This window comes from Malaclemys terrapin, chromosome 5 (genome assembly GCF_027887155.1).
Source record: "Malaclemys terrapin pileata isolate rMalTer1 chromosome 5, rMalTer1.hap1, whole genome shotgun sequence".
NCBI lineage: Eukaryota > Metazoa > Chordata > Testudines > Emydidae > Malaclemys > Malaclemys terrapin.
In genome coordinates this window covers 120827534-121404249 of record NC_071509.1, presented here as the reverse complement: position 1 = coordinate 121404249, position 576716 = coordinate 120827534, and the positions used below count along the sequence as shown (strand labels likewise).

General features: G+C 43.8%; 1 protein-coding gene across 10 annotated transcripts; it reads left to right on the top strand.

Annotated features, from left to right (window-relative positions):
• The first annotated feature begins 212648 nt into the window (after positions 1–212648).
• Positions 212649–571962, top strand: LOC128838332 (protein FAM13A-like). Of its 10 annotated transcripts, none has more exons than XM_054030435.1 (24): positions 212649–212803; positions 378022–378211; positions 385074–385283; positions 400885–401065; positions 417208–417367; positions 424413–424493; positions 462143–462315; positions 505276–505317; positions 516938–516982; positions 520129–520308; positions 523561–523747; positions 528897–528973; positions 530031–530073; positions 536418–536568; positions 545950–546163; positions 547811–547949; positions 548956–549037; positions 549165–549385; positions 550626–550709; positions 554681–554776; positions 556470–556553; positions 562082–562278; positions 562570–562671; positions 564874–571962. In XM_054030435.1, exons 2-24 carry the CDS (start codon positions 378055–378057, stop codon positions 564998–565000), a joined length of 3033 nt encoding a protein of 1010 aa, XP_053886410.1. In that variant the 5' UTR covers positions 212649–212803; positions 378022–378054; the 3' UTR covers positions 565001–571962. The 10 variants fall into 10 exon arrangements, with proteins under 10 accessions (XP_053886410.1, XP_053886412.1, XP_053886409.1 ...); XM_054030434.1 differs by lacking the exon at positions 212649–212803 and adding an exon at positions 364975–365108; XM_054030432.1 differs by lacking the exon at positions 212649–212803 and adding an exon at positions 374404–374484 and having other exon boundaries at positions 536421–536568.
• The last annotated feature ends 4754 nt before the right edge of the window (positions 571963–576716 follow it).

Here is a 576716-nt window from a genome sequence, read left to right as displayed (position 1 = left end):
GCGTTTTTTGTTCAAATTTTCAAAGAAGAAGTATCCTATCTGTGCCTGTTGTGAGTCACACAAAATATTTCCTCATGAGGCCACCTCTTTCTGAAATGTGACTAAAGTCTGAAAGAGGTTCAGCTGCTGGTGTTTTGTTTGTGGTTTAAATAAGAAGAAACAACCACTTTGATTTTAAGACCAACTGATCTGTGCCTTAGACTTCCTGACAAGTAATATACGAATAACAGATGATCAAGCAGGTCCCACTAGAATTTCTTCTCTCTGTGAATAATAGATGTGGTTGCTCCTGCTAACATGTATCCTTTCATAGAAAGTATTTTTCCAGAAGAAATGCTATATTAATATAAAGTCCAAAGCCCACCGAAGTCAATAGACTCCCATTGACTTTAGTGAGCTTTGCATCAGGCCCTGTGCCCTGCAATTGAATTTTAAAAAAATCATAAACGTTGAGACCTAATAGCTTCTGTCATCCTATCTTCGATAATGGGAACATGCAGGCAAACTCAGATACAGTACTATGTATTGTAATTTCAAGCCATCACATGAACTAGAGGAAGTCCATACATCACCTTGCTGTGACAGCCATGTCTGTGTCCTGCCTGGTATTTATATTTTTGACACAGCAAAGCATGTATTTTATCCTTTTGCACCTTGATCTGTTTATCCTGATTTATTACACTATTTTTAACCAGGAACAGAGCTTGAGTGATTTCTGTCCAGACTGCAAATTTATTCTCTGAAAGGTCTGCAATTAATCATCTTTTTTTTTGTTTATATCTGACTCATGGGGAAATGTTTGTTCATTTTATTTTTCTTCCTCACTTCCTGTTTATACATCTACAATTTGAAGCATCATTAGTTAAGATGAAGATGAATGCAAAAGATAAATTAAGTATCAATACATCTTGCTCTCCAAATGAGCTTGCTTTTTGTAGCAAACCTAATTGTTCTTATAATTAATTTTTATAATCATTTCCTTTCTGTCACTCACTAATATTGGCCCCTCTTCAGGAAGGTACTTAAGCATGTGCCAAAATTTAAGCATGTGTAGAGTCCCAGTGACTTCATGTCCTGAGGTAATTTCCTGAAGAGGGGGTATTTTGTGTGTGTGTATGTACCCACATGTATGCATGCATGTACAAGTGTGCACACACACATCTATAACCTACAGATTGAGCTGGTTGGGAATTTTGTGCTAGTATTTTTTGTTTTTTTTTTCCATTAGGAAAAAAGAAAATATTTCATTTTAAGTCAACATTAAACTGTTTGCCTATCGACGCAACACGTGGTGGGGTTGGTGGTTTAACTTGTGTGCTCTTCATAACAGAGACCATGTTTTCACTATTATTTTGATCATGGCGGCAGCACCCAAAGGCTCAATGAAAACTGCGGGCTCCCCATGTGCTAGGTGGTGTACTGTTCATGCCCCAACGCACTTTGTGTTTAGTCTCTAAAGTGACTCGTGTCCAAAAGGCTGCTCCTTTTATAGAGATACACTGTGGATCATATTTGAGCTGTGGTTTTCCAAAGCATGTGAGGGAGTCAGATTGGAATTTATGCGACTGAGATGCCTAATTCCAATGGGTGGTTTTGAAAATCTCACCCTAAATTATCAAATGTTGCTGCATTCGAAGGTTGAGAAAAGAAAGCCAATTCTCCCGTTAAACTGTGAGCATGACAAAGGAAAAGTGAGTTGTTTTAAAGATGGAACATGGCCACTCACTGGGTGTCACTTGATGGGTTTTGTGTAGTGTCATTCAATGGGACACAAAATCAAATCAGTGGAGTTTCTTTCTTGAAGCTCAGGCTTCACAATGCCCGATGGAGCAGGATGGCTCTGAGGTAAGAGCAGCATAAGAGAGATTGCTAATGGAGATTATTAGCATCTCCCTTAGAGAGGGTGCTGCCTCTGCTTAACTGACCATTGGCAATCTGTATAATTACTGCCCAACTTCAAATCTTCCCTTCTGCGTTAAGGTTACAAAAACTTCTGTGGTGAGACAACTCTCCTGGTGCCTAGATATGGGTTTGTCACAGAGATGCCACTGTTTGCACTGGGTGATCGCTTGGTGAAGGATTAAGGTCAGCTGTCCAGGCTGATGTTGTTAGATCTACCATCTGCTTGCAGTTGCATTGGTTATGAGACTGATTAATAATTATCTACATCATTGAAATCAAGGGTTTCATTGTGATCCCAGTTCTGTAACACTCCACATGTGGAAATTCTTTTGACTTAACTAGGACTTGGTGTGTGGAGAGACTACAGAGTTGGGCCCTCATCCTGCAAAAGAGATCTCTAAGCATGGAACCTATACTCCCATAAGGAGCTCAATTGATTTTGGTGGGAATTAGTGCAGGAGGAAAGGTCCATGTTTGCAGCTTCCTTTGCAGGGTCAGTGCTTTGGCCTACAAAGGATTATGGCCAATACTGTGTCTGGCATTGGATGGGTGTGTGGGATGGGAGGGGATGGTATGAGGTGAGACAGAGTCAGGGCAAAGATGACATAACGCTAACGCTGCTGCTTGCTCTCTGAGGCAGGTGAGCAGGAATGGGGCTAGAGCCGGCTAGGCACATGAGGGAGTGTGTTCTGCACTCTCTGCCCGGGCGGTGCAGCAGCCCACACTTCTCCTGTGCTCTCCTGGTGTTGAGAGAGTTTGTACCTGAAACACATTGTGCTCCGTTCTTGAACTATGAAACAAAAGCACGTCCTGGAAAATATAGAATATATTGATAAATACATTAATGACATCTTTTCCCCATTAGCACCACATTTTAAAATAGAAATGGAATATTCACTTCCCAATGCAAACAGCTGACCACACTGTTCTCTTTCACTGGCTTTTTCAGTGTTATAAAGGAGCCTCAAGAGCTTCATCTTTCTTTTCTCCAGCTCTAATGTAGGCTGCAAACTTGAGGGGGTAAACATGGCAGAGATTACAATACTTGCTGTTTTGGTGAGGAACAGCTGACTAAAAAAGAATGTGTAAAAGCAGATACCTTTCTGTTCTGAATTTCAGAAATGGCAGCTTTCCTTATCTGTTTTTTTGTGCTGAAGGCAAACCTTAAAAGTTCAGTCCATTTGGGGAAAGGCAATTGTCTCTTGAAGCATTCCGTGTTTTGAGTACTATAAAGGGAATAGCTCACAAAATGGTTGAATCTCTGAAAATGGGGAAACGTTTGCAAGTCTGACCACTATATCTGTGTTACCCATAGATGTTCTGATATCTGTAGATGGTCATTTATTGATCTAGGTGCATTTCCCCCACACACATTTGGCTCAGCAATATCAAGCAGAATGAACTGGCTGGGATGGATTCTCTTTCATGATCTGGCTCCTTTGAGTCACCTGAGTGGGACCAAAGAACCTGGAATCTGATTGCAGCTGGCCAGCTGAAAATTCCTCCAGTGTGGGGAGCTCTCAGATGACTTAAAACAGGTGGAACTAGTTCATCTAGCAATCAACTTCCCTACTGGACTGTAGTGGGTGTGATGGTGAAAGATCAAGGCATGTTTGTGGAAGGATAGGTAGAGGGGGGTGGGGCGCAGCTCTGCTGTGGGAAGTCTCAGCTGGTATATGGTCCATTGGGTCAGAGCTGATTGTCACAAATTAGAACAAGACCCTAGACTGCTCTAAGTTACATCAGGGCTGGAGTAGCTATGCCTTCAGAATCAGTGAGACTCTTTGACACCCATCCTTTGCCACCTGCTGACCAGATCTCCATACAGGATCAAATCTAGTCCTCTGGAACCTGAAACACGTCTAACTAGCAATTCGGGAGTCTTCATGCATGGGAATCATATGAAGGAACATAAGAATGGCTGTACTGGGTCAGACCAATGGTCCATCTAGCCCAGTATCCTGTCTTCCAACAGTGGCCAATGCCAGGTGCTTCAGAGGGAATGAACAGAACAGGTAATCATGAAGTGATCCATCCCCTGTCACCCATTCCCAGCTTCTGGCAAACAGAGGCTAGGGACACCATCCCTGCCCATCTTGGCTAGTAGCCATTGATAGACCTATCCTTCATGAATTTATCTAGTTCTTTTTCTAACCCTGCTATAGTGTTGGCCTTCACAACATCCTCTGGCAAAGGGTTCCACAGGTTGACTGTGCAGTGTATGAAGAAATACTTCCTTTTGTTTATTTTAAACCTGTTGCCTATTAATTTCATTTGGTGACCCCTAGTTCTTGTGTTATGAGAAGGAGTAAATAACACTTCCTTATTTACTTTCTCCACACCAGTCATGATTTTATAGACCTCTATCATATCCTCCCTTAGTCATCTCTCTTCTTCAAGTTGAAAAGTCCTACTCTTATTCATCTCTCCTCACTTGGAAGCTGTTCCATACCCCTTACTGTTTTTGTTGCCCTTTTCTGTAACCTTTTCCAATTCCAATATATCTTTTTTGAGATGAGGTGACCACATCTGCATGCAGTATTCAAAATGTGAGCATACCAGGGCTTTATATGTAGAGACAATATGATATTTTCTGTCTTATTATCTATCCCTTTCTTAATGATTCCCAACATTCTGTTAGCTTTTTTTGACTACCGCTGCACATTGAGTGGATGTTTTCAGAGAACTATCCACATGTACTCTGAGATCTCTTTCTTGAGTGGTAACATCTAATTTAGACCCTGTCATCTTGTATGTATAGTTGGGATTATGTTTTCCAATGTGCATTACTTTGCATTTATCAACATTGAATTTTATCTGCCATTTTGTTGCCCAGTTACCCAGTTTTGTGAGATCTCTGTGTAACTCTTTGCAGTCTGCTTTGGACTTCACTATCTTGAGTAATTTTGTATCATCTGCAAATTTTGCCACCTCACTGTTTACCCCTTTTTCCAGATCATTTATGAATGTTGAATAGTACTGGTCCCAGTATAGATCCCTTGGGGACACCACTATTTATTCCTACCCTTATTCCTTACCCTGACCATTTATTCCTACCCTTTGTTTCCTATTTTTTAACCAGTTACTAATCCATGAGAGGACTGTCCCTCTTATCCCATGACAGCTTACTTTGCTTAAGAGCCTTTGGTGAGGGACCTTGTCAAAGGCTTTCTGAAAATCTAAGTACATTTTATCCACCGGATCACTCTTGTCCACATGCTTGTTGAAAAATAATAAAAGTAAGACATATGCTAATACTTTGAGGGGAAAATTAAATCTACATATGCAGATTAAATTCAATAAATATGAAACCCCATTCTTCCTATACATATTACTTTTGCACGTACGCTAACTATTATGCATCGCTCCTCTATCAGATGCCACTGATATTGCAGCTATTAATGTTGATACTTGTCCAGTTGGTTTTTGAAGCTGTTGTACATGATGCCAGACTTCCCCAGACACAAAAATCATTAACTCTATGAATTATGCAACTTCTGTTGGCTCAGTGTCTAACAGCTTTGTTTTACAGACCTTTGTACCCATACAATTTCTCTTCCATGCTAATGCTGGGCAAATTGCAAACCTTGGGTTGAAAGAAAAAAGAAATAGAATTTAAACTAGTACTCTTACCCTTTTTGTATAACTTACACAGCTTTCCTTCAAGGCTTCCTTTTGTGCATAATCAGTGGATAAAGTACTAGTACTTCAACCATTTAATTTGCTTTACTCCAACTTGTTAGCTTTGTGTTGTAATTGCATTTGAAAATAAACTTGCTCATACTTGTGGTGTTATGCTCTCTCATTTTTCACCTCCCTTTCTCAATGTCCTTGCATGTTAAAAGGAGAAGCTAGACTAGACCATATAAATAATGGTGCTAAAAGCACCTTCTGGCATTTCAAAGCAATGTAAATCTCTCCATAAACTCCTTCACATAATGACAGGACTTGGATTACACAGACCCACTTGACCTCTCAGCCACTGGCTCTGATTTATACAAATTAGGAAAATTTAAAATAGAAATAAACTGGGAGCAAGGCACTTCACTGTACGTGCTTTGTCCAGCTCTCATGGGTAATTTCACCCGTGAGAAGATAGCATGGCTGAAATTCACATATCAGAATTGTGCACTGCCTGGTTATGCTTTCCAAACGGCCTACTGGGTTCAATCCCCAAACCATCAACGTTAGTGGTAAGATTCCTATGCTTTCAGAAGTCTTTGGATCAGACCCATTGTCTACAAAAGGACTTAGTGAGACTCTGCCATATGTAGCATCTCCTTTCTCTTGCTTTTATAGGGCTAGACACAAAATTCAGTGGACCAAATCCCTATCATCCTTACTGTTTCTACTCCTGTTAACCCAGTAGAAATTTGCCTGGGTGAAAACAGAGAAAAGACCTCAGGGATTTGGCAACAATCTCTTGTTCCAACATAGCCTGATGTGCAATGGCAAATGTCTTCACTGAAACCCCATCTGTCCTCTAGATTCAACTCCTGCTGTTGTAGAATTCCAAGTTGAATGATCTAATCTCCTTATTTCATAAAGTATAGGGCTGCTTAATAACTGCGTATAAAAAAATCATGAGGTGGACAGGCAATTTTTAAAAACAGCTGTTGCTTTGGCTTCTGTTTTATCTCAGTACTACCAGCTCTTTTTATATTCCAATTAGGCAGGCAGCATGTTGGCAAGATGCAGAGTGAGTGTTCTTACATGAAATAGCAGTGTGTTTTCATTAAATACAATGGCCTCCTTCTTTGTAGTGACAAATCGGTTGCAATTTGCATTGTTATTCATTCTCTTTTAAACTGAATTTCTTATCTTTCCTTCCAAACCCTGCTCTCTCCCTCTCTAATTCATCACTTTCAATATCTCCTGTTATCCTAGTTCACAACCTCAGTGGTCATATTGGACTTCTTTATCTCACTCTCTGCTCTATATCCTGTCAATTTTTCCTTCTATAGAATCTCTGAAGCCCATCTCTGCGGTTAGAGCCCTTGTTGACACTTTGGCCATCTCTCACCTCCACAACCACAACAAAGAAAAAATTTAAGAGGTGACTTTATCTCACTCTATAAGTAACAGCATGAGGAGAAGATTTCTGATTGCAGAGGGCTCTTTAGTTTAACAAAGACATAATAAGATCCAATGGCTGGAAGCTGTGGCTTTACATATTCAGACTACCAGTAGGGTGCAATGAGGGCTAGTTGAAGATTGTTCATTAAAACTGTTCTTTCAAGTAAAACTGGGCTTTCTATTAAATATGTTTTTTACATGAAGTGTTTGCTTTCCATGGAAAATGGATTCAGCACTGAAAAACTGAACTCCCACACACCAAAATATTTCACTTTGGAAATGCTATGCGTCATGGGAGTTGCAGTTCAGTTGCCTCATATACCCATTCTTCTCGAGGGGGTAGGTTCTCCAGCTGACTGCATCTCCCATGATGCATCACCTCACTGCATTCTGTGAGAGGTAGTTTGATTGATAGAGACAGATGGGCACTCGAGGCACCTGAGCTATAGTTCCCCTGGGGGATTTAAATGTTAGTTTTTTATGTTCTGCCAAAAACTGAAATTTTCTGTGGTGGTGGAAGGAACTGTGCCCCAGAGTTCTAATCCAGATCTGGATCTGAAGTTTTCCAAAGAATATGGTTGCTAGGCTCAACTTTTGGAATTACCAATATGTTAAATATGTTAGATATTGGCATAGAAAGTACGCTTATTACGTTTGCGGATGATACCAAACTGGGAGGGATTGCAACTACTTTGGAGGACAGGGTCATAATTCAAAATGATCTGGACAAATTGGAGAAATGGGCTGAGGTAAACAGGATGAAGTTTAACAAAGACAAATGCAAAGTGCTCCACTTAGGAAGGAAAAATCAATTTCACACATACAGAATGGGAAAAGACTGTCTAGGAAGGAGTACGGCAGAAAGGGATCTAGGGGTTATAGTGGACCACAAGCTAAATATGAGTCAACAGTGTGATGCTGTTGCAAAAAAAGCAAACATGATTCTGGGATGCATTAACAGGTGTGTTGTGAGCAAGACACGAGAAGTCATTCTTCCGCTCTACTCTGCTCTGGTTAGGCCTCAGCTGGAGTATTGTGTCCAGTTCTGGGCGCCGCATTTTAAAAAAGATGTGGAGAAATTGGAAAGGGTCCAAAGAAGAGCAACAAGAATGATTAAAGGTCTTGAGAACATGACCTATGAAGGAAGGCTGAAAGAATTGGGTTTGTTTAGTTTGGAAAAGAGAAGACTGAGAGGGGACATGATAGCAGTTTTCAGGTATCTAAAAGGGTGTCATAAGGAGGAGGGAGAGAACTTGTTCACCTTAGCCTCTAAGGATAGAACCAGAAACAATGGGTTTAAACTGCAGCAAGGGAGGTCTAGGTTGGACATTAGGAAAAAGTTCCTAACTGTCAGGGTGGTTAAACACTGGAACAAATTGCCTAGGGAGGTTGTGGAATCTCCGTCTCTGGAGATATTTAAGAGTAGGTTAGATAAATGTCTATCAGGGATGGTCTAGACAGTATTTGGTCCTGCCATGCGGGCAGGGGACTGGACTCGATGACCTCTCGAGGTCCCTTCCAGTCCTATAATCTATGAATCTATGAATAATTAAAGAGACAAGGTGGCTGAGGTAATATCTTTTATTGGTCCAATTCCTGTTGATGAAAGAAATGAGTTTACACAGAGCTCTAGGTCAGGTGACCACCTTCTGTTTCTAATATCCTGGGACCAACACTGCTTCAACACTACTAACAATACTTTAATAACATTTAGCGCTTATGATTTAAGGGATTTCATCTTCAAAGTGATGTACAAACATTAATGAATCTACCCAATATCCTAAAGTTACAAATTCCCAATGTCCTAGGAAAGAGTATTATAATTTAATATAAGCAGATGTTCAATTAAAGATTTAATAGAAACCTTAAATCAAATTTTAGCACCCCACTGATACTGGAAAAAAGTATTCTCTTTCCTCTTCTGTGTCCCTGAAATTTAATAACTGAATACAGATTAATGAGCAAGTTGAAATATCAGAAGAGCCTCACATGTCCTCATGTAACCCATGGTCAATCACCTACAAGGGCATCAGAAAAATTTTTCAATTTTTTAAAATTCATTATTTTAGTTATATTAAATGTTTCTAAGGGGTGTTCAACATAAGAAATAAATATTCCTGATTTGCCTACCCTATTATCCCCAGATTTTAGGATCTCTTTAATTTGTGCCAGGGCTGCTGAGAAAACAGTAGGTCTGAAATCCAGAGTTGATTTTAACCATTGGCATTCTTTTTTTTCCCCACACCTGTCGTGAATGCATTACGAAGTGCTCATTTAATATAAGTGTACCTCCAGGCTAAGAGTAAACCCACCCTGAGACTATAGTTCATGAATCGTAGTCTAAAGACATCTGTGCCAACAGTAACGCAAGACCAAACAAAAATTTGTGAATTCCCCTTCTCACCTCTAATTTATATAATGTAGATAACATTTACTAGCATTTTAATGGATGCAGTAAATCACACAAAAATGTCTATGAAACTAATGTACTAAAACAATTAACTGAATATTTCATTTAGTCTTTTTGCTTTATTGGTATTTCAAATGATATCTCTAAATTGTCAATGAAATCTGGAGCTCATCCTCTCCAACTGGAAACAATGTGATCACATTAGAATGAGTCCCTTGTGTAGGGTTCTCTTAATCTTGTAGTAGTGAGATTGTTATGGTCTGGAGGTGTTTTTATGCACTAAAATCAAGACAACAATGAAGCTGTTGCTTACATTTCAGCAATGGTAACACTTTTGTATTGAAGATGTTTTCAGTCTCTCATTTCTTAACTCATGTGATTTTATGTCTAGCCAGAAGTGCTGACAATTGCAATCTCTAGTAGGGCAGATTCAAGCCATTTGGGGGCTCATTGCAAAGCCATTTTACTGCCACATCCCCCAAGCTATGATGCTCAAACTTCTCTCCTACCTAAATTTTTGTCCTAGTCTACTATGCCATTCCAGCTGGAGGAAATACTCAATTCTGTAGAAGTGGGGTGGAATAATAGCTATTGTGCCCAGAGCTGGGATGTGTTTGTATGAGGAACTAGGAGAAGAATGGATAGAAGTGTCAACTGCTCTTGGTGCCATCTCTCTAGGGGTCCCAGCTTTCTCCTAACTAGTCCCCTACAATTAGACCAGTCCATAGACTCTTATCCTAAACTGAGTCTATCAGCACTTAAAAGAAGAGTGCAAGACCTGGAGTTTATCAGTTTCTTAGCAGCAGCCTGGGCCAGGATTGTTACCTTTCTACCCCTCCCTCTCTGTTTTCCCCCTGGGCTTGTTTTTCATGTTGGTCACAGCTGTGGGCAAAGGCCTCCAGGATTTCAAATTCTGCCACCTGAGTGAGGGTGTGGTCAGCCTGATTGCCTGTAAGCAGTGAAGAATTTCCTCTTCCTACTGCCTAGGCTGAGTATAGGGTTTTGTAAACCCCATTAGGAGAGCTTTCCTATTTCAAGAGGAGGAAAGGGAAACCTAAGATGTGCCCTAGCCAGGGCTTGTGATAAAGGAGAAGAAATAAGGCATTCAGGCTACTTCCACAAAGCTGCGTTAGCCAGAAACTTTTCATCCTGCATTGGAGTGTCTGCACTACACTTCATACAAGCAGTTCTGCCTGTCGTGGGCTAGGGACCCAGTGACCCAGAAGCCCCATGGCATCTCCTTGTTTGGTAACATTGTGTGAAACAGCCCCTGATCTCCACTGGTAGTTCACCTCCAATCACAGTGTGTTGAGGAGCTCTGTGCTCAGCACAACCCTTACCCAGTAACTCTATGAGACACCTGCTCTCCTCAGGCTCAGAGACAAGGCAGATCCCAAACTGTCTGTGAATCCCATTTTCCCATGTGGTGAATCTGTGGACTGGTAGAGCTGTATCAACTATATACCATTCATGTTAATTTTATCTATTTCAATGATTCATTTAATTCTCATTGAAGTCTTCTTAGTCAATCCTCTTACGATAATACATATGCTTCATCCCAGCTTTTGGATTCTGTTTTTAATGCTAGAAACTGAAATTTGATCTTATGAACTGGGCCAATAGTAACTGGATTTCCAGGTGTGGTATAATTAAGTTCTATTTTAATTGTGTTTCATTAGTCTCAAGGTACCTCTTTAAGAGAATCTGCTAAGGATTGAAGTATTGTAGCATTCATCTTCAGGACTTCAGTCCTCTCATGGAGTTGACTGACATCTTATTTTAATAAAAGAAATGCAGCTTCCCAGAACCTTCAAGAGACAACTCTTTTCTGACTCTTTCGCATCTTCCATTCTCCAGTGAGTGTTTGCCTTGTTATGCTCAGCATTTTGTCCTTAAAGTTCTCTCTCTCTCTTTATCTTCCTCGTGGCTCTAATGTCATTCACTCTGTTCCCCCTTTAGATGCTCCATTAATTTTCACTTGCTTCCTCAGCAATCTAAAAGCCTGCAAAATGCTGGAATGTATAAAAACAAATACATGGGGAGGCAGCTCACCCCCCCCCCATTTCCTCAGTAGGGCATTGTGTTCTGATGTGCTATTCTGGGTGCTAGGTACATGTCAGAATGTATTGGAGTCTAGCAGATGTGTAGCCTGCAGTGCTGGTGGACAATCAACAAAGCGAGCTCTTGGGCAAGTCCCCATCTGTAAAGACAGGAATAATGATGCTGACCTCCTCTGTAAAGTACTTTGAGATCTGCAGATACAATGTGTTATATAAAACTTAGGCATTATTCTTATTTTTAGCAGCATGAATGATTGCCTGGCCCTCCCCCCCATGTCAGTAGCTCAGGGACATCAAGAGAGAGCAGACAGAAGCAGTTCAGAAGGAAACAAGAACAGAAGTGGTTGGCTCTATCCTCGCTAGGTTCCTCATTAGGGTTGTACTTCATGCAGGTCTTGCTTTTTATTTATTGAAAATGGTACCAAAAAGATTATTGAAATATTTCATTTACTAAAAAGCCATTTTAGTTTGTAGCCTGATACAAATTTTGAGTGGGGGGAGGGAGATTAAAAAGCCATGACATTGTTATGACAACCAAAAAGTGTTGACAATGTTTATAATCTTTCACACACAAAAAAAAATGTAGTTTTGGAAAAGACATTGCTTTATTTAAAACAATTGTTAAAAAATGTTGACCAGCTCCAACTGTAATGCAGCATTTGCACCTGCCTTGTAGGTAGATTATTTCATTCCACTGGGAATACCACAGTGGAACTTTTTCATAGTGGAGCCAAGTTTCACTAATGGCCTGTTTCAAAGCCCGTTGAAGTCAATGGAAAGACTCCTACTGACATCAACAGGCTTTGGACCAGGCCCTACAAACGAAAGATCACTGAAACACCAAAGAAAAAATAAGGCACTTATTCCACTTCTCTGAAAATCCTGAGGTCCCTTCTCAGGTTTTGTTGAGATTTTATTTTATTTTGACTTCATTAGAAATTAGCTTGAGTAGAAATGGAGTAAACACCTCAGGATTTGGCCTTATCAGTGGAACTTTGCTATAAACATGTTCACTAAGCAGGTTGTACTGTAATTTCCCACAATATTGTTGTGGTGCGAGACACCAGATATTATTGTTACACATACTATTCTATTATGAACAATTTTTCTTAGTATGTGAGCCAAGTTTTTAGTCTTTGAAGAATTGCTGTATTTTTGTTTGTTATACAGTTATCCTTTAAGAGAAACTGGGGCAGATAGCAACATTTGCTCTCTGCTTTATTCTCTATATTTGGAAGCAGTTCTTGCGGGGGGCGGGGAGAGAAGGTGTAGGTGCTTCCTGGGAACCAGGCTGTGATGTGTGGCCTGCAATTTCAGAAAAAGGGGATTACCTGCATGCTGTTTGTGACTGCCTCTGTTCCAGGACTGGTGTATGGATAGATAAAAAGGAAGTTACTCTTAGAATATACCTGGACTCCACATCACTGATTTCTCCTCCAGTGCACAGCTTACCTGCAAGGCTGTAGAATGGCAGAGGGACAACACTGGGGAAAGATCGAACATTAATGTTGGAAGCAGGGGCAACACTATCTACTTTATATAGGAACCCAAAGCAAAATACAAATGTTATACACAAAAAGGGGTGTTATCCAAATTTCCATTTGGCCTCAATCCCAGCAGGAGCCATGTCAAGGCTGCTTCTCCACTTTGAACTTTAGGGTAAAAATGTGGGGGCCTGCATGAAGACTTCTAAGCTTAACTACCAGCTTAGATCTGGTCCGCTGCCACCATTCCCAAATGGATTCCCTTCCCTGGGAAGCCTTGAGAAACTCTTCACCAATTCCCTGGTGAATACAGATCCAAACCCCTTGGATCTTAAAGCAGGGAGAAATGAACCATCCCCCCTCCTTCCTTTCATCAACTCCTGGTGAATACAGATCCAACCCTCTTGGATCTAAAAACAAGGAAAAATCAATCAGGTTCTTAAAAAGAAGGCTTTTAATTAAAGAAAAAGGTAAAAATCATCTCTGTAAAATCAGTATGGAAAATAACTTTACAGGGTAATCAAACTTAAAGAGCTCAGAGGACCTCCCTCTAGCCTCAGGTTCAAAGTATAGCAAACAAAGATAAACACTCTAGTAAAAGGTACATTTACAAGTTGAGAAAACAAAGGAAAACTAACACGCCTTGCCTGGCTATTTACTTACAAGTTTGAAATAGGAGAGACTTGTTTAGAAAGGTGTGGAGAACCTGGATTCATGTCTGGTCCCTCTCAGTCCCAAGAGAACACCTCCCAAACAAAGAGCACAAACAAAAACCTTCCCCCCCCCCCCAAGATTTGAAAGTATCTTGTCCCCTTATTGGTCCTTTGGGTCAGATGCCAGCCAGGTTATCTGAGCTTCTTAACCCTTTACAGGGAAAAGGATTTTGGAGTCTCTGGCCAGGAGGGATTTTATAGTACTGTACACCGGACAGCTGTTACCCTTCCCTTTATAGTTATGACAAGCCACATTTTAAATTACCAGGATTAAATAGAAGAGGGTTTGGATAACACAGCTGCACTTTGCTGCAGCAGATTTATATTGTATTGCAAAAACAGAATGCAGGAAGGTAAGTGGTTTCAAGCAATTCCCAGATGATCTTTGTGTATATTGCAATCATTTTGCTGAGACGCCACTGAACAGGAAACTGAAATTCTTTAGGGACATGGCCCAGTTCAGAAATAGCTGGGAAAAAAACAACATGTCTGTTTATGTCCTCTATAGAGGTTTACTGAACTTAGCTTCTTCGCAGGGAAAAACTAACAGCCATTGGTAATAAATCCAGGGGGTTCCCCTTCTTTGCCATGCCAGACATTGCTGTTAGTGACAATTTTTAAAAGAATATATTTTAAAATTATTTTTGTCCATGCAATGGCTGAGAAAGGTCCTTTGTTCATCCACAAACCAGGTGCAGCAAAAGTAGTGGTAGGGAAAACATCCAGCACAGCACTGTGCCAACATGCCTCAGCCCTGACTTGGATTGATGAGAGGATAATCCACTCTCTATGCCCATTGAATACTCCACCTCTCTGTTGAGACAACCAAAATCAGAGCCAATTCATTCCAGTGGTGGTTGTTTCTCTTGTAACCTGGCTCCCTGTCCACTGGGCACAGAAATAACTCAACAAATTACATTTCCTTTAGGCCACCAGATGGTAGCAACTTTCCATCACTCTTCATATGAGCTGGATTTAGACTAGCTACGCAGGAGTGGAAGGCTCTGTATTCCGTTACAGTCCCGAGAGCTATCCAGTCCCCCAGTGATGTATATTTTAATGAAATATACATTAACTGTTCTTTTTGCAAATTAACTATATTATGGCAGGGGTCAACAGATGGTGCCTTTGCTCAAACTCTAAGAAAAAGAACCTGTAAGAGTGTGTGTAAATATTTAGTCTTGGTTGAAATACCGTGTTGTTGGTTCTGTTGCAATTTCTTTTTGAGGGAGCTGTCGCAGGCAGCAAGGGAGTTTGCTGTCATATTCCCTCTAACTTGTCAGGTGGAGTTGCTCTCTGGGAAGTGAGCATTGGTGTTGGGTGACATTCCCTTAAAGAGGGGATTGCCTATGTTCTGTTTGTGACCTTCTCTGTTCCTGGGTGGGTAAATAAAACAAGTGGAACTAGGAATATACCCAGGCTTCATGTCACTGTTTGCTTTTCCAACAGGATGGGTATGTGCAAGGCCCCAATATCTGATAGAGGATTAAAATCACCTCTTCATTGCATATGTACTGATTCAATACCCAAAAGCCCAAAACAAATAGATGCCCTTCCCCCCCCCCTCCATATTAATGAACTTTAACATCAAGTAATCAAGAACTCGGAAGTCATGAATTATACAGTTAAAAAGAAACTGCAATCTTAACTTTGTTCTCTTGTGTTTATACCTTTAAAACTTATAGGCTTTCTATATATAATTTTAAATTATTTGCCTTGTAACAGCCTATATGCTATAGGACTTCCTTATTCAATCTCATGTAGGACAAGTTATTTCACAGTATATAGTCATCATTCATAGTTTTGTAGTCTCAGTGAAATTTACAAAACAAACCAATTCTCTTCAAACATGGTACCATAGCATTCATCTCCTTCTCTGAATAATTCTAACATATTGCTGCCAGAGTTGATTTTTATCCTTTGATTTTAAGGATAGGGCTGGAAGGAACCTCAAGTCATCATTAAGTCCACTGAGGCAGGAGCAAATAAACAGACAATCACTGACGGGTTTGTCCAACCTGTTCTTAAAAACCTCCAAGGATGGGGATTCCACAGCATCCATTGGAAGCCTGTTCCCGAGCTTTACTACTTTTATAGCTAGAAAGTTTTTGTTAATATCTAACCTAAATCTCCCTTGCTGCAAATTAAGCTCATTACAGCTTGTCCTATCTTTAGAGGATATGGAGAAGAATTGATCACTGTCCTTTTTATAACAGACTTCACCATATTTGAAGACTTATCAGGTCTCCCCTTAGTCTTTTCTCAAAACCAAACATGCTCAGGTTTAACTTTTCATTGTCTTTTATTATTTTTGTTGCTCTCTTCTAGAATCTATCCAGTTTGTCCACTTCCTTCCTAAAGTGTGGCTTCCAGAATTGGACATAGTACTTACTCCAGCTAAGACTTCACCATTGCTGCATGGATTGGAACAAGTAACTCCATTACCTCTTATATATACACAATTTTCCTGTTAATACACCCTAGAATATTAGCCTTTACGCAGCAGCATCACATTAACTCATATTCAATTTGTGATCCACTATCAGAGGGGTAGCCATGTTAGTCTGAATCTGTAAAAAGCAACAGAGGGTCCTGTGGCACCTTTGAGACTAACAGAAGTACTGGGAGCATAAGCTTTCGTGGGTAAGAACCTCACTTCTTGCATCTGAAGAAGTGAGGTTCTTACCCACGAAAGCTTATGCTCCCAGTACTTCTGTTAGTCTCAAAGGTGCCACAGGACCCTCTGTTGCTTCTTGTGATCCACTGTAACTCCCAAATCCCTTTCAGCATTACTATTGCTTAGCCAGTTATTCACAATTTTGTCCTTTGCATTTGATTTTTCCTTCTTAAGTGAAGTACTGTGCACTTGTCTTTATTGAATTTCATCTTATTGTTTTCAGACCAAATCTCCAATTTTTGTCAAGATTGTTTTAAATTCTAATCCTGACCTCCAAATTGCTTACAACCCCACCCAGGTTGCTACAGATTTTATAAACATACTCTCCACTCTGTTATCCAAGTCATTAATGACTATATTGCATAGTAATAGACCTAGGACTGATCCTTGTGGAACCCCACAAGATATACACTCCCTGTTTTGACAATGTTTAACTAGTTGTATACCCATCTTATAGTAACTTCATCTAGACTGCATTTCCCTATGAGAACATCATGTGGGACTGTGTCAAAAGCCTTATTATAATCAAGTTATATCATATCTACTGTTTTCTTCCTATCCAGTAGGCCAGTAACTCTGTCAAAGCAGAAATTTAGGTTGGTTTGGCAAGGTTTTTTACAAATCCATGCAGTCTATTCTTATAACTCTGTGATCCTCTAGATGCTTAGAAATTGTTTTATAGTTTGTTCCAGTATCTTTACAGGTATTAAAGTTATGTTGACTGGTATATAATTCCCAGGTCCTCTTTTTAAAGATAGGTACTTTTTTTGCCATTCTCCAATTTCCTGGGGCCTCACTCATTCTCCATGAGCTCTTGAAGATAAATGCTAACAGTTCTGAGATTGTTTCATCTGGTTCCTTAAGTACCTTAGGATGAGTTTCATCAAGCCCTGCTGACTTGAATAGAATTGTAGAACATCAGGGTTGGAAGGGACCTCAGAAGGTCATCTAGTCCAACCCCTTGCTCAAAGCAGGACCAATCCCCAGACAGATTTTTTTATCCTATCCTCAAGGATTGAACTCACAACCCTGGGTTCAACAGGTCAATGATCAAACCACTGAGCTATCCCTCCCTCCCTCAGCTAATTTACCTGTTCTTTCATTATTCCAGCTTGCATTCCTTCCCCCTTTTTGTTAATGTGCTACAGCCCACAAAAGCTTATGCTCAAATAAATTTGTTAGTCTCTAAGGTGCCACAAGTACTCCTGTTCTTTTTGCGGATACAGACTAACACGGCTACTCTGAAACCTAGTAATATTGAGAAGCTAAATCTGCTCTGGAAGGGGAGGAACACTGATAGTGACATGGCTGGAGAGTTGAGCCACAAAGAGGATGCTGTGGTTCCTGAGGCTGCAAGCAGATAGTAGAGAAAGACTGATGGTGTCTGAGCTGCGGACGGGAGGGGTGTCAGCCTCAGCTAATCCTCAGAGTACCACGAGGAGATGCCAGCCCAACGGTGAGCGATGCACCCTAGGACATCCTCCTTAGCAATTTGTCCATGTTTCCAATCTTTGTAGGATTCCTTTCTGACTTTCCTGTTGAAGCTCTGTGCTAACACTACTCTAAGGCTTGGAAGGGTGTCCTTGGACTGTAACAGTCTTCTTCAGTTCCTGCACAAAGGAAATCCTATCCTGGCCAGGTCCAAGGTCTGGAGAGCCCCTCTTCTCTGCTTTAAACCATGTACTTGCCTTAAAGGTGCTAGAGCAGGGATGTGAATTTCATCCGTTGCCAGTAGCCCAGGCCAATTTATCTGCCAATCTGGACCTGGGGAAAAAAGACGAGCAATTCAGTGCCTGATCTAGCAAACATTTACCCACATGCTCAACTCCACACACTCTAACTAGTCCTGTTGATGTCAGTGGGACTACTCCTAATGTGTAAAGATGTTCATATGCATTGGCGGGATTGAGCCATAGTATCTTTTTCTCTTTAAAACAATAGCTAATGACACTTGAAAAAAACTTCCTGATAAAGAGATCAAAGATTATGGGTCAGATTCTCTGTCCCACCCTGGGTCCTTGGCATAAATCTCTAAGAGGAATGAATGACCAAAAATAGATTTATTTATCTTTTTAAATAATGTACTTGAAAAATAATGTGAAATTTAGAGAATAAATGTTATTCAACCAGCGTAGTGTGTAGACTTATTATTTTATTACATTATTATTAGTATATTTTTATATATATTATTTAATCATTATGTATTTGTATTACAGTAGTCCCTAGAGGCCAGCCCCCATTGGGCAAAAGACTATATACACCCAGAACAAAGAGACCATCAAAGATACCCTCCAGCAACACGATCTTTGCAAATTTAACAAAGTTAAAGAGCATTTTGCCATATTATTATACGGTCTGCCTCTGAGGTAGGTAACTTTTCCTTTTCAAAATAAATGTTGAGATCATTACTTGCCCTATGTGCCTCCTCAGGGGAATAAGGGGGTATATGGGGTGCCATTAGTCCCCTGGATGGGCTACCTATATACTGGTAACAGCATGGGAGGGGAGAGCAGTCTCCACAGGGCTGTGCAGGTGGGTGGGGAGTGGGTGGACAGGTATGGGAAGTGGGAGGAGCCTTGGCTCTACCTCCCTCACCATGGTAGCTATCATAATTAAGCCAATGTGGAGGAGGGAGAAATTAGCACCACGTATAGGGCTGGCACAAATCACTTCCCCCCTCAGAAGGAATCTTGGAGTCACAATATGGTCCATGGCTTACTCCTGGGACAACAAACTTTACCTATTACTCACACTTGTGGCAAAGTGAGAATTTATCTCACCATGAAAACTGGGACTGTTTGTCCATAATACCTTTTGTTTATCTGTTTTTTTTTTCCCCCTATCAGTGATACTCTCTCTCCTTTGTAAACTGACTGAGTCTTTTCCAGGCACTTATGTGCAGCTTAGTAAATTTGTTCCAGCAGCTCATTATCAGACTTATTATAAATCAATAGTGATTAGAATGTCTATTAGTTTGCTCAGGTTATGACCAAGAGGCTTTAATTTAGATGCATACAAGATATAGCATAGTAGCAAAAAATTCCTTAGAAAATCCATTTCTCTGAATTTGCCTGGCAGGAATAATTGTCCATTCAAAATTATAAATATAGGAATGGAACTGCAGCTTCAGCTCTCTCCAGTTTTACATGGTACAGAAATAGCCCATGATATATGTGACCCAGAATGTGCATCCATTATAAATGATGTCTGTACTTAAGTGCTTTTAAAACCCGTACCATAGATCCAGGCGCACAAATGTACACCTCATCTTCATGTTTCTATAAACAGAACATATTGCTCCCATTAATGTAAATGAGAGTTTTACATACGTGGTGAGATTGAGCCCTAAATTATTTTCAGGCCTGTTCTTCTACTTTCAGAATTTTTTAGTCAACCTCCTAGTTTAAGGAGATTCTTGCAGATTCCAGATTTAAAATATGAAGAATCAATGGCTGGATATTAAGTTCTGAATAAACTATTCCTCTCCTTTATACTACAGTGTTAGAAAATCAAATTCTTTTTATATCCGCTAACAAGCCGATCTCAGATACCTGGAACAACACCAGTAATTCCGATGGAGGCAGGTCAACGTTGCCCATTGTTTTTAAGTTGTCGCTCTTGAAAAATAGCATGGCTTTGAAGTACAGATGAAATAAATAGTTAAAGGGAGTTAAACACTTCAGGGCAAAGTCACCCATGTAGATGAAAGCAGCAACTCCCACTGACTTCCATCTCATTTAAACTCTGCAACTTTTGCCCTTTCCTGTAGCACACACAACATATTTTATTAAACAAAGAAGTCACTTATAAGACAGACAATGGATTTACACAGACTGGTGTAACTGAAAGGAGCAGGGGAAGACGGAGTGCTGTAGTTCCAGATTTTCAAGTGCTCAATACCACAACTGGGGCCAGATTTTCCAAAGGGCCCCAGGGTCCTTTGAGCTCTTCTTAAACTCTGGCCACTTATGTTGGTGCCTAAATGGGAGCCAAGCCAAGTTCTCTTAGAAATCCAACTCCAGCTGTGGATGCTGAGCTCTTCTGACAATGGTTTCATTTCTCTCTCTGCCCCCCCTCCACACAATGTATACTGCAGATCATTTAATTTAATTCCGAGCCATTCGGCTGAATATGTGCCGTTGTACTATTCACATACCATTCTGGTGACTCTCATAATTTGGCTAGTTGCAGTTCCTCTGAAACCTGAGAACGAAGCTCAGCATCCTCTTGCTAGTATTTAAATTCTAAGAAACAGTTTTTCTGTTCTTCTTTGAACTCTGCGGCTTTCAGCACCATGGATCACTCCCTCCTGCTTCACTTTCTCTGTGTTCAGGGCTTCTGTGATGATCTTGTCCGCTGGTTCTCCTCCTAAATGTTATATACTGTAATTAGAATAAAGAAAAAACAAACAATTGAAAACATGATTGATTTATAGGAATGAGCGTTTGCCATGTTAGCTGGTGTTAAATCTGCTTGGAAAGGATTAAGTGGGTTCTGCTGACTCCTTGAGGCAAGGGATTTTTTACCCAACTTGGGTTAGGGAGTGGTCCTCCAAGGAGGAGGGGACCTTGGGTGTAGGCTGCACAGTCATGAGGGGAATCCTAGGAGTAGCCACACCTGGGGAGAAGGTTTGAGCTATTCGTTATTGTTCTTCTCCCCTTTGTCCCTTTCTGGTGAACCTCATGCCTCTTCCTCTACCCAGACACCATAACTCTCATTCTTGCTAGATGTCCTCTTCCCCCTCCCTTAGTACCAGCCACCCCGTCTTTGATTCCCAAATTTACCTGTCTCAATTTTGTTACCCCTCTGTGTAGCCTTGCATCTCAGACTGTCTCTCAATATCTGTTCTTGGATGCCCTGCAGCCATGTCAAACAGAGTCTGGCCAAACATCTGATTTTTTTTTTTCTTCCTAATCACTTTCACTGTTTTTCCTTTTCTCCCTTATCATTGGCAAATCTGCACTCCTCCTCATTCAGAGGCTCAGAACAAGTCCTATGTACCGATCAGGTCCCCTTGTGTTCACTAGAGATGAGCAAAATACTTGTAGTGAAATCATAAATGGTGGAGGGCTTCTGCATTTCAATACACATTAGGAAATTGTCCTGTTTACATGAACTTTAGTGGTAAAATACAACCCCTTTCAGCAAAACTGAACTCATTTTGGGGGGAAATTACTGTGACTGCTTGAATCTATGCAATATCCCTATTACACCTGTTTTCACAGCCCCGTGACAGTTATGGTGATATTGCAGAGACATACTCTTTTTATGGTATTCAAAAATGGGCATAATGAAAATGCAGGAGTATTTCATTTCATGTGTCCTAAAAAAAGTTAGGTCATCTCAGAAACCTAGTTCACACCTGTCTGCGTGGCTGTAATGTGTTGGAACTGGAGTATGAGCAGAGCAACCGAAACAAGGGTGCTCACTCAACCACCTCTGCTTTTGGTGGCAGAACATCTCCTGGGTTGAAGACCAAAAGACATGGGTTACACCTACAGAAGAGGAAAGTAACTGGAGGAAATTCTATTAAGTCTTAAAATGTTCAAGTACAGTTTTACTTAAATAGGCTCAGAGCTCTCTCAGGACTTTCAGTGCTAGTCTGCTAATGTCAGCTGAGATGGTTAAGCATTTGTGAACTCTGATGAGAAAGCTGATGTGTGGTGGAGAGAAGGTGATATCCCGGAGCACTCTTTCCACAAAGGCTAAGACCACTCACAGGAAGTCCGACTTTAGCTAGTCACATTCAATCAGCTTATAGTAACAGTGACTCAGGTTCCAATGAAGTTTCATACCTGTTCCTGTTACATGGTACAAACTACTCCTCACTGCCTGCAGCAGTTTATATAGTGAATACAGTACTCTGCCATTCTGCATGCTGGGAAAACGAATACTTTCAGTAGGAGTTTTGTCTGGGTACATTGTTCAGGAAATGAGTGGAGAAATAAGTAAGGGTGGGTGTGAAGAATAAAGCGTGCATCATATTGAGCTGGGTCCATGCTGAATTGTGACAGAAATATATTATGCTCACAAAAAGAATGTGGGGGGGGGGATAAAATATCCAGCACTATCAGATAGTTAACTTTACTAAAGGTGCGCCCTGAAGGGCAGCGCACTTCAGAGACATGATGCCTAATGTGCTTACTTACCAAGATGGATGCTCTACATAGAACATCACCTAGTGTGGGAAGCAGTTAATTGCAATAAATTTTACTTACACTACATCACCATCTGGTGGCTACAGCGAGCACTCCACTGGAGCCAGTCACACTTTCTTACTCAGATTGCTGGAAAAAAAATTCAGCTCCAGCTCTCACATCAAGTACTATTCAGAGTGGTGATTTCAGCTCAGGAAACCACTGATGTATGTGTGTACACATATACAAAATATGTCCCGAGAAGCGTTAAGTAGATGTTTTGAGACAAACCAGAAACCAGACCTAGTTAAACTCTTATAAGGTTCATGGGAACCTCTTATTCAAGCTTATGGATGTGAGGGGGAGGTTCCTGTGAACCTAAGATGATCTGGGCTTGTCCAGAGCTGACCCATGACTACCTCTGCAAATCAACACAACTTTCCCAACACCCACGCTGCACCGCCCCGCCATGCATGACTCCCTCTCCCATCAGATTTCATCTATCTACCCTGATATCAAAACCAGACTTTGGTAGAATGGCATGGTGGAGTTGCTGCTTCCTAAGAGCAGCAAGTTTCTCAGGATGGGAGGCTGTGCTGCCTTGCAGCAGTGGAGCAGGCCTGGTTCTTTCCCCCGTTGCTTCTGACTCAATTAGTTTAAGGCCCTAGCTAGGGACAACTAAGTTGAATTCCAGCCCACGCTGGTAGTGACTACAAGTCATTTCCTGGGTTTCCCTTCAGTGCCACGTATAGAACTCTGGCCTCAGGGAGACAAAGGCAGCAGCCGAAAGAGGAAACTTACCCAAGATGGGGAAGAGGCAAGCCTGACATGCTTTGAGAGAAGGATGGGAGGTGGGAGCAGCAGCATTCCTGCAGACAGTAGAAGAGGTGAGCAGTAGGGCTGGTCAGAAAAAAGGGGGAGTATATCTGAGAGAAAATTTCAAAATGAATTTTTTTTCAACTCTTTAAGATTCAATTTTCGTTACAAATACCTCTGCTTTCTCTCACTTTTTAACTGCCCCCCTCCCCACCTCTCACACGCACACACACAAAGGCACACACGCAAAAAGGATATGGGGAGAATAAAAAAGTGAGAGTAAGTGTTTTCTCTCTCTCTCCCTCTCTCCCCCACCCCCCACAGCACCTTACTCAAGTAGAAAAGAGTTTTTTTAAAAGGTGAAAGTGGGCTTTTTCCCACCCAAATATCATGACATTTTTCTTTTCTTTTTTAATGACCCAAATGAAAATTTTTGTTTCGGTCAAAAAGTCTTTTTCTGCTGACTAAAAGTTTGGATGGGAATTTTTTGACTACTACATATGAGCAGGATACCTAACTCCCCCAGAAGATATGAACTAGGAGAGGTTTCAGAGCTTTCCTCTCCCCTCATAAGATCACTTAGGCTGAGTGGTGTGCTCTGTCTGCATTCTCTGGGGGGTGGGGAATAGCCTGTGGGAGGGTGGGGAGGGAAATCATTAAATCTGAGGGCAGGTCTTCACTACAGGGGGGGTGGGGTCGATTTAAGATACGCAAATTCAGCTACGCGAATAGCGTAGCTGAATTCGACCTATCGGAGCCGACTTACCCCGCTGTGAGGATGGCGGCAAAATCGACCTCCGTGGCTCCCCGTCGACAGCGCTTACTCCCACCGCTGCTGGTGGAGTAAGAGTGTCGATTCGAGGATCGATTGTCGCATCCCGACGGGACGCGATAATTCGATCCCCGAGAGATCAATTTCTACCCGCCGATTCAGGCGGGTAGTGTAGACCTAGCCTCAGTTTGTGCCTGGAACTGGCCAATTGTGCAGGGGGGAGGTTGGGTTGAGCCAACTTGAATTAGTCTTTCTGTGCTCACAAGCACCTGAAAGTGAAGGGCTGTGAACCTCTGCAAATCTAAGCTGCATGGCTTCGTTTGCAAAACCCAGGCAAAATAAAAGCAACACGATTTAGGCAGCCTGAGCTGTAGCTCTCCTTTGTGTGACCTCAGTTAAAATGGCCTGAATGCAGGGATGGAGACCCAGCACTGAAGTGGCTAATACACTTTAGTTTATAGTTGTGGGAGTTGCAGTGTAATCAGTTGTGTATATTTCTGTACGATTGTGTATCTGAGATGGAATATGATTCTGCCGCTCATTATGCAGGCTCAGATCACTGCTCTGCACACATTTCATTTTATTTTGACACATTGCAGCCATTTTTTAAAGGGCTATTGGCTTTCCTAATAGCAACCAACCTAAATTGTAACTGAGTCTGATGTGCATTGCAGTATTGACTTTTGCTTGATTTACATGGTTTTTGCCCTCCTTCGTAGACCAGATGATAAAATGAGATCCTTGAAAAGGAGACAGATTGGAGTAGCTTACATAAAGGAGCATTAGAAACTGACTAGGTAATTTTTGAATGTATTGCCAAGGACCAGGGCAACTAACTCCTCTCCTGGAGTATGGCTATATAGATATACCCTCTCTTAATTATGCTAAATATTTTGTCACTGTGACTGTCTTCAAAGTGCACAGTATGGATCCGCACAAAACACAAGTCATGCTTCTGGCGAGCAGGACACAACTGAACACTCACAGACCAGTTATTAAATAACCGGTGGTAAGAACAGGCTGGCATGTCATCAGACACCACCGTCCCCAGATTTACAGGAATAAGCAGTGACAAGAGACCTTGCTGTTTTTCCAAAACTGCTGGAACTTTCTTCAGAAGTTTGGGTTTCACAAAATTGTTTCCTCCTTTAATTTAAACAATTTTTCCCCAAGGAAAATGTAATTTAAGAAAAGAAAGGCAACTTCTGGCTTTTCAACTGAGAGCAGAGCTGGATGTGGGTGTGTAGCTATGGCAGTTGATCCAAAGCACGTCAACACTTTCTGCCTGAGCAGTCCAAAAGCTCGACCGCTCAGAGATCTGTGTGAAGTGCAAGAACAACAAATAACTTTGGAGTAGGTTCTGCATTTGGCAAAATTGAGTTTTCCCACCCTTAGTGACATTTCCTGCTTTAATGTTGTATTTGCTCTAGCAACTTAAGCACCTCAGCCAAGAAATGACTGGTCACTTAATAGACCAAAAAAAGAGATGGCTGGTCTCCAATTTTTTAAGTTATTGGTACAGAATGCAGCTTCCTACACTAACACACACATCCCATAGTAGTACAGCTAATGTCTCCACTTTCCTTTTAGTGCTTAGGTAGTGATGGCTGTTTGACATGTTTTATTCAATTAATTTGGTTGTCTTGGTCCAGTTCCCAAGGGACAAATGCCCATATCTCCAAACACTGGCACACTGGTTGGCAGTTTTAGCATGGAGGCCAAGGACTAAACATGTATGGAACAGAGCTACCCTGTATGAGCTAGAGGCGGTCCCTTGCAGATCAGGTTTAGAAACATTGGAAGGACACACTGGGGATGCTTGTACAGAGACTGCTTGTTCTGTGGCTTAGTAGAGGACTCTGGTCTTCAGAGCTGTCAGTAGAGCACCTTTCATGATTACTAAATTCATGCGAAGGGAAAGTATGGATGGTTTTCAGTATGGCTGGACAGCATGCTGACTTCTCTACGTTGAGGGGGGGGGGAAGGTAATAGTGAGTGACTAAAATAGCATCTTCCAGTAGTTTTAATCATTAACGAGTGGAAACTGTTTCTAATGCTCCAAGATTTAGAGTTTCTTATTACAACGTATCAGTTAATGTGGAAAAGCAGATAAGGAGACCAATATCTGAGGGACCTTAACAATCTCCCCGACCTCATCAGGACATATTGATTTGGCTGATGATCTTCTGTCTCCTTCTACACACAAAAAGGCCTAAGCACAATAAATCACATAAAATATTCACAGAGAGTCAGTCTAGAAGGAAAGAAGAAATCTAAAATCATGTTTCTAGCTGCCAGTAAATTTCCAATAAGAATGCAAGGGGTTTTTACAGTAATAGAGGTATCTTTAGAGCTCTAGAGATACCTATAGAGCACAAATGGCTCTGCACAAATGGCTTTGTTACCTGAGAGAGAGAGCATCCCTCTCATGCCATACTTACCACAGTTGCAATTGGTGGAGGTAGGTACCAATAACAGAGCTCCCTCATTTGACATGAGAAGAGGCCCCTGCCAGTGCATTCTCTGTGTATCCCTCTCAATTTTAGAACTCACTTTCCACCTTGATCAGCCTGAGTATGAATTGGTTCTTTCACATTCCAGGCATACTGCAAAGTGCATCTTTCCTCCTACGAATCTGGGGAGAGGAAGAGCTGGGAGGTCAAGGTGTTCTATTATGATCACTTGCAGGGCCTGTGCTAATGTTGGGCTAAACAAGGCAGCTATTTAAACTTAACAGCTAAATATTTTGTACTGAATGCTGTTCATCCATGTAAGGTTGTATTCTAGAGTATAAGACTGTTGTTTATAAAGTTAATAAATATGAGAAACCTGCTGAATGAGTAACTTTTCAACACATTGTACCAATCATCACAGATGATGACAAAGTTCATTAGGAGAGACAGACTATAATAGGGTTACCATACGTCCGGATTTTCCCGGACATGTCCGGCTTTTTGGGCCTCAAATCCCCGTCCAGGGGGAAATCCCAAAAAGCCGGATATGTCCGGGAAAATAGGGAGCGCGGCGGTGCGGGGCCGGGGGCCGGCATGGTGCTCGGCAGGGGCTGGGGCCGGAGGCGCGGGGCCGGCGCGGTGCTGGGCCACCCCGGGGGCCGGGCTGGGGGCGCGGGCACTTGGCTGGGGACTGGGACCGGGGTCGGTGCGGTGCTGGGCTGGAGGCCGGGGGCGCGGGCACTTGGCCGGGGGCTGGGGCCGGCGCGGTGCTCGGCCGGGGCTGGGGGCATGGGGCCGGCACGATGCTGGGCCTTGGACGCGGGCACTTGGCCGGGACCAGGCTCGGCGTGGTGCTGGGCCAGGGGCCAGCCTGGTGCTGGGCCAGGGGCTGGGCCGGGAGCGCGGGCACTTGGCCGGGGGCCGGCACGGTGCTCGGCCGGGGGTGCGGGCACTTGCCCGGGGGCTGGGGCCCCAGCCGGGCGGGAGACACCGGGGCCAGAGCCTCTTGGCCTGGGCCGGCTGGCCGCCAAAGGGAGCCGCTCAGCCAGGGGGGCCGGACTGAGCCGCGCCGCACCCCGCCCCAGCTTACCTGCTGCCTCCCTGTTTCAGGCTTCCCGCAAACATTTGATTTGCGGGAAGCAGGGGAGGAGGAGGAGCAGGGGGCGGAGCGTTCAGGGGAGGAGCAGAGTTGGGGCGGGGCTGGGGGCGGAGAAGGGGCAGAGTTGGGGCGGGGCCGGGGCCCAATGGAGTGTCCTCCTTTTTAAAAATTAAAATATGGTAACCCTAGACTATAAGAGATGAACTGTAAAACTTTACCTTGCAGATACTCAAGATCAGTGGAAATCTCTGAGTCTTTAGCAAAGATGCCTCTGATGAAGTGGGCATTCACCCACGAAAGCTTATGCTTCAATATATCTGTTAGTCTTTAAGGTGCCATGGGACTCTTTGTTGCTTTTAGCAAAGATGAGTGACCAATTCTAACTACAAGAAAGGCTCATGGCATTTCCAGTCCATTCAGAAGTATGAAATGTTAAAACTCCCATCAGCTTTACCTAGTAAGTATTCCAGCCTAGTGATTTAGACCTGTGAAATTCAGAAAAGCATCAGGACTTTGGGGTGCTTATGTGAACTGTATCAATCTATGAACATTTTGAGGTTTGTGCACCTCTGGAAGGTAGAGTAAGAAATGAAGTAAAATAGTAGACTTTGCTGACATCTCTGCTAATGGTCACCTGTTGATCTTGGTATCCAGAGTTCCTCCATGTTAGTTGCATTAATTCTGCAGACATCTCTTATAATGGCCAGAAAAATATGAGTCACATTGGTGGTTCTTATGAACAATTTCCCAGTATAATAAAAACTATAGTTTACTGAGTCATAATAACAAGAATAAACCTGTGCCTCTGGGAATTTCACCAATGTAAAGCTAAATTTGACTTCCAATGCTTTGCAGAGAATTTCTTGGAGGCATTCCTTTGGTAAATATTCTTTGTTCAAAGCTGACTAATGTGTATAAAAATATCTTTTAATACAATGCTTAATATACCAGTGACTGAACTGACCCAAAATAATGGACAGTATTTCATGTGACCTTTGGGAAATCAAAACAAAAGGATCCCAGAATTTAGTTTGATTATGTAAACACTAGACTAAGAGAAAAATGCTCTATTGTAAAGACACAATACAGAGAAACGTGCTCTCAGAAGTGATTAGTTCTAGACTCTAGTGAATTGGGGGGAAAACATGTCTGATGAATTAAATTGTCTGTTTTAGTTTAAGAAGACTTGTTGGGGAGGGAAATTGTGATCATACAATTAAAAACCATCATTCTAGATACGTATGAGAGCGCTCAGTTATGGTTGTGCAGGCAACCTGGATATTGTCATTTTGCAAATGCATTTAATTTCCTATGTACAGGGCCAGCTCTGGCTTTTTTGCTGCCCCAGGCAAAAAAGCCTCCGGCCGCGCCCCTTCCCCCTCCCCCCGCCCCGAGCGGCAGGGGAGGGCGGCCGGAGCCCCAGGGGGAGGGCGGCGAGTCCCGGCCGTGGCCCCGCTCTCCCTGGCGGCAGGAGCCGGAGCACCGCGCTGCCCCCCTCCAGGTGCCACCCCAAGCACAAGCTTGGTGGGCTGGTGCCTGGAGCCGGCCCTGCCTATGTATAATAATAGAAAACAAAACCATATTACTTTGTTCCAAAACCATCATCCTAAGTCTTCAGTCCCTTAGTGCAACATGTTCTAAATATATCTGAATCACATATAGGGTATGTCTATATTTGAGTTGGGAGGTGTGATTCCCAGCTTACATAGACTTACCCGTGCTAGCTCTGCTCGAGTTAGCACCTAAAAATAGCAGCGTGTCCATGGCAGCAAGGGCAGAGGCTAGGGCTAGCCACCCAAATACATATCCCAGGGATCGGGTAGGATTGTACTCAGGGTGTCTATCCCAAGCAACCGCCATGCCACTGCAGACTCACTGCTATTTTTAAGCACTAGCTCAAGCAAAGCTAGCACTGGTATGTCTATGCTGAGCTGGGAATCGCATCTCCTAGCTCAAATGTTGATTTACCCATACATGGTTTGAATGAGACATATATAATATATGATTCTCCTATAGCCAGAAAGGAATATTTACTTGCTGTTCATATAGTGATGTATCTAAGGAGCTAAGACAATTACATTTACAAATGAAAGAAGTCTTCATTAAGTGTAGATTATGTATGAGGTATGGTTTAGAAGAGCAGTTTTGTAAAATAGCAATTGCTTTCTGTCGAGAATTTCATTAATATGGCCATTTAGTTCTAATCTTTCAAATTCAAGTGTCCTACACTGGAACAATCTTTCATGTCATTTATTAAGTTGACCACTCAGTTTGTGTCATATTCACTCATTTCAAACAATTAACTTTGTTTTCATTTTTCTAAGTTTGGTTTATATTAGATATGCACAAGTTTAATTATTATTTCTTGGCCATCAATGAAGATAGGATTAATAATATCTAAATCTCCCCCATTCCATATGTTGCCTATGTTTATTCCTAGAAGGCCTACTGAAGGGGAAAGAGTTTTGAGGTGTTGGTTTTGTCCCAGAAGCATTTGTGGTTTTGAGCCATCACGTTGTGAAAGTAGGGATACTCCCACAAACGGTGTTGTTGTTTTGGGGACAGTAAGTGATATTCAGGGAAGTTTGATGGTAACTCTGGCCATATCTTATTACCAACTGTATGAGAGTGACATCTGTGAGCAAGAAACACAAAATTCAATATATTTATTTCTTTAGGTGGGGGAATAATAAATGTAGATTAATTTATGGTAATCAGAAGACAAGTATGTAATTGATGATAATGTAGGTGCAATGCAGATGAGGAGAGAGAATCAGATTGGCAAACTGCAATGTTAATGGAATATCCGTTAGACCCACCCAATTTACTGTAAAATAGGAAAATATTCGATTAATAGCGGCTGTTGTAAGGTTTGTTTTGTGCACATTTTATTCCATATTTCCCATTTTACTCTGCAGTTCTCTCTCACACACACTCTCGTTTCCCCCTGTCTGTTATGTCTAAAATAATTCTACTTAAGGGCTTAATTCATGCAGTCCTCTCCACTATTTCCCTGTCAATGGCTCTGCTACAATCAATGTTTTGGTCTTCAGTACATTTCCTTTTCTCCTTCCCATCTCCCTGTCTTTCTTGGGGCTTGTCTACATGATGCATTAGTCTGCACTAGAGGGATATAAATTCTGGTGGGCACGTGTGGGTTGCGCACTAACTGGCCGATTATGGAGCACACCATCATGCACTGAAAGTTCTCTAGAGTGAGTTAATGTAGTACAGTTTGAAACAGGACCACATTAACACACACCAGGGAACTTTTGGTGCATGTCAGCGGAGTCTACACAGGTCATTTAGTGCGTAACCTGTCAGTGCACACTAGAATTTACCCCCCTCCCATGGACTAACGCACCATAAGACAAGATCAGGGTCAAATTGATCCCCATATGTGGGGTCAGGAAGGAATTTTTTCCCCAGGTCAGATTGGCAGTGACATTGGGGGAGTGTGTGTAGGTTTGTTTCGTTTTTTGCTTTTCTCTGCAGCTGGGTGTCTGGGTTACTTGCTGGGATTATCTGAGTATATTTTACCTAGTCAGTCCCCTGCCATTGGGTCTGTGACGTACGGGAAGTCAGGCTAGATGATTTGGTGGTCTCTTCTGGTCTTAAACTCTATGACATCACTTTAACAGTAATTGGGTTTTGCTGGAAGACCATAGAATGGAAAACATGTGAAAAATCAGAGCAGACCAAATAGAAAAATATTTAGAATTGAGACTAGAAAATCTTTTTTTTTTATTTGTGTCCCGATAATGGCCTACGAGGCAAAGTTTCAAAAGCAAAGGCATCAGGCTTGCACAATAAGCAATTAGAGGCTATTCTGGGGAAATAGTTGCATATTTTTAAAAGACAAATTTTAATGGGAGAGAAACTATGTCTCTGGTTCTGGCTATTTATAGACCAATGAGTCTTTCTGGTATAATGTAATCATTAAGTAATTTACTACTGGTAATTTGGATTCTCATTTTCTTTTTCAAAGACTGAATATAAAAAATTGTACAGCTGTGTCTAGCTGTTGCTCAGAACTGTTAAGAATAATATGATAATGCAATCCTCTATTCAACTGATAGTGTGATTGACAGAGGACACCTAGTGGTGGAACAGCTGACGTAGTAAAATTGTATTTGACAGAGACTAAGGGTAAAATTTTCAACATCATATAAGTCACTAAGAGGAGCCTAAGTCCCACTGGCTGTCAATAGGACTTAGGCTCAGTGACTTACATGTTTTTGAAAATGGAACTTAGGATGTTAAGTCACTGAGGCACTTTTTGAAAATTTTACACTAACTAGTTATTTTCTCTGTGATGTGACAGAAGAAATGTTGGGTGGAAAGACTTCAGTGAGGTCATCCCATCTGAAGGACGTTTGTCAGAGACATGGAAGACATTCAAACCATGTTTGGAATATATAGTTTACCACTCGTGGCAGTGATGCAGCGCCTAAAGCTCTGGACCATCCTTCCCTTCAGAATATCAAAGCTGTCTAACAATTTAGACTCCCAGTTCCCAACTGGGGATCCAAATCCCTTAGGTGACTTTAAAAATCTGAGCCTTGATGTAGATGGCTGTAATTGAGATATGTAAACAGCTCTAAAAGATGGCTGCTGCCTCATAACCCACCCTCTCCCACGGTGGGGCCTGCCCTCGTATCCTACAGTGTTTTTATGCCACTCCCTCCATCGGAGATTTGAAACAGATGGAAGATTCCCAGTCCACTTGTGAGTCCTTTTAATTCAATACTAGGAGGATGTCAACAGTCTATTTCCCATCCCTTTACAGCCTGGCTGGAAAGAGTGTTCCTTTCCACTGCTTGGCTGATGTACAGCCTGAGACAGCATGGCTCAGGCAAGCTGAAGCGGGACCAGGGAGCTCCATACAAGAGCTCCATGGAGAGGTGGAAACACAGCACCACAGGAAGCTTACAAGACTTTAACTCCTAGAGGGGAAAGCTTCCTGGTTGCTTTTCCAGCATTGTATCCAAGCACTTGGACATGCAAAAAGCATATAATTAAATGAAAAGTTTAAAGGCTAACATGGAATGCTTGATCACCACTGGTAAGGTCAAAGAGGAAGATCCATCTGGCAGGAACTTGAAGAGGGTCAGGTCTTTTTTCCTGATCGCACTTGATAGCTTTCTGCTACCCCAGGTAATTGTGATATGAGAAGCCCCACATGAGTGCCGGATGTGGTAGAAGGAGAACAATCCCTAAGAGGTGAAATGTATGTAGGTATGACATTGCAGTTCCTTTTGTCTACCGCACCTTTAAAATGGCAGCAGTCTCTCCACAGGTAGAGTGTTGCTGTCATGTTCTCACAGCTCAGTACAGATATCGCTTTTCTTCTGTTTTGCTGTTCTCTCTTCATCTAAATGTAAGTACTTTTAGAATGAGTGCATTTGTTTACTCTTTGTGTCTGGGGAAACATAACCATAGGAAAGACATTGTTATGGGCACAACCGTAAAATCGTGAAGAGTGTTACAGGGTGCCTAGACAGTATCCCAAAGCATGAACCAAATAGGATCAGCCCCATTCAGCCTTCCACTCCATATAGTTACCATAAGGAATGTACTTTTTTTGGCAGATAGTCTAATGCTAGTTGAGGCAAAGCTTCCAGAACAGTAGAAAAGGAGTTATTTCTCCAGAGGAAGCATTGTTTCTCAACTGTCAGTAGGTGGAAAATCAGAACAGACTAAAGTAGAGAAACTATAACATCAAAGAATTTGCAGGTGAAAACTATACATGATAATTGGAATGTAATTATCTTCAGTTAGCAACTGAGTAACAGGTGTTCTGAGCTTATAAAACAAGGCAGGAGCAGGGGTGGATTTTTTGTGTGTCCTTAATGTAGCAGTAACAGCCTTCTGACTGTACTGAAAAAATATAAGGGCTGTCTATGTTAGTTAGCATTCTATTTTAATTTAATCCAAGGATTTTTCTTGTAGGAAAGGGCAGGGAAAGCTAAGTGGTGGTAACATCTGTGACTGGAGAAATTACTTTTTTTTCTTTTTCCCCTTGAAGTGAATTAACTGGACTGAAGTGCACTCTTTGAAACCACTTCTGTCTAGGGTGACCAGATCACCCAAGTCAAATATTAGGACGCAGGGGAGGGAGGGGCAAAAACAAAAACAAAAAAAACCGCTTCCTCCACAAGCGCTGGAGGGAGGCCCGGGAGACGCAGGGAAGCACGGGGCCAGGGTGAATGAGAGTCCAGCCTGGCCCCAAGTGCAGGCAGGACTCAGTCGGGCGGTAGGGAGAGTAGGGGGGTGGCCCGTGGGGCCAGGCGGCGGCTGTTCTCCCCCTGGGCAGCGGGACTCGGGAGCAGCCACTGTTGCAGCTCCCACTGCCATGGCGGGAGGAAGTGGCCGATGGCCAAGCTCGGCGGCTGCGGCTCTGGCGCCCGGGCCCGAACCCCCCAAGCCCGGGCCTGTTGCAGGGACCCAGCAGCACGCACGCTGTGCCCAGCCCCTGGCCAGTCATGTCTGGCCTGCTGCCCAGCTGGTGCTATCCTGCGGCAGCCCCGGAGTGGAGGTAGCAGGCCCCAGCCCCCCTGTCCTGCTCGGGTCCTGCAGGGGAACGAACGGGGCTGGGCTGCCGATGCCTCCGCCCCGGGGCCACCGCAGGATTGAATTCGTTTTGCTGCCATGTTGTTTAGGATATGTTACACAGACTCTGAAAATTATGGCAGTAAACTAGACAGTTATTTGTGAAATAAACAATTTTCATTGTAGACCTTTTTTTTTATTTTGCTTCCAATGCTGGGGTAAAAATAGAATTAATTTCTAAAGAGAAAATAACTCAGCGCAAGCTGCTGCCAGGTCCTTATGTGGATGTGCAGTGGGGCCCTTGGTCATAAAGAGAGATGCCTTCTCCCAGCCTCTTGTGGCTTAGCGAGAAGGCAGGGCTAGGGCATAATCAAACAGTGAAGCAAACTAAGATGCACCTTGCAAAGGTATATGTATGTACTCTAACACAGTGGAGCCCTGATTTCTGTTGCTGTAATCCAAGTAATAATAATCTATCCACCAGTGATTGGTAAATACTTAGGAACCATATTCTGCCCCTTACTCACACTGAATAGTACCTTACTTGGCCAATAGCCACAGTGAACTATAGTAGTAGAAAATATGTCAGCTATGAGAACAACTTGGCAATGGCCTCCTGTTTCAGTAATGAGTTGTTCAAAGCTCTTAAATTAATGCCTCATAATACAAGTTACAGTCTATAAAGAAAGGCTGAATAGAAAGGATACATGTTCCAGTCTGCTCTAGTCTTGTGTATTGAAATTAATTCAGCTCTGAAAGAATATGCTATAATCTGAAGACTCATGCCAAAGGAAGAGGAAGGTCAGCCATCACAAATGGACAATGAAAACGTTTTATGCAGCAATTGTTGTCATAGAACTGAGCTGAAAGCCAGGACAATAACTCTGATGTTGAACAGGAAAGAGGAAACTTGGAATATAGGAACAACATGAGCCCAGTTGTAAGGAACATTCAACTTCTCTGAAGCCAGGTGGGTTCTATCATGTCTGAATTTGATCCATCATGTCTGGGAACAAACAAGAAGTGAAGGGGTAAGCAGGATTAACCTCTGAAAAATTTGACGCAATTCCATTGTTCGCAAACTGTTAGCAAGTTCACCATTTAACACTACTGGAAGAATCAGTGCAGAAAACAAGGGACTGCTCCTTAATGAATGTCACTACAGTACTCTGCACTATTTTTATATTTCTTTTCATTATCTCTTTGAATAAGAGGCACTTTCCCCTATGAAAAGTTTATTTTGTCATGTTGCTAGTGCACAACATCTGCCACATTCCACACCAGAACTGGCTGCATCAATGGGAAGTGGTTGAGCTTTGTGACCAGATTGTGAGTCAGTATACATCAGGGTAGCTATGGGAAACAGAGGGGCTGGCCCAATATATAATAATATAGCACCAAATTCAAAGGTGAGTCTATGAGAATCTAAATAGACCTAACCTGCACCTCTTCTAGCTACTTCAGTATTTGGTCTACTAGCTTGAATTCTTTGGACTCACATACCCAGTTACCAACATCTAATTTACATCACTATACTGGGCAAACAAACCCCCACTGAAGTCAAAGGGGCTTTCCAGCAGCCTCAAGGGTAGAGAGGTGCTGCATGGTTCTTAGTATAGGATTGGGGCCTAAGTCTAAATTTGGCCCATTGTCTTTAAAGTGCATTAGGATCTTTCTGGGTGAAAGGTGCTGTCCTTTATAAAGCTAAATGATAACCTTTCCCCACCAGTGTTCTCATGCATAATGCATTTCATACATCACTACACTTCAGTGTCATGTAAAAACTGTTGGTTCCAAGTTTATAGTACTTTAAAATGAAAGCATTTATATTAATTTAAATAACACCACTAATGTTTAGATGAGTGTCTGTGTATGGCCCTTACCTTCCCTTGGACCTTTTGCTAACACCATGAGTTGAAGCTGTGTTATGATTTTTAAGGATTATTTCAGTGTGTGATGGTTAAAGTGATAGCCAAACAAAAACAGGGCCAGCTGATTCCCTGTGACTCTGCCGCAAGTGTGGCATCTGTGATCACCTTCAGCTTGCATACAAAGGGACAAATAGCTAGTTGGCGTCAGTCAGTGTAGCAAGCCAATGGAGCAACGCTGAAAATCAGGCCTACAATATGCACTTAAACTACGGTTTGTAATGTTGTACAATCAACCCAGCATTAGAAATACAGCAGTGACTCCTGCTCCTGAACCATGGTGGATGTAAAAACAATGAGGAGTCTTTGTAGCACCTTGGAGACTGACAAATTTATTTGGGCATAAGCTTTCGTGTGCTAGCCCATGAAAGTATATGCCCAAATAAATTTGTTAGTCTCCAAGGTGCCACAAAGACTCCTCTTTGTTTTTGCTGATACAGACTAACACAGCTACCACTCTGAAACATGGTGTGTGCGATTGCTGGGTTATTTTATTTTTATTTTCCAGCCACTCCCTGAAACACTTCTGATGTTGACTAACATTATCCTGCAACTGATTTTGTCTTTGCATTATGCAACTCACGTTAGAATTCTTCGGCACCCTCATCAGATGATATTGCCTTCATAGTTAGATATAATTAGGCAAAATATCTCCTTAGAAAGCAGGGTTGCAATAGAAATGTAGCTAGTGGTAGTTTTAGCAAAGTGTTTTTATGGACGACACATTATTAAATTTTTATTTCTGGGCTCTGAACTCCCTTAACACCAGCCAAACTGTGGCTTCATTTTCACAAGCCTAAATTGCGTCCTTTTTAAAATACTATAAACTAAAACACTTGGGGAATTGTCTTCTGTCATTAATCATGGCTGTGTATTCCTATTGGTCTTAAAGGCAAGAAGCGTGCGTTGTCTTTGTCTAGTCTTCTATTGTAATGTCATAGGACAGGATATTTTTTAATGAATACAACACTGAAGTATAGTGGTTTTAACTCGTTATGCTAAGGTAAAACAGACTTCTCTGCTACCTAAACAGCATCAAATTTTGTACCTGCAACTGAATAGGGATGTCATTTAGGGGTGACTCTGCTCTGAATGGGCAAACTGACTTCCATGGGATCTGAGATAGGCCAATGCTGAGCACTTCTGAAAATCCCATCCTAGATGTCTAGTGATCTGATTGCACTCACGAGTCAGATAGGCCTGTAGGGTCATACTATCAAACAAGTTAGGCAAGGAAGTACTATATTATTCTGCACAAGTGCTTCTATGTGCAAGGTCCTGCAAACCAAGTTAGGCTCAGTTCTGAAAAGTGGTGAGTATTCTGGCCTCAAGCCAGCAAAGCACTGAATCGCATCCTTGACTTTGAGACTGTGACTATGGGAGTAGTGTCGTTCAGTGCCATATTAAAGAATTTTGGGGCCCTGTGCACTATGGAAGGCCCCAGCAGGGGGAGGGTTGGAGAGGGAGCCTGCCTCCTGCTTACCCTGCAGCAGCTACTGTCTCATGGGACTGGCCCAGCTCTCCGCTCTGGCCCATTGGCTCTTGCCACAGCATGCAGGGCCGCCGTGGGTCCCCTCCCACACAATACCCTGCCCCCTTTCTGGCCCTGAGTAGGTTTTGTGTGTGTGATTTTTTTTTTTCTTTCCCCAATGAGATGTGAACCCTGTGCAAGTGTACTGAGCGCACATGGTTAATCTGGGCCTGGTCCCATTGGCTTCAGTTCAACTACTCATGCATAAAATTAAGCACACGCTTAAGTACTTAGTTGGATCAGTGCTCCTTATCTTGCAGGATCATAGTACATAAAGTCACTGTAATTGGGTGTGCCAATTACAGACACAATTGCTCACCTAATGTGTTTCTGTGTTGGGGCTTCTTTGAAAAGGTGGCCCAATAAATGTGTTGATGTATGTGTTTAGATACCATTAGATATGTGTGTATATGTCATGTCTGAATATATGTTTATGGTGTGGGAGAAGGAAGAGGGGAGAGAGAGGCAGCAATTAATATTAATCCCCATCCCCAAGATGTGAATTGTAAGAAAAACAAAGAGGAATTCCTCATGCTTGACCAATTTATCATCTGTTGTTCAGATGTATTCTATCAACTTGGTTCAAACTATTCAGTAATTGAAATGCTTAACAACTGCATGCAGAGGCAAGACCTGAGATGCTGTAGCATGAAGTGCATCTGCCCTGATTTCATCTTCAGCGGCAGTGTGTAAAAACCTCAGCAGAGATTAAGATTTAACATGTTGTTAATGCCCCTACTGGCTATTTCAGTAAATCCAGGTCCTAATATACAAATACTTAAATAACTTTACCTAAGATATAGTTTAGTTATTCATTATTGCAGTAGCACCTAGAGGATCCCACTAAGGATTGGGGCCCCACGGTGCTAGGTACTGTACACACATACAGTGAAAAGATGATCCCTGCCCCAACAAGTGAATAAACCCGCTAGGTTTATGTTTAAAGACTGCAACCAAAATTAGGGCCCCAGGGTGCCAGATACTGAACAAACACAGAGTAAGAGATGTTCCCTTTCCAAAAGAGCTTCCGATATAAATTGACAGGACGGTTAAAAATAGGAGAAAGGAAGCATTGGTATCCCATTTACAGATAAAGAAATAAGTCAAAAAGAAATTAAGTGACTTTCACAAGACTGGCAGAATCAGGAATTTAACCCAGATCTCCTAAGTACCAGGCCAGTACCTGAACTACATGCTCATTCATCCTCTAGTTGTATTTGGTATATGGTTTTTATATATTTTATACAGAAGATTCTACTTACTTCCCATGTAAAATCGGGAGCCTTTAAATTCATAAGATTTCCCTTCCTCTGTCTAATTCTCACACACACACACTCTTTTTCTTTCTCTCTCTAGTTCTCTCATTCTGAAGAAAAGGTACATGCTGGCTTTAAAATGATGTTTCTTACCTATTTTGAAAATCTGCACATTCTAAAAGAGAACTGCTTTGAAAAGAACAATACAAAGCATGTTCTCATCCTAACTCAGAATGGGCTGTCATCTAGTCAAAAGAGCAATGTCAGTTTATGAAAATATGCAGGCTTTCTCCTTCTGTTTCCAAGCACGGTGCAGGAGGGAGCTCAGTGCACACATGAACACACCTACCTTTTTCGATTTGTTGCCAGATGACAGCACTGCCTTAGGAATGTGGTGCAGTTGGCAGAGCATTCTGGGTATTAATATGTAAATGAATACGCCGAGTGTCCTACTATGCTACAGCAACCTGTTACCCAAATTCTGCTTCAGAAAACAACTTCATACATAAACCGGAGAAGGATCTACCCAAGACAAATGTACAACTATGAGCATATCTTTTTTGTGTCATGTATTTCTCACTAGTCATATTCATTAATATCACCTGCCCACATGATAGTCCTGTAGAGACTTAGCTTCCAAGATGTCTTGTTGATGTTGGGAGAAGAATTGCATGTGAAGTGCCACCATCCATTCTCCAGAACCATCTAATTTTTAACCTGTTGGTTCAAATATCCTGTATATTCTGCAGGGGTGGGTTCAATACCCAAAGTGGATTCAGTGATCACGCTAGGGTGACCAGATCACCCAAGTCAAATATCGGGACGCGGGTGGGGGAGGGGGGCATGGCGGGAGAGGGTGGGGCAAAAAAAAAACCCGCCCTTCCTTCACAAGAGCTGGAGGGAGGCTCAGGAGATGCAGGGGAAGTGCGGGGCCAGGGTGAGTGAGACTAGTCCGGCCTGGCCCCGAGTAGGCAGGACTCAATCGGGCGGTAGGAAGAGTAGGGGGGCGGCCCGCAGTGCCAGGCGGCGGCTGTTCTCTCCCCCGGACAGCGGGACTCGGGAGCAGCCGCTGCTGCAGCTCCCACTGCCACGGGGGGAGGAAGTGGCCAATGGCCAAGCTCGGCGGCTGCGGCTCTGGCGCCCGGGCCCGAACCCCCCGAGCCTGGGCCTGCTGCGGGGACCCAGCAGCGTGCACGCTGCACCCAGCCCCTGGCCAGTTGCGTCTATGCTGCTACCCAGCTGGTGCAATCCCGCGGTGGCCCCAGAGTGGGGCAGGCCCCAGCCCTCCCGTCCCGCTCGGGTCCCGCAGGGGAATGAACAGGCCTGGGCTGCTGATGCCTCCGCTCCGGGGCCGCCACGGGATAGCACCAGCTGGGCAGCAGTCCAGACTCGACTGGCCAGGGGCTGGGCTGGGTGCAGCATGCGCGCTGCTGGGCCCGGGCGCCAGAGCCGCAGCCGCAACCGCCCGCCTGAGTCCTGCCTGCACTGGGGCCAGGCCGGACTCTCACTCACCCTGGCCCCGCGCTTCCCCTGCGTCTCCCTGGCCTCCCTCCAGCGCTTGCGGAGGGAGGAGGAATGGTGAGCCTGGGGAAGAGGCGGGGATTCGGGGAGGGAGCCAATGGGGGGAGGAGGGGGTGGAGTCGGGGCGGGAGGGGGGTGCGAGCACTTCCGGGCTCCAGAGCATTTCCTTGTTTGTCCCGCATCCCGACCAATGTTAGGTCGGGACACTGGACAAACAAGGAAATATCAGAACAGTCCCGATAAAATCGGGACGTCTGGTCACCCTAGATCACGCATCCATCCCTCTCTAGAACTATTTGGAATCATTCACGTGCAGACCCCATAAATGCACAGATGTTGAATAGTCACCTACATATTACCTGTGTGCATATTGGGGTCAGTCTTTAAAATCAGCCAGTCTCTCTCTCTTTTCTGCAAAGGCTCCATCTCTGGGAAGAACATGAGCAAGGCAACGAGAAGCATTGTATGAGAGTTTCTCAGTGAAGCAGTCGTTTACTCTGTGTTTGCATACTGCCTAGCACAATGAGGCCCTATTCTTGGTTGAGCCTTAGGTCCTACTGTAGTAAATATGATTAATAGTAGTAGTAAGCACAGTGAAAGCTTTCATTGTCTGTTAAGTGCTGAGTTTGGGGTGCTTTGCCCAGACCTGGTAACACACCCTAAACTGTGCCCCTCATTAACACAGCCCACTTTGTTAAAATAAGCCTGAGTAGCAGACATACTGCTTGTCTGGAAGCTGGTAGGCCATTTTAAGCATGCCTCTGCTGCTGTTTCCAACCTGCACAGGGTGCAGCCTGACAGGGCTTCCCTGAGAATTGGCTCTCCCAGACTATGGTGGCAAGGAGGGCCATACCATATTATATAATGAAAAACTAACTAGAGGACAGACAGGCTCTGCTCACTTTCTGCTGAGAGAAGGTGAAGTCCAGGCCCTAAATCAGCTGCATGGATCCTGGCAGAGCCTGTCATTCACAATCCCAAGCAGTTAAGAGAGTGGTTATCCCATGAGATGAGCTGGAAGGATACTTGTAAATTGCTCATGATGCTAGCTTTCTGGGCTGATAAAATACACTTCAGTTGGATCATGGCAATGAAAATTAAAATGTTACCTTAAAATAAAGACCGCTTTGACTAGTAAATAATATATAGGGGTGTGCATATGGTCTTTCTTTATTTGTATTGTAAAAGCACCTAAGGTCTCTAATCAGAATCAAGACCCCATTGTACTGGGCATTATACAAACACACAAGTAGATATGGTCCCTGAGCTCCATCTTATGACATGCATTTGGGATCTGACAAAAATTTTATCAGAATATTTTATTGAATAATTTTTTTAAAAGGCAGATTAACATCATCCCCACTTTTCACACATACATGAATATACCTACAAATATCTCAATACACTGAGCAGACGCTGGGCCTGATTGTGTGTTCATGCACATTTTACACTAGTGTAAACCAATTGCCTTCAGGGGGTGTGAACAAGGGTGACTGAACAATCAGGCCCATTGTGTATAGAAAGGTATTTTTAAGATATGCAGATGAATTCCATGGAAGGAGCATGTGGCTAACAGAGGAGATGTATGACTTAAAGCTTAATGCAGCAGGAAAGACATTGTAAACTTGGTCTGCTGTAGAGGAAAAACTGAGGTACACCATCTCATGGATTTAATGACTGAACAGTGGGATAATTTCCCCATAACTCTTAAAAGATAGAAGCCATTGAAACCTGGCCTGCCTATAGAACAAAAACACAGGAAAATATAGGGATAATTCCTCTTGTTTTCCCTGCAATCAGCAAGGGTATTTGTTAAAAAACAAAAAAAACAAAAAAAACATACTACTATAGCTATGGAATGTACTGATAAGCAGATACTTGCTTTGTCCACCTTGGAACACAATGTTTTGGGTAATATCAGGAAACACTAAGGTTTTGATACACTTGTTAAAGCAAAGGAAAAGATCATTGTTTGATACCTATCAATATAAATGGATGCAGTATGTCTCCAGTGCGGTGAGACCAGATTTGTTAAGTGGAAAGATTGTTGTTAAAATTGCACATCAACAAGCTCTGGAAGCAAAGTTATGGAAAGCTAGCCCACTCCCCATATTGCATATGGGATCCTTCTAGCTACCCCTAGACCTCGAGCCAGTGGGCTACAGAGGGAGTGGACTCCTCAAAAGTGGGTATGCTTATCCATGCCTGTTGCTCCAAAGCCCTGTAGTAAAGACATCTCACTAGGATCCTGTATTTGGGATAAAATGAATAATGAGACCAAAGTACTGTATAATGGGCTATGTGTATGTGTTAATTCTTGGGGAAAAGTGTTTTAAAAGAATGGAAGTGTTAGCAACCTTCCAATAGACAAATGTAAATGTAATGTCAGTACTGTGTTTACAAAAGGTAAAAAGGTAACATAGTTCCTAAAACAAACAAAAAGGCAATGTGGGAAACCGAACCATTCATATTATACATGCAAATGGCAACATGTTAAGAATTGCCACTGCAGAAAGACATAACAGCTTACCATTGGTATAACATGTTTTCTGAATGGTCTCCCACGACTACTGGCATACTAATGTTACTAAACCTAATTGTTTTTGGTTTTAAATTGTATGTGTTTAATTGGAATGTTTGAAATGTGCTGTTGGATAAAACAAATGTATGCAAAGCTAGAGCCACAGGCCCAAATCACCTCCCAGTATTTTCTATTATGCAAACTAAATAAGAAGTGACACTGGCGATTCATAATCTTAGTGTCAAAAGGGGGATATGTAGGAGCTGGATTTTATAATGTACTATGAGAATTAATATATGATTTGATTTCATCCTGTCAGCCACCCTTTTTGAATAGCAGAAAGGAATGACAGACCAGAACAATCCTTATGACTGATTATGGTCACCCTTTTGTTTTAGGATAAGTTATAATGTCTACTATGGTTTCCTATATGTATTACAAAGTAGGCACTCTAGTTAAATATACATTTCTTTGTTTTAAGGTTTAGTAAGTAAGAAACAGGATTCTCTATTGTGTCTATGTTAAGTAGATTAGAGGAACATTAAAGGTCTGGGTCTCAATGTAAATTGTCTTAGTTATTGATTGTAAAACTTAGCAAGGTTTAATTTGCAATGCCTTTTTGCTCGATATAAAATACTACTGTTTGTATTCTCAATCTGTGTGAATGAGGAATGTATGCATCAGGAAAAGATAAGGTGTGAAGGCCATTGTTATAGCCAGAGTCAAGGAAGAAGAAGTAAAGAGATTTAAAGGACATAAAAGAATCATCAGGTACTGCTTACTACCCAGACGGCTGTTAAACTGTCTGGCATCACAGAGTGGATACATGCTTCGCAGTGTAAGAAGGCACCACCCCCAGCGAACCAATCATCACCTCAGGACCACGCAGAGTCAATTTTGACTCCAGAAGAAGACTTAGAGGAACAGCCTGCAATACTTTGCAATCTATGCTCTCCTAAAGGTTGCCAGAAGCAGACGACGACCTAAAGCAAGGCCCGAGAAGGAGCAGTAGTGAGCCTAGCGCCTGCTGCCTGGTGGACATAAAACTGTGACTGCAGTTCCCTCAGTTGAGGTTGTCAGAACCAGAAGGGCCTTGCCTCCAACATGCACCTCTGGTGGCGCCTGTTCCTCGACTGCTGGTGTCTTAAGGTCTGGGGAGTCCACAATGACAATTCTTTTATCCAGCAGCAAGTGTGGATAGCTCAGACCTTAATATTTATAAATGCTGGATCCCAGCCCACTCTCAAACTGGTGTTCCTGTCCTGGCAATCCCACTCAATTCCCCAGACCTCACTGGAGGACCTCGTCCGTTTAACAAAACATGGAACAGCAATGACACTTGGGAAGCGGTGGAAATAAATGTATCTAAATGGATAAGTGTGGTGGAGGGAAAAGGTCATTGGTGTTGGGTGTGTAATGGGACAGGGCTGGCTCTGGGAAAAAGCCGTTGCCTTCAGCATATTGTGGCCAATGGTGTATAGGATTATTTGAACACAACTAAAGAATGGCGGGCCGGGTTTGGGGATATGAATTTTTTCTCGACCTGGGATCAAACAGAAAAATTAATCTCATGTTCCCCTTACCGTAGTCTTAGTGAAAACAATACAATCTTCCAATGCCATGCAAATAACACCACTCCTCGTAAGGAGAATTACCCTGTGCCCTTTGGAGGATATTACTCCTCCTTTGCAGGCACCTATGTGACAAATGGGTGCAACCGACCCTTCCCGGCCTTAATAGGCCATCATTGGGTTTGTGGGACCAAAGCTTATACTGCGTTACCAGCTAATTGATCAGGTATCTGTTATCCCGCCCGACTCTTCCCACAATTCCGAGTGCTAGGGTCCTTCCCACAAGAACGCCTGCGTAATTTCAGGCGAAGAAGAAGGGACTTACCAGATGCCCAATGGTATGTAAATAACATAAGCCCCTTAACCTGGGAAGAGGCCATTGGCGGTTCCCTTATCCCACTTGGGGAAGTAATACACCATGCAAAAAGGCTCCTGAGGTTACAAGCAGTAGTTGAAATAATCGCAAATGAAACCAGAGAGAGTTTAAAAGCCCTGGCCAAAGAAACAGGGGCGATCCGACAGATGGCTGTCCAAAACCGTCAGGCATTGGACATAGTGCTGGCGGCCAAAGGAGGGACCTGTGCTCTCATTGGAAAAGAATGTTGTGTGTTTATACCTGACGACACCAATGAGGTAATAGATCGCGCTAGCCACTTAAAACAAATCGAATATCTTCCCCATGAAAAGCCAAGTTCTTTATGGAAGTGGCTAAGTAACATGTTCAATTTCTCTGGCATAGGAAACTGATTGTTTCAGGGAGCCCTGACTATCCTGTTTGGAATCCTAATAATTTTTGTATGTTTTCGGTTAATCTCCTGTTGTATCCAGAATTGTGTAAGGTATGCCACCCAGGTGACTGCACCAAAACAGAGTGCTAATATGATGATTTTGAATATCGCTGATGAACAAAGAGATAAAGAATGGTTAATATGTGGAACCCAGTAATTGTTGGTCATAGCATAGCTTGACCAAAAGCAGGAATTGTGAAAGTAGAATGAATTATATTGTAAAAATAGAATGGATTAAAGAAATACAGTATGTACCTTTAAGCAGAAATAAGGAATGCTGAAATACAGGTGTCAGGAAAAGGAACATTAAGGCATAAACAATGAGTCCGCTTAAGCTAATGGTGAAACATCAGCCGGAGATCTGTAAAAGTTAGTAAGAAAATTGAATAGGTATGTCTAGCCTCGGGTAAGCTTGTCAGTTCTGCTTTCTTTGTTCTCTTGTTAAGTTTGCGCCCTTTTTATCTGTATAAAATAAGGTAGTGTGGGTCTTGGAGAGTGCTCACATTATCTGGGTGTTATTAGCAGAGCACTGTGCTAATAAAACAGAGTGGTCTGACAAACTGTGAGTCCTGAGTCTAATTTTGACAGAACATAGGAATTGCCAGATTGGATCAGACCCATGGTCCATCTAGTTCAGTATCCTGTCTCTGACAGTGTCCAGCACCAGATGCTTCCAAGCAAGGTGTCAGAACCCTGCAGTGGGCAGATGTGGAATAATCTCCCTCCCATTTACACACATATTAGGTTTCATCCTGATCTCTGATAGTCAGAGATTGGTTTAAGCCTTAAAGCATAAGGTTTAATATCTCCTCCAGAATTTTTCTTAACATTAATTATGATAACTATATATATTCTTGATATCCACGTATATGTCCAATTCCTTTTTGACCCTTGCTAACTTCTTGGTCTCATTCTTATGACAATGCAATCCATAGTCCAATTACATGTTGTGTGAAAAAGTATTTTTTTTATCAGTTTTGACTTTCCTGCCTTTTAATGTAATTGAATGTCCCCTTGTTCTTGTAAAAAGAACAGGAGTACTTGTGGCACCTTAGAGACTAACAAATTTATTAGAGCATAAGCTTTCGTGGACTACAGCCCACTTCTTCGGATGCATATAGAATGGAACATATATTGAGGAGATATATATACACACATACAGAGAGCATAAACAGGTGGGAGTTGTCTTACCAACTCTGAGAGGCCAATTAAGTAAGAGAAAAAAACGTTTGAAGTGATAATCAAGATAGCTCAGTACAGACAGTTTGATAAGAAGTGTGAGAATACTTACAAGGGGAGATAGATTCAATGTTTGTAATGGCTCAGCCATTCCCAGTCCTTATTCAATCCTGAGTTGATTGTATCTAGTTTGCATATCAATTCCAGCTCAGCAGTCTCTCGTTGGAGTCTGTTTTTGAAGTTTTTCTGTTGTAAGATAGCCACCCGCAGGTCTGTCATTGAATGGCCAGACAGGTTAAAGTGACCTGCACGTCTACCAATGTGATATATGCCATCATGTGCCAGCAATGCCCCTCTGCCACGTACATTGGCCAAACCGGACAGTCTCTACGCAAAAGAATTAATGGACACAAATCTGACATCAGGAATCATAATATTTGAACACCAGTGGGAGAACACAGGAAAATCCTGAATGACTGGGTATGTAAGAAATGCCCAGTACACAATAGAATTAGTTGCCCAAATTACATTGCTCCCTTCATGCTGATTACATCCTTTGAAGACATGGAACATCTTTAGATTCTGAGAAGTCATGTGACCAAAACACTTAGCAACCAGGCATAATGAATTGACATCTTTTAAATATCTAGCCTTGAAAAATTCGAAGGAGGAATTTCAGTGCAAAGATTTCAATACCACTATATTGACCTGAACTCTGTCCACATACTGTTGTCTATCTACTTCCTTAGGGGTATAGTGAGTATTAATTAACACATGTTTGCAAACTGCTTTGAGCTTGGAAAGTGTTATGTAAGTATGAAGCAAAATTATTATTGCTACCCACAGGGAGTCATAATCTTCCTTTTGAGGTTTCTATGCCATTCAATTTCCAATTCAGGTTTTAAAAATGGACATTACAAAACAACCTCTCAATATTTTCAGTATATAGGACAATTGACTGCTTCCAAACAAGCTAAAAATGCAGGACACTTAAGTATTTTTAGTTCAGGAAAAAATGCTTGCAGTTTGTGTTTGAGTGAATTTCTCCAGAGTGCTCAGGAAGTAATTAACTGGCAGTTCACTTTTGAGATGCACCAAAGCCTGCATAGGAATAGCAAAATATCTAATCCTTTCTAGAAATGGTAAAAATACAGCTGTGCAGAACCTTCAAGTCTTTCATGTTGGCAGATATTAGTGGAGGAGACCTGTCAGTCATTAGTGATAATATTTTGGTTTGGAATAAACCAGTTCAGAGTGTTCATACAATACAGTATGCAGAAGAAATAACATTATTCATGCACTTCCTATCTGCTTTCTCTCCCTTGAATGAAAATGTGCATGTCAGATAACAACCCTAATTTATGTGTAACTTACTAGCTTTGGTTTTGTTCCTAACACGACCTATATAGTCCGTTCATCTGAATTCAAAAATCAGAGAAAAACTATAGATCTCCTTTCGTCTTGCATGTCATTATGATGAATTTTCTCAATTAAAGAGAAGGAAGATAACTTGAATGATCTGTTACAATGCTCTATTGCCAATCAGGTGTCCTGTTACCATTCTTTTCCTGGTATCCCTGTTTTATGTGTCTTGCTCTGTTTTATTTAGGTTCTTATACTGCATCCATATTCCTGGAATCTATTGGGTGGTGGTAAATTAGGCTTATAAAAGTGTGTGTGTATTTGTGTCAATGCATTATAGTAAGAGAAATCCTACTACTAACTAACAAAAAAAAAAATTTACCCACCATCATTTCTGATGTGATCTGAGGGCTTCATGTAAGGAAAACTTAGCACAAACATTAAAGGATTCAACTAACAGGATTTACTATATGTAAAAAGCTAAACTATGTAACGATTGCTGGAGTTTATTTGCAATATCCAGTCGCATAACCCAATAAGGGAAGTTCATGACTGTCTTCAGCGAAGTTTAAAACCACAGTGGTTATTTTGTTGCTGAAAAACTTATATGAGCAACTGAAAACAGAGATCTGGAATGGAAGTACATTAACCAGAGCATCTGTATGTTTTAAGTTAGGATGTGAATGAAGATGGGCAGGTGAAATTCACCCCCGTGCAGAGGACCAACACAAGACCTATCCACCATGTAAGTCCCAAGTGATTACGTTCTCAAAATAGCACTTAAGTGGGCTTTGAGGAGTTCATAGGCCCTATACTGGCCCTTTGCATAAGGATGATATTTGTCTTTGATGTGCAAGAGGAGGGAAGCTGTTTCAAGTGTAAGGAACAGCATGAAGAAGGCCCAAAGATGTGAATCAAGAGATAAATGGAGAACTAAAGAGAAAGGATTGGGCAAAACGTGAGAGGTTGTAAGAGGAAATGAGAGCAAACATGTTAGTGTGGGTGGTGCTGTGTAGAGTATTCAGTGTACAGTTACTAAAACAAGAGATAACCAAGATGTTGGGAAGAAGGGGAGGAATGGATTTAAGTGCTGTAGAAGAAATGTCAGTGTGACATTGCACTCGATATTATTTTATGAAAATATGCTAATGTAACTGGAATAGGCTTCATGCAAAAGGTCTCTTGTAAGGTATCTACTGAGTATGATCATCCTATTTGTATAAATGTACCACTCTTGTATCTGAAACTAGAAATATGAAATATAACTCTGAGGGCCTATTGTAATTATGCAAAGTGTGGGCCATTAATGGTGGTTTGGAATCTTAATGACTCCCATTAACCAGGACAATTGACTGCAGATGGCTCTGTTTTACCTGTAAGTCTTTCTGTATACGTGTGTGCTGGCAGGTGGGTAATGAAGTCTTACAGTGACATGTGATCATGTCACCTGAACTGGAATCCATCTTTAACCTGGTGCTTTTCCATTGAGAAGGGGGGGTGGGAACCCAGAGGGACAAAGGATTCCCGCCTTCTGCAAAAGATATATAAGTGGGTGGAATAGAACAAAGTGAGGCAGCCATCATGAGGAATCCCCTAGCTACCACCTGAGGTGGAACAAGGGCTGTACCAGGGGAAAGGATTGTGTCCAGACTAGGAAGGTGTCCTAGTCTATGAAAGACTTCTTGAAACATCTCTTAGAATGAGATTTTATCTGTACTCAGTTGTATTACTGTATTAGTCTTAGACTTGCATGTTTTATTTTATTTTGCTTGGTAATTCACTTTGTTCTGTTACTTGAAACTACTAAATCCTACTTTCTGTATTTAATAAAATCCCTTTTTACTTATTAATTAACCCAGAGTATGCATTAATGCCTGGGGGGAGGGCAAACAGCTGTGCATGTCTATCAGTGTTATAGAGGGCGAACAATTTGAGTTTACCCTGCATAAGCTTTATACAGGGTAAAATGGATTTATTTGGGTTTAGACACCATTGGGAGTTGGGCATCTGAGTGTTAAAGGAAAGAACACTTCTGTAAACTGCTTTCAGTTAGGTCTGCAGCTTTGGGGCAAGTAATCCAGACCCTGGGCCTGTGTTGGAGCAGACGGGCCTGTCTGGCTCATCAAGACAGGGTGCTGGGGTCCCGAGCTGTCAGGGAAAGCAGGAGCAGGGGTAGTCTTGGCACATCAGTTGGTAGTTCCCAAGGAGGTTTCTGTGATCCAACCCATCACAGTCAGGATTTGACAGGAGCCTGAATATGAGTGGGAGGAGATAGGGTTTTGGAACAAAAATCAGAACTTTAGCTCTTGACATGTGGAGTTGAGTTTGAGAGCACACTGGGTTACCCAGGGGATGAAAGAGATGTGTGATAGGAGAGTGGGGGAGAGGCAGATTTTTGAGTCATTTGCTCACTGAAACTGTCAGAGTGGGTAATATTTTCTGGCAATGTGTAGAGATAAAAACCAAAGACAAGACCCTAGGCATGTCCACAGGGAGAACAAGGGAGGAGGCACTTGAGTGGCCCTTAAGAAATAGTGGTTGAAATTAAAATATTTATAAATTTGCCCTTTGCCTAACTGATGTTACTGTGCCACTTGCTGCATTTCCCACACTTGGTAGGGAGTTCTATGATAACACTACTGAAGTCTTTGCAATTGCTGTTTGCAAGTAGTGACAAATCTATGTGGTTGAACCAAGTTTCAGTGGTGACTTGGTCATGGTCTACAAGTCCTTACATGGGGAATTGATCTCTGGTAGTCAGCTCTTTAACAGAAACAGGCATCATGTGATCCAATGGTTGGAAGCTGAAGCTAGACAAATTAAGACTAGAAATAAACACATTTTTGACAGGGAGGGTAATTAATCGCTAGAACAACTTATCTAGGGATACAGTGACCTTGCTATCATTTGACATTTTAAAGTCAAGATGTTTCTAAAAAATATGCCATACTTCAACTAGAAGTTATGGGTTTGAAGTAGAAATTACTGTGTGAGGTTGTTTTCCTTGTGTTATACAGGAGAACAGACTAAATTATCACAATGGTCCTTTCTGGCCTTAAAATCTATGAATTGCTATATGAGAAGAACCAAGAGATCAGAGTCATATAAGCCCAGGGAAGATATGGTCTTGAGGAGAAAGGAGTGAAGCTAGGTTTCAAAGGCAGCAAAGAGAATACTTTTGATGCACATGTTAATTATTTAGTGGTGCATATACCTGGCTAAGTTTCAGTAAGTATCGAGATTTAAAGGGTTCCAGAATGGAGGTTTTGAGGTGCTGGCAGATAAGATGTATCATTCTGGATAACTGCAGGCACAGAAAATGTTCAACAGAATGGATATTTAGCTACAGTTTATTTTTATTAAAAGTCAGTGGAGAGATTTGGGATGGCAGAGGCCTTGATCACAGCAAAATAAAGGCACTGCGGAGATCATAGGGTCAAGAGACCAAAACAATGAACCCCAGAGAAGTGACTTCCCGCTGGCCACCAAGCTGCTGTGATGCTAATAAAAATACTGGCCTTTCACAAAAGAGAGGAAATGGATGAAATGATCATATCAGTCAACTGATGATCCTTAACAATGCTAGTTACCCTAAATAGAGGAATAAATTAAAGAGAGGATGTGATTGTGAATGACTGACTAGTGTAAGTAACCGAATCAGCAGGAACAATCTCCAAGATAGCATCTCTGAAACAATAGTAGTTTAGCAATCAGAATAAACAAGACAACTGAATACACAGATGTAAATTGTAATGGGCATTTGAAGCTTAAGTAAAAGAAAATGCTGGCTGAATATGAAAAGCAAAAGACGACATTGTCCAGCTACTGCTTTGTAAGCATAATAGGACTTGTATGAGGATTGAAAGACTGATGAGGGAAACCATTTGGGTTCAGCATGAACCTTTTCCACTCAGGGATGAGGTTAGTAAGGGCGAGGAAGCAGTCTTGGGGAAGTAGTCTAGGGTTTACGAAGATGATTCCGCTGCTGACCCCAGCTTTAGGGCCAGAAGATAGAGCTCCATGAGCAGGAACTCTCTTCTCCTGTCAGTTGTGAAGGAATCAGTCAGGTTCCTGGTGGTTCCAGCCTCTCTCTTTCTCAGAACCAGGAGAGTGAGAGACTGTCTGGAACCACCCAATACATTGGGAATATATATATATTTTTTATTTAAGGATTTTACACTGTGCCCATCCCCATGGTCCCTGGGCACCTAACAAATTGTTCCAAGGGAACTAGCACCTAGCAGAGGGTGATTTATGTCCATCAATCTCTGAACTCTGGCCCTAGCATATTCTCACTGCACCACTTTGCCCCTGTAGTCCACAGGGAGGGCGTGTTGCAGTTTTAAACTGGGGCTCAGCATGATGAAAAAAGGTTGTTTAAACCCTGCCCTTTCCACAGATGGAGAAAGAAAGGGAAGGAGGCAAGCTGTGCTCATGGCATCTCCATGAGGGTGAAGAGCAAATAAACAAAGGGTTAACTGAAATGCAGGAAATGGGTTTGATATATATATTTGGATGTGGGGCAGGATTAAATAGACATGCCAGGTCCAAACACCTTTGTCTACAAGCTCTAAAGACCTTCCCTTTTATTGTTGTTGCCAGAGTCAGCAAATAATAATGTTTATGATCATGAGATACAATAAATATATTAAAACTCCATAAAACTTTAGAAGAAGAACAGTGGTTAAAATGCTTTTTAAAACAAAACATTACAATCTGCAAATTCTACTTATAGTCCTCAATATCTTCATGTTAAAATGCAACATCATGTGACCTAGGTTAAGGAAAAAGCTAGCTGACCATGTATTGTGGGATTTTTCAATGGTAGGTGACTTCAGAAGGAGCAAAGTTAGGCCAATGATGGTGAGCAACTTTGAAAACTCCTGACCAGTAATAACCAAGTAGGCAGTATGACAGGCCAGATCCTCAGCTGGTATAAGGACCTATGCCTGTTAACACCAGCTGAGGATCTGGCTCTGTGCCTAAACAAATAACCATGCCAGAGCTTCAATTGTTTCTACTGCACCACCGCATTGTTTGATAAAGCCTTATTTTTCCAGAGACAAGGCAGGTGGGGTAATATATTTTATTGGACCAACTTCTGTTGGTGAGAGAGACAAGCTTTTGAGTCACACAGAGCTGTTCTTCAGGACTGGGAAAGATATTCCCAGCATCACAGCTAAATGCAAAGAGGAACAGATTGTTTAGCATAGGTAGTTAGCACATATTCTAAGGGACCATTCAAGGTAAGTGGACCGTTAACACCTCTGCTCAGGGCCATTCTTAGGCATAGGCAGCATATGCAGCTGCGTAGGGCACCATGAAATTTGGGGCACCAAACTGCCTCAAATTTCATGGTGCCCTAGGCAGCTGCATGCTGCATACGTGGCAGCACCAGCCCTATCCCTCGGCTGGCCCCCGCTGCAAGGGGCAGGGCCATCCCTGGAGGAGTGTGGGGCCCTGCCTCCACAGCTGCCTCCACCCTGCCTCTTACCCTTCCCCCCTGATCCACCCCCGGGCCTCCCCCTTCCCCCCTGATCCACCCCCGGCCCTCCCCCATTCCATGTCTTTCCCCAGCGACCCCACACTCACCGGCAGCAGCAGAAAACAGAGCAACCCGGCCCCAGACCACTCCACTCCGCCAGTTCCCAGCCACGGCGCTCCGCTTCCCGCCGCTGGTGAGTGCAGGGAAAGGATCACCCCCCGCACTTACCAGTGGCAGGAAGCGGAGAGACGCGGCCTCAGCCCACTCTGCTTCCCTTGCCCCGGCCCCAGCCATGTCACTCGGGTGGGAAAAGGACTGCTCCCGGATCTCACCGGTGGCGGGAAGCGGAGCGCCGCGGCTGGGAGCTGGCGGAGTTGAGCGGGCTGGGGCTAGGCTGCTCCACTTCCCACCGCTACCAGTGAGTGGGGGATCCCTTCTCCCAAGTCCCCTATCCTGAGCGACATGACTGGGGCTGGGGCGAGGGAAGCGGAGCGGGCTGCTCCCGGCCCCCTGCTAATCCCCTGGGCCATCATCAGCTCAGGGTTAAACAAAGACTGTGAATGGCTAGCCAACTACAAAAGCAGTTTCTCCTCCCTTGGTGTTCACACCTCAACGGCTAGAAGAGGGCCTCATCCTTCCTGATTGAACTAACCTCGTTATCTCTAGACTGATTCTTGCCTGCATATTTATACCTGCCTCTGGAAATTTCCACCACATGTGTCTGACGAAGTGAGTATTCACCCACGAAAGCTCATGCTCCAATATGTCTGTTAGTCTATAAGGTGCCACAGGACTCTTTGTTGCTTTTTACAGATCCAGACTAACACGGCTACCCCTCTGATACTTTAAAAAGAAGGATGTTTTTTAGGGAGGACTTTATACTGTCAGTCCCTTGCTCAGTGCACTAAATTGTTAATGTAAGAGATATGGTAAGGGGTAAGTGAACACATGAAGTCAGCTTTACCACTGATAACTCAAATCCTAAAAAGAACATCCCTGATGAATTCTAGATAGAGCTGGGGAAACTAGTGGTAGGAACACAGGAATAAATAAAGTATTAAGGCAGTACTACTTCACCCAAAGGGAGATTCAAATGATAAAATAAATTATTGGGAAAAGCAGTTGGAGTAAAGAGTGGAATGGGCTCAAGAGGTTTATTTTATGGAGTAAGATATTGAGGGGTATAGTGAACGAGCAGGAAAATATGCTGAAAAGGACACACTCAGGTCAAATTTGGCTCTCAATTTAAGTTCTGCAGAAACAAGCCTTTCCGTAACCTAATTCCAGTAGAAATTGTTTGTTTTCCTGTAAAGCAAATGGAAACAATGTCCTAGAAAAAGCAAATAAACATCCTCCTAAAGTGTTTGCAAAACAAAGCCTTGAAAGAAACACTTATACACAGGACTGACTTTATGCATGTGAATATATCTATTTTACTGTCTGTAGTGGGACTACCGAACTGTGTAAGGGTTTGGAGGATTTGTAACATAAAATTGATTTGTGTTGGTATGATAGAAATTGAAATTGGAATTGAAACTATCCAGAAAGTGACTATAAACAATAATGAAATTAACTGGTCTATTTTTATTGCCCAATCAGCCAAATACATAAAATAAACAAAAAGCACAATTAGTGAAAAGTGAACCGTAGCACAGATTTTTGGAACGGTGCGCACAAAATACTTGTATGTAATTTGCATGCACAGTAACTATGAGAGCACGTGCGAATCACGTGTTCTATGAGCATAGTAATTGCACTTTCATTTCTGCGTATCTGTAAAAATCTGTGCCTTGATTTTCAGTTGTAATAATTTAAAGTGCAATTAGTAACAGAGATAATGATATCTGTTTGCATTTTGAAATGTGATTTTTACCTTAACATTGTCCACTGAATATGAGCTATACTAGAGACAGGCAGGTTGCCCTAAATAGCATTTCCCTGCTGATAGAATTTTCCTATTCTTATGAAATGATTAATCTAAAATACTCTGAGCTAAAATTTATTCTAAAACACTTACGAACAGCTTCCATTTAATTCAATATGGCCCAATATATGCATTACAAATGTACAATACTTGCATTATTCAATCACTTGTTGGCCCAATAATGTTTATAGCTGTAATGTACTCCTGAAAATAAACTAAATTACTGAAATGGTTGTTTAGTAAAACGATTACATGTACACTGGCATCTTCATCTTTTAATGCGAGTTGGAAAATCTTTATTCAAATTTTACTCCCCTTAAATTGAAATTACTCTCTTTCATTGTGAGAGTTATTTTTTTGTATTTATTTTCTCTACTTTAAGACAGACTGTAATTTTAGAAATAACGGAGGCAGAATTTAAAGTTTATTTGTCAAAAAAAAAAAATATCCACCCTACTTTCATGTTGTTTTATTCAGTATGTGTCACACTTGCCCAGGCAATTATATTTAACAAAATGCCATTTCTGTCTGTACATTTGTTGTAGCAAAACTCTCAGTAATGTAAATTGGAAAAGTGTTTCTGTCAAGTGAAGGCATGTATTTCTTGTTCAAGACAGAATCATTTGCTTAAATGATGGGTTCCAGTTGGCCTGTGAAGCTTCACACAAAACACCGCATCCTGAGAGACTGAGGGTTAAAGTTTTCAAAATGCAGGTTATAATTAAAATTGTAACTGCTAGTTCATAAATCTATTCAGTTGCTGCAAGCTTCAGTAATTAGAGAGAGAGAATTTCCTATTGTGGTCAAAACAAGTGAAGGCTTGGATTATATAGACTTAATCTGTGAAGATGGCCAACTGAGACAAGCTGTATGTCTCATTTGCCACTACATGTTAAAACACCAATATTATTGATTTTTAATAAATTCCAAGTGTTGTAGTCATTCCACATAAATAGGTCCTGAGTTTTTATAACCGCAGAAGGCCAGCTCCTCAGCTCTTCTTAAATTCCTATTGTATCACTCCAGAAGAGTAAGGAGGACTTAAAGCACTTTTTGTGAGTTCACTAGCTCATTCTTTTTCCCAAGCTGATGTGATCACTAGGGGCTGAATTCAGCACAAAGGCCTCTGTGAGGTCACTAGCTCACCAATTATAGCATGCTGGGTTGATATAAATTCATAGGCCTTGGAGGGTTACCAGCTCAGGATCTTTAGCTTGCTGGGATAAAGTCAAATCTGAACACATTCTAGAATGATGGCTGGCGCCAAGGCAACAGGCCTTTATGTGGTTTGTGGTTCAACACCTCTAGGTTTCTGGGCTTATGTCCAAGTACAGGCCTCTATGAGGTCACTTGTTCCTCAAATGTAGCATACTGGGTTGGTATCAAAGAATGGGCTGCTATGAGGTCACTGGCTCAGCACATGACATGCTGGGTTGGTAATAGTCAAAGCACTGACACAGAGTTCCTGCTACAGGACTTCCAGGCTCCTGGCTGAAGCCAAGCAGGACTTTCTCAGGATACTAGCTCGGTACCTCCATCTTCCTAGGATGATGTCTGGACACAGGCCTCAGGTCTCTGGCACAGCACCTCTACCTTACTGGGGTAATGTCAAAGGTCAGGCCTCTGTGAGGCTACTGACTCTTGTCAAAGCACAGGTCTTTGTAAGGTTTGCTAGATCAGCACCTCTGGCTGTCAATTGAGAGCCCCATAAGAATTTATAGAGTTATAGTTATATCAAACTGGTGCGAATGGAGAATCAAGTCTATTATTTTCTAATTGTAACAGCTGCTATTCTAGTGGCAAAAATACCTTCCTTTTTAATAGAAATGTAATGGGTTGCATTCCTGCTTGCCTGAAATGGATTTGACCCACTGTATTAAAATCATGGGTTTGGTTTTAAGCTTTTGAGCATTTTTTCACAAAGCTTTAGTCCTCTCAATGACACACGGATCACAACATTTCAACACTTAATTATTTTATCACCCCAAAATACTACAGTGTACATTTGACAACAATATTGAAGTTCTTCATTTGCTGCAGGAAAAAAGTTACACACGGTATAAATCAGCCATCTATTTTAACTTGTAATTCACATACTGTTTCATTTGCCCTCAGGAAACAACGGTGAAACCTTTTGGGGCCATAAGTTACTTTCTCACTTTTCAAAAAGAAACGGAACTCGATCCAACACATTTCACATTATATTAAAAACAACCATTTTAGGTACCTAAATATTCAAAGTCAAGAAAACACAATTAGGACTGAGCTAGTGCCGTCTCCTGGACTTCTTAAATGAACACATGGATAGTAATCAAAGTAGATAAAATTAGGAAGGGCAGCTTCTCATTTCTGATGGTTGGTCATGTACCTCTTTTTTACTCAATAAACTGTCCCCAGCATTTTCTTTTTTCATACAGAAGTTTCTCTGCCTTTGATCATTTTTTTCAGCCATCTCGGAAAGCCAGATGAGATAAGTTGCCCAGAATTTGAACACTCTCGTTACACGGTCTTATGATTATATGATGGCATATTTTCAGTATTATCCATTCCATTCCTTCTTGAGATTTTTTGTAACAGTGCTGCAACATTCTTCCGGTGCCTTCTGATTTTATAATGGGCATTATATTTTCAGTAATATCCCATTCCTTGTCTCACCTATCAGTTTTGCTGCACCTCCTGACAAACAGCATATATACATTCTCCAACATATCCATATTTTCAGGTCACTCTATTGACCTATGGCCTTGCCAAGATACGAAAAATTACCAGTTTTATTCCCCTCTGTTTGCCTGCAGAAAAGTGACCCGTGTACCATGAATTTAGCAATTAGTTCTAAACTCTCTGTAATTATTGATGATACAGTAATGATACAGTAATGTAACTGTTTACTTCGCTGGCTGGGTAAGTCAGTATTTTTTGACACACCCACAAAAACATCCTCTAAAGCAATATGTATCCCAAACAATAGGTTGTGGGAAGTTTCTACATTGCTCACGGTCCTGGTGTGGAGGGAAGGCCATAGAAGTGGGGGTTGGAAAGCGAACTCACCCCACAGCAGCAGCTCCTCTTCTGCAGGGCTGGGCCCAACTCCCCATTCCAGGCATTGTGAATTGGTCCATGAGGTCACAGCACACAGTTTGCCCCCAGCTGCGCCTCTGGACAGCGAGACAAATTTGAAAGAGTGGCAGCGTGACCTGGAGCACAGGGTCGCAGCACCCACTCACTCAAATTTTGCCTGGCCACCCCTCCATCGTCGGCCATGTATGTTTATTTCTGGTTGAGACTATGCTATGAAGACAAGATTCTAGGCAATTACCAATTTCTATTCCAGTGATCAGTTCCTTTCCCCACCCCCATCATACTGAGGTCTAAACTAGTTATCCCATGTTGGGCGAAATACCTTTTGTGTTAGAAATTTAACATAAATTAGGGTAACTACTCTCAGGGAATGGAATGACACCACGGTATGAACAGCGTGAGATCAGAATCAGGTCCATGGACTTGTGTTACTCCTAATTTAAACCAATGTAAGATTAGATTTTGCCAAATCCCTGCTGAAAACAAACCAACAAACTGACAAAAAAACCTCCACTTTGAAACCTTTCCTTATGGTGATAAGGGTGTGATGCACCTGGTATGGAAGAAACCATTTCCATTATCCTTTTTCTCACAGTACATCCCCTTCCTCTGGCCAGGTAGAAGGGAAGACCTTAAGGCAGGACCCTCGCTCTTCAGGCGGGGGCAGAGGGGAAACAGCTGTGGTTTGGAAGCCTGGAGCATCAGAGAAGCTGGATCCATGGAGAAATCCCCAGGGAACTGTGTCTAGGGCAGGCATCATCAGAAGCTGGGGAACTGCATATGGAATAGGGTGTGGCTGAAGGAGATTGCAAGTGGGAGTTGGTCTGTGCATGTGGAAGCAGCACCGACTAAGCAGGAAATCCTTGCAGACAGGCACCAGTGAGAGAAACCACTAACTGCAAACCTGTAAACTGCTGTTTGCTTGGAATAAGAGACTGGACTGGACTCTCCAGCAGTGACTAGGCCTGAAGAACCTAAATCCTCTATTAGATTGCCACTTCTTCCACCCCACTCCCCAATCAGGGGCCCAAATAAGAACTGCTATTGTTTCTCCAGAGTTGTAACTGTTGAAGACACAGCACTTGGGGTATTTGCACCCCTTCCCTTTTTTGTCAGCTCTAGAAAAATACCTCTTCACTTTCTCCATGCATTAAAGCTGTTAGGGGAACCAACAGGGGCTGGTGCCTTACACGACCTAGCAGCTGAAATGACTTCAGCCATTTGTCTCTGAGTTGTGGCACACCTCGCATGCTACTAGAATTTTAGGACTTGTCTCCACAGGAACACTCAGGAGACTTAATCTGAATTACCTACAAGTATTAATTTAAAGAGGATTAGTTAAATTGCATTAAACCCCTGTGTGGATACTCTCAATCAGAATTAAAGTGGCAGGCCTTAATTCGCTTTAGCTAAAATATAGGCTAAACTGAATAAAGCCGCTTTAATTCGGAATGCAATGCAGTTTAAATAATCCATTTTACATTCACACCTTCAGTTAATTTGGAATATCTTTCTGGAGTGTTCTCTTAGAACAGCTATAATATTTTCAGGGGTAAATCTGTTCCATCTGTGATAAAGACAGACATTCATTCCCAGGTCCTCCAACTGAGCAAAATCTTCTTGAGGGGAAAGATTACTTGTTTAGGAAAAACTGGAAAACATAAATCTGTATTAACTAGGGAGTGTATTTAGTGATGGCTCTTCCCAGTAGAAATGTTATTGATAGTTTTATAAATGTATTGTGCAATTTTGAGATATCAGTTTAAAATAATACCTTTAGCACCTGAACTGAAAAATATTTCTCCCTAGCAAAATTACCTGAATTTTCACCATGTTTCTTTTAATTGGACTTTACTTACTTATAATTCTCATCACTTTTCAGTGCAAAGAGATGTTATAGTCATTGCGGAGAGATTTTTCAAAAGCATTCTCCCTAAAGGTAAAGTGAGCGATCCCTCCTTTCTAAGCATTCAGGATCCAGAATATTCTTTCTCCCTCTGTAACATGAGAAGCCCATCAAGAAATCAGATCAACACACACACAATTCTTGCAGTTATTCTACACTCTTTAGAGAGTTTTAAAGATATTTTTTTCATTTAATATATGGAATTAAGAGTGGTCCCCCTCTTTTGAAGATTGATAAAGCCTTTATCATTCCACCAGACTTGGGACCTTGATCAAATGGCTCTAATATTAAGACTAATTCACATGAGCATTGATCACTTATTTTAATAAAAGTTATATTAAAGTCTATTTAATTTCCATTATGTGGTCACTTTAAAAGATGTAGTTGCTATCCATACTTCAGGATTTTTACATATTTGGTCATTTCAACAAAGTGAGACATTTTATGGCCATATAGGGTCAAAATGTGTCTCTTTTCCTGATTAATTATTTTGTTTGATAGTGGCATTCAGGGGGCATGCATGGTCACTTTAGCTGTTTTTCTCCTTATATGGACACTTTGCTCTACAGTAAAATTGATGCCCATATGTGAACGAGCCCATTATAGTTCATCACAGGTGAGTGACCCGGTAGGTTTTTGTCACAGTTATCAGCCCCTCTATATAAGGGCCAAAGCTGCCAGCTCAATTCAAAAGCAGAGGACATCCCACCAGACAGGTTGGCTGCTTCCTACGGAGGTGATGCTCCTGCTGCGGAGATCTTGAAAGCCAAAATCTTCTCCGGAAATGGCAAGATACAGACGCAACAGGAGCAGAAGCAGGAGCCGTCGCAGAAGGCGACGAAGGGGAGGCCGCGGGGGTCGACGTGGAAGGAGGAGAAGACGACATGGCCGAAGGAGGAGAGGTCATAGAGGTAGAGAGCGAACTCGGAGGAGGAGGAGGAGGAGAAGGAGGAGTTCTTAATTTCCTGATTTCTCCCATTCTCCTGTGCGAGTCGTTGACCCACCACTCTGAAACATCTGCTATGGCCAAAAGAAACAACCCTTCAGTGACAACACCCCGTGATGACTTCCCAGGATGCAAGGAGCCTGCTACCAGTTCAACAATACCACCTGTCAATAAACTTTGAAATTCCATTTTGCAGTCTCATTGGGTCCTTGTGTTTTGCCTGGATTTAGAAAATAGGGCTTGTATTTTTCACAAGTTGCAGTTTCTTCCTAATCCTCTGTGACAGCAGCTGAACCCACCCTATAATCACTGAAGCTTGGTTGCCCTGAGTGCATCTGACTATAGGAAATACACCCAGGGGATAGATTGGGATGGGCTTGAGAGACTTAAAAGGCTAACAACCTCCTTAGGCAAGATGGTACAAAGGACACAAATCAGGAAGTGAAGGGGAGGAAAAGGGTGAGTGGGGTGAGACCGAGGCAGGCAGGCCGGCTGCTCTGTCTGGCTAGTAGCCTTTTAGAGTCAGAGCCATAAGAGACCTTTCCCCTCCTTGCCTGAGAAGCTGAGGAGTCCGTGTTACTGTCAGGATGAGGCTGCATAGCCTGTAAAGGTGGTGGAAAAGAACACTGTAAATTGCACAAGGTGATTTACAGGAAGGATTCCGAGCCATTTGTGGGATAGGAAGTAGGTAGGAGCAAGCATCCTCTCAGAGGCTGGTGTTTCCTGGAAGCATCAGGCTTCCCGCATCCTTTTATTACATTCATCTCTACTTTTTTCTCTAATTTGCACTCTTGTGTATCTGTTTTTTTCTTTATAAAAAATGTTTTCATCTTTTCATATGGAAATTTCTCCAACTTTGATCATATTTTTTCACAAGACTCTGAGCCCCCAGATGGGATAGGCTGCCCTGCTCCAGGAGAAAGCAATTGTGATTTCATTATGGCATATTTTCACTATTGTCCAATCCATTCTTTCGGGGAGGGGAATTTGAACAGTGCTGCAACATATTTCTGGTTTGTTCTGATTTTATAACAGCGTTATATTTTCACTAATATTCCATTCCTTAACTTACCTGTCATTTTGTTGCACATCCTGACAAATTCGTCAGGTTGAGACTAACACCCTAAATATTTTCCCATCTCATATTGCTAGTCAGTCTCTTAGCCTTTGGTCTAACTATGGAACCTTGTGTCACTTGTGGTTAAGACCTTTTTCGGAGATGAATATTGACCACTTCTTCCTAGATATTTGCCTCCAGTAAAGAACACTGCAGTTAGTTCTGAAACCATTGTATTCATCGGAATGACATAGTAATGTAACAGTTTACTATGCTGACTGGGTGGGTGAGTGGGTCTTCCTTGGCACACCCACAGACATTCCCTAAAGCTTTTGGTTCCTCTGAGATTTAACAACCTGATTCAGCGAGTCTCACTGAAGGAGAAGCTCATGGGTGTCACCTGCTTTTTTTTTCAGTATCTGGGAGAAAAGAAAACTTATGTGTTGACTGATATTAATTATATTCCCAATCTTTACCTCTTTACTGATTGAATCTCATATCAGTTTTTCTGTTCATTTGCCCAGTTCTGATTTCGGGCTAAGCAACCTATTTTTACCCAGTTTATACAGCTTGACTTTTGTGAATAATGGTACAGCATCAGAACACTTCTGGAATTTCCCTGTGTGTCACAAGCTATATTAAAATTTAATATCAATGGATTAGAGATCCTTCCTCAACCAGCTCATTTAGGACTTTTGAGTTGAAGTTATCTGGGCCTGCTGTGTTAAAAATATTTCTCACTAGTAGATGATTTTTTTCCCCTCCATCAGTGACTATGGGGGGATGGTCAAGTAGTTCGTTACCTGATTTCTTCCCAAATACTGAACAGAAATATTGATTGAACACCTGTGCTTTTTTCTTCATCATCATTAACAATATTGCAGCATCTATCCAATAGCCTTTTTGAACAGCTGTCAAGGCTGGATCCCCACTTTGAACTTTAGGGTACAAATGTAGGGGCCTGCATGAAAAACTTCTAAGCTTAACTACCAGCTTAGCTTTGGTTCGGCTGCCACCATTTCAATGGATTCCCTTCCTGGGAAGCCTTGAAAAACCTTCACCAAATCCCTGGTGAAAACAAATCCAACCCCCCTGGGATCTACAACAGGGAGAAATTAACCATCCGCCCTCCTTCCTCCCACCAACTCCTGGTGAATCAAGATCCAAAACCCTTGGATCTTAAAACAAGGAAAAATCAATCAGGTTCTTAAAAAGAAGGCTTTTAATTAAAGAAAAAGGTAAAAATCATCTCTGTAAAATTAGTATGGAAATTAACCTTACAGGGTAATCAAACTTAAAGAGCTCAGAGGACTCCCCTCTAGTCTCAGATTCAAAGTACAGCAAACAAAGATAAACACTCTAGTAAAAGGTACATTTACAAGTAGAGAAAACAAAGGAAAACTAACACGCCTTGCCTGGCTATTTACTTACAAGTTTGAAATAGGAGAGACTTGTTTAGAAAGATGTGGAGAACCTGGATTGATGTCTGGTCCCTCTCAGTCCCGAGAACGAACACACTCCCAAACAAAGAACACAAACAAAAGCCTTCCCCCCCCAAGATTTGAAAGTATCTTGTCCCCTTATTGGTTCTTTAGGTCAGATGCCAGCCAGGTTACCTGAGCTTCTTAACCCTTTACAGGGAAAAGGATTTTGGAGTCTCTGGCCAGGAGGGGTTTTATAGTACTGTACACAGGACAGCTGTTACCCTTCCCTTTATAGTTATGACAACAGCATGTAAATATTTTTTTACTAGTTGGGACTGTCCTCAATTCTCATATTGATGACGATCAGGTCATAATCCCTGATCCCTAAGTGACCCACAATTTCTAGTCCAGTGATCAATTCATTTTTATCCATCATAAGGAGGTCTAAAATAGGGTCCCACCACTGTTGTGTTAGAAAATTACCATATATGTATTAGTTGTAACTGTAAGGTCAGTGGAATGACACCACTGTATAAGCAGTGGGAGAATCTGTCCCACTGACAAATTAAATCAGCGTGAGATTAGATTTTCCAAATCCCTGCTAAAAACAAAGTCTCCACTTTGAAAATCTTTCCTTAGTGTGATAGCGGTATGAAACTTGTATGTGTCATAAGAAAAGACAAGGTGGGTGAGGTAATATCTTTTATTGGACCAACTTTTGTTGGTGAAAGAGACAAACTCTTATGAATTGAAGAGGAGCTCTGTGTAGCTCAATCACTTGTCTCCCTAATATCCTGGGACCAACATGCCTACAACAACATTGCCAATAAGGAAAGCCATTCATTCCTATGCACTCATACCAAAGAAAAATATTCATGAGGGGAAAGACACGTGGTTTGGAAAACATGGAAAATCCAAATCCAGATTAGTTTGCGAGTATGTTTTGAGATTATTCTTCTCAGTGCGAAACCTTCTTCATTGTTTTAAGGACACAGATTGTGCAGTTTTGAGAGATGTGTTAAAAATCATCCATTTTAGAATTTAACCAAGAAAGATTTGTCCCTAAAACCATGGCTGGATTTTGTCGGGGGGGATTTTAATTGGATCTTACTCACCGCTCATTCTCCTCTCTTTCCTCTGAAAAGAGATGTTATGGTCATACAGAGAACAGGTAATTTTTCAAAATTGAAAGCACGCTATCCTGCCTTTGTAAGCATTCAGGATTCAAAACACTGCTTCCCCCTCTGCAATACAAGAAGACTATTAAGAAATAGGTTGGATCAGCACACACACACAATTCTTGCAGTTATTTTCCATGATGTGTTCTTTTCCCCCCGACAGATTCCCCATCCTCCAAGGTCATGCACACTACGGATTTTGGGCTTTAGAGCATTGGCTTTTAGGATCATTTTTAGAGATCCTTAAAGATATTTTATTTAAGAATTGGAATAAAATATGGTCCCTCTTTTGAAGCTGGTTAAAGCATTCATCTTTCCATCAAATATGGAACAATACTGGATTCCTCTAACATTAAGAAAAATAATAAACATTCATTATGATGAATTACTTATTTTATTAAAAGGATCAAGCTACTTTAACATCCAAATATTAGATATTTTACTTATTTCGAGAAACATGTAATTCTTGATGTGGCGAATCCACAACATTATAGTGCTTGCAGATGGGAATTTCTCTCTAGAGGAATGGATGTTGTGATCCTCTTTTCATCAACATACAAACATAATGGTGGATTAATATTCAAAACCCTTGATAATCCTGGGCTTTTTTCAATTTCACTTTACCCACACACACCCCACACATTGCCCATAGAACCTTCAGAAGGGAACAACACTGCCTTTCTAGAATTAGAATATATGCTCTATTTCTCTCTTATTATTTCATTACAGTCTACAAGAAGATGTTTCATAAAAAGTTTCAACATATTCCCCTTGTCATTGAAACAGTTAATATTTTTATATATTCAGTCTTATACACAGATGAATTTGGTAGTCAGATATTGCAAAACCTATAATAGTTCATCACAGATGAGTGAGGGTCTTCAGGAGCATAGCAACAAAATAGCCCTTCGTGTAGGCATTAGATTTTAATTTAATTTCCCAGGCATTAGTTGTATGTGTCCTCCAAACTTCAGGGTGTTTGTGTATTTTTGTAGTGGTGGTGGTGGTGGTTATACTGTCATTTCAACAAAGAACCATTTTATGTCCATATAAGGTCAAAACTTGTGGTTTTGCCTTATATAGTCATTTCCAGGGAAAGTGCTAGTTAATAGCATGATCAGGACTGCTGGTGTTTTCCTTATATGGACACTTTGTTCTACAGTAAAATTGATGCCCATATGTGAACGAGCCCATTATAGTTCATCACAGGTGAGTGACCCGGTAGGATTTGTCACAGTTATCGGCCCCTCTATATAAGGGCCAAAGCTGGCAGCTTAACTCAAAAGCAGAGGACATTCCACCAGACAGGTTGGCTGCCTCCTACGGAGGTGATGCTCCTGCTGCGGAGATCTTGAAAGCTAAAATCTTCTCCGGAAATGGCAAGATACAGACGCAACAGGAGCAGAAGCAGGAGCCGTCGCAGAAGGCGACGAAGGGGAGGCCGCGGGGGTCGACGTGGAAGGAGGAGAAGACGACATGGCCGAAGAAGGAGAGGTCGTAGAAGTAGAGAACGAACTCATAGGAGGAGGAGGAGGAGGAGGAGGAGAAGGGGGAGTTCTTAATTTCCTGATTTCTCCCATTCTCCTGTGCGAGTCGTTGACCCACCACTGTGAAACATCTGCTATGGCCAAAAGAAACAACCCTTCAGTGACAACACCCCACGATGACTGCCTAAGATGCAAGGAACCGGCTCCCATTTCAACAATACCACCTGTCAATAAACTTTGAAATTTCATTTTGCAGTCTCATTGGGGTCTTTGCATAGGTTTGGAAATATTGGGTGTATTTATGACAGTTTACAGTTTCTTCCTAGCCTCTCAGTCAGAGGTTGGTTATTTCCTGGAAGGATCAGGATTCTAACATCCTTTTTACTACCTTCGGCATTAAATATTTATCATTCATGTACCTCTTTTTTCCTCAATAAACTATCCCCAGTTTTTTCCTTTTTCATTCAGAAGTTTCTCTGCCTTTGATCATTTTTTTCAGCCATCTCAGAAAGCCAGATGAGATAAGTTGCCCAGAATTTGAACTCTCTCATTAGACAGTCTTATGATTTGATGATGGCATATTTTCAGTATTATCCATTCCATTCCATCTTGAGATTATTTGGAACAGAGCTGCAACATTCTTCTGATGCCTTCTGATTTTATAATGGGCATTATATTTTCAGTAATATCCCATTCCTTGTCTCACCTATCAGTTTTGCTGCACCTCCTGACAAACAGCCTATATACATTCTCCAACATATGCATATCTTCAGGTCAATCTATTGACCTATGGCCTTACTATGGAGTATATGGCCTTGCCAAGATATGAAAAATTACCTATTTTATTCGTAGCTGTTTGCTTGCAGAAAAGTGACCCATGTACCATGAATATAGCAATTAGTTCTGAACCCTCTGTAATTATTTGAATGATACAGTAATTTAACTGTTTACTTCGCTGGCTGGGTAAGTCAGTATTTTTTGACACACCCACAAAAACATCCTCTAAAGCAATATGTATCCCAAACAATAGGTTGTGGGAAATTTCTACATGGTTCACGGTCCTGGTGTGGAGGGAAGGCCATAGGAGTGGGGGTTGGAAAGCAAACTCACCCCACAGCACCAGCTCCTCTTCTGCAGGGCTAGGCCCGACTCACCTTTACAGGCATTGTGAATTGGTCCATGAGGTCACAGCACACAGTTTTCCCCCAGCTGCGCCTCTGTGGTGATGGAAGGACAGAGAGACAAATTTGAGAGAGTGGCAGAATGACCTGGAGCACAGGGTCGCAGCACCCACTCACTCAAATTTTGCCTGGCCACCCCTCCATCGTCGGCCATGTATGTTTATTTCTGGTTGAGACTGTGCTATGAAGACAAGATTCTAGGCAATTACCAATTTCTATTCCAGTGATCAGTTCCTTTCCCCACCCCCATCATACTGAGGTCTAAACTAGTTATCCCACGTTGGACGAAATACCTTTTGTGTTAGAAATTTAACATCTATAAATTAGAGAAACTACTCTCAGGGAATGGAATGACACCACGGTATGAACAGCGTGAGATCAGAATCAGGTCCATGGACTTGTGTTACTCCTAATTTAAACCAATGTAAGATTAGATTTTGCCAAATCCCTGCTGAAAACAAACCAACAAACTGACAAAAAAACCTCCACTTTGAAACCTTTCCTTATGGTGATAAGGGTGTGATGCACCTGGTATGAAAGAAACCATTTCCATTATCCTTTTTCTCACAGTACATCCCCTTCCTCTGGCCAGGTAGAGGGGAAGACCTTAAGGCAGGACTCTCGTTCTTGGGGAGAGCACGTGGGAAACAGCCATGGTTTGGAAGCCTGGAGCATCAGAGAAGTTGGATCCATGGAGAAATCCCCAGGGAACTGTGTCTAGGGCAGGCATCATCAGAAGCTGGGGAACTGCATATGGAATAGGGTGTGGCTGAAGGAGATTGCAAGTGGGAGTTGGTCTGTGCGTGTGGAAGCAGCACCGACTAAGCAGGAAATCCTTGCAGACAGGCTCCAGTGAGAGAAACAACTAACTGCAAACCTGTAAACTGCTGTTTGCTTGGAATAAGAGACTGGACTGGACTCTCCAGCAGTGACTAGGCCTGAAGAACCTAAATCCTCTATTAGATTGCCACTTCTTCCACCCCACTCCCAATCAGGGGCCCAAATAAGAACTGCTATTGTTTCTCCAGAGTTGTAACTGTTGAAGACACAGCACTTGGGGTATTTGCACCCCTTCCCTTTTTTGTCAGCTCTAGAAAAATATCTCTTCACTTTCACCATGCATTAAAGCTGTTAGGGGAACCAATGAGGGCTGGTGCCTTACAAGGCCTAGCAGCTGAAATGTTTGTCTCTGAGATGTGGTACACCTCGCATGCTACTAGAATTTTAGGACTTGTCTACACAGGAACACTCAGGAGACCTAATCTGAATTACCTACAAGTATTAATTTAACGAGGATTAGTTAAATTGCATAAAACCCCTGTGTGGATACTCTCATTCAGAATTAAAGTGGCTGGCCTTAATTCGCTTTAGCTAAACCAAAATAAGCTAAACTGAATAAAGCCGCTTTAATTTGGAATGCAATGCAATGCACTTTAAATAATCCACTGTACATACACACCTTCAGTTAATTTGGAATATCTTTCTGGAGTGTTCTCTTGGAACAGCTATAATATTTTCAGGGGTAAATCTGTTCCATCTGTGATAAAGACGGACATTTATTCCCAGGTCCTCCAACTGAGCAAAATCTTCTTGAGGGGAAAGATTACTTGTCTAGGAAAAACTGGAAAACAAATCTGTATTAACTAGGGAGTGTATTTAGTTATGGCTCTTCCCAGTAGAAATGTTATTGACAGTTTTATAAATGTACTGTGCAATTTTGAGATATCGGTTTAAATTAATCCCTTATGGACCTGAACTGAAAAATATTTGTCCTTAGCAAAATTACCTGAATTTTCACCATGTTTCTTTTAATTGGACTTTACTTCTTTTAATTCTCCTCTCCTTTCTCTGCAAAGAGATGTCATGGTCATTGCGGAGAGATTTTTCAAAAGCATTCTCCCTAAAGGTAAAGTGAGCGATCCCTCCTTTGTAAGCATTCAGGATCCAGAATATTCTTTCTCCCTCTGCAACATGAGAAGCCCATCAAGAAATCTGATCAACACGCACACAATTCTTGCAGTTATTCTGCATGGTGTTTCTGTTCACTCCAGCAGAGTTTTCCCCTCAATCTCATTTATATTAAGGATACTCAGTTTTAAAAATGATCCAAAATGCCTAAGCTCTCTAGAGAGTTTTAGAGATATTTTTTCATTTAATATTTTGAAATAAGAGTGGTCTCCTTCTTTAGAAGACTGATAAAGCATTCAGCATTCCACCAGACTTGGGACCTTGATCAAATGGCTCTAATATTAAGACATTCACATGAGCATTGATCACTTATTTTAATAAAAGTTATATTAAAGTCTATTTAATTTCCATTATGTGGTCACTTTAAAAGATGTAGTTGCTATCCATACTTCAGGGTTTTTACATATATGGTCATTTCAACAAAGTGAGACATTTTATGGCCATATAGGATCAAAATGTGTCTCTTTCCCTGATTAGTCATTTTGTTTGATAGTGGCATTCAGGGGGATGCATGGTCACGTTAGCTGTTTTCCTCCTTATATGGACACTTTGCTCTACAGTAAAATTGATGCCCATATGTGAACGAGCCCATTATAGTTCATCACAGGTGAGTGACCTGGTAGCTTCTTGTCATAGTTATCAGCCCGTCTATATAAAGGCAAAAGCTGCCAGCTCAACTCACAAGCAGAGGACATCCCACCAGACAGGTTGGCTGCCTCCTACGGAGGTTGTGCTCCTGCTGCGGAGATCTTGAAAGCCAAAATCTTCTCCGGAAATGGCAAGATACAGACGCAACAGGAGCAGAAGCAGGAGCCGTCGCAGAAGGCGACGAAGGGGAGGCCGCGGGGGTCGACGTGGAAGGAGGAGAAGACGACATGGCCGAAGAAGGAGAGGTCGTAGAAGTAGAGAACGAACTCATAGAAGGAGGAGGAGGAGGAGGAGGAGAAGGGGGAGTTCTTAATTTCCTGATTTCTCCCATTCTCCTGTGCGAGTCGTTGACCCACCACTCTGAAACATCTGCTATGGCCAAAAGAAACAACCCTTCAGTGACAACACCCCGTGATGACTTCCCAGGATGCAAGGAGCCTGCTACCAGTTCAACAATACCACCTGTCAATAAACTTTGAAATTCCATTTTGCAGTCTCATTGGGTCTTTGTGTTTTGCCTGGGTTTAGAAAATAGGGCTTGTATTTTTCTCAAGTTGCAGTTTCTTCCTAATCCTCTGTGACAGCAGCTGAACCCACCCTATGATTACTGAAACTCCACTTGGTTGCCCTGAGTGCATCTGACTATAGGAAATACACCCAGGGGATAGATTGGGATGGGCTTGAGAGAGTTAAAAGAGTAATTAATTCCTTAGCAAAGATGGCTTGCCTGAGAAGCTGAGGAGTCCGTGTTACTGTTGGGATAAGGCTGCATAGCCTGTAAAGGTGGTGGAAAAGAACACTGTAAATTGCACAAAGTGATTTACGGGAAGGACTCCAAGCCATTTGTGGGATAGGAAGTAGGTAGGAGCAAGCATCCTCTCAGAGGCTGGTGTTTCCTGGAAGCATCAGGCTTCTCGCATCCTTTTACTACATTCATCCCTACGTTTTTCTCTAATTTGCACTCTTGTTTATCTGTTTTTTTCTTTATAAAGAATGTTTTCATCTTTTCATATGGAAATTTCTCCAACTTTGATCATATTTTTTCACAAGACTCTGAGCCCCCAGATGGGATAGGCTGCCCTGCTCCAGGAGAAAGCATTTGTGATTTCATTATGGCATATTTTCACTATTGTCCATTCCATTCCTTCGGGGAGGGGAATTTGAACAGTGCTACAACATACTTCTGGTTTGTTCTGATTTTATAACAGCGTTATATTTTCACTAATATTCCATTCCTTAACTTACCTGTCATTATGTTGCACATCCTGACAAATTCATGAGATTGAGACTAACACCTTAAATATTTTCCCATCTCATATTGCTAGTTCAGTCTCTTAGTGTTCGGTCTAACTATGGAACCTTGCGTCACTTGTGGTTAAGACCTTTTGCTGAGATGAATATTGACCACTTCTTCCTAGATATTTGGCTCCAGTAAAGAACACTGCAGTAAGTTCTGAAACCATTCTATTCATCTGAATGATATAGTAGTGTAATAATTTACTATGCTGACTGGGTGGGTGAGTGGGTCTTCCTTGGTACACCCACAGACATTCCCTAAAGCTTTTGGTTTCTCTCAGATTTAACAACCTGATTCAGCGAGTCTCACTGAGGGAGAAGCTCATGGGTGTCACCTGCTTTTTTTTTCGGTATCTGGGAGAAAAGAAAACTTATGTGTTGACTAATACTAATTATATTCCCAATCTTTACTTCTTTACTGATTGAATCTCATATCAGTTTTTCTGTTCATTTGCCCAGTTCTGATTTCGGGCTAAGCAACCTATTGTTACCCAGTTTATACAGCTTGTCTTTTGTGAATAATGATATAGCATCAGAACACTTCTGGAATTTCCCTGTGTGTTGGAAATCCCACCAGACAGGTTGGCTGCCTCCTACGGTGGTGGTGCTCCCGCTGCAGAGATCCTGAAAGCCAAAATCTTCTCCGGAAATGTATTCTAAAACACTTACAAACAACTTCCATTTAATTCAATATGGCCCAATATTTGCATTACAAATGTACAATACTTGCATTATTCAATCACTTGTTGGCCCCATAATGTTTATAGCTGTGATGTACTACTGAAAATCAACTAAATTACTGAAATGGTTGTTTAGTAAAACAATTACATATATGCTGGCATCTTCATCTTTTAATGTGTGTTAGGAAACCTTTATTCAAATTTTACTCCCCTTAAATTGACATTACTCTCTTTCATTGTGAGAGTTATTTTTTTGTATTTTCTTTTCTCTACTTTAAGACAGACTGTAATTTTAGATATAACGGAGGCAGAATTTAAAGTTTATTTGTCAAAAAAAAAAGAAAAAATATCCACACTACTTTCATGTTGTTTTATTCAGTATGTGTCACACTTGCCCAGGCAATTGTATTTAACAAAATGCCATTTCTGTCTGTACATTTGTTGTAGCAAAACTCTCAGTAATGCAAATTGGAAAAGTGTTTCTGTCAAGTGAAGGCATGTATTTCTTGTTCAAGACAGAATCATTTGCTTAAATGATGGGTTCCATTGGCCTGTGAAGCTTTACACAAAACACAGCATCCTGAGAGACTGAGGGTTAAAGTTTTCAAAATGCAGGTTATAAAATTGTAACTGCTAGTTCATAAATCTATTCAGTTGCTGCAAGCTTCAGTAATTGGAGAGATAGAATTTCCTATTCTGGTCAAAACAAATGAAGGCTTGAGTTATATAGCCTTAATCTGTGAAGATGGCCAACTGAGACAAGCTGTATGTCTCATTTGCCACTACATGTTCAAACACCATTATTGATTTTTAATAAATTTCAAGTGTTGTAGTCATTCCACATAAATAGGTCCTGAGTTTTTATAACCGTAGAAGGCCAGCTCCTCAGCCCTTCTTAAATTCCTATTGTATCACTCCAGAAGAGTAAAGGGGACTTAAAGCATTTTCTGTGAGTTCACTAGCTCATTCTTTTTCCCATGCTGATCTCATCACTAGGGGCTGAATTCAGTGCAAAGGCCTCTGTGAGGTCACTAGCTCACCAATTATAGCATGCTGGGTTGATATAAATTCACAGGCCTTGGAGGGTTACCAGCTCAGGACCTTTAGCTTTCTGGGATAAAGTCAAATCTGAACACATTCTAGAATGATGGCTGCGCCAAGGCAACAGGCCTTTATGTGGTTTGTGGTTCAACACCTCTAGGTTTCTGGGCTTATGTCCAAGTACAGGCCTCTATGAGGTCACTTGTTCCTCAAATGTAGCATACTGGATTGGTATCAAAGAATGGGCTGCTATGAGGTCACTGGCTCAGCACATATGACATGCTGGGTTGGTAATAGTCAAAGCACTGACACAGAGTTCCTGCTACAGGACTTCCAGACTCCTGTCTGAAGCCAAGCAGGACTTTCTCAGGATACTAGCTCGGTACCTCCATCTTCCTAGGATGATGTCTGGACATAGGCCTCAGGTCTCTGGCACAGCACCTCTACCTTACTGGGGTAATGTCAAAGGTCAGGCCTCTGTGAGACTACTGACTCTTGTCAAAGCACAGGTCTTTGTAAGGTTTGCTAGATCAGCACCTCTGGCTCTCTGGGCTAATGTTAAGCCACCGGCTTTTGTGAGGTTTCTAGTGCAGGCCTTTCTGAGCTTACTGGGTCAGAAGCTTTGGCTTGCTGGACTGAAGTCAAAGTGTAACCCACATGCTTCATACTGCACTGTTTTATTTTTTCAGTGAAAGCCAGAGAAACAATGTGGAGAAAGAAGGCTTGTGCAGTAAAGTTGATTGATGTTTCCCATCTTTTTCCTGAAGAAATTGAACCAGGGCTGCCCTCAGAGAATGTAATTGTAATGTGGCTCTGTTGTTTGGAAATTGGACAGGAAATGATGAGGGAGCAGGAAAACATGGGAAGGAGGAAACAGACTGGTGGGGGTGTAGGGAATGTGTGGAAACAGAAGGAAGGCTCAGAGAGGTATGAAAATCAAGAAAATATAGCAACCAAACTGAGCTGCCGCCAACTGAGACAGCCAATTAATGAGCCACATACCCAACGATATCTAGGATGGAGGTTGGGGGAGATGACCTGATTCTATGACAGAGGAGAGAAATATTTTGCCTCTTAACAATTTTCTACTCACATAACCATTTATTCATCTCAAAACAGTTCCTTCTATAGAAGCCTGTTTGGTTATTGAGGTGGATCTGCTTTTGGAGCCTGTTTGTTTCTTGTGATTAAAACTGCCAGTGACTAGGTGATTTGTGCATACTAGCCCTCCCAAACATATGTTGTCACCCCTCACTTAGGGAGGGGACCTTGACATTTAATGAAGAGGTAAGGTGTTTTGCTTTGTGCCTCCAAGATGTTCCATCTAATGCATCATGAGATAGTGGATTTGCAGCTTTCTCAGCTTTCATACATGAGTGGAAAAACATGAAAGGGCCTAGGATTTCCTGAGGAACTGAGTACATTCAATCTATATTTGGAAAGCCAGTGAACATCCAGCAAGTTCTAGAGTCTCTTCTTTTACTGTGAATGCTTTGGATAAGCACAAGGACAGCAGGACGACCTTGGGATTTATGGAAGACAGAGTACTTGGGCGTGAATGCCACATCAGTTCGAAAGACCACCTTGTCCAAATGGAACACAGCACTGATTCTATTGAGAGGCTTCCTTATTCTGAGACTTTCCTGCTCAGATGTAATAAAGGCATGACAAGAGCGAGTGTGAGTGCATGACTAATGGTACGCATCACACAGGTGACTGAGAAGAGGGATGAAGCCAAGAAGATTTTGTAGAATATGAAGTGAGAAGTCTATAACATATTGAATTTAGACATTTCCAGTGCAAAAGGATTGGCTTGATCATCCTCTCAGTTTTACCAGTGTCAATTGGGAGTTAGCTCCATAAGAGTTTATAGAGTTATAGTGATATCAAACTGGTGTGAATGGAGAATCAAGCCATTATTTTCAAATTGTAACAGCTGCTATTGAAAGACTGTTCATCCTAGTGACAAAAATACCTTCCTTTTTACTAGAAATGTAATGGGTTACATTTCTGCTTGCCTGAAATGGAAAGGGGAATTTGACCCTCTGTATTCAAATCATGGGTTTGGTTTTAGGCTTTTGAGCATTTTTTCACAAAGCTTTAGTCCTCTCAATGACACACGGATCACAACATTTCAACACTTAATTATTTTATCACCCCAAAATACTACAGAGTGCATTTGACAACAATATTGAAGTTATTCATTTGCTGCAGGAAAAATGTTACACACGGTATAAATCAGCCATCTATTTTAACTTGTAATTCACATCCTGTTTCAATTGCCCTCAGGAAACAACGGTGAAACCTTTTGGGGCCATAAGTTACTTTTTCTCACTTTGCAAAAAAAAAAAAAAAATGGCACTAGATCCAAAACGTTTCACATGATATTAAAAACAACCATTTTAGGTACCTAAATGTTCAAAGTCAAGAAAACACAATTAGGACTGAGTTAGTGCCTTCTCCTGGACTTAATAAATGAACGCATGGGTAGTAATCAAAATATATCAAATTAGGAAGGGTAGCTTCTCATTTCTGATGGTTGGGTGTCATGGTGGGAGTTGCCATTATTTAGTGAAGATATATGATACTATTAACTGGCCACTGCTTTCCCCTTTTATAAGTGTGACCTACATAAATTAACTTCCAAAGTGTTTATAAAAGGGGAAAAATCGATTTGTTTCCTTACATGGACACTTTGCTGTACAGTAAATTTGAGGGCCATATATTGCTAAATTCTAGTTTATCACAGCTGAATAATATGGCAATGTGGGTCATATTTATCAGCCTCTCTATATAAAGGTCAGAGTGCCAGCCTAACTAAAAAGCTTAGGAAATTCCACCAAAGATAGGTAGGCTGAATAGATCTACAGTTTAAATAAAGTCATCCAAAAATTGACAAAATTAATCCAACAAGGCAAGGGTAAGTTAGAGACAAAAATTCCATAGCTTCATAGTTGTCTGCGTCCTCCAAACTTCAGGGTGTTTGTGTTGTTGTTCTTGTGGTTATACTGTCATTTCAACAAAGAACCATTTTATGTCCATATAGGGTCAAAACTTGTGGCTTTGTCCTTATATAATCATTTCAATGGAAAGTGTTAGTTAATAGCATGATCAGGACAGCTGGTGTTTTCCTTTCTATATTCAAGGGTTTGTACCTGTATGGTTATTTCAGCAAAGAGCCATTTTATGGTCATTTAGGGTCAAAAAGTGTGGATTTTTACTTATACAGTCATTTCAATTGATAGTGGTATTTAGTGGACATACATAATCACATTAGCTTCCCCCCACACTTATACAGACACTTTGCTCTACAGTAAAATTGATGCCCATATCTGAACAATCCCATTATAGTTCATCACAGGTGAGTGACCTGGTAGGTTTTTGTCACAGTTATCAGCCCCTCTATATAAGGGCCAGAGCTGCCAGCTCAACTCACAAACTAAGGAAATCCCAACAGACAGGTTGGCTGCTTCCTACGGAGGTGGTGCTCCCGCTGCGGAGATCTTGAAAGCCATAATCTTCTCCAGAAATGGCAAGGTACAGACGCAGCAGGAGCAGAAGCAGGAGCCGTCGCAGAAGGCGACGAAGGGGAGGCCACGGGGGTTGACGTGGAAGGAGGAGAAGACAACATGGCCGAAGGAGGAGAGGTCGTAGAAGTAGAGAGCGAACTGGAAGGAGGAGGAGGAGGAGAAGGATGAGTTTTTAATTTCCTGATTTCTCCTGTGGAAATCTTCAACCCACCGCTCTGCAACTTCTGCTATGGCAAAAAGAAACAACCCTTCAGTGACAACAACTCACGATGACTTCCTAAAATGTCAGGAACCGGCTCACATTTCAATAATACCACTTGTCAATAAACTTTGAAATTTCATTTTGCAGTCTCATTGGGTCTTTGCATAGATTTGGAAATATTGGGTGTATTTATGATAGTTTATAGTTTCTTCCTAGTCTCTCAGTCAGAGGTTGGTTATTTCCTGGAAGGATCAGGATTGTTACATCATTTTTACCACCTTCTGCCTAAATATTTATCATTCATGTACCTCTTTTTTCCTCAATGAACTGTCCCCAATTTTTTTTTTCATAAAGAAGTTTCTCTACCTTTGATCATTCTTTCCAGCCATCTCGGAAAGCCAGATGAGTTAAGCTGCCCAGAATTTGTACACTGTTGTTAGACGGTCTTATGATTATATGATGGCATATTTTCAGTATTATCCATTCCATTCCTTCTTGAGATTTTTTGGAACAGAACAGCAACATTCTTCCCGTGCCTTCTGATTTTATAATGGACATTATATTTTCAGTAATATCCCATTCCTTGTCTCACCTATCAGTTTTGCTGCACCTCCTGACAAACAGCCTATATACATTCTCCAACGTAAGCATATTTTCAGGTCAATCTATTGACCTATGACCTTACTATGGACTATATGGCCTTGCCAAGATAAGAAAAATTACCAGTTTTATTCTTCTCTGTTTGCCTGCAGAAAAGTGAAACATGTACCATGAATATAGCAATTAGTTCTGAACCCTCTGTAATTATTTGAATGATACAGTAATGTAACTGTTTACTTGGCTGGCTGGGTAAGTCAGTATTTTTGACACACCCACAAAAACATCCTCTAAAGCAATATGTATCCCAAACAATAGGTTGTGGGAAGTTTCTACATGGCTCACGGTCCTGGTGTGGAGGGAAGGCCATAGAAGTGGGGGTTGGAAAGCGAACTCACCCCACAGCAGCAGCTCCTCTTTTGCAGGGCTGGGCCCAACTCCCCATTCCAGGCATTGTGAATTGGTCCATGAGGTCACAGCACACAGTTTGCCCCCAGCTGCCCCTCTGGACAGCGAGATAAATTTGAAAGAGTAGCAGCGTGACCTGGAGCACAGGGTCGCAGCACCCACTCACTCAAATTTTGCCTGGCCACCCCTCCATCGTCGGCCATGTATGTTTATTTCTGGTTGAGACTATGCTATGAAGACAAGATTCTAGGCAATTACCAATTTCTATTCCAGTGATCAGTTCCTTTCCCCACCCCCATCATACTGAGGTCTAAACTAGTTATCCCACGTTGGGCGAAATACCTTTTGTGTTAGAAATTTAACATCTATAAATTAGGGTAACTACTCTCAGGGAATGGAATGACACCATGGTATGAACAGCGTGAGATCAGAATCAGGTCCATGGACTTGTGTTACTCCTAATTTAAACCAATGTAAGATTAGATTTTGCCAAATCCCTGCTGAAAACAAACCAACAAACTGACAAAAAAACCTCCACTTTGAAACCTTTCCTTATGGTGATAAGGGTGTGATGCACCTGGTATGGAAGAAACCATTTCCATTATCCTTTTTCTCACAGTACATCCCCTTCCTCTGGCCAGGTAGAGGGGAAGACCTTAAGGCAGGACTCTCGTTCTTGGAGGGAGCAGGGGGGAAACAGCTGTGGTTTGGAAGGCTGGAGCATCAGAGAAGCTGGATCCATGGAGAAATCCCCAGGGAACTGTGTCTAGGGCAGGCATCATCAGAAGCTGGGGAACTGCATATGGAATAGGGCGTGGCTGAAGGAGATTGCAAGTGGGAGTTGGTCTGTGCGTGTGGAAGCAGCACCGACTAAGCAGGAAATCCTTGCAGACAGGCTCCAGTGAGAGAAACAACTAACTGCAAACCTGTAAACTGCTGTTTGCTTGGAATAAGAGACTGGACTGGACTCTCCAGCAGTGACTAGGCCTGAAGAACCTAAATCCTCTATTAGATTGCCACTTCTTCCACCCCACTCCCCAATCAGGGGCCCAAATAAGAACTGCTATTGTTTCTCCAGAGTTGTAACTGTTGAAGACACAGCACTTGGGGTATTTACACCCCTTCCCTTTTTTGTCAGCTCTAGAAAAATATCTCTTCACTTTCACCATGCATTAAAGCTGTTAGGGGAACCAATGAGAGCTGGTGCCTTACAAGGCCTAGCAGCTGAAATGTTTGTCTCTGAGATGTGGTACACCTCGCATGCTACTAGAATTTTAGGACTTGTCTCCACAGGAACACTCAGGAGACTTAATCTGAATTACCTACAAGTATTAATTTAACGAGGATTAGTTAAATTGCATAAAACCCCTGTGTGGATACTCTCATTCAGAATTAAAGTGGCTGGCCTTAATTCGCTTTAGCTAAACTAAAATAAGCTAAACTGAATAAAGCCACTTTAATTTGGAATGCAATGCAAAGCACTTTAAATAATCCACTTTACGTTCATACCTTCAGTTAATTTGGAATATCTTTCTGGAGTGTTCTCTTGGAACAGCTAGGGAGTGTATTTAGTGATGGCTCTTCTCAGTAAAAATGTTATTGACAGTTTTATAAATGTACTGTGCAATTTTGAGATATTGGTTTAAATTAATCCCTTTTGGACCTGAACTGAAAAATATTTGTCCTTAGCAAAATTACCTGAATTTTCACCATGTTTCTTTTCATTGGACTTTACTTCTTTTAATTCTCTTCTCTTTTCTCTGCAAAGAGATATCATGGTCATTGCAGAGAGATTTTTCAAAAGCATTCTCCCTAAAGGTAAAGTGAGCGATACCTCCTTTCTAAGCATTCAGGATCCAGAATATTCTTTCTCCCTCTGCAACATGAGAAGCCCATCAAGAAATCTGATCAACACACACACAATTCTTGCAGTTATTCTGCATGGTGTTTCTGTTCACTCCAGCAGATTTTACCCCTCAATCTCATTTATAGTATTGATACTCAGTTTTAAAAATGATCCAAAATGCCTAAGATCTTTAGAGAGTTTTAGAGATATTTTTTCATTTAATATTTTGAAATAAGAGTGGTCCCCTTCTTTTGAAGACTGATAAAGCATTTAGCATTCCACCAGACTTGGGACCTTGAAAAATAGCTCTAATATTAAGACATTCACATGAGCATTGATCACTTATTTTAATAAAAGTTATATTAAAGTGTATTTAATTTCCGTTATGTGGTCACTTTAAAAGATGTAGTTGCTATCCATACTTCAGGGTTTTTACATATATGGTCATTTCAATAAAGTGAGACATTTTATGGCCATATAGGATCAAAATGTGTCTCTTTTCCTGATTAGTCATTTTGTTTGATAGTGGCATTCAGGGGGCATGCATGGTCACTTTAGCTGTTTTTCTCCTTATATGGACATTTTGCTCTACAGTAAAATTGATGCCCATATGTGAACGAGCCCATTATAGTTCATCACAGGTGAGTGACCCGGTAGGTTTTTGTCACAGTTATCAGCCCCTCTATATAAGGGCCAAAGCTGCCAGTTCAACTCACAAGCATAGGACATCCCACCAGACAGGTTGGCTGCCTCCTACGGAGGTTGTGCTCCTGCTGCGGAGATCTTGAAAGCCAAAATCTTCTCCGGAAATGGCAAGATACAGACGCAACAGGAGCAGAAGCAGGAGCCGTCGCAGAAGGCGACGAAGGGGAGGCCGCGGGGGTCGACGTGGAAGGAGGAGAAGACGACATGGCCGAAGGAGGAGAGGTCATAGAGGTAGAGAGCGAACTCGGAGGAGGAGGAGGAGGAGAAGGAGGAGTTCTTAATTTCCTGATTTCTCCCATTCTCCTGTGCGAGTCATTGACCCACCACTCTGAAACATCTGCTATGGCCAAAAGAAACAACCCTTCAGTGACAACACCCCGTGATGACTTCCCAGGATGCAAGGAGCCTGCTACCAGTTCAACAATACCACCTGTCAATAAACTTTGAAATTCCATTTTGCAGTCTCATTGGGTCCTTGTGTTTTGTCTGGATTTAGAAAATAGGGCTTGTATTTTTCTCAAGTTGCAGTTTCATTCCTAATACTCTGTGACAGCAGCTGAACCCACCCTATAATCACTGAAGCTCCACTTGGTTGCCCTGAGTGCATCTCACTATAGGAAATACACCCAGGGGATAGATTGGGATGGGCTTGAGAGAGTTAAAAGACTAACTAACTCCTTAGTCAAGGTGGTACAAAAGACACAAATCAGGAATTGAAGGGGAGGAAAAGGGTGAGTGGGGTGAGACCGAGGCAGGCAGGCCAGCTGGTCTGTCTGGCTAGTAGCCTTGTAGAGTCAGAGTCATAAGAGGCCTCTCCCCTCCTTGCCTGAGAAGCTGAGGAGTCCGTGTTACTGTCAGGATGAGGCTGCATAGCCTGTAAAGGTGGTGGAAAAGAACACTGTAAATTGCACAAGGTGATTTATCGGAAGGACTCCAAGCCATTTGTGGGATAGGAAGTAGGTAGGAGCAAGCATCCTCTGAGAGGCTGGTGTTTCCTGGAAGCATCAGGCTTCTCGCATCCTTTTTACTACATTCATCTCTACTTTTTTCTCTAATTTGCACTCTTGTTTATCTGTTTTTTCCTTTATAAAGAATGTTTTCATCTTCTCAAATGGAAATTTCTCCAATTTTGATCATATTTTTTCACAAGACTCTGAGCCCCCAGATGGGATAGGCTGCCCTGTTCCAGGAGAAAGCATTTCTGATTTCATCATGGCATATTTTCACTATTGTCCAATCCATTCCTTCGGGGAGGGGAATTTGAACAGTGCTGCAACATATTTCTGGTTTGTTCTGATTTTATAACAGTGTTATATTTTCACTAATATTCCATTCCTTATCTTATCTGTCATTTTGTTGCACATCCTGACAAATTCGTGAGGTTGAGACTAACACCTTAAATGTTTTCCCATCTCATATTGCTAGTTCAGTCTCTTAGCCTTCGGTCTAACTATGGAACCTTGTGTCACTTGTGGTTAAGACCTTTTGCTGAGATGAATATTGACCACTTTTTCCAAGATATTTGCCTCGAGTAAAGAACACTGCAGTTAGTTCTGAAACCATTGTATTCATCGGAATGACATAGTAATTTAACAGTTTACTATGCTGACTGGGTGGGTGAGTGGTCTTTCTTGGCACACCCACAGACATTCCCTAAAGCTTTTGGTTCCTCTGAGATTTAACAACCTGATTCAGCGAGTCTCACTGAGGGAGAAGCTCATGGGTGTCACCTGCTTTTTTTTTTTTGGTATCTGGGAGAAAAGAAAACTTATTGACTGATATTAATTATATTCCCAATCTTTGCCTCTTTACTGATTGAATCTCATAACAGTTTTTCTGTTCATTTCCCCAGTTCTGATTTCAGGCTAAGCAATCTACCCAGTTTATACAGCTTGTCTTTTGTGAATAAGCTTCAGAACCCTTCTGGAATTTCCCTGTGTGTTGTTAGCTTTCCAAATACTGAACAGAAATATTGATTTAACACCTCTGCTTTTTTCTTCAACGCCATTAACAATATTGCAGCATCTATCCAATAGCCCTTTTGAGCAGCATGTATATCTTTTTTTACTAGTTGGGACTGTCCTCAATTTCTCATATTGACGACGATCAGGTCATAATCCCTGATCCCTAAGTGACCACCAATTTCTAGTCCAGTGATCAATTCATTTTTATCCATCATAAGGAGGTCTAAAATAGGGTCCCACCACTGTTGTGTTAGAAAATTACCATATGTGTATTAGGTGTAACTGTAATGAGGTCAGTGGAATGTCGCCACTGTATAAGCAGTGGGAGAATCCATCCCACTGACATAAATTAAATCAGCGTGAGATTAGATTTTCCAAATCCCTGCTAAAAACAAACAAACTCTCCACTTTGAAAATCTTTCATTAGCATGATAGAGGTATGAAACTTGTATGTGTCATAAGAAAAGACAAGGTGGGTGAGGTAATATCTTTATTTGGACCAACTTTTGTTGGTGAAAGGGACAAACTCTTATGAATTGAAGAGGAGCTCTGTGTAGCTCAATCATTTGTCTCCCTAATATCCTGGGACCAACATGGCTACAACAACATTGCCAATAAGGAAAGCCATTCATTCCTATGCAAGCATTCAAAGGAAAAATATTCATGAGGGGAAAGACACGTGGTTTGGAAAACATGGAAAATCCAAATCCAGATTAGTTTGCGAGTATGTTTTGAGATTATTCTTCTCAGTAGAAACATTCTTCATTGTTTTAAGGACATAGTTTGTGCAGTTTTGAGAGATGTGTTAAAAATCATTCATTTTGGAATTTAACCAAGAAAGATTTTTCTCTAAAACCATGGCTGGATTCTGTCGGGGTGGATTTTAATTGGATCTTACTCACCTTTCATTCTCCTCTCTTTCCTCTGAAAAGAGATGTCATGGTCATACAGAGAACAGGTGATTTTTCAAAATTAAAAGCACGCTATCCCTCCTTTGTAAGCATTCAGGATCCAAAACACTCCTTCCCCCTCTGCAATACAAGAAGACTATTAAGAAATAGCTTGGATCAGCACATACACACAATTCTTGCAGTTATTTTCCATGGTGTGTTCTTTTCCCTCCGACAGATTCCCCATCCTCCAAGCTCATGCACACTACAGATTTATTATTATAGTTCATCACAAGTGAGTGACCCTGTTGGTGTCACTAGGCATAGCTACCAGGTAACTCGGGGGAGTGGAAGGCCATAAGTACCAATGAAACTCCCCTGCTCTGGGTCTAGGTGAGCCACAGTAACTCCATCTTGTGATCTTTGACCTACCTCCATGCTAACTGCTTACATGCTGTAGCAGAAATGTAATGGTCAGCTTTTTCTAGCAGACAGCTGCAGTTTCGTTCAACTAGCAAAACTTTTACTGATAATGTGGGGGAAAAGAGGGAGGGAAAAGACTGCGTGCACATGAAACTACAAGGTCGAAGATAAGCATACGGACGGGAATCTTTCTAACTGTAACTGCTCAAGGAGGGAGGGGTAAGAGGGGTAAGAGGGAGTAACAGAACAAAGCCTTACACTGAAACAGCTTGGAATATAAAAGGGAAAACTTGCTTGTATGTGCTGTGCTTGATTTGAGACATGCTGGTCTCCTAGTGCCTATTTAGAGCTCTTGAATAAACTTGGATTGCTTCTCCACCTCGGTGTGTTCATTAGTGCGAAGCACACCGGGCAACGAACCCCACTGTTGCCCCCCTCGGGCCCTTTGGGCCGGCAACAATTTTGGCGTCCCTGGGTGGGCTTGAGGCTGAAATTTAGCCTTGCCCGGATCCCTCCTGGCGGCCGACGGATTACGACGATGACCAATGCCCAGAGCTCACCGGTGACTTCATCGGGGGCCTCGGCGGAGACGTGTTTTGATCGACCCCGGAGGGCACAACGGTGCAACGCACACGGACAGTGGAGAAGCAGCTGTGGGCGATGGTGCAGAACCGGACCCTTGGATAAGCTAGGAACAGTCCAGTGGGGACTTTATCTGTTTTGACCTGGGGATGCCCAGTGTCTCCCTAGGGTATGGGGCAGGGACAGAGTACAGCCGGCAGGGTACAGCGTACACCCTTAGAATGCATTCTGGTGAACTGGAAAGTGTTTGAATCGAACCAGTTAATTAATAGTAAATTAAAAAGGTTCTGTACAGTTGATTGGCCTCAATATCAGTTAGAGTGCCAAAAAAAGGTGGCCACCGGAAGGATCACTTAATTACAACATGATCCTTCAGTTACTTTTGTTTTGTCAGCGCACTGGTAAATGAAATGAACATCTCTATGCATATGCATTTATGGTATTAAGAAATAGGACTGATATTTTGCACACGTGCCATTTGACTCCGACAGACTCGGTAGTACCTGCTGCTAAACCCCAGAACCCTCCCACAGTTGTAATGGCAGAATCGGTGTCCCCTTCGGCTCCTCCACCCCCACAGGCTCCAGAGAGTACCCCCTTAGTGGGATTGTATCCGTTGATTATTGAGGATGTGTAGCCCGTCCAGGAACACAGGATCGTGCAGCCCAGATTGTGCCTGTGTACTCTCATGTTCCTTTTAACCCAGTGCACCTAGCTGCCTTTAAGGCAGAAGCAGGGGAATTCTCCACGAATCCAAGCAAGTTTATTTCAATCTTTGAAGGGTGTCTAGCAAGCCATAAGCCTGACTGGGATGATTGCAATATACTGATAAGAACCTTGTTGTCTGAGGTGGAGTGGAATCAGGTTATAGTTAAGGCTAAGGAGGAGGCACAGAGAAGGCATTTAAGGTTTAAAAAGGAAATCTATTGGATACCAGAGGTTGTACCGAGTGGAATCCTCAAAAGTGAGTGTGCTCGTCCTGGTTTGTTGCTTCAAAGCTCTGTATAGAAGTTATGTTACTGAAAGGGTGTATAATGGCAATGTGTATGTGTTCATTGTTGGGAAAAGGTGTATGAGTGAAGAGTGGAAGGTCCCTTTGTAAGTTCGAAGAAGCCAAGAAAGGGAGAAGGAAAAAGAACAGAACGAGTTAACTGGAAAATATAGCTAGCAAGCTCAGTCATGCTGGCCCTATCCAAGGACATTGTTCACTGCTAAGATTTGGCTGACAACCAAGAGAAAGGGGGCCCTGAATGTGCCCAAGCAACTGTGAGATCTGCAAAATACTGCCAGGCATAATGAGGACAACAGAAGGGTTAAAAAGCAGCTTTGCTGGACAGTATTGGCCCAGGGATTTAAAAATTCCCCCACTCTGTTCGGCCAGGCTCTGGCCAGAGACTTGGAAGAGTGGAATAATTCAGACAGAGTCCTGCTCCTGCAATATGTAGATGACTTGCTAATTGCTGCTGTGGGTCTAATCCCTTGTCTCAAAGCTACTGTGAGTCTCCTGAACTTTGTTGGACTCCGAGGATACAGAGTAGCTCGAAGCAAGGCTCAAATTGCACTCTCTGAAGTACAGTATCTGGGATTTCACATCAGGCAGGGAGAAAGGTGGCTCTCAAATGACAGAAAGGAGGCTATCTGCCAAGTTCCTATCCCTAGCAACCGTAAACGTCTCAGAGCATTTTTGGGCATGGCAGGCTTTTGCAGAATATGGATCCCAGAGTATGTACTGTGGGTTAAACCTCTGTATGAATGTGTTAAGGGAGCAGATCATGACCCCTTTCACTGGTCCCCAGAAGCGGACAGGACATTTAACATCTTGAAAAGGAAGTTGATGGAAGCCCCAGCCCTGGGTCTGCTGAATCTCTCTAAGCCGTTCCAACTGTATGTGCATGAAAGGAGAGGGGTAGCCCTGGGAGTGCTTACTCAGCTATTAGGTGCCTGGAAACATCCCGTAGCCTACTTTTCTAAACAACCGGATCAAGTTGCAAAGGGGTGGCCAGCATGCTTGAGGGCCGTCACAACCACTGCCCTAGTGCTTGGGGAAGCTGAAAAACTGACACTGGGAGGAACAGTGCAAGTGTATATTCCCCATATGGTCCAAGCCCTCCTGGATACTAAGGGTGGACTTTGGCTCACACAGGCTCGGGTTGCTCGGTACCAGGCAAAGCTGTTAGAGAACCCTGAAGTTACCCTGCAAACCTGTCCCTCCCTCAATCCAGCTACCCTGCTACCAGAAACAGAAAAGCAGGAACATGACTGTCTGGAAATCATAGATGTCCAATACTCTAGCCACCCAGATTTAAAAGATCAACCACTCCCAAATGCTGACTTGGAATGTTATACCAATGGCAGTAGTGCTGTTGTAGATGGGCAAAGGAAGGCTGGTTATGCTGTTGTCTCTCTCCATGATACCGTGGAAGCTGAGTGTTTACCTGCTGGGACATCTGCCCAGCTTGCTGAACTAGTGGCCCGAACTTGTGCACTCGAGCTGGCAAAAGACAAACGAGTTAATATCTTTACTGACTCAAAGTATGCTTTTGGGGTATTGCATGCTCACGCTGGTCTGTGGAAGCAAAGAGGGATGCTAACAGCCCAAGGTTCTCCAGTTAAGCATGGGTCTCAAATTCTCCGGCTTTTAGAAGCGGTACAACTCCCCTCAGCAGTAGCAGTGGTGCATTGCAAAGCCCATCAAAGGGAAGATCAAGATGTAACCAAGGGCAATGCCAGAGCAGACAGGGAAGCCAAGCCCACTGCTACCCTGAAGTCACCAACAGAGAAGAATGCCCAAATGCATGCCCTCATCCCATCAGTAGGTGAGCTTGCAGCTCCTCAGTACTCCCATGATGACAGAAACCTGGATGACAGTCTCGGTCTCCAGGAAAAGGAGGGATGGTTTTATTCCACAGAGGGAAAAATCCTCCTGCCCAAGGGCCTGATCCGACCAGTGTTGCAGAAACTGCATCAAACCACCCATGCAGGCAGAGAGGCTCTGACCCAGCTTATGAATAAATATTTTCTAACCTCTGGACTTAAACCCCTAGCATCACAGGGACAGGCTGAATGTTTAATCTGCCAAAAGAATAACCCTCGACCAGGAGTAGCAGTGTTGCCAGCCACTCTGGAACCTACCCCAGGCCCAGGATTGGTGTGGCAAATAGACTTTACTGAGTTTCCCAGGACCCAAGGGTACAGGTACCTCCTCGTCCTGGTGGATCGTTTCAGCGGATGGCCTGAAGCCTTCCCATGTCGTAAGAACACTGCCAAAACAGTGGCTCTTAAGTTTGTTAAGGAGATCATTCCTCGCTTTGGCCTTCCCCAGTGGATGGAATCTGATAATGGAACACACTTCACATCTCAAGTTGTTCAAAAGATATCAAGTGCTTTGCAAATCCCCTGGAAGCTCCACACCCCATGACGACCACAAGCTGGTGGATAGTGGAACGCACAAATCAGACACTCAAGCGACACCTCTCAAAGGTCCGTCACGAGGCCTCTCTTAGGTGGCCTGATGCTTTGCCCCTTGTGTTACTCCGCATTCGTGCTCTCCCCAAGGGCAGGTTAGGGCTTAGTCCCTTCGAGATTATGTTTGGAAGGGCATGGCCTATGAATGGTACCCCAGTTCTGGCAGGGGAGTGGGAAATGGGGTGTGGTTTCTTGTCTCAGTACATGTGCTCTCTGTCTGCTGTTCTTTCTTCTCTTCACAGATACACCAAAGATTCACAGCCTCTTCTGCTGGATACCCCGGTCCACTCCTTTCAGCCTGGTGACTCCGTTCTCGTTCAGACCTGGAATGACGAACCTCTCCAAGAGAAGTGGAAGGGACCCTACACCGTCCTGCTTGTCTCCCACATGTCAGCAAAGGTCGAAGGACACAAGAACTGGATTCATCACTCTCAACTGAAAACAGTACCCACTCCTGAACAGTGGACTATCCAGCCTGCAGAGAAGACTGCCAGCGATGATTTGGGACTTAAGCTGTTATTCAAAAGACAGTAAGGGTCGCTGGGAATGCCTGGTGATCTCTCTGAACAGCCACAGCGCATTCTCTGCGAAAACCCTGGGCATTAGGGTTGTTGTAATTACAATATGAGTTCAGGTTTAGGGTCTCTCACAACATTCCTTTTTGTCACAGAAGCACTCCTTCTGTTACCTACTGTTTCATCCACATCGCATGCAGGCTGGGGAGCCATCCCTGCAGATATGGCTACCAATACCTATGAGGCCCTGAAAATTGCCTTTGCCCATGAGTTTAATCTCTCCCACTGTTGGATATGTGCCCAGACTCCCCACCATTCAGCGGGATTGCCCTGGAGAGTCGTTCCCCAAAATTGGTCAGACTTTTGTCAAAAGTGGATGGTTACCAGCAGCAGCACTTCTGGCAATTTAAGTTTGCGATCTAACTGTACTGTGGAAGCTCCGTATGGCCTACACAATGGCTCTTGGAATTCCCACTATAGTAGCACTCGTAAGCCTCAGTCCATTCGTTTACGCTCTCCACCCACTGGTCTCATATGTTATCAGCAAGCCAGTACAAGTAATCATACCTGGTTTGCAGGCATTAGTACATGTAGATTTTATATTGGTCCTGGTATAAGACTCACTGTTCCTTTACTAAATGCAACCTATTGGTAAACCGGCGCTGCATTCTTTGCCCTATCCCCATAAGCCACCCTACGGGACCTATAAGGTAACAATGGAAAGGCTAGTTATGGTGAAGCATTCTGGGTTTGTGGTAATAGTGCCTATAAATGGCTGCCTCATGGTTGGCATGGTAGCTGTTACAAAGGCTATCTCGCTCCTCCCCTCCGTGTTCTAACCCAGGCTCCCTCAGGTCGCCCTAGATATTACCGGTCCCTAAGAGCTACCATTGAACCCATCGGAGAAGGAGACAGGTTTGGGATGATATTCCTCCCTACTTATGGAGTGAGACGGATAACCCAACTCTACAGGAGACTTTCTAAATTTCTCACTCAGTTTGCCAATGATACCCTGGCCATAGAGAAAAGCATAAGTTCTGAGCTGTACCAGCTTCGATTGCTGGCTCTACAAAACCGCCAGTCCCTAGATTATGTATTAGCCTCACGGGGCGGGGTCTGTGCCCTTATTGGAGAAGAATGTTGTACCTATGTCCCAGAGTTTTCACAGGATATTAACAAGCATATCTTGTCAGCTGAACAGGCCTTGAACCAGTGGAAGGCCCAGGAAGGGGAACCCACTATTTTTGATTCCCTTTGGGGTTGGTTACCTAGTCTAGGAGGACTAGGGGGAGGCATTGTTCGCATCTTGCTTACAGGTGTTGTGATATGTTTTGTCCTTTTCCTTTTGCTCGTTTGCTGTAAAGTGCTCATACGTAAGATTTGTACCTCCCATTCCCCAGAAGTTCCTTTATATTCTCTCATTAATGATCCTAATTGCATGGAGATTAATCGCATTTTGTCTTTAGAGTATGAGAAAACTCTGCCAAAGGTTTGTTGAATGTTCTCAAAGGAGGGATTGTTGGTGTCACTAGGCATAGCTACCAGGTAACTCGGGGGAGTGGAAGGCCATAAGTGCCGATGAAACTCCCCTGCTCTGGGTCTAGGTGAGCCACAGTAACTCCATCTTGTGAACTTTGACCTACCTCCATGCTAACTGCTTACATGCTGTAGCAAAAATGTAATAGTCAGCTTTTTCTAGCAGACAGCCGCAGTTTCGTTCACACTAGCAAAACTTCTAGTGATAATGTGGGGGAAAAGGGGGAGGGAAAAGACTGTGTGCGCATGAAACTACAAGGTCGAAGATAAGCATACGGACGGGAATCTTTCTAACTGTAACTGCTCAAGGAGGGAGGGGTAAGAGGGAGTAACAGAACAAAGGCTTACACAGAAACAGCTTGGAATATAAAAGGGAAATCTTGCTTGTATGTGCTGTGCTTGATTTGAGACATGCTGGTCTCCTAGTGCCTATTCAGAGCTCTTGAATAAACTTGGATTGCTTCTCCACCTTGGTGTGTTCATTAGTGCGAAGCACACCGGGCAACGAACCCCACTGTTGCTCCCCCGGGCCCTTTGGGCCGACAACAACCCGGTAGGTTTTTGTCACAGTTATCAGCCCCTCTATATAAGGGCCAGAGCTGCCAGCTCAACTCACAAACTACGGAAATCCCACCAGACAGGTTGGCTGCCTCCTACGGAGGTGGTGCTCCCGCTGCGGAGATCTTGAAAGCCAAAATCTTCCCTGGAAATGTATTCTAAAACACTTACAAACAACTTCCATTTAATTCAATATTGCCCAATATATGCATTACAAATGTACAATACTTGCATTATTCAATCACTTGTTGGCCCAATAATGTTTATAGCTGTAATGTACTACTGAAAATCAACTAAATTACTGAAATGGTTGTTTAGTAAAACAATTACATGTATGCTGGCATCTTCATCTTTTAATGTGAGTTGAGAAACCTTTATTCAACTTTTACTCCCCTTAAATTGACATTACTCTCTTTCATTGTGAGAGTTATTTTTTTGTATTTCTTTTCTGTTCTTTAAGACGGATTGTAATTTTAGAAGTAACGGAGGCAGAATTTAACCTTTACCTGTCAAAATAAAAAACCCCAAAAATATCCACCCTACATTCATGTTGTTTTATTCAGTATGTTTCACACTTGCCCAGGCAATTGTATTTAACAAAATGCTATTTCTGTCTGTACATTTGTTGTAGCAAAACTCTCAATAATGCAAATTGGAAAAGAGTTTCTGTCAAGTGAAGGCATCAAAATGTGTCTCTTTTCCTGATTAGTCATTTTGTTTGATAGTGGCATTCAGGGGGCATGCGTGGTCAGGTTAGCTTTTTTTCTCCTTATATGGACATTTTGCTCTACAGTAAAATTGATGCCCATATGTGAACGAGCCCATTATAGTTCATCACAGGTGAGTGACCTGCTAGGTTTTTGTCACAGTTATCAGCCCCTCTATATAAGGGCCAAAGCTGCCAGCTCAACTCACAGGCAGAGGACATCCCACCAGACAGGTTGGCTGCCTCCTACGGAGGTTGTGCTCCTGCTGCGGAGATCTTGAAAGCCAAAATCTTCTCCGGAAATGGCAAGATACAGACGCAACAGGAGCAGAAGCAGGAGCCGTCGCAGAAGGCGACGAAGGGGAGGCCGCGGGGGTCGACGTGGAAGGAGGAGAAGACGACATGGCCGAAGGAGAAGAGGTCGTAGAGGTAGAGAGCGAACTCGGAGGAGGAGGAGGAGAAGGAGGAGAAGTTCTTAATTTCCTGATTTCTCCCATTCTCCTGTGCGAGTCGTTGACCCACCACTCTGAAACATCTGCTATGGCCAAAAGAAACAACCCTTCAGTGACAACACCCCATGATGACTTCCCAGGATGCAAGGAGCCTGCTACCAGTTCAACAATACCACCTGTCAATAAACTTTGAAATTCCATTTTGCAGTCTCATTGGGTCTTTGTGTTTTGCCTGGATTTAGAAAATAGGGCTTGTATTTTTCATAAGTTGCAGTTTCTTCCTAATCCTCTGTGACAGCAGCTGAACCCACCCTATGATCACTGAAACTCCACTTGGTTGCCCTGAGTGCATCTGACTATAGGAAATACACCCAGGGGATAGATTGGGATGGGCTTGAGAGAGTTAAAAGGCTAATTAATTCCTTAGCCAAGATGGCTTGCCTGAGAAGCTGAGGAGTCCGTGTTACTGTTGGGATGAGGCTGCATAGCCTGTAAAGGTGGTGGAAAAGAACACTGTAAATTGCACAAGGTGATTTACGGGAAGGACTCCGAGCCATTTGTGGGATAGGAAGCAGGTAGGAGCAAGCATCCTCTCCGAGGCTGGTGTTCCCTGGAAGCATCAGGCTTCTCGCATCCTCTTTACTACATTCATCCCTACTTTTTTCTCTAATTTGCACTCTTGTTTATCTGTTTTTTTCTTTATAAAGAATGTTTTCATCTTCTCAAATGGAAATTTCTCCAACTTTGATCATATTTTTTCACAAGACTCTGAGCCCCCAGATGGGATAGGCTGCCCTGCTCCAGGAGAAAGCATTTCTGATTTCATTATGGCATATTTTCACTATTGTCCATTCCATTCCTTCGGGGAGGGGAATTTGAACAGTGCTGCAACATACGTCTGGTTTGTTCTGATTTTATAACAGCGTTATATTTTCACTAATATTCCATTCGTTAACTTACCTGTCATTTTGTTGCACATCCTGACAAATTCGTGAGGTTGAGACTAACACCTTAAAAATTTTCCCATCTCATATTGCTAGTTCAGTCTCTTAGCCTTTGGTCTAACTCTGGAACCTTGTGTCACTTGTGGTTAAGACCTTTTGCTGAGATGAATATAGACCACTTATTCCTAGATATTTGCCTCCAGGAAAGAACACTGCAGTTAGTTCTGAAACCATTCTATTCATCTGAATGACATAGTAGTGTAACAATTTACTATACTGACTGGGTGGGTGAGAGGGTCTTTCTTGGCACACCCTCAGAAATTCCCTAATGCTTTTGGCTCCTCTCAGATTTAACAGCCTGATTCAGCGAGTCTCACTGAGGGAGAAGCTCATGGGTGTCACCTGCTTTTTTTTTTTTTTGGTATCCGGGAGAAAAGAAAACTTATGTGTTGACTGGTATTAATTATATTGTCAATCTTTAGCTCTTTACTGATTGAATCTCATATCAGTTTTTGTGTTCATTTCCACAGTTCTGATTTCAGGCTAAGCAACCTATGGTTCTCCAGTTTATACAGCTTGTCTTTTGTGAATAATGGTACAGCATCAGAACACTTCTGGAATTTCCGTGTGTGTTGCAAGCTTTCCAAATATTGAACAAAAATATTGATTTAACACCTCTGCTTTTTTCTTCGTCGCCATGAACAATATTAGGTAATATCTTTATTTGGACCAACTTTGAAAATCTTTCTTTAGCATGATAGCGGTATGAAACTTGTATTTGTCATAAGAAAAGGAAAGGTGGGTTATGTAATATCTTTATTTGGACCAACTTTTGTTGGTGAAAGAGAAACTCTTATGAACTGAAGAGGAGCTCTGTGTAGCTCAATCACTTGTCTCCCTAATATCCTGGGACCAACGTGGCTACAACAACATTGCCAATAAGGAAAGCCATTCATTCCTATGCACCCGTTCCAAGGAAAATTATTCATGAGGGGAAAAACATGTGGTTTGGAAAACATGGAAATTAGTTTACGAGTATGTTTTGAGATTATTCTTCTCAGTAGAAACATTATTCATTGTTTTAAAAACATAGATTGTGCAGTTTTGAGAGAGGTGTTAAAAATCATCCATTTTGGAATTTAACCAAGAACGATTTGTCCCTAAAACCATGGCTGGATTCTGTCGGGGTGGATTTTAATTGGATCTTACACACCTTTCATTCTCCTCTCTTTCCTCTGAAAAGAGATGTCATTGTCATACAGAGAACAGGTGATTTTTCAAAATTAAAAGCAAGCTATCCCTCCTTTGTAAGCATTCAGGATCCAAAACACTCCTTCCCCCTCTGCAATACAAGAAGACTATTAAGAAATAGCTCGGATTTGCACACACACACACAATTTTTGCAGTTATTTTCCATGGTGTGTTCTTTTCCCTCTGACAGATTCCCCATCCTCCAAGCTCATGCACACTATGGATTTATTATTATAGTTCATCACAGATGAGTGACCCGGTAGGTTTTTGTCACAGTTATCAGCCCCTCTATATAAGGGCCAGAGCTGCCAGCGCAACTCACAAACTACGGAAATCCCACCAGACAGGTTGGCTGCCTCCTATGGAGGTGGTGCTCCCGCTGCGGAGATCTTGAAAGCCAAAATCTTCTCTGGAAATGTATTCTAAAACACTTACAAACAACTTCCATTTAATTCAATATGGCCCAATATATGCATTACAAATGTACAATACTTGCATTATTCAATCACTTGTTGGCCCAATAATGTTTATAGCTGTAATGTACTACTGAAAATCAACTAAATTATTTAAATGGTTGTTTAGGAAAACAATTACATGTACACTGGCATCTTCATCTTTTAGTGTGAGTTGGGAAACCTTTATTCAAATTTTACTCCCCTTAAATTGACATTACTCTCTTTCGTTGTGAGAGTTATTTTTTTGTATTTCCTTTCTCTACTTTAAGACAGACTTTTAGAAGTAACAGAGGCAGAATTTAAAGTTTACCTGTCAAAATAAAAAACCCCAAAAATATCCACCCTACTTTCATGTTGTTTTGTTCAGTATGTGTCACACTTGCCCAGGCAATTATATTTAACAAAATGCCATTTCTGTCTGTACATTTGTTGTAGCAAAACTCTCAGTAGTGCAAAGTGGAAAAGAGTTTCTGTCAAGTGAAGGCATGTATTTCTTGTTCAAGACAGAATCATTTGGTTAACTGATGGGTTCCAGTTGGCCTGTGAAGCTTTACACAAAACACCGCATCCTGAGAGACTGAGGGCTAAAGTTTTCAAAATGCAGGTTATAAAATTGTAACTGCTAGTTCATGAATCTATTCAGTTGCTGCAAGCTTCAGTAATTGGAGAGATAGAATTTCCTATTGTGGTCAAAACAAATGAAGGCTTGGATTATATAGACTTAATCTGTGAAAATGGCCAACTGAGAAAAAGTTGTATGTCTCATTTGCCACTACATGTTAAAACACTATTATTATTGATTTTTAAAATTTCAAGTGTTGTAGTCATTCCACATGAATAGGTCCTGAGTTTTTATAACTGCAGAAGGCCAGCTCCTCAGCTCTTCTTAAATTCCTATTGTATCACTCCAGAAGAGTAAAGGGGACTTAAAGCATTTTCTGTGAGTTCACTAGCTCATTCTTTTTTCTTTTTCACCAGGGGCTAAATTCAGTGCAAAGGCCTCTCTGAGGTCACTAGCTCACCAATTATAGCATGCTGGGTTGATATAAATTCACAGGCCTTGGAGGGTTACCAGCTCAGGACCTTTAGCTTTCTGGGATAAAGTCAAATCTGAACACATTCTAGAATGATGACTGGCGCCAAGGCAACAGGCCTTTATGTGGTTTGTGGTTCAGCAACTCTAGGTTTCTGGGCTTATGTCCAAGTACAGGCCTCTATGAGGTCACTTGTTCCTCAAATGTAGCATACTGGGTTGGTATCAAGGAATGGGCTGATATGAGGTCACTGGCTCAGCACATATGACATGCTGGGTTGGTAATAGTCAAAGCACTGACACAGAGTTCCTGCTACAGGACTTCCAGGCTCCTGGCTGAAGCCAAGCAGGACTTTCTCAGGATACTAGCTCGGTACCTCCATCTTCCTAGGATGATGTCTGATCACAGGCCTCAGGTCTCTGGCACAGCACCTCTACCTTACTGGGGTAATGTCAAAGGTCAGGCCTCTGTGAGACTACTGACTCTTGTCAAAGCACAGGTCTTTGTAAGGTTTGCTAGATAAGCACCTCTGGCTCTCTGAGCTAATGTTAAGCCACAGGCTTTTGTGAGGTCTCTAGTGCAGGCCTTTCTGAGCTTACTGGGTCAGAAGCTTTGGCTTGCTGGACTGAAGTCAAAGTGTAACCCACATGCTTCATACTGCACTGTTTTGTTTTTTCAGTGAAAGCCAGAGAAACAATGTGGAGAAAAAAGGCTTGTGCAGTAAAGTTGATTGATGTTTCCCATCTTTTTCCCGAACCAGGGCTGCCCTCAGAGAATGTGATTGTAATGTGGCTCTGTTGTTTGGAAATTGGACAGGAAATGAGGGAGCAGGAAAACATGGGAAGGAGGAAACAGACTGGGGGGAGTGGAGTGTAGGGAATGTGGGGAAACAGAAGGAAGGCTCAGAGAGGTATGAAAATCAATAAAACATAGCAACCAATCTGAGCCACCACCAACTGAGACAGCCAATTAATGAGCCACATACCCAACGATATCTAGGATGGAGGTTGGGGGAGATGACCTGATTCTATGACAGAGGAGAGAAATATTTTGCCTCTTAACAATTTTCTACTCACATAACCATTTATTCATCTCAAAACAGTTCCTTCTATAGAAGCCTGTTTGGTTATTGAGGTGGATCTGCTTTTGGAGCCTGTTTGTTTCTTGTGATTAAAACTGCCAGTGACTAGGTGATTTGTGCATACTAGCCCTCCCAAACATATGTTGTCACCCCTCACTTAGAGAGGGGGCGTTGACGTTTAATGAAGAGGTAAGGTTTTTTGCTTTGTGCCTCCATGATATTCCATCTAATGCATCATGAGATAGTTGATTTGCAGCTTTCTCAGCTTTCATACATGAGTGGAAAAACATGAAAGGGCCTAGGATTTCCTGAGGAACTGAGTACATTCAATCTATATTTGGAGAGCCAGTGAACATCCAGCAAGTTCTAGAGTCTCTTCTTCGACTGTAAATGCTTTGGATAAGCACAAGGACAGCAGGACGACCTTGGGATTTATGAAAGACGGAGTACTTTGGGCGTGAATGCCACATCAGTTCGAAAGACCACCTTGTTCAAATGGAACACACAGCTCTGATTCTATTGAGAGGTTTCCTTATTCTGAGACTTGCCTGCTCAGATGCAATAAAGGCATTACAGGAGCGAGTGTGAGTGCATGACTAATGGTACGCATCACACAGGTGACTGAGAAGAGGGATGAAGCCAAGAAGATTTTGTAGAATATGAAGGGAGAAGTCTATAACATATTGAATTTAGACATTTCCAGTGCAAAAGGATTGGCTTGAACATCCTCTCAGTTATACCAGTGTCAATTGGCAGTTAGCTCCATAAGAGTTTATAGAGTTATAGTGATATCAAACTGGTGTGAATGGAGAATCAATCCTATTATTTTCAAATTGTAACAGCTGCTATTGAAAGACTAACAGGAGTACTTGTGGCACCTTAGAGACTAACAAATGAAAGACTGTTCATCCTAGTGGCAAAAATACTTTCCTTTTTACTAGCAATGTAATGGGTTACATTCCTGCTTGCCTGAAATGGAAAGGGGAATTTGACCCCCTGTATTCAAATCATGGGTTTGGTTTTAGGCTTTTGAGCATTTTTTCACAAATCTCTAGTCCTCTCAATGACACACGGATCACAACATTTCAACACTTAATTATTTTATCACCCCAAAATACTACAGAGTGCATTTGACAACAATATTGAAGTTATTCATTTGCTGCAGGAAAAATGTTACACACGGTATAAATCAGCCATCTATTTTAACTTGTAATTCACATCCTGTTTCAATTGCCCTCAGGAAACAACGGTGAAACCTTTTGGGCCCATAAGTTACTTTTTCTCACTTTGCAAAAAAAACAGCACTAGACCCAAAACATTTCACATGATATTAAAAACAACCATTTTAGGTACGTAAATGTTCAAAGTCAAGACACAATTAAGACTGAGTTAGTGCCTTCTCCTGAACTTCATAAATGAACACATGGGTGGTAATCAAAGTAGATCAAATTAGGAAGGGCAGTTTCTCATTTCTGATGGTTGGGTGTCATGATGGGTGTTGCCATTACGTAATGAAGAGATATGATAATATCAACTGGTCACTGCTTTCCCCTCTTATAAGTGTGACCTACATAAATTAATTTCCAAAGTGTTTATAAAAGGGGAAAAATCGATTTGTTTCCTTACATGGACACTTTGCTGTACAGTAAATTTGAGGGCCATATATTGCTAAATTCTAGTTTATCACAGCTGAATAATATGGCAATGTGGGTCATATTTATCAGCCTCTCTATATAAAGGTCAGAGTGCCCAGCTCAACTAACAAGCTCAGGAAATTCCACCAAAGAAAGGTAGGCTGAATAGATCTACGGTTTAAATAAAGTCACCCAAAATTGACAAAATTAATCCAACAAGGCAAGGGTAATGTAGAGACAAAAATTGCATAGCTTCATAGTTGTCTGCGTCCTCCAAACTTCAGGGTGTTTGTGTTGTTGTTCTTGTGGTTATACTATCATTTCAACAAAGAACCATTTTATATCCATATAGGGTCAAAACTTGTGGCTTTGTCCTTATATAGTCATTTCAATGGAAAGTGTTAGTTAATAGCATGATCAGGACAGCTGGTGTTTTCCTTTCTACATTTCAGGGGTTGTACCTGTATGGTTATTTCAGCAAAGAGCCATTTTATGGTCATTTAGGGTCAAAATGTGTAGATTTTTCCTTATACAGTCATTTCAATTGATAGTGGTATTTAGTGGACATACATAGTCACATTAGCTTCCCCTCCCCCCCCCCTTATATGGACACTTTGCTCTACAGTAAAATTGATGCCCATATCTGAACAATCCCATTATAGTTCATCACAGGTGAGTGACCTGGTAGGTTTTTGTCACAGTTATCAGCCCCTCTATATAAGGGCCAGAGCTGCCAGCTCAACTCACAAACTAAGGAAATCCCAACAGACAGGTTGGCTGCTTCCTACGGAGGTGGTGCTCCCGCTGCGGAGATCTTGAAAGCCATAATCTTCTCCAGAAATGGCAAGGTACAGACACAGCAGGAGCAGAAGCAGGAGCCGTCGCAGAAGGCGACGAAGGGGAGGCCGCGGAGGTCGACGTGGAAGGAGGAGAAGACGACATGGCCGAAGGAGGAGAGGTCGTAGAGGTAGAGAGCGAACTGGAAGGAGAAGGAGGAGGAGGAGGAGAAGGATGAGTTTTTAATTTCCTGATTTCTCCTGTGCCAGTCATCGACCCACCTCTCTGCAACTTCTGCTATGGCAAAAAGAAACTACCCTTCAGTGACACCCCGCGATAACTTCCTAAAACTTCCTAAAATGCAAGGAACCGGCTACCATTTCAACAATACCACCTGTCAATAAACTTTGAAATTTCATTTTGCAGTCTCATTGGGGTCTTTGCATAGGTTTGGAAATATTGGGTGTATTTATGACAGTTTACAGTTTCTTCCTAGCCTCTCAGTCAGAGGTTGGTTATTTCCTGGAAGGATCAGGATTCTAACATCCTTTTTACTACCTTCGGCATTAAATATTTATCATTCATGTACCTCTTTTTTCCTCAATAAACTATCCCCAGTTTTTTCCTTTTTCATTCAGAAGTTTCTCTGCCTTTGATCATTTTTTTCAGCCATCTCAGAAAGCCAGATGAGATAAGTTGCCCAGAATTTGAACTCTCTCATTAGACAGTCTTATGATTTGATGATGGCATATTTTCAGTATTATCCATTCCATTCCTTCTTGAGATTTTTTGGAACAGAACAGCAACATTCTTCCGGTGCCTTCTGATTTTATAATGGGCATTATATTTTCAGTAATATCCCATTCCTTGTCTCACCTATCAGTTTGCTGCACCTCCTGACAAACAGCCTATATACATTCTCCAACATATGCATATTTTCAGGTCAATCTATTGACCTATGGCCTTACTATGGACTATATGGCCTTGCCAAGATACGAAAAATTACCAGTTTTATTCCTCTCTGTTTGCCTGCAGAAAAGTGAAACATGTACCATGAATATAGCAATTAGTTCTGAACCCTCTGTAATTATTTGAATGATACAGTAATGTAACTGTTTACTTGGCTGGCTGGGTAAGTCAGTATTTTTTGACACACCCACAAAAACATCCTCTAAAGCAATATGTATCCCAAACAATAGGTTATGGGAAGTTTCCACATGACTCACGGTCCTGGTGTGGAGGGAAGGCCATAGGAGTGGGGGTTGGAAAGCAAACTCATCCCACAGCAGCAGCTCCTCTTCTACAGGGCTGGGCTCAACTCCCCTTTCCAGGCATTGTGAATTGGTCCATGAGGTCACAGCACACTGTTTTCCCCCAGCTGCACCTCTGTAGTGATGGAAGGACAATGAGACAAATTTGAGAGAGTGGCAGCGTGACCTGGAGCAGCACCCACTCACTCAAATTTTGCCTGGCCACCCCTCCATCATCGGCCATGAGGATTAGTTAAATTGCATAAAATCCCTATGTGGATACTCTAATTCAGAATTAAAGTGGCTGGCCTTAATTTGGTTTAGCTAAACTAAAATAATCTAAACTGAATAAAGCCGCTTTAATTCAGAATGCAATGCAGTTTACATAATCCACTTTACATTCACACCTTCAGTTAATTTGGAATATCTTTCTGGAGTTTTCTCTTAGAGCAGCTATTATATTTTCAGGGGTAAATCTGTTCCATCTGGGATAAAGACAGACATTCATTCCCAAGTCGTCTAACCAAGCACAATTTTCTGAGGGGAAAGATTACTTGTCTAGGAAAAACTGGAAAACATAAATCTGTATTAACTAGGGAGTGTATTTAGTGATGGCTCTTCCCAGTAGAAATATTATTGACAGTTTTATAAATGTATTGTGCAATTTTGAGATATCTGTTTAAAATAATCCCTTTTGGGAACTGAATTGAAAAATATTTGTCCCTAGCAAAATTACCTGAATTTTCACCATGTTTCTTTTAATTGGACTTTACTTACTTTTAATTCTCCTCTCTTTTCTCTGCAAAGAGATGTCATGATCATTACGGAGAGATTTTTCAAAAGCATTCTCCCTAAAGGTAAAGTGAGTTATCCCTCCTTTGTAAGCATTCCGGATCCAGAATATTCTTTCTCCCTCTGCAACATGAGAAGCCCATCAAGTAATCAGATCAACACACACACAATTCTTGCGGTTATTCTGCAAGGTGTGTTCTGTTCACTCTTACAGATTTTTCCCCTTAATCTCATTTATAGTAAGGATACTCAGTTTTAAAAATGATCCTAAATGCCTATGCTCTTTAGAGAGTCTTAAAGATATTTTTCATTTAATATTTGGAATTAACAGTGGTCCCCCTCTTTTGAAGATTGATAAAGCATTTATCATTCCACCAGACTTGGGACCTTGATCAAATGGCTCTAATATTAAGACTAATTCACATGAGCATTAATCACTTATTTTAATAAAAGTTATATTAAAGTCTATTTAATTTCCGTTATGTGGTCACTTTAAAAGATGTAGTTGTTTGCTATCCATACTTCAGGTTTTTTACATATATTGTCATTTCAACAAAATGAGACATTTTATGGCCATAAAAGGTCAAAATGTGTCTCTTTTCCTAATTAGTCATTTTGTTTGATAATGATATTTAGGGGGCATATGCGGTCACATTAGCTGTTTTTCTCCTTATATGGACACTTTGCTCTACAGTAAAATTGATGTCCATATGTGAACGAGCCCATAATAGTTCATCACAGGTGAGTGACCTGGTAGCTTCTTGTCATAGTTATCAGCCCCTCTATATAAAGGCCAGAGCTTCCAGCTCAACTCACAAGCTGAGGACATCTCACCAGACAGGTTGGCTGCCTCCTACGGAGGTTGTGCTCCCGCTGTGGAGATCTTGAAAGCCAAAATCTTCTCCGGAAATGGCAAGGTACAGACGCAGCAGGAGCAGAAGCAGGAGCCGTCACAGAAGGCGATGAAGGGGAGTCCGCCGGAGTCGACATGGAAGGAGGAGAAGACGACAACATGGACCAAGGAGGAGAGGTCATAGAGATCATACTCAAAGGAGAAGGAGGAGATATTAATTTCCCAATTTCTCCCTTTCTCCTGTGTATGACATGGACCCAGCATTCAGAAACTTCTGCTATGGCAAAAACAAACAACCCTTCCGCGACAACATCCAGCAATGACTTCCTAAGATGCAAGGAACCTGCTACCATTTGAACAATGCCACCTGCCAATAAACTTTGAAATTTCATTTTGTAGTCTCATTTGTGTTTTGGAAATATTAGCTCTATAACCCTCTCCAGTAGAGTTTGGTTGTTTCTTGGAAGCATCAGGATTTTCACAACCTATTTTTACTACATTCATCCCATTTTTTTAATTTAGTCTACACTAAACACTCTTTGGTCCTCTGTAAGCAGTCCCACCAATTTTTTTCATTCTTTCATATGGAAGTTTCTCTGCCTTTCATCAGTTTTACACCCATCTCTAACACACTTCCTATTTGTGGTATATTCTCTTTGAGACAGAGGTAGTTCACAATTTGAACCCTGTTGTTCCAAGAGAGAGCATTTTTTATGATTTTACTTTTTTAACATTTTCAGTAGGGTTTTTTTCTCATCGTATTCCGGACATCTTCTTTTTGCTTTTTGGAACACTGCTTCACATGCTTACAAATTTTTCATGTCTAGACTAAGAACCTAAACCTTTTCCCATCTGCTCATGATTCAACATCAGTATATTAACTTCCGGTCTTACTATGGCCCTTTGGCCAAGATAAGCAGCATGTATATATTTTCTTGCAAGTGAGTAGGTGAAACTCTTGAGTTAGTTTTGAAACCACTGTATTTATTTCAATGACACAATGTCATAATGGAGTTTACTATGGTAGCTGGGTGAGTGGCATCTCCTAGAGATGTGGTTCCTCCCAGATGGGACGGTCCTTTTTCAGGAAGTAAGGCTGAAAGGACGTTCATGAGTGTTAGCTGTTTTTTCTGCATCTGAGGCCGGGTCTACAGTAGGAGGTTATGTCGAATTTAGCAGCGTTAACTCGAATTAACCCTGCACCCGTCCACACAACGAAGCTATTTATTTTGACATAGAGGTCTCTTTAAATCGATTTCTGTACTCCTCCCCGACGAGGGGAGTAGCGCTAAATTCAACATGGCCATGTCAAATTAGGGTAGGTGTGGCTGGAATTCGATGCTAATAGCTCCGGGAGCTATCCCACGGTGCACCACTCTGTTGATGCTCTGGACAGCAGTCTGAGCTCGGATGTTCTGACCAGCCACCAGCCACACAGGAAAAGCCCCAGGAAAATTTGAATTCCTTTTCTGGAATTCTGGAATGTCTAGCCAGTTTGAATCTCATTTCCTGTTTGGACATCGTGGCGAGCTCAGCAGCACTGGCCACGATACAGAGCTCTCCAGCAGAGGTGACCATGCAATCGCAGAATAGAAAGAGGGCCCCAGCATGGACTGATCGGGAAGTCTTGGATCTGATCGCTGTGTGGGGCGATGAGTCCGTGCTTTTGGAGCTGCAATCGAAAAAATGGAATGCGAAGATCTACAAGAAGATCTCAAAAGCCATGACAGAGAGAGGATACAGCCGGGATGCAACACAGTGCCGTTTGAATATCAAGGAGCTGAGACAAGGGTACCAGAAGACCAAAGAGTCAAACGGATGCTCCGGATCCCAGCCCCAGACATGCCATTTCTATGAGGCACTGCATTCCGTTCTAGGTGCGGCCGCCACCACTACCCCACCACTGTCCGTGGACTCTGACGATGGGGTATTGTCGACGGCCACTTCCTCGGAGATGTTCACGGATGGGGAAGATGAGGAAGGAGATGAGGAGGACGAGGCAGTCGACAGCGCTTTCAACGCTGATTTCCCCGAGAGCCAGGATCTCTTCATCACCCTCACAGAGATCCCCTACCAACCCTCCCAAGGTGGTAACCCGGACCATGAATCAGGGGAAGGATCAGTAGGTAAGTGTTTTAAACATTTATTTTGAACAGAATAGGAATGGTATCTTAACAATGGGTTTTTCATGCTTAGTTTGCCCTAGGCGCTTTAGTTTTAGTCCTTGCCAGTGCAGCTACTGGAAAATTCTGTCAATATGTCCGGGGATAGAGCAGAAATCCTCCTGGGCCATCTCCACGAAGGTCTCCTGGAGGTATTGTGAAAGCCTTTGCATCAGGTTCCTGGAGAGAGCGGCCTTATTGTGTCCTCCATGGTAGGAAACTTTTCCGAGCCAGGCTAGCAGCAAGTACTCCAGGATCATTGCCTCGCAAAGCATGGCAGCATACGGCCCTGGTGTTTGCTGGCATTCACGCAGCATGCGGTCTTTCTCTGTCTCCGAAATCCTCATCAGAGTGATATCACTCATGGTGACCTACTTTGCATTAGGGTAATGTTAGTATTGGGACTGATTGCCTGTTCCTTTACATAACTCTAACCGGCGGTTTACAGCCACGCGATGGAGGCGGGACAGGGGCAGCATGCAGGGATCTTTCCCGGGGACAGCCGCTAGCGGGGTGGGACAGGGGCAGAGTTCATGCTGGCTGGATTGCCGGCAGCAGGAACTGGCCAACGCTAGGAGCATTGCTTGGAACGGGAAAGGAGGGCACTGCTATAAATTAAGCTTTAAGCAGCCAAAAGTCTATGGCTCACCATGTCCGCCTGCTAGCCAAATTCCATTGTCTGGCCCCACTTGTGTGATCTGTACAGCAAGACCCCAGGCACTCAATGGGAAGGCCGAAAATTCGACCTTGTACTGAGTGCGCATGTGATAGGTACTGTGCATGGTCTTGTTCATAGAGAAAGACTATATTCATTGTTCACAAAACTGTATCTTTGTGAGGAATTCACTCCCTTTTTCACATCCCACAGCTGCGAGTGTCTCCCGAGCTACCCCGGCATCCCCCTCCCAGAGGCTTGTGCAGATCAGGCGATGAAAGAAAAGGACACGGGATGAGATGTTCTCAGAACTTATGGGCTGCTCCTGAGCCGAGGCGGCACAGCAGACCCAGTGGAGGGAGAACATGTCGCAATACCAGCGATCACACAGCGAACGGGAGGACAGGTGGTGACAGGAAGACCAGCAGGCAACTCAAACGCTGCTTGGACTAATGAGGGAGCAAACGGACACGCTCCGGCGCCTTGCAGATGTTCTGCAGGACCGGAGGCAGGAGGACAGAGCCATGCTGCATTCTATCTCTAACCGCCCTCCCCTGCCACAAAGTCCCATCCCCCCCTCACCCAAAGTCCCAAGAAGGAGGGGCGGTAGGGGCCGTGAAAACAGTCTCTCCACCCCTGCAGACTGCTCAAGTAGCAGAAGGCTCTCATTCCCAAAGATTTGATAAGTCCTTTCCTTCACTCCAACAGCACCTCACCCAAGCCCCTGTCCCAGTTTCATCCCCTAACTGTATAGTTGTTAATAAAAAATATATTTCTGTTAATTACTGTTTCCGTCATGTTCTTTTATAGGAGAGTGTGTTTGAAGGAGGGGAAGGGGGTTGGTAATTGGAGAGGACAGTCACCTTTACCAGGGTACAGACACGGGGGCAGGTTCAGCAGAAGGTCACACACACATTGCAGTCACTAGGCACCCTGGTCAGTCTGGGAGGTGGTTTTCATGTTCTGTGTGGGGGGGCTATGTGAATTTGTGGCGGGGGAGGGCGGTTACAGATCTTATGCAGCGGTCCTTAGCCTGGATGACAGAGCCACGCAGCAGGGGATCTGTAACCGCCCTCCCCTGCCACAAAGTCACATAGCCCCCACACACAGAGTCCCAAAAAGGAGGGGTGGCAGGCTCTGTTGAAACAACCAGTCCACCACTGCGGACCGCTCTAGGAGCAGGAGCCTGTCATTCCTCGAGTTTAGAAGCGTTCTTTCCATCACTACACCCGCTCCCCACCACAGTCTACGTCCCAGTTTCAACACTTTACCATGAAATCCTTAATAAAGAAAACGGTGTTAATGAACAAAGTTTCATTTATTTTATTTTTAAAGGTGTGTTGGAAGGGGGGGAAGGGGGTTGGTAACTGGAGAGGATAGTCAACATTAAGTGGGTAAAGAAACGGGGGCAGGTTCAGCTTCTGTTTAAAAAAACTCAGTAGTCACAGGTTACCCTGCTCACTCTGGAACCTAGCTTTCAAAGCTTTCCGGATGAACAGTGCGTCCCGCTGGGCTCTTCTAATCGCCTGGCTGTCTGGCTGGGCGTAATCAGCAGCCAGGCGATTTGCCTCAACCTCCCACCCCGCCATAAACATCTCCCCCTTGCTCTCACAGAGATTGTGGAGCACACAGCAAGCTGCAATAACAATGGGGATATTGGTTTCGCTGAGATCAGAGCGAGTCAGTAAGCTTCTCCATCTCCCCTTCAGACGTCCAAAAGCACACTCCACCACCATTCTGCACTTGCTCAGCCGGTAATTGAAGAGTTCTTTTTCACTGTCCAGGGCGCCTGTATAGGGCTTCATGAGCCAGGGCATTAGCGAGTAGGCTGGGTCCCCGAGGATGACTATAGGCATCTCCACATGTCCACATCCCCAACAGTTATTTTGTGGTCCAGGAAGTAAATACCTTCCTGCAGCCGTCTAAACAGATCAGAGTTCCTGAAAACGTGAGCATCATGAACCTTGCCCGGCCATCCGACGTTGATGTTGGTAAAACGTCCCTTATGGTCCACCAGTGCTTGCAGCACCATTGAAAAGTAGCCCTTTTGGTAAACGTACTGGCTGGCCTGGTGGTCCAGTCCCAGGATAAGGATGTGAGTTCCATCTATAGCCCTGACGCAGTTTGGGAATCCCATCACAGCGAAGCCATCTATGATCACCTGCACGTTTCCCAGGGTCACTACCTTTGAGAGCAGTAGCTCAACGATTGTGTTGACTACTTGCATCACAGCAACCCCCACGGTAGATTTGCCCACTCCAAATTGGTTTGCGACTGACCGGTAGCTGTCTGGCGTTGCAAGTTTCCAGAGGGCTATGGCCACTCGCTTCTGGACAGTCAGGGCTGCTTGCATCCGGGTGTCCTTGTGCTTCAGGGCAGGGGACAGCAACTCACGAAGTTCCAGGAAAGTTCCCTTACGCATCCGAAAGTTTTGCAGCCACTGTGATTCATCCCAGACCTGCAGCACTATGCGGCCCCACCAGTCCGTGCTTGTTTCCCGGGCCCAGAATCTCCATTCCACAGCATCAACATGACCCATTGCTTTGTGAGAGGTCTGTGCCCCTCTCAGACAATGTCCTCACCACGCTGCCGTAGCCTTCTCGACCGATTTCTCAGCATCTGCCTCTGAAAAAGGTGGATGATAAGGTGCAAGGTGTTGACAATGGCCATAACTGCAGCGATGATCGCAGTAGGCTCCATGCTTGCAATGCTGTGGCATCTGCGCTGTCAATCACCAGAAAAGTGCGCAAACTGATTGCCCGCCGGTGCTTTCACGGAGGGAGGGCGGGAGTGAGGGTTGAATGACGACAGTTACCCAAAACCACCCTCGACACATTTTTTGCCCCAGCAGGCATTGGGGGCTCGACCCAGAATTCCAATGGGCAGCGGGGACTGCGGGAACTGTGGAATAGCTGCCCACAGTGCACCGCTTCCAATGTCGACGCTTGCCCCGTTAGTGTGGACTCACAAAGTCGAATTACTGTCCTTATTGTGGATACACACGTTCGACTTTGTAATATCAGTTCCACAAATTCGCTTTAAGTAAAATCGAACTACTCTCGTAGTGTAGACATACCCTGAGAGAAATGCAAACTGATAACACCAATAGCAACAACAGCAGGAGAGGATCTGTGCCCTCTGCCTATATATATATATATAACACTTCTGTCCATCTAAGTTGGCAGCAACAAGGGCCGGGTTCTGTATCTAGGGGTTCCATTTCAATAACGCAATGCAAAACCGGCTTGAGCCCCCACCCTGTGACCTGGGACAATTACATACCACCCCCTGGGTGCCTCTAAGAAGCAATACTTCCCCTCTCGCAAGCACGGAGTCTGAGTGTAGCAGAAAATGTTTAAAAACATGAGGTAAACAACATCAGCATTAAATTGGAAAAACACCACAAACAGGATTCATAACACAAACCATGAGCAAAAAAAAAAACCCATCCCAGCAAATTGGGCTGTGTCCTTTCCCTTTGGTTCTTGAATCCAGCAACCCAAAAATCACCCAGAATCCCCAAAGTCCAACACCTCCAAAGTCTCTTGGGACGAGCAACCACCCAAAGTCCCAAAAGTCCAACAACCCCCAAAGTCTCTGTCCCTGGTCAGTGCAGCCCCAGAGTAAAAGGGGGGGCACGCAGGGTGTTAAGGGGCACCTTATGTGATCCGAGGCTGACCAGCTGTCTCTCCATGGGGTTCCACCACAGCCTTCACCACGAGCCAGTCCACTTCCTGCTGTCCCATGAACCGCTCTGCTCTACAAGCTGCTCCGCTCTGCGACCTGTGAGCCACTCCAGCCATCCCTGCAAACAGCTCCGCTCGCTGTTCCTTGGGCCACTCCAACCATCCCCACAAGGCTCCGCACCGCTCTCTGCTCCTCCAGTCATCCCCACAAATTGCTCCGCCAGCTGCTTAGCAATATAGCTTCAGGCTCCCCCACTTAATAACTTTAACTCTTGTGTGATTTCAGCTCAGAGTAGGGGAGCCCTAGTGCTGGTGCACCATTGGCCCAAAGTGAATTCAGCTCAGCAGCCTGTAATTAGACTCCTAATGGAATCAAAGTTAGCTCTTACATTCAACAGTGGAGAGAGGAGGTGGTGCAATTGGTGTTTCAAGCCCTCAGAGGGGGCCCATACCATCAGGTACAAATATCTGTCCACATTCTGTCTCTCTCAATTCACTGGGCTTTGTAACCCATGCCCCTTGTCAAGCAAGTGCTACTTAGGTAATGGTGAAGGACTCACTTAGTCCTTCTGTCATACAACAGTTCCACTGGCCTTGATTCACAGAATCAGGGTAACAAAACTTTATTCTTCCTGCCCCAATAACAAAGAAACTGGGGATCCCACACCAGCCAAAGTAACCACTTTCAGTTGCTGTTGTTTCATGCCACGCAGGTGGGTGTGCCTATGCAAACAAGATCAGCCCCTGGAGTTCTTTTCCACACTCGCCATGGTAGAGCTCATCCTGACTCTGCTTACACACACACACACACATATATATATATATATATATATATTTAAATAAAGGATGGGATGAAATCCTCGTCCCATTGGACTCAGTAACAAAATTTCAGTTTATTTCAATGGGGCCAAGATTTCACCATGGTTCTTTTGTTTACTGAAATCATGCCAGTCTTTTATTTCATAGGATAACACAAGCACAGGTCATCAAAGAGCCCATAGCACTTGTCAAAAAGTTACGAGCATTAAACCCCAGTGTCCCCATTTATCCTGCCTAAATTTCCCCCTGCAGTTTCATTTACATGGTATTCCCTTTATATTAAAGTATTACAAACTTGGTATGAATTTTAGAATTATTTTCTTACATCATTGCTTCTGTTGATAGTTTCTTATGGTCAGACATGGCAAAATATTCTGGGATTCAATTGCTAGTGGTAAAAGAAAGGAGGTAGACAGCTTGGACAGTTCTTCTTCTCCAGTCAGGTGCCTGTGCTCCTCTACCTGCTGTGGGAGACCATAGAGCATGAACTCCTCCTGCTGCTTGCACTTCAGAGTCTCTTGTCATCTGCATCCTCATTTCACCCAGCAGTGAAGAGGCAGCAGGAGTGGGAGCTGAGCTTCTCAAAATCCAGGAGAAAGAATGGAGGGAAATTCTTTTTCTTGTTTAAGCAGATAAGGGGAAGCTGCATTCCCACATATTCCCCCTTTAACATCTGCTCAGCCACTCTGGATTGCTGGGCCGACGTGAAGAAGACACAGGCCCCTGCGAAGCTACCAGTTCCGCTGCTTCATTCTATTCACTGAGGTCATTGCAGAGAGATTGCTGGTTAAGTATCTGTATTTAGCTGTAATAATATCGAGGTACAGGGTTTATGACTCCTGACTAAGCATTGGCATCTTGCTGAGCTGATGTGAAGACAAAAGTGTCTGAGGTAAATAACTCAGCATTTCTAAAAAGCAACAGAGGGTCCTGTGGCACCTTTAAGACTAACAGAAGTATTGGGAGCATACGCTTTCGTGGGTAAGAACCTCACTTCTTCAGATGCAAGTAATGGAAATCTCCAGAGGCAGGTATAAATCAGTGTGGAAATAATCTGCTATGGTAGCCATCTTAAAGCAAAAAACTTCAGGACCAGACTCCAAAGAGAAACTGATGCGCTCCAGTTCATTTGCAAATTTGACACCATCAGATCAGGATTAAACAAAGACTGTGAATGGCTATCCAACTACAGAAGCAGTTTCTCCTCCCTTGGTGTTCACACCTCAACTGCTAGCAGAGCACCTCACCCTCCCTGATTGAACTAACCTCATTATCTCCACACTGATTTATACCTGCCTCTGGAGATTTCCATTACTTGCATCTGAAAAAGTGAGGTTCTTACCCACGAAAGCTTATGCTCCCAATACTTCTGTTAGTCTTAAAGGTGCCACAGGACCCTCTGTTGCTTTTTACAGATTCAGACTAACACAGCTACCCCTCTGTTACTCAGCATTTCTAGTTACATGGGCTGATGTCCAAGTACAGGCCTTTGTGAGGTTCCTGGCTCACCTCCCATAGCGGGCTGGACAGATGACAAGGCAGAAGACTCTATGAGAGATTTACTCAGGACCTTCTTCTGTTGTTCTGATGTCACAGAGCAGGCTGTTGTGACATCACTGGGTCTAGAGAACTTCTAGCTTGCTGTGTGGATTTTAAGATATAGGCCTTTGTGAGCACTCTAGCATGCTGGACTGATACCAGGTCTTAAGCCTCTGTGAATCACTAGTTCACCATCTTTGGCATCCTCACATGATTTTAAGGCATAGACTTCTGAAAGAAGATCTCTTGCTCTGCATCCGTACCTTGTGTGCTGAAACCAAGACACAGGCCATTCAGTTTGTGTGCTGAAAGCAAGGCATAGACACAGCTACTGGCTCAGCCTCTCTAGTTTCCTGGGCTTATGCAAAGGCACAAGCCTCTGAGAGGTTACTGGTTCAGCATGGGGATTCTGAATTGGAGAAAATATTTGGTATCAGATTTAGAGCCTGCTCTTGCTCCCATTCAAGTCAATGGGAATCTTTTCATTGACATTAATGGAAACTTGATTAGGTCCAAATTTTACAGAAGCCTCTATGGGCAGCACAGAAAATTAATGGTATAAGAACAACTATTATTAGAGATTCTCCGCCACATGGAAAGCATGCCATAGGAAGATGTCACTTGGCTGCATGCACTCAAAAGGTTCCTCGGAAACTGATTGGGTACAAGTAGACAGAAAGAAGTAGAAGAAATTACTGTTGCTTCTGAGGTCGTTCGGATAATTAGGAACATATCCTGAAATGCTGGATTCTGACAGACTCTTCTGTCAGTTTTATTTTGCATTGTGGTCTAAAGGCAAGTGAAAAATCTCTCTGGCTTTTTTGTGAACTCTACCAAAGAGCTGCTAACAGGATCACTCATTTCATTAGGTGTCCAGAAAATGTAATGCCATTGAAAGGGCAGCAGTATGGCAGAGATTGAAATGGATCGGTGATGTTTAGCAGCTGAAGCAAGGAAACAAAGTGCATGCGCACATATCAGGATTGGCTTTGTTACTTCACTTTTGTGAGAGAGAGAATGCAGAAGGAGATTTTAATGGTGGCGTCATCTCCCTTTAATGATGTTGTCTATAACCCCATTAAAATGTAGTCTCTGATTTCACTGATGTTCAGCTGTCCCTAATATGATTCTCAGGGTTACAAGCCTGCTAAAAAATCAATGTCATACCACTGGACTGAGTCAGATGCAATTGATGTCTCTATTAAAATTGGGGTGGTTAGACTGGAGCAAATGAGAAATTCAAAGTCAATATGCCTGAAATGTTTGAAGGTGTCAGTTACAGCAGCAGAGGATCTCTTAAAAAATGTGCTGCTATTGTGCAGTATTTATTCTTTTGGGGCTCTGTTTTTAGATTTTGGAGGCACCCTCTCCTGCAAAATTATAGGGGACACATGCCTATGAATACATGAAAATGTTGAACCGTAGAGGAAGCTACCATACACTTCCATCACTGACTACATACCATGTTAGTCAATCACTGCTAATTGACATGATTACCCATGGTGCCATTTTAAAGGGCAACAGCACCACCTAGGCAATAGTCTAAACTAGCAAATCCTGTACTGCGGTGTTGATAAATTGGAGAGAGTTCACAGAAGAGCCATGAACATGATTAAAAAATTAGAAAACACACCTTATAGTGATAGCCTCTAGGAGCTCAACCTACTTAGCTTAACAAAGAGAAGGTTCAGGAGCGACTTCATCACAATCTGTAAATACCTACATGGGGAACAAATTATTTTGGCAATCTAGCCAGACAAAGATCCAATGGTTAGAAACTGAAACTAAACAAATTCACACTGGACATAAAGTGTGAATGTTTAACCATAATCTGTTGAAACAGTTTATCAAGGGTTGTGGTGTATTCTCCATCACTACGAATTTTTAAAATAAGGTTGGATATTTTCCTAAACGGTCTGCTCTAGTTCAAACAGGAATTATTTCAGGAAAGGTCTATGGCTTGTGTTATGCAAGAGGTCAGATTATTAGATGATCATAGTAGTCCCTTCTGGCCTCTATGAAATGATGAGCTACAGGAAGTAAATACACACCTGTTTTTGTCTAACTCTGCACTTGGCTATGAGGTTTGTATCCTCACTATGTGGATCTCACTACAGTTATCAAGTGGTCCATAATTTTTAATAATTATATAGGGAATTTTTCATCTGTAGTTCTCTAAGCATTCTTCAAAGGCAGGTAAACATTATGTTCATTAGCCTCAGGTTACAGATGAGGTAAATGTAGAACAGAGTGATTATATGCTCAAGTCACGACTCCCAGTCCTGTATCCACACTACCCTTTTTGTCACCTCCAGACTAAATTGCTGCAGTGTTTACTCTAGGTGGGGGCTATCGATGAAGACCACTCACATTTTAGACAATACAGAATGTTGCAGCATGTTAACTCATCAGTGTCCATGAATCATATTATGCCTATGCACATATATTCCTTCTAGCAGCTTTCAGTTTGTTGTTGGGTATAATTCAAGGTGTTGATTCTAATCTAGATAGCTCTCCCTGGCTTGGGTAGTGTGTGTTTTAGAGCTCATCTCTCTCTTTGTGTTCTACCCTAACAGCTGAGGGTAGAAATTTAGTGATTACTAAATGTGTATGGGTGCAGCTAGCAGTGAATTCTCAGCAGAAGGCCCCTTTCTCCTTCGGTTTCAAAGTGGTGAGATGGGATTCAACTTTTTAACTCCCAGTGCCTTTTAAAGGAGCTGTAGGGCTTGAGCACTGCTTTGAACATTTACCACGGGGCAGCCATTGGCACAGGCCTCATAAGTAGCTACCGTGAGTGTCGTTTTCAGAGACTCTATTTTAACTTTATATTATTTTATAGTTATAGATTAGTTTAGTTGGATCTGAGGGTTCAAGGAAACATGCTGGGGGAAATTATTAAGGCACACAGCAAATGTTTCTGCTGAAATTCCTGGAAGATAAAAATAAGATGGGACCATGGGCCAAATCCTGACCACTCTCAGGGTAGGGAGCATGCCGGGTTGGGAGGGTGCTGTTACAAGATGGGATAAATTAGAGCAGCCTTGAAGGACTGAAATAGTCACTGGCAGGCCTGGGAATTGGTAAGAATATTAGATAAAATAAAGAGGAACAGATTCATGGCTCATATAATTCTATTGGCATCAGAGAAATGTCAGAGACTATTGCTATCCGTTTCACATGTATGCTATAGTGCTGGCAGCAGTGTAAAACCCTAATGTAGACAGGGATACAGGTTAGCACACTCATGCATGAATCCATGAGTGTTATCAGTAGGAACTTTGAACACAGTGGGCCAAGCGAGGCTGTCAGTTACACCAGTGAGTTTTTAGAGATTTATGCCCGTGTGCCTGAGAGCAGAGTTTAGTTCAAGTAGCTTATAGAGGTGCAAAGAGAAAGGAGCTGAAGAGAAGCCAGATAAATAGCAATAAAGGACTGATAAAAAATTGGCACATGGACTGCCTGTAATATTGATTCTGGTATGAGGCTATGAAATGTAATGACAGAGAACAAAACCCAAACACATCTAGACCAGCTTTGCTGGTCTACAGCATAACTTTTCTGTATAAAAATAATCCTGTTTGATCTGAAGATACATTTTGATTAGAATTAAAAATAAGATGACATATTGAAACTGATTATGAAACTCGGGGGATGGAGGAAGATATTTTATATTAGATTTCTCTGTATTGCTGTTCTCAGTAAATATTGTTGCTTAAGTTTCTTGAAAACAGAAAAATGAATTCCCACTTCATTATATTCAGCAAATATGGAGGTATTCAGCCAGAATAAACCATATTCCTCCTAATTATGTTTCTCTCTGTAGTGATTAACTCTGATGCCAGTTTACTAAATCGCAACTATTACTGGATCCATCACTAATCTGCTGTTACTGGGGATAAGATACTTACCTCCTTTTGTAACGCACTTTGAGATCTCAGGATGAAAAGCATCAAACAATAATCATTAGCTCATATAATTAATGCTATTAATTACGAGAGCAGCTTTCTCAAACTTTTGCCCATGGCTCTCAATTGGCGGGCCATGGCACTTTTTCTGAGGATCTGTAGAACGAAGCATTTTGAGAACCATGCATGTTTGGAGGCTGTGAGATCAGTTGGTCCTTTTCTGTTTTGTCTAACTGGCAGTTCAGCAAACTAAAAGTTCAGCTGTTATTGTTTTTTTTTCTGACTCATGCATCATCTCTAGTAATAAAATTTGGCTGACCAGATATTGTTATAAATTATGCCTGTGCAGCTCTGTAGTGGGGCGGCTGTCCCACTCCCTGAATTTAGGCTGCAGCAGGCCAATGGGCCTGCACAGACAGGAAGCTAATCAGGGAAGGCCTTATAGAGAGCCAATCAGGGGACAGATTGGAGGGAGCCAATCAGGGCCAGGCTCAGCCCTATAAGAAGGCTGCTCTGGAAAGGAGCAGTCAGTCTGTCCTAGGTCTTGGACAGGGGAAGGTCTGTCTCCAGGCTGGGAGACTAGCACCTGGGACAGCGCAGTGCTGGGTAGGCCCAGGGGAGCAGAGGGTAACTCCAGCCCAGAGTCTGTCAGGTTGCAGGCCATCAAGTGAAGGGCCTAGCCAGTGAGAGGGGCTGAAGGGGAAGCAGCCCAGGGATGTGGACAGATGGAGGGAGAGAAAGAGGGCAGGATGGCTGCCACTAGAGGGTCTCTGGGTTGGGACCCAGAGTAGTGGGCAGGCTTGGGTCCCCCCCTGCTGGTGTCACTAGGCATAACCCTAGGTAACTCGGGAGGGTGGAAGACCCCGAGTGTCAATGAAGCCTTCCTGCACTAGGCCTAAATGAACCAAAGCTCCTCCATGTTTGAACTTTAATCGACCTGACAAACCAACAACAGAGAATGGAATGTGTAACAGTCAGTTATCAGTTTCAACACCACTCAAACCAGTATAAAGCGGAAGTAATAAGGCCTGCATGCTTCTGGCTGAGAGGCAAGATAACAGATCAAAGGGAAAAGGACAAAATAATGGTTCAAAAAAGAGTTACTAATGAGCTAGACTTATAGCTGCCAAGATGACTTAACTGCTTAAATGTAATTGCTGCCTGCTTAATATAACTATTAATGAAGGGGGGGGGGAGGGAAGAGCTTAGTTACAGTAAAGTATAAAAAGAGAAAAATTGCTTATGTTGGTGTGCTTGATCTGAGATGTGCCAAGTCTCCTTGCATCGCTTGGAGATCTCAAATAAACTTTGATTGCTTCTCCACCCTGGTGTGCTCATTGGCATAATGCACACTGGGCAATGAAACCCACTGTTGCTTTCCTCGGGCACTCTGTGCCGGCAACACCCCTTTCCCTCTTGCCTTGCACCCGGCCGACGGAGCGGCCATTTAGAGCTGCACCAACCCCCTGCCAAGAGGGGAGTGACTTTGAGGGTGCAGTTGGACACATCGGCCAGGATGCAGAGAGGCAGCTGATTGATCCCCCCCGGAAGGGGGTGAGGCTGGACTAAGGGGCACTGCCGGAGGGCAGTGGCTCGAAGAGGATGCCATGAGCTTGGGAGCAACGTGGGTCCGGACACGCCAACCGAGGGCGAGACGATGGACGGGACACCACCAGGAGGGGGCGCTCCACTGGACAGATAATAATTCTGATACATAAGCTGGAAAAGAATCCAGTTCACTCTCATTTTTATATGTGGGTTCTGAAGAGTTGATGGGAGTAAAATGTAATAAATTCTTTGGTCATTCTAGTGGCCACCTAAGAATCTGAAAACACACGGGGAGCAAGCATGCTGAGTGTGAAGGGGCATCTGCCCCACACTGGCTTGTAAGGGGTTAATAGAGCCTTAGGCAGGCTGCACAGAAAGCAGCCAATAGGAGAGGAGCTGCAAGGAGCAGCCAGTGAGGGCTGGGCAGGCCTATATAAGAAGTGCTGCAGGGCAGGGCAGAGCAGCTTCAGTAGCTGCCCTGAGCTCGAGGACGAAAAATCAGTCTCCTAGCAGGAGGCAGGAGTGCCAGCATCCTAGACAGAGCAGTGCTCTCAGCAGGGACTGGAGAAGCTAAAGAGGGCTGCTGGCTAGCTGCTAAGACTGGCAGGCTGAAGCCCTCAGGTAAGGGCAAAGAAGGTGCTGGGGGCCCCAGGGAAGTGGCCCAGGGAAATGAACTGAGGAGTCTGAGGGGACCCAGCAAGTGGTGAACTTCTAACAGGGTCTCTTGGCCAGGACCCGGAGTAGTGGGCAGGCCCATGTCCCCACCCAAGCCACTGAGGAAGTGGCCATACAATTGGCTACAGTTGCCTCTGAAGGAAGTGATTGGACACCAGAGTGCAGTTCCCCTGGAAGGGGGGAGAACAGAATGTGGCACAGCCAGAGGGCTATGTCATGAAGAGGATGCCATGATCTTGAGAGTGATGGGGTCCTGGCGCAGAAGTGACGGCGGCGAGACACCACCGGAAGAGGGCGCACTGGCTAGCAGAGCTAATCCCCAGGACAGCCAGCAGGAGGCACCGCAGTGGTAAGTCGCACCCCATTGCACTGAGTAAGAAGGTACTATTTTGACAGTTCAGAACAGAAATTAATTTTAAGACTGTGTTGCTTTTTGTTCATATTGACACATTTCATGGAGGATATTGTTTAGTGGAATTGGCCTTTGCTCAGAACTGCAAGAGCGAAACCTCAAAACTGAAATGATTGTCTCTGCCGAAAACTGGCAAAACCCTATCCATTTTCTGCACCATTTTAGTCCTATTAAGAACATTTTCCTTGATGGTTTCCCACTGAGTTGATGTGTAAAAGAAGTGAAGTAGTGTGGATCTTGCAAAAAGTAAATTTCTACAGGGTTAAAGCAATTTTACCCTGACTTGGGAATTGTATGAAATGGCCCTTGGTTATCTTTTTATTGAAAACTGTAAGACCTGAAAAGTAAATGCAAACTGAAAGCCTGAGTTATTACTTTTCCATTCTAACATTGTGCTCAGATCTTTTCTGTATCTTGAAGGGCCCATAGGGTTCTGCACACTAAATTTTACATATGCAGAAGCTGGCTGAACATAAGGTTTTAAAGTCTGCTGACCTGCTCTGCTAAAAGTCGCCTAAGCTTGTATTAAATTGTTTCTTGGAAAGACCAAAGAAAAATGTATCTAAATACCTTTCCATTCCATGAATAATGCCCCCAGCTGATCCTCCACCTGTGCATCCATCATTTAATCCACTGTAGAGATAGATAAGCATTATAGGATATTCTGTCAATTTCTAGCTAAGTATCAGCCGCTTCCTTTAATAAATGCCAGGGCCTGAAGGGACCACTGTGATCATCTAGTCTGACCTCCTGTATAACACAGGACATCAAACTTCCCCGAAATAATTCCTAGAGCAAATCTTTTAGAAAAACATCCAATCTTGATTTTAAAATTGCCAATGATAGCAAATCCACCATAACTCTTTGTAAATTGATCCAATGATTAATTACTCTCACCATTAAAAATTTACACTATTTCCTATTTGAATTTGTCTACCTTCAGCTTCCAGCCATTGTTATATCTCTCTCTGCTAGACTGAAGAGCCTATTATTAAACACCTGGTGCACATATAGATACTTATAGACTGTAATCAAGTCATCCCTTAACCTTCTCTTTGTTAAACTAAAAATTGAGCTCTTTGAGTCTATCATTACAGGGCATGTTTTCTAATCCTTTAACCATTCTTCTCTAAGCCCTCTGCATTTTATCAGCTTTCTTCTTGAATTGTGGGCAACAGAACAGGACATAGTGTTCCAGCAATGGTTGAACTAGTGCCAAATACAGATATAAAATAACCTCTCTACTTTCTATTTGAGATTCCCCAGTTTATGCATGCTAGGATCTAACTAGCTCTTTTAGTCACAGTATCACACTGGGAGCTCACGTTCAACTGTTGATCCACCCTCGCCCCCAAAATATTTTTCAGAATCACTGCTTTCATGGATAGAGGCCCCCATCCTGTAAGTATGGCCTTACAGACAGTCTTTGTTCCTAGAGAGATACATTTACAGTTAGCTGTATTAAAAAATATATGTTTGCTCAAAATCAGTGATCTGTGCTCCTGATTATTTACCACTCCTCCAATGTTTGTCCTCTGCCAACTTTATCGGTGAAAATTTTACGTTTTCTTCCAGGTCATTAAGAAATATGTTAAATGGTGTAGGGCCAAGAACCGATCCCTGTGGGATCCCACTGGAAACAGAACCAGTTGCTGATTTTCCTTTTACAATTAAGTTTTGAGACCTATCAGCCAGTTTTTAATCCATTTAATGTGTATCGTATTGATCTTCTAGCATTCTATTTTTTATCAACATGTCATTGTACAACTCAAAGACCTTACAGAAGTCTCTAAGTATATTATATCAACACTCTTACCTTTATCAACCAAATTTGTAATCTCATCAAAAAAAAAGATATCAAGTGAGTTTGTTAGGATCTATTTCCCTAAACTCATGTCAATTGGCATTAAGTACATTACCCTCCTTTAATTCTTTATTCCTTGAGTCCTGTATCAGCTGCCCCATTATCTCACCTGGGATTGATGTCAGGTTGACAAGCCTATAATTACCCTGGTCATCCTATTTACCCTTTTTAAATATTGGCATAACATTAGCTTTCTTCCAGTCTTCTGGAACTTCTCTGGTGTTCCAAGACTTATTGCAAATCATCAGTAGTGGTACAGCAAGCTTCTCAACCAGCTCTTTTATAACTCTTGGAAAGTTATCTGGACCTGCTGATTTTAAAATATCGGACTTCAGTATCTGCTGTTTAACATCCTCCTGAGGTACCAATGGAATGAAAAGAGTGTTCTATGATATGATTACATCAACTGTTTTTTCCCCCAAATGCAGAACAGAAATATTTATTCAACATTTCTACCTTTTCTGCATTATTACTAATAATTCTACCATTTCCATCTTGTAATGGGCCAATACCTTTGTTAGGATTCTTCTTGTTTATAATATATTTAAGAAACTCCTCCTTGTTGTACTTAACGCAGCTTGCCATAGATTTTTTTTCTTGTGTACCTTTGCTTCGCTTATCAATTTTGTACAGTTCCTAAATTCTGATTTATATTACTATCAATTTTCCTTTTATCTATTTGTTAGTTATAATTAAAAAAAATAATATATCTTCACTTCCCTTGTAAGCACGATCATTTTTTTTAACCAGCACAGCTGTCTTCCTCAGCTGTGGCCTTGTGGCTTTTTAGGCATCTGGTAAGGTGTTCTTAAATGATTCCCAATTATCAGTCACATGTTTCTGATTAACGTCTTCCTCCCACCTGATCTGACTCGTAATTGTTTTCAGTTTTGTGACATTGGCTCCATAAAGACTCTGTGTGTGTGTGTGTGTGTTACTGGTCTGAAGTTTATTCTGTTTGCATATTATAAATCTGATCAAGTCATGATCACTTATATATAAGCTACTGTTATTTTTTAGTGCTGTGATCAGTTCCTCTTTATTGGTTAGGACAAGATCTAATAAAGAATTCCCCCATGTTGGCTGCAACACTTTGAGTTAGGAAATTGTTATCTATAATGTTTAGAAATTCCAAGGATGTTTTAGTACTCACAGCAGGAGACCTCCAGAATATGTCACTCAAAATTAAAGTCCCCCATTATCACTTTTTTTCCTGCATGTTACGGGTGGGTGTATAAGGAGGCAATCATCCAGTTCCCTTATGTGATTTGGTGGTCTGTAGCAGACACCAACTAATATTCCATCATTCGCTTTATCTGTTAGGACTTTGATCCCTTAGCATTCAAGATCATTTTTTTTCCTGAGTTATCAGTGACTCAGAAAGAGGCAATGCCATTTTTGACATAGAATATTGCTCCCATTCCGCTTTTGCCCACTCAATTCTTCCTAAAGAAGTTATAACTATAGATTTCTAACTTTCCAATCATGGGAATCATCCCACTAGGTTTCAGTAATACCAGCTATATTGACTTTATTCTCATAAATGAGCAATTCCAATTCATCTTGATTGTTACCCAGCTGCCTAGCATTGGTGTAGAGCTAATTCAAAAATTTCTTCTCTCTTCATGTCCTTTGGTTCCTTGATTTTGCTCTTAACATCTCAATTTTGTGCTGAGTGCTCATATCTTCCGTCTTTTATCTTCTCCTTCTGTTATTAGCTTAACCCCCTCCTGACTCCAGCCAGCCTGTGTCCAAGGAGATTGGTCCCCCTTCTAATGAGGTGGAAGCCATGCAAACTATACTGCCCCCTCTCCCCACAGAAGGTGGATTAATGTTTCACATGTTAATGCTTCAAAACCCTTGCCAAAATCTTCTGCCTTCCTTTGCTCCTAGGACAGGAAGGATCTTGGGTGAAGATTGTTTGAACATTCTTCTTCTTCAGCATATTTCCAAGTCCCCTGAAGTCATCTACTGCCTGTAAGATATTACTGATACAAACCATCATCAGTGGATCCTTGTCCATTGATTTCAGAGTGACCGTCTTAGAGTGACATTTCATGTCCTGGTTCCAGGAAGGCAGCACACTCTCCTGTTGTCTTCCTGTCCCTTGTAGAATTTTTGTGTATTGAATCTCCAACAAGGATAATTTGTTTTCCTTGGACAGTTGAAGAACTCTTTGCAGGGAAGCTTGATTTCTTACAGGTTGGGCCAAGATACCATCCACATGTGTGTCCATTCATGGAAACCTGCTGGATCTTGAGAAATATCTTCCAAAGTTTCCACATTGAGGACCAGGTATTGGTTTGAAACTTCTAGCTGTGTTGAATTCCTTCCAGTCCTTTTCTCTCTGATAGCCACAGCCTACCATCCTCATCTGTCTCCAGCCATGTAGAATGCCGCTGTGACCTCCTACCTCCACTGGTTAGGAACCACCAGAACTCCTGTCTGACTTGCTCTCTCTCCAATTCCTTGGTGGCCAGCTACATTCTTCCTTGAACCTGTGGTACTGCAGTACCTGCGGTGTTTCCTGAACTTGGCTGTCAGTCATGGCTGACAGGTCTACAAACCCAGGTCTGCAGGGTTTGTGGGAGCAGCCATGCTCCAAACCTCCACCTAGCAGCCTGATGAAAGTTGCCTAGTCCCAGTGTGAGCCTCCACCCCGAGGTCTGATTGGCCCACTGGCTCTATTTAAGCCAGCTGCAGAATTAGGAAGCTGTCTGAACAACAGGCTCCATTGTGCTCTGGACTGTTTGTCTTGTGCTTTCTGCTCCCCTGGCTTGATTTCCTGGCATCCTGACCTGGCGTAACTCCTGGCAGCTGACTCATGATTCTGATCCCCAGTTTGTCTCCTGCCTCTCACTGCCTAGAATCCTGACCTGGCCTGACTCTGGTTCCTGACTTGTGCTTGTGATGTCCGGCTTGTCTCCTGCTTCTGACCTCATGGTATCCTGCCCCAGCCAACTCTTGACCCCTGTCTTGTGACTCTGGAATCTGGCTCTGACTACTAAGTCTGGCCACCCAACTGTGACACTAAGAATTCCTCAGCTTCTTTGGTTCTCAGTGGCATCTCAACTCGCCCCTCAAATCCAAGAATCTTTTCCTCCAACGCAGCCATCAACTTGCACTTCATGCACATGGGCTTGACCCAGCTCCCATGAAGTCAGTGACAATTTACCCAAAAATTTAAAGCCAGACCATCAGCTGGTATAAATGAGTGTTACTGAAATCCAGGTCTGCCTGTGACCCTTGATAACCTAGACAATCAATTATGCTACTTTGTGTTTTGGAGGGGTGGGCAGTGTTAATCTGAAAAAAAAAAATAGGAACTACAGTGAGAGTATAAACTGGGATTTGGATTCAATGCCCCACACATAAAAGGTCACTGCCCTAGCCTCATGCACTACCTAGTCCCACTAGGGCCATCCTTTTTTGTAAGGAAAGCCCCCTTCTGTGCCAGCACTAAGATGATAGAGGGCATTACATGTCTTAAACTATTATATCTTTTGAAATGACTATGCCAAAAGTGGGGCAGTTTTGATCTCAGTTACACCAGTGTAAATCCAGAGTAACCTGACTGCAGTCAGTGAAGTTACTCTGGAATTACATTGGTTGTAAGGGACAACAGAATTTGGTCCATTGTACCAACATGGTGGTGGAAAGGAATATAGACAGTTTACAAGCTACTTTCCATCTATTATGTGTTCCAGTGAAATGCTCAATAATCCAGGAAGAACACTTGGGGATAACAGAATGCATGGACAGCCATCAGCTATGACCATAGCAGATACCGGAATGGAAAGAAATTAACCAAATCAGGAAAGAAACAAGTTGTGTTCTTAAGTCACCTGGATAAATAGGATTATCCATCTGCTATCGCTAAAGCTCTGATTCCCACGTCTACCCAAGGAGTATGGAATATCTGATCTTGGACCAGTCTTTGATTTGTCTTTTGGGGCTGTGAAGTGTTGAGGGTCTAAAATCCTGAAAATTGAATTTTTGTACCTATAAAATCTTTAAATCCTGCTCCAAATTGTTTTGAAATAAATGGAAAGATTCCCATTGACTTCACTAGGCTTTGGATCAGGCCCTTAGTCATACAAGCATACAGTCTGAAGTAGTGTTAAAATGGGTGGATGCTGTTGAGTACATGTTATAGGGCATTTCTTCTTGCTACTTATAAACAGTGGACAGAACATACCAATTTATTTGAGCTACTGGCAAAAGGTCAGTAGTTATCTACTTTCATGTAAAGGAAGGAAAGCATAAAGAAGCACCATGATTTAGTTTTTTTATCTCTGTGCTAGATTAATTATAGACAAAATGGTCAAATTCCCTTTACTGAAAAGTCTCCATTTTCTAAAATCCACATGCAGTGTTCACTTAAAGGAGAAATCCTTTTAATTATTCCCCTCTCATCTTTCCATGCAAGGCTGCCCTCCAGTTGTGCTAGCCAACATTTTTTAGCAAAGATTGTATGATGATGATAGTCACTCACGTACAGAATACCAAATGAAGCGCTCCCGGTTTAATGCAAGATGAAAATCCAGACTCTTGAAAGGGACTTCCTGGAAACATAAATACATTTCTTTAACATATTCTTTGAAAGCTCCATCCACCGAGGCACGGAGCAACTCCTGGAAGTGCTGTGAGAGTCTGTAGCTGTCACTAATTTAGTAGGAGGTGAAGGTGTTCAGCACTTTGTAGGATCAAGCGCTTACATACTAGGGGTTAGATCCTCTGCCTGGGCAAATCAAGTCAAGTGAGCTAAGCTGATTAAAACCAGAAGACAATCTGGCCTTATTTGTGCTCAGAAAATTTGAAGGGACTCTGCCAAAGATTTCAGCTATGGCATATGCTCTTCTAGTGGGATTATTATTTATTAATTTTAAAGAAAGCCATCTGATACGCCACTGCAAATGTATTTCTCAGGTATGATGGATCTTCTACTGTATAATCGCTACATCTTTTCATCTAAAGAAACAATACCTCTACAGAAATATGTATCCACTGTGTTTCACGTTGTAACATAGTACTCTTCACACTGACACCGCAGGACAATTGGACTATCAAATTAAATAAAGTTAAATTGGTATAGATATCTTCTTAGAATGAATTTAATGATAGCCAGGAAGTTTGATCAGTAGACAGATAATAAAAGGAAATGTGTTTCACAAGTAAGGGGCAAATGTTTTCTTCTCAGATTTGTGGAACTTGACTCTCATCATCTATTCTTTATACCAACCTGCTGGTTGCCTTCTTGAGCATATAAAAAGGAAGATTTTCTAAGCTAGTTTCCTAGATGGGATCTAAAAGGGAAGTGACTTAAAAATGTATCTGTAATGTTTACATAGGCCCAGATCCACAATGGTATTTAGGCTCTTAACTCAGTGAATATTGTTGTTAGATACTAATGCAAATCAATCATTTCACACTGAAAGTTTGGATCAGATTTTAAAAAACCACATGCCTGAAAAATGACTTTTTTGTAAAACTAAAATCAAAAGGGGTTTCTTTGGTTGTTTTTTAGAATAAGGTTATCAAGTGAGAGCCAAACAGATATAGGAAAGGACTGCTCCTTTACCCATCCCTGAAAGATCAAAGAAAACTCTTCCTATAGTATATAAGAATGAGACCAATAAACTGATAGTGACTCATCCCTCCCACAGAGAAAGAAGAGCTCAGAGATTGGTGTGACAGGCTCTCTGCTGGGGAAATGTGACAGAGAGACCACACATTGCAATGAAACTGAAAGGAATTAGATATTTCTATATTCTGTCCAAAAGTATAGACTATATTAGCACCAAAGAGAGAAATGATAGACAGATCTTTTTTATGAAACTAAGAGCTCTAAAAGAGCATTAGCATACCTTCCTAGCTAATGTCTTAATGAGGTTACTTTATAATCTATTACATTTTTCTGTTGTAACATTTACCCTTGTACACTCTTAGGGTGTATTACTTTTATAGAATCTGAGGAGAAATTGATGTTTCTAAATATCTTGGAGTACTAGCTGTCCCAATTCTAAGGACATCATGCCCACCTATCCTCCCTATCTAAGAAGGCAACAGTAAAGTGTGTGTGTGAACTTCCCTCCCACCCATCCTTCTAATTTTCTCTTTTTAAGTAGTTGAGCTATATGGTCACCTCTAAGGAAGTCCTAGCGAAATCTGAGAGTGGAATTTGGGCCCAGAGAGAGAGAGAGAGAAGATCACAGTGGAAGAGAGTTCATGACCTGGCTGCATGGCTGAGGTCACATTCTCAGTCCCTGTGTCAGGGAGAGGAATGGAATCCGTTTGTTTCAGCTGTTTCAGCAGCCTTGGCTCCTCTGGAGATGCAAAGTGTCTTGTCATGGGCTAATGCCAGTACATTTAGATATTTTAAATTCAGTAGAGATTCTGGTGTAAATATCAATTAAGTAACACTCCATTTTTAGGGAGCTTGGTCAGGCAGCCATCTTCCGCCTCTGATGTCAGGTGACTTTGGACAATGGTGATTATTTACTTGTTGAGCACCAACAGTATGCTGTGCAGAGCACAGACAGGTAGACTGTTGAACCCATGGGTTTATGATCAAAGTCAAAATCACAGACCACCTTCTTACTGTATGCTGTGCCCTCATTTTCATCCTCACTGCTCTTTCCCAGGCCAGCATGAATTTAATAAAGCATTAGGAAAAATGCCCAAGTTGAATTCCCTCTACTTCTCCTTACCAGCCACTTTGCTTTCAGCATGGAGTTTGTAACCCCGAGCCAACAAAGAAAACAAACCTGCACCTGTGACTTGTTGTTTTTGGAGCCAAACACCCATGCGATTCACCATCTTTTCCACTCTCCCTTTCCTTCCTTCCCAAGAAAACAAAAGGCAATGTCTCCATCACCACCGCTGGCCTACTGGAAAGTGTGTGTTTTCTAGGAGTCCCATGCAATACTTCAAATCCCTTTTCTTGCTGGTGCACAGCCTAAGGGCTTAATCCTCCAGTGTGCTGAGGACTCTGTGTCTGATCCAGCACCGTGCTTCAGCATGTGCTTAAATATAAGCCTATGCTGAAGTGCTTTGCTGGATCAGGGCCAGAGTTATCAGCATCTTGCAAGGCAGAGCACTAAGACCCCAATCCAGCAAAAGACTTTTGAAGCTTCAGCTTTTGGATATTGGTGCCACAACATCTGAGCTATTCAGGAGAAAGGAGGACTTGATGCAGAGGGCCAATACAACACAAAAATGCAGTGCACTGGGCTGTGTATTGGGGAGTTACCGTGCTACCTCTAGAGAAGGAAGTTTGTGTAAATGAGGGGTTTCTAAGGAAAGGTCAAGACTTTCAGTGGTGCTATAATACCTATAGCGTAATGCTGTTTTGATGTCCCGCTCTTGTCCAGATCAGCGTAATCGAGGGGATGTTATTTATTTCTATTTACAAATATTAAAAGTGGTAGAGAGAAGCCAAAGGTACAGGTTGGGAATTAGGAGTGACAGCCAAAAGGAAAAGCTTGGGCTTTTCAGTATTTCCATTCTACTCAGCTGTGCGTGTATCTCCTCTCATGTGCCCTTCCCGGCACCCATGGAACCTGCAGGCTCTATCAGTGCATTTGAGAGCCCTCCAAACACCTGTCTTTCTCTAGGACCCATTCAATTATTGTCAACTAATAATATGGGGACAGGGTAAGAATATCATCCTCACTATTCCCATATTTTCCCTCTTCCCCTTTCACAGGCCTTCCATTTACTCTCCTTTTCTCTCACATAAGTAATGAACATGGGGCTGAGGAGAGAAAAGATAATGACTGACTCTGCGGAGATTTCTGGAACTCCACGGTGGGCCGCATAAACTATTGCTGTACTCTCAGGGATAAAAGACGTGTAATAATATAAAAGAGCAATCATTTAGGTAGGATTTGCATATGCAAATCAACTGATGAATTTATTTATTTAATTTATTGTTACGCACCCACCTTGGTTCTTTCCAAATCCTGGTCAGGAACATCAAGGAGGCCATTTCAGAACATTAAAAGAGCAGAAATTTAGTTTAATATTTGATTTTTGTTACCTACACTGAGTGGAACTTGACTATTGTATATTGTTGAATTTCTTCCATCTCCCTTAGTTCAACAAGTTGATAGTTGCAAGTGATGATAAACCAATGGGAAAGGGCAAAAGAATCCAAATTAAGTCTTTTAAAACATTGAGGTGCATTTTTTTAACATGATATGTTGTGACTACTGAAGAACCAAATAGATCTGCACCATACAACAAAATTTTAGAGGCAAACCAGGCCCTTCTTATTCATCACACTCACCATTTCTCAAAGAAGGGGAAAGAGAAAAGACTTTCTGGGTGTGATTAACAGGAAAACATAATCTGTGGATAATATTTTTAATCATTGAAAGGAGAAAAAATTAAATGTGCTACCAAAAACCTTAGCCTAACAAAGTCAAAATACATAAAAATCTGCTGAATGTATTAACAGCGTGAATTAATTAGGTTTCTCCTGCCTCCCATGTTACCAACCTGTTCGTTTTATCTAATTTTGTTTAAATAAATATACCTTTTCCTACTAGTTGATGAGCAAGCCTGCTACTATCAAGAACTGAAGTATTTATCTTCTCTCCTGCATTACAAGATAATGAACTGTATTTCATTGAGCTATGGTGTTTGGAAATGGAATGTCAGAGGAATAAGTGTAATTAAATACAAAGGTCTGTGCTTTAAATGACTTCATATCCTCAATGTCACTTCCATGAAATGTATAGGCTTCTCAGACTGGACTACATAGGGTGCCCTTCACATAACCATGTCTCTCTTAATTGGCAGTTGAATTCCCTATTTTTAGATTGGTCCAGGCATTGCACTGCCTTTTGGAAACTATTCATTCCTCCAGCCAGCCCTGCAGTTGGGGATCAGGTATCTCTGCAGCACTGTCCACTTCCCACAGAGGGATCTTAACAGCGGGTTGGGGAGAGCAGGGAGGCCTGGCATTTTTGGAGCTCAGAGACAAGGGAGCCAGAGGATTCTGTCTGTCTGCTCATCCTAGAAAGGAGGAAGGATAGTCTTGTGGTTAAGACTCTGGACTGGGCTTGAGGAGATCTGCATTCAGTTCCCAGCTCTCCTATAGGCTTCCCGTGTCATGTAGGGGATGCCACTTAATTCAGTCAAACTAGGGTATGTCAAAGTGCACAGTAGCAGGGTCCACGCGGCCAGTTAGCACCTGGCGCTGCACATTCACAGCCTGACATGCTGCTCACTAATTAGCCTTGTAGATAAGCCCCAGGAAGATTGTAAACTTTTCAGGGTAGGGATGCTCTCATACTGTGTGTACATACAGCACCTACTACAATGGGCCCCTGATCTCAGTTGGGGCCTCTAGACACTATTGTAATACAAATAATAATAATCCTCCAGCTCTGCCCATCCTCACTCCACGTCTAATCTCCATCGGCCCTTTTCTAGTCCCTCCCAGTTGGGCAATGGATTCTCCTCACCCACAGACAAGGAGACCAGATTTGGAGCTTTCTGAAGCCTTATCTTGAACTCCCAAGCTGGTTAATCAAACCTAGATGCTGCCCTCAGCAGAAAGTGTAGCATAATTACAAAATAAACTATGGATTTCTAGCTGTTGTCAAGGAAACCGCGAGGGACAAAAAAAATTTGGTTTTGTTTTATAAAGTGTAAATGAAAGAGAAACTGAATGCCAGGAAAAAAGATCACATCCATTAAACGGCACAGTAGCGGGGGACAGAACATGCTTTTAAATTTTCCACTGAAATAAATGTTCAAGACAGTAAACATGGGGCCACATTCAGGACTGATGTAATTCCATTGGAATTTACACTGGGGATAAATATGGCCCATTCTGTTTGTAGAGAGAAAGAGAAAAGGAGAAAGGAAGCAAGAGCAGCTCTGAAGGTGCAGTCTAAGTCAACGCCAGAGGAAATGGAACATAAAAGTATAGCATATTAATTATGAATTCAGTGGATACTTTTTTCCCTTGTCAGGTAATGTAGAACTCAGCAATACATGTTAATTCATCTCTGCATTTTCAAGTCATGTTACTTAGTTTTCATTAACATGGTAGAAGAGTTTCATTAGTGATAGAGCAGCAACTTTCAATGAGTATTAATGGAAACAAAAGTTACCTGGAAGAGTTTACCCATTCAGCATGGTATCAGCAATGACTAAGAGGAGTTCTAATGTTCATACTCTGTCAGCAGCCTCTATTCCATCAGTAAGGCTCAGTCTTTGTCTTATGTGAACAATATGTTGTTTTATATTTATTCCACAGATATCAAAATCTAGATCAACAGACCCGCAAATAAACAGAGAAGTAGATTGTTTTGTTCTGAGCCCATTGTGTCTCTTTCAGTTATTAATTACTGTCCTGATGTCTTCTTCCATCACTCTTTTGATCTTTTAGCTTTCTACACCTGCTTGTTCCTAAAACAATGCTTGTAGCTAGATGCATCAGCTGGGATGCAGCGAGATAACTGAGATGTTAACAAAGTGTCTTGAATGTGGGAAATGGTGAATTGCTCTAGATACCTCCTTGTAATTGTTGCTGGCTTTGGACTTACATCTTGCATTAAATTGTCTGTTGCTTCTGGTACTCGAGGAGCTACAGCTCACCATCCATGTCAAATACATTCCTATCCATCACCACCAGTCCTACTTTACAAAAACTCAATTACCCACAACTTCCTGTTGTTATTCCATATATATAACACAACTTCCTGTTGTTATTTCATATATATAAGTTTGCAAAAGACAGTATCTCTGCCTTCAAGAGCTCTTAACTAGATGATGCTATTTTCATGCAGCTCCTAAAAAATACAATGCCCCCCAGGGGGTTCCATGGATAATTAGTAGGAAGTAACTTGTGGCACTCTTTATATACTGCAGGGGTAGGCAACCTATGGCACGCGTGCCGAAGGCGGCACGTGAGCTGATTTTCAATGGCACTCACACTGCCCGGGTCCTGGTCACCGGTCTGGGGGGCTCTGCATTTTAATTTAATTTTAAATGAAGCTTCTTAAACATTTTAAAAACCTTATTTACTTTACATACAACAATAGTTTAGTTCTATATTATAGACTTATAGAAAGAGACCTTCTAAAAACGTTTAAATTTATTACTGGCACGCGAAACCTTAAATTAGAGTGAATAAATGAAGACTCGGCACACCACTTCTGAAAGGTTGCCGACCCCTGATGTAGTACAACATAGCCAGGTAGCTCTGCTAACTGCTGTGTGTGGTAAGGGGAATTGTGGCTCCAACTGCTCCTTATCCTTTTCTGCCTAATTGGAGGCTATGGGTAGATCAGCTGAGTTAAAGCAAAGGTGTGAAGCAGAACTTTAGCAACAGGAACAGAAAGGAAGGGGCAGATGTGATGAAGGTTAGACTGATAAAAGAGACAAGATTTGTTGAGAGCTTAGATGTGATGGTAAAAGGAAAGGGAGGAACTAAATCCTACAGCATATAACAACTGTTTTCCTGCTTCACAATTAATGTTTCATGATTGAAAAGCCACCAAAGTACAGGAAAATTGTTCACTCCCTGAGAAACCCAGATTTATTTTATTCTCCTTCTTTTTCAATAAATTCAGGGGTAGCTCTTCATCTGCTTTAAATAGGCATAGCTCCAATTAATCCATCCATTTCAAAGAAGCTATGTTAATTTGCTCCAGCTGAGGATCTGGCTGTCAGCCTCTAATGTTGCTCCCTGATTGAACAGTATTAATATCGGGAAAGATGTATTTCTACATTAATTTACAGAACGTTAACTTTGCGCTCTGCTAACACCATCATAGGTTCTGTGCCATCATCATGTAAACGGACACCATACTGAAGAATTCAAAATAGCGTCATACCTCTCAATGCCAAAGAAACTTCCGTTTTAGCTATGCAATAGCCAATTATGTTGTTCTGTCTCGAACTGACAGTGCTCTGTAACACCTATTGTTAGTAAGGGTAAACTGCTGGGAAAAGAGACTATACTTCTAAAAACCTATTGCCATTTAACAAGTTTATCGGGTATCTACAAAATGTTGATAATATAATTATGGATTATTTAAATTCACTGCTGTATACAGCACACCACCAAAAGCTGATAAAGAAACATCTATCTATCTTTCTGCTAGTACAGAGGCTCAGTACTCAAAAACAATATATCTGAGATGTGTCATGTTTGTGGGAGGCTTTTCCATAGGGGGCAAACTCTGCCTCCCCAGTGGGGTGATAGGAGGTATCTCCGCATGGGAACTTTGATGGAATGGTTGGAAGGGGACCTTATTCTTCAGCTGGCATTGTTTTATCAGGATTTGTCTGCCATCCTGAAGTCCCATCCAGATCAGGGTGGAGGCAGCATTGTACCTTATGTGATAAATTTCCTTTGGGTTATGTAAAAAAACAAAAATATTATTCTATTTCCATAGCTGTGATAATGGAATCATGCTGAATATCAGAAGGTGAGAACTTTTGTCCTTCTCAGAAACATTATTTTATTGTCCATGTAATAGACTCTGGCACCAAAGTCCCTGCACATTGTCCAGTTTTCCTGTATATTTGCTAGGATCTTCCTTCCAAATCCCTCCCATTTCACACACACACACACACCAGCTCATCGGGATAACAAACAAAGGAGCCACTGTGTATCCTTCTAATAGAAATTACAGAATTCTGTGGCCTAATATGATGCTTATAATATTTTTCATAGTTAGCATTAAATTAGAACTATGCTATAGAGTCAAGGTAAAATCCTGGCCCCACTAAAGTAAATGGCAAAGGTCCCCTTGGGTAAGGATTTGCTGCCCCTTTAGTGTTTAACACAGTAAGAGTTCATATTTTAGATGCTAATATTATGATAATGCTAAGCTACATTTGATTTAGGCCTGTAGTGCACAGAATCACTCCCCACATTGCAGAATGGTATGTATGGAGCTGCAGGTGTGTTCACGCCCTGTTTACATTAGGCAGGAAACTCTGTTGGTCCTTTTAATGAACCATGATTAAACACGGTTCTTGCTAGACAGGTGTTAGCATGACTAATAAGGATCTCGGTCACTGTACAAATATCTCAAGTATGAGTTACTCAGTTTGTCAGAAAGCTTTCCAAGATTTCCAAAGGTTTGAAATCTTAGAGTTTTTATTTTGTTGTCCTGCATTTCTTAAAATATTTTTATCAGCAGCAGCAATATTGTAGGGTGGGATAGAACTGACTGGTGGAGTCAGAACAAGGGAAATGACATTTTCATGAGTGCCATCAATTGATCAGCTAGAGCAGTATGTGGCAGTCAGGAAGAAGGTAAAATGTAGAATGACTCTGCAGAGCATGAGGCAACTCTTAAAATTTGAAAGGGAACCCAGTGAGGAGCACACATCATAGGTCAAAACAGAACGACATCCAAAACTATGAATGGAAACCTACCAGGAGGCTACCTTCTAAAAACACTAGAGCGCCTCCAGTGAACAGTCCCATAATAAAGCGCGGACCAAGGACATGGAATGAAGCCTATTAAAACACACTAGATTATCCTAATGGTCCCTTCTGGCCTTAAAATCTTTGAATCTATTAAAATAACCACAAAGAAAGTCTACATTCAGTGGAATTTGTTAACTAAGGACAGAGGTCAGATTCTACCCTCATTAACACCAGGGGCATTCTGGAGTGAATTCACTGAAGTCATTGAGCTTTGATAGTCATCTCACTTTGGTTTTTCAGAGGCATAAATTAATAAGTCCGGGGGGGGGGTCACCTCTGATTTACACCGGCTATAAGTGAATCAAGCTATGAGAACCGTTTGGAAGAAGCATAGCCCAAAATATTGACTGAAAGCTGTTTGGCTCCTAAAAATGCCCAATTTAAACTACTGAAACAAGACTATATAAATTGGACTAGGACTGTAGGGAAACACATAGGAAGCTTGAAAACAATAGATAATTCACTAGACAATACAAGGTTGTTGGTGTCACTAGCTACCAGGTAACTCGGGAGTGTGGAAGGCCAAAAGTGCCGATGAAGCTCTTCTGCTCTGGGCCTACCTGAACCACAGTGACTCCATCTTGAGAACTTTCACCTACTTCTGTGCTAACTACTTACATGCTGAAGCAGAAATGTAAGGGTCAGCTTTTCTAGCAGGCAGCTGCTGTAAACAGGTCTTGCAAGGCCAAGAGATAAGCAGGCAAAGGGAAAGTTTCTAACATGCACACTGTGTACCTGCTGTAACTGTTGTCTGGAAGGGAGGGGTAAGGGAGTAACAGACAAAGGCTTGCACAGAAACAGCTTGGAATATAAAAGGGAAAATTTTATTTGTATGTGCTGCACTGGATTTGAGACATGCTGGTCTCCTAGTGCCATTTCAGAGCTCTGAAATAAACTTGGCTTGCTTTCTCCCCTCGGTGTCTTTATTGGTGCCAAGCACACCGGGCAACGAACCCCTGTTTGCCATCTCGAGGCCCAGTTCTGGGCAGGCAACAAGGTGGCACCAGTAGCTCCTTATAAATACTACAGATTATAAACAGTAATCCTCATGAAAGTATTTGTTCAATAGTTTGTGAACAAATTTCAGCTAGCGTTATTTGGGTGTGCCGCTTTAACTGTTCGCTAGTCATGATTTTTTGTTAGTCATTGAAGTTGTATGGCATTGTTTCTGCTCCTTGATTGGATGTCTGAACGTTTTTAAACAGCAGAATGACAAATAATGAATAGTGCACTTCTGGTATGAATGTCTGTTTAGAGAAATGGTGCTTTTTGGATTTGTGAACAGTTTGACAAGCAATTGCAGTCAGATCTAGGTTTATAATATGAGCCTACCAATAACAGTGGAGTGAACTTGAGAAGTTCCCCCATGAAAACATTCATGAATTTATTTATTTTTTTATTAGAGAGGATCTCAAGCCACAACATTTGGATCCAACTCTGTAACAGCCCAAAACTCAGGTACATTCACCTTTATGGCTGTGGTGTGGCCATTCTCAAAACATGATTTTCTTAATGAATAGTAAAACATATATTTAATCAAATGTTAGATGCAGTCTGAACTAGAATAAATGATATTGCACCAATAGAGGTGATATTATGGCTAGGATCTTGCTACGTGTGTCATCTGAAAAGACCACATTTTTGGGATGAGAATTCTAGCTATGTTGAAAGAGGGCCCCTATTTAAAATGTATTGAGTCAAACTCTTATGTAATCAACTGCACAGAACTGCACCTCAAATGCAGAGCTACAGTTGTATGATTAAGTAAATATTAAAAGTGCCTCACAGGAACAGTCTGTAACTCCTGAGCTCAAAATTAACCTCAGCCATTTGAGAAAAATATTACAGGAGCTCCTCTGAGCCAGCTTAGAAGCATATTGAACAATTAGTTTTTGCAGCAATGCTAGCTGTATCCCTTTGGATCAAGCATGTATAGATGTTGTTAGCAATCCATTTGAATACTGGAGAAGTACAGCTGGTCTAGTCTTGCCAGTTTAGTATTTGAACTCCTAAACAAGGGTTATTCTTTTATTTCTCTCCCTTCCCCCTGCACCATGAATGTTTAACAAAGAAGGAAACACTAACAACATATGAACTGTCCTGCAGCATAGTTAGGTTCACTTTCTGTTATTAGAACATTGTATCTGTATATGTGTGCATAGCTAGGCAGTTAACAAGATCACTATTGACATCTAAGAGTAGGTAGCATGATTTAGTAGGTTCAATGAAGTTGTTATTGTGAATTGCCAATGGCTTCCTGAGTCCAACTCTCAGCACTTTCCGTGGATTATTTCGGTCTTCAGATATAAGAGTACATATCACACGGCACCTCAGGTACTACCTAGTGAACCTTACCACCCAGCTAGTTCTGGTAGTTTCACAGTCACAAACAGACAACAGGTGGTTTACTTTTCACTAAGGTGTGTATTTATTCCTCTCTTACATAGAAATACCATGCCATGGAAGTTTACAGCTAAGATAGGCTTCTCTTTCCCTACACTGTCACTCCTCACCCCAGCTCACCCTCTGAACCCCATTTTAAGCTGCCCCATGCTTCCTGTTTCCTCCCTTTATAGTCTCCCCAATGACCTTGTTAGTGGAGTGATTGTCACCCAGGTGCTAACAACCCCACAACAGAAAGTGTATAATTGCCCTCAGCTGGACCTGCAGCCTTCTCCAGGCTGCAGCAATGTCAGTGATCAGGGTGCTGCTGACAACACCCCGCACAGTGCACTTTGAAATCAGTAGTAACTGGACCCATATGCTGTATCATGGGGCAGAATTGGGATCCCCACTCTCTTCTTTTCTTAACTGGCAGGTCTGGGCAAACTGCAGTGGCCAGCAATTTACAATGTTGTCATAAACAGATAGTTAAGAGTTAATGCCTCTTTTACCTGTAAAGGGTTAAGAAGTTCACCTAGCCTAGCTGACACCTGACCAGAGGAACCAATGGGAGGACAAGATGGTTCAAAGGGAAGGAGGAAAGTTCCCTTTGTCTGTTGAGTTTTCACTTTGGACTGGAGTGGGAAAGTTCCAAAATTCAGTCTCTTATTAAGTAGTGAGTATTAGTGAAGGAAATAAATAGGTTTAGGTTTATTTCTTTGTAACCTGTCTTGTGCAATTAGAGGAATAGTCAAATTGGGTATTTTGGGTATTTTTGGGGGGTAACTAAGGGTTTGTCCAGGGGAACATCCTCTGTGTTTGGAATCTGTTGTCTGTGAGAGTAGCTGGTATGCTAATATCTCCCAGAGGGTTTTCTTTTACCTTTCTTTTCTTTAATTAAAAGCCTTTTTCTTAATAGCTGATTGATTTTTCCTTGTTTTTAGATCCAAGGGGGTTGGATCTAGATTGACCAGGAGCTGGTGGGAGAAAGGAGGGGGGATGGTTAATTTCTCCTTGTTCAAGGGGTTTGGATCTGTATTCACCAGGGAATTGGTGAAGAGTCTCCCAAGGCTACCCAGGGAAGGGAATCACCTTGGGAGTGGTGGTAGCGGACCAGATCTAAGCTGGTAGTTAAGCTTAGAAGTTTCATGCAGGCCCCCACATTTGTACCCTAAAGTTCAGAATGGGGAAGCAGCCTTGACAAATGTAAACAGGGGGAGGGGAGGGCCAGGAATTTAGCTTGACTTTTTTTTTCTGCTCGGTTTTAAGGCTCGGCTGTCAGTCAAGATAATTGTTATCTGTAGGTCTGATATACAATCAGTAAAAAAACAATAGACAGCTTATCAGTGATCACATATAATTTGAAATGACCAAGCGAGCAATAGTTATCTAAGAAACCCATAGGTGCATGAAACTTTGCTGCCGCCCATCCTTTGCTGTTAGAGCTACATTAGCTGCAAAATGATTTCCTAACTACAGCGTTTAGATTTTTCTTCCTAGACATGGATGCAGTGAAGCATTGAAATTGAATAATGGGGAGTAACTCTCTGTGCAGCGGTGCATGCTGGCAGCGCTTCCTGCCCCTAGCACAGAACTCTGTGGGTGTGCACAGAGACCAACATTTTCATGGTTGAGTGCCTATAGTAAGTCCCCTAAATCCATGTGTAGATACTTCTTGGGGAGAGCTCTGGACGCTTAACATCTCTAAAATTCAGACCCCTTTTTTAAGTGCTTAAGTTTGGAAATTTTAGTCTGAGCCGTGCTGTGGGAGCAGTGCAGGTCTCCAGCAGACCACAGGGCTGCTAGCTCTCTGCTCCCCAGTGCTTTCCTGACCTTCTCCGCGATAGGTGGAAGGGCAGGCTGCTAGGGAGAGCTGCGGATACCTGGATAAAGGGCTTCCCGCTACTGTTGGGAGTGCTGGGTTTGTAGCCCACTAGAGGACACATACAAAGATAAGTCTTCTGCTGTGAGGAAGGACAGTTCAGCAAGGGTGCCCCTCTACCCTGTGGCAGTATGTAGGAGGACAATGGGGGTCAGGAGCCTCCCTAGTATAACAGTATTTAGTTTTGGAGAGACAGGAGGTAGGGAATTCTCATATGCATTGGAGAGAATTGGGAGTTGGGAACTGCTCCCATGGCGACCTACTAGCACCAAATTTCCATGCAGACAGGCACAGCCTTAACAATGATCAATAATAGCAGAGGGAGAGGGTACAATGGAGCTATACCCAAAAAAGCAAAGGTTCCTCTGCATTTCCTGTCAGAAGCCTCTAGATGGAACACGCCAAGTTGCACAGCATGCAGGGAATATGCTGCCTGGAGAAGTCTAACCCATCTGCTCTAGCTAGGGCCGAATTTTGGCTGAGAGACCTGCACAGAACCCCTCTTGAGATCAATAAGAGCTGCAGACACATACTTAAGGGCAGAATTTGAACCCTACTGTCTTAATCCTTCCTTTAGTGTTTGTTACCCAGGACACTGCCACAGAATAGTGTAGTGTTAAAAGAAAAGGAACAAATTGATTGATGGGAGTTTAATGCCTTCCAGGCAGCCAGTGCTCTTAATCCTGCTTTTGTGGAGTGACTGCTGGCCCTGGTTATCATCAGCCTAGTAAGTTAGAGCTAGGATTTAAATAGATGAGATCATTTTAAGGAATGCAGTCATTTGCGTACCAAGGCTCAAACCTTGGAAAGATTACTGTGTTTTTAAAAGACATATTTAATGAAACGGAATGAAATTCAAGACCTGGTTTTATTTAATACTTTGTTAACAGCAGAGGTGGGGTCTTCAAAGGAGTCTGAGTCTAGGGCTAGATTTACAAAGTTATCCAGGCTCCTCAGGCTGCAGATAGGCAGCTAGTGGGATTTTCAAAAGTGCCTAAGTTGGTCAGGTGCCTACCTCCCATTGAATTTCATTGGCATGAGATCAGACAAAAAAATAAAATGGAGGTGCAGCTAAGAAAAATGAAAGCAAATGCATGTCAAGAAAGAGTGGTGGGAAATAATACAAACAACAGATATTAAACAGATGAATGGAAACACTTGGAAGCAGACCCTCAGCTTGTGTAAATCCATGCTTGCAATAACTGACTTTGAAGGAGTTATGTCAGTTTACATCAGCTACAGATTGGGAATTCAATCCTGTATGGCACCAAGTGCACTCAACTTCCAGGGCCAGGCATCTAAGGGTACATCTACACTACAGCGGGGAGTCGATTTAAGATACGCAAATTCAGCTACGTGAATAGCGTATCTGAATTCGACGTATCGCAGCCGACTTACCCCGTTGTGAGGACGGCGGCAAAATCGACTTCTGCGGCTTTCTGTCGGCGGCGCTTACTCCCACCTCCGCTGGTGGAGTTAGAGCGCTGATTTGGGGATCGATTGTCGCGTCCCAACGGGACGCGATAAATCGATCCCCGAGAGGTCAATTTCTACCCGCCGATTCAGGCGGGTAGTGTAGACCTAGCCTAAGAAACAGGAATGCTGCTAAAAACATAGGGTTGATAGCCAGCAAATTAGATACAATGTGCTTGCAATGCATCTGGACGAACATCAAATGTGAATTTGGCCTTCAAACAAAGAGGCTTACCATCTTAAACATGGACCTCTATGCTCTACACAACTCTGTGAGAGAGATCCTAGATTACGATATAAGTTACCTCAACACCAAAAGACATAGAAAACTGATATTCAGAAAAAGGCAACAAAAATGATTAAAGGGCTGGAGGGACTGACTTGTGAGGAAAGATAAAAGGAGCTAAACATTTGTAACTTGCATAAATGATGAAAAGGGGCAGGGCGTAGTTATGGTAACAGTCTACGAGTATTTGAGTGGCATTAACACTAAGGAAGAAGAATGGCGTAGGGAGCTCCAGGACCAGATAGCAAGACATGACTAGGTGAAAATGGGTAGAAGAGATTTTAAGCTCCCTTTTGGGGAAGAGGAAGTGATGTGTTGGACACAGCTATTCATCAGGAATTTGGCTAGGAAGGCCAACTCACTTCCCTTCATTTCTGATTTCTGTGCAATATTTCAGCAGGACCTGAGCCTGTCAACACTACTAGAAGATGTGAGCGAGCAGTAAGTACTAGATGATTTGATTTAGTAACATGCCTGGCTTCCATAGTGATTGACAGGTAGCAATCCTCGTGGGGTAGATCAACATCTGGAATACTGGCTGGAAGCAGGAAATGAAGTGAGAAGATCTGAGGAAAATGCAGGAGTTTCTGATTAGGGCAAAAGGAGGGTGGACTCTCTCATTCACCACGGCAATACTCCTGTTTTACACCTGTGTAACTCTATTAAAATGAATGGAGCTATTCTAGGGTAAAGCTAGAGTAACACAGTGGTGAGTCAGGCTCATGATATTCATTTACAAGGGTGACAGTGAGATGTCTGCCTGGCTCACTGAAATCTCCAGCATTACTATAGGGTTAAATCAGTGGTTCCCAAACTGGGGTATGTGAACCCCTGGGGGGTTGCAAAATGTTACAGGGGATTCTCAGGGAAAAAATTCCCTAATGGTGGATAGAGCTGTCCGTAGGGACCCCGGGCAACACTGGGCCAGCAGCCCAGAGCCCCTGGACTTCCAAGAGCTAAGCAGATCAAAGCAAGCATATCTATCACACTGAGGAGATTTCAGAGTAGCAGCCGTGTTAGTCTGTATCTGCAAAAAGAACGGGAGTACTTGTGGCACCTTAGAGACTAACACATTTATTTGAGCATAAGCTTTCGTGGTGCCACAAGTACGCCGGTTCTTTTTACTGAGGAGATTTAAACTTCAAGACTCCTTCTAAGAAATGGAAAGGGAGGTGGATACTTTTTGCTGTTTTTAAAATTAAATAGGCAGCTAGTATTGTTTTTAAAATTATGAAGAACAAATTTAAGCTTTGTTGTAACGTGCGTTGTTTCCCTGGACTGCTCAAGACCTGAATGCTTGTGTAGGAAGAACTCTGAGTTGGCTTCTTAAATACCTTCCTGCTCTTTCACATCTGATACTCCTTGATGAAACATAAAAGCCTTGTCTTATGACAGGCTTATTCAAAGTGATACAAGCTACGAAAGTGAGATCTTGCAAGAGTGTTGCCATTTTCATAATGTAATAAAAATACTGCAATGATAATTAATAATAGTGTGTAATAAACGTGTCAGAAAAACAAAATTTATATTTCCAAGATCACTGCTTTTATAATTTATACTCAGGTAAAGGAGAAAATCCCTGGAAATATTCATTTTTAAGAGGGGGTTCACGAGACTTGACATTTTAGTGAAAGGGGTTCACGGGTTGTTAAAGTTTGGGAACCACTGGGTTGGATTCATCTGGATTTACATGATCAATTCGATATTGTTCTTTCCAAAATCAAACCCCAAAAGCAAGTTATTTTAAAGTAGCTCTAAAACACTAGGGGCCAGACTCTCAGCTGGTGTAAATTTTGCCCTCAGATCTGATTGCTGCATGTGCAATTGGCCAAAAAACACAGGGCAGAAAAAGGGTTGACCCTACAAGTGTCCTGTCTCATTTTTCTGAATATCTGTCTTAGATATTTATTTGGCCCCTATTACTGTACTATCATGTCACCTCACAATCTTTAATATACTTATCCTCACAACACCCCAGTGTGATAGGGGAGTGCTATTGTCCCCATTTTATAGATGAAGAATTGAGGCACAAAGACAAGTTGACTTGCCCAAGATTATTCAGGGAGTTTGTGGCGGAGCATGAACCCAGGCCTTCCAACTCCTCAGCCAGCAATTTAAACACCCGACTAGCCGCCTTCTCTAATATAATAGTAACTTTTCTAACTGATATACGGGCCATATTCTAAATTTATGTGTAAACCTCCCGCTCTTCCCAGTCAGAAGCCTGACTGTAGTATATTGCCCTAATAACTTTGTAGATCTAGCCCAAGTACCATAATGAATACATCCTTCTGCCCAGAATGACTTTGACTCCTGTGGAAAACATGATTCCAATTTATCCAGCTGCAGATGGAACCAAATTGTGTCACTATGTTCAGAGGTGAAAGTAAGCTGGTACGGAGAACCGGTAAGAAAATGGAGCATTCTCTCCCTCTCTGACTCCTCCTCCTGGCTCCAGCAATATTGAGGGTCCAGGGGCCTGGCTCCATGAATGTTTGGGGCTGGGTCTCCTCCCTGGCCCCACCTGCTGCCCCCAGAGTGTGGGCTGGCCCCCCCTTTGCTGCTCTCCCCCTCCCCCCCCCCCCCCCCCCGCACCTCCCTGGGTCCCGAAGCTCCATGCTGCCTGCCTGCATTAACTGCCACCGCAGGGTCCTAGTTCCCCCCTCTACTACTGCCAGGGCAGGCTGCCCTTCCCCCTCAAACCCTTTCATTTTCCGGTGGGACCCTCCACCAGTACAGCCGCCCCACCTGCCCACAGTCACTGCTCTTGCCCCACGCTGGGCAAGGGGCAGCTCCATCCTCCACCCCCAGTGAGGCTACAGTGAGGGGCAGCAGCAGGGGAGGAGGCGCACATGTGATGGCAGCCCCCCTGGCATAGCACCCACCACAGGGGAGGCGAGGGGATTCCTGGACCTGAGAGGGGCCCTAGGAGCATGTGCAGTGACAGTGAATGTGCTGCAGGGCGGGAGAAGGGGGTCCCTATCCCAGAGCTCGCTGCTGCTGACAGGGAGAGGGCTGGGGGGAGTCCTCTCTGGCTCCAGTCCCAGGGCAGCCTGCCTGCACCCCAAACTCAACCCTAGCCCTGCCCCACCCCACCCCAGAGCCCACATCCCCAGCCAGAGCCCTCATCCCCATGCACTCCAACCCTCTGCCTCAGCCCTGAGTAACCTCCTACACCCCAAACTCCTCATCCCCAGCCACACCCCAAATCCATCCCCAGTCTCACCCTACAGCCCTCTCCCCTGCACCCCCTCCCTCCGCACCCCCGCTTATCCCCAAACTCCATCCCAGAGCCTGCACCCCTCCTGCACCCCAGTCTCCTGCCCCAGCCTGGGGCCTACACCCCAGACCTCCTCCCCCACCCAAACTCCCTCCCAGAGCCTTGGGCAGGTGGGGGGTGGAGTTTGGGGGGGGCAGAGTTGGGGCAGGTTCTGGGCACCACCAAAATTTCTACAAACCTGCCACCCCTGCGGGCAAGAGCTGGTGCGCCATACTGGGGTGGACCGGCTTCCTGAGGCAGAACTCCGCTGCCAGAGCCCTGGGGTAGCAGCGGTGGGGCTTGGGTGGCGATTTAAAGGCCCCAGGGCTCCTGCTGCTGCTACTGCCCCGGGCCCTTTAAATCACCATTGGAGCCCCACTGCCACTACCCCAGGGCTCCAGGGACAATTTAAAGGGCCCAGGCCCTTTAAATAGCCCCTGGAGCCTGCTGGAGGCCTTGGGTAGCGGTGGCAGGGCTCTGGTGGCTATTGAAAGGGTGCGGGGCTCCTGCTGCCTCTACCACCCCGGGCCCTTTAAATAGCCACTGGAGACCTGCTGCCGCTACCCCAGGGCTCCAGCAGCAGGACTCCGGAGATGATTTAAAGGGCCCTGGAGGGTAGCGGCAGCCAGAGCCCCGGTCCCTGCTGCTGGAGCCCCGGGCCTCCGTTGGCAATTTAAAGGGCCTGGTGCTCCACTGCGGTAGCAGCAGCTAGAGCCCCGGACCCTTTAAATTGCCCCCTTTAAATAGCCCCCGAACCCCAGGGCTCTGCAGCTGGGAGCTCAGGGGGTGATTTAAAGGGCTTGGGGTTCCCAGCTGCTGCTACCACAGCCCGGGCCCTTTGGGGATTTAAAGGCCACACCTCTTCTGGTGGAGGCCATGCCCCTCAGCAAGTCCTTTAAGTTACTTTCACCCCTGACTATGTTACCAAATTGTGTTACAGCTCTGGTGTATTTTGCCTGGCCTTAAAATAGTGATAACTGATACTCTGAATTTCAGACTCAAAGATGCTATGAATGTGTATCACAAACAAAAATGTAGTTTGGGGGATAAAAGCTGTCATCACAACAATTGTTCTTCTTAATAGATTTTTACAACCTGCAAATATAAACAGAGCAGCAGGATTAGAATTATAATAGAGCATAATTTCTGCATTGTATAATCAGAACAACCAATTCTCAAAAGGATTTTTTTATATAGTCAGTTCACATTAAATCCCAGTGTGTACCTTCCCCCAACAAAATATCTGTAACAGCATCTGGTACTTACAGATCTTCAATTTTATAGTGACACCTACAGTAGTAAGAGAAAAGTACGACTAAATGAGCCGTTCATCTCAGACACTAGCTGCCAACAATTTATGAAAATTATCCATATCGCCAGTTATATAATTCTATGCCTTTAACCTATGAATGACATGGAGATTATCATGTTGTACATTAGCATGAGCTGCGATAAGCTTTGAAGGTGGGTAATGAACAAATACAACATTTGATCAATTCTTACAAATCCCAGTCATTATCAAGTCTTTGGGTAAAATCCTGGCCCCATAGAAATCAATGGTAAATTCCTACTGACTGCATTGCAGTCAGGGTTTCACCCTTTATATCCTAAGGAGGTAACAAAGGTACTTTATGTTGAGAGGGTGTTACATATGGCTCTAATCAGAACCTATGGGGGTATTCTATAATAAGAAGTAGCTGTTAGCAGACATATAGTATTGTACTGCCTGTGCTTTGGTGAGTTTAAAATTAGAGGGGTTGGCCTAGAGCAGGGGTTCTCAAACTGGGGGTCGGGACCCCATGTAATATGTGCCTGCACAGTGCTTCACACAATGGGGCCCTGTGATGGACTGTACAAACCCCCACTGAAGAGAAAGGGGTTAAGGAGCTACTTTAGACCCAGACAGCTCCGCCCTGCCACACCTGCAATGCATACACAGGCTGGAGGAGGAGCTTAAATGGGGAATGGAGTAGCTCATTAAGGGCAGGTCTTCACTACAGGGGGGGGGGTCGATTTAAGATACGCAAATTCAGCTACGCGAATAGGGCAGCTGAATTCGACCTATCGGAGCCGACTTACCCCGCTGTGAGGACGGTAGCAAAATCGACCTCCACGGCTCCCCGTCGACGACGCTTACTCCCACCTCCGCTGGTGGAGTAAGAGCGTCGATTCGGGGATCGATTGTCGCATCCCGACGAGACGTGATAATTCGATCCCCGAGAGATCGATTTCTACCCGCCCATTCAGGCGGGTAGTGTAGACCTAGCCTTAGAGATAGCCAGTGCAGGGGAACAGGTCTGTGCTCTGCAAAAGGAGTACTATGGGAGGCCTAGCTCTTGGAGTCCCTGATTATTCATGGTTTACCTGACCTGCTGAGGAAAAAGGACTCTGGCTGCTCATAAGGTTAGAGACTTCTTCTTTTTCTTGGATTTATTTTGGTTGTGTCTTTGTATTTCCTTCTTGTGTGGTAAGGGTTGTAGGAAAAGATGAAGTCAGGCAGCTGCATGGTACTCTAGGATGCAGGAATCAGTGTCCTATCTTTGGGCCCTGGGCTGGAATCTGGTGGGGTTCTCCAACCTACCTCCTGATGAGGCTGGAGGGAAAAAGCCCATCCCTGATACCAGAGACTCAGGACTGGGAAGACTACATATCCCAGAAAGTTCTGACTGTGGGACTTGAGCAGGGTGAACCTGAAGCACCTTGCTGAGTGGTAGAACTAGTCTTTTGTGGGACTCTTTATGTATCCTGAAAAGAGTGGACACAACTTGTGGGCCAGCTTGAGAACTGAGTCACAGAAGGGGACAGCTATCAATAAGAAGTACCAAGGACAGAAAAGAGCCTGTCATGCCCTCCTCTGACCATTAGGTAGTGACTGTGGGGAGCAGGCCCTGATCTCAGTTGGGATCTCTAGGTGCTACTGTGGTGATAATCATTTGATAGCTTTGGGGTTTTTTTGTTTTGTTTTGTTTTTTTATTAAAGGCTAAAGGGGACCATTACCATGCAAGATGCAAATGTTAAGCAATGAGGACAATTAACCACTGGAAAAGATCCTAAGGGATTTGATAAAATCACCGTCACTTGGAAGCCCTAAATCAAGACAAGATGTCTTTATAAATACTATGGTCTAGTTCAACCACAAGCTGTTGGGCTAGATGCAGGCATCAGTTGGTGAAATCTCCATGCCTTGAGTTATGCAGGAGGTCAGGCTGTGTGATTCTTCTGGCCTTAAAAGAACCTTATGAATCCATGCAGTTACTTAACTTCTGTGTCTCCATTTCCTCATCTTGACAATGGCGATAATGATAATTACTAGAGTTGGGTGACTACTGGGGCACAGCATCTGTGGACATCTTGCAGCATCTATAACCAATAGAGTTTCACGTCATGTTTGCACCCCTTTCTTCCTGCTGTCTGTGAACGCTTGTGGAAATGAAGACTTTCTTTCATATAAATGTTAGTGGTCAATGAATTCCAGGCCTGTAGCTAAAAAGGGTTTAATCATGAAATTAAATCCATTATGTGCCAGATTTGGTCCCCTTATGCATGCTGAGTAGTACCTTGCTCCTGACACCCATCTCCCTGCCTTCCAAGTGAGTAAGGGGGAGTAGGCCACATGCCAGAATGAGTACAGAGTGCCTCTTAATGCTCACCTTGGTGCAGTGTGGCTCAGCTCTGACCCCTATGCTGGGCTGTGCCCAAATATCAAGCTCTAGGCTCCAGTGACCTATTTAGATATGTATATTTGTGGGAAAGACACACACCCTCTTCGAAGTCTTGTTCTGAGATTGTGGGCCTAATTCAGCATTGAGTTACTTTGAATTTAGAAGGATGTAACTTTTTATTAAAATCAGAATAACACCATGGATTTCACACATCTCACTGAGAATTGAGACCTGTGTTTCTGCCTTGGCCTGTCCCTAGGAAGGGTCAAAATACTGTCCTTTGAAGAATTCAAGGCAGTGGGTGTTCAGAATACCAATGCTGAGTGTGCTACAAACACATCTTTCTTCTAATCAAGATTTCTTTCTATGCAGCCCCATAGTAAATGTAGAAAGTCACTCAAGAACACAAGCTTCTAATCTACAAAATAGAAGGATGAGTAATACCTGGAGAAATTATTAGAGAACCACATACAGTACTCGGTCTTTTCCAAATGATCACTGGAGTAGGATTAGATTCCTAGTCTCTTCAGATGGGCATTTAACTCTGCTGGCATTTGAACTGTGAGAATAATGGATTTCACTTCTGGAAAGTACAAAGGTTGTTTTGTGTCAACCCAAAAGAAAAACTATTCTGAATTTTTGGCAGATGGTCATGTTTGTGTCAAACTTTTTTTCAAATGAAATGTCATTTGACTCAAAACATTGTTTAGATTTTGAGAATTTTCTTTAAATCAAAGGAGACTTCTGAAGAAGCTATCTTGAATCAGTCCTTTTGGATTTTTAAGGGGGGTTAGCCCAAACAAGTTACCGAAATTGACACAAATTTACAAAATATTTTGGTCAACCTGAATCTGCTTTTTTCCCCACTAAAATAGTTTTGACCATAATTTCTTCCAGCTCTAGTTAGTATTCAGTAGTCTGAAGGGACAAGTGAGTGTAGAACTGTGGTTAAGCTAGGGTGACCAGATAGCAAATGTGAAAAATCAGGGTGGAGGGTAATAGGTGCCTGTATAAGAAAGTCCCAAATATTGGGACTGTCCCTATAAAATCAGGCCATCTGGTCACCCTAGATTAAGCTGTGCCAGGACAAAGTTTGAATGATCCATAGTATGTGACTTAAATACCAAACCTCTGGAGCAGGGAATATTTGGGTATTACCTGACAAGGAGGGCCCAGAACTGAAGCATAAAGGATCTTGTGATCACCATGCATGAGATCTCTGAAAGGTTAAAAGCAGAGACAAAACCTAGAGTCCTCTGTTAGATGGATCAGGACATGAAGCTGAAGCTAGCTTAGATTTTTTCAGCTGACTTTTCCTGGCTAGAAGACAACATCTAGAACTTGTATTATCTAATTGCTCAAGTTTCTCTAGAAGAATGGTATCCTACATGCAGAGGCAGTGTAGTTCAGTGGATAGATACTGGGACTTGGGAGACTTGATTGCTATTCTTGGCTCTGTGACTGACCTGATGTATGATGTTGGGCAAGTCAATTTTCTGTGCTTCTGTTTTTCCTCCTCCCATTCTTTGTTTACCTTGTCTATTTAGAAGCTCAACTATTTAGGACAATCTCTCTAGGTGTTGGTACAAGTACCTCGCGCAATGAGGACCTCCTCCTCTATTGGGGCTTTTAGGTGCTCCCATAATGCAAAAAAAAAAAAAAAATCTGAGGGAAAAGACAAAGTGAAGACACAGGACAGCAGTGGTGTGAAGTTGGGAGTTCCTTTCCCAGGTCTGAAGAAGAACTCCATGTAAGCGTGAAAGTTGGTCTAATAAGATATTACCTCACCCACCTTATCTCACAATTAAACAAGGTGTGTTAGTGTCTAACAACCAGCTAAAAGATGATGGCGACACTAAAGAGTCAACATTTGTTCACTGTACTATATATAGTATTGTCTGAGATACCACAATCCCTCCCTGCCATCTCTACTTAGAATGACACAGAACTGTAGTATCTCAGATTTGCTGGAGGGTTGCTGTGAGCAAGATGACACTTTAACAGTGGCAGTTAGTTTATGCTCATCAGGATAGCCAACTGTAGCCAAAATATTACTTGCTTTGTAAAATAGATGTGATGAGGTGTATAGACCCCAATGGGGCTTGCTAAGAAATGGGTTAATATGAACTGTCTGGTTCAGAAAGTGACCGCAGCTCAATTTCCTACATGCTGGGGTTGTCATAAGAGCAGAGCTGGGCCAGCTGTGGTAAATTTAGTAACTTCAGTAGCAGTGGAGGATGCTGGGCACCTTGCCAGATGGGGCTCTAAATAATACAACAGCACATCTTGCTAAGTGAATGTCAAATGGTAGAGAATTTAAAGTCCAGTCCAGTCACTTCACTGTACGGTGCATCTGACCAACTCCGAATACTGAGTGTAATTCACTCCTTGAGCCACACTGGAGATGTGATGTACGAGTCAAGGGGCATGTGCATAACTGGAAGAGATGAGAAATGTAGCCCTGTTTATGTCAAGCCCTTGGCGGGGGGGAGGGAGAGGAGCAACAGTTTGAACTAGGCATTAATTTGTTTCTGTGCTAAGGCAGGGATAGCAAGAGTACTAATAAAGGTTTGCTTTAAATTGGAAAATTTTAATATGTTTTTAGAACGATTGCTTTACTAAGCAGTTCTCTAAAACTAGTGGTGGGGAGAGGAGGAAGACCAACAAGTAGTCTAATCAGAATAGAATCCCCAAGGTGGGCCAAACTGAACAGAAGGGCACTTAACATGGTGTCTTCAGACAAATCTTGCATCAGGCTTAGAGCCTCAGCTAAAGCAAGAAATTCCTTGGGTAGCTAACAGTCGTGAGAATTCCTCACTTGGAAAAAGAGCTAGATGTGTAGCAAAAAAATTAATGACTGCTCAGACTGAGCAAATGAGGTCTGGTTGCTCCAGGGGCTATGGCAGGGCTGTGAAATTCTCCACCTATCGGGTTCAGTTCATGAAAGGGTTTACAAACTGAGCCCCATGGTGGGGCTCAGAGGAGTGGAAAGCAATCAGCCAACTAGTCCCATACACCTTTGCCACCAACAAGAGTGCTCTACAGCTTCATCCCTCTGCCAACCCCCTGCAAGCTGGCAGGCGTATATCTTGTAAGGAGCTGCTGCACCTATGAAATATATCAAACTGAGGCAGGTGGGCTAGGAACCAACTTTTCTAGTGATACTCTGCTCACCAAAAATGGCATCACTATTAATAAGCATTTCTTCAAGACCTTTGCATTCAGAATTTGCAAGAAATAGTGCCACCTGATTCCTATTTAGCTATCCAGAGGGCCCCTATCACCATAACATCTGAGCATCTCTCTCTCACCTCACTCCTGGGAGGTAGGGAAGTTATTACTCCATTTTACAGCAGGGAAACTGAGGTACAGAGAGAAGTGGCTTGCCCTGGCTCACACAGGAAGCCAGTAGCCGATCTCCTGAGTCCCAGTCCAGTGCCTTAACCATAATTCCATCCTGCCTCTCTGGAAGTCCTGCTAACATTATACTTGCAAAATTTAACTCACGTTCTTTTTCTTTGGCCAGTAAGTTGTTGTGTGGGTTTTTTGGCGGGGAAGTGTTTGTTGATGGGCTAATAAAATATCATTAGCTTGGTTATCAACATGATCATGGCAAAGGACAATCTACTTGACAGACATGCCTGTGCAGGTAAACTTTCTATTTATTCCAGGGCTACGCAAGAACTTTCTTTTATTCAGAGATTTTATTTATATTTTGCAGAACTAATATTTAGCCAAATTTTCTTTTCATATTCTTAGAAAGGGTTTCCTTCCATTTGGTCTTATTTCTGCTCATAATTGTTTTTTGTGTTACTGTAATATGTGGGAATCCTATTGTGCCAAGCATGGTACAAACTAGAGACCGACTTAGTTCCTGGCCCAAAAATTTATTCTTAGACCGCACACTAGAGAAAGGAGGGGTTCCTTTTACTTGGCTTTTTATTGGTTGTTTTGGTTTGTTTTTTGCTTTAGCATACTGAGTCAAAACAATCAGTGTTTGGTAAGACAATACCATTTGAACTTGCATTATCAAGACACTCCTGTAAATAAACAATGATGTGGTGCCTGCTGCTGCTTTTCCCAGCAGAATAAACTAAACGACTGCAACTTTTTTCAGGGCTGACTGTAGTAGCACAGCTAGAGCACAGACAATAGACCCTCTGATTCTGAAATTGACACCTAGGTGAAGGCAGATAATGTAGATTTGGAAGTTTGCAGGCTGACTCAACAGAATGAAGTTTTGATGAGTCTTGCAAAGCTGAGACCTAATGAGGATTGTCCTGGGAATGAGGGGGAGGGAGTAATGGCATTGTTCAGTTACTAGATGGGAATGTTAGCTGTGACGTTACACCCCATATTCTTCATAGAAATATGGTTGATATGAATATGGTATAACTAAGATAGGTCTTGTAAGATATCATTGGAAAGGTTATAATTTACTTAATGTGTTTATCCAATTTATATGCATGTATCACTTTTGTATATGAAGCTGGGAATATTGACCATGTGTCTGTATTTCAAATGTGCTACGTTGGATGAGGCCAAACAAGGTTAGTGGCTTATTGAAGAAATGCACACAAGCATAAGGATCACCCCAGAAAACCTCTGAGAGCTCTCTAAAATGGGAACTGTTTGACCCAGGTCACAGCAAAAAGCTTTTCAGCAAGTGGGGCGGGGGGAAGATATAAAAGAGGGGCAATGACAACATGAGGGGATGTCTCTCTCTCTCTACAACACACCTGAGGAACAAAGACTGAACTGTGAGAAGTGATGAGCCCAGACTAAGATTTTCAGCTTGTGTAAGGAAAGCCAGGGCAACTTGAAGAACAGGAGTACTTGTGGCACCTTAGAGACTAACAAATTTATTAGAGCATAAGCTTTCGTGGACTACAGCCCACTTCTTCGGATGCATATAGAATGGAACATATATTGAGGAGATATATATACACACATAGAGAGCATAAACAGGTGGGAGTTGTCTTACCAACTCTGAGAGGCCAATTAATTAAGAGAAAAAAAACTTTTGAAGTGATAATCAAGCTAGCCCAGTACAGACAGTTTGATAATAAGTGTGAGAGTACTTACAAGGGGAGATAGAGTCAATGTTTGTAATGGCTCAGCCATTCCCAGTCCTTATTCAAACCGGAGTTGATTGTGTCTAGTTTGCATATCAATTCTAGCTCAGCAGTCTCTCTTTGGAGTCTGTTTTTGAAGTTTTTCTGTTGTAATATAGCCACCCGCAGGTCTGTCACTGAATGACCAGACAGGTTAAAGTGTTCTCCCACTGGTTTTTGAGTATTTTGATTCCTGATGTCAGATTTGTGTCCATTAATTCTTTTGCGTAGAGACTGTCCGGTTTGGCCAATGTACATGGCAGAGGGGCATTGCTGGCACATGATGACATATATCACATTGGTAGATGTGCAGGTGAACGAGCCCCTGATGGTATGGCTGATGTGATTAGGTCCTATGATGATGTCACTTGAATAGATATGTGGACAGAGTTGGCATCGGGGTTTGTTACAAGGATAGGTTCCTGGGTTAGTGGTTTTGTTCAGTGATGTGTGGTTGCTGGTGAGTATTTGCTTTAGGTTGGGGGGTTGTCTGTAAGCGAGGACAGGTCTGTCTCCCAAGATCTGTGAGAGTAAAGGATCATCTTTCAGGATAGGTTGTAGATCTCTGATGATGCGCTGGAGAGGTTTTAGTTGGGGGCTGAAGGTGACAGCTAGTGGTGTTCTGTTATTTTCTTTGTTGGGCGCCTTAAGAATCTGCCAGCCTGTTTATCACTTAGGGTGAGAATTTGCTAATTTGTATCCTATCTATCCAGTGTGTGTTTTGTTTATTTACTAAGATAATCTGCTTTGTTCTGTTTGCTATCCCTTAAACCACCTAAAATCTACCTTTTGTAGCTAAACTTATTTTGTTTATTAGTAAACCCAGTTTATATAATTTCTAACTGGGCGGGGGGGGGCAAGAAGTCATGCACATCTCTCTTCACATTGAGGAAGAGGGCAGATTTTTATGAGCTTGTGCTGTGCAGATTTTTCTATACAGTGCAAGACAGTATTATTTGGGTTTATCTCCCAAAAGGGGTGTGCATGTGAGTGCTGGGGGAGTCCTCTCACACAGAGCCAACGTGTGTGTGTGTGTGTGTGTGTGTGTGTCTTTTTTGCAAGATGCTGGAGAGCCTAATCCAGCAAAACGGGGAGGGAACGCAGGCTGGTGGAGCAGGAGAGGCTCAGTTAAATCCCAATACATCAGATGGCATCACAGAAGAGGGGTCCAACCCATCACAGTAGCATTATCAATAATGCAGAAAAAGTAGAAGCTTTCAGTAAATATTTCTGTATAGTATTTGGGGAAGGGGGACAAATGATGTAATTACCTCATGATAAACTTTTTCCATTCTGCTAGCATCTCAGGAGGATGTTAAACAGCAGCCATTAGAGAGGCATTTTTAAACCATCGGGGCCAGATAATTTGCATCCAAGAGTTTTAAAAGAGCTAGGTGGAGAGCTTGATGAACAATTAATATTGTGGGTTTTTTCAATAAGTCTTGACACACCAGGGAACTTCCAGAAGAATGGAAGAAAGCTAATGTTTCTATTTTTAAAAAAAGGGGGGGGGAGGGACAACCTGGTAATTATAGGCTTGTCAGCCTGACAGATCCCAAACAAGATAATGGAATGGCTGATATGGGATTCTTTTACTAAAGAATTTAAGGGAGGTTAATATAACTAATGCCAATCAACATGGGGTTTATGCAAAAATAAATCCTGTCTAACTTGATATCTTTTGTTACAAAGGTAAAGATGTTGACATAAATACTTAAACTTCTGTAAGATATTTGCCTTGGTACAACATGAGATTTCTTTTAAAAAAAAAATCTAAAATGAAGAAGGAAACATTAAAGGATTAAAGGCTAGTTAACTGAAAAGTTTCAAAATGTAACTGCAAACGGAAACATCATTTAACAGGTGTTTCTAGTGGGACCCACAGGAACTGGTTCTTGGCCCTATGCCACTTAACATGTTTATCAATGACCTGGCACAACACACAAAAATCACTGAAAGGTTGCAGATGACCCACAAATTGGAGTGGTAAATAATGAAGAGGACCGGTCCCTGACAGAAGTGAGCTGGATTGCTTGGTGAAATGGTGCAAGCAAATAATGTAGGAACGAAGAATGTAGGCCATGCTTCCCAAGGATAGAATCCCCCTTCTTGTAGCAATGACTCTGATACAGAGTGCTCTTGGTGGATTATTAGCTGAAGGTGAGCTCTGAGTGCTACACTGAGGCCAAAAGAGCTAATGTGATCGTGGGATGCATAAATAGGGGAATCTTCAGTAGGAGCACAGGTTATTTTCCCTCAATATTTGGCACTAGTGTGACTGCTTCAGGAATGCTGAGTCCAGTTCTGGTGCCAACAATTCAAGAAGGAGGTTAACAAATTGGAGGGGGTTCAGAGAAGAGCCACAAGAATGGCTAAAGGGTTAGAAAACATGCCTTCTAGTGATAGACTGAGGTCCTAGAGTCTATTTGTTTTAATAGAGACAAGGTTAAGGAGTGGGTTGATTAGCCCATAAGTACCTACATGGGGGTGAGGTGGGGGAACAAATACTTGATAGCAGGTTTTCTGTCTAGCAGAGAAAAGCATAACACAATCCAAGGACTGGAAGCTGAAGCTAGAGAAATTCAAACTGAACATAAAGTACATTTTTAACAAGGTGGTGAAGCAGGGTGGTTCCCTGCTCCTGCCCTGAAGGGCTTAAAACAGCCCTGGGAGAGGGCTGTGGCTGGGGAAAGGCTGATTGGGGAAGGAGCCACAGCTGAGGCCATGCCCCATCAAGACGCAGCTGGCCCTATAAAAGGGCTGTGAGCCAGGAGCTCAGAGACAGTCTCTCTAGCTGTCTGAGAGAGAAGGACCTGGCTGTGTGGGAGCTGAGAAGGGTACCTGAGATGAAGCAGTGTTGAGGAAGGGAAGAGGGAGCTGAGGCACTCCAGCCTGATAAAACCCTGGGCTGCAGGCCTTGCCGAAAAGGTACTGGGGCTGCAGAAAGGCTTCAAAACCCCCAACTCTGATGTTTGAAAATTAAAAACTGCTCAGTTCAAGTGCTTCTTACTTTCTCACACACACACCACACAGCCTTAACTCTAAGCCCATTAGGATGACATCCTCTTGTGCTATCAATCTGTTGGGGTGAGTATATTTCCCTACACTACAGGATCCCCCTAATTCATGGAGCCTGTTAAGTTGTGATTGCATCTGGAAATGGGAAAGGCAGCTTGGTGTCTACTAGCAGCAAGCGATCACTCCATCATGGCTGCTAATCGATGACACTGAAGGTCCCACCAGGACTGGAGGTGTGGTGGCATGGAAGAAATAATTCTCCTGTCCACAGTATTTTGCATGTGGAATCCCTTCCCCAAGAACTCTTGGCTGAGCACAGGTTGGGTTCCTTTGAGTCCAGCTGCTGAGGTAGCTTTGCAAATGAGGCTTCTCACAGATCTGAAGGGAGGGATGCAGAGTGAAGGGCACCTACTATATAGTGGATGGCAGCGGTCTCAAAGAGCATGGTGCCCAGTTTGTCATATGTAGGAGCTGGATTTTATAATGTACTATGAGAATTAATGTATGATTTGATTTCATCCTGTCAGCCACCCTTTTTGAATAGCAGAAAGGAATGACAGACCAGAACAATCCTTATGAGTGATTATAGTCATCCTTTTGTTTTAGAATAAGTTATAAAGCTACTATGGTTTCCTATATGTATTACAAATTAGGAAGTAAGAGACAGGATTCTCTATTGTATCTATGTTAAGAAGATTAGAGGAATGTTGAGAGCCTGAAGCCCCAATGTGAATTGTTTTAGTTATAAGATTTAGCAAGGCTTGATTTACAATGTATTCTGCTGAATATACAATACTGCTGTCTGTATACCTTTGAAGGTTTCTGTAAGAGATTGTTTGTGTGAATGAGGCATGCATGCATCAGAAAAAGATAAGGTGTGAAAGCCATCACAAATGTCCAGATGGTCAAGAAGAAGTGAGAGACTTGGAAAGACCAGAAGACAATCAGAAAACATCCATTGTATCTGATGTTAAACATGTTAGCAGCATTGACGACCTCAGAGGCGAGGCAGGCACCCCCGAAGGCGAGACAAATAAGAGATAACGATGGGAAGCCCAACAATAACCATCAAATGATACCACCACTTAAGGACTAATGATGACAGGATGACATTGCAAAATGCATGGACTCAAATGGAAATTTACAACTATAAAGCTGGGGTGTTTTGCCATGGAACTCTGGGTTCAGTCCTGCAAAGCCTTGGAACATCGGATCGTGACCGACAGAACCCAGCTCCACACTCGTGCTCAATCTAACTGGCCATTAGATTGACTTGAGTTACAACAGACTGGTAACTATGAACATCACTGGCAGGAGTGTGGTGTGTGTGTGTGTGTGTCTAAAAAGCATAGGCTAACTGTGGTATTCTCAATAAACGCTGTGTGTATTTACCTTCCTCTATAAAGATCCCATGTGCTTTGTATGAGCATAACACCCAGTTTGTCCATCAAATGAAACAACTTTGCAACTGAGCTAAGGGGAATCAGGAGGAGGAAAGTGTTCTGTGTCATGGTCTCTGCCTTACAACTCGATCCACAATGAAAACTTCTAAGACCAGTAATGTATTGTGCAGCTGCATTTTCCTTCCATAAATGCCAACAAAAGGCTCTTTTCCCAGCTACTTGATTTCCTGAATCAGAAGAAAAAAAACAGATGGATATTGGAAACTTCACCTCACCTATGCCCAAAAGGGAGCAGTCTTGGTAAGAAATTAATGGCAAACAGTTAATCTAGAGGAAATTTAGATAATCCTAGATACTTAATTACTAAAACATCAGGCCTGATCATCAGCTGGTGCAAATCTGCATACCTCTAGTGAAGCCCTTTACACCACTCTCCCTCAGATTTGGGGGTGGGGGAGACTTCATGTGTTTGCGTTGTCTATGGACTCTGGTACCAATATTACTGTTGTGGTTGCTACCGTCCTGCACCATGGGAGGGTGAGAGGTGAATTCCATCAGCTCTCCATGGAAAGCAGCATGTTGGATTTTTCTTCTGGGATCTAGAGATGGCTTTTAAAACACACCCTTAGATACAGTAACTCCTCACTTAAAGTCATCCCGGTTAACGGTGTTATGTTGCTGATCAATTAGGGAACAGGCTCATTTAAAGTTGTGTAATGCTCCTGTGACGGGTTGGATCACAGAAACCCCCTTGGGAGCTGCCACCCGATGTGCAAAGACTACCCCTGCTTCTGTTTTCCCTGCCAGCTCAGGACTCCAGCACCCTGTCTTGCTGAGCCAGACACTCCCGTCTGGCTCCAGACACAGACCCAGGGTCTGAATCACTTGTCCCAAAGCTGCAAGTTTACCTGAAAACAGCTCGCAGTAGCGTGCTTGTCTTTAGCACTCAGATGCCCAACTCCCAATGGGGTCTAAACCCAGATAAATCCGTTTTACCCTGCATAAAGCTTATGCAGAGCAAACTCATAAATTGTTCGCCCTCTATAACACTGATAGAGAGATATGCACAGTTGTTTGCTCCCCCAGGTATTAATACATACTCTGAGTAAATTACTAAATAAAAAGTGATTTTATTAAATACAGACAGTAGGATTTAAGTGGTTCAAAGTAGTAACAGACAGAACAGAGTAAGTCACCAAGCAAAATAAAATAAAATGTGCAAATCTATGCCTAATCAAACTAAATACAGATAATCTCACCCTCAGAGATGCTTCAGTAAGTTTTTCTCAGACTGGACACCTTCCAGGCCTGGGCACAATTCTTTCCCCTGGTACAGCTCTTGTTGCAGCTCAGGTGGTAGCTAGGGGATTCTTCATGATGGCTTCTCTGTTCTCTTCCCCCCTTTATATATCTTTTGCATAAGGCGGGAACTCTTTGTCTCTCTGGGTTTCCACCCACCCTCACTGGAAAAGCACCAGGTTAAAGATGGATTCCAGTTCAGGTGACATGATCACATGTCACTGCAAGACTTCATTACTCACTTGCCAGCACACACATATACAGGAAGACTCACAGGTAAATACAGCCATCTGCAGACAATGGGAGTCATCAAGATTCCAAACCATCATTAATGGTCCACACTTTACACAATTACAATAGGCCCTCAGAGTTACATTTTATATTTCTAGTTTTAGATACAAGAGTGGTACATTTATACAAATCAGATGATCACACTCAGTAGATTATAAGCTTTGTAATGATACCTTACAAGAGACCTTTTGCATGAGGCATATCCCAGTTACTTACATTCACTTATTACCGTATTTTCTCTAAAACTATCTCAGTTACATTATATTGACTTATTATCAAGTTTTTATAAAACCATATAGACTGCACAACGTCACAGCTCCCTTCTAACATCCTTTAGTAGCCACCTGCTTTGTCTACTGCTTGCAGGAAGAGCAGCCCATTGTAGGGTGACCAGACATCCCGATTTTATCGGGACTGTCCCGATATTTCCTTGTTTGTCCCGCGTCCCGACCGATGTGCGGTCGGGACACTGGACAAACAAGGAAATGCTCCGGAGCCCAGAAGTGCTCGTGTCCCCCCCACCCCCACCCCGACTCGACCCCCCCATTGGCTCCCTCCCCGAATCCCCGCCTCTTCTCCAGGCTCACCATTCCTCTTCCCTCCACAAGCTCTGGAGGGAGGCCCCGGAGACACAGGGGAAGCGCGGGGCCAGGGTGAGTGAAAGTCTGGCCTGGCCCCGAGCAGGCAGGACTCACTCGGGTGGTAGGGAGAGTAGGGGGGCAGCCAGTGGGGCCAGGCGGCAGCTGTTCTTGGCCCCGCCCCGCCTCCCGGGCAGCGGGACTCGGGAGCAGCTGCTGCTGCAGCTCCCACTACCGTGGGGGGAGGAAGCAGCCGATGGCCAAGCTCGGCAGCTGCGGCTCTGGCGCCTGGGCCCAAACCCCCCGGGCCTGCTGCAGGGATGCAGCAGTGCACATGCTGTGCCCAGCCCCTTGCCAGTTGCATCTGGGCTGCTGCCCAGCTGGTGCAATCCCACGGCGGCCCCGGGGTGGAGGCATCGGCAGCCCAGGCCCGTTTGTTCCCCTGTAGGACCCGAGCAGGGCGGGGGGGGGGGCTGGGGCCTGCTGCCCCCACTCACCCTGGCCCCATGCTCCCCCTGCGTCTCTGGGGCCTCCCTCCAGAGCTTATGGAGGAAGGGTGTGTTTGTTTTTTTGCCCTGCCCCCCCACCATGCATCACCCTAGCCCATTGCAGCTAGCTGGTGGGGGCTTGGAACCAGGGTGGACTGGCAGCCCTACCCCCCACCCCCATCAGCTCCCCACTCCCATAAGTTCCCTGTGCAGCAGTTGCCTGCAGTTCAGCTGTCCCTCCCCCCACTGCCACATGCTGCTCCTGCCCTCTGCCTTGGAGCTGCTCCCTGAGACTCCTGTTTGCTGTGCTGGGGGGGAGGGAAGAAAAGGGGGGGCTAATGTCAGGGTGTCCCCCTCTCTCCTGCACTCTGCTTACCCCATCTTCCATAGAGCAGGGCTCTGGACAGAGGGAGCTTGCAGCAGCTGCAGTCTCAGCAAGCGGTTATAATTAACAAGGCAGTGTACTTAAGAGAAATGCACATATCTCCCTCCTTTCCTGCTGTCTTGCAGAGTGAGTGAGTTAGCCCTTGAGGGCTCAGCCAATTGCTAGTTCATCATTTAGCAGTAAGGGAAATAACACACCCTTTGACTCCTCCACCTCAACCAAGCTTCACAATCCTCATCACTGTGTACCAGTATTAAATTGTTTGTTTAAAACTTTGTGTGTGTGTGTGTGTATGTGTATGTATGTATAGTCTTTTGTCTGGTGGAAAAAACTTCCCTGGAACCTAACCTCCTCATTTATATTAATTCTTATGGGGAAATTGGATTCACTTAACATCATTTTGCTTAAAGTTGCATTTTTCAGGAACATAACTACAATGTTAAATGAGGAGTTACTGTATTTAACTCTGTGGACTCTACTCCTGAAGCTACTTGTCAAAAATCCGCTGGAAAGCAAGTTTGAGTATGAACTTTGTGTTTTGGCACTTGTCTTGCCAGTCTTGGCCAGAGTCAGGAATTGCAGAGCTGAGCAAGCATGTAATAACAGGATTGGGAGGGAGGGGTTACATTTTAAATCTCCAGTAAAGTCTATTTCAAGTGATAGATGAAGTTTTAGGACATTTACTATTCTATCAGAACAAACTGTCTCACTCCATTTCAAGTCCAGCTAGAAGTCTAGACCTTTTACCTCTTAGAAAACAGAAGCTGAATGTGGCTTTCTGAACACCTGCTAATTTAAAAGCACCAAATGAAGTGTTACTACTACAAGAAATAATCCATTAGAATTGCTTCATTTGCACTATTGTTGTTGTTTTTTGTTTGTGTTTTTTTTATTGTATCTCAATTACAAACTGTACAAGGTGACAGCTCTGATTGTTATACCAATAGAATAAAAACCAGCAGGATCTTATTAAGAGGGATAAGGCAAAGATGCCACATTTATTGTAAATATACTGATAAAGCAAAAGATAAAAGTAAACAACGTTGTTTGACTACTTATTTCTTATACATACACACATACACACACATATATATATATATATATAGAGAGAGAGAGAGAGATTCATTCACACAATCATTCATTCAAGTTCTGTATAGGTGTTATAGTTACCAGCCTAGAAGTTGCTCATGCCAAGTTACTGGCCAGGTATCTTGGTCATGAGGATGGAGCCGAGTCTGTGTCAGGTGCACCTGATGCTCCTGGAGGCTGGCAGCAGAACCAGAGACTCAAAGTCATCAGTCTTTAGAGTCCCTTCTTATAGGAATTAATTCCTATGTTAGTCTATGGGAGCTGTTTCATCCTGCTGTTGCTGACTCAATCAGCAGATGGCACACATTCCTGTCCACAGTGGCACATTCCTGGTGGCTCCACACTGTCCAAAGTTTGTGTTTCTCATCCTTCCAGGTGATGGGGTGGGTCCCAGTTTACCCTCTGGGGGTTTCTGGTCATCCACTTGACACATTCTTCGGCCGGTGGATACTCCTTTTCTAGGCTGGCACCTCCCTAACCATCCATGTATATCAAACATTCATCAGCATACATTCCATCCCTTAACCATATTTTAATTTATGGTCTCCACCACTTTCAGAGTGTGTGCTAATTCATTTGAGACTCCCGGCCCTTTAATCACAGAGGGTGGGGGTCTGTCCTAGGAGCAGTTGTGAAAGACACTTAATAGCTTATAGTGTTTGTTTACATTGTATAACAAAGTCAGTTAACTTGTTTGTAAGTTTTACATAGTAGTCACAGGATAGATATAATCAATGGTTTCTACAGACAGTAGCTTACAAGTTTTAACAGAAGACCCAAGAGATTTTTGTACTTGGTGAAACTGTTGGATTTTAAAGTGTGGGGGCCAAATTATGAAGGGGTCACTGTCACTTGGGGGAATCACTGTTAGTACCTTCTTTAATATCCCTACATGATAACAAACTTTCCTTGCTGATAGTTACTTGGTAACAATCACCTCCTGCTGGAGAAGGCATACCTCTTTCTGGAAGCCACTTCCCTGTTGATCAGCCCCTCAGTATTGCATAGGAAGAGAAGAAGGAAAAACAACCGTAGAGAATCTAACTTTGAAACAATGATTGGAAATAAGCTAAAGCAGCTTGAGTGTCAGATATAGCAGGTTTATTTTATAAGGACACTTCTGGGGCGGGGTAGGGAGGCACTGCAATTTTGCTGCCTAATCAGAAGTGAATCAACTCAGTACTAAATGTGCGGGAGGAAAGATCATTCTGAGAGGAAGGCACAGGGCTGAATCAGGAGGCCTAGGGTCAAATCTCACTGACACAGGTTTTTCATGTGAACTTGGGCAAGTTACCTAATCCCCTTGTGCCTCTTTATCTGTCAAATGGGGATAATGCTGGGCTTACACCGTCCCTGTAAAACTAAATTCATTCATGTTTGTAGAGCATTTGGAGATCTGCAAATGCTGTCACTATATTATATAAAAGGTGCTGCTTTCTTCTCTTGCCTCCTACTGTTTTTAGTTTACGCACAGAGTTGTCAAATCCTCTTCCTTGCTACTTTTGTCTTTAACCCCTTCACTCACTGTAATGGGGCTGAACCTGGTGCACTTTGTCAATCAAGGCAGCTTCTTGTATAACAAGCATCTAAAATTTGTGTAGTGAGATCATCTTGATGATGCAGATGTGTGATAATGTATCATATCCCCATACTGACATCATCACAACCACAGTACACTGCAGGCCTTTTTACAAGCATGACTAACCTCCTCTCCATTTACAGGTTTCAGAGTAGCAGCTGTGTTAGTCTGTATCCGCAAAAGTGTATTCCGAAGCAGTGGGCTGTAGTCCACGAAAGCTTATGCTCTAATAAATTTGTTAGTCTCTAAGGTGCCACAAGTACTCCTGTTCTCCATTTACATTGACTTAAATAGGAACCTGAGTCTGGAGGGGGGTGGAGGAAGAATATCTCATGAGGACCTTTAAGGAGGGAAGCCCTGCTCAGCAACCCAGACACATCTGAATGCAGTTAACAGGGCATTTAATGTGCAGGACAATTAAGACTATTTGCAGGAGTGTGAAGTGAGTGCAAAGCAGGTGTAAAGAGATGCCATTCTGATTTAGTGCCAATCTATACTCAGCATTGCTGAAAATGACTATGTAAGATGCAAGGCAATGCAGAATCAGCCCCACATATCTGGTGTTATCACCCACATCACATGGTGAAATGCTGCTGGCACTTTGAAAGAACGCCATCTTGATCACATCTACAGTCATCCGGGAGCTCTAGCAGCAATTCTTCAGTTAGAAGGGAGCACTCAATCTATAATATAGGTGCTGGTGTGAGTGATTACAATAGATGATCCCACCTCGAGCTGGGCAAAATATTCACAGAAGAGTTTCTTGACTGAGCTGAGCCTTTTTTCCTTTACCTGCAAGCAGACTCTGATTTTTACAATTTTTCTGAAATTGTTTGGTAAATGGCTTGTGAACATGACTCAGCATATGGACTGCTCCTGATTTAATAGCTCAGTATTTAGCTGACTCCCCAAGTAGCGCTGAGCCTGGCTTTTGACAAGCTGTCCCACATCCCAAATAATAAAGGTATAATTATGGAAAAATTGTGTAGGAGTAGGAAACTATTTCACATTGGCTATCAATTACAACCAAACTGACATTCACTGCAAAAATGGCTTCAGATATTTGGTCTTAATTTGCTATTAACTTTGTAACTGGCCCCATGGTATTGTTTCTGATTCCCATGTGCACAAATAAGTCTCTGATGACCATGTGAATGCTTATCTGCACCTGTTCACTATACTTTCACCTTCCTGTGTACATTCTTGCAAACAAAATGTTTCTGTGGACATGCATTTAAGCTAAATCAATACAAGACAGCTGTAAGCCAATTTAAGTTGATTCCTTACTACCTTAAACTAAATGGATGTGAGCCAATTGGCTCTCCCTTGTTATCCACTATCTATAGTATCTGATCAGCTGTGCCACAAACTAACTCAGTGCATGAGAAGGGTGAATCTGTAGTCTCTGTGTCAGTCTAACTAATGGCCATACCATATGTACTATTAGTGCATCAGTCTAATTACCAGTCACCAAGAAGGCTGGGCATGACTCCCCACTGTCATTCAGCATATGTAGTCACTTCCACAAGTGTAAAGCTGTGTCATTCTTATTGGGTGGTTCTTTACACTCCTGTTGCACATATGTGACTATGGCAGGTGACAGGATCAGGCTCTTTGTGTGCTAACTGGTGTCGCTTCTCCTTTAGCAACAGTCTGTTCTCAGTGCAGAGCTACATCTTCCCCTTGATAAAATGGAGTTGGGTGTCACACATCAGGATTTGTACAATATAAACTACAGTGGTTAACATAGTTGTAATTGGAACATTCTCCTTTTTAAACTGATTTTTAAAACCATGTCTGATTAAACTGGTGCTGATTTGTGCATTGAAAAGACCTAAGAGCTCTGCTGGATCAGAGCTGTAGTGTGGACAAGTTGGCTGCCACGGATGTCTTAAGCAGAGGGTCACCTACCTCTGCTCACAGAAGGTGTAATCAATCTGGTGCTTAAATCAGAAGTGTCAGTCTCTGCCCACTAGGGCTCTCTATGGCACCAGTAGAGCTGAAACATGCATTAAGAAGAGCGGGGAAACATTTGCAAAACCCCTCAAATGCTGATAAGGCTTAAGATGTCTTGATGGCTTTTAGGAGGGGAAAACCCTCAGTAGGATATCAGCTGGGAATGAAGTCCTAGCCCTTGTTAATTCCCCTTGAATTATCTTCTTCCCAAATAATTGTATTTTAATTTCACCCCTTGCCCCAACACTCTTTACTAGGGGCACGTCTTTGCTACCTGCCGGATCGGTGGGTAGCAATTGATCTATTAGGGATTGACTTATTGCATCTAGTGAAGACGCGATAAAATCGATCCCTGATCGCTCTGCCGTCAACTCCAGAAATCCACCCCGGCAAGAGGCGGCAGCGGAGTTGACGGCAGCACAGCAGCAGTCGACTTGCCGCCGTCCTCACAGCCAGGTAAGTCGACCTAAAATATGCAACTTCAGCTACGTGATCTTAGGTTGACCCCCCGCTGCAGTGTAGACCTAGCCTAAGTGGTTTTATTATGTCAGCATGTTTTGGTCCCTTGCAAAGGCCCTTATCCAAAACCCATTGAAGTCCGTGAGGAAGGGAAGGATCTTCCATTTATTTCAGCAGGCTTTGTATCAGGCTGTAAGCATTAGTTAAGAAGTAAGCTGTGCCATAGCTGAAGACAATACATCTCAGTAGTATTTGTTCATTCTTATTCCATGGCTTGTTGGGTTGTTGTGTAGTTTGTTTTTTAAACTGAAGTTTGAATTATAATTAACTCCCTGCCAAATCCTGAGCACTTCTTCCCCCAAATCCCCTGCTGTCTGTAATGCTGACAAGCATCTTGCCCAGCCTTTCATCTTCATTAGGAAAACATTTTGTAAAGCCACTAGGTGGCACTACTTTCCTCTGCTGCTGGTAGTGATGAGAAAGCTAGCCAGACACTACCCTGCTCCATTCTAAACCATTCCTGAACTTGATACCCCAATGAAAAAAATCTAATTAGTAGTTTTACTTTTGAGTAAAATGGCCTGTAACAGGCTCAGATCAGGGCCCAAATTTAGTTGGTGTGGCTTGGGCAATCTCCCTTCTCACTACCTTTTTGGGAGCAGATCTTAAGCAGGTGTAAATTAGTATAACCCACTGAATTCAATGGAGCTACATTAATTTATGCCACCAGAGAATCTGACTCTTAGACTAGAATTTCTTTTTGTGTATCAACATTTTTCAAGATCTCAGTCACTACATTTTATCTCAGCTGAGATGGTGCTGGAATACATTCCTGATTTAACAGCTAAGTGTTTTTAGCTGACTGCCCCAAAAAGGTTGAGTCTGGATTTTGACAAGCTATCCCATATCCCCAAATACTGGATTTACAATTCTATGAAATAGACAAAATTATGCATGGAAAGGAAACTACTGTAAATTGCAACTAAACTGACATATAGTATGAGAGGCTTCCAAAATATTCAGCATTTCCCTTTACCACAGATTATACATCAAAGATAATGAATATGCAAATTGTGACATGCACAGCAAGTTGTGGGCCCAGATCTCAGCAATCCTTACTCCAGCAAAACTCTCCACTGAAATCCTCTTGGCTGCATTTCTACCATGGAGGCTTCTATAAATATAACTAGCCAAATTTTCTCTACCTAGACCATGTGAAATGTTTTGGAACAGATCTACAGCACTGTACCAAACAGGTATTGAACACAACAGTATTTTAAGGTGTAATGTTTTTCAAGGCACCATGGATTTGGAATGAGAAGGGGGGAGATCATTAATTTGTGACTGGTGTTGACTTAATCTGAGTCAAAGCTTGTTATACTGGAGACTCTGAACAGAGGTGACTATTGATTATGTCTAGTCTATGGGGGGGGGGTGTTCCTTGGCACTCAAGCCTATTTAAACTAGTGCAGCACATCTAGATTAAGTGGGGGGGCTGAATACTCTGGGGTCTATAAGGCCTTGTCTACACCCAATAACTTTATTTTTGCCACCACCCTTGCAGGTCTCTGACTGTATTTGCAATAGCCTGTTCCCCTACATTGGTTGCAGACCTGGTGGATATAAGGCACCCAGAAGCTGCTGGTGTCCTAACTGCCATGGCATCAGAGCAAAGTCTAGCTGGCACAAGGAGAAAATTTCAAAGGCAGTTAGGCACCCAGCTCTCAGTCTCTTTCAATAGACACTGCAAAGGACAGTTAGGCATTTCAGTACCAGATTTACCATGGCCCTGGGCCCACAGTCCAAAGGGGCCTTGGCCCAGCCTGCTCTTTTCCACTTGCCCTGCTCTCTCTTGTGGGGGCAGAAGCTTGATGCTACTGGCTCCTATTGCAGCAGGGCAGGCTCAGACAGCAGCCAAGCTTCCCCCTCCCCTGCTTCTTCCACAAGGTGCTACATTCCCTCCCCTCGCTGCCAATCAGCTGTTTGCCAGCAGGAGGGAGGGGGAAGAGCGGAGCCTCAGCATGCTCAGTTGCTCCAGGGAGGAGGGGGAGGGGATGCAATCAGGGCATACCACTGCCAGCCCCCTCCTGTGAGCATCCCCTGCCCACCCTGACTCCTGTATCCTAGCCCCCTGCATCTCCCTCACACTCACCCAGCCCCCCATGCTGACTCCTGCACCCCCCACATCCCCACCCTGAGTACCAAATGGGAGCTCCTGCACCCCCCCATTCCCACCTGCACCCCTCGCACTAAACAGGAGCTGTCCCAGGTAAGTGCTCCACACCCCAACCTCCTGTCCCAACCTCGAGCCCCCTCCCTCACCCTAGCTCCTGGCCAGACCCTGCACCCCAACTTTAACTTTATTTAAAAAAAAGTGCTCTTATCCAAAGTGCTTTCCAAATATTGTTTGTACCACTAGTTAACTATTGTAAAGATCATTAAATGGTCCCTCAAGACCCCCTGCGATTTTCAAGTGGTCTGTGGAAAAATAAGTTAGACTCAAGAACAGTCAAGGTACCTCACTTTATTTTCATTTATTTGCATTATTTATTGGAGGAGGAGGAAGAAAAAAAAGAATGAAAAACAGGGGTGGGGGATAAGAGAATGTTCTTTTGCTTGGCTGGGTCCCAAGGAGGGGCCCCAAAAATGAAGCTGAGCACTGGGCGGGGAGGGCCCCACTAACTCTAAATCCACCACTGGCTGTCACATCACCTGGGCTGGGGATACTGTGTTGACTGATCCCTAGTCTCCCACCTACCTGGGTAGTACAGCAGACATGGCCCTGCCCACTAGTTCCTCTCTACTCCCTAGCCCACACACCACTTGCTTCCTCTCCTCCCCTGCAAGCTTAAAAATGATTGCTTGCGGCCCCACCCCTCAGGCTTTTCTGGCAGCCCTGTTGTGAGGTATCCTGTTTTAGACTGGAAACTCCAGTAGAAAATGGGACCCGAGTGTCCAGTTAGTGCTGACTGGGAACTAAAAGTCTGGTTATAGGAGTAACCACATTAGCCTCTGCTCCTCCCACTCCCAACACCCACCCCAGAGGGCTGGAAGAGAACCTGTCCTGCTGCTGCAGGAGGAGGGGCAGCTCCATGCAGAGATACACTAAGAGAATGGGCTAGAATCAGGTAGGTACCCGCTCTATGTGGGCAGTGGTAGGGGGGGGATCCTGTTTACCCCCTCCCCAGCCCTGCTCTGCTTGCAGTTTACCCTGGTCCCTCCCTTGCTCCAGGGACCAACTCTAGCTCCCACCCCACTGTGCTTTTGCCCCTGGCCCCTTTTACAATCATTCCCCAGGGGGGCCCACAAATATGTTTGGGGCCAGGCCTGCCAAAAGTTAATCCAGCCCTGGTCCTTTGCGTGTTTGAAAGTCTCCTCGATTGGTTGAAAAGCCAGCAGATCTGCACACCAGCACTTCTGTCCTCACTCACCGGGCTCAGCAATGGTGATCAATCTCTTCCAAAGAAGAACACGAGTGTTAACAAGGCTTGACAGGGTCATTCTACTTGCATATATAGCCCTACTTCCTTTGTGATATTCCTAGCAATTCTGGGAACCCTGTGAAACTCTTGGCTTTGCACACAACTGCCTGTTTTGTGTGTACTGTTTGGGGTGGGGGGTGTTTTGAGAACCACATTCTCTCTGGTTATTAAAGACAGTCAGCTTTAATAAAAAAAAATCAAACTTCTAAACTCTGTACTCGTTGTGGTCACAAATAACTAGAATTGCTTTAATATAGGAAGCAAGGGGGGATCCAGCAGAAGTTACAGCAGCTATGCCAGGAACTGGGCTGCTCCCCAGCCAGCCCCAGGATCAGATGAGCAGAGAGATGTCTTCCAAGCTCCATGTGTGCTTGCCTTGCACAGCTCAGCCAGACAGCAAAGTCCAGACCTTATAACTCAGCTCTGTAAGGTGCTGAGCACTTCAGGAGCTGGACACTCAGTACTGTACAGAAGTGAGGGAGTTGAGCATGCTCAGCACCTGGCAGGATTGAGCCACAATGTAGTTGACATGAGTAGTAGAAAAACCTCGGTTGAGGTTTTTCAGAAGCGCACAGCATTGGCCTATCTCTGCTCCCATTAAGTTAATTCGAGGTCTCCCACGGTCCAAAATGGGAGCAGAGTTAGGGCTGCCCTGAGCACTCTTGGAAAATCCCACTCATAATGTACACTTGTGATCTGCATCCTATGCGAACGCCAGCAGCAGAGCTCTGATATACCTGGGGGAGAGGGGGGGGAACCGGCTCCAGTCTAAACAAGCTTGTCCTCTAGAAAGAGAACAGCTGGTCTCTGTGGAGCCTTTATCACAAAAATCAATAGTCATCCATTCGGATTTGCCTGGTTCTTCACTTTGCACTGCTTTCACTGTTTATAAAAATGTTTATAGGGCTGGCTGTTGGACTGTAGTTAAAACGAAGAGGACTGACTGGAAAAAGGAATCAGACTTAAGGCCATATTAGGAGAGAGGTTTGAAACCTTGTGGTTTTGCTTTGCAAAAGGTTTAGCAGGTCTTTGGTGTTGGGTCTTATCTTGCACCTCTGAGTTTCAGGGTCAAATGAGAAATTCAAAGTGAGACTCTGTGCAAACTGACAAGTGAAACTTGGTTGATATGGGAAGTATGCAAAATTTGAGTTGCAGTGGGTTTTGGCCTAGAAACAGTCACCTTGGACAAATCTTCTCTAGGATACTATTTTACTCCTCCCATTGACCCAGGCAAGGCCACAATGAGCCCAGTAGAACTAGGAAGGTGAAGATATTTCTATATAACACTGGTGAGGCCACTGCTGGAATACTGCATCCATGTCTGGTGGATAATCTTTAAAAAGGATTTGAATGGAGAGGGTTTAGAGCAGTGCCACAAGAATGAGTTGAGGTCTAGAAAGCATAACTGTTACTTTGTCTCATAGAAAATCTATTTGAGATGCCTTGATTACAGGCTGAGTACCTAGAAGCCCAGAGGGAAATATCCGATACCAAAGGATTCTTTAGTTTAGCAGATAAAGACATAGCAAGATAGAATGGCTGGTACTTTCAAACTGGAAATGAGGTACAGAATTTTAAGAGCGAGGGAGCAATTTTTGAAGGGATGTGGTAGTTATTTGTAGTCCTTAAATCAAGACCCTTTATAAAGGATACTGTAGCTCCATCCCCAAGTTATAGGCTTGAGATGAGAATTATTGGGTAAAGTTCTATTGCCCATGTTATGAAGGAAGTGAGAGTAGATGAGCATACAGGTCCTCTCTGGCCTTTAAGAGGAGGATTAAGATTAGGCTGTCTTCTGAGGTAACTATGATCTGCATCTCCTTTCTATGGTGTTGGGGATGAGGGAAACCTTCTCCAAGGAGCCATACCCCATATCTATTCTTCACAGGTCTGGCAAGTTAAATCTGATTTTGCATCCCAATCCCTAGGAATTGGATACCAACAGGGGAATAAACTACTTCTATCCACCATCCCCTTCCAATAGTAGGATCTAACAGGCTTGAACAGATCGCATTGCTGTGTAATGACTATTCCATGCAGATTATTTCCAAATGGCATGATATAGTGCAGCTAAGCAAGCCCCACTCCTTCTAGGCCTGATGCTACCCCACTTCCAACATGTCCCCTGACTTTTCCAGCTCCATCTGCCCTTGATCTTCAGGGCCATAACGGTAAAGGAGTTGGGGATAGTGTGCTTCCATCTGTGGTGGCTACATCCCAATATGGCAGACTTGCCTGGGAATGCTACTTTAAGAGATTCCAAGATGTCAACCCGCTACCTCCTGATGGCCCAGAGAACTGACTCAATACTCCAACCTGTTTCCCTGCCCAACTCTAAGCAGCCAGTACAGGTGGGGAAACTGGCATATCCATTACATAACAGTTAACCTAAACAACAAGACATTCAGAAATCCTCTTTATCAAGGGGTGAAAGTGGTGGAGGGTAAATGTACTGCAGGGTTAATCCCTGGCACAGGAAAGAAAAAAAAGTTTTTCAGCTATTGACGACAATTTGTTCCTTGTAGCAACCAAGTACAAGTGAGTGGAGAGTAGTAGTTCTTGTACACAATGTTCTGAACTCTTTTCCTATGGATCCTGTATTAGTTTTTCCCCTTACTGATCGTAACAAAATGGGGAAATGAGATTAAAAATCCAATACTGAATGCAAACAGACCATTTAAGGTATACTTTGTTTGGGAGAGCTTTGTTTGCTTTATGGATATAACCTTTCCAGACATTGGCTGCTTCTGGTGTGATAAATAAATATTATCTTTTAAAATAGATGCCTTGCATCACTACAGACGTAATACAGTTGAAAACATGGATACTTAGTCACCATAAATAACAAATAGCCGTTTATAGACACTCAGCTGCCTGTCAGACCGTGTGCTTTTAAATACACAGGAAGATAGAGTGGGAATGCTTTGACCCAAAACTGCACATAAAAGCATAATTTTCTTGATTGGGGCTGATGACAGAACTGAGATTCTCTTTAAAAACCTCTGAAGTTTTGTTTCTCGGTTTTGTTTTTTTTCCCCCCTCTGTTCTCCCAAAGTCAGCACAAGTTTAGACTAGAGAGAGCATATGCACTTGTACATGATTTGGTACTTTTTTTGCACAAAAAGTAAGCTGAGCATATGCAAAAATGCCTGGATCAAGAGCCAAACTTCCCCCAAGGATGGAGCCTGCTTAGATCTGGGATTTAGAGCTGGCCCATTGCCAGGGCAAATCTGTATTTTTGCATCCCAGATTATGCAAACCATCACCTTGGTTCTCATCCCAGGAGTTCAATATTGAGCATCTACTTCCAACAAATACAAAACACCATGGGTGAAATTCTGGCTCTACTGCAGTTACTGCAAAACTCCCATTGACTTCAGTGGGGTCTAGGATTTCACTCCACTGTGTAATTCAGCTAAAACTGAGTAATTGCACATGATTTCAACTCAAGACAATAAATCGTCCAGAGTTCTGAAAGCTTTGTGATGCTGGAATGAACTTTGCATTCCTAATGACACCCTGCACCCAGGCAACTTTATCACTAGTCTTGTAAAAGAGCAAAAGGATTTACATGGTTCTGTTTATAGGACAAACATCTCTGGCTAGAGGGTGCTTTTTCAAGTGTTGTCACTTACATAAGGTAAGCCATGTTAACCCTTTCACAGTGATCTCTGCAGATAAAATACTGAGGCTGCATTGCTAACTACTTCAAACGTGTTAAGCTTGATCTCTACATCCCACTGGGCTAAATGGCAGAACAAGAGAAGAAAATGGGAATGGCATGTCAGACTAGGACATCGCTTTTTCTCTCTGTAGAAATCTCTACTGCTTGTTTTACAAAGCACCACTAATGCATGTAGAGCCACAAGCAGTGCATGCACTGTAGAAAGTTGTTTGAACTAGGACTTGGGTTTTATGGGAATTAATTTTGGGACTTGAAATGTGTAATCACCAGCTAATCTGTAGGCACAGGTGACTTACGTTTGGCTTGCTTATGTATATATCACATTTTGGTACCATTCCCATATAGTGAAAGTATGAACCTTGGCCTGCAGCCCTCCCTGTATATGGGTGGGTTGGGGAGGGAACTTCCAACATTCCTTCTGCATGAGGGGGGGGAGGAGTCCTGTGGGGTGAGCTCTCTCTCCTTCGGGTAATGATCTGGCCTTGGTCAGGAGGTCAGTCTGTTTGCATGTCCTACTCCTTTCCTCAGCCCTGTGTCTGCCTTCTCTATTTAGGCCTTGTCCACCTGTAGCTCCATGCCACCGAGAAAGGTCTCTGGCAGCGGAGAAAGGCTCTGGGACAGGGAGGCAGTGGGGCAGCACCACATTTCTAAAAATAGCGGAGTAGACTGGGGAGGTACGGCTTGGGCATGTAGAGAGCTGTGTAGGGCACATCTATACTCCTCTAAGCAGTTACTCTTGGTCTACCCTATTTATCCCGGTTAACTGAGCATGCAGTGTCTGTACTCTACATGCTGCCACAAGTGTAGATGCAACTTTAGAGTAAGTATGTTGGGGCAGGGACTGCCTGCTACTCTATTTAACAATGCCTAACACAATAGGCCCCCTCTTGGTCCCTAGGCAATCCTGTAATAAACATTAAAACTACACTCTTTATGAGAATAAGCCATAGTTTACTATAGACCTTGTGTTACCTGGATCATGTTAAGTGTGAATCTTAGACCTTTACCTAGACTTTTACTACAAGGGAAACACTGCTCCCAGTCCTCTATTCCAGTTCTTCATCCACTCTGCACCCTTGGACCTTCCATTAGTTTTCCTCTGCCCTACCAGCTGGTATTCCAGCACTCTGCAAACTCTTCCAAGCCTGCACCAGTTGTACAGACAGACAATGAGCAGAGTAATGCTGAAACTGTTCATGGCTAGCAGCAGGAAGTCCTGACTCTTAACTACCAGATAGCTCATAAGAAACTAGCCACTCACAGTAAGAGGGGAAGAGACAAGTAACACCAACTAAAACTTGAGTATGAGAATACATTTGTTATAAACACAAACTTGCCTAATCATTTGCAAGATCACTAATAAATGCTGCCTGAGGTGGATCAGCTATTCAGATGATCTCATTTTAGCTTCCTTTGGAACACCCTTGAACTTTCATTTCCCTATTCTCTGCATGAAAACAGAACCAACCTTGGTGTGAGGATTTTATTTTTATGGCTTGGTCTGACCTCCTTTTCTAAGAAAAGGAATGGACATTTCATACCAGTGGCAAAATTGGATCATGAAAGAAGCAGTGCAATGAAAATAGATTTTGTTCCTAGTGTTGTGGTGTTTCTACCTATCACAGCAGTTGTATTTGGCAACAATATGCCACTGAGTGTCATTAGTCCTTGTTCCCTGAAAGGCTTTAAATGGCTTCCTCTCTTCCTTGCACTAACAGAAAATATTTCTGCATGTCCACTCTGCTCTAACTTGCCCCCAAAACCAAATAATGCAGATTGTGATCTGATACAGTATTGGACAAGTGTATTGAAGATGCTGAAACATGGTAGTGCCATATGGGTTCCACCTTCAATTAACTTTGAATGAGACCTTTGCAAGTTCATATACACATCTAAAGGACTTGTACCAGCTTTGTGTCACTCCAAGAACTGCAAGTGCTAATAAATAAATACAACTGACATTTTTGGCATCACTGAAATTGGTGGGATAATACACATGATTGGAATGTGTGTGTGGATGGGTACAGCTTGCTCAGGAAGGATAGGGTGAAAAGGGAGGAGGTGTTGCCTTGTATATTAAAAATGTACACACTTGGACTGAGGTGGAGATGGACATAGGAGACGGAAGTGTTGAGAGTCTCTGGGTTAGGCTAAAAGGGGTAAAAAACAAGGGAGATGTCATGCTAGGAGTCTACTACAGGCCACCTAACCAGGTGGAAGATGTGGATGAGGCTTTTTTTTTAAATTAAAAAAATCATCCAAAGCCCAAGATTTGATGGTGATGGGGGACTTCAACTATCCAGATATATGTTAGGAAAATAACACAGCGGGGCACAGACTATCCAATAAGTTCTTGGACTGCATTGCAGACAACTTTTTATTTCAGAAGGTTGAAAAAGCTACTAGAGGGGAAGCTGTTCTAGACTTGATTTTAACAAATAGGGAGGAACTAGTTGAGAATTTGAAAGTAGAAGGCAGCTTGGGTGAAAGGGATGATGAAATCAGAGTTTGCAATTCTAAGGAAGGGTAGAAGGGAGTACAGCAAAATAGAGACAATGGATTTCAGGAAGGTGGATTTTGGTAAGCTCAGAGAGCGGATACGTAATGATAAAACATAGTAGCCAAGGAAAACCAAGCAATGGTACATGAACAGCATAATGGCCAACAAGGGTCAGGCTAGAGACTCTTGCCTATATGCTCGGGGTATTACTGATCGCCATATTTGGGGTCGGGAAGGAATTTTCCTCCAGGGTAGATTGGCTGAGCCTCTGGAGGTTTTTTGCCTTCCTCCGCAGCATGGGGCAGGGATCACTAGCAGGAGGGTCTCAGCCGATTGAAGTCACTAAAACACAGGATTGGGGACTTCAACGGTAGAGTCCAGGGAAGGGTCTTGCGGCCTGCAGCATGCAGGGGGTCAGACCAGATGATCATAATGGTCCCTTCTGACCTTAATGTCTATGAGTCTATGAGTAAGGTCCCATGGGAATCAAGACTGAGGGGAAAAACAACTGAGGAGAGTTGGCAGTTTTTCAAAGGGACTATTAAGGGCCCAAAAGCAAGCTATTCCACTGGTTAGGAAAGATAGAAAATGTGGCAAGAGACCACCTTGGCTTAACCACGAGATCTTGCATGATCTAAAAAAATAAAAAGGAGTCATAAAAAATGGAAACTAAGACAGATTACAAAGGATGAATATAGGCAAACACCACAGGAATGCAGGGGCAAGATTAGAAAGGCAAAGGCACAAAATGAGCCCAAACTAGCTACAGAAATAGAGGGAAACAAGAAGACTTTTTATCAATATATTAGAAGCAAGAGGAAGACCAAGGACAGGGTAGTGAGGAGAGAGAAATAGTAACAGTGAACTTGGAAATGGCAATGATGCTTAATGACTTCTTTGTTTCAGTCTTCAATGAGAAGTCTGATGAAATGCATCCTAGAATACTCAAGGAGCTAATAGAGGAGGTATCTGAGCCTCTAGCTATTATCTTTGGAAAATCATGGGAGACAGGAGAGATTCCAGAAGACTGGAAAAGGGTAAATATAGTGCCCATCTATAAAAAGGGAAATAAAAACAACCCAGGAAACTACAGACCAGTTAGTTTAACTTCTGTGCCAGGGAAGATAATGGAGCAAGTAATTAAGGAAATCATCTGCAAACACTTGGAAGGTGGTAAGGTGATAGGGACTAGCCAGCATGGATTTGTAAAGAACAAATTGTGTCAAACCAATCTGATAGCTTTCTTCGATAGGATAACGAGTCTTGTGGATAAGGGAGAAGCTGTGGATGTGGTATACCTAGACTTTAGTAAGGCATTTGATACGGGGTCTTGCATGATATTCTTATAGATAAACTAGGCAAATACAATTTAGGTGGGGCTACTATAAGGTGGGTGCATAACTGGCTGGATGACCATACTCAGAGAGTAGTTATTAATGGTTCCCAATCCTGCTGGAAAGGTATAACATGTGGGGTTCTTCAGGGGTCTGTTTTGGGACCAGCTCTGTTCAATATCTTCATCAATGACTTAGATATTGGCATAGAAAGTACGCTTATTAAGTTTGCAGATGATACCAAACTGGGAGGGATTGCAACTGCTTTGGAGGACAGGATCATTCAAAATGATCTGGACAAATTGGAGAAGTGGTCTGAGATAAACAGGATGAAGTTTAACAAAGACAAATGCAAAGTGCTCCACTTAGGAAGGAAAAAATCAGTTTCACACATACAGAATGGGAAGAGACTGTCTAGGAAGGAGTACGGCAGAAAGGGATCTAGGGGTTATAGTGGACCACAAGCTAAATATGAGTCAGTGTGATACTGTTACAAAAAAGCAAATGTGATTCTGGGATGCATTAACAAGGTGTGTTTGAGCAAGACACAAAAAGTCATTCTTCTGCTCTACTCTGCTCTGGTTAGGCCTCAGCTGGAGTATTGTGTCCAGTTCTGGGCGCCGCATTTTAAAAAAGATGTGGAGAAATTGGAAAGGGTCCAAAGAAGAGCAACAAGAATGATTAAAGGTCTTGAGAACATGACCTATGAAGGAAGGCTGAAAGAATTGGGTTTGTTTAGATTGGAAAAGAGAAGACTGAGAGGGGACATGATAGCAGTTTTCAGGTATCTAAAAGGGTGTCATAAGGAGGAGGGAGAGAACTTGTTCACCTTAGCCTCTAAGGATAGAACCAGAAACAATGGGTTTAAACTGCAGCAAGGGAGGTCTAGGTTGGACATTAGGAAAAAGTTCCTAACTGTCAGGGTGGTTAAACCCTGGAACAAATTGCCTAGGGAGGTTGTGGAATCTCCATCTCTGGAGATATTTAGGAGTAGGTTAGATAAATGTCTATCAGGGATGGTCTAGACAGTATTTGGTCCTGCCATGAGGGCAGGGGACTGGACTCTATGACCTCTCAAGGTCCCTTCCAGTCCTAGAATCTATGAAAACTCCTTTCCATGTATTTCTCCCTCAGAACCTCAAATTGCTATGGGCTCAGTTATTCAGTGGGAGCAATGTGGAACTGCAATGCTCAGGGGGTGAGCACAATCTCACATGGAGCTCCCATGAGAATGCCCACTGCACTGTCACTTAGGACAGTGCAACATGCTTCTCCCTGCATAACTAGCCAGCTCTGATAGCTGGTTAGAAGGGGGCAGGACCCTGGTCCCCCCCTTCTCTCCACACTTTTTGGGATACTTTTCATCCCAGAGCATGGTGGTGTTAGTGTCTTGTATTACACTGCAGTGTGTAGATGACACACCAAAATCAGGGCCCTACGGTGCTATACAAACCTCTAATACAGTCCCTGCCTTGGAGTGTACAATCACAACAGATAAGGAGAGAAAGCAAGTATTATCCCCTTTTACATTTGACATGGCACACATCATGCAACTTGCCCATGGTCACACAGGTGTCATTTAGTAGAACCAGGAACTTGAACCAAGTGCTCCTGAGGCCTAGCCCAATGTCTTAATCATAGGGCCATTCTACTGTCCTTACCTATAAAGATGAAGAATGAATTAAGAGGATCTGCATGATGCAGCCCCCAGAGACTGCTAGAAGGAAACCTCCTAATATCGCTGCCAACTAAAGCCACAATAAAACAAGATTCTTTCCTGAGGTAATGCATATCATTTTTGGCATGAATGCAAATATGTCATTGTCTCCAACTAAACTAGCATTTAGAGAAATCTGTGTCCATTTTCGATTTGCTGTGCAACCCTTATGCAGACATTTATGGATTCAATGGCACTTTACATGAACAGGCTTCCTCCTCCCCCCCCCCCCCCCCGCCCAAGACAAAGTCTCCAATGTGGCCTCCATAGTTCAAACTGATATACTACAAAGAGCCAGAGGTATTCAGTGTCGTGTACACAATACTATAACAGTAACATTAACAGTTGATGGAGGTAATGACAAGATGAAATATTTAGAGATGCACATGAACCAAAACCCCAGTGAACTGGAAGCCAAAATATATTTGAATAAAGCGGGTGCTGAGCAATTTAGTATAACACCTTTGTAAAAAGCAAAGGCCATCCCTGGGCAACTTGTGAACCAAAAAAAGGGCAAATTCTATCACACACTATTTCTTAGCAATAGTTATAGCAAAAACTAACTATAGTTTCCTTTTTAAAAAAGGAGAGAGGAAAAAAGGAAGCCGCTTTAAGACTTTCTAAAAGAAAAAGGGAATAAGTGTATGTTTTTCTGAAGCTTAATTTGCAATTCTTGTCTTATTAGTATTTCTTCCTCTGAGTCCTTAAACAATCTCTTAACTGTATTTTTCTTCTAACCTCAGCCATTTTGCAAAAAATAAACCCAGTCACAGCTGTTTGCTGTCATAGTAGTAAGAAACAGGAACAAACATTTCAGTTCTCCAGTTGGCAGCTAAGGGTATGTCTACACTGCAATAGACATGACTGGCCCACGTCAGCTGACTGACTGTGGGGCTTGGGCTGTGGGACACTGAGGGTCCCTGAGCCCAAATATCTACACTGGAGTTTTACAGCCCTGACTCTCAGTCATCTGACAAGCCAACTGTGGGGTTTTAATTGTGGAATAGACGTACCTTAACTTAGTCCATGAAGCAACTACCTACAGAGCTATATCCCCCTAAAGAAGGTTGTATTGCCTGATGTGAAGAAATTATACAATACATAGTGGCTGTTTAAATTATTAAAATGCAGATGTTAAGAAGAGACTTTTTAATAAAAGTAATCATGCTGGACCATTCTGACCATGAAATAATGTAAGTAGATCAGAATGGGGAAAAAACTACTTAGCATCTTGGTATCTAATGTTGCAAAAAAGTCTTATTTATGTGTGAGAACTAGTATGTGATTTAAGACTTAATACATTTTACATAGGCACAATATTAACATTCCTAAAGTAGCCTTCCACAACTCCATCTTGACTTCTGAGACCATAACCATGCAATGTATATCTAACTTAGGTACTTATATTGCTTCCATTACTATAGTACGTGCGCACCTTGCAATCTTTAATGCAATTATTCTCATAACACCCCAGTGTGGTAGGACATTGCTGTTGTCCCCATTGTACAGCAGCATAGAGCCTGTGACTTGCTGAAGGTAATACAGAGATTGTGGTGGAGCAGGGACATGATTTCCAGTTCCCAAACAGGGGCAGCAGAAGCTTCCTAACAGTGCAGGAGCCACCGGTGCCCGAAGCATGGCCCTACACCTCATGCCACCCTGCCCCCTGCTTGCTCTTCTCCACCTTCTGCCCCCCCCTCCCCTGCTCACCCTTACAGTTGGGGAAACAAGTGGGAGGGCATACCGTTGAGACTGAGTGGTGGAGAACAACTGAACAGCAAGTGACTGAAAAATTACTCCAATTCTTTGAAAGGCTAGTGCCCTGTCAAATATTAAGGAAGGACCCAGGCCAGTTCTGTATGGCAGGATCCTGCCACATGTTGAGTGCTCTGACCTCAATCCAACAAAGCTCTCAGGTACATGACTAGGCACAAACAAGCAGAGGTTGTGGCCTGTGCACACCTGATGTGAAATTCACCTTCTGTGTGAAAAGGGCCCCCACAGGGCCACTACATAACATACCTCCCACATAAGCCCTCTTTTCCAGGCTTCTGTGCTGTGTAAGCCTCATGCTAACCCTCTACATAGGGGGTGAATTTTATCCTGGTGGAATAATCTGCTAGCTAGTGACAGAGCACTTCTGGTGGCGGTTTTTCTCCAGGCAAAACTCAAATGAACAGCACTGATGGATCGTCCTCTCTCGTCGTTCTTTCTTCATGGAGAGCAAAGAACAGTGCAGTTTAGGGCAGCATTATTGACACCAGTTGTGAGGCCCCAAATCAATCTGAAAAGGAGGCGGCACTACCACACTGTTCCCTTTGGACTCTGTTTCCCTTCCCATTTCTGAGTTCAGTGATTGTGAAAAGTGCCTTGAAACGAACAACTACTTGTCCATAGAGTCATCTTGGCCTGGGTGGGAGCAGCACAAGCTTTCCTGCCATTGCTCTGACTAAGGCTATGGCTACACTACAAGGCTTTTAGTGACATGGCTGCGCCACTACAGCTGTGCCTCTAAAAGCCACAGAGTGTAGCTGCTGTTTGTCGGCAGGAGAGAGCTCGCCTGCCAACAAAAAACTTCCAGCCCTCACGAGCTGCAGCAGCTTTGTCAGCAGGAGAGCGCTCGGGCTGGCAAAGTGCTGCTCACACCGGCGCTTTTCATCAGGAAAGCTTTTGTTGTTGGGTGTGTGTGTGTGGTTTTTTTTTTTTATTAACACCCCTGAACGACAAAAGTTTTGCCCCTGAAGAGTCAGTGTAGACGAACCCTAAGTTCCCCACACCTCATCAGGAGGGACCATCTGTACAGATTAGGTCCCTCAGTCTCCTTGCCTAGTCTACCCTGGGCGCCTCGGCTGAGACGGCTGACAATGGCCTGACTCCGGATATCCGTGAGCCCTGTATCTGAAGGACTTGTAGGATTTAGGCCCCAACAACCCATTACAATGATTTTTGTGATGTAGATGCGTCTTGGCTCCCAAGGAGACTGAAACCACTGATGCATTTAATAAAGGCAATTAAACAGCCATGAATGACTTATTGATCTTGGTTGTGTTTTTAGCAAGTGACAGTGATTAAAGCTCCTACAATCCATTACAATCCCCTCTGCTATCCAGCTTCCATTTCTTTTACCTCTTGAATTATTCAATTGACTTCACTGTTACAAATCCAGCTGTAAGACCTAAAACTGGAACTAAAATGTGTAGGTTATATCAGGCTGGTAATACAAGACACTGTATGCTGTGACTAACCCAACTGCAGAGAAAATCCTCTCTACCACCCATCTTTCTCTGTAAGCAATGACTCGGTCCTTCATGACTCCTTAGAATACTGGCGTATCCCATATCTTATCCTGGGGGAACTATAGCTACCCGAGTCTGTCTTTCAAACACTTCACAAGCTCTTCTCTTGGAATGGCTTATGGCCATGCCTTTCTCCCAACTCCTCTCTAAGATGAAGCCAAGTGAGGGGCTCATTTATGCTATTCATCTCTTTTTATGACAGAGAACTGGTTATTTGTATTGTGGTAACACCTACAAGGCCCTCAGCAGACATCAGGGCCCTATTGTACTAGGCACTGTATGACCATAAAAAAAATGGTGGCCCTGGTCAAAAAGCTTACAATAGATGTATAAGATGAGACAATAGGTGGTTACAACCAATGGGTGAGGGAACAAAAAGGAAGCAGTGATATCGCTAAGATCAGCTGAATAACTGACAGCTCTGGCACACTAGCTGCCTTACCATTGTTGTGTGGGACAGGTATCCTGGCAAAGGGGATTTGAAAGAGGATAATGTAGCGGGTGTGGAGTTTATGGGGAGCTACTCCCATATGTAAAGGGTTATTAACCCGAGCACCTTTATGAGCTGAAAAATTGACATTAATGGTACGTACTGGAGCTGGGGGGGTGAGCAGCCACATTTTGAAAATAACTAAAGTCTTGACTTCTCATCACCAGAGACTGGGGTTCATACAAGCTGCTGACACAGCACTGCAGTCCTAAAGCAGGGAAGGCTGCATGTCAGTCGTGCCGTACTTATGAGGAGAGCCTAAGTCGCAGTCTCTCCTGCATGTCCAGCTAGAAGTTTACAGTGCTATGGCACTTCCCCAAAAGCTCAAGGGATAATCCCACTTTTCTGCCTAACATTGCCCCTCTCTAAAACAGGCACTAATGTTCAAGGCTGTATGTGGTGAGAGTTACTGCCACGCCCATGATATCTGCCACTTTTGTCTGTGCAGCCACTGCATTAACCCGGTCTAATGCATTGCTTTTGTAATGCACTTCAGGATTCACTGGGTATGAAGGATCCTCTCTAAACCCCAGTCTCTTATGGCTGATCAGAGACTCAGAGCTAAGCTGTGAGGGACTGGTACTCCCAGGAGCAATAAGAACAACATGGCTTTAGATACAACTGCTGGATCCAAGCCAAGATCACAGTAGAAGCTGTTTTGCTTCTTGGCACTAAGCCTACTATAACTAAACATACAATTAATCTTAAAAATGGGACCAAACTAAGCCCCTCTTGTTTGTGAATCTTATAAACGGAAAGGTTCTCCCCTTCTGTTTTTAAGAAGGGTTGATGTAAAGCCAAAAGAGTATGTGGGAGCGGGCGTGGAGTCAAACTTCAAGCCTTAATATCTGATGAGGCTGTTACAAAACTAAAATGCCTGTGTCTTTGCTTCCTTCGTGCTGTCTATAGGTAGGATGGAAGCTGGCAGTTCTGCTTTAATTTTTGACAATTGATTTATATCAAGGCTGGATCACCTTCCCTACAGACAGGGCCAGCTCCAGGCACCAGCGCAGCAAGCAGGTGCCTGGGGTGGCGAAGGGGAAGGGGCGGCACGTCCGGGTCTTCGGCAGCAATTCGATGGTGGGTCCCTTGGTCCCTCTTGGAGGGAAGGACCTGCTGCCGAAGAAGAAAGCGGCGTGGTGAACCTGCTTGGGGCGGCAAAAACCTAGAGCCAGCCCGGCCCTGCCTACAGAAAATATGCAACTTTTAAATCTTCAGCTTGGACTGATCTTTGGAATCAAGGCTTTACTATTTGATTTATTGCTTGTCTGTGTACCAGGCTTACAGCAGGTGAATGCCAGCAGCAATCTATTTCCCTGCACTTAGTCTGCTAAAGGAATACTGAGATTTGTTTTATTTAAAGTCTTACAAAACCTGTAAAATGACCAGAAAGATTTTGATTTTCTTTAATTGTGAAGAAACATCTCATTACCACATTCACCTGCAGCAAAACATCATTTTCCTAGTGCACAAGAACCAAAAGCTGGAAACAAAAGTTAAACTGTTCAGCTGGAATAATTCAATCCCCTTCTTTACTCCTACTTTACTTCTTTACTTCAATCCCCTGCACAAAACAGCAGACAACTTCCATGCGTGTTACATCTGAACTCAGTCTGAACACTCCGGGCCTAGTTCCCCACACATTTTCACTAGCTTTACACTGCTAGAAAGAGGAAAATCCAAGTCCTCTGATCCTAGCCATGGTAGGGCATGGCTAATTAGAATGCTTTATGCTAGTAGTTTTCCTACTTATTCTTAGGACAAAAATACAGATTTGCATGGGCTTAGGTAAGGGTTTGTTTACACTTGTGTAACAGTGTGATTTGAAACTGATTTAGCTATAAGTGCAAACAGCTGTGTGCACACTGCTGTTTTGAATCTACTTTATTTCAGGTCCCTCTGCTCAATTAGGAATTGGTTTAAGTTCACATAGAACTAATCACATGGTTTAAAAATAAGCACCTATGTAAGCCTTCACAGGCTCTTAGCCTTCACAAGATCAAAGTCATAGCAAATATTTTGCTGCAGTAAATGTTAACTGGTCAAAATAGCACAAAAAATTCAAATGCTTAACTGAAATTTTAACCAAAATTTAGTCAGTCAAAAATTAAGAAATATTTCTAGCAAAACATTTTTGCAGTCTCTTGTTCCTCTTTCCACCAGAACTCAAAGTTTTGACTGAAATAGTACCAATTTGAACAAGTAATACATTTTTGGACCCAAAAGATGTTCATGTTGTGAGTGAAGATGGTTTTGCTCAAAGTCAGATGGGGAGAGGGGAAGTTTTAAATGCAAAAATTGTGTTAAGATTTAGGGAGTAAGAAATCAAACTTTAAAAAAAAAAATTGCACTACATTCCTTGCAACAAATTCTGAATGTCACAGTGATTAAGTTTGAACTGCGTAAATATTCTCAGGTCACAGTGCCACTTCAAATCACTCTTAAGGCTGCTTGTGGGGAAAGTGTAGAAGTGAAAAGTTTGACTGACTAGCTAGGTGCAGGCAATAGCGTAGGGGTTTTTAAAACTCCTAAGAGAACTTGACACTCAGTTCTCATTAATTTTAATGGATCCTGGGAATCCAAATCCCTTGGGCAGCTTTGACCACCTCAGCATTAACCTTACCTGCAGCTCTCCAATCAAATACAATGTGTGCCTGTCTCTGCACAGGAAGAGGAAGTAAATGACAGGCAAGTGTGGTGCCAACATCAGGCACTTTGGTCAGAAACAAAGGTGATCTGAGGCATTCCATGTCGTGGCAGGCCTAGCAGAGTGAATAGCCAAAATACAGCTGATGGAAGTCTGCAAGAGACAATGGACTTCTAACAATAGCAGTCATTCCTCTCTTGCTCTTGCATGTCCCCAACATTGGGGGGGAAATCCATGTAGGGCCAGGATTTCCCCCAAGTTGTATAGTTTCCTGGTTTAAAAAAAATCCCAACTGAAGTCTCCCTTTGACTCTGCTCTTATAAAAGGGGCAGGGGACCTATAAAGATGTGTTTAGGTCAGGACCGCCATTTCATTCTTATCCCAAAGACAGGAAAGTGAGAACAGCAGATGCAATTTTACCACCCCTATTCCCAAGTCCAGTCAACGTGAGTGGGAATGGGACTAGCCTCCTATATAGGCAGTTGTCTTGTACTATAGCAGCTAAGAGATCAACTGTTTGTCAAATGTGGTGTATTGGGGCAGCAATCACATTTTGAAACCACAGATCACTGTCTAGTTGGAGGTTATATGTGTATGCTAAAAATTAACAGAGTCATCATTGCAGAGGGTCCGACAGGCTTGGAATTGGGCAGTTAGACTGAACTGCTGCCCCTGCCACAATATCCACACTATTTTTAGCATGCTTGCCCAAGCACAGATAGTGCTCCAGCTGCAGTGTAGACATACCTCCAGGGGCTCTCCGTAGCACTGTGAAGTCCTCTATCATATTGCACAAGCACATGTGCCTGAATCTCCTGCTCCAATGTAGTTGGTGTAAAGGGAATGGAGCCATCTACAGTGTGTACATGGAAAAAGCATTTAACATCCCTTCCAAAGAGCTTTGAAAGGGCAGGGAATGGTTCAGAAGTCTGATCCCCAGTTTTTACATAAAAATCCATGGGCCTTTTTCCACTTTGTTGTTCTGATATGGCTGTCAAGATCTAAACTAGTCTGAACTACATGGTCTTTCTACAGTAGCTATTCTCCACCAACAGGGCTCTGATTAGACAATGAATTCACAGTTGCTGGTTAGTTGGACCAAAAATCAACCCCCACCCCTCCCTTTGTCCCTCTTGTATATTTAGCTTTGAAGCTTTTTGTGGCAGGGGTTGCCTGTCTCTTACTATGTGTATGTGCAGCACCTAGCACAATGGGGCCATGATGTTGATTAGAGCTCCTGGATGCTACTGTAATACAAATAATTAAACACTGTTGCTTTGATTCTGTGTATTTTCCTGCATCAGACCTCTTCCCCCTTTCCATTCTGAGAGCTGGGCAAGGCTAATTGTTGTCTTGCAACAGACTGATAAAACAGTGACACACAAGAAGCAGCTGTCACAACCTCTGTGCCTGTATCCTGATAATTGCCATGCTTATGTCAGACAGGAAGCCCCATGGGAGTGGCTGAGCATCAGAAATTTTCCCCTGTACCAAGGCAACTCTGACAGAACTTGCACAGACCTTTGCAAGATGCAGCAGAAAAGACTTTTTCATACCTCTCCATAATATCAAGTTCATGGACAAACCTAATGCTAAATAAAAGCTAGGCAACATATTGCATCCGAGGAGTCCCATATAACAGTGGCTCTCAACCTTTCCAGACTACTGTCCCCCTTTCAGGAGTCTGATTGGTCTTGTGTATCCCCAAGTTTCACTCAATTTCTTACAAAATCAGACATTACAAATACACAAGTGTCACAGCACACTATTACTGAAAAATTGCTGACTCATTTTTACCATATTATAAAATCAATTGGAATATAAATACTGTACTTACATTTCAGTATAGGGTATATAGAGCCGTATAAAGTCATTGTCTATATGAAATTTGAGTTTTACTGACTTCATGAGTGCTTTTTATGTAGCCTGTTGTAAAACTAGGCAAATATCTAGATGAGCTGCTGTACCCCCGGAAGACCTCTGTGTACCCCCAAGCGTATGTGTACCCCTGGATGAGAACCACTGTCATAACACTGAAACTGGCAAGCTCCTTTTGATTGTTCTAAGGAACTCTTGTGACCTTCAAGAAGCTCTCATAGCTCCATTGTTTGCAGCAGGCCTTGAATATCTTGCAGGGGAAACTCAGGCTACAGATGTGCCTTCTAAATTTTCCATGACATTCCATTCAGCTGTTGCTGAGACATAAATTAGTTATATGCCATCATAAATGTGTAGTGCTTTGCAATCACAAAATTCACCAGGCCTCTGAGGTTGTCTCTACCTAACACTCACCCCTTCCATCCACACACAAATAGTGCTAACTCAGGGTTCAGACCCAGGGTTCCTGGACCCACAGGTGTGGAGGGTTCAGGCCCTATTGCTGGGCTGTGTAGACACAGCCCTACTCAACTTGTGCTTTAGGAGTCTGCCAGAAGTATTCCCCAATCCTGTGCACTGACTTTCTCTGGCCTCTGGACAGGCAAGTTTTCCCACACTGCACCAGAAATGGAAAGCACTTGGCTGGGTCTGTTTCCCCTCCCCCCCATGGGTTAAATTCTCCATTGACTTCATTGGAGCGATTGCAGTTACTCCTGCTTTACACGAGTGTGACTGAGAACAGAATATGCCCCCAAGTGGTTAGCAGAAGGTGTAAATGAAAGTATTGCAGCTGATTCTATAAACTCAGGGGGAACCCTTGAAAAGAAAGCCAAGCTTAAAGGGTGCGTCTTACAGTCTTCCTGCTAGGTGACTTCCGCTACATGCCTCTCTTCCAGTTATTCTGTATGAAATGTCACAGCAGCTAAGATTCTGTTAATCCTACTTGCATCCATTTATTGATATATATCTAACACCATCTTATATATTCGCCTCTCAGTTTGTTACCATTTAAATCGGTAGGCCAAGCTCAGACCTGTGGTGCTGGACTCCGAGCTTGCAATCTTCTTTGGAGGGATATATTACCAAGAATAAGGTACTAGGGAGAACATAGATGGAGGTGATGGAGACAGCAGCTGGAAGGCTAACTGAAATGAGTGTTTTAAGGAGAGATTTGAGGATGCCTGCTGATAGTTATCACTGATAACCATAAAGCCAGGTAGGTGTTAAAAGAGGCTTTTGCCTTATCCCATTCCATTTGTATGCAACACAACATGCATTCACACCCTTGAAGAAAGGGACCTACACTAGAGCGACCAATCACTGGGCTGCCTCAGAGGCAGCCAATCAGGACCCTATTCCATGTTGCTAAATTCGGAACAGGAACCAGAGCAGATATAGAAGGTAGGCTTCATAAATCAAATTTCCGGGCAGTGTTACAGCTTTGCAGCTGAAATCAAACTGTGCTCTCTCAAAGCCATTCATGTGGCTTCACTTACAGTTTCTGAACAACACAGTAAATAAACATTGCAGCAGATTTTTATTACACAGATGACTAGAGCAGATATTACATATTTGCTAAAGCCAATTCATATTTTTGTACATTAAACAGGTGTTATATATATTGGGCCCCATTTATCCCTGATCCTAGAGTAATTCCACTGACTGCAATGGTGTTATACAAGAGAAGAATTTGCACCATTATATTTATTGGATTAATAAATCACTTAATTACTCCAGTTTTATGCCAGTATGATGCTATTGACTTGACGGTGGTGAATCAGGCTGTGATGGGGTATGTACCCTCACACTGGCAGTGAAAGGGTTAATTGTACCCAGAGAGCAATTAGTGCAGCTAAGGTGCACGGGCATTAGGCAGAGCTGGTGCCAGGTCAGGCAACTCATACAGAAGGGACTTCAGACAGTAGAAGGAAGGTGGTTAGGAAGAGTAGGAGCTGGGACCCTCTCCCAAGCATGGAGCTCTAGCAAAGGGTCAGGAGAGAGACATGGACCCACAGACAAGGATCCAGGCCTCTAGGAGAAAGCTCTGAGACACATGTGTGTATGAGAGCAGGAGAGAACTCTGCAGAGCCTGGGAAGTGGTAACAGGCCACATCCACAAATGGCCCTTCGTACATAAAGCCCAGATTGAGTTGCCACTCTAATAGACAGAATTCCCCCTCCACTGCCACCCGACCCCATAGGCCCCTAAATGCACTCCATGCCTAAAGTTTTGGTCAAAAAGTTATTTCCGGCCTAAGTTTCTGCCATCTTGGCCCCAGTTCTTTTTCACTTCAAACTCTGGGCAGGGCCGGCGCAACCCATTAGGCGACTTAGGCAGTCGCCTAGGGTGCTGCAATTTGGAGGGCAGTGACCGTGGCGGTATTTCAGTGACGGGACCTTCTGCCGCTTCTGTGGGGGGTGGGGGAGGCATTTCAAGGCGGGACCTTCCGCCGCCTAGGCCGGCGGAAAAGCTGGCAGCACTCCTGACTCTGGGGTATAACTAGGAGTGATAAAGGGAACATTTAGGCTGGCAATACCAGGAAACTTCCATATCAGTGGCATCTGCAGAATAGTCTCCCAAGGGAAGTAATGGATGCCCCAAAACTTCAGCTACTTCCAAGTGGCCAAAGTACTGGAAATTACTACACGTTAAGGAAGAATCCAGCCCTGTAAGGAATGGATTGTTAACAAAACTGATGTTTTAGTTTTCATCATTAGGCTGTTTAGGTCACATCCCAGGGAGATGAATGGAAGCAGTTCACACCTTTTCTTAGGGACAGACTGTGATACCTTTCCTCAGTTAGTAACACCTTACACCCAGAAGATACGCCAAAGACTTCAAGGACATCCACTCCTAGTGTAAGGTACAACTTCACAGGAGTAAATGTAAACAGAATCTGGCTTTTGGGGCCAGATTCTGGTCTCATACATTAATGCACATTGGGAATGAATGCGCTCCGAGTGCAGCATTAACTAGTCTTTTGTCATAGAGACCGTAGTTCACATAGACAGTGAAGGATTCTGGGTCCAAGCCACTTCCCCATTTTTGCATAAGGCCAATGGGCTGCATAGGCAGCCCAGACGAGTCACAAAAAGGGGAAGCCTCTCAAGAAGCTGCCTTTCCTCTCAGCACAGCCCTCTCTGCACCTTTCTATGTGTGATTAAGCTGGTTGTATTCATCTCAGGACCACAGCGCCTAGGGTGAGAGCACACTCTGTTCTCCTTTTTCTTTTTTTCCTTTCTCTTCTTCCCCTCCCCCTATATATGAATCTAAGTCCTGGAGGGTAATGGTTGGGGCAGGTTCAAGGTCACTCTCTATGGAAAGCTATCATACTTCTGCCTCCTAGGGAAACGAGATTAAAACAAGTTGGCAAACACCACACGCTGTGTTAGAAAGATTCCCACTGCTGACCTGTATGGAAAAGCAATGTGCTGATTATGTGACAAACACACTATCACTTTTCCATATGGGAAACTTCAAATTAACTCGTTTATCCCAACTCACTTCACAATCTTAACATGAATTAATGTCTGGGTAGACTCCGTTAAAGCTATTCTAGCAAGCCTCAGCATATCCAATGAACAGGAGCTTTTATAGAATTGTCCACATAACCATTACCCATCCCACCCTTCTACAGAAAGATGTTGTTTTTCTTATCTAAGATAAGGTTACAGATACTCCTATTACACTAGGAATGTTTGGAAATTCAGTATTTTCTAGGAAAAACTGCTGCTTCTCTCTTTTTTGGTAAGGGAAGTATTTGTTTATCAGTATGTGGGTGTTGTAAAGAGATTGCTTTAGTGTAAATTGGAGCTGTCATGAGGAAGCTACAGAATTGTTATGGGGAAGTAACTTGTGCTCTACCACTATTGTGAGACTCTTCGTGGTTGTTTTTTTATCATGGGTCCAAATCTGCTCCCATTGGACTCAATGGAAACAGGAGCCAAGCCTTTACTGTCTCTTTCCAACTTGGGCTTCAGTGTGGTCGTTTTAGTCTCCTCGATAACCTTTACTCACACAAGGCTAGACTGTGGCAAACTTACACCAGTGCAAGGGGAGGGAACTATGTAAGGAGCTTTTCCGCCAGACTCTACAGCCCATGGACGGGCTCTTCACAGTTGCGGCCACTGCACACAATGGATCACAGGGACAGTTCCCTCAGTTTCCTGAGGGCCATGCATCTCGCCAGAGGGGCAAGGAGGAGGCCAATTCATGGTCATACACCTCCTTCAACACTGGCCCACAGAGCAGCCTGGCCACATAAAGGAATTAGGTAGCACCTTCCTTAATGATGGTATGGCCTGTGCCAATCCCTATGAGGTGGTGTGATTCAGAATTCCCTTCTGCCCAGCCCATTGGCTGAATAACAGAGGCCCACAAGCGACTTGACTGAAGTCAGAGACAACTTCTGAGTGAAGCTTGCAACTTGAGCCCTAGCGCTGCATTGTTCCTCCCTTGGCATCACTACATGCACTTAGGCAACTCACCAGCATTGAAAATGAAAAGGGTGCCAGCAATAACATGTATGCACATGTCACAGATAACGTGACCCTGCAAGTACTGGGAAAGCCTCAAATCAGCAGGGGTGTTCACTACCAAAGGTAACCCTCACAAAACCCTTACAGAAATGAACGGGACAGATTTCCATTCAGTTACAAGTGACTGGAACATGAGAGAGAGAGAGAGAGAGAGAAATAGAATGAGGGAGTGAGATTCTCACTGGGGCTCTGGTTCCATTCTTAGTGCTCTGGGGATTAGCACTGCCTGGAAGGTACATTCAGGGTATAAATCTTTTTATCTAAATGTAAACGTTTAGGCTATTTCAAAGGTGGCCAAATTTATACCCCAATCTTGCAAGGGTTAATTATGTCTACACAATAGTCCCATTCCGAGACACCTCTAGGGCCTGATTTTCAGAGGTGCCGAACATCTGCTGTAGCCACTGATTCCATTTGAAGTTTAGTGCTTTGAATAATCAGGTCCAGGGAATCTGAAGTCCTTGGAAATCAGTGGCTACATGTTTGGTACTGGGACCTGCCACTGGCCCTGGGCCTGCCCCTACTGAAGTAAAGAGCTAGATTCCAAATGACATAAATGCGACTAGACCAAGCCCATAAATGAGCATCTGGCTGTGATGAGTGTCTTTAAAAAAAGGTAATGTGAATTTAGTGAAGGTGAAAGGTGCCTAATGGAAAGACCTGGAGAATGAAGTCCTGTTTCTCAGCACTTTATTGTGTTTTGAGCCCATACCTGGATCTCTTACACCACTACTTAGAAGAGCAGGATGTGCCCTCAGGAATGTCTATTAGGACCTCAAGGCCGCAAACTCTGGGAAAAACCCACACCTGGTTAATCAATAATCAGAAGAAAACCTCTTGCTTGACCATTGCAACTGCTTTCTTAACAAGTTTCCTTTAAGGGACATGTCATTATGTTACTAATGTATAAAATAAGGGGGGGGGGGGGGAGTTTGAGGTAGTGGGACTCTTTGGGACCAGACTCTCCCTCTGGATGCATCTTCTGTTCCCCATTGGCAGATGGGCTGCCGCTTAGCTGTAAGTGAAAGCTAAGTTTAGTTTTAAGTGAAAGAACTCGTGTTGTCCTGCTTGTACAGCCATTGGTCGGACGGCCGTGTCTCCCCTGATTTATTTCCTGACACCACCTCACACAGAGTAAAAGTTACCAAGAGCTTTGGGTTGAAAAAAAACCTCAGGTAACACTGCCACCATCATAAAAACTATTTCACAAAGCTAGAGGTTTTATAAAATGCCAAATGCTGTTGGGCTGTCCAGTCCATAAATACTTTAGAAAATAACCGATCTTCCAACTAGACCTAAATCAGGGGTAGGCAACCTATGGCACGTGTGCCGAAGGCAGCACGCAAGCTGATTTTCAGCAGCACTCACGCTGCCCGGGTCCTGGCCACAGGTCTGGGGGGCTCTGCATTTTAATTTAATTTTAAATGAAGCTTAAACGTTAAAACCTTATTTACTTTGCATACAACAATAGTTTAGTTATATATTGTAGACTTTTATAGAAAGAGACCTTCTAAAAACGTTAAAATGTATTACTGGCACGCGAAACCTTAAATCAGAGTGAATAAATGAAGACTCATGTCATAACTATAAAGAGAAGGGTAAACAGCCGTCCTGTGTACAATACTATAAAATCCCTCCTGGCCAGCAACTCCAAAATCCTTTTACCTGTAAAGGGTTAAGAAGCTCAGGTAACCTGGCTGACACCTGACCCAAAGGACCAATAAGCAGACAAGATACTTTCAAATCTTGGGGGGGAGAGGGAAGGCTTTTGTTTGTGCTCTTTGTTTTGGGGGGAGTTCGCTCTTGGGACTGAGAGGGACCAGACATCAATCCATGCTCTCCAAGTCTTCTGAATAAGTTTCATATTTCAGGACTGTAAATAACAGCCAGGCAAGGCATATTAGGTTTATCTTTGTTTTCTCAACTTGTAAATATTCCTTTTGCTAGAGGGTTTACCTCTGTTTGCTGTAACTTTGAACTTAAGGCTAGAGGAGGTTCCTCTGGGCTCTTTGAATTGGATTACCCTGTAAAATTATTTTCCATCCTGATTTTACAGAGATGATTTTTACCTTTCTTTCATTAAAAGCCTTTTTAAGAATCTGATTGATTTTTCCTTGTTTTAAGATCCAAGGGGATTGGATCTGGACTCACCCGGAATTGGTGGGGGAAAGGAGGGGGGGATGGTTAAATTCTCCTTGTGTTAATATCTAAGAAAACAGAGTGACTAACATGCTGCATCTTAAGGGCAAGATAGCAGCTGCATTAGGCAGGGAGAAAAATCTACTTTTAAAAGTGTAGTATTTAGAAAACAGCCTTTAATTTACATTGCTACGTGTAGAAAGACTAGTTAGACATAATAGGCAAGATTCTGTCACCCCTACTCACACTGAGTAATACCTCAGTCTACTAACACAGATTTCAATGGGGCTTGCTTGTGGGGTATTGTACTAGTCAACATAAGGGGGAACAGAATCTGGCCCAACATGAGACCAATGGGCAGATCCTCAGCTCATGGAATGCAGCATAGCACCATTGGCTGGCCCAATATCATGAAAAGAAAACAGATAACCCAAAGTAGAAGTCAGTTACAGTGATTGGTGTAAGAGGATCAGTGGCAAAGCTTGACAATAAAAATGTATGTATGTAGTGGCAGAGCTCCAACCTTGTCCCCATGGGTCCCACACTTCCAGGCAGTTTATGCTAGCCTCAGATTCACTGCAATCCTCCACATAGACCTCTCTCTCTAGGGCCAGGGTTACAGTCTACTGAGCCCTTTTCATCATAAGCCAGCAAGGAGGTTGGTGAGAGAACTCACACAGTCTCTGTTGTCCCTATGGGCTTATTCAAGAACAGTTTAGCCTCCTGTCCTGTCAGGAGCCTGTCTTCCCCTCCGAGGAGATGTTTCTATAGTGGAGGTTGGGGGGAACACAGGCCCACCCTCTACTCTAGGTTCCAGCCCAGGGACCCTAATGGCAGCAGCTGACCTTTCACTGCCAGAGTTACTACATTTCCCTGGGCTACTTCCCCACAGTTCTCCTGCTTCTCTCTCAATGCCTTCTTCACCCTTACCTTAGGCTCCCTTTCCAGTGGCTTGAGGGTGTCTTTGTTACCCAGCCCTTCAACCACACTTCCTCTTCTCTGGCTCTCTCTGGTCTGACCAGAGTGAGCCCTTTTATAGTATCAGAGGGGCCTTAATTAGAGTCGGGTGTTTACATTAGCTTAACGGCCTCACCTGACTCTTTGCAGGTTAATTGGAGTCAGGTGTTCTCATTAGCCTAACAGCTTCAACTGACTCTTTGCAGGCTAATTGGAGTCATGTGTCCACCGTAGCCTGGAGCAGCCCCTGCTCTAGTCGGTCAGGAAACAGAAAACTGCTTATCCAGTAGCCAGTATATCTGCCTTCTACATCAGCTGGTGAATCCTGCACGGAGCCATGAGCACGGGTGTGTACTTAGCACGGTTTATCCCTATCCCAGACACCTGCCCCTTTTGTGGCATGAGGGAGACCCTGGCGCATGTTTACCTGGAGTGCGTCAGGCTGCAGCCCTTATTCTGGCTCCTCAAGGATATTCTGTTACGTTTTTGGTTGCACTTTTCCCCTCACCTTTTTATTTATGCACTCCCTATCCGTCGCCCCACAAAGTCACGGGACCTCCTGGTCAACCTCCTCCCTTGATGCCTTTGAGGAGCAGTGGGCGCTGTCCGGGGTTCTCTGCTCGGTGTCCCCATCAGGTTCCCTTCTTTTGACCCTTTGACTTCACTCCTGTCCCTGTTCTTTTATTAGTTGTCCCCTGTAATTTTTTGGTCTCCAGGCCCTGTGGATCCCCCTTAGGCTGGGGGGGATCCTTTAGCAGTTGGGACTGGATTCCCCTACCATCCCCAAGGAAGTGGTGTACAAGGGTAGCTGAGCCCAGCGAGGGGGCTGCAGTCTGAATGTGACCTTGCTGAAGAAGAGCTCTGGAGAGGCTGGAAGCTTTTTATTTCTGTTAAGATAGTTTTGAACTTTAGTGTGGATGGCTGACCCTGGAAGGAATGGGCTAAAGACTATGCCCTGGCTGGAGGAGTGAGTGATCTGAAAGAAACCACCACAGCCCCAGAGTGACTGTTGACAAGGGCTGCTACCTTCCAAGGACACCGTGATGCCATGCCTGGCCATGAGGAAGTGCAGGGTGGTGAGTAAACCCTGTTACAATGCTTTTTCTTACATTCCTTTAACTGCAGCATATCTGAAACAACTACATTTTTGTAGTCTTCCTTGTCCACTCTCTCTTTTCCTACACCTCATGGCAAGCACTGTATCTCAGCCCTAGTCTACATCCAGCTGATGACAGCACCTTTGGCAAACAGTAAATGACTGACTGACCTTGGCCACTTTTATATTGCGTGAGTACATGTGCTGCCAGACCCCCACCTGCAGAAGAGATTCTTTCAGCAGCAAGTTAACATGAAGTGATTTACGTTGTCCATATTGGATACAAGATTCAGGGGGGTGGGGGGAATCACTCCAGTTTGCACTTGCTTTTGAAATTTTTATTTCCATATTCCATAGGTCCTTTGGAAGAAATTTTATACAAAATGAAATCAAAGATTGCCTACTTGGAACTTCTTTTTTGGATGGGATAAGTATTGCTGGTAAGTCAGATAAATGATTGTGCTGTTAAGATTTGAATTTACTTAGCTCCTGGCCTAGCCCAAATTTGATTGTGTGGGTTTTTTTTTTTTTTGTTTTGTTTTTTGTTTTATTTTATTCTACATAGATTGTGCCGCCTTGGAACAATAAATAAACTCCAAACTAGAAAAGGCCCATTCCATGCATTAAGGGCTGGCTTCCTCTCTCCTTTACTTTCATTGAGCAGTACTTTCATTCCATGGGTCATCCCCCTGATTTCAGTGGGAAACTTTTACTAATAAGATACTAAAAGTGTGTGCTGTAGCAGAATTGATCCCAGGATAATAGAACAGACTTGATGCTGCAATTCAGCTAATTCAAATGATTGTAGGCGCTTGCTGAACTGCATTTCCCAGGATTATTTCAACCTAAGATCAGAACTCTTCCTCTTCCCAGGTATAAATGCCAAGCCCTGGAAAGTTTTGATAGAGCGTCTTAAACAGCATAGTGTAGAGACCATCCAACCAGGTATGCGTGTATGTCTAAATGACTCAGTTTCATTAGCCCCAATCTAACTTCTCCCTCCAAAAACTGTGTAATTTAAATTTTCCTGTAACTATATGCTTTCTTAAATACTCCTTTTTCAGCAGCTCACTACCTATCTGAGGTGTAAGTTTGCCCCACTGTCCTTTATTGGGACAGACCTTCAAGGATGTTCTAGCATTTTATTTTGTAAAATATATGGGCTTTTCCTGATCTCCAGCAGAGGGATGCTCATGCTCCACAGGTGAGGGCTCTCGGCTCCAGAGGAAAGTGTAACTTGAGCAGTAAGTGTTATTTCCCCCCCCCCCCCCCCAACCTCTGTCAGTCATATTTCCTGTGTGGCTTGGTGTATTCTTGAAGGGTTGCACAGAGCCCCTGATCTAGCTCACATTATTGGGGCTTTATAGATTAGGCCTAGGACCGCAAAGCAAATCCAGCACTGGGGAGACACTGCAGTGCATTGAACATGGCCTAATAAGCTGTTGCCAAGGTGATGCTGTTAGTTGTTCCAACATGCTGGACCAGTTGAAGCTTCATCTCGATTGGGCTGATTGAGGCAGTAGAGTGGAAGGTAAAGGCATGTATTGCTGCAGCCAGGGCTTCATCTGGGATGGGCAGGGGGGTTGGTTCCTGCTTCTGTTGTGCGTAGCTGGAAGTCTCAAACAAAAATCGGTTACTTTAGGGACTGTTTTCCCCTCAATTTAACATGCACATGATAACTTGTTGTAGGGAGTTAGGACAACTCACCTTGATGGTGTCCCTTCTTGGCATGCCAATATTGTATTTATAAAAGTGGATATTATTATTGACCTTCTGGGAAGGACTAATGGACAGGCAGTAGATACTGAGGAGGTGGAGCCAATATTTCAAAGCCAGTAAATAAATTACCTATCTGCTTTAGAAGTAGATTTTAGTTTCCTGTTTGAGTGCTAGCTAACAGATCTTTTAGGTCCAAACCTCAGCATTTGCACAAAGTCTTATGCAAATCCACAAACTACATGTAACTGACCAATTTGCTCTGCAACTAAATCTGCCTACAAATGTTGTGGAAGCCTTTAAGGAGGTCTGTTAAACATTTGGCCCAGAGAGTCATACAAGAAAGGTAGAAATGTAGAAGTTATTTGTAGCAGATTGCTTCTCTAATGTCCATGTCCAGCATATGTACATGTGTCTTTATGATGACGATTAAGGGACTGGGAGGGATAGCTCAGTGGTTTGAGCATTGGCCTGCTAAACCCAGGGTTATGAGTTTAATCCTTGAGGGGGCCAGTTAGGGATCTAGGGAAAAAAATCTGTCTGGGGATTGGTCCTGCTTTGAGCAGGGGGTTGGACTAGATGACCTCCTGAGGTCCCTTCCAGCCTGATATTCTTTGACTGGGTGAATCTGCTTCAAATTGCAAAATCTGTTGGAAAGAGTGATGGTGTCCCTAGCCTCTCTTTGCCCGAAGCTGGGTGGGCAATGGGGTGGATCACATGATGATTACCTGTTCTCTTCATTCCCTCTGAAGCACCTGGCATTGGCCACTGTTGGAAGACAGGGTACTGGGCTAGATGGACCTTTGGTCTGACCCAGTATGGCCATTCTTATGTTGAACAAGTTTCATAAAGATGTGTGCAGCTATTGAGGGTCTAATCATCCCAGAACAAATGTAACATTTTCATGGACTCTCATTGTGCTGGCGCCCAACTCCAGCTGCAAGGATTTCACTACATAGTTTACCTCTCTCAGCTGCTTGATGACCTTAAAGGGCCTGTCCCGGGCAGCCTGTAGTTTATTCTTTCTTACGGGAATGAGAACCGTCACCTGGTCCCTGGTAGCATAGAAGCGGGCACGTGCTGAGCGGTTGTACCAGACCTTTTGCTTCTCTTGGGCCCTGGCTAAATTCTCACCGGCCAAGTCCATGAGCTCAGTGAGTTTTTTGCAGAAAGTCAGTGCATACTCCACTTCTAATTTTCCATCGGGGGAGGCCTTCCCCTCTCATTCGTCCCTCAACAAGTCCAGAGGTCCCCATACAGCAACTCAAAAGGAGAGAACGCAGTTGATTCCTGGGACACTTCCCAGTACGCGAACAGCAGGTGGGGTAAATACTTGTCCCAGTCTTGTGGGTGCTGGTTCATAAAGGTTTTCAGCATCATCTTGAGGGTCCCATTGAACCTCTTCACCAGCCTGTTGTATGCTGAGGCCCAGGTGCGTCAGACCCCACACTTCTCCCACAAGCACCGGAGCAGAGTTGATATGAAATTGGAGCCCTGGTCTGTAAGTACCTCATTGGGGAACCCCATTCTGCTGAAAATGGTCAGCAGTGCATCTGCCACAGTGTCTTCCTCACCAAGGCCACCTCCTCAGGATAGGGAATAGCGAAATCTACCACCACCAGAATGTATTTATTTTTGCCCTGTCCGAGTTGCCTTGCTGTCCATGGCCACCTTCTGGAAAGGCTCCTCTATGATGGCCAGGGGCCTCAAAGCTGCTTGTGCTGGGCCTTCCCCACCCTCTGGCAGGGGTCACAGAACCTGCAGTACTGCTGGACGGCATCAAAGATCCTGGGCCAGTAAAAGTTCTGTAGCAGCCTCTGCCTGGTGTGCTGGATTCCCTGGTGTCCTGAGAGAGGGACATCGTGGGCCAGGTACAGTAGCCTGCGGCGATACTTCTGGGGGAGCACTAGCTGTCTCCTGATCCCCCATGGTTCCACTTCCCCTTGGGGAGCCCATTCCTGATACAGGAATCCCTTCTCCCACAGGAATCTTTCCCGGCAGCCTACCCCCAGGGGTTTTACTGTGCTGTGGCCAGAAAGTTCCCTTAGCTTCTCTAAGGGGGGATCCTTCCTCAGCTCGGCCTCGAATTCAGCGGCTGGGGAAGGGATGGGGACCTGCTCCCTCTCAGTGGCTGGTCTGAGGCAGCGGCCCCACCAACTCCTGTCCCCAGTGACTCCTTTCCTGCTGGGGTAGGAACCTGCACCCCCGGCAGGGCACCGCCCTGGTGTCAGAGCAGAATGCCCTTCTCTGGCTCTGGCTACGGGTGATGATTAGGGTACTCTGGGGGCCGCCCGTCCAATCCACCAGGTCACCCCCTGTCAGCACCTTGGTTGGCAACTGATGGTGCACCCCCACATCTTTGGGCTCTTCCTTGGCCCCCCATTTCAGAGGTACCCTTGCCATGGGTACCTTAAACAGGGGCCCGCACACCCCCGTTAGGGTTAGGTAGGTGTTGGGCACCACCCGGTTTGGGGCCACCACCTCGGGCCGGGTCAGCATCACCTCAAGTCCCAGTGACCTGCTTCGCATCCGCCTCCAGGGGAATGAGGCACTCGCTCCTCAGGGACTGCCCCGTGCCCACCCTGTAGACTGAGAACTTTGATTCCAGAGCATCAAGCCTCCCCGAGGAGCTGGCCTGAGAGACTCCCTCCCCGCTTGGGCCATTGCTAAACTGCCACCCTCTCCTGCCTGGGGAGCCAGCCCTTCCTCTGGCTGGTCTCCCACCCAGTTAACCCTTTGTGGATTCGGTTTGCTCATCCTGTCCCTGAGCTTTTGGCACCAGGCCCATCTGTGCCCCCCCTGCCCACAGTAATTACACCTCAGGTCCCGTTGGTCCCCTGGGGCCGGTCAGTCAGCTCTGGTATTGGCTGTGCCTCTCAGGAGGGATTTATCCGAGACTCCTTTCAGGGAAGCCCCTGGGTGACCCCTCTTCTGCACAGATGTGGGCCTGTCCCCCTGGGATTCCATTCCATATCCCAACCAGCTAGCTACAAACTCGTCAGCCAGCAGCCCTGCGTGGCACAGGTCCTTTGGCCTCTTGTCCACAAACTACATCCTCCGGTCAGGGGGACAGAGTTCATACAGTCGCTCCAGCCCCATACAGTTCAATCACGTCCTCCTTGGTCTGGGCCCCGGCCCCATGCTCCCACTTGTGGGTATATTCCGCCATCAGCGTGACCAGTTCCAGATAGGTCACCCCCTGGGTCTTCTGCACACTCAGGAACCTTTTCCTGTATGCCTCGGGGGTCAGCTCAAACTTGCACAGCAGGGCTTGTTGAACAGTTCATAGTCACCTGCTTCCACCTCATCCATCTGGCTGAACATCTTTATGGCTTTGGGATCTGGTAAGGGGGTGAGATTCATAGACTCTAGGACTGGAAGGAACCTCGAGAGGTCATCAAATCCAGTCCCCTGCACACATGGCAGGACCAAATACTGTCTAGACCATCCCTGATAGACATTTATCTAACCTACTCTTAAATATCTCCAGAGATGGAGATTCCACAACCTCCCTAGGCAGTTTATTCCAATGTTTAACCACCCTGATAGTTAGGAACTTTTTCCTAATGTCCAACCTAAACTCCCTTGCTGCAGTTTAAGCCCATTGCTTCTTGTTCTATCCTTAGAGGCTAAGATGAAGAAGTTTTCTCCCACCTCCTTATGACCTCCTTTTAGATATCTGAAAGCTGCTATCATGTCCCCTCTCCGTCTTCTCTTTTCCAAACTAAACAAACCCGATTCTTTCAGCCTTCCTTCATAGGTCATGTTCTCTAGACATTTAATCATTCTTGTTGCTCTTCTCTGGACCCTCTCCAATTTCTCCATATCTTTCTTGAAATGCGGTGCCCAGAACTGGACACAATACTCCAGCTGAGGCCTAACCAGCGCAGAGTAGATGCTGAAGCCTGTCTGCAGGGTCAACCTGGTGCACATTGTAGGCCTTCTCAAAGGCAGTGAAGAAGGCATCGATATTATCCCCTTCTTATACTGAGGCAGCACTTTTATATCTGAGTTCACTAGGGGCTTAGCCAGCCTGGGCCCATCCGCACTCACCACAGGAGGGGTCTCTCTGCTTCTCAGCTCTGCCATCACCTGTTCATGCTGCCTCTGTCTCTCACGGTCCTCCCATTCCTTCTCACGGTGTGACGTTATGATTGTAATATAATATCTCATTGAAAGGTAACAGGGCCAGAAAGAGTTAATGAACTCAGACTGACCTGACCCATGGCCGAACTTTAGAGACTGGTTAGGAAGATATGTAAATGAATAGAGCTTTGAAATGCAAGTCTGCATTGTTAGAGATAGAAGGGTAGATGTTTGCTCAGGTCTTGTGATGTAAGCAAACTAGCAATAGACAAGACTTCAGCTTTGATTCAAAGTTCAAAAAAGGAGTATTAACATTTAGGAAGACACTTGAGTGAAATAGTATTATTGTCTATATGTCTCTTTGAAGGTTGTGGTAACCTGTATCTGAACTGTTTAATGGATAAATTATCCTGTGCTAATTGCCAGGATATTTAGGAGACGGAAAGGTAAGCTTATTGTTTTCTCAGGCCAAAAGGCTGCAGGAAATGTATAAAAACCCTGGGACACGATGCTTCTTCATCTCAGATCTGCTTTGGGTTTCAGGAGGAGGAAACCTTAAGCCATAAGGATTGAGATCACCAGTCTCTGACTGGAGTCACCCTGAATATGGACATAGTCCATAGGTTATAGTCCAATTTCTAAATGGACTTTAGGCAACTACAAGCTCATCTCTAATATGTATTAGAACTGAAGAATTTAACTGAGGACTGTATGTATATTGATCTTTTAACCAACACTCCCTCTTTTCTTTTTCAATACATTTTAGCTTAGTTAATAAGAATTGGCTATAAGCATGTATTTTCGGTAAGATCTAAGTTATCATTTGACCTGGGTGTGGGGCTTGGTTCTTTGGGATCAGGAGAACCTTTTATTTTATATGATGAGATAAGATTGTCAGTAATCATCATCATATCTGACACGTGTGTCTGGATGGAGGCCTGAGGCTCGGTACTTTAAGGGAACTGTGTTGTTTGGACTTCTGAGTAACCAGTGAGGTAATACAGAAGTTGTTTGGTGCTGGCTTGCTAAATCTAAGTACACCTTTACCCCGATATAACGCTGTCCTCGGGAGCCAAAAAATCTTAACACGTTATAAGTGAAACCACATTATATCGAACTTGCTTTGATCCGCCGGAGTGCGCAGCCCCACCACCCCGGAGCACCGCTTTACGGCATTATATCTGAATTTGTGTTATATCTGGGTAGAGGTGTATTTGGAATATCCACCAGCATTTGGGGTTTGTCTGCCCTATTCTGTTTGCAGTTCACCCTAATTGAGTGACCACAGAGCTGGCTCCCTCAGGCAGCATCGTCACACAATGGTCCTGCCGTTCCCACTCACGGTCCTCCAGCTCTTTCAGTTTCAGTCCCTTTTCCAGCTCCACCAACGGGGAACTCAGTCGGGAAGATCCCCTGCTGATCGGGTCAGAGGATCCTGGGGCTCCCTGGCTGTTCCCAGCCTCTCTTGCGGACTGAGCTGGCTCAGGAACCAGCTCCTTAGAGCGATCATTCTCTTCCAACTGGGCAATCAGCTGTGCCTTGGTGAATTTTCCAATGTGCGGCCCTCTCTCTCTCTGCACAGCTCTACAATGTCCTTCTTAAGGAGATGGTTATAGGCCATCTCCTCCATAATGTTCCCAAGGGGTCACAGACTCACAGGCCTGTGCTCTTTCAGCTCCCCACGATCCCTCAGAGGAACCGCTTCAGTGCAACAGCCGTTCTCAAGAGTCCACTGTCTCTCAGGGGTTAAGCCATAGGCTCCTTCGCCTCCTGGAATCGCACCACTCTGACCCACAAGCATACCCGTCTCCCACTAATCCCCCTTTGCTTTATTACTCCACAGTCACTTACTGCAGGATGTTCTTTGCAGGATGCAGTTTGATACCACCTCTGCCACCAGTTCTCACGGACAGGCCGCGCGATCCTCTGCATATACTTCACACGAAACCAGTCAGGACACTAGGGGAGCATGCATCCTCTCTATGCGCATACTGTCTCCAGGGCAAGAAGCATACAGAGCTTCGACCTTCCTGGGTTTGAGATGTGACAAAGTGGGGTTTTAATCATCTCATTATTATGCATGTGAGTCTTACTGTCCTACGCGACTATCCTATGTACCTTGGTGCCGATGGCCGGCCCCACCGATGGCCTGTACTTTCACGATGTGAAACATGTCTTTTGCCAATTTGCAAGACCTTGTACCTTGTTTGATGATGAAAAGGGAAGCAAGGCCACCGCCAGATTTTTCAGCTTCATCTCACCAGCATGGGAGGGAAGTTCTGACAGCTAGAGAGCTTGGGGAACTTGTCACTGTTGGGGCAAAGGTGGGGGAAGGGAGCAAGAACATTTTTCTCTTTCCTTTTGTACAAAAGATGGATATTTTGTAATAGTTACAAGTCTTTTATCTCCTTGGCCTTAAGGTAATATGTATGCTCACAGTATCTATTATGATTGGGTGACTAGATCCTATCTAGTGCCTCGTGGGGAAAGGGTTAACATTCTCTTCCCCAGCAGAGTAAAAAATACAGATTGTTCCTTCCTTGAAGAAACTGCCAAATTCCCCCACTCTGATAGGAGGAAGGGAGAGAGAAGGTAGCTGAGCTCAGGTCGGGCAAATTAGACATTTAGAAGGCATTATAAAGAGAGGCCTCTTAAGGGAATGTTCCTGCGTTTGGCATAAACTGTAAATTAATCCTGCTGTGAGAAGCTAGTATTGACTTCACTTTGAGTGTGCAATGAGAATGGCTCCTCTTTGCTTCATTTATTTGAACCCCCAAGCTTGTGGGTTATTTTCCTTTTGCTTTGCATGGCCCTCAAACATTCAAATCCATCCTGATTAGCCCCTTGGTGGTAATAATAATAATAATAATAATAATAATACCTTCGCACCAGACCAGCAAAGTGTTATCCTCCAGCATCTTCTCTCCTGCAAAGACATTCTATATGTGTGAAGACGTATTACAGGAGTGTGACTATGGCCTTGGCTACACTCGGAACTTCCCGGCGCTGTGAAGCGTGACTGTAGTCGCGCCGCCAGCACTGCGAGAGCTCTCTCGCAGCGCTGCAAGTACTCCACCTCTCCGAGGGGAATCGCTTGCAACTCTGCGAGCGAGCGTGCAGCGCTGCAGGCACTGATTACACTGGCGCTTTACAGCACTGCACTCGGGGGGGGGGGGGTGTTTTCACACCCCTGAGCGCAGCAAGTTGCAGCGCTGTACAGAGCCAAGGCCTTAGCTTGTGGGGGGGAGCTGACTTAATCACACTTGTGTGTTTGCTTTTCATTTTACCATTTGTCTAGGTTCCTTTTCTCCTTCCAACTGCATGTCCCAAGTCTTCCTTCGCTGTAGTATCCTAAAATTTAGAGGATGTCAGTGATCTGCAGAGTGTGGCTCATGTTAGCTCATTCCAGTGAGAGGCTCCTCTTTGATTCTAGATTCTCAAGGAGAGTGTTTAAAAAGAACAAAAAACACCACAAAGGTTCAATCACTTTGAAACAAACAGCCTCTTAGCACTGGGCCAAAGGAAGAGATGCTGCGTTAATTGACTACTGACTCACTTAAAGCCTGTGACTGTAAACCCCCATTAAAGGTGCCTGAGGAAATGTTATCTTTCCTGTGCTGAGATGCATTCAAACTGTTATCAGTATATAAGAGAATACAAGATTGGTGACAGTAACTGAACCTAGTCCCAAATCTTCCTTTGTCTGGTCAACTAGAGTCTAGTGCAGGGGTTGGCAACCTGTGGCACACGTGCCAAAGGCAGCATGCAAGCTGATTTTTAGTGGCACTCTGCTGCCAGCCAGGGTCCCGGCCGCCGGCCCCGCTCAGCCCGCTGTCAGCCTGGATGCACAGAACTCCGGGCTGGCAGCAGGCTGAGCGGAGCTGGCAGCTGGAACCCCAGCTGGCAGGGGCCGGCGGATGGAACCCCAGACTGGCAGCAGGCCAAGTGGTTCAGCCCATTGCTGCTCTGGGGTTCTGTCTGCCACCCACGCTGCTGGTCTGGGGTTCCATCCGCAGGCCCCTGTAAATGCAAAATGTATTACTGGCACGCGAAACCTTAAATTAATGAAGACTTGGCACACCACTTCTCAAAGGTTGCCGACCCCTGGTCTAGTGACTCTTTACCTCAGAGATGAGATCAAGCTGTACTAACATTATTGCAAGGGACTCTGGCTTCCAATATTCCCAAAAGCGTCCTGCTCTGCACACAGAGTTCTGTTCACCTGGCATCTTCACTACTAAAATGGAAACAGAATTTGTTTGCTTTGATGTCTGGCTTGATCCAGCTTCCAGTGAAGTCAGCAGAAAGACTCCTGTTGATGTGAATGGGAGTTGGATTGGGCCCACAGAAAGTGACTAGTGGCTGTGCAGCTGTGAGCTATCTAGCAAGCCTACCACAAGCTCGGTGAGCCTACTCTGCAGGGATGTCCTGCAGTCCACAAAAACAGCACTCTAAAGAAAAGCAGGCAGAATACATGATGATTGTGTCATTTTTGATTGCAGGGCTAAATTGATCTTGTTTGGCACAGCCCTGCCTTTTGGATGGTGCAAAGATGCACCACAGACGTGCTGTCTCAGTAGGGCAAAATACTTCCCACAGCTCCCTAGTGTGTGAGAGAGTGCATAAACCCCAACACACTTTGGAAACAACTCTGCACCCCACCCCACCCCCCCAAAAAAAAAAAGATGCAATCCAGGCCTGCCTTGAGTCAGCCATGCAAAGGTATTCAGCTCCTTACTCCCTCCCCACTCCATGCACAGCCAGAATCTAGACTAAGACAGGACCATTTTTCTTGTACCATGTTACATTAACTTGCCATGCTGACTTAAAGGATTTAGCATGCCTATAGGTCATCCTGTATGACAGATACTCAAACTGCGGCGATTGGTGTGGTAGAAAACTCTAAAGAAAGTAGAATTTTGGTAGCTGCCCAAAAAATAGTACCTGGCCCACTGTAAAGTTAAAAACTAGACAATTAGAAAATATAGTTTTATTTAGTTGAACCAAAATGCAGATAAAATAGCAGATGTGTTAACTACCGCAACACATTTAATTGTAATCAGTATCTGTTTCATCAGTGTTTTCATATGTGTTAACATTCTACAAAAGGAGATATACAGAGCGGTGTTTGCAGATGACACAAAATGATAAAGTTGAGTTCAAAGTAGAATGAACTGCAAAGAACACCAGAGGGGGCCTAACAAAGCTGGATGCATAGTAGATGAAATAAATTGTTGACTAATGCAAAGTAATGCACATTGGAAGGAATAATTTGAAGTACTCGTACAGATTGCTGGGTTCTAAATTAACTAACCACCCTGCAAAATGTCCTAGGTATCACTGTGGACCACTCAATGAAAGCATCTGCTTGATTCACCATAACAGCTCTTAAAAATTGTTAGGATGTATAAAGAAAAAATATTACTGAAAAAATTATAATTCCATTATTTACATTGAGGGCACATAGTTGGAGCAGCTATGCCTATATGAGCCGCAACCACACCTCCAATTATTGCAGTGTAGACATATCTTGAGTTACGCTGCTGTAAAACCAGTGTAACTACTGAGAGTAAAATTAGGCCCTGACACTGTTTTATATTTCAGGGGTATAGTACAAGATGACACGTCAGGAAGGTGTATACAGTGTTGGCCTAAAAGTGAAATGTTCTCTATAATTATGGTTCTTTATCGTCCTCTGATTTTTTTTCTATAAAAACTTAACCTAGTTTTTAATTTTACTTTTAATCGATACACTGATGGCATCTCATTTTCATTTCCATTCAGCAGATAAGCAGAATGGAAGTGTACAAGAGGCATGCATCAATCCGTCAGAGATTTTTGTATTGATGGCAGCAATATGTCATCAGATTCCAATCAGTACCAGTTGATTCCTATGCAGTAGTGGCAATAATTAATTCAATCGCAAGGAATTTTAAAGAGAGACGTGGTTGTTACTGTCTAGCTGGGCAATCGGTCTAAAAGGTTTTCTGTGATAATATGCCAATATTGACTTCTGTTCAAATAAATGTTGCACTCGATTGACTCGAGGGATGAAAACAAAATTTCAGTCTTTAACAAAGCAGGAAGTCAATGTATGCAGTGTTACATATACACTGAATGACTTCATCAGAAATATCTGGAAATCTCCCCATTATGGCCATGAATTTTTAAAGTATGACCGGTTTTTGATTTAAAACTAACATTTTAAAGGGAAGGTGAACTTAGAGCTCTGGAAAAAATTGTTATTCAGCTTTGATGAGAACATCAGGAAAGATTTACAGTTGTGATCTGTGGAAATACACTTGCTGTATATTCCAACTCTTTCTGGGTTCATGCAGCAATGTGGTTGCATAAGTAGGTAGGTATTGTGGCCCTATTGTTTGACCTTGGTACTGCTGCATATGTACCAACATACTATGTGATGGGTGCATAATAAATCACTACATAATGGAACTCAATTTTGTTAACACAATCACAAGTAAACAGTATAAATTACTGACTCGTCACATGATTGTTTTAAGCCATTCATGAGACGGGGGGTTGTTTTGTATGGCATGGCATTTCACATTTAACAATATTTAATGTGCAAAACATGTGTGAAAAGGAAATAGCAGAATGTAGAATTAATCATATGTAAATACACTACACAACCAGCTACAGTGGCAACATAAGTGTCATGACAGAGTGACCAGAAGGTTCCCATCATACCGGAGAAACTGCAGCCAACCAGCATCCGAGACTTATGCTGAGGTTCCCTGAGAACGCCTTAGTGCTTTAGCACTTTGTTTCTTCAAGTATTTCAAAGTGAAATGTGACATAGCTGCTGCAGTCACTGGTGTAAGGATTTGCAGCGAGTTAATATAACACAGTGGAGTTGAATAATTGCAGACTGTGCTCACATTAGGTTCTCATTTCATGTGATTTCTTTCTTTCTTTTTATAGCCCAGAATGTTTAAGGGGAGGAATTCAGCAAATCGTGAAGAAAATGTTGTCAGCAGTACCCATGTTCCCCAGCCATAAGCTGCATTATCTCTCCCAGTCTAATGAACTCAGAGTGCTGTTATTGTGGCTGAACTGTGCATCCATTTGTGAGATGTCTGGTACAGATCATTAAGTATGGGAGAGGGGAAAGGAGCGTGAGGTGCTGTGCAACACGTGGAATGAATATTTACTGCACTCTCTGGGTTGTGTGGAGAGTGCATGATCAGAGAAGGTACACATACCACACCACTTCACGTATTGTTTTCTTTCTTGATGCACTTGGCTCTAATGGTATGGTTATCGCATCGCACAATACAGCTGTTTCATATCCGAGAACACTACCATCTTCCCCCTCTAAAGAGAATACATTTCTTTATTCATGTATGCATTGTTTTTAGGAAGGGGATCTGAGAACCTACATACAATCATTAAACTTTACTATTGCTAACATTGTGTTTATGGTGCCTTTCAGCACAATCCTCAAGGGGAGTTTTGCCTGATTAAGGAGTGCAGGATCAGGCATGCAGTGTGTGCCTTTGGGCTACTTTCATTTACTTTTCAAAATATTTGTATTCATTTTCTTGAAGAACACACAATGTGCTGTATAAAACGTACATGGGTATAATTATAAGACCGTATTCATTGTTAGGTATCTTAGGAAAAGCTGCACAAAGAACTATTATATAAACACTATTACAAACAATGGACCAGATCTTCAGCTGGTGTAAATTGGTATAGTTTCATTACCCAGAATGTTATACCACTTTTAAATTACAAAAAATTCTCAATGATACCATATCCTATTTTTCAATTACCATAAATCCCTTTCATTTCTTTCAGCAGCTTGGCGATACACTTTATATCTCATATTTCTGCTATCCCTTTATGACAGATATGGCAATTTCCTGCAATATCCTAGAGAAACATTATTGAATTAAGTGTAAGTATCTTAGGAGTTCATTGTATTAAAAGTGAAAATACTCGTGTTATTGTGGGACAGTATGTAACATCTCTAGCAGGGAGACACGACTATTGTAACCCTGGAAACTGTTATGAGCTTCAAAGGATTATCTTAAAAAATGTGCCAAACAAGAATGAACTTTTAATTGAGTGGGTTTCCTAGGAAATACTTGGGAAGAGAAGAGAAACCCATTGTCAGCTGATTACCTGTTCCCAGGCTCCCAAGATCAAAGGCCCAAACTGGATAAAGTAGTGACTTTCAGATTCATGGGGGTTCCTGTTCTGAGCCAAAGGTGTTATGAATTTGTAAAAACCCAGAAAAACCTCTTAGTGAGGTTTAAGGTTTGACCATCTGCCAGACCCCTTGTTGGAGTTGGGTTGATCTCTGGTAAGTTTATTAGCATTCATGTAATATTTTATTGTTTTGAATAAGTTTTCTCTGTAACACTTTTACCTTAAGAATAAATGTTCTTGCTTAGAAATGGCTGTGCACAGGCCTGTTGAGAGAAATTTGGAGCTCCAATACATCATGTTCACCGAGACCACAACCCCCCCATTTACACGGACATTACAGGTACAGTTATCCGCCCTTTCCTCCCCTCTCATCAGCGATGGCTATGGGGTAACTTTTAACTGTGGCAATTACACTGTTTATAGTCTCAGAGAAGGAAGCAAAGCAGGTCTGTTTAGGCAGTCTGACTTGCCGGGGAACTCACAGTGTAGGCCGGGAACTGTGCAGTTGGGAAAAACCCCTGGTAAGGAGGGAGAGAGATGTGAGTCTACAGCCAAGACAGGTGATGACTCAGGAACCAGAAGCCTAAAAGTGGGTGCCCTGGGTGGACTGGAGGAATCACAGGTGCAAGAGCCCTGAACTGTGACACCCTCCTTGTTCAATATCCTATTCTAGCCTTCAAAACACTATAGACACTCTGTTGTAACAATGCATTATTACATGTATTACAGTAGTTTGCAGAAGACCAAACAGGATTTCTTACTCAGATGCACAGGGTCTAACTGGTTGCCATATGTGGGATCAGGAAGGAATTTTCCCCCTGGTCAGATTGACACTGATCTTAGGTGGGTTTAGCCTTCTTCTGCAGCATGTGGGTGGAGGTCATTTGCCAGGATTATTTGTGTATATATCACTTGATCATTTCCCTGCCATTGCAGAGGCCTGGAGCACTGGTGCACCTTGGTCCCTTTTATTCTCTGCCTGTGGCATGTAATAGCCTCGTCTTCTGTGGGCTGTCATAATCCTTTGGTCTTTTTTCAATTATTGGGTTTAGTGGGTGGGTGCTCACTACATCCACCCTCCCAGTCTTTAGTCAAGCCTAATTTAATGGTGTCGAGTTGGCAAACTAGAGTGGAGGGGTCATTACATAAAGTAAAACTGTTTTCCCATAATTTTCCCCCTACTGTTACTCACACCTTCTCAATGGTTGGAAATGGGCCATCCTGATTATCACTACAAAAGTTTTTTTTCTTCTGCTGATAATAGCACACCTTAATTAATTACCCTCGTTACAGTTGGTATGGCAACACCCATTTTTTCATGTTCTCTGTGTATATATATTTTCCTACTGTATCTTTCACTGCAGGCACCCAATAAAGTGGGTTTTAGCCCACGAAAACTTATGGTCAAATAAATTTGTTAGTCTCTAAGGTGCCACAAGTACTCCTCGTTCTTAGGACTGGAAGGGACCTCAAGAGGTCATCTAGTCCGGTGCCCTGCACTCATGGCAGGACTAAGTATTATCTAGACCATTCCTGACAGGTGTTTGTCCAACCTGCTCTTAAAAATCTCCAGTGGGAGATTCCACAACCTCCCTAGGCAATTTATTCGGGTGCTTAACCACCCTGACAGTGAGGAAGTTTTTCCTAATGTCCAATCTAAACCTCCCGTGCTGCAATTTAAACCCATTGCTTCTTGTCCTATCCTCAGAGGTTAAGAAAAACAATTCTTCTGTTCTCCCTCCTCCTTGTAACAACCTTTTATGTACTTGAAAACTGTTATCATGTACCCTCTCAGTCTTCTCTTTTCCAGACTAAACAAATCCAATTTTTTCAATCTTCCCTTATAGGTCATGTTTTCTAGACCTTTAATCATTTTTGTTGCTCTTCTCTGGACTTTCTCCAATTTGTCCACATTTTTCCTGAAATATGGCACCCAGAACTGGACACAATACTCCGACTGAAGCCTAATCAGCTGGGAGTAGAGCGGAAGAATTACTTCTTGTGTCTTGCTTACACTCCTGCTAATACATCCCACAATGATGTTCACTTTTTTTTTTTTTTTTTTTTTTTTGCAACAGTTTTACACTGTTGACTCATATTTAGCTTGTGATCCACTATGACCCCCAGATCCCTTCTGCCTAGGCAGTCATTTCCCATTTTGTATGTGTGCAACGGCTTGTTCCTTCCTAAGTGGAGTACTTTGCATTTGTCCTTATTGAATTTCATGCTATTTACTTCAGACCATTTCTCCAATTTGTCCAGACCATTTCGAATTTTAATCCTATCCTCCAAAGTACTTGCAACCCCTCCCAGCTTGGTATCGCCGCAAACTTTATAAGTGTACTCTCTATGCCATTATCTAAATCACTGATGAACCGGACCCAGAACCCATCCCTGTGGGACCCCTCATTATGCCCTTCCAGCATGACTATGAACGACTGGTAACTACTCTCTGGGAACGGTTTTTCAACTAGTTTTGACTGATGACAAAGGGGTGATGGAGAGTCTGCAGTGGAAGACTGGGGATCACAATCACAACTTATCAGCTGAAAGCCCAGTACAGCAGTGATTCTCAACCTTTCCAGACTACTGTACCCCTTTCAGGAGACTGATGACTTGTGTACCTCCAATTTTAAACTCACTTAAAAACTACTTGCTTACAAATTCAGACAAAAATACAAAAGTGTCTCAGCAAACTATTACTGAAAAATTGCTTACTTTCTCATTTTTACCATGTAATTATAAAATAAATCAATTGGAATATAAATATTGTACTTATAGTTCAGTGTATGGTGTATATAAAGCAGAATAAACAAGTCATTGTTTGTATAAAATTTGTTTGGACTGACTTCGCTAGCGCTTTTTATGTAGCGTGTTGTAAAACTAGGCAAATATCTAGATGAGTTGATGTAACCCTGGGAAGACCTCTGCACACCCACAGGAGTACCCCTGGTTGAGAACCACTGCTGTAAAGAGTAGCTGAGTCAAGGGTAAAAGTGAATTTCATGCCAAGGGCAACCCATGTGCTGTTAACAAAACTGTTGGTCCAAGGATCTATGGGCCTCTGTTAAAAATCCAAACAGGGAATCTTGCGACATCAAAAAAATGATGAAAGCTGCACCAACTTCAAGATCTGCCGCTACTGAGGTACACCTGAGAACTGGGAGCCCACGTGTAGTTGCAAGGTCTACAAGTGCTGAAGGATGGCTCTTTTTTAACATATGCAATTGCTGACAAAGGGAAATTGCCTCATCCAAGCTTTCTTCTTTGACAAGAAGGGGAAGCTTCACTGAAGTACAGTTAGTAGCAGCAGGATACATTTTAAGCAATTTGTTCTGTATAAATAAGACTGGTCATTTAGCAGAAAACTAGGGAGGAGTTATGCAAATAAGAGAGGCTGAGAGGTCAGCACCTGCAAATCCGGCCCCGTTTATCTGTGTGTCTAACTGTGGATTTAGGAGCCTGACTTTAGATACTCAGGTATGAAAACCAGGGTGAAATTTTCAAATGTGCCTAAGGCCCACATTTTTAAAGGTATTTAGGCATTGCTGCACTCAGCGTTGCAACACCTAAATCATATTTTCAAAAGTGATTTAGGCACTGGAGCCTAAGTACCCATTGGCTCCTAAATGCCTAAATTCCTTTTGAAAATGAGATTTGGGCTCCTAAATCTATTAGGTATTGCTAATAGATTAGAATAGAGCACAGCAACCCCTAAACACCTTTACAATCTGGGCCTATGTGACTTAGGAGCCTGTGTTTCATTGACTTTCTGTGAGAGACAGGCTCCTAAATTACATTAGAAAATTTTATTCCTTGCTCTTTAAAAGTTTCCCCCTCGGTTATTGTTGTACACTTTACCCTGCCTCTAGGGAATGAGTTTTAGTAGTTGGAAGATTGGACAGTTAAAATAATGGCTGTTGGCTTTTGGCACAAGTGTAAAGACTTGATAGTAATCATCAAATATATATCTTGGATTTCACACTGTTCTATAAACCCAGGAAGCCATAGTCTGGAATAAATCCTACTACATAAATATGTGCTGATGTTTATGGCCACTGGTGGGATATAAATAGAATATGCAATTGGAGGGGGTGTAATAAGTGTTCCATTTTTTCTGACTCACACATGAATACTTAACTCATGAAAGGGCGAGAATCAATACCAAGCCCTAAGGGGTTTTCTGCAGAACTGTGGATGGAAGCTTTTGTTGTGTGTGTTCAATGCAAACACTGGCATTAATATGGATCAGGGAAATGTGATTTATTGTTCACGTCAATTAGAGATAGAAAAGACCGGCCAGATCATCTGCTCCAGTGTTGTTCAACTGTTTCTAGACTGTAACCCCCATGTTATAACAGAATCCTTCCTGCCTTTAACCATAAAGCATTTGGGACCCTATTCTCATTTAGCCATAAAGAAAGGGAGGATGGTCAAGAACCCTTTTGAAAACCCATGATTCATGTTGTTCCCGGCCAGTGCAAGATCATTGTCTCCAATTCGCAGTAAACAGATAGAGATAGAATTTCATACTAGTAGGAAGAAGGAAATACTATCTACAATTTTTAGACAATTTTAAGCACAGAAAGTCTACAGTTATGCTTGCCACTAATACCTAGAGCCTACCTGTTTTTTCTGGTTCACGACAGGCACATTGGGCAGAATTTTCAAGGCAGAGACCAGATTTGAGTATGAAAAAGTCACAGCAAAACTTGTACCTTTCTTCACATACACCTTTGCCACAATTCTAGAAGTAAATGGTGTAGCTGTGCTATCAAGTTTCTAGTTACATACCTAAATAAATAGCTGTTTGCAGACACGCTATCCTAATTTGCACAAGTCGCCCTGGTAAATGCTTATGGTTTTAATGGATTTCATATGCACGGGTTTCCCTCTTCCCATCTGAAAATGGTGGCCTATGCTATGTCCACCTGTGTCTAAAATAGAGTGAGTTTCACTGTAGGAGCTAGAGAGAACAAATACTGCTCAGACATAATAGATGATGCAAAGCAGCCCTGCGTGAGCACTCTCAGCACCCCCAGCCTACCTGCTGCTCCATGCAGCTCTGTCTGACATTTCTTGCCAGTGAGGGAAAATCACTAATCCCTTCCCCACTACCACCAGGACACCCTGAAGCCTCCTTTCCCATGGTTGGGAGAAGCAATAATGGCTGGTGGCAGCAGGGAGAGCCCTGGGAAGAAGTGCGGCTGGCAAGCTAGTTGAGAGGGAGAAACTAGACAGCACCTCCAAACACGTCCCTGGCATTGCGCGCCTGCCCCAAGGACAGGAGAAGCAATAGGGGGTAGCAAGACAGAGCAAAATGGAGGGCAAAAGGGCTTGCTCACCATCCCGGCTAGTGGGCAGAGGGGCTCGGTCCCCTCCTCTCCTGGGGGCAGATGGCAGAGGTGGGGGCAGAGGGGCTCATGCCCCGCCAGAGGGGCAATGGGAAAGGGGCTCAGTCCCCTCCTCTCCTGGGGGCAGATGGAAGAGGTGGGGGCAGAGGGGTTCGCACCCCCCCGGGGGAGATGGTAGAGGTGGGGGTAGAGGAGCTCATGCCCCCCCGGGGGCAGATGGTAGAGGTGGAGGCAGAGGGGCTCACACCGCCCCTGGGGCAGGTGGTAGAGGTGGGGGCAGAGGGGCTCACGCCGCCCCGGGGCAGATGGCAGAGGGAGGAGATGGCGGGGGGGGCTCAGTTTTCTTCCCCAGACAGTGGGGGGGGGGGTACATGTGCAGCAGGTGGAAAAGCCGCCTCCCCACCTTTGAATTTAAAGGGCCAGCTCTGCCCTGGGGTGCGGCTGTGGGCGAGCCTGACCATCCCCGGGCGGGCAATCGCAGGGCGAGCGCCCCGGGCGCGGGCTGCCAGCGGCGGATCCCACCCGGCGCCCCGGTCACTGGCTGCCCGGCAGCGCAAGCGGCGCGGAGCTGCGCAGCGGGCCGCGGAGCCCCCGCCCGGCGCGCCGCCCAGCACCTGCAGCCCGGCCCCGCGCAGGGGCGCTGCCCCGCTCCGCCGGCCGGCTCGGTCACTGGCGGGGCTCGCGCGTGTTCCCAGGGCGGGCTCGCCTCTCGCCCCCGGCATCTCTGCGGCCGCCCCCGGAGGAAGCGCTTCCTTTACTGCACGGAGGATGAATGTCTCTGCAAGGTCATCTCTGCCTTCGGCTGCGCGGCGGCATTGAAGGTAAGGGAGGGAGCCCAGGACCGGTGACTTGCTGCTGTGGCAGACCGTCGGCTGGTGTATTTTGATTGTACGTGGCCGGTGTTTGGGGTGTGTGTGTGTGTGTGTCACACAATCATCGGGTCAGTCCTCCTCCTGCTCCACCCGTCGCTTCAATGCAACATGGCTTTCTTTGCCGCGGGGGGAAGGAACCCACCTTGCACCTGGAGGCGAACTCTGCCAGCAAGTTTAATCAGGGCAAATCAACCCCAAGGCATTACCATTGCAGAGGGCTGGGAACGGGCATAATACCAGCGGGGCACAGCAGGCGGTGTGGCTTGGCTGACAGTAGAAATCGGGGCTGTTAAATGGGGTGAACACAACACACACACAGCTTTGATCCATGCGCGAGGAATGAGCAGCAAAACCGGTCTGGGAAAGGGGAGCATGGCGGGGCCGGCGTGGGGGATGCGTCTGTGCCCTGGATGTCTGCAGCCCAAGGTTGTCGCTGTGAATTCTTAAGCGGCTGAAGTGTGGAGAGGAGGAGGGCGACAAGTGCAGTTGGATGGGGGACCGCAGTCTGGGTTCTCGTCTCTGTCCTAGTGCAACACTGGGGAAGAACCCATTCCCCTCCAAAACACTTGAACATTGTTTGCTAAAAGCTAGTAATGCCTTTGGGATTATTTCCCCCTCCAAGGAACCTGGGTCGTGGGTGGGGCTGGAAGAAATGTTTACTACAGCAGGAAGATAAACAAACAGAACCGATGGGATGCAGGCCTAGATTCATAACATATTTACACCCCATTTATAGAAGGTGGAGGGAATTGTTGTTGCATATTTTGCTCTGAAAATACATTGCATGTATTTCCCCAGATACCAGCTAAGGGTCAACTCCCGAAGTCTTTACAGGGAGTGTGTCTTACTATATGTCTGTACACTGTCTAGCAAATTCAGTTAGGACTGCTAGGCAATACAATACTGTGATTAAAAACAATAACAAAATAATTAGGCAAACCCTTCACTGAAGGGGCAGAATTGTCTTCTCAATGGCTTCAATGGGAGTTTTGCCTGAGTAAGGAGTGCAGCAACGGGGCCAACCTATTTTTTTTTCCAGTCACAAATGCTGCATGTTTTGTTTTGTTTTTTTAACTTCTCATGTTTATAATGATCACCTCTCCATAGTAGATCTGGGCAAAGAGACCCATACGAGTCTTGAAAAGATAATTGCTCAGTTGTTTATTGCTTTCAGAATTATTTTGTATTTTCTTTTACTTCCCTGGTTTGTCTCTGGGAAGATGTTATGGGTTTTGGTTTTCAAAATGAAATAAACAGAATAGTCAGATGTTAAAGGAAGAGAGGAGGGAAACAAGGAGCTATGTTTCCATCTGTAAAAGACAGGCATTTGAATGGTAAAAATGAGTTTATAGTTTTGCTGCAGTGTTGCTTTGCTATTCAACAGTGGAGAGTAATTACCCTAGCAACAGCACTGTTGCACAGTACAAATACTTGCCCAGACTCAAGTGACTAGAAACAAAACACTCCATATCTCTTTGCGATGTCATTTGTTTCAAAACCTTTGATTTTTTTGGGACAGATTTTTGTTTTTAAAGGAAGGGTTGGGTGGAATAAGAGTGATGTGGATGACAGAAGGAGGCTTCACAGGACCCATCCTAAAAGAGACTAGAAAAAAGCCAGTGAGCAAATACTTTGTATCCCCTTCCCAATCTCTGTCCTTGGGATGTACTTTTTCCAGGAATGAAAATATATGTTATCCTACCCTTCCCCTTGAATTTCCTAAACCAGAGATTCCCAACCTGTGCATTCAGTGGAAGTCTGCTGAGAGCTGGCTGGTCACATGATATTAGTTCTCTTTGTTTCCAGCTGCTAAAATGAATTAAAAGAAATTGACATTACATTAAATACTTTCCTAATGTTATTTTACCTGTAAACCAGGGCTGTAGTTGCCACACTAAAGTGATTGCCAGAGGGAGATGAGGTTTGTCCATGCAGGAATAGGAGTGGGGGTGTGCAGAGGACAAGCACTCTAATGAGATGTGGTCCACATGTAAATAATGAGATCCCTGGCTTTGAGCATTACAGCCATTCCATACCTCACTGTTCATAAATCTTCCGAAACCCTGCTCCTGCTCCCACTGACGTCAGTGGCAAAACTCCAGTTGACCTCAAAATCACACATGATGTATTACAGTGGGGGAATCGCAGTTCTTCACAAGTGAATCTGCATTTTTTAATCCCATTTTCTTTGCCTTTCCCGCATTTTTCTTCTTATCTTGGGAAGGGATAACTAACTCTGCCAATGGATTTCAGAGATCTTAAAGCCCAAAGAGATCATTATGATCATCTAGTCTGATCTCCTGCATAACACAGGCCATAGAATATTTCACGGGGATTCCTGCATCTAGCCCAACAACTTATGGTTCTGCTAAAGTATATCTCTTAGATAGGTATCTATCTTGATTTAAAGACTCCAAGTGATAGAAAGCTTACCACATTCCTTGAGAATTTGCACCAGTAGTTAATTACCCTCACTGTTAAAAATTTACGTATTCTTTCCTGTTTGAAATTTTCTGACTTCAGCTTCCAGCCATTGGATCTTGTAATGCCTTTGTCATCTTAAATAGCCATCTGGTATCAGATATTTTCTCTCTTGGCATGTGCTTATAGACAGTAATTGAATTGCCTCTTAACCATCTCTTTAAGTTAAACAGATCAAACTCCTTTAGTCTTCCCTGGAAGGTAAGTTTTCCAGAACACACATGTTCTGTAGCTGTTCTTGGAACCGCTCCACTTTTTCCAATCTCCTTTGTAAAGTCTGTACTCAGTATTCCACTGCTGGTCTCACAGATAAAAACTCTTCCTCGGTCCTGCTCAATATTCACCTGTTTATTCATCCAAGGATTGCGGTAACTCTTTTTTTCCACAGCAACACAATGGGAGTTCATGTTTAGTTGGTTATCCATGTCCTTTTCAGAGTCACTGCTTTCCAGAATAGTCTCCTAGTCTGTAAGTGTGACCTGCATTCATTCTACCTAGATCAGTGGTTCCCAAACTGGGGTTCGCGAAATGTTACGGGGGTTCTCGGGGGAAAAATTCCCTAATGGCGGTCAGAGCTGTCCCTAGGGATCCTGGACAGCATGGGGCCAGCAGCCCAGAACCCATGGACTTCCAAGAGCCAAGCAGATCAAAGCAAGCATTGCTATCACACTGAGGAGATTTAAACTTCAAGACTCCTTCTAAGAAATGGAAAGGGAGGTGGATATTTTTTGCTGTTTTTAAAATTAAATAGGCAGCTAGTCTTGTTTTTAAAATTATTATGAACAATTTTAAGCTTTGTTGTAACGTGCATTGTTTGCCTGGACTGCTCAAAACCTGAATGCTTGTGTAGGAGGAACTATTTGAGTTGGCGTCTTAAATGCCTTCATGCTGTTTCACATCTGATACTCCTTGATGAAACATAGGAGCCTTGTCTTATAACAGGCTTAGTCAAAGTGATACAAGCTACGAAAGTGAGATCTTGGAAGAGTGTTGCCATTTTCATAATGCAATAAAAATACTGTAATGATAACTAATAATTAATAACAAATAGTGCGTAATAAGCATGTCATAAAAACAAATTTTATATTTCCAAGATCACTGCTTTTATAATTTATACTCAGGTAAAGGAGAAAATCCCTGGAAATATTCATTTTTAGGAGGGGGTTTGCGAGACTTGACATTTTAGTGAAAGGGGTTCACAGGTTGTTAAAGTTTCGGAACCACTGACCTAGATGCATAGCTTTGCATTTGGCAATAGTAAAGTGATCTGTTCTCCCCCCATCTCTTCATTCACTGGGGGTCTGCAATTGAGTAATAACGGGGCACCACTGTTTCCTTCTCCAGAAGTCAACTAGAGTTTAGCCAATGACTTAATTGTGAACACCATCCTCCCATTTTCTCCTTGTAATATTTGTTTCATACCGACTTTAAGGTTGTGTGGCTGCAGACATCTTGCGTCTGGAAAAGAAACAAGGGGTTGAATATTGATAATGTGCACCGCAGAGCATTGCTTTGATAATTGATTTCATTCATACGTATCTCCAGTTGTTGGTATGATGCTTCCCCATTACACCAAGCTTCACTCTATCCTTGCAAGTGCTGTAATTTCATATTCTGCTCTGAGGAAGTTTGTATCTATAACTGATGTTTAATGACACATGAATGAGTAGCGGCATATTGAATCTTAATGGAGAATTACCACCTTCAGTATGTTAATGTCTAAACAAGGATCTGTAATGTATGTGGCGGAGCATTGGTGAACTCTGTAAAGAGAAGCACAGTCATCCCAACTACTAAAATTAAGCCCTAGTGTTTGGGGTAACTGAAGACAGTGTTTTGTTATGGATGACTGGATTAGAGCCATGGTGCTCATGTCCAGTTCTACTCAGGTCTACATTCGCTCTAGCAGACTTTAAAACGTTAGAAGGGAAGCCATCTTGGCGCAGGAGAAGAAATTAAGGTATGGGTCGTGTGTGAGTAGAGGTGGCCGAGGTGTAGGGGTACATGTTTCAGAATAGGTTGGCTGGGAACTAGGAGTACTGCAGGATCTGTCAAGGCCAGGGGAAGCCTACAGAGCTTAGGAGCTCTGGTGGGTAGCAGGGATGCTCTGGTGAGTTTTAAGACTACAGGAGTCACTGAGGAAGCGTTACTACAGGAGTCACTGAGGAAGCGTTACTCCAGCAGTCTGTGTTGGATTCTGCTGCTATTGCTTCTGCCTTCCCTCTATTCACTTGTGTACGTTATATCAAACTCTAAATCCCAGAGCACTCTACTTCTCCATGAAGATGAGAGAAAGCTGCTTCTCTTCCCCAAAATATGGCACAGGGTTGGCGATAGAGCATTTCCTGGTGTCTTCTCAGCACTCCAAAATGACTTTGGGGAACCTCTCCCACAGTGGGATTTCAGGAGGGATGGCAGGGAGATGAGGTGTCTCAAGTTCCAGGTGGGGGGGGATATGGATAGTTTCAATTTGTGTCACTGACTGCCCAGCTTCTGTAGCCAGGAGCACTCATCCAAAAGGAGCGACTGGGGACAATAAAAATTGTATGAAAGTTAATGTTTAAAATGAAATGTACGTGAGTTAAGAGGCAAGGTACGGTACATCTGGGGTCAGGCTTGGGTTATGGGGGATTACAGGTATCATTTGCAAGGATGAAAAGATACATACATATCGCATAACCTGCATAGACCCAGATTGGGGTGCAAGGGTTTTTAAAGTGTCAGTGGATAGGTGGGCTCAGGTACGCCATCCATGGAATGTATAAGAAGTCCAAGTCAGTATCGGTGTAGCAGATAAGTACATGGATGGGGTGCGTCCCTGGGTCCGTCAGGGAAGGAAGTGGGTTATTTCCCTGGTCGGCGGTCTCAGTTACTCAATGTGGTATTGACAGTGTACTGTGATGTGTTCCGTATAAATGTCTCTGGAACACCTGATGGTGTCAGACACCATGAGCTGTCTCATGAGCCGGCTTGTTGTGGGGGTCCCACGAGCCCAGGGCTCCCACAATCAGGGCGTGTATCTGGACCTCATAACCCTGGGCTCTCAGGGTCTCGGCCAGTGGGGTGTACTCTGGGGTGCGCTGACTCTACAGTGGTTCTGTGAACCTGGGAAAAGATGTATTATGAGCAGCATTATGTTTTGTTGCTAGTCCAGTGAAACATGAATGGTGTTTTTCCATGCTTTCTGTTTTTAGGGGGTAAAAATGTAGAGGTGAGCAGAAGAGGTTAAGAACTTTGATCTGCTACCACTACTTTTTCTTTTTTGTTGAATGGTTGAGATTCTTGTCCTTTCCATGTGAAAGATGCAAGCTTTCCTATGGCCTGTCATTAATTATTGTGGATCATGGCATCATAGAAGTCAGAGATGGAAAACACTTAACAAGCAATTTAGTCCTATCCCCTGCCAGTGTAGTATAATATATTTTGCTTGTGTGTCTCTTCTTGTGCTGCTTCTGTCTGAAATTTCAAAGCTTTGCCTTTTGAACCAGTGTGAGTGGTAGTCCATACTCTTGGCCAAGCTAAGAATGAACAATTTACCTCTCACTGAAGTGTTGTATTATTGTGTAAAGAGTTTAGCCGTTCAGATTGTCATTAATTGGGCAATTCATTATAATAAATACTTGTCCCTACCCGATATGTTACTTTAGCATGGCAGGTTCTTTTAATGGTGGTGCATAAAGCAGTCCATGGAAGGACTAGATAAAAGTCCATTGTTTCATGCTCTTTAAAACTAACTAGAAATTAGCAAAGGTCAAAATTTTCTTGCTTCTCAAATAAAGATCACACCAAGGAGCAGATTTTCTTTAACTAAAAAAAAAAAAAGGTAGAGCATGGGCATGACTGCTAAATTATATGTGTAACTATAAATATAGATGTTTATAATGAACCAATTCAAGCATAAGGACATGTAGTTCTGTTAAAAAAGATCCTGCTTATTTTGCTGGTCTTTAGAAAAAGGAATTTGCTTTGCTGTCTCTTATAAAATTACAAGTCCAATGTGTATGTAGTGATGTCTGAGACCACTGTGGCACCTGCTTTGGGTTACCTCTTAAACAGCAAGTGTGTGAGCATAGATATTCAGTATATCTATCAGCCCCTCATCACCACAGTGACTGAATGCCTCCCAAGTATTTAAAAATAGGAAATGATATATGTCAAACCTATTCTTGGTGGAATTATAAAGTTAGTACCGTACTACAATAATGTTTCTTTGACAATTTATTAAATGTGTGAATTTTTTAAAGGAAATAACCTCCTTTTAATATCCTGTAAGAGCAATGGCTTGATTGATGTGTAGTTTTGTGTGTGCGCCTGCGCCCATGAAGAACTTGTTACTGCAGGGAAGCAAAGCTGGTGGGGAGGGCAATGAATTTTTTCTTTTAGTTGGTGCCGTTAGTCTTATCTCTTGCAGGAGTGAGTTCTGTGGTCCATGTCCAGCTACTGTGAAAGTTCTTTCTCTTTCACTCTTCAGCCTCCCTGTATTGGCTGACAGCATAGGTGCGGGGTGCTGCCACTGGCTTGAAGAAGTAATAACAACCCAAATACATGGTTTCCACCTTCAGCACCCCCACTATAAAAATTGTTCCAGCATCACTGGCTGACACTTTCACCGTTCCAGTGAATCACGTCTTCCATAGTCATGGTGGGAGAAATGCTCTCTCAGGCATTTAAGTGCAATCTCATGCAATACCAGGACAGAGACTTTTAAGAGGATTCTGTTCAATGGAAAGCCAGGACCAAGGATGGAGCCCAGATGATGCATTCACAATGACATGTGTTGCTAAGTGGTTGGGCTCCTGTTTTGTACCTGTTCGAGCTTTATTCGGGATGTATGGCCTCATTCTTATGTATTCTAAGTTGCACGCCGGGAGGTCACACACACATGGATCAACGTGAACAGCACTGAGTCTGATGTGATGGGGTTCAACTTTCTTGCAGAGGGAAGTGGGTATTTTTTGACACTGGCTCTGTGAGCAACCAGTGACATTTAGCAATGTAACAGGACTGAAATGCTTTGGACTTTATTAACAATCTGAGGGCAGATGCCTTAAAGCCTGAGGGACATTACAGAACAGACAAGTCTCTTTGAAGCACTTTTGGCTTTATTGCCCTCACCTCATGTTGCGGATTGTGGGGGAGTTAGGGCCCTGCACCCCTCTTCCCGAGATTCACTGTGACTCTCAGCCAGCCAGTAAAGCAGAAGGTTTATTTAAGGACAGGAACACAGTCTCAAGCAGAGCGTGTAGGTACGACCAGACCCCCTCAATTAGGTCCCTCAGGGAGGTTCAGGGAGCTTGGACCCCAGCTTGGGGTTCCCTGCGTTGCACCACCCAGCCCCAACCGAAACTAACTCCAAACTCCTCCCGCTGCTCCTCTCCTTTGTTCAGTCTCCCGGGCAGAAGGTGTTAATTCTCCCCACCCCCGTTCCTGGCTCAGGTTACAGCTCAGGTAGCTTCCTTCAAGGGAAGTCCCACATCCCCACTGCAACCCCCCTGCAACATTCCCAGGTCAAATCTGCCCTGCTCCCTGCTCCGTCACATCTCTCCCCCCTTCGAGACTGAACTGAGCGGGGTCACTCTGACCAGTGACCTGGGGAAGTTCAGGGCTCCCTCTCCGGGACAACGCGTCCGCTATCAGGTTGTCACGTCCCTTCACATGGACCACGTCCATGTCATAATCCTGCAGGAGCAGGCTCCATCTCAGGAGCTTGGCGTTGGCTCCTTTCATCTGGTGCAGCCAGGTCAGGGGAGAGTGGTCGGTGTGCACGGTGAAGTGACGCCCAAAGAGATATGGCTCTAGTTTCTTGAGGGCCCACACCATGGCCAGGCATTCCTTCTCGATGGCCGCGTAGTTCTGCTCCCGGGGTAGCAACTTCTTGCTCAGGTACACGATGGGGTGTCTCTCCCCCTTTTCATCCTCCTGCATTAACACCGCCCCCAGTCCTGTGTCTGAGGCGTCGGTGAACACCATAAAGGGCTTGTCAAAGTCTGGGTTTGCCAGAACTGGGCCACTGACCAGAGCCTCCTTCAGCGCCCGGAGAGCCTCCTGGCACTCCTCGGTCCAGACCACTTTGTCTGGCTTCCCCTTCTTGCACAGCTCAGTGATGGGGGCGGCTATGGCGCTAAAGTGGGGCACGAACCTCCGATAGTACCCTGCCATCCCAATAAAGGCTTGGACCTGCTTTTTGGTTTGAGGAGCGGGCCAGTCTCTGATCACCTCCACTTTGGCTGGTTCCGGCTTTAGGCAGCCGCTTCCCACCCGGTGGCCTAGGTAGGATACCTCAGCCATCCCCACCTTGCACTTCTCCGGTTTTACGGTCAGCCCAGCCTTCTGGAGTCGGTCCAGCACTTGTCTAACCTGGGATATGTGGTCCTCCCAGGTCTGGCTAAAGACACAGATGTCATCGATATACGCCACGGCAAAACTCTCCATCCCCCTCAGTAGCTGATCCACCAGGCGCTGGAAGGTGGCCGGCGCTCCCTTGAGGCCGAAGGGCAGGGTCAGGAACTCTTAGAGCCCCAGAGGGGTGACAAAGGCCGATTTCAGCCTGGCATCTGCATCCAGCGGCACTTGCCAATAGCCCTTTGTAAGATCCATGGTGGTAAGGTACCGAGCACCTCCCAGCTTGTCTAGGAGCTCGTCCGGCCTGGGCATGGGGTAGGCATCGGCTACAGTGATGGCATTGAGCTTCCGATAGTCCACACAGAACCGGATCGACCCGTCCTTTTTGGGGACCAGCACCACCGGCTAGGCCCAAGGGCTGGAAGACGGCTGGATCACCCCCAAAGCCAGCATGTCATTGACCTCTCTTTCCAGGTCCTGAGCAGTTTTCCCTGTGGCTCAGAAGGGGGAGCATTTTATAGGCGGGTGCGATCCTGTCTGCACCCGGTGGACAGTCGGATTAGTGCGTCCAGGCTGGTTGGAAAACAGCTGCTGGTACAGATGCAGCACCCCTCCGATCTCAGCTCGCTGGGCAGGGGTTAGCCGATCAGAGAGGGGAATTGCTTCCAGGGGGAAGCCAACTCTTGTCCCAGGGAATAGATCTACTAAAGGGTCATCTCCCTGCCCCTCCCACTGTCCACACACGGCCAACACCATATTCCCCCTGTCATAATATGGCTTCATCATATTCACATGGTACACCCGGTGGTGGTGTGCCCGGTTCGACAGCTCCACCACATAGTTTACCTCGTTTAGTTGCTTGACAACCTTGAAGGGCCCTTCCCAGGCGGCCTGGAGTTTGTTTTTCCTCACGGGGATGAGGACCATCACCTGATCCCCAGTGGCGAAGGTGCGGGCCCGTGCTGTGCGGTCATACCAGACCTTCTGCTTCCTCTGGGCTCTGGCCAGATTCTCCCTGGCCAGGCCCATGAGCTCGGCAAGTCGTTCCCGGAAGGTCAGGACATACTCCACCACCGACTCTCCGTCAGGAGTGGCCTTCCCCTCCCATTCGTCTCTCATCAGGTCCAGGGGCCCCCTTACCCGCCTTCCATATAGCAGTTCGAAAGGCGAAAACCCGGTAGACTCCTGGGGTACCTCCCTGTACGCAAACAGCAGGTGAGGTAAGTACTTGTCCCAGTCCTGCGGGTGCTGATTCATAAATGTTTTCAGCATCATTTTTAGCGTCCCATTGAACCTCTCCACCAGCCCGTTGGATTGGGGGTGATATGCTGAGGCCCAGTTGTGCCGGACCCCACATCTCTCCCACAAGCACCGGAGTAGGGCCGACATGAAGTTGGACCCTTGGTCCGTCAAGACTTCCTTGGGGAACCCCACTCGGCTGAAAATGGTCAGCAGCGCATCCGCCACAGTGTCTGCTTCAATGGACGATAAGGGCACTGCCTCGGGGTAGCGGGTGGCGAAATCTACCACCACCAGGATGTATTTCTTCCCAGACCGGGTCGTCTTGCTGAGAGGTCCCACTATGTCCATGGCCACCTTCTGGAAAGGCTCCTCTATGATGGGCAAAGGTCTCAATGCTGCCTTCCCCTTGTCCCGGGCCTTCCCCACCCTCTGGCAGGGGTCACAGGATCGGCAGTACTGCCGGACGTTGGTGAAGACCCCGGGCCAGTAAAAGTTCTGTAGCAGCCTCTGCCTGGTGCGCCGGATCCCCTGGTGCCCTGCGAGAGGGATGTCATGGGCCAGGTACAGTAGCTTGTGGCGAAACTTCTGGGGAACCACCAGCTGCCTCCTGATCCCCCACGACTCCACTTCCCCCGGGGGAGCCCACTCTCGGTACAGGAACCCCTTCTCCCACAGGAACCTCTCCTTGCATCCTCTCCTCATGGTCTGTACCACACTGAGGTCAGCCAGGCCCCTTAGCTTCCGCAGGGAGGGGTCCTTCTGCAACTCGGCCTGGAACTCGGCGGCTGGGGAAGGGATGGGGACCTGCTCCCTCTCGTCGGCTGGGTCGGAAGCCCCAGCCACCCCGTGGCCTGTCCTTGGGTGTTCCCTCCCCACCCGGGAAGGGTTCGGTGCCTCCGGTGGGACATCCTTCCCAAGGTCAGGGCGTAGTGCCCCTCGCCGGCTCTGGCTACGGGTCACGACTAAGGCGGTCTGGGGGCTGCTTGGCCAGTCCTCTAGGTCCCCCCCCATCAACACCTCAGTGGGCAAATGGTGGTGCACTCCCACGTCCTTGGGGCCCTCCTTGGCCCCCCATTTCAGGTGTACCCTCGCTACGGGAACCTTGAATGGGGTCCCGCCCACCCCGGTCAGGGTCAGGAAGGTGTTGGGCACCACCCGATCTGGGGCCACCACCTCGGGCCGGGCCAGTGTCACCTCTGCGCCCGTGTCCCAGTATCCATAAACTTTCTTCCCATCCACCTCCAGGGGAACAAGGCACTCGCTCCGCAGGGACAGCCCCGCGCCAACCCTGTAAACGGAGAACTTTGAATCCGGAGCATCTGGCCCCCCAGAGAAGCTGGCCGGGGGCCCTTCTCTCTCTTGAGCAGTTGATAAGCTGCCAGCCCCTCTCGCGTGGGAAGCCGGCCCCTCGTCCGTCTGGGCCTCTACCAAGTTAACCCGGTGCGGGTTCGGTCTGCTCAGTCTGTCCTTGAGCTTGGGGCACTGGGCCCAAACGTGGCCTCTTCGGCCGCAGTAATAGCAGCTCAGGTCCCGTGGGTCCCCTCGAGCCGGTCGGTTGTCCCTGATGCAGGGCCTTCCCCGTGGGAGGGGATTCCCCATATTCCCCCTTTGGGAGGTCCCAGGGTGACTCTCTCTCTGCATCGCGGCGGGCCTGTTCCTTTGGGGCTCCTCCCTGCCACCCCCTGACCGGCTCTTTACAAACTCATCAGCCAGCTGCCCGGCGTGTCGCGGGTTCTCTGGCTTTCTGTCCACCAACCACAGCCTCAGGTCGGATGGGCACCGCTCATACAGTTGCTCCAGTACCAGCAGTTTAATCAGGTCCTCCTTCGTCTGGGCCCCACCAGCCCACTTGCTGGCGTATCTTTCCATGCGGACGGCTAGTTGCAGATATGAGATCTCAGGGGTTTTATCTTGACTCCGGAACCTTTCCCGGTACATCTCAGGAGTCAGCCCAAACTCTCGTAGCAGGGCCTTTTTGAATAGTTCGTAGTCCCCTTTCTCTGCCTCTCCCAGTTGGCGGTACAATGCCACGGATTTGGGGTCCAGTAAGGGGGTAAGGACCCGGAGTCTGTCCGCGGGATCCACCCGGTGCAGCTCGCAGGCCGTCTCAAAGGCCTCCAGGAAGTCATCCATGTCCTCCCCCTCCTTGTATGGGGCCATGATGCACTTATCAAAGCTCCGTGCAGTCCTGGGTCCCCCCTCACTCACCGCAGCCGGGGGTTCGCTGCCCTTCAATCTCGCCAGTTCCAGGTCATGCTGACGCTGTCTCTCTTCATGCTGTCTCTGTCTCTCATTCTCCTCCCGTTCCTGCTGACGCTGTCTCTCTTCACACTGATGCTGTCTCTCTTTCTCCTCCCGTTCACGCTGATGCTGTCTCTCTTTCTCCTCCCGTTCATGCTGTCTCTGTCTCTCTTTCTCCTCCCGTTCATGCTGTCTCTGTTGTTCACGATCCTCCAGCTCTCTCAGTTTTAGCTCTTTCTCCCATTCCAGCCAATTCCGCTCCCCGGATGCCGAACGTCGCCGGGAGGATCCTCTGCTGGCCGGCGAGCTTCGCCGGGGGGACCCCCTGCTGGCCGGGGGGGCCACGGCGCCTTCGGTATTTGCTGGGCTCCTCCCCACCCTTCCCCTAGGCATAGGAAGGAGGGGTCTCGGGACGCCCTCAGCAGCCGGCTGACCACTCCCAGCTGGGACAGACACTGGTGCCTGCGCTGCATTTGCCAGGCTGCTTCCCTGAGACACAGGGATCAGTTCATTCGCGCGATCTTCTGCCTCCAGCTGGGCAATGAGCTGTTCTTTGGTGAGCCTCCCAATGCGCAGCCGCCTCTGCTTGCACAGCTCCACCAGGTCGCTCTTAAGCCGCTTGGCATACATCTTCCTGCTGGCCACTCACCGGCCTGTGTGCTCACAGCTCCCCACAGTTCCCAGGGGGCCCCCTAGTGTGCCAGCCCTTCTCGAGGTCACCACCTCTCTGCCAGGGTCGAGCTGCAGACTCCTCCGCCCCTGGGACCACTCGCTGCGATCCCCTCGGGGGACCCTGTTACTGCAAAAGTCCTTCTCGCTGGTCACACACTCCCAGGGGTAATAACCGTCCCTCTCTCACTCTTCAGCGCGCCTGGTCCCCGTCAATCCCCCTTCGTTTTACTGCTCCCCAGTCACTTACTGCAGGAAGCGCCGTCCACGGGGTGCAGTAGATCCCGCCGCTGCCACCAGTTGTTGCGGATTGTGGGGGAGTTAGGGCCCTGCACCCCTCTTCCCGAGATTCACTGTGACTCTCAGCCAGCCAGTAAAGCAGAAGGTTTATTTAAGGACAGGAACACAGTCTCAAGCAGAGCGTGTAGGTACGACCAGACCCCCTCAATTAGGTCCCTCAGGGAGGTTCAGGGAGCTTGGACCCCAGCTTGGGGTTCCCTGCGTTGCACCACCCAGCCCCAACCGAAACTAACTCCAAACTCCTCCCGCTGCTCCTCTCCTTTGTTCAGTCTCCCGGGCAGAAGGTGTTAATTCTCCCCACCCCCGTTCCTGGCTCAGGTTACAGCTCAGGTAGCTTCCTTCAAGGGAAGTCCCACATCCCCACTGCAACCCCCCTGCAACATTCCCAGGTCAAATCTGCCCTGCTCCGTCACACCTCAGCCTTGCTTGTGCTCCGCTTTAGCCAGCTGCTCCTCCTCCCACCTAGGCCAAGAGAAAGCTGGGAGATGGTGATGTAGAAGACATACAGAGCTGTGTGTTGTCCGTGTGTTGCTGTGCCATGGGTATGGAATAATGTAGGGTTACCATATTTCAATACTGCAAAAAGAGGACACTCCACAGGGCCCTGGCTCCGCCCCAACTCCGCCCCTTCCCCGCCCCAACTCCGCCCCTTCTCCAAAGTCCCCACCCCAACTCTGCCCCCTTCCCTGAGCACCCCGCATTCCCCCTCTTCCCTCCCACCCCCCGGCTACTGCTGTGCTGGGGAAGTTGCTTCGGCCCCCGCTGCGGTGGAGAGCGGTGGGAGCCGGGAAAGTTGGAGCCCAGGGAGGAGGCGGTGCCTTACCATGCCTCCCTATTTTCCCGGACATGTCCGACTTTTTGGAAATTCCTCCCGGACGGGGATTTGAGGACCAAAAAGCCGGACATGTCCGAGAAAATCCGGACATATCGTAATCCTACCCCAGAGCTGCCTCCCGCCCGCCGGAACCCCCAGGCCTCACCTCAGAGCCGCTTCCTCCAGCCCACCAGACCCCCCCCAGGCCTCACTCCAGAGCCGCCTTCTGCCCGCCCGCCCAACCCCCCAAGCCTCACCCCAGAGCCACCCGCTCTCCACAGGGCCCATCCTCAGCCTTCTCCTGCCTCAGTGCCTCCTCTCCTGAGAGCCTGCTCTCTGCAGCCCCCGCCACTCTCCACAGCCCCTGCCTCAGAGCCCCCCACTCCCTCCCATAGCCCCCACCTTCCATAGCGCCCCCCACCTTCCATAGCACCCCCACCTCAGTCCTCCCCTTCACCTCCCTCCATAACCCCTACTCTTTATTTCCCCACCTCCTCCCATAGCCCAACCCCTCCACAGCCCCTGCCTCAGAGCCCCCCACCCCTTCCCATAGCTCCCTCCCCTCAGAATCCCCCCCACCCTTCACCTCCCTCAGGGGAGCCTTCACCCTGCTCCCAGCCAGACCCGGGGAGGCTGCGGCAGCTCAGGCTGTGGGAGGCGCTGCAGTGTGAGCCCTTCCCGGGTGGGGGAGCTCGGGCTCCCGGGAGCCACCGCCGCGCAATGAGAAACTTTCCCCTGCGCCAGGACTCGCCCCCGGGCAGTGGCTCCGCCGGGGGGAGACAGCCCCAGCTGCACGGACCACTGGCGGGGGGGGGTCCTTGCATGGCCAGGATGGAGCGGGGGAGACTGAGGCTCTGCCACAGCCGCGGGGGATGCTCGGAGGAGGGAGAAGTGGCCGCGGGTCCCGCGCACCAGCAGCTGGCTGCAGAGACGCCACCGCTCCTAGTCGTGGGGCGCAGGGTTGCAGCAGCATGGGGGGGTTGCAGTCCGCAGGCTGAGCGAGCTGACACCCCAAGAGGAGAGGGGGCAGTGGGTAGGGTTTTCATACGTCCGTATTTTCTGGACATTTTTATATATTTAAAAAATCCTCCCGGACGGCAATTAACAACTAAAAAGCCGGACATGTCCGGGGAAATACGGACGTATGGTAACCCTAAATAATGTGTGGGAGAGAACTGAGCCTTGTGGGACTCCATGGGTGAAAGCTTGGGATTGGAGAAACAGTTGCCTGGATCTGAATGGAAAAAGTTTGTACCTGCACAGTGATTTACGGTCTGGAAAAGTTCTGCAGGGCAGGACTATGCTGCTGCTTTGGCAGTGGAAAATGAGGCTCTCTCTGCCTTCTTCAGAGCACAGGCATAGGGTTAGAGAAATTCCTTCTTTCTGAGCCTGTATCACTAAGCTATCCCAGTATTGTTACTGTGTTCACTAGGTAGGCAGGGTCGGCAAGCATTTCCATTATAAACCTGTGTTTTCAGCTATTTGTAAGTCAACAGTAAAAAAATCACTAGATTCCTGTCTAGATTGTTACATAACACTCATCACAATAATATCTAGGTTCAATCTGGGAGTAATATTTTTTTCCCCTCAATTTGAAGAATATCCGTTAGTATTTTTAAATTGTAAGAGTAAAAAAAAATTACTGGGCTAACCATTTTCTCTTCTCTTTCTCACTACAAAAGATTGCTTCATTTGCAAACATTAAAGGCCCAGACCTGAACTTATTCATGCAAGTCTTCCCAACAAATCATTAATATTAAGGGACAAATACTACTTGTGGGTTTCCTCACTGGTGCAAAAGGCAAAAGCAAGCTGCTACTTTCAGAATTACGAATACAGACTGAGAGTGAAACTAGATAAGATAAAATAGATAGGCACCTAGAGTGAATTTTTACTGGTGACTTGCAAATTGTTGAAAACAGTCTTTTAATGCATTGCATTGTGTCCTTTGGTTCATTTTATGTCTTTGTTTTATGACCACATGCTCTCTCTGGCCCAGTGACTGTTCCACTGTGGATAAATACTTAAATAATCATTTAAAGAGGGAGAGAGAATGGCATAACTCTGTAGCCCAGTGGTTAGGGCCCCTACCTGAGAGGTGGGAGACCCTTGATCCAGTCCCCCTATTCCAATCTCTCTCATTACTGATCCACAGTGGAACAGCTTCAGCAGGAGAGAGAGGGAGCCCCACATCAGTATAGTCTATTAGTTTGAGCACTGTCCTGAGAGATGGGAGACCCCTGTTCAAATCTTTTTTCCCACTCTGGCAGAGAGAATTGAACTTCAGTCTCTCATTTCCCAGGCAAATGCTGTAACTACTGAGCTAAAAGCTATAAGGTGGCCACCATTACTGTCTTCTCCTCCTCCTCCAGCCAGATTTTGAATGGGATCTGTTCCTGTGGGCAGGGCCGGCTTTAGGAAGTGCGGGGCCCGATTCGAACAGTTTCGACGGGGCCCCGACAAGGATGACTAAAAAAAAAAACCACGTTAAAAAAAACACGTGGGGCTTGTACTCACCGGGCCGCGCTCCTAGTCTTTGGCGGCGGGTCCTTCGCTCGCTCCGGGTCTTCGGCGGCACTGAAGGACCCGCCGCCAAAGTGCCGCCAAAGACCCGGAGCGAGTGAAGGACCCGCTGCCAAAGACTAGGAGCGCGCTGGGTGAATAAAAATTAAAAAGGTGCTTCTAGCCAGGGAAGGGATTCTCTGCCACTTGCCCCCCACTCTGGGCGACCCTGCCACTGGGCGCGGGGCCCTCTTAAGCGCGGGGCCCGATTCGGGGGAATTGGTGGAATTGGCCTAAAGCCGGCCCTGCCTGTGGGCATGCTCAGAGGCCACCCACAGAAAGTTAGGCACCGAGTGAGTTTAGGCACCTGCAGGGTGAGGCGGCAGCTGAGTGGGAGTTTTGTGGATCACTGTGGTGCCACACACCAGGACAGCATCGCCGAGGCGCCTCAGTTGCTTCGTGGATTACTCCCCACCTCCTTACAAGAGCCTTTATGACAGGCCAAGGTGCAGAACAATGGCAGTAAAGGGTGTTTTACTGAAATACAATAATTCCTGGTACTTGCTGAGTCAAAGAAAATTAATCTACCCCTCCCCCCATAAAGAGAATGCTTTAGATAGTGTCTCTGAATAAATATTTTACATTCATTTCTAACAAAATAAAACCAGGTGTATGTGTGTTTTCCATTCTGTTGTACACGTGGACTTTGAACTCGGAAACTGTTCTATAGCAACAAAGACGTGCACTGATTGATATTTGAATCGTAGAGATTCGGTTACTTATTAAAGTTGAGCAACTCACTTCTTGTTTAGAGTCGGTGGCCAAATGTTTGAGTTTGCACATTTGTGGCAAATATGAAAGGGCAGAGATGTCGGTACCCTGCTGTGTAAACATGGAAAAAGTGTAATCGACAACACTCCACGACCCCATTCAATCTATTAGTTAGAGAGAGAGAGCTTTGTGGCTAAGAGGCAGTGTAATACCGCTTCACACTCTGATCTGTCCTCTGCTGAAGAATGGACACATTTACTTGGGTACAACTATTTAACTGAGGTGGAGGAGAGGGAAATGCCAAAATGCACAACAAATATTGCTCACAATGAATTATTTCACCAGTTATCGGCCCCCTGCCCATGTACTATAGCCTATCCTCTTGGAGAGACTGACTTTGTGCTTTCATAAATCTTTTCCACCCTGGACTAATATCCTCAGATATAAAAAGTAAATGGTGGAAAAAAGAAATCTGATATGTTGCTATTATCAAGTTTCCCAAGTACAATGAGTAGTTCACATTCAAAAAGACAAAGATTCTACTATTGTAAGAATGATCCAGCTTCAGGTCACATTTTTTCCAACATAATGTCTGTCTGGACTGTAGATATTAGTAGCTCCAGTTGCTTTCTCTGTTCACTTTACTATACACTAATAGTAGCATCATGGGATGTTTAGTTCCACTTATCTGATTTTGCTTTTCCAAGGTGGTCTCTCTTACCACAACATAAAGAAGCTTCTTAAGGGTGCTGAAAGATTTCATGTCATTTTGATGACAAGATCATAAGAGTTCAACTCTTCAAAAACAACAAGGAGTCCTTGTGGCACTTTAGAGACTTAACAAATTTATTTGGGCATAAGCTTTCATGGGCTAAAACCCACTTTATCAGATGCATGGAGTGGAACATACAGTAAAGATATAAATACACAGCATATGAAAAGATGGGAGTTGCCTTACCAAGTGGGGGGGTCAGTGCTAACAAGCCAATTCAATTAAGTTGGAAGTAGGCAATTCTCAACAGTTGACAAGAAGGAGTGGAAATCACTTTTGTAGTGTTAATGAGGCCAGTGTAAAGAAGGTGTCCCATTTCAGTTGACAAGATGGTGTATTTAGCAAGGGGAAAGTAGTTTTTGTAAAAACAATGAGAAGTACTTGTGGCACCTTAGAGACTAACAAATTGATTTAGTTTTTGTAGTGACCGATCCACTCCCAGTCTGTATCGAGGCCTAATTTGATGGTGTCCACTTTACAAATTAATTCCAGTTCTGCAGTTTCTCGTTGGAGTCTGTTTTTGAAGTTTTTGTTGTTGAAGAATTGCCACTTTTTAAGTCTGTTATTTAGTGACCAGGGAGATTGAAGTGTTCTCCTACTGGTTTTTGAATGTTATAATTCCTGATGTCAGATTTGTGTCCCTTTTTGTTCTTTTGTGTAGAGACTGTCCAGTTTGGCCAGTTGTACATGGCAACTCTTCAAAGTATGAAATACAAAACTGCATGCTTACCTAAGAGACAGCATTTGTTAGCCCTTGCTTTTGGTAAATTAGTGTAGTGGAGAATTTACAGAGATATAGTAGAACCTCAGCGTTACGAACACAGAGTTATGAACTGACCAGTCAACCATACAACTCATTTGGAACCAGAAGTATGCAGCCAGGCAGCAGCAGAGACACCCTTCCCCCCCCCCCCCCCCAAAAAAAAAAATACAGTACAGTACTGTGGTAAACATAAACTACTAAAAATAAAGGGAAAGATTTGACAAAACAATGAAACTGTTTCTGTGCTCATTTCATTCAAATTAAAGATGGTTAAAAGCATTTTCCTTATGCTTAGTAAAGTTTTAAAGCTGTATTAAGTCAATGTTCAGTTGTAAACTTTTGAAAGAACAACCATAATGTTTTGTTCAGAGTTACGAACAACCTCCATTCCCGAGGTGTTGGTAACCCTGAGATTATGCTGTAGCTCTTTCCTTGCTTCCGTGTTGAAGGACTCAGGGCAGGTCTACACTATGGCAGGGATCGACACTCTGAGATCAATCCACCGGCGGTTGACTTATTGGGTCTAGTAAAGACCCGCCAAATCGACTACAGATCGCTCTCCAGTCAACCCCTGTACTCTACCCCCAATGAGAAGAGTAAGGTTAGTCGACAGGAGATTTTCTTCTGTTGACTCCCCACGGTGTAGACCCCACGGTAACTTGACCTAAGGTACGTTGACTCTAGCTACGTTATTTACGTAGCTGGAGTTGCGTAGCGTCGGTCGACTTACCGCAGTAGCGTAGACATAGCTTCAGTTGAAGCTCTAAGGAGCACACAGTAGTTTGCAACCTACCAAGTTGCTGGTTGGAATAGTTGGCAAAGAACACACATGGGTAGTGGTGGTTTTATTTTCATAAATACAGTTTGTCTCTTTGGCTGTGCTGCTATAAGTGGAGGTGGCAGTATTCAGAGGGCTACCTACTGGATAAAGGCATGTGGATACCAAGATTATAATAAGACACAAGACGGTTGGGTGTAAGAATGTATGTTCAGAAAATAATTATTTTTCGATAGGAGGAGACCTAGGGAGCTCTAAGGAGAGAGGATTGAGGCGAGCATGAGGAAGAATGTAGGAGGAAAACTTTGGCAGTGGCAGCACCGTCTTGAAGATGAAGGATAGAAGCTAAAAAAGGGCGTGAGGGGGCGTGAGGATGATATGGCTGCTCTGGTAGAAGTGGAAGATAATTTTAGACTGGAGTTGAATTGGGAGTCCAAAGAGGAGGTGGTGCAGTTTGGTTAATGAACTAGCCTTCTATCCGGGAGACCAGGTTTCAAATCTTCTAGAAGTCAAAAGTGTCAGCTGGGAGGTTCCCTCTTAGTGAGAGATCCCATCCCTCCTTTCTTGTTGCCATGCTCTATAGCATACTCCTTTCAAGGGGAAACAGATTTTTCCAGGTATACTTTTTCCCTTTGGTTCAGACCTAGATTCCTGAGTGTCAGCTACAAAACAAACAAAAAGGGTTTCCCTTAAGTGACATTAAAAAATTAAGGTGATTGGAATCCTGCCCTGGCTTTGTTTACCTCTGTTTGTTTCACTGTCTCCTTCCTGGTATTTTTTTTCTCATTCTCCGCACATCCCTGGGCACTGGTCTGTTCAGCATGTTTGGTAAAAGGTTTGCCACCATTAATGCTGAGCCTACACTTATCCGCAGAAACCCTGGCCCCTGCTCTGTCTTCTTTTAACCACCTCATGTCATCACCATTTTTGAAAGGGCTAATTGTTTAATTAGCGCTAAGTGGTACAGCAAGCAGGCAGCGCTGTCAGAAACAGAGCTTTATAAAATAGGTCATTTCAGGGGTTCTCAAACTGGAGGTTGTGAAGTTATTACATGGGGGGTCACGAGCTGTCAGCCTCCACCCTAAACCCCGCTTCACCTCCAGCCTTTAAAAAAATGTTAAATATAAAAAAGTGTATTTAATTTATGGGGGGCGGGGTCGCACTCAGACTTGCTGTGTGAAAGGGGTCACCAGTACAAAAGTTTGAGAAACCCCTGTTTTACATGCTCTGCTATTTATTTCTCAGAATAGCCAGCCCCACCCTTGAATTCTTCAGAATCTGGTTCCTAACCAGTCTGGGTCCCTCTTGAAACTTAGTTCTCTTGTTCCACTTCCACTCATCTTATCCTATAAGGGATTAATTATCTTGTATAGCAGAGCTAATCAACACAGGCTGAAGGGATAGCGTTGAAGACTTGGTGCATTTGACAAGACAGAACCGATTATAGATTCAAAGATTGACTGACTTTATGCATAGTAACACCATTACTTACTGGTACTAGTGTTCACCAACTGAAGTTTACTGCAATAAAGTGCCACATACAGTAATGTGATTTGTATCTATTTTATCACTGCTTTATTCAGAAAGTTTATGTAGATAATGATAGAGCAGTGTTTCTTGCAGTGTTTTAACAGTTGGAATTAATCAGAAAAGATTGGCAGCTTTTCCACTGTGTTTTGCCTCTCGACCTGGCTGATATGCTGAGCTGAGAGAAACGTGGGATATTTTTAACTATTGCTCAGGTCTGAGTTGTGGAAAGCTTGACAGGATGGTATTTTATGGACATCTAATTGAACAGCTTCCTCAGCCCCAGGTAAATAAGACCATTAGCATAGAGTTACTCATGGTGGATGAGACAAGTGGGTCCATCTGAACTAATATCCTGCTCCTAGTGGTGCCAGTGAGGGATGCTTAAGAGAGAGACAAAACCCAGCCCACAATATTCTCAGCCAATTGTGCTATCCTGGAAGGAGGGTTCCGTCTCAGCTTCCTCAGTAGATCTGCTTCAACCCAAAAGCTTTGTAATACTATGATCTAACTTCCTACCTAAGAAGATATTACAAATTGTGATGATCTATGATAGCACCTAGAGGCTTCAATCAAGATCGGGCCCCACTGCACTAGGAATTGTACATTGATAGTTGTTTGTTGCTATCTGTATGTACAGTTCCAGTCTCAGAGTTTAACAAGTTGTTTTTTTGTTTTTTTTAAATGTGAGATTCCCCAAATCTATGGCTTCAGTCATGTAACTGACTGCACTTAGACACGGGTGCACGTGCACACAACTGCTGGCAGGATTGGGGCCTATGTAGACAAGACAGAAGGTGGAGGTAAAGAAGTATTAGAACTGAGGCAGGAGAGACAGAAAATCAGGTTCATATAAGAAGGGGACTGGAGAGCCAGGAATATAGATCCAGATCTCGAGTTTCAGTCCACCTCTTGCACTGCAACACACCATCCTGTTCTGGTGCAAAGCCCCCTTCTAACCTGCTAGTTAACAGATGACATGCATATTTTAAGTGTCTTGGTTTTAGAGTTTGGGTTTTGTTTTTTGAATGCCTACTTGCCTGCTAGCAGTGATCTTTCAAAGTAAATTAATTCAGGCCAATCTGCCCCAATATATTTAATTTCTTTATATAAATCGTCTGCAAGGTCAGTGATGTGGAACTCATGCATCATGATTTGGCAGCCAGCGTGGCCAAGCAGCAGAAGCCTGCAGAGCAGTTAGTAGCTACAGAGAACAAATTTCTAATGAACTATGCCCATAGATCACTGGCTGTTAACACCATTACACACCATATTGATCCTTTTTTTTTTTTTTTTTTTTTTTTATGTCATCCTATAAATCAGAGCGGGTTTATTATTAGAGTTCTCCAAATAGGTAGTGAAGGATGAAGTCTCTGTGTACCTAATCTACAGAGGGAAGGCTTGCATTTCTAAAGGAGTAGCAGTCTGCCTAGTTGAAAGGCTGGAAGAGACCTATTTCAGGATTATTGTTAGCTACAGTTATGTAGCTGTTCTTTCAAATGTAGGGGTAGAGAGAGAAGCATATAGTTTATAGTGACCTGCTTGAAATGAAGGCTGAGATAAGCAGTACTCCATCCCTACGATCAGAAAAAAAACCCCAAACCCTGAGCATATGACAGGCAAAAAGCACCTATAAAGCACTCAGAGAGCAGGTCTTCTCTCTGCTAAAGGGAGCAGGAATATCCTGGAATTTAATTCTCAGTGAAAGTGATAAACTTTTGCTTGAAAATATAATTTAATTAATATCTATATCTATATATATCTTACTATAACTGACCCAAGTTAATAAATGTCACAGCCGTCTCTTGGCAAGGTATCAAGGTCATGCTATAACATTAGCTGTTATTGTGATCCAGAAAACAAATAGGCTGGTTTTATATGTATGTGGAGGGGGGGGGCGTTTCTTAAGAGAACATGACAGACAAATATTAGTTAGCGTGATCGGGATCCCAGATTGCCTTCTAGTGACGAAGATCTTTTGGTTCATCATTTCCAGTGACGTGAATGTGACAGCAAACAAAGAGAAGCCAAAAAATAAAACAAACAACCTGTGCAAGGTGTTACGCAGTCAGTTTTGCTGCTAAAAGCTTTCCTTTGTGCAAAAGGACTGCTGGTTTGGGTAGGGAACACTAATACTAACTGCTGCTGGGGACTGCATGCGGTAAACTGGTACAGCTAGAGAAGATGACTAACCATAAAGGGGGTTGTAAAAGAAAATAGCTTCCTCTCAAATTATGATAGCAAACATTTGTAGGGCCTGATCTAGCATCCGTTGAAGTCAATGGAAAGATTCCCATTGACTTCAATGGGATTTTCAGTAGCCCCATGTAATACAGTTCAGAGCATTTTACAAACCTGAACTCTCACAACTACCCCCTGTAAGGAAAATAAGGCAGAGAAAATAAAGTCATAGTCTTCAACTTTGTGTGCCTAAAATTAGGCAACTTAAATTTATATTTAGACACCTAAGTAAGTGGCCTGAGGTTCAGAGGTGCTGAGCACCCATGGTCAATGGAAGATGCAGGCATTTGGAATTATGACTGGGCTTCTTGCTTTGGTTTACAAGTTTTCCTGCAATTTCCCCTTAAAGCCCACTACTTGCACTTAACATTCACACATGAACCTGATCTCTAGTTCTGTCTCCACCCATTATTTACCCCAATTATTTGATTTGTATCATATTTATCAGGATTGAGTCCTGGCCCTATGAATTCATGCTCACCAGGGTAAGACTTAGTGGGAGAACTTGCACAAGTAAGGGCTGCTCACATGAATGTGTTTGCAGGAGTGGGCCCTTCAAATGCCATGGGGTAGAGACCTTGTTGTCTTGCTAGAATCTGATATACCCTGAGAAGCCCATAAAAATAACTAATCATAAACAGCCAGAGGATACAAAAAAGAACACTGGGGTGGACTGAGATTAGGATAGAGTGGGAGGAAATCTTCTGTTGCACAAGTAGGACAGCTCTATTAGAGCAGGGCTGGGGATCTGGCCCTGTGAATTATCTTGCTTCTGATCCATGTTACTTACATCACTTTCTTCTCATCCCAAAGGAGCTTTAGAGACCCAGAGAGTAGCACGGCATCACCCTTTATTCCTGTCCATGGCTTGTTCCTCCATTAAACCCAGCTGGTTATATACCTGCGGATGACATCCCACCTTATAGTTTCTAGTTCTGACAGACTGGTTAGAGTTCCTTTTTTGGATCCTATCATTTGTTTGTCTTCTGCAGTGTCCCCATCACCATAATCTTTTCATTTGCAGCCAGTCCCATCCCCTGATTTCACATCCTACTCTCCTAACTTAGTTTGTCTTTAAAAATAATTCCACTTTACGCCTGCCATCTTCCAAAGAATTCATTCCTACTGCCTCCAGCCTTCTGATGTCTGTTTCATTTAACTCGGTTGGTTCCAAACCATAGAGTAATACTGTTTAGTACACTGGTTTGATAAGTTTTCACATGGGTACCAAATTTAATGTTTGTATCTGTCCATAATTTCATCAACTTCTGTGCAGCACTTGTAGCTAAAGCATACCTTCTTGTAACTCATCATTGATGTAACCATCAGTACTGATCAAGCTTTCTCGGTATACCTAAGATTTTCCTTGTTGAAATGCAGCAGCTAAGTGGTACAACAGTTGATCTATAGTCCCTTTTCCAAAAAGCAAATACTTCATCTTCTTGGCATTTATTTTAAGCCCAAGTGGGCTAACCAATTATCTAAGGTAACTAAGAGTATCATCATTAAGGGCACGTCTACACTTGCAAAATTACATCTCCGCTGTACGGTGCCGCTCAGAGAGCACCGAAGGAAAACGGCTGTTGTGTGTTCACACTGACAGCTGCCTGCACAATAGCATGTACACATTTGCGGTGCTATTCAGAGCAGTGCACTCTGGGCAGCTATCCCACAGAGAATCTGTTCCTCTTCTGCCGCTAAGACTTGTGGGAAGGCAGAAGGAGTCACAGGGCGTCCTGGGTCCTGTCCCTATGCCCTGTGATGTATTGCTTCACATCCCAGAAATCCCTGTGCTTCCGTCCGCATTTGGCGCCATCTTTCAACAGTTTGTGTACTGCGCACCCTGCCCTGCCTCTTTCTGGCTGTAGGAATGGATTCCAAGCTGTTGACCAGAATGCTGCTCACACTGACCAACACGTCACGAGTGCCAGTGGAGTTATTCCTTAAACTACAAAGGCAAGAGAAGTGCAACATTGATCTCACCAGGCGTGGTAGCTACGACACGAGACTGCTTGTGGCATTCACGGAGGTGCTGACCACAGTGGAACACAGCTTTTGGGCTCGGGAAACAAGCACTGAGTGGTGGGATCACTTCGTGATGCCTGTCTGGGATGACGAGCAGTGGCTGCAGAACGTTCGCATGAGGAAAGCCACATTCATGGGACTGTGTGATGAGCTCGCCCCAGCCCTGCGGCGCAAGGACACGAGAATGAGAGCTACCCTGTCACTGGAGAGCGCATGGCGATTGCACTGTGGAAGCTGGCTACTCCAGACTGCTACCGATCGGTCGCTAACCAAGTCAGAGTGGCAAAGTCGACCGTTGGAGTCGTAAAAAGCAACAGAGGGTCCTGTGGCACCTTTGAGACTAACAGAAGTACTGGGAGCATAAGCTTTCGTGGGTAAGAACCTCACTTCTTCAGATGCAAGTAATGGAAATCTCCAGAGGCAGGTATATATCAGTGTGGAGATAACAAGGTTAGTTCAGTCAGGGTGGGTGAGGTGCTCTGCTAGCAGTTGAGGTGTGAACACCAAGGGAGGAGAAACTGTTTCTGTAGTTGGATAGCCATTCACAGTCTTTGTTTAATCCTGATCTGATGGTGTCAAATTTGGAAATGAATTGGAGCTCAGCAGTTTCTCTTTGGAGTCTGGTCCTGAAGTTTTTTTGCTGTATGGAGTCGTGTTGATGGAAGTGTGCAGGGCCATTAATCGCATCCTGCTCCGAAAGACCATTACTCTGGGCAACGTGCATGAGATTGTGGATGGCTTTGCACAGATGGGCTTCCCTAACTGTGGAGGGGCGATAGATGGCACGCACATTCCAATTCTGGCACCAGACCACCTAGCCACCGAGTATATTAATCGCAAGGGGTATTTCTCAATGGTTCTTCAGGCGCTTGTGGATCATCGTGGGCGTTTCACAGACCTTAACGCAGGCTAGCCTGGAAAGGTGCATGACGCATGCATCTTTCGGAACACTGGCCTATTCAGGAAGCTGCAAGCAGGTACTTTTTTCCCAGACCAGAAGATCACTGTAGGGGAAGTTGAAATGCCCATTGTGATCCTGGGAGACCCCTCCTACCCTTAATGCCGTGTCTTATGAAGCCATACACGGGGCAACTTGACAGCAGCAAGGAGTAGTTCAATAACAGGCTGAGCAAGCACAGAATGACTCTGGAGTGTGCATTCATCCATTTAAAAACCCGCTGGCAAGGCCTGTATGGGAAGCTGGACATGGCCGATGACAATATTCCTATCCTTATAGCTGCGTGCTTACGCTCCATAATATTTGAGTAGCCAAAGGGGCGGGGGTAAATCACTGTTCCTGGACCCTGTACTCTGGGCACATGGCTCTTGGGGAGAGCCAGCACTGTAGAGTGGGCCTGATAATCCTTCCTATCCCCACGCTTTCCACCGGAGGTGATCATTATGGAAGCTAGCTCACTGCTGAGGGTGAGCAGGGAATCAAGGAGGGTCTTCTCCAAGCTTGCAGCTTCCACCCTGGCCCCTATGCAGCTAGCCTGTGTGCAGCAGTGGTCCCTCTCACTCCCCACCCCCAATGATGGCACAGTGGCGCGGGAAAGTTACCGTTATTGGGGCAAGAAACAAAGCAGCTCTGCTGAGGAACCTACGGCAGCAGGTTGCCCAGTATCTCCATGAGACTTTCCTGGAGATCTCTGAGGGAGATTCCCATGAAGTGAGGGAGTGTATCAACAGCCTGTTCTGCTGCTCAAACTAGGCATGAGGTGGGTGACAAGCCTGCTTTCTGCCTCCTGCCCCCAACAACTCTCTTCAGCAATTCCCGAAATCAGATCCACATACCAGGGGCCTCGTTTCCTGTTTGTGCTTTGCCAAGATCTGACTGCTGTCACTGGCTAGGCTCCTCCGGGGTAGAAAAGAGCTCCTGAGTGCATGCATCTCTGGCCTCTGAATCATCCTCTACCTCTGGTTCCCCGTCCCCCTCTTCATCCAAGATGGCCTCCTCCTGGCTCGGTCCACTCTCGACTGGCACATGAGCCAACAAAGTATCCACAGGGGCCTTCACGGTGGAGGTGGAGTCACCACCGAGTATCGCGTCCAGCTCTTTGTAGAACTGGCAGCTCGTGGGCACAGCACCGGAGCAGCGGTTTGCCTCCCGTGCCTTGTGGTAGGCTTTCTGCAGCTCCTTCACTTTGATCCTGCACTGCAATGTGTCCCGGTCATGGCCCTTTTCTGTCATGTATCTAGAAATCTGTCCATAGGTATCATAATTCTGACGGCTGGAGCACAGCTGGGACTGGACAGCCTCCTCTCCCCAAATGCTGATGAGATCCAGCAGCTGGGCATTGCTCCAAGCGGGGATCGCCTGGTGCGTGGAGCAGGCATGACCACCTGGAAAGATGGGCTGAGACCATTGCATGCATCACCGACCAAACAGGAAGGGGACTTTCAAATTTGCAAAGGAATGTATGGGGTGGGGCTGACAGCCACCTGAGGGCAGGGCAGTAGAGTTCAAACCATGGCCAGAGAGGTGAGACCAGGCATTGTGGGACACGTCCCGGAGGCCAATCGCAACGCTGTAATCACCACGGTGTCTACACTGGCACCGCAGCGCTGTCGCCCTGGCGCAGAAAGCTCTACGCCTCTTGGGGTGGTTTTTTTTTTTTTTTTTTTTTAGAGCGCTGTATCTGCGCATTTTCTGCGCATGAAGTGGCTTGGCAGTGTGTACCCCTCAGGAGTTACAGTGCTCAAAGCTGCTCTACTGCGCACAAACTTGCCAGTGTAGACGGGGCCTAATTCAGACGTGTCTGTAAATTGTATGAGGTCATCAGCACAAGCTAGAGAGCTTAACTCTAGATCACCCTATGCAACTTCAGCCTGGTCCGAAGCCACGGTTTCTTGCCTAGTACTTCCTCTAAAACTGGCCTTAATCTGTTGACAAATTGCAGTACTTTCATCATAATTTTTCCCACTGATGATAAACTTATACTTTTATAATTATTCGTATCAGGAGACTCTCCTTTCTTCAGGATTGGTACAACTATAGCCATTAGCCAGTCATCTGCTACCTCTTCTTGCTCCCATTCTTTCAGTGCTTTGAGAGCACTTGTCCCACTAGCTTTTAGAGTCTATAGAAATGCTGAGTGTGGCAGTGATCATGAACTAATGGGAAACATGATGATTCAGTTAAACACCAGCCATATGAAAATGATATATGAAAAGATTAAGTTGTATGGAAACCCAATCAGGCCAGCGATGCAAGTGGTGAGAGAGGCAACAAATGAACTGACAACAAATGACAAGAAGTGCTGGAAGTATGGAAGGATCATCTTGGCAAATCGCTGAACCCTGCCGTTCTTCCAGATGCAAGTATTCTAGACATGTGAGATGAACAGGGCATCTTGCGAGGTAAAATGGATTTCATCACTGAATTACCCTCAGAAGATGAAACAGAAAGAGCAGTGAAGCAGTTAAAAAATGGAGAAGCTGCAGGAATACATTACATATAATTAATTTTAGTAGGAGTTGCTCACAGGCTATCAGATCCTGTAGGTTTTGTTTGATCGTATTGGCAAGGAATTGTAACAGGGAGGCTGCTCGCCTCTCACTCTCTGGCGCCTCCTAGTGGCCCATCTGGGGATTAATTCACCACATAGTCTGGCACCCTTCCTGGGGTGGCTCAGCCTGTTGTCCCACTCATTTGCTCTACGGCAATGGTCACCAACTGGTAGATGGTGATCGACTGGTCAATAATATAGTCTCTGCCAGTTGATCACAGTCTCTGGCCACCAAAAGTCCGGTGGCGCAATGGGGCTATGGCAGGATCCCTGCCTGCCCTGGCCCCGCGCCGCTCTCGGAAGTGGCCGGCATGTCCCTGCGATGGGAGGGTGGTCAGGGGATCTCCACGTGCCACTCCTGCCCTCAAGCACCACCTCTGCAGCTCCCATTGGCCGGGAACGGGGAACTGCAGCCAAGGGAGCTTCAGGGGTGGTACTTGCAGGGATAGGCAGCATGCGAAACCATATGCTGACCCCCCCCACCCGGGGCCATGGCGCAGGGACGTGCCGGCAGCTTCTGGGAGCAGTGTGGGGCTGGGACAGGCAGGGAACCTGCCTTAGCCCCACTGTGCCGCTACCCAAGGTAAGCGCTGCCTGGCGGGAGCCTGCACCCCCAGCCCTGAGCCCCCTCCCAGAGCTTGCACCCCTCGACCACAGCCCAGAGCCCCCTCCCAGAGCTTGCACCCCTTGACCACAGCCCAGAGCCCGCACCCCCTCCCTTACCCCAGCTCTCTGCCCCAGCCCAGTGAAAGTGAGTGAGTGTGGGGAGAGTGAGCAGCAGGGGGGCGGAATGGAGTGAGTGGAGCGGGGCCTCGGGGAAGGGTAGATCCTGGGTTGCACTTAAATTTAAAAAGTGATCTTGTGCTTAAAAAGGTTGGAGACCACTACTCTACGGCCTCTCTCGTGCCCCTGGAACTCCAGCAATTTCCTCTTCGTGGCTTAGCCTTATGGCCAAGTCACATTGAAGTCCCCCGCCCCCCCTTCCAGGGTATTATCCCCAGCAGTCCCCAAATAGGTTGCCTATGGAATGCCACTCCCACAGTGGCTTGTAGGGGAACCTGGGTCCTCTCTCTACACCGGGTTTAAAACAGAAGTTCAGGTCTTAATTCTCCTGGCCCTTACTGCTCCTTCCCTGGACTTCTCCCTACTCCCCTCCCCCCCCCCCCCCCCTTGTATCAGGGACTGTGACTGCAGGCTTCCTCTCTGCAGTCCTCCCTCCCTGCTGCCAGCTCCTTGGCTTTAAAGAAGCCCTGCCTGTTTCTGCCCAGGTGAGTTTCATCCCTACTTAAGCCTCATTGCATCTTGGCTCTCCTCCAGGTACAGCCTATGGCTAATTGGCCTCTCTTGCCTATGTTAACTCTTCCAGAGCTACTGTGGCGTTAATAATCCCTCTTAGATGTGGAGGCAGATGTGTGATGTGTTGGCTGAAAGTCTGGCTCCATTCTGGAGTTCTGTGGTGTAAGAGATCATGTCTTCTCCCTGAGCTACAGGGAGCTGCAAGAAATGAGAAGACAAGTCCCCAGTGAAGATTCTAGTTGGAAATTTTCAGCTAGTTGCAGTAAATTCCATCTAATCTAGTAGGTTTTGGAACACCGCAACAAAGCCAGTGATCAGCAACCTGAGGCTACTGGTTGTCCATCAGAAGCCAACAGAGACATGGAAAACAAGTGGAGGATTATAATAGAATTTCCTGTAAAGGGGATACTCAAAGGGTCTGACTGTTCTCTGATACCTGTGTAATTCAGGAGTAGCTACATTGAAGATAACATGTAAAAAAATTTAAGTGAGAGGGGAATTGAGACCAAATTTCACTTGGGGGTGAGCAGAGGAGAGGAGAAAAAAAAGCTTTGTGAAAGTACTGTATTGTTTAGACCCGGACTGCCTAGAACACTGATCTGACTTCACAATCCAATATACGAACGCCTGGGGGAAGGGATGAGAGGTGTTCTAGCCAGAAGGGGCTAACTTACGTCAGAGCGGGATAGAGCCATACTGTAGTTTTGTGGGGTTAGGGAAATGTTGTGTCTGGCGTTTGAACAGTGGAGCAAGAATTAACCAATTAAACCCATGACTAAACTCACTGAGCCTGATTTCCCAGTGCATTTTCATCTTGTGTGGTCATTTACACTTTCATAAAGTGATTATAAAACACTCCCAACTCAGAAGGTTTGTGTGTTACACCCACTTTACACTTACTCTGCCAGATTCAAACCAGGGTGATCTTAGTCCAAAAAGCAGTAGCTTTTACAAATAAGCCAATAATAATAAGCCTTTCTGCATTAGAGCTGCAAGATCCGGCCCATGGTATGTTTCCCAAAGCCAGGTTTAGGCTGCTACACTGGTTTATACCAGCTGAGGATCTGGCACCTGAATATTTTCCTAAAAAGGCAAAAACTTCTGTTTACTGTTTGTTCATAAGAATAACGTAGCTGAAGTTGAAGTATCTTAGTTCAAACTTACTGTGGGTCCACACATGGCAGACAGGCTCCCCCGTCGACTCCGCGTACTCCTCTCACGGAGCAGGAGTACCGGTGTCGACGGCGAGCACTTCCAGGATCAATTTTATCGCGTCTAGACAAGACGCGATAAATCAATCCCAGAAGATAGATTGCAGCACCCCTATAACTTTTGTGACTGCTTTAATAGAATTATCATTAGGTTGTAGGAAACCTCGCTTAAGTCAATATGAGAGGAAAACAGTCCTCACACAGTAATTGTTCAGTCTTTACATGTTATTGGGAACCCCTGTGTTTATTGGCAGGTTTTGCCAAGTTATATTATAATACAACCCAGCAGCAATTTGGCACGAATTAAGGAATGTTCTGGTCTGAAGGAGAAACCACCATTATAAGAGCTCTTGGAATGGATACTGAAATATTGTTTGGTATGATCATAGACATTGCAGATAAAGAAAGACCTGTTTAAAATCAATGAATCCATTCCCTTGCAAGGGAAAGGTGTACGTACAGTATCCGATATCTGACTGATCCTACTCCAGAGACCTGTATTTAAAGTTAGTTATTTAAGTCAGACGATCAAGGGCTGGCGCTAGATGAATGAAATTCATTTTTTCTCTCACACACACACACACACACACACACACACCTCTTAGTGTGACTATAAGAACCAGAGGGCTACATCCTCTTCAAATCCAACGTACCTGGCTATATGGGGATTCCATTAGTGTAAGGGCATGTGACGAAGGGAAAGATGGTGTAGTCGAGGTGCTGCTGCAGTCTGGTAATCCTTGGCTGCAGGAGGTGTGGGGTGTGAGGGGGAGCATTGTATCTGACCACAATTTAGAGCAGCCTTCAGAGCTACTTTAAATTGTACTGGGGGACTAACTGGACCATAGCCAATCCCGCTGTCAGAATGTCAAGGGCTTAAAGATAGTGTAAATGATTTCTTCCATCCCAGCTGTGCTAGAAACCGTACTGGCACAATTGAGGATCTGGCTCTGAATCTAGACAGTTTAGCGGGGGGAAATTGTCCCTTAGTATTTAACATCTTAACCTTAGTCTGTCCAAAGGCCACTCTCATTACTGTCAATTTTGTCACTTTTAAGCACCGGTTTCACAAGAAATGTCATGGTTGATAGGTTCAGCGTCAAAGATTAGTCATTAGGAAAATGATAAAAAGTAAGTATATGCAGGGTGGCACTGGAGGAGGCAGAACAAGTGTGATAAAACATTTATCAGGAGGAGGATACACTGAGAAAAATTGTACAGAAACATGATGACAGAATTATACCACCCTGGAAATCTAGTATCTTACAACAGTAGTTTAGTTTTATAACACTCTGTCATGCTGAGGCATCTCAGTATTGTTAAAACAAAATGCTAATCCATCCTGCAGGGTTGATAATTAGTGAACGGGATTAAATTCAGCACAGGATTATGAGAAACTCACATTTTTATTCAAGCTTAACTCCCTACTGCCACCATTTTTAAAGCTCCCCTGAGTAATCATGGTCAGTCAGTTTCACTACACTGTAAAATGAGTTGCTGATCTCCATCTAGTTCCTGAGGATTAAACACACACAAAAAGTTATTATAGTGGTATTGGTCCATTCCTGAAAATGGTCCATTACTACATGAAAATATTAGAGTTATCAATAATAATGCAGAAAATGCAGACGTGTTCAATGACTATTACTGTTTTGATGTGGGGGGGAGATGAAATAGTATCATATGGTGAAAACACTCCATTCCATTCCATTAGTGTCTCTGGGGGATTCTAAACAGAAGCTATGAAAGTTATACATTTTCAAATCAGCAGGTCCAGCTAACTTGCATCCAAGAGTTTTAAAAGAGCTGGCTGAGGAGCTCCCTGGACTATTAATGTTGATTTTTCAATAACTCTTGTTCCAGAAGACTGGAAGAAAGCTAAAATTATGCCAGTTTTGAAAGATATTAAACAGGATGACCCAGGTAATTATAGGCCTGTCACCCTGACATTGATTCTGGGCAAGATAATGGAGCTGCTGATCCAGGACTCAAGTAATAAAGAATTACAGGAGGGTAATGTAATTTAATGCAAATCAACATGGGCTTATGGAAAATAGATCCTGTCTTAGAATTAGAAGGGACCTTGAAAGGTCATTGAGTTGAGTCCCCTGCCTTTGCAGCAGGACCAAGTACCATCCCTGACAGATTTTTGCCCTAGAGCCCTAAATGGCCTCCTCAAGGATTGAACTCACAACCCTGGGTTTAGCAGGCTAATGCTCAAACCACTAAGCTATCCCTCCCCCCAAGCTAACTTGATATCTTTTGTTGTTGAGATTATAAATTTGGTTGATAAAGATAATAGTGTTGATATAATATTCCTACTCTTCCGTAAAGCATTTGATTTGATATCATGCGACATTTTGATTAAAAACCTAGAATATTATTAAATTAATATGGCACTCATTAAATGGATTAAAAACTGGCTAACTAATCGGTCTCAAAGTAAATGTAATCAGTGAATAGTCATTGAGCAGGTCTGTTTCCCGTGGGTTCCTGCAGGGATCAGTTCTTGGCCCCACACTAGCTCAGATTTTTATCAATGACTTAGAAGAAGATGTAAAATTACCACTGATCAAGTTTGCAGATGAGACACAAATTGGGGTAGTGGTAAATAACGAAGATGCCAGATCACTGATACAGAGTGATTTGGATTGCTTGTTAAACTGGGCACAAGCAAACGCTGTGTTTTTTAATATAGGTAAATGTATACATCCAAGAACAAAGAATGTAGGCCATACTTACCGGATGAGGCACTCTAATCTGGGAAGCCGTGACTGTGAAAAAGATACTGAGAGGTAAGGGGTAGAAAATCAGCTGCACATGAGCTCCCAGTGTGAAACTGACTAAAAAAGGCTAATATGATCCTGGAATCAGGGCCGGCTCCAGGGTTTTTGCCGCCCCAAGCGGCGCAAAAAAAAAGCCACGATCGCGATCTGTGGCAGCAATTCGGTGGGAGGTCCTTTGCTGCGAGCAGGAGTGAGGGACTGTCTGCCGAATTGCCGCCGAATAGCTGGACGTGCCGCCCCTCTCCAGAGTGGCCGCCCCAAGCACCTGCTTGGCAAGCTGGTGCCTGGAGCTGGCCCTGCTTGGAATGCATAAACAGGGTAATCTCTAGTATGAGCAGAGAGATTATTTTACCTCTATCTTTGGGACTGGTGCAACTGCTGCTGGAATACCATTTCCAGTTCTGATGCCCACAATTCAAGAAGGATGTTTATAAATTGGAGAAACTTCAGAGAAGAGCCATGACCGTGACTGAAGGATTAGAAAACCTGCTTTATAGTGATAGACTCCAGGAGCTCAAATCTATTTGGCTTAACAAAGATCAGATTAAGGGGTGACTTGATTATAGTCTGTAAGTATCTGGGGACCAAATATTTAATAATGGTCTCTTCAGTCTAGCAGAAAAAGATAACACATGATCAACTGGCTGGAAGCTGAAGCTAGACAAATTCAGACTGGAAATATGGCGTAAATTTTTAATGGTGAGAGTGATTAACCATTGGAACAATTTACTATCAGTTGTGGTGGATTCTCCATCTCTGACCATTTTAAAATCAAGATTGGATATTTTTTAAAGGATATGCTCTAGGGTATTTTTCTAAAGGATGTGCTCTACGAATTATTTTGGGGAAGTTCTGTGCTCTGTGTTATACAGGTCAGACTAGATAATCACAATGGTCCCTTCTGGCCTTGGAATCGATGAAGAATTAGCGATTCTAATCTACAGATCTCAAAGCATTCTTACAGATAGTGAAATCAAGGCACAGAGAGAGTGTGACTTTCCTGAGGTCAGCAAAGAAGTCAGTGGCAGAGCAGGGAATATGCTGCCTCCCACATTTGCACAACTGGCCCTAATTGGCACTCCTGTTATCAACAATTTCAGCCAAGGATTGACTGGGCAGAAAGAGTCCCACTCTTTGGAGTTGAACGCTACAGGTCAGAATTGAGGCCCATTGGCGAGATAGTTTTTAGGCATTTGCGCTGCTCCTATTGCACCTGTTCTGTGCATAGAAGGTTTTTAGGACTAACATCAGCCTTTAGTTTCAGCCATGCTAGCTCATTCATCTCTAGGCAGTGAGGTTACTCCGCTGCAGGGGCAGCTCCAAGCACCAGCGCAGCAAGCACGTGCCTGGGGCAGCAAGCTGCCGGGGGCGGCCTGCTGGTTGCCGTGAGGGCGGCTGTCAAGCTGCCTTCGGTGGCATGCCTGTGGGAGGTCCGCCAGTCCCGCAGATGCGGCGGCAATTCGGCAGCGGAGACGCCGAAGGCGCGACACCGGTGGACCTCCCGCAGGCATGCTGCCGAATCAGCGTAATCAGCGGACTGCCCACAGGCAAGCCGCCAAAAGCCGCCTGACTGCCGTGCTTGGAGCAGCAAAAAACATAGAGCCGCCCCTGCTCCGCTGGGCCTGAGAACAAAATCTGGTCCTTAGTCTGCAGGAGAGTTGGACAAGTTGGATCGGGAGTGACCATGGAAAGGTTTCATAACTAGGGGATTCGGTGGGATTGATCTGATTGGTTTAGCCATCCATGCCCTTTTCCACACAGGAATTAAGCAGTAAGGGCCAGATTGCGTCTGGCCTTGCGTAGATGCACAAGAAGGGGAGGGCACAAGCAGTCTTCTCCCCCTCCTCCTTGAGCATCCCAGACACAAAGACCTGACAATAATAGTCTCTCAGCTCTGGCAAGGCTAGGAACTGTTCCCTTCTCTTCCCCCCTACCCTCCATCCCCACCATGGATGCAAATCACTCTAAAGGGGACAAGGAGGAGGTGAGGCACAATCCCAGTGATCAGGATGTCAAATTGTACAACCAGGCCATAAGAAAAGAGGCCTGGGAAGCCTTCCCTTGGAAAATTCCTGTGTAAAATTCTGTTTGGAATTTACTTCCAAAATGAGCCATGCCTGGTAATACCAGAAATACACATCGGCAGGATACTGGGAAATTGCTGGGTAATATGCATCTGATTCAAGTGGGCTCCGGGGAATATCCTCTGGAAAATGTATTTTTATTATAAATTGGTTTTAGAACTATACTCTTCCCAGTGGGCAAGGCAGGAAGACCGCCTTGCCAAAGAAATCGTCGTTAAGTACACTCACGCTTTGTCCCCAAAAACAAGACAAATGTACTGGATGTCTTGATGTCGCACACAAGGTTTCCTCAGCAGGGTTCCTGTGCACAGTGTGTTGGTGGGTATCTGCAAGATCCATAACATCAGGCTTGTGAGAATGAGAGCAGAAGTTCCTGTTGGGAGCCAACCCAAATAGGCAGACGAAAGGAAAGAATCCAAACCTTGTCTACTGTAGCCACACATCAGAATTGCCCAGGAGGAAAAAATGCTGAAAGGGGAACAGAGGTAATATTTTTAAGTAGCTAACAAGGCGATGCCAATTCAATTATCTTGTATTGCATTTCTCGTCATATTTTTAACAATCAAGCATATAACAGAGTCAGTTACCTTTAATAATTAACTGCATCCTGGACTCACATGCCAAGATAACCCAGTTATGATGTGCTCCCCACTAAGACAATCTGCCATCTTCTAATGAGTAGTGATTCTTAACTTAACATTTTACCCTACATTTCCCGTAACTGTGTTTAAACTTAGTTGTGGTCATCGTGAGTGGTCTAAGCTTTGTTTAACAATCAGACTAGCCTCTAGTCACCAGTTATTTGACCACAGGAATTCAATTAGCTGGCAACCAAGGCAACCCCAATTATTTTAAAGCAGGTTATGCTGAGAACAGGAGCTAGCAAGCAAGACACTGCCTAGCATAAATTCAGTGGGTGAAATTTGACCTTGTATAAAAGGGTGCAATCTGACTGAAATCAATGGAGTTGCACTAGCTCATAGTTAAATTTGCCCTGTTAACATAGGTTTAGAGGCAGAAATATTAACATATGTATCCAAAGCACTGTAGGTTCAGTTCCTACAATCCTGACACCAGCATTGTCCTGGCATTCGGCTTTATGTAGGTAGCTGATTCAGAATGAAGGGAGGGCAGATGAGGTAGAGATGATTTGTTGGGATGGCTGAACTCTACACTATATCTAGTGTGTAGGATGTCCTTTTAAATCCCTATCCTCTATTCTACAGCCAGATGATCCTAAAAGGGTTCCTGGAATTTACGGAGAGGCATAGATATCTCCATATATCTGCAGCTAGTGCAGTAGTAAGGCCTAAGTTCTAGATGAACACTGAAGAGTGTAAACAGTACACTCTGTTTACTGTAAACGGGGGGGAGGGATAGCTCAGTGGTTTGAGCATTGGCCTGCTAAACCCAGGGTTGAGAGTTCAATCCTTGAGGGGGCCACTTAGGGATCTAGGGAAAAATCAGTACTTGGTCCTGCTAGTGAAGGCAGGGGGCTGGACTCAATGACCTTTCAAGGTCCCTTCCAGTTCTAGGAGATGGGATATCTCCATTAATTTATTTAATTTATTTAGTAGGGACATTGCTTGTTGTATCATTTGTCCTTGTATGGGCAAGTCATTGCTCCCCCTCCTGGCTGGATGTGGTGTTGCAACACTTTTTGATTCTGCTTCCCCACCTTCTTTTCGCCTACTCTGGTGCAGGGGTTTCCTGGCCCCCTGACTGACCACTTCAGAGTCCAGCCTCTCCCTGGGCTCCAAAGTCCACCAAAAAATGTATACAAAGCAAACCTTCAGCCTGGGCTCAGTGGGCAGTCCTCGGTAGAGGCATGTCTCTGTCCCCCAGTTCAGGGGCTGGCGCACTCCTTCCCTTACTCAGAGTGTTTGACAGGTTCCAGCTCATCAGTGTCCCCATCTTAGTCAGGCTTCCACCTCGCCTCTGGAGAAGTCTGTCTAGTCTTTCTTTCTCTCAGCCTTCTTTTCAGGCGATCAGAGAGAGAGAGAGCATGTGCATACATGGGCACTTCCAACCTTCTCTCCTCTGAGTCTCCTCCCCAACCAGACTCACCCAGCTCTTCCTGGAGACAAACCTGCTCTCCCCCAGCTGGGCTTTGTTTCTAACTAGTCCTGGCCCACCCTCTGCGACCTGTGTTGGGTAGACATCCCATCACACTTGACAACAATTTATGCCCTGATCCTGCAACTCACAGCACATGGATAGACTTCATTGACTTCAGTGGGGCTCCCCAAGGGCATAAGGATCTGCCCACCCAGAACAGCTTGCAGGATCAGGGCCTTAATGAGTTCATGCCCAAACACTGATTTTGATAGAACCTTTTTGGGGTGCTCACATCTAAGAGCTTTGGTTGTATCAGTGTGTTCTGGGTGTCCTGAAGAACCCATCCCATTACCATTGAATGAAATTTTTGAGACCTTCCAAATGCAAAGCACTATATTATAGGATGGAGTTAAGAGGACCAGCTGGATAAGTGTAGCTATGTTCCTTTTGTCTTCTGTCCGCACTGCAGAGAAAACACTGTAGACTGCACTGGTTTCGTGGAACTTGCACTAAAGACTTCATCCCATGTTTTGCAACAAAATGGTACGGCCAATGTTTGTAAAGCATGTGTATGGATTCAGTGTGTTGCATGGACATTCCAGACTCAAAGTATTCCAAACAGTGGTTTGTCACAATATCATCTCACGAAGTGTAGACAGCACCAGAGAGGAAAAGGGCTTGGAGAAGGAAAGTTGAGTGGGGTTTTCTCACTCTTGATTTGGCTGCAGGGAGCAGTTTTCCTGTAACCTCACTGGATTCTGACCAGTTATTGAATGAGCTTCTCCTGCCTACATCTTGAACTAAAACCAGTCAGTGAAAAGTCCTTTTTTTTTTTTTTTTTTTTTTTTTTCTGGCTGACTCTACTCTGGCAAGTCTATCAAGGAGGACCTGGGGGAAAAAACGGGGTAGAGGGGGGCGGAAATAAGCTCAATTTGATGGAGGCTATATCTGGTTTGTGGGGATCTTTTGGTTTGCTTTTGGAAAAGTTTGAAAAATGGGAAAACATTTCAATGTCCCATTAATTTGCTACTGTTCCCTTTCTTGTTTGCCCTTTTCAGAGATTCTAAGGCCAGAAGGGACCATTAGATCATCTAGTCTGGCCTCCTGTATACGCAAGCCATAGAATTTCACCAGTTTTTCCCATACTGATCCCCATCATTTGTGTTCGACGGAAGTACATCTTCCAGAAAAACATCCGGTCTTGATTTGAATGCATCACTTCTCTTGATAGTTTGTTCCAGTGGTTAGTCACCCTCACTATTAATGTTTGCATATTTCTAATTTGAATTCATGTGGCTTCAGCTTCCAGACACTGGTTCTTATTACACCTTTCTCCTCTAGACTAAGAACCCCCTAGTACCTGGTATTTTCTCCCTGTGAAGGTATGTATATGCTGAAGTCAAGTCACCTTCTCTTTGATAAACTAAACAGATTGAGCTCTAAGAGTCTCACTACAAGACTTTCCCCTTCCCTCCCCCGCCCTCAAATAATTGTCAAGACTTTTTTCTACACCCTGTTCAGTTTTTTCCATGTCCTTTTAAAAATTTGGACACCATAATTTTATTCCAGCATCAGTCTCACCAATGGTATGTACACAGGTGAAATCTCCTCGCTGCTCCTCTGTTTATATGTCACATTAGCTCTTTTTTTGCAGCAACATCATACTGGGAGCCTGCGTTGAGCTATCTACTATGAACCCTAAATCTTTTTTCAGTCACTGCTTCCCAGGATTATGTAGGTATGGCCTGTATTCTTTGGTTCTAAGTGTATACATTTGTATTTGGCTGTCATTAAAATGCATTTTGTTTGAATGAGCCCAGCCTATTTAAGCGATCCAGACAGGTCTGTATGACTACCCTGTCCTTATTATTGTTTACCTTTCAGGCAATCTTCATGTCCTCCACATACTTTATCAGCAGTGATTTTTATTATTATTATTATTTATTTATTCTTCCCTGATTCAATTTGACTTTCCTGCCTTAGGCCAAATTAATCAGTTTCTCCTGTCAGTTGCCAATGACTGAATCTGCCCTTGTTGAGAAAGTATTTCCTGTCCGTGATTGACAAGAGAGCAGGCTTTGCAAAGATGGAATTCCTCTTCCTTCATTTCTTTTTTCCTGCTTTTCTCTTCTATCTGTTACACCTCCTTCCTTTCCTTTTTGTCTTTCATGTCCCAGAACAGAGAATCCCTTTCCATACAGCTGGAGTACAGCTGCATCTGATTATTGCATTCAGGTCTGGTACCACATCACCAGACAGATACTGATAGAAGAGGGAGTTCAGAGAAGGAAAAAACGAACAATGATATGGGGCTCAGAAGGACTGAGTAATGCTAGAAAGGTTTGAAGAGCAAAATAGGTAGAGCTTATCTGTGTGACAGTGGCAAATATTTGAAGGGCATTAAGACTAAGATTGGAGGGTACAAGTTGGGATAATTAAAAAATGGGCTGAAACTACAAAAAATTGTCCATTTATACTGAACATAATGAATAGTCTCTTGGCCTTGAGATATATTAAGCTGTGAAATAGTCTGGCAAGGGAAGTGGAGTAAATGGCAGATAACACTGGTCTACAATTTTTGAGAAGTCGTCTGCTTCAGAGATAAAATGTGCTATTTATTATGTATTTTGATGTGCTGAATTCAAATATGACAATTAAAACAACTGATTGGCTACTGTTTCTAAGATATTTAAGTGTTTACATTTTATGTCTATGTATATTGTGTAGATAGTAGAGTTTTAATCATAAATTGTAAACCTAGCTCTTTTCATGTGTTTATGGCTGCTTTACATGATAATATTTCACCTGTCCTGTTTATGTAACACTTTAAAAATCAGCAAAGGGTTATATAAATAAAATTTATTATGAAACAAAAGGCAAAAAACTATTATGTACATAGTTTAGTCCTATTCAGTGTCTACTCGGCGCTTCTTGGCTTGTCTCTTGTATTCCCAACTGGAGGCACCATGCAGAAGTAACAATTGCTGGTATGATCTGTTGGCTCTCTCCAAATCATTGGCACTGCAAAAGGCATAGATTTCCTTTTCCTGTTCCACCACTGGCGAAGATTTGTTGCACAAGTGTTGCAGCATATGTGTAGGGCCCACCTCTTGTCCTGATCTCCAATTTTGCAGCCAAAATAAAGGCAATAGGCTTTCTTAACCATAGTGGTTATACTGCGCTTTTGTGATGCAAAAGTCACTTCACCACAAACATAGCAGAAGTTATCTGCACTGCTCACACAAGTACGAGGCATCTCTGCTCACTTTGGCTAAACAGAAATGTGTCCCTTTGCAAAATCAAACACTGACAAATAAGAGAGCACGACACTATGATTTCTAGAGCTGATATAGGGCAATTTGTTCAGCAGAGTGATGTAAGCTTCGTTATGATTGCATCATCCATGACTTCTAGGAATAACATGATGCAATTCATATCATGTATGACGCAATACCAGCTTCAGATTGCGTCATTCATTGTTTTGCCTAAAAAGCAAGTACTGTCCAAACCCAGTCACAGATTTATTCATAGATCCAGTCAAAGATGTATTTTAGTCATTTCTGGTTTAAATTGAGATCCCTTCCCTTTATAACTCACTTATCGTCCGCCATTCCCAAGTCAAGGGTCGTATATACTGACCCAATAACATATCTTCAAAACTAGAGCCAATCAACAATTTTAAGCATCATTTTCGTTCTCAGTGACCCAGAATTAGTAAAGTTTGACTACATTTATTTCAGAAGCATTTGGCTGTAGAGCAGTGTAAAGAATCAGTGCTGGAAGAGCACTCAAGCCCAGGGCCAGAAGGTCAACACATTTTTGTGCCAAAGGGGATAGTTTACTTTCTTCCTCTTTGCTCCCTCTTTCTCTTTCAGCTATCTTTGTTTTCACGCTGCCCTCCTGCCTGCTTACCAACCACAAATTCATTCACAATTTGTACAAAATATACATGTGTGATAAATGGGGCAGAGTTCATTGGCCCAGTACTGGAGAATTATAGAGTTCCAGGGATCAAGGCAACAAACATTTCAGGACAAGTTTCCTGCTCTGACTTTGAAATAGGATGAATATCGGATAACCATGGAACTTAGCTAGATGCCTTGCTTGGCTGTTAGTCCCCATGGAGAAGACATTAGGGATAATGAATTTCTATCAGCCTCAACCTTATCCTTAAACTAGAGGGCAAATTCCCCACAACTATCAGGGGAAAGAATCAGATACATGTTCAGCTGGGAAAGAGAAATGGGTGAGAGGGTTGAAATGGTGCCATGGGATATTCCGGTCCATCTGCAATGCTAGCTAAACAGCTGACTCTTTCTAGCCACCTCCGTAGCCTGTCTCTATTCACAGAGACGTTTGTTTTTCCAGTAACTCGATGAACAGTAAATCTAGGAGTTTTCCCACAGCCGCCCAAGCCTGATGTCTGCAATTTTTAGAAAACCAGGGAGCAGAGTGATTCTGTGGGACCAGCTTGTGTCAGGTTAGAGTAATTATCTTGATTGATTAATGGGTAGATAAGAACCCTGGGGACAGTGCAAATCAGGATCTTGAGTTTAGTGACAACTCACCGCTTTGGGACAGGACCATCTTTTTGTTCTGTTTGTACAGCACCTAGCACAATAGGGGTCTGATCCATGGCCGGGGCTGCTTGGTGTTACAGCAATACAAATAATAATAAATAAGTTTCTCCTAGTTTTTCCAGGTCTCCAGCCTGGGCTTACTGAGCCATAACTTTGAGCCACTTACCCTTCTGTCTGCTCACATCCTTCATCCATTTTTGGTCTCCTTTGTGTCGCCTCCGCTCCTGCCAGCTGTCTGTGAATGTACAAACAATCCATTTAGAAACCAAACCCAAACATTGGGCTGTCCATATCTTGTAAAAACTAAACATTGTACCAAAAATAGACGTGGCTAGTCACTAACTCAGTGTCATGACACCCGGTGTTTAGTGAACATTGGATGTCATCTCTCCAGTGACACTGTCATTCTTGATCCCCTGCCTCCCTATATCCAGTAGCCAAGAGGGGATAGTGTTGTGCAGCAGCATAAATAGGTTTCAGAGTAGCAGCCGTGTTAGTCTGTATTCGCAAAAAGAACAGGAGTACTTGTGGCACCTTAGAGACTAACGAATTTATGCTCAAATAAATTTGTTAGTCTCTAAGGTGTCACAAATACTCCTGTTCTTTTAGCATAAATAGGGCCATTTTCAAGGCTGCCTGCTTATCTCCTGCCCCCCATTGGGACCAGTTAAAGAGCCGCAGTAGCAGCAAGCACTTCCCCCAGGCCAGCTATCATTCCTGGTCAATGGCGTCTAGTTACAAGGGTAGCTTCTTTCATGCACTGCCATTCTGAAGAGCGTCAACAGCAAGTCAGCAAGTCCCTCTGTGGCAGCTTTCTCTGTAGGCTGCCCATTTGTTTTCTCAGCTTCAACCTTCCCTGTAGCAGCATTGCAAAGGCAGCTGTCTGACTGGCCCAGCACTGATCCAAGTCATTGCTTATGGCAGCAATCCAGCTGCAGGAAACCCCTCTAGATCTTCATATATTGGAAACATTTTAAAAAATGCCAATCTAAATGAAGATTCCTAAGTCCACATTTAGGCACCTAAGAAAGTGGCATAAATGAGAGGAAGGTTGGTCTTATTAAGGTACTGGACTGGGACTCAGGAGATCTTGAGTTCAATTCCAGGTTGTTTTACAAACTTCCTGCGTGACATTGGGCAAGTCACTCGATCTCGGCTCCCTGCCTGTAGAGTAGGCTTCATAATACTGCCCACTCTTTGCATGTTTAGAGTGTGAGCAGCAACCGTCTCTCACTGTGTGTGTGTGTGTGTGTGTCTGTGTGTGTGTGCGTGCGCGCTGTTCCCAGCACAACGGGACCCTGATCTTGGTTGAAGCCCATAGGCTCTACTCTAATACAAATAGTAATAACATGACCTGATTTTCAAAAGTGCTGAGCACCCAGAAACTCCCACTGGTTTCAGTGGGATTTATGAGTTCGGCACTTCCGAAAATCAGACCACTTTGATTTAGGAGCCTGAATGTAAACACACAAGCCTTCTTTTAGTGACTTGGGTGGAAAATGTTGGCGGTATGTATATTGGAATTCTGTGGTAATAAAAAGTTGCCCATTTAAAAAAGTGTGTCAGTAAAAAGAAATGGGGTTGCCAACCCTTTCCTGATCCTCCATAGTGAGGGATCATTCATTGACTTGTGCTTCCCTTCTCTCCGGGCCCCTGAGTTTTCTCCTCTCTAAACCTCGTTTTAAACTCTTCCTTTTCTCTGTAGCTGGCAAGGGACGTGTGAAGCATTTGGTGATTAGTCTGCAAGGAGGTTATTCTCTGAAAATAAATCACAGTATCTGTCTGTTCATAATGGCTGTATAGTTGCCATATATTTTTCTCACTACCTCAGGTAAGCATTTGTCTGTGTGTCAGCTGCTTTTCATCTGAGGCCAGTAATGGAGCTCTAAGCTGTGAATGATCTGTTTTCACTCTCTGCTAGGTTCTATTCCAGCAGACTTGGAAACAAGGAAAAGAAATTTCACACAACCTTACTTATTCGCAGCTGTTCTCTAGCAAGATACAGCATGACCTCAGGTCCCTCTTAAGATTTACAGACTAAATGGAAGAGCTATTTGAGTGGGGATAGCTAAAACTACTTGAAAGCAGGGGGGGGGGAGTCTAGATTGACAAGCAATTGTTGGATGTTAGCTGACAAACTAAATACAACTTTGAGGCCATATTAGTCTCACTTTTTGGACATTTTGGGGCTCATTTGGCCATCTGAGGACTAAAGAATTGCATGATAGTTTGAGACTATATCTCGAGAGGGGCTGGCTGTGTGACTGACTCAGTGGACTGATGACTGTACAGCTTTTCATCTGTAGGTCACCAGCTTGAAATGCAGTCCAGGGTAATGTTGGCCAAATAGTGTAACTGAATCATCTGCAATAAATCGGTGACTGGAGTGCATATCCTATAACCCATCATCCCGACTGATGCTAATTGTATTCCTTAAAATATTTTATCAGGGGAAATACTTTTAGGTGATCCCTAAAGGGTGGTCGCACCAGTTTATAATTGAGGCCCACTGTTTGGCCAGTGTTGGGGAATCTTAGGTTGCTGGTGCCTGTTAGTGGAGTCCAACTTCACCTCTTATGAGCATTAATTCACTATTTTTAAAAAAAAGAAATATATCTGGCATGATTTCCAGAAGTGAGAGAAAAAGAATTTATACCTACTGTTTTACACTGTAATAATTGTACACTTTTTCTGAAAGTATTTTTCAGATGGGGATCCAGCCCATGGCTGGTACAATAATCAATTATCATTATTTGTTGGCATGAAAAAAGAAAGATACCTTTCAATTGCAGTGTCAGGCTTATTGGGTCTCCTTTTCCATTGCAGTAGAATTTTATGTGATGCAATAGTCCAGGGGAGGAGGGAGGGAGATTTTAGTGAAGTAACTTCTTTTTTGGCATGCCTATTTTTTTTTTTTTTAATGTTTTTCTCTGTGACTGAGGTACTTCTGGTTTCACTTTGTGTCTGTGCAGAGGTGAATTCCCAAGTCGTAGCTTGTGCTCAAGAATTTATCTAACTGTAGCTATTTTGAGAATTTATCAGTAGATAGGTGATAAAAGAGAATGTAATGATCAGCCAAGCCTAGATGATAAGTAGATTTAAGACATGTGTTGCACAAAGCAAGAGGCAATTCACTGCCTTCACTTACTGTCACGCTGTCTGGAGTGGCTCACAACTGAAAGTGCTTACCTCAGGGCAGACATCCCATTCTAGGGGTATGTTCTATTATTAGATTTCACCAAGCCAGTAACATAGGTGAACTCCTGGATCACTACACCAGTCTTACCATGGAGTCACAGGCATTCCCCTTAGACTCTCCAGTCTATCTTGTCACCCAGACAAACTGAACTTTATGATAAAAGGTCACTTAAACCCAAAATCATACCACATCAGGTTTCTCCCACTCCCAGGAGACCAGTCACTTACCCTGGATCAACTGGTACTCCAGGCCTTGCACAAAAGACAGTGCTGGAAGCCAGTTCTATAGTAAACTAACTCAAGATTTAATAGCTAAAAAAAGAATGAGAGTTATTGAGAGGTTAAGCAGGTAAAATATATGTACAGGTGAGTTACAGTCTATAATAGCAAATGGTAGCGGAGATGTAGTAATCTGCCAGATTCCCAAAAGTCTCTCAGGGCTACGCGGAATAACTCTGGGGATCTTTGTCTTCTCATTCGGGTATTCTGCCTTGTTACAATCCAAACAGTCCAGAGATAAAGGATCCTTCTTTGAATCCATATTTATATCTTCTTCTCACAGAAGACAAGGTGACAGTCTCTCTACCCACATAGGTTTTCCCTTTGATGATGATGCATGAGGAAGGCACTTAGACTTTTGAATATATACATAATGGCCACTTGGTGTGAAATGAGCATTTTCCGTTAACGTCCTTAAGTCCTTCGTTAACATTTCACAAGATTTCTTTGATAGGTAATTTTAATTGCAAGAGTATTTACCATGTAAATGTTTGCTATTACATTGTGACAGGAATAAAAAAGCTAAAACAATACAAGTAACCTTCCATTAATTTTATGAAATGTAAGCATCCAAAACACTTACACATTTGCAATTGCTTTGATCTAATACTCAAGTGAATAAACTGTGAATAAACATGACCTGGTCACCATCATCATACTCGCTTCACTGAGGATGAAAAAATAGAGGCAAATTTAGTCTAAAACATAAACACATTTATTTTAAATAAACAGATAATTAGAAGAAGAAAGTAACCAGAAGGAGAGGGGATGGCTTAGGTGGTTGTTAATGGGATATATAGTCTTCTAGACCTAGGTCATGAGTCCAAATCCATTACAGGTGGTGATTGAAGTTCATTACCATCTGATGCCTTTTGGATGGAGTATATGTAATGAATTGTAGGCCCAGTTGCTAGTGTACATATTTTCATAGCGCAGACTGGCACAATCATTAGTACCTGTGTTCATCAGCAGAGAGGCCAAGGATTGAATGTGTATGGAGAAAGAACTATTTTCTAGTCCCTCTGGATGACCCATTGAGGCACGTGGGTGGGGGAAGTTTCATTGCCACTGCCTATATTGTAATTGTTCTCTGCATAACTAAAGGGCTGCCCTAGGGCTGCCAATCCAGCATCTTTTACCGGTACAGTATTCAATTCTTTTTTTTTTTTTTTATTTTAAGAGAAGGATCTGACCAGTTTGTTTCATCCAATCAGTCTTATTTTCTCAGGGCTGACATGTGGGCAAAGTCAGCGTAAGGTCTTTCAGAGACCTTTGAAACCAGTACCCTGTCAGCTCTGTGTGGATACTGAAGATGCAATGGCACGTTTTGTAAGGGTAGGGATTTTCATGGCTGCATTTGTCTAAAGTGTCCCCTTTTTGGGAGTCAGTGGTAGATTCGCTATTGCCTTCAGGCTCAGACAGGGCTCTGCCACATTGTATATTGTTAGGCCCTGACCCAAAGCCCACTGAAATGAATGAAAAGACTCCCATTAGCTTTGGTTCAGAAACAAGTGCTTTGGTGCCATTCTGGGGTGAAAGATGCTCTTGTGAATGTATAGCTTGGTAACTATTATGCCTTCATTTATCATTGCAACAGACATACATCATTTCCACCAGTACAGTACGGGCCTCGCAGACAGGAAGAACTTTACACTGTCTCATCTTGTTTAGAACCTTGCATTTGTCTCTGACATCTTAGTGGCTCCATTCAGATTTTAATAATAAAAAAATAATAATACTCAATAATACCTAGCTCTTATGCTCTGTGCAGTCAGTTTTCAAATAGGCAGAAATGCCAAAGATAGAGAAAAATATCTTACGTGAAGATGTTGATGGGACTGAACCCAACATGTTCTAAACAGAGCAAATAAAGGAAATATTATCAACATAAACAGAAAGAAAAGAGGCTGAGATATGCAGGTCAGATCTTGCCTTAAGTGAATACTCCCCCTGCAGTTGGATAGTAAACTGGTGTGACTCAAGCGAGCAGGTTTTGCCCTGATGTTTAGTGAGATGTACACTTTGGACTCCGTGCCCTCTAAAGAGCATTTACCAGGGGTGTAAGGATGCCAGCGAATGGCTTTGATTTTTATCTCCCAGCACTGAAGGCTTCTGACCTGCAACCGTTTGGTTTCCCGCAGAGCAACAATACATCAGGTGGCAAGTGGCTTTAGCTTACTGTATTTTTTTCTCTTGTTTTCAGGCATAGTGTTGAGGAGTAGGCAGTTTACTGAGATTATATTGTACTTTGTACTGTGTCCATTGTCACTGACAGATAGCAGCAAAGCACAATGAAAATGTGAAGCAACAGGAAACAACTTCCTAGCTGGCAGGCAAGAAGAAGGAAGGTGTTTAACTGTTTGGGCTGCAAGTTTCTCAACATTAGCTATGTTTCTTCTAGCCAGTAGGCCAGGGTAAATATGGTGACATCATGATCACAGATCTGCTTTCTTGAGTTAATCACACACTTTTGTGAATCTCCATTATTGTAATGGCTGACTAGACTGCATCCTTCTCCTCTGCACACCATTTGGGGTAATTCTTCTGCATTAGGATAATGGTTGTAAATTGTAGTGCGTGTGCACTCCTTCAGATAAAAAAATGAACTGCTTTGACACAAGTTATGTCCGCATAAAGCTGCCACCGTTACTATGATACTCATGCGCATGCATATTTGGCTCCTTGCACCAGCGTTGCGCATACTCAGCAGGAATGCTTGTGTTGATGCACAGTACGGTGCACCAGGGTAGGTTTCCCAGTGTGCAACGCGCCATTGTCCAACCCCCTGTCTTTTGGAAAATTTGGGCAATACATGATGAGGAAGAAATGAGTCACACAGAGGTGACTGGGAGTCGGGTCAAGTTCCCATCATGCAACTTTCTCCATCCCGTAATGCATTCCCTATCCCATAATTTCCACGCCTTTTTAAAAAAAAAATCCCACAAACCCATGGGGCCCTCCTCACTGTCCGCAATCTCTGATGGAAGCATAGAGCCTGCACAGTTCTGTGCTATTGTTATGAGTGTTGCAAAAACAGGATGCACAATCCTCTGGTATTTGCAGAGCCACAGGAAGAACAGCAGCAGGGAACGTGATGATTTCATGGAGGACAGATTGCTGTGGGACTGTAGAGGTCCGGACTCACGCCTGCGGCGCCCCCTACTGGTTGCTTCGGGGAATCAGCTCATCCAGGGTCTGGAGCGCCCTCTGCAGGCTGGTGATCCGCCTTGTCCCTACTTCTGGCTTCTGTGTCCCTCCAGGACCCGGTGCCCCTATTACTGGGATGCTGCCCCCTGGCAATACCCCACAGATCTGGGTCTCCCCTCCCTGGGGAACCCCCACCCACTATCCCCACCTTGCCTCAGTACTAGGCCACTGCCAGTCAGCAACTAGCCCCCGCTCCCTGGGGCAGACTGCAGTATAGGCCACTCATCACTGGCAAGGGGGGTTTGAACCTGCTGCCTTGGACTATCCCTGGGCTGCCCCCTGCAACACCCAGTACTCCTTGGCATAATACTAGGCCGCAGCCTGGGGCTTTCCAGGCTGGAGCTCCCCAGCCTGTCCCCAGCCCTGCTCCACTCCAGTACTCTGCTTCTAGCTCACTGCAGCCAGACCCTTCTCCCTCTGAAGGCAGAGAGACACTCTGGCCTGAGCTCTTGGCTCCCTGCCTTTATAGGGCCTGCTGAGGCTGTTTGGGGCGTGGCCCCAGCTGCAGCCACTTCCCCCCCAATCAGCTGCCTGCTCTCTGGGCTATCTCAGGCCCTTCCAGGCAGGAGCAGGTGTCCACCCTGCTACAGGGACATAGATAAAAACCAATTCAAAGTTGTTGGTCAAGGTCATGGAGCAGCTGCAGATGATGGAGCTCCACTTCTGGACCTGAGAAACGAGCATTGACTGGGGATATAATCTCATAATGCAGGTTTGGGATGATGACCAGTGGCTGCAGAACTTTTGGATGCAAAAGGCCATATTCCAGGATCTGTGTGCTGAGCTCTCCCCAGTCCTTCCACACCGGGACACCAGAATGAGAGCTGCAATGACAGTGGAGAAGTGAGTGGTGATCACACTATGGAAGCTTCCAATGCCAAATTGCTACTGGTCAGCGGCAACACATTTTGGAATTGGAAGATCCACAGCAGAGGCAGTCGTCATGCAAGTGTGCAGGGCCATTAATTGTCTTCTGCTACACAGGACTGAGTCTCTCAGTAATGTGCAGGACATAGTGGATGCATGTGCAGCAAGGAGGTTCACAAATTGCGGTGGGGCAATATTTGGCTGGTGTATCCCTATTTTGGTACTAACCCACCTTGCCACAGAGTACATCAACAGAAAGGGCTATTTTTCTATGGTTAGGCAAGTGTTGGTGGTCACTGGGGATGCTTCACAGACATCAATGGTGGCTGGTCAGGGAAGGTGCATGTAGTTCGCCTCTCTAAGAACACAGGACTGTTCAGGAAGCTGCAATCAGGGACATTCTTTCCCAACCGGTAGATTATCTTTGGTGATATTGTAATGCCTGTCGTGATCTTGGGAGACACAGCCTACCCATTGCTCCCCTGGCTTGTGAAACCATACACTGGCTACCTCGTCAGCACCCAGGAAAATTCAACTACCACGTTAGTAGGTGCAGAAAGACAGTTGAATGTGCTTTTGGTAGATTGAAGGGATGCTGGCATTGCTTACTCACAAGATTGGATTTCTGTGAGAAAAAACATAAATAGTTATGGCTGCCTGCTGTGCCCTGCATGATATAGCAGGCAAAGGGGGAAAAGTTGCTGCTGGGGTGGAGGGCAGAGGTGGAGCAGCTGTCTGAGATTGAAAGGCCAGACCGAAGAGCTATTAGAAGAGCTCAACATGGAGCTGAGGGAGGCCGAGCACTTTAACAGTCAGCCCCAGAATGCAGCGTGGTGGACTGCATTCTATCTGCCCCTTAAGTTTTTGGGGGGTGTTAGGAATTGTGTGATGCTTGGGGTACATTTAGGAATATAATACTGTTCATGCGCCTATTAATTTGGTGATGGTAGCTGTACTCCGTGTTTGTCACTGTTTCCATGAATTCTGTTGCCCTACACAGTAATAGGTGGCGGGTGCTTTCAATAGGTGCTAAGTATTCTGTATCATATGTTGTGAAATAATAACGATAAATTATGTTCCCCAAAATAGATTTTGATTGTGTACCAAAATCAATGCTTAAAAACTATGTACAATTAAAAAACAAATATAATAAAAACTTCTGAAATAAATTAAAGGAACAACATTAAACACAGAGCATTCATGTCCATTTCAGTCAATTTTGGCTACACATATAGCAACCGTGGCTCTCTTAGGTCAGTGTATGTGAAGCTGTGTCCATACTGTCCCCCAGCATGGCGCAGTAGGGATAGGAGTGTGGCCCCTGATGCCACATTGAATGGGGGGGATGCTAAAACAGAGTTCTCTGCTGACTGAAAAGGAAGGTGAGTCCATGCTTGTTGAACTTCTAGATCCACAAGGGTTTGCAAGATCTGTATTTTCTGCCAGAGAAGGTCCATTTTGTCCTGGTGCATCTCCCAGCAGGAAAAGGAGAGGGAGTCCTGGGCCTTTCTCCTAGCTGCTCTTTCCTTCTTCTTACAGTCTGATATATTCACCTTCCAGGGCCTCTGTTCAAGTCTGATACAGCACTGCCTTGCAGGATCTCACTGAATATGTCGTCCCGAGTTGCATTTTTTTTCTCCTCCTTGTCTGGCTCAAGCATTCCGCAGGGGGGCCACAGGCAGAGCTTTACTAGAAAGGCATTGCATTTTCTGACACTACCTCCTGCCAGCATGGGAGCACACGGGGGTGAAACAGAGATGAGGGAATGCAGGGGTTTTGAGTGGAAAATGGACCAAAGGAAAATGTTAAACTTTTACAAAAATGTTCCGATTTTGCAAACTTAAAATGAAATACAAACTCCTCTAATTTCAAAGTTTTCAGATTTCATTGCAAGCATTTCACAGCCTTAGGCCCCAATCCTGCAAAGGGGTCTGCTGACATGGAGCTTCACCAGCACATGGAATCCCATTGACTTCAATGCGGGAGGCTCCATGGGTATAACGGTCTGCAAAGATGAATCCTTTTGCAAGATGGAGCACAAGTTTGTAGCCTGATACATAGAAACCTGAGTCTGAGACTGGTACAGTCATCTGTAATCAAGTGCAATATATGAAGATGCTGCAAAATGAAGAGAAGCTGATTTTAACCCGGTGGAGAATTTTATTTGTTATAGTAAAACAAGCTGCCAGAGTTTTTAAAAAAAAAAAAAAAAAAAAAAGTGAACTTTGGCCCAGATTACCTGCACCCAAAAGGTATATATCAGAGAACTGCTGAATAGCAAAGAAGTTCTTAGGAGGACTGTGAGCTAGAGCTGCAAGGGACTGTTGTTTGTGTTCCACTGGCATAAAGAAAATTGGTATAGCACACAGTGAACAGATTGGAATTTGATGGAAGATACAGTGTTAAGGCAGAAGTTATACTTCCTTTTAAATTCAAATCAGTTAAGAAGACTTCATTTACCCCTTCTGGAAAGGGGGTAAATAGATGGGAAAGTTTTCAGATGATACAAAATTACTCAAGATAGTTAAGTCCAAAGTTGACTGTGTAGAGTTCCAAAGGGATCTCACAAAACTGAGTGACTGGGCAACAAAATGGAAGATGAAATTCAGTGCTGATAAATGCAAAGTAATACACATTGGAAAATATAATCCCAACTGTACATACAAAATGGTTGGGTCTAAATTAGCTGTTGCCATTCAAGAAAGAGATCTTAGAGTCATTGTGAATAGTTCTCTGAAAATATCTGCTCAATGTGTAGTGGCAGTCAAAAAAGCTAACAATGTTAGAACCGTTAGGAAAGGGATAGATAGCTCAGGGGTTTGAGCATTGGCCTGCTAAACCCAGAGTTGTGAATTCAGTCCTTGAGGGGCCCATTTAGGGATCTGGGGAAAAAATCTGTCTGGGGATTGGTCCTGCTTTGAGCAGGGGGTTGGACTAGGCCCTGGTCTACACTACAAGTTTAGGTCAAATTTAGCAGCGTTAGATTGATTTAACCCTGCACCCATCCACACAACGAAGCCATTTTTGTCGACTTAAAGGGTTCTTAAAATCGATTTCGGTACTCCTCCCTGATGAGAGGATTAGCGCTGAAATCGACCTTGCTGGGTCGAATTTGGGTAGTGTGGACGCAATTCAACGGTATTGGCTTCCGGGAGCTATCCCAGAGTGCTCCATTGTGACCACTCTGGACAGCACTCTCAACTCAGATGCACTGGCCAGGTAGACAGGAAAAGCCCCGCGAACTTTTGAATTTCATTTCCTGTTTGGCCAGCATGGCGAGCTCAGAGGTGACAGTGCAGATCTCATCAGCAGAGGTGACCATGGAGTCCCAGAATCGCAAAAGAGCTCCAGCATGGACCAAATGGGAGGTACTGGAGCTGATTGCTGTATGGGGAGAGGAATCCGTGCTATCAGAACTCCACTCCACCCCAGAGGACTGCCCAAGCAACAGAAAGTTGGCATTCAATACGTTTTGAAGTGCAGTATGGCCTTGTCCTCCCCCACCCCACCCCATTCTTCCCTCCTCCCCCACCCCTCCTGGGCTACCTTGGCAGTTATCCCCCCATTTGTGTGATGAATTAATAAAGAATGCATGAATTTGAAACAACAATGACTTTATTGCCTCTGCAAGCGGTGATCAAAGGGGGAGAGGAGGGCGGTTGGCTTACAGGGAAGTAGAGTCCACCAAGGGGGTGGGTATTCATCAAGGAGAAACAAACAGAACTTTCACACCGTAGCCTGGCCAGTCATGAAACTGGTTTTCAAAGCTGCTCTGTTGCGCAACGCGCCCTGCTGTGCTCTTCTAATCGCCCTGGTGTCTAGCTGCGCGTAATCAGCGCCCAGGCAATTTGCCTCAACCTCCCACCCCGCCATAAATGTCTCCCCCTTACTCTCTCAGATATTGTGGAGCACACAGCAAGCAGCAATAACAATGGGAATATTGGTTTCGCTGAGGTCTAACCAAGTCAGTAAACTGCACCAGCATGCTTTCAATTGTCCAAAGGCACATTCTACCACCATTATGCACTTGCTCACCCTATAGTTGAACTGCTCCTTACTACTGTCCAGGCTTCATGAGCCATGGGAGCAAGGAGTAGACTGGGGTAGGTGCAATCGCGCAGTGCTGCCGGTTGGGAGAGCAGCCTGAGGCAGAAGCCTCCAGCTCACATGATATTCCAGGCAGGATTGAATCTCCATGAGACGAAACTTAAAGAAGAGAATGACCTGGAGTCACTCCCATTTATGTCCAGGCGCCCCGACCGACCTCACCGAGGTCTGCCAGGAGCACCCAGGTCTGCCCAGGCACCCCTGACTCATGGAGGTCGGCCAGGAGCACCCAGGAGATGTACAGTGATGGTGAACTGAGCATGGGTAACCCAGAAAAAAAGGCGAGAAACGATTGTTTGCCGTTGCTTTCACGGAGGGAGGGAGGCCTGATGACATGCACCCAAAACCATTCGCAACAATGTTTTTGCCCCATCAGCCATTGGGAGCTCAACCCAGAATTCCAAGGGGCGGCAGAGTCTGCGGGAACTGTGGGATCGCTACCCACAGTGCAACGCTCCAAAAGTCGACACTAGCTTCGGTACTGTGGACGCACTCCACTGACTTAATGCGCTTAGTGGGGACACACACAATCGACTGTATAAAATTGATTTCTAAAAAATCTACTTATAACATCGACCTTTCATAGTGTAGACATACCCTAGATGACCTCCTGAGGTCCCTTCCAACCCTGATATTCTATGATTCTAAGACAGAAAATATCATAATGCCACTATGTAAAGCCATGGAACACCCACACCTTGAATACTGCATCCCGTTTTGGTCACCCCATCTCAAAAAAGGTATATTAGAATTGGAAAAGGTACAGAAAAGGACAACAAAAATGATTAGGGGTATGGAACAGCTTCCATATGAGGAGAGATTTGAAAGACTGTTCAGGTTAGAAAAGAGACCACTAATGGGGGATATAATAGAGATATATGAAATCATGAATGATGTGGAGAAAGTGAATAAGGAAGTGGTATTTACTCCTTCACATAACACAAGAACCAGGGGTCACCCAATGAAATTAATAGACAGATTTAAGACCAACATAAGGAAGCACTTCTACACACAATGTATGGTCAACCTGTGGAACTCCTTGCCAGGGGATGTAGTGAAGGCTAAAGTATAACTGTGCTCAGAAAAGAGTTAGATACATTCATGGAGGATAGGTCCATCAATGGCTATTAGCCAAGATGGTCAGGTATGCAACCCCATGCTCTGGATATCCATAAATCTCTGACTGCCAGAAGGTGAGACTGGATGACAGTGGATGGATCACTCAATCAATTGCCCTGTTCTGTTCATTCCTTCTGAAGCATCTGGCACTGGCCACTAATATCTTACACCTAGTTTTTGAACTCCTATGTCTGTATCAGTTTAGGAACTGATCTAGTTAAAGAGGTACAACCCTCTAATGTGAGTGCAGTTATAGGTGCTTATATCTGTACTGATTGTACAGGTATTATTGCCTCCCAACTAGGGGTTGTACAGCTTTGACTATATCAATTTCTAAACCGATATAGTCACAGCAGTACAAATCAAGGGCACTTAATGCCACACAGGAAACACAACGCATTTTGCAGCAGGAGGCCATAGTACAGCAGCTAGGGTAGCTAACACCTAAACAAACCTTGAGCACTCGGCATATGGTCTGTAGGAACTGCTACAACTGTGGAAAAATTGGAATTTGAAATAAACGAAGTTGTATTGCATCTGGTCTACTGGGGTTAATCAGTTACAGAATGTCTTTCTGTTCACTACACTGCGCATTGGATCAGGCCCATAGCGTATTGTGCTATTTGCTAGGGGTCACTTCAACCATTCTTTCATTAGCGTTGAGGATGGCAGAATAAAGTGAGTTTTCTCACATTCTATTTGTACACTTAGACACATTTTCATGATTTGTGTCTATTAGGGAGCTGCTGGTTGCAGCTCTATAGTTCAGGTTGTTCTAAATGGGCTTAAAGAGGGGCATAAATTCCTGTTTTACTTGATGTGAAATTTTCCATAACGTTAGTTTTTGTGTGTTTGAATTTTTTATGGTGTTTTTGTTTGGTTTTGTGTAATAGATTTTTAATAGAAAATATTTTAAATTGGCTTCTGGCTAAAATCTGTCAACTTTCTGCGGCTTTATTATTAACATCTATGGTTGAAGGGTCTAGAGGAAGGTGGCGAGCACTATGAGGGGGAATGGGATGTGAATGTGAAAAGCAGGCATGTGGAAATGGGCCATAGGTACAGGGGGATGTAGTGGGGTACAGGAGAGAGCCTGAGGAAACAGGGGAATAGACTTCAAAGGGACTACTCCCATGCTTAAAGTTAAGCATGTGCATAAGTGCTTTGCTGGTTTGGGACTAGAGTGCTCAGCACCTTATAGAATTAAGGTGTCCCTGGGCAGTGGGAGTCAGGGAGAGGACTCAGCTGTCATAAAAACATGTTTCTTCCACTAATGCTAAAGCTACTCTGGAAAAATTTCTGTAGCCTTCAGAGTGATTGGCAGCCAAAATGGGAGTACTGTGTTATCACAGGCTTTGTTCCCAGTGTTTTGCCCTTGGTTTCTCACCTATTTTTTCACATGCTTACTACCATTACAAAGAAAGCATGAGTACAAGCTGACATTTTTTCTGTAGCAATTTCCCCAGTTGTTCTTCTCAGGTTCATAACCTATTCCTTTCCTCTCCTTTATCATGTCTGAGTATCCATGACAGTGGCATCAGCAAATTGTTAGATGCTGCAAAGTGTATCTCTTTATTCAGACTTTGGGAAAGGAGGAGCAAGAGAGGGGTTTTGTGAGGGGGCTGTTGATAGGGTTTCTTGTAATTTATGTCAAAGGCTCTTACAGCGCTAGACTGATGCTTGGTGTTCTGTTTTTGTTTTTAGTTGGATGTTTGTGGACAGGGGGTTGGGTTTTATTTGGTGAGGATGGTTCTTTCATATACTAAAAATTATTTGGCCAGATCGTCAGTGTATCTTGGCAGAGCTCCATTAACCTCCATGGAGCTATCCCAGTTTATACCAGATGAGGATCTGGTCCATAGAGAGCAACAGTAGTCAGGACATTCACCTTTCCTCTGATTATAATGCTCCTCTCAGATTATAACACTCCCCTTTTGTTACTGTATCGCCTGACCATTAGAACTGGATAAATCTCAGATTTAACCCTCCTCTAGATTTTTTTTTTTTTTTTTTTTTTTTTTACGGTGCATGCTCTAAACCAGAGGTGAGCAAACTACGGCCCAAGGGACTCTCCTGCTTGGCCCCTGAGGTCCTGGCCCGGGAGGCTAGCACCCGGCCTTTCCCCTGCTGTCCCCCCTCCCCCACAGCCTCAGTTCACTGCACCAGTGGCACAATGCTCTGGGCGACAGGGCTGCGAGCTCTTGCCGGGCAGCGCACAGAGCCGCAGCCTGACCTGGTGCTCTGTGCTGTGCGGTGGCTCCAGCCGGGCGGTGCGACTGTAGCACCACAAAGCCACCAGTGATCCAGGCAGTGCGATAAGGGGGCAGGGAGCAGGGGGGGTTGGATAGAGGGCAGGGGAGTGCAGGGGGTGGATAGGGGTTGGGGCAGTCAGAGGACAGGGAACGGGGGGGGCTTGAATGGGGACAGGGGTCTTGGGGGGGCAGTCAGGAAGGAGATGGGGGGTTGGATGGGGCGGCGGGGGGCAGTCAGGGTGAGGAGTCCAGGGGCGGTCAGGGAGAAGGGGTGGTTGGATGGGGCTGGGATCCCCGGGGGGCAGTCAGGAATGAGAGGAGGGGTTGGATGGGACGACGGAGGGCAGTCAGGAGCAGGAGTCAGGGGACAAGGAGGGGGGTTGATGGGGCAGGGGTCCCGGGGGGGGGCTGTCAGGGAACGGGGGGGGGGTTGGATGGGGCAGGAGTCCTGTGGGGGAGGGGAGACAGTCAAGGGGTGAGAAGCAGGGGGGTCGGATAGGGGGCAGGGACCGGGCCACGCCTGGCTATTTGGGGAGGCACAACCTCCCATAACCAGCCCTCCATACAATTTCGGAAACCTGATGTAGCCCTTGGGCCAAAAAGTTTGCCCGCCCCTGTTCTAAACTCCTAACAGCATTATTTTTGCAAACTCAGAAGCATTTGGGATGTAGCCCGGTTTTTGTCCTATGCTACATAGAAGCCCTTTAATACATTTAACAAATGACTCTGAAATAAGTTTCCCTGTTTGCAAAAATAACGTGGTCTATAATGAAGGCTAGAAAAGAATCAGCTAATGATCTGTGATCTGTAATATCGAAATTCCTGGGGGTGGGGGGCAGAAAGCACTCACGAGAAAAAGTGCTTCAGAATTGCTCCGAACAGGGGAAGGATGGTGCAGCCTGTGCTCTCTCTCTGTACAAGGGAGAGCTCCCTGAAGAACAGTCACCCAAACTGCTCCTGTGGCAGCGTGGCTCCTTATTGCTTCCTGCTTAGGACTATGCCTCAGGGTATGTCTACATTGCAAAGTGAAAGGGCGATTATAGTATGGGTAGGCATACCTGTGTTCATTTTAATCTAGGTAGCATGGATGACCATAGCACTGTAGACATGGTGGCACAGGCTTCACCATGGGCTAGTAACCAGAGTACATACCTATGGTCCCTGGAAGGATTGGATTCTCGGGGTATCTCTTACCCAATCATTTCCCTGCCATTGCAGAGAACTTTAGGCGGTGGTGCATCTTGGTCCGTCCTGTTCTCTGTCTGTGGCATATAATGGCCTCTTGTCCTGTGGACTGTAATTTTTTTATGTAATTGCGGTTGTTGGATTTAGTGTACGGGCGCTGGGTGTTGCCGATGGCCTGTGATATACAGGTGGTCATATAGATGATCCGGTGGTCCCTACCGGCCTTATTGTACGATTATGATAGGATAAGGCAGGAGGTAATACAGCAAACAATCAGACAGTATGAGCGTAGATGAGTGGATAATGGGAACGTACCTCACTCCCAGGAGAGCAACCTTGCAATATTACACCCATTCTCTCACCTGGGCTGAGTAAAACAATTTTTTCATTAAGATATGACATGAAATTTTCAGGTGGATTGATCTTGTTTGAAAGAAATGAGGAGGGTGTTGGTGTTGAAAATCCATGTTTATGTCCATGTCCTCATGATCAGGGGTGAGCCAATAAATTCTGTGCAAGGGTTGGTTAAGTTTACATGTAAAATTTGCTAAACTGCAGCCTAGAGGATAATCTTTGATCTCCATTGTTAATCAGAAGTAACCAACAGACACAGTCACATGGCTTTCATGTAAATTCTTACAAAAATTGTTGGTGCCATATTCTAACATATCAAATCTGCTGTACCTGTGGGTGCCTCTGTCACTTTGAAATGGTGTCTTCCCTCGTTTTGGAAATGCAGATTCTGATTATCATCAGAAATGTCAACAACACAGCCAAAGTAATAGAGATCATGTCCGTAATGGACTTGTATCTCTTTCAGAGACCAGTTTGTCTCAGACACAATACCCCTGCACCCATGAAAGCAAACCTGAACAACTAATGGCACACATCTTGATGCATACAGGTTCCAACAGACCTGTGTTGTTGCTACTGAATCAGTATGACATATCACAAATAAGTCCCAGTAAGTGTCACCAGCCCATCCTGCCAGGTCACATTGTCCCTTCAAGGAGTAATGTCTACACATCAACACTAATAACAGTTGTGTTCCCATGTGCATAAGGGAAATGGAGTTTTAAATAATTCTTGCTTACAGTTTGACTTTGCTTCTGGACTGGAGCCTGCTAAGTAAGAGATGTGGCTATGACCACACCATCTTTTTGGAAAGCTATACCCACTTTCCCTACAAAGCACATGAAACACAGGGAAGCCAGGTGCATCCCATAATGTCATCCATCACCTTCACATGATGGTAGCATAGGATGGTATCTCATTTTGAGCATCTTAATTCCTTTCTTTCAACTATGTAACCCAAACCAGACAGGATGATAGAAGTCCTGATTATCTCTAGTTAAGATAATTCCTTTCAAACTATTTTAATTTCTCATTCGTAGTGAACTGTCATTTGTCTCTACTTCTCTCAGTCTCTCATTCATAGTGACAGATCTAGGTCCCTCCGATACCACGAGAAAATAAACTACAACCTATTAATAGAAGCCCCTGGAGAAAAAAAACAAAACAAACGCTCCTATGCTAAGACCATGAAATTACAGCACTCTCATGGAAAGACTGAAGTGGAAATAAAACAGTCTTGGTATCAGAGACATGTATGTATGAAGTTAAATATCAAAACTGGTGCTCTGTGATTCACATTTTCAGTACTCCACAGCAAATTGTAGAACATCCATGTCTTCTCCAAAATTAAAAGGCCAGAGGGAAGGCTGATGTTGCTACTGTGGCAGAATACATGTTGTGTCAACTCTCTTGCAGTTTCATTGTGATTCTTGTTATATTTTGTGCTTTTTCTTGAAGCCCCAGCTCCTGGAGTCATGTGATGAGATCAGAATCTCAGCTTTCATTTGAAAAGTTTCTATCCCTCATGTTTACAAAGAAAGGCTTGAAAATGTGAACCCTAAAGACTCAAAAACCAGACTGAAAATAACAAAAATTGGGTTCTTTTTATTTATTATTTTAAATCTTGTGACTTTTAAGCCAATTTCATGATTTTTTTGGAGGCCTGACTTATGACTTTTGAACCTTGGGGTTTGGCAATGCTGACAATGTTAACTAATCATTGGCATACTTCCACATGTTTGGGGATTATTTGTAAAGTGAAGCCTTAGCTTGCAATTCTCAGGATTTTTTAACATTTGCAGGATTTTTGTGTTTTGACAATAGAGGAAACTATAACATTGTTTTAAAAGGGGGATATGCTGAAATAAGTGGTAGATTCTTTCCACCTTGACTTGAAGTTAACAAAGTTGTTTGCCTGAGAAATCCCTTAGATTTTAAAAAAGACGCACAAACCATACAGGGATTCTGTCTGCCCATACAGGCCATGTATGTACTCTGGCAGGCTTTCAAAACTTTTTTGTGCTGTTTGTCTCAAGATGTCCAGGAAAATTGCACCCTGGGATAAGATATGACATGAAATTTTCAGGTGGATTGATTTTGTTTGAAAGAAATGAGGAGGGTGTTGGAGTTGAAAATCCATGTTTATTACTGGAAACTGTTTTCCATCTTTATGGTGACACTAACACCTCTTCCTAATAAAATTAAATTTCAGATGATTTCTCCAGGTCTAACACTGAACACATTTCACCTGAGCAATTTCATAGTGATTTCGATTTGTCTTGGCATGTTTTCCTTCCTAATATTGGGTTTTATTTTCATATTTCCTCCAATGGCTGTTTGCTTGCCATAAGTTTTGTTTGTCAGTGTGAATTTTTTACTGCAGTGCCAGTCGGACAGTCAACACATAGTTTATTCAAGGATCCCAGAGTCAACCTGTGCTTGCAAGCAATAACAAAGATAACTTCCACAGTTCATTTGGTCTCCTTTACATAAAGTTTCTCTTTGTTTCTGATTTTGAACTGTCATACTATAGTTCCTGTTGGTTTGTTATTCTCTGACAATATAAATAGCTTGGTTCAATTTCTGCTTTCGTTTACACTCGTGCACGCCCATTGGCTTCAGTGGGGTTTCACCAGAGTAAGTGAGAGTATGTCAACACTGCAATAAAAAAACCCGTGGTGCTGAGGGCTTGTCTATATTACCCGCTGGATCAAAGGGCAGCGATCGATCCAGTGGGAGTTGATTTATGGCATCTGGTCTAGACGCAATAAATCAACTGCCAAGTGCTCTCCCGTCGACTCCGGTACTCCACCAGGGCGAGAGGTGCATGCAGAGTCGACGGGAGAGCATCAGCCGTCGACTTACCGCAGTGAAGCCACCACGGTAAGTAGATCTAAGTACGTTGACTTCAGCTACGTTAGTCATGTAGCTGAAGTTGCGTAACATAGATCGATTCCCCCCAGCCCCCCAAATCCCTCCAGCGTAGACGAGGCCTGAGTCTCAGAGCCCAGGTCAGATGACACGGGCTTGCAGGACTCGGGCTACAGGGCTAAAAATTGCAATGTAGACATTCAGACTCAGGTTGGAGTCTGAGCTCTGAGACTCCACAAGGGTCAGGGTCTCAGAACCTGGTCTCCAGCCCAACCCCGAATGTCTACACTGCAATTTTATAGCCCCGCAGCAATAAAGCCATGAACCTGAGTCCACTGACCTAGGCCAGCCACAGCTGTGTCATTTATCACAGTATAGGCGTACCCTGAGTGGAGAATTTGACCCTTGCCTAAATGAGATAGCAAAATAGTTCCCATTTGGTGATAGCAGAGTCAGTTTTCCCCATTGTTTTAATTAGCCTTTCCTTATAAATTAGTTCATTGATCTCGGTTGTCATTCTAGCAGATGATTGTGGCTCCCCTTCAAGATCCTCCTTTCTGCTCTTGAGTGCCCAGAAACAGAAAAGATACAGTGTTGTACAAGAGGTCTCCTCAGTACTGTCGATAGAAATAATACCCCTGCCTGCCATATGCAGCTGGAGCAGCAAAGTGATCATCACTCTGGGTAGGCTGTGACGAGTACCAGCGTTCCTGTACAGCCTTTGTTACAATAGATGGAGAGCAGACAGTTTGACAGATCAGAGGACCAGATTCTGCTTCTGTACCTCACCTACTCCTTCAGCAGTTCCACAGATGTCAGCAGAACGACTTGAGGGGTAAGGTACTGTTTGACGACCTGGCCTATTAGAAAAGGGCCAGATTGTGGAGCCATCACTCATTTCGGGGGGCACTTCCTCACAGGAGTATTCTCATTGACTTCCCTGGAACTATTCCCATGAACATGAATCAAGTCTCCACAACCTTAGCCTAATTAAATGTATTTACTGTTCTGAGGTTAAGTGAAATGTCTGTGTTAAGTTCTCTTACCCCAGTGAAGTCAACAAGGTGTCCTGGAGGTAACTGAAGTCAGGATCTTATCCCTCTGCAGTGGCTATCCCTGGGATAGGGAGTGGAGTATAGTTTTAGTGATCACCACTTGAGGGGTCATTTGAATGAATAGAATAAAACCAACTTTTCAATGCTATTTTTATAGGTGCTGGTGTATTTGCACTTCACTTTCACAGATCCCTGGGAATTTGCTTGTATGCTTCATTCAGAAGCAATTTCTTTGATGGTTTCAAGGATGGGAAGGAATCTCACCTTTTTTGGAGGGAAGTTCTCAACTGAAGAACGGCCATACTGGGTCAGACCATACTGGGTCAGACCATCCAGCCCAGTATCCTATCTACCGACAGTAGCCAATGCTAGGTGCCCCAGAGGGAGTGAACCTAACAGGTAATGATCAAGTGATCTCTCTCCTGCCATCCATCACCACCCTCTGACAAACAGAGGCTAGGGACACCATTCCTTATCCATCCTGGCTAATAGCCATTAATGGACTTAACCTCCATGAAATTATCTAGTTCTCTTTTAAACCCTGTTATAGTCCTAGCCATCACAACCTCCTCAGGCAAGGAGTTCCACAGGTTGACTCTGTGCTGTGTGAAGAAGAACTTCCTTTTATTTGTTTTAAACCTGCTGCCCATTAATTTCATTTGGGGGCCCCTAGTTATTGTATTATGGGAACAAGTAAATAACTTTTCCTTATTCACTTTCTCCACACCACTCATGATTTTATATACCTCTATCATATCCCCCCTTAGTCTCCTCTTTTCCAAGCTTAAAAGTCCTAGCATCTTTAATCTCTCCTCATATGGGACCCGTTCCAAACCCCTAATCATTTTAGTTGCCCTTTTCTGAACTTTTTCTAATGCCAGTATATCTTTTTTGAGATGAGGAGACCACATCTGTAGGCAGTATTCAAAATGTAGGCAATATATAAATGGATTTATTTAAGGGCAATAAGATATTCTCCAGCTTATTCTCTATCCCTTTTTTAATGATTCCTAACATTCTGTTTGCTTTTTTGACTGCCGCTGCACACTACATGGACGTCTTCAGAGAACTATCCACGATGACTCCAAGATCTCTTTCCTGATTAGTTGTAGCTAATGGGACTTGAGGGAGGCCCAGACAGAGCCAATTATATATAACTTGATAGACCTGCCTTGGTATGAAGAAGCTTATTGGAACCTGCTATCTCGGCAACATTCAGATTTTGCTTCTCTACAAGTGTTTGATTTTTTTCAAAGATTTGAATATAGGGATGTATCAAACATACCCTTCAAAACAGGGGTGGGCCAAACTGATCCTTCTGCCAAGTTTCCTCTATTGTGTGTATGTGAACATCCAGTAGGCAAATACATAATGGTTAGGAGATGAGAAATATTTATACAAGTTAGAAAAGAGCTCATAATTCATGTGGAAGACTGTGCAGAAGACCTACACGTGAGTTATACCCAACAAGTGCAAATATTTATACAAGCTACTAACATTTTCTTTATGTGATATTCTACAGAGTTTACTTTTCAGTGTCCAGAAATATGCATCTGCATATGTGTGGTCCATCCCTCAGTTGCTCACTTGCAGGCTCTATTTTATGATCAGTACCAGCAGAAACGTGAATTGCCAGTAGCATTTGGCAGGATGGACCAAACCCTCACGTGCTGCAAAATAAGTGAATAATTTAGTCATATGAACACACCAGGGACCAGATTATCCTCTCCACAACACAGGGGACAGGAAACTCCTTGTGACTCCCTGATCATCCACTTCTCTTCTCTGGATTCCTATTTCAGGGATTGTGCTCCACTCAAGTGTCCTAACATGAGTCCTGATAAGAAAGAACAATGGAGTGTATGTAATATATCTGGTTGCAGTTTTTAGATACTGTATCAATTTAAAAAAATAACTTATCCTAACTTTTGGAAGCTATGGCTGTGGGGTCATGTCTCACTCTAGTGAGAAGGTTTAGGGATCCGAATCTCAGCAAGTTAGTTTTCAATAACATGCCATGCCCCAAAAATTTTGCATCTGAGCATTGCCTGTCACTGAAAAGAGTTTTCTCCCTCCTTCCTTCCACAAGCAAGTCACCTAACAAAATCTCTAACTAGCAGAAAGGAGTGGTCCTGCTTCTGACTCGACCAGCTTTACTCTGTTATGACTCCATTTACTCTAGTGACAAAGGGGAATCAAGCCCAATGGGTGCAGCCTGTCCGGTGTGCTAATGATCAAATCATGAGGGAGGACTGCTTAAATCCAGCCTTTTCTTTGTTAATTTTCACTGGGTCTGCGAGACGAGCTGGCAAGTACATTTGCTTGTTTCATAGACCAGTTGATAGACCTGGGGAACCTTTGTGTAACCTCTGGGCTCTGCAGTCAGAGATGCTAATTGTGATTCTTAGAGAGCAGTGACCCTCTTTCAGCAGCCTTGGAGTATGCAGTTAGGCTCTACCTTCTCTCCAGAGTCTCTAACGCTCCTAGCCAGACTCGTATACTCTCTGTAGCAATCAAGGCATTGAACACCACCAAGGGGACTCCCAGCCCCAATCAGTGTAATGTTAGGGCAGGTTCTTCACTTGCTCAGCTGGAGAAGAGCTCTAAAAGGTGATGGGCTGTAGTTTTGCTGTGCTCTTTCATTCTCATACAAATCTATTCCTGAGGTCAGCCAGGGTATATTGCATGCAGGTAACCCTTGAATGTTCATTTTGCCCACAGTTCAGAGCTGAATCTGCATCCGACATTCATGCTGAAACTTATTGTCACAAAATGTAGGTTTTTACAAAGGTTTTGGAGATCCCCTGCTACCATCATGAGATCAGGAACTGTGTGGATGTCTGTTTTATCTGCCACTGACTCCCTTGATTTTGGTCATATTTGGAAGGGGAAGGAGGAGGGAAGCAGGACATTGGAAGAGGAGCTGCCAAACCTGCCCATTCCCCAGTGCACAGCCTAAGAACGATTACTGCTGTCTAAAACTGGGATAACTTTCATTGTATGCACAGTGATGGCTACTGGCTTTATATCAACTGAGAAATGAGGACTTGTGGCCTCACGCAAGGAGGTTTTTGTGGCTTATTTTATATAAACTCCGTACTTCCTGCTCAGCTCATCAGAAGTTGTCCTTGGAGCAATTTGATGTGTGAATTTGTATGGGCTTCCGCAGCAAGATTCCTGTTAAGAAGTTTAATATCCCTGGTATTTTAGGGCTGGCTTATCCCAGGACATTTTTGTTCGGGTAGAGTCCAAAGACACGCCAGATTAGAGATACAGAGTTCAAATGATAAATTATGAATATCTGGAGGACATCAAGTTAATGAATTCATAATGAGGGTGGGAGGGATAGCTCAGTGGTTTGAGCATTGGCCTGCTAAACCCAGGGTTGTGAGTTCAATCCTTGAGGGGGCCACTTAGGGATCTGGGGCAAAAATCAGTACTTGGTCCTGCTAGTGAAAGAAGGGGGCTGGACTCAATGACCTTTCAGGGTCCCTTCCAGCTCTATGAGATGGGTATATATTTAATGAGTCACCATGTTTTCCTATGCACAAAACTAGGTTTGCTGTATTCATTTTGATTTTGTTTTCATTAAACCCTTGGGACCTGCCTCTCTTCTCACTCTCAATGCACTGCATATCAGGGGGAGTTTTACTGAGGTCAGTGGCAGAGTTTCACTAATACAAGTCTGGTGTAAAATGAGGGGAGAATGAGACCTTTTGTTGAAAAGGGCAGTGTCTGTTGGTGCACATTTTACATTGCTGGCATTGGTATCAGTATCCCCACTTTACAGATGGCAAAATTAAGTCCCAGAGTGGTGATATGACTTGCCCAAGGTCACCTAGCAGGCCAGTGGCAGAGATGGAAATATAGAACCCAATTTTCTGAGTCCCAGCTTAGCACTCCACTGGCAGTGGAGATGTGGGAGAGGCTTTGAAATGAAAGCCTTCTGGGAGACACAGACAACCTACAAGGTAAAAGAACAAGGCAGGGATTTTCCCAAGTGCTCACCGTTGATCTAGCTCTGCTTCCATTGTCGTCAATAGGAATGTTACCAATGACTTCAGTGGGAGCAAAGTTTGGCCAACGCTGAGCTCTTTTGAGCATCCCACTCTAAAAGTACATTTTTAAAATGTGTTCCGAGTTCAAAATGAGAGTTACCCAGATAATTCTGCTCCCTCTGTCTAAAATTCCCCCCCGCTGTTTCATTTGGAAAAGGTTTTCTTCTTGATCTCCTGTTCTCCGGTGGTGCTCAGTTTAGCTGCGTTTCTCCTGACAAATGGCTACGCTTCAGCAGTGGGCAAACAGATGTATATACAGGATCTACCTGTAGTTCGTAAATCAGTTTAATACATTTTGTCAAGAATGCTTCTGGAAGATTATAAATGCGGAATCGTTTTCCTTTGTGAATATAAGTATACATAGTATCAGAGGGGTAGCCGTGTTAGTCTGAATCTGTAAAAAGCAACAGAGGGTCCTGTGGCACCTTTGAGACTAACAGAAGTATTGGGAGCATAAGCTTTCGTGGGTAAGAACCTCACTTCTTCAGATGCAATGTCTTGCATCTGAAGAAGTGAGGTTCTTACCCACGAAAGCTTATGCTCCCAATACTTCTGTTAGTCTCAAAGGTGCCACAGGACCCTCTGTTGCTTTTTATAAGTATACATAATACTTCCAGTAGCACAGCCAGAATCAGTTCTGGTGTTCTTCTTAACATTAGTCCATAGTATTTCGTTCAGCAGTTCATTTTAGCAGCCAGGTTTTACTTCACAAATATTAGTCTGAAGGTACTAAAAACTTGCCACAGATGCCTGTCCATCTTCAATACTTCTATTGCACTATAAAGCACCTCACAATCTTTAGTGTATTGGTCCTCCACACATCAGTGAGGTTAGAGAAGTATTAACCCCATTTTACAGATGGGGAACCAAGGCACAGAGAGAGATTTAGTGACTTGCTCAGGGTCACATAGGAAGTCTGGCGCGTAACAGGAATTTGAACCTGGATTTCCCATGTCTCAGGCTAGCCTCCAGTCATGGGACCAAACTTCCTTTCTGAAGGTTATTGTATCTCTAGCTTTGCATTACTTAACGTTATTTATTGAATTCTGACTGCAGAATATTTTCCACAAAGCATCAACACAGATCCCACTTCCCTTTTTTTTTTTATTAGCGTTAGGTGCCAGGTCAATCACATGACTAAATGAGTGCACAACATTCTTATTCTTTTCTAATTTACTGATCATCTTTTCCTTTGTGCCTTTGAACATCTCCCTTATATATTAAAAAGTATCTAAATTGGGTATTTTCCCTGCTTAAATCTGATTGCTGTTAACGCTGTGTTTCCTTCTTTAACAGATTGGCTCTAAGGGAAAGTTGTTCCTGACCACGATCCCCTTGATACAAACACTGCTCTGCAAGAGTATTGCTGGAGGAAGCTGACTGCAAGTTACAGCTCAGAAAAATTCCATGGGGACGGTACCAGATCCTCTGAGGTCTGCCAAACTTTTGTTGGTTGCCGCTTCTGAAGAGAGAGATTGCCTGGGAGATCCGCAATCCACTAAGCACCAGCACAAACAAGCAAGCCTAGAGAGGAGCAGTAATGGCATTTCTTACACCACGGCTGAAGCTGCTGGAGTTTGCTTGTTTGACCTGAACTGTACTGTAGTGTCCGACATTCAAGGGGATGAGCACCTCTGTGGGGATGATACTAGCCAGCAAGACATGTTTTTGCCTGGGTCCTTCAGCCAAGCTGAAGAAGTGCCTCCTGCATGTACAGAATCAGCCAGTAACTTGGAGCAAAGGGGTAGCAGTGACTCCACAGTGCAAGCACAGATTGTAGCAAGAATCTGTGCAGCTGGGCATGCAACGGATATGACGCCAGCTACCCACAATTCCAACCAGCTTCTACAAAGTGACCTACCAAGGATAAGGTCACTGGCACAAGTTGATGACTGTGCAGTGAAGGTCTGTAGGATGAATGATTCAGCAGAACTTCAGGAGTTAAATTATCCTTCCCAAGACAACACTATCAAGGGTAGTGAGTCCTGTCACCATTCTTCTCAAGCAAATACTCTGCAAAGAATAGACATGGAAAAAGAAAAAGCAGTGGAAATAAATGACCCTGGCTTCTCTCTGGCAGTCACTCCAGTGAGGCACTTAGAAGCTATTCCTGATCTGGGGATCAGGCCACAGGTTTATTCAGAAGCAGAGATAGGGGCTGCAAATGATGTGAAATCCTGTCCCACTTTTAGGACTGCACTTGCACAGAGCAATGAGGCTTTGCCACCATCCAGTTTTGAGGGGACACCACCCGTGTGCAAGGCAGAGATGGAGAAAACAGGACCAGTGTTGCCTCAGCTCTCCAGGTTCAGAGAAGCAAGTACAATGACAGTCCAGCCTGAGAGCACATCTTTAACTCGGGAGGCAGTACACAGGACGTGGCGTGATGCTGAGGTTCAGGCAGTGGCCAGTATGGAGAGCAAATCCGCTTCCACCAGCCCAAGTATCCTTGCTGCATTCTTCAAGGGGAATCCTTCTTTGGAGGCAAAGGAGCAATTGCACATCATTTATCAGAGTGGTGGTGGGCAGAACCAGTCAGAACTTGCTGACGACTTTGCATCACTCCAAAAGCCAGCCTTGTGTCCTGGTATCCTACCAGAAGTGTGTGCTCTGACAGCGGGGATGGATACAGTGAAAGCTCAGCCTGCCAAACTGCAAAAGCATCAGGGAGACCCACCTGACACCATCTGTCCAGTGCTGTCAGGTAGCACAACACCTGCCTGTCCAGGTCCACAAGGAGCCGGGAACACCCAAGGAACACCTGCTGACAGGGCAGAAACACAAGTAGCCTGCTTGGCCAGAGACAGCACAGACATTCCTCAGCTACCATCAGATGCTGCAGTCTTACTGAAAGCAAAACCTGTTTACCAGATTACGGTTAACACCAGTAATCAGCCTGCAGCACCTCCAGAATCTGGTGATGGTGAACCCCACCCGTCTCCATTTGCAGCAGTCCCAGAAGCCAGCAACAACTTTCCACACCAAGTCAGTGATTCAGAAAGTAACCAGTCACCTGGACACGGTAGTGTACCCCATGGAACTGAGCAGACGGAGACCCTGTGCAGCGCAGCTGGTAACAGCACTGATAGAAAGCCTTTGCCGTTCCAAAGTGTTGATGAAGTGCGAATCAGTCCGGCTAATGTCAAAACAGAGAGAAAGCCAAAGAAGGAAGAAAAGCTAATGTTGCTTGATTCTAAAGGAGGAGTTAACATTAGTACTGGAGCTGCTGCTGGTTCTATGAAGGCGTATGCACCAGGCACAGTTAAAACGGAGCAGGATAAAATGTTGGGAGAAACTAATCAGGCAAAGAAGTCCAGCAGCCTGAGTCTGCAAGCTGGATTTACACCTGAGTTGAGTATGAATTCTACCCATGACACCCATAGGCTGGGGACCCCAACAGCTCCACCAGATCAAATTAGCAAGGCCAGTGAAGCCAGGAAGGAACCAACAGCTGTTCCTGCCTCTGCTCCATTACTGCCACGTCTTGGGGAAAAGAAGAAAAAGCCCACGGTGGCCACAGAGGCAAACGTACAGGTGCAGCAATCCAAGCACATCAGAGATGTTGTGTGGGATGAACAAGGCATGACATGGGAGGTGTATGGTGCTTCGCTAGACCCAGAGTCACTGGGGATCGCTATCCAAAATCACTTACAAAGACAAATACGAGAACATGAGAAACTGATCAGGGCACAAAGCACCCAGAACCGGAAATCGATTTCCTCGGAGACGTCTTCAAATAAGAAACTTAAAGGGAGGCAGCATAATGTGTTCCAGTCCATGCTGCAGAACTTTAGGCGACCTAACTGCTGTGTCCGACCTGCTCCTTCTTCTGTGTTAGACTGACGGGGGTTTGAGTGTCCACAGGGACAACCCCTCCCCCAAAGGTGGAAAGAAACCCCACTGCTCAGTTGTATTATCTGGGATTATGATGCAGTGACCGTGGAAATTCTTACCTGAAATTTTCAGAATAGTCACTACATTGTCCCTGGATGAGGTATCACCCCTTTGTTATTTCCGTAGTAGACCCTCATCCAGTCTGTCAAATGAAAAGCGAGGCACTTCACAAAAGCACAATTTTAAATTGCCAATGTACTGCAATGAGAATGGGATCTCCTGACAAGACACGAGGCAGAGAGAAGAACAGCATAAGTGTTTTTCAAAAGTGATCTTTGTTGTATCACAAGGACTAGCATAAGGTGTGGTGGTGGTTCTTTTTAATTAAACTAACCTTAAATAGCTGTAAACACACACATACTCTCCAATACTAACAAATACAAATTTCTTTTAAAAAATCTGCATTGAGTTAAGTGCATGAAAGGAATAAGGGGTTAATAGCTTTCAGTGATAACAACATATAAAAGGGGAATTTTCAAAAGACACCAAGGTAGGTAAGTGCTCGTCTCCCCTTGAAATATAACAACATTTGATTTCCTAGCTTGTTAGGAAATCCCAGCATTAACTAATAAAATATAACTGTTGATGAGGGGAATCGCTAGAGCTAGCCATTAAAATTCAGAAGTAGAGAGGTAATTATGAGGAATGCTCTGTAGTCCTTTTACAATTCTGTTTATTTTAAAAGAAAAGAGCTTTCAGGTATATTCTTTCCAAAGAGAAGAATGGTGAGCAAATCAAATATGAGTTTTCAAATCATTCTCGCTTCCACAGAAACAAGTTAGATTCTCTACTGTACAGTTACTTGCATCTGACCGCAAGTCACCTTTTTGTGTGTTGGTAAATCTTTGTTCCACGCTCCAGGGGGAGAGATCCGGCTCAGATTCTGAACATGTAAAAACTGACTTGAGCCCATATTGTCTCTCAAGCCTGCAAGTTGGTAGGAATTCCAAACTGGGAGGGCTTGAAGAATTAGCCACAAACATACAGATAAATTATTGCCCAGTCCTGCAACTCTATGGGAGCGCCTCCTGTGGAGCGCTTGCAGCACTGGGCCCTTAGCCATGAACTTGCAGCTTCCAAGTAACTTGATCGTGTTGCACTAACATGAATGCAGTTGTTTTACACAGATGCTCATGGGAAATGAATTCCAAGCTTGCACGCCCAAGTGCTCGTAAATAACAAATGTTAAATTTACACACATGAGTACTTAGAAGTAGTAAATTTTATATACAGTTGGACATGGCTTGTTCCTGCAGGGGAAAGGGTTCCAACAGACAAAACTAAGTGAGGAACAGAAGCAGTTAAATCAGCCAGCCATAGATCTGACTGCACCTTGGCAAGTAGGACCAAGCACAGTCATGCATTACTTTTTATAGCAGTGATGAGAAAAAAATATATTTATAATCCTCACCAAGCTAGTAAATTTCACAGAGGTCTAACTAGTGTAGGAACAATGCCTCCAGCAAGGTCTGAGAGACCTGTTACCTCTCCCTAAACTGTTACCTGTCCTTGAGAGAGTCAGAGCCTCAGTAGCATTTTCAGACACTTCCTCTTGATCCTAAAAGTGCTGCTCAACTGGTCAGAGAGAAGAACCCCAATTAGCCAACACAGCCCCAAATATATATTCACAGCAAACTGTAAGCAGTCAATTCATAAAGTAAAGAGATAACTATATGCTGAACAAATTCAAACAATTTGAATAAACCTGTGAAAATTCTGATCTACTTGCTGCATGTCTACAATGCAATAAAACAGCTGCGGTTGGCCCATACCAACTGGCTCGGACTAAGGGGCTGTTTAATGACAGTGTAGATGTTTGGGCTTAGGCTGCAGCCCAAGCTCTGGGACCCTCCCACCTCAGCAAGTCCTAGAGCCCGGGCTCCAGCCCAAGCCCAAACATCTACACTGCCATTAAACAGCCCCTTAGCCCGAGCCCCAAGAAACCAAGTCAGCAGGCACAGGCCAGCTGCAGATTTTTAATTGCAGTGTAGACATACCACTGGAGGCTAAATTAGTTGAATAAAATATTCACTTGGAATTATTTCAGCTCTAATCTTCATGGGCCAGATTCACAGCAGGTGGAAATTGGCATATCTTCATCCAAGTTAGAGGGTGTAAGACTGGCATACATCCATTAAGAGTTTGGCCCCATGTGTCTTTCAAACGGGTGTGTCTAGTTTAATATATACAGACACAATATACTGTGCATGCAGCATTATTGGAACTAGATCGGAATGTTTCTAGTCATCCTCTGTTATGGTTCAAGGTAGAACAGACTGTAACTAAAATCTGGGAGTGGGCCCAGTGCTGCAGTCCTGTTCAAGCAAAACGCCCATTCCATATGAAGGTATGATTTATACCACTGTTGTGGCCCGATCCTGCACTCATCGTAAACAGTGGCAAACCAGTGCAGAATCAAGTCCTTAGTGAGCTGAATACCAGAACTCAAAGGTAGCGAGTACTTTCCACAAAATATGGGGCTACTATCCGAAATACAATGGTGACTTAAGGTAACAACTCTGCTCTTGTGATAGTGCAGTGTAATTCATGTCATACACATCCTTACACTGTCATGTGTAGAATAACCAATGCAACACAACGATCTATATGTACATGTACTACCACCTATTTACCATCATGTAAATGCATATACTGAAATCATGCAGGATAACAAATTTAAGGGGCCAAATACTCCACTGGTGTAAATTGGAGCAGCTTCATTGAAGTCAATGGAACTATGTCGATTTACACCATCTTAAGGATCTGACCCTTTATGTATAAATGATCCCAGGGTAATAGTCTTGCATATTAATAGACGTTCAGGATGACCACATAACTTGTGAGAAGTTTGGTGAGGCAGAGTTGCAGGATCACTCCAAATGAGTAAAAAGAAATGGTTTATTCCGCTCTTCATTGGATAATGCATTAATGTCCCCTGAGGGAAAAGTGGTTGTTTCTTAAGTTTTATTTTGTGATTTGTAAAGTTTTGCGTTTTGACCCTGGCTGAGTTTTGGGGCTCCAGCGGCCAGCTGTGTTGTTGAACTTTAGCCAGCAGGATGTCTTATCCTAGTCTTGCTGCTTGTTTGCCTTACTGCAAAGCAAGCCACTTTGACATTATCCTAATACACTGATGATAAAAGGAGTTCATCATTTATAATAAGCTGTGGTTCTGCAACCCGCTGCCTCTTTAACCCTGAAAATAACAGCCCAGTTAAAAAAACCTGAATTCTGATGCATTGCCATTAGAGAGCAGAGCTGTTATCTTGCGTCACCGTTATGTTTTGTATGTTATCCTCATTTTTTATGGGAAGTATTTCCCCACCTTCAGTTTTGGCATTGAGACTCAACCAGGGCCTGATGCAAAAGCCCATGAAGTCAATGGAAAGATTCCTAGTGACGTCAATGTGCTTTGGATCACTGATACGTATAGAGTATAGCATCTCGTGAGAGGAAAGGTATTAAGTACTGTGTCATACATCTCTCCTGAATAAGAGCTTTCTCACTAAGAAAGGGGCATTGTATCTGCTTCCGAGTGCAGCTTTCAATATTTATCAGATGCTATTTTGGGTGTTCCCAGCAGTGTCTGTAGGCCTTGACCCCTCCCCCACTTTTCATTTTACATGTTGGGGCTAGCACAGGAAGCCTCAGTACCTTTAACATAAGTCTGATGACTTTGCCGTTGATTTCAAACTCCTGAGGCACAGAATGAAGATAAGAGTGGAGATCCAAGTGCGACACTGTCAATCTGGGGAAGAAGTGACCTAAACAGACATGGCTTTTGAGCACAAAACAAGAAGTGAGAGAGGAAGAAATAGACCGATTTTTACTGGCATTTAATTTTTTTTTCCAGCTGTGTGCACTGAAAATAAGTGAAGTGTGCATACAGGCAATATAGACTGTATGTGGAAAAATATGAAATAGTGCTTACCTAGATTTACCCCTGGCTAATGAGAGTACACGGTCACTCGCACTACAATATTTTAGCCAAGATTTTCAAAAGTAGCTGGTGGGTCTCGGTGCCTAACTTACGTCAGTGTAAAGGGAGCTGATTCTCAGGAAGGGCTGAGCACCTGCCTTGTGTAAATCTCGTTTGAAAATCTTGGACTTGGTCTTTAATGACACACAGTAATATTTTGAGGTAGAACGAGGCCATATGGCTCATCTGGGTCTGTTTGTTTACACACTGTCTTGATTTTTTTCCTCCTGACTTCTTGTTTAAATCTTTTTTTCCAATAGGTTCACAGTTCTGTTGCTGCCTTTCATTAAGGCCATTCCATTTAATTATCCTGTGCATAGTTCACATTTTACATGGCACTCATTATAATCCCTTGTATTGTAAATTTGAAATCATTACCGTGCAGCAGCAGAAGCCTTTGAGACAGTCTTTACTGTGTTTATAATATTAGAATAGTAGTAAATAGCATCGGCTAATAAATGGTAGCATAGTGACTATTTCCCCAAAAGCGTGATATACAATCGTGTTTCCAATGTATGTTCCCACATTTGCAAGATTAGCAATATTCTCCAAGCTTGAGCATTTATTTCCCACTAATTTTCCTACCCTGTCCACTACCGTATGTGGGATATTTGGGGGAAATTGCTGTGATTTGTAGAAAATCCTGTCTTCAACACCATGTGGCTTTGTGGATTTGGTTTTTGCACTCCCATCGAGGACGACTGTTAAATAGGAATTATTTTGCTTCCACCAAAAACTGACTAGGACTGGTGGTGGTCATTTATTCCTGTCCGCAATGCCATATACCTTCTTATACTGTAGATCATGTTATACATACAAAATGTAAAGGTACTGCAGTGCTCTTCTCAGAAACAGCCCTGAGGTAATTACCTTTTCATTGATGGAACCAAAATTTGTGGGTATGTCAGCTTTGGGGGCCCTTTTCATCCCCAAAGGAGACTTCAATCCCATAAAGCTTATATAATAGTTTAGCCTAGTTTAATTAAAAGTTATTATTTCTAAGTTCAGTACTGAATTGATGCTTAACTTTATTTTTGGCATCTTTTCAGGCTTACAATACATTCTGATTCCATTCCTTCACCCTGTCATCTCACATTACTTTAAGTGACCTCCAAACTTGCTGCTGAATTTAGGCTTACACATATAGGGATTCTTCCTTTATACGTCTGTCAAGGACGTACTTTTTGTCTCTTTCCATCCCCTCCTAGCATTGTGAATTTCATGTGGATTTTTGCTTGGAATTAAATGTTGACAGTATTGTTTGGTAAGGCGAGTTGACAGGTATGGCATCTCTTACCACGTTTGTGTCTGTGTTGGCACCGAAGAGGTTCCCAATATTTGCTGCAGTGTTTGTTGTTTCATGTTCAGGTTTAAGCCTTTGTGCTGTTTATTCTTGTGACTTCAGCTCAATTCTGCTCACACCCTCATCAGCTGTAGCCCTGCCTGATACCCTGTGAAGTGATGACAGTTGTGGAGCCTTTTGTCCCTTCCTCTATTATTCCCCTTGTTATAAACTTTTGTGGTTCATTCTAGTCTGAATTGTCCCTGTACAAACTTGTTAATATGAGCATATACATGTATGGTTCAGAGTGTCCTAGGGGCAATCAGTGGCTATGGATATTTACAGAGTTCCATTGACTTCATCCTGCAGCCCACTCCCAAAAAATATTTTGAAAATCTGGGCTCAGTTTGCTCTATTTAGACCAAAATTTGCTTGGCGCTTAATGACGACAGATGAACACGTAGATGAACTGAGTAAAATAATTGTTTTGCTTCATGAGGAATCAGCAAGATCTGTCTTAATTCCCTGCAGCTGTTTCTAGTTGTAACATTCACCAGCCTATCCATCCCTCATCACAACTGAACAACCTCTCTCTAAGTAAAGTATCACCAGTACATTTTATAAACTGAAACTAAAAAAGCAAGACTGCCAGGCTGCATCCAAAAGACTGCTCAGGCATCTGCGGAAAGACTGAGGTGGTCAGCAGAACATAACGACAGAATGATCCTTAAAAATGTTGTTTAAAGATAAACTCAGAAATGTCAGTGAAACTGGATGTGGGCACAACCGCCTGCTGAAATGCATTCAAAGCCAAGCAATAATGTGTCAAAAAGAGTCAATAAACACCAGCACAGCTCATGTAAACTAGTCTATATTTTTACTTCGCTCTATTAGGGCAGAATTTAAGCAACTTGATAACTAAATGCCAGGTTAAAGCTTTCTCCTGCATAAGCTATCTAGACAACCATGTTTGAAATGAACCTTGTTGGAGCTACTGGAGATTTCACTATCAGCAAAATGAACCTTATGCTTGGGGCAGTGCTGACACGTCATGGAGCTGAGCAAGGAATATGATTATGTAGCCGTCTTTTCACTGGCTGTGAAAACTTATTCTTGGTTTCAGCCATGTTGGTGTCAAAATCAGAAGTGTAATCGGCCTGGTGGGATGAAAGAAAATACTAAAAAGTCCTGTTTGCCTTCACACACACGCCCTACACTCCCCTTGCCCTGTGACCCAAAACCACACTGCAGCAATTAAATGGTTAATAATATGAAGGAATACCATACAGAATGGTGAAAAGACGGTCCAAATGTAAAGTGAAACTGAACGACAGGGTAAAACTGTCTGAAAAGCCCCCAGTTGCAATTTGAAACTGAAGGTAGAGTAACAGATTGAAGCAACCCTTGCATTTAATTTGCTGTAGGAAAAAGAAAATGTGGAAACCAGTCACAGGAAAGGGAACAAGGTCCATGTTGGTGTGTCTCTTGGAAAGCTATAAGTAGTCAGATGGATTTGGGATAAGTGGAGTTAATGGAAATAGAAAGGTTGTTTCCATCTTGACCTCAGGAACACTACATTTTTCTAGATTGGGAACCTGAACCAGTTTTTAGGATCCATGAAACATAAAGCCCAGGGGAACCCCTGACTCAGGCAATTTGCAGGATAGTCCCTAAGATCTATGGAGTCTGCTGTTGTCTGAGGTCATTGATCTGGGTTCTGTTAGCTTTGCATTGGCGTAGGCAGAGCCAGTAGATTGAAGATCTGTGTGCTTTCTGCTAGCCCACTCTGGGAAAAGACCACGCGGGCAGGACTCATTCTGGCAACCAACCTACGAGTGGCGGGTGGAAAGAAATATGACCCTCCCCTCTTTCAAGGAAGGATGATCCACCACCTATTCCTTCCCTCTTATCATAGAAGAGGAGAGAAGGGATGAGAAAAATGGGGGAAAGAGAGCAAAAAGGAGGAGAAATTGAGTGATATGGGCTTTACTAGGAGCTCCCCAAATCCTGTATCCAGGAACATACTGGTTCATTTTATTTTTGCCATTGGCTTATTCTGAAATAAAGAATCTGTATCTGCAATAGTCCCGGGTATTGTACATTCCTAAACATTGATTGTTCCGCTGATGCATATAAATGCTGTTGTCGTGAAACCTAACTGGTAAAACTAACTGGCAGCACCAGAGGTGAAAAGTCTCAATCTGTTGTTGGTTACCCCTGTTACGCATGGGTCTTGTGAAACAAACCCGCAGGCAAAGTATGTCCTAGGTATGTGGGGAAAGTGAGTGTGCTCTCTAAAGTTGTTGTTAGTGTTATCACTAGCATTCATTTTTAACTAATCCGTTTGGAATTTATTCTCCATTATTACGTGTCATTGGCAACATGAAAAATAAACGTACAAAGATAAATGACTACAGATTTAGGGCCTGATCCAAACCTTATCGAGATCACTAGAAAGACTCCCATTGATTTCCGATTGGCCTTTAATTGGGAAATTTAACAAAGCCCACAATGTCCGTGTTCCCTTGTTTTAGGGCTGAGTTCGGAAAAGTACTGAGAATCTGCTGGGCGGTGCTGAGCACCCTTAATGTCCCTTGACCACTCAGCACCTTGGCAGGATCAATCCCATGGTGAAAAAGCAGAAGCAGTCTGTTGAAAAGTGTCCAGAGTCTTGTAGTTATTGAATACACTCCAGTCATAAGTGAGAGGAAGGCGATCCAAAGTCAGTTGAAAAGACAGACAAGTTAGGAGTAGTGTAGACAAAATAAAAAACGGTATCCTTAACACCAGAGCGCTCATTGTTACCAATGGTGTGGTAACAAAAGTGGGTAAACTAACAAACTAAACTCTCTAGCCATCAAAATACTGTCTATACGGGTGTGGTGATGGCTTTGAAATTATAACTGAATGATGGACTTCTTCCCGACGCAGAAAAAATATTAGCTTATGTTTATATTATCCATATGTGGGGGAAATATTACAGTACTGCACACTGTCTCTAACTTTTAAAAAGAGAGGGGCTTTTTTTCTTACCATATACCAAGGTATGTATAAAAAGTACAAGTTTCAGAGTAACAGCCGTGTTAGTCTGTATCCGCAAAAAGAAGAACAGGAGTACTTGTGGCACCTTAGAGACTAACAAATTTATTAGAGCATAAGCTTTCGTGGACTACAGCCCACTTCTTCGGATGCATATAGAATGGAACATATAATGAGGAGATATATATACACACATACAGAGAGCATAAACAGGTGGGAGTTGTCTTACTAACTCTGAGAGGCCAATTAATTAAGAGAAAAAAAAAAAAAAAAACTTTTGAAGTGATAATCAAGCTAGCCGAGTACAGACAGTGTGATAAGAAGTGTGAGAGTACTTACAAGGGGAGATAGTCAACGTTTGTAATGGCTCAGCCATTCCCAGTCCTTATTCAAACCGGAGTTGATTGTGTCTAGTTTGCATATCAATTCTAGCTCTGCAGTCTCTCTTTGGAGTCTGTTTTTGAAGTTTTTCTGTTGTAATATAGCCACCCGCAGGTCTGTCACTGAATGACCAGACAGGTTAAAGTGTTCTCCCACTGGTTTTTGAGTATTTTGATTCCTGATGTCAGATTTGTGTCCATTAATTCTTTTGCGTAGGTCTATCTATCTCCTAAGTCTATCTTTATCCAGGTTGGCAGCTGGCCTTATTTCTAAGTGCTGAATTCCTGAGTCCCTTGGGAGTGAGTGGCAGCTGCAGGTGTTCAGCTGTCTTGAAAATCAGGCCACTTATTACAAAGCTTCAATATACATTTAATAGCCTAAATGTAGTTACCCATCTTGGTCAGTGTAGGTATTTAAAAGAAAAAGCAAAGGAGTATAGCTTGGCCTAGGATGATGAAATACCCAAAATGAAATAAAACACAGCATCAGTTATTTTGAAAGGCAGTGACCAGTTACTTTTCCCCTTTGTGCTTTCCAAGTAGCTCTGTTTTCCCAGTGTTTGTAATGTATCTTAAGTCAGACCCTGGCAAAGAAGGTGTGACGGGTTCCCTGTGGGCTGCCATATGGAACTGGGGTACCAATGAACCCTCTGACTCACCAGCCTGGGCCCCCTCTCAGCACCGTGCTGCTATGACAGGCTATAGACCGCTCCCGGTCCTACACTCCCACCAGCATTCAGACAGGCAGGGACACACCCAGCTGCAGTTGCATGCAAGCTTTGGCCAGCCACTGCATGAACCAACAAATAGAGAGGCTGCAGCCAAAATAACCCCCAGCTCTCCAGCCTAGGACTCCAGCGCTGTACCGTCCTGCCCTGGTCAAAATCCCAACCAGTAAGAATGTATTACTCAGTTTGCCTCTTGCTCAATGTGGAGAGGAATATGCACAATACACTTGTGTTAAACCAAGCTGAGATTTTCCCCAGACACTTCAGTCGAGGGCACATTGGTTTAGATTAAAACATAAAAGTTTATTAACTACACAAAGATAGATTTTAAGTGATAAGACCAGATCAAAGCAGATAACCTAGTAAATAAACAACGCAAACTAAGCCTAAGGTACTAGAAAGATTGGATATGAATTAGCAATTTCTCACTGTGACTGATGATACTAGCAGACTTGCAGATTCTTAAGGCACAAGCTGCACTTGCTTTGCAGCTTGGGATCCCCACCCCTGTTCCAAGTCCTTTTCCTTGGGAGCTTCTCTTAGGTGTTGAGTTGTTGGGGAGTGAAGAACAACAGATGAGGTCACTCCCTGCCTTATATAGCTTTAGCATAGGGCGGGAACCCTTTGTTCTAAAACAGGGGTCGGCAACGTTTGGCACGCGGCTCACCAGGGTAAGCACCCTGGCTGGCCGGGCCAGTTTATTTACCTGCTGATGCAGCAGGTTCGGCCAATTGCGGCCCCCACTGCCCACGGTTCGCCGTCTCGGGCCAATGGGGGCGGCGGGAAGCCATGGCCAGCACATCCCTCGCCCACGCTGCTTCTCCAGTAAATAAACTGGCCCGGCCTGCCAGGGTGCTTACCCTGGCGAGCCGTGTGCCAAACGTTGCCGACCCCTGTTCTAAAAGCAGTTCCCTACCCAATTTGTGGAAAAATACAGGCACCCAAAATGGGGTCCAGAGTCATGTGGTCTGGTCACCTGCCCTTGCAGAGTCATAGCAGCCATTACTTACAGGCCAGCCGAAACATCGACAGGAAGGCTAAGCTATTCCACAGCCCATTGTCTTTGTTGAGGAGCCATTAACATGCTCTGGCTTCTTCATTGTTGTACTCGAAAGGCCAACTGTGGGTGTTCTCCAGAGTAAGCCCATTTGAAATACAGATCCATAATCAATATTCAGAATTTCAGATACCAAAATGATACATGCATACAAATATGATAATCATATCATGCAAATAACATTTCAAATGACAGCTTATATGACCCATCTTCTGCAAAATGCATCATAATTATGCCATAATCACATCATACTATTACTATGATGGATATGGGGTGTAGTGTCACAGGTCTGGAGAGTTGGAATTCTATCATTACCATTCAGACAAGCTTAACAAAGGCAACACTTTTAATATTTTTGCCTATGGTAAGACGTTTGTAACAGGTGAGAGAGTGAGTGTGTGTGTTTTGGAGCGGGGGGGGTCTCACATACACACATTGCGTACATACTATCACAGGATGACACTAAAGACATGTTAGGCACTGGCTTAGCCCCAGAACAGTAAATGGAGAAATATCAGTGTTAAATTATTATGCTATAGCAGTGTCTCCAATAGCAGATATTCATTATCTTAGAATAAATGGGCAATGTCTAATTGTTTGTGACTGAAATAATTCTTTTCCATCCCCTGGATATAGAGGGTCCAGGAAACAACAGCATTGGTGTGTTCCTCTCTGCATGGGGGCAGGATGCCAGCATCCATATGAAACTCTGCTCATGTGTGGAAGTGGGATCCTTTCTCTCCAAAGCAGAGGAGTTGAAGGGCCCAGGAAAGAGCAGGGGTGGAGGATAGTGTATCTGTGACCATGTGGCCTCCCAGCTATTCCCCACCCCCTTTGGATGTGGTCCATTACTGCCCTGCGGTAGCAGTAGCAGCTGCAGAGTGCTCTGCAGCCTAGGGGCAAGGATGCTGGCCTCGCCGGAGAGTCCCAGGGCCTCGCTGGAAGACAGCTAACTGATCTTGGGCTCCAGATCATCAAAGGAGTGTGCAACGGATGAGCCTGCAGAAGTGTATGCTGGCTCAGTGCCCCTGCAGAAACCCACATTTGCATATGTAAACTAGCCTGTGTGCATAGAAAATTGGTAATTGCTAACGTAAGAGCCCATTTTGCACACTGTGGTGGAGTTTTGCAACACACCCATGGAACCTCCCCACATTTTGAAATACTAGGTATTTAGTGTCAAACCCTGGGAAAGATGATATACATCATAGGAATGCTGCCAGCAGAGACTCTAGCAGGTGTTGCTACGGAATATTCTCCATTATCTACCAAACCCTTCTAAGCAGTTCTGACACAGTAACTTATCCTTTAATTCTGAGATGGTTCTCCCAACAGCTTTTTCCTTTATAAGTAGCAAAGGGTTTCAAAGATGCTAGATGAAGCTCCCACATTTAGAAGCTATCTTGAAGAACAGCACCTCTGTGGAATAGAAGGATCTGTCCACTTGTGGTACATAAAGCCAAGTATAAAAAGGAGTATAAAAAAAAGTTTCAGCAGCCCACTGAAGAATGAATCGAATTTGACTCCAAAGTTAAGTGGAGAGATGGGTGTGAACTTTAAATGCCTGGTCCTTGCAAAATGTCCTTAGAAAGATGGCCACAACTCTCTTGTCAAAAGATTAGAATCTATTTATGGGCTCCTAATGCTGACTAATGTTCTTGTGGCTTCATTCTTTTTCTAATCAGAATGACTGAACGTGACGTACCGTACAAAGCAGAGCTAGTTCTAGGCTGCAGAATGTACTTTACCATTGATTTTTCAACCTAACATTAGAAACGTGTATGTAAAGAATTTGTTCGGTGATACTAACATTGCGTTATTGACCTGGTCTTGTCCCTTGGGAAATCCTGTTCACTGTTTTACATCTCCTGGTTTCCACAATAAATACAATGAAATAAACAGTCTTAATTACTTTGGATCTCTGGGTGTGGGCTGGGCATGTGGAGAAGAAATAGGTTTGTAAGAGTCACTGGATGTTGCATCTAAGCCTATGAGTATCTGCAAGCAACAACTTCACAAGAGTGCTTTCTGAATGTAGGTTTGAAGCTGGCTCCCTAGCAAAGACTACAGCTATGTCTATAGTTGGAGCTGGGGCTGTGATTCCCAGCTTGCATATACGTACTTGCACTAGTTGTCATCAGACTAGTGCACTAAAAATAGTGGTGTAGCCACAGTCACACAGGCAACAGTAAGCAGTGACACGGCTAGCCACCCTGAGTTCATCCCTACAGGGTCCACGTAGCTTTGTACCCAGGGAGGCTAGCTCATGCTACTGCGTGTGCTGTTGTTAGTATGCTAGCCCGACGGGAACTAGCACTAGTGCATCTTCTTGAGCTGGGAATCATAGCCCAAGAGTGCTGGAAAACCAGCATCCTTAGTCCCTGCTGGGGAGGAGAAGAGATTGTAGCCAGCTTTGATTGAGCTAGCTCAGGTACCAGTAGCTGTACCACCCCACTTGCCATCCTGGCTATATACCTGTTGAGTTCCAGGAGGTGGGTGGGCAAAAGTCCACCCAGCCTAAGGGGAGGAGCCACTAAACCCAGGGCCCAAATAATTTTGGGGGACCACTAACAAGAAAGCAGGGAACCCTGGACAGCACCTACTGCTCCTCAAAGGTACCTAGGGAGACAGCAGACTAGGTAGCCCATGCTGTACTGACTTCTCTGCTATTATTATTCAAACTAGCTCGATCACAGCTAGCTCAAGTATGTCGGCGTGGACTGTAGTCACACCTCTGCTTGCAGTGTAGATACACCCTTAGCCTCTCATCACCCCCGTCCAGGAGAAAAGTATGATACATCCAGCTCAGTTCCCCAGGAGGCATATCCTGTTTCCAGGTCCAACAGTTATTTAGCCCTGTAGAAATGTAACTTAAGTCACCACAGCCATGGAGCAAGCTGTCCTTTGTCTTCCCCACATTCCTCCTGTGTAGGAGGGTGCTCAGAGCACGGGTGTCAGAATAACCCTCCTCCCCCGAGACAACAATACTATCGTCACAGCACAGAGGATGACTGACACACCCAGTGTAGCAGTTTGATCACATAGGGAGGCGTGGTTTTGTCATATGCCTGCCTGCTCTCTTCCAGCAGGTGTCCCAGAGGGCCTGACTAGCTCATCTGTGCCCTGACATTGGGGAGCAGGTAGATGAGTTGCATTCTGCTCTCTAGTCTCACCAGGAGTACTAAGAGCCTCACCTGGTGTAAATTGTCATAGCTATGTCAATTTACATCAGATGAGTATCTGCCCCCAAAAGTCACATGATGTTGCTGCTGCCTGTGCCACATGTATATGGGGCTTCACACGCCCTTTTGTTAGATAAAATAGCATGAACCCAAGCTGCTAACAACCCATTTCTTTGGACAATTACACAACTTGTTTTATTAATGAGCTCTCCTGGATCCTATTCTGTATGGTTCAGTTCATCCTGGTGCCATTGTCTGCCAGGGATTAGCTGGCATACGGAGCGCCTGGAGCCTATTGTGTTTCAACAACAGATGTGGTTTTCAGGGGTTTTCCAGCTAACTGCTGCAAATGAGAGTCTCTTGGTTATAGCCAGCAAAACCTCTGAGAGCTCTCCCTTTCCTACCCTGCTCAGGGATTCTTAATATGGTGCAGATGTATGCTAAAGTTTAAAGAGCCCATCCAGCCCACAGAATGGGCTTGCAAAAACATGACACTTGTTGGGTTGCTCGTTTATACAAGCAACCCCATCACTGCTCAATACCATACTGCAAAGATAAGCTGCCAGTAAGTTGGAAGCCAGTTCATGTGAGCATGAATCTAAGCAGACAAGAAATATGGCCCATTTTCACTGCTGATGCAATGCCATGAAACAACTCAATGGCATTGCATCTGCTTACATCAACTCAAGAATCAGTTTGGTCCCATCTATGCAGATTGATTATATTTATTGAGGCCACAAGATTCACAACATAAAAGGAGAAAAATGTCAGAATAACCCGAGCTTAGTAAACTAGAAAACTGCAAAGCAGTTTGGGACTCAGTTTGTGTCAAAGACACTATGCAATATGTACTGTAATGAGGAGCTTTCTCATGAGATTTCAAAACCCAGGAGCTTAAGTTACATATAGATAAGCATCCTGTATTTTTGAGGCTTATCACTGTTTTCTAACACCAACATGTTTAAAGCTAGGCACTGAAATCCATAAGCAGGCACTTAAATAAAAATCACCGAATTTTTAGTGGCACTGAGCACCCAAAACTCCCCCTAAAATCACTGGGATCCATAGCTGCTCAGTATCGCTGCATATCAAGCCACTTTTCATTAAAAGCCTTTATACAATTTAGATATTTCACTGTAGGCAGTTATGATTGAAAAGGTTAGCCTACATTTTAAAAATGCAGGCCTGCAGTAAAGTGCGCATGCAGCCCCATGTAAATTAGCCATCAGGAAATGGTAATGTTACCCTTTTTTATAACAGCAGTGGTAGGCATATGGGCAGGGGGATGTGTTTGCCACAGAGATGCACATTTTTGAAACTGTAGTCCTGTATGTGTACAAGAATCCAGGAAAGTGAGGTCAGCGAATCAGAGCTGTGGTGGCTAGCCCGTAAAGGAATTTGCCTTTGCTATTCCAGCTCAGTGTTGAATTAACTTTGAAGAAAACCTGTGTGCTCCAGCACAAAGACAGGAATTGGGTCATTCATGCTGAGGTTCTGCTTTAATTCTGTCACTCCATTTATTTCCTTTCCTAATTAATGCTGAGAAAGCTGCTTGTGCTAATGCTTTGTCTCGCTGGTTATGCCTGTTACTCAGTCCCACTTAAACTCAGTTATTACAGCATATCAGAAAAATTCAGGTGAGAGAAGGTTTTAAGAGCTCTGTTCCCACAGGCTGCTGAGAGCTATAGCACTAGCATTCATGGTTTCCTCGGCACCTGTATGGAAGGCTTCCAAATAGAAATGCCCACAGAGCTCAGCAAAGCGAGTAAAGCTGTGTACCTGCACTCAACTGAGCACTGTTGTGTAGGGCCATTGTCATGGGGTAGTTAACCCTGTAAGGGAGTCAGGGCCCACTCAACCTATGAAGGGCTTCTTTAAGGAGAAGGAGCCCATCTCAGCCATCCTGTAAGCAATTAGCTGCTAGCCAGGCAGCAAATTAACAATCACCTGGAGCTGGTAAGAAGCTACTGGAGCTCTGGCCAAGAAGGGTGATTTTAAAGATGGAAGGCTCCTAAGGAAAGGAGCTCCCAGAGAATAGCATCAGGGGATGGCTGTGATTACCTGCCTGCTAAGCTCCCCCAAGCCAGCAGGTGAAGGGACTGATTTAAAAGGAACCAAGGGAGCAGGGTGGGATAAGCTGACTAAGGGTTATAGCTAGTCTGAAACACAACTCAGCTCCAGTAAGAGAGCAGTGGAATCCTCATTTGAGGAGCGTGAGGTTGTTTGGAACTATAACCTTGCTTGGGGAGAAGGGTGCTCAGAGAGGATGTTTGTTGGGATTGGCTCTAGGCCAGGAGAAGGGTTGGACTTGAGGGACTAAAGAGGTAGCTTTGCACTTGATAAAAGGAGTTAGTAAATGAAACCCCCACAAAGGGGGTATCTTGTTCTCAATTCCTGAGTCTGAGTAAATGATTTTAAGCATCAACAAGGCTGTAAGGGGGAGTGCTTGAGGATGGTGTCCTGTGATAATCACGGTGTGCATCACAGAGAGGACCCATGTGATGCTTAATAGAGGTAAGTGTTCATTAGTAATAACCTGGAAATAATACATGCATATCAGCATTATCTGCAGGTGGAGGCTACAGCAGTAATTCTTCAAGTGCATTTCAGCAAATCTCTTCTAGACTTTCTGGTAGAGATAGGCCTTGAAGTGAGGGTTACAAATCAGTCCAAGGAGAGTATTCCATGTGCCAGGGGCAGGGTGGGAGATGACAGAGGTTTTTGTGAAGCACTGTCAGGTAGGCAGATGAAGATGGAGTCACTGACCGAGCAGAGAAGGCAGTAACAACTGCAGAAGAGCTGACCTATTTCTCCCCTTGGTTGTGGAATTACCTTTCTCCTTCTCTTGGGCTTGGTCTTTCGTTGACTAGCTTTCCACATCTAGCTTGCTGGGATGAATCCAAGGCACAAGTCTTTGAGGTTGACTGGCTTAATGTCTATACCTTGCCAACCTGATCTCGAGGAACAAGCCACTGTGAAGTTACTGATTAAGAATATCTAGCTTACTGCTCTTCAGTAAAGGTCCAGAGTTGCTGGCTCAGCAACTCTTATTTGTGTGGCTGATGTGAGGGGACAAGCTCTGTGGGTATCTCTATCTCAGCAGGATATCTGTGGTTCAGTAACTCTTACATGATGCTCTGGCATCAAGGCACAGGTCTCTCTGAGAGGTGTGGCTCAGCACCTCTAGCTGGATAGGCATGGGGAACAGTGCTGACACTTGCTCAGGTATGTCTCTTTCCGTTCCATGTATGAACCTCCCCACCACTCCTGTTTTTCCACACTCTCTAGTATCTGTCCCCTGATCAATTAGTTACCTCAGAAATGGTGAGTTATGAAAGTAAAGGTTGTAAAGATTGGTTTTTGCTAGAAAAAGGACTGACTTTTTCATCTCTCATAAGTCAAATTAAATCTGGGCCAATACAAGGCTGTTCCCTAAAGTATATTCTCAAATGTTTTGCCCACTTCTAAATATCCCAAGCAATGGGTGGGGAAAATTCTGCATTCTAATATACTTCCTGTCACATTCTAGGGGTGCAATCCAGACCCGTGAGGGGTTGTCATGGCCTGCCCTGGAATCCTGAGTGCCTCACAATGCTCTGCTACTGTAGCTCATGACCTGGACACCAGCAACAGCAGATAAGCATGCAGGTCACACCCTGAGTGTCTGTACGCTAGACAGCCCTGGTTCAGCAGCTCTGACCCCATATGCCTGCCTACAGCCCCCCTCTGGCTTCCACCAACCTTTATTTAAACCAGCAGGGTGACCTCAACACATTCCCAGTCCTGAATTTCCCAAAAACTGTGTGCCCTGAAATGTCCAGCTCTCACCTGGACCACTCAGAAATAATAAGATTTGTTGCTCCTTTAAAAAGATTAAAGCTTATTAACTTAACTGGGATAAGTAACCCCTTTCCTTCAAACACCACACTGAGTTGGCTTATGGTAAAAATAAAACTTTTTTTTTTTTTTTTTTTTTTTGCTGGGTTCCTCTTTGAAAATATTTCAGGTTGTGAGAACACTCCCCCTAAAGTGACAACCCCCCGCCATACTATGCCACCCTTACTTCTGCGCTGCTGCTGATGGTAGCAGTGCCTTCAGAGCTGGGCACCCAGCCAGCAACCACCACTCTCTGGCCATCCAGCTCTGAAGGCAGCACATAAGTAAAGGTAGCAATTTCATAACCCCCTATTAGCTTGTAAAGGGAATAGAAGTAGACGTGGTGTCATCATAGGTTTCACCCCCACTCTGGACTTTAGAGTACGGATATGGGGACCTGCCTGTGAACCCCTAAACTGAATTACCAGTTTAGATCTGGTATTGCTGCCACCATTCCCAAGTTCTAACTCCTTTCCCTGGGTAGCTTTGAGAGACTTCTTCACCAATTTCCTGGTGAGTCCAGATCCAATCCCCTTGGATCTTAACACAAGGAAAAATCAATCAGGTTCTTAAAAATAAGACTTTTTTAATTAAAGAAAAGAAAGGTAAAAGAAAGCATACCAGCTGATCTCACAGACAACAGATTCAAAACGCAGAGGATGTTCCCCTGGGCAAAAACTTAGTTACACAAAAAATACCCATATTCCCTAATGCCCAAGACAAGTTACAAATAAAATAAACATAAACCTATTTATTCCCTTCACTAATACTCACTACTTGATAAGAGGCTGATTTCTGGAGCTTTCCCACTCTGGTCAAAACTGAAACTAAACAAAGGAAACTTCCCTCCTTCCTTTTGAAACATCTTATCCCCCCATTGGTTCCTCTGGTCAGGTGTCAGCTAGGCTAGGTGAACTTTTTAACCCTTTACAGGTAAAAGAGGTATTAACCCTAACTATCTGTTTGACAGGTGGTTACAAGCAAAAGTGAAAACCTGCAACTAAAAGTCTAAAACTTGATCTAGCAAGGTACAGGCTTTGTTCAAGGTAGTTTCTCTCACTAGCCACTCATCAGCCATGGCCAACTTTCCCTCCGTCAGAACCTTCCACAGACGAACAAGAGGCTGGCTTCCGTTGTCATCCTAAAAGATGTTTGCCTAAACCTATATTCAGATCCTAGAGACTTCAACCTCACCCTACATTGAAGGACCCATCTTTCCCAGCTTGCAACAGCTCTGGCCTCTTATCCGTCTAGTGATTGACGCCAAAGATGGCTTCTGTCTTTGCTTATATCTTCCCAAGTTTGATGGCTTTGTTTCAAAAGGCAGGATGACCTCATGCTATTTCCCCCCCCCCTTTCTGTGAGCTTCCCATCCCCCTTCATGCAAATGGGCTTTCCATTGTTTTGATTCTACCATGTTTAATTTACATAGGAGTCAGGTACATTGTGGTGGTGTTCCCTGCTGTCCATGTGACTTCAAACAATATAGTGCATATCACCTTTTTAAATAAATATCATGAAACTAGTCTCTGAGGTGCCGTGAGTATGTCAGGTTCACAGCAGTGAACCCCAAAGGGGCCTCTGTGTCACACCTCCTTGTTAGGAAGTTTTCCTGATATTCACCCTAAACTTTGCTCTTCCCTCCCCCCCCCCCCCTCCAGTTTAATTCCAGTTTATCCAGACATGTCCCTTCACCCAGCCTAAGCGGAGGTCTCTTCTCCTGGGTGTGTATGCCATTCAACCACTGTGTTTGCATAAATCCCACATTGTATGTCACTATCTGCCGTATTGTTTCTTTTGCCTCTTATATTCGATATTACTCCCACATTTGACCTTGGCAGGCTCATTGAAGAAACATGCAAAAATTGCATAGCAAATATTCTGTGCCCCACCCCCCCCCAAAAAAGTGATAGGGAGCTGAATGACTGGAAAATGTGCTCCTAGCAATAATTCAGCTCCATCCTTCTATATGTTTAGATGCTGCAGTTCCTTCTTCATGGCAGAAGGCTTCCCTTCCAGCAACAAGAAACATGATCCTGACAATGCAGTTTTCCTCCTGCTTCAGTGTTAGTTTTATACAGAGGGCTTCGTTAATGGAAAATGTGGAGAAGCAGCCAAAGCTGCTGGAACTATTGGACAGGGGTGGAGGAGGATAAAACGGAGCCCAATCAAGGGCCACCCCTCCACCTAACACTATCCTGGACTCCGAGACATACCCCACGTTCTGGGAAAACAAGGGCTCAGGGGATGTCTCTTCGCACCCGCCATGTGACCTTGCGGTGGAAAACGGCAGAGAGAAACCAGCCAGAGTCTCCAGCTGGTAGGAACAGCTGTAGCCAAAGCAGAGAACTTCAGACATTCACAGCACTCCCTGTAGTTTTGACTAATTGTTCTCTGTCCTGAGCTGATTGGCTGTTTGCACCAACCCTCTCCTTCCCAAGCTTTTCATCTCTGCTTCATTCCACGCCTGCGCCTCTTAGCCTCTTCTCCCCTGCCTGGCCCCCCCTCTAACTTCCCTTTTCTTTCCATTTAGCATATCCCCTCCAAACTCAACTCCGAACAGGCCAGTTGCTGCTGTAACTTTAACAGTGCTTCTATCTTCTGTCCCTTCCCCACGCTATCTTGTCTATTTAGATTGTAAGCTCCCTTGGCCATGTTAATCAACATTTCAGATGTCTCTACACAACTGCAAGGAGTATAGGGAATAAATGAAAGTATTAATATCTAAATTATGACTTAACTGGCACCACAGAGCAGGAATAGAGGGATACGGTTTGTTCAGAAAGAACAGGTGGGGGGGAAAAGGGAGGCGGTGTTGCATTATACATCAATATATGCACTCCTTCTAAGGTCCAAGAAAGGCCGTTTAAAAATGGAGGGGGCGGGGGAATTCATTATAGGGGTCTACACTAGACCACCAAATCAGAAGAAAGTGGATGAGTCATTTTTAGAACAAATAAGAGAAATATCCAAAACATAAGACCTGATAGTAGTGAAGGACTTGAACTATGCAGATTTCAGTTGCAAAAGTAATATAGGAAAACGGGCAATACATTCTTGGAATGTATTGGGGACAAGGTAATGTTTCAGCTGGTGAAGGAAGTAACCAGGGGGACAGCCATTTTAGACTTGATTATGATTAAGAGGGAGAAATTGGTTGTGAATCTCAAGGTTGAAGACAACTTGGATGAAAGTGATCATGAAAGGATAGATTTCATCATTCTAAGGAAAGCCGGGCATGAGCAGCAGAATGAAGAAAACATTCTCTCTGTATCTACAGAAGAGGCTACTGTGGGCAGAAAGTGGCTTAGTACTTCAACAAACTCTGCGTCCAAATGTTTAGCCAGTGACTTCCACTAGTTCAGTGCTCTGACTCTTTAAATTTGGCCGCAACCATGTACTGCTTAATATCTTCTATACATGAATGAGCTGTTGGGGGAGGCTAGCCCCTGTCCCTCTGCCTGAAGCCCCTCCTGCAACAGAGCCCAGAGCGCGCGCGTGCGCACACACACACGGCCACTGCCCCACGGTTCCAGAGCGTGGGGCAGGTGGCGCTGCCAGAGCGGCCACAGCCCCAGGCCTTGCGAGAACAAGTCCCAGCCTCTCTGCCACAGAAGAGCAGGAAGGGAACTGGAAGCAGGCAGGAGGGGACCTGGGGGTGGAGCATAGGTGGGGCCACACCAGGCTGTCTGGGGAGGCACAGCCTCCCCCAGCCTATAATACCTGCTGCCCATGCTTTTATATTTCATTTATATGATTTTAATGAATTAGGCCTTAGCATAGGTTGTCAACTTCAGTTTTATTTTGAATAGGTTTATTTTTGAAAAGTTTGATTCAAAGAAAAATGGCTTGAATTAAAAATACGATATTTTAATTTTTTTTAATCTACTTAGGCAGAAAATATCCCACTGAAAACTACAGCTAAGAATGAGTGAGCACATGATAAATGTGTTCTGATAACAAGAGTGTCTTTGGTGTGATGTGATATATCACATAATCAGATCATCTCTTAAAGTAGAAATCTTTTTTTATTAAAGAAAACCACAATTAAGAGAGAAAGCAAAAAGGCTTCCTTCCACAGAGCTTGGGTGCCAGCTTTGTCTGCCTTGCTTACCACCAGGGACCACATCCTACCTAGAACTCTATACAGCGCACAGAAATTCTAGTGGCAGACTAATTTGAGTAAACTTCTTGAAACAGTTCTTGTGACACCAAATATAGCTCTTATTTGTATGTGCAACACCCAGATCAACTAAGGCCAATGGTTCTCAAGCAGGAGTACGTGTAGGTTGTCCAGGGTGTACATCAACTCTAGATATTTGCCTAGTTTTACAACTGCTACATCAAAAGCACTAGCAAAGTCCGTATAAACTAACATTTCATATAAAGACTTGTTTATACTGCTCTTTACACTGAAGTGTAAGCACAATATTTATATTCCAATTGATTGTATTATATGGTAAAAATGAGAACATTTTTTCAGTAAGAGCCTGCTGTGAAACTTCTCTGCATTTTTTTTTTTTTTTTTGGTCTGATTTTGTAAGCAAGTAGTCTTTAAATGGGGTGAAACTTGGGGGTACACAAGACAAATCAGACTCCTGAAAGCGGTACAGTAGTCTGGAAAGGTTGAGAGTCACTGAATTAAGAGTTAGATCACAGGTGTCAAACATGGCCTGTGGGCTGCATCTAGCCTGTAAATGTACTCAGTCAGAGGCAGCAGACTCCTTTAAAAACAAGTTTTTTGTCCTCCATGCCTGCGAAGAGAACCTTTTCAATGTAACCCAAGTGTAATCAATGCAGTACTGTTTGCTTAAATCTGCAACCAGCCTGAAACAATTCCTCAGAGTGTGAAATCCCCTCTCCCTTATTAATCGGATAGGAGTGCCAGCTGTAAAACCCACTGATATGTTCACGTTGTGGTGAAAGGTCTGGAGAATGGGGCGGTGGGTGGGCTTGAAGCCCATGGAGTGAGGGGGAACCAGGGCTGCCCGGGGGGGGAGGGGTGGCAATTGGGGCAATTTGTCCTGGGCCCCGCAGGGGCCCCCATGAGAGTTTTTCAGGGCCCTTGGAGCAGGGGTCCTTCACTCGCTCCAGGGACCCTGGAAAACTCTCGTGGGGCCTGGGCCCCCAGAGCTTCTTCCGCTCCGGGTCTTCGGCGGCAATTCGGCAGCGGGGGGTCCTTCCACTCCGGGACCCGCTGCCAAAGTGCCCTGAAGACCCACAGCGGGGGGTCCTTCTGCCCCGGGACCTGCCGCCCAAGACCCCGGGCCCCCTGAATCCTCTGTGCGGCCCTGTGGGAAACGAGTGCCTTGCGCAGGGAAGGAAATGTGGGGGGGAGGAGGAGAAAATGGGGAACCTCCCAAAGACAGGAAAGGAGGGGAGAAACAAAAAGGAGGATGAGGAAGGAAAAGAAACCCAGGGCAGAAATACCAAAAACTTAAAGCGAGGCAGATTTTTCTCATGGAATGATGAATGTGAAAATAGAGCACTGAACAAATAAACACTTATGACACAGGCCATTTTTTGTCCTGAACTCTCTGCAAATCTCTTACTGACGTCAGTGAGCATTGCACTGTGTACAGTGGGGAGTACGGTACCTAGTCTTAAGTTTATACCCTGGCCCAAAGACTACAATTTTACATGCACAATTCGCTCTCTCCTCTGAATGAGTTTGATCCCCCTGAGCTAGATCCTGCTGTTAGCTTTGTTGTGGCACAAGGGAGCCAGGGCATGGGGAGGGCGTCTCTTCTTCCCCTCGCAAGTAAAAGGTTAGAATCTCTTCCTAGTGATTGCAACAGGAAGCAGACAAATTTTTAGAGTAATTCTGTTGGTTCACTGGAGTGTCACCAGAGATGACTTTGGCCCAGTTCTACATTTATGTATTTTCAGGATTTGAGGATCACACTTCAAAACTTTTAATGAGCTGTCAAACCTTGACAAGATTTGAAAAGACAGAAAACCTTGGCAGCACTTTTGCATTGCATTGTATGGCTGTCTGTCTGCCTGGAGCAAAAGTGACCCCACTCATGTCTACCTAGTCATGGGGCATGTGATTAATGAATTAGAATTCTTCCTGATAAAATATTGCTGCACACTACTGCCTAAGCTGCACGTGTGACAATTCTATTGTGGTTGGAAACCTATAACTTGTTGTTCACAAAAGCATAAATCCTCAATATATGCATAGGCTTTGCAGAAGGGGTCCACTAGTCGATCACACTGCTCCATGGTTGTTATGGCAGGGTTTCAGTACTTAGCAGCTGGAGCCCCTGTGCCTCCCTTCCAGGGAGAACAGTGTAAATGCATCAGTGTATAATTGCGGATCTGCTGCAATCCCTTCCCCCTCCCTTCTGCAGTGCCACAGAGCAAGCCATGGTGGAGCATAACTTAACTGCATGTAATAGATGCAGAGTCTACTCATGAAGCCTGCCCCTCCTGCTCACAAGAGCAACAGTTTGGCTGCATTTGATGCACATGGCAGGAGAGAGGCAGACTTCACCCTAAGAAGCTGTGCATTGTACACATTTTTATTAGGTCTATGGCTTAGTTCCAGTATGCATTGCTTTAGTAAATAGGGAAAACCAGTAGTCTACTATTTACCCACAGAACCAGGCAGCCGTGCCATCTCCCCACCAGCACCACTCCGCCAATGTGCCTCCAGCCTGACCCAGTGGGCCTGCCTCTACGGGTGAGCCCATTCTCCAGTGCCCATCCACTCCTTCACCTCTGCTGAAATGACCTACAAGGGGACTAAGTGGTACCAAATGTAGTGGCCGTTTTTGGAGCTGAGGTATCTATCCACTGGAAACTGGACTGAGACAACCATCCCTTTTGCCTAGACCACCAAATAGTCACCAGGCAGTAATAACTTTTGGCCACCCCTGCCTGGGATGTATTTGAATTGATGACCTAAAAGTGAAAGGTTCTTCTATATTCTGTTACGCGGACTCTGGCTTAATGGCTTAGAACGCTGGCTAACCTTGTAATTACATAAATCTAAATGAAGTCCTTGCGTGTGACTAGTGCACCAGCCCTCACCCAGAGCCTGAGGGAATATATTTCTTCATGACACTCTCATAACAGATGAGCCAGGGCGTGAGTTCTTTGCCAAAGGTCATCCAAAAGTCACGCTGCTTGTCACAACATATTACAGCTTCTTTGCTTGGTCCAAGTGGGTTAGTCCATCTGCTTCAGCAGGCAGAACTCTCAGGCAGGAAATTTTTCAAGCCGCCCAGCCCTGCCACAAAGATCATTGTCCAGACAATCTAAACAATATTTAGTGCCTAGAAGCTACAGCTGGATAAACTGGGGTGAGCAATGAGATGCATGGTTTTAACAGAGTAATTCATCATTGGAACAACACATACCTAGGGATGTGGTGGATTCTCCATCACTTGGACTCTGTAAGATTGAATGCGTTTCTCAAATATATACTCTAGCTCAGCCCCAAGGTAGGTGCTTGACACAACCTTGCCCAATAATTTCTCTCTGGCCTATGTCATGCAGGAAGTTAGACAAGACAATCATAATGGTCCTTTCTGGATGTAAAAATCTAAGGTGCTCCTCTTCCTCTATGTGGCTGTGCATGATGGCATAGAAGGCTTAAACTTGTGTAAGCAGAGTCAGGATGAGCTCTACCCTGACATCTGGTGGTGAATTATGGCGAGTGTGGAAAAAAACTCCAGGGGCTGATCTGGTTTGCATAGCCACACCCACTTGCCTGGCATGAAACAACAGCAACTCAAAGTGGTTACTTTGGCTGGTGTGGGATCCCCAGTTTCTCTATTATTGGGGCAGGAAGAATAAAGTTTTGTTACCCTGATTCTGTAGGGTTACCATATTTCAATACTGCAAAAAGAGGACACTCCACAGGGCCCTGGCCCCGCCCCAACTCCACCCCTTCCCCGCCCCAACTCCGCCCCTTCTCCAAAGTCCCCACCCCAACTCTGCCCCCTCCCCTGAGCACCCCGCATTCCCCCTCTTCCCTCCCGCCCCCCGGCTACTGCTGTGCTGGGGAAGTTGCTTCGGCCCCCGCTGCGGTGGAGAGCGGTGGGAGCCGGGAAAGTTGGAGCCCAGGGAGGAGGCGGTGCCTTACCATGCCTCCCTATTTTCCCAGACATGTCCGACTTTTTGGAAATTCCTCCCGGACGGGGATTTGAGGACCAAAAAGCCGGACATGTCCGAGAAAATCCGGACATATGGTAATCCTACCCCAGAGCTGCCTCCCGCCCGCCGGAACCCCCAGGCCTCACCTCAGAGCCGCTTCCTCCCTCCCGCCCGCCCGCCCAACCCCCCAGGCCTCACTCCAGAGCCGCCTTCTGCCCGCCCAACCCCCCAGGCCTCACCCCAGAGCCACCCGCTCTCCACAGGGCCCATCCTCAGCCTTCTCCTGCCTCAGTGCCTCCTCTCCTGAGAGCCTTCCCTCTGCAGCCCCCGCCACTCTCCACAGCCCCTGCCTCAGAGCCCCCCACCCCCTCCCATAGCCCCCACCTTCCATAGTGCCCCCCACCTTCCATAGCACCCCCACCTCAGTCCTCCCCTTCACCTCCCTCCATAACCCCTACTCTTTATTTCCCCACCTCCTCCCATAGCCCAACCCCTCCACAGCCCCCGCCTCAGAGCCCCCCACCCCCTCCCATTGCCCCCTCCCCTCAGAATCCCCCCCACCCTTCACCTCCCTCAGGGGAGCCTTCACCCTGCTCCCAGCCGGACCCGGGGAGGCTGCGGCAGCTCAGGCTGCGGGAGGCGCTGCAGCGCAAGCCCTTCCCGGGTAGGGGAGCTCGGGCTCCCGGGAGCCGCCGCCGCGCAACGAGAAACTTTCCCCTGCGCCAGGACTCGCCCCCGGGCAGCGGCTCCGCCGGGGGGAGACAGCCCCAGCTGCACGGACCGCTGGCGGGGGGGCTCCTTGCATGGCCAGGACAGAGGGGGGGAGACTGAGGCTCTGCCAGAGCCGCGGGGGATGCTCGGAGGAGGGAGAAGCGGCCGCGGGTCCCGCGCACCAGCAGCTGGCTGCAGAGACGCCACCGCTCCTAGTCATGGGGCGCAGGGTTGCAGCAGCATGTGGGGGTTGCAGTCCGCAGGCTGAGCGAGCTGACACCCCAAGAGGAGAGGGGGCAGTGGGTAGGGTTATCATACGTCCGTATTTTCTGGACGTTTTTATATATTTAAAAAATCCTCCCGGACGGCAATTAGCAACTAAAAAGCCGGACATGTCCGGGGAAATACGGACATATGGTAACCCTAGATTCTGTGAATCAAGGCCAGTGGAACTGTTGTATGACAGAAGGACTGAGTGAGTCCTTCACCATTACCTAAGTAGCACTTGCTTGACAAGGGGCATGGGTTACAAAACCCAGTGAATAGAGAGAGGATGGGGACAGGTATTTATACCTGATGGTATGGCCCTCTTTGAGGGTTTGAAACACCAATTGCACTACCTTCTCTCTCCACTGTTGAATGTCAGAGCTAACTTTGATTCCATTAGGAGTCTAGTTACAGGCTGCAGAGTTGAATTCACTTTGGGCCAATGGTGCACTAGCGCTGGGGCTCCCCTACTATGAGCTGAAATTGCTAAGAGCTGAAATCACAAAAGAGCTAAAGTTATTAAGAGCTGAGATCACTGAGACTGTGTTAACTAGTGGGGGAGCCTGAAGCTATATTGCTAAGCGGCTGGCGGAGCAGCTAGCAGAGTGGAGCCTCACGGGGACGGTTGGAGCGGAGCTGAGCGACTCACAGGTCGGTGAGCAGGGCGGAGCGGCTGGAGAAGCAGCGAGCTGAGCAGAGCGGAGCCTTGTGGGAGCGGCCCAAGGAACAGCTGAAGTGGAGCAGAGCTGAGCGGCTCACAGGTTGGTGAGCAGAGCAGAGCGGAGCAGCTGCCAGAGCAGTTCGTGGACAGCGGGAGCGGCTCACGGGACAGCTGGTGGAGCGGAGTGGAGCGGCTCGTGGAGAAGGCTGCGGCGGAACCCCACGGAGAGGCAGCCAGTCGGCCTCGGATCACGTAAGGTGCCCCTTAACACCCTGTGTGCCTTCCCCTGCCCCTGCTTGAACTCTGGGGCTGCACTGACCAGGGACAGAGACTTTGGGGGGTTGTTGGACTTTTGGGACTTTGGTGATCCTTGGGTTGCTGGACCCAAGAGACTTTGGGGTTGTTGGACCCTTGGGACTTTGGTGATTCTTGGGTTGCTGGTCTCAAGAACCAAAGGGAAAGGACACAGCCCAATTTGCTGGGGTGGGTTATTTTGCTCATGAAGCCTATTTGTGTTGTTTTTCCAATTTAATGCTGATGTCGTTTACCTCATGTTATTAAACATTTTCTGTTACGCTCAGACTCCGTGCTTGCGAGAGGGGAAGTATTGCCTCCTAGAGGCGCCCAGGGGGTGGTATGTAATTGTCCCAGGTCACTGGGTGGGGGCTCGAGCCGGTTTTGCATTGCGTTATTGAAATGGAACCCCTAGATACAGAACCCGGCCCTTGTTGCTGCCAACTTAGATGGGCAGAAGGGTTACACTTGCAAGGTCCTGAATGTTTCCTCCCGCTCCATCTTCCATTGAGAACAGCTGGGAGTTGGTGATGCTCAGCACACTCAAACTGGTCCCTAAGTAAGCTGACAGAAAGGGGAGCACAACACAGACCATGGGGTCTAGACACATGTGATCTACAGTTTGAAGCACCCGCCTTCAAGCAGGGCATGTTTGTTTTGTTCTGTGTATTGCTATCTGTGCAGCTCTTTGCTGATTCGCAGTGAGAGCCTTTGTGGGAGAAGTGTGCTTTATGGTGGGTCTGGCTGGGGTGGGTCACGGCTGAGAATGCCAAACTAAGGGCAGACTGGTAAAACAGAGCAGACACACCCCAAACTCATGGCTTATTCTATAATTAGATTAACCAAATCAGTATAAAAATTGAGCTCTTGAGTCACTACACTGGCTAACAAGCAAAAACACAGTCTTCCAGGCAATCCAGCCCTTATCACCACCCAGACATGGATTGGATTGGCACTGGTTGGCTAGCCCTGTGTCTGCCTGGTAACAGATAGCACCTGCCAGCCTCATTAGCCAGGGCTATAATGGCTGGGAGGAAGTGAGTGAGAGGGGGGAAGAGAAAGGCCAGGAACAGAGGGAGGGAGGGAGGGAGAGTCTTCTGGTCTGTTGCTGGCCAAGCCTGCACTTGGCAAAGTTGGCTGCAAAACCTGTATGTAGGTGGAAAATGGTGGCAGGAAAACAAATGTAAATAAAGAACACTGGTGTTGCATCAAGCTGGGGCGTTCCTGACTGATTGGAGAAGGCAACAGGGGTTGAAACCAGAGGGGCCCAGCCTGCGCCTTGCAACAGAATCATATACATGGCAAGTGATTTTTCAAGGCTCATAGATGAGGATCACAGCAGTGATGTTAAATGTGCTAACTTGCAAAAAAGTCTCTGGTTTACCCAAGCAGGTTGCTTCCCTTTGTCTGTTTAGACTGTAAGCTCTGTGTCTGAATAGCACAAGAGAACTCCAATCACTGTTAAGGTCTCTAGTAATAGTGATAAGTGAGAGGGATAGAATACCAGTGAATCATCTCAGGAGGGCAGCTGGACCGGATAACTCCCATTCAGGAGCAGGATGGAGGAGAGGTCAGTAGCAGCTTGAAAAGATCACAGTTTTCTAGAACAAAAGCCTCTAAAGGGTGCTCGCGAAAATAGTGCATCCTCCTGGGTACCAGAGCCCTTCAGGTGTGTTGCAAAGAATCTCACAGGCCCAGGCACAGTGGAAGAGGTGGGGCTTCCTGGCCAGGAGTCTGTGCTGTATGGAGCAATGCTAAGGGCCTGAGAATGACCTGACCTGAGATATGCTAATGTATGGTAACAAACTTCCGTACTAACTGGAAGGAGGTCTACACCGTCAAGGCTTTTTGCACCATTTCAGACTGTTCAGTAAACATGTGCGACACTATGCTATAGCTAATGCCATCAGTTTCTCATAGCACCCTTTGATTTACTTTGGGATTGTTATATCATGGAGTTTTTTGGTAGCTTTCTTTCCACTGAGCATAAACTACATCCAAACCCTTTCCCCCCCCCCCTCCTCCAATGCGGCTGACTGACAGAGGGCATCCCTCTGACCTTTACCTGTGAGTGACGTCGACATTAAAGATAATTCCTAAATTCTTTGACTTCCCAGAGTAACTCCTGCTCTACTAATGCTCTGGTGGTTAATAATTTTAAGCAATTAAGGGATTTTCCAGGAAAAATGAACTACCTTGATCTCCATCTGGGAGCCATAGGGAATGTGCCTCTTGCCTTTACCTATTTCCTGGGGAAAAATTCATCTCTGGTCCAGTCAGCCTCCAAGTTCCCAGCTTCTTCAGGGGTTTTAAGCAGATCAGAAGTTCACCATGGCATGATGTGAGAGCCTTCTCCAAGGGGCACCTCGCCAAATACTGCACATCAACACAGGCTTTGTTAGCTGTGTCTTTCATATTCAATTTTGGTATATATAGTGTGTCCTAAGTAGAGTATTTAAAAAATAAAACCTAAGTACAAGTTAGAGCTAAAAAGTTCACCTCTTTCTGAGGGTGCCTGCACTCCAATACATCTGTCTCGTTGTTTAGTAAGTTACATCTGAGTCTGAATCAAAACCCCATGGACTAGATCCTGAGCTTGGTGTTAATCAGTGTAGCTCCATTGGCTGCAAAGGCACTGGGCTACCTTTCACCAGTGGAGGCTGGGACTCTGATTCAGAATACCCCTTCAGATCTGAATCTGAATTTCACCACGGGCCTCGCAATATATCAGAAGCCAAATCAAAACCCTGGATCCCAAAAGCTTTGGGGAAGCTTAGATTTGATTCTGATCCCAACTTTGAGGCTCAGGTTTATTGACCCATAATTTGGTGGCCTACGCTCGTCTAGAGTCAGGTCTATCTTATTATCTATTTGCTGTTACTGCTCCTCCCCTGCCCCAATCTGTCTTTCACTTCACTGTCTTGTCATAATCCTTGATTATGAGCTCTCGTGGGCAGGGAAAACCTTTATTTTTATTAGTCTGCACAGCACCTAGCACAACAGGGCTCTGATCCCTGATTGAGGCCTCCAGGTGCGATTGCAATAAGGAAAAATAATGTATTTGTTAAATGCTAACAGCGCAGTTAGTGCTGCTCAAAAGGAGGTAAAGGAAGACAGTTCCTGCCCTGACATGCGGCTTGTTTTGTATTTCTGTGAATTGGATTAGCCATTTGTCATAATGTTCCTGTTTAGGAAATGTTCTTCTTTTACTGTAAACTATTTGAAGCCCTAGATGGTTCTTTCAGAACTATGGTATGATGAATTAACAGGCCCGGAGATTGAACTTTGGTCTCACCCCTGATGTTGTCCCACGGGCAATGAGGCGCACGGCTGGTGTGCCATAGGGGAGCCTGCATGGCTCTTGACTGTGCTATATTTTATTTCCAGGGCTCTTTGAAATGCTCTTAATCCACTAGCAATTAGCTAATTGCTCAATATACAATCCAAGATAGAACATTGTTTACACCTTTTTAACCCATCAAATGAACAGGCTATAAACTGTCTTAAAGCAAGCACCATTGCAGAAACAGGGTGTCTTTAACTCTTCCAGGCATTGATATATCCGCCTTTGGGGAAGAATTAAGAACTTCAAGCAAAGCCCACAAGGTCTTAACAGGTTGCTGTGACATTGCTTTAATATTTGCTTCTCTCTGAGCTAGGGTGACCAGACAGCAACTGTGAAAAATTGGGACAGGAGGTGGAGGGGTAATAGGAGCCTATATAAGAGAGACCCAAAAATCAGGACTGGCCCTATAAAACTGGGACATTTGGTCACCCTACTCTCAGCAGCAGCTCTGTGTTGGGGATTATTACCACTGTGCCTTAATACTTAAAGTATAAGGGACTCCTTTGGCAACACACAGTGCAAAGGATGACTGCAGTTTTTCCTATGGTTTTAATGTCTGTCTCGGTCCTGGTTTGCAGAGTCTTTACAAAGAGAAAATCTAAAATGTCTAGTAGTTAATTTGCAGGACTGGAGTAACCCCTGCTGGGAGGGTTTAAAGTTAATGTCAGATCTATCACTCCCCAGTGATGAGTTTCAGAGTAACAGCCGTGTTAGTCTGTATCCGCAAAAAGAAGAACAGGAGTACTTGTGGCACCTTAGAGACTAACAAATTTATTAGAGCATAAGCTTTCGTGGACTACAGCCCACTTCTATGCATCCGTAGTCCATGAAAGCTTATGCTCTAATAAATTTGTTAGTCTCTAAGGTGCCACAAGTACTCCTGTTCTTCTTTTTCCCCAGTGATGGAATTTCATTAGGTTGTAACAAAAGCTGTTTGCACTAGACACTTCGTTAGATGGATTCATTTGTAATACTACTGTAGCTCTTTCCATGGACGGGCTGGGGAAAGAAATGGATATGAAGAGGAAAGGATCTGAAATTGCCCAGCAATAACTACATTTGCATCCACAGAGCTGGCTGAAAATCTGGTCTTATGGAAGTCAGTGTTAAAACTCTGATAGACTTCACTAGCAACAGGATTTCACCCCAGGTAGCTAAATGTTTCCCAGCATGCATTTCAAGCCAAAAACGCAGTAAGAATTATTTGCCAGGTTGAGGCTCAGCTGAAAATCAGACCCTAAAAGCACTGCATTAGAGTCTGGCTGGGGAGAAGTTCTGCTAGGAGTCACGTTCTTGTTGCCCCTTTTGCACCAAGTAGCTAACCAAAATTTAGGATCTTGTAGGTTGTCCCAGTCAGGAGGAGAAATTTGATGGAGTCTGGTATCTTTTGATTCAATCTTCTTTACAAAGAATGTACAAATTCTTCTTTCCCCCTGATCAGAGGAGGAACTAAATCACAGTAGACCATTTCCTTGCACCAAACTCCTTTCAGCCAGCACCTCCCAAAAGCCCTCTCCAGTCTTTTCTCAGTGTTGTGCTACACAGAGTCTGTTCAGGCTGTCTCTTGCTTCCTGGTCTCCTGCGCTCTCTCTCTGCGCCAAAACAATATCCAACGAAGTCCATCTCCCCACATCGTTTGAACTCCTGAGTGGACTCACATATCACTGTTTTGGGCAGTGACATGCTTACCTGTCTCAGCTATCTTAAATGAAAGGCGGCAATTAATTCTATAACATTATTAACATTCCTTTATCAAGCATAAAACAACTCCAGCTATAACTAAACAGTTTGTCAGATCCACCCATGACATTGGCCAATAATTTATCACTTTTGCAGATGGATGGCCCCGTTTGTTCCTTATCACAGGCCTGAGTAACCATGAAGCATGTCTTGCTGAGACCCGAGAGGTCATTTTTGCTCAGAAAGGTTATCTGCTTTTATCTGTTAAGCATTTTCACTTCACTGCTCAACTGAGCCCCTGCCAGCTTCCCTGGGAATTTCCCCTCCTTAGTATTTAAAAAATGATTCCAAACCATTAAGCAGCTACCTGTAACTTTTTTCATGCAGTATTTCTGACATTGATTTAAGTGAGACGGTGCACCAGACTAAGCTAAACTAACCAGCACTGTTATTTATGAGATGCTCCTTGCCTCAGCAGCAGTGAGCAATCTTACCTTTCCTTGCCTTCCCAGGTAGGCGTGTCTCAGATGTATACATCATTCAATGGCAAACATGCCCCTCAAATTACACCGAGCTAACGTTCTTCCTCAGTGGTTAAAAAACGCTATTGAGCAGTAAGAGGAAGTGTGCCTGAGAGAGAAATAGACAACTTTCCTGAACAAACATATTTTCTGTGGTCGTTGAAACAGCACTCCCCAAGAAAAAGTCAAGGTCACTTGCACCTAATGCCCTGTGATAAATATAATGGCAGCCCTCCTTCAGCAAATGTAAACTGTCATCCACTGTCATATCCTGAGGGGCATTGTAACTGGAGGAATGTTGTGTCTGTTTAAAGGAACAGGAAAAATGTCATGCAAAATATCACTAGATGAGATTTGATTTAGGTGAGTTACAAACAGAGCTCAGACCTCATTTTACTATAATCCTTTCTCCCTTTTCATTCCTTGCCATTTTGTTCCCTTCAGATTTGGATTTGGAGACAATGCAAGAAAATGTAATGGTCCCATCAGTATGCAGGCCCTCATTCAGCAAAGCATATAAGAACATGAGTTGGGGGGGTTGTTTGTTTGTTTTTTTTAAGCTATGTGTATGCTTCAGTGCTGCTTTGAATAGGGATAGTGGTACAACTGGCTGGCTGGGTGTCCCCATAAGGGGAGACAGTAATTTTCTAGAATCAGGTGTTTGTATAAACTATTCCCCAATATCAGATACAAATTTGCTTTATTTTTTATTTATTTTTTTACAAATATCACTGTCAAAAACTTGCTTGCTAGATCAGCAGATATTGAACACAGAAGTGGCATGAACACAGTCAAAATGTATTTGTTTAAAAATACAGCTCCGCTTCCAAGACAGTCAGATTTTAAAGCAACATCGGCCGTATTTTAGGTTCACAGACTTCATTATGAACATCTAGTATCTCCTTCTGTGTACACAGGCCATAGAACCTCTTCCCAGTGATTCCTGCATCAAGCCCATAACTTATGTTTGAGCTAGACCATATCTTTGAGCAAGATGCGGACCATGATCTAATAATCTCTTAGGCCATGTCTGCACTAGAGACCTTACTGCAGCACAACTGTACCGATGCAGCTGCGCTGCGGTAAAATCTCCAGTGTAGCTGCTCTGTGTCGACAGGAGAGGGCTCTGTCATCAACATAGTGCTGTCCGCACCTGCGTTTCTACCGGTGTAACTTATGTCGCTCATGGGGTTGTTTTTTCACACCCCTGCGCGACATAAGTTTATACCGACAAAAGTGCTAGTGTAGACCTACACTTAGACATCTCTTGCATAAACTAAATAGACTCAGATTCTTAAGTCTCCCACTATAGGGCAGGTTTTCCAGACTTTGTATTGCTCTTAACTCTTTTCTGGACCCTTTCCAATTTGTCAACAACCCATTTTTGAATGGCTTCTCATTTGGCACATTTGAACGTGGCCTTAGAACTAGGGTTACCATATTTCAATACTGCAAAAAGAGGACACTCCACAGGGCCCTGGCCCCGCCCCAACTCCACCCCTTCCCCGCCCCAACTCCGCCCCTTCTCCAAAGTCCCCACCCCAACTCTGCCCCCTCCCCTGAGCACCCCGCATTCCCCCTCTTCCCTCCCGCCCCCCGGCTACTGCTGTGCTGGGGAAGTTGCTTCGGCCCCCGCTGCGGTGGAGAGCGGTGGGAGCCGGGAAAGTTGGAGCCCAGGGAGGAGGCGGTGCCTTACCATGCCTCCCTATTTTCCCGGACATGTCCGACTTTTTGGAAATTCCTTCCGGACGGGGATTTGAGGACCAAAAAGCCGGACATGTCCGAGAAAATCCGGACATATGGTAATCCTACCCCAGAGCTGCCTCCCGCCCGCCAGAACCCCCAGGCCTCACCTCAGAGCCACTTCCTCCCTCCCGCCCGCCCGCCCAACCCCCCAGGCCTCACTCCAGAGCCGCCTTCTGCCCGCCCAACCCCCCAGGCCTCACCCCAGAGCCACCCGCTCTCCACAGGGCCCATCCTCAGCCTTCTCCTGCCTCAGTGCCTCCTCTCCTGAGAGCCTTCCCTCTGCAGCCCCCGCCACTCTCCACAGCCCCTGCCTCAGAGCCCCCCACCCCCTCCCATAGCCCCCACCTTCCATAGTGCCCCCCACCTTCCATAGCACCCCCACCTCAGTCCTCCCCTTCACCTCCCTCCATAACCCCTACTCTTTATTTCCCCACCTCCTCCCATAGCCCAACCCCTCCACAGCCCCCGCCTCAGAGCCCCCCACCCCCTCCCATTGCCCCCTCCCCTCAGAATCCCCCCCACCCTTCACCTCCCTCAGGGGAGCCTTCACCCTGCTCCCAGCCGGACCCGGGGAGGCTGCGGCAGCTCAGGCTGCGGGAGGCGCTGCAGCGCAAGCCCTTCCCGGGTAGGGGAGCTCGGGCTCCCGGGAGCCGCCGCCGCGCAACGAGAAACTTTCCCCTGCGCCAGGACTCGCCCCCGGGCAGCGGCTCCGCCGGGGGGAGACAGCCCCAGCTGCACGGACCGCTGGCGGGGGGGCTCCTTGCATGGCCAGGACAGAGGGGGGGAGACTGAGGCTCTGCCAGAGCCGCGGGGGATGCTCGGAGGAGGGAGAAGCGGCCGCGGGTCCCGCGCACCAGCAGCTGGCTGCAGAGACGCCACCGCTCCTAGTCATGGGGCGCAGGGTTGCAGCAGCATGTGGGGGTTGCAGTCCGCAGGCTGAGCGAGCTGACACCCCAAGAGGAGAGGGGGCAGTGGGTAGGGTTATCATACGTCCGTATTTTCTGGACGTTTTTATATATTTAAAAAATCCTCCCGGACGGCAATTAGCAACTAAAAAGCCGGACATGTCCGGGGAAATACGGACATATGGTAACCCTAGATTCTGTGAATCAAGGCCAGTGGAACTGTTGTATGACAGAAGGACTGAGTGAGTCCTTCACCATTACCTAAGTAGCACTTGCTTGACAAGGGGCATGGGTTACAAAACCCAGTGAATAGAGAGAGGATGGGGACAGGTATTTATACCTGATGGTATGGCCCTCTTTGAGGGTTTGAAACACCAATTGCACTACCTTCTCTCTCCACTGTTGAATGTCAGAGCTAACTTTGATTCCATTAGGAGTCTAGTTACAGGCTGCAGAGTTGAATTCACTTTGGGCCAATGGTGCACTAGCACTGGGGCTCCCCTACTATGAGCTGAAATTGCTAAGAGCTGAAATCACAAAAGAGCTAAAGTTATTAAGAGCTGAGATCACTGAGACTGTGTTAACTAGTGGGGGAGCCTGAAGCTATATTGCTAAGCGGCTGGCGGAGCAGCTAGCAGAGTGGAGCCTCACGGGGACGGTTGGAGCGGAGCTGAGCGACTCACAGGTCGGTGAGCAGGGCGGAGCGGCTGGAGAAGCAGCGAGCTGAGCAGAGCGGAGCCTTGTGGGAGCGGCCCAAGGAACAGCTGAAGTGGAGCAGAGCTGAGCGGCTCACAGGTTGGTGAGCAGAGCAGAGCGGAGCAGCTGCCAGAGCAGTTCGTGGACAGCGGGAGCGGCTCACGGGACAGCTGGTGGAGCGGAGTGGAGCGGCTCGTGGAGAAGGCTGCGGCGGAACCCCACGGAGAGGCAGCCAGTCGGCCTCGGATCACGTAAGGTGCCCCTTAACACCCTGTGTGCCTTCCCCTGCCCCTGCTTGAACTCTGGGGCTGCACTGACCAGGGACAGAGACTTTGGGGGGTTGTTGGACTTTTGGGACTTTGGTGATCCTTGGGTTGCTGGACCCAAGAGACTTTGGGGTTGTTGGACCCTTGGGACTTTGGTGATTCTTGGGTTGCTGGTCTCAAGAACCAAAGGGAAAGGACACAGCCCAATTTGCTGGGGTGGGTTATTTTGCTCATGAAGCCTATTTGTGTTGTTTTTCCAATTTAATGCTGATGTCGTTTACCTCATGTTATTAAACATTTTCTGTTACGCTCAGACTCCGTGCTTGCGAGAGGGGAAGTATTGCCTCCTAGAGGCGCCCAGGGGGTGGTATGTAATTGTCCCAGGTCACTGGGTGGGGGCTCGAGCCGGTTTTGCATTGCGTTATTGAAATGGAACCCCTAGATACAGAACCCGGCCCTTGTTGCTGCCAACTTAGATGGGCAGAAGGGTTACACTTGCAAGGTCCTGAATGTTTCCTCCCGCTCCATCTTCCATTGAGAACAGCTGGGAGTTGGTGATGCTCAGCACACTCAAACTGGTCCCTAAGTAAGCTGACAGAAAGGGGAGCACAACACAGACCATGGGGTCTAGACACATGTGATCTACAGTTTGAAGCACCCGCCTTCAAGCAGGGCATGTTTGTTTTGTTCTGTGTATTGCTATCTGTGCAGCTCTTTGCTGATTCGCAGTGAGAGCCTTTGTGGGAGAAGTGTGCTTTATGGTGGGTCTGGCTGGGGTGGGTCACGGCTGAGAATGCCAAACTAAGGGCAGACTGGTAAAACAGAGCAGACACACCCCAAACTCATGGCTTATTCTATAATTAGATTAACCAAATCAGTATAAAAATTGAGCTCTTGAGTCACTACACTGGCTAACAAGCAAAAACACAGTCTTCCAGGCAATCCAGCCCTTATCACCACCCAGACATGGATTGGATTGGCACTGGTTGGCTAGCCCTGTGTCTGCCTGGTAACAGATAGCACCTGCCAGCCTCATTAGCCAGGGCTATAATGGCTGGGAGGAAGTGAGTGAGAGGGGGGAAGAGAAAGGCCAGGAACAGAGGGAGGGAGGGAGGGAGAGTCTTCTGGTCTGTTGCTGGCCAAGCCTGCACTTGGCAAAGTTGGCTGCAAAACCTGTATGTAGGTGGAAAATGGTGGCAGGAAAACAAATGTAAATAAAGAACACTGGTGTTGCATCAAGCTGGGGCGTTCCTGACTGATTGGAGAAGGCAACAGGGGTTGAAACCAGAGGGGCCCAGCCTGCGCCTTGCAACAGAATCATATACATGGCAAGTGATTTTTCAAGGCTCATAGATGAGGATCACAGCAGTGATGTTAAATGTGCTAACTTGCAAAAAAGTCTCTGGTTTACCCAAGCAGGTTGCTTCCCTTTGTCTGTTTAGACTGTAAGCTCTGTGTCTGAATAGCACAAGAGAACTCCAATCACTGTTAAGGTCTCTAGTAATAGTGATAAGTGAGAGGGATAGAATACCAGTGAATCATCTCAGGAGGGCAGCTGGACCGGATAACTCCCATTCAGGAGCAGGATGGAGGAGAGGTCAGTAGCAGCTTGAAAAGATCACAGTTTTCTAGAACAAAAGCCTCTAAAGGGTGCTCGCGAAAATAGTGCATCCTCCTGGGTACCAGAGCCCTTCAGGTGTGTTGCAAAGAATCTCACAGGCCCAGGCACAGTGGAAGAGGTGGGGCTTCCTGGCCAGGAGTCTGTGCTGTATGGAGCAATGCTAAGGGCCTGAGAATGACCTGACCTGAGATATGCTAATGTATGGTAACAAACTTCCGTACTAACTGGAAGGAGGTCTACACCGTCAAGGCTTTTTGCACCATTTCAGACTGTTCAGTAAACATGTGCGACACTATGCTATAGCTAATGCCATCAGTTTCTCATAGCACCCTTTGATTTACTTTGGGATTGTTATATCATGGAGTTTTTTGGTAGCTTTCTTTCCACTGAGCATAAACTACATCCAAACCCTTTCCCCCCCCCCCTCCTCCAATGCGGCTGACTGACAGAGGGCATCCCTCTGACCTTTACCTGTGAGTGACGTCGACATTAAAGATAATTCCTAAATTCTTTGACTTCCCAGAGTAACTCCTGCTCTACTAATGCTCTGGTGGTTAATAATTTTAAGCAATTAAGGGATTTTCCAGGAAAAATGAACTACCTTGATCTCCATCTGGGAGCCATAGGGAATGTGCCTCTTGCCTTTACCTATTTCCTGGGGAAAAATTCATCTCTGGTCCAGTCAGCCTCCAAGTTCCCAGCTTCTTCAGGGGTTTTAAGCAGATCAGAAGTTCACCATGGCATGATGTGAGAGCCTTCTCCAAGGGGCACCTCGCCAAATACTGCACATCAACACAGGCTTTGTTAGCTGTGTCTTTCATATTCAATTTTGGTATATATAGTGTGTCCTAAGTAGAGTATTTAAAAAATAAAACCTAAGTACAAGTTAGAGCTAAAAAGTTCACCTCTTTCTGAGGGTGCCTGCACTCCAATACATCTGTCTCGTTGTTTAGTAAGTTACATCTGAGTCTGAATCAAAACCCCATGGACTAGATCCTGAGCTTGGTGTTAATCAGTGTAGCTCCATTGGCTGCAAAGGCACTGGGCTACCTTTCACCAGTGGAGGCTGGGACTCTGATTCAGAATACCCCTTCAGATCTGAATCTGAATTTCACCACGGGCCTCGCAATATATCAGAAGCCAAATCAAAACCCTGGATCCCAAAAGCTTTGGGGAAGCTTAGATTTGATTCTGATCCCAACTTTGAGGCTCAGGTTTATTGACCCATAATTTGGTGGCCTACGCTCGTCTAGAGTCAGGTCTATCTTATTATCTATTTGCTGTTACTGCTCCTCCCCTGCCCCAATCTGTCTTTCACTTCACTGTCTTGTCATAATCCTTGATTATGAGCTCTCGTGGGCAGGGAAAACCTTTATTTTTATTAGTCTGCACAGCACCTAGCACAACAGGGCTCTGATCCCTGATTGAGGCCTCCAGGTGCGATTGCAATAAGGAAAAATAATGTATTTGTTAAATGCTAACAGCGCAGTTAGTGCTGCTCAAAAGGAGGTAAAGGAAGACAGTTCCTGCCCTGACATGCGGCTTGTTTTGTATTTCTGTGAATTGGATTAGCCATTTGTCATAATGTTCCTGTTTAGGAAATGTTCTTCTTTTACTGTAAACTATTTGAAGCCCTAGATGGTTCTTTCAGAACTATGGTATGATGAATTAACAGGCCCGGAGATTGAACTTTGGTCTCACCCCTGATGTTGTCCCACGGGCAATGAGGCGCACGGCTGGTGTGCCATAGGGGAGCCTGCATGGCTCTTGACTGTGCTATATTTTATTTCCAGGGCTCTTTGAAATGCTCTTAATCCACTAGCAATTAGCTAATTGCTCAATATACAATCCAAGATAGAACATTGTTTACACCTTTTTAACCCATCAAATGAACAGGCTATAAACTGTCTTAAAGCAAGCACCATTGCAGAAACAGGGTGTCTTTAACTCTTCCAGGCATTGATATATCCGCCTTTGGGGAAGAATTAAGAACTTCAAGCAAAGCCCACAAGGTCTTAACAGGTTGCTGTGACATTGCTTTAATATTTGCTTCTCTCTGAGCTAGGGTGACCAGACAGCAACTGTGAAAAATTGGGACAGGAGGTGGAGGGGTAATAGGAGCCTATATAAGAGAGACCCAAAAATCAGGACTGGCCCTATAAAACTGGGACATTTGGTCACCCTACTCTCAGCAGCAGCTCTGTGTTGGGGATTATTACCACTGTGCCTTAATACTTAAAGTATAAGGGACTCCTTTGGCAACACACAGTGCAAAGGATGACTGCAGTTTTTCCTATGGTTTTAATGTCTGTCTCGGTCCTGGTTTGCAGAGTCTTTACAAAGAGAAAATCTAAAATGTCTAGTAGTTAATTTGCAGGACTGGAGTAACCCCTGCTGGGAGGGTTTAAAGTTAATGTCAGATCTATCACTCCCCAGTGATGAGTTTCAGAGTAACAGCCGTGTTAGTCTGTATCCGCAAAAAGAAGAACAGGAGTACTTGTGGCACCTTAGAGACTAACAAATTTATTAGAGCATAAGCTTTCGTGGACTACAGCCCACTTCTATGCATCCGTAGTCCACGAAAGCTTATGCTCTAATAAATTTGTTAGTCTCTAAGGTGCCACAAGTACTCCTGTTCTTCTTTTTCCCCAGTGATGGAATTTCATTAGGTTGTAACAAAAGCTGTTTGCACTAGACACTTCGTTAGATGGATTCATTTGTAATACTACTGTAGCTCTTTCCATGGACGGGCTGGGGAAAGAAATGGATATGAAGAGGAAAGGATCTGAAATTGCCCAGCAATAACTACATTTGCATCCACAGAGCTGGCTGAAAATCTGGTCTTATGGAAGTCAGTGTTAAAACTCTGATAGACTTCACTAGCAACAGGATTTCACCCCAGGTAGCTAAATGTTTCCCAGCATGCATTTCAAGCCAAAAACGCAGTAAGAATTATTTGCCAGGTTGAGGCTCAGCTGAAAATCAGACCCTAAAAGCACTGCATTAGAGTCTGGCTGGGGAGAAGTTCTGCTAGGAGTCACGTTCTTGTTGCCCCTTTTGCACCAAGTAGCTAACCAAAATTTAGGATCTTGTAGGTTGTCCCAGTCAGGAGGAGAAATTTGATGGAGTCTGGTATCTTTTGATTCAATCTTCTTTACAAAGAATGTACAAATTCTTCTTTCCCCCTGATCAGAGGAGGAACTAAATCACAGTAGACCATTTCCTTGCACCAAACTCCTTTCAGCCAGCACCTCCCAAAAGCCCTCTCCAGTCTTTTCTCAGTGTTGTGCTACACAGAGTCTGTTCAGGCTGTCTCTTGCTTCCTGGTCTCCTGCGCTCTCTCTCTGCGCCAAAACAATATCCAACGAAGTCCATCTCCCCACATCGTTTGAACTCCTGAGTGGACTCACATATCACTGTTTTGGGCAGTGACATGCTTACCTGTCTCAGCTATCTTAAATGAAAGGCGGCAATTAATTCTATAACATTATTAACATTCCTTTATCAAGCATAAAACAACTCCAGCTATAACTAAACAGTTTGTCAGATCCACCCATGACATTGGCCAATAATTTATCACTTTTGCAGATGGATGGCCCCGTTTGTTCCTTATCACAGGCCTGAGTAACCATGAAGCATGTCTTGCTGAGACCCGAGAGGTCATTTTTGCTCAGAAAGGTTATCTGCTTTTATCTGTTAAGCATTTTCACTTCACTGCTCAACTGAGCCCCTGCCAGCTTCCCTGGGAATTTCCCCTCCTTAGTATTTAAAAAATGATTCCAAACCATTAAGCAGCTACCTGTAACTTTTTTCATGCAGTATTTCTGACATTGATTTAAGTGAGACGGTGCACCAGACTAAGCTAAACTAACCAGCACTGTTATTTATGAGATGCTCCTTGCCTCAGCAGCAGTGAGCAATCTTACCTTTCCTTGCCTTCCCAGGTAGGCGTGTCTCAGATGTATACATCATTCAATGGCAAACATGCCCCTCAAATTACACCGAGCTAACGTTCTTCCTCAGTGGTTAAAAAACGCTATTGAGCAGTAAGAGGAAGTGTGCCTGAGAGAGAAATAGACAACTTTCCTGAACAAACATATTTTCTGTGGTCGTTGAAACAGCACTCCCCAAGAAAAAGTCAAGGTCACTTGCACCTAATGCCCTGTGATAAATATAATGGCAGCCCTCCTTCAGCAAATGTAAACTGTCATCCACTGTCATATCCTGAGGGGCATTGTAACTGGAGGAATGTTGTGTCTGTTTAAAGGAACAGGAAAAATGTCATGCAAAATATCACTAGATGAGATTTGATTTAGGTGAGTTACAAACAGAGCTCAGACCTCATTTTACTATAATCCTTTCTCCCTTTTCATTCCTTGCCATTTTGTTCCCTTCAGATTTGGATTTGGAGACAATGCAAGAAAATGTAATGGTCCCATCAGTATGCAGGCCCTCATTCAGCAAAGCATATAAGAACATGAGTTGGGGGGGTTGTTTGTTTGTTTTTTTTAAGCTATGTGTATGCTTCAGTGCTGCTTTGAATAGGGATAGTGGTACAACTGGCTGGCTGGGTGTCCCCATAAGGGGAGACAGTAATTTTCTAGAATCAGGTGTTTGTATAAACTATTCCCCAATATCAGATACAAATTTGCTTTATTTTTTATTTATTTTTTTACAAATATCACTGTCAAAAACTTGCTTGCTAGATCAGCAGATATTGAACACAGAAGTGGCATGAACACAGTCAAAATGTATTTGTTTAAAAATACAGCTCCGCTTCCAAGACAGTCAGATTTTAAAGCAACATCGGCCGTATTTTAGGTTCACAGACTTCATTATGAACATCTAGTATCTCCTTCTGTGTACACAGGCCATAGAACCTCTTCCCAGTGATTCCTGCATCAAGCCCATAACTTATGTTTGAGCTAGACCATATCTTTGAGCAAGATGCGGACCATGATCTAATAATCTCTTAGGCCATGTCTGCACTAGAGACCTTACTGCAGCACAACTGTACCGATGCAGCTGCGCTGCGGTAAAATCTCCAGTGTAGCTGCTCTGTGTCGACAGGAGAGGGCTCTGTCATCAACATAGTGCTGTCCGCACCTGCGTTTCTACCGGTGTAACTTATGTCGCTCATGGGGTTGTTTTTTCACACCCCTGCGCGACATAAGTTTATACCGACAAAAGTGCTAGTGTAGACCTACACTTAGACATCTCTTGCATAAACTAAATAGACTCAGATTCTTAAGTCTCCCACTATAGGGCAGGTTTTCCAGACTTTGTATTGCTCTTAACTCTTTTCTGGACCCTTTCCAATTTGTCAACAACCCATTTTTGAATGGCTTCTCATTTGGCACATTTGAACGTGGCCTTAGAACTAGGGTTACCATATTTCAATACTGCAAAAAGAGGACACTCCACAGGGCCCTGGCCCCGCCCCAACTCCACCCCTTCCCCGCCCCAACTCCGCCCCTTCTCCAAAGTCCCCACCCCAACTCTGCCCCCTCCCCTGAGCACCCCGCATTCCCCCTCTTCCCTCCCGCCCCCCGGCTACTGCTGTGCTGGGGAAGTTGCTTCGGCCCCCGCTGCGGTGGAGAGCGGTGGGAGCCGGGAAAGTTGGAGCCCAGGGAGGAGGCGGTGCCTTACCATGCCTCCCTATTTTCCCGGACATGTCCGACTTTTTGGAAATTCCTTCCGGACGGGGATTTGAGGACCAAAAAGCCGGACATGTCCGAGAAAATCCGGACATATGGTAATCCTACCCCAGAGCTGCCTCCCGCCCGCCAGAACCCCCAGGCCTCACCTCAGAGCCACTTCCTCCCTCCCGCCCGCCCGCCCAACCCCCCAGGCCTCACTCCAGAGCCGCCTTCTGCCCGCCCAACCCCCCAGGCCTCACCCCAGAGCCACCCGCTCTCCACAGGGCCCATCCTCAGCCTTCTCCTGCCTCAGTGCCTCCTCTCCTGAGAGCCTTCCCTCTGCAGCCCCCGCCACTCTCCACAGCCCCTGCCTCAGAGCCCCCCACCCCCTCCCATAGCCCCCACCTTCCATAGTGCCCCCCACCTTCCATAGCACCCCCACCTCAGTCCTCCCCTTCACCTCCCTCCATAACCCCTACTCTTTATTTCCCCACCTCCTCCCATAGCCCAACCCCTCCACAGCCCCCGCCTCAGAGCTCCCCACCCCCTCCCATTGCCCCCTCCCCTCAGAATCCCCCCCACCCTTCACCTCCCTCAGGGGAGCCTTCACCCTGCTCCCAGCCGGACCCGGGGAGGCTGCGGCAGCTCAGGCTGCGGGAGGCGCTGCAGCGCAAGCCCTTCCCGGGTGGGGGAGCTCGGGCTCCCGGGAGCCGCCGCCGCGCAACGAGAAACTTTCCCCTGCGCCAGGACTCGCCCCCGGGCAGCGGCTCCGCCGGGGGGAGACAGCCCCAGCTGCACGGACCGCTGGCGGGGGGGCTCCTTGCATGGCCAGGACAGAGGGGGGGAGACTGAGGCTCTGCCAGAGCCGCGGGGGATGCTCGGAGGAGGGAGAAGCGGCCGCGGGTCCCGCGCACCAGCAGCTGGCTGCAGAGACGCCACCGCTCCTAGTCATGGGGCGCAGGGTTGCAGCAGCATGGGGGGGTTGCAGTCCGCAGGCTGAGCGAGCTGACACCCCAAGAGGAGAGGGGGCAGTGGGTAGGGTTATCATACGTCCGTATTTTCTGGACGTTTTTATATATTTAAAAAATCCTCCCGGACGGCAATTAGCAACTAAAAAGCCGGACATGTCCGGGGAAATACGGACGTATGGTAACCCTAAAGTAACTTAGAACTGTCAGTCTCCAGCTACAGGTTCAGAGACATTGTTAATGCAAGCATTTCCACTCCCTCTACTGTATGCCTCTCCTGTGGATACATGGACAGTTCTTCAGAGTTGTTGTTGCAGAAACTTTTTCAGCAAATCTACTTGCATAAATAAATACATGTGAAGACTTTGGCAACAAGTTGATTGAAGAGAGCAAATGCTGCCCAAATAGCAAATCAAGCATGTTTGTGTTACAAACATTTTTGTTTAAAGCCACAGACAACATATTAATGAAAACAAGATCCCAAGAACTGCAGGTTTTCCTAAAGAAGCCTCTATGTTGTTCCTATTTTTGACTTTGCTTATAAAAATAAGAGCTGTGCTATGTAAGCAGCATCTTGTGACAATGTTTTCACTTCATTGTGTGCTTGTCATTTTTTGCACATTTATTCGAAGCCCTTTTATACTTAGACCTTTCCTGTTTACTTTGGTGGAGGCATTTTGAATAGTGGATTCAGAATTTTAAAAACCCAGATTTTTCTCTTTACAGATGTTCATTAGGGTAACAACTAAAATTATTGTTGCAGAAAACTAAAATATCCTTGATTACATCACCCTGATCACTCTTAAAGATCTATCTATTTCCCATATAACAGCAAAGCCTGACAGTAGCACCACTGCTGTTAATGGTGTGTCAGCACTGTCATTATCCACACGTGGTATTTTAGGGATTTGCACCTAGGCTGTTAAAGACAAGCAAGGTGGTGTGATCTGTCATCTCTGCTCTGGTGCACACCTCTAAGAAATCATTTCCTCTTAATTTATAAATCAACACTAATAAAAAGGGAACTAAAGCTGTGGACATAGTATTCTGGAGAAGTATTTGACGAAGGGTAGGGGATAGTGTGTATAGACAGTTATTACACTATTGTTGTTGTTTATATTCTATTTTTTGAGAGACAAGGTGTGTGAGGTGATCTCTTATTGGACCAACTTCTGTTCACGAGAGACAAACTTTTGAGCCACACAGAGCTCTTCTTTAGGTCTCTGTGTGGACCGAAAGCTTGTCTCTGTCTCTCTCTCTCTCTCTCCACTAAAATTTGGTCCAATAGAAAATATTATCTTACATTTCCCCCTGCCCCCCGCCTTTGTCTCCTTAATATTCTGAAACTGACATGGCTAAAACTGCACTGGATTGATTTTAATAATGCCAAATCCACCCCCACCTCCCCACCATGCATTTGACTCAGACCCTCCCCCCAGAATAAGACAAGACTAGCTTAAAAATAATTTAAAAATCTGGGCTCTTTCTCCTCTGGTTTCTGAGCCTTCAGGGTTCACGTTTTCAAGATTTTGTCTGCAACCAGGAGGTGTGTGGTGTTTTTTTGTTTTTGTTTTAATACATGTTGAAGCCTCACACATTCACATGACTCCAAAGCTTGGGCTCTAAGAAAAACACCAAATAGTGTGATTCTGGCAATCAATTCATGAGAGCTGATAGCACTGTTAATACTTTGACAAGGCTTTTCAGAATCTTCTTCTATTTTAATACGTAAAACATCAGGTCCCGCTCCTGTTCCCTGTCACGTCAATAGCCAAACCTGAAGCAAGACTTGGGGCCTCAATACATTTTCAAAACAAGCTTTAAAAAGGAAAATTAAATACTGACAATATTTTCATCATAGGCCAGACCCGCAGGTGGCGTAAATCAGCATAATTCCATTGACATCAATTGTGCTATGCGCATTTAAACCAGCTGAGGATCTGACCAATATGGTTTCACTGAAACTGGTAAAAGTCAGGAAATGTAGAATTGAGATGATTTTTGTTCCCTGAAACCTACCCCATGTATAGCTCTTGCATCAACTCTAGGCTCTAGCTATAGCTAATCAGTTTGCTCTAACACCTCTTTCCATGGTATCTGAGCACTAAAAGAAGGACAATCCACCACTGTTCACTTTTCCATGATTAAAAAAAACCAAAATTCTCTGATTAAAAAACATAGAAATCCATGTTTCATGTTAACAGTGGGAAAACGCTGAACTTTAGTTTCCCAGGCCACAATATACATATAGGTATCAGTTGAACACAATATTTTATTGATATATTTACAATTTTTCAGCAAGTTTGAAGCCTACCAGTGCCATCAGTTATTATAATTATTCATGCAATGATCCAGTCACAGTGCATTGTTTCTTTACTGTTGTTGATGGCCCTGCTGTTTCAGCTTCTTCTTTTTTTTTCTTTTTCTTTTTCTTTTCAGTTTGTTTAGTGCTTTCCATGTGTTCTACAATTGTCTGCTTTCGAACGTAACCTACAGTCTTGCTGCATAGAGTACAGAACAGTACATTACCATCAACATGAAATTTGTCCTTGCCAAACTCAGTGATGTGGTGTTTAGGAGGGATTTTTAAAGTTTTCAGCATCTTTTCATAACTTGAATTACTCACAACTGGAGGCTGAAGTGAAATTTGTGATGTGTTAAAACACAAACCTATATATGCTGGAAGCAATTTATTGGAACTTAGCTACGTAAATTTAAAGCGCATTCAAAAATCAACCACAAGAGTGGGAGGTTGTGCACCTTGAATAAGTGACACTGTTTCTTTCAGTAAAATTTTAGTGTTTATTTTTTTCACAGAGTATAAGAACTAAAGTTTTTCTGGGTTTTTTTGTTTGTTTGTTTGTTTGTTTGTTTGTTTTTTAAAGTGAATTCTGCGTTTTCCCATGGCAAACAGATTTCTAGGATCCCTGCTGTTCAGTGAACACAACAGTACTGAGACAGAACATGTGGGTTGAAGATGTTGGTTTGGGGCATTAACTGTGAGTGTCATGGTTTGAATGGGTTTCAGTCTAACTGTTCTTGCACTGTTTCAACCTTAAAGTTCATAATTGAAATGAAAAAAACAATTTGGCAAGAATGGTCTCAAATGTTCACCCATCTCTCGAACTGAATGGAAAATGCGGGGCAATGCTCAGCTGTCCTTATGAAGATAAATATCTTCTAAAATACAAATATGATTTAAAACTACCTCTTAAATTTTGGTCTGCAAATTTCTGCCCCTGAGAAAGTCATGTTGCTTGGCTCCATTGTTACGTTGCCACTAGAGGGAGCTTTCATCTAAACGTAAGAGCCTTGTGCTGTATATTAGTACCAGAGCATCTGCAGAGCAAGTTCATGTTTCTATTTGCTGATTCCAGCAGTTTATATGCTTCTAATGGGACACAATCATGAGTCAAATAAGTAATGGCAGCCTGTTCTTTATACTCCAGTGTGACCTAATTTAAGAACAATCTGAAGACTACTTATCTGATAGGTCTTCCCCCAAGAACCTATTAAAAATGTTGGCTAGTTTCCTTTCCCCTGAAGATGGTCCAACTCTGGGGTGTTATTTTTTTAATAGAAGTAAATGTTTCAAGATCATTTTCTTTTAATGCAACTTTTTTTGATGAACTTCCATGTTAATGGAAATATTTTTACACTATATGTATACACAGGTGCACTTCCTACAATGCAGAAATTAGACTTGCAGACTGAAATTGAATCCGGTTGTGTGTGACTGGCGTGAAGCTGAGATGCGGTTCAGGTTAGAGTCATTAAAGCCCTGCTGAATGCAAGCTGCCATCCAGCTATTTACTGAAATCTGTTTGCTTCTTCTGCAAACCTAGGTACTGCAATCTGACACTGCTTATAATTAAAACTAGGAGAGCTGCAATTACAGCAGGGAGTGATTTCTTTAGTAGAGGTTTTGTTAACTAAACAAAAGCCTGAGAATCAAGGCCCCATATATTATATAGCCACAGAACTTATCAATGAATCCACCCCTTTCCACAAAATTGTACACAGAGACTCAAGCTTTCATTTTATAAACAAAAGTTTCATCCACTTACGATTGTGAAGAAAAGCTTGAAAGGGTGAAATGAGTGTGACCAATGCAGTGTTGTATTCCTAAATTTGCAGACAGCCTAAAACAATAGCTATGGGAGGAGCAAACTGCCCAATTCCACTCAATGACTGGTTGATTCTGAAACTTAAAGACAACAATTGAACCAGCAACACTGTTAACTATTTCACTGCTGCTCAGTTGAGTAGAAACATACACCTAGTGTGCTGATCCCAAACTTATTCCTGCTCCTCTACAAGTGTCAAAAAGCCCTACAATACCCTTATCTAGCTGCCAAAAACTCGAGCATCCTACATTCTTTTTGCGGATACAGACTAACACGGCTGTTACTCTGAAACTACATTTATACTGGTGTGTTTTTGTTGGCATGAGTGTAGGACTGTGGTATTACTTACCAGGGAAGAAAGCAGGAGTAAATAATATAGGGAATTCTCTGCTGATAATACCTTTGTTACAATACAAATTCTGTGATGGTGTATTTGCCATGTATGTTACAGGAAATTCTTTTAGAAATGTTTGAGAGTTTTTAAACATTCTATCAGGATTATTTTTATATCTCTTCCATCTGTAAAGCCAGGTGCCTAGATAAATGTAAAACACCCCCTACAATGACTTGAAATAGCTTTCCTATATCTAGAAATATCATGATTTTGAAGTCCAATATCTTGGTCTTTTTGAGAGGTAAGTGCTGTGTGTTCCACTGAGAACCCAAGAACCTTTGCTTCACAGTAGTACAATAACTCCTTGCTTAATGTTGTAGTTATGTTCCTGAAAAATGCGACTTTAAGTGAAATGATGTTAAACTAATCCAATTTCCCCATAAGAATTAATGTAAATGGGGGGGTTAGGTTCCAGGGAAAAAATTTTCACCAGCAAAAAACTATATATTATATAGATATACACACAGTATACATTTTAAACAATTTAATACTAATCACAGTTATGATGATTGTGAAGCTTGTTTGAGGTGGTGAAGTTAGAGGGTGGAAGAGGAAGGGATATTTCCCAGGGAATGGCTTGCTGTTAAATGATGAATTAGCACTCGGCTGAGCCCTCAAGGGTTAACACATTGTTGTTAATGTCACCTCTCATCAAGGCAGCATGAACAGGAGGGAGGGGAGACAGCACAGCAGACAGAGACCTACACACACCTTGTGTGTGGGAGAGAGAGAGAGAGATGCACACTACCCCTTTAAGTAAACTGACCCACTCTTAAGTGCATTGTCTTTTTAAGTGGATCAGGAAGTTGAGACAGCAGCTGCTGCCCCAAGCTCTCTCTGTCTCTCTCCGTCTGTGTCCTCTCCCTGCTCTATATGGAGAAGCGGTAAGGGGGACGCAGGAGCAGAGGGGAGGGGGATACCCTGACATTAGCGCCCTCCCCTCGCCTCCCCTGCACAGCAAGCTGGAGTCTCTGGGAGCAGCTCCAATGCAGAAGGCAGGAGCAGCACATGGCAGTGGGGGGAGGGACAGCTGAACTGCAGGCAGCTGCAGCACAGGGAACGTAGGGGAGCGGGGAGCTGATGGGGCGGGGGGACTGCCGGTCCACCCTGGTTCCAAGCCCCCACCAGCTAGCTGCAACAGGCTGCTCTTCCTACAAGCAGTGGACAAAGCAGGCACTGCCAAGCGACGTTAGATGGGAGCATTGCACAACTTTAAATAAGCATGTTCCCTAATTGATCAGCAACGAAACAACGTTAACCAGGACGACTTTAAGTGAGGAGTTACCGTACAAAGTGTTTGGAGGGCAGCTCCCTATTCGGAGTAAGGAGGAGGAAACATTTTCCTGGAAGGTTGGGTGATTTTTAAAAGATATTGACAGCAGGTTGCAGTTGTTCACAGTTTTGGAATGTTTGTCCATCTTCCCATGACTTATTCTGGTGGACAGAGTACCGGTGATGTGATATTGGTATACAATTATTTTATGATTAGGAAGAGTGAACATAAGGAATCCTATTTTGTATCAACTGGTATTACCATTTGGTTCATACCTACTTCACATACTATGGGGTGGGGCAAAACACCAATTACAGGCTAACTGGCTTCAGTGTAAATAGACTACACTAATGGTGGGTTTAGAGACTGGATTCAAGTGGTTATATCTCCCAGTAGGAAATACAATGTGAAAATGCTAAACATGAATCTGAATTTGGAGTGGTGTCTGCAGCTGCTGCTAATGGATGACACCGTAAATTGGGATTATCCACCACTGATCAAAACTGAATTTCTCACGAGGCCTGAGGAAGAGCTCTGTGTAGTTTGAAAGTTTGTGTCTCTCACCAACAGAAGTCAGTCCAGTAAAAGATATTACCTCACTCATCTAGTCTCTCTCCTATCCTGGGAGTGACATAGCTACAACACCATTGTGTGCAGGAGAATTTTACCATGTTTTGAACCGGGAAGAGCTGTTCACTGTGACAGGTCACTTTTCCACTGAATTCAGTGGAAAAATAAGAGATCAGAATTAAAAATGTGTTTCTTTCCATGGTCAGGTGATTGTTAGAGGCACTTAAATACCATTGATGGATTTAGATTATAGAAACTAGATAGGCACCCATCTAAAGTCATCCATTACTGTGGTAAGTGGGAAGGTGGGTTGCTTAACCCATAGATGGTCAAATGTTTTGAGCTTACTGGGGGTTTTTTGCTCAGCTCTGATGACGCTGATTTATACAGTCCTGATTCAGTCCCTCTCTGAATAATTGATGTCCCAAGCTGATTTTTAATTCATGCTGTGACGTTGTGCAGTCTATATGGTTTTATAAAAATATAAGTGAATATAATGTAACTGGAATATGCTTCATGCAAAAGGTCTCTTGTAAGGTATCATTACAAAGCTTATAATCTACTGAGTGCGATCATCCCATTTGTATAAATGTACCACTCTTGTATCTAAAACTGGAAATATAAAATATAACTCTGAGGGCCTATTGTAATTATGTAAAGTGTGGGCCATTAATGATGGTTTGGAATCTTGATGACTCCCATTAACAAGGACCATTGTCTGCAGATGGCTATGTTTACCTGTTAGTCTTCCTGTATATGTGTGTGCTGACAAGTGGGCAATGAAGTCTTGCAGTGACATGTCATCATATCACCTGAACTGGAATCCATCTTTAACCTGGTGCTTTTCCAGTGAGGGGGGGTGGAAACCCAGAGGGACAAAGGGTTCCGCCTTATGCAAAAGATATATAAAGGAGTGGAAGAGAACAGAGGGGGAGGAGCCATCATGAAGAATCCCCTAGCTATCACCTGAGCTGCAACAAGAGCTGTACTAGGGGAAAGAATTGTGCCCAGGCCTGGAAGGTGTCCAGTCTGAGAAAAACTTACTGAAGCATCTCTGAGGGTGAGATTATCTGTATTCAGTTTGATTAGGCATAGATTTGCGCATTTTATTTTATTTTGCTTGGTGACTTACTTTGTTCTGTCTATTACTACTTGGAACCACTTAAAGCCTACTGTCTGTATTTAATAAAATCACTTTTTATTTAGTAATTTACTCAGAGTATGTATTAATACCTGGGGGAGCAAACAACTGTGCATATCTCTCTATCAGTGTTATAGAGGGCGAACAATTTGAGTTTGCCCTGCATAAGCTTTATGCAGGGTAAAACGAATTTATCTGGGTTTAGACCCCATTGGGAGTTAGGCATCTGAGTGCTAAAGACAAGCACACTACTGTGAGCTGTTTTCAGGTAAACTTGCAGCTTTGGGACAAGTGATTCAGACACTGGGTCGGTGTCTGGAGCCAGACAGGAGTGTCTGGCTCAGCAAGACAGGGTGCTGGAGTCCTGAGCTGGCAGGGAAAACAGAAGCAGAGGTAGTCTTTGCACATTAGGTGGCAGCTTCCAAGGGGGTTTCTGTGATCCAACCCGTCACACATGCATTATTATTTGTAGTGACATAGCATCTAGGAGCCCATTGTGCTAGGTGCTGTACAAACACAGAACAAAGACAGTCCCTGCCCCCAAGAGTTTACAATCTAAGGCTAAGACAAGAGGCAACAGATTGAGACAGACAGGTCAATGGGGAAAGTACAAGTTTTGTTAACTTGATATTAACAGTCCCCTTAAAATATCTTTTAAAGAAAACTAGATGATGTACCATACTTGAGCCCTAATCCAGCAAAGGATCGTGTGCTTAAAGTTAAGCAGATGCTTAAGAATTTTGGTGGACTGGGGCCTTATTTTTGTCACCATAGAACTCTTGAAATTCAAAATACTATTGTTCTGACGTGTCCATAAAAATAGAACAGAGAATGAGTTATGGCCCAGCATGACCCATGTATGTTGTGCATGTAGCTTGCAAAACTGGAGTGACTGATTTATTTGGATGTATTGAAAAAGTACTTGTCTCAAGTCCTAGATGCTGATTTGAAACCTAACAAATTTAAGATAAACATCCAAACAAATTATGACTTCCTACAAAAATTCAGCTCTGCTCCTAAAATAAAGAGCACCCCAAAAATGAATTCCCCTTTGTCATACTGGTGTGTGAATTTGTTTATTGCTAGTGCTTCTTTGGAGTCCTTGCCTTTAAGCTCACACATGTATAACATTCTGCCAGGTGTTTAAAAGTTTTGGTGTTCCCACTCCAGGTGTCCCCTGAGAGGGAGTGATTTGTAATACAGATTGGTGGATATACCACATTATGGTGGTGGCAATCACAATGTTGCGATTCTCACAGTTTTATCACAAGTCTTCTCATATTTGGTATTTTTCTTAAAGTCCAGATGCTGGAAGCCTTTGATTAAGGGAAAATTTCAGCTGTGTAGACATTCCAATGTGGAGTGGAGCTCAGGCTCTGGGGGGGAGAGGAGGGTTTCAGAGCCAGAGCTGGAACAGCTACATAGCCTGAATCCACAGACCTGGACTCTGAGACTTGCTACTGTGGGGTGGGTTTTTTGGCTGTATAGATGTGCCCTCAGTAATGGAGGGGGAACCTGCTGGAATCCTGGGATGACAAACATCTTCCTTCTACCTCAGTGCTTCTGAGTCCTGTTTTCATGCCTGTCGCTCCTCTGTTTTCATGCACATGTCCTTTGAAAACTCCACCCTGAGGCAGTAACACGTTGGAGAAAATAATATTCTTGCTATATTTTTCGGACTTCTCCATGAGCCCCTAGCAGCTCTTTAAATCTATCCTTTAGGAGCTAACTGGCTTTGACTTCATTTGTTCTGGAGCTCATCAGACATAGATAACAGCTGAAAGGTCCAGGCTGAGATGAAATCCTATTTTTGCCATTTACACTCATGGCATTTGTATTTCAAGTGGGGGAGGGGTGCATTTTTTTTAACCATGTCCCAAATAGAATTACAAAACTGAAATAAAACTCAGAAGCAGACGGAAATTAGCTAGTATGAACAGGAGGGAAAAGAGATCTTTGACGATCAAATTTGAAAAAAGATCAAGCGTCAGTGAGATGGAGCGATACAGGAAGGCTGCTGCAGGAGAGAATGTTCTTACACCAAGAGTGGTGAGATTATTTAGCACTTTCTGGCCCTTTACCTAAATAGGGAGAGCAAGGGACCAAGTCTTCAGCTGGTGTAAATACAGGATCTCTCATTATTGTGATCTGGCCCAGGGTGAAGTTACACCAGTAGAAGATCTGGCCCAAGAACTATGATGTAGGCTGGGGCTTGCTTTTTTTTTTTTTTTTTTTTTTTTTTAATGAAAGGAGCATATATTTTAATTGGGTAACAAAATTTAATGTGGGCGGTGGAATCAGAAAAGCTGCTTGGGAAAGAGTGAGATATGGTCACATTTCTTTGTGCACATAGATTATGGGCTGCATCGTGGGACTGGAGGTTTCTTCCCCAAGGAACTGCAAGACCTGTGGGATTTGAAACTCTTCTCTCCACAAGTAATTCCCTTCTCTCACATGCCTGTAGAACATGACTGAGGGTCTCCCTAAGGTGAACCTTTCAGAGATTCATGGGCCCTTTGTCCCTGTCCCAGGGGTTTTATAGTTTCATTCCTTCCTACTGTCACTTACTAGAGCTGTTTCAGATTTACCCTGTGGTAAACAGGAACCAACACTAGCCCACTGAATTGTTACAAGACAGGATGCCTCAACGTAAATTTTAAGAGGAATTTAATTTGTTACACAGATGCCAAATGTCCTCAAAAGGTCACAGCGTTACTATTTGATCGGGGAGCAAAGAAAGAAATAATGAAACAAGATCTCCTAGGCAGAATGCTGTGGTGATGAGCGTCATTTAATAATAAATAAATAAATAAGCCAGAAGGAAACAAACATAACTTTTGTATTCAGTACAGAGTTTGGATGATGTGCAGTAAATAAGGCCTGGGGCCACACATTGAATGATGAGCATAAAAATAAATATTGAATAGTCCATCTGGTGCACTGACTGAGGAAAAAATAGTATGTGACCATGTAATTCAAGACTGTCATCGTGCATATGAGCAAGGAGGCTGCATTAAGGTTGCAGCAGCAACCTTCATTTATGGTTTTTCCTAATTTTGGAGTGCTTGACTTTGCAATTTAAATAATGTAGTGTGTGTTTATCTATCTATAAACATATAGATAGATAATGAGAGAGTCAATAAGTGATATCAGTTTAAAGAACTGCTGGACAGAAAAGGACAAATGACTGAAAAACATACAATTCCCATCCACATACAAACGTTAGATGGCCTTTATAGCTAATCAGGTGGCTACATCAAACAAAGACAGGTGTGGCCATAAGAAGTTTGGAACAATGTTGAAATAATTATGTGGTTGAATAAAAAGGAAGACCCTTGGGCCATATCCTCTGACTATAAATCATTGTTGCTTGATTACCTTCAATGGAGCTATGGTATTTTACACCAGCTGAGAATATTTGTGCTTTGTTAGGTCACCAAAGCTACAATTAAGGTTGTGAGCCTGGTTCTCATCCTACTAACACTAGTTGTACACCAGTATAACTCTATGAATGTCAGTCTAGCTGCTCCTGATTCTCACCAGAGTGGGAGCAGAACCAGGCCCTGTATATTTATTTCAAGATTCCAGTGATTTCTTTTACAAACCATTTATGTGTGTAAGCAGAGTCAGGATGAGCTCTACCCTGACATCTGGTGGTGAATTATGGTGAGTGTGGAAAAGAACTCCAGGGGCTGATCTTGTTTGCATAGGCACACCCACTCGCCTGGCAGGAAACAACAGCAACTCAAAGTGGTTACTTTGGCTGGTGTGGGATCCCCAGTTTCTCTGTTATTGGGGCAGGAAGAATAAAGTTTTGTTATCCTGATTCTGTGAATCAAGGCCAGTGGAACTGGTGTATGACAGAAGGACTGAGTGAGTCATTCACCATTACCTAAGTAGCATTTGCTTGTCAAGGGGCATGGGTTACAAAACCCAGTGAATTGAGAGAGGTTGGGGGCAGGTATTGGTACCTGGTGGTGTGGGTCCCTTTTGTGGGCCTGAAACACCAATTGCACCTCCTCCTCTCTCCACTGTTGAATGTCAGAGCTAACTTTGATTCCCTTAGGAGTCTAGTTACAGACTGCTGAGCTGAATTCACTTTGGGCCAATAGTGCACCAGCACTGGGGCTCCCCTACTACTAGCTGAAATCACTAAGAGCTGAAATCACAAAAGAGCTAAAGCTATTTAAGAGCTGAGATCACTGAGGCTGTGTTAACTAGTGGGGGAGCCTGAAGCTATTGCTAACTTAGCTTAGCGGGGGCAAGCGGAGCGGCTCACAGGTCGGTGAGCGGAGCGGCTGGAGGAGCAGCTAGCAGAGCAGAGCCTTGTGGGAGCGGCCCAAGGGACGGCTGGAGTGGAGCGGAGCAGTGCGGCTCACAGGTCGGTGAGCGGAGCGGCCTGGCTCACAGGTCGGTGAGCGGAGCGGCCTGGCTCACAGGTCGGTGAGCGGAGCGGAGCAGCTGCCAGAGCAGTTCGTGGGACGGCAGGAGTGGGACTGCGGGTGGAGTGGAGCAGTTCGTGGTAAGGCTGCGGTGGAACCCCACGGAGAAGCAGCCGGTTGGCCTCGGATCACGTAAGGTGCCCCTTAACACCCTGCTCACCCCCCCCCCACTTTTGAACTCTGGGGCTGCACTGATCAGGGACAGAGACTTTGGGGGGTTGTTGGACTTTTGGGACTTTTGTGATTCTTGGGTTGCTGGACCCAAGAGACTTTGGGATCGGTGGACTTTTGGGACTTTGGTGATTCTTGGGTCGCTGGTTTCAAGAACCAACGGGAGAGGACACGGCCCAATTTGCTGGGGTGGGTCTTCACTCATGGTTTGGTCTATGAACTCTAGTTGTGGTGTTTTCCCAATTTAATGCTATGTCGTTTACCTCATGTTATTAAACATTTTCTGCTACACCGAGGCTCTGTGCTTGTGAGAGGGGAAATATTGCCTCTTCGAGGCGCCTAGGGGTTTGTGTAAGATTTTCCCAGGTCACTGGGTGGGGGCTTGAGCTGGTTCTGTGTCACGCTGTTGGGAAGGGACCCCTATGTACTGAACCCGGCCCTTGCTGCTATCAACTTGGCCTGGCAGAAGGGTTACATGTGGATAAAAGTGCAACCTTATATCAGACTGTCTAACATTTTAGGCCCTGATTCCCCACTGCCTTGCACCTTGTGTGGTCATTTACACCTGTGTAAAGTGGATGTAGCAAATCAGAACAGTTGTGTTAGTCGTGTTGCCCAGCTGTGAGAGACAACACAAAGTGCCAGGCAGTGGAGATTCAGGCCCTTCTTGTCTATTTCCATAAAATAAAAGCTTCTGTTCTGCCCATTGTCTAACGGCTGTGGAAAAGATTGTACCTGTCTCAGCCTTGAGTACAGGGACAAAATAATTGCCAGTTTCAAGAACAAAAGAGCTCTTCACAAGTGTGCTTTCAAATAGGTGGTTTGCAATGTCACCAAGCCCTTGCTCTGAGACACTTTATAGTAAGACAAAGGCAATTGAGAAGGTTCAAAGCTTCAAAAATGATATACTTCACACAGCCATGTCATGGAAAACCACTTACAATCCAACCTTTTATAGGCTAAGATGTGGTTTCATCCCCTCTATTTTTACATCAACTCACATTTGAAAGGGAGGAGTTTCATATGGCACACTGTTCTTTGAGCCGCTTGACCCTTCAACACCATTCTCAGTACGCAGTGGTCTGAGTATCTGGGGAACGGCAGATCCACTGCAGCATGAATTTCCTGATGGGCCTGAATGCTTTGGTCAGGAACATCTTTGGGATTAATGCTAACCCAGAGCAGAGCCATAGTCGGACCTCAAGAATCAGGAGTCTGTCAGTCATCAGATAAGAAGCCAAAGGGTAGGGTCTGACGAACTTCATACCTGTGTATTTTGAGACGGGGGTGGTGTCTTGTGAATCTCTTGCTTAAATAGTTCATCAGCTGGTGTAACTTGGTGTAGCGCCATTGGAGTCAATGCAGCCATGCTGATTGACACCAGCTAGGGATCCGGGTGCTGAAAGAGATTTAGCTATCCATTACTGCCAACTTTTAGGAATTTTTGGCCCTACAATTTCCCCCCAAATGACACTTGTTGAAGAGAAAATCTGATGGCTTCCCTTGGTGGTATGTATAGGTGCTTAACCCACGTCACTGAAGTGGTAGTTCATTGGTGGTGTGCAGGCACCGGTGGTATTTTAGGCCAGGTCCTCAGCCTCCAACGTGGCTGCTTTGCAATGCTAATGGCTGACCCAAGAGGCCTCAGGGAATCTCCGTGTGGCCTAGAGCCAGAAAAGCCAGCTCTGTCTCACCCTCTCACAGGCCCTGGTTCAACCCCCGCTGTAAATTAGAGCTGAATCACATCCATGGAGAATGCTTTGACCTTGGACCTCATGCAGGTCATTCTGCCTTTGTGGTCAGCTTTGTGCCAGGGGAACAGCAGTTCATAGATGGAGCTGTGGTTGCTAATGTAGCTGGGTTCTGATACTTTAACTGCTTTCAGGGTTAGGACCAAACCCTTAAATTGACAACAGAAGCAGGCTGAGAGCCTGAGAAGGGACCAGAGCACAAGCTTGGTGTGCTCACAGTGGCCTGTCCTGTGGAGAGGCAAGCAATCGCATTTTCAATCATCCAGAGTCAGTGTTTAGATTCAATGAATTAGTTACCCAGTGTGGAGGTGACAAATGCATAGATCACTGTGACCATCTGGGAAGATGTAACTGTTACCCCATCTGTAAAATGGGGTGTATACTGCTTACTCGCTCTGATGTCGCACACGGAGATCTATGAATAAGCAGTGCTCTAATTGCTAAGTGTTATTATTTACAGGCTATGTGAATAGTCTACTGTTCACTTCATAAAGTACATAAAGGTAAAGCCATTCAGGAAATGTAGCCAGGATCATTTGAGCACAGAAACCTCCTGTTTCTACTGAGGACAGACCAAGCAGTGAACAGCAAGTCCTTATGCTGCATATTCCCATGTATAGGCAAAGGTGCTAGACTTCAAAACACTGGTCACTCTGTGGGGGAGAGACCGTAGAAGTAACTTTGTTTTCTCCAAACCAGCACTGACAGCTAAGTCAGTTGTCAGCTACAGCAGGGAAGGAAGGCTGGGGAAATTGGGGTAAAGCAGAACAATCAGTCGCTGATGTGTCAGGTATGGCAACATCCTTCCCATGCAGCCAGGGTCTAATAACTGGGTACTTGTTGATAGAGAGTGAGTGTCAGACTCTGCTATTTCTCCCAGAAACTCTCATGCATTTCCAGGGCCGGCTCCAGGGTTTTGGCCGCCCCAAGCAGCCAAACAAAAACAAAACGAAAAAAGCCACGATCGCGATCTGCGGCGGCAATTCAGCAGGAGATCCTTCGCTCCGAGCAGGAGTGAGGGACCGTCCGCTGAATTGCCGCTGAACAGCTGGACGTGCCGCCCCTCTCCGGAGTGGCCACCCCAAGCACTTGCTTGGTAAGCTGGTGCCTGGAGCCGGCCCTGTGCATTTGGAATCCATGAAGAGAATACAGTCAGTGTTTGTGTGGATTTTAGCAGCTGAGACGGCTTTTGAGCCAACTCCTGGATCAGGATCAGAACATACCTGAACGCTGGGAAATAATGAGTCTAGATCCAACTATAAATTTTGCAGCTCAGCCACCTTTCTAATGTTTTGTTAAATAAATAGGGTTTGGAAAAGTGGTGTAAGAATAAATCCAAATACAGTGCTAGTTCTGGCTTTGTGAACTACATTTCCCAGGATGATTTGGGGGGGAGGAGGGAGTGAAATGTACAAGGATGGCATTTACAGTATGACTAGAAAAACAAGATGTAATGTGGAAAAAATATTTCCTGGCAAAGGGGCAGATTTTCAGAAGAGGTCAGCAACTAAAACTAGTGGGAGCTTCTGGATGCTGAAGCACCTTTGAAAATACCGTCACTTCATTTAGGTGCTCAAATGGGAGCAGCTGTGGGCTGAGCTCTTCTGAAAACCTGACCTAACATGAATTTATTTTCCAATTATCTAGTATCTGTCTCTAAGGCCAAGATCTTCAACATTTAGGCTCCTATGCTAGAATTTTCAGAGACTATGGGAGTTGGGTCCCTAACTCCTTTAGACATTTTTGAATATTTCCAGCCCTGAATCCTTATTTAGACTCATTAAAGAGTAACTGAGTGATCATCACTTTTGAAAATCGGGTTACTCAGGTGCCTAAATATCAACTTAGGAGCCTCTTTTAAAAACAAAACAAAACCAAAAAACCTTGGCCTAGAAATATACCAATTCTTTTTACTAGTTTACAGTGGGACTACTCCTGCATCTGCAGTTGCTGTACAACAGTGTCAATAAGAACTATTAGGCTAAATCCATCCTTGGTGTAACTCCAAACACTTCAGTGGAGTTACATTAAGGATACATTGGAATCCTTGCTCTGAGATAATTTTGCACTGACCATGGAATCCCTTCCAAAAATTTGAACATATTTAGTCAGGCAAATGATTCATATTGTTTCAATGACCATCCTGGAATTACTTTGTAGTTACAAAACATGTATATGCATCCGAGGAAGTGGGCTATAGTCCACGAAAGCTTATGCTCTAATAAATTTGTTAGTCTCTAAGGTGCCACAAGTACTCCTGTTCTTTTTGCGGATACAGACTAACACGGCTGCTACTCTGAAATTTGTAGTTACAGTGGAGTCACTGAAAAACAAAACAGCTGTTGATGGGAAGCTGATAAGCCCATTAACGGGAGCCTGCAGTGAACTGTCATAATAACACCAAGAATTAACTTTCTACTGAAGACTGTTAATACTGTGAAAAGTGACTATGTAAAAATGGCACCTTCTTACTCACAGCTGGGGTGTGTATTTGGATTCAAATCTGCTTCCTCTAGTCCTCCAGAGCCAACAAAGCTTAGGGAGGGTGAGCTGGATTTTGTTCCTTTGTGAGGATCCACAGAATTGCTTACAGTCAGTAATACTGAAGGTAATTAGGTTGTTCAGGTGTCACTGACGACACATTTTGGCTTGTAAAACACTTTATTCCTGTTGAAAATACACAAGATTGAAAGAACTCAGTATAACTCGGATCCATGGGTGAGTTTGCAGGAGAAAAAAAAATCAGTTTACCAGCAACAGAGTACGTTGACGTGGAAATCACAAAGCCACTAAAAGTGCAGCCTTGTGACACCATTGGCATAAAGTTCTGTTTCAGAATAGAACTATGCTGCTCATATAGGTAAGGATTAGCTGCATGAGTGTAGCTTCCCAATGCATTTGCATTTTGATTAGAAAGCACTTCACAGGCTCTTTGTAGCCCAATGCTGACCATTAGTGAAAAGCCTAACTCTGCTCCCGTATGGCCCCACAGGATGCCAACATTTTTATGGCTGACTTAGAACAACAGCTCTCGTCCCCTAATGCCCCTACTCTACTTGCGCTACATTGATGACATCTTCATCATCTGGACCCATGGAAAAGAAGCCCTTGAGGAATTCCACCGTGATTTCAATAATTTCCATCCCACCATCAACCTCAGCCTAGATCAATCCACACAAGCGGTCCATTTCCTGGACACTAGTGTGCTAATAAGCAATGGTCACATAAATACCACCCTATACCAGAAACCTACTGATCGCTATACTTACCTACATGCCTCAAGCTTCCATCCAGGACACACCACACAATCCATTGTCTACAGCCAAGCTCTAAAATGCAACCGCATTTGCTCCAATCCCTCAGACAGAGACAAGCACCTACAAGATCTCAATCAAGCATTCTTAAAACTACAATACCCACCTGCGGAAGTGAAAAAACAGATTGACAGAGCCAGATGAGTACCCAGAAGTCACCTCCTACAAGACGGGCCCAACAAAGAAAATAACAGAACACCACTAGCTGTCTCCTTCAGCCCCCAACTAAAACCTCTCTAGCGCATCATAAAAGATCTACAACCTATCCTGAAAGATGATCCCTCACTCTCACAGATCTTGGGAGACAGACCTGTCCTCGCTTACAGACAACCCCCCAATCTGAAGCAAATACTCACCAGCAACCACACACAACTGAACAAAAACACTGACCCAGGAACCTATCCTTGCAACAAAGCCCGATGCCAACTCTGTCCACATATCTATTCAAGTGACATCATCATAGGACCTAATCACATCAGCCATGCCACCAGGGGCTCGTTCACCTGCACATCTACCAATGTGATATATGCCATCATGTGCCAGCAATGCCCTTCTGCCATGTACATTGGCCAAACCAGACAGTCTCTACGCAAAAGAATTAATGGACAAATCTGACATCAGGAATCATAACATTCAAAAACCAGTAGGAGAACACTTTAACCTGTCTGGTCACTCAATGACAGACCTGCGGGTGGCAGTTTTGCAACAGAAAAGCTTCAAAAATAAACTCCAATGAGAAACTGCTGAGCTTGAATTGATATGCAAACTAGATTCAATCAATTTAGGCTTGAATAGAGACTGGGAATGGCTGAGCCATTACAAACATTGAATCTGTTTCCCCATGTAAGTATTCTCACACTTCTTATCAAACTGTCTGTACTGGGCTATCTTGATTATCACTTCAAAAGTTTTTTTTCTCTTACTTAATTGGCCTCTCAGAGTTGGTAAGAAAACTCCCACCTTTTCATGCTCTCTGTATGTGTGTATATATTTCTCCTCAATATATGTTCCATTCTATGCATCCGATGAAGTGGGCTGTAGCCCATGAAAGCTTATGCTCAAATAAATTTGTTAGTCTCTAAGGTACAACAAGTACTTCTGTTCTTTCTGCTCCCACTGCATTTAATGGGAGGTTTGCAATTGATTCCATGGGAGCAGTGTTAGGCTAATGCTGAACACTTTTGAAATCCTCTATGCAAGAATCACTTCACCAACCACTGAAAAGCAGGGCCAGTGCAAGGAAGTTTTGTGCCCTAGGCGAAACTTCCACCTTGCGCCCCCCGCAACCCTGTGGCAACTCCCCACACCCCCCTCCACCCTGAGGCGCCCCCCCCGGCAGCTCCCCGGCCCGGGGAGCTGTGCAGCAGCTCCCCACCTCAGCTCACCTCTGCTCTGCCTCCTCCCTGAGCACGCCGCCCCCACTCTAATTCTCCTCAAACAGCTGATTGGCACCGCAAGCCTGGGAGGCGGGAGAAGTGGAGCGGCTGCTGCGCTGGGAGAGGGGAGTCCGAGCCGCACGTGTCAGCGCACCGCTAGCAGCCCAGCCCAGGAATGCTGTTTTTAAAAAAAAAAAAAATTGGAGGCACCGCTCTTTGGTGCCCCCAAATCTTGGCGCCTTAGGCAACCTCCTAGTTTGCCTTAATGGTAGCACTGGCCCTGCTGAAACGCAACATGGCAGCTCTTTAACAATGCACAGCAACACACATGTGGGGAAGGAAATTCATTAAATACGTCTTAACAATACAAACTTTTTTCTAATTTAATTTAATAGGGATACTACAAGCCATGTAGCTGTCTGAGGTGAATAGTATGCTATTCATATGTAGATCAAATGTAATATAATAATACTGATCTCAAAGTGATTCACTAGGGTGGATAAGGAGGATAACCCCCTTTTACAGATGGGGTAACTGCCAATATCTTGCTCTTGAGAATATTTTTGACCCCTCCCAACTCTTTAGTTGCATCATTCTCAGGTGTCTGCACAGTCTTTCCAAGTTTAATAGACCAAGTGCATCTTGCAGAGATTATGAGAGCACTGTCAGAATTCACAATAGGCCACAAAAACTGTAAAGGATTTCACTGGCAGCTGAACGCAGCAATACAAAATAATGTAAGTGTATAGTGAGCTGCAGGTTGATCTTGGATAGTGACAAAGCTTGGAGTAGATGAATGTGGAGAAAAGACTTATTTTTAGACTCCTTAAAGAAGTGGATGCCTTTGCCAGGAGGGCTGAAAGTTCAGAGAGCATGAAAGCTCCAGTCAAAGAATCCTGAGTCTGAGTGACAGGTTTTATTATTACTATGCTATTTCTTTATTGTGCTTATTCTCCAGTACACTGTTTCTTGACTCTCAAGCCCACCCAACCCCTTGGGTCTGAACTCAGGTGGCTAGCCTGAGTCTCCCCCAGATGTTCAACATCCATCCTGCTAGTTTTAGCATGCTAGTTCAAGTGAAGTTAGCATAAGTCTGTCTCTCTGTAGGAGCACCTTGACCCAGCTGCACTGTAGATCTGCCCGTAGTGATCAGGCTGAGGATAAGGGGTGGCTTAGAGCCAGCTTCCTCCCCAACCCACCCCAGCTCATGGGCTGAGCAACCCAGGGATCTGGCCTTGTGTGCTTAACTACTATAAAATGGAAATTAGGGCTAGCACTATAGCTATTACACGAAGCGGAAAAGGCCCAGGAATCACCCACACCAAAAGACACGCTTTGCTAGGTAATGTCATCACATGTTCTCCCCTCCATATTAATGGGAGTTATATACATCCAGTATCTAACATAGAATAGGTGTCCCCTAACCCAGACTCTCTGCCAGTATATGTTGAGTGGAGGGGAGCCACTACTAATATTGAGGTAAAAACAACGAGGAGTCCTTGTGGCACCTTAGAGACTAACACATTTTATTAACAAATAATATTGAGGTGGTATCTATCAATACTCAGAAATTAGGCCATCCAGTTTTCTTTGGGCTAGAAGGTAACTTATCTACCCAATATCAGGGGGTAGCCGTGTTAGTCTGTATCTACAAAAACAACAAGGAGTCTGGTGGCACCTTAAAGACTAACAGATTTATTTGGGCATAAGCTTTCCTGGGTAAAAACCTCACTTCTTTGGATGTCCCTTCACTTATTAAGTGCCATAAGTTTTCCTTCTCTGAGTAATGTTTGCTGGAGGGATTCTTGCAGTCCACCCCTTTTCTGCATTTTCTGCATTCCTCCAGCTGCCCAATGGCATCTGTGCCATGGCAGATGCTCTGGCTTCATTCTCAATGCACGTCCCAGATATTTCCATCTATGGATATATTGGGTAGATAAAAACAACAAGGAGTCTGGTGGCACCTTAAAGACTAACAGATTTATTTGGGCATAAGCTTCCGTGGGTAAAAATCTTTGGATGAATTAGGGTGAACTGCAAAGAATGGGGCAGCCCAAACCCAAAAGGCTGGTGGATATTCCTATACTTAGATTTACCAAGACAGCATAAAACAGCTTCTTTATTACCTTACTGGTTACTCAGAAGTCCAAACAACACAGTTCCCTTCAAGTGATCCAGCCTTAGGCCTCCATGCAGGTACCCACGTCCACTATGATGAACATTTCTGTAACTCTTATTTCATCATATAAAAGAAAAGGTTCTACCAATCCCAAAGGATCAGACACATTACCTCCCAGGTTAATGAATGTTTCAGATCTTATCCAAATACACGCTACAGCCAATTCTTATTAACTAAACTAAAATTTATTTAAAAACAAGAAAGAGAGAGTATGGTTAAAAGATCAACATACATACAGACGGGAGTTCAATCCATTGAGGTTCAGATTCATAGCAGAGATGGTGAGCTTTGTAGTTGCAAAGAGTTCCTTTAGAATTCAGTTAATGGGTTCCAATGTCCAAATATCCTAGTCAGGGCATACCAGCATAACTGGGACCTCAGTCTTGCAACTCAAACTTCCCCTGTTGAAGCCTAAGTAGATCTGAGATGACAGAATCGGGACCCAAGGATCTTTTATACAATTTCATGACCTCTTTGACAAGTTGGGATTTCCTCTGGGAACAGAAGGTAATTAGATGATTTTGAAGGAGGTCCATCTATACAAATTAACATAAGGCCATTTGCTTTTTCCTCCACCATTCACAGTACATTTCAAAGAGAGATGAATACCGAAATATCCTGTGTTTACAAGTCATTTAAATGATTTTAGAATACAGCACAGACAGTGACTGTTGATTATCCTACTCATACATATGTAAATACACAAAACCACAAACATTATCTCCCTACATGTCTTTTGAGGGTTATTTATTTTGCAGGATGTTTAACCCTTTCTAGCCATGCATCACAATGGGTAAATCCTCCCCCAGCTAGCCAGGCAAGCATCCTTTCTGCATCTCTCAGCCCTTTCCTTCAGGCAAAGTCTACATGTTACATATCTTCTGCTAGGTCAAATGGCAGGGTAACCAAGACCATCTGCTGCGTAATCCCTGCTGGTCCTGAGTACATCCTGGCAGAATTTGGAAGTGCGGGAGCAAATATTTTCCAATACTTTGTATTACTGCTCCCCCCTGCCCCCCAATGACTGACTGCCTTAGATCCAAGTTTATAAGACCTAATAGTCATCTCTGAAGCCTTCCTATTCACACAAGGAAAAAGTAGCCCTGCAGGCAGGGCAAAGGTCTGTGTTGGGTAGCTCCACTTTATTGCATCTCCAGCAAACACGGAATAGTTTAATCTGATTTGAGGTTTCAAGGGGATTGAACATATTAATAATACTGTGCAGAGCTGCAGGGACATTGAGAAATAGTTTTCCCAGGGGACAGCCTGGAGTTGCACACTTACAATGAAGAGTAGTAATAAAAAAAAGCAGAAATCTAGTGAGCAATGGAGAGTATGGAAGCATGGCTGACCAGGGGCTGTGTTAGGATATTGTGATGCACTGCCACCTTGTGTTGTATTGGCTAGAAGCAATCAGCATCCCTATGAAACAACAGTTATGGCCCTATCCTGAAGTGCCCGATTAATAGCTTCTAGCTCATGCACAGTAATTAACGGACTTCTCAAGCAAAAATGATTAAGTTGGAGTCAAGGTAGCAAATTTGCATCAATTATCAAAAGGGAGGGAAAAAGTAGAACATTGTAGTTTATTGGAAGGCGAAGAAATTCTAAGTTATTGTTACAATTTCTAAACCCCTCAGGTCATATGGAAATAGAGTTAAGGTTTCTCAGATAAAATTCTGTCCTTCCTCCCTGTATTCCCACATACCCTCCACTTGAATTCATGAGGTAACTTTTCACCTGTATGCCAATTGCATTCACAATTTTAGGCACAAATTCCGAAGAAGTGGGCTGTAGTCCACGAAAGCTTATGCTCTAATAAATTTGTTAGTCTCTAAGGTGCCACAAGTACTCCTGTTCTTCTTTTTGCGGATACAGACTAACACGGCTGCTACTCTGAAATCCCCACTATGCTGTCTCTCATTAGACATACTACTATATGTATTGGGCAGCTACTATATGTGTGCCCTGGACATTACACGATATACTCCTCCAGTTATTCTTTCCTTGATGAGTCAATATATGCCAACCTCTTGCCATTTTTATGTGTCCATCCCAAAGCCACAGGCTAGACCCACCCCACCTTCTCGGTGTTTACTCAAGAGTCCCTAGTGCTACACATCTTGGGCTTGAGTCATCCCTGAGATAGGCTAGCTTCCACCAGGAAGCAGGAGAATTCACCCAAAGGGGGTTCACCACTGGGCAAGATGCTTACAATCCCACGCACCAGGGATCCATACCCAGCAAAAGCCACCCCACAGCTTTTTCTTGCTGAGGCAGAGCTTTAACACAGTGGCTCACAGCTCACAGCTCTGGATGACCCGAGACATGCCAGAGAGGCTTAAAACAGGAGAGAGCTGAGAAAGAACAGACAGTGGATCCACTGCTCTTAGTTGTATTGTCATTATCAGCATTTTATTTTTCCAAAAAGGGTGAGAGTGACTGAAAGAGGAAGTGGAAAAGGAACTAACAGACATATCTTCCAGAGTCTAACAACCTCTTCGGGTGCAAAGAAAAAGAACTTGTAAGACTTTGTGTTACTGTGCCATCCAGTGATGTATGTCGTAACAGTGTTTCCTACCGTTGAACATTTTTAGGAATTGGCAAATAGTTAACTCAACCTCCGTTACAATTGATCTATTGTAAATGGTCTGGTTTAATTGATTTATGAACACTTTTTTATTATTACTATTTGACGTATTTGCCTTATGGCTGTCCAAATGACCTCTGCTTTGTTCAGAGGGTTTAGTACTGTACCAGAAAATACAGTAGAGAAGGGTTTTCTGCCCTAATGTTTTTGCTTCCCATCCCACTGCACTGCTGTTCAGTATGATACCCTGAACTGAGGAGAAAGTGGTGCTGAAAGCTGCTTCCCTTGATTTCTGGCATTTGTTTGGCTTGTTTATTGCTTTTTAAACTCCAGCAGCCCCACACTCAGAGAGGTCCAGTACTTACCTTCTCCTGACAACCGGCAGCATGGATAGGCCAGCACTGTGGGCTCAGACTCTCCTTTCAGTAAAGCAGGGGTTGCAGCTGGATTCTAGTGATATCCAGTGTCCTCCCCCATCATTTGTAGTAATGCATGAATCCATATCCAAACGGAGTCTGTTAGTACTTAAGTTTCTATGCCAGGAAGAGAGAAATTGAACTGTCAGCTCTTGGGCCTAGATTTTTAAAGGTATTTCAGCATTGCTGTGCTCAATGTTGCAATGCCTTACTGATTTAAGAGCCTAAATCTCCCTTAGGACTAGTCTACACTGGCAACACTAAAGTGTAGGTTTACGTGTGGTTGCGGCAGAGCGCTGGGAGAGAGCTTTAAAAAACCCATCTCCACGAGGGACGTAGCCACCAGCGCTGGTGCACTGTCTACACTGGCACTTTACAGCGTTGAAACTTGCTGCGCTCAGGGGGGTGTTTTTTCACACCCGAGTGAGAAAGTTGCAGCGCTGTAAATTGCTGGTGTAGACAAGCCCAAAGTCTACATAGAAGCCAAAGTCCCATTGACAGTTGATTCAATGTTCCTAAATCCCTCTTGCAAATGCGATTTAGGCTCTTAAATCAGTTAGGCGTTGCAACACTGAGCACAGCAATGCCTAAACACCTTTCAACATCTGGCCCAGGACTTTATGGTGTGTGTTTTGGAGGCAGCTGGGAGGTGGGGCTTGGAGAATAAGTCCATATCGTTTTTAACAACAAATATTACAATCCTGATACAAGTGCACATGCTCATCATTTCATATTCCTACACTGGTTGTCTCATATGCCTCCTAAAAATCCTTAAGCTGGCTAGATCCTGCCAAGTGCATGCATAAAATATGTCTGGTTTAGAAAATCTGGGCAAGGTTCATCAATATCATACATCACTTTTATAGTATTATTGCCATTTATCACTGGACAGCATTTCATTACTGGGTAATAATGCCATCAGGCACCAGCATTTATCTCCTCTTGTAATGTAGTTCATCTTCAGTAGTTTAATCATTGAAGTAGTCTCAGTTAGTGGGGACAACACTGTCTGTTGTCTGTTCATAAAACTCTTTTCATTGTTCTCACAGGGTTGCTAGCAACTCTGCACTACGTTATGCCGCAGTATATTTGCTACAGGCTTTCTGCTCTCTTCCTTCCCCTCCCCTATCAGATTGGTTATTCTTTGATTCTTTTTACAACACCCCACCAGACTAATTATGTAAACAGTTTATAACCCTTCCTATCTCCTGGGACTCAATGTACCGCATACTTCAGTCCTCTCTAAGCCAAAGCAGCAACAGCAGTCATCCAATGTAACTACTAATCACTACAGAACCATGGCTGCTAATGTCCTTGTTCTGAAGGTGAAATAAATCCGTCACACTAGGTTACAAACATGTATATACTATGAATGAGCCACCCAGCAACGTTCACAACAGCCTTGGAGGCAGTGTGCCACCAAGTGCCCCTACCAATGGTTGCTGCTTTATTTGACTTTTTTTATGAACTCCATCCCAGATTTGCTGCTTCTCCTAGGCAGTTACATTTTAAAGACGTTTCCCAAAACTTAGCTGGAGTGAAGTCTGGCTAAACAAAGGGAAGACAAAGCAATCACCAAAGCCAGAACGCTATGTTTCTAGAACAACTGGGACATGGAAATCGTGGAATTGCCACACTGCATCACACCCGAGGTCCATCTACTTCAGTATGTCATCTCTGATGGTGGCCTCTGTGACAGACAGGGCAATTTCTTGCAATACTCTGGACAAACCTTATTGAATTAAGTTAAATAGTGAATTAGGTTTATGTATCCTTGTGGCCACAGGGTTGGTATGTATTTCCATGGGAGAGAGGAACCACAGCCCTTCCAGAACTAAGAACAGTGGAGGGCAGTTAGGCAAATTCACTCAGGTTGCAACATCTCTAGAGTTACCACCAACTGGAGAGAAGCTTGAATATACTGTTTTAAACTGGATTCTCCAGGAAACCTGTGACAAGAACCCTGCAGCAGGCAAATGTGGGATAATTTCCCCCTCCCTGTCCCCCACAAACATTAGTTCTCATCCTGATCTCTAATAGTTAGAGAGAGTCTTAAACCCTGAAGCGTGAGGTTCAGAAAATTATCATTAATTCTGATAACTGTGAATACTCCTAATATCCATATACATGCCCATCCCTTTTTGAATCTGGTTAAATTCCTAGTCTCAATTTCATGTGGCAGTGAGTTCCACAGTCTAATTATACATTGTGTAAAAAATGTGTTTCATTGCCTGTCCTCTTGTTCTTGAGTTATGGGAGAACAGACGCTCCCAATCTACCTTCCCTAGACCATTCATTATTTATATACTTTCACTGTGCCGCCTCTTATTCATCCCTTTTTAAGGTAAACAAGCTAATCTCCTTGATCACTCACCACTCACCCACACTGCACACAGTATTCCAGATGAGGCCACACCATTGATCTATATAAAGGCATTATAATAGTCTCCCTATTATTCTCCCGCCTATTCCTTAAATTCTAAGGTCTTTGCTTTTTTGACTGTGACTGCGCTTTGAGCAGTGGTCTTCACTGACCTGTCTACAGTAATACCCATGTCCCTTTCTTGGGTTGATACAGTTAAGTTAGAACCCTATAAGGTGTGTGAGTAGTTTAAATTGTTCCCTCCAGTGTGCATTTATGACACAAAGGCCCATTGATGCCAGCTGGCAAAAGGTTCACTACTCCATCAGCAACTCCTACCAGGCCTGACAAACTCACTACACCTAGCACACTGCTTTCATAATGTTCACCCATAAAGAATAAGCCATGAGATATCTAATAACAGCTGATGTCATACTGATCCGCATAATCATTGTGAGATGTATGTAGGCCCTGGGGCTGTATAATGGCAGATCCACCAGCCTTATCCTTCTGCCCACACCTGGCTGCTTCTTAATGCACAGGGAAGTCACAAGGAGTGGAGCTGTTCAGCACAGGGGAATCATGCATTCCCTCCACAGGCTTCCCAAGCTTTTCCCCCAGATGTAGGGGGAACTGCTCAAGGGACAGTCACATAGGCAGGAGGGGTGGAGTTTTGCCACAGAAGGACAGATTTTTCAAAGATGGGAATAAATAATAATTTTGCACGTAGGACATAGCCCCACAACCCTTAGTCACATGAATAATATACACACACAAGTGTTATCCCTTTACTTCAATGGATCTTCGTGTGTGAGAAAGGGTTTGCAGAACTGGGCCTTTATATAGCACATTTCATTTAAAGGTCTCAAAACAAATGTGGAAACTGAGGCACAGAAAGGTTGAGTGACTTACCCCAGCTCACGTAGCATGTCAGAGTCAGAGCTGGGACTGGAACTACGTCTCCTCTCCTAATTCTGTGCTCTCAACATGACTCACTAACTAATTAATGACCCTCTTGCACACTCACTCACTGAATGGGCAGGTGCAAATAATGCTGATTATGGATGCACCATCACTGCCCCTCCGTTGAAAATGTGCCCTGTGTTTTAGATCAGAATTGATTCAGGTCCCAGTGCCAAAGTGTGTACGCCAGTGAGAGTTTTTTCTAAATAAGGATGGACTTACCACATAGCACTCAGGCCCTGAATGCTTTTATGCTCCAGAAGGGGGGGGGGGGGATTTCTGTAGTAAAATTTGAGAGATTCTCTTCATAGGAAGATCATAGATTTTTAAGGCAGGAGGAACCTTCATTGTCCTCTACTCTGACCTCCTGTATATAACACAGGCCACTGAATTTCACCCAGTTACCCCTGTAGCGAGCCTAATAACTTGTTTCAGAGTAACAGCCGTGTTAGTCTGTATCCGCAAAAAGAAGAACAGGAGTACTTGTGGCACCTTAGAGACTAACAAATTTATTAGAGCATAAGCTTTCGTGGACTACAGCCCACTTCTTCGGATGCATATAGAATGCATATATATATATATGTTCCATTCTATATGCATCCGAAGAAGTGGGCTGTAGTCCACGAAAGCTTATGCTCTAATAAATTTGTTAGTCTCTAAGGTGCCACAAGTACTCCTGTTCTTCTTTTTGCTAATAACTTGTGTTTATCCACCCCTTCCCTTGGTAGTTTATTCTAGTGGTTGATCATCCTCTGTGATAGTTTGGGGAATTTGTCTATGTAAAACTTAAGAATTCTGATTGATTTTTATGAAGTCTATGTAGAACACTGACCATCAATGTGTACGGAAACAGCCATTTGCTAGCAAAGACTGGTCATGTATCTCACAAACCCTGTGTGGAAGCTGCTATGGGAAAGCAATCAAAATGTTACCATGCCCTAGTAGAACAATGAATGTGCTAAAGTGATTGTCTACCTTAAGAGAAGCTGGTTCTCCCAGGTTGTCTTTTGGGGGGTGGGGCTTGAATGGAAAATCCCAGGAAAGAAAAGGAACAAAGCAGTGTTAGGTGCTGATGTTCAAAAGACAAATGCTTTCTGTGTGGGGAGGCCTTTTGACTGTGGGAGCTGAACAACCGAAAGACAGAGAGCTCCGGGATTGTGGGGATGACAAGACCTTGACTGGAACCTGCAGGCTAAGCAGGAGGAGAGGTGTGTGGGGAGGGCCTGAGACCCCAGAAATGACTGACTGATGCCCAAAGACAACAAGGAGTCTGGTGGCACCTTAAAGACTAACCGATTTATTTGGGCATAAGCTTTCGTGGGTAAAAACCTCATTTCTTCAGATGCATCTGAAGAAGTGAGGTTTTTACCCACGAAAGCTTATGCCCAAATAAATCGGTTAGTCTTTAAGGTGACACCAGACTCCTTGTTGTTTTTGTAGATACAGACTAACACAGCTACCCCCTGATACTTGATGCCCAAAGGGCTCTTGGAGTGAGTTTGGGTCCAGAACAGCAGCCTAGTGAACGTTCGTGGGGGTGGTTCATGAGAGTGTTAACAAACTGATGGTTAAAAATGTGTGCCTTGTTTCTGATTTGTATTTGTCTGGCTTCAACTTCCAGACATTGGTTCTTGCTCTGTCTTTCTCTGCTAGATGAAAGACCCTCCCTTTTTTTTCTCCCAGGGTGTTTTCTTCCTGTGAAGGTACTTACTCACCACAATCAAGTCATCTCTTCTGTGGGGTTCCATGCGGAGCAGATAAAGCACACGACCACTGTGGTTGCAAGCTGAATCCAATTCTGTTTATTACAAGCTTTCTTTTATAGTTTTTCTCAACATTACATAACACAATTAGGCTATAATAACACATTTACGGATTGGACAAGAAGGAGAATCATGTGTTTATCACATGTATAGCCCCACTCCGATTGGTTCAACCATTCCTTACATAAGGCCATGATTTGTTTACCTCATCTTATATAATACTAGACCACCAGGGGGCCTTACATAAGGCCATGATCATTTTATATAATCCTAGACCACCAGGGGGTCTTACATAAGGCCATGATCATCTTATATAATCCTAGACCACCAGGGGGCCTTACATAAGGCCATGATCATTTTATATAATCCTAGACCACCAGGGGGTCTTACATAAGGCCATGATCATTTTATATAATCCTAGACCACCAGGGTACTTACATAAGGCCATGATTTGTTTACCTGGCAAGTGTCCCATCGTGACCCTTACCTCCTCATGGAACTTTTCATTAGGTTGGTGTAGGGATGATACATCCCCACACTCTTCATCTTTTTGATACCCTAAAAGTTCCTCCAGTCTCCTGAGGCACCTCCCCAGGAAGATAACAGCAGCTGTGAGGAATGCATTTGGACTCCTCTGCCTGGCCAATTTTTGCTCCTGACCAACAGTGTGCAAAGGATCAGTGATGGTGGAACATCGTCTGTCACTCCAAGAGGACACCACTCTCAGTACTGAGCACGCCAGGGCCAGCATGCTGGAGACTTCTCACATGCACTTGGTTGGTTTGTTTCATTGGCAGTATCTGTATTTAAAATGAGGATAATTTCCTAATGCTGTTAAAAATGTTGATAACATTTTAAATTCTCTACAGAGAACACAGATTTGACTTTGAGGTCTAGATTAACTTCCATCAGACAAGTGTAGCAATCAGCTTTCTACACTGTGAGAATGAATCTCCAGGGCATTCTCCCACTTGGGGACCTATTTAATATTCCAGCTATTATCTGTAGTGTCCACACAAGCAAGATTTTGTTCATTTAGAAGTACCAGCTTGAATTCTTCCCTGTAATTATTTTCAGAAGTCTGCATCTGAAACACTTCTTCCCCTCACTGAGGATAAAACATCTGTCTGATGTAGTCAATTATATTTTATATAATATGTATATATTATATTTTGTATAATATTGGCTTGTGACAACTCCACATCAGAATTACAGTAGCATCAGTAGGAGACAAGCCTCTATCTAAAGAATTTTATATCCATTAGTACAGGCTAATATTCTCCTTACAGGCAGCTAAAACTAAACAAGGCTAATCTGAGACACTTTTATCGTCTCTTTTGAATTTCGCATCAGTATGTAACAGTAATACCGTCGTTATAATATAGCCACTTCAGGGGGAAAAGTCCAGTCTAAAAACTCTCTTCATTAAACTGCTATCCAGCAGATTTGCCATGTAAAGCTGGAGGATCACTTTGCTGTCTTGCTAAATTGGCAATTACTTGCTATGGGTGTGAAAGAGGGGAAATACAGAGGGAGATAAACTGGAAGCCGCTGACAAGTTGGAGTGCTATAGTCATCCCTTGCTGGTTTTATGGAACTTTGGCATGACTTATATGTTTATTTTAATTTTTGTACCATGTATTCTCCCATCCCCTTCTGAGCTAATTCAGTGTCTTGCACTCTTGGCCAGTGTCCTACTAAATCTTTATCGCTATGTGTTAGTCTGTGACACCTTCATTAACTAGCTCGCTCACCACTATAGGCCTGATCTAATGCTCATAGAAGTCAATAGGAGTCTGGCCATTGGATCAACCTCTATTGGGATATCACATTGTGAGATCTCTAATCCGGTTTATGCAATATTATTTGGAGAAAAGAGATAATGATGGATTATTTGCAAATGTCCTAAACCTTCAAGTACTATCCAAAACAAATACTATATGTAAGTACCTGTATTTTATTATCTTCAACATTTCCTACAGGCAAGAAGTCAAATAGCAGATTTACAAATGGTTAGACAGATAGATATTTGGTGTTAGCAAAAACAATTTCTCCTAGATGTTGCCACTCATTTTTTTTTCTTTATGCTTGGAAACTTTCCTGAACTGATGATAACTTTTAGTCTGACAAATAGTCAAGAAACAGACTTTTCAAGCTATTTAGCTTTTTCATCAAAGTAGCCACACATGGGAATTTGTTGCCTCCAACAAGCATTAACATTAACTGAAATATTGGATATATCAATAAAGTAGGGGTTAAAAAGACATCTCAGGGGAAAACTCATCATGCTGAACAACATCATTCTAATTCATCACATGGCTAATGGTATTAAGAGCTAAAATAAATACAAGAAGTGTCCCTCCTCTGTTGGCTTTTACATTGGTGTCCATTATCATAGTAGCTAAGCACCTCCTAAGAGCAGGTGTGGCCAACCTGTGACTCCGGAGCCACATGCGGCTCTTCAGAATATGCAGCTCCTTGTATACGCACCGACTCTCGGGCTGGAGCTACAGGCGCCAATTTTCTAATGTGCCGGGGGGGAGGGGGGTGTGCTCACTGCTCAACTCCTGGCTCTGCCACAGGCCCTGCCCCCGCTCCACCCCTTCCCGTCCCCTCCCCTGAGCCTGCTGTGCCCTTGCTCCCAACCCCGCCCCAGAGCCTCCTGCATGCCACAAAACAGCTGATTGGGAGGTGCGGGGAGGGAGGGGGAGGTACTGATCAGTGGGGCTGCCGGAGGGTGGAAGGTGCTGGGAGCAGGATGGGGGAGCTGATGGGGGGGCTGCTAATGTCTTACTGTGGCTCTCTGGCAATGTACATTGGTAAATTCCGGCTCCTTCTCAGGCTCAGGTTGGTCACCCCTGTCCTAAGAGTAGGAATAATGATCTCTCTCCTCCAGCAAGAAACAGGATGAGTTTGAAGGGGGCAGGGTTCAAATTCATCTCCAATACGTTGAGTTACACTGATGTAAAACTGGAGTAACACAATCATATGCCTTAGGCCTTGGCTACACTTACCAGCTAGTTCGACGGCTGGAAATCGAAGTTCTGGGTTCGACTTATCGCGTCTAGTCTGGACGCGATAAGTCGAACCCGGAAGTGCTTGCCGTCGACTGCGGTACTCCAGCTCGGCGAGAGGAGTACCGCGGAGTCGACGGGGGAGCCTGCCTGCCGCGTGTGGACCAAGGTAAGTTCGAACTAAGGTACTTCGACTTCAGCTACGTTATTCACGTAGCTGAAGTTGCGTACCTTAGTTCGAATTAGGGGGGTAGTGTAGACCAAGCCTTAGATTATTAAAACTGAAAGCATTTTCAAGATCTGATTTATTCTTCACTCTTTGTGCTGCCTTATTCATTTCTCTAAGTTTGGACAATGAACATAGGCTAGTCAGTTTCTAGTACATTTTACTTTCCAATTTTCATGCATTAGCACAATGCTGGCATACTACGTGAGTGTTTGCTTGTTTTGGTTTCTTAATGTTTTCCACTGAATCAAAATAAAAACAAGGAAACATTTATATTATTCTTAGGTTTTCAAAAATGTTTTGATAGCTTTTATAACAAAACAAAAAACATTTTGGGAGAAGGGGTGGTATTCTATTAATCTTTCAGTGATTGTATTTGGCAGGTGACAACTATACTACTGTCATCAAGCAAAGATGAATGAAAAGCTGACTAAACCAGAGTGGCAAATATAACTGCATCCACAATCATCTTAACAAACTAATTTTTCAATTTTCAGAGTAACAGCCGTGTTAGTCTGTATCCGCAAAAAGAAGAACAGGAGTACTTGTGGCACCTTAGAGACTAACAAATTTATTAGAGCATAAGCTTTCGTGGACTACAGCATCCGAAGAAGTGGGCTGTAGTCCACGAAAGCTTATGCTCTAATAAATTTGTTAGTCTCTAAGGTGCCACAAGTACTCCTGTTCTAATTTTTCAATAACGGTTGTATAATTGTGCCAGCAGAGCTTGAATTTGCAGGCACTGATTGGATCTATAAGTATCAATTTGTGTGCAGTTAACTAGTTTACAGGCCAATTTAAGCAGTCAATATTGACAGTCTTACAATGCTGTGATTTTTTTTTTTAAATTGTAATCCACAATATTTGGTGGTGGGAGGGAGTTTCTTAAAGCCCTAGACCTTGGGGTAAATACACCTGGATCACAGCTTGCTTGCTTTTTTTTTTCTAATGTAAGTTTCTAGCCCTTGTTGCAGAGAAAAGATTGAAAATGTAACCTCTAATGGTTCAAAATCTAGAAGACCAAGAAAAAATGCAAAATCCAATATTTCAAAATGGCAGGTTTTTAAGCCAATTTCATGATTTCTAGGGAGCCTGATGCATGACCTTTGAATGCCTAGGGCTAGCAATACTGCAGTTTCCCCCTCTCCTGGCTACTATTTGTGCAAACAGTTCTGCCTTTTCCAAGTGATTGGTGATTTTGTGGCCCTTCTGCAGGAGTTTTGCAAATTGAAAAACAGTGTGTGAGACTCAAACTACAGTTATTTTCAGTAGGTCACTGTATGAATCTTGTCTGGTAAGATTCTGAGTTCCTGAACCTTTGCCAAAAGGCTTGAGGCATATGACTTCAACTATTTTCTCTAGTATTGGAATTTGGCTGCCAACTCTGAGGGACCCACTGTGATATAGTCAGACCTGCCATCATGAAAGGTACTTGGGCTCCTTGGGGAGCTATGTAGGAGTGCTCAATGCTGGCATAATTCCAGTGCTGCTCTCTCCCTCCTCTCCATTTTTCACCCTTTCTCATCTGCTTGGGCCTGATTGTGCACCCACTGCATATGAGCAACTCCTGAAAAGGCCAATAGGAACTGCTTGCATTGCAGCAGCTGCAGAATCCAAGGCATATGAACATTCTTTTTAGAGTCTGAATCAAAGTCATTACAGTAGAAGTGTCTGGGGAAACACATCACAAGAACTGTCAGTGCAATAATGTCATTGACTCCCCAGACTTCCACTATTCAAAGAATCTTTCACCTGCAGCTCTTAAGTCCTCCTTCAGGAAGGTAGCATTGGAAATGATGTATACGGCTACCCTCCATGAAAGAAATACTCAATAAGGAAAATTGTGGTTCAGGATAGACTGAAGCGAGAGGGAAGCTGAAACTGTGTTTTTAGACTTAGCGCTAGAATGCCTCAGTCTTATTCTGCATCAGCTTAATTGTGCAGCTAATTTTCAGGTCTGTCAAAATGTAGTTCCAAGAAAACTGTTGGAAAAGTGCTTTTATAATGATTTTGACTCAGAAATAAATCTTATAAAAGTTTGACTTCTAGGAATTTAGTTTCAGAGGAGACAATCCTCAGCTGTTCTGATAAAGTAATAGTTAAAAATTTACAGTAACTCAGAGGCACAAGTGGAGAGATTAAATGGTTTAGGATTAAAGTCCATTAGAAGAAATTACTCGGCTGCTTCAACAGATAAAACTGTTCCTCTGAACTGAATTTAGGTGACTACCTTCAATTTCCATGTAAAAACTGAGGTGAAAAGGAAAAAAAATGTAGTAAAATCCATAGTTTTTTCTTTTGCTGAAAACACATTCTGTCAGTCCCTCAGTGAGGTAGGAAAGACTAAGGTATGGATCTTATAATGATTATGTAGGCTACAGACTTCAGGGAGCAGATCCCAGACAGCAGAGAGAGATCTCATGTACCTCAGCAGACTTCCCAAATGCCTCCAGCTCCGGCACTGCTTCTGTGGCCTTTTCTCTCATCGGCATAGGTTATTTTAGGGCCCAGAAACTTTCATCTACAAAGTTTCTCCTTAGCTCAGCTCAGGACAAAGTCCTTTTTATTTTTTTTTAAAGCAACTCCCAAACAGAACATCATTTGGACTTGGTGCTTGAGTTTATTATTACATTGTGTGATTTTTCTTAGCCAAAGAAATAAAAAAGGTGAAGCAGACATCATTCACTACAATTGTATTAAGCAATCAATTTCTATTTAAAGTGTGCAAAAGTAATATTTATATAACACTTCTTTTTCCTGCTGCTATTGCCTAGCCTCCCCTCCTTCTTCCACATAATCCCCTATTATTCTCCATAGACGTATGCATTCAGTGATCCACCACTACCTTTTCCCTGTGACCAGGCTAGGAAATGGTATCAAACAGTGAATGCTTCTGCTGTGCCTTGGCCAGGGAGGTATTACACGTCACTCCCTTCAGCCTGCAGTGGTGGGAGTCATGCAGCATCAAGTGACTACTGAAAAGGAAAGAATTTGGAAAACCTATGTCACTCTCCATGGTAATCTGCTCCCTGACTATAAGTCCTCTGGTCTTAGGCTAGGACTAGTTATGGAGTCAGTTTCACTGGCAAGTTCTTACTTTCACGGGAGGCCTGCTGGAGGACCAAATGTTTGTCTGCCAGGTGCCCTGAAACCCGCCCTGCTGCATGCCCCATAGTAACCCTGCACTCAGCAGCGGGGCAGCACTGTAATAAGAGAAGGAAAGTTATGTTTGCTGCAGGGCTGCACCCCTTCCTGCTGTGCGCCTGCAGAGGCAGAGAGATGCAGCTGGCATTGAAATGAATGGCAAAGCTCCCATGGATTTCACAGACGGTCATGGGTGCATCCCTACCCCACTTCTCCTCCTTGCTAGAGCGCAGCAGGCGCTGGAACGCTATTAACGTGCTTTGGGTGGGCTGCCCCCCGGGAGCGGATGGAACGTTATGTCGGCAGGCGCGAGACAGGGCCGTCCTGCACCCACCGCGGCTGCTTTGCGGGCGCCTGGTGGCCTCGGGCGGAGCCTCCGCACGCGCTCGGCGTAGCGCCCTATTCCTGAGCAGGGAGGAGGGCGGCGGCTGGGCCGTAAAGCGATGGTGAATCGCTGGGAGGCAGCGTGCACGTGGAGTGTGTTTACAAACAGAGTTGGGACGGGGCGGTGCCCCCGCCTTACTCCACCCAGGCACAGCCCGGGGAGGTGGGGGGGGGGTTCCTGCCGCGCTCCCCCGTCTCCGGCTGCAGACAATGAGGCGGAAGGTGCCACGTTAGGCTGGGAAGCGCCTTGAGCAGCGGTGGCTACTCAGGTAGGAGAAGGCGGAGAGCTCGGCCCTTTAGCCCATGAACGCAAGTGCCGCCGCGCAAGGCAGCGGGGATTGGTCTAGGCGGAGGAGGAGCCCGCAGCGCCGCGGTCAGGGGGTGTGACCGCCCCCCAGCCCCTGTGGCTAAGGGAGGGCAGCGCCCCCCAGCATGCCCGCCCAGGAGCGCCCCTGTGCTTTCGCAGCACCAGCTACTGACCGCGGGGACGGGGGTGTCGCTCTGCTTCCCTCTTCCCCCCCCGGAACCCCTGGCTCTGCCCTGCGTGGGGAGCGCAGGCGTGGGTGAGGAAGGAAGGGGGTTGGCAGCACCGCCCGCGCCCCATGGTCCCTGCTCCGGATCCCCGGGCTTTCTCTTCCCCGGGGAATCTCGCTTGGAGGAAAACAGGGACTGCGGCTGGCTGCGGGGGTGGCCGGGGGAAACTCCGTTGTGATCTCTCCGCACTTCCTCGTGGTAGCGTGGGGGGAGCGCACACCTACCTTTGGCCTTGGCCGCTCTCTTTCCGGGGAGCAGCAGCAGCAGCAGGCCTTTGCATAGCGCCTACTAGGCTAGTAATAATGATCGTACTTCGTACATGAACGAGTGAATCTTCCCAATGCCCCGTCTGTGAAGGAAACAGCCCAGCTATGCAGTTGGTGAAACTAAAAGCAGGGAAGCCAAGACCTGCATTTTCCAAAGTGACCCCTGATCACGGGGGCTCCACATTTCCGAAACCGTAGTGTGTGAAAGGGGATACTCAACCCTTGGAAGCAGCATCTGGCAATATGGCCCTACAGGATTTGCCCAGATCCACAGAGTTAGTGGCAAAGGTGTGAATGGAATCTAGGAGCTCTGACTCCAGGTTCAGCCCTGTCTTCTAACCCCTGGGCAAACTGATGGGTCTTTTAAAGAGCTGCTGTTATCTAGTCCAGTGGTTCTCAACCTTTCCAGACCACTGTACCCCTTCCAGGAGTTTGATTTGTCTTGTGGACCCCCAAGTTTCACCTTGCTTAAAAACTACTTGCTTACAAAACAGACATCAAAATACAAAAGGTGTCTCAGCACACTATTACTGAAAAATTGCTTATTTTTACCATATAATTATACAATAAATCAATTGGAATATAAATATTGTACTTAAATTTCAGTGTATAGTGTATCTAGACCAGTATAAACAAGTCATTGTCTGTATAAAATACTAGTTTGTACTGACTTTGCTTTTTACATAGCCTGTTGTAAACATAGGCAAATATCTAGATGAGTTGATGTACCTCCTGGAAGACCTCTGTGTATCCCAGAGGTATGTGTACCTCTGGTTGAGAACCACTGGTCTAGTCCAACCAGCTGTCAGTGCAGGTTGGGTGCACTACAGTATATTTTCCTATACTGCTTTCAGCTTCAGTTTTTATCTGGTACAACTTTGCTATAATATAACTTTCATTTACCTAGTGTTGCTATTGTAACCTGGGTTTTTCCTGCTATCGGCCTGCCTGGCCAGAGATTCTGCACAAGTGGACCCTGTGCCCTGGCATAACCCTCTAAAGCAGGCCTGCACAACTCGTAAAGCCGCGAGGGCCATATTATTCCAAAGAAACCATCTGAGGGCCGAAACCCCCCTGGCCCCGCCGACCCCCCCCCCAGTGCCGCCCAGCCCCCCAAACATAACCCCCCCCAGTGCTGCCCAGCCGCCTGAAACATAACCCCACCAGCACTGCCCACCCTGCGAACCCCCCCCAGCACCGCCCAGCCCCCCCCCGAAACAAACCCCCCAACAAGCGCTGCACGCCCCATGGAAACAAACTCTCCTTCCCCAGCACCGCCCCACCAAAACAGCTGTATTGAACCTCGGTAATATGCTGTAGCCTGCCCCTAAGGTAGTATAATTAAGGTAAAAGAAAAACGTCTTTTTGCTAGAAGTAGAATAAGATCTTCCCCCCACTTTGTAATCAGTTGCCCTGTTGAATGAAAGTGGAAGGCAGGCACCTCCAGACAGCTGCAACCTTGGAGAGGGGATAGGAGCCAGACCAGATCAGTAGAACAGGTCAGCCACTGATTCGTAGCTTGCCACCTCAACCCCCGACCCACCGCTGCCCGCTCGCCTCCTCAGCCCCCCGGCTCGCCTGCTCCCCCCCGCTCACCTTCTCATCCCCCCTTTCCCCGGCTCGCCTACTCACCCCCCGCCACTGCCCACCCGCTCGCCTCCTCAGCCCCTCACCCCCTTCGGCCAGTGATGAGCTGCCAAAATCTAAACAACCGGTTCCTTCCTCACCCCACAATGGGGTCATGGCCCGCCCCTGCCTCCCGGGACTCCTGCCCCATCCAACCCCCCATGTTCCTTGACGCCCCCCCTGCCTTGGACCCCTGCCCCATCCACCCCCCTCCCTGTCCCCTGACTGCCCCCTGCTGCCCAATCCAACCCCTCCTCTCATTCCTGATGGCCCCCCGGAACCCCTGCCCCATCCAACCACCCCTTCTCCCTGTCCCCTGACTGCCCCTGGAACTCCTTCCCCTGACTGCCCCCCGCCTCCCCATCCAACCTCCCCCTCCTTCCTGACGGCCCCCCAGGACCCTTGCCCCCATTCAACCCCCCTGTTCCCTGCCCTCTGACCCCCCCCACCTCCGAGCACCCCCCCGAACTCTCCTGCCCTCTATCCAACCCCCCCGCTCCCTGCCCCCTTACCGCGCTGGCTGGTGGCGCTACAGCCGGACCGCTTGGCTGGAGCCAGGCTAAGCCGCCGCAGCGCAGCGCCTGGAGCACCGGGTCAGGCCAAGCTTGCAGCCCCCCTGCTTCCCGCGAATCAGCTGTTAGCGTGGGAGGGCTGAGAAGCGATGTGGCAGCTTCGTGCTCAGGCCCAGGGAGACGGAGGTGAGCTGGAGCGGGGGGGGGGGGGGGGGCGCTAGGAGGGCCACCTGCGCCGCAGCAGGTAACCCGGGGGGCGTGCAGGGGAACCACTCGCCGCCCTAGCTCTCCTCCGCCTCCTTGGGCCTGAGCGCGAAGCTGCCGCATCGCTTCTCGGCCCTCCCAGGCTTCCTGCGCGAACAGCTGATTCATGGGAAGTAGGGGGGAGGGGGAGAAGCGGGGCGGAGCGTTCAGGGGAGGAGGTGGAGGCGGAGCGGCGGTGAGCTGGGGCTAGCTGTCAGCTCACCTGCCCCCCTGCCAGTGCCTGCCCGCTCGCCCGCTTCCTCAGTCCCCCCCCCCCCCCCCGGCTCACCTGTCCCCCCCCCCCCCCCCGCCACTGCCGGCCCGCTCGTTTCCTCAGCCCCCCTCCCTCACCCGCCGTCGCGGGCCGCATGTTGTGCAGGCCTGCTCTAAAGTCAGTAGAATTTTGTGCAGGTATACTTGTGCAGTCACTTATGAAATGAGGTGGAAGTTAAGGAGTCAAACCCATTTCTGTAGATTTTTTTTTTTTCCAGCTCAGCCTTGTAATTACTGTACAGCAGGGCTGTCAATTAATTGCAGTTAACTCACGCAATTAACTCAAAACAAATTAATTCAATTAAAAAAATAATCACGATTAATTGCTGTTTTAATTGCAATGTTAAACAATAATAAAATGCCAATTTAAATTTGTTGTAAATATTTTGGGATGTTTTTCTACATTTTCAAATATATTAATATCAATGACAACACAAAATACGAAATGGACCAGATTGGGTCAGTTTGTGCATTTCCAGTGCTTTCTGTACTCCAGCCACACCTGAGGTTTCTTGTCCTGTCCAATTCCCTTAATCTCTCTCCAGATCTGTGCTAATCACCATAGTATCTGAGTTTATTTTCCCCCCCCACCATTCTAAGTTGTATCCAGGCATGCACATGCCTCCCACCCCATTGGAATTATTAGTGGGAAGAATTTTTAAATTAAAAAAAAAAAAAAAGGAATTGGGAGTGTGGAAGTCCTTCAGCCTAGCAGAAGGTCAGGCAGTGCGGTCAGCAGTAGCTGCTTTCTTACTGCTGCTGTCCACAGCATTAGCAGAGAATCCTCTGGCTCTTTATCGGTATGGGCAAGACAGGAATGAGGGGTGGGTCCAGGAATACATAGACTGGCTGTTTTCACAGCTGGCTCCCTGTTCATGTGTGGGGTGTCATGGTAGCAATGCTGAATTCTGGTGTCACGGTGGAAACAGTGAACAATAGTCACTTTCAACCATTGTGATATTACGTACTGTGGGAGTGGGGGGAGATGTGGGGAAGTTCCTTTGAATATTTAAATACTTCTCCAGCCGTTCCTTTCCTCTGGGAAGTGTTGATTCATCACCTGAAGTTTAGATTTATATGCATAGCCAAATAATTTTGGAGCTAGCTTGTGCTCTTGAGTGTCTTTGCTTCACGTACTGGTTATTACCTCTAATTAGAGAGCAGATAATATAGACCTGTACATCAAGCTGTGCAAAGTATGCCCTCTGGATTACAACAGAGTTATTTCGAAAGCCTTCGAGCAACATCTTGTGCAGGCATTAAGATGGTGGTACAGTTGCGCGCTGCAGGAAACCTGTATGTGATTAAAGCTAGCTTGGCGGCCAGTGATATTCAGCTTGTGGCTCTAGCACAGGGGTAGGCAAATTTTTTGGCCCGAGGGTATGGAAATTGTATTGCAGGCCATGAATGCTCACGAAATTGGGGGTTGGGAGGGGATGCGGGCTCTGGCTGGGGGTGTGGGCTCTGGGGTGGGGCTGGAGATGAGGGGTTGGGGGTGCAGGAGGGTGCTTCAGGCTGGGACCGAGGGGTGTGGAGGGCAGGGGGGGGGGATCAGGGCTGGGGCAGGGAGTTGGGGCATGGGAAGGGGTCGGGGTGTAGGCTCCTGGTGGCGCTTACCTCAAGCAGCTCCCAGAAGCAGCAGCATGTCCTCCCTCCAGCTGGTATGTGGAGGTGCGGCCATGCAGCTCTGCCTGGTGCTCCGTCTGCAGGCGCCACCCCTGCAGCTACCATTGGCCCTGGTTCCCTGCCAATGGGAGCTGCAGGGGCTGTGTTTGGGGTGGGGGCTGCATTCGGAGTCCCCTGGCAGTCCCACACATAGGAGCCAGAGGTGGGACATGTCATTGCTTTCAGGAGCTGTGCGGAGCAGGGCAAGGCCCTGACCCTGCTCCCCGGAGGGAGCTCAAGGGCTGGATTAAAACGTCTGGAGGGCCGCCCACCTTTTCTCTAGAGGGCCCTGCATATATCTCCTGATCGGAACCCAGGGCCGTCCCTAGCCATTTTGGTGCCCTATGCAGCCCCCCCGCAGGGAGGCTGTGTGGGGCCCCAGGCCTCCGTGGGAGGGGCAGAAGGGGCACCGCCCCCCAGCACTCACCGGCAGCGCGGCTGGGAACCAGGGCAGAGGAGCAGGCTGGGGCTGGGTTACTCCACTTACCATGCGGTGAGTGCAGGCCTTTCCCCTGCAGCAGTCCTCAGGGGAGTGGGGACAGAGCAGGGGTGGGAAGAGGTGGGGCGGGGGCTTTGGGGAAGGGGCGGGACTGGGGTGGAGCAGGGGTGGGAAGAGGCAGAGCAGGGGCGGGGGCCATAGGGAAGAGGCAGAGCAGGGGCTGGAGCAGCACGCAGCTGCGCAGGGCACCAGGAAATGTGGTGCCCCAAATTTCCTGGTGCCCTAGGCAGCTGCGTACTTTGCGTATGGGTAAGGATGGCCCTGTCGGGATCCCTTCATGTGCTGGCTGGTCTTGGGGTCGGAATAGTGGTTGCATAAATGTTTCCCATACAAAAGCGCTCTCCTTGCTGCCTGACACATTTAAGTGCCTAGGAAATGGGGTAAGGAAGAGGTAAAGAGAAGCAATGTTAGGTCAAATGGTGGTGTAGAAGCAAAAGGCAATCATGGGAGAACATGGCATTAAGTTGCAATGTTTTAGTTGCTATGTTGCATCACTGTGACTTTACCACATTAGTTTCATGCAATGCCACAACCAAATACCCAAAGCAGTGTTGGGATGTCATACAGGGATTATTTGGTAGCTGTCTGTGACAGGGATGATTGCTACTGATTTTGTTCTATACAGATGTTGTGAGTCACTTATGGCAAATCATTGAAGGTTTCCTAGATAGGGAGATTCACTGCAGTTAAGAACCAGAGTGTGTCAGTGTCTGCCTTACTTCTCCAATGCCAGAAGTATGAACTGATCCTTGGAGCTGTTGATGCAGCATGCTTTCCTCCTAACAATTCTCAGCCTGACCCCTGGTCCAGTAACTGCTGGGAGTGGGGGAACAAGTCACCCAGGAGCATGTATCCAGGGGAAGGACCTGGGAATGCTTACACCTAGACTGGTATTAGATGGCAGGTGCAAGAAAAGATTGGACTGCGTCTGTGTGGACAATGGGAAGTTGAGTTGCGGTGCTGCAACGGGCAAAGTAAGTGGAGGTGGGATGGGGATAGCCGCATTTGGGAAGCATCTCTTGTTTGGAAGACGGATAGGGGAGTAGATGATGTGTATACTTGTCATCTCTCTGAAGAGGTTAAGCAAGTACATAATAATAATACTGAAGGAGGAGACCCATTGCATTTCATGAAGATACTGAGTTTAAAAAAATGCAGACTCTGCTCCTGCCAGTTCTTGTTAATTGCATCTTTCAGTTGCAGTAACTTCTCCCTGTGAACACTCCTCACCATTGCTGCCTTTGGCCAACCGATAATTTTTTACTCTTCCACTGTTCTGGAAATGAGAATTTCTTGTCCACTCCAATAAATAGGTTTATGAAAGCCTTTCGGTAAAGCGCTTGTTATTTATCTTGGGATCATGGTTTTAATCCATCACTCTTGCGGTCCACATGGACAGTCTTTTCCCCAGAGACTGTTGTCCAGATCCTAGTTTGAGACATGTTATCTGGTTTCACCTTTGTAACTACAATGAAGGTTAAGAAGAACGCAGCTCTGTGTGATTTTTGTGAAAAGCACATTAGTGGCTTAAGGAGAGGAATGGAGTAGGAGCATATTGACTCAAATCCACTCTTGAGTCCTATAATTCCTTGAAGGAAATAGAAAACTAAAAGACAGTTGATGTTAAGGCAATAGTAACCGTCTTTTACTGTTCATTCCCTCACTTTGCAGGTGAAGGTACATATTAAATTGACAAATCTGTTCTTAAAGGAGAACTGAAATTTAATATAGGAGATTCTAATAATTTCACCTAATTACAAAAAAAGCTCAGTCACTTACAGAAAAAATCTCCTTGGTCCCAAGGCAATATTTATGTGGCTGATGTCAACTGGGCCCATCCCCTTCCCCTCTGACTTGCAGTTCAGTCCCTTCCCACCTACCCCTGAAAAAACTCTATTCTCTTTGCTCCATTTTCACTCAGTCTCTGGACACCTCATCTTCTCTCTTGAAGTTTAGTGCTCCTGTACCTGATGACCTAGCCCACCTCCAAGGGCCAGATTTTCAAAGGAGCTCAACTTCTACTTAGGCACCTAGGTCCCAATTCAGGAAAGCAGCAGATATTCCTGACAGCACTATAATCACGTGTTTAAAGTTAAACACATGCCAAAGTATTGTTCTGAATAGAAATAGATTTAAGTACATGCTAAAGTGCTCTTGTGAAGTCGGGTTCCAAAAGAGAGCCGAATATTCAAAGGAGCTCAGCACTTGGAATGCAGTTGGAAGATCTGGGCCCTTATTTTAGTGCCTAATGGGAGCTGAACTGTTTTGAAAATCTGGCCCTGAATTTCAACTCCTAGTTGAGTAATTTCTGACCCTGGCTGAAAATCAAACGCTGGTAGAAGCTCGAATGAAATGGAACTGGGCAGAGTCTGGAACTCTCTCTAGTTCTCTTCCAAATGTTGTAATGTGTTCTGGAATTTTATGGATGCTTGAATACTGTCAGTTACTGGTAGCATGTCTCATGCTCCTCCCACCCCGGTACCACATGCTATACGTTCTGACGTGCGTGGTAGCAGGGTCCACTTGCCCAGTACACGGCAGGCTACCATGCTGTAGATTTAAACCCTGGCTTGCCATCCACTAAGTCTCTGTGTAGACAAGCCATTAGTCTCTCTGTTCCTTTTGCCATCTGACCAATACCACAGGAGAAGAGGACCACCCAGGAGGATTATGTTTGTGTCGTTTAAGCTTCAGGGGAGAGGAGAGAGGAATGAGCAGTATCACAGGCATTTCAGAATTCAGGTCATGTAATGGGTCTCATAGTACTGTATTCTAACTTGGCACTTCTAAGTACATTACTGGATTGAGATGAGGTGTCCTATTAGTACTGAATTTGAGGTTAATAGAATTACACCTTAGGAAACCTTACATGAAAATGTATCAGCTCATGCACAAAATCTACTTGCCTGCCCTTTGCCGTGGTTGAGACTAATAGGAGGGGGAAAAGATAATTCACCTATGTAAAAATAATAATTAATAATAATTCTCTCTGGGTGAATGGACACGTTTTGCAAGGTTGACTTAATCAGACATTATATTGGTGACAGAACTGTGATGTCTAAGACTTTTTCACTTTAACCGTTAAATGCGTCAAGTGAAAAATGCCAGTGTAAATTTCTGTAGGAACATGCCCCATCAATGCAAAAGGCCTAGATGTTGCCCTTGTTCTTATGCCATCCAGTTATTTGTCATGTTCTTTGTTAATAGCTACTTAATTATTTTGTTGCCAAAATTTTAAAAGGAATTAATGCATTTGCTACTTTGAATTGAATAGCAACTGCCGTTTACTAGGTTAGGCTAAATGGATCAGTTAAAATGATACAGAGGAAGTGACATATGCTATATGCACTCTATGCAGAATGCATTTTGTTTTGAGAAATCAGCATTGCTTCAGAAAGTTGAGACGTTTGTGTGCTGGCTAGTATTGTACTGTGGAGTCTTCACAAAGGGATTTGTTCAGCCTGAAGGTATGTTTGAGTTTTGTAACAGGCTGGAAGGAAGAGAGAAGTATTAGTATCACTAACTCAGAAATGGGAATAATGATGCTAATGAGGCAGAGTCACCGAGTGTTAGCCTCTGCCTGAGGCAAGATTGTTGTCAGGGTGACGTTACTCTGTAGGACACATCTTCTGTAAAGTCTTTGGACTGCCTGCCTATAAGAAATGCTTGGTAATTAATGAAGAGATGTTAACGACTTAAGTACCAAGTCACATGACTCCTCCAGACTGCCAATAAAAGACTCCCTGGAATCAGATTTCAACTGCAGGGGCTGATCCCAGCCATGTGTGTGGAATCTAAGAAGCAAAAGCTAACTTTCTGGAGATTCAGCCAACAAAACAAGAGTTCCATAGCAATTTTTGGCCCATTTTGGGGCTATTTTTGTCTTTTTTTTCCCCCTGAACTATAAGGCTTTCATGGCATGGAATCTTAATAGCCTTCAGTACTCTGCTTAATGCTTTCATCCCATCTTCATCAGTTCGTCCAGACACTTCCTGAAAGAATGGGGGCAGGCGCATTAGCCATCTGTGTGAGTACAGACTGTCTGTTGTATGCTGTGATTACTCAGAGTATGCGGAGGGAGGCCTCATCCAGTCACTAGTTTATTAAACTGCATAAACTTAACAGTGTGTGCATCTGCAGGAAGAAGATGTTGGGTAGTATCAACATGTCTGAGATTGGCTGATTTACTTTTTTATCTTGCAAATCTAAACTAACCAATCACTGTGGATCTATTCAGGATTTTCCTCTTTTGCTCTATCCACAACATCCTTGCACTCTGAGCCATTGTTAATTTCATGGGGGGGATGAGTGAATATTTCCTAGTTTCTTTCTCACTTTTACTCTGAATTGAAATGCAGGCGCTCTCTCTTTCTCTCCTGTTTATATTGGACACCTAGTCCAGGAGGCTGTTACAGTGGGAACACGATACATATACTAGAACTGACATGTTTTTGGTTGATTCAGTAAACTAAAATGGTATTATTGGTATTTCTCCTCTCTTGTTTTTGATCCTAGTCTTTTCACTCTGTTTTAGGTTTAGATGACCTGTTGCCCCTTCGAAACAGTGTCTAGTGATGGTGAAATTGATTGACAATTTTGTTTTTTTACCACAGGCCCACTGCAACATGTAGTTTAATTAAGATAATTTGAAAAGGGCAGAAGTGAAAAAACATGTTCCTGAAGTTTGTGACTAGTCTTCTAAAATTCATACTACTGTCTCTTGTTACACTCTGCAATGCCATTAAGCAAAAAATGGTTAAGTGGGCCAATCATTTATGTCTTTATCTAAAAAAAGCAACCGATTTTGATTAATTTATTTCTACTAAGTAGGATTCAGTTCGCTGCTTAGAGACTGCCACGGGGAATGGTTTCTTACTGATCACTTAAGTAGGTTTTTTCTTTCTGCTAGAGGCAAGACTTTTATATTTTACATACTTAGGTCTAACAAAGATTTATAAATATATCAGGAATTACACAGGATATGTCAGCTTTAAACAATTTCCTTTTTCTAATCTCTGTTAAAGAATAGGACTGGGAGATCTGGATTCTGTTTCTGGATCTTTTACAGACTTCCCTTGTAAACTTGAGCAACACACCTCACCCCTCAGGGCTTCAGTTTTTCCCCATTGTGAAATCGAGATGGGTTACCACTTACCAGCTTCCCAGTGATTATATGTGGCTAAGCGCACGCGTAAGAGTTTATAAGTTTGGGCCCTTAATTAGAAAAGTGTTTCAAAATCCTCTAATAGAAGTATTATTATTATCATTATTATTTGCCTGGTCCATACAACCCAATCTTTGCATTGGCATATATCTTAAATGAAAATAGCTTACGGTAGTCACTTGTAATTCTCATAAGAAATATTATTTTTAAAATGGCAACAGTCAATGGAAGCTGGAATTTGAACATTGACTATACTTATTTATCATATGTATTTATAAGGTGATCATTACAACACAATTTTTAATTATATGGACTTATACCCTTTTTCAAATAATATGGAGTATTTATAATTTATTCTATAGCCTTAGATACACAAGCAACATCTTCTGTATATGTTAGACCACCACAGTCCAAGAAAGTCATTTACATACCAGATTGCATGAAGTTGCCAAGTCCTGGTATCAAACAGATGATTCTAGTACACATTTCCTCATAGAAGCTGTGCTTAGCAAAAAGATGCAGCAATCTTGGTAAGAAACGATTAATACAAATTCTCTCTCTTGTACCTGGAAGAAGGTACAGCCTGGCTTAATATCAAAGTCTGGACAAGTGTTCAAGTTAGTTAATGAGGTGGAGTTGAAACATCATGTTGCATTTAAAGAGATTAGAAAATGGTAATGTTTATTTGAAAACAAAACCATAGGTGTGAGTATCGTTAAATAGCTCTGTCCCTATATGTTGTGACACACAAATTGCAGACAAGACTTGAGACGTTTCTACAGACAGGACTTGAGACATTTCTACCAGGTTTCAGTGCTTATTATCAATACATTCCCAGATTCAGCTGTTTCTTATACTCCACACTTTGAATTCCATTGTGTCATGGGTCATCACCACCAGTCTTGTTAGCTGCTAATAAACTTGATGTACACTTTTTAAAAAATAGGGTTACCATACATCCAGATTTTCCCGGACATGTCCGGCTTTTTGGGCCTCAAATCCCCGTCCGGGAGGAAATCCCAAAAAGCTGGACATGTCCGGGAAAATAGGGAGGGAGGGACTGGCAGTGCTCGGCTGGGGGCCGGGGGTGCTTGGCCGGCGGTGCGGGGTCGGGGGTGCTTGGCCGGCGGTGCGGGGCCGGGCCGGGCCCGGCGGCGCGGAGCCAGGGGCCGGCGGTGCGGATCCGGGGGTGCTCGGCCGGGAGCTGGGGCCGGGGGTGCTCGGCCGGGGGTGGTGGTGCTCGGGCCGGGGGTGTTCGTCGGGGGCCGGGCCGGGGCTGCTCGGCCGGGGGCCGGCGCCTGGTGCCCCAGGGCCCGAGCCAAGCCGGGCGGGAGACTCCGGGGCCAGAGCCTCTGGGCCGGCTGGCCGCCAGGGGGGCCGGACTGGGCCACGCCTCCCCCCCCACCGCCCCAGCTTGCCTGCTGCTTCAGGCTTCCCGCGAATCAAATGTTCGCGGGAAGCAGGGGAGGGGGAGGGGCAGGGCAGCGAAGCGTCCAGGGGAGGGGGTGGAGTTGGGGCGGGGCCAGAGCAAGGGGCGGGGCTGGGGCAAGGGGCGGGGAAGGGGCGGAGTTGGGGCGGGGCCGGGGGCCGTGGAGTGTCCTCTTTTTGGACACTTAAAATATGGTAACCCTTTAAAAAATGTGGGTTGAATGGATTTAGGTGAGTTACATTCTACTTGCCTATAATAAATAAACCAAAGATGATGTGATGTATGGTGCGTTAAGCTACTGCTAGATGAAGAGAGTTCTCCTTTCAACCGCAAGCTATCCTATCTTGGTTTACATTTCTACCCTTATCTATTACTTACCCTGTTACCATTAGGTTTTATCTGGACACTTTATCTTGTGGATTCTTCATCTATTCAGTCTTAAGTCAAGGCGGGTTATCTTTCCAAAAGATAATGCTGTCGGTTCCAACAGAAGTTATGGGCTTGATGCAAAAATTATTGGGTGAGGGAGGTTCTTCTCTCTGTGTTATATAGGAGGTTAGACTCAGTGGTCAGAGTGGTCCCTTCTGGCCTTAAAATCAGAGTCTAAGTTGATGATTGATATTTTGCAGCTAACATAAGTGGTCCCTTCTGAGTCTGACCCACTGGTTACTGTAGCAATATAGCTTGGATACTGCAGTGTATTATCCACCCTATCTCTTAGCTACAGATAAGTTGTGGCTTTGGACTCCTCCTCCTTATTTTCTTTTTCCTTTCCCTCCCCTTGTTCTCTGTCCTACCCGTTTATAATGTACGACTTCATAGAGATTTTGCTGTGGACTAAAGTAAAACAAAAAAACCCACCAGCCCTGCAGACTGTTCTATTTCAAAACCCAAAAACTTAATTCTTAACTGACATGCAACCTCCTGTAGTAAATGTGACCGACTGCTCTCTTTTCCTCTGCTCCCTTAAGCAAAGTAAATCAGCAGTGAGGCTAAAGGAAGACATGAAAAAGATAGCTGCACTGCCACTGAACAAGCAGAGGGACGATCGCTGTCAGAAGGTGTTCGGTGTGAGTCTCCAGGACCTCCAGCAGCAGGGACTTACCAAGAATGGTCTCCCAGCAGTGATGTGGAATACAGTAGAATATCTGACCCAGCACGGTAAAGTTAACACAGTCTCTTTCATTTAATAGTGTTATTAATATAAGCCTCTTCAAAGGAAGTTTTCTGTTTGTTTATTTATTTTCATTTATTTGGCATGAAAACTGAATCAAGCTGTGGATCAAACTGTGCTGAAAATAATACTGCATTTGGCTTTCCTCTTTTTGCTTGGTTGCCTTTATGTGGAAGTATATTTATAGGGACATTCGCAAATGTAATCTGCTGTGTTATAAAGTGGCTATAAAGAATCTGTTCATTTTATAATTTAAAATGTTTTTATAACTAGACTTGCATTATTGGTTGATTAAAATTAACCAGATATGCTCATAATTTCTGACTCTAGGTCCTACACATAAACATAGTAGTGAACGTGTATGATAGTGAATAGAATGCCGTGTGTAATTGTAAGCCCCAGAATGGGCTTTTTGTTTTTATCAGCTAGCCCGGGAAGGTTTCATGTAAGCCTCTAAACTTCCAACCTCTCCTTACATACATTTAAGTTGTAGAATAGAATGAACTTCTTTCTCAGCGGATAAAATACACCTCTTTTCAGAGGGCCAATGCAAGGCCGTTGGTACAAATGCGAAGCACTTCTGTGGCTCTTAAATGATGGCTAAGCCTTGTGCTGGCCTGCTACATGGGAGTGAATTTCACTCTGTGAGAATTTACATCTTCTGGGCTCACCCTAGAGAGTGGAACAATGTCCTTTTTAAGGATTCTCCTTCATGCCTGCTTTTTAAAAGCCCTGTAACACTGGTTAAATTGCAGTGTTTAGGTTTCCAGCCCACACTTTGGGAAAATAACCAAGCTTTTAAAAACAAACTCATAATAAGCTAACAGGGATTAATATAGGAGGTGAATTCGCAGTGCAATAGCTGTTCGTGACAAATAACTCAACAAATAACTTTCCAAGTGGGTTAAGCTAAACAGGGACAAAGCACTTTTATTCCGGAATAAGAGTGTCCACATATAGAGTTATTCAGGAACAGCTGTTGCTGGATAATTCCATGGTCAGACAAGCTGTAAGATATTTCAGATGTGATGGAGGAGGGCAAAATCAAGGGCCTGAGTCTCTTCTCAGTTAAACTTCTATAACTCCATTTCAGTCAATAGAGGTACACTGATATAAAAGTGGTGTGAGATCTCAGTCACCCGCCAAGACCTTCTCATAGCAAGTGGTGTGGGTGATTGCTGTTTGGGGGCATGGTTTGGATCTCACTTTTGTTTAATTGATTTGGTTAGTGGGAAGGAGGGTTGATCATTTTTAGATTCATTTTCATTTTGTGTCATATCAATGAGGAGGCCAATTTGGTAATGCCTTGATGTAGTACGTGTAGAATGTACAATCCTTTGGAATTGGAGGCACAATACCAGTCCACTGGGGGTTATATTGTATATTGGAGAATGATTAGGATTCTCAGCATACATTAGAGTGACCAGACGTCTCGATTTTAGGGGACTTGTCCCGCATCCCGACCTTACATCAGTTGGGATGCCCTTTGTCCTGATACCGGGGACCGTCTGGACCACAGCCATGGCGCCGCCGCTCACCGCTTCCTGGTGCAGCTCCCGGCTCCCGCCTGCTGGCAGGAGCACCGCGTGTTGCAGGGGTGGGGCTTGCAGATGCTGGGAGCAGGCAGAGCGGGCAGAGTGCTGCACCTGTATTACCCCGTGACTAAAGTGTGCTCGGGGTGGGGATGAAGATTGACTGGTGCTCCCTTTGGAGTCTTCCAGTGTTGCTCCTTAACTGGCATAAGAGATCGTTGTGCACTGTGATAGCATACAGCAATGGCAGTTGGCTGGAACACTCGGTTGTTTTTGTAAGAAGGTTCCTAGAGCAGATGTTCCTCTGGATTTTTCCCCTCTCCACTGAAAACATTTCTGTGCAACTACAGTTTGCTCTCCCAAATTCTGAGCAAGAATGTGGACTTTCTTTAGAAGGCTTCTTGGCATTGATCCCCAGTGATGGGTGGGTGTGAATGAGCAAGCCTCCAACAGTGCCATGACCACTCAAATGAGTGTACACGAGATGCTGCTGCGTTTTGCACAGTTTCTTCAGGTCCTTCTGTTTTCCCACGGGACCCTTCTGGCCATCATCTTGTCTTCTTTCACTTGGGTTTCCTCAGGGACTCTTCTTCTGGTTTTGTTTTTGTTTTGTTTGGATTCTCCTTTATCCAAACTTAACAGCTTCACATCTTCTGGTTAGGGAGAGAAACAAACTCCTCTGAAATTTACAGGCTGAGAATGGCTCCCCTTTCTGTACCTCTGAGTGTGGCGCCATGACAGATTTCCTTTTCTTTATTGTCCCAACACCTTGCTGTTTGAGTTTAATTTTACATTGACATATTTTCCTTTTCTACTATCACTCGCATGAGCAGGGCCGGCTCTGGCTTTTTTGCCGCCCCAGGCAAAAAAGCCTCCCGCCGCCTCCTGGCCCCTGGCGGGGAGCACGGCAGGGGAGGGCGCCGAGCCCAGCCGCAGCCCAGGTCTCCCCGGCTGGCAGGAGCACCGGGGGGAGGGCGGAGAGCCCGGCCGGGGCCCCACTCTCCCCGACTGGCCGGAGCGCGGGGAGGAGGGCGGAGAGCCCGGCCGGGGCCCCGCTCTCCCCGACTGGCCGGAGCGCCGGGAGGAGGGCGAAGAGCCCGGCCGGGGCCCCGCTCTCCCCAACTGGCCGGAGCGCCGGGAGGAGGGCGGAGAGCCCGGCCGGGGCCCCACTCTCCCCGACCGGCCAGAGCGCCGGGGGAAGGGCGGTGAGCCCGCTGTGGCTCCGCTCTCCCCAACCGGCCAGAGCGCCGGGGGAAGGGCGGCGAGCCCGCCGCGGCTCCGCTCTCCCCGACTGGCCGGAGCACCGGGGGGAGGGCGGCGAGCCCGCCGCGGCTCTGCTCTCCCTGGCGGCTGGAGCACTGCGGGGAGGGCGGTGAGCCCAGTCACGGCTCCGCTTTCGGGCCTGAGCGCCGCCCCCCTCCCGGTGCCGCCCCAAGCACATGCTTGGTAGGCTGGTGCCTGGAGCTGGCCCTGCGCATGAGGATGGTAGGGGAGCAGAAATGGAGGAACCAGATCAGTCACTTTCTGCAGGATTTAAAAAAAACAACAACCCATGAACCCTTTTTTAGCCTGTGTGGCTGGAAACAACCTTCCAAATGTGAATCAATTATAGTGCCCGATTTTTGTCACCCCTCTTCATTCTGAGCAGTGTGTTACTCTGTGAGGAATTGTAGTGAAATCAGGTAGGGGATTGGCTGAGACCCATCTGGTGAATGTACCCTTTTCTTTAGATACATGACTCCTTCCTCTTGGTTGCTCAGTGCATCTCTGATCTTTAGATTGTAAGCTTTCCAAGGCAGGGCCTGTGTAGATATTGCTGACCTGTGCAACAGCAAGCATGTAATAACAGCTAATGTGAGATCATTCATCGGCAAGCCTAGTACCATCCCCTAGGTCAAAAGACCTAAGGGATGGTACTAGGAAGACAAATCCTAGGACTCCAAATGACAGAGCCTCCTGGCTTCTGTGAGTGAAGGGGGTTGTGTAGGCAGGGGTCAGGATGGAGGAAAGGAATCTTTGCTATTCTACCCTTCAACATTCTGGCTACATTTATTAAGAGAAAAGGGGAGGTGTCTGCTACTGTGCCCTTCTTCCAACCTCTAGTTTTGAGCCCAGGGAAGTCCTCTGTTTTTCGACAAGCAACAGCAGAATAGAATCAACCTGCTTTTTTCATTGATCTAGTCTGCATGATGAGAAATACTCTTCTTTCCCAGTAGATTCACAAGGCTGTGAATTAGGGTTCCCAACTTTCTAATTCCAGAAAACCGAACACCCTTGCCCCGCCCTTTCCGGGGGCTCCACCCCTTCCTGAGGCCACGCCTCCGCTCACTCCATCCCCGCTCCCTCCGTCGCTTGCTCTCACTCACCCTCTCTCAAGTGCTCATTTTCATTGCAAGGCCCAAACAGGCATAGTTATTGTTTTGACAGATGTATTATGCTAAGTTCAGGTTTTATTTGTCATAGGACGCTACAGCTGGCAGCAAAATAGTCAAAAAGCGTAATTTAAACAAATACGAAATTTCACAAAGGTTTTCATGATTCTTTCCCTCACCTCTTCCCATTTTTCGTAACCAGCTCCACGTTTTTTGTTCACTAAAGTTATTGTAATTTTATGTGTGGAATTAGGACCACACATTATCACAGGGGCAATGGGTCCATTAAAGGCCCACTCCTGAAGCCCAAATACAAATCCATAGAGGACAACCACAGAAATGCACACCTGTCCAGATACCTATATAAATAAACCTGTTGAAACTGACTCCCACACCTACATGCAGATACACACGGGTATTCATGTGTACACATCTAACATTCACTAACACATATACTTCCACATTATTTAATATTACAATTGTTGTTTAGTGCCTAGAGACCCCAACTAAGATCAAGGCTCCAGCGTGGTAGTGCTGGACATATACATAAAAAGAGAGAATCTGCAACAAAGAATTTATAATGTAGCTAGACAAAGGTGGGGAAAAATGTGTGGCATTGGCTCTTCTGCAACTACTAGTCAACAACATTCACCTTTTAAGAAATAATACATTTCTTTTAGAGTTTCCTTCTCTTATAAAATATGTATGTATTCATTTCATAACAAGTTTTTAAGTCATCAATTTTTTTGTGCGCAGGCCTGCAAAAGGAATAACAGTCGAAGAGTTAAGCTGCAAATTTTATTCACACAGGTATACGCACATGCGGCAATACATGCACCTCGAACAGTCAGCGGCCTGCTGGGATCCTTTTTTGACCGGATGTTCCGGTCCTAAACCAAACACCTGGTCACCCTACTGTGGGCTGCCTTCTACTGCCACGGTCTAGGGTGAAGAGACTCTGGGTTTGTTTTCACTGCAATTAAAAACCCGCAGCTGGCCTGTGTCAGCTGACTTGGGCTCGTGGGGCTCGGGCGAAGAGGCTCTTCACTTGCAATGTAGGTGTTCGGGCTTGGGCTGGAGCCTTGGCTCTAGGACTCCGTGAGGTGGGAGGGTCCCAAAGCTTGGGCTGCAGCCCAATCCCAAACATCTGCATTGCAATTAAACAGCCCCTTAGCCTAAGCCCTGTGAGCCCGGTCAGCTGTCACGGGCCAGTCCCAGGCATCTCATTGCAGTATAGAAACATGCTCTGTGTATTACAGATGGTTGGAGTAAGATTGCCACCACCATGCTTCAGTGTTGTTTTATTCATGTAGCACAATGACTTGTGAGGATGATGTATAGGGAGAAGGTGCTTGGGAGCCAATCAACTAATGGTCAAGGGGAAAAGATCATGGTAATATCCTACTGGTGTATTGATAAAACGGACTCGTGGCGGCACACTACGCTTCCTTAAAGAAACCTGAAACCCAAATGCCCCATCTATCTGCCAACATAAACTGATTGAATTAAATCCTTGTCTCTGGTGGAAACTTAAGTGAGCCCTGGGTTCTAAACTGAGAAGGTGATGGTCTGATAAATCCCCATCCCTTCTCCAATGTGAAAACAAGATCTAAAAGATGTCCAATTGTCTGAGAAGAGCCTGCGATAAACTCATGGTTTTCAAGGCAGCCATGAGCTCCTGAGCTAACCTGGAAGAGCAATTTTCTGCATAGACGTTGACATTAACTAGGAAGAATAACTAACACGGCCCTCCATGTGAGCTCAGTTCATTTGGATGGGAAATAAGAGGTACACAGTGCACCATCGCTAATGCCAATTCAGTTCCATCCTGGAACTCTCACTGAGTGAAGACCCACGTGAATGGTCACTGCTGACATCTGAAGTTAGATGTGGACAACCCACTGCAGAACCCCTGTTCAAGTTCATGTTGACCTGAATACCTATCCAAGCTAGCTGAGCTGGCTGTAGGTCAGCTGTATCATCTAGACACACTCTGTTATACAGACAGAATTGGCATTTTATGGGGGAAGATACCTCTGCAAATGTTAAAAATCACCCATTTTTCCCCAAAATCATCTAGCCTAGCCTTTTTCCAGAATGAATTTCTTATTGGAAGATAAAGAACATCTTATCTGTGTGGGGAATTTGTTATTTTGCCCAACTTCTTGCACAGAAATGCCATTCGTTACTATTCTGCAGTGCTTCCCATTGTGCAGCAGATGTCAGAATAGCAACATTGCTTTCTATGCACCAGGTGTATTCTGCAAGTTGGGCCTTGTGTTTTAACGATGTCTCTTTCTGACTTTAAAATGTTCCATGCTATGTTTGTAACCCTTTTAGTATTAAGCTTCAGCATGAAAGACTAATTCTGCAGAACTGGTTTGAAAGACTGCAACGTTTTGGTTACTGGGGTGCTTTTAAAAAAAATATACTGACTCCTCAGTTTTGTGGAGTTGTTCTACTTAAGTGTTTGAATCTAGGAATGTCCTTGGAATGCAGTTAACTTTTTAATATGATGTAGTTCTCCTGGCGTCCTCTATGGAAGATGTAGATTTCTTTTACTTTCCTGAACAAGTCCACTGAAGCAAATAGGGGACTTTTCACATGAATGACATTACTCACATAAGTGGTAGCAGGATCAGGACCTGACTGGACACCAATTGAAGTATGTGGAAATAGGTTCCAGCCATTTGGGCCCAAATCCAGAACAGTGCTGAATATTGACAAGTTATACTGAAGTCGTTAGGCATTGTGGGTGCTTGGTAGATATTTGTAGGACTCTGGATCTGGTCTTAAACGTTCATTATTACTTTATCCAGAGAATCCACTGGCTAATAGCTTTGAGTCTTGGTTACTTACAGAATGGTACTGTTCTCAACAGGGTGTGCTAATTGAATGCCAAGTGCATGTTGTTTGTTTTACTCATGTTTAATATGTAATTACAGGGCTGACACAGGAAGGTCTCTTCAGGGTGAATGGTAACATGAAAATGGTGGATCAGTTGCGTCTGAAATATGACCGAGGAGAGGAAGTGGAGCTGGCTAAAGATGCTGATGTGTGTTCAGTAGCCAGTTTGCTGAAATTATTTCTGAGGGAGCTGCCAGATGGGGTGATCACTTCTGCATTGCATTCCAGATTTATACAGCTTTACCATGGTGAGTACAAGTAAAATCCTTTGATAACCTGACATGTAGTTGCTTTCTTGGGAACCAGAATTTACAGACTCCACCTGCCTGTATAGCATTTCTTATTGTTTTGCTCTTTCCATTTTGGATTTCCCTTGGCATCAACCACCATCTCCCAAATGCATGTGCTCATGGTCACATGCACACACACACCCCTCCCTAACAATTTGAGTGGAAAACGTCGTGGTTGTGTAAGACATAGCTATTACATCTTTAGATAGAAAATGGTTTCTTCCATAAATGGCAAAACCTGCGCGGTTTGATGTGACTCCGATAATTCAGTTAAAGGCTCCTGATCTTAACTTAGCTTTCTAAAATGGACAGTTGTTTGTTAACTGTTCTTGTCGACCTGAGCCCTAGACAGTATGTAAGATGTGGCCTTTTCCGGACAAAGCTTTCCTGTCATTCTCTGAGGACAGAGACTTGTTTTTTTAAAAGATTTACTAGTGGACTCTAGGAAAGGAAAATTTATAGCTGAACGTGACCTGCTTATCAAACTGAACACCTACAGGGGCCCAAACATTGTTTATCTCCCAGTGTGTCCATATCTAGATTACTCAGCTTACAGGTAAAAATATTATTCCTCCTCACCTTCTTTATTGCCAGGCTCAAACTCAACCTGGGAGGTGACTGGCAAGTGATGTTCTTTCCCGTGACTCATGCATCATCACCAGTAATAAAGATTCCGCAGTTGGAACTTTAATTAACAGTTCGGTTGAATAATGCATTGATCTTATCTCTTCATTGTATGAGCCAGAATAGACTTCAGTGGCCCTACTGTCCTTCCAGAGGATACGAGTGGGTCCCATTGATTTGGGAGAGCTATTTTATCCAGTTGCAGGAGGTCTGGGTCCCTTCTTGCTTTCCCACAACCTGCAGAAGCAGCAAAGCTAATGGATAAAAGTACTAGAAATGTATCTTACCAGTAAAGTGAGTGGTTGTGAGTGCACACAGTAAGGACTAGAGTGTGCATTTTAAAGCATAGCCCTGAGTAAAGGACCGTGCAAAGATTACACTCACCCCGGTCTCAGTCCCCACCCCAGGTTGGCTGGAGTAATGAGTGGGGATGGGATTCAGTGCCTCCAGTCCTCCTTGGAGGCTGATGAGAAGAGAGAGCAAGGCCACGGTCCCACTTTCTCTGTGCTCCCCTTGGGGTGATGTGTTCTCTTGGAGATGCAGTGCAGAAGCAGGCCAGGAGTGCAGGGATTGCTTTTGTAACTGGCCATTCTGTAGGTGGTGCAAATGCAGGGGAAAGCTCTTTGCGCCCTTCTCCATACTGTGTACACACACAAGGACACACTGTCCAATAGTTGAAAAGAAGATGTCATTGTTTAGAAGGGTCCTTTCCTGGTTACAGCCACACTTACTGATTATGATTATTATTATTTTAAGATTTCATCAGCTGTGACTTATCTACCTATGGTGTCTCTTGCATTTCATTGCTGTTATGAAATGGAAAATTGTTTAGTACCTCGTCTTCCAAAAGGTCATACCAGTGCATTATGTTGGGAATTACGAACACGTGGTATGAACAACACAGGTAGCCAGCCATTTGGAGAGCTCCATCCGTACTTTGGAATCCACAGGTAATTTCCCCTAGGAATGGAGAATTCCTCTGGATATATATATCTCATTTCCATGGGAAACACCTCTCTAATTAACAGAGAGATCTGGCCACAGAATGCCACTGTTGCATTTAAAACACATTGGTGCAGTTATTTGTGTAACATACAAACTTTTTCTCTGCACAAGGCAGCTTAATTAGGAAGGTATGAAAGCACCTTGATGATTAAGGTTTTCACCCTATTCCACAGTAAATCCTAATTTTAGTTCTATTATAACTTTGGCAGGAAAGCTAGGGTCTGATCTGAAAAATGCCAGATGGATGCTGAAAACTAAGAAGAATTTTTCTGTTAATATTGAAGTGTAAGTGAACTTTTTCCGTGGTTTATACAGGTCATTAACAAATTACCCTGATCTGAAATGTTGACTTTGGCAGGGGTTTTACCTTTGCTCACTTGGTAGGTATCTGTGTTTTTGAAGCTGAAGGATCAGAGTTCTAATTTCTGCTGTGCAGGTTCGTGTGAGTTATCCAGGTACTTATGTATGGGTGTACCAGCAGATTCATTGCAAAATGGTACCCTCTTTTGTGTATGTGTGGTTTTCTCTTGCAAACCATGAAGACAGTGGGTCAAGCTATTTTTGGGTTACAAATTGTTAAAAATAACATTGAGTCTGGAGCCACTCATCTGCGACTCCACAATGAAGATTGCTACTATGGTTTCATTACAAATCTGTATTCACTCCCATTAAAACTAAGATCAGAGAATGTACTTTTGTGAATGCTTCAGGGTACACTAGAATTTGTTTGGAAAGTTTTAAGGGAATTGGTGTCAAAACATCTGTAAGTTATCTGAGCCTAAAAGTAACTTTTTAAAATATTATTTAAAATGCCTAATTGTGAAGAGAGGGGAATCCCTCTAGCCATAAATATAACTTAATTAAAAAAACTACGAACTTTACATGTCTTTATATGCTGTTAACATGTAGGGCATAGTTTAATTAAAAGCAGAAGTCTTATTAAAAAATAATCAACCTTAATTGTGTAGTACAGCAACAAGTACTTTATAAAGTCAACATGGCTTGATGTGCTTTCTAAAGTCTATGCCAGTGATACTCAGATCTCAGTGGTACAGGAGCCAAATTAGCAATCAGTATTACCCAAAAGAGCCGCAGTAGGATGAATTCATTGTTATATTTAAACAGTATGACGGGAAATATTTAGTTTATATTATTCTCACAGCAAAATGCCTGACCAAGTATTATTATTTTATCAACTACAATTGATTTAATAACATAGTAAAAGCATCCTCATTGGTTAATAACTTAGATTGGTTAATAATTAAATCACACAGTGATATAATATGTGCTGAGAAAAAGAGCCACGGGAGACACATTAGAGAGCCACTTGCAGCTTGCAAGCCTCAGTCTGAGTATCACTGGTCTATGCAAGGCAAGGTGAAACAGGAGCCCAGCAGAAAGCTCCTAAATGCCAAAGGGTATGCAAGATATGAGAGAGAGAGAGAGAGAGAGATCTCTGCAGAGCTAGAAGAGGCAAGAGGAGGTGTAGAACCAGTGGAGCGCCTGAGTCCCGCAGCACTGGTTATCTAGTCTGTGGAGGAGACTGAGGTTTCTCAGGGGTTGGTCCAAAACTGTGCAGTGATTCCCCCCAGGAACTTAAGAACCTGTCCTCACCACCTTCTGCTTCAAATGCAGGGCGCATTTCTTCAATCTGCCTTCTCTAACATAAACACAGAGCAGTGTGCACATTTAAAAAACAAAACCCTACCAAAACAAAACACACTGCATATACAGCTCTCCCCCTGGGGAGAGGACGAGAGAGAGAGAACAAACCACATATGACAGAGGTTAGTCTCATCATCTCATGCACTACTTGATGGTGCTCAGGTACTCTGGTGATGAGGGTGCTATAACAACCTATACAGAACAGCAAATAGAATCTTTGGAAAGCTGAGAATCTTGTAGAGCTTTAGAGTTCTGCACGAGAGAGTCTGCTGGTGGAAAACCAGGAACACTGCCAGTTAGTGAACTTCCACTTTGCGAGGCAGGTTGGATGGGTATGAAAGAGAGAGAGAGAGCTCCTAACCCCATAGTTTAGTTTTAAAAAATTGTTTAAGTGAAATTGACAACCAAGTGTGTTAGCATTAAGGTTGTTACTATTTATTTCCACTGAAAAGAGGATTTAAATGTATGGAAGTGAACACAAATACACTCTCAGTTCATACAGGTAAAATATTACAACATATTTTAAAGGCACCCTTTGCTCCGCTCAAGCACAAGTCTACCAGGAAAGGGTTTGCAGCAGTACAAGTCGCTGCCACGCCTTTGGCAAGGTGCTTGTAGCAGGCCACCATTGCCCCAAAAATGGGTGGCATTGGCCAGAGAAGATGCATGGTTAGGTGATGCACTGTTTCACTTCTAGCACATTCCTATGCAGCCTCTGCCAACTGGCTCCTGTGGTGCACCTGGCAGAAATTAATGCTCCCTGCCATGGTGGAGGACATGCCCCTCCCTCCCTCTGCCTATACAGAGTGTCTCACTGGTACAGTGAAGTGTGATTGGTACTTGCCTGCCCAAGCTGCGTGAATCAAACCTATAGACTAACAGGAAGCATCACTGCTTGGAGATTTTGTTGTTGTGATGGAAGTCCCCTTGGAAGTGCTCTGCAGCCCCCAGACCAGGGTCCCCTGTATAAGATTGTTTATTCATTCATGTCTTATCTTTTGTTTCTTGATCTCTGCCTTGTAAAGACCCTGGTACATTCTAGGAACCAGTCAAGCACAAGCTCTGTACATACAGCCCTTATCCCCTTCCACAAGTCACTTCCTTTCGGCAGGCCAAGTTGTTACTGTAACTTTCCTTCCAGAACACAGGAAGCTTTTTCTTGTATAATCCTTTTGTGGTGTTCCTCCCTTGAGTAGGTATGTATTGAAAAGTGGGCCCCACTGTGTATTGTTTGTTTTTTGGCACTCCGTGTATTTATGTTGAAGAGCAACCTAATCATAATGCTTGCTAAAGATTGTTCATGTGCGGTCGCGGCTCCATCTGAGAGTGTTATTTTCTTCACAAGTTGCATCTAGAGTGAGATCATGTATTCCCCAGTCTCATCAGTAGCCTTGTTTGGCAAAGTGAGGCAAGTAGTATCATTGGAAGGGCTTTCTAGGATGAGAGAAGGGAAGATCTGTTCTGCAACAGTTCATTCCGGTGCAGCCCTTTATATCATGCTTCATAGCCAAGCACTGTCCCAATTAACTCCTTAAAGACAGAGCTAAAATATGGGTTCTCAACTTCTGTAGGCCAAGTTTCAGCCTGAGAAATGGGTCCAAGAATGGAAATGGGAGCTGACCTCTTCATCAAAGTATTTCAAATCCAGCATTGTAATAAAGCTGGCCTGACTTCTGTGTCGTGCATTGTTATTGGCTGTCGCTGTTCATTTTTTTCAACGTTGCTTGGCTTGTATTTTCATTTTGATTAATATCATGGTTAGCTAGGAAGTAGAAGAACAACTTGTTTGTTTTCTAAATACACAAGATACTTATCAACCAATAATAACACTTGAAGCTGCATTTCATGTGTAGATAACATTTAGTGCAGCAGTAATACCAGTAAGGAGGCAAAGCTGTAGAGAGGGAGAATAAATGCTGCTTTATTAAGTGGATTATGAGATCCATCTCTGTGTCCTTCTGTTCCTGGTTTGGGTGGTTTACCTCTGAGCTACCTGTTTACATTATTATAGAAGGTGTTTTTTTGGTATTTCTTTTATTGACTTAAACAAGGTGTGATCTGTTGCCCTAAGGCAGGACCACATCTTAAACATGTCACCGTGTCTGACAAATGAGCTGATATAGGTATATTTTTAGGATGGTATATGAGTGAATAAAAGAGGGTTTCAAAGTTTCCCAACTCCCCATTAGCCACAATGGCAATTGTAAAACTTAACTCATTGCATGGCACTTCTTAGTTATGCTCAGTCATCGTGTTTTGAACTGGGAGGAAAATGATTAAGGGGCAGAAGGGATTGAATTAGATGATTAGCTAATGCTTACTGCTCGTTCAGAGAAACCCAATATGTATAGAAATATGATGACCCATTACAAAGCTGTCCCCCCTTGTTCAATTATGTGAATGGATAGTGACATGCCATGAGCCTAAAAATGACCACACAACTGTATCCAGTTCAAACTCCTCTCTCTCCCGTCACGGCCTGTAGTCTGCTTACTTCTCTCTCTTTAATGCCCCAGTCACAGTTCTGTGCATTTCTCGATGCTGTGCATTATGCCTGAAAGTAGCTCCAACTTCTCTCTTCTCCTTTCTTCAAGTCCTCCATCAAAGCTCACTTCTTCTAGCTGGGCTTCTTATTCATCTCTGCTCTCTTGTTGCCTGAAAAAAAAAAATATTTTTTTTTAAATAGTATGCGTGCTCACACACAAACTAGGCAAACCTTGCTGTCACTATACTCACCTATGAGCAGCTTTCACTTTCCTCTTGTTCCCTTTTACCCTTCCTCCTCCTTTCCACCATTTAGGGCCAGATTTTCAAAAGAGCTCAGCACGCTGGATCCTATACTGTTTTTGAAAATCTGGCCTTTATGGGTATGTCTACACTACCGGATTAATCTGAATTTACAGAATTCGAATTTTGGAAACAGATTGTATAAAGTCGAAAGTATGCGGCCACACTAAGCACATTAATTCGGCGGTGTGCGTCCATGTCGACCGGGGCTAGCGTCAATTTCCAGAGCGTTGCACTGTGGGTAGTTATCCCATAGTTCCCACTGTCTCCCTCGCCCATTGGAATTCTGGGTTGAGATCCCAGTGCCTGATGGGGCAAAAAACATTGTCACAGTGGGTTCTGGGTACAGCCTCACCCCTCCCTCCATGAAAGCAACAGCAGACAACCATTTCGCGCCTTTTTTTCTGGGTGAACACAGCAGACGCCATACCACAGCAAGCATGGAGCCCGCTCAGCTCAAGACAGCAGTCATGAACATTGTAAACACCTCGCGCATTATCGTGCAGTTTATGCTGAACCAGGACCAGAAAAACGAGGCAAGGAGGAGGCTGCGACGGCAGCACGGCGACAAGAGTGATGAGGACATGGACATGGACACAGAATTCTCTCAAACCGCGGGTCCCAGCGCTTTGGAGATCATGTTGTTGATGGGGCAGGTTCTATCCGTGGAATGCCGATTCTGGGCCCGGGAAACAAGCACAGACTGGTGGGACTGCATAGTGTTGCAGGTGTGGGACGATTCCCAGTGGCTGCGAAACTTTCGCATGCGTAAGGGCACTTTCATGGAACTTTGTGACTTGCTTTCCCCTGCCCTGAAACGCCAGAATACCAGGATGAGAGCAGCCCTCACAGTTGAGAAGCGAGTGGCGATAGCCCTGTGGAAGCTTGCAACGCCAGACAGCTACTGGTCAGTCGGGAATCAATTTGGAGTGGGCAAATCTACTGTGGGGGCTGCTTGCATGTAGCCAAAGCAATCATTGAGCTGCTGCTACGAAAGGTAGTGACTCTGGGAAATGTGCAGGCCATAGTGGATGGCTTTGCTGCAATGGGATACCCTAACTGTGGTGGGGCGATAGAGGGAACCTATATCCCTATCTTGGCACCGGAGCACCAGGGTACCCAGTACATAAACCGCAAGAGTTACTTTTCAATGATGCTGCAAGTACTGGTGGATCACAGGGGACATTTCACCAACATCAGCGTGGGCTGGCCAGGAAGGGTTCATGACGCTCGCGTCTTCAGGAACACTACTCTGTTTAAACGGCTGCAGCAAGGGACTTACCTCCTGGACCAGAAAATAACCATTGGGGATGTTGAAATGCCTATAGTTATCCTTGGGGACCCAGCCTACCCCTTAATGCCATGGCTCATGAAGCCATACACAGGCAGCCTGGACAGGAGTCAGGAGCTGTTCAACTACAGGCTGAGCAAGTGCAGAATGGTGGTGGAATGTGCATTTGGCCGTTTAAAAGGTCGCTGGCGCACTTTACTGACTCGCCAGACGTCAGCCAAACCAATATCCCCATTGTTATTGCTGCTTGCTGTGTGCTCCACTATTTCTGTCAGGGTAAGGGAGAGACGTTTATGGCGGGGTGGGAGGCTGAGGCAAATCGCCTGCTGATTATGCGCAGCCAGACACCAGGGCGATTAGAAGAGCACTCCAGGAAGCGCGGCACATCAGAGAAGCTTTGAAAACCAGTTTCATGACTGGCCAGGCTACCGTGTGAAAGTTCTGTTTGTTTCTCAATGAAAACCCTCCCCCTTTATTGACTCATTCTCTGTAGGCAACCCACCCTCCCCCTTTGATCACAGCTTGCTTTCAAAGGAAATAAAGTCACTATCGTTTAAAAATCATGTATTCTTTATTAATTGATTATAAAAAGAGGGAGAGAACTGACAAGGTAGCCTGGGTGGGGGTTGGGAGGAGGATCGGAGGGAAGGAAAAGGCCACTAAAAAAAGGTTAAAATAATGACAGCCTTTTGCTTGGACTGTCCACTGGGGTGAAATGGGAGGGTGCAAGGAGCCTCCCTCCCCACGTTTTTAACGTCTGGGTGAGGAGGCTATGGAACATGGTGAGGGGGGAGGGGGTTTACAAGGGCTGTAGCGCCAGTCTGTGATCCTGCTGCCATTCCTGAAGCTCCACCAGACGCCGGAGCATGTCTGTTTGCTCACGCAGCAGCCCCAGCATTGCATCCTGCCTCCTCTGATCTTCCTGCTGCCACCTCTCATCTCGAGCGTCCCTCATGTCCTCACGTTGGTCCCTCATGTCCTCACGTTGATCCCTCCTGTCGTCACGTTCACTGGCATCTTTCCTATACTTTGAAACCATGTCCTTCCACTCATTCAGATGAGCTCTTTCATTGCGGGTGGATTCCATGATTTCCACGAACATCTCGTCTCGCATCCTCTTTTTCCAACGCCTTATCTGAGATAGCCTTCGGGATGGAGGAGGGAGGCTTGAAAAATTTGCAGCTGCTGTAGGGAGGGAAAAAAAGAGAGAATTTTTTAAAAAGATACATTTTGCAGAACAATGCTTATACTCTTTCACAGTGAACAACACTATTCACATTACATAGCACATGTGATTTCTATGCAAGGTCGCATTTTGCCTCTTAATATTGAGTGCCTGTGGCTTTGCTGCTAGAGATCACAGACGCAGGTCCGGGCAACAGAATTCGGCTTGCATGCAGCCATGGTAAGCTATTGTCTTTTGGCTTCTGCGCCCTCCTTTCCCACATACCAAGCAAAGCCCGTTGAGTGCTGCGGTTTTCCTGTTAACCTTCAGCAGCAGAAAACAAACTAACCCCCGCCCCCATCCAGTTCTCTGGGATGATCGCTTTATCCTTCCCCCCACCGCCTGGCTGGTATCAGGGAAGATCCCTGCTAGCCACATGTGAAAAGCTTAGCGCCAAACCCAAATAAATGGCTTCGTTGTGTGGACGGGTGCAGGGTTAATTCGATTTAACGCTGCTAAATTCGAATTAAACTCATAGTGTAGACCAGGCCTGAGTGTCACATTAAGAGCTGCTGGATGCTGAGCACTTCTGAAAATAGGGCCCTGATTCAAGTGCCTAAATTGGAGCTGTGCTTCCTTTAAAAATCCGGGTCTTCATGTGTTGTTACACTGATGTTCACTAGGTAATTTAGACCACAATGCTGCAAAGACTTAAGCACATGCTTAACTTTGTACATTGTATGTAGTCTTATTGAAGTCAATAGGATATACAAAATCCATAAAAGTTACTGACTTCAGTAAGATTACTCACAGTGCATAAAGTTGAGCATGTGCATAAGGATCAGAGCTTTAGATTGTGAAGTCCTGAGACAGGGATTTTACCTATTTACTATTTACTTGTTTATATAGTTCTGTGAACAGCAGTGGCACTCTATAAATAATTGTGTTTTCTGTGCTGTCCACTAGTTGTTAAGTAGTTCTTAATGCTCAATTTAAAATGGAATAGAAAACTTTAATAGCAGATGATCAAACAAGCCAGGAGTAGTTTGTGTGCTTGGCTGTCATGGCACGAAAACATGTGTGCCCTCTGGTAAGCTGCAAAGAGATAGTCTCTCTCTCTAAATGGGGCAGTCAAGTGTGGTTGGAACCGATTTACCCTAACACGTTTACAAAGCCCGTGCAATTCTATGTGTGTGTTTCCTGGCCTCCTCCCAATTCATCACTCTTTATATTTATTGTAAGCATTAAGAGATCTGAATAAAATGGAGTATCACTAGTGGTGCAACGTGTAGATTTGTGCCTCTTTTTTAAAATTGTGGTGGCGAGGGAGGGCTTGACTTCCAGCCCCTCTCAAGCTTCTCTCCTCCACCTCCCCACGCCGCCTTGCAGGGGGTGTTGAGAGAATAGCCACCTTTACCTATCCCCCTTTCAGGTTGATGAGGAGAAGCCACTATATGGATGCCTGTTCAGTGAAGGTTTCAGAGTAGCAGCCGTGTTAGTCTGTATCCGCAAAAAGAAGAACAGGAGTACTTGTGGCACCTTAGAGACTAACAAATTTATTAGAGCATAAGCTTTCGTGGACTACAGCCCACTTCTTCGGATGCATATAGAATGGAACATATATTGAGGAGATATATATACACACATACAGAGAGCATAAACAGGTGGGAGTTGTCTTACCAACTCTGAGAGGCCAATTAATTAAGAGAAAAAAAACTTTTGAAGTGATAATCAAGCTAGCCCAGTACAGACAGTTTGATAATAAGTGTGAGAATACTTACAAGGGGAGATAGAGTCAATGTTTGTAATGGCTCAGCCATTCCCAGTCCTTATTCAAACCGGAGTTGATTGTGTCTAGTTTGCATATCAAAGCTAGAATTGATATCTCCCCTTGTAAGTATTCTCACACTTATTGTCAAACTGTCTGTACTGGGCTAGCTTGATTATCACTTCAAAAGTTTTTTTTCTCTTAATTAATTGGCCTCTCAGAGTTGGTCAGACAACTCCCACCTGTTTATGCTCTCTGTATGTGTGTATATATATCTCCTCAATATATATTCCATTCTATATGCATCCGAAGAAGTGGGCTGTAGTCCACGAAAGCTTATGCTCTAATAAATTTGTTAGTCTCTAAGGTGCCACAAGTACTCCTGTTCTTCTTTTTGTTCAGTGAAGGAGAAGAGGGATCGGTGCTTCACGCTGTTCAGTGGAAATGTGTTCTCATGCCCAGACAATTCCTCTCTGACGACCGAACAATCTGAGCTTCTCCTGAAATCACTGGACATGGCACACCTAAGATCAGAGTAATGCTGGGTGAGGGCCATGGGTTGGATCCTGCCCAGGGCTAAATACTCCTATTACTCCTGATCAATACCTTGCAGGATAGTACACTTAATGAATAGGGAAATCAAACCCATTGAATTAAGTCTGCTGCTGTGATATTGGTAGCTTTGTTTACAGCAAGAATGCCCTCCTGGCTTCAAAATATAGTGTAGAGGGGATTAGCATCTTGCCAGTTTTCCAGGGATGAAAGAGCCTTCAGTAGATGGAAAAGTACCTAACAATCTCAATTGCCAGTTGGAAGGTGAGAGAGACAATTAGCTCTCAAAGGCATTTCCTAATCAGGTAGTTAGGTGTGAGGAGACATGTTTTCCCTAAGTGTTAGGATTTGGCTTTACTGATCATAACTGTAAGCTTCTTATGGGAACAAATATTTAGAATAGTAAGCAGTGTTTGCTGCCTAATCAGAAGTATTTGTGGAGGTTTAATTCTAATGTTCTGGCAACGTGGCCGTGATACTAACCTGGCTTTTTAACCAGTCGTTGTTAAAACAAAAAGGTAGTTAGTAATCAAATCAAAGGGATTACCCAATTATCTGTGCAAATTGAGATACTATTAACTTCCTTATTATTATCCCAGCCTTTCAAAATTGTCACAAAAGTCTTACCAGCCCCTGTAAAAAGAAAGAGAGGAAAAAAAGAAAGAAAGAAAAGAAAAAAAAAAACCTATTGTCTCACCGTATGCTGATGGATGATAATGAGGGATCTAATGATATTTTAACATGTCTTTCAAAAAAAAAATTACTTGCCCTAGATTAAATGAGTGAGCAGAATTTTGCAAATCTGCTCCATGCAATGTTTGACTTTTCCCTTTGAGGAAGAAACTAGCTTTTGGCTGCAGAGAGAAAAGCACAATTAAAATTAGTTTGTGTCCTGGAATTGTCAGGTATGTTTACACATACATTTGACAACACAAACCATTAATGAATTCTGATTTAAGCTTGTAGTGTAAAAAGAGATAGAAATAAGCTTAATTTGTAATGTGCGTTGAACATTTTTTTTTAAAGGGCTTCAGTACATCATATAATCACTAAACCATAGCCTGAGAAACAGTTGTCACTGGTATTTCAGCATGCTGTAATTCCAGTTAATCTAATTTATGAGAAACTATATTGAGTGACAGATGTGAGAACATTTATTGCCTGGCCTTCTTAAATTACATGCAAGATAAGTCTTGTTTAATTTTTAACTGTAAGAATGTCTGACTGCAAAATATAAAGCACATCCCAACCTAACGATCATGCCCTCAGTCCCCAAACTGTGGCAGTTTTAACAATGTTGATCATTCGTATTTTTCTTCGTAGCGCTCTTCTTCCCCCAGGGTACTTTGTAATTCACCCTGAAAATAATTACTGGACACAGAAGTATTTTAAAAACACCAACTACTTTTTTTTTATTCACAGTCTCTGCTAAAGAGGCTTGGGAAAATGTAAGCCAAAAATATGATTGCCTTGAAAGTCCTTGTACCGGTGACTTAGTGTACGGAATTGTCCTCTACTGGTATTTGAAACTGAGGGCACTAGATCAAAAACATCAGTTCAGGCATTAGAGTTAAAGCAGAACCTCCATCTCTGCTGTCAGTAGAAGTAACAGCATTTTATGTATCCTCTATCCTAGCCTCCAGCCATGAGAAGGCAAACCCACAACACAATGTCCTTTTCCTTCTTTTGCAAAGCACTCTGCACAGAGTGCGCAAAACATAGAACTGTTCCAAAGCAGCATGTACTTGGCATGTATATTGTTCCAGTAGGCACTTGCTGAGCTACCTCAGACACAACATGCATGGTTTAGGCTGTTTACCCAACGCAGGTCTCAGAAGTCCCTGACCTAGTTGGGACTTAACCAGAGGACGTTCTGTTCCAAAACCAAAAGGCTTTACCTCTTGAACTAAGAAGCTCTTTTGACTCACAGCATTATGTATTCTCTCTTCAAACCACTAGCTGCTTTGGGACAAGATACTCTTCTGCTAGGAACACATAGTACAGGGATGGGCAACTTTAAGGTAGTACATGGTGACAAAATCCACTAAAACCCTTTGGTGGGCCTGGGGATGTGATGTGGTGGGGGAGAGAGGTCAGGTCCTGGGGAGGGTCTGGGTAGGGGTGTGGAGAGTGAGCCCACCCCTGTGCTCACCCCTCAGGGTGGCTGCTGTCCTGAAGCGGTGACATGGCTGCCTGCTGTGGCCCATTGGCTCTTGCCACAGCATCATGTGACATGCACAGGTGGGGTTTCCCCTTGTGACTCCATGTCCTGCCCCCTTCTTGGCCCTGGTGCTGCCGGATTGCCTGCCCTGAACTGGTAAAGTTCAGGCCAAGTAATGTTATCCGGCAGATTGGGTACAGCCCCAATTGTCCATCCCTGACAAAGTAGGTCAGTATCAGGGAGACAGAAGAGTTAAAGTGGGGTTACACGGAGCAAGGATGCCTCTCCAGTAGCAAGAAAGAAACAGGAGGAGCTATAAGTGTTACTGAATAGATCTTAAATCAATCACAGAGGAAAAAAACTTAGTTACCTGTCAGTTTTACCTGCAGCGTTAAAACTAGGTAGAAGCAAAACATTTCTGAATGAAATGATTTTGTCAAAACAAAATGATCTTATTGATCCAAAATTACTTTTTTAAAAAATTAGAGAACCTTTGACATTTCTGCCTTTTGTTCCAATTCGGAATAAAACAAAATTTCAAAATCTTGAAATCCTCCATGAAGTGCAATTTCTATTTTCTTCCCAGCTCTACTTGTAATACAATACCCTCACAATTCATGCAATTTCTTCTAAAAATCCACAGATGTGCAAATTCACATTAGAGACGTCAATAGCATACTGCAGTTTCACCCACAAAACATAGCTACTAACAAACATCACCCTTTCTTTTTCCATTTGTACACAGGGAAAAAAAAGACTTGTTTATATATAGGATACAGTAATAGAGCTAGGTTTTAGAGTAGCAGCCGTGTTAGTCTGGATCCGCAAAAAGAACAAGAGTACTTGTGGCACCTTAGAGACTAACAAATTTATTTGAGCATAAGCTTTCGTGGGCTACATCCCACTTCTTCGGATGAGCTACATTTCCTGTTTCCCCAAACAGTCCTGATTCCGCACTCCTTACATACAGTCGCACTTACACCTGTGACTGAGCCCTTTGACTTCAGCAAGACTGCTCATGTAAGTGTTATTCAGCGTGAGCAAAGGTTACAGAATTGGACCTATATAAAAGTACACTTTAAGGAGTATTTGCCGAAACATATTCCAATAACAGAATGTTAAAATTATAGTTCAGGAACTATACAACACCTGAACCATCATGCAGTTCTTGCTTGCTTTATAGATCATTCTTATACAACTGGGTTTTTTGTGCTATACTAAAACAAATGACCAAGAAAAAGGAGGTAAGAGTTTAAAAAAAAAAAAGTTTTGAAAAGTCTAATGTACATTTTCACAAATATGTTTATTAGCTTTTCTTCTGGTACTTATTGCTATGGCATTTAAACACTTCACAAGCACTAATCAAATATCACTGGAGCTAATCACGAGGAGGGGAACTGAAAACCAAAGACTGAGGGAGGGATAGGGTATCACAGAGACCTTCTTCATACAGCCACAGAGCAAAGGGAACGGTAGAGCTGCAGCAAGACGCAGTATCCAAGACCCATCCTCTGGGATGGGGAAAGAGCCCATGGACTGGATGAGCGGGAGAAAGCGGTAGGATAAATTATAGAAGTATGGTATGAGGAAAGAGATTTTGTGGCTAGTGGAAGAAGAAAGGGGAGAAGATAGTCAAGTACAGATTAGAGGGAGAGAGGGGAAAGGGGAATCGTAGCCCCCACACACACAAAAAGCCCTTAAGAAAAGATGTGGTGATATGTGGGAAAGAAAAAGTGTAGTGAAGCCAAGAAGAAGAGCACCAAAGTATAACACAAAGGTATGACCATGCAAATAAATACAATGCCAAATAACCAGAACAGAATAAACTACAGCGAGGCTGGCTCTGAGTGTTATGATGGCAGTTTCACTCTGGTTAGTCCTTAGGCTCAGGGCCGGATTTCCCATTAGGCACTGTAGGGCACGTGCCAAGGGGCGCCTAAACGTTAAAGGTGGGTTAAAAGTTTCATTTTTTACAGAAAACTCAAAGGTCGGTTGTAGGGGGAGGAGGGGGCATTGAAGATGCTGTGCCTAGAGGTGCCTAAGGTGTAAATCCAGCCCTGCTTTGGCTGAGAGGTTTCAGGCAAGTGTTTCAAGCCCAGATTATTTATTTTATTGCACAGAATGCATTTAGTATCCTGCCTAAAGAAATTTCAGTCTAATAAGATGAACAGGAAGTTCCCATATATGAGTGCCATGGGTGCACTGTTTGGAGAGGTGGATTAGAAAAAGACAGGCTGATTGAATGGTAAAAGTGTGTTTTGAGGCAGGATTTTTGGGCAGAGGTTTGTCACACAGGTATAACTATATGGGTTTAATTGAGTTAATCTGGATTTAATCCTGTGTAAATAAGGGCTGGTCTACACACAAGCTTGCATCAGTTTCCGATTTAGTTATTCCAGTGCAGGTTTGTGTGTAGACCAGCCCTTACAAAAGAATCTGATCCTGTCCATTTAACTACTTTAGTTAATGTCCATCAGTAAATGGGAGGTGATGAAGGATCGAGCTCAGAACCCATGTTCTTCCTCCCCCTCTTCTTCCCAGACCCTAGCAATGATGCTGAGAAGGAGAACAACTTGAAAGATCTAATAAAAGAGCTGCCTGATGCCAACTACTGCCTGCTGAAGTACCTGTGCCGGTTCTTGACCCGAGTTGCTGAGCATCACATGATGAACAGAATGAACATTTTCAATCTGGCCACCATTTTTGGACCAAGTTGTTTTCAGTAAGTTCATGGTTTTCTCTCCCCCGACCCCCGCTTTCTTTCACTTCAGCTGAGCACATTTTGAAGCAGGTGGCAAGAGACACAGCTCGGAATTCTCACCGTTTCAGCTGATCCTATAAATTCCCTAAACAATGGATGCAGTCTTTAAGGGTAACATTTGGGGTTTGAGTTGTCCTTTTGGGGTGGTGGGAGGGAGTTTGTTGGCATTTCGAAACACTTTTTTAAAGCAGTTTCTTAGGTGGTGAAATCAGGAGAAAAATGGAGCAGAAAATCCCCCAAATTTGTAGAAGGAAGAAAGTTGCATCTACACAACATTCTTCCTTTTCTGCCACACATCCTGGAGGCTTCTCTGCACAACATCTAGAGAGGGCATTTAGGGAAGACGGCATCACAGGGCAGGCTTCCAGGTGGTGAGACATGCAAACCCTCTTGATTTAGGAGTGTGTGATCCAGATCCAATGGCACTGTGGCGCTGACGGGAGCTGTGCTCCTAGAGGGCCCAGAGACCTATCTGGAGGGGATGGGGGTCTGCAGAGAGCGCGTGGGAGTTGCCACAAGATTCACTGGTTCTGCTGACTGCTTCCTTCTGGTCCAGACTCTTCCTCCTTTCTGGAGGCAAGGATGTAATGGACTCCTCCAGGGCTAATGTGAACTTCTGCGTACATTGTGATGGAGCTTCAGATCGTAGGGCCCTGTGCAGAGATGCAGAGTTACTTCCTACTCACTTGTTCTTACAGCCATTAAACCTCCATGATTCAAAATCCCAGGTGGTTGTCAGAACAATGATTATTTTAGATAACTGCACTGCGTTAAGTGATGAGTGTTCTCAGTCAGTGCTGCCTGGACATCTGCTGGGAGAGCAATACAGCAGTGCACAGACAATCCAGGAAGGTTTTGGAGAGTGTTAGGGACAACTTCCTGGTGCAGTTACTGGAGGAACCAACCAGGGGCTGTTCTCCTCTTGACCAGCTGCTTACAAACAGGGAAGAATTGGTAGGGGAAGTAGAAGTGGGTGGCAACATGGGCAGCAGAGACCATGAGATGGTTGAGTTCAGGATCCACACAAAAGGAAGAAAGGAGAGTAGCAAAATATGGACCCTGGACTTCAGAAAAGCAGACTTTGACTCCCGTAGGGAAGTGATGGGCAGGATCGCCTGGGAGGCTAATATGAGGGGAAAGGAGTCCAGGAAAGCTGGCTGTAATTTAAAGAAGTCTTATTGAGGGCACAGGAACAAACCATTCTGATGTGCAGAAAGAATAGCAAATATGGCAGGCGACCAGCTTGGTTTAACAGTGAAATCTTCGGTGAGCTTAAACACAAAAAGGAAGCTTACAAGAAGCGGAAACTTGGTCAGATGACTAGGGAGGAGTATAAAAATATTGCTCGAGCATGCAGGGGTATAATCAGGAAGGCCAAAACACAACTGGAGTTGCAGCTAGCAAGGGATGTGAAGAGTAACAAGAAGGGTTTCTACAGGCATGTTAGCAACAAGAAAAAGGTCAGGGAAAGTGTGGGACCCTTAATGCATGGGGGAGGCAACCTAGTGACAGATGATGTGGAAAAAAGCTGAAGTACTCAGTGCTTTTTTTGCCTCGGTCTTCACAGACGAGATTAGCTCCCACACTGCTGTGCTGGGTAACACAGTATGGGGAAGAGGTGAGTAGCCCTCAGTGGTGAAAGAACAGGTTAAGGACTATTTAGAAAAGCTGGACTTGCACAAGTCCATGGGTCCAGATCTAATGCATCCGAGGGTACTGAGGGAATTGGCTGATGTGATTGCAGAGCCATTGGTCATTATCTTTGAAAACTCGTGGTGATCAGGGGAGGTCCTGGATGATTGGAAAAAGGCAAATATAGTGCCCATCTTTAAAAAAGGGAAGAAGGAGAACCTGGGGAACGACAGACCTGTCAGCCTCACCTCAGTCCCTAGAAAAATCATGGAGCAGGTCCTCAAGAAAACCATTTTGAAGCAGTTGGAAGAGAGGACGGTGATCAGGAACAGTCAACATGGATTCAACAAGGGCAAGTCATGCTTGACCAACCTGATTGCCTTCTACGATGAGGATAACTTGCTCTGTGGATATGGGGAAAGCAGTGGACGTGATATATCTTGACTTTAGCAAAGCTTTTGATACGGTCTCATACAGTATTCTTGCCAGCAAGTGAAAAAATATGGATTGGATGAATGGACTATATGGTGGATAGAAAGCTGGCTAGGTCGTCAGGCTCAACAGGTAGTGATCAACGGATCGATGTCTAGTTGGCAGCCGATATCAAGCAAAATGCTCCTGGGGCCAGTTTTGTACATCTTTATTAATGATCTGGACAATGGGATAGATTGCACCTTCAGCACGTTTGCAGATGACACTAAGCTGTGGGGAGAGGTAGATATGCTGGAGGGTAGGGATAGGGTCCAGAGTGACCTAGACAAATTGGAGGATTGGGACAAAAGAAATCTGATGAGGTTCAACAAGGACAAGTGCAGAGTCCTGCACTTAGGATGGATGAATCCCATGCACTGCTACAGGCTGGGGACCGACTGGCTAAGCAGCAGTTCTGCAGAAAAGGACTGGGGATTACAGTGGACGAGAAGCTGGATATGAGTCAGCAGTGTGCCCTTGTTGCCAAGAAGGCTAACGGCATTTTGGGCTGCATTAGTAGGAGCGTTGCCAGCAGATCAAGGGAAGTGATTATTCCCCTCTATTCGGCACTGATGAGGCCACATCTGAAGTATTGTCCAGTTTGTAGCCCCCCCCACTACAGAGAGGATGTGGACAAATTGGACAGAATCCAGGGGAGGGCAACGAAAATGATTAGGGGGCTGGGGCACATGATTTACGAGGAGAGGCTGAGGGAACTGGGCTTGTTTAATATGCAGAAGAGAAGAATGAGGGGGGATTTGATAGCAGCCTTCAGCTACCTGAAGGGGGGGTTCCAAAGAGGATGGAGCTCGGCTGTTTTCAGTGGTGGCAGATGACAGAACAAGGAGCAATGATCTCAAGTTGCGGTCGGGGAGGTCTAGGTTGGATGTTAGGAAACACTATTTCACTAGGAGGATGGTGAAGCACTGGAAGGGGTTACCTAGGGAGGTGGTGGAATCTCCATCCTTAGTAGTTTTAAGGCCCAGCTTGACAAAGCCCTGGTTGGGATGATTTAGTTGGTGTTAGTCCTGCTCTGAGCAGGGGGTTGGACTAGATGACCTCCTGAGGCCTCTTCCAACCCTAATCTTCTATGATTCTGTGTCAAATTATTGCCGTTTGAAACTTTAACCAGCCTGTTGGTGGTGGGGACATAGTGTGTTTGGTTTTCTTTGAGGTTGAAGAGCCCATAAATAAACCTGAAAGTTACAGATAATCTTGTAAATTTTATAGTGTTGTTAGTCTCCATTCATTACTGGAATCAGAAAAAAACTCAGTACCACAGGATTGCAAACATTGGTGTATACAGAATCACACATGTGGGTCACCATTAAGAAGCTAACATTTACCAGCACTTACACACAGGAATAGAAATGGTCATGAATTGTGTGACTGAAGATTTGCATTGGAAAATGCTGCTTTATTGAAACGGAAACTTTTCCTGGAAATGGACAAGTTTCGATGAAACTTTCGTTGGGGAAGGTTTCTGAGGTCCAGGATGGAATTTCTGGTCAGAACACAAGAATAGTTAAATGCCCAGTGGTTAGGGCACTCGCCTGGGTAATGGGAGACCCAGGTTCAAGTATCTGCTCCGAATCAGGCAGGACTTGAAGCTGGGTCAGCCACATCCCAGGTGAGTGCTCCGACCACCAGCTTGTTGGCTAGTTTGCGTTGGGTGTGTCTTTGTTTTTTTGTTTTTAAAAAATGTTGAAAGGTCTTGGTTTTTTCCTTGATGTGCAGCGGGAATGTATCTGAAATCTCAGAGCTTCGCAGGACAGGAAGACTGCTGCCACCCAGCTCTAGAAATGGGTATCAGAGCAGCTATGCAGGACATTGAATATTAAAAAAATATGTTCTTTTGGGGCTTCTTTTTGTCATTGGAATCTGTGGTCTTGTTCATCAATGAGCAAGTAGAGAAATAATTTTTTTTAACAAAGCAGAACAAAAAGCTTTACAAGAAGAAAGTGAAGTTCTGCCTTATAGCCTTCAACTCCTCATGACTCCTCGTTCATTTTCTTAATGAATGACTCTCAAGATGAAGTGTCCATCCAATGATGTATTTTGATGAGGAGGGAAGGAAAAGGTGGCATGACCCACAGGTGGAAATGGAGAACTTCCAAAGAAAAGCAGATAGGTTTGAAATCCACTGAAGTATTTGGTATGCTAGACCTGATTGATGTGCTGGACACAGGGCAGACGGGGATGCCTTTAGCCTAGTGTGGGTTAGATTTATCTGCCTAAAATTCTCCACCATTGCTGCCAGCTGCACCGTGATAGCAATGGGGAGTGCTAGCATAGATGGTGGCCTGGTAGCTGCTGGTGTTTTAAACCTGCTCTGAAAGGGTTGAAGGACCGGGTGGTTACAGTGCTGCTGTCTGGTCTGTACTAGAGCTCTGCCAATGGTGTTGGCAGTGGTCAGAATTTAGAGACAAAGGAAAAGTGAGTGTTATGCCAAGGAAAGTGAAGTGCCACGATTCTGTGTGTTTCTACCTTTTTATTCACTATTTCTCAAGTGAAAAAAAGAAAAGATCAAAATACCAGGTCAGTGTAGTTCTCCGTACAGAAAAGATAAAGCCCCTATGCCTAGTTACTGTTGTTTTGAGGTCGAAGTGACTGCGGAGGACATGGGGCTGGTCTGTATTCGTTTACAAATACTATGTTACCCAGTGTTGGGAATGGTAACAGTGTGACTGTACTGAGTTAGTAGAATGTTTTATACGTATGCTGGTTTAGTTTAATAGCAGGCCTGATAGGAAACTAACAGGAAGGCAACACAGTGGCCCCAGATGAGCAGCCGCCTGCCTGAGCTATTAGCTGGGAAGTACTAGCAAAGTAATAAGCCTTGTTTTGCCACGGCTGGGATCCAAAAGCTCAGAAGGACACTAAGCAATTCAATAGTCCCTCTCTTGGGCAGGGGAGTCACTATCAGGGAACTGTCCCTTAGGAATAGAGACATGCTCCACTGGAGGGTCTGAAGAATCAAAACCTCCCTGGCCCCCGCCACAGGGTGATGGGGCTTGGGTAAGACAGACACACCTATAAGCTTGTTGTTATGCTTTGTTCCAGCTGCTAAAATTAAACAATACTCTGGTTTGAGGAAAATGTCTGGTATTCACTGCTGATGGTAATCTCCCAAAGGTAAGACAGGCAGGTGCCGTTCCCCGTTGGCTTATTTTTCTTCTTAGCTTTTGACAGTTGGCTGCTATATCTTTACAAGATCGAGACATGTCAGAGAGAAGAGATGTAGATTCTTATTATAATAAGTCCACATTTATTTTCAACCCAAGAAAATTCTTTTAAGCATTTCATCAGACCCATTCTTCTAGCAGCATGGTGCTATTGAAGGAATGGTCCTCAGCTGTTCAGGGGTTTGCTGGTAATAGGTACACTATACACTATAGTGAGGAGAAAGAGGTTCTAAACCATGAGCAATAATTCAGATTTCTTCAGCCCAGTTCTCTGGTTGTGTAAGTGCATGAAACTGAAAGTCAGTGGTATTGCATCCTGTTCAGCTCTCCTGGCTAGTGTGGAAGGGGAACGTAGGACCAAGGCTCTGGCCTCGCGCTGCTCTTCCCTGCCTTCTTTGCGTCTAGTACCAGAGGCGCCCCAGACGTGTCCTGTTTTTGAGCTCAGGAAGCGCTAAATGTCGGCACATGGATGGTTACTGTAAGGGGTGCAGTGAGGAGGGAGGCTCCTTGCACTGTCTCTTCTCCTAGTCCCCCTTTCAGGGTTCTCTGGCTAACAGTATACTGTGTGTCACCCCAGGATTTCTGTCCTGAACAAATCTATCTCATTCTGAAGTAGATGAACAATATTGTTGGTTCTTTTTTCCCCCACACAGAGGTTTGTGTTGGGAGGGAGAAGCTCATGCATCCAACTGTAAGTGCTGATATAAGTTGTCCAGTGATGCCGGTTACATTGCTTGGAAATAATACAGGAGAGTTTCCTAGTCTGATCTGTGGAGTGAAGTGTAGTTAACAATGGGATATTTTCCTCTGAGACTTTCCTTCTTCTTTAGCTTAGCTTGCCCAATCATCCCCTGAGCTCCATACTCCTGATCAGGCCTCTTCTACTTTGGAGGGAGAGGGTTCGTGGAAGGTCTTCTACAGAGGCTGCAATCGGGAACTGCTCCAATTAAGCAGTCGGTGGAGTTGTGCTGGGACTGACCCCTAAGAGCAGACAAGGGCAACCGGAGTTTTGCAGTGATTGAGCTAATCGGGTTTTACCCCGATTATGAGAAGGGATAAACCTCCATGAGCCCTGTCTGTGCAAACCCTTGCATACCTTTGTCTATGCTTAGGGATCAGCATTGATGCAGCTATGATCTATTGCTGAATAAGGCTATTCCTGAGTGTGGGTAAAAGAGTTCTGAGAGTTCCAGACATGCTGATTTTTCCACTGAGGAGTGGAGCTGGAAAGAAGAGGAGTTCAGTAAACTCTAACCACTAATTCCAGTTCCAGTATAGTCCAAAGTGAAATATTTAGTAAGGGTGTCTTTTGAATTAGGATAATAAGGGATTTATTTTTGTAGCTCTGATTTGAATACTGTTGTTTGTCATATTCTCCTAGATCCTCGAACATCTCCTCCATTTCTGTCAATCCTACTTCATAATCTGTACATCGCAGCAGCTGTTTGAACTGGTGGGGATTTTCATGCCCAAACCCTTGACTTTTTCTTAATTTCTTCATGTAAAGGTGGAGGCAGACTAGCAGCTCACTAGACGCTCTAGCCCCTACAGGGCAAAAGACAAAATGGCGTTCTGACATGAGACTAGAAATAGCAATTAAAGCATGAAAAGTTGCAAAACTGCCCCAAAGTTTATGCTACTGAAAATTAACAAATTCCAGAAATGTGGTACTGGTGTGTAAATAATTATTAGCTCAATCATGAGTATTTTTTTACATTGTTGCTTTGCCTGCTGCATGGCAATTTCTCCCTCGCACTCCTTCTTTTCTGTTAGAACATTAAAAGGTTGCCTGTTGACACTTTTACAGTGCTCACTGACTACTGTTAATTTCCCAGTATTGATTAAGAGAGAGGTCAGTGAATGCTAAAGTGATTTCTACTAGTGTCGATTACTTGGTGTTTGTTTCAGAACCTGTTTGTCAACTAACAGTTTAAGGCCTTGATTCTTTTATGGATTATTTTACAGTAACATTTCTTATTTGAGTTTGATTGCATGGTAAATGAGTCTTGATTAACAATTTAATTGGGTGGGTTTTTTTTAACAAAGCTATTAAACAATGAACAAGGCTCCCAATGTCAGCAACATGGAGATCCATTTTTATTATTAAATTAAATGCTGGCCAAAACACTTGGTCAGAACAATGTAATGTACTCATTTGACTTCCTTTTCTCCTTTGGAATGCAGTTGCCGCATGTATTTGTGAAATATCACAAATTGTTGCAAAGTTTTAGCATCCGGAGTAAATGGTGCAGAAAGAGAGAACCTTTAGAAAGATGTGCCCAGCTGAAACAAATAGAGAAGACCTTGCACAACAAACTAATAATTTGTTTATAAAATAAAATGTAGCTACGGGCAGCATCTAGCCTTGAATATCAGGGCTGGTGGTGGCCTAGTGTTCGTGTCATATTCTACAAATTAATAACGATAAAACCTTGTACTTATGTAGAACTTGGTGTCTGGAAGGACATCCAAATAACTTTTCAAGCTGTATTTAGGAATCTCACTGTTCCTCAGTGGAGTTTAACCATCTCCAGGGTTGAATGTGACAACTATTACTATTAGTGCACAACAACCGACATAACAATTTAGAACAGGAAACGAAGAAAAATACTTCAGCTAGTTGCAACTGATAGGAGAATTTGTAGGTAGAGTGGGCCTGATCCAAAGCCCACTGAAGCCAATGGGTATCTTCTATTTGGTTCAGGCCCATTATGATCTCGCTAATTGGAATATGGCTGAAATGCTGGGGCTGACACTTCTGTTTCCATAGGATCCCAAAGAGCACGTGTGATTATGACTGTAGTTTTATGTGTCATCTGAAAGACACCACAGTGCCTCTAACACCATGTTGGGACATTTCATGTGTCTCCCAAAAATTCATTAAACAAAACATGACTTTTTAATTAACCACAGTGTCTTTCACTGGATCAGAGCAGCAGCAACGACAAAAATAAAGTGACAAAGTGAATTGAGTTGGCACAGTGTGAGGGATCCTTAATTAAGCTACTTTATTTTGGGGTGTTGTCTCCAGATTGACTTCAACTGCAACTGACTGCCATAGAAAATATCCCACATCTGAAAGGTGCGCTTACCATGGTTTATAAGCTCTGTGCTCCACCCCTGTAATTTTGAAAGGATACACTTAGCCATTAAAACTCCACTTTGTTTATAAGCACCACAAAACATTTTGTAAACTCCACAGTCTATGGAGTTTGTAAACTGTGTAAACCAAATAGCCTTATTCAAGGAGTTTGGAAGTTTGACAGATCACAGAGCAACATTTGTAAGCTCTGCAAACCAAACAGCTTCTATTCTGGAAACATAGCTCTTTAGGAAGGTGTAATTTTATACCTTCCTCTGCCAGCTGGTAAACTGTGGTCCTGTATAATTTTTTCTTGAAATCATAGCTAAAAACATGTTTGTTTCTTTTATATCTTCTGATTGTTCTGTTTATTACTTTATTCTGCATTTGTATTACTTAAATCTATAAATTGGTGCATGAAGGTCTATATGAAAGCTCCTTTATGGAATGATGATGTGATGGTTCATCAGGAAAGACAAAGCAGCCACAGTGATGAAATTTAAAATAGTGCAAATTGTGAGTACCTTTAAAAGCAGATGGATGCTATTTTAAAGCACAGTATTAAAAGGCGTTGTCTGTTGTTGCTTTTTCTGCTTGCTGGGTATTTTCCCTTTTGTGATGACAAAATAAGTTTAATTGCCTCAAGTGGAGGCTTATTATTGTGATGGACAAGAACATTTTTCTTACTGATATTGTTGTTTTGCAGCTGGCTTCCATAAATAGGCATTGTTCCCTTTTCTTGTCCCTTGTGTATTTCTTCTTTGTTGATGGTAGTGTGATAGCTGGAGAACACTTTACAGAGGATGTGATAACTCTTAAGAAGAATTTTGTACATGTACATTTGGTTGTTGTCATACATGGATTTTGATGCCTCAGGATTTTGTAACACATTTTACACGTTTTACAACAGGGAACAGAGGAAACTTACAGAGATCAAATGGGCAACAAATATTGGCTGTTTAGTCCAATCGCTATTGGTTCACCCCTACAAAAGTATGCAAATGTTTGATTTCAGGAGGATTACTTGTGCTGAATAATTTTTTCAGGATCTGGCCCTATGAATATCTGAAATATTTCATATGGAGGATTACTGTGGGTTCTGAATAAGGGTCCTCCCCACCCCGTCCCCTTAATCAAACCTGTATGGCCTAGTACTTTGTACAACTCTCAATTTGTGCATCTGCAGCTAATAAATTGCAGCCTACTTAAAACCCACTCACAGGTGATAGTGTGGGGCTGCACATGTAGCATCCTGTTATGAAAAAAACATCTGCTGGGGTTTCTTTTCTTTTTTTAGTGAGACATGTTCTTTTGCTTGGGCAGGTAAGTTTGGACATTGACAGATGCCCTGCTAGGAATAGGGTTGAAGTCATGGCCAAACAACAGTAGTTTGAGTTGTGATCTCTTGGAACCAGAGAGGTGCATATTCTCCTGTTTCCCTGCTCCCATCAATTCTCCTGCACTCCAACCCTGGCTATGGGGGTTTTAGGCCAATAGTGAACTGCACCATTGCACAGACTGCACTTCTGCTTCATTTATTTGCCCTAGATAACTATTTCACCCACATCTAAATCATCATTATACCCCCTGGTAGACTGCCAGGGTACAAACTCCAGTGTGTGCACGTTTTAAATAAATTGTCTCTGGTGTACTCGTGCATCACTGTGTCTGAAGAATGCAAGGAAAAGGAAGAAAAGGTGTGGAGATAGACCACAGCGTAACTCTAATAGTACGTTATGAACCAAATTACTTTTTCAACTTCTGTTTACTGCTTGGAAGAATAAAATCTCTGTGTAAAAATGGGATTTTAATATTTGTAATGGCTGAGACTCACATTTGTTTTCCCCCTCTACAATTTGTCAAGCATTTCTTGGGATTCCAGAGTGGAATGTATTGATTTTGTGAAAGGGCTATTTGCTGGACATATTTGCTGTATGAAAGCCAAGGATCCAAACTGTGCTTTTGGTTTATTGCTTAATTTGCAAAAGTTAAAAATGTGACCTAAATTTCAACAGGGGTTATTCATTTGAATTGTAACTATTTTGGCTGCTGGTGACATGTTACGTATACAGACAGAGCGCACAGACTATTAACATGAAGGTCGAGGGACTGAATCTTTAAAACTAGAATTGTTGTTTAACTTTTAGCATTGGCCCAAAGTGCCTTTCAGGCTATGTTTGGTTAGATTTTGTCTCAGCCCCCACTGCTCCTGCTCCTGCAATGAGCTGTGCACACCTGGACTGTAAGATTGGGGCCAGGGTATTCATTCAAAAAGATACCTCAGAACATGAATTGGTATAATAGTCACTATCGCAAATTAAGCATAGACTATAACTCTTGTTATGTACAGTGCGATTGACACTGGTTGAAACCTTTTTGAAAAACTTTCCTTTTGGGGTGAAACTCTGTAGGAGCTCACTCCAGATCAGGGCCGGCTCCAGGCACCAGCTAAGGAAGCAGGTGCTTGGGGCGGCCAATAGAAAGGGGTGGCATGTCTGGGTTTTCTCTGGGAATTTGGCGGTGGGTCCCTCAGTCCCTCTCTTCCTCTTTGAGCTGCCGCCGAAGTGCCGCCGAAGAGGAAGAGAGGGAGTGAAGGACCCACTGCCGAACTGCCACCGAAGGACTGCCGATCGGCTTTTTTTTTTTTTTTTCCGCCGCTTGGGGCGGCAGAAAACCTGGAGCCGGCCCTGCTCCAGATATTTTTTTATTTATTTATTTTGGGCTTGAAGAAAGCAATTTAAGCCATTTTGAGCTACTGAAGAATAAAGGAAATATGATTTTTAACTAAAATATATAAATGCTCTTTTTTTGCTGACTGGTAGCTCAAAATCACTTAGGCCTGGTCTACACTGGGAGGGGGCGGGGGGGATCGATCTAAGTTATGCAACTTCAGCTACATGAATAACATAGCTGAAGTCTATTTACTTAGAACTATTCACCACGGTGTCTTCACTGCGGTGAGTCGACCGCTGCCGCTCCCCAGTTGACTCTGCCTGCGCCTCTTGCAACGGTGGAGTACAGGAGTCGACGGGAGAGCATTCGGGGGTCGATTTATCGCGTCTAAGATGCGATAAATCGTCCCCTGCTGGATTGATTGCTGCCTGCCGATCCGGTGGATAGTATAGACATACCCTTAGACAAAAAATTCAGAAGGAAGAAAATTCTGAGTTAAGCAAATATTTCAACTCTTGTAATTTTTTTTTTTGTGAGCATGATGAGTAGGGAATTTCAAAGACTTTTGCAGATCCTAAGGAAGCCTTGATATAATGAAATCCAAATGCTACAGACATGGGTTACTTGATGAAATCACCCAGCAAGGACTAAAATTCTGGTCCTACAGCTCCAAAACACAGGCCCTTACCGCTTGAGCTAAAAAGAGAACTTGTTATCAGGCAATAGAGCTAGGCCCCCAGCACTAGAGCCAAACCTGCATACAAACATTATTATGTCACAGCCAGGCATGAGGAGATTTCTGAACATTTGTCCTGCCTTGCTAGGGGTTGGACTGGAATTAATCCCTGGTGCTGCTTGGGAAGAAGTGTTGTTGATTTTTCCCTTGTATTTCTCCACAAAGATGTGACCAAAGGGTATGATTTCCCTTCTCTTACTAGACCCAACATTAGTCAGGACTTTAGTATATTGCTATAGCTACAGCAGCTCACTCCTCTGGTCCCCAGTGATCATGTTCAGCAAAGTAGATTAGGCATTGTTTCTACTCCCCATTGAACGGCTCATCAGTGAGGTGTGAGGGGAGCCTTTGTAGCCACTCCTTCTGTGTGATGCTACTGGAGCCTTCATTGGGATGGGCAGGGCTCACAAGGTTTTTCTCACAGGGCAGGGATCAAAAGCAGTCTGTTTCTGGACTGATTGCAAAGTTGGATGGATGTTAGGAGGAGGAGAGGAGAAGTAGGAATAACGAATGTGAGTGGGGGGGAGTTTTAGGGAGTCCTCTTCGTTTCTTTTTTCTGTTCACAAAAATACCAAGTTTTTGGCATTTAATTTCCTTATTTCAATGCCATGTTAGGGCAGTAAACTGCAAAATGGAAAATACCAGAAAATGAAAAATCTAAGGTTCTCAGAAGAGTGTCAAATCATTCCTATTTCACATATCTATGTAATAGCTCTTTATTATTAATTAGGCAGTTATATTTACATTTTAATACACAGTTGGAGTAACGTGGAGGAGGTAGTGTTACTCTGAGGGCCTTAACTTTTAATATTGTCTGACTTTTTTCATGTATAAATTATTAAGTTGCCATAATATAGTTGTTGGCATCTGATTATTAGTTACAATACTATAATCCTGTAAGATGCTAAGTGAGTTCTGGAAAAGTTGTTCTTGAGCAAAATGGGACTGAGTCAAAAACCCATAGAAGTCAGAGGAAAGATTCCCATGGACCTCCGTAGACTTTAGATCAGGCCTAGTGTTCGCCCTCTTTGGGGAGTTCCAATAGCACAAGAAGTTCTGACGCGGAATCTAGCAATCTAGCATTTTAGCATTGTTACCTAAGTGGAGGTGTTAAAGTTTTTTGTTTATTTGTTTAAATTCTGTGAGTGGACTTATTGTTTATGAAGGCGAGGGATGAATATTACTGGCTGGAGATTAAAGTTTGCACCTTAGTGCTCAGTCGTTGACCTGTAACACACCTGTTACTATAGACCTGGGCTGCCTCGGACTACAGGCTGCCTCTTGTGTCTGGTTAGGTGTTAGTTTTGTGATGTGTACCCACTACCAGTGTAATTTTCACTCATCACCTGATCCAAACTAGACTATCAAGGCCTTAGAGGCAGTAATAATGTTTTAGGAAAAAAAAAATTCCTGAAAAGTAACTTTGTGGGGTTTGTTGCCTCTTACTGATCTCTAGGTTAAAAATGCTCAGTTTACAAGTAAAGAAACGTTTACTTTTCTAACTTTCAGCTCTTCAGACTCACCCTGCAATCTGAGAGTCATGTTTTATTTCCATTATGTGCATCATCACCACTAAAAAGGTTCAAGGCCTCTGGTTACAAGGCAGGGTGTAACCCTGGCTACACCTGTGGTTAGACTTACAACTCTGTTGTTATTGCATGATGCCCTGAGTAATCTTTTGGTTGTGGTGTACAAGTGTCAGTAGTTGGATTTTAGTAAATCTGATGATGCATGAATGGAATAGAATTCAGCTCATTCTCTCTTAGCTCTATCAACTCTGAAGGAGGAGCAGGAGTAAAATACAGTAAAAACATTATTTTTGTCACTATCATTGGCAGATATGACTCTGAATGCATGAAAGAAACAAATAGTTGCTGTTAAGAGTAGAACTGCATTGTAAAATTGTGTCTCTATGTAAATAAAATGTCTGGAATGTTTGTAGAGTGTTAGTGGAGATCTGAAGTAATGCGATAGCCACTGAGAATGAAAATAATTGATTCAATAGAAATCTAGCACACTACTACTTATAATTCAAATTATTAATGTTAGACATAGGATAATAACACCAAAATTGCACCCGGTCATGTTCCTAAATAACCTGAAAATACTTGCAGGTGTGCCATTCCTCTGGTGCATTTTGTAGGCTATTGCATATCTAGGTAGATTATTTTGTATATTTGCCCCACTTGTTGAGTTTCTGTTGCACAATTGGGTTTCAGTGGTGATTATCAAATGTCTGTTCTATCACTGGACCTCCTGTATATGAAATGAACTGGTGACTACTAAAGATTGCAACGCCACTCATGGAGATGGTGTTACTGTGCCAGTGTAATGGGCCACTTACATCAGTGGGAGGCAAATTTAAGCGTAGATGCATGCACAACTAGGGCAATGCAAGGCAGCTTTTGTCGACATAGCTTAATCGATCTAAGACCGATCAGAGAGACTGTGAAGCTGAAGGCTTAGGCCAACTCTAGGCCTACGTATCAACGGAGAGTCTCTCAGGCTTAATGCTGGTGGAACGTTACTAAAATTGCAGTCAAATATGTAGTGTTTGGACTTTTCTAAATGCTGGTGAACGGATGACTGTAATACTCATGCTAATCTCTGTATTTCTCCTGCTAAGAGTAATATCTGTACATGTGTGTTATATAACTCTCATATGTCTGGGACAGTCTTCATGATAACGAGTCATTGCTGAGTTTTGGGTACACCACTTAGATGAGAGAGTGGTCAGTTGATGCCCATTAAAAAGCAACATGTCCGGAGGAAACTCCTTGAGTCTCAATACAATAGGTAGCAAACAGCTTACAGGACAATGGAGAGAGGGGAATTCCCACATAGGATGACTTCACCGAAGAATTACCTCATGGACTCCCCCATCACCTTTTGCATCTGTGAGCACTAGGGTCAGAACAGTCATATGACAGGGTTTCTGGGTAAAAGCTGACTAGTGGAAGGAAACAAGATTATTTTTACCAGACTGGATCCTCAGAGGCAACGACTTTGTCTGCCAGGTAAAGGACCCTTGGCTGCCACAACTGGGATAAGCCTCAGAAGCTGAACCTATAAGACTTTGTTACTTTGATCAGAAGTTTTATAAAATAATAACTTAAGTTTATCTTTGTCTGTCTCTTTAGTATTCTTGTTCAACTGTTTCTTGCTACATTTTCATTTAAAATGAATAAAGTCTAGATAAGTTTATTGCAGGATCGGACTTACTGTTGTCTTATTGGATAAAGGAGGCCAGGGGGGAGATATGGGGAGGAACGGATGATGGTATGTGTTTGGCCCTTCGGAACAGAGGAACTTGGATTTTCTGTGATATTACGGTGAAAGGGCTCTGCTGTCACAGGGGTACATTTACATGGTATCAAGGACTTGGATTTTCAAAAGCACTGTTTATATTTGATATTAAGGCTGGCAAAAGCGTAGGGAGTTATTAAGCAGTGCAGTTAACTTTCCTGTTGTTGAACAGTCTGCCCTGAAGTGGAACCCAGTGTTGAGATAGCAAGGGGAGTGACAGAGACAGGATGTTAATCCTCTAATGTTTCAGTGTGTTTATGTTGTACATGTAATAGCACTTTTGTGTATAGTCTGTTTCACCAGTATAGTCAGTCAAGTAGTTAGTTCCCCTGTTGTTTGTGTGGGTTTGTCATATGGCAATAGGAGAGAGAAAAACATTTTAAAAATAAGAAAATATAATTGCAAAACCATAAAAATTGTCAGAGGGACACAAGGGCAGGGTTAATGCTGGAAACTACTTTTTACTAAGTTTTTAAAAAAAAATTAAAATTGACTAGATTACATGTTGCCGCTGTCCTTTTAAATGTTTGCATTTTTGGTCACACTTTTAAGTGTCCACTTATAAATAGTTTAAGGGGTTATAAATGACTAATTGCTAATCAGTTATTAATAAATGATTAATACATGGCTAATCAGTTGTTGTTGTTAGAGTGCAACGTGTTAACAGATTACTTAAAACCATTTATACAGCATACTGCTCATGTCTGTAATATGCTTATAACCTCTATTTAACAATTTCTAAACCCATTGTAAATTATTTATAAATGTACCATATAATATAAGGTTTGACCATATTTTTAATAGCAGGTCAAATTAATTGAGAACAAATTGCAATAATTGTAAACAAGGTAAAGTTTGAATGTTTAGAACTTCTTTCATTGAAAGTCTATTAATAGGTAAAGGGAGTTTTTATTATGTACCAGCAACAATATCTATTAAAGTATGATGGCTATGTACAAGAACACTGGTATTTTGAGTCCTTCTAATACTCTGCTTGCTGTTTCATCCAATTTTGTAGCGTGCCTTCTGGATTTGAAGGTATGAAGGAACAGGAAATCTGCAACAAAATAATGGCCAAAATGCTGGAAAACTATAATACCTTGTTTGAGCTGGAGCACACAAAGAAGGATGATGAAAATCATGCATGTGAAGAGCTAGCAAGAATTATTTTAGTGAAAGTGAGTACCTGTAATATTGCCCTTTCAGTTTTGATGCAATACTGTGATACAGGTGAGACCATGCAGGGGAAGTCTAGAAATCTTCACAAGCTGGATGGGAGGCATTGATGCTGGTATAATACATTTCTCTGATATTGACCTTCATATGCTGCTACCACCATTTCACTCTTCTAACGACTCTGTCCTTTAGCACGTCAGTTTTCTACTGCTATTTGCCTTTTGATGCCCTGAGAGTTTATTCTATTTAACATGTTTATTCTCTATTAAATTAACATAGGGAGTGCCTATGATTAAACAGGAAACAGCTCTAATAATTTCATTTATTTAAAATAAAAAGGTGGATCTAATAGTGATGGTGTAGAGGGGGGTGACTGAGGTCAGTGTCCAAGACAAGCAAGTATAATGCCCAGGGGCCACCTTGGCAAAGGTTCAGTCATGCACCGACCTAAAACATCGTAGTCCCTCACCATTGACCTGCAGTAAAGAAAGTATCACCTTCCTGGAAAGACCTGTACTTCTGGAAGCAATTAGTTGTAGACCTGTGGCTAATGTTTGGTGTTATTCACAGTCGATCTGGTATGATGTAACCAAACGCTCAGGCAAAAGGAATAAGAGCAACCTGTTTACTCCAAGCTGCATACATACTTAATGGGCCCTTTGACGGTGTGTGTTCTGCCATTCCTGAAAGTCACCTTCCTTGTGTCCTGGCAAGTGTCCCTGAACCTGCTGATTGTGTAATAAATTCTAGATGGCGCAGTGGAACTTATAAAAGGAATGATAATAAATTAGTTCAGTATGTAGGAGAAAGTCAGTGAGGTTCCAGATTACAAAAGCTCATGCATCAGCAGAAGGTAGCAGCACGTTGCTCCCTGTCACAAAAATACAATTACTTTACAGATTTATTGGCTTGCTCTGGGTCACATAGTCCAGCAACTTGCATGTGGTTTGTGTGCAAAGTCTATTCTTCTTGCAAAGCTATTGAGTAATTCCCATGTACTGCTGGCTAGTGGCAGACTTACAGTCATTGCAGTGTTTGCACAAGTGAAGAGTTTGGTCCGGATTCTACTCCAATTTACACCCTTGTGCAATCCCGTTAAACTCTGTGGGTTGCATGGGGTATTAACCAGGACAGAATCTGGTGCAGCGAGCACTGGCTACAGTTTGAAGATGCAGGTATGCCAGAGCCTTCCAGCTCTTCTTTGCTAGGTCCAGTTGGTTCATCCTAGGGTGCCAGTCTCAGTGGCCTCCCAGCCCTCATTCCACATGGAGAGCAGCTGAGGAGAGCCTTTGCAGCTTCCTGACATCATCATTCCCTGGCCTCTGAAATTTGGACATGGGGTATTTCCACCCCCTTCATCATTATCTGTATTGCCATTGGTTGGTACTGCCCTTTCATCCCTCTCCTACCATTGCAGTCCTCCAGGTGCCCAACCTCACCTTCCCTGTCCACTGAACCCATCTCTCCCCTCCCCTGCCTCTTCGCTTCTCCCTCTCTCCTCCCTTCATCCCACAATTCCTATCCTCATACTTTAACCCCAACTTGTCTTTTTGCCCCAACATCCAAAATTAAGTTTGTATAATAAAACAAATGTTGTAAAATAAAATGACCACCTGGTGCTATCAGGTCATGGTCCCTCCTACCCCATATCACTGTGTCTGTATGTTTCCTCCACTCTTCTTGGCGTATTTTTAGCCTTGTTTCCTCCTAGGTGTGTGCTGCGACACTAGGGCATTGGGACACAATTCTGTGGGAATTCTTTATTTTGAAATGCTACATGAAGAGCCCAGGGGATGGGAACCGAGGGGTAAATAGGTGGAGGAAATTAATTTAAAAGTGTGTTTGTCCAGCGCCAGTTTAGACTTTTAAAAACATCAATGTTGGCACAGAAAGCTTCCTGATGCAGAGCTGGGGGCAAGTGCCAAGGGCCTTGGACAAAGGCCTTTTGTGTTTTTGTATGGTTCTGTGCTTCTGTTTTGTTGCTGAAATCAGGAACCTGCTCTTAGACAGAGCCTTAGTATAGATTTTTTTTTTCTTCCCCTGTATCTCCCCTGTTTTTCATGAGTGCATTTCAGACACGAGATTGTCAGCTGTCCTCACCTCCTGCATACATAATGCTCTACTTTTAGAACAGGCGCCAGGCCTATTCTAGGTATTTGCTGGTAAAACATGATACAAGGGGATTATGGCTTTTGCCATCCCTTCCCACTTTGGAACTGTAGCATCTTCGCTTGAACTCCGTTATGCTCATCACCTTCTTGACCTCACGTGACGCATGACGCCCTGTGGCCTGGATATCTTAAGATCTGCCCAGACTACAGATAAAACCGTTTGCTTTCTTAAAGGAAGAGAATATGCTCTTTTAAAAAATAAAAACGTGGCTCATTCAACCAAGACCATGCAAAGATTACAGGTGGTTTTTGAGTTGCATTTTGAAAAAACACTTGACTGCGAAAACCATGCAAGATGCAAAGCATTTAAAACTCAGCACCTCGTAGTTTTATTATTGTACAAAGTGCAAGAGTTTTGAAAAATTCAGTGTTTTTGAGGAAACCAAAAGTAAATAGCTTTTATGAGAAGGAAAAAAGAGAAGTGACTCCACAATGCTATAATAATGTAAAATATCAAAGGCGAGATGGTGACTCTTGCTGTGTGTCTGCACAGGGCAGGGGGAGGGGGGCAATGAGCATCTTCAACCCTGCGTGTGTTTCACCTCTCTCACAGATGGGCAAGGGTGTGGACAGGTCATTGGCTCCACCCCCCTATGTGCTCAGTCGCTGTGCACAGGAATATAAGCTGTGCCAAGGAGAGGGCTGGCTTTCCCCATGGATCAGTAGGGAAGGAGGGACTGAATGAAGACTTTCCAAGTTATAGTTCAGTCCCTGCTTTGCTCCCGGAACAGCGCAGCTGCATGCTGCCTGTTACTCTGGCCATATTGTAAGATTATAATCTCAAAGCAATGAAAAAATAATCAAGGCTGTTATTCCTTAATTTTGGGTACCGTTCAATGACCTTGAGAGAGTTTCTGTACCATTATCATATAGTGGCATAATTGTCAAATTGGGGGTGACTCCTTTCTGTGGTATTTGCTAGCCTAAAGATAATAAGAGGTAAACTAGTAGAGTAGGCGCACATTAACCAGAGGGTTATGTGTACAGATTAGATATCTATCGTTTGTTGCATACCTCTGATTTACAAGAGCCATAAAATAAAACCTCAGTGCACCCTCCTAATTTCTGCCTTTATGGAGTAGTGTCACATCAGAACTAGTTATTACTTGACAATCCATCCAGGAAAGGGGACAGTATAACTGGACTGCTGTGTATGAATTGCATTGTGGGTATGTGTGTGCTAAAAGAAAATGTTACTCATGTTATGCTTTAGAGCAGAATTCTCAGGGTATTTTGATATGGTCTTGACTGAGTTTTGTGGCATTAAACTGAAAAATAACGTACATAATTAAAATATAAATCAATTCCCCATTTCACTATTGCCATTTTATCACCTGACCTGTGAATAAACTGGTTTAAGAAGCCTACCCAATAATAATGCTTCCTTCCATTTGTATCTAGTGCCTTTCATTCTAGAGGATCTCAAAGTGCTGTTCAAACTGCAATTATAGACAGTCCAATAATACACAATTATCCATTGTTATGCAACCACATCTCTGATGAAATGTGACTACTGATTAGCAGTGATCAGCAATGCAACCCAACAGTTAGGAATTGGAAGTGAAGAATGCTTTTATTGAGTTTGAATTGCGGAGGGAATCTAAGCAGGCAGAATATAATTTCTCCAGTGAGAGTCTGGCCAGATTACCACTCCTTCCAAAAAAATATAGTGGGCTTTTTAATTACCAGAAACCGTCAAGACCTCAGTCTTACCGTATATCTCAGGTGAAAGATGACACTCCAGTAGCAGGGTGCCTCTCAGCAAAATGCTAAGGCCTTGGTTGAGTGCTGACTTGGATGGAAAAGTGCAACCTGGCTCCCAGCCACACACACTTTTTTTCCTTTGGAGGTCTCCCACCCAAATATCTTTTTAGCAGAACACTTTAAATTTGTAATAACTGAGCAGCTGACAGCACAGAAGGGTGTCATTACATGTAAATGCTTGCACTGAAACACAACAGAACCTGCTTAAGCAGTGGGTTGAACAGGGCTTGATTCTGCTCCACGTTTAGCTATAGGAGATGTGGCAAAGCCATGTAATTGTCCTTTTCTTCCCCTTTTAGTGACAGAGCAGACCTCCCCTGTTTGCCTGGATGCAAAATACCAAGTAAACTCTGTTTATAAAATTACAAGCAATTTCTAGGTACATTCCAATGAGTAGCAGGGGAGGGGAAGTTAGTTAGGGGATTTAAAACTGTAGAGTGATATGAAAACTGGTCTCCTGTCAGCTTTTTCTTTTTATGTGGAATATACTTTTCCCTTCACCCATTTCTACTGTTCAACTAAATGGTTCCACTTCACATAGGGGATTAGCTGGCAAAACAGATTTCTGCATTTTGTGCTTCAAATCACAGCAGTATTCTAGCAGAAATGTGTATGCTGCTAGCACAGCGTTATGTCCACTGTTGGTCTATGAATGCTTAGTTAGATTTTTGTGAGAGAACTATCAAGGGCAATTGTGTTTAGAAATGAAATCATTTGGGGCCTGATCATCAGGATGCTGAGCGCTCTGGGCCCAGTCCAGCAAAGCAAAATACTTAAGCATGTGCCTTACTTTAAGAGCATGAGTGATCCCATTGACTTCAATCTTAGCCACATGCTTAATTACTTAATTGGATCAGGGCAGGGGGCTCAGTCCTTGCAGAATCAAGCATGTTATCTCCAGGTAGAACAATGAAGGTGGATGTTCAAAAGTAGTTAGCATTGGTCTAATTTTGCTCCCATTTAAGTCAGTGGTAAAACTCCATTTCCACTTTATACTTTTGCAAACTCCATCTGGATTACTGGAAAGAAAAATGTTTTTAAAATAATAGTCTCAGCCCTCTTCTCGCAACTGTCTAAAACAGCCTAAACACTTCTATGACAATGGCCAGAAAGAGTTGCCCAAAACTGTCCCAGTGGGAGTCTGGTGGTGAAGTCCCTCACCTTCCCTCCCTAATTTTAATCAACCAAACTTCCCCCTCACTCATCTCGGCTGAGATACTGGGCATTATACATGTAACAAACACAAGAGAGTTGTCCCTCCACTGGTCAGGAAAAGAAAGACCCGTGTTCTAGTCCCAAATGTGTCTCTTGCCCCGGAGAAGCTTTTGAAGTTTTGAACAGCTTCCTTCTACTTATGTCCAGTTTAATATTTTTCCATGCCATTCTAACATTGTACTAAGGCTAGGTTTTCTAAAGGGCTCAGCATTGCTCAACTCTTCTCCCATTGAAGTCAGTGGGAATTGATCCTGTTTGAAAACCCCACCTTAAGGATATAGTAGCGCTGATAAACAGTGCAGGCTTTCTTTTCTTTCTGTATTACCATATTTGGACAAGACAACAACAGGTCTCTCCCATCTGGGCCAAAGAGCAATCAGTGTTTATGATAGCAGACTCAAATAAGAGAGCAGAGAGCAGTGTGGGGAAAAGCACCTGTGGATATCTTTCTTTGGCTTTCTGGGTAATGTTTCCTTGTTTAGTACTTCAGTGTTGTCCGCCAATGAGCAGATGGGCATATTTATAATAGGAGCAAAAAGTGATTCAGCCAGGATGACATTTTAAGATGAGAGCTGACAGGAAATGAGCAATATGAGATGTGTAAGGGAAAGTTTACAAGCCTCCAAACACTTCACCTACAGTAGTGTGTTGAATGCCAAGGGGGGGAAGGAATGCTATGATGTTTAGTCTATGTATAAGTCAAATAGGAACGGGAAAGATCAGATGATCCTCAGATAATCACATGTATAATTTTGGCATCTCTTTCTAATGCTCTTGACTCAGCAGCTTTAAGTATTATTATTATTATTATTATTATTATCATTATTATCAATAATAATTAATTATTTGTATTACTTTAGTACAGGGGTAGGCAATCTATGGCACGCGTGCCGAAGGCGGCACGCGAGCTGATTTTCAGTGGCACTCATATTGCCCGAGTCCGGGGGGCTCTGCATTTTAATTTAATTTTAAATGAAGCTTCTTAAGCATTTTAAAAACCTTATTTACTTTACATACAACAATAGTTTAGTTCTATATTATAGACTTATAGAAAGAGACCTTCTAAAACGTTAAAATGTATGACTGGCACGGGAAACCTTAAATCAGAGTGACTAAATGAAGACTCAGCACCCCACTTCTGAAAGGTTGCCGACCCCTGCTTTAGTACCTGGGAGCCCTATTAATGGACCAGGATCCCACTGTGCTATACACTGTACTTATGTAAAACAGAGTTATGGGGTTAGTGTTGTTAATACAAAATCGTTCATTTAGCTGAAGCACTTGCAAAATTATAAAGCAATAGCTAGTGGTGTTACTAAAGTCAGGTCTACACTGCAAAGTTTTGTTGGTATAGCTTTATTAATTAGGAAAGTGAAGATCAGATCACTAACCATCATAGCTACGCTCCCTCCCTCCATGTAGACACAACTTAAACCGAAGTAGAAATTGCTAGTATAGTTTGTCACTGGGGGAGCTAGTTTAACGAGCCCTTAATATAATCCTGAATAAATACACAGATCTGCATATGTACAAATGATGTAAACTTCGGCTGTACCGTATGTGAAGTGATAGATTATTTAAATTCAGTGTATTGTGAGAATAAAATAGAATACTTCAGGTATAGCACAGCTCAACTATGATTGAATCAGAGAGCAGATCTTTTCCTCCCTCCTTCCATCTCTATTTCTCGAGTACCTTCTTTAAAGATAACTGCCACATTTTTGTCACTGAAATCATTAGGGAGCTTTGCCTATTGTGTATATATAAGCAGGCAGGTGCTTGGCAGTAATGCTGAGTGATCTGAGTAAATAGAAATAGTTATTTGTGTGTGTGTGTGTGCATGTTTAGTTTTAAGTGTTTTTATTGTCTGTTTATTTTTGGGGTCTCCTTATATTAGGCCAGTTGTGAGCAGTCCCTGCCTATCAATCTGACAAGAGCTTTAGAAAGAGAGGCACCGAAGTCAACGCTACGAAGCAAGGTACAGTAAAATGGGCATATTCGCAGACATACCATTCTGTTGTTGTTCAGTTTCCCTGCCAGATGGGAAACAAGAATTTGGGGGGTAAAGGGAGTGAGAGTTTTCATGTTGCCAAGATCCCGTTGGTCCTCTTCTTCAGATTCCTCAATCCTCATGCTGCTTCTCATTAACTAGTCACACAATTGATCAGTCAAGTTTCACAGGAACTCTGTGTGATAGCTACATATTATAACCATTTTAAAGTTTGATAAAGTTGAGACCATGTTTAGAAGAAGGGCATGTTACAAGCAGGCAGACCTACTCCAGACAGGTTAAGTGTAGATATTTTTCACTATGGGGAGTTCACCAGATTCTGAACTATAGTGTTTTGATCTACACTACTTTTAGGGTGGGATTTTCAAAAGGGCTTAGCATTGGTGCAACTCTCCTCCCATTGTAGTCAGTGGCAAAACTCCCACTGACTTCAGTGGTAGCAGAGTTCGGCAGGCACTGTGCACTTGTGAAAATCCCATCATTAAATACATTTAAGGACAGATCATGCCTAATAGCACACTGGCCTGTGTTGGGGTCTGAGTGGCGTCACACCATGCCAGGGGCTATGCGGGAAGGCAGAATGCGTTCCTGGGTGCATAGGCTAAGCACAGCTGCTGCACTATTTCTTAAGAGAGTGCCACATGATCTTCTCTGCATTTCTGGCCATTTCCGCTGGTCTCTGCGGAGCGTGGAGGTTGGGGGCTTTGCCCCACCTCTACGGTACCTCTTTAGGTTGTGGCTTGCGCCCCAGGGTGTTCTAGAAGTAAGCAGTCTCTGTTCTCTGGACAGCCCAGTAACTGCAATCATGACTGGTTCCTGTGCAGGTACGAGAGGGGACAAAAGCTCTAGCTACCTGTTATACACCTTCTATCTCTCTTCTACGAGGTCCAAGCACCCTTGGACCCTGATTGTCTATACTTAGAGGGAACTAGCTTGCGTGTAGTTAATAGCACATTTCCAGTCATTAGAAAGGTCCTATATTGTGTACATAGGGAATCTCTGGGACAGTAATTGAATGAACTACGTAAGTAAATTTAAAAGTAAATAATTTACTGAAATGGCAAATACTTATTTTAAAATTCAAATTGATGTATTCTCTTTGGGCTGTTTCCCTATGGCAAGTTTCTGTTATTGTATGTGTGCTTGACTTTTAGATCAGCAGCACAACTTCTGCTTTTTCAGGGCTGACTCAAAGCAAGAGTAACATGAGATGCTAGTCTGGAGAGCCTGAATTTCTCCCACATCTAGGTCATGCTTTTCTTTGAGATCATGTTCTATTTATGGATTACTTTACAATAAATAGATAAATCAGACACCTGTTCTTAAACCACTCAGAGAGAACAATAAAGGTCCTTAGTGTTGATCCTAGCTTTGCTGTTCCATAAACAAACCCGCATTACGGCACATACACCTAGCTTTCTGGTAAGTTGCAAGGAATTTTAGCCATGCATTTGCTTTGGCAATGTTTGTTTGCAGGTTTTATTTTAATTTTGATACTGATTCCTTATTTAGCATGACTTTGAGGGTATAGACAGTATTTGGTCCTGCCATGCAAGCAGGAGACTGGACTCGATGACCTCTTGAGGTCCCTTCCAGTCCTTGAATCTATGAATCCTTATCTAGCATGACTATGAGGGTTTGTCTACATGGTAGTGTAAGCCCCGGGTTAGTGGGACTCGAATCAACAGACCCTGGGTTCAAGAACCCAGGGCTTGAGTGTCTACATTGATTGTTAACTCTGTTTTAAGAATTTTCTAACCCGGGCTCGAGCTTGGATCTCTGTTGTCCATGCTGCAGCACGCAGACTCAGACTCCCTAGCGCCCTCCTGAAATGTGGCTGCTCTAGCCCTTTGATTGTGATGCATTGTGGGAAAACGTGACTGTCCATCCTGCGTGTTACAGGAAGTTTGAACAGCCTGCCAACACATCCTGCCAAGCAGTCATTTTGGTCTTTGCACTCCTAGCTACTGGACCCAGCAACACGGAGGAGGCATCTTTTGATGAACTTTTCTTGCTTGCACTTTCACTCCTCTGTCAGGATGCGTGAGATGCGGGTCGATGTTTCAGCAGTGTTTTCTGAGCCACCAAAGGCACCTCATAGAGCTTATGATGGAGAAGGAGAAGCACACAGACCTGCAGACTCAAACTAGTTGATGCTGCATATGACACTTGGTACAGCCACTGATGCCCCCTAGATAGACAGCCACTTCTGAAGCATTGCCACAAGCACAGACTGGTGGGATCCCATTGTCGTGCAGACCTGGAATGACCAGCAGATATTCCAGAGCTTCCGCATGAAGAAAGGTACATTTCTGGAACTTTGTGAGCCGCTTACCTCAACCTTCCAGGATAAAGACACACACATGAGAGCACCCTCGCTGGTCCAAAAGCGGATTACTATAACTGTCTGGAACCTGGCTACCCCAGACTGCTACAGGTCCATTGCTAACCAGTTGGGTGTCAGAAAGTCAACTGTGGGTAAAGCAGTGGCAGAGGTTTTCTGAGGCAATCAGGCACGTGGTTTACCCCAACATGATGGGATATTCCTGAAGTAATTGCTGGCCTTGAGAGAATGAGGTTTCCAATCTGCGTCGGGGCCATTGGTGGGACTTGTGCCCATAGTTTGCCATCCTCGAGTTGTACATGAGTACATAAACCACAAAGATGTAGGCTTTTGTGAATCACAGAGGTCGAATTATGAATGTCAACGGGGGTGCACTGAAAAAGTTCATGATGCCAGGGTTTTTTGCCGGTTGGGAGTCTACATTCATGGACAGGCTGGGACACTATTCCCACCAAATGACATTGTCATAAATTGAATTACTGTCCCCACCGTTGTTTTGGAGGACCCTGAGTACCTCCTTTTGCCTGGGCTAATGAAACTGTGCCCTGATTTCCGAGGCCCTGACAGAAGACAGTTTAATTACACTCTGAGCAGGTGTAGAATGGTGGTTGACTGTGCTTTGACAGATGGCAGATCTGTATGGATTCCATATCAGTGCTGTCTGCATTACTGTAGCTTGCTGTGTCTTTGTGCTGCCCGAGGTGAGCCATGTCGCCCTGAATGGATGTGTGACAGCAAGGGGCTGCTGAATGCAACAGGTCACTTCACTGTCTTCACTCGGCACCTGCCGCTGGCTTCCATCCAGGGGGGGCTCCAGGCACCAGTGCAGCAAGCACGTGCCTGGGACAGCAAGCCGCGGGGAGCGGTGTGCTGGTCACCATGAGGGCGGCAGTCAAGCAGCCTTCTGCAGCATGCCTGCGGGAGGTCCGCCGGTCCCGCGGTTTCGGCGGAAATTCGGCGGCAGATACGCCGAAGGCGCGGGACCGGCAGATCACCCGCAGAAACGCCGCCGAATCCGCGGGACCAGCGGACCACCCGCAGGCATGCCGCCGAAGGCCACCTGACTGCCGTGCTTGGGGCAGCAAAAAACATAGAGCTGCTCCTGCTTCCATCAGGCCTCATGCTGGGTTCTGGGGCCAGTAGGCACCATCCTGGCTGACCGGGTCATCATGCACCACCATTGACTCCGTGCTTGGCACAGCACCCAATCAGACTCCTTATAAAACAGGTGTGGTGACGGGTTGCCCGAGGTGGGTTTCTGGTCTCTGATTTTCCTGTACTCAATCTTGAGATGCTTAATCCACTCCCTGCACTGGTCATTGATCCAGTAAATTTGCATCATTGCCAGTTTCTTCACTATTTGCTGGTATGCATAGTCATTCCTGGTCCTCTTACTGAAGTCCGCTGTTTTGCTGGCCTTGCACCTGTGACCATGAAGCTGCTTGCTTCGCGAAAGATGACTTCTGGTCAGTCTCTGTTGTCGGCACAGAAGGCTCTCTCCTGGTGTGTTTGTAACCCGGTGTTCAGAAGCCAATGGAAGGTTAAACGCTGACTCACCGAGCTGCTATACTCTACTAAGGGGGATTGCTGCTTCTTCCCTGGAGATTGGAGATTCTTGGGCTAGAGAGGAAGTTGGCCCAGGGGATTTTGGGATAATTTTGACGGCCTCCCAGGACCTGAGTTGTGGGGACTGCCACTAAACTGCAAAGCAATCGGCTCAAACCGCGGGTCCTGGCTTGACTTGGGCTCAAACCCTCTACCCCTGCAGGGTCCAAGCCCTAACCTGAGAGATTTGTGTGTAGAAGGAAATGGGGTTTTGGGCTCAAGTCTGGTCTCAGCCAGGGCTTACGTTGCAGTGTAAACATATCCTGACAGTCATGAGATCTTGAATCATTCTCATTAACTTTGCTTATGGCATCTTCGCTCTTAAGGTGTCAGATATGACAGATGCTGAGTGTGTGCAGATGGCTATGGTAGATGGAAACACATGTGGGTCTTTTGTCTCCTGAACCCACTTGTTGAACTAATAACAATGGGGGTTACAGTCACAGAAAGGGGAGAGCAGAAAATGAGCCACCCTAAAATATTGTGGATGGGCCCTTTCCAAACTCAGGAAATACAAGCTCAGCACGTGCTTGCAGTATTGTCTGTTTAACCCTTCCTGCATTCATTATTGAACGCCCCTTGATTACCAAAATGCATGTTTTGCTGTATGAATATGGAAAAGTCTCTCTGCCTCACCCATATAATTAAATAAAATCCCTATCTGGCAACTGTGGAGAGAACACTTTTTTAAGAACAGAGGAAAATGACAAATTTTAAAAGGTGACCAATTAAGGGCAACTTGGCAACAGGGAATTTTATACGTGTAGCAAAACTTTTTTGTAGATGCTTTGCATTTCCTTATAAAAATACTGCTACATTCTCTAGCACCAGTCTCCAACATTCCAGCTTATCAGACTGTATGTGTTTTGTTGCAATATCTATAACAAATGAAGTAGATTAAGGCTTTGTCAAAGCAGAGCAAAGTCCCGTTTATTTTTTTAGTAAGAGATATGGTCTCAGGTAAAAGGTCGCATATATAAATAATCTTGGGAGGACAAAAGGAAATGAAAGAGGAACTGAATGTGGGTATTCATTACGCAGTGAAACAGTGGTGATATATATTTGAAAGCTATTTGGCTGTGCTTTTTATTACTTCCATCTCAAAAGTCTGTTGAATTTTTGGAAAGATTGTAATATAGGTTCTGATGCACCCTAGCTTTTCTTCCCAGGCCTCAGTAGCAATTGAGATGAAATCAGCATGTTTAAAACAGGAGTTTTTATACTTCATTATATGGCTTGTTAATCATTCTTTTATCTAAACAACTTTGCTTACATAATTTCCTCTTTCAACAAGGATGTTTTCTTCTTTTTCTGTGAAGCCGAAAACAAATAGGATTACATAGTGGGGGATGTGGAGCGGAACACTAGTAGCAACAAATGTTTTTTATTGTTTATGTTAAATCACTGTACATGTTTGTTTTTACCCAGAAGAAAATTGTACCGCAGTGGTGGTTTCATGAACTGATAAATGAATAAAAATGAGTTAAGAATATAAGAATAGCCATAGTAGGTCAGACCAACGGTCCATCTAGCCCAGCATCCTGTTTTCTGACAGTGGCCAATGCTGGGTGCTTCAGAGGGAATGAACAGAACAGGGCAATTTATCTAGTGAACCATCCCCAATCATCCAGTCCCAGCTTCTGGCAGTCAGAGGTTTAGGGACACTCAGAGCATGGGGTTGTGTCCCTGATTACCTTGGCTAATAGCCACTGATGGAGTTGTTCCTTTAGGCTAGCTTTCTGGATTCCTGGGCAGACCTTTGTTTTGAGAGAACTCTGCTGCACCCCTCTCTCTCACTCTTTTTTTTTTTTTAGGTCAGCATTTTAACTTAAGGACTTATTGCTATAAGAATAAAGTTGCCTGTGTTTGAACATGGTTCTTTGTGCTGAGAAGGGAGTGTTAAAACAGGGGGCTGGAAGTCGAGGCTCTTGGATTCTGTTCCAAGCGCTCTTTGACCCTGGCCAATCTATTCAGGCTCAGTTGTTGTTTTTTTCGAAGGAGCCTAAGGGAGTCAGATACCCAAATCCCATTGAAATTTGATGAGTTATGCACCTAATTCCCTTAGGCTCCTTTGAAAATCCCAGGCTTAGCCTCTTTGTACCTTAATTTAGCTGCTGTAGAATAGGTAAAGATTACTACCATCTCACAGGACTGCTGTGAGGCTTAATTCATTAGGGCTCAATAGTGAACCACTTTACACAACCATGCAGGGGAAAGAGGTGGAGTAAACTGCCCTCTTACTTCCTTGGGTGAACTACCTGCACTGCATGGGTGGGGGAGAAGAGCTTCCATGAAGTAGCTACTCCGTCTTATACCCCCACATTGCCACTGGGGCAGTAGTCTATACCAGGTATAGGTCTGGCACAGATTCCCCCCCCGCCCCATCCACACACACACACTTTGCAGAAACCGTGTGGCATATTCGCTGCTGATACAATGCCAGCACAGCTCCATTGGCTTCAGAGCAGCAGCCCCACGTTGATATCAGCAGGGAATTTGGCTCTATGTCTTGAAGAGAAAGTGTTGGTAAAGGTTTGTTTGCTTACTGACTGATTCTATGTGAGCAGCTCAGACTGGAGAAACCAGTTATTAAGCATTTGGAGATTAAGTTTGCAAATGTCAGTGCTAATCTAAGTTTTCATTAAAAAGGGAGAGGGCCATGATGGTTGGTCAAATAATACTCATAGAATAACTATTCAACATGTTTGTGGGTATATTTAAAATATCATGGCTGCTCTGCATTGTGGTGTCAGAAATGCATTGGTTGTGATTAGATCAACGGCAATAGGGAACAAAGGTTGGTAAGCACAGTTTGTTTTGATTTATTGGTGGACATTAACTTGCTTCGCTAAATACTATGGAGGTAACAAGACAGGGTTTACAGGCAGCTTTGCCAGCGTCCCATTTCCAGCCCTATTTTCAACCCCCCTCCTCCTTCCTGTGTTAATTCCGTTAAGTAACCTCTTTTTGGCCTCTCAAAACGCCATGCTTAGTCTCAGAGGAAGGATATTTATTTATTTATATTTTGCCAGGTTCCAAGGAAACTGACCCAGCTGAATGGAGTCAGGGGCAAGTCACATTTGAAATGTTGACAGAAGGATCTAACGTGTTTTAGTATCTGTTAATACCTAAAAAGAGCTTAGTTTTAAAACCTCAAACTTAATATAAACGTAATGCACTTAACTGACTGCAATGCAAAGCAGTGGTGTGCTACAGATCCAGAAGATCTGTCAAGTTTTCCTTTATAACTCTGCTCTTTTATGGAGAGGCTTTTATAGCTCTGAGGTTACACTATATTAAAGGTTATTGCCTGGCAGGCTGTTTACACTTGTTCGGCATTTTGTTTAAAAGGGCAAAAACAAATGTAATATCCTGTCCAGTTTGAGTTTCATATCATAACAGGACAATAATGCAAGATACAAATATGTAATATGGACTATTCCTACTGAGTAATGACAGCCTAAAAAGGAACCAATGCAGGCCGTACTGTCAAAACTAAATAAATAAATACATGGCTGCAGATCTGCACTATTCAAAGTCTTTTTGTCATTGCTCTTTACTGTCCTAATGAAGAACCCACAGACATATTAACACCCCTTTTGATATGTGGATATCTCAGACCCATCACCAAGCCAGCAGCTTGGCTTCAGTCCAGTCTTCGCTGATGTGTGTCACAGATGAATCTAGTGGGTGCATAATCCCTGAGAGAACTCAGCCCCAGGAGGATCCCCAGTGCATTAGCACCTAAGGGGAAGGCCATGGGAGGAGCAGTTGAGCAGTGGAGCCAGAGAATCCATTGGGATGCAGATTCTCCTTTTCCTCCCCAGCTCTGAGAGTGTAAGGGGGTGTGGAGCCTGCTCTGCAGCCTGAAGCAGGATTCCCAGGGCAGTTGGCAACTGGGGCTAGTAAGAAAGGATTTGCCCCATAATTATAAAGCACTTACTGAACGTTAAGTCATTGGCTAGATGACTGAGTCCCATCCTGCTTTCTGAGCACTGTCAGCTTTGGGCAATTAGAAAAATTATTCTGATTGCTCCCCCATCAAGAATTTGCATGCCCATATGCAAAAGGACCACACTCAATTTTCTGGAAAGGTAGCAATCCATATACCTCACTCAAAAACTGTCTGGATAAGAAGTGGGATAGCCTGAACTGATGCAGACTCAGTTGATTCTGTGCCTGTGTGGACACAACAGGCTGGCATAGTTGATGCACTTTCAACTTTAACAGCTGTCATCTTTATCAGTGATCAGAGCTAACAGCGATCGGAGCTGTCAGGGAACCTCCTTAGTTTGCTAACTGAGGGGCCCCACTTTGCCCGCCTCCCTGGCACTCCCCCTTCACACATGCCATCCTCTCCAGATTTACTCTGCCAGCCGTGTCCCCCTTTCATCTCCCTATATGACCTCCTGCTCCCACCCCCCAGCTCTTACCACTCCTCGGCCTGTAGTCAAGCTGTGGATCACAGGCTAAGGCCTTGGCTACACTTGCAAGTTACAGCGCTGTAAAGCCTCCCCCAGCGCTGTAACTCACTCCCCGTCCACACTGGCAGGGCACTTACAACGCTGTATCTCCCTGGGTACATCGCTGCAGGTACTCCACATCTCCGAGAGGAATAACAGCTGCAGCGGAGTGGCTACAACTCACTGGTGTGAGTGTAAACGCTTGGAGCGCTGTACTATCACCTTGTCAAGTGGCCAATCCTCTCCATTGTTGTGACCGGCTGCAGGAATGCGGAAGTGCCGGTTTCAAAGCTCATACCACAGAGAAAAGCAAACAGTTTGCAGCTTGCTTTGAGTGAGTAAATGAATGAGCAGGGGGCTGGGAGTTCGGAACTTGCAAAATGGAGAGCTGACATGCTCCAAAAAGCACTCTCTCTCCCCCCACACTCCCTCTCACAATCCACCCCACCCCCGATTTTGAAAAGCATGTTGCAGCCACATGAATGCTGGGATAGCTGCCCATAATGCACCGCTCCCAACACAGCTGCAAATGGCAGTGTGGACAGACTGCAGCGCTTTTCCCTACTCAGCTGTAAGAAGCCAGGTTTACCTCACAGCGCTGTACAGCTGCAAGTGTAGCCAAGGCCTTAGACGGCATGCCCTGCACAGTATTCCCCTTTTTCCCTTGCCATTCTCCCCCACATATGCTGTTCCATTATCACCTCTAGAAACACCCTGGGCTCTACTCTCCTCCTTTCTACCTGTCTTCTCACATTAAGGGATTATTCACCTACAAAATAAGTAGGACGAAAAGTATTACTGAAGTGGTGTAATCTTTTCTAAGCAGGGAGATCTCTGTAGTTAATGTTTTAAAATAATATCCAAGTGAGTTCTCTAATGCATTGAAAAAGCAGAAACTGCATTTAGAGCCACTTACGGATTGCGTGAAGAACTTGGAAGTATGAGAAAGATTCTTGGCCAGCAAGATGTTTATGGTGGTGGGGAGAAGGAGCTTATTGCTTGAGGAAATATACAGTCAGCATGATCTAGGGCAGTGCTTCTCAAAGCCGGTCCGCCGCTTGTTCAGGGAAAGCCCCTGGCGGGCCGGGCCGATTTGTTTACCTGCTGTGTCCGCAGGTTCGGCCGCTCGCAGCTCCCACTGGCCGCGGTTCGCTGCTCCAGGCCAGTGGGGGCTGGGGGAAGGGGCTTTCCCTGAACAAGCGGCGGCCCAACTTTGAGAAGCACTGATCTAGGGTACAGGACTGGGACCCGGGAGAGCCAGATTCTCTTCTTGGCTTTGCCACTGACCTGCTGTGTGATCCTGGGTAAATCCCTTCTCTTTCTACTTCCACTCTTTATCTGGCTTGTCTCTTAGACTGTGAGCTCTTCAGGGCTCCATCTTTCACTATTATTATTTATTTATTATTTGTATTACCATAGTGCCTACGAGCCATAGCCATGAACCAGGACCCCGTTGTGCTAAGAGCTGTACAAACCCAGAGCAAACGGACTGTCCATGCTCTATAGAGATTAGCTTTACTTTGTACAGTAGGAAGCACATTGGTTGGGGTCTCTAGATGCTATTGTAATGCAAATTATAAATAACGATGATAGCCATTTTGAGCCAAATACATGGTCCAGAAGGGGTTAACCAAAGCTTTTGTTGCAACAGAAGGTCAATTAAAAAAAAAAGTGCTCTAAAAGTGTCTCAGTTCATGAGCAAGTATGTAAGGGATGACAGAGCTGTCACTTCATGCTGACAGATTTGTGACAGGAATCACTGCTTATCCAAGAAAGCAAGTTAAATGTACAGTTCTCTGCCATTCCTTATTACTTTGCACCTACCTGCTTGCCAGGGGAGTGCTGTTAAGTGATATGACCCAAAAGGTGAGTTCTGACAATTTACCATAAGGAAATTAGCTATTTATTTCAGCCTACCAAGATGTGGACTTACATTGTGGGATTTTATTACTGGCAGCAAACCTTACATGGAAGAAGTCTCTGCAGGTGGTGATGGGGCCTGCTTCCCCATACCCATTTGGCAGGGTTGTTTTTTTTTTTTTTTTGGTAAGAGCCCTTGCAAATGATCAGGATAGTGGGTAATTTTCCAAATGTAAACAAGCTGATTACGCAGGTCAGGAATTTAAACATAGTAGAGAATGTACGTGCAGAGGTCATCTGGAACTGCTGTTAACACAAAACAAAACTCCTGCCTTTCAGATGCTAGCCTGAAGTCTGGGTGTATACAGCATGGTTTTTCAAGGTTTTTGGCAAGGGTAAGGAGAGGATGCAAGTCATCAGTCTTTTCCTCCCACCCCCAGTGAGACTGTTTGGAAATCTAATGCAAATATTACTTAGCTTTGGTAGTCTAGAAAGCTGAAGATGGGGAAGACATGCAGGAAGGGAATGCTTAAGAGTAAAATATAGCAACATAGTGGGATGTCATCTTTGGTAGGGAATCCATCATTCGTTATTGCTGTCTGTTAAACCTTGATACAGTATTTTAATGTGGTGCTTGCCATGCACCTGTGAAGTATCATAGCACTTTCCAGGAGTTTTACCAACACTGAGTGGAAATATTCGTTTAGAGCCTGGCCAGCAGAAATTCTCCAATTTGGTTTATCAACCAAACTTGTAATCACATCCAAAAAAGATATTAAGTTAATTTGACAGGATTTTCTATAAACCCATGTTGATTTGCATTAATTACATTTCACTCCTTTAGATCATTATTAATTGAGTCCTGACTCAGCTACTCCATTATTTTGCCTGGGATTGATATCAGGGTGGCAGGCCTATATTACCTGGGTCATCCTCTTTACCGTATTTCAAAATTGGCACAACATTAGCTTTCTCCCAGTCTTCTGGAACTTCCCGGTGCTCTAAGGCTTATTGAAAATCAACATTAATGGGCCAGCAAGCTCCTCAGCCAGCTCTTTTAAAACTCTTGGATGAAAGCTGTCTGGACCAGCTGATTTGAAAATGTCTAACTTTTTAGTAACTTCCATTTTAACATCCTCCAGAGATACCAGTGGAATGGAAAGAGTGTTATCACCACATGATGAGACTACATCATTTGTTTCCCTCCCAAATACAGAACTGAAATATTTATTTAACACTTCTACCTTTTCTGCATTGTTATGGATAATTCTACCATTTCCGTTTCTAGTAATGGACTGATACCATTGTCAGGATTTTTTTGGTTCCTAATATATTTAAGAAACTCCTGATTGTCCTTAACTCTACTGGCCATAGATTTCTCCTTGTGTCTCTTGGCTTCCTTTATCAATTTTCTACCATTCCTAACTTCTGATTTATATTCATTACTATCAACCATCCCTTTTGTCCATTTGTAATGTGTATAAAATGTGTGTGTGTATGTGTATATATATATATATACACACACACACACATTTTTATTAAATAATTAATATATATTAATTTGTTACAGCTGCCTTCGCTTCCCCTCTAAACCAGGTTGTTTTTTTAATCATCATAGCAGCCTGTGTGATTTTGTGGCATCTAGGAAGGTATTCTTAAATGATTTCCAATTGTCATTCACATTTTTCTGATTAAATTCTTCCTCCCAGCTGATTTGGCTCATACTTGTTTTCAGGTTTGTGAAATTGGTCCTATTAAAGCACCAAGTATATATATCACTGGTCTGGACTTTATTTTGCTTGCATATATCAAATCATGATCACTTGTACCTAAGCTACCATTAAATTTTAGTTGTGTGATCAGTTCTTCTTTATCCGTTATGACAAGGTCTAATATAGAATTCCTCTATGTTGGTGGCAATACTTTGTGAGTTAGGAGATTGTCATCTATAACATTTAGAAATTCCAAAAAGTTTTAGTACTGGCAGCATGAGACCTGCAGCATACGTCACTCAGATTGAAGTGCCCCATGGTCACACCGTTCTTTGTAGATAGGTGCTTAATGAAGCCGTCATCCTGCTCCCTAGTTTGATTTGGTGGTCTGTAGTAGACACCAACTAGTACCTCATATTATGCTTTATCCGTTAGGACCTAGATCCATCTGAGTTATCAGTGACTCAGAAACAGGTAATGTCAGTTTTGACATGGTGCCACTCCCCCTCCCCCTCCCCTTTTGCCAACTTGAGACTTCCTAAATTGGTTATAGATTTTAACAGTCCAGTGGTGCTAGTCATCCCACCAGGTTTCAGTAATACCAATTAGAGTGAATTTATGCTCTTAAATGAGCAATTCCTGTTCCTCTTGTTTGTTACCCGGGCCCTGAGCATTGGTGTACAGGCAAATCAAGAAGTTCTCCTCTTCATGTCCTTTGGTTCCTTGATTAATTTTGTTCTTAATATCTCAATTTTGTGCTTAGTGTTAATATCTCCCTTCTTCTTACCATTAGTTTAACCCCTCCTATAGCTAGCCTGTTTACTCTTTAAGCCCTGAGTTTCCAGCGGGACTGAAAAACAAAAGAAACCCATTAACAAAAGAGCAATGACGGATATAAAGAATAACACTAGGCAAAGTGACGGTAATATTGGCTAGTTGATATATAAAAGCAAAATTGACAGTAGCAAGGAATCTAATAGACTTTTTCTTTAAGTTTGAGTCAATATATGAACACGAATATCCTACAGATGTTAGGCCTTCAGGTCCCATGTTTTCATTTTTGTTTGTGCCCTTATTTCTGGTCTTAAAGAAGCTGGACTTGTTAACAATCATTGAAACCAATAAGAATGTTTCTGCTGACTTCAACAAGTAAAGGACTGGGCCATATTACAAATAGGTACAATTCTGTCACTTCTTACTCTGACAAAACTCCTGTTACTCATTTATTTAGTTCTGTGAACTCTCATTGATTTGAATGGGTGTTTTGCCTGGATAAGGAGTGCAGATCATGGCCATAAGTGACATGCAGAGGAGGGCCCTAGGAAAAATTCAACATTTCAGCAAACCATGATGTAGGATTTCTCTTATCATCCCATGGCTGAGCAGATTTTCTGCAAGCAATTTGTCCTAATGAGTTGCCTCTGCTACCTGTATGACCTACATTTAGCACTTGCACACCACCAGAATAATAATAATTAATAATCTGAAGTAGTCACAATGGATGCTGATTATTGGCTGTTTTAACATATTCTGAAAACAAATGTACAAATTATAGTAAAGGAATCTTCAAGCAGAGACTCTGAAAAGATCAGCCCCAGTGGTAACAAATAGCAATATGACCACCAAAGGGTAGGCTTGAGAGGTAAGGAAACATGCCAATCGTATATTTCCATCCTTCCTTTTAGCAAAGTGCTTTTGCTATAAGTATGGAAATAAGATTTCTGCACTAGTAAAAGAAGCAGATGTGCCAGTACAACAGAGCTGCTCCACTGAAGTCCATGTATGTAGGTTTGAAAGGCCAGAATACACCTCTGGGAAACTTGTCTGTCTCCATTTATGGTGTTGCTCAACTTACCATCATCACAAAGAATTACAGACTAATAAAAGTATTTGTGGTGCCTGACTGACATCATTGGCATTGTCCTATCCTGCACGATAAATCAAGAGACATGGGCAGGTCCTTCAAAGAAAGTGAATAGTTTATATTTACACCCTATTTTTCTCCTACCCCATACCATATATTAACAGCTCATTAAAAAGGGGAAGAAGCTAAAGCACTGAAATAATTATCCTGGGTTCAATTCTGGCACCGTTACTCACATTGAGTAGTATCTTATCCTTCCCAAACAAAACAGCAACAGAAACACATTTGCTTTGTCGCAGCTGTTAGTTTGTTGTGGCCGTCTGAATCAAGAGCAAAGAACCAGCGGAATAAAAGTGATCCACTATAAGACGTCCATTTTGCAGCCTCTCTCCTGTTTCTCAGTTGGAGAGACTATTTAAAGTGATACAAATATAATGACAGAATTAAGTTAACCAATTTAGGGTGATGATTAGGAAAATCTCCAGAATGGTGCGACTGTATAAAAATATGCCATGGGAAGAGGCAGAAGCTTCCATCTCTTGGAACTGTGACAAAATTCCTCCTCTACCTCGGTGGGTCTTGCGCTTATTGGCGGATTTTCTCACTTCACAGATTCATCATGTGGGTCGGGAAACAGTCCAGAGACCTTCCCCTCTGGTATAAGCCACAGTCCAGGTCAATTCCTCCTGTGTCTGATCAGGGGTTGGGAGGTTTGGGGGGAACCCGGGCCCGCCCTCTACTCTGGGTTCCAGCCCAGGGCCCTGTGGATTGCAGCTGTCTAGAGTGCCTCCTGGTACAGCTGCACGACAGCTACAACTCCCTGGGCTACTTCTCCATAGCCTCCTCCCAACACCTTCTTTATCCTCACCACAGAACCTTTCTCCTGGTGTTTGATAATGCTTGTACTCCTCAGTCTTCCAGCAATATGTCTTCTCACTTTCAGCGAGGTCCTTTTTAAACTCAGGTGCCCTGATTAACTAGCCTGTCCTAATTGATTCTAGCAGTTTCTTAATTGGCTCCAGGTGTCTTAATTATCCTGCCTGTCTTAATTGGTTCTAGCAGGTTCCTGATTACTCTAGTGCAGCCCCTGCTCTGGTCACTCAGGGAACAGAAAACTACTCATCCAGTGACCAGTATATTTGCCCTCTCCCAAACTCCTGTATCCCACTGGTCTGGGTCTGTCACATAACGTTTAGAGCTAGAGTGGACAAAGCATTGGAAAATACACTGTGGAGAATAATCTTATATTGACACAGGGTGAGCAGGGTGATCTCATACATTTTCTCCATCCCCAATTTTCATAACATTATGTTTTTAGTGTTGGCACACCTCTAATTTTAAGTAGGAGTTATGACAGACAAGTGACTCATCTCGTCAAGTGGGGCCAGATTCTTCTTTCACTAGCACTGGTGGAAGCTAGAAGTAATGCCCCTGAAGAGAATTTAAAACTGGGAGTTAAGTGAGAGAAGAATCAGAAACCCACTGAAGACGAGAACACCACAAAGATGACCATGTAAGACTCTGTTATTGCAGGAATTAAGTAGTACAATAATTGCTTTCATTATGCTGAACTGAGATGAAAAACAGAAAGAGCCTGAAAGCAGGCGACCCTTTGATAGTACACTAATAAGTGATTCATCATGGATACTAAACAGCACATTCTAGACAGATGCATTTTAATATAAAATTGCATTTCATTTATACAGGCTGACACTTCAGAATGAACTAGGGGTATGCACAAAGACAATACAACAAAAGCACTCAGGAATCCTTTAAACCAGGGGTTCTTGAAGTGGGGGTTGGGACCCCTCAGGGGGTTGCGAGGTTATTACATGGGGGGTCGTGAGCTGTCAGCCTCCACCCCAAATCCTGCTTTGCCTCCAGCATTTATAATGGTGTTAAATATATAAAAAAGTGTTTTAATGTATAAGGGGGGGGTTGCACTCAGAGGCTTGCTGTTTGAAAGGGGTCATCAGTACAAAAGTCTGAGAACCCCTGCTTTAAACATTAACCTGTATGTGTGTCTCTCCTATTGACTGTGGCAAGAGATCATATTTGTACTGGACAGCAGTACACAAATACATTTCTGTAGTTCTTCAGAAACAGTACAGACTGACTGTTCATTCCAAAATTTGCAAATCCCCCATTCCCTCCCTGACTGCCTCCCTTCCCTGCTCGCTTTCTTAGGGTGATGATTAGCCAGATGATTATTCTGCATAAATCTTAGTGTTCTTCTCTACTAGTTTTACTTTACTGTGTATGTTTAAAAATAAGAGAGTCATCATAGGGCTGACAACAAAGCTGAATTTAGCAATTTGAGATACTGAATCATTACTGTACTGTAAGCCCTGTGATTTAAAAATCGGTCTCTAAAATGTAGTCACCAACATGCAGATAGGCACCATTCCAAACATCAGTTACCTGCTGTAGCATCAGAAGTGTCACCCTGCCAGATTCATGCAAACACAAGACATTTTGCATATATTTTTTTTACCCCTGTCTGCATGCAAAACAGAAATGTTGGAGAGAGGAAAGAAGAAGGATTTACAGCTAAAGAATTATTGGCATATTAGACCCGATTCACTTCTTCTTTGCAGTTGGTGGTTGCGTTTGCACCATGTACGGACTGAACACAGAGCATGTGAAACACAACCATTGTGATATCAGTGCTCTGCACAAGTGTGAGAACCACAGGGTGTGCAAGACAATGAAAAATAACACGTACATCTAGGGTGGAGGTATTAATGATTAGGGCTTCTTATTTTAGGTTAAAACCAATAAAACTCTCCACTGCAGTTTTTGACAACAGGTCTTTGGAAAACAAACAAAGCCCATCCATATCTCTTGTGCCCCCTCCCTGCGACTCATAGTTGGTCCATTATTGAAAATTGTATGAGCAAGCTCTAAACGGTCCCTTTGCTTGCAGGGATCTCACCCATTCCTTTTCTGGAATCCAAGAAAAATCTTTTTATTTTTTCACACCAATTTAAACAAACCAATCATCATCAAACTAAATACGTCTCAACTTGCCTAAAAATTAAACAGAGAAAATTGAGGGGGGAAAGATACACTCATGAGCTAGAATCCCCATTTCTGGTAGATAAAGAAGATTTCTGGCTCAGTGCGGAAATACATGCACAGAGGACAGAATGGTCAATGCAGTTCCCCTTGTAGAGTTTCATCTGAATCTTTTGATCTTGGGCAAACCCCCACCCTCAAATGGAAGCAGCATCCAGTCCGTTGGATAGGGTACAGGACTATGCATGCAGAGACTGGGTACCCTATGCTCTGTTCCCATGCTGCCAGCAGACACCTTCCTCTGGAACCCCCTCTACTGAGGTTCCCCAGTGCAGAGACCATATTCACATTCCTCTTCTATTTGCACTGGGTGCAGTGGGCACCGTGTGTGTCATCCTGCTGCAGGCAACCCCTACCTGCCCAGTCACAGTTTGACTCACAGAGCGCTCTGTAGACTGAGCTCTCTGTTCCATGGACAGAGGGGGACACTTCACACGGAATATCCCCTGCGTGCTCATCCTCAGGGCAAGGTCTGTCCCACACTTCTTTCAGCAAGGGTCGTATCCTGTATCTGCTACATACTGCAGGCAGAATTCACATGGCAACCAATGAGCATTCTGAGCACAGAACATCTTCTGGACTGAGCTCTAAATATGTTGGATATTGTTGGCATTTTGGCAAAACTACTCATAGATTCATAGGTTTTCCAGGCCAGAAGGGACCTTAGATCATCTAATCTGAGCTCCTGCATAACAGCAGAGCAAGTCTACTGTCTTTTCGTGACACCCCATGTCAGTAGTGAAAAGTGAAGCTAAAATCAGAGCTCCAGTTCCCCTGTATAACACAAGCCAGAGAATTTCACCCAGTTACCTCTATATTGAAGTTCTTTGTTTGCCATGTGGGAGAATCCCAGGTTTCAACGTAGTCGAATTCTTTGGTTTATTGCATATGATGATTTTTAGAATGATGTGGCTGGGGGATTCGGTTATATTATGTTCTGTCTTTACTGTTAGTGTGAGAGAGATTTGGAAACTCATGTAGTCAATCCATCCTGTGAGAAATGCTTCCAGAGTTGGTTCTTCAGCTTCATTGTTCTGTCAGTACTTAGCTGAGCCTTAGAGCTTCAGTCATTTTTAATACAGCAAAGCAAGAGCTTTGATATTTGAAAACACCAGCTGCACAGAGCAAATGGGAGAGTGGTATTTTTTTAAAAAATTATGGTAATTACTTGCCCTATATCATCATAAATGACCGTTTTTCTAATGCAGTTCTTGGTTTTGGACTAATCCTTCCCAAACTGTACAACAACTGATTTATAGTAAGAGGCCTTCTAACACTGGAAGCTTGGATAATTTGATAGGCCATGTGATAGGGGCTTGGGGGAAGAACTTAATTTTAAAAAAAAGTGGGGGTCAGGATTGGGGTCTTATCATGAGCCTGTAAGTGTAGAGCAGCATTTAGCTTAATACCAGCCCTTCGGAGTCAAACAAGGGACAGTTAGGATCAGGACAGCAGCTGCTTACGTAAACAAGTATGGAGGCACATGGAAATGGAGTACGTCTTGCTCCATCAAGAAGCAGCAGGCATATGGATAGGCCTTTCCCTCAACACACACTATTAAGTGCAGCTAAGGCCAGGGATGGCAAATGTGACATTTGGAATTCTGCAAAGCTGTTCAAAGCTGCCCTTATTTTTAATACACACTCTTGAGTCATATTAATAATGTAAGAATGCAATGCTCTCTCATGATTTAAGTAGCCTGAGACATGTGGTATACATGGGCTGCATTTTCTTATTCAGGATGAGGACAGCTGCAGTCTATTCCTTTTAGTGCCTTCTTTCTTTACGTGCTGTTACCAAGAGCAGTGAATAAATAAGTTCAGATATGCTTAGCATGCTGCCATCGTTTTAGGAGCTCTGATAAAGCGATGCAGAAAGCAGTTTTCCAAACTGGTCTCATGTCTCTAGAACAGAATATCTCTCCCAGTATTGATTTTTCCCTCCTTCTCAAAACAAATTCCTCCATCTGATTCCTTGATTCCTCAAAAGTTCAGTCTCAAAAGCCTTTTATATAAGTGGTTAAGATCAGAAAAGTGGCTATGGAGAAATGGCATCATCTTTCACAACAGATCTATGTTATCTGTGTTCAAAATCATATCTGTTTACTTGAGTACCTAAACTTATTGCTCTTTACTTGAGTTTGCCCTTCAGAGCGAACGCAAGTGAGGGACAGTGAGTCTTGCATATCAACAACAGAATTGTTAACAAAATTGCAATTACAGTGCCAAATTATATCTTGAGCGATACCTGTTCAATCCATTGACCGGGTTGGATAGTTATAAGTGAAGGCAAAAGTTGGCATTGTAATTGCAATTTAGTTAACAATTCTGTTATTGATATGCAAACCAGAATAAAAGTAATTTGTGTGCTGTTTGAAACCAATGGAATTGGACAGGTATAACTGAGAATCGAATTTAACTCACAGAATCTTTGTTACTGATGATGATTCTTGAGCAAGAAAGAAAGCACCTTGCCTTCACAATGGGGAACAGCAGAATTAGGTGAAATACCTTTTTCCTCATAAATGGAGCACACTTGATGTGGAATTCACTGAGGGGTAAGAAATAGGGAACCCCATAATGCCTTGTATACAGTGTATGCAGTTATTTTCCAGAGTAAATTTGCTTTTTAAATCAAATGGAGAGGTTTCTAGAACCAAGATTTCTTGAATGAGTGAACTGTTGCTTGGAAGTCATCCCAGCAGAACCCCACCCTACTAGTGAAATATTGTGCTATATATTCCAGCAATTCTGATACAGATTTATCCTCAGTAATTAGTATCTTCTGGCATCTCCTCTCTGGAATTAAAAAACGCTAACGCTCCAGTCCAGCAGTGTATTTTAATGTGCGCTTAACTTTGAGCACATGAGTGGTCCTGTTGACTTCTGGGGGGGTAATCGCATACTTAGACAGCATGTGCTAAGGAGGATCAGGCCCCAAAGTAGTATCCAACCCAGTAAGTCCCAACAAACTTTGTCCTCCATAAGGTTGGGGTGGAGAAACACTCCTTAAAATATCAGTGCCAGGTTGAGTCTTAAAGCTTCAGACATTTTAATATAGCACTGAGTCAAAAGCGTTGATGTTTGAAAAGGCCAGCTGCACAGAGTAAATGGTTTAGTGATATATTATTTAAACATACAGATACTGTAACCATTCAATCTATGTCATTGTAAATGAAAATGTTGTTAATTCAGTTAAGATTTTTGATGCCATATGTGTGAAGGATTTATCTGACATCTTATTTATAGTAATAAGCTTATTTAACCCTTCCCATCCCTGGTAATTATTTAGATTTTTTTTTTGAAGAAGTTATTGACAGCTAAAATGGCTCAACCATGTTTCTTCAGAAGCTGCCAGCAGCATTTGACATACCAGGGCCCTGAGTAACAGAGGCCAAGTTTCTAATCTCTGCTACACTGGTGTAAATCCAGAGTAACTCCACTGAAGTGAAGTTTCAGCCGTGTAACTGAGATCAGAATTTGGCGTAGACAGTGGTGGATGTGGTAACAGCAGCGTAGAATGTGATGACAGGGTATGTGGAATTTTGTGACATCGCTGTGGCAGTTTGGAAAGGAAGAGTTTGCGCTTTGGTTTTGAGTGAGTGTGAGAATTAAAGACTGAATCTCATAGACTCATAGACTTTAAGGTCTGAAGGGACCATTATGATCATCTAGTCTGACCTCCTGCACAACTCAGGCCACAAAATCTCACCCACCCACTCCTGTGATAGACCCCAACCTGTATCTGAACTATTGAAGTCCTCGAATCATGGTTTAAAGACTTCAAGGTGAAGAGAATCCTCCAGCAAGTGACCTGTGCCCCACACTGCAGAGGAAGGCGAAAAAACCCCAGGGCCTCTGCCAATCTGCCCTGGAGGAAAATTCCTTCCTGACCCCAAATATGGCGATCAGCTAAACCCTGAGCATGTGGGCAAGACTTACCAGCCAGACACCTAGGAAAGTATTCTCTGTAGTAACTCAGATCCCACCCTATCTAACATCCCATCACAGGCCATTGGGCATATTTACCACTAATAGTCAAAGATCAGTTAATTGCCAAAATTAGGCTATCCCATCATACCAACCCCTCCATAAACTTATCAAGCTTAGTCTTGAAGCCAGATAGGTCTTTTGCCCCCACTGCTCCACTTGGAAGGCTGTTCTAGAACTTTACTCTTCTAGTGTGTTCAGCAGCCTTTGCTGCCTATACTAACCTTTCTGGTGACGTGCCTGAATCTTGGTAAGAAGAATCGGACTACTAAGCTTTCTCTCACTTTCTTCAGACTCACATGGTGTTGTGTTTTCTAGTTGAAAACTTGATCTGTATTAACCTCTTCAAACATGCTTTGTGTGTATATTTTTAACACAATGTCTACAGTATTTTAAATGATTGATCAAGTTATTTTCTTAAATATTCTCAGGATTTAGGCCCCACTTCAGAAGGGTGTTTAAGCACATGCTTAACTTTACACACATGAGTAATCCCACTGATGTCAATAGGGTACTTGTGCTTAAAGTTAGGCATGTGCTTAAGGACTTTGCTGAATTGGTGCCATAGTTGTTTGGGGAAAATGCCACTATAGTTCTAATTTATTTGGTTAATAAAGTATCCTGGGGAATGAGTGATACTTGTAACAGCCTATGTTGGGAGAATGGAAATGAAGTCTGGTAGATGTGCAGAATCAAGATTGGCACTTGCTTCTGCATACCGGGATGTTCTGTAATGTGTTCTGTTGTGTAATGAATCAGGCCCTGAATTGTTAGATACAAATAGTACTTGAGAGGGGATGGCAACAAGGGGGAGGATAATTTTTTTTTTAATGAATCCCCAGATTTTCAATCAGAAATTTAGTTCCTCCATCCTGGGATGGCACGGGTGGGGGGTCTTCGGACACAGCGTCCTCATGACTTTGCTCCAGTCTCCAGGCAAGTCTATAGCTGTCATGAATGGCTGTGGATGTTGGGCTAGGAGGAAGGTTGCTACACTGCACAACCTTTGAGGGAGTATAATGCAGGAAGAAATTGAGATATCTCTGGGAGTTCTGTAAGGGACTTAAAGGATGCTGCTGCCCCAAAAATGTGTCCCTCCCCCACCATCTGGGAATAAACAAATAGGAACAACATGAAGTTCTTGCAAAAATCTGTCTTAAAGCAGAATTTAAAATAGTTTATCTTGAATGACCCCAGGTGTTAAGCATACAGGTCTGTGAATATGTGATTTGAAACCACATCAAAACTATTGATCATTCAAATGGAGTGAATATGTTTGCATCAAGAGGCACCAGTGGTCACATACAAAATGTAGGTAACTAGGCAGGTGGCTCATTTCCAAGTTACTTGATTAGACAAATTGGGTAAGTCAAGTTCAGTGAGAACGAGTTAGTTGTCCTACAGGTGAGACATGCATCTTGCTAAGGCTCCTCCCACTTCCCCAATTGTCATGAAGCAGAAATAATGCTGATAGATAGATTTCATGTTAAAATATACAGTTTACACTGACAGCTAATTGAAGTGTTTTAAGCAAAATCTTAGACTAGTGTTAAATTAAAATAGCATTCTGCAGGTTCTAAATCAGTCTGTCTTGTCTCAGCTTTAGCCAAAAAAAGTACCTTTACCTGTTCAGTATAGTGGTTAGGCTAACATACAGCAACCTGCAATAAGAAGACTGTCTTTGCAACAGATTAGATTGGTAATATGTGGAGCCCCTCAAATAATATATTCATCTATCTAGGTACGTATATGGTTCCTATCATCGTAGTATCAATTCACTTTTACATTTTTAAGATTGCAGTTTCACTTGTATAAATCATGTTTTGAATGTATTTGATTTTGCAACCAGGAGAGTGCTGTTTTAATGAAATACTAATTGAAGGCATATTTTTGTGTATGCTATTTTAAATTATGACTAGCTGATGTTATTTCCACTTTATTTTGATTGCCTTATTCTGACTTCATCTTTGTTTAAATGTATATAATTATGAAGTTATCCTAACTATATATTTACGTGGATGTATAACTTGAGATACTGGAGAGTATCTTTTTTCCTCCCTCAGAGGATGAGGGAAGGTCTTTGGTGAAGAAGGATGATCTGTATTAGGATCTTCATATTTATTGCGTGCCATTGGAGATATAACTAGATATCTTCACTGCCTCACTCATAGAATACTTGTAATCCCTTAAAAAGAAGAACAGGAGTACTTGTGGCACCTTAGAGACTAACAAATTTATTAGAGCATAAGCTTTCGTGGACTACAGCCCACTTCTTCCGATGCAAGTGGGCTGTAGTCCACAAAAGCTTATGCTCTAATAAATTTGTTAGTCTCTAAGGTGCCACAAGTACTCCTGTTCTTCTTTTTGCGGATACAGACTAACACGGCTGCTACTCTGAAACTTGTAATCCCTTGTGACTCGTAGTGCCAACTGGCCATGAGTACAGAGAGGGTGTATAAGGGCACCAGAGAGTACAGAGAGGGTGTACCAGGGGTCTCCTGGTTCTGGTGTATACATTCTAGTTCACCAAAGACTGTCATATGAGGTCTCAAGAAGAGCCAGTGTCACCCTGGTCATCAGTATTAGTGTGAAACGTGTGTACCAATGGTGTGTAAGACATCACTTATGTATACTAAAAATTATGTTCTTAAAGTCTGTGGCTAGGGACCGGTCTCCAGGAAAGGTAAGAAACAGGATTTCTGTGAGATAAGAAATGTTTATCTGCTTACTTGTTGTATACTTTCATGCTGGGTCTCCTCTCACCACTCTGAACCAAATGCTAATGAAAACTGTGAAAACTTCAGAAAGATAAAAGTAACAGGAGGAGGGGACCTAAGTTGTGATGCACATCAAATATTTGATTTAGTATAGTTGAGGGGCAAAGAAGACACCCTATCATCCTTCACATAAGTAGCAAACGGATAGTGAGTTTGCTTCATGAAAGAGGGGTCTCAACCAGGCTTGGTTGAAAACTCTGGAGAGAAATTTGGGTGAGATAAGTTTCTTTAAACAGGAGGTAACTTGTTAGTTAAGTTTAGTCTCTAGAAGCATGTTAGATTTTGTTTTTATATGTAACCATTCATTTCCAATGTTCTTATTCACTATCACTTGAATCTCTGTTCTTTGATAATAAACTTATCCTTGTTTTCACTATAAATATATCTAAGTGCTGTGATGTTAATCAAAGTGATAATCCTAAAATGAATCTTACAAGCTGGTATGTTTTGCTCCTTTGTGAACAGGTGGTCTGGTAATTCTGTGAGTGTCCAGTGGATAAGGGGCTGGATGCCACAGGAAATGTTCTGAGGACTCAGAGGTTGGTGTGTGCCTATTGCTGACCCATACAGAGAAAGCAAGGCCTGTGGGGGCCTGGAAGGTAGTGTTTGTGTTGCCAGGAGGCTGGTGGTTTCAGGGAGTTGACCCATAGCAGGCACAGACAAGATTTCCTTATGCTAAGGGCAGGTGATGGTGAGGTGCTCTCAACCCTGAGTATCTCTGGGGAGCATCACAACCTCCTCTTTAGGAATACAGAAAGCTAGGATTTGCAATACTCCACCAGATCTTTAGTCTATAATCTCTGTTAATTTACCTCTGAACTTGGCCAATGTCTGATGCTTCACAGGAAGATGGAAAAAACCCCATAGTGCACCTAGCCGGTTGTGAAATACTAACAGTGGGGACTGTGAATTGATGCCTTCCTGAATGGTCAGTTTATGCCCCGAGGGGAGAGATTAAATTATCCTTATTTTAGCATGAATCAATACGAATTTTTATATTGGCCATAAAAGTATCCAGCCTCTTTTAAAGTCCAGATACAGTTACTGACTTCTGTGACTTTGCTGGGACAGTGAATGGCTGAATCCAGTCCGTGTGACGTGGTATTTCCTTGTATTAATTCTAAATGATCCTACAGCTAATTTCACTCTGAGACCCTTTGTTTTCAGCCCCTCACACCTGACCCAGAGCCGCATCCTGCTTTCCTTTCTGTGTATTCAACACAAAATCAATTTGCGTTTCAAGTCATGAAATAGCTGTCTCTGGATTTAAAATATAGGTGTTTTTATTGTCTTAAATAATACATACAGTAAAATGTATGTAGACAGACACGCCCTAGCTCTGCTTGAGCTAGGATGCTAAAAATTACAGTGTGTCCATGGCAGCATGGGCAGTGGCTTGGGTTAGCCACCCAAGTACAGTTCCACCTGCCACCCTGGTATGCACTCAGGCGGCTAGCCTGAGCCACTGCCTGGGCCACGCAGCCACTCTGCTAGCATGTCTTGTTTACCTAACTTGGGAATACAGGCGCCGGCTTCCTGCAGGCCCCGGGTGCTCAACCCCTCCCCACTCCACTCCGACCCTGCCCCCACTCACCCTCTTCTCCCAAGCACCCTGCCCCACCTCTTCCCACCCACTTCCGCCCCCTCCTCCGAGTGTGCCCTGTCCCCGCTCCTCCCCCTTTTCCCCCAGCATCTCCTGCATGCCGCAAAACAGCTGATTGAGACAGGTGGGAGGCGCTGGGAGGGAGGGGGAGGAGTTGATCAGCGGGGCTGCTGGCGGACGAGAGGCACTGGAGGACGGGGGGAGCTGGTGGAGTTAGCACCTATGCTTGGGAAGCACACTCCCCACTGCTGTGTACCCCTCCTGCACAGACCCACCTCTTAATATGCAGCAGCATGTGTACTCCTCTATGAAAGCCTCCTTCCCTCCAGAGGGAACCATTGCTCTACTTCCTGCTGTCCTGCTGGGATAGCTAATAGCAGTTGTCGCACAGTCTTTCCATAGAGGGTCAGGCATACGCCTGTCTCTGTCATGTGTCATTTGAGGTTCAGCTTCATCAATGAAAAGGTTATCAGCAGACAGATGTTACACATTTCACTTTTCCCTAAACAAGCTTTGCTGTTTGGGCTGCCCTTGAATTTATCAGTATCTCTTCACATCAAGCAAGGTTAAGTTGTTTACTCATTGAGAGAGATTTCTGTTCTGTGGTTCAGCTTGGTGTGAAGCTTATGCACTAGCTTTAATTCTTGCAGGAGACAGTCCCCATTTGATAGAGTTAACATCATGCCAGAAAAAAACCCAACAGTTTTCTCCGGTGCAATCTGCAGCAACTCCGAATTTTAACAGGATTACTGTGTACTGGTGGATGGGAATGCAGGAGATGAATAACAAGCATAGAGAAGTTAACAACTTTTGTGGGTGGGATGGTGAACATGCAGAATTTTTTAAGGCATCTCCCAAATCAAAAACAAGTGGCCTTAAGCCAAAATCAGAAACACTCTGCTGTGTCCAAAGGTCAGCCCGAGGGAGGCAAAACTATTGCCTACACAAGAAGTTATTTGTAATTAATGAGGAATGGTTTCTTTTCTATTTTTAAGAGTAGTTACCTGCACAAACTTTCCCTGTAGTGCTAGTGTTGTCCTGTTTGTGAGGAATTAAGGGTACATTTGGGATTGCAGTGAATCTTGACCCATCCAGAGCCCAGCAGTGTGGCTCTGATGATCTGGAGGAAGGGGCTCCATGCAGAGAGAGATTTGGGGATGGGACAGAGACGTACATGGGCAGGAGTTCAGGCCAGGACTGGCAGACCAATTAATCCCACCATGAGAAGGCAGAGGTTGCTGGTGCTAACATCTCAGATTCATGACATTTACCCTCCCATCTGTTACCAGATTTGCCCGTTACTTTGGGGTATGCTCATTTATTAGGGTTACTGTTCTTGGGGGTGGAGGGTGTTCTGTAATTCTATCAATGTACTGCTTGTGTCACATGTGTTTTCATACGGAGCTCTACTTCTGCACGTTCCCTCACAATAGAGCTATCCTGCAGGACCTAGGTTCCCCAGGGTCTTCCAACCCCAGAATTGGACAGACACACACACACACCGTGTCTGAGAGACCAGGTTAATCAGCACTCCCAAGCTGACCCTTTATATGCCCTTGGACTCAGCAGGCTGGGTCGAGCAGCACTTCCAAGCTGCCACCCTCATATGCCCCAGGTTCAGCATGTCCCTATCCCCACTTTCATGTTACAATTGTTCTGGTAGTAACCCAAACCCCAGAGGATTTTTGGGCGCTGCAGGAATCTTTAGCTTAGACACGAGGAGCGTTGCTGCAGAGCAAATGAGGAAGCCAAAAAACACCCATGAGGGGAAGAGAGAGAGAGAGAGAAGCAACCAGCTTAACCATGAATATTATTGCCAAGTAATAACCATAGGGGAACCAACCAAACAAAACAGTTATAATATTAAATCTAACTTAAATTTGATTATAAAAGTCAGGTTTAGAAAACCATGACTGATCACACAAGTCAGGGTCAGAAGACTATACCTAGAGAGAGAGAGAGAGAGATGGGTTCTCATCACTCCATGAAGCTTGAATCGATCGGGGGTCCCAGGTGGTGGTGGTAGCTGAGGGTCCGGAGTGCTGGAGACAGGCAGAGCTCCCAGCACGATCAGTCAGGAGAAGATGAAGTCGCAATGGACCTGATGCAGAGTTTGGATCCAGGCATCAGAGCACTTACTTGAGCATGGGTAGGGGTTTTTGTAGGGAAAGAATAATGGTTCAAGGGAGAACACTAGATTTGTTTGTGGGTAAACTGATGACTCAGGGAGTATACCAAAATTGTTTTGTTCAGGCTAGACAATAGTAACTGATCATTCCTATGGGCGGTGTTCCTTTGAGGAAGCTTACAATGCAATTGGATACCAATAAAGGATTTATCACTGGAATTGGTCTGATAACTACTGAGCTGGGTGTGTGCAGGCGTGGGTTCATTAACATCTGGAGCAGAGATCCCCCATTATGCAGTGCTTCTCTGCTTTTCTGGTACCAGAGTTCAGTGTGGTTCTTGCCTTGGAATCTCTGTTCTCCATTCTGTATGCTAATGGGGATGCCTCCCTGTCCTATCTTAGATGCAAATGAGGCTAGGCGAGTTTGCTTAATCCTGTCACCCTGGTCTGGAGGGGTTTAGGTGTGTCTCTTCCTATCTTTTCATTGCTTTTTGTAAGTCTTTCTTCTGATCTGCTTTGGTTCAAGCAGAGGCTGGGAAGCGGGAGGTCTTTCGTGAGTCAGACAGGCTGAGTACTGCACCCTGGTTCACCAAGAACATAGAGCTGCTAGGTAACACATCTCCATCAGCTTTCACTGTATAGCTCTTGGATTTCAGTTCCTAACCAGCCCTAGGTAGCCCAGGGTGTAGAACTGTGACTTGAGGCAGCAAGATGATATTCCCCTCAGGCAGACGAGGTCTTACAAGAGAAGTGGGGAACTGTTGTCCAGCACAAGGTAGTTTTTCCCCACGTCATACAGGCAGTGTTGGGTTTGCTATGTCAATGTAAAAATCAGTAGCTGAGCCTCTGACTCTGGACTCTGTGGCAGACTGTGTGTGTGTGTGTGTGTGTAAATTTTCACTAAACTGCAGTTCGGTACCAACAAACCCACAAATCCTCACTGAAAATAAATGAGTGGCGTGATGGGGGGAAGTTCATTGAACAATAATCTAATGAGTCCTGCTGCCGTGCCAAGGTGGGGCCATTATGGGCAATGCCATTCTCCTTGTGTGCTGATGGGAGAGCACTATGTCACTTTGTGGTTCCTCCACTGGTACTCAGCCTGGCCCTGGAACACGACTAGGATATGAGCAAATGGCCAGCGGTGCAGGTGCTCCTCTCCGTTGCCAGCGCTCACTCATCTGCATGCCTCCCCAGTTCATGCTGAACCTCCTGAGTGAGGTTCTTCTGTTCATTTCTTTGATGCAGTATCCTGGGTTCTTCTTATTGTTGTTATGTTACTTTTTTCATATATTCACTAAAAACGGTAGTACCGGATAATCGGCACTGTGTCTTCCAGCCATTCATCTGGGTGAAAGAGGTTCTAAACCCCTAGTAACCTTACTGAATTAAAGGGAGTTGCTCCAATTTTACACTGGTGTAACTGAAAACAGAATTTAGGCCAGAAAGAGTGTAAAAAAAAATGTAGTGAGATCAGATTTAAGTAGGGTTGCTGCTATTTGTGTGTTATGTTGCAGGGCAAATAACCACAATACTATGGTGTTGTGTTATAATGTTGTCATGTTGCTAGGTTATAAGTAGTATGGACTAGAGAAAGAAGCATTCCTTTTTTTCCTCCCTTTACCTATTCGGATTGGTGTGTTGTAATTGTGCAATGGAAATCCTAGCCTAAAATCTGGTTTTACAAGCATAATTGTCCCTCAGAGTTTGTGTGTGATACATATATTGGCTTGTAGCAGTGGCATTATATAAATGACCCCAATACCAACACTGTAAAGAGGGGTGGGGGGAACTTTAGGAAAGAATAAAATGATTCACTAGGATTTTTTCCCCTCCTATGGACACCTGAACAATGAATCCGTTTTTATTTGGAAAGCCTCAAGATATCAAAGGATTTACAAGTCACGGTGTTACAGACCAAGGAGTTTGAACAGCTCTAAAGAACTCAGTCTGACGCATAGTGTCTTGCCAAAAGGCCCTCTTTTCATTACTTTTTCTAGCATTGTGTGAGGCAGAGTCTACAGATGAAATGTCTGGCAGAAATATTCTGTGGTTGCATTGATCATGAACATAAGAACAGCCATACTGGGTCAGACCAAGGGTCCATCTAGCCCAGTATACTATCATCCGACAGTGGCCAATGCCAGGTGCTTCAGAGAAAATGAACAGAACAGGACACTCATTGAGTGATCCATCCCGTCATTCACTCCCAGCTTCTGGCAATCAGAGGCTAGGGATACCCAGAGCATGGGTTTGCATACCTGACCATCTTGGCTAATAACCACTGATGGATTAACCTTAATGAACTTATCTTATTCTTTTTGAAGCCAGTTGTAGTTTTGGCCTTCACATCATCCCCTGGCAATGAGTTCCACAGATTGACTGTGTGTTTTGTGAAGAAGTACTTCCTTTTATTTGTTTTAAACCTGCTGCCTATTAATTCATTAGGTCACCCCTAGTTCTTATGTTATATGAAGGAGTAAATATCACTTTTTCTCCACACCATTCACGATTTTATAGACCTCTGTCATGTCCCCTCTTAGTCGTTTCTTTTCTAAAATGAAAAATCCCAGTCTTTCTAATCTCTCCTCATACAGAAACTCTTCCATACCCTTAATCATTTTTGTTGCCCTTCTCTGTACCTTTTCCAATTCTTATATATATATATTTTGAGGTGGGGTGACCAGAACTGCACACAGTATTCAAGATGTGGGTGTACCGTGGATTTATATAGTGGCATTATGATATTTTCTGTCTTCTTATCTATCCTTTTCCTAATGGTTCCTAACATTGTTAGCTTTTTTGGCTGCCACTGCACATTGAGCAGAGAGCTATCCACAGTGACTCCAGGATCTCTTTTTTGAGTGGTAACAGCAAATTTAGATCCCATCATTTTGTATGTATAGTTAGGATTATGTTTTCCAATGTGGATTAATTTGCATTTATCAACATTGAATTTCATCTGCCCAGTCACCCAGTTTTGTGAGATCTATTGGTAACTCTTCACAGTCTGCTTTGGACTTAACTATCTTGAGTAGTTTGTTTTGTCTGCAAATTTTGCCACCTCACTATTTATCCCTTTTACAGATCATTTATGAATATGCTGAACAGCATTGGTCCCAGTACACATCCCTGGAGGACCCCATTATTTACTTCTTTCCATTCTGAAAACTGACCATTTATTCCTACCCTTTGTTTCCTGTGTTTTAACCAGTTACTCATCCAGGAGGGGACCTTCCCTCTTATCCTATGACTGCTTACTCATAAGAGGACATTCCGTCTTATCCCATGACTGCTTATATCGTGTACTTAAATCAGTTTGCCTACAATTTGTTAAGGGCATAAGGGGAACTTTCTGCTAATTCCTGGCCTTGGATCACTAATCCCCATATCTACACGGCATGTTAGTCTGCTCTGTTTGCACACACGTTTATTTATTTATTTATTTATTTATTTTATTCCTTATTCGTTATAGTGTTCTAGTAGAATTGTTTACATCTTCGAGGGTGTAATTCCTGCTGCCCCTAATGTGGAGCTGTACCTTAAAGTCACAACTGAGCCTTGTATTTTGCACAGAATAATGTGTGTGTGTGTGTGTGTGTGTGTGTGTGTGTACACATAAATGTAGAATAACAACAATTCCATTCAAATCACAGCAGCAGAAAAGCTCTCTATTCAAATAATAATAATAATTAATTTATGATTTTATTAATTGCATGGAGTTTTCTGCTGCTGTGACTTGAATGGAGTTGTTGTTGTTTAACATTTATATTGTGGTAGCATCTAAAGGCCACAGTCAGGTTGGTCCTCATTGTGCTAGGCCCTGTACAGACATAAAACAAATGACAACAGTCCCCACAGCCTCAGGAAAGTGAAGCCTAGGAGTGCCAGCTTTCAAAGAAAAATACTCTTGCCACATTAAGAAAAAATATTGCCACTGAGAGGTCATTTCTTCTTCCCCTGATGAGTTTAGTGGCTACTTAAGTGTGTTTATTTTATAATGCTGTAATTCTAGTTTTAACTGTGATTTTCAATAGATTTCTTCTTCTATGTTCATTAAAAACCAGATAATTATGAGCCTGGTATTGCAGTTCTTAAAATGCATGAGGAGCCCCTTTGAAGCCCACTGGCTGTCCGGGTAAGTAAGAGGCTCTTTGCATTTGTAAGGATTGGAGCATCAGGCCCATATCCTCTTGCTCTTTGAAGTACAGCAGAGCAAATTCTGTTCTATTTAAGGCTTATAATAATGGTAAATTCTTTATATTTCATTCAGTCATCAATGTTTATAGCTTTCAAAGCAGCACAACCAAATGATATCTATATCAGCTAATATATATACATCTCATCATGCTTCATAAACTATAGTAGCATCAGGGATATCTGGATCAATAAGACATTCCACGTGGTCAAAAAAGTATCCAACAGGCTTAATGAACTGGAATCCTCACACCCCAGTACCCCTCGTACTGGCTTCAGACACCCCCGTATCTCCCAGAAGAACACACAGTTTCACTTTTTGTTTCCTCCAGTCACCCTCAAACCAGTCCAACCTGCAGTATGGAACTTCTAAGAGCCGGATTTTGAACTCATACGTCTATGCACACAGCCCCACTGATTTCAATAGAAAATTGCTACTGCATGAGATGGGGTGGCAAAATCTGGCTGTAACATTCAAAAGGTGAAATCCTGGCCCATTGACAAATGGGCCCTATTTACCCCTGGCAAAATGCCTATTGACTTCAGGGAGGCCTAGTTGTGCAGTCTAGAGGCTGTAAGCCAGAGACACTGAACAAATGCTCTTTCACTTAGTTTATCTGTTGCTGAATTCACTCTGCCTCTGGTGCATGTGACATAAATGATAGAACAGGGAAAGGTCACTCTGTCTGACATGCCCGTCTCTTCTCAGTTCATCTTAATCCCACCTTCCTCCTTTATTCCCGTGGAGTCAGTCCCATGCTCGTGCAGGAACAAGGGTAAATGCTTCTTATGGTCATCTGTACCCTTATTTTATCTACTGTAGAAACTTAGATCATGCCAGCTTCAGGTCTTCTCTCGTGCCTGTGCATACACATGGTGAAACGGTAGCCAAGTGACGTGAAATTATACCTGCTTACAGTGGAAAATTGAAAGCCTGAGATTTCCCTTTTTAGTGACCCCCTCCACTTCCACACAGGCCTGCACCGGTATACCTGGGTTTCTCTTTGCACTGACATCTCGGATACATTTACAGTTTTCATTTTACATGAGGAAAATAATAATGCTCTATGAGGCACCTCGCTAATCCCTGCCTTAGTCTGAGGAGGGCTCCAACAGCCACAGGCAACACAAGCGTTCCCCTCTTAGCCCAAGCAGGCTTGGCTGTCTCTCTGCAGGTAAGCAATAGGTACACTCCAACCTCCCCCTGCACCCCAAGCATTCTGAGCATGCCCTGGAGTGTTTGGCCCCTCTTCCACTGGACACTCAGAGAATTTGCAGATCCACTACTTCCAAAGGACCAGTACACACCAGTTTACCAGTTACTCCTCAGGATCACCACTCTGCTCATCACACAGCACATAGATACATTTACCGTAAAAAGAAGAATTTTGTTTAAAAAAGAAGCAAGATTTGAGAAGAAGCAAGTAGAATTAATGGAAACAAATGGTTACATATATAAAATAAAATTATAACATGTTTTTTAGAGCCTAAACTTGCTTAGATAGTTTATTGTCAGATCACATAGAGCAAAAGCTTACCCAAAATCCTTCCAGTGTATTACAGCCAGACTTGGCTGTGGTCTCACGTTCATGAGATAAGTCACTGTCCCCTTGCCTACTCAGTGGAAAAATCCCATCTCTTTGCAATCCCAGATATACATAACAGTGCTTTGATCTTATTATTTGTAAACAGGACACCCTCTACTCATTGTTCTTTCCTGTGACCTCCTTCTCTTGTTGACCTTACAGTCTTTTAATTTGTATCTGGCTCCACATGCAGATAGGTTTACATTGTGGGACACAAAATGCACACTATACAGTTGACCAGACACAGAGAGAGAAGCATGTCCTATCCCCTGCCTGACCAGAATCTCTCCACAGCATGTTACCTCCTGGTGACCTACTTTTAACTTCAAGGCTTTAAGAACTTAATTTCCAGTATAGATACCTAACTTCATAAATATTACTGATACGTACGTTTCATAATGACTAGCATGACCAGTGCGTTCCTGGTTCTTGGTAAAGACCTCACATGCCACCTTTGCCATGCTACTATGTAGCATCAGACCCAGAGGATCCCTGTAAACCCCTGCGCCCTCTGCCAGTTGGCACCAAGAAGTTCCTAGGTCACCCGGAGGATGGTAGGAATTGTCTCCTGTGTACCTGTTGGAACAGGACCTCTCCATTGCTCCTCTACTGTCAATTTCATACCAGCCCCAGCACCTGCAGCTGCATCACCACCAATGGTCCTGAGATTTTGGACAGTGTTCTGACAGTTTAAGAAATTCCCCAAAAGTGAGAGTCACAGGCCAAAAGCCTGAAACTGGGTAGATATGAGTGCAACTATTATGATCCTTTTCATAAACCTATTCATAACCAATTTCCAGAGACATCTATAATTCTCTCTCATAAATCTGAGAATCTCTATTAGATCACCTCAGAGTTATCTTATGCAGTGTCGTTGTAGCTGTGTTGGTCCCAGGATATTAGAGAGACAGGGTGGGTGAGGTAATAACTTTTATTAGACCAACTTCTGTTGGTGAGAGAGACAAGCTTTCGAGCCACACAAACCTTCAGGGCCTGAAGAAGAGCTCTGTGTAAGCTCAAAAGCTAGTCTCTCTCAGCAACAGAAGTTGGTCTAATAAAAGATATTAGCTCACCCACCTTGTGTCTCAGAGATATATTGTTGTTATTCAGAACAGACAGGAGTGTCTGTAAGATAAATTCATGGAGGTTAAGTCCATTAATGCCTATTCGCCAGGATGGGTAAGGAATGGTGTCCCTAGCCTCTGTTTGTCAGAGGATGGAGATGGATGGCAGGAGAGAAATCACTTGATCATTACCTGTTAGTAGGGTGACCAGACAGCAAGTGTGAAAAATCGGGACAGGGGATGGGGGGTAATAGGAGCCTATATAAGAAAAAGCCCCAAATATTGGGACTGTCCCTATAAAATTGGAACATCTGGTCACCCTACCTGTTAGGTTCACTCCTTTTGGGGCACCTGGCATTGGCCACTGTCAGTAGACAGGATACTGGGCTGAATGGACCTTTGGTCTGAGCCAGTATGGCCATTCTTATGTAACAATCAGGGTTCAGTCACCTAAAGGGGAGAACAGAAGGTTTAAACCCCCCAAATAAGCAGCTAAATCGATTGTATCCAATGCTATTGTACTATAAAATATATTGAGTAAGGTCTTTTATGAAACCATATATTGTTCTGAAATTGATGTCGCTATCAGATATGTATACAGACTATGGTTATAAATGTATGTATTTGTGTATATAGAAAACTGTACTCCTAATCTGTGGGGCAGCTTCAGATCCACCTCACAGCAGGGTGGTGAAGCAGTCAAGAAGGGAGAAGCATCTCCCAAGCCAGATGTTTACACACAGCCAACTTCAAGTACCCCTCCATTATCCAGCCCAGGAAATGACAATGAGGGACCATTAGAGTTAATGTGAAAACATTGAATCAGCTGAGAATTTTCTCACATTTCATACCTATAGTGACTGAAGAAAAATACTGCAACCCCTTTTAAAATGGAAGGGGTTGGAAGTGAAATCCATCCAGAAACTGAGGGACAGCCTCTAGGCGGGAGGCTGGGTGTGAACATTGGTTCCTTCCACCCACCCCCAACCCCCCCCCGTGATAGACAGGAGGTATGCTTGCTGGGAAACTGTGCAAATACAATAGTTAACTTGTATTAGAAAAAAATATTTTATCTACTATGGAAGTGTAAAGTCCGAGGATGCGACTTTATATTTAGTTTCTGTGTAATTTGTATGTGTTTGCTTCCCCATATTATTTCATATGTGAATCAGTGGGTTTTCTGTTAAATAAACTTTTGTTTTTTATTCCAAGCAGGTTTCTGGTGTGTAAATTGTGGGGAGTGTGGGGAGAACAAAGTGACGTGATAACTGGGGGGCTGGTTTCTCATAGACTCATAGACTTTAAGGTCAGAAGGGACCATTATGATCATCTGGTCTGACCCCCTGCATGCTGCAGGCCACAAAACCGTCCCTACCCCTTCCCTTGACTCTGCTGTTGAAGTCCCCAATCCTGTGTTTTAGTGACTTCAATTGGCAGAGACCCTCCTGCTAGTGATCCCTGCCCCATGCTGCAGAGGAAGGCGAAAAACCTCCAGAGGCTCAGCCAATCTACCCTGGAGGAAAATTCCTTCCCGACCCCAAATATGGCGATCAGTAAGACCCCGAGCATGTAGGCAAGAGTCTCTAGCCTGACCCCTGTTAGCCATTATACTATTTACCTACCATTGCTTGGTATTCCTTGGCTATTATGTTTTACCATTAAACCATTCCCTCCATAAACTTATCTAACTTAATCTTAAAACCAGACAGGTCCGTCGCCCCCACCATTTCCCTCGGAAGGCCGTTCCAATATTTCACCCCTCTGACGGTCAGAAACCTTCGTCTAATTTCAAGCCTGAACTTCCCCACGGCCAGTTTGTATCCATTCGTTCTCGTGTCCACATTAGTACTAAGCTGGAATAATTCCTCTCCCTCCCTTGTATTTATCCCTCTGATATATTTAAAGATAGCAATCATATCCCCCCTCAGCCTTCGTTTTGTCAGACTAAACAACCCAAGCTCCTCTAGTCTCCTTTCATACAACAGGTTTTCCATTCCTCTGATCATCCTAGTCGCCCTTCTCTGCACCCGTTCCAGTTTGAGTTCATCTTTTTTAAACATGGGAGACCAGAACTGCACACAGTACTCCAAATGAGGTCTCACCAGCGCCTTATACAACGGAAGCAGGACCTCCTTATCCCTACTAGATATACCTCGCCTAATGCATCCCAAGACCACATTGGCTTTTTTCACCGCCACATCACATTGTCGACTCATAGTCATCCTGCGGTTTCACGCCATCAGGGGCGACGAACCAGAGGGGAACTGTCCGAGTGTCTGGTAGTTAAGAACTCGGATAGCACAGATATAGGGAGACTTGGGACTAGAAAGGCTGTTGGCGTCACCCTCCAAGGGGTAACTTGACTGGTGGAAGCCAGAGTGAGACCTTGTGCTTGTGGGCAGGATACTGGTATCAGGGATCTGAGCCATAGCAACACAGAATTAAGACATCTTAAGGTTACAGGGCAGGCGGTGACAGAACCCCTTACAGGTAGGGGTGATTTCAAAAACATCACAGTGGCTTCATAGCAAAAATTTTGGCAACATAAAAATATAAATCCCTTTCCTCCCCAAGTAACAGGTGTTCCATATGTAATTACTTCAAGAAAATCCATCTTTTCCCTCCTTTTATACTTAATTCCTGCATGACTTCTATCAATTGCTGTCCCCAAGAACTAATATTTTTCCTGTGTTGTAACAATATTTTTCTTTCGGTTCCTGTTTATACTTCCTAACCTTTCCGGTCCAAATTCCCCATTTGGATGTGTGTGCGCGTCACCTGTCCAAGTCAGTGGGAGTCATGCATGGACATATGAGTGCAGAATTCATCATTGAGAGATTTTGTTCAAAATTAAACCATACTATTTTTGAGCATCCTTGTCGATATATTTATCCTGGGGAACAGACATGCAGTATGTATTGACATTAACTGCAGTTTAAAAAAAATGAAGTATGAGCTGTCCTAACAGATTTAATTCCTTTGCTAGTACTTCCTATCTTTTACAGTCTATTTTTCCTATTGATCTCAAGGAGAAATAATTAATTTGTCTTTTTGTCATCTATGATAACCTACCATCATGTAGAAAATAACTTTCCAGTGATTGCAATTACCTTCCTTTGGTTAATTTCCTTGATGATCAGCTGACACATCTTTTCAGTCTTTATTTTGTTTAATTGTTTTCATCTAGTAAAAGGTTTGGTTTATATGTATTTTATACAAATGTTTTGCAGCCTGTCATTCTTTGTTATTTATACACTATTCTAACATGGCTTTCTGCTACAAATTAGCTGGAAAGGTTGCTGTGCCCGTCTTTCATTTTCATTTTGTTCTTTCTTTTCCTCTCTAGATCACAAAGTCCACGAGGGAAAGATCTGTACAGGAACGCCTCTTGCCACAACCAGAGTTGTCGGATGGAATTCCTCAAGTCAGCCTCCGATTAACTGACAGTAGTGCATGTTTGGAGGAAATGGATTTACCAGATGAAATCTCTTTCATTAACAGTGCTGCATTCTTCTCCAGGTTAGTGCTCCTTTCTTTTCATAAAATATATCTCTGGATGTGTTTATATTCAGAGTATTAATATATAGCCAGGACATAAAGCAGGTGTGTAGCTTTGTATCCGTATTGTAAATGCTGCTGATGCTCAGATTTTAATCTTAAAGCAGTCAGTTCCTTTTACATTAAATAGGGCCTGCATCATGTTACCATCTGCATGGAATAAAACATTATGCTACATGCCTAACTAAGCAAGGGGACCATCATTCACCCAGATTCCCAAATGCCCTGACACTCTTTGAAATGCGGTTTAAGACATCCATGATTTAAGACTAATGTATTTCTATGATACTAACTGTGAACTCTGGAAAATATTCAAATATACTCTTAAGAAGAGGATACATCCCATTTTGATAATGTCTACAATTTTATGTTTCATAGGCATGTGGGGGCAATTTTTAAGCACTCCTGTTGTGAACCAGTGAAGAGGGAAGAAGGGTAGCTTAAAAATACTTTTAAAAAATAAAATTTCTCAGCCAGGCTGTAATAAAAGGGCATCAATTCATTTTTTGCTTTTTTCAGTTTATTACGTTAGGTTTAATATTGAAACAGATTTCACTAAGTGGTAGAACTTAATTCCATATTGTTTTCTTTATATACCATTACCTGGCAATCCAGCTCTTTTCTTTATTTATAGACATGTTCATGCACACATGTACCTACTCTTATGGGACACGTATGCATAGGGCTAAATTATTAAAAACATGCGTGCTCCAAATGGAGTAGTAAAAAGCAACAGAGGGTCCTGTGGCACCTTTGAGACTAACAGAAGTACTGGGAGCATAAGCTTTCGTGGGTAAGAACCTCACTTCTTCAGATGCAAGAAGTGAGGTTCTTACCCACGAGAGCTTATGCTCCCAGTACTTCTGTTAGTCTCAAAGGTGCCACAGGACCCTCTGTTGCTTTTTACAGATTCAGACTAACACGGCTACCCCTCTGATAAATGGAGTAGTGTGTGTAAACAGATAGTCAGATGCATATATAAAAAGAACACACATGTTTGTTCCCCATAAAAATTTGCATGCATATAAACCTGGCCTGTTTTGTAAAGGATTGTGATTGAGAAAGCTGTTACACATTTGAAACTGTGCTGAGAAATGTAGATGTGTTTCTGGAATAACTGAACACACAAACTGATGGAAGGTTGGTCTTGCCGCAGGCTTCCTATGTGACTTTAGTTTCATGACTTAATCTTTCTGTGCCTGAGTTTCTCTGTTAGTAAAATGGGATAATAATACGTACTTGGCTTATAGGAAGGTTTTGAAGCTAAATTCATTAAAGTTTTTAAAGTCACCCTTGAATGGAAGGAAGTACAAAATATTATAATACTTTTAAAAAGTGGTCAATATGGTGCCGTGGTTTCTGAGGCTGCTGTGTAAATGTGAGCACACTGAAAATGTGTGCATATGTACATTATATATTACATCTGTATGTGTCTGCACGCGCACACACAGGATGGACGATGCTCTGGGAATGAATGAGTTGTGTAGTGCAGTGGTTCTCAACCAGGGGTACGCGTACCCATGGGGTACAGAGAGGTCTTCCGGGAGTACATCAGCTCATCTAGATATTTGCCTAGGTTTACAACAGGCGACATAAAAAACACTAGTGAAGTCAGTACAAACTAATATTTCATACAATGACTTATTTATACTGCTCTATATACTATACACTGAAATGTAAGTACAATATTTATATTCCAATTGATTTATTGTATATTTATATGGTAAAAACGAGAAAGTAAGCCATTTTTCAGTAATAGTGTGCTGTGACACTTCTTTATTTTTATATCTGTTTTTGTAAGCAAGTAGTTTTTAAATAAGATGAAACCTGGGGGATACACCAGACAAATGAGACTCCTGAAAGGGGTACAGTAGTCTGGAAAGGTTGAAAGCCACGGTTGTAGTGAACGGGGCTGTTGTTTGTAGGTCTCCTGTCTCAGCTTGTAGAAGTTGGAAGATGTGTGGTGAATGAGGCATCAAACTGCAGGAAGAAATAGGATGGTCTTGTGGTTAAGGCTTTTCAATGCTATGATGTAAGTTGAATGCCGTGATACATGTTGAACATTGTAGAATTGAATTCTGTCCCTGCCTCTACCACAGAATTCCCGTGTGATGATGAGTAAGTACTTACACCAGATTTTCCCAGGTGGTCACCAGTTGTGAGTTCTGCATTTTCTGGGTGCCAAACTTGAGACCCGAGGGCCTGGATTGTAGAAGTGCTGAGCACTTAAGCTGCAGCCAAGTTCAACAGGAGCTGCACCTTGAACATATAATGTGCTATAAAAATGCTAGGTCCTCTGAAGAATTATGCCCTAAGCATCTCAAACTGGGCACTACTGACCTTAATATCTATGTGCCTCAGTCCCCCATCTTCGGAGTATGGTGGAAATAAATTCATTAGGGTTTGTGATACCCTCGTATGGAACAATGAGGATAAAAAATATGGAATAGCTACCCATTTAGTGAGCCCTTTCCATTCTGTGCACTGAATGAGACCAGGGTCCCATGGGAAAAAAAATGATATTGAGTATGTGATCATATAATTAAAGACTGTATCGTAATGCGTGCGCAAAAGGGGCCAAATTAAAGCTGCGTGGGTACCTTAATTCTGGCATTTCCTAACCTTTGAGTGCTTGACTTTGCTAACTTGATGTTCTTTTAACATAGTGTTTGTGTGTAATATATACATATACACATATAACAATGACACTCACCTACTTTCTAAAGCACTTTGTGATCTACTGATGAGAAGCACATATAAGAGTATGTACATTGTGCTGCATGATTTCTGAGCTCTCCTCTCCATTGAATTATATTCAAAACATTCCTTTCAGACTGAGGCAATTTCAAGACACTTCATCTTCCTTTAGCACTCCTTGAACTTTTGAAAATCCCTTTCCCCAATGAATGACTGATTGTAACAAATGTCTAGGGTAGGGGAAAAGGGGTGGGGCTGATTTTTCGTAAGTATCACTTACTGCTTGCATAGTTACAGTCTTAATTAGAACAAATTATAAGCTACCTATAAAATGCTAAGTCGTAGTTCATAAAAAAGTCTTGTTTTTATGTGCTCATGTTACTGAGGATTGCCTGTTTGCAAACTCAGATTTTTGATCTGAAGAAATGGATGGAGAATGTTGTTCTTTTCACAAAAGTAATGTTAATGATGTGGCTCTGGCATATGCACAGTACACAAATACTTTGGCTTCTAATATTTGCAGAGCTGGGCGAAGTATTTGGACTGGAAACAGTATTCCTGAACTCATTCTGCCATGTATGGTTTTGTGTTGAGGGGATCATGGTTGCAAGGGTTCCCTCTCAATTGAAAGCATGCCCAGCTGCACCCCCTGCTGGCAGCCACTGCACATTGAGCACTGCCTACTGAGTTGTGAAGCTTCCTTCACAGTAGGCATCTCCCCTCCACTGGAGATTTCCTCTCTTGTTGTCGGAGGGAGGAAGGGACTCTAGGCCTTCCCACTAACCCTGCTTCTCCACAGGGAAGGGGCTTCTGGAATTGCTGGGGAAGGGAGCTATGAAGCTCCTGCTCCTTTCCATAGGTCCTATCCTCCTGTGGCTGCCGCTAGTAACAAAAAGAAGCAAGCTGGACTGAGGAGGGGGAAAAGTTGGTTCTGGGGGAGGGGAGAGATGGAATGTGGCAAACCAAACCAAACAGAGAAATCCATTTTTTGTTGGTGGCGGTGTTCCAGGCTCTCTTCTGTTCTAGTATTCATCAGACAAGGCTGCTCAGTACCTGTTTGGAAAAACATTCACCTTCTGTTTGAGGCATTCTCCCTCAGCCATCGAGCACATTCATCCGTAGTAATTTTTCCCAGAAGCATAGTCATGGCTCAGCTTTCTGTCGTGGTGGGCTGTCAGATTTAACCATTTGCCAGTAATCTCACCTAGTAGGCCACCGCCACCACAATCGCAGCTGCCTGAATCTGTTCTACAATGGTGCTCATTGTTCAGCTTGAATCATTAACTGGAAAAGGGACACTTTTCTTTCGTTTGAAAATGAATTTTGTAATTCTTAATTGGTGTAATTTTTCCAAAGTCATTTTTGGTTTGATTTTTGAATTCCACTAATAAAGAAGGTTTTCTTCAGATTGGCACCATAGTAATGGATTATAACATTTAATAGGGATCAAGAATTTTCAACTGCACTTACAGAAAGTGTCTCTAGGAAGAAGAAAAGGAGACTTAGGTTGTTTGTATTCATGTTTTTGGCAGTATTTAGAACACAACTTCAACAAGTGTTATGTTGTCATTATACAGTATACTTGTAATTAAAACCCTAAGTATTAGGTACCAGATACAGTGTTCACTGTTGGCTGTGGAATGGCTTATTACCCTTTTATGTTAAAAGTACAGTTTGTCCCTTTGCAGGTATGATATTATTTACTCCGGGGTATTTTTTAAAAAGGTTCTGCTGTAGTTTCATTGATAGGAAAATAATTTAAGAATATAAAAACAGCTATACTGGGTCAGACCAGTCCATCTAACCCAATCTCCTGTCTTCCATTAGTGGCCAGTGCCAGATACTTCGGAGGAATGAACAGAACAGGGCACTTATCAATGGATCATATGGAACTGTTCCACACCCCTAATCATTTTTGTTGACCTTCTCTGTACTTTTTTCATTTGTAATATACTTTTTTTGAGATGGGGCAACCAGAACTGCACACAGTCTTCAAGATATAGACATACCGTAGATTTACATAGTAGCAATATGATATTTTATCTCTTATTATCTGTCCCTTTCCTAAAGGTTCCTAATATTGTTAGCTTTTTTGACTGCCACTGCACCTTGAGCAGATGTTTTCAGAGAACTATCCTCCATGACTGTAAGATCTTTCTTGAATGGTAATTTAGACCCCTTCATTTTGTATCTATAGTTGGGATTATGTTTTCCTATGTGCATTACTTTGAACTTATTAACATTGAATTTCTTCTGCCATTTTGTTGCCCTGTCACCGAGTTTTGTGAGATCCCTTTGGGATCCCATCTTCTTCTCAGTCTGCTTTGGATTTAACTATCTTGAATAATTTAGTATTTTCTGCAAATGTTGCCACCTCACTGTTCACCCTCTTTTTTTCAAATCATTTATGAATATTTTACATGGCACAGGTCCCAGTACAGATTACCTCTCTCCTTCGTTTCCTATCTTTCAACCAGTTACTGATCCACGAGAGGACCCTCTCTCTTATCCCATGACTGCGTACTTTGCTTAAGAGCATTTGGTGTTGGACCTTTTCAAAGACTTTCTGAAAGTCCAAGTACGCTATATCCACTGGATTATCCTTGTCCACATGCTTCTTGGCGCTCTCAAAGAATTCTAATAGATTGGTGGGGCATGATTTCCCTTTACAAATTTAAATATGCCAAGTATTGTTTGCAGTCAAGGTATATTGCAATGCATAAAATATGTACTTTACCCTTTCTGAAGTCCCTGCCCTACACAGTGTTGACTGTTGATATAGAGAACAATTTTATGTTGAGGTTGATGTATTTCTGTATGTATAAAAAGAGATAATTTTGTCTTTCCAAAATAGGTGGAGTACTGTTTGTACCAGCAATCTGTGCCAGTACCTAATGTATATGTTCTCTCAAAAATTACATCATCTTTAAAACTATGTGCTATGGGCAAACTGCTTTGCATATAGTAGCAGAAAAACACAACTTTAAGCCAGGCACTGTGGAAGAAGAGGTAAAGTGAATAAACATGCGCACACACATATTTTTGTAGGACTTCTCCCATTTTTGAAAGTGTATAGGTATAACTGGCTGTCAGAGCTCTACCAGCTAGAAAAGAGGAACATGCATAAGGCTCTGATCCAGCAAAGCACATGCTTAACTTTAAGCACTGGTCCCATTGACTTCATTGGGATTAATTGTGTACTTAAAGTTTTGCATGGCTTAAGTGCTTTGGATTGAGGTTCAAATGGATTTTTTGTTTAAGGAACAGGGTGCGTGAAGCTTATTCAGTCACAAAGGAGGAAAGGCCTCCTTCTGCCAAAGTCTCTTAACATAAAAGTTTGAAGCTTCATGTGCCCAAATATAACAGTAACAGAAAGTGTAACACTTTCTACAGCCCAAAGGTAACAGTGAAAAATGCTTCCCACAGCCAGAGCCCAAGGTGGGAGAGTGTTGTGTTGAGCAGAGGTCCTTTCTGGATGCTGTTTATATTTCTGTAGAGTACCAGATGTTTGCTACCTATAGACTTGTTAGCATCACCATCATGAATCCCCTGCCAATTAATAAGGCTTTGCGGCATATCGCTCGTAGCCATTGCATATTGGGGCTGTATCCGTTCTTGATCCTGGCAGCATTTTCAAGAACATCTGTCTGTACTGGGAGATTAACACCCTACTTGCTAGACACAGCCATTACACACAGGCTTATCCAGCTAAGAAGTGTTTTTCCAGATACCTGCCTTATCACCAATTTACATATTCAGGTGGTGGAGAAAAAATCTGCAGGGAAATGGAAAGAAAAATGACATGCAGATTCCAGGACCTGAAATCTTAGAGCAGTCAGTCTGAAGTCACTTGGGGATCATAAAGTGTAAACCAGCTTTTGAAGTGCTTTCCATCCATTCTCCCCTTGTGTCATAGATCACAAACTCGTGTTTATGACTGCCGTTTCAGCTACCGCGGGATTTGCCAGCAGAGCTACGCTGTAGTAGCTTTCCAGCCTTCGAATGTTTTCAAAGGGAAGCTTTTTTTACTTGAACATTTCTTTCACAAAGTAACTTATACTGCCTCTTGCCCTAATTCCTACCATCGTATTGGTCACGTGCTCATATGTCGTTAAAACAAGGTGTGGGCTTGTGTACATAGCTGCACCCTGTTCTTAAGGACGATGTTGGTGTGTTCGAACCGTAAACTGCTGAGGTGTCGATACGTATATCCGTACACTCTAAAATAGGTACATAACATAAACACTGGCCTTTTCTTTTGCGCTCTTGTGGCTTTCTTTTTAGCAACTCTCCTTTAAAAGCAACACAAGCAAAAACTTGTCATTGTTCTGTGGTATGTGATGTGATAAGAACTTGATTACTTATTGCTGATAGAACAAATCAAGCAGACCTTTTTTTTAGTTTATCTGGGCATTACATTTGGAACATATTTATTACCCAAACTAACAACTTCCCTTATCACTCAGGAGCCTCTATAACAGGTTTACATAAGGGATCAGAACCAAACAACAATCCCTGCCCTGTGAGCTCTCCCCAATCTTGGAGAAAGCTGCTGATTTCTCAACAATGAAGCAAAGAATTAGGGTGAGGTTGATTATAGAGAGTGGTAAGTTCTTTGGGATAAGGAATATCTTCCTATATGTCTGCATAGTGTCTAGCACCTTTGTGGGGCTGTAGTAATATCCTTAATAAATAATGACTCAGTGAGGTACTATTTTTCATTTAATTGAGATTTGTTTTCTCTGTGTCTGCCTCTCTCTGTGCTTTAGGCTCTGTTGAGTTAGTTTTTCCAAGCTGACTCACTTAATTTTGAGAGTACATTTGTCTCCACCCTCATATGCAATCAATTCCCTTCTTTCTTGCATTGTGAGACGCTGGCAGTATGAACTGTTATATAACAAGTTTTCAAGAACTACATTCTCCCAAGGCACAGGCAACAAAGACTATTGTGATTTATGTTTTTCTTCAGCTTAGGTGATTGTGATCTAGGAGTTGGGTGTGGTCTCAACTTTCCCTTTGTTGTCCCTTGGCCATCTATAATCAGGTCACCTTGTCAATTAAAATAACATGTGAACACATTATTTTTCCTCCTGTAATTCACCTGGTTTAATTGAAAAAAATTTTTTTTTCAGAGGCCCACCTCTTCATCAGCCCAGGACAGGTACATTGCTACCTCTTTGGGCTTAGGGTGTGTACGCTAGACTCAGAACACCTTACTATCAATCCGTGTGGGCATTGGCACTTTCTTGTTTCTAGCAATCATATTTTTGCCTCTTTGCCTAGAATTGCTCTGGTGACACAGTGGTGGCTGGAGAGCTGAAAAGCATTCTAAATATAGTGGTCTGAACAGTGCATCGTAGGTAGAGGTTCAACCAATGGAAACAGCAAGAGTTCTTGATGGGACAAAGAATTAACAGTTGTACATGTGAGAGAAACGTCTATCAATAGTTGCACGTGTGAGACTGCATTTGATTGGCTCATCTTTTTAGTGGCTGATCTGGACAAAATATTCTTCTTTCATTTTGTGTGCAAAGTGACTTTTTTTCCTTGATGTGGAAACTATTCTGGGGACTCAAGAACTATAAGGGTGTGTCTACACTGCAATTAGACACCCGCGGCTGGCCTGTGCCAGTTGACTTGGGCTGGGGCTGCAAGGCTGTTTAATTGCAGTGTAGACTTCCAGGCTCAGACTGGAGCCTGGGCTCTCAGACCCTGTGAGGTGGGAAGGTCTCAGAGCTCAGACTGCAGCGCAAGTCTACGCTGCATTGAAACATCCTGCAGCTTGAGCCCAGGGGGCCTAAGTCGGTTGTCCCGGGCCAGTTGCATCTTGTTGTTTGCAGTGTAGATGTAGCCTAAGAGGCTCCAACAAGCATGTCATTCTAAGAATGATTCTTTATCCCAGTTGAGGCATAAAGAGAAATGTGAAATGAAACTCATTCCACAGTTCAGGCTTTTCCTCACTGAATGGGAGGATTGTTTTTTACTTTCTGCTTTTCCCTGGTGGAGAAAGACTTTTCATCTCATGAGGCCAGTGAGAGCTCCTTACTTTGGTGCCTGAAGAGTCAGATGGAGTAGTGATGCTACATTTCGCCTTAATTAAATTGAACTTCACTCCTCCTTGAAGAGTCTGGAGGCCTTTTCAAGCATGAGATATCAATGGGCTCTTGCACAGAAGAGCAGGCAGCACTCAAATGGCTGATGAAGTTTCAGCCTATGCTTGAAAAGTCAGTTGATTTTTAACCGTGAACACCAAGCTATCCATCTCTGCACATCCTCAGCAGTTCATTATACGCAGATAAAATTGACAGTTCAGAGTACTGACCATTTAATGTTTAATTCTCGAGAATCCGTGGATCCTTTTCTCTTTTATTCTTGGTGTTTTCCCTAATATGCCGGTTGCATTGTTCAGCTCTGAAGATCAGTGTAGCAGGATTCCTTTTCAGACACGAATACACCAGTTATTTTTACATTTGAAGTTGTGTGATTTTTCTTCATGTTGTGCTTTCCAGAGAGCATCTTCCCTGGCCATCTCCAGTAAAAACTGGTATAAAAGGTCACCAGTTCTGAATCAGAATCATGTATTTACTTGTCCACTTTCCCCAGTTCAGTTGCAAGAAATGTGGTATGGAATGTTGTGTGTCGTGTACAGTGCAGCGTTTGCTGAAGGGGTTAAACTATGATTTCTCATGACAAACAGATATTTTTAATCAAGGTAGTCAGCTGGATGTCTATTGAAGAGAGAGGTTAGAAGGGTAGGCTTGTCACTCGGTGCTTCTGTCATTTTGCTTGTATCTGTAATCTGAGCATTTGCAATCCTGTAAAATCCTTCTAACTCATGGCCTAAGGAAAAACAGATTTTCATTTTTATTTTTTGTAAGTGATTTGGGTACTGAAAGGGTCTGCTTACCCACAAGTAGTGGAATCTGCACTTCGCTGCATTAGCAGCATGCCTTAAACTTGACTCAGAAGGACCACTGGTTTAGGGGTCAAAAAGTAGTTTTGTCTCCATATCTGTTTGATCCCTAGTCACTCTGTCAATTGTGGTAGCATGATTTGAGTGCTATGGTGGTGTGGATCACTGGGAAACTCCCAAATGCCCATCTGTTGTTAATGACGTCCAGTCATTAATGACTTGGCAGGAATCTGGCTAGTGACCCACAGTCAAAAGTTTATGTTATCCCATTGCCAATTCACTGAGTCAACCAGGCCTCTCATGATTTCTGTACTTCCTTAGGTTTCAGAGTAGCAGCCGTGTTAGTCTGTATCCGCAAAAAGAACAGGAGTACTTGTGGCACCTTAGAGACTAACAAATTTATTAGAGCATAAGCTTTCGTGGGCTACTGCCCACTTCTTCGGATGCATATAGAGTGGAACATATATTGAGGGGATATATATACACACATACAGAGAGCATGAACAGGTGGGAGTTGTCTTACCAACTCTGAGAGGCCAATTAAGTAAGAGAAAAAAATTTTTTTGAAGTGATAATCAAGCTAGCCCAGTACAGACAGTTTGATAAGAAGTGTGAGAATACTTACAAGGGGAGATAGATTCTATGTTTGTAACGGCTCAGCCATTCCCAGTCCTTATTCAATCCTGAGCTGTTTGTATCTAGTTTGCATATCAATTCCTGCTCAGCAGTCTCTCGTTGGAGTCTGTTTTTGAAGTTTTTCTGTTGTAAGATAGCTACCCGCAGGTCTGTCATTGAATGGCCAGACAGGTTAAAGTGTTCTCCCACTGGTTTTTGAGTATTATGATTCTTGATGTCAGATTTGTGTCCATTAATTCTTTTGCGTAGAGACTGTCCGGTTTGGCCAATGTACATGGCAGAGGGGCATTGCTGGACACATGATGGCATATATCACATTGGTAGATGTGCAGGTGAATGAGCCCCTGATGGTATGGCTGATGTGATTAGGTCCTATGATGATGTCGCTTGAATAGATATCTGGACAGAGTTGGCATCGGGCTTTGTTACAAGGATAGGTTCCTGGGTCAGTGTTTTTGTTCAGTGATGTGTGGTTGCTGGTGAGTATTTGCTTTAGGTTGGGGGGTTGTCTGTAAGCGAGGACAGGTCTGTCTCCCAAGACAGACCTTGTACTTCTTTATTTTATTTTACTCCATCAGAATTTTAGGATCAAGTGGGGATGGATTCATAAAGCTGTGATTTTATTGTGAGTGAATGTTAAAATGATATAATACGCAGGTTAAGAAAAGAGTGTCTGTACATATGGGTAGTGCTTAAATTATTCAAAAGTACAAAGGTTGGTTTAAAAGTAATACAATATACATAGTATATAATCAGCAATAACCCAAATAAGATTAATAAATGTAACGATACAATTTAGATATTAGTATCCGAGTATTTGGGTACATCACTCATGAAAAGTTATACAGAGAGGTGGTTGCAGAAAGCAAATTGATGATTGAGTGAAGATTGTCCCTCAGTAATTGAGAATTTAGGATAGGTTGTCCGTTAGAAAATTCAGTCCTCCTGGGAAGTATTTCATTTACTTTCCCGACTGCACTTCTCATTGACACTCCAGCTCATCTCTCCTGGTATTCCTGATGTCCGGTGATGTGTTCTAGTTAAATTACTGTTAGAAATTACCCAAACATAAATTGATTATAATTGCTCTGCATAGCGCACCGTTGATTTATGCAGCATTTTACAAACACATCCCAAAAGAAGTTCCCTGCTCCAAGATGCTTACAAGCTAGCACACTTATTCCAAATCTTCTTACCATGAATTGTTTACCTTACTTTGGATTGTTGGTATCATGAGACTCTATGAAGTGATTGCAGAATATTTTTAGAGATGTAATTGCCCCTCTGGGCAGCTCTGGCTTTTTAAAATTGTAATCAAGATTTTAAAAATGAGTGGCTCAAGTGTTCATATCATTGCTATGTCTAAACATCTATTACTGCACAGGCCTGGCATGTTGTCTGGACATTTCAGGAATTACTAGTTGCAGTGGCCAGTACCAGATGCTTAAGAGGAAGGTGTAAGAAATACTGCAGTAAGCAGTTATAAAATAACAGGTCTGTAGGGAAAGTTTTCTCTTAAAGCCCTCATTAGTTTGTGATCATCTTATGCCTTGAAGCATGAGGGTTTATATTCCATCCAAACCACTTGAGATTTGATTTTGTTGTTTTAATCCTTTCTATTGTAACTCTGGATGTTCTTGTTATCTATGCAAATGGCCGGTCCTTTTCTGAATCCAGCTAAGCTCTTACCCTCAGTGAGGTCTTGTTCACTCATAAATTGTTCAGAATGGCCACTTCAGAATGACAAGAACCTCCTCTGCCTCAGATTTCAGAGGCAAAGTGTGCGCTTTTTGCAATGCTCGCAGCCTGTATCAGCCTGAGAGCTAAGGATCTAATGTGAATCTTAAACACTGGCCGTAGCAGTGAATGGCACTGATTAATACACTGCTGAGCTGGCACCATTGTATTCAGCTGTGCAGAAAAGCAACATTCATGTTTGTTAATGTGATAGGTTAGGTAAACAGGCCAGGGTGCAGCAGAAACAGCCCATAATTTTGGGTTCAGAGAGCTAACGGCAAACAGGATTCTTGCAGTGAGGGGTTAATATGTGTAAGGCCTTGTCTACACTGCCACGTACAGTGCTGATTGAAACTTTCTTCATCAGCTGTGTAGACATTCCCTAAGTCAAAGGGTTTCTCACAGCCTACGTCTCCCCTCCTCCCAGCATTGGTCTGACTGCCAGTTCTGTCCAAATGCAGAGATCAAGTTACTGTCTACAGCTCACTCTTCTCATTGTGCCTTCCCGCAGAGCCTGAGCCCAGTCATTTCCTCCCAACACCCCTCTCGTGAACCATTTGACTGTCTGGTAATTGCTTCAAAAAGAGCATTCCTTTGTAGTGTATCATTTGCTCAGGAAGAGGCACTAACTCTGGAGGGTATTATACCACCTGTCCCACAACCCATCCTAGTCAGAGTTGGCATCCATGAATCTGATGCTTGCTTTGGAAAATGATTGAGAACAGTGGATTTTTGTGTGATTCTTCTAAAACTTCTTGTAAACAGTTGCAGCTCATCCGCTTCCATACTGTCTACTCCAGAGTAAACAACGTGCTGTAAATACATAGAGCGACGGATTAGCTTTTAATCAATAAAAAATACATTTTTGTAGGATTGTCTCTTTTAATTCTAGATGGAAATGAAGATTGGACCTTTTCAAAGTGACGTGTATTTGTCAGTGTTTGTCACATCAATTAAAAAAGAAACTGTTTGTAATTGTAACAGTTAGGGCTTGATTTTTAACAATGGGAGCTGCTGGGTGCAGAATAAAATCTGACCATTAGAATGGACTTTTCCAAAGTGCTCAGTGTTGGTCGAACTCTGCTCCCTCTGAAATCAGGGGGAGTTTTACAGTTGTCATTGCTAGGAGCAGAGTTAAGTGAGTGATGAGCACTTTCAAAAATCCCACCTGCAGCAGTTAATATTCAAAGTGTTTGTCATCGCAAAGGCAGGCAAAATCAGCTCATACTAGCCAATCAATGTGAATGTAGCATTGCACTCAGGGATGGCATCGTCGGGGCTGACTGAGGCAGAACTATCCCGCTAGCTCTGACGGCAAGCTTACATTGCAGTGGCTGAAAGTATTTGCTTGCCCTTGCATTCTGCCAGCTCTAACTAGCAACCAGAGAATGGCTTTCCCGTCATCATGGGCTCACCCTTATCTTGTCTTTCCTCACTATCTTTGGGAAAGCTGCTCTGTCTGTGGCACTATCCTCACACAACCTCTGCATTCCCCAGCCACTTTGTAGCTGTCCCTTGTGCTCAAGAAGGTTATAAAAATGGTTCAAGGCCTTGTCTGCACAAGCATTTCGCCCAGTGGTGAACCCTCCCCACCCCAGAGAGCATAATTGTTCATTATTTTCAACCAAAATTGATATTAAATCTGCTTAATGTTAAATATGCTCTTAGTCTGCATGAAAAAAGTCTGTTTTTAATCTTCTGTGCCACTGCGCTAGAGGAGTAGTTAGCTTTCGATCTAGAAGCGTCATACCGCTATGGGATCTTGTGTGTTGTTTTATTTATTTGTATTACATGGAATATTTGTATTCCATGCTACATGTAGCATGGAAAGACACCACTCGGGATTAGATTAATAGACTCATAGATTTTAAGGGACCATTATGACCACCTACTCTGACATAACAGGCCAAATAACTTCTGAACCAAGACCTTACCTTCTGAAATGGATACCTAGATGCATAACTAGCCACCTGCACATGTATTTGCATGTACGATGCAGTAAATGCTTCTACACACACCTGTGAAGTCTATCTTCCCTGGCGGGCTCCTGATTTCGGGAGCTCTCTCTTAAGCTCCTAATTAGGAGTCTGAATCTCCTGGGAAAACAAAGAGACTTAAACAGAAAGTGGAGGTAAGATGCTGTACTCTCAAATGCTTCTGCTTTCTGTAGTCTCAGCTCGGTTGCTTTAATCTAGGGGCGGTGCAACCTAGTTGAGGCCAGAGAGACTAGAATCATGTGGGCAGAGCATCTTGCCCCCACTTCTTTTCAGAGCACAGAGATAATGCATTGTATTGCAGATAGCGAGCGTAGCTCCCCATGTGTAGCCGGGAGGGGCTTTCACAGTGAGAGCTAGTGGTGAGAGGAGCAGGGCCAGCAGCAGTGGCAGAGCAGGGGCTGGAATAGGCTTCGAGGATCCCATCTCTCACTGAGCTAGGCAGGTGAGTCTGAACCAGCACCCAGAGACAGTCTCCCCTGAACGAACCAGAAATCTCAGGGATATGGATATGCCCCCCTGGATGTCTATGTTATTTGCTTACCCTCTTTTGGTGGCTGCTGAAGTTTCTGACAGGAGACACCTCCCCTCCCCCAATCAGGTGTCAATGAACAATGGTTTTAAAGTCCTATTTCCAAGTGTTTACTGTAAGTTTGTATTTATCTCTCATTGTCTCTAGGGCACCTAAATGGCTAGTAAAATTATTTATTTTAACTGACTGCTGTGGTATTCCTGTTACTGTAGCAGAGCAACAGGTACTGCGGTGAGGGGGCAGGAGTAGAAAATGAAAATGGAAAAAAGCAAACCCAGAGCAGGCCAGTGGGGTCATATGTATTCCTCAGATGTGTCAACTGAACCATTGCATCATTTGCATAAATTCTCCAGGTTTCAGCCTCCCCAGGTACACACATACCAAACAGCTCTCAGAAACGTACTCCCTCCCAGGAGCAGCTTAGTGCAGTGAGACGAAAAGAGGAGCCGGAGCTAAACTGCTGTTGCTGCCCTAAACCTGAGTCCTGCAGCCCCACCCCTTCCATCAGTGGTGCCTTCTTGCCCAGCCCCAGCCTGGAGTGTGAAGAGCTGGTACTGGGAGCAAGTCTGGAGCCCCACACTTCCTCCAACACGAGCTAGGAACTGCTCACACCCACATCGACCTGACCTTCTCATTAATCATCTGGAGAGAGAGAGAGAGCCTTATATATTGTCACCAGCTACAGGAAACTACCAGTAGTCAGGGGAGAGCTGCTCACTTCTAGAACCAAAGGAACACATTCCCAACAGGCTACTCAGTCACTTTCCATCCAGCCTACCACCAGACACCCAATACATTCTCCTTCACCCAGCCAGTTTCCACAGGATGATCATCATCGTTCACCACTACTACTACCATAAGAATCAATTGCCTGATGGGTTGACACCTTAAAAACTTCTATGAGGTGTTTTAGGAAGTATAGTGGGTGGAGAGATATGAGGTCTGGAGCACGAGAGAAAGAGTGAGTGTTTTGTGAGTGGTCTGTGTGTCATGATTGTGGGAGTTATTTTGGGAATGGGTAACAGTAAAATGGATGAAGTTGGGGGCTGGAGGGAGGATTTTATGCAGAGAATTTACATGGATCATCCCTGAATGGGAAGTTTTAAAATTTGTCACTGATACTTGCTTTTACTTGGGTATTGGATACTTTTCCCCCCACTGCTTTTACAATGCAGAATTGTTAAAATTTGTGTGTGTGTGTGTTTGTGTGTGTGTGTGTGAGAGAGAGAGAGAGAGAGAGAGAGAGAGAGAGATGTGTGAATAGTTTTATAACATTATAATCATTTTTAGAAGAGCGTGAGAAATTTCACTAGACATGAACATACAGGGACTTCATCAGCTTGCAGGGCTAAGGAAAAAACCCACTTTTGAAAAGACTTGTGCAAAACCAGACTTTTTATTTGCTTGCTGTCCTGTATTCTGGAACTTGAACTGAGTGGTGCAGAGGAAGAACCCAGTGAACTTTTGTACCATATGTCTTACCCTGATCCCATGGCACATCGACTGGCACAGTCATTCCTTACGTGATACGTTCCCGGAAAGCCTTTTAGAAACCTATTCCTAGTCCTCCTCCTCTTTCTCCAGCAGGGAAGCCAAGAAGGAACTTCTGTGCCATCTCATGAGGTGATAGGCCGTTGGAACAAATTAAAGCAGCTGATCTCGTGTGTGCCATCCCCTGTAAAGGACATTGCTTCTTTTTCAAGAACAGCAGTGGCATCTAATCTCACTGCCCTGGGAGAGACTGTGAAAGCACTGGGTGTCCTGTTCCATGGGAAATGTAGCTGAGGACATAGTTATAGACCACGATCAGTAACTGAGAGCCTCATGGCCGAGGTGGATACTCTCCTGCTGTCCCAGTGAGTTAAGGAACAATTATTTAAATTGTACAGTTTTTTTAGCTATCTGTTGAAAAGGAATTTCAATTCCTGCATTTTCAGCAAGGACCAGCAGAATTGAAGAAAAAAAGCACTTCATATTCTCCTCCTTTTTATCCAAGGATTATCCTTTTATAGTCTTTAGTCATCAATGCAGAAAATAAAACCTGACAAAATTTAGCTGAGGTTGGCTAGTTTTTTTTTTTGGACAAGAGGGAATCAGTTAGTGAAGCTGGGGAAATACATAGATGATTAAACAAATCCCATCTGCGCAGCTTATCTAAAGCTGAGTCTTCTCCCACGTGGGCAGCTGGAAATGAGTTTCCATTGTCGGGGCAGTCTGCCAGTTGGAACACCTATGCATTGTTAAAAGCCACAAAGGTCACAAGGCGGATGTAGACAGCACACTCATTATGGAGGAGCACTAGCCCCTCCTTAGCTAAGGTCACAGCTATCTTCTCGTTAAAAGCTTTATACAGCTTTCCAACAAGATCTTTTTATGACACGGTGTATGTTTTGTGTGTCTTAAATCTTTGGTATGTGCATTATAGGCCCTTTAGGATAACTCTTTTCTGTTAATTGCCTACCTATAGCTTACATGTCTAGTAAATCTTAATTCATTTAGTAATTTACTCATTATACACTTATTTTCATAATCCCTTTTAATATGGACCTTAAGTAATTTGACTGGGTTTTGTTTCCACAAGTACCAGTACATGTTTTAATTATTACAGGACTTTGATAAAAGGGGACAGACGTGTCTTAGTGATCTACTGTACGCATCAGATTTGAACTACTGTCAATTTCTGGAACCAGAGGGTCACAGGTGCCGACTTTCCAAAGTGTCAGGGGGTGCTCAACCCCCCCGGCTCTACCCCAGGCCCACCTCCACTCCATCCCTTCCCCCAAGGCCCCACCCCTGCCCCACCTTCCCACCCAGTTCCGCCCCCTCCCCTGAGCATGCTGTATCCTCCCCCCGAACCTCCTGCATGCCACGAAATAGCTGATTGCCATGGGCGTGAGGCAGGGGGAGGCACTGATCCATGAGGCCTGCCAGCAGGTGGGCTGCTGCACTGGGGGGCGTGCGGGGGAGCTGATGGGGGGCTGCCAGTGGGTGCTCAGCATCCACCATTTTTTCCTCGTGGGTGCTCCAGCCCCGGAACACCCACGGAATCAGCACCTAGGCACAGGGTAACCTCATTCATAGACTGATAGATTTTGAAGAACCATTGTGATCATCTAGTCCAGGGGTCAGCAACCTTTGAGAAGAGGTGTACCAAGTCTTCACTTATTTGCGGTAATTTAAGGTTTTGCGTGCCAGTAATACATTTTACATTTACAGCGGTCGGCGGATGGAACCCCAGGCAGGCAGCGGGCTGAGCGGGGCCAGCGGCTGGGACCCCAGGCCGGCAGCAGCATGCCACAGTAAATCAGCTCGCATGCCGTCTTTGGCATGTGTGCCATAGGTTGCCGACCCCTGATCTAGTCTGACCTCCCTGCATAAAACATGCTTTAGGGCTTCCATTAATTAATTTCTGCTTTGAGTCAAGTATCTGTTGTTAAACAAGAGCATATCTCTTAGAAAAACATCCAATTGTGATTTAAAATTTTCCAGTAATAGAGAATCCACCACAACCCTTGGTAAGTTGTTTCAGTGGTTAATTATCCTCACTGATAATTTTTAAAATCATATTTCTAATCTGAATTTGTCTAGCTTCAGCTTCCAACCATTAGATCTTGTTATACTTTTATGTGCTAGATTGAAGAGCCCTCTTTTATCAAATTTTTGTTCCCCATGTAGATACTTAAAGACTGTGTTCATCAGGTCACTCCTTAACCTTCTCTTTTTTAAGCTAAATAGATGGAGCTCCTTGCATCTTTCACCATAAGGCATGTGTTCCAATCCTTGAATCCTTTTTTGTTGCTCTTCTCTGAACCCTCTCCAACTTACCACCATCTATCTTGAATTGAGGACACCAGATCTCAACAGAATTTTCAGTAGCAATTGTATTGTGCCAGATACAGAGGTAATATAAGCTTCCTACTCCTATTTATACCTCAAAGGATCACATTAGCCCATTTAGCCAGTGTTGCACTGGGAGCTCATGTTCAGCTGATTAGCCACCATGATCTCCACGTCTTTATCAGAGTCAGTGCTTCCCACGATAGAGTCCCCTATCCTGTAAATATGGCCTGCATTCTTTGTTCCTAGATGTGTGACTTTGTTTGGCTGTTCTGAAATGTGGTTGTGGAATCCCTGTTGTATGTTAGACAAACATCCGTCAGGGATGGTCTGGGTTTATTTGATTCTGCCACAGCACAGGGGGATGGACTAGATCAGTGGTTCTCAAAGCCGGCGCACCGCTTGTTCAGGGAAAGCCCCTGGCGGGCCGGGCCAGCTTGTTTACCTGCCGGGTCCACAGGTTCAGCTGATCGCAGCTCCCACTGGCCGCGGTTCGCCGCTCCAGGCCAATGGGGGCTGCGGGAACCAGCGTGGGCCAAGGGATGTGCTGGCTGCCCTTCCCGCAGCCCCCATTGGCCTGGAGTGGCGAACCGCAGCCAGTGGGAGCTGCGATCAGCCAAACCTGCGGACGCGGCAGGTAAACAAAACGGCCTGGCCCGCCAGGGGCTTTCCCTGAACAAGCAGCAGACCGGCTTTGAGAACCACTGGACTAGATGATCTCTTGACGCCTCTTCCAGCCCTACATTTCTATGATTGTTTGCTTGCTTCCAGCTCACCAAACAATCCAGATTGCTCTGTATCACTGACCAGTCCTCTTCACTTTTTTAACAAGATCACAATCTTTGTCGTTTGCAAACTTGATCAGTAATGTTTTCTTCCAGGTCATTGATAAAAATGTTAAAAATAGCGTAGGGCCAAGAACCAAGTCCTGCGAGGCTTGAGAATAAACATACCTGCTTGATGACAGTTCCCTGTTTACAGTTACGCTTTGAGATCTATCAGTTACTCATTCATCCTTTTGAAATAAACTGAATCCCATGCAATGTATATAGATATTGTGGAGAGGAGCGTTTAAATGTGATATTCAGGCTGCTTTACGTGGACAATTAAGGGCTACATTTTGAAAATGCACCTTCTATTTATATGCACACAGTGTTTTGCTTATGCACACGGACCATCTTATATACGCAAAACTCTTTCCAATGGATTTTTCACATAGAAATGCCATCATTTACTTGCACAAATTATATTACACCAAAAACTGCACCTATCCAGCGTGTTCACAAATAGTATCGGGTTGGGTTTTTTTAAGTTGTTTAGATATTTTCTTTTCCTTGTAACATACATCAGACTTCCATCAGGCATCTGATTAGGAGGTGCTTATATCACTGCTTCACATCTGATGTTTCTGAAAAGGAGAAGCTACTATATAATTTAGTAAATATTAAAGCAATGTTTAAGAGGCACTGAACTGATCTTTAGCTTTAACTAAAACTTTCATCAGAACAGTCAGGATCTTATTTTTTCAGTGGGTATCTTATGTGTGCATCACACTGAAGGGTGGCACTGGATAATTGCTATAATGCTTTTCAAGTGGCAGACATCACCACAATCCTTATAAAATCCATTAAGTAGATCAGTTATTTCCTCAACCTCCAGTTCTGTGCGGTTCACAGTTCCTGGTCTCTTGTCTCTTTTCATACTCTGGGGGAAAATACTTGCTATGCAGTAAAGTGTTTAAAGTAAAGAAAGAGGAGAAAGCGACAGTACAATAATGATTGTCATGATGCTTCCTGTCCAAATCCTTACGTTCAATCTCTAAACATTGATTTTTGGGAAGCTGAGATTATTTATGTATGGTCTCAGCCAGTGTCTTTTGGATTGTTTTTTTAAAAGAAACCTTGATAAAAGATTATGAGCGCAAGTTGTTCAAATTTGGGTGCCGCTATGAATTTAGATGCCTAGTTTTAAGTAACCCAGTTGGAATATTTTGGCCTCAGACACTTTTACTTTTTTCACTCATTTTTTGTTGTTTATTTCTGATAGCTCATACAATATGCTAAGAGCGGTATAGGTACAAAAGAAGGCCCTGCCCTTGCCTACACTAGCTAATTTCTATAGTGCCTATAATCTTTCTATGCAAGTACACACACCTTTGTGCATGAGAGTAGGGGTTGTATAATAACAATGCCTCGCTCTTACATCTTTTCAGCAGTTGCTCTCAAAGTGCTTACAAAGGAGGAGAGTATTCTCCCCATTTTATAGATGGGGAAACTGAGCTTTGGAGAGGTGATGTGACTTGCCCAAGTTTATCCACCAGGCTAGCGACATGGCTGGAAATAGAACCCAGGTTCTCCCATGCCAAAGCTCTGTCCATTAGGCCATTTTGCCTCTAATGTAAGAATGATGGTTGATTCCACCCTGAGCCCTTCCTAATATATGGTGGGGATAAACCTTGGGCTAACGTTCTCTTGAGGTGGTGATGCCATTTATCCCATGATAAGCACGCAGCTGCTGAAATGTTCTCCCACTGTGGACAAATTAGTTTTGCCAGCCTAAGCAATAGAAATTGATAGAGAGATAAAACGTGCATAAGAGAATTTATTTCATTTAGTCTTGGAGACAGATTTAACAAGTACAGACAACAATCAACAACAACAAAAATTATGTGATGCCCAAGTTTTACATGTGATAAATAGCCTCAATTCTGCGGGAGCATAAGTTAAAAGTATGATTGGGGGACAGAAAAAAAATCTCTGCTACATTTAAGATAGCGAAATGACTTCAAATTAAACATGCATTGTCTAATCTGCTATTACGATTACAGATAGTTACTGTTAAAGGAGGAATACATAAAGTGTTCATGGTCTGCATAGTGTATAGTGAGAAATGACTCGTATTGAGAGATCAAAGATAAGGGAATTTTGCACTAGTGTAGTGACACAAATATAGTGATGGGATAAAATCCCCAGTGACGCGATGCACCTGTGTAAATGCAGGTTTGCACTGGTGTGACTTACCCCAGTTTGAATAGCAGATAGTGCTAGCCACAGTCATGGCTGACCTCAGTCCCATACAGTACTTTTTTTACTCCTCTTCACATTTTCCAATGCCTACACCATTTGATTCTTAAAGCTGCCTTTACTCCAGAAATAATTAAAGCCTTGGGAAAACAGGGCTTCTAGCAAAAGGCCAGCAGTTACGTTTTTCCATATTTGATCTCTCTGCACTTAATGGGCATTAAAGTTTCAAGCCAGTGAACATGTGGGAAAACATGAGCCATGATACCTTGCCGCAGACTTGGCATTTTAGAAATGTTAAAGACACAGCTGAGGGAGGGGGTGCGGAAAGTGAAGGCCCCTTGAAGGGAAACACCATGGGAAAAAGGCACAAAGAGGGTGAAGCTGAGTTTCATAGATAGTATCAGGGGGTAGCCGTGTTAGTCTGTATCTACAAAAACAACAAGGAGTCTGGTGGCACCTTAAAGACTAACAGATTTATTTGGGCATAAGCTTTCGTGGCTAAAAACCTCACTTCTTCAGATGCATGAAACCTCACTTCTTCAGATGCATGAAACCTCACTTCTTCAGATGCATGAAGAAGTGGGTTTTTACCCACAAAAGCTTATGCCCAAATAAATCTGTTAGTCTTTAAGGTGCCACCAGACTCCTTGTTGTTTTTGAGTTTCATAGAGAGCATTAAGGAATAACAACTAATACTCGCCTGAGCCCTACAACTTATTTTAGAATAATGCCAGGAATGGTCCTTCTTTTCTGATGCAAATTTCCAAGTTAAAATCTTTTGGTAATTATCACCTTCCCTTTCATCTGAAAATTCTCTGCAATCAATAGACTTTTAGGTAAATTTTAGTTGATTTTTTTTTTTAGCTGATTTAGCATTCTGATGGCAATACAGTAGAACATCAGAGTTCTGAACAACTCAGGAATGGATGTTGTTCGTAACTCTGAACAAAACGTTATGGATGTTCTTTCAAAACCGAACATTGACTTAATACAGCTTTGAGACTTCACTATGCAGAAGAAAAATGCTGCTTTCCCTTTATTTATTTAGTAGTTGACATTTAACACAGTACTGTACTGTATTTGCTTTTGTTTGTTTGTCTCTGCTGCTGCATGATTGCATACCTCCAGTTCCAAATGACATGTGTGGTTGACTGGTCAGTTCGTAACTCTGGCGTTCATAACTGAGGTTCTACTGTATCTGGATTTATAGAAACATAATATGGCAATAATTGCTGTTTTATATGAAAAATAAGGTATTGCCTGATAAATATCAGGTGCATTTAATATCAAGTCAGGAAACTATACTATACAAGGGTTTTTTTTAGCTAAAGAGCAATTTTATATATAAGATTATTTAAATCTTCCTTTTTTATGTTGTACTTGGTTTTAGATAAATAAAAGCACATTTAATTTAACAGGAAACCATGGAGGTTTATGTGCTGCGAATAGTCACTTACTTAGAGAGAGGTCAAATAATGACACCCAAGGTCTGAGATGGCAGAGAAGCGTATATTAGCACTGCTTGGTTTTTTTTAAAAAAAAAACAGCATCACTTTATAATATGCATGGATGTGATTGTTATGCAACAGAGCGCCACATCTGAAACCATTTACAGAAGCATTGTTAATGACCTTTCAATGAGCCTGTCAATAGTAGCAAGTATCCGGGGGTAGCCATGTTAGTCTGTATCTACAAAAACAACAAGGAGTCTGGTGGCACCTTAGTCTTTAAGGTGCCACCAGACTCCTTGTTGTTTTTGTCAATAGTAGCAAGCATTAAACGAACAGTTTAACTCACTAAAGCAGAGCCACTTCTCAGTTTATTAGCCTCTTTTATGTGTTTCCATGACACGCCCCCTACTCCTGTGTGTCTGCAGGACTGTGCATTGGGTTTGTTCTGTTTTGTTTTTTAAATGCAAACTCTTCCTTCTCCTGCTGTGAGGGACCAGGGGGTGCAGATTTTAGGCATCCTTGTCTGATGTCTGGCAAACCTCTGCTAATCCATGGGGGTCTTTTGGTTCTCAAAGGATCTGACTGCTCATGACTAATTCATATGACCTACATCCACATGGAAGCTTTAAACATGTAGTTAACAGACTCTGGCCACTGCTTCCCCTGAGTCTGTGTCTGGCTCCTCTGAGCCTGAATGTCTCTTAAGGGTCATGCTGTCAATGTTGATATTAAATCAGGGTTACAAGATGCTGTTGGAACCACTGTATTAGAACCAGCCCATAGATCAACTAGCAAAATCGTTCATTTCCAAGGAGTAACTTTTGCTGCATGGTGGGTTTTTGTATTTATTTTAGATATGGCAGCAAAGTCATTGCTCATTTCTGGGAATTCTTGGCCAGTGCGTAATGCGGGGATGCCAGAAACTCTCTGCATGCCTGCCTTAGTGTCCCTTGAATGCAGGATCATGTTCCAGATATCGGAATTTGCTTTCCAAGACCCCAGTGTCCTAGAACAAATGGGTTAGTGACCCCACACATCCCACCATTGGTGGTCCCACCCTATGCCCCCCAGCTTTCCTCATCTTGGAACATAAAGATTGAGGGTCAGGGTTTTAGACTGCCATTGGCAGCAGCTACAGAGGATGTGGAGGCAGCAGATTTTGAGGGAATCAGAAGTAGGATTGCCAGGTGTCCAGTTTTCGACCAGAAAGTCTGGTCGAAGGGGGACCTGTAAGGTGTCCGGTCAAAAGTACTGACCGGACACCAAAAGTCCAGTTACCACTTGCAAGGGCACCGAAACAAGGGGATTGCTGCCTGCAAATGCCACCACCAGCCTTCCCCCTGCCAGCCTGGCCTCAGAATTGAGGGGCCAGGGCAGGGGCCAGAGCAGAGCAGGGCAGACACTGGATAGTCAACCCACGCCAGCCCCTTCTCAGCCAGGGCCACCTCCTACCTGCAACTCCTGGGCAAGCAGGCAAACAGGTTCTGGGTTAGCTCCAAGCCTGGCTCTGCAGGCCACAGGTAAGTCCTGAGAGGGCGGGGAGACTGCAACCAGCAGGGGGGAGGGCGGGGGGATCAAGCAATCGGGTGCGAGGGTGTAATGTCTGGTTTTAAGAAATTGGAAAGTTGGCAAATCTAGTCAGAAGGGGCATATTGGGAACATCAGTAAAACTAACCTGTGCTGTTGCTGCAGTGCACTTTCCCTATACCATTTGAAATGTATAGTTCCTGTCTATTCTCCTCCACTGTATGGAGCCTGGCTTTGTATTGTTAAATACCGTGTCAACTATTTATTATTTATTTGCATTATGCTAGTAGCTAGGGGACCCAGCTGAGATTGAGGCTCTGTTGTGCTGGGCCAGGTATATACCCAGAAAGAGTCAGTCGCTGGCTTGAAGAGCCTAAGATCTAAATAAAACATAATCCATATAAAGTATTATTAATAATATAATCACCTTGTTAAAACAGATCTACTCAGTTCATAGGCACTGACTTCCTCTCTACCTAGGGGGTGCTCGATTTCTTCCTCCCCCCTCTCCCAGCCCACCCCCACACCACCTCTTCTTCCAAGCCCCCACCTCGCCTCTTTCCACCCCCACTCCACTCCTTCCTCAAGCCCCATCCCCACCTGCCTCTTCCCCCAAGTCCCCAACCTCGCCCCGCCTAGGTTGACCAGATAGCAAGTGTGAAAAATCGGGACGGGGGTGAGGGGTAATAGGTGCCTATGTAAGAAAAAACTCCAAAAATCGGGATTGTCCCTATAAAATCGGGACATCTGGTCACCCTAGCCCCGCCTCTTCCCTATCCTAAGCGCAACCCGTCCCCGCTCCTTCCTCTCTTGCCCAGCGCCTCCTGCACACCGCGGAACAGTTGTGAGAGAGGAGGGAGGGGGGAGGAGCTTGGCTATGACTCCAATCCTCTGTGTGGTTGGGGAGGAGAAATCAAATCTGCAACCCCATGCTCTGGGTTGTCCCTAGGCCTCTGGTTGCCAGAGGCTAGGACTAGATGACAGGGGATGGACCACTTGATGATTGCCCTGTTCTGTTCATTCCCTGCTATTCAATACATCTATCCTGATACATGGATTTTAAAATCAGGATAGAAGTAGTAGGGTAGAATACACGAGTCAGGCTAGCGAGATATCACTTAAATGAAGGTTCTGTCTCTTTGTGTGTGTATGAAAGATCTCATGGTATTTTTCATAAGAGTAGGGAGTGTATTTGTACTTGGTGAGAATTTCACCTCCTTGCACTTTTGTGCAGTGTGATGTGTGCCTTTTACCCTCAGCATCAGAGATGACTGCATTTCAGAGCTGTGTCTAATTACTAAAGCACTTTAGGATCTTTTTGATATCAACGGCAGTCACTGTATATACTGTAAAATATTAGAAAAAATGTACAAGTAATTAAAGAGCTTCCCGGCTCTTTGAGCTCCGGTCCAAGTGTTTTATCTGCTCAATTTTATTGTAAAGATTCAGTTATTTTGATGCTTTTTCTATATAATTGCTGAACACTGAAGGGTGTTTACATTAGAAAAAGCCACTGGGCCAGATTCAAACCTGATGCAACTCCATTGAAGTTACTAGAGTCGTGCTTGCTTATACTAGGTTTCAATTTGGCCCATTGTTATTAAGAGACTGATTTCTGGCATTAAAACGTACACTCTTTGGGGCAGGGGCCATGTTTTTGTTGTGTTTGTACAGCAACTAGCACAGTGGGGCCCTGGTCCATGACAGTGGCTCCTTGGCACTACCACAATACAAATAATAAATGGTGGTTATTATTAAGGTTTAGAGAGATCACTTTGGGCTGGTGCATTCTAAATGTCTTTAGAAACATTGGTACACATTGCTGAGGATAGCAGTGATTCCTTGAGAATCCCTTTGCAGTTAGTAGGTGTCTAAGGGAGACAGTTTGGTTGTATCTCAGTCTTATACCATTAGTCCAGTTCACTAGGACGCACAGCTCCTCCATGGAGCTGTGCGCATGGCTGGAATAGATCATTGTATGTTCGATGTTTCTTAGTCATTCATTTAAAACTCAGGGTGACATTTTTGAAACACAAATAAACTTCTAGTTCAGTTATGGGGAATTAGGCAAGAGGCTTTGCTCAGTGTTTCATTAAATTGTATCTGTGCTGTAAACACAAAGGATATAAGTTTGGCATCTTGCTTAGGTATGTAGCATTTCCAGTAGCCTCTAAGCTTGGGTCTGTGCTAGCAATTTATGCCAGTACAGTAGTGTCAATTCAAGAGTGATTTTTTTTTTAATGACATTTCTATACTGGCAACAGCTTTAGTGTAAATTAAATTATACCAGTATAAAAGTACTTCTGCCACTGTAGCTTATTTCTGACAGGAAACTGATATAAGCTATACCAGCAAAAGCACCCTTTTGCAAGTATAAGCTGCATCTAGACTAGGAGGGTTTGCTGGTACAGCATCCTTTCTATTGTAGACTAAGAGGGCCTAACCTGGTTGGCCTCTATGCACTACGTTAATATTATTATTAATTATTTGCTTTGTGGTAGCACCTACAGACAGTAACTGAAATTAGTGCTCTCTGTGTTAGGGGCTCTATATAGTTAAAAAATAACTGAAGTGCTGCTGCTTCCCATGTTTTGCCGGTTCTGAGGACAAATAGATTTCAGTCACCAGGGCTTTCAGTCTGGCACTTTTGACTTGCACAACATTCACTTGAAAGAAAAAGATCTTTTCCACTTAATGGCTCAACAGCTGTAACTTGCATTTTCAGTACAACTGGATTCTGATCTCCCTTGGATTATGTGCATGACTTTATGGCTGTTTAAACCCCCAAAGCTACACATTTTTTTTTCCACTGTGACTCAGTACCCATCCAGTCCCTTAGTCATTGGAAACCAGTTGTTTTTCCAACTTGCTTGGGTTTGACATTCATTGATTGTGTGCATGTGGCATTGGTTGGTGGCACCTCTTTGTTTATTAAGAGCAAGACGCAACGGGTTGCATCAAAAGATGTTCTGTTCTTGTCCTCCCCCAAGAAGCGAGAACTACGTGCCTGACGTGATGTCACAGGTCTGGAGTCAGTACTGCAATCTGCAGCAGACATGCCTGCAGCAGGGTGAAAACAACTAGCGACAGGAAATACAAGCAGGCATGCCATGCACAGGGATCACGTAGAACGTTTCCCCTAGAGAAACCTGTTGTGCCTTTTCACGTAGCCACGTCAATTTAAAAATAAAAAAATTCCTGCTGCTGCTACCTGTGTTGTTGTTGTTGTTATTTAATCTTGCTGGTGATCTTAGTCTGCTTGACTAGCAATTACTTCCTCGTGTCAATGCAGTTTCTCACTGGAACCTTTTGTCTCCTTAAGAGGCTGCGTGTGCTTTTCTCAGGAGCAGCCATTGGTTGCGTGTCCTCTGTCTGTCAGCCTCAGCAGCGGAATCGTTGTTGGGGCAAGTTTCGAGTTCCCAGGATGGCAAGCCCACAGAAGAGGAGGAGGTAGGCAGACAGAACGGTTGCAGCTGCTATTCCTGATTGGCTAGATGCTTCAGCTGCTTCTCTGGAACAAAAGGTCAAAGAGTACTGCAGTAGCATATTGTAGCAGAGTGAAGCAGCAGCTAACACAGCTTTACTTTTACTCGGAGAAGTTTGGAGAGGCTACTTCGCTAGGGTGACAGTAGCTTGCTGTATTCTCCAGTGAGTTTCCTCTGTGTAGCCTATTGCAGTGGTAATTCTGCGCCTCTCTCTGTGGCTAGGAAATAGGAATGCACTGTTGGTAGTGTGAGAAGACCTTCACTGCAGAGAAAAACCTGGTTGTGGAAGAAACAGTTGTATGTTACCAATCTAAACTTTCATTTCAGGAATGGCTTGTGAAATCATGCCTCTGCAAAGGTATATTGCTGGGTTTTTTTACTTGCTATTATTTAGATTCATGTAGACGTTAATCATTACCAGGGTTGAAGTGATGCAATGGCAGTAGTACTTGTACATTGTAATAGCACTGTATATTATGTATGGATGACTTTTTTCTAACAGTTTACAGGATATGATTTTCTTTTCATTGCTGAGTGAAACTTGTTTAGTTGTTTAAAAGTTTGTCTTATTCCTGATTAGCTCAATGTAAAATACTAGACTTGCCTCCTTAACCTCCTCCACTTCAAACATAGTTGCATATTCTTTATAGCAAACAGATGAATTTCTAGAGTTCCTGAGGCAGGTTTACAGGATGTGTCTGACCAGCTCCTTACCGGTCCTTTGGAGCATATGAGCCACATCTTTGCTTTGTTTTCTGTGTGAAGGTTTTAGTCATAAGTGCTGGAACTAAGGGTGCGGGAGGTGCTGCAGCACCCCCTGGCTTGCAGTGGTTTCCAGTATATCCAGGGTTTTTTGGTTCATTGGCTCTCAGCCCCTCGCCCCCCTATAAAAATTGTTCCAGTGCCCCTGATTTCAGTGCTTAGTACAAAAATGACCCCATTCCTTTCTGGGGAGCCTACCATGATGACACAGACAGGTATTTTGAAAGGGCACTAAGAGATTTAAATGCCCAAATCCCATTGACTTTCAGTGGGATTTGAGTGCTTCAAAGCCCTTTTTGCCTTTGTAAATTTCGCTATCAATCAATATGAGAGGTTTCCCATCCCTTTCCTGTAATGTATAGCTGTAGTGCAGGAATGAAGAATTAACAGCTGGACTGACAGAACACAACTAGAGATGCCCTGATCCTCTGAATACTTTTACCCAGGTACATGTCAGGTGTAATCCTCCTTTATAGTTGCCTTAGAAACAGGGGGGAAAGCTGGGCTTTTCACTGGACAATTCTCTTTTCATAGCACCTGGACACACAGCTCCTTAGCAGTGACTGCTGATGTGTGCCTGTGCTAAAACAGTGTAGAGTAAACTGCTACTGGGCTCTTAAAATGGAAATATATAACCAGTTAGGGGGAAATGTAAGCAATCCCTTAATTGTGTCATTATTAATATTTTTGCTGGTTGGTGTTTTAATTTTCTAAATGGTGTATTTGCCTTCCTCTTCAATAAAATATGGTGAATAGTCACCTTCATGCAAACTAAAGACCAGTAAATGCAATAAGTGAGTGATCATGCTTTTTCAACATTGTTCTGATAATAAGCGTTGTTATTTTAACAGCTTCTCTGAAGTTGCTGTATTTTCTTTGCAATGATAAATAGTAATAGAATTTGATGTCTAAATCATATTGCCCTGATCCTGGATTCAATGTACTGTGTGTGGAACATGGAGAATCAGTCCTGTGCAGGCAGACGTGGAGGAGCTCTGTTTTCCGTAATGCAGTCAAGAGTCACATTGATGCCTGCAGAGAAACAGAAATATGGTCTGTGCCTTACAGGATCGAGTATTCACTGTGCTGATTTCAGTTCCAAGATACCGTCTCTCTGCTGTCAGAACCAGTGGCTGTTACTGTGTTCCCTGTAGCAGCCTCTTGACCGTAAAGGTGTGCTCTGCTGGGGAAAGTAGCAGAGCACACCTGTTTCTGTTAGTTGAAATGATTAACTGGAGAGCAATTAGAAATGCAATGTATTTGAACAATAATGCAGTTGATTAAAAAAGGAAGCTTTTTTTAAATTCTTAGTCTGTGATGAAACTGTGCACATGGTGTAGAATCATTTGGGTTTCTTATTTTAAAGTAACAGTTTAGAATAGACACATGAATATTGTATCTCCGTGGTTTCTACACCCCCTAATTTCCCTTAACTAGGCAGATGCACATAAAGTCCTGCGGCCACCCTATAACATCATTCTCTCCTAGAACTCCCTAACCTAATATCTCCTTTCTTTCTATGCTGTCTTTTCACTGTAGAAAAGGTGGGGATGAGGGGGGGGTTACAGTGGGATCACTGTGCCTTACCTATCCTAGCGGAGACAAGGCACCGGGCATTGACCTTGCTTAGTTTACTTCCTGATAAAACTGCAGTGCCTTGGCACCATTAATACTTTACAGCTGGAGAGCTGATGTGTGTTACAGTATCCTGTGGTAAAACATAATTTTTGCAGCAGCGAAGACAGCCTTAGATTCCTGGGTGCACTGCTCCCATTGGCTTACTTGATAGGCAGGTTAATGACAACTTCAAGTGCTACTCCACAGACTAGCAAATGGAAGCACTTGTACAATGAGCTTCAGTCCCCTTCTCCCTTTTCAGAAAACAGATCTCTACCCAGCAACCACCAAATTTTGGCCTGAATCCTGCAATAAGATCTGTGTGGATGGATCTCTGCATCATGGACTGGGGCTCATAAGCACAAAATAGATTTCAAGGTCTTGGGGACACAGACCCTCTTTCTGTGATGTGTCTGTGCCATGTCCACAACTGTTGTTCCCTGATCTATATCTGAATCTAGCCTGAAAAATCAAAATATTTCATTTTGTAAATGACAAAATGAACCATTTTAATACTTCTGAATTTTTGTTTTGTTTTCATTTCAGCCGAAGCATTTTGGCAAAATAGACACACATTGGCAACATGTTTTGGTTGACCCAAATCTCCATTTTTCAGCCAAGAAAGTTTCAGCTGAAAAATTTGCCCAGCTCTAATCAAGATATTCATGTAGGGGAAGGTCTGTCTAGATATCACATAATATTATATAATTATGTATGCACATAACCACGTGTACTGTACATACACATTTCATCATATATAGAGATGTTTATCTAAGGAATGGTATGTGAATAGACATGCTGTCTTTGTGAGAAAGAAACACAGTATGCATGCCCAGGGCGCACTTTACTGTGGCACATGAGGTGGAATGTTGAGTGCAACTGGTACTTCACTCTTCCCAAAACACTTACCGCATTCTTGTTTTTCAAAGTCAGCATCAGTAAATGACATTTTTCATTTAATTTAGTTAAAACAGGGGTTCTCCAACTTTGGAGTCCTGACCCACAGTTTGAGAACTGCTGAGTTAATACCTTAAGTATTCTTCTGAATGAATAACAGCAACATTTTATTAAGTTATCTTATTAGCAGTACTATTGACTCATTTTTTTTTATCTTATTTATTCTAGCTGAGTGTTTGTATCATATTACAAACTTCATGAGGCTGCTTTCACAAAATGTACCTGCCACATCTCAGGTTCAAGGAGCTGGCTGATAAGAGAGCCATATATGTGATTTAGATTCTGTGTGCAATCCAGTGGCCTCTAGTGTTTTTACACTCTGCCAGAAATAAACAAATTGGAGGAAGGAGTAAGAAAACCATGTCAGATATTTTTAAACCCTTTTATGGGCTGATGAGTGTGGCTAAAGATTTCCAACTGGGCTGCTGGTGATGCCAAACTCCCTTCGTTCCCAATCTTATTGTTTCATTTACCGTCTGTTTTATGAGTACAACTGTATTTTAGCTGGAGTAAAACGTTCCTATTCTAGTGCGTTTTCTTCTTGTTGGAACTGTAGACAGGTTATTTTAGCTTTTCTTTTTCAGAGCAATGAGCAGCTGATCAGAAAGTCATATTGTAAGATAAGCCTGATGAAATCATATTGATCCTTTGGACTGCTGTATCACCTTCCCTCCAAGGAACTCAAAGTGCTTTACAAACATCAGTGAAATAAGCTTCACAGTTTAACTTTGGGGGTAGGGTTTGGAATTATTAAACCCATTTTACAGGTAGGGGAAACTGAGATACAGATCATAAATGACGTGTGCAAGGTCAGATATGAAGGCCTTGGAATATCTCTTGACTTCAAGTCCCAGGCCTGACCTGCTAGCTCTGTGACTCAGTGCCCATTGAAACCATTGAATGGGAGTCTTTCCATTGACTTCAATGGGAGTTGGCTTCCAGCTCCTAAAGTGCAATCTGATCCGTAAATCTTCTCATTCATTAAGCTTTGCCTCCAATTTTTTTTCTGATAAATATTCTGGGTGTGATAACCTTTGTAAATGAAATATAGTATTGTTAACTTGAGCTATCTGTAACCATGTTCGATTACTTTCTCTTGCCAGAATCGGCAGATTAGAGAAGAAAATCTAGATTTTTATACGGAAAGATTGGGCCTCTCAACATGTTCACTTGACACCCATCAACGTTTTAGAAGCAAAAAAGCCTGCAGTTACTTAGTCAGTTTCGTTCCATTATTATGCAGTGTGTGTGTGTAAGCAATTGTATAGCTTGCCACTGTTAAATTCTAGGTAAGGGTGCAACTTTGGCTGGAGTACACTTGGAGTCATTCCTTCCACCTCTTTCTAACCTATTTTCTAGTTTTATCCTACTGGAGAACATTGCCAAACCACAAATAAGGAGACAAAACTCTGCCCTGTCTTTTTTTTTTGTCCTCTAAAAAAAAAATAAGAAGGAAGGAACAGGGTTGAATACTATTTACAGCAGCTTACAAAGATAAACCTATCTGTAATATAACAAGATACGAGAGGAAAATAATTGTACAAAATTACACAATCATAAGTTTCCACGACATACAAATAAACTTAAATGTAAATATGGACTGTAGTTTGCAATGGGAAGGGGGTGGTTCCACTCTGCTTATCGTGCTATGTTATAATTTGCGCTACAAGTTTATCACAGAGATTTTTAATAAATTTCATAGCAGAGGTGTGAGGGGGGGAAAAAAGTCAGGGAAAGGGGGGAGTAAGGAGCCCATAGAGGGATGTTTGGAGAGCAAACGCACCCACACTCACCCTTCTGCGATGGCTCCTGTTTCCTGGGACTGGGCCTGGCTCTCTGCTCTGGGTGTTGCAACATGGCCCACATGGTCGTAGCACCACTCCATCGATGGAGACAGAAGGACAGATGGGCCAAAACTGATAAGCATTGCAATCCCATGCGCTAGGTCACAACGCCGATCAAATTTGGCTCACTGCCCCTCTGTCTCCATCTATGGAAGGATGGACGCGCCAAACCTGAGTGGGCCAGGTCACAATGCCTGGAACGGGGAGCCAGGCCAAGCTCTGTGGGATAGGAGGTACTGCTGATGGGTCATGGACTTCATTCAAATTCACGGTTATCTTGAAAACTGTGACCACTGCACCAAAATGGTAGCCTTATTAAAATAATGTCTCTTTCCACACTGCTGTTTTGTAATGTGAGAACACCGGCAAAATATACAGCAAAACTCTGTCCAGGCTGAAGGAAGTGTCACTGCTGTTATTGAGTCTGCAGTCCTTCATCTCCTTGTCCTCCGGAATCAGTATATATTATTGAGGCAGAGCACATGTAGATACTTAGTAGTGGTTTAAAGGATACATGCATATACTGTATAGTGGCTTTCTCTAGGGTTAAAAGAGAATGACTTCCCATTATAGACTTGGTACTGGTACCCGAGTCGTCTTGTTGAGACCTAGGTTAGATAATAAGACCTTCTCAGTGGTATGACATACTGATCCTGCACATTTCTCTGTCTGTTTGTTTTTATAAAATTGGCCACTTTTTTTTAATGCCAGATAAATGAGTGCTTTAATCAACATAGAGGCTCACCCATGTTGATATCTAATATGGAGATCTCATACAGGAAGGCAGGATGATCTTAAAGGTCATCCTGCCTTCCTCGCAGCCTGCAGTCATACCCCCACAGGCCATGATCTTACACGCTAAGGCAGGGTCTACTTGGGTCAACACTTGGATGAGAGACCTTGAGAGAAAAGCTCAGGCTTTGTGGAAAATGGAGTAGGAGACTCCTCTGAACCTTCTAAGTCAATTCCAAGCTGGTCCCCGAAATATTGTTAAGGGCCTTTTAGATTATATATGTGGCATAGGTTCTGAAGAAAGATAACTGTTATTGAATAGATGTCTAATGCTTTGTTACGTAGGCCGCAGTCAGCAAAAGTACTTATTTGCCTAACTTGATTTCAGTGGGACTGCTGACATGCTTAAAGTTATACACATCCTTAAGTACTTTACTGCATTGAGGCCATTGGGAAGAGAAGTGCTACAGACATAAAATCTTTCTTAAATTTGCTGGATATGAAAGTTGATCTTTAGGGCATCCACAGAACTAATGAAGAGCACTGGTCTCTGTTTAAAAAAAAGTCAGGACATGCCAACAGTTACTATACAGTGGTTTCTGAAATGCACAGCACCCCCTCTGTAATTAAAGTAGGAAACCACAATGGTATCTCTTAATAACTGAAGTAAATGTTGATTTTTTTAATGGTGACCATTCAGTGTGCTGAAACAGCTATGTTACAACATTAAGTTAAACTTGTTTCCTCTTATTTGCATAAAGGAAGCTGGATTTTATTTCTACTAGTTATATGCCTTCTCCTTTCTTTTTTCTCCATCACCCACCTCAGTATTATTGCTATTGTTTTTGATCTGCAGCTTCTTCTCTTCAAAGAACCTAAAATAGCCTGATAGTATTTCTCATTAGCAATCCTTCCCTTTCGCCCAGGATTGTGGAGGAGGGGAGTACAAGGGAACAGTTGTGATGTTAAGAAATCACATGCAATAAAGATGAATCAGGTATTTCAATCTTGCACCTTTCACTCAAACCACGTCAGCTTTAAAAAATAATGGAGTGCTGAAGAATCTGTGGGGGAAACTTATACATTCAGTACAAAATACTACCATACCATAATATATCGGTTTTCTGTGAGGACTGTTTGTTTCCAATAACTTCATTACAAAATATTCTATAGAGATTTATAAATATTAAATATAAAATAAGCAAAACAAAAAAGTGCCACTAAAATCTTTTGCAAAAGAAAAGTGTTGCTGTCTCTTACACATGTAGGTTAGCCTGACACGCTCATTCTGAATAGAAGGAAGAAAACTAGACTGATGCCTTTTTGGTCTCAGAATAGCAGATCTCCCAGTTGAGCCCAAAATAACAAAACCTGTTTTAGCATAGATACCAGTAGTAAACTGATACCATTGGCTTTTCCATGGCTCCTCCATTTGTCCGTATTAAAAGTAACAACAGTGTATTTCCATAAAAATAGTGTTGTGACAAAAATAAATTGATGTATTTTGCAGTCCAGAATAGCTTTTTGAAATGTAATGGAGAGGAAAGGAGAGCCTTTATTTTTATCTAACTTTTGGGGACAGAACAAACATGCAGTCTATGGCACGGCAGTAGGAAAACATGACCTTGGCTGAGTAGTATACCCTGCTGATGTCTAGCTTCTTTGTCTCAAGTGCAAAACATTGACCTTTCAGTCAAAGTACATTTTGAACTATTCTAATTTAAAACAAATCAAGGATTAAAATAAAGGTCCTTCCCAGTCTTTGTACCTTTGTAGAGCTGCCTTTCTGACAAGGGTGTGATTGTGGAGAGCTGTAGCCGAGGACAAGATTGGCCATTTGGTATCTTGGGGCCAGGATTCCGTGGTATCCTGGGATGAAAAGTTTTATCAGTCCTCAGTACTGGTTACCCTCATTAAAAACTATCAGTCCAAATGGACAAGAATTAGCTCAAGCTCTGGGAAAGGCTCGCCTGTTCTCTTATTTTATCTAACAAGAAATATGAGGAATATTTAAAAAAAAACAAAAACTCTTCACTGAGAGCATGAACACAAGCCAGCAGCAGGTACAGCCTACCTGTAATGACCATGTTGCAAAAGGAAGGGAAATAGCTTCCAGAATAGATACAGATGCATTGGCTGTGAATGTTTGGCCTTCAACCAGAGGCACAGTGGAACCTTAAGAACTTGCCATATGATGGTGGGAACATCTTTGGGGAGCCAATGCAGTCCACCCTTACAAAGGCTCAGGGAAAGCAATGGCGCAGCTCTGTATTTTATAAGCATTCAGAAATTTAAGTTCTCACACACACACTAACTAACTATACTGGACGTGTGTGTGTGTGTGTGTGTTCAGTTTTTGCAGAAAAAACAATAACCCTCTTTTGACTTGAACTGAGTCCGAGTTCATGAATACATCCCTTACAGTGTGTTACCTGCATGGCATAGTTCCTGCCAGGCTTTTGACCTCTGGCTAAATATAGTGCCAGGGTGTTTTTGTTGCTTTGTTTGGATTATGACAGTGTATCAATAAACAGTTCAAACTTCATGGATGTTATTGCATGAAATATTTTCTTGTTTTGTTCTTTATGGATAATATGTTTTGTGTGTTTTCCATAAGAAAAATATTTGCTTAAAGATCAAGTCTCCTATTAGGTGTTACACCAGCTAGGGAACATTACTGGCATTCTCCTGGTCTTTCAAATAAGATTTTTTTTTTTTTCATCAGCTCAGTAGGAGACAGGAATTGCAACATTTCTTTAGCAGCAAGGACAACTAAAGATAAATGCATTGAGATTATTATTTTATTTTTTTTAGCAGCAAGGACATGGTCAGGATTTTGATGTTGCTGAGGGGTGAGTGAGAAACTGCCTCCTTTTGAAGGATTGTCTGAAAGTGCCATGCATGTCTGTTCAAAATCCTAATTGTGGGAAACATATAAATGTCTGGAGCAGAGTTTGTCCACTCTGCTCCCTAGTCAGCTGCTTAGCCATGCCAGTGAATGGCAGCTGAACAGACAACTATTAACTTAAATCACTTCTCCCCTCCCCATATATATTCAGTGCCTTGTGGCTATAAATAGTGTGTACCGTTTAACAGGGAGGTGGGAGTGGAAAATCATAATTTACAATCGAAAACCCAATAGTTATTATTTTCTACATGTGTTCTGTAGTTTACAGAAGGACTAGCAGGTTCTAATGTGTGAATATTCTGCTGAGGACTATAGAAGTCTAGAATGTACCAGAAATTAACTTTAGAATTGCCCACTCATTCTGCCACTGTGCAAGCAGTTGACTTGGTTTTACAGTGGTAAGTGCTAAGTAATCGTTTCTTTCTGAAAAGGTCCTTGTCTAATTCCTTTTACACAGTGCAGTCCACTTAAATGTTTAAGATTTCTTAAAGACTTCAAGCATTTTGTTCAGGGCTGTGTTCTGAAAGGGTGCAGGGTGAGGAATACTTTTTGCTGTGTGTCATCAATGATAGATCCCTCCAAACAAAATTTTTCACTGTGCCAGTCAGCGATCTTTCTTTTAGGAAACAAGCTGACAGTAAAGGAGTCTCGTGCAAAATCCATTACCATCCTACGTTTATGGCGTAATGACTGTAAGATAACCATTTATGGTTTAAATCATATTGCTTATTTGTTTGTTTTTTATATCTCGCATCTGATTTTTCAAAGCATTAAAGTAGGTAGAAATTGGTTTAAAAGCTCTTGTATGATGCTCCCAATTCTGCTCATACTACAATTTGTGCGAACAATTTGTGTAAACAAGGTGTTCCCTTACAGCAGCAGGCTACAAAATGTAGTTTTAAATTTAAAAATGTAATAATTTATATATGGGAATTTTATTTGGATTTCGAGGGGGCTTGATGGTCTAACATCCGATTTTTGGGAATGCCTAGGTTACATGGAACCAGTGGTTTAAATCTGACCATGGTTTATACAGGTCTTCAACCTTCCAGTGCACAGTAGATCAAGTGACTAACATGCACTTGTCAGGGGGAGGATATGCTTTTTGGAATAGATCTTAAAAATTGAGAGAACCTGCTCTTCGTGGATATCAAAGCACCGTAGCATACTTCGTAAGGTTAGGGTAAAACCCAGTGTTCCTGTCCAAAGTCTTCCCCTCTCCCTGTGATGGTGTTGTGACATAAGTTGCCACCATTCATCCCAGAGGTGGCTGTATGTTAGTGCTGCTGGGTTTAGACAGTTAATAACTTTAAATGCTTTATATTTAGCCTGTAAAATTTCATAACTCTGTAAGCTAAATGAAATGGTTCTTTTTTCCCCCTCTGACTAATACTGTCAGAATAGTTTTTCTTCTGGTTTACTTTGCAAAAATACCTAGTGGTGAATATTCGTTTGTGTACGTATAAAACTTGTTTAATGGAACTCCTAATGCAATGATTTTACTTGCAATCAAATGAAAATATGATAACTGAAACAAACAGCAACTTCTTCTACTAATGCTACCACTTCAACAAACCCATCAAAAAATCTAGAGTGGATATCTATATAAGAAAGTTATTTTGACCTTTTAATGTCATTGTAATGTTTTCTGTGACTGGGAACTAACTGGTAGCCCTAAGATAGGGAAAGACAGTGTGCGTGGTTGCGACGAAGTTGATGTCTGTTCTGTACAGAAAGGCATTTTATGTTGTCATACCAAATTACACTGATGTCTAGAAGTTCTGACAGCACTGTGGATTGTTCTGCACTTCGGCTTTATTTTTTTATGTTCTGCATAGACCATAGGGACTGTATTGGCATTCAGGCTATAAGTAAAGCTGTTATGTTATTGAAGTGTAATGAGTAAATGATGGAAACCCTGCCTCTGGCCTTATGAATCATAGGAAACTTCTTTATTGATTTAATAAAGAAGGTGCCACAGATTATAAAGAGGCAAATATACACACATAAGGACTACGTATGTTGTTGTGATTAGCTTCTTTCTGTTATAAATGCTTGTCTTTGTAGAATGTGTTATGTACACATATGCTGTAGTTTGTCTTCTACAAAGCAATAATAATAATAATAATTGGCACTTACATGACTCTTTAATTCTTCAGAGTACTCTACAAGCACTGACTATTGCTCTCAGCACTCCTGGGAGGTGGTGTTATTCCCACTTTAAACACAGAGATGCTAACTAAGTGACTTGACACAGTTAGCACAGGGGAGCCTGATTATACAGCACCTCCGAAAAGTGCATTGTGTGCTCCCCTTTATGGGAACAGCTAAACAAGCCAGTGCAGGAGATGGGGGAACCACTGCACCTACCTTCTCTTCCCCCACTCCCTAAGCCTTGCTCACCCATATAAAGCCGAACATAATCTTGCCCAAGCAATGTACACCTAATCTATGGAAATGAACAACAAAATTTCCACGGATGGTTGAATTGTTGGATCGGTTAGACCAGTGGTCCCCAACACGGTGCCCACGGGCGCCATGGCGCACGCTGGGGCATTTATGTGCGCCCGCCTAGTGCCCAGTATGGAAGAGAAGCCGTGGCCCCATGCCTGCCGGGGACAGAGAACTCAGGCTGCGGGCACGGTGTTCTCTGTTTCCGGCAGGCGCGGGGCCCGCCTACTGCCCAGCAGGGGAGAGAAGCTGCAACCCCATGCCTGCCGGGGACAGAGAATTCCGGGGCTGCAGGCTGCGGGCACTGGTGTTCTCAGTCCCAGGCAGGTGCGGGGCCACGGCTTAAGCCGGAGAGAAGCCACGGCCCTGCACCTGCCGGGGACAGAGAACTCCGGGGCTGCGGGCGCCGGTGTTCTCTGTCCCCATCAGGCGCAGAGCCCGCCTAGTGCCCAGCAGGGGAGAGAAGCCACGGCCCCGCACCTGCCAGGGACAGAGAACTCCAGGGCTGCGGGCGCCGGTGTTCTCTGTCCCGGCAGGCGCAGAGCCCACCTAGTGCCCAGTAGGGGAGAGAAGCCGGGGCCCCGCAGCTGCTGGGGACAGAGAACTCCTGGGCTGCGGGCGCGGTGTTCTCTGTCCCAGCAGGCGCAGAGCCCGCCTAGTGCCCAGTAGGGGAGAGAAGCCGGGACCCCGCAGCTGCTGGGGACAGAGTACTCTGGGGCTGCGGGCGCCGGTGTTCTCTGTTCTCGTGGCTTCTCTCCGGCTTCTCCTCTCTGGATTCATATATTATGTAATATTAAATATGATGTTTTTCGTATTATTTAATGAACAAATACAAAATAAGCCTTGAAAAATTGTTGGCGCCCGCCACACTCTTCTGAAAACATGAATGTGCTACTGGCCACAAAAGGTTGGGAACCACTGGCTTAGACGAATGGGAATGCTGCAGAGTCATTGGTGTTGCACGACAGAGGAGTCGTCCTGGGTTTCGCCAGATCTCATAACTTCAGCAGGAGCCTCCATTCCCTTCTCGGTGGTATTTTGTGTTGCCTGAGAATTCTAGACCACTGAGGAACCTAAAAACACAGGTGTTTGCTCAGAGAACGGAACTGTCATTTCATCATGAAGATTATTTACCATCTAGTGAACACCGATCTCCGTCATCTTGTCTAGACATTTCCCTTACTTGTACTTCAATGGGGGATGAAGAGGATAATGCAGAAACATGCTTGTACTACTCTCTCTATGCTGGCTTGACTTCATTCGGTTGTTTTGGTTTTTTTAATTGTTTATGGATACATTTGGTGTTGGTTATGGTGGGGCTGTAATTGCAATGGCTAGAGTCAGTAAATACAGCCCAAGGCAGATTTTGCTTATGAAAGCTGTATGCGGCTGGCTCTGGGTCAAGTTCAGCTCTTGGATGCTCAGCCAGCTTCCATTTGACTCCCCGGGGAGTTGCTGATGTATGTCAGAGTACAGTGTTTGGCCCTATCCACAGAGACTTTCTTTTCACTTTTATTCTGTTCTTAAAGATGTATACCAAGATACTTTTGTAAATGTACGAAATTACACTGTTTAACATCTCAAACCAGTCATGGTGTTTTGCTAGTCCTCAGTTGTGGCCTAGCTCTGCTCCTATTAAAGCCAGTGGGAGCTTACCCTGACTTCAATAAAATCAAACTCAATTGACTCAGTGTAAGCAGTGTTAGGCCAGCCTTGTGTAAACGTAAACATTAGCAATACTTTTCGTATAACAAAATCAGTTTCCCTCTTGATTGATCGGATAAGACCGAAGTCCAAGATGCTGTATTTCCCTCTCAAGAGCTGATGACATTTTAAGTGTCAGGGAGCCAGCTGCAGCAGGATCAGTCTCCTGGCAACACACTGGGCCCAGCTGGCAGGGGCTGCCTGGTTGGCGGCACTTCCTCCCCGGGCGAGGGGCGTAGCTAAGCTACTACTTGACCCAGCAGCAGCCAGAGCTTGCTGTGCCTGTTCCTGCCCAGTCTGTTCTTGTGCCCACTTCAATTCCTGCCCGTCTCCGTCCTTGTCTCCCAGGGCTCTGCTTCTCGACCACATCTCTGGCTCCCCCTTTGGCTGTGGCATTCAGCTTCTGCTTCCCAGCCACGTTCCCGGGTGTGTCCCGAGGTCTTGATTCTTGACTCTGGCTCCACGCTAACCTCGAGGCCTGGCCACCCCCTGACTCTGACCATTGGGCCTGACCACCCATGTCCTGGTTGTGATCCTGCCCTCAAGCTTCTGAAACCGTGGAAAGACTAGAGAAATTCTCTGTTTCTAGTGCACATGAGTTTCTCAAATCTTTTACTATGATTATTTATTTTGTTTAAAATAATTTATACAGACCCCCAAAGGTACACAGCTCTTATTGGCCTGATTCATAGCTCAGTGACGACATTGTAAAGCCTTCCACTGATTTCAGTGGGCTTTGGATCATGTCCTATATGCATGTGGAGTAAGGCAAGTTTCTTGCCCCAAAGACTTACAATCGAAGTGTCTATCTGCCCTACACATCTGACCATAACATGTATTTTGTATGGCTGGATTAGGGAAATTTGTGTTCTAACGCTGGGTTTGTATGGTGGCTAGGACATGATCATATAACCATGTTGGAGGAGGGTGTCACAATCTGTGGATAGGAGTTGATAATACCAGAAACTGTATTTTCCTGCACAGTTCAATCTGCTTTAGAATCTGGAGATCCCCCTCCTGAAGTGGGAACACTGAATTGCTGTTCAGTGTCTTGACTAGGTATGACCCAGACTGCAACACAGTTCCTTGACTGGGGGTCTAATCTTTTTTCCCACACTACAAACAGTGAACATGTAGACACTTCTAACTGTTCCCTGACACAATTAGACTTCTAGGCCCTGATCCTACAAATACTTAAGTGCTTAACTTTACTGTTGTGAGTAGTCTTATTGACTTGAGGGGAACTATTCGCAGCAGGAAAATTAAGACCATGTCTAAATGTAAGTAGAATCAGGGCGCTAGAACAAACAGGCCTTTAAACAATACAAAGGCAAAACATTGAACAACATTTCAGAGAGGAGAATCCTTTAGTGCCAAATTGATTCTAATTGTCAACACAGCCCTGCAATCAATGGAGTCAGACCTGGGCTGAATTTGGCCAGTAATCTCAAATCAGGGACTCAGTGGACTCAAGTCCAGGAGGAACTGCTTTTTTTCATCTATATTTATTTTAAAAATGATTGAGTTTTATTCAGGCCTGACTCACCACTGTGCCACTCCAGTTTTATACCACTGCAACTCAGTTTCATTTAAGTAGAGTAAAACCTGCATATTGCATGGTGAATCAGGCCTGGAGTTTTTCACTCTGTGCATACTTAGTTACTAAATTGGCATCTTAAATGTTTTTAAATAATCTTCCTTGTTTAATAGAAGCTTTTCTGTTTACCTTTACTAGCAGATTATTCAGTTCTGGAAAAGCACGAAGCAAAAGGCCCAGTTATTTTGTTGGCAGAATTTCTATATTGTTGCTATGGGAATAGTCCCTGAAGTGCTGCAGAATTGCAGTGACTCTTGACGGTTCTACAGCAGATTGTTCCACATTCATGATCACTGGAAAATTAGTTGGGATTTCATGATTTTGAGGACTGTAATTTAAAGTTCCCTTCCATAAGTTATTGTAGAACAAAATACACGCATTAAATATAGCCTCTGGGCCAGACACATGGCGTTTCATTTTTATCTTGTTTTTGAAAGAGCAAATGTTTTGCTACAAATTAACTTGCAAATAAAGAACAGAACTACATACTAACTTCAAAAATGTGTTTTATTTTTAGTTCCCAAGAAGATGAGCGGCCCATGTCTCCCTTCTATTTGAGGTATTTACTCCTCCTCCTTTTTGTTGGTTTCTCTGTGCGGGAAGGACTTGATATTTTAACATAATGTTGGGGATGATGCCAGAAATGTGTGAACAGGCTCTAATCAAGTCTGAGATTATTGTTTACTGTCATGATCACCTCAGCAGCCAGTGGGGTGGGTGAATCCTCTGAGATGTAAAAAGATTGGAAGATTGTGGGCGTGGGGTTTGAGTTAACATCAGACTAATAAACTTTTTAGTTAGCAGATGAACTTGATTTTCATGTTGATTACATAATTTTGTTCATTAGATAATATTCATTGTAAACAACTCATACTGTACAAGCTCAATGGCAGCTTTGCCACAAACCCTGAGTAAGAGACAGCACATAGTTGCACTGCCCCAGAAACCAGATTGAAAGTTAGCAGCCATGTAGTGGCAACTTTCCTGCTATTGCAGGAAGCCAGTGCAGGAAAATAAGAAAATGCCTTACTTCCAGACGTGCCTGTTCAGGGGGGAATTACCATCTGTCTGTATATGAGAGAGGCTTGTGTAGGACTCCTAGATCTTGAAAGGTGTGTTTGGGAGGTGGTTTATTGATTGTCATAGCAGTGGAGATACATTTGCAGATTGTTAGGTAGCCTAAAATTTCAGCCCATCACTCCAAGCTATGACTGTGTCTACCAGTCTGAATAATTCCCCTCCCTCTTTGGTGTTTACACTTGGATACTGGTGGACTCTCACTGTATTTCCCTCTTCCCCTTTTAGTTGTTGCCTAGAAACTTCACTCCTAGCTCTCTGTCAGAATTACTGATTCCCGTGTTTCTTCCTCCCATTTAGTGTACATATTCCAGATTATTTTCCCTTATCTTACATTTTTCCTTGTGGAATCTCATTTTTGTTATTTTCTGCCCATATTTCTAACCTCTTTAGTTTCCTGTATTGTTGACTCTCTATCCCACCTGGAGTTTGCAACTCTACTCACTTTAGCATCATCTGCAAATTTCATTAACGTGCTGTTCATTCTACCTCCCAGATCATTAATGAAGATGTAAGTGAGATCAGACCCTAACATAGATACCTGTAGTATCCAGGCTATGCAGCTACCCCCACATCTCATTGCATTTTCATTTATTCATTATGCCTTAATGCTGTGTTATATTTTTACTCTAGATAGACAATTCCTTGTAGATATTGTTACAACAGTAGCTAAAAATAAAAGATCATTGGACAGAAATTGAAACAGAGATACTTCCTTCTAACTAACTGAAGCTTGTGGTAGGCGGAGGGAATATAATAAGGACACTTATTAATTATGTACCATACTGTTTTCTTTTGAGTTTCCTTTCTGTTAAAAATGACTCATGAAAGCATCCCTATTCAGGAAAGCTCTTAAGCCTGTATGTACTTTTCTGAAGAGGGATGGACTAAGCACATGTCTAAATGCTTTCCTGATTTGGGACCTAGTGAGAGCTGAGACCTCCCTTAGAGCAGAAATCTCCTCTCAAAGAAGATCCAGGAGAATATCAGTTGAGCTGGTGTGATCAAGAGAGATTAGGATGCATGGTTTGAGTGGAGTTATTGATGACGAATCAAGAAGCCTATTAGAGGGAAGGTTGGACTCTGGGATTAGAGGAACAATATTTCTTAGGAGGAGGAAATTAGAAAGATTCAAGTGGTCTCTTAAGTATAGATTTGGCTTTAATGGGAATGGATGAGAGCGCTCTGAAGAACAGTGACTTCTATGAGAATGGGAAGATGTACTTTGCAAATTTGAAGAGGAGTACATGAGAGCCAATAAATAGTTTGAAGAAATGGCAAATAAGAACAAAGAGGGAGTAGCACACCTTGTGATATAAGCCCTCATGCCTAGCTTGGTTTTTTTTTTTTTGTAACAACACTGAGAAGCAATTACTGGTAAATAAAACCAACAGCTTGTAACTCTTGCTGTTATTTACCACACATCAGAAATGTGTAATTGTTAGGCTGGTTGCCAGGTGGAGGTAATTTGGCAGGGGAGCCAGTGCAGGCTGGGCAGCGGCTGGTGCTTTTTCAGTTCAGAGCTCCTGTGGTGGGGGGCAGATTTTTCCCATGTGACTTTTACAATTTTTATTGCTGCTCCAGGGAAGCAGATTTCGTGTTGTAAGCAACTTTGTTCCATGCAAGAGGCTGGGGGAGCCCTTTGAATCGGTGCATAAGTTGGTCTAGTGGTCCATTTTATTTGTCCTGGTTTGCTGTTAACCAAGCTTAACATAGTCTGCAGCCTTATTCATGTGATACAACAATTGAATAATTAATGTAAATAAATAGGGATGTGGGTTGCTAGGAGTGTAGTCATTTCTGGGTTTGTACTGTAGTACAGGAATTTCATGCAGACGGTTATGTAACATGCTAGTTGGATGTGAACTAGAGCTGTTAATATTCCAAATGCTACGTAATACTTGGCTTCCTCCAACAAGCAGAACATTCTATCACTTTTGCGAATGTCATGATGTTTTTATTAAACTCTTTTACTTGATTCTGTATTTCATAGTCCATGACTAGTGAGAAACAACTTTCTTTTCCTTGATCATACTAAAAAAAAAAAAAAAAAAGAAAAAAAAAAGAAAGAAACAAAACAACCGAAGAGCAAGAATTAGTACTTAAATGATGTTCCACATGTTATTGTGAATCAAAACTGTTCTTAACCCACTATTATTAAAATATACTAATTAAAAAAAATCCATCTTTGGGGGATTTTATTGGAAACTGGGGCGAGAATACAACTCAAGTATGCCTGATCAAGAAGATCTAGTTCACTTGCTCAGCAGTGCTGTATTGAATACCTTGAAATGTGAATATTTCAATAATAAAAGAAAGGGAAAACCTTACTGGCAATTGCTTGTCCTAGAAGTTCGTGCTTGAAGGGCATATATGTTCCAGAATGTCGTATAATGAAAGCCATGTGAACATTAGAACTGAAATTGTTACATAAGAGGGAGTGTCTGGACGACTTGGCTTATATAACAGGAAAGCTAATGTCAGCTGTGTTAGATAACGCAGTTTCATGTACAAGTAGCAGCTGGCAAAATCCATTCCAAGTAAGGGCAGTTGCACCCAGCCTGGTAAGATGAACTAATAGAAGGTAATAGTGATCTGTGGTGACGTGTATGTTCTAGAAATTACATTATCATACAGACTATTTTTAAAGAAATTTCTCAATGGATATATCCTGACGTAAACGAAAGGAATGGAAAAAGAAGATAGCCCTGCATCTCAAAGCAGCCCATTACTAGTAACTCATGAATCATGCTATCTCACTAATGAGTACCATAGCCACAGGAACTAGAGGTGCGGGGGGTGCTGCAGCATCCTCAGGTTTTACGTGGGGTCTCTGGCCATGTGCCCGGCCCCCCACTCTCGGGACTCTGCTCCCAGGATCCGGGCCGCTGGCCCTGCGGGCGGGGGTCTGCAACTGGCCCGTGCCTGTCCCCAACCTTTGCCCTCTTACCCCTATCCAGGGCCCCCCCCACGGAGACACGGCACTGCTCCTGGCCCCAGCTGTGGGGTGGGGAGGCACGGACAAGGGTAAGGGGGCTGACTTTCAGCACCTCCCCCCACTATTAAAAGGGTTCCAGCACCACTGATGAGTACTGTATTGAAATGATACCATACCCAACCCAGCTCTTACTGAAGTGTGTGGCAAAACTTGCATTGACTTTAGGTCTGGCCCTGCACACACTGCATTCATACATCAGGTGATTTTCCCCAGTGTTATCCTTGTGTTTTTCCTTTCAATCCCACTGTTCTCTTTCTTTGTGGTAATGCCTCTCCCTCTCTTTCTCTCTTTAACATCTGTCCCATGTTACTCAAGAGAAATGGTCTTATCAGTGCAGCATTACTGACAAGAGTCTTAGCCTGTCTGGTGCGTATGGGCAAGTCATGCAGTGACATTTTCTGTGTCTATTCTGATGTCAGCCTTTCAGGACAAAATTGAAAATCTGTTTGTAGAGTTATTGGCTGTTACTTAAGGGGCTGATACGGCAATGTCTTGAGCACCTCCTGAGAGAATCAGAGTCATAATGTTAGCTAGTCAGAACACTTTGAATGTTGGGCCCTTTTAAAAAACGAAATGTTGCTGGGCTGGTGGTTCTGTGCTCCACTGCATGTGCAGTAGATGAATGCGGTAGAGGCGAAAGAAGCCTGGAGTATAGATCTCTGTATACCTATTGCTCTACTCCAGTAAAGTTTTAGCCTTAGCCAGGGTACTTGCATCACTCAGATATCTCTGCTTTGAACGGTAGGTGCCAGTGTGCACCAGTCACAGGAAATTATACTAGAAATTATACTAAATAAAGGGAGGCATATATAAGAAAAGCAAAGGAGAATTGCTATTCTTCATAGGATTCATTTTTCCTGACATTAAAATAACCATGCATGTATAATATACCACATTAAGGTAAGGCTAATTGTGTTGTATCTGAACTTTCAAAAATATGAAACTATATTAAGAGAAGGTTGAAATCAAGTCCATACCATGGTTGGACATAGGTAGGCATTTGCCAGCACATCATCATCGTCAGATTTTATATACAAAAAACAATCCTCTCCTGCTTTGAAGATTTGTACATCAAATTTCAGCATGAAGCAAATTTCTTATAATGGAATTGTAAATTCTAGACAAAACACGAGCTATGTTACAGACCTTAAACTGTAAAGGAGAAAGCACCTAACATTATGATTCTGGATAATAAATAACTTTTACACAGATTCCAGTGTCTTCTGATCCATTTAAACATTGAAAAGTCCCATTGTTAAACCAGAGGAATTATGTACTAGCTAGACTTTGGAATTGTTCTGTTTTTAAAAAGCTGTAGAAACTGTTGTCGTTGGCATTTTTCCTCAGCAGCTTTGCTAGAAGAGTGAACTTGTTTGCCTCTATTGTAATTTTCCTTTGGTTATCATTTACATTTTCTTTTTGAACATTTTCTCTTCATAAAGTATGTGCATTGTAAGTAACCCCCTGTGTAAATGATAGCATTAGTTCCAAGCTCTGAGCTCTCCATAGCCTGAGACATTGATGATTATAGGTCATTATTGATGGCCAGGAAGCAACACTGTATGCTTAAAAATATTTTTAATGTTTTAGATTAAATTTATAGATGTTTTCCATGCTGTTTTAATGCACCTTCCCTGGGGCAGAAGGGAAAAGCCAGTCCTGTGCAAGATTATAGTACGGTATGTTCTGACTAATTCTAATTACAGTTCTTAATATTTGACAGTAATACATTTTGCTCTGCAGTGCCTCTGTTATTGCAGGGGAGGTGCAGGGAAGGTTTTCACTTCCTGAGTAACATCAATCATGTGGCTAATGCAATAATAGGTAAATGATACACTGCACAAGGTGCAGATATTGGGAAGTTTAATTCAAAATCATGACAGGGTATATTCAGTTTAGATTAAAAGACTAGGGTTCATTAAAGAGGTAAAGAGTTGTGGTACCCAAACTTTTCCAGCTGTGACCTCTCTGGGAGTCATGACAGATGTGTGAGACCAAGTGCAAAATGAAATCACCCTCATTTGCACTTTTTGGTAGCTTTATTGAAGCAAAGAACAGTAGGTGAAATTCTGGACTGTGCCACTAAGAGTGTGTCTACACTGCAGAAAAAAAGTGTGTTTTTAACTGGGGTTAAAATAGCAGTGAAGCGAGGGAGACTTGCCTTTAAACTCAGGCTAACAGTGTGAGTTAAAACCTAGATGGCAGGGCTCCCTGGGGCTGATCATGAGTTAAAAACCAAGTTGCTGGGTCTTTGCTGCTATTTTAACCCAAGTTAGTTAACCTGAGTTAAGAACACACCTTTTTTTTTCTTCCCCCCGCAGTGTAGACTTTCTCTAAGAGACACAAACATAGAACTTGTAGACCAAGTGGGGTGTGGCTAAAGTGGCTTAAGCCACCCATGAAACCTCGAAGTCTTGAGCTGCCCTGGGAGCTGGAGAGGACTCTGGCATAATTTAGACAGCCCTGAGGGCCTGTCTAAGTTATGGCTGCTTCCTTGGGCTACCCCTGTCCAGAATCTCCACAGTGCTGTGTGCTGCAGCCCCCCAACCACCACCCAGAACTCCCCCTCCTGTCTCCATCCCACTTTCCCAGCAGCCCCACTACTCCTGGCCTTGTAATGGGGGGTCTTAGAGGGCAACCTTATGGCTGTCTTCCGCAGTGCTTACATTGGAGGGGAATCCTCAAGGCAGAACCAGGGTTTTTAGGTCCCATTTACACCACTCCAGCCCTTTTACCTGGTGTAAAGGTACCAGAGCAGAGATGAGACTCTCATCCTGTATTTTTACCTTGATGACACTCAAGATCTTTTAAGATTAATTTCTAAAGATATCCAACCAGTAACTAGTTATCTGGAGATGCGTGCCTCTCCGTAACATTGCTGTGTTCAGTTTGCCTAATTCTATGCTATTGTAATTTCCAGCTTTCAGTGTATTAGTGTCAGAAGTTTCTTTGCAATATTTAAAAATAACATAAATAAACAAGGAGAACGGAGGCAGAAATGATTGAGCAAGTGATGAAGGCTTTTTCTTTGCTAACAGATCCTTTGGATCAGATTCTCCTCTTACATCAGTTTGATACCACTGGAACGCCATTAATTTCGTGAAGTTACTCCTGTTTTGCCCTTGTGTACAAGGAAAATCAAGCCCCTTACAGTGAACGTGCCCAGCTTTGTAATATTCAGGAGAGAGTGGAACTAATTGTAATAAAAACTGGTCTATTGAACTGTAACAGAAATAAATCAGTCCACTTGCCTAATGGGCCTAAATGGAACAGTATATACGACCCCCCCCCTTAAGACCCTCCTTTCATTGGAGTTAATAGCAATGGGAGCTGGGGTTGCTCAGTACCTGTGAAAGTCAGATGCCCATAACTAGGTGCCTAAATATGAATTTGGAGGCCTACCTTTAGGCACCCAGGTTTGAATGATTTGGCCTTTATGTAGCTGGATATTAATGGCTTGCCCTGTATTAATGGAGTAGTGCTAGAAAAATTTAGCATCTGTTGGCCGAGATGGACAGGGACCTGGAGGATGTGGCCCATGAAGTAAATCATTTTTTCCTAAGCTTCGGAGAAGGTACCTTGAGGTGATAGGGTACACCTGACAAAGGCTGAGGTGTCCGTGAGACTTGGGTTGTATTTGCAAGTCTAGGGAGCTGGGTGTAAGCCAGGGGTGGGCAAACTTTATTGCCCGAGGGCCACAGCGGGGTTGCAAAACTGTATGGAAGGCCGGGTAGGGAAGGCTGTGCCTCCCCAAACAGCCTGGCCTCTGCCCCCTCCCACTTCCCGCCCCCGACCCATCCAACCCCCCCCTGCTCCTTGTCCCCTGACTTCCCCCTCCCGGGACCCCCACCCCTAATCGCCCCCAGGGCCCCACCCCCTATCCAAACCCCTTGCTCCCAGTCCCCTAACTGCCCCGACCCCTATCCACATCCCCGACCCCTGACAGGCCCCCCTGGGACTTCCACGCCTATCCAACCGCTCCTTGTCCCCTGACTAATCCCCCCCCCCCCCCAAAAACCTCCACCCCATCCAACCGCTCCCTGTCACCTGACTGCCCCCGGGACCTCCTGCCCGGCTGCCCCCTGTCCCCTTATCATGCTGCTCAGAGCAGCAGGAGCTCTCAGCCCCGCCGCCCAGCTGGAGCCAGCCATGCTGCCCGGCAGGAGTGGTGGGCCAAAGCGCTGGCGGCACAGTGCACTGAGGCTGCCGGGGAGGGGGAAAGCGTGGGAGGGGCTGGGGGCTAGCCTCCCCGGCCGGGAGCTCAGGGGCCAGGCAGGACGGGCCTGTGGGCCGTAGTTTGCCCACTTCTGGTGTAAGCTAACACTGGGGCACTCTGGTGATTCAGATCCCCCCCCCAGGGGAAAGAAGTATGAAGGGGTTGTGGGAGCAGGTCAGTGAGGGGTTGGTGTTTAAAACAAGACTTTTGTCAGGAATTTGTGGCCTTGGCTGGTTCTGAGGGAGCATGAAGTCCCAGAACTGGATAACTCTCCAAATGATGTCAGTGGGGCATGGGGTGGAGCAGTAGAAGTACAGTATAGTGTAATGAAAATAATCAACTGTATATATCAATGCATCAAACACAGAAGGAGAAAATTATTAACCAAGCAGGACATGAGTTCACATTGTTTCACTGATTTAATGAACAAAGCTGCTATTTAGAGGCAGTTAATTACGCAGTAAGACATGACAAGTAATGTGTTTTGGGCATTCATAGCATGCCTTTGGGTGCCTTATGAAGCATGAAGCTGAGGACCAAGTGACTTCAGCCACCCAAGAAGTTCAGCAAACCCCTAGGAATTTGTTACCAGAAGTGTTTCTTTGCTGTTAGCTTTTTGAGAATTTCTCATTAAATATCTCCATGTATTTACTGGAGATTATTAACATAGTCAGAAATACACACATACCATTTGTGCCTAACATTCTAAAGCTATTTCATAATTCTGTTTACTCCATCAAGATATTTTTTTTAAAATGGCCTAACTTCCTGGCTAATGGTACAGAATAGAACCAATTTGGCAGTGCATTTTAATTAAGCTTCAAACTTAAATAGCATGGAAAGCCAATTACTGTGGAATTATAAGAAATTTAGTGTATCTGAAAACTTCTCCTTCAAAATCCCACTATTATTGAGAGACAGGCCCAGTAAAGAGCATTAACATATCACAGGACCAAGAAAAAGGTAGTTTCTAAATTTAAAAGGGCTAATGAAGCTTTTTTTTTTAAAGTACTTTCTCTTCAGCAAGTGGGGGTGGGTGGGTGTGTATTTACTTCATGCTCTCTATGTCCATGAAGTAATTTTAAAATCAGTATTGTATAGCTCTCAGATAGAACCTATGGTCCCTTAGTAGATATTTTAATAGCTACCCCAAAATAATTGCCATATGTATATGTGTCATTAAAAAATAGCATGTTTAATGGACTTGAAACTGAATCCGTGTTGATGAGGTCAGTTTTGTTACGGGTTAAAATCGCTACTCAATATATGTGGAGGTTATGAAAATGTTTTGAATTTTATACACTGTTTTGCAATTGATTTTTATTTACTTTTTTCCTAGAAGAAGAACTGCATGCTCTAATAATCCTTTCTCCACAAGTTTAAATGAAATTACATGATAAAAGGCAAAAAATAGTTTTAGGGAATAATCATCATTCCCCCATAATCCTTCAAAATTCTGCCCAAAGCATAAAATATCACCAGTAAACAAATGGAATGAAGAGCTCAAGACTACAGTCATGAAACAGGAGTTTGCATTTTTACACAACAGTAATTTTGCTGGGATTATATGGCATAATGTGAAGGAAAATGCTATTTTCTGAATTTAATCTCCTCTTAAGCGTCCTCTCCTTTTTAGACCCCATGTCTTTTAAAAAAAAGAAAAGAAAGAGAGAGCTTATTGGGGATGGAGGACAAAGAGAGATGAGATAAAGGGCAAGTGAATATGTGTGTGTTAGATATCAATATTTGATATGTATTGTATGTAAATATTAGAAATGAGAAAGTACATAAATTTGATGTAAAGTTAAAGTACAACCACACTTGTGGCAGTTATACATTTGTGAGAAACTACATTTATTATGCAACTTTGGTACCTCACCTGCCTTCTGCCCAACAACCCATTCCCATGGGATTTATTCAAACCTTCCAAGAAAAATATGAAACATTTCAACTCTTTGAAGTTGCTGAGGAGTTCAGGAATCCTGCAATAGGTTCCAGGGGAAGAGACAGTAGTGGGTGGATAGACAGCGGGTGAAGTGGTCAAATATGTATGATCAGTAGCAGAGCCATGTAATAAATTAAATTAATCACCTAGATATCGCCTACATGTGTGTTGAGGAGAGTCTTCCTCTATATCTGTCTCTTTGTGTGTGTGTGTGTGTGTGTGTGTGTGTGTGTAAGGGTAATATTAAATACAATAAGATGATACAAATGATAAATGTATTAATCAGAAATATACAACTGTATGTGTATTATATAGGTATAACATCCATGTATACATGGAATAGACTGCCAAATATACATGTGCTTTCATGCTATGTGAATCCTTTGAGGAACTGTGTCTGGGGTAGAAGTCAGATTGCACAGGTGAAGCCATAGTTGAAGGGAGTGGCATGTGTGGATGTACTGCACTAATTTACACACACACCAAGCTGGTTAGTGGGGATGCACTGAATTCCTTGCAGGAACTAAAAGCATGCTGGCTTATCTACAACATGTAGGCTTGCAGTAGTTCTATCCTCTAGACTGTAGAGACATGCTGTTGTGTGGCTTTACTAAACTGATTTTTGTGACACTTCTGTTTTACCTCCTCACACCAGTTCAACCCCCCTCTCCCTACCACTTGCTACCAGCGAAGCGACAGTGTGCTTTCCTTCTGAGGAACATGAGTGCTCCAGCCTTCTGGCTAGCATCAGGTCTCTGCAGGGAAGCTACAGTTGTTTGATGGGGGAAATATTAAAGAGAAGGGATAGAAGAAACCTTAGAAACTGTGATTGGTTTAAAGTAATAGAGCAATTGTTGAATCATCAGCAATTAAAGTTTCTGAAAGGACGCCCCTTGCATGTATAGATTAAAAACAGTAAATTTCTATTAAGGTGGCACAGTAAACCTAGAATTCTAGAGTAAGACTTTCACAAGTCCCTCTTGTAATCTAACGTAGGGTCGATTTACGTCTGAGTACACCAGGCAACCCTGCTACTGATCCTCTTGCTGATAAGAGGATAAAGCCAAATGCAACGTTTAAGCTAATTTATTTGGTTTAATTAATATTGTAGGCGTGATGAACAGGAGTGAAATCTCACATGCCCTCTTATCTGCAAAGCTGTGTCAACACATGAGGAGCAATCTGATGCTACATGAAAGGGGAGGGACTTTCTTTGACCTAATCTAATCTGACCCTGCAGTTAGAGAGCAGAGCAGTAATGGTCATGCGGGATGGCACGTCACCTTACTTGAAAGTGCTTTGAACAGTGAGTGGCGACAGCTAGAATTAGGTTATTTTACCTCTTCCTGAGCCTGGAGTCAGACTGAGAGGCAAACAGAGAGGACAGAAAATATACTTTAAAAAAAAAAAAAAAAAAAAGTGGAGAGGGAGCCAAGGACATGAAAAACAGGGAGTTGGGGAAGGGGAATCTGTGAAGAGGAAATAGGTTTTGCCTCTTTCCTGATGAGTAGTTTAAAACTTGTTAAATGTTAAGTCAGTTTATAGTGTGTACATTTTGAAATCTTGACTCAAAAGAACAGAGCTCATTCAATTAAACTAAGTGTGATCTACAGCTGCAGAATATTCAGGCAGAGAAGAATCATAATGTGCTATCGCTAACATACCTTCCTTTTTACTGCAGTCTCTTGGTAGTAAATGACAAGCAATCCAATTCTGAGTGTACGAGCCTTTTACAAATGTCCGTTCTAATAGTGTGAGTCAAAATTCTGTTGGGGTCAGAAGCTTGTCATGTGCGTATGTAATTCTAGGACATGAATTCCTGCTGACAGATCATACCTTTAATTAATTTAGTAGATGGTGGAGTGTCTAAGAAAAGCCAATGTTCTCCTTCAGGTGTACCTTGACAGTACTTTGGTAATTAGATCTTTCTTCCCTTTCCACAGTGCCCATGTATCCCAAGTGAGCAGTAACATTCCTACGACTGGAGAGTAAGTGACTCTGTTTATTTTTAAGTTTTGTTGCTATCATTTGTTATCTATTTAAGCTTTTAAAAATGTTGTTCGCTTATTTTTCGGTAATAGCCTAGTGCTGTCCAAAGAAAAGTGCATTGTGTATAGTGATCATAAACCACTTCCTCTCAAATAAGTGCCTGGGTGTCATAGTTCCTTGCTTTTTTCCCCACACCCCTGGGATGTTACAGTTATGTAACTACAGAGATTTCAAGAAGCGCAACCTCGCTGTGCTGTGAAGAGTCTCCTTACCTGCCTGACATTCAAGTCCCAAATTTTGGCATATGAACTTATTCTTGCCCATATATTTTACACACATACATGCGTGCGCGCACACGCACACACACACACACATTCATTTAGCAAAGTTAAAATACACTTTTATGATATTGCTAATTTTTTTTTTTTTTTGAGGGTTTACAATCCGAAGAAGTGAGGTTTTTACTCACGAAAGCTGATGCCCAAATAAATCTGTTAGTCTTTAAGGTGCCACCAGACTCTTTGTTGTTTTTGTAGCTAACATAATAGTTAGCAACAAGTTTATAAACTCTTCAGTGGCCTCATGGCCCATAGAGGTTCACATTCATAGCTAACACATTCAAAATTAACTATCAGATTCTCTCAAGAAATCATTTTTGTGCGCCAAATGTAATTGAACATGAATGAATGAAACAAATCTGGAGTTTCTAATCAAGCCTTTTGTAAGCCATGATGTTCCAGAGAACATATGACTTTTCAAAATATCGAGGGGACAGGGAGAGAAATTCCTTTTTTCAAACTGTCATGTATCAAAAATGTTTGTCTGATTTATCTCAGTCTTTACCTCCAAACCCTCCTCCTGCCCAAAAATAAGCAGAAGAAATTTCAAGGAAAAAGGAACTTTTTTTCCACAAAGTGAGAATGGGAGGATTCAATTAGGTTTATAAGGGAAACAGTCTCACAACCTTATCTCTGGTGTCACTACAGTGACTCCATCACTATACTGAAGTGAATAAAAGCTCTGTTGCTCACAGTAGTTCTGATTCCAATCTCACACCAGAATCAAACAGGAGTCGTTCCATTGAAATCAGTGAAGTTGCAGCAGGGTTAAAACAGCATGAGATCAGAATTGGACATTTATATATATATATTAAAAATATAAATAGAACCAAGTAAAGTTTATGATGAGTTGCCCTACTGGGTGGTCGACATACTTGTGAGAAGGTAGTCACTCATCATTCTCACAGGTGCTACCATTTCTTATATAATTTTGTTTCACCTGAGCACTGGAAAAGCTGCTGGGCATTGTCAGATTTGACCTACTGGCTTTGTTTTGTTACAAAGAGAGGTTGTACCATCCAGATGTTCTATCTGACTGCTCTGTTCTTGTGAACAAACAGGGAGAGTATTGAATGCCATAATCTAGTTTAAATAAGAGTGGATTCCTTGAGTTTTATAGGTGGCCATGTAAAAAAAATACAGTGAAGAACCAGTTCACATAAAAAGATACATTTCAGAGCAGCAATTATAGCTAAAAGGATATTACCAAAATGAAAATGGGCCTCCTTTGAATTGATTATTGACATGATTTCTGTTGAAAGATGTGCAAATGTTAGAATGACTTCTGTGTATTTAGGAGGAGATGGGCAAAGGCACAATGAACAGTTGGGTACCCAGGTTCCATTTCAGTGCCCTTTGTACCTTTGAAAATCTCCCCCTTAGTCGGTGATGGCGGAGCTATATGATGTGTAAATATGAATAGCATTCACCCTGATAACTTGTCTAACCACGCTTTCAACAGCATGCCCTTAACGTACACTTATTAAAGAACTTGCTGCACACACGTTCATGGCCTTTATCTATAGGTCACTTAAGATCCTTACTTCAAAAAGCCTTTCCTTCTGGCATGCCTTTCACAGGGGCCAATCACAGTTGCAGCCTGTGCACTCTGTCACAAGGGACTGCTCCCTCCTAGCTCCTCTGGGAGTCAGTCACCCCAAAAGGACGGGGGCAAGTTAAAGAGGAGACATATAGCCCCAGCCTCACATTATCCAGGCCAACAATGCTGGTTAGGTGCAGTGAGAGGAGTGCACTGCACCATCGGAAGTGGAGGTGCAGCAGGAACATTCTGCCAGTGCACCAGGGAGCTGTGAGAAGTGTTGTTCCCCACCCATACACACCACTCCACCTGCGGTGTGGGTCAGTACATGAAGAGCAGGTGAGAGAAGGGATGATGCAGGGCCGTTTGTGCATATTTGCATCATGCATGCACCAGCTATCCAAACCTAAAGCAACCCCCCTACCCTGGGTTTGTTTGTCGTGGGTCACCCAGCATGAGGTGATTCTTGTTTTTCCCATGTTGTATTCCTCTTTCCACGCCCCCCCCCCCCCCAGTTTCCCCTTTCCCTCCCCAGAAATGGGAGTGAATTTTAAAACCCACTAAAAAACTGTAGACCCTGTTATCTTAGGCTTGCTCCACACTGGGGCGGGGGATCGATCTAGGAAACGCAACTTCAGCTACGAAGCGTAGCTGAAGTCGACGTTTCCTAGATCGAACTAAGTTTACTTACTGCGGGTCCACACGGCGCAGGCAAGCTCCCCCGTCGACAGCGCTTCCTCCTCTCGGCGAACATGAGTTGCGTAGTCGACGAGGGAGCGTTTCTGGGATTAATTTACCGCGTCCAGATGAGACGTGATAAATCGATCCCAGAAGGTCGATCTCTATCCGCCGAATCAGGCGGGTAGTGTGGACCTAGCCTTAGTATGGATTGTCTAATCACTTGAATCTTAAATTCTCGTTTCAAACTAAAGCTCTTCATGCTAGGGTCTGTTAATTTAGGGGGCTCAAGTTAGGCACCTACATAAAAATGGACTCATTTACAGAAGTATTGAGCGGCCCTAACAGCCGTTGATGGTAATGGGAGCCGAGAGTGCTCAGCGCTTCTGAAAATTGGGTCACTTTGTTCTAGGTGCCCCATTTTAGTCACTCACATCTGAACAATTTAGCTGATGTGTTGCCATGCGTCTGTACCATCCTTAGCATGTTTTAGGCACTACTGCAGTTATTACAAAAAGTGACTTTTAAAAAGGGAGAGGTTTCCAGGTAAGTTTGTAAGTTTAATTGACGTTATTTTTCATCTTGACAGATACTTAGAGAAGACGATCCGCTCAGCAGTGGAACAGCATCTCTTTGATGCTCATGGCTCAGGTGGGCAGAGTTCAGAGGACTCCGAATCAGGAACATCGTCAGCCTCTTCAAATGTGTCCACCAGGCAGAGGAGGCGGCATCACAAAGAACAGGATGAAGGCCGACGAAATAGAGACGTGTATGTTCATGATTTCTTTTCCTTTTAAAAATTATATTTAGTTGATAGCATCATAATCACACCCATTAAATAGGCAAGACTCCGTCAGTAGTTCCGTTATTACAAGCCTTGGCCCCAGTTCTGCAACTGAGCGCCTACGGAGTGACTGCTGCACCTGTGCCAAGCTCCACTGACTTACTTGGAGCTGTGAACTGCAGAACCAGGGCCTTGATTTGAAGTCGTTACACAGCGGAATGGGCTGAAGGGGTCAGCCTAAAAGTAGTGTTCAGTTTTTGTTTTAATTGTATGTATCTGGAAACAGTAACACTCCTAAAAAAAATCAGTTTGGGCATTTGTAACTTAATACTGGACAAAAAATAACCCTTTCAAATCCTTTTGTATAACAAAACAGCTACAAAATTTGGACCAAATTCTAGTTTCACATGTAGAAAGACAGCTTCTGTTCAGATTTTGCAGTGCTCCGTGTGTGCATTTGAGAGAAGAACGTGCCCCTTTTATTAATCAAAAATAAACCATTATTGTCTAAATGGTTATAAGACAGATAAACGATATTTTGAAACAGCTTTTTTTTAAATGCCTCTCAAGGATTAGTAATGCATAGTATTCCTACTGATAACATACAGCATATAATACAGATGTGTCACCATTGCATGCTGAATAGAGGTGGTGTTCACGCACAGATCTAAGGATTTTTTTACTGAGAGGGAACATGTAACCTTTCCCTACTTTTAGCAAATAAAAAAGTATTTTTAAATGGGCAAGATGTTTGCACAGTCTAAACTGTTTCAAAATACATCTATAGAAGACTTAATCCCAATAATGTATAGTATGGGTATGTGAGGGGAAATTGAAATATTTCTTTTTTTTTTGGTAGGGCAGTAACTGAGTACAACTGTATACTATGACCAACATTTTTAAACTGAGGCCCTGATCTTTCAAACATCTACGCGTCTGTTTAACATTAAACATATGAGTAGTCATTTTAAAGTTAAGCATGTGCATAAGTGTTTGCATAGTTGAGGGCCTAAAGTTAGGCTCTTAAATACATGTTACAGGTGCCTTTATAAAAATTACCTTATTTTTAGAGCTGCTGAACACTAACAAACTTACTGGAGCTACAGGCCTTAGTATCTTTTAAAATCAAGCCACTTTTATTTAGGGGGCCTAACTTTAGGCACCCAGGCTCAAAAATTGTAATCCATGCTACTCGACATCTAGGAATATAGATTCATAGATTCCAAGGCCAGAAGGGACCATTGTGTTCATCATTGTGTATAATACAGGCCATAGAACTTCCCTAAAATAATTCCTAGTGCATGTCTTCTAGAAAAACATCCAGTCTTGATATAAAAATGGTCAGTGATGGAGAATACACCACGACTTAGGGTAAATGTGGAATGTTAACATAGCAGAGAAATGTAACTGCAATAAAAGCATTTCTGACTGGCTTGTCAGGTAAGTAGGTCAGAGGCGGGCTAGTGTACGTGTTTGGCGGCATATATAGCACTGCAGTTTTTTCTGCACAGCCTCTGCATTGCATTGTATATTTGCCGTTAGTGCTTTCTAGCCCATTTAGCTGCTAACTCTTCAGTACTGGATTGACCCCAAAGCCCCAGACATTAATTTAAAGCAAATCAAAAGTCCTAACTTAATGGCACTGCGAAATCAGGTCATTTCTATGGTTTCAGAGGGATAAATTGTCCTGGGATCTGTTAGGGAAATTGTGGAAAACTGAAAATTTCATTTGAGACCTTTTTGATTTTGGCTGGCTTTATCTCTTTGCTGTCTGGACACAGATCTAAAGAAGACCCATGGTGCTACACAATACAGTGGCAGCATACAGCTGGGATAATATTTATGGCATAAACATATGCATAGGCTTACATTTTGTACACCACATGACCTACCGTCTAAATGTAATGAATCACATCTCAGTGATTTAAAAATAACAATTGCAGAAAGTTAAATGGGTCTGATAGGCTTTATCCAGAGATTGATAATTCTCTGTCATCTCCCTTTTCCAGAGACAAAACATAGAAATGACTTGTGACCTAGAAAATAACTAGAGCATTTTTTAAAAATCTGAATACTTTCTCCCTCATGAGGACTAGCCAAACACTTCGGGGTCAGATTCTCCTCTCTCATTTACACCAGTGCCACTCTAAAGCAACTTCACGGATGTTCCTGAAAACAGAGCTTGAGCCTTGTGCCTCTCTGTACAAAACTGCTGTGGATGTGTACAACTGTTACCCTCCATTCCAGCCTTCCCTCTCTGGCTTTTAGCCTAAGGGAGCATAGAGGTTGGGAGGAAGGAAATGCATATCGATATACAAATAGAAGAAATACAGTGATGTATGTATTTTTGAAAGTGCCTCTATTATTGCACATAATAGAAAAATCACCTATTAAAGAGGGCAGAGGAGTGGCACTGCAGAAGAATGACTGCAGGGAAAGGGAGCTAGCAGAAGATTTCCACCCTCCTAAGCAAGGAGGCAAAGATGAGCATAGAGATGACATTTCTGGAAAACACACAGATCTGACTAGACAAACAGGAATTTATTTAGATAAGAAGCATTTAAGCAAGCTAACACATTTCCATGCAGCACAACAAATCACACAGTTCTCTATCACAGCATTGCAGTTATTGTTGATGAGGCACTTTCATTCCCATCCCGGTCTCTGTTACTGACCACTCCCTCACCCTCACCCCTCCTTCCCTCCCCCCCCCCCAAAAAAAGAAAAGAAAACGAGTGTGCAATGGAAATGCCTCATGTATTCTTACCCTGCAAACTTGGGTAAAGGGCTGAGTTACAGTAGGTTTGGGAGCCATGCCCAAATTCTGCTTTCAATTTATACCGGAAATTATTACAAGTTGTTAGTTGCTAAAAAAAAAAAAACCAAACATTTGTCTCTGGGAAAGTTAGCTCACATAACCTTATAAAAATAACTAGTACATCCAGGAGCTGATCCATTCTTTCCACTGACTTTGGTGGGAGTTGGATCAGGTCCCCAGTGTTGATCACCATGTTTTCTCATGCGATGTAGTTCACCTGTTTTTAACTCCTTGTTGCGATTTAGGATGTCGCAGCTTGTGTTGTGTTTCTTGCAATAGGATGAAATGCAGATGGGGTTTAAGAGACAATTCCAGAACTGCACCAGTCAGTATAATGCATTTCTCTGCCAGTAGCATAAATGCAATAGGATTGTGTTTTTAAAAAACAGTTTTGTTGCAATGTAATTTTCCTTCCTCAGAGAGGTCATCAACAAAGAAAACATTCCTTCTGGATTCGGAAACCTTGAAGATTGTATTCTGACTCCTCAGGAAGTAGAAAAATTACAAGAAAACAACTCCGGGTATATTGGAGAAAGGAATAAACCAAAACGGCAGAAATCCAGCACTAAACTTTCTGAGCTTAACGATAACCAGGATAGCCTTGTGGTAAGTGAACATGCCATACCACTTGCAGAAAGGGTCAGTGTCATGTTGGGAAAGAATATCCCACTCGCAAGCAAGCATCACGCTTCTCCACTGCCTTGTACCTTGTGTCGCCATTTACACAGCTGTAATCACTTGCACTTTGCACAGATGTAAATGGCTGGTTAGGGCCATGGAGAATCGGGCCCTACACTCTTAACAAGTGCATTGTGATTACAGAAGGGCCAAATTCACACTTTGACCCTCTTAGTCTACACGTAGCTATTTTTGTTTTTAATAAAGCAAAACAATATGGTTTCAAAAATAGAGTAAGGAGGTGAAATTTGTCCCCAACCCTGCAAGAGTTTAGTAGGATTGACTGTTCAGCACCTCACAGGTTGGACCATCAGCTGGTGTGAGGGGGGTTTCTCTTTTTGAATTCTGTCCGATAGTTTTCCATCACAATGTAGCTCATCAGTGTGTTGTTTGTAGTGAGTGAGTGCCAGGGTCATTATCAGTGGGTGAGTTTGGTGGTTGCCCTTCCTCCCAGCAGTGGCTGCATTTCAGTGGTGCTGTATGCATACACTCTGCAAAATGCTTTGAAGTCCTTTAGGATGAAAACTGATCAGTCTAGATACATCACACCTTTTGACTGAAAATGCACCAGTTATGTTTGCAATGTACCACAGCCTATAGAAGACACGGGTTTAAACTGTGCAGTGTTTTTGTTTTGAATCACAGCATGTTTGTGATCCCTGTTTGACCTTCCCAGTAGAAGACAGTTTGCCCACAGTGACAAACCGCAAAAATTGCTGATGCAACATCTCCTTCCCCCTATAGTCAACACAGGCACCAAATGTTGTGTTAGCAGTTAGAACTTACAGTGTCTTTCAACTTGGGCCCTTGATAAAGACAGGCATACAATGCCATATGATACCTGGCACATCACAAACTTTTAGCACCACTGGTAGCATTACAATACCCTGAGAAAAGAGTAGGCTTTGCCATCTGTGGAATATTTTCTCTGTTGTTGATTGAGTTCCAAAGTCTCCTATAGGTGAGTGCCTGTGAAATGTGATAGGTTTGTTTTGAAAAAGTACATCGTGTTCTGGCACACTTGTTTTAGATTACACAACCGTGGTTATTTATCAGTCTGAAATGTACACAGATACCAATGAGAGAATGAGTTGGGTTCTTTTGTGTGCTAGATAGAAATGGTATTGATAAAATGAAGGAAAGAAACTGAGAAATCATAGGCTCCATGTATTAGATTCAGCACGAAGCATCAATAGCCTATCGCATATAATAGACATTTAATGTCTGCACCCTTAGAACTGCTACACGAGACAGATTTCAGCGTTTGGGCCAAGAGTACAAGTGGCTCTTTTGTTGGTGTTCCGGAGGTGGGGAACATGCAAGGAGCCTCCCCCGTCCAAAAACAACCCTCTTGTACTTACAATTATACTTACAATTCCAAAGTAATTGGCCAGAGTAGAGCTAACTGCCCTCTGGCGGCAAGTACTGACGTGCAGTAGCGTCCCTGTGGGACAGTATATGCAGTTGCCTCCTTTCCTCCTCTCTAATGGAGAAGACCGCATCATTTTCTTTAGTGGGGGATTCTTCTTCTGCTTCCCATTACTGCGTTAATGGGTGGTATGGTGACCGTCCACAAACATTGGAAGTATTTCTCTTTTTCTTTTAAATAAATGTAAAGCAAATTAGTTTCTGCAGATGTGGGGCCATGTCCTGGCTCTGGAGACACATGTGCAGCTTCCACTGAAGTGCCACTCAGAGCCTGATTTGCTTTTACACTAAGGCCCCTTAATACCACTCTGGCAGTGTAAAGCGGCCTGAAAGTGGGGAGGACATTACACTGATGTCCCCATTCGGGCCCTTTCACTCTTCCAGAGTGAAGTGTAAATGAGAATCTGGCCCAGAATGTGGCCTTTAAGAAGGAAAGACTGCCAAAATACCTACTTGACTGAATACCTTGGGGTTGAGGGGTTGGTGAGGATCTAACCTAGTGGTCTCCAACCTTTTTACGCCCAAGATCACTTTTTGAATCTAAGGGCAACCCAGGAGTTACCCTGCCCCTTCCCCGAGGCCCTGCCCGCTCTCCCCCACCCTCACTCACTTTCACCAGGCTGAGGCAGGGGGTTGGGGTTGGAGTTTGGGAGGGGAGTGCAGGCTCTGGGCTGGGGCCCAGGGGTTCGCAGTGTGGTGCTTGCAGGCAGGAGCAGCGTGCAGAGGGAGACCCCTGCCCCTGGGCCTGCACTGGCCGCTTCCAGGAGTGGCATGGGGCCAGGGTAGGGAGTCTGTCTTAGCGGCAGCCATGCTGCATCACCAGAGAACACAATCGACTGGGAGGTCCTCTAGGATCGACCAGTCGATCGCGATCGACCAGTTGGTGACCACTGCTCTAGCCACTCTCAAATGAAGGGTCATCAAATTGCATTGCCTATAATCTGTCTCTTACACATTTCCCTTTTGTGGCCCTTCTCTGAACTGTGGAGCTGCTGGAGATCAGGATTCGTACACGGGCTGCACAGATCCTACCTGGAGCATGCCTATGAGACGTGGCCAGGCATGTTGTCACCTCATGTGGTGTGGCTGAAAGTGCATCTCAGTGGAACTGTCAAATGGAAACAGGAGGAATATTTCTGACAGTTTAAGGAAAGCACAAGTCAGAATGCACAAAATACACATAGTATAGGATGCAGCTGTAGAGAGGCAGCCTCTGCCAACAGGACATTGCCCAGGAACTTGCTTGGAAAATAGGTAGGAGAACTGCATCTCCCATCGTACACAGAGCACGCACGTATACTCGTAAGTTCCTGCTCCTGTGGACCCTAAGATGCAGCTTGAGCTGGCATAGCGACTGAACTCTCTTTTACGAATGTAATTTATTTCCTATTTTTATTGCAGTAGTGCCCAGAGACCCAGCCAGGATGAAGGCCCTATTGTTCTTGGTGAAGTATAGATACATATGCCACAAGTACTTCTGTTCTTCTTTTTATAGATACATACTACGGCCTTGTCTAAACACTGTTGTCCAGTTATATCATTCTAGATAGATATACCAGTATAACCTCCCATGTGGATGCTCTTATTCTGGTATATGAGTGACTTTTTTTCAGTTTACCATAAACCCTTTTCCAAATGATGTAAGGTAAACCGAAAAAGGTACTCTTATACCAGAATTAGGGTGTCCACACGAGTGGTTATACTGCACTGGTATAACTATACAGATTTAAGATCCTACCTTAGCTTATCCTGATATAACTTTCCTCTGTAGAAAAGCCCTAGGAGACCGTTTCTGCTCCAGGAGCACTCAGACAACATCCTCTTTCTCATTTTCTCTTAACTCTTCCCACCCCATCAGTGAAGCTTGAAGTGATTAGTAGGAAATTGTGTGGGAACTCTTGTCTTATCTGCTCAGTAGCATCTGACCCAGAGTGTGAAGGGACAGTCAAAGAGAAATCCTCTTCAATTAACCCTCCTAAGCAAAACCAAATAATAAACATTAAAACTTGTTATGCCCCGTTTTTAGTTAAACTGCTAAAATTCTGATGTCATTTTTATGCCTGGTCATCTTGAAGAGGCTCCTAAGGCAATGCTGAAGCATAACTAGACTGTGCTGATGGAATCGTGTAGCCAAAAGAACACATCTGCTTGGATTTTAAAGAGAAGGGAGTTCCACATCATGAATGTCTCCGAGTGCTCTGGGAATTCTGTTCTCATGTAGTCTTGTTCAGGAACTGCACTCTGATGCACTGACAGAGGGCTTTTTCTTCTATTTCAAACCACTGAAGGCTGCCTTCCAGGAAGGAGACATAGCCAAAGAACTGAAAAATTGTACTCGCATGCACGAAATGGCCATATTCAACGTATCTAGTAAGAGACTGTAGGCGATTTTGAAACATGCTTCCAGTTTGAAAGAAACTCAGTAGGAAAACAATTTTCAATAAGCAGACACTCAAGTGTGTACAGGACTTGCTCACATATGTCTGCTTTCCCCAGTCCCTCTCATTTATCTGTTTTTATAGACACTATAGAGGTGAGCTATATTCAGCAGAAAGAAAGTGAACTACGTGTGTTGCTTACAAGTATAGAGTATGTGACTTGACCTTGTGTGATGGAAGGTTAAAAAAAATTCTGATTCATTCAAATTGAGTTAGATTTTCACATCAGTTACATCTGTAAAATCTGACATTTGTATCTTGTGTTCATAATTAGCCATTTGCATATGCCATGACTCTATATGTGTTATGTGTCCAAATGTGGGTCTTTTTGTGCACCCATTTTTTGTCCGTTTTTTTGTGTGCACCTTTTAGAATTTAGCTTGGAGACTGGTAAGAGATGCAAACAGACTTATGGTCAGTGGCTGGGATAACCAGTGTCTAATGAAATCATGTCTATAAAACTGACACAGGTCATTTATAAGCCTTTTTTACACAAGCGAACCAGGGTAGATCAGAGTTCAGATTCTTTTCATAATTTTTCAAGCTTGAGATGAACGACATCATTACTGTTCCTTATAGCTGATGACCAGAGCAAACTTCAAATCAAGATTCTGTAAGTGATTGTCCTGTATACATGTTGTTGTAGTTTACGTAACCTCCATGTATACAGTAATCATTTTTCATCCTTAGCCTCTTCCTCTTTCAAGAAGAGGCACTTTATAATTCTTCCTGAGTCAAACACAAACTGTGCTGTCGTTAAAATGTGTTTTGAGGCAACTCTATTACTTTAGTTGCTTTCACCTTAAAATTCTTGATATGAATGTGATTTAGTGAGTAAAGCATAGGATTGGCTGGTGACAGGTGTCTTGGATTTTGTTACCAGCTCTTTCACAGCTTGTTAAGAGATTTGCCCTTCTCTTATTCTTTTTTCCAGTCTGTTAAATGGGGACAAGAATCCTAGCCTCACAAGCTGTTCTTTGCGAAACACTTTAAGGGTTCTGGTGACGGGCACTTGTTTTAGTGCCACGCTGTTGTTTTTAGTGCAGGAAATGGATAGTGAAGCATGCTTTTTTAAATTGTAATTCTATGAAAGACCCGTGATTGTCCCCTTGTTCTATGTAGTACTTGGTTTGGATACAATGTTGTAATGGCCTCCAGCATTATTATTCCTTTTATCTAACTTATTGTCTTTAAAATTTGCTGTGTTACAGAGTATGGAAAGCTTTAGCTCCTCAAGGCCGATAGCCAGAGCAGGACCTGATGACATGGAGGTTTTGTCTGACGAAAGGTGACTTTTATAACTTACGTTTTGCTCTCCAAGTGGCTCTGTGATGTGATTGTTGTTTCTTAGGGTACGTCCACACTGCAGCTGGGAGGTGCTTCCCAGGGCAAGCAGACGGACGCTTGCTAGTTCTGCTCAAGCTAGCTTGCTAAAAATAACACTGTAGCGTGGGTAATGTGCTAGCTCGGGCTAGCCACCCCATGGGTATGCAGAGGTGCTGGGTGGGTGTGTACTCGGGCACTAGCCTGAGCCATCCCTGTTACCGTGGCTACGCTGCTACTTTTAGTGTGCTAGCTCGAGCAGGGCTAGCTTGTTTGTCTCCCTGCGCTGGCAAGCATGCTCCCATCTGCTGTACAGACAGACCTTCAGTAGTCCATGGGGGTGACGTTCAGTTTGCTGCAGAGGGGCTTCATCACCACAGCCCCACATTGGACTTGTGTAGAGAGGAGAGAGGCTCTGCAGGAAGGCCTCAGCCCTCTCTTGTATACCAAAAAGGGGCTCGGCCCCCATGCCACACAGAATAGCATGGAGGGTAGGGAGATGGGCAGGTAAGGAGAAGGGCCCCAGGATCTGTGTTTTCATGGATACTGTAAACTCCAACACACACCCCAAGACAACTGCTGCAGAAGGGCAGCTGATGCACTTTAGCCCACTCCCTGGCCCCAAGTTTGGGGAGCCCAACCCCCCTTTCTGCACTTCATTTTCCTCCCCCAGAGAGCCCAATCACTCAGCTTTGCTTGAGTAAGGAGAATTTTACTCCATCGCTGTAGTTGGGAGATGTGAATTTGTTTGGATTAAGGGCAGCAGAATTTAATTATATTATATTTTCCACAAATAGCTTCTAAGAGGAAGCAAAATGGATGGGATAGTAGCTTAGAGTGCTGTGACACTGAGTATCACTTATTTACTGTATTTACAAGCAATAGCAAGCACACTCCAACCCTTTTAAAAGAGATGGTATTGGCAATGGTAGCCAAAGTATAAAAAGTGGAGGGTACAAAAGTTTGTTTGCTTTCCCTATGAGACAGTCTGGTTTATTTTTGTTTCCTTTTTTTTTTAATAGCAAAGAAAATGAAAATGACGATGTGTTTTTCAGGCACTCACAGGTTGGTATCTTCATATTTTTGAGATTTGGTCCTGGGCAAAACGAATAGCAAAGTTGAATTTTATAGAACTAGCCGGTCAGGAAGGTAAATGCTTCAAATGAAATGTTGTAACTCTGAGGCAGCGCCCTGCCTTCCAAAATGAAGTTTGCTTTGTTTTTCTCCTGGATATAATTGAACAATGAGGCTTAACATCTGTTCCTTTCCCTGTAACCCCTACTTATCAAAAAAACAAAAGTCACTGAAGTCAGCAGTTTGACATTGAGTTCCATAAAGATCCTAGTGAGCAGGGCATGTGACTGATTAGTTCACCATGTACTGAGATTAACTTTGTCTCTCCTGTTTTTTTCTGAAATAATTTTGGTCTTTTATATATGACTTCCCATTGTGGTTTCCTAATCTTGGTGGATAAATTTTCATGTCTGATGCAAATTAATTTTTTTCCCCCTTTCTCTCTTGGGAATGGTGACTTGAGGGAGGGAATTGCTTATTTAGAAGGGTCTGTTTCTGCCCTATGCTAATAATTTTTCACCGTGGCTTCTTGCCAGTGACTCTGTAACTATTCTAAGAAACGTACCCTGAGAAGCCAGCTAGATATGGTTTAATTGGAGTTATGACCTGAAAAGCATTCATGCCATCTTTTTACGCCACATTTCTTTTCCTGTGGTTGTGCCTGCACAAGACTTTTTTCCCCTTAAAGTTGCAATACGACGAGTGCAGCGCTGCCGGTAAGTGCCATAAAAGGAGTGCCAGCATAAGTAGGGCTGACGGCATTTTAATCACTGGTTCAGTTAGCACTGCTCAGCAGGTCTAGACAGCACAGCAGTTAAAATGCCACTGGAGAATTATCTGCACCAGCGCCCCTTTAGTTACTACCATTGGTGGAGCTGCACCAATGGCAGAGAGAAATTTTAAGAGGGACTGGGAAAAGAAAAGGCTATTGTGGACAAGGGCTATCTGTATTCCACGTGACGGATTGGAGGTTGAGAGGGGTATTGCAGCTGATATTTTTAAACCCATCTCTTCGCGCTGTTTAAAAATAGTTGCTGCTCTTTTGTTGATGTTGTTAGACCCTTTGATTTCCAGCAGTGTCACTCTCCAGAAGCAGGAAGGGTAGGGAGAACCGGAAGTGATTGTCTGAAAATGATGAATCATTGGCTCAGCATGGCCCTGTCAGGGCACATTGCTACAGAGGTTATGCAGGCCGTATTTTCAGTGAGGGAGGTGGCATTGCCTTAAGGCTCAATTTGTAGCTTTGCCACAAGCTCTCAGCTTGTCCAGAGTTCACGTTGTGACTCAGAAATGCACAGTCTAGTCCCCAGTTCCCCCTGGGCTCCAGGGAGGGAAACAATCTGTGAGAGCCCTGCACCAGGTACAGATCACTCCACGTCGGCTCAGCTGGGCTGGCCAGCACATTTATGGGGGCTCAGGGGTAGAGCCCGCAACCTCTCCATTCTGTGTGGGAGAGGACACAGGGGTCTGCAGAGGCTGCTGTCTTCAAGCTCCTGCTGTATGGACAGTAACTTCAAAGAGCTGATCCTTGGATTTCAAACTAGTTTTGTTTTGTTTCATTTTATTTTAAAAAAATCTGGAATATTAAATTATGATTTCAAAATGAACTTCTCCTTATAAAGAACTTAAAATTCAATAAGAAAAGTGCAGCATTAACCCTGAGATCGCATTATATAGGAATTACAAGGTCAAGAAAATGTTGCATTCCTTCACGGTAGTTTTACATTCCTTGTGCCTTGTAAGCCTGTTGCTTAGGGGAGCTTAAAACATACCTTTTGTAACAAACAACTCATTCACAATAAGTGAAAGACTTTTACTTACCCTTCCACCCACCCACACCACCTCCAATATAAGGATTTTGAAGACGATATGAGGAGCTTGCAAGTTGAGATAATTGAATAGGCATTGGTTGTTACTCATACAGTTTTTGGTTTGCCCTGGACCCTGGATGCAGGCATGTAGAGCCCCATGTATTCTGCACTCCTGAAGCGTTGGAATTTGCTAGGGTCCATCCTTTGCTGTAGAAACATGCTCCAGAATCTAAACTTTAATTTAAAAAAAAAATAGTTTCTAGCACTTACGGTTGCAAAGGAAAGCTTTCCAAACCGGAACTGAATGTAACCAATGTAAATGATGTCTGTCTGGGTCTGCATACACCCTGAAACAGTAGCTCTCAGAGGCATGTAAACTGTTCCCATTCATTTCAGTGTTGACTTTGAAATGTAATGATGCCAATCTGTTCTTCAGCATATTAACTGCTGATCATATTGACATTCAGCTGATGTGCTCATTCCACAAACTAGAAGGGCTTCCCAGATCTCCCCAGGTCTTAAAAAACGGGTGTGGGGGCTTCAACTGCAAAAACCTCTAGCTTCCACCTGCCAATGTTTATAATACCGTTAATGCATTTCCAGTATTCAACTCTGCAGCACGTGAAACATGTCAGGGGTTGAGTAAAATAAATGGAATTTAATGCCATATGAACTAACAGAGGGGTCCTGTTGGGTGGTATTATTTTCTCCCCAGTTAAATCACTAAAATCTTCAGTTTTTTACATTTATGCAGAGCAGTAAATGAATCCCCAGATGCAGTGAGACTTGCATAATTCAGGGGGTTAGCCACAGAATGGATAGTGTCTTGCAGCTCTGGAAAGATGTTCCATGTTTCACAGTTCTAGTAGTTTGTTAGTGGGAGGGTCAGAGAGCCCTTTAAAACATGCAAAAGAGATTTGGATCCACTTCCAGCTGTCAGTAGAATACAGACTTCTGAACTCAATTCCAAGAAATTTCTGTTTCTTTCTAACATTTTGAGATGGCTGAGCACGTTGTCATACACACTTCAGAATAAGAATCACGACTTTGTTTCTGTTTAGACAGCACCTTGTACACTTACTGCAACCAAAACAATAATCACTATCATCATTCCCCAGGCAGAGTTAAAATAAGCATAAAAGGTTACCTCTGCTTTGTTGTTGTCTTACCCATGAAGCACCATGAATGAGAGAGATCTGTATCTGTCAGTCACTTCCATTCTGGCTCTAGTACCAGCATTTCAACTATGGTGTTGAAATATGCTGCTTACCCCTATGTAATCTTCCATCCCTAAAATGAACAGCTCAATAAAGGACATGATTTTTTGAAAGGGATCAGAACCTGACCTTCTATTTTGCAGCTCCAGTTTTGCCAGGTACAAATAAATCATGTAAATATCAGCCTACCTGATTTATTGATTTAGTCTTGTAGTTAAACTCTAGGTGGCATCAATTGCAATCCCAGTTATTTGCAACCACAATATTTGTTCCAAAAAATGTAGCTGCGAACGGTTTCTAAAAATCATATCCAAAGTGTCTCATTGTAAGATTTTTTTGTTGTTGTTAATGTTACTAGTATCAATGGTATATCATGACTTCAGGCTAGTAAGATCAGTACAGAGTTCTTTAGATTTGTAAGGAATGGTAATATATTGACCCCTGAAGCATGCTGCTTCCCATTTTTTCTGTTGCTATTTATACTTCCAACTCAGCTTCATAAAGGCTGGAAGCCAGTTGCATCAGACAACCAAAAAGAAAATTTTTGTCATTAAAATAGTGAACTATCCATGAAACTGTAGGTTGAGATTGTTAATTCAAATGCATTAGGTTACACTAGTGCACATCTGTCTTCTTGTCTCTCTTGGGTTTATGCCACCGTTATTCTTCAGAATGCCTAATGGTTTATTCATAGTATTAGGAGCTACATGAGTGAGTAAGTAACCCATGCCCTCAAGAACTGAGAGTAACTGATTGTTATAACAGGACAGATCCATTTTTAAGCAAGAATTTCAAATATGGCAATCAACTAAGTGAACTCAAAGGAAAACAAATGTCATTAAGTTACTATGTCAATCGAAATATTTACAGTGCGGTGAAATGTACCCATCTGGAACATACATTTATATCTGCTGCAGATATAATGTATTCAGAGTCATGATGAATCATGAAATTATAAGGTTGTTGTGGGAAAACAGTTAATTCTGTAATAAGGTAAATTACATTTTCTGGTTGCTGCCTTCTAAATGGTCCGTTTATTCCTGAATGTTCTGTTAGCTGCTAAAGAAAATAGTTTAGTATACTCTAGTTGCTGTAGAAACTTGGTATGTTTTTCCCCTCAGATGCTTTTATTAATTACATCACTTTGAAAGCTCATTGCGGGATTTTCAGTCTTAAATTAGTGTGATGACAACACGAGGGCAGATTATAAAATGGTACAGTTTGTCCTTTAGGGAGTGGATAACACTGTTTGTTTCTGCCCTGTCATGAATCCTGTTGTTATAGGAGTCTGTAATCATTTAAATCTCTTCAGAAAAAAAACAAAACAAAACACGCTTTTGTTGAATGTAAGGAAATATTTTAAGTCCACATGTGGGAAGCAGCTTGTAAGATATCGGGTAGTGAACTGACATTTGTGCTCATGATACACACACTCTGGTGTTGTCGAGTATTTCCTTGGTGCAATGTAAAACAGGGAGAGTTAAGTTTCTAATTCATAGTAATATCAGCTAGCATTGCCTTATTTTTGTTAACTAATGTTTTAAAAAGCTAACCTACTGAAAAGAGAAACAAAACGTAAAGTTATACAAATGCATTACATACCAGGATCTTCAGCATCAAGGTTATAATTTTTTGTAAAAAATCAAGATATCATGCATATTCTCTGAGCAATTTTCTCTAATGTAGAATATTCATTGCTTTGCTGAATACAGTAAAATTGTTACGCCTTAGAATATTGTAAGTAGGACACAAAATTCGTGTGTGATTGAGGGACACGCATGTATGCAGTGTCAATTCCGACGGCTCATTCTGTGCAGCTTTGAAGTGTGGGCTGGATCCAGTGTCACTGTCTGTACAATGACAATTCTCCTTAGAGTCAAGTTTTTTGGGGACACAAACTCTCAGTATCCTCATTTGTGCTACTCTATATCACTCTCTGGATTGCTAGAAGGGCTTTTTGTTTGTTTTTAACATTCTGCTTGTCAGTTACCTACTTCACTATGATCTATCAGTTACGAATAAACTATGCTTACTGAAATCAAGTATTATGTAACAGTTTATGTATATATTATCACGTGTGTGTGTGTGTGTGTGTGTGTGTGTATTACTACTGCTCACTCTGAAAGCTCTGTGTTTGTATAGGTGTATATACATACATACGTGCTTTACTTTCTCTTTTCTCTGGCCACCCCATTCTGAGTAGTTCTGAAGATCATTATTCAAAACTGTTCAGATTCCTGTGCGTTAGCAGCCCTCAGGCACAGCTCCTCTGCTTTGTCTGATAGTAACAGAACTATTCAGGAGATCAGAAGGTGATATACACTGTGTGTGCACACAGCATATATGCTGTTATGCACACACAGTTGCAGTGTATCTGGAGTGGGAGAATAGCAGTGATTTCTGCATGAACACGCAGCCTATGTAGTATTCAGTGGGTGAAGAATAGTGAAGCAAGCAGCAGTTGCTTCCTGCTAGATGTAAATTATGGATCACTTACTTGACAGCAGGTTGTGTGCTTTTTTTTTAAAAAAAAAAAGGGTACTTGCTCTTTCCCTGCATTTTTTTTGGCTTTTTCCCAGGGTCCGCACTACTTCCAGCTGCGATGCCAAACCCTACTGCCGTTTAGAATTGCGCAACATTGCTTTTAATGCCCAGAGCTCCTCCATAAATAGTTCTGCTCTCCCCACGCCCAGCTAGCAAACAACCGCAGGAAATCAGGGCATGTGCAGCCAGCACAGCTTAGCTGGCACTAATTGATCTGAGCCTGCACAGCCTGCATGAGAGCATTCGTGTACGGGGCCTGCGCTTCTCGCTCTCCAGAGCTGCTGCTGCCTCAGGAGCAGCGACAGCTGCTTCTAAAAGACACCATGTTGCTCCTGTAGCCTTAGCAACAACAGCGGCATTTTTGTTGATGTTCCAAAGAGTTTCACTTCTTTAAGGAAACGCACCCACCCTTTCTTCCCCCTTCCATCCCTGTTCTTCCCAGTCAATGATTCGAGGCTTTTTTCAGCTGCATGCAGTTGTCTGGACAAACAGCCTCAGGAGCTCCTTGTGGCTTTCTAAACAAGGAAAAGTTCAAGGAAAGCAGATGGACGGATGTTTTTGCCAGTGTGAGTGACCAATTAGCATTTCGGGGTCACTGAACAGGGAATTTAGTTTCTGAGCTGGAAACATTGTGGACTGTTTGTTTTTGATCTTTAGCTTAAAGGAACACACTTGTTGCTGCAGCTATAGGTATTTTTTACCTCCCTCTGAACATTACTTTTTTTTTTCTTCTTCTTTTTTTGCTGTGTGTTTGGGATTATAGCAGATTTCGAACATGAAGATTCAGGAGCACCCGAGCATTCCCGAAACCAAATTACAGAGGAAACAAGATGCTGATGATCAGGAAGATAGCTTCGTCTCCGAAGTGCCTCGGCTGGACTTGACAGCCTTGTGCGATGACAACAGCTGGGAAGGTACAGTTGTGTGCTTGCTGGTGTGACACAGAAAGAGAGAGTGAGGGGAACATGAGTGGGATGGGCGTATCTTTGGGCTTATAGTGCCTGGCCAAAAACAACAGGAAATGTATTTTGATCTGAAGTCTGGAGAAACTGGAAATAGAGTATTGCATTGGTGCCAAGTCTGATTGTAACGTAGGGAAAGGCGGGAGAATGTGTTTGCTCCTTTCTTGCAATGATTCGTCCTTTCTGATTAAGGATTATTCTTTTCATGGTGTTTTGCAGCCCAGGCTAGTGAGTAGCTGGATCCTACTTAAGCAAAACTGAGTATTTTATAGACAGAAAAGAATATCCTGCTTTCTCCCTGTGCTACCCCGTCCCACTCCCATCCTACATAGATCTGAAAATCAGGGTTCAAGAAAGACTGTTCTATTTCCTGTCCTTTACTGGTCCTTAGGGACAGTGCTTCCCTAGTCTGTGTTATACTCCATGTAGAATTCTATTCACCAGGTAAAAAAGTGATGTTAAGTTGCTTGCAGTTCACATATCTTAATGCTGTGTCTTAGTTCGATTTTCCGGAGGTTTTTTTGCACTGACTTCGTTAATGAGTTACCTATGGTCAGATGCACTCAATGATCTTTTTAGTATAGCACTTTGCAGAGATTAATGCAGGAGTTGTTTGTTTATTGTTTACATTGCATGTAAATAAACACTGAAATCGTACTCCTGAGTAATTTACACCATATACGCTGCGTGTTTGTGGGGAGGGGAGCCACCTACTATAAGTAGCATTTTCCTGTCAGCAAAATGGCCAGGCATTCTGGTCTATCCCAGTGATGCTAAGGGGCCACATTGCTAAGAAAAATAACTCCTTTTTTTAATGCATATTTGTTGAATTACACATTTTGGGCCCAATCCTGAGAGATGCTGAGCAACTCCACTGCCACTGACATCAAGAGGAGTTGAAGACGCTCAGCATCTTTTTGGATCAGATCAATTATGATTCCTGCCTATATCCCTTTTTCCAGTGTGCGAGTGAGTGTGCTTTTGTTGTTAGTCCTGAAACTTGGCAGGTGTGGATTGGGAGGGGCTCTTGGTATAGAAAAAGAGTGTTTAAAAAGAGAGAGACAGACAGACAAGCGTGTAACAGGCATCTGCTCCTCTGAAAAACAAAACTGTGAGCCGTGCAGCATGTTGACAATGGCCAGGTTCTTTGTTCCTGGTTCCACAGCCTACGTGACACAAGTCTTCTGCTGTCCATGTAGGAGGGACTAGTGATGACAGTGTGGGGCTGGGCAGACCAAACCAGTAGCAGTGGGTGCTCCTGATTCAAAGTCAGGCCACCAGCTACCTTCAGTGGCATTGAATTTCTCCACCCCCACCTCCAGCCTGGGAATTCCCTAGATGATATCATCATGTACAACACATCTGATTAAAGGGCAGCACGTACTGCAAGGAAGTCTCCCCAGAGACCTCTGATTCATTATATTTTATTGGGATTCTAATTAGCCATAACCTGAAGGGTTTGGACAAGCATAGGAGTTTTTGTGTTTTTAAAGGTGACAGAGGCAAGAATCTCCCCTGTGTATTCTGCTGTCACTTGAACCTTTTGAAATAAAGATTACTTTCTTTCCTTGATGCCTGCGCATAACTCCCATTGACATTAACGGAGTCATATGTATGCCTCAAGGGGAGAATAGACTGGTAAGCTTGGCTCCCAGAAACTGTCCCACCTCGTGATACAAGCTTTAGTTCCGATGCAAAGAACTTTTCTGGAGATGCTCTGACTTGCACAGGGACTCTGGACCATTTTCATGAAAATGAAAGGTGTGTGTGTGTGTGTATATATTTTTTTTTTAAAGCACTTCTTTCAGACTGTTTTTCTTCCTCCTTCCTGTTTAAAACACCTATGTAATGGAAGAGGAGTTTGGCAAAAGGGACAGCCAGAGCAGGTGAGACATAGGTCAGTTGTCTCCAAATGTCACCATTTTGTAGTTGCAGTATGAGTGCAGGAAAATGGTGGCTTCTGTGTCTTGGTGAACAGGAAACTTTGAACCCATTTCAGCTATGAACGTGTAATCAGTCTGGCAGTGGCTAAAAAGAGGAAGATGCTAGCCCAAACTCAGACATAATTTCCACATCTAGAGCCAGATTTTGTCTGTGAGATGACTTGTAAGTCACTGCTCACAAATATGAGTAAGGGGTTCACAGTCTGGCCCCTATTCTTATGATCTGGGCTGTCTGACCCACGTGGCAGTGTACATGCCTGCATGTCCTCTCTCTTCCTCTGAATTGGCACTGCAGCTCTGCTCACTTCCATGGTAAACAGCAAAATCTTCCAAATTCAAATATAATAACAGTGTTCATCTTTGTGTTCTATTCAGTTCTGGTGTAACTGAGCTCAGAATCTGCCCTTAAAATCAATGAAATGGCCAGGCTTAGGAAAGCAGCGCAGGTTGTGGTTTGGACTGCCTGTGAAATTCTAGCATTGTGTACTCCTGATTGTATACACTGTTAGGTATTCAGAAGCCACAGAACACTAGGTTTCTGGTGGAGCGGCTCATAATTGGCTTGTCAACACAAATTCAGTAGCTGAGGTTCCCTTCATCTCCAGGTATCCCAGCCTCCGATTAAAATTCTTAGGAAAGGTCTGAGGGGAAGCAGATATGAAAACAGTTCTACAAGATAGTCTTGTGTGGGGAATGGCTACTGTTCTCTTACCTTTACACACACAGACTAAATCTCATCATATTTAAACCACAATGTCTTAACGCAAATTAGTCTCTCTCTCTCCCTCGGGGCATTCTTCCAGGCACTTCACTAGAACTGTGACTGTTATCACTGAGTATTTTTGGGGGGTGGAGACACAAAGTAGCAATTATCCAGCCCACCTGAGATCAGCATCAGGTTAGAAATGTTCATCTTTGGGACCGCTGTGACTTCAGAATGCATGGATAGCTCTGTGACACCCCCCCCCCTTCCCCTCTGTGCTCCTTGCTCTGATCTAAGCGGTCTACAGAGGTGGCCCACTTGTTGGCAGCTAGAATGAAGTCAGATTTGGGGCTAGTCTACATGTGGAGTTGTTGCTGATTAACTTTCTCTATGGACAGGCCCTCACACGCAGAATGGTCATCCCCACATGGGGTGACGTTTGTTCTGTCTGCATAAAGACTGACTATTTGGGTCCTGTGCAGGAGGAGTTTGGAGAGGTGTAATCCTCCCCACCCCACCCCATATACACACAAGGGCTACCATTCAGCTAGAGTAGCAGCTGCAAACTCTCAAGGGCTGGAGCCAGTGGATCTGCGTAAAATCAATCTGCAGCTCCTGATGTGGGCCCTCCCTGGACCATCCCCACATAGTTGGCACACAGACCAGTCTTGTGCTACATAGGGTGTGCACAAGCACTCTGGTGCAGCCCCTTCAGGGCTTAGAGCATGGAGGGTCTTGCACCGGCCCCTTGCACCAGAATTAATTTCACTGTGGTGCCCATAGGCATTGAAAAAAGAAGCTATTGCTCTGCAGAGATGCCATGATTTTATAGGATACCTTCAGTTGACACAAATTGAGCGGGTTTTATTCTCAGAGCACGCAGTGGGTGAACTGGGCTGTTTCTGCATCAAATGCTAAGGTGAGGCACAGATAAAATGCATTTCATAAAGAGCAACACTGGCCCTGCAGCTCATCTCTGCTGCCTGTAAATGCATTCTGTACTGGGCTGTTTGTGACTGCTAGGGTAGCCTGCAAAGTCAGTGAGTCTGTGCAGGCCTGCAACAAATAAAACAGAGCGTTTCCAGAACTGCTCCCACCACAAAGGATTTTAATCTAGTCGTTGTGGATCAAACTGCCAGGAGTGGAAGGGACACCCTGCTGCTTTCATAGTCTAACATTGCTTTGCAAAATTACCACAAAACTTTACTAGCTTGGGCCCCAAACCTACTCCCTCACCCTTTACCACAATGAAAAAATGATAGTGAGAACAACTAATGATGTGTAATGTTCCCACTTGCCTAAGGCTAGTCATGTTTTTTTCAATGAGAAAGTGAAATATTGCTGGGATGACCCAAATTCTGTCCCCCAGTTTGCTGTCTACTTTGCCTTTATTTATCTTGCACCAGAGTATTAAAAGAACACTATAAACTAAAATTTAGACCAGATTTTGTAATAGAAATATTTTACAAAACCCACAATCAACAGCAGTGTGTTCACCTTATTTTTCTAATTGCAGTGAAAACAGGCATTTTTAAACAAATAAACATTCTCCTGCAGTGTTGAAAACAGAAACATTGCACCACTAAGAACCTGAAAATGAACAAAAAATGATCAACAAAGGGCATAAATAATTACTAGTAAATTGAGTTTTTAAAATTCATTATTTGGTTAATCAACAGTGTTATTAATAGCATATTTAAAGGGACTTGTTTTTAATGTAACCAATCTAAAGGTGATAAATTGCCTTATATTTTCTCACTGTTATAAACAGAAATGAAATAAATGTAATTTTACTCTATTTGGTAATTTCTCCTCACCATATAGTTACTTGCAACAAATAGTACTTATATTTTTATCATCATTTATTATGATGATTCGTTATTGTGTTAACAAAATATAAACATGGGTACATTAGGCATAGTGTGAATTTGACTTTTCTAATAGAAATTTTTTTTTATCCCTGAGCTAAGATGTGGTGATGCTTCATTGGGGCTATATATTATTTTGATACACCAAGAGAGGCCACAGTATAAGAATATTTTTTTTAAATAAAAATAGTTATTTTCTCTATTGATAATACACATTTCATTCATTATAAAACTAGTATGTATGTTACACTTTAAAATTGTATTAATTAATTTTAAAAGATCATTTTAATTCCCTTCATTTTCTTCTGCGTTTTCAAATGGAATTTAGGGCAGCACCCCAGCTGATAAAAATTGGTATAGTTCAGTTGCTTCACCAGTTTACACTGTCTGAAAATCTGGCCTTCATGTTTTGGTCAGATATCTGTCTCCTTTAAGAAATACTGGTACAGCACTTTAGATATCATTGTTCAGTGTGTGAATCCATTTCGCAACTGCATTTGTATGCATAGGTATTTTAAATATGCTTAGGTGATGTTTCGTCCTGCAGAGGACCACATGAATTTTGTGAGGGTAAACAAAATAAAAATATAAACAATTCCCTGTAAGAAGATAACAGATGGTCTTGAGATAACCATATAAATTTCTTCAGCCTAGAGACCACTACATTGCGTTCTCCACACCTCTTGATTAAAATACTATTATTGTCAATTGAAGAACATCACTTATCTTTCCTATAGTCATTTATTAAAGCGGTAACATAGTAACATATATATGTGCACCTACAGAGTTGCATGCATACACAACAGGTGGCTGAAAGCTTCAATGGCAGATTAGTTTTGGGACTATGAAAGGTAATATTATACCGGTATTGAAGAGGAGAGTGAAGGCTACAAACATAATACTAACGTTTGCCTTTTCCACACAAACTCGAAAGAGGCAAGGCTAAAGGAATTGAAATGGAAGTTCCAAACAACAAATAGAATGTTCAGACATAGACACTCCGAAGTGTTTACACCCATGTGCGCAATCTCTAAGTAATTTCTTCCCTTATGCATGTCCCTTATTACTGAAGAATGAAAAAAGATATCCTAAAATAGAAGTGCTCTGGTTGCTGGTTACAGGCATGGAGAGACTCCCCTATGGAGGAGAGGTTGACAAGACTGGCACTGTTTAGTTGAGAGAGAAGGTGAATAAGAGGAGACATGATAAAGGTGTTCAAATTAATCAATGGCTTAGAGAAGATAGATAGAGCACTCCTATTCACCTTTTTACTCACACAAGGACAAGGGACATTCAGTAAAGCTGAAAGTATATGTAAAAGTGATAAGAGAAAATATTTTTAACACAACACATAAATAACCTGTGGAACTTATCCAGTCCAAGAACTTAGCAGGTTTCGTAATGTCTTAGTTGTTTATATAGGTAATGAGAGCTTCCATTAGGAGAGTGTTACATTATGTAAGATAAACACATAAATGATACAAATCCTCATGCTTCAGGCCATAAGCCAACCACTAATTAAGAGGGACTAGGAGGAACCTTCCCCTTTGGGTCAGTTATTCTATAATTGTGCATGACAAGGAGCATTTGGCACTAACCACTATGGGAAATGAGATACTGGACCAGTTGGACCATTCATTGATCTGATTCCATACAGCAGATCACGTGTTCCTTTGCTACTTGTTCCGTTTCTGTTCAGGCTTTGTTAGCCATTTTGACCTCCTGATCTAATTTTTTCTGAATATTATATACCGCAAATGGAACAACTAACCCAAAGAGTCAAGACCTCGAGGAATTAAAGTGGGAAATAGTCAGTTTTCTGTAGCTGCCATTTGTTCCATCCAAGTTTCAAACTTTCTTTCCTTTTAGGACTTCCTTCTTCTCCCACTTTCTGACCATTCTCCTTTAGAATGTCCATTTCAGCTTTTCATCTGTATTTGAAATTAATAGTGGTACTGCACATGCCTCAGTCACTGCTGACTGTAAAACCGCTTATCTCAGAGCCCTCTTGAGTCATTATGATACTTTTTATGGTACCTGATATCTGGAATGTAAATCTACCTCAGGACAAAGTCACATACATCTTTGTTCACAGGTTTGGTAGTAGCTGAGTTTGTTTACTACTATATGCATTCCTTTTTGCCCTCATTTTTTCCCTTCTAAATCCCAGCAAGGCATAATGCTAATCCCACTGACTGTAAATCACCCAAATACTTCTTATTTTAGAAAGTCCTACTCTAAAGCTGTTAATTCTCCATGTTGGGAAGAGGGATCGTTGGAAGAATTATATGAGAATAACTTGACCAGTGAGGGTGGGGAATCAAAGTATGCCCCTTTTACACTGGATATTAGTTTCCACATTTCACTACCACAGGGTCTCAAAAGACCTTTCTGAAAACATTGGGCTGTGATAAAATTCAGGGAAATAGTTGAATTCTGGAATGTGTATGGCTCCGAATCATCAAAGTTTGATTCAAGGGCTTGTAGATTGTGGGTTTATTTTTTAACCTTAAGCCTCTGTGTTTTCTCTCTCTTTTTATTATTGGGTTCCTTCAGGATAAGACAATTTAGAAAACATTTGCTGTAGAGATTATGCAAGGGAACTGAAGTTTACATATATATATAGGGCCCTACCAAATTCAGGGTCCATTTTGGTTAATTTCACGGTCATGGGATTTTAAAAATAGTAAATTTCATGATTTCAGATATTTAAATCTGAAAGTTCATGGTGTTGTAACTGTAGGGATCCTGACCCAATTCTGAAGGCAGCAACACAGAAGTAAGAGTGGCATGGTATGGTATTGCAACCGTTACTTCTGTGCTGCTGCGGGGTGGGGCGCTGCCTTCAGAACTGGGCACCTGGCCAGCAGCCACTGCTCTCTGGCCACCCAGCTCTGAAGGCAGCATAGACGTGAGGGTGGCATCCCCCTACAGTAACCTTGCAACTCCCCCAACAACCCTCTTTTGGGTTGGGACCCCCAGTTTGAGAAACGCTGGTCTCCCCCGTGAAATCTGTACAGTATAGGGTAAAAATAGCCAAAAGACCAGATTTCACGGTCTGTGACGCATTTTTCACAGAGATTAATTTAAGAGGGCCCCATATATAGATATATAAAAAAACTAGCGGTAACATGATGTACACATGTGTTGTGGTTTAAAAAAAATTACACATCCATCACAGCCGAATCAGTGCATCTTCCCTGCAAGTGGGATCCTTTTGGGCTTTTCTGGAGTCTGGCCACAAGTGAAGGTTTGCCTTTTCCATCTCAGAACCCTAGAAAAGGGCCATTGTGCGAATACCACCTACCATTCCTTCAGGAGAGACTTAACTTTCTGGGAACAGCATCAGTCTTTGAGGCAGAGGGGTGCAATTTACACTCCCACGCCAGTGAGGCTACATCTAGCCTTTGATGCATAAATAATGTAAAATGCTTTACACCCCAGTTGATACTGAATTCAGTAATGCAGAGGACAGTGGAGTACCTTAAACCTATTGGGCCACACACTGGTTTTACAAGAGGCTAGGAACACGGAAATGTAACTTTATGCAGTAAATGGAAGTGCAACGTTTTTCAAAATTTACAAAATAAAAAGGCCTGATCTCTCTCATTGGTATAAGATCAGGATCAGAGCCTGTATCCGCAGGAAGCAGGTGATTCTATAGCTGTTTTAAGCCCCTTTCCAATGATTCATCACCCACTATTTGATGTTTTTTCTAACTTTTTTATTTGACTTCAGAACTTCTCGTTCGAATTGCATGTTCAAAGCACAACTCTTAGATCGTCTAATCCTGTGGTGCTAAGTAGGAGCATGCAAACCAGCTTAGTAAACTATCTGAACAGAGAATGTTAGACCCCTTATGGCATCTGGACAGAGTGATCACGGGATTGAAATGATTTTTTTCAGTTTGTTCCAGTATGCTAATCGGCATTCCCAAAACAGATTTCCCTTTCTCACACCCCCAGTCTTCCGAGATGGTTACTTTTACCGTCAGCCGATTAATTCAACCCGTGGATGGGAGATTTATTAGCAGTGCTAGTGTGAAAGGGACTGGGTGGCTCCAGGTGTCATCGTTTTTTGTTTGTTTGTTTGTTTGTTTTAACATGAGAATGATTGAGCCCGGATGATTTATTGTTGTTAACACTTTTACAGCTGTAGTAGGCGAGGCACACCACAGAACAAAATAGTAAGATCTGAACTATGCTCCCATGAGATAAAAGTCGACTGTTACCCCCAATCACTGCATCATGGCTATCATAAAGCAGGGAGGGGATAAGGTGGGGAAGGATTGGGGGGGGCTTACAACATTGGGATCACCTTGTTAATCATTTATGGCATTTGCACATCTTGTGAATCAATTGATTCCTCCTGCATGTACTGTTCTGCCGCCCTGAGTTACCTCCTTTATACCTGAGTATATTCAAGTCTGTTCAGTTCCTGCCCCAAAGGTTTGGACAGCAAGGGGGGAAGGTGCTGTCAGGTTTAGTGTCTATTGGAATCAATGAGCAGTGATGACTGACCAGATTTAGGGCTTAATTCTCCCCTGCCTGGCACCTTTCGTAGTCATATGCACCTGTGCAGCATGCTCCCATTCCAATCTGGTAGCATTTCACACTCCTCCTGCACTCGCTTTGCACACAAGTAAAGGGTGACCACGGGTGCCAGCCAGTGAAGAATCAGGCCCTCTCTCTAAAGGAGGGGGAAAGTTGAGACAAATATGGGTTTAAAAACTGGCCCATGTCTGTGGTGATCATTGAATGCATTTAGAATAAGGAAAATTAAAGCTCATTTTCATTGAGTGGTTTCAATTGATTTCCAGAGCCCGTCCCAGCTTTGTCCTCCAGGGAACGAGATGGCTTAGACTCCGACGAAGCTCACCTGTCCCCACAGGCCGGATGTCTAATTCGGCAGCTTCTGGATGAGGACAGCGATCCAATGCTGTCCCCTCGTTTCTATGCCTATGGGCAAAGCCAGCAGTACCTGGACGATACAGAAGTGCCTCCCTCCCCTCCTGACTCCCATTCATTCATGAGGTAGGTGGTGGTTTCACAGCGGCCATCTGAGCTGCTGGCTTTGCTCCCAGCGCTGCACAGTAGCAAAGGACTGCAGCGTAGTAATGAGCAGCATCTCGTTTAGCAAGATAATGCCATGTAACCCGCTGTGTGGGTGGGGCTGGTGATCCCCACCAACAGAAGCCTCCTCACTTGCTATTGCAATGATTTCTAGTGGTGGCTTCCCGGTTCGTGCCTGGGTACCCAGGATACTTCTGTCACAATAAGGAGGCCGTCGCATCTTGCTGCAGTGTGTCTGTCATTACAGAGAGGCAATACGATGCAGTGGGTGCCTGATAGGATTCCCAGCTCTGCCATTGACTCTCTGTGTTGCTTTGGAAAAGTCACTTAACTTTGTGTGCCCCAGGTTTCTTCATCTATGACATGGGAATAATGGTACTTACCCTCCTGTGTAAAAGGCTTTGAGGTCATCCTCTGATAAAAAGCACTTGAAGTGCTAATGAGGAAGAGGGGGTTGCCCAGGTAGTGGCGTGGTGAAAACTGTGTTGTGATATCCTACATACTGGTCAATACGTATTTTAAGGGATTTATAATTTGGCCGTAAAAACTTTCTCCCTGCTGAAATGTGGTCTGAGATCAGAGGTTTTTTTTAAATGGAAATAATTCGGACCTGGGAGTATGACAAATCTGGTGGAAATTCTGGCAAAGAATGGCAAAACAAATGTAGACACTCCCCCGCCCCCCTTTTTATACCAGTTCCACGTCATATATATGTATTTATATTTTTAAATTAAATCTGAACAATAGCACATCACAGGCTATGCATTTGGGCCCAAGTGTAGCTCATCCCAGGTGTTGTTACGCTTGTTTTAGCATGAGGGCTAAAGGTGGAGTAACTTGAACCACTCCAGAAGTACGAAATACCCTGGAAGTAGTGATGCAGGAGTGGCTCATCATTGACATTCAGGTGTTTTTATTCAGAGCTCCTGCTCTTTGGGAAATGTTTAAACTCTGGACAATGAATAATGGGGGTATATTCCTTCACCTCCCTCTCAGCCTCCCCAAACTCCCCTCCCTTGCAGGAAGCCTGGCTTCTGGAGGGAGGGCCAGTTACCAGTTCTCCATCACGTCTCTGGAGTTGGCCAGCTAATCTTCAGGTCTTGTACCTCATTTTAGAGAGCAAGTTGGTGGGCCTGCTTTCTCCTAAATTCCCTGCTTAGTTTCTTCTGAATCGCAGCAAACGGTCAACCTACTCACCCTCAATCTTCAATCACCTTCAATGCAAAGAGACTAACGCCCCATTTCTTGGTCTCGCTGCTCCTGGATGCTAGCCCTTTAACTATCAATTACATCACGCCTGAATTTGGCTTCATGATGTCCATGGGAGTTGAATGTACACCTCTACCCCGATATAACGCTGTCCTCGGGATCCAAAAAATCTTACCGCATTATAGGTGAAACTGCATTATATCGAACTTGCTTTGATCCGCCGAAGTGTGCAGCCCCCACCCACCTCCCAAGCACTGCTATATCCAAGTTCGTTTTATATCGGGTCGCGTTATATCGGGGTAGAGGTGTACTTACAATCAGGTGTAATTGACCCTCTGTGCATGCAGATGTACGCTGGCTGCTTGCATAGGATCTGACTGCATCCTGTGCTCCCTACAGGAGACGGAGTTCTTCTTTAGGATCTTGTGAAGATGACCGAGAGGATCTGACACCTGCACAGCTGACCCGGAGGATTCAGGGGCTTAAGAAGAAGATCAGGAAGTTTGAGGACAGATTTGAGGAGGAGAGGAAATACAGAGTAAGTTCTTCGCAAGTGAGCATATGTAAGCAAATGAATAGAGCCCAAGCTGACAAGGTCTTCAGGGGAGATTTTCAGATACAGCCCGAGTACCTGGAAACAGAGGGAGGTGGAGCTGCCACACAACCAACGGAAAGCACATATTCATGTGTTAGCACTGCCAAGTGAATTCCCTTCTAAAGCATTAGGTGCTGGGAGGGCATGCAGGAAGTAATCTAAGAAACTGTTAGGATTTTTATTACCTGTTTAGTAAATCTGCCCAAAGCTGGTAACTGTGTCAGAGAATGGCTAAGTTAAACCTCTTATTTATTGACCGTTGGGATGCACATCGTGTTTTAGTGAGGCTCTCACTCTGGGGAAAGCAGTAACTCCAGCGTACTCATGTACTCGGGAAGGATGGGGAATGCGCTCCTTGACTCTGGTTACTGCACCCTTGCAAATTGCAGCTGAGCAGCACATGTGAACTGTTCTCCAGTCACTGCTGATGTTTTCTTCTGATGCACAGGAAGCTTTCTAAGGGAGAATAGATTCACACACACCCACATTTGCTAGTGATTTAACTGGAAAAGGTTAGTTCTGAAACAGTCTTGTCTGTGTTAGGAAAAGCTGGCACCAGACAGGAAGAGCGCCCTCCTTCCTTGTTGGCAGCTGCTGCAGATGGCAGTGATGATTCAGTGTTTCTCCTTTACAATATAATAGCTGTACTTTCCACCTTCAGAGTGCTTTACACACATGAATTAACCCTTCCAGCGCCCTTGCATGAGAGTTGTTAGCCATGTTTTACAGAGGGAGAAACTGAGGCAGGAAGTTTTAAGAAAGTAGCCCCAAGCCACAGAGGGAGTTAGTAAATAGAGTTGTGATTGGAAAGCAGAAGTTCCTGGCTCCCTCTGCTATGGCCAAACCTCTGCTGTAGGCAGTAAACCTGTTTATACAGATCTCGGTTTGAGGTTCTCTCCCCGCTCTCTTCAGAATGATTTCACTGTGGATTTCTGTTCTCTTCCTCTAGCCTTCCCACAGTGACAAAGCAGCCAACCCAGAGGTGCTGAAATGGACAAATGAACTGGCAAAATTTCGGAAGCAGCTTAAAGGTGAGTAACTGGCAGGAGGAAAATGTCCTAGATTGACTTTGACCTATCTTGAAATGCTTCATGGATCTCTTATCCAGTAACTGAAAATATTCTGTTTTTCCATCCCCATCCCAAAAAATCCATCTAGAGTCAAAATTAAAGATATCGGAAGAGGATCTGGCTCCTGTGATGCGCCAGCGGAGCAACACACTCCCCAAGAGCTTCGGGTCACAGCTTGAGAAGGAAGATGACAAGAAGCAAGATCTGTCCGATAAAGCTGCAAAACCTGCGGTGGAGGTGACCTTAGACTCCATCCAGAAGAAGCTGCAAGAAAAACGAGCAGAGGCGAACCGGCCGGAGGACATTAAGGTACAGTGAATGCAGGTCAGGTTGGATGTCAGGACTTCAAATACAGTCCTGTAATGCACAGCTTTTAAAGTAGTTTTACTTTTCACTGGAGCACTGTAACATCAATTTTTGTCAAATAATCTTTAATTATGATACTACATTGGTCTTGCTTAGTCTTCCGTTCTCTTTCTCTCGTTTTTCTGTGGCATCTCTCACCAGAGGGTTGAAGTACGGAATTGATCATTTCGATTCTCAAAGAACTATCCACATTGAATTTCATAATGGATTTTGTTCTTTGCCTCTCCCAGGTTCCAAGAAGTGTTTGATGTGCTTTTGTTTCTGGGTTCCCCTTTCTCATGTTTGGGTTTCCCTATCTTCTGTTATGACGGGAAGGCTTAGGCAAATCACATGGGTCTTTTCGCACTTTCTGAAGATGGGCATGCTTTGGCTTAGTCTTATCTTTCCTGCTAGCTCATTCAAAGTTGATCACCCTTGTCTGAGGGCACTTTATCTCCACTCTTAAGAGTTTCATATCTGGCCCTGTTAGCTACATGGTTGTCTCTGAGGGTGATTTTCTCGGTCTGATGTAGCTAGTTTCTGAAATGCTGATAGCCTTGTACGTTAAGGCCTTGAGTTCTCTGACATGTCAACTAAGCAAAACCTTTTTCTGAAAAACAAAAATGTAATCCTTGACGACTGCTTTTTGAAAAGGTGCAGACAGAATTCTCTCATTGCTTCGGATTTGCAGGACAAAAAGCTGCAAGTTGAGAGATTTCAAAAGTGCTTGTTCTGTGGGGTACTACTGTAATATTGGGTGCAGTGATGGGACAAAAGAATGTCTGGGGTTTGATTCGAAGGACAAGTGTTTCATGAAAGACTTACACTGATATGTCCTCTTACATCAAAATAAATAATAAATGTTAACAATTATATAGCACTTTAAATTTTCAAAGCACGGTAAAAACTAATGAATCCCCTTGATGAACACACAAACCCTTACCCCTGAAATCTAAATGTCATTTAGCTGTAATTTGTTTCCATAACACATAACATGGGCCCCTTATGGTAACAGTTCCTTAAAGTGCATCACAGGATAAGGGATTCGGGGAAGTAGTGGCAAGTATTGCAATCTTTATTGCAAAATAATGTGGCTTATTCTTTCAAAGTACAGTATGAATGCAAATAAGGCTAAAGCTCAGTGTTCTCTGAGTGCAGAAATGTGACTTTTTTTCTCTTCCCCCTCCCTCCATCTTTTATATAGGACATGACTAGAGATGAGATAGCAGCTGAAAAAGTGGCTCTTCAGAAAGCACTCTTGTATTATGAAAGCATTCATGGAAGACCGGTACGTACAGCAGCACACATGTAAAATAGTTGCTTGAATTGTCTTCACCTGTCATAGTTAACCTCCCGCCACCTTATAAGTACACTAACACCCACACTGGTGGGGGGAAAGCGCAATGATTTTGTTAATCAGTCCCAGCCCCTTTACTCAGGGCAATCACTCATCTGGTGAGAAGTGCTTTTAGCCCTGTATTAACTGCTAAGTTTAGTGTCTATCAGAGCAACAGACTCTTAATTATGATTGGTATCCCTGAGCCTTGCCCTGGTAAAGGCTGGCTGGATGTAAAGGGAAACTCATTTGTGATATTAATAATATGAGAGAGAGTAAATTCATTTGTCACCTTTCTGAGACTGTTGTAACAGTTGTATAAACCGCTCATACCTCTGGTAAATGCTAAAGTTTTCTAGTTCCACTTCGCCTGCCTTCTGCTGCCAATGTATCCGAAGGTGCCAAGTTAGCAAATTCTCTCTCCCCTTCAGTGTGCTGATGCTTTGGAGTCCCTGATCCCTTCTTTTCCCTCATGTCTGAAATATTTGCTTCTCAGCCTGTTGTTGTAAAATTATTGACTTTAATTTCCCCCTCTCAACACCATCTCCATGGCTGCCCAAAGGCCACATGATTTTTACTGCCTGCACTCAGCCATCTAGGTAACAGACTTCTATTACTGTGTAAGGCACAGCAACAAACCATTCCAGGAAAGTGATTTGTCTTTCCTGTCTCCTCTCAGAGTCCGGATTCTGCTCTCACAGGGATGGTAAATCAAGGGTAATCCCCCAATGAAGTTAATGAATGTACATCCAGGTAAAACCAGTGTGAGGGCAGAATCTGGCCTGTTGTCATAATATATTTTTCTTCGTTTTTTATTAGCATAACTGCTTCTTAATTTTTTTAAATAAGCTACTTTTACAACCTAGCAAAACTGAACCTAGTAGGAAGGGAGGCTGCAGCAGACCAGCTTTCCTGTTTCCAGCTACTGGCATTGCTGCAGTGGAAAAGTACTGAGAGATCTAGGATAATGTGAACAGTTGGGCCACTTAATTTTTTTCTTTTTTTTAACTAAACAACAAAAATCGGTGGAGCTCAGATTTATTGTGTAACTGGGTCTGCACCGGTGTCAGATGAGCCTGCAGAGGTAGAGGCTGACCAGCTATAGTTAAACCAGAGAGTCTATTTTTGCAGAATTCCTGGAGCCACTCTAACGAAGCAAGAAATGGTCTGTTCTTCATTAGCTGCTGTTTGCCACATGGCGTGGGCCTGAAATTTCGACCAAAGGCTCCGTTATGCTACCTGCTTTTTCATAGAATCGTAAGATTGGAAGGGACCTCGAGAGGTCATGTAGTCCAGTCCCCTACACTCAGGGCGGGACTAAGTATTATCTAGACCATCCCTGGCAGGTGTTCAGCTAATCTCCTCTTACAAATCTCTTTTGAGCGAGATTCCACAACCTCCCTAAGCAATTTATTCCAGTGCTTAACCACCCTGACAGGAAGTTTTTCCTAATGTTCTACCTAAACTGCCTTTGCTGCAATTTAAGCCATTAATCCTCAGTGGTTAAGAAGAAAATTTTTTCTCCCTCCTCCATGTAACAACCTTTTATGTTCTTGAAAACTGTTATCATGTCCCTTCTGTCTTCTCTTTTCCAGACTGAACAAACCCAATTCGTTCAATCTTCCTTCATAGGTCATGTTTTCTAGACTTTTAATCATTTTTGTTGCTCTTCTCTGGATTTTCTCCAGTTTGTCCACATCTTTCCTGAAATGTGGCACCCAGAACTGGACACAATACTCTAGTTGAGGCCTAATCAGTGCAGAGTAGAATTACTTCTCATGTCTTGCTTACAACACTCCTGTTAATACATCCCAGAACTATGTTTGCTTTTTTTTTTTTTTTTTTTTTTTTTTTTTTTTTTTTTTTTTGCAACAGTGTTACACTGTTGACTTGTATTTAGCTTGTGATCCACTATAATGCCCAGATCCTTTTCGCAAGACTCCTTCCTAGGCAGTCATTTCCCATTTTGTATGTGTGCAACTGATTGTTCCTTCCGAAGTGGAGTACTTTATATTTGTCCTTATTGAATGTCATCTATTTACTTCAGACCATTTCTCCAGTTTGTGCAGATCATTTTGAATTTTAATCCTATCCTCCAAAGCACTTGCAACCCCTCCCAGCTTGGTATCAGCCACAAACGTTATAAGTGTACTCTCTATGCCATTATCTAAATCAATGATGAAAATATTCAGATATACAGATAGGGACCACACATCTTGAAGAACCTCTGGTGGCGGGTAAGGAGCTTCCATTTCCTCTGCGCACTTAGGGATTCTTTTTCCCAGTCCAAACCTTATATTTATTTTTATTTTCTTTACAAAACATGGGAGTTTATCCTCTTTGAAGTGGCATTAACTGACGGTTCGGTTCTTTGCCTCAACAGGCACCTTTTCATGTTGTTTCCTAACCCTTAAGGACAGCATGGTCCAACAGCAAAGCAGTGCCCGGGCATTCTACCCGTTTTCAGTCCCAACGTAGCCTAGGCAGGGAGGATATGATCCTGATTCACCACTGCATTACTCCGTTTTGTGCCCTCGTAACACCATTAAAACCATCTAGTTACAGACAATAGTTCACAGTTTACAAGGCAACGCTGACTGCACCAGCTGATAAATGTAATCACATCAGCATGAAACCCAATGAGGACCGTGGTGAACCTAGCCTTGCGAGTCCTGTAAATGGGTGGTGTATCTCTGGGCTCCGTACTGCTGGTTACATTCCTCCCTTCTATCCAAAACACCCAACCAACCCCCACAAAAACACCTTTAGAAGAAAAGAAACCTATCCTGAACAGAATCAACCTAAAACAAAACAGCAAAAAAGTAAATTAATAAAATCTAAAATATCCAAAGCGCACACCCTACCTACCCCAAGCAGAGTTTTTACACCAGGGACTTTTCTATTGCTATCAGTTTTACATGGAAGGTACTCAGATACTACAGTGGTGAGCAGCACTTTAAAATCCTAATGTAGGTAGATAGAAATGACATCACAATCAGTTAAAGGCCCTGCCCTCAAAGCCTTTTAATGTAAACTTAGAGCAAAGATACAATGGAAGAACAGATCTAGGATGTGGGTAAAGACACTGGTGAATAAAATGAAGAGGATAAACTATATGGTCGTGTGAAATATTCTACCTGCTGTTTTCCAACCTCATCCTCGATATATTAAAGATACAGAAACCCATTTAATCAAACGATTCTGTAGAAGTGTAGAGCTTCACTTTCTCATGCACCACTATTAGCTAGTGTAGGTTTAAGTCTCCCGTCTCCTCTCCTACATTCTCCCCAGTCATTGCAAGGGAGTTTTACTTCCTAGCTTTGTTCCAGAAGATGAGCTGGAGAGTAAAATGAGCAATTCTATGCTAACAACTTGCAGGCATCTTAGGGGAGAAAGTGCAGAGGCAGAGGAGAGGCATTGCAATGTCATTTTACCTAAGGTCTGTAGATCAGCATGCTTGGGGAGGGGCCTCCAAGGGAAGGCAGTCAGTCATCACAGCTCCTTTCCCTTGTTCCTAGGTCAAAATTATCACCCTGTTCTGGGATAGCAGACACAAGAATGTGGGTGTGAGCCCTGTGCTTTTGGCCATGAGTACAGAAGTGGCCACAGATGCAGACTGCCTAGTGTGTAGGGGTTTTTGTGATGAGGACAAATGAATACTAGTTTGAGCCTAAATGTCTTGCCCTCCGATTATCCACATTACAAAAGCACCACACAGCTGGAAGGTTGCCAAGGATTGGAAGAGCAGGGCTAAAGATACACTGGCAGGTCAGAGTGGCAAAGTTCATGCTATACTAATCTCAGGACCATCGCTGTTAGCACATCATTCTTGTGAACCCAGATAAATGAGGGTGCAGGAGCATACATTACAGACTAGAGTATCTGCTGCCAGACTTATGGTCCCATTCTTTCTTGCTTTTCAGGTAACAAAAAATGAGCGCCAGGTGATGAAGCCCTTGTATGACAGGTACCGCTTGGTCAAACAGATCCTCTCCAGGGCCAACACCATCCCTGTTATTGTGAGTACAGCACTTCTCTAGGGGGGATTGCTTTGGTTTGGTGAGGGAGCTTTTTTGGTGGGAGGAGGCCAGGAGAATCACACCTCTGCACAGTTACAGAGGCCCAACCTCCCTTGTCACCAAAGAACTGAGTATCTGAACGACTGCAAGTCAATGATACCACAGCAACTGGGACTAGTGAAGAGCTGGTCAAGGACTCCAGTGCCCATAGCTGGATGTTGAGCACTTTTCACCTTCTGGTGCTCCTCCTTCCATTGGGTTGCTGTTGACTTTTCATTACATGGTTTTTGGCTAAGGCCTCACCTCCTTTTTCCCTCAACATCATAGACTCAGTGTTGGTCACTTACATTGGCAGGAGTAGAGACTTGTGTCCTGCCCACACTGCTGAGGAGCTCAACTACACCAGCAGCCAGACTGCCCAGTTTGTCTGAAGGAGAGGACAGGACAGGCAGTCTCCCAGTCCTCAACGCTTACTAGCAGAATACACCAATGGCTGCTGCTTTCTAAGTTGATGCAAGGAGTGCTACCACTTCCACTGAGTCCCACACATCTGTCCTGCAGGGCCATTGTCATCAGCTCCATGTACACGCTTTTATCTTCAGTGACCCAAATTTGAAGCTACTTGTGTCCCACAAATGCCCTCGTCACTGGCCCTAAAATTATTGTACTATAAAACACATACGCACACTCATTTTGCCCTGCTGGTGAAAGTAAGCTGTTTTATATTGGTCTCTGCCTGCTCTTTGTTTCACGAATGATCCTTTGTCCTTTCTCTACTGCCAGGCCATGCTTGTGTCTTGGCAGCTGTTTTAACAGGGCGTCTGTTCAGAAGAACAGACCGGCGAAGTGTTACTCAGAGCAGTCAGACACACTGGCAAGCACTCTTTTCTGGGCATTCTCAGCATGTCCTGCTGTATTTAAAAAAAAAAACCAAAACTCCTGGAATCACTGTTGTGACTAGTCCTCTGTGTGAACTAGATACATAAGGCTAGCAAGTAGAAGGAAGCCATCCAACCCAGCAGCCACCTCTTGGCAGTTTAGAGCCAGCTTCTCCAAGGAGCTCAGTTCCCATTCAGGCACCAAAATGAAATGGCCAGAATTTCAAAAGTGCTCAGTCAGCCCCCAGCAGCTGCCATGGAGAACAATGGTGCATGTCTTTCCCCTTTCCCCACCTCTCTGAGAACAGTGGGAGCTCCTGGGGGCAGAGCACCTTTGCAAATCCAGCCACGTCAATTAGGTGCCTAAATGGGAACTGAGTTATTGAAAGTCTGGCCTCGGTTGTGAGTGCTGAGCACTTTCGAAAATTGGCCCAGTGGAGTTTTTAAGAGCATACAACGTAGCTGCAGAGAGCCACATGTTGTCTTTATACATCTATGGGGTTGCTTTTGTTGTTGTTTTTTCTTCTTAAAGCATTTATTTTCCCACTCATGCACAGCTGGCCTTTCCATTCATAGTGTTGTGTTTGCACGCACTTGGAACTGATGTCCATTGCTAAGCAGCGACTTGAAAAAAAAACAAAACCTTTCTCTGCTTCAAGGTTTTCGCCAGAAGTTTTTTCTTTCTAAGAAGCAGAGTTTTCTTACGATGGTCTGGATGAGCTAAAAGAGTTATGGAGATGAGAGGAGAGCAAGAGAACAGGTGGTGGAGGAGAAAGGGGTTCACAATGTAACCTACTTGTTAACACCTGTCACAGGGTTCCCCCTCCAGCAAGCGGAGAAGCCCTTTGCTGCAGCCAATTATCGAGGGTGAAACAGCTTCCTTCTTCAAGGAGATAAAGGTGAAGACCTCCAGCTGCTAACTAATTGCTCAGTCTGCATCAGTTTCCCCTTCCCGCCAATGACAGAGATTGATTGCTTTTTTTTTTCATTAGTATTGATTCTTTGCAGTGTCTCAAAAAAATAATAATCAGTAGCTGCTTAAGCCTAGCCAGTTTTGAACAAATCCCTCCTTTATGTTACTGCAGATCAGCCTACAAAATTTCCTTGGCTTTGTGTTTTTCCTCTCCACACATATTTTACTTTGTAAAAACTTCACGATTATTGGTTGCACCTCTGCTTTCTTTTGCTTTTGAATATTCCTCACCAGCTTTTTGCTGTTCTTTTTCTCACACCAAAGCTCTGAGGCTTTTATGCCACACCACGGCTGGGTTGGGCTTTCCCAGAACACGAATAGGTTATAGGCTAGCACACACGTATAGCTTATGGAAATTTACCCACATCTGTTCACCTCCTGGCTGTGTTCAGTTCTTATTTTACCCTTTGAAACGACACTTCTAGAAGCAGAGTAAGTACAGCTTAGTTACGTTAGTGAATATTTGATCTGGTTTGTTTGCTTGGATTTTTTTTCACTCTGTGCTGCCATGGGTTGGTATTTCCCAGTGTTAAGAACTGATGTGAAAACATTGGGCCAGATTCATTACTGCCTAACTGCATGTGCCTTAAATAGTTAACGCACTAGGGATTAATGTGGTCCATATTACTTTTGTCCAAGGAAGTCCAATCACCAGCACCAAGGGGCTTAGCATATGACACAATTAGCTGCATGCTTTTTATTGCCATCACAGTATGAACAAGAGAAAACTGCTGCAACGCATTCCGATGTCATGCCCATTTGTCTGTTAACCATCTCAAACTGGGTAATATTGCAGATACCATGAACTAAAGATTAATTATAATTATTTCTGGCTAAATATTAATTGCATATATGAAGTACATGTTAATTAAGATGAAGCTACAATATCATACGTGTTAAGTGGCTGTGTGTTTACATAGCTGCTTATCCCTTAGTGACTTGTTTAGTATTTAATAGATAATTGCTGAACCAAGCCTGAATTAAGAGCCATATTCTTTTAAAGTGTCCTCTAATTTTGCACCACCAACTTTGCGCTGCGATTTCTTCCCAACTCAGGGTGTGATTGCAATATGTGTAGACATACCCAAGCTAGATTTAATCCAGCTAACGTCAGTACCAGCAGTAGTGAAGTTGTGCTATCTGCCCAAGGGTGTGTCTACACTTAACACACTCCAGCGGCAGAGCTGGGTCGCAGTCGCACTTCAGTGTAGACCATACCTACGCCGATGGGAGGGCTTCTCCTATTGGTATAGATAGTCCACCTCCCTGAGAGGCCATAGCCAGGTCAATTCATTGGAAAGTTTGTTCACTAGGAAAACTGATGCACTATAGTATTGGGTTTAAAATTGTGTATTTGTAATTGTGTGTTTTAGAATGTTTTAAGGTGCTGGGAGCTCCAAATAGATGCCCGCAAAGGTGAAAAAATAACTACAAATAAATGGATTGCAGATGCAAATAGTCACATGCAGTTACAGTCTGATTGGCTGCAGAAGTGAATTGACTGTAGGGACAAAATTCAAGGCCAGGTCGAGGCCCATTTAAAATCATGCTCCTACGTGTCTGTGTGACGAACTGGGCCTGTTCTCACTGTGGTCTGTGAATGCTGACAGGGGAGTGTGGCTGGGATAGTCTGCATTGGAGGATGGGAGACTGCCCGAGGGCGCATACCTGAGTGTGTAACATGAGAACCCAGGAAGGGGTTGAAGGCCAGGTGACTCCTTAGCCCGGGAAACTGAACAAAGGCTGTGGGAGGGGTCGCTGAAGGAGGGTGTGGGAAGCAGGCTGGAGAGATGGCTGGGAGGCAGAGATGGCTCTGACCTCCCAAGGGGGGCTGGGCTGGGATGCCCTGGGACCCCAAGATGGACCTAACTGAGGGGGTCCCTGTTGTCTGTGCCTGCAAGACCTGTCTTGGACTGTATTCCTGTCATCCAAATAAACCTTCTGCTTTACTGGCTGGCTGAGAGTCACGGTGAATCGCGGGAAGAGGGGTGCAGGGCCCTGAGTCCCCCAAGACTCCGTGACAGTCTGTCAGGCATTTCCAGTTGAATTCTCATTTAAAGAGCCTTCTGATTCGCTCCCTTCAGTTCAAGGAGCTGAAATCTTTGCGGATAATCTGTGACTATAAATTGTAATCTGAGGCACTAATGCCCCGAACAAGTGACAATTCTGTGCTTTGTCTGATGGTGTCTCATCATCCATCTGGTTCTAGTTGGCAAAATCTTGTTAGCATGTTTTTGAATTGCACTTCTCCTTGGCAGCTGTGACAGCCAGTGCAGTGCAGTTAGAAATGGAACAAGCCACTTGTTGACTTATAATATCCACAGCCCTCTGGAGGGAGAGGGGCCCGAAGTAATCCGTTTTAAAATTTCTCTCCCTATGGCAAAGGAGAGTAGCAAATCTGAGCAGGCGCTGTTGTCACCTTCTGTGTTCTTCATTGCTTTTATCATAGCACTTACGGCTAGTGTGCACAGCACCCTGTACCTGAATGCAAAAACCCACGCGCTGCTCTCTGAATTAGCCAGCAGGATGAGGTGTGAGAACAGTACACAACCGAAGGCACTGGCAGTCATTCTTCCTTGGCCTAAGTTTTATAACTGGCAGTGAAGCTGTGTCATAGTCTGTCTCTAGAAAAGCTTTAAAATCTAATCATCAAGAAGAAATCACGTTATCTTTTACCTGTTCCCTGCTGTTTTCCTTCAGATGTTTTCAGGTTTCTGTTTTTATTGAGTTTCTCCCTTGCTAACCAGTGAGTGCTCCATCTGTCATAATTCTCAGTCTGTGGCTTCAGATTACATTTCCCTGGGAAAGGCCACTGGCCTCGTAAACACAAGACTACGGGCCAAATGCAGACCTGGTAGACACTTGGCCATTTACACGTCATTGACCTCAGTGGGTTCCGACCTGAGTACACAAGCTTTGAATCTGGATCTGTTGCTTCCTTACTGAATGAAGCAGAAGGAGATCTAGGTTTGAAAGGGAGAAAGATCTTATAGAAACAGTTGAAATATTAGCAAAGGGAATGCAGGAAAAACGGCAAAGAAAGTTGCTCTTTTTGGCCCCAATTCAGCAGTGTGTTTTAGCCTATATCGTTTCCTTCAAGACTTCATTGGGACTGCTCAGGCGCTCATTAAAGCTAGAGGTGTGCGTCAGTACCTTGCTGAACCAGGCGTGTATCAGTCCCTGTTTCAAATATTTCTTCCCTATCCTATTATTTATTTCTTTTATCTCATTCACTGTCTCATTCCCTTGCAACCTATATTATGGCATACAACTGGCTTACAGCGATTTAGCTTGATGTGAGAGGAGGACAGGGCCCAATTGTTTAGAAGCCAGAACAAGGACTGAATAAATAACTCAATTCTAGAACAGGTTCCTCATTTGGGAGCTCCAGGGAGTGAGTGTGTAGTTGGGTGTGCAGAGCCCTTCACATTGTGTAGCCATAAACAAAGGGAGCTTTCACTTAGCCAGGCCCCCCAGTGCTCTCGCTAAAGTGCTCTTGCTAAAGTATTTCAACTTTTTAATGTTTAGCATTGTATTTTCCCAGACAACAAACAATCCATCTGGGGACAGAACTGGTAACAGATCAAGTCAGCAACAACTGCGTTTCTCTCTCTCTCACTCACTCATAATTTAGGGTTACCATATTTCAACAAGCAAAAAAGAGGACGGGAGGAGCCCCGCCCCTGCCCCTCCCACTTCCCGCCCCCCCAGAACCCCCAACCCTCCCCCCGTTCCTTGTCCCCTGACTGCCCCCTCCTGGGACTCCACTCCCTATCTAAGCCTCCTTGCCTCTTGTCCCCTGACTGCCCCAACCCTTATCCACACCCCCACCCCCAGACAGACCCCTGGGACTCCCACGCCCCATCCAACCACTCCCCACCCCCTGACAGCCCCCCCCAGAACTCCCAACCCATCTAAACCCCTCTGCTCCCTGTCCCCTGACTGCTCCGATCCCTCTCCACACTCCTGCCCCCTGACAGCCCCCCCAGAACTCCCAACCCATTTAAACCCCTCTGCTCCCTGTCCCCTGACTGCTCCGATCCCTCTCCCCACTCCTGCCCCCTGACAGCTCCCCCCCAGAACTCCCAGCCCCCTACCCCCCGCTCCTTGTCCCCTGACTACCCCCTCCTGGGACCCCTGCTCCTAACTGCCCTCCAGAACCCCACCCCCTACCTAAGACTCCCTGTTCCTTGTCCCCTAACTGCCCCCTCCTAAGACCCCCCCCCCCAACTGCCCCCCAGGACCCTACCCCCTACCTGTACCCTGACTGCCCAAAACTTTCTCCACTCCCCTCCAAAACCTCCCCCCGTTTCTTGACTGCCCCCTCCAGAACCTCCCTGTCCCTTCTCCTGCCCCCCCTTACCCTGCTGCTCAGAACAGGGTGTTGGGCTCTGTGCCAGCCGGACACATGGCTGAGCTCCCCTGCACAACACAAAACCCGGTCCCTGGCCCTGCACAGTGTTGCCGGAGCGGGCTGCAGGAGGAGGAGCTGCCGGCCGGCTCAGAATGCAGGGAGGGGGAGGTGGGAGGAGGAAGCTGTTCCGGAGTCCAGCCCGGGACTTTCCTGCAGCCCTCCCAGCCGCTCGCTCTGCCGGGGGAGGGGGAAATCCCGGACATTGTGAGTGCTTTACAAATTCCCCCCGGACGCTATTTTTAGCACACAAAAGGAGGACATGTCCGGGTAAATCCGGACGAATGGTAACCCTACATAATTGAATCCTGGGCTGAGTTCAGTGTTATAGTTTAATCAAGGTAGACAGTCTAATTCTTGAACTCCTCCATTGGACTGAAATATCACAAACCTTCCCGTTGTACTCCTTGTTACAACACAAATCAGTCCTTTAGCTCTCTTGTTCTGACAGGTTCCTTGCTGTGTTCTATCCTCACCATATGTCAAAGTTATCGGCAACATGCCAAGTGCTATAGAGCCTTTGCGAGGCATCCACCACAGGAGAGGTTTCATGCAAATTAATGTGGCAGCTTGTGGATTTGTCACAACTAAATTACTGATGGGCTTAGGTGTGGAGGATACAGAGAGAAGACACTGCCACCATTGAGACATTGTGTCCAATGGTTGTTAAGTTTGGAAGTACTTGTAGCTTAATCAAGAATGCTGAAAACAAATTAACAAAAAATAGCAGGCTGCCAAGAATTCTGATTTTTCTTCATCATGGTGATTCTACCACACTTTGTCTCGCTAACAAAGCTGAATTTGTGGTGGTGGTGGTTTCTACTAATAATGGGTTGGAGCTCTGTGTGTGTGGGGGAGGGGGGTTACTACTGATATTTTAGTGCACTGTAAATCTTAGCGCAATTAAGGTGCTGTCTCTGTCTGTCGACCTCTTTCCATATCTGTAGCCCAGTGCTTGTGGTGAAAGAATGTAATATGCGGGTTGTGTCTGCAGAGAGAAGTAGTAACTTCTTGTTATGGGGGCACTGTCTCTCTTTCTGTAGGAGGAAGAGGAGGGTTCCGACGAGGACAGCACCGTGAAACCAGATTTCACAGTCATCCTGAAACCAGATCTCAGCGTGCGGAGTTTCCTGGATCAACTAGAAGATGAGGCTGATGGCTTCATTTCTCCAGTGGATGATAAGATGCCTTCAAAGAGCAGCCAGGACATGGGGCTTTCTACCCTCCATGCTGCTTCTATGTATGTCAGGTTTCTTGCACTATACCAAGTGTGGGCCTGGATGCAGCAAACCACAGCATATGCTTCAATCTCATTTAAGCCAGAGGGACCTTAGCACATGGTTAAAGTTAAACACATGCTTAGTTGTTTTGCTGATCAGTGATGGGACTGTTCACACTCTTAAACTTAAGAGTCGTGTCAATTTGTTAGGGAGTGTTTGTAGGATTGGCTAAATATATTTTGGTAGAATTACTATATCATTCCCGTTTTAATTTTCTATGTAATTTTTATATCTATAATTTAACCCTACAGGCCAGAACTCTTAGAGCAGCTCCAAGAAGTCAGGGAAGAGAAAAAACGGATCAGAAAAAAATTGAGAGAATTTGAAGATAATTTTTTCCGACAAAATGGAAGGTATTTCACTTCTAATTCATCCATCTATTGCTATAACTACTGCCAGTAATACTTACTGAGAGCAAAAGGCTCTGAAAATAGAAAGTGCCCTATGTACGCTGCCAAATTAGTCCTCACTTTGTTATCCTCAGTTTGTTGATAGGGAAGCTGGGATACAGAGCATCTGTTCCAAAGTCTGTTGAAGTCACTAGGGGTATGTCTATACTACCCGCCGGATCGGCGGGCAGCGATCGATCCAGTGGGGGTTGATTTATTGTGTCTAGTCTAGACGTGATAAATGGACCCCAAGGACTCTCACATCAATTCCTGTACTCCACCAGCGCGAGAGGCGCAGGCGGAGTCAATGGGGGAGTGGCAGCGGTCGACTCACTGCAATGAAGACACCGCGGTGAGTAGATCAAAGTTCGTCGACTTCAGCTACGTTATTCACGTAGCTGAAGTTGCGTAACTTAGATCGACTCCCTTAAACACACATACGCCCCAGTATAGACCAGGCCTGAGAGTCTTCCTGTTAATTCTGTGAGACACAGCCCATTGAGGTTAAGCGTAAAAATTTCAAAAGCACCTAAATCCCATGAGGAGTTAGGCTCCTAAGGGACCTTGGGGCTTTTGAAAATTTTGTCCTAACACAGCAATGGAGCCAAGATGAAAACTCAAGTGTCCCAAGCTCCCTCTCCTGTGCTCAGAGCAGTAAATCACATAAACCATAAGATAAAATCTAGAACCAACTCCTGGACTGACTCCTAGGAATGTAATTCTTTGGGACAGAATAATAATGTCTGAAGGGACACTATAGAAATGTATCTGTCTATCCCTCCTCCCATCTGTGGGTCTATGAAAACAGTACTTTGGTACTTAATGGGTAATTCATGGAGTAAATTAATGTTAAATAGCAGCACAGTAAAACAATGCAACAAGAAGTGTAATCATCTCTCAAAAAGAAATGTGAAACTCAGTAGTTAAATGCATATGATTTCTTGTAACATATTGTGTATATGAAGAGTCTATTCCATAATGAGAAATAACATGCTACTTCCTAGACTTTAGAGATTCTGGATACTGAATATATGTGCTCTAAGGGGAAAGATGGTCCTACAGTGAACATAAGGCTAGGCCCACTTTGGGGAGGGGCTCAACTAGGCTGACCAGACAGCAAGTGTGAAAAATCGGGACGGGGTGGGAGATAATAGGAGCCTATATAAGAAAAAGCCTCAAATATCGGGACTGTCCCTATAAAATCAGGACATCAGGTCACCCTAGGCTCAGCTGACATCATAAACCCTACGAGCCGAATTTTCTCCTTGTACGAGCATGGTTCCCATTGGCCTCAGTATAAACCAAATGCAGCTGAGTGGAGAATTTGGCCATAAGCATGTAGCTCGAGCGCTCGCTCTGTGAACAGCATCAGAGCTCAGAAAGTGAATGCAGCTAGGAATTCACTTCAGGTGCATCGGCTGCTGGTGTGTGTGTGTGTGTGTGTATATATATACACTTGCACATGGACATATATCTATGTAGCATGTGAGCTGATGATATCCATGTGATAAATTCATCCATTTATGCACCTTTGACAACCTCACCAGCCCTTTTGTCCCCTGGCTCAGCACTCACAGACTTTTTCTAACATGCTGAATCTCCGTGCGGCTTCAAAAAGGACCCGGGGTTAACCTGCAACAAAAAATTTCCTCCTTTCTATAGTCGCAGAAGTTTCTGCCCAAAATCCCGGATCCCGGAATGGGCAGTGTTCAGTCTTGCTCCACTGACAGACGTATGATCTGATATCTCATGACCCTCCAGAACTAGAAATGAAAGCTTTTATACCTCTGGAACGGGGTACCCACTCATAATAGCTTCTGTTATAACCAGGGAGAGCCTTTCAATGGAACAGGAAGCTATCATAAGCTGAGCACTGTTTGAGGTCCGGGGGGGGGGGATAGTATAACTGGCTCTGATACAAGGATGTCAATATGTTTTGACTCTAGAATAGTATCAGGATCACTTTCAGCTTTGACACAGAAATATCCTGAGTTTCACCCCCCATTATTAAGTTAGGTTGTGCACCTTTTTTTCCTTTTGTAGCTAACTAAAAATGACATGCATCATTTTTCTCTGCAGATGACAAGTAACGGAGGGAGAGGGGGAATAGCTGGGGAAGTAATGTCCTGCCAGAAAATTCTCACATCTCCTCCTTGTTTCTGTTAGAAATGTCCAGAAAGAAGATCGTACTCCCATGGCTGAAGAATACAATGAATACAAGCAGATTAAGGCAAAGCTGAGGTTGCTGGAGGTGCTGATCAGTAAAAGAGATATTAGTTCCAAGAGTATGTAATGAAGCTGATCGACTTCGCAGAGAGGCTAAGAAGAGATCAAGACAACCAGATGAATGCATGAAGGGTGCAGCAAGAGCCCGACAATGAGGGGCTTAGCAGCTCCCCAAGAACTGAAAGGCCATTTTTAGAGGTGGGAGGTGGAGGAAGGGTGGCTTACATCACTCTCTGCACTTGCTGTAGTCCATTGTGCCACCAGGCCAGTCACCTAGACTGGGGTTGCCAGCAAGAGAGAGGTGATGCTACGCTCAGAGACTGCGCCGAAAGGGTCCTTAGCTTTGATTCGCTTACCAATTCTGTCATGTTTAGAATATCAGAGTCAGATTACGTTTTTCCAGAGAATCATACTGAGAAGCTGACTGCTCTGAATAGTGATGAATTGTCCAAAAACGTCCTCTTCTTTCCCAACCGAGTGCCCAGTCCAATGGAACGTGACACACGGTTCCTGCTGTCGGGAAGTCCTGAGGCTGTTCTCTCTTAGCTACAGTGACAGTGAGCTCAGGCTCTCATCTTGCCTGTAGGTTTGGTGTTTGGGAATTTGGCCTTTTCAGTTACCCCATTGAGTGCTGGAGAATTGCTATTAATCAACGTCCTGCCTACGGCGTTGGACTTCAGTGTGACTTTTCCTAGTGTTTGATTTTCTTACACCTGTTTTCTAGCTGTCACTTCTGCTTAGGTAGCTGGTAGCCGCCTCTGATCAGAAAAGCACTGTCAAAGGAAATTCAGCAATACGCTTAGTTGCCGGGTCGTCTTAGCTGGCATTTTGAATTGCGACACTGGGACTGCGATTGGGCATTTGGATCAGAGTGGAGGTTCTGATGGCAGCAGTCAGAATCCTATTGGATTTTAATAGCTGAGATGTTCTATTGAAATAACGCGCTGCTCTGTCACTACAGCTCTCCCAGTTCAGGTATCTGGTAAGCAGACTGAAGATCTGTCCACATCAGCATAGACAGACCACCAATCTTTCAGTGTCTAATATTGACATTAAAGACTGAGCTGGACAGTCCATACACATATAGTGCACACACCCTAAACTTTGTTCTTTTGTGCACCTAAACGGTAAGACCACATGGATTGTAGCACCACGTGTGAATGGCAGAGATGGGGATACAGAACACAGTGAACTCATGGTCTTTTCTTTCTGATGATAAGTGCAAATATAAACACTTTGGAGGAGAGGGGATGCTTCAGGAAATGGGAAACTTTGAGCCAGATTCTGCCCTTGGAAGTGTGTAAGTCTGAGGTCAAAAGTTGGAACTTAACACACTCAAATCAACATGAACAATTTTCAGAAAGGAAAACTTTGTTGTGAATGAATTATAGACAGGTATTTTAGACGCTCATGTTAGACGTTTGCTATTTTGAAGGGAAATGAGCTAAAAAAAGTGGAAGGCTCTTATTTCTGTCGTGCTGAGCCATCGGGCTCCATTATTTCCTTGCGTCACCCTCAAGAGCTTCAATGTGCAGCTTCACACAGCCCAGGGAGAGCCCCCTACTTGGAACTAAGGCAGTGGATATTGAGTGCAGGGATTGCAATTGTACTTGGCCCTTGTGTAGGTCAGACGAGGGGGTGGGAAGCCTGCCTGTGCCCTACCCCATGCTTACATACCAGGACAGTCTGGCTCCAAGATACGTGGCAGTTCATGCTCCCTAAGTGCATTTCCCCCATGTTGCTATGTTATGTTGATTCTTGCCACAATAGATACAGAATATCTACAGCATGTTTCAATAGCTTCTGTATCTCAAAACTTACAAAAAAGAAATGTGTCTCTCTCTTCCCCATCCATGAACCCTGGCAAGGTTCTCTAGAACTGTCAGGCATCAGACAGTGCCCGTGAGAAAGTAGTACATTAAAGATAAGCCAGCCAGTTGGTAAGAGGTAGTATAAGTTGAGTCTTTTCTTTTGCTAGTCACCAAATTCATTGACCTTTTCCAGATGGTTCTTCATCGATCACAGAATTATCCCCTCCACCTAGAAGAAATAACAGAAGTAGGAGAGACTGAAACCTATATTTAAAAAGGTAGCCTTTGTTTTTGGGTGCGCAGCCTAGGGCCTGATTTTCAAAGGTGTTGAGCACCCACAGCTTCCATTGACCTGGGAGTTGTAGGCACTCAGCACCTCTGAGAACCAGACCCCAGAGGTGTCTGTACCTGGGCACACACATGCAGAGGCTACTTTTGAAAATGTGGGCTGGATTGGCTGACTGCAGTCCTCTTTCCCTTCTGCATGCAGGATGTCTGAGTATTCCAGCAAATAATAGTGGTGCCGTTGTCCTCCAAACCAGCTTTATGCCAGTTGAAAGGGTGCATGGGAGGATTGGGTATTTTGGGCATAACTGTTTAATATGACAGTGATGTTTAGTTGCAGAAATGGTAGGACAAAAATGGCTGCTGGATTCCTCAGAAGTCAGTATTGCTGGTTGCCTTTTGTACGGGTAGGCCCCAGTTAAGTGAAGCACTGAAACCCATGCTTCACTTTAGCCATGTGTCAAGTCCTATTGAAATAAACGCATGCTCAAAGTCAAGCCTGTGGGTGGTGTTTTTGTAAGTAGAGATGGACTTAAGCACAAACGTAAATACTTTGCTGAATCAGGGCCTTATCTCCTCAATACCTAAATTACAGTGGCTGTGATTACCTAGCCATCAGTGTCCATAGCCTTCATGCAAAACTCCAGAAGTCACAAAGACTACATTTTGTTGTTAAAAGCCTGCTTGACCTGTCTACTGATAATTACAGTAACTGTTTTTGTTGCCCTGACAATTCTTGACCAACAGTATATAGCAAAATATTTTGTTTTTAAATCAATAAGACTGTAGGGTTTTCTGACTGCCTAGCTGCTGCTGTTTTCATGGCACATTGCTATGATTTCAAGTATTTTATATAAATTATAAGTATAATGATGCACTTTAGAGAGATTATATTTTTAAAGTTTGAAAGCTAATAACAAAACCTATATAGCCAAAATTGTACTCTAAAAATCCTTGTCTAGCTCTCTGTTGTTAAAAAGCTGTTCTTTAAACAAAAACATAAAATGAATAGCACCAGTTGAGCTTAATTCCATGAAGTCTCTGTATCTCAGCAAACTGATCAAGTTTGGTAGAATTTACTGCAATTCACAAAATAGCTATTCAGGTACTGATCAATCCCTGCCACCTCCAAAAAATAGTCATGCAAAAATCAAATCATTGCTGTAATTTTTTTCATTTCAGTTTTCCTTTGTTATTTCACTTACTTTAGGCCCTTGAGTGTATAACCCAATTTATGTTGCTGTTTACATGAGAACGTTTGAATGCAAGTGAGAGTGCTTTTTATAGGGGGGAAGTGCTGTACAAGTATCTGCTTCAAATAAAATGAGTTAAGCTGTTGGAATAAGACAAAATATACTTCCATGGCAATAGAACTTGTAGTGTGTTCTCTGGTGGCATTATGGCCTGTTTGGTAACTGGCTTCGCATGGCTTAGAATGATACAGGCACGTGTCTTTTTTGTTTTTTCAGGAATGCGTGGTTGTGTATTACCGAATGTTAACATCATAAATGACTGAGGTTTATTTAATGATGATGATGATAAACAGGGTATAAATATAATGATAAAACTAAAAGAGTTAAAGATGGCAAAAGCTTGTAATTTTCACAGGTAGCATTTGCTTTTATTCTGTTTACTTTGGAGTAAACACTCAATTAATAGATGTTTATATTAAATATGGTGTAATTAAAGCATCTTTTCTCTTGATTATTCTGTTAGGATTCAGTTTTTATTACATGTATGTGCAAAAATTCGTAAGTGCCATCAAGTCATGGTAAAAGCCCTTGTGCCTGAGAGGGAAAAGCATAGATTAGTGACATCTCAACAAGACTTCCATTTAGGGGGATGTTTGCAATATGGTAATTCTGACACACTGGAAACAGAACAGAAATAGAAGCTTGCTTGCTGTCCAGTAGTATAACGTGGATAAATCCAATGAGAGTAAGATCTCACAGTTGATGCCTGGTTCTGTACAGATCTCATGTCTAGGTTGTAATGGAAGTAGTTGGTTAGAAGTCAGAGAGGGCTTTATTTGCAGCCTTGGTGTAATATTGTTTAGGTACGGTGTTTGTTAAATTTTCAAAGGCTCTTAGTGCAGCAGTTCACATGCTGCGCACTTGTAGCATGGATTTTGTCAAACACTAATGCTTTGCAGGCAGTATGCAAAGTTGTACTGTTGACTTATTCACATTTTCCGTGCCCCAGGGAACTCACTACGAGGACCCACAGCAACATCTGGGTTTCTTATTGATGTGGGAGAGAAATTGGGTTAGAGGCCAGTGATTGCGGGAGAGTGGAGTGTGTGCACCCTTGTTCATTTTAGAGAGGAAAGTAACTTTGCAATTCTGGAATTGGTGCCATTTGCAGTAGTTATCTTTAGCTATGCCTTTGTGCTAGTTTGGGGGATCACTGCACATGGTTAACAGCTGCTGCCTGTTTGCAGCTGCTAATGTTGTTAATGTCCCTCATTTTTTGTATATTTCAGAAAGTAAGAAGCGCTTTGCTACAGTGGATACATTTAAAAAGTGCTGTCTAGTTGTTGAGAGATTACTGGCTGTAGCAATAGTCTGTACCTCGGATCATTGTTAGAACTGGCAATATCTGCAGAACAAGAAGGAACCTTTTAAGTGCATCGACTGTATGCCCACTTCCTGCCAAAATCCTTGCAGTGCAGTTAAATGTATAACCTTGACTGGTTCTTCTTGCTTTTCCCCACAGGGAGTCATTGGGTTATTGAAATGCCTGTGCTATGTTGGGACCTGATCCTGCTGCCACTAGAGTCCACAGCAACCTACCTGTTGACTCGCACAGGAACAGGCCCTTAGTGTAGTGCCAGTTGGAAAAGGGGTGTGGACTCTGGAGTTACAGAACATAGTGCAATATGTGAGACCTGTCTGACTCTCAACCTCGCCTGCACGGTGACATACACATGAGTCTGACATGCTGGTCCTGAGCAGCCTTAATCCAACTCTCACCGTTCTGGAAAGTGGTTTCTTTTCTTATTTGCCTGTAAGTGTCTGCGTGGGGAAGGGATTTACACATGGGAAATGTGATGACGTTCTAAATCCTTCCAGTTAACGTGGGCAGTGAGGAGAGCAGAGGAGACATTTCTGTGAGTGTATTTTATGCAAATACTCAGACAATCTGCAAGTCTCTTTATTGGTAGGCAAAGGGGGAGGTACTTAGAGCCTTTTTTTTTTTTTTTTTTTTTTTTAAGTCCTGTTAGTGCATTTAGGGTGGGTTTCTCAAAGCAGCCTAAGGGAGGTAGGCACCCAGCTCCCTCTGGAAGTCATCTAACTTCCTTTGGCAGTATTGAAAGTTCCACCCTTTATACTCAACTGCACGATGGAGTTCTAGGATCCAGGATTTTAAAGGGACATGACCAGGCTAAAAAAAAAAAAAAATTGACCCTTCAAACCCCTAATATTGGGGTAATTTTTTTAAAGTTCATTTCGACCAGTTTCCATCTGAATGTAAACATGCCTAGGGTAGTGTCTGCAAACAGCATTGCAGCTGTGTGCTAGTGCGTGCAAACCAGAATGTGAGACGGAGGGCTGTGTTTGTTAACGTCCCTGCTGAGTGAAAGTAAACACACCGCATAATGGGTGAAAAGATTTGTTGCAATTTCGCTCCGTCTCAATCTCTAATGTATTATTAATAATCAGCCTAGTTAAAATATATGGAGTGAAATCCTGACTCCACTGAAGTTAATGGGAGTTTTGCCATTGACTGCAGCAGGACGGGGTTTTCACCCACTGTGTTTAACCTGACAGTGTCCCTTTAAATTTCTCTTTTAGGAAACAGGGAGAAAAACTATGCAGAACTAACAGTTTATATATTTCTTCTTCCCCCATCAAAAAGAATGGAGCTGTAATTGTCAGTTAGGCCAACCAAAAATACTTTTACCCTCTGCTGTGAACACTGATGGAAAATGCAAGGTAACCCATAGCAGATTGAAGTGAAAATGTAGGGGAAGTATGCACCGCATTATATTCATTTTTCCAAATGTTGCAGACTGTTACATTTGGAGGGCAAATCAGATAGACTGGAACGTGGTTTCGCCAGAATGACCTCTGACCTCTTTTCTCTCATACCCTATTTCTACATGCTTTTATTGAAAGGTACTAAAAACAAAAAAGGATGAGGAAAGGCCGCATTCTTTTGAGGCAAATAGATTTCTGCCCATGGAAACCATAATTTGCAGTGTATAATGCCTCTTTATTTTTGGACATGAGATTGGTGAGTCCTCTACCAGTTACCTTATTAGCTTTATCCATGAAGGAACCATATGCTGTGCTAGCCTTACACTTTGATGTATCGTTGAAGTATCTTGTTGTCCTTGGCAAAAAGAATTGTAAAAGTTCTTGGCCTTGTACATCTAGAGGATCTGCACGTCCAAGCTATTCATGATGGCATGCGGGGCATCAAACTCTGTCCAACCTGTATATTATCTGTTCTGTATGACACAGGGTATTTAATGCTTGCTACAACTTGTATGTTCAGAGTATTCGTTGTGCCTACTTGTGCCTCTCTGTAGACATCTGCATGCATTGGTGTAAACCATCTTCTATTATGTGTATATGTATATACATAGAGAGGTATATATTTACACAAATGTGTGTGTGTGTGTGTGTATACAATTTGATTTTGGAGTTCAGAAGCCAGAAGAGAAATGGCTGGAGAAATCACTTTTGCAGACTTCATTCTCTGTATGAAAGCAACTCCATAACCGGCTCATGCAAATGACATATTTAACAAATAATGCAATCGTAGCCAGTGTGGGCCCAGTTCTATGTTTACATGATTTATGTAAGCAAAATTAATTTGAATCTACAGTGTCTTTTTTAATGTAAACTGATTGACAATGTTATGTGTACATTTTTGTACATGATTGTATTTTGTATGAAACAAAGGAAATAAAACTATTTTGACTGCAGGCCTCTAGCAATCCTTGCTGCTGCATGAACTGATGACAAAAGGGACTGGTGCAACAATCGTCAGACTCAGTTACCCTAATGAGGGATCTGGCTGACGAAGATTAGGGGTGAGGAGAGGAAAAAGCAGCTGCACCCATCTCCAGGGATAGAATACGATATCGTTCTGAGATGAGGGCCTTGCTGTGTTAAGTCCTGAACTAGGGGAGCTAGCAAACCGCCCTGCTAGTCCCAGACACTTGGCACAGATCACCATGGCCGGAAATAAATGTTAGGTATATCCTGCCTTGGGAATTTTTGCTGATTTGGTAAAATAAATGTGGGCCATTTAAAGGCAAAATGTTTGCCCTGCAAGAGTATTTTTCTGAGCTTTAGGCTCTCTCACCTGCAGCAGGGATGATTTAGCAATATCTAGAGAGAAGTGTGCACCCCACGAGAGGTGGGGAAATCACCCCACCTGCCTTTGAATTTGGTGACAAAACGTTTACCAGAGCCCCCCTTCAGCCCATCTCCTGCCCCTCTGATATGTTTTCTCATAGGGTACACGGGGAGCTTCCTTATAGAGGTCTGCTGTAGCGAGAGGGGGATGCCACTGTAAAATGTGCAGGAAGATAAAAACCAAGAGGTAGGTCATGCCAAAGGCATCCATTTTTCCAAGTCGCACCCTCATTTCAAAGCTTTTAGTTTTCTGCAAACTTGAAGCCATTTTGAAAGGACTCCAGCACTTGCTCCCTAGTGGCAAAGTGATGGTGTGGGTATGGCCCAGATGCCCGGTTTAATTGCATTGCAAACTCCATCCCTGTGTGGCTTTCTGGGATAGGGACTGGTGCTCATGGAGCCAGAGGGACTGGTGCACTTGTTTAAAACATCTGTGATCCTCTAATTATCCCACCAGTTCCTTTAATCTTGGACCATTAAAGTGCTGACTTGCTGCCAAGTGCACGACCCCCTCCTTCCAGGCTGCCGCCCTCATTCCCTTAGTGGAGGAGTTCCACTCTGTAAAGCTTTGTGAGTTTCTTACTCTGGGGACTGGAAAGCAGCTGCTGCTCTGAACAGTGCAGGATTGCTGCCAGGAGCATGGCTGGGAAGTAGAGGTCCCTCCTCCCCATCCAAGTTCTCTCTCCTGAACAGACCTGATCACGCTAACTCCTTCTCTCAAAGCAGACTCGGGAGCCAAGTTCTCCTAACCCAGCATCTTGTCTCCCTTTAGTTAAGCACTTCTTACTCAAGCAAAACTCCAATTGGTAGAGTAGAAGCCTTATTTATCTCCCAATCCTGAGACCAGCAGAGCTCTCTTGAAACCAATGAGAGATGCTTGCTCTGGTTGGAACCAGCTGCACTAGCTGGAAGAATGAAGCAGCCACGCAGAAGCCAGGCATCGTCATCTCTAAGCACTACCATGAGAATTTGCAACCTAAAGCTAAATGAGCAGCACTTGAGAGGGCTCTGCCTGTGACTGGAGCTTTGTTGGCAATGGGGTGGGAGTGGGAGAATGTGCCTCTGGTGTGCTGGAGCCATGGATAAATCGAAGATTGCAGGCTCTAGGGCTGTGACTGGTCTCCGTCACCAGCACTCAATTACATAAGAACGGCCACACTGGGTCACACCAAAGGTCCATCTAGCCCAGTATCCTGTCTTCTGACAGTGGCCAATGCCAGGTGCTTCAGAGGGAATGAACAGAACAGGTAATCAACAAGTGATCCATTCCCTGTTGCCCATTCCCAGCTTCTGGCAAACAGAGGCGATGGACACCGTCCCTGCCCATCCTTGCTAATAGCCGTTGATAGACCTATCCTCCATGAACTTATCTAGTCCATTTTTGAACCCTGTTATAGTCTTGCCTTTTGCAACATCCTCTGGCAAAGAGTTCCACAGGTTGCCTGTGTGGTATGTGAAGAAATATTGTCTTTTGTTTGTTTTAAACCTGCTGCCTATTAATTTTATTTGGTGACCCCTAGTTCTTGTGTTATGAAGAGTAAATTACACTTCTGTTTACTTTCTCCTCACCCATCATGATTTTATAGACATCTGTTATATCCCGTCTGTGTCATCTCTTTTCCAAGCCCCAGTCTTATTAATCTCTCCTCATATGGAAGCTGTTCCATACCCCTAATAATTTTGTTGCCCTTTTCTGTACCTTTTCCAATTCCTTTTTTTTTTTTCCTTTTTTTATTGAGATGGGGTGACCACATCTGTACGCAGTATTCAAGATGTGGCCGAACCATGGATTTATAGAGAGGCAATATGCTATTTTCTGTCTTCTTATCTATCCTTTCCTAATGACTCCCAACATTGTTAGTTTTTTTGATTCCCGCTGCACATTGAGTGGATATTTTCAGAGAACTAGCCACACTGACTCCAAGATCTTTCTTGATCAATAGCAGCTAATTTAGACACCGTCATTTTTTTTGTATAGTTGGGATTGTGTTTTCCAATGTGCATTACTTTGCCTTTATCAGCGTTGAATTGGAGAGACGCAGCTGTAGAAATGCACAGTTGTGTCGTTGCTCCAGTTCAAGTAAGGTAAGGGAAAGGCCAGGAAGTGGATACTCTCCATCCTTCATTTAGGTCAAGTGGGAAGATCCCTGCTTCCTGAGCTCATGTGTGCCAGGCCAGGGTCTGAATCCCATGGGCTGTCGCACTGGGACAAAGCACAGTCATCAGACAACTGCCTGCAGCTCCATTTAGCTGCTATAAGCCAATTTTCATGGCAAGAAATGGGATCCAGCAAGATCCCTTTCATGAGAGTTTGACACAAATACACATTGCTCTTGCTGTTGTGGGGACATCAGGTGCAGAGGGACTCTGCTGTGAATTTTCCAGTGTGCCTGGTGCTTTGAAGTAGCATAACAAGCTAGATCTCTTATTCACATGCAACGTTTTAGAAAGGGGGAGGGAGTGTGGCCTCCGGAGCGTCAAGACATATGGGAAATCTTGGATTCATGTGAACAGCAAAGCTTAGGGCAAGCCTCCGAGTGTAGTGTGCCCCTGCCAGCAGGGCCAGAATTTAAGAACTCAGCCCCCCAGTACGTCCCAATGGGAGTTGCTGGGGCTGAGTACTGACCCCATGAGCCTACAGCCAGGCCAAAGCCCCTCTCCCTGTAAATGGTTAAGAAGCTGTGTGATTTCCCTCAGGGGCTGGAAGTCAGCTGGGGCAATTCTTTGTTGCAATGTTTGTTTCCCAGAGTCAAGAAGTTCAGCTGCATTGGGACCTGGCTTACTAAAGCCAGAAAATTGCATGCAACTCCCCTGGGATGAGCCACGTTAGAATTGCCTTTGAAAAGGGTCAAACCCACACGTGACGGGCGCTCTCTGCCAAGGTGAGCATTCCCCTCCTTCCACCCATTGTGATGCTCCTACTCCCGGGGCTCGATGGCACATGGGAGACTGTGCAGCCGTTCCAAAGTCCAGGAGCTGAGTCAGGGGTGGGGGGGAGGGGAGATCGGTTTCATAGCAGCCTCGGGGGGTGGGGAGGAAATCAAATGCTTTTCATGGCTATTTCCAGGGTGAAGGGTCCGGCTCAGCGCTGCAGCCTGGAAACACACAGGAGTGAGATGGATTCAGCGGTTGGTCTGCAGCTAGAAAGAGCCAGATTCTCCTCTCAGCTCCAGTGGGGTAAGCCAGGAGTTGTTCTGGATGAAGTCACGGGGGAAATACACCAAGGCAAGAGTTACCAGGCCTTAGAGCGCTCTCTCCATTCATACACGATGCCCATCATCAGAAGAAGAGCACCTGGGGCAGCTTCTCTCTCAGGAACGCAGGAATTGCCAGAGTGGATCCAACCAGTGACCATCGAGCCCTGTTGCCCATCTCCGGCAGTGCCCAGTACCAAATGCTTCAGAGGAAGACACTGCAGTAGGCAGCAATAGGCTAACTGGCTCCTTCCCCCACCCCACCCCCCAGACAATTTCCTCCTGGAAGCTAGATGTCAGGTTATGTTAATACGCCTATTTGCGTAAAGTATGGAGGCTCCAGTTACTGATATAAATATCCAATACTGTTTTAATCTCTGCTAAACTCTTGGGTGGCACTGAGTTCCCCAGGTTCATTGTGCAAGAGAGTAATTCTTCTTAGCAGGGTTGAACTTGCCACCTTTTGCGTCCGTTCATTCTGATGTAGTTCGTGTAGCAGGAGACAGGGAGAACAGAAGGGTCCAGTCTCCCTTCCCTTGAGCAGCTCTGTCTTCCAGCGAGCACAGAGAATGAGTTCTTAGAAATAATCTCAGCTCTGAACTCCGGTGCTGCCTGGGGAGGAGACTGAGAAAGTCCTTCTGAAAGCGTGGACGTAGCAGCAGCTTTCATGCTAAAGCCTTTTCCTCCTCCCATTCCCCACTCACCTTCTCTTCCCATAGCTACCATATTTTCCAAAGCCTGAGAACCAGACTGGAAGTTGAGCACCAACCTACCTTTGAGGACCTGGACTTGAGACACCAAGAGGAACACCCTGTGACCTGGGGTGCCTAGGGTAGCCCTCACTGAAAATGCCACCGTCAGGGCAGGCTCCCAAAGAAGTGCAGATTCTCCCAAAACTAGGGGTTTGTGATCAACTAGTTACAAACTATGCTCCCGATCTCCTGGAGCGGCACCAGGGTTTTTGCTGCCCGAGGTGGGGGGTCCTTCCACACTCCTGGTCTTCGGCAGCAATTCTGCGGAGGGGGCTCCCGGTCTTCGGGGCACTTCGGCAGCAGGTCCCAGAGCGAGTGAAGGACCCGCCGCAGAATTGCCACCGAAGACCCGGAGCGCGGAAGGACCCCCCC

Coding starts and splice junctions, on each gene's coding strand:
- LOC128838332 (XM_054030430.1), top strand. CDS start 374,410: ATGCTTTCATCCCATCTTCATCAGTTCGTCCAGACACTTCCTGAAAGA. Junction 549,038..549,164: donor ATTTCGGAAGCAGCTTAAAG/GTGAGTAACTGG, acceptor AAATCCATCTAG/AGTCAAAATTAAAGATATCG. Junction 562,672..564,873: donor TTTTTCCGACAAAATGGAAG/GTATTTCACTTC, acceptor TGTTTCTGTTAG/AAATGTCCAGAAAGAAGATC.